The sequence below is a fragment of the Nematostella vectensis genome, chromosome 1 (assembly GCF_932526225.1).
Source record: "Nematostella vectensis chromosome 1, jaNemVect1.1, whole genome shotgun sequence".
Lineage (NCBI taxonomy): Eukaryota > Metazoa > Cnidaria > Anthozoa > Actiniaria > Edwardsiidae > Nematostella > Nematostella vectensis.
In genome coordinates, this window is record NC_064034.1 from 1,596,038 (window position 1) to 2,159,679 (window position 563,642).

Here is a 563,642-nt window from a genome sequence, read left to right on the forward strand (position 1 = left end):
GTGTGCGTGTGTTTGAGTACATAGTGTGCGCGTGTTTGAGTGCATAGCGTGCGTGTGTTTGAGTGCATAGTGTGCGTGTGTTTGAGTGCATAGCGTGCGTGTGTTTGAGTGCACAGTGTGCGTGTGTGTGCGTGTTTTTAGTGCATAGTGTGCGTGTGTTTGAGTGCATAGCGTGCGTGTGTTTTAGTGCATAGCGTGCGTGTGTTTGAATGCATAGTGTGCGTGTGTTTGAGTGCATAGCGTGCGTGTGTTTGAGTGCATAGCGTGCGAATGTTTTAGTGCATAGTGTGCGTGTGTTTGAGTGCATAGCGTGTGTGTGTTTGAGTGCATAGTGTGCGCGTGTTTGAGTGCATAGCGTGCGTTTGTTTGAGTGCATAGCGTGCGTTTGTTTGAGTGCATAGCGTGCGTGTGTTTGAGTGCATAGTGTGCGTGTGTTTGAGTGCATAGCGTGCGTGTGTTTGAGTGCATAGTGTGCGTGTGTTTGAGTGCATAGCGTAAGTGTGTTTGAGTGCATAGTGTGCGTGTGTTTGAGTGCATAGTGTGCGTGTGTTTGAGTGCATAGCGTGTGTGTGTTTGAGTGCATAGTGTGCGTGTGTTTGAGTGCATAGTGTGCGTGTGTTTGAGTGCATAGTGTGCGTGTGTTTGAGTGCATAGCGTGTGTGTGTTTGAGTAAACAGTGTGCGTGTGTTTGAGTGCATAGTGTGCGTGTGTTTGAGTGCATAGTGTGATTGTGTTTGGGTGCAAAGCGTGTGTGTGTTTGAGTGCACAGTGTGCGTGTGTTTGAGTGCATAGCGTGCGTGTGTTTGAGTGCATAGTGTGCGTGTGTTTGAGTGCATAGTGTGCGTGTGTTTGAGTGCATAGCGTGCGTGTGTTTGAGAGCATAGCGTGCGTGTGTTTTAGTGCATAGCGTGCGTGTGTTTGAGTGCATAGCGTGTGTGTGTTTGAGTGCACAGTGTGCGTGTGTTTGAGTGCATAGCGTGCGTGTTTTAGTGCATAGTGTGCGTGTGTTTGAGTGCATAGCGTGCGTGCGTTTGAGTGCACAGTGTGATTGTGTTTGGGTGCAAAGCGTGTGTGTGTTTGAGTGCACAGTGTGCGTGTGTTTGAGTGCATATTGTGCGTGTGTTTGAGTGCATAGTGTGCGTGTGATTGAGTGCACAGTGTGCGTGTGTGTGCGTGTGTTTTAGTGCATAGTGTGCGTGTGTTTGAGTGCATAGCGTGCGTGTGTTTGAGTGCATAGCGTGCGTGTGTTTTAGTGCATAGTGTGCGTGTGTTTGAGTGCATAGCGTGCGTGTGTTTGAGTGCATAGCGTGTGTGTGTTTGAGTGCATAGCGTGCGTGTGTTTGAGTTCATAGTGTGCGTGTTTTTGAGTGCATAGTGTGCGTGTGTTTGAGTGCACAGTGTGCGTGTGTTTGAAAGCATAGCGTGCGTTTGTTTGAGTGCATAGTTGTGTGCGTATGTTTGAGTGAATTGTGTGCGTGTGTTTGAGTGCATAGTGTGCGTGTGTTTGAGTGCATAGCGTGTGTGTGTGTGAGTGCACAGTGTGCGTGTGTTTGAGTGCTTGGCGTGCGTGTTTTAGTGCATAGTGTGCGTGTGTTTGAGTGCATAGTGTGCGTGTGTTAGAGTGCACAGTGTGCGTGTGTTTGAGTGCATAGCGTGCGTTTGTTTGAGTGCATTGTGTGCGTGTGTTTGAGTGCATAGCGTGCGTGTGTTTGAGTGCATAGTGTGCGTGTGTTTGAGTGCATAGTGTGCGTGTGTTTGAGTGCATAGCGTGCGTGTGTTTGAGTGCATAGCGTGCGTGTGTTTTAGTGCATAGCGTGCGTGTGTTTTAGTGCATAGCGTGCGTGTGTTTGAATGCATAGTGTGCGTGTGTTTGAGTGCATAGCGTGCGTGTGTTTGAGTGCATAGCGTGCGAATGTTTTAGTGCATAGTGTGCGTGTGTTTGAGTGCATAGCGTGTGTGTGTTTGAGTAAACAGTGTACGTGTGTTTGAGTGCATAGCGTGCGTGTGTTTGAGTGCATAGTGTGCGTGTGTTTGAGTGCATAGTGTGCGTGTGTTTGAGTGCATAGCGTGCGTGTGTTTGAGTGCACAGTGTGCGTGTGTGTGCGTGTTTTTAGTGCATAGTGTGCGTGTGTTTGAGTGCATAGCGTGCGTGTGTTTTAGTGCATAGCGTGCTTGTGTTTGAATGCATAGTGTGCGTGTGTTTGAGTGCATAGCGTGCGTGTGTTTGAGTGCATAGCGTGCGAATGTTTTAGTGCATAGTGTGCGTGTGTTTGAGTGCATAGCGTGTGTGTGTTTGAGTAAACAGTGTGCGTGTGTTTGAGTGCATAGCGTGCGTGTGTTTGAGTGCATAGTGTGCGTGTGTTTGAGTGCATAGTGTGCGTGTGTTTGAGTGCATAGCGTGCGTGTGTTTGAGTGCATAGCGTGCGTGTGTTTTAGTGCATAGCGTGCGTGTGTTTGAGTGCATAGTGTGCGTGTGTTTGAGTGCATAGTGTGCGTGTGTTTGAGTGCATAGCGTGCGTGTGTTTGAGTGCATAGCGTGCGTTTGTTTGAGTGCATAGCGTGCGTGTGTTTGAGTGCATAGTGTGCGTGTGTTTGAGTGCACAGTGTGCGTGTGTTTGAGTACATAGTGTGCGCGTGTTTGAGTGCATAGCGTGCGTGTGTTTGAGTGCATAGTGTGCGTGTGTTTGAGTGCATAGCGTGCGTGTGTTTGAGTGCACAGTGTGCGTGTGTGTGCGTGTTTTTAGTGCAAAGTGTGCGTGTGTTTGAGTGCATAGCGTGCGTGTGTTTTAGTGCATAGCGTGCGTGTGTTTGAATGCATAGTGTGCGTGTGTTTGAGTGCATAGCGTGCGTGTGTTTGAGTGCATAGCGTGCGAATGTTTTAGTGCATAGTGTGCGTGTGTTTGAGTGCATAGCGTGTGTGTGTTTGAGTAAACAGTGTGCGTGTGTTTGAGTGCATAGCGTGCGTGTGTTTGAGTGCATAGTGTGCGTGTGTTTGAGTGCATAGTGTGCGTGTGTTTGAGTGCATAGCGTGCGTGTGTTTGAGTGCACAGTGTGCGTGTGTGTGCGTGTTTTTAGTGCATAGTGTGCGTGTGTTTGAGTGCATAGCGTGCGTGTGTTTTAGTGCATAGCGTGCGTGTGTTTGAATGCATAGTGTGCGTGTGTTTGAGTGCATAGCGTGCGTGTGTTTGAGTGCATAGCGTGCGAATGTTTTAGTGCATAGTGTGCGTGTGTTTGAGTGCTTGGCGTGCGTGTTTTAGTGCATAGTGTGCGTGTGTTTGAGTGCATAGTGTGCGTGTGTTAGAGTGCACAGTGTGCGTGTGTTTGAGTGCATAGCGTGCGTTTGTTTGAGTGCATTGTGTGCGTGTGTTTGAGTGCATAGCGTGCGTGTGTTTGAGTGCATAGTGTGCGTGTGTTTGAGTGCATAGTGTGCGTGTGTTTAAGTGCATAGCGTGCGTGTGTTTGAGTGCATAGCGTGCGAATGTTTTAGTGCATAGTGTGCGTGTGTTTGAGTGCATAGCGTGTGTGTGTTTGAGTAAACAGTGTGCGTGTGTTTGAGTGCATAGCGTGCGTGTGTTTGAGTGCATAGTGTGCGTGTGTTTGAGTGCATAGTGTGCGTGTGTTTGAGTGCATAGCGTGCGTGTGTTTTAGTGCATAGCGTGCGTGTGTTTTAGTGCATAGCGTGCGTGTGTTTGAGTGCATAGCGTGCGTGTGTTTGAGTGCATAGTGTGCGTGTGTTTGAGTGCATAGCGTGCGTGTGTTTGAGTGCATAGCGTGCGTTTGTTTGAGTGCATAGCGTGCGTGTGTTTGAGTGCATAGTGTGCGTGTGTTTGAGTGCACAGTGTGCGTGTGTTTGAGTACATAGTGTGCGCGTGTTTGAGTGCATAGCGTGCGTGTGTTTGAGTGCATAGTGTGCGTGTGTTTGAGTGCATAGCGTGCGTGTGTTTGAGTGCACAGTGTGCGTGTGTGTGCGTGTTTTTAGTGCATAGTGTGCGTGTGTTTGAGTGCATAGCGTGCGTGTGTTTTAGTGCATAGCGTGCGTGTGTTTGAATGCATAGTGTGCGTGTGTTTGAGTGCATAGCGTGCGTGTGTTTGAGTGCATAGCGTGCGAATGTTTTAGTGCATAGTGTGCGTGTGTTTGAGTGCATAGCGTGTGTGTGTTTGAGTGCATAGTGTGCGCGTGTTTGAGTGCATAGCGTGCGTTTGTTTGAGTGCATAGCGTGCGTTTGTTTGAGTGCATAGCGTGCGTGTGTTTGAGTGCATAGTGTGCGTGTGTTTGAGTGCATAGCGTGCGTGTGTTTGAGTGCATAGTGTGCGTGTGTTTGAGTGCATAGCGTAAGTGTGTTTGAGTGCATAGTGTGCGTGTGTTTGAGTGCATAGTGTGCGTGTGTTTGAGTGCATAGCGTGTGTGTGTTTGAGTGCATAGTGTGCGTGTGTTTGAGTGCATAGTGTGCGTGTGTTTGAGTGCATAGTGTGCGTGTGTTTGAGTGCATAGCGTGTGTGTGTTTGAGTAAACAGTGTGCGTGTGTTTGAGTGCATAGTGTGCGTGTGTTTGAGTGCATAGTGTGATTGTGTTTGGGTGCAAAGCGTGTGTGTGTTTGAGTGCACAGTGTGCGTGTGTTTGAGTGCATAGCGTGCGTGTGTTTGAGTGCATAGTGTGCGTGTGTTTGAGTGCATAGTGTGCGTGTGTTTGAGTGCATAGCGTGCGTGTGTTTGAGAGCATAGCGTGCGTGTGTTTTAGTGCATAGCGTGCGTGTGTTTGAGTGCATAGCGTGTGTGTGTTTGAGTGCACAGTGTGCGTGTGTTTGAGTGCATAGCGTGCGTGTTTTAGTGCATAGTGTGCGTGTGTTTGAGTGCATAGCGTGCGTGCGTTTGAGTGCACAGTGTGATTGTGTTTGGGTGCAAAGCGTGTGTGTGTTTGAGTGCACAGTGTGCGTGTGTTTGAGTGCATATTGTGCGTGTGTTTGAGTGCATAGTGTGCGTGTGATTGAGTGCACAGTGTGCGTGTGTGTGCGTGTGTTTTAGTGCATAGTGTGCGTGTGTTTGAGTGCATAGCGTGCGTGTGTTTGAGTGCATAGCGTGCGTGTGTTTTAGTGCATAGTGTGCGTGTGTTTGAGTGCATAGCGTGCGTGTGTTTGAGTGCATAGCGTGTGTGTGTTTGAGTGCATAGCGTGCGTGTGTTTGAGTTCATAGTGTGCGTGTTTTTGAGTGCATAGTGTGCGTGTGTTTGAGTGCACAGTGTGCGTGTGTTTGAGTGCATAGCGTGCGTTTGTTTGAGTGCATAGTTGTGTGCGTATGTTTGAGTGAATTGTGTGCGTGTGTTTGAGTGCATAGTGTGCGTGTGTTTGAGTGCATAGCGTGTGTGTGTGTGAGTGCACAGTGTGCGTGTGTTTGAGTGCTTGGCGTGCGTGTTTTAGTGCATAGTGTGCGTGTGTTTGAGTGCATAGTGTGCGTGTGTTAGAGTGCACAGTGTGCGTGTGTTTGAGTGCATAGCGTGCGTTTGTTTGAGTGCATTGTGTGCGTGTGTTTGAGTGCATAGCGTGCGTGTGTTTGAGTGCATAGTGTGCGTGTGTTTGAGTGCATAGTGTGCGTGTGTTTGAGTGCATAGCGTGCGTGTGTTTGAGTGCATAGCGTGCGTGTGTTTTAGTGCATAGCGTGCGTGTGTTTTAGTGCATAGCGTGCGTGTGTTTGAATGCATAGTGTGCGTGTGTTTGAGTGCATAGCGTGCGTGTGTTTGAGTGCATAGCGTGCGAATGTTTTAGTGCATAGTGTGCGTGTGTTTGAGTGCATAGCGTGTGTGTGTTTGAGTAAACAGTGTACGTGTGTTTGAGTGCATAGCGTGCGTGTGTTTGAGTGCATAGTGTGCGTGTGTTTGAGTGCATAGTGTGCGTGTGTTTGAGTGCATAGCGTGCGTGTGTTTGAGTGCACAGTGTGCGTGTGTGTGCGTGTTTTTAGTGCATAGTGTGCGTGTGTTTGAGTGCATAGCGTGCGTGTGTTTTAGTGCATAGCGTGCTTGTGTTTGAATGCATAGTGTGCGTGTGTTTGAGTGCATAGCGTGCGTGTGTTTGAGTGCATAGCGTGCGAATGTTTTAGTGCATAGTGTGCGTGTGTTTGAGTGCATAGCGTGTGTGTGTTTGAGTAAACAGTGTGCGTGTGTTTGAGTGCATAGCGTGCGTGTGTTTGAGTGCATAGTGTGCGTGTGTTTGAGTGCATAGTGTGCGTGTGTTTGAGTGCATAGCGTGCGTGTGTTTGAGTGCATAGCGTGCGTGTGTTTTAGTGCATAGCGTGCGTGTGTTTGAGTGCATAGTGTGCGTGTGTTTGAGTGCATAGTGTGCGTGTGTTTGAGTGCATAGCGTGCGTGTGTTTGAGTGCATAGCGTGCGTTTGTTTGAGTGCATAGCGTGCGTGTGTTTGAGTGCATAGTGTGCGTGTGTTTGAGTGCACAGTGTGCGTGTGTTTGAGTACATAGTGTGCGCGTGTTTGAGTGCATAGCGTGCGTGTGTTTGAGTGCATAGTGTGCGTGTGTTTGAGTGCATAGCGTGCGTGTGTTTGAGTGCACAGTGTGCGTGTGTGTGCGTGTTTTTAGTGCAAAGTGTGCGTGTGTTTGAGTGCATAGCGTGCGTGTGTTTTAGTGCATAGCGTGCGTGTGTTTGAATGCATAGTGTGCGTGTGTTTGAGTGCATAGCGTGCGTGTGTTTGAGTGCATAGCGTGCGAATGTTTTAGTGCATAGTGTGCGTGTGTTTGAGTGCATAGCGTGTGTGTGTTTGAGTAAACAGTGTGCGTGTGTTTGAGTGCATAGCGTGCGTGTGTTTGAGTGCATAGTGTGCGTGTGTTTGAGTGCATAGTGTGCGTGTGTTTGAGTGCATAGCGTGCGTGTGTTTGAGTGCACAGTGTGCGTGTGTGTGCGTGTTTTTAGTGCATAGTGTGCGTGTGTTTGAGTGCATAGCGTGCGTGTGTTTTAGTGCATAGCGTGCGTGTGTTTGAATGCATAGTGTGCGTGTGTTTGAGTGCATAGCGTGCGTGTGTTTGAGTGCATAGCGTGCGAATGTTTTAGTGCATAGTGTGCGTGTGTTTGAGTGCTTGGCGTGCGTGTTTTAGTGCATAGTGTGCGTGTGTTTGAGTGCATAGTGTGCGTGTGTTAGAGTGCACAGTGTGCGTGTGTTTGAGTGCATAGCGTGCGTTTGTTTGAGTGCATTGTGTGCGTGTGTTTGAGTGCATAGCGTGCGTGTGTTTGAGTGCATAGTGTGCGTGTGTTTGAGTGCATAGTGTGCGTGTGTTTGAGTGCATATTGTGCGTGTGTTTGAGTGCATAGTGTGCGTGTGATTGAGTGCACAGTGTGCGTGTGTGTGCGTGTGTTTGAGTGCATAGTGTGCGTGTTTTTGAATGCATAGTGTGCGTGTGTTTTAGTGCATAGTGTGCGTGTGTTTGAGTGCATAGCGTGCGTGTGTTTGAGTGCATAGCGTGCGTGTGTTTTAGTGCATAGTGTGCGTGTGTTTGAGTGCATAGCGTGCGTGTGTTTGAGTGCATAGCGTGTGTGTGTTTGAGTGCATAGCGTGCGTGTGTTTGAGTTCATAGTGTGCGTGTTTTTGAGTGCATAGTGTGCGTGTGTTTGAGTGCACAGTGTGCGTGTGTTTGAGTGCATAGCGTGCGTTTGTTTGAGTGCATAGTTGTGTGCGTATGTTTGAGTGAATTGTGTGCGTGTGTTTGAGTGCATAGTGTGCGTGTGTTTGAGTGCATAGCGTGTGTGTGTGTGAGTGCACAGTGTGCGTGTGTTTGAGTGCTTGGCGTGCGTGTTTTAGTGCATAGTGTGCGTGTGTTTGAGTGCATAGTGTGCGTGTGTTAGAGTGCACAGTGTGCGTGTGTTTGAGTGCATAGCGTGCGTTTGTTTGAGTGCATTGTGTGCGTGTGTTTGAGTGCATAGCGTGCGTGTGTTTGAGTGCATAGTGTGCGTGTGTTTGAGTGCATAGTGTGCGTGTGTTTGAGTGCATAGCGTGCGTGTGTTTGAGTGCATAGCGTGCGTGTGTTTGAGTGCATAGCGTGCGTGTGTTTTAGTGCATAGCGTGCGTGTGTTTTAGTGCATAGTGTGCGTGTGTTTGAGTGCATAGCGTGCGTGTGTTTGAGTGCATAGCGTGCGAATGTTTTAGTGCATAGTGTGCGTGTGTTTGAGTGCATAGCGTGTGTGTGTTTGAGTAAACAGTGTGCGTGTGTTTGAGTGCATAGCGTGCGTGTGTTTGAGTGCATAGTGTGCGTGTGTTTGAGTGCATAGTGTGCGTGTGTTTGAGTGCATAGCGTGCGTGTGTTTGAGTGCACAGTGTGCGTGTGTGTGCGTGTTTTTAGTGCATAGTGTGCGTGTGTTTGAGTGCATAGCGTGCGTGTGTTTTAGTGCATAGCGTGCGTGTGTTTGAATGCATAGTGTACGTGTGTTTGAGTGCATAGCGTGCGTGTGTTTGAGTGCATAGCGTGCGAATGTTTTAGTGCATAGTGTGCGTGTGTTTGAGTGCATAGCGTGTGTGTGTTTGAGTAAACAGTGTGCGTGTGTTTGAGTGCATAGCGTGCGTGTGTTTGAGTGCATAGTGTGCGTGTGTTTGAGTGCATAGTGTGCGTGTGTTTGAGTGCATAGCGTGCGTGTGTTTGAGTGCATAGCGTGCGTGTGTTTTAGTGCATAGCGTGCGTGTGTTTGAGTGCATAGTGTGCGTGTGTTTGAGTGCATAGTGTGCGTGTGTTTGAGTGCATAGCGTGCGTGTGTTTGAGTGCATAGCGTGCGTTTGTTTGAGTGCATAGCGTGCGTGTGTTTGAGTGCATAGTGTGCGTGTGTTTGAGTGCACAGTGTGCGTGTGTTTGAGTACATAGTGTGCGCGTGTTTGAGTGCATAGCGTGCGTGTGTTTGAGTGCATAGTGTGCGTGTGTTTGAGTGCATAGCGTGCGTGTGTTTGAGTGCACAGTGTGCGTGTGTGTGCGTGTTTTTAGTGCATAGTGTGCGTGTGTTTGAGTGCATAGCGTGCGTGTGTTTTAGTTCATAGCGTGCGTGTGTTTGAATGCATAGTGTGCGTGTGTTTAAGTGCATAGCGTGCGTGTGTTTGAGTGCATAGCGTGCGAATGTTTTAGTGCATAGTGTGCGTGTGTTTGAGTGCATAGCGTGTGTGTGTTTGAGTAAACAGTGTGCGTGTGTTTGAGTGCATAGCGTGCGTGTGTTTGAGTGCATAGTGTGCGTGTGTTTGAGTGCATAGTGTGCGTGTGTTTGAGTGCATAGCGTGCGTGTGTTTTAGTGCATAGCGTGCGTGTGTTTTAGTGCATAGCGTGCGTGTGTTTGAGTGCATAGCGTGCGTGTGTTTGAGTGCATAGTGTGCGTGTGTTTGAGTGCATAGCGTGCGTGTGTTTGAGTGCATAGCGTGCGTTTGTTTGAGTGCATAGCGTGCGTGTGTTTGAGTGCATAGTGTGCGTGTGTTTGAGTGCACAGTGTGCGTGTGTTTGAGTACATAGTGTGCGCGTGTTTGAGTGCATAGCGTGCGTGTGTTTGAGTGCATAGTGTGCGTGTGTTTGAGTGCATAGCGTGCGTGTGTTTGAGTGCACAGTGTGCGTGTGTGTGCGTGTTTTTAGTGCATAGTGTGCGTGTGTTTGAGTGCATAGCGTGCGTGTGTTTTAGTGCATAGCGTGCGTGTGTTTGAATGCATAGTGTGCGTGTGTTTGAGTGCATAGCGTGCGTGTGTTTGAGTGCATAGCGTGCGAATGTTTTAGTGCATAGTGTGCGTGTGTTTGAGTGCATAGCGTGTGTGTGTTTGAGTGCATAGTGTGCGCGTGTTTGAGTGCATAGCGTGCGTTTGTTTGAGTGCATAGCGTGCGTTTGTTTGAGTGCATAGCGTGCGTGTGTTTGAGTGCATAGTGTGCGTGTGTTTGAGTGCATAGCGTGCGTGTGTTTGAGTGCATAGTGTGCGTGTGTTTGAGTGCATAGCGTAAGTGTGTTTGAGTGCATAGTGTGCGTGTGTTTGAGTGCATAGTGTGCGTGTGTTTGAGTGCATAGCGTGTGTGTGTTTGAGTGCATAGTGTGCGTGTGTTTGAGTGCATAGTGTGCGTGTGTTTGAGTGCATAGTGTGCGTGTGTTTGAGTGCATAGCGTGTGTGTGTTTGAGTAAACAGTGTGCGTGTGTTTGAGTGCATAGTGTGCGTGTGTTTGAGTGCATAGTGTGATTGTGTTTGGGTGCAAAGCGTGTGTGTGTTTGAGTGCACAGTGTGCGTGTGTTTGAGTGCATAGCGTGCGTGTGTTTGAGTGCATAGTGTGCGTGTGTTTGAGTGCATAGTGTGCGTGTGTTTGAGTGCATAGCGTGCGTGTGTTTGAGAGCATAGCGTGCGTGTGTTTTAGTGCATAGCGTGCGTGTGTTTGAGTGCATAGCGTGTGTGTGTTTGAGTGCACAGTGTGCGTGTGTTTGAGTGCATAGCGTGCGTGTTTTAGTGCATAGTGTGCGTGTGTTTGAGTGCATAGCGTGCGTGCGTTTGAGTGCACAGTGTGCGTGTTTGAGTGCATAGCGTGTGTGTGTTTGAGTGCACAGTGTGCGTGTGTTTGAGTGCATAGCGTGCGTGTGTTTGAGGGCATGGTGTGCGTGTGTTTGAGTGCATATTGTGCGTGTGTTTGAGTGCATAGTGTGCGTGTGTTTGAGTGCATAGCGTGCGTGTTTTTCCGTGTATAGTGTGCGTGTATTTGAGTGCATGCTGTGCGTGTGTTTAAGTGCATAGTGTGCGTGTGTTTAAGTGTATAGTGTACGTGTAAATGAGATAGCGAACCAATCAATGCGCGCGTTCTTAAGAAGTTCCCGCCATGTATATACTTATATAGTATAGTTTATTAGATTGGACGCATGAAAGAGGCTGTAGGAATGGGTTTTCAGGCGACCTATTAAACCACGAGATCCCTCTGAATTATCGTATTATAAATCGTTAGTTCTTTTTGCGCCGTTTTCAACGCGCTCTCTGTGTTCAAATCCGGTCGAATGATGCCGCGAAATGTGAGCTATAGTTACGACATGAGCAAAGCCGACGCGCTTACAAGGGCACGAGCCCGAAACGACGATTTAACAACGTGTTCGACTGAGCCTGACCAAGTATGTTCCTTCTGTCCGAGTACAATATTGCGACTGAAAAAAGAGATAAATTCAGACTGGGAGCACTGGTATAAATTCAGACTGGGAGCACTGATATAAATTCAGACTGGGAGCACTGATATAAATTCAGACTGGGAGCACTGGTATAAATTCAGACTGGGAGCACTGGTATAAATTCAGACTGGGAGCACTGGTATAAATTCAGACTGGGAGCACTGGTATAAATTCAGACTGGGAGCACTGATATAAATTCAGACTGGGAGCACTGATATAAATTCAGACTGGGAGCACTGGTATAAATTCAGACTGGGAGCACTGATATAAATTCAGACTGGGAATGCGTACGCTTGCAGTTACGGTTATGGACTGTCAGCACACCTTGCAAGGGATTATGGGCGAAATGATCTTTCCCTCATAAGCTGATTACCAATTGTAATTTGATAAAAATTATCAGTACATGATCCCATTTTAAATTTGACAAATAAGTATCAAAGTTGACCTTTTTTTATGATATTGAAAAAATTGGATTATCTTGACGGTGGTTGTATAGATCATTAGATCATTGGCAGGCTCCCTAACCGCCGCAGAATTCAAAAGAATGGCCAACTATTTTAAATTCCATGAGTAAGCACACCCCTCTCCACCCCCCTCAACAAATCCTGGATATATAAGCATGGCGGGCAGTAAGAAAAAAAGTGATGTTTCTATGAACTCTTTTAGTGAGAAATAGAGTGATGTTTCTATGAAATCTTTTAGTAAGAAATAGAGTGATGTTTCTATAAAATCTTTTAGTAAGAAATAGAGTGATGTTTCTATGAACTCTTTTAGTAAGAAATAGAGTGATGTTTCTATGAACTCTTTTAGTAAATAATAGAGTGATGTTTCTATGAACTCTTTTAGAGATGTCTCTTGCAACGTAGTTTCCGGAAACAGCCAATAAATATGTGCTTGAATTCGCGCCGAAATTCCTCCATCCTCCAGGCGTACAGAATCGGGTTCATCACACTGTTGGTGTAAATGAGAATCCTGAGCCACAGCCTCGCAGTGCTTGTGTGCAGAGTCTCAGGACGGAACATGTGATAGAATATCAGTACGATACGAGGATAGACCAGCAGAATGAAAGAGCTAATGACTATTGCTATCGCCTTTGCAGTCCTCTTATCGTCTGACGAGTACGTGTGATCGTGAAGATGGAACACGGAGGATGCTCTCTTGCGGATAGCATTGATAGGGCGTACTACCAGGATGCTGGGCGAACGACTCTTGCGTCCACACCCTGACATGCTTATAGATGATGTGGACAGGGTGTCATCACCGTAGAGGTTGAGAGTGTTGCCGGACAGGTGCACGGGTGTCGCGCAATCACTTTGGTGATCGTGACCAAGTGACGGAAGCTCCTCGGAGGAATGAGGTCTTTCCTCAGTGAGCATTGTTACACGTCTTTTCATGCCATCGCTACCTCTTTTATCTGTAAGAGATGATTGCGAAGGACTTTCCGTGCCGCGTATATAAGAACCATGTGGTTTATCTGTATCGATTGAATTCCGTGTAAGAGATGATTGCAATAGCGTTTCCGTGGAGCGTATATAGGAATCCTGTTGTTTATCTGTACCGATTGTATTCCGTGTAAGAGATGATTGCAATGGAGTTTCCGTGCCGCGTATATAAGAACCCTGTGGTTTATCTGTACCATTTGAATTCCGTGACCATACAGGGCTGAGTAAGAGTGATGTCTGTGACTGCTGTTTTATTCCCTCCGATTCGGTAGATTGCTTGAGGAGTGCGTGATAGCCGTTATGTGTAAAACTGGATATCGCTGCGCGCCGCGCGTGTTTTTGCGGGGTGCTGTTCACTGTTTCGCGCGCTGTCTCGCACGAGTCATCGCTGGGTATCAAAACATCACTCAATGTCCTTTCGTCTGTACCTACAGCAGATCCCCTTTTACTAATAAAACTTTCAGTGCTTATTGGCGAATCCTCTTCTCTATTTGTATCGTAACTAAGGTTCTCATCTACCTTCAGTAACGAGGAGTATTTTCGCGAAGGCGTTTCCTCACTTGTACCTTCCTCCGCGGGAGTGGCGAAAGGGGCCTCTGTACTTGAGTTCCTATAAGGCCTCCCTGCCTCGTCCAACTTGATCTTTATTTTCATCCTATAGCGCGTTTGGCGCCGAACGATGACAAAAATATAACAATAAGATACGACGATAATGGCGGTCATAGATAGTGAAAATACAGAGAATTCGATCATTCCTCTTGGAGAAGAAACCTCGGGGAATTCACCAATTATTGTCAAGAAAATAGACAAAAACCACGCCGCGAATATAACGCTAAGCGACGTGGGTGCAGAGTAACGCAGCTTTGTTCGGTAGCGTAAAGGAAACTTTAAGGCTATCAAGCGATCCACACTCATAAGGGCAAGGTTAGCGAAGGAGGCGAGAATGGTCGCTCTTCCGATGAACACCACCACGTCGAGTAGGATTTTCGGTAGTTGGTGTGACTTGCCCAGCGAACTCCACAAGTGTTGTACAGCGCGCACAGGTACCAGGATTGCAGTCACTAAAAGATCCGCTACAGACAGCGATACAACATAATAGTTAGTCGCGAATCTGAGTCTTGGGTTACGCATCACTGCAATAAATGGGAGGAGGTTGCCGATAGTCCCCATGAAAAAGATAACCACTTCAAAACTCCCAATCGCAAACAGAGAAGTACGGCTGATCCCTTGTGATTCTGTTGAATTCATCACGCTAGCCATGAGTCGAATACGCGGCTAATTGCGCCTTGTGCTCCTTTTCAATTCATTGTGACAGCCATGAGTCGAATACGCGGCTAATCTGCGCCTTGTGCGGTTGTTTCTCCACTAAAAATATTATCAGTGTGACAGTATAGCGGGGTGTTCGCTCTGGTGTAAAACATGAAGTACTGCGCTTGTCTACTCTTGTATCTATATTGTCAGTGCCGCTGTAATGGTTTCCCGGTTGAACGTACAAACTATTTGATGCAGTAGACAGCTGGTCACGACGCCAGTACTTAACCAGTGGAGACATAATAGACATTCAAGATTTTAATTCAGTCGTTTGGGAATAGGTTTTAATAATAATAGGTACACATAGGCTACTTAGATGGTGTATTCAAGGTTAGACATTAATCATTTTTAGAAAAGAACGGCCGTTTTTTAAGTGTTGAAAAACGTAGTACATTTACGATAAGGAGCGAAGGAGCAGGACCAACTTGCCGTATTGCAATTTTGCTATTACTCTAGCCGAGCACTTAAAGCAGTAGTCGTGGTTTGGAGACGGCTTTCTTTGCTTATCTTTTCTCTGCCGATAGCCTAACCACACGCTATATCATAAAGCACATTATTGTATGATGAATGATGATTTTGTATACCACCAAATGCGATTAACGCCAAAACACTAGAACGCAAAAGGATTTAGTTCATTCCAAAATATTGAGTGATTTTATTTTCCTGACAAAACAATGCTGTTGATCATGGTGTGAACGATTAGGCGCGCTATCGATATTTGTTTTAGCGGCGCATATCTACCTTTAACAATCTGCCGCCTTTTCTCTAACCTTTTTCCTTATTACACCTTGAGGTTTTTAAATGTAAATATAGCTGGTTGAGAAGATCAGGTTGATATGGAACCTTTAGTTTCAGTTTCAACGTTATTTGAGATCAGACGTGCGATAAAATGTGGCGTAAAGTGCTGAAAGCAAAACGATTTGGCGTAAAACATGTTTTGTATCCGCCGGAGGGGGGGTATTTTATAACTGAGAAAGGCAGTGCCATAATACTTGACATTGCCAACATAATCCCTACCACATATGACGTCCAAAATGACACTCAAAAGAACAGTTTGTTTCTCACGAACACATTTATCCCGCCATCTGCCACCGCAGCAATTACGTGGTGAAATATTTCTATAATTTGATCATTGAGTCATGGAGGAATAATATCGTCATTTGCTAGTCGCATCATCATAATGCCAAATGTATTCTAGTTGTTCAGAAAAGGACTTGGCACTTTTTGACTACCATAGTTGTACAAAAATTTAAAATGTAAAAAAAATTGCATTATAAATATCTGCATTTCGTTGGCAAAATGTTTTGTCGTTCATTTTTTATTTTTGCATAGTTATCAGTTGTATAGCCCTTGGTACCTCCTTGAATCCTCGTGTTTACCGTTTCTTTGAAAGGCGCGATTGCTTTATGTTCTTTACGATTTTAATATGTCACATTTTTTTTTAACGCTTAAAACATGACTGGTAGCCGATGTATTCGAATCTCACCGTGGCTAGAAAAGCTTACTTTTCTGATTGGAGACCATCGTGAACGTTAGATCTTCGCAATATATGGTGTGTTGGTGCGCATTATCTATGTAGGCGGATCTCACACCCCGAAATGATCATGGGAGATACTCAAAAAACCCCATTTGGCCCCGTACGTAAATGCTCAAAAACGCCAAAGGCAAATCTCAAATGAAGGTTATAAATGATTTACAAGAGCAAAATGTTCAACATTTTGATGCTTTATTTAGCTCGCTTGATGGATGGATATGTAAACACCACTCAGTTTGGTCACTTGTGGGTTAATAACGAGTGAATGGCGATTAATAAAAACAGTCTGCTATCTGTATAAAATGAATCAACGTCACTTCATGCACTGTTCACGGTTTCCATAGCTACGGTCTTACACCGATCTTTATGATATAGTCTTTTTAAAGTACTTTGAATTATATTGTGCTAGTACGCCAAGCGGTTATTCGTACAGACTGTTTCCCATCAAAAGCAACAGTATCAGTTTTCATCGGATTACATGCAGTATTGGCCTGTGTGTTCGTAATAACGGAGATCACGTAGCATTTGTCTGTTCTACTGCGCATGCGGAAATTAATTGGACTCCTCTCGCGCGATTGTGTGGAGTCCCTTTGTGATGTGGTATTTCTACTATTGTGCTCATACCGACGCCGTCGGAAGCGACATTTAACATACATGTCCCGAAAGCCTTTGCGGATTTTGGCATTCCTGATGCCGTAAATAGCTGGGTTACACGTGCTGTTGACGTACCCCAGGATCAAGCTCCACATGTTTACCCTGCGCGGAACAGTCCCGGGTAGGTACACATTCAGGAAGATCGTCACGGCAAACAAGGCCCACGATACCATAAAGCACACCACTACAATCAGTAGCGTGTGGGTTATCTTAGACTCTTCCGGGGACGCAATCTTCAGTTCCCTTCCCCTGAACTGGTTACCAGGATTCAGTACTGGCTTTTTTAGGGAAAGTCCATTAGGGAACTGTGCGTGCAATCTCTTGCGTAGTGTTCTTGTAAACATAAGAATCTTGTAATAGCAAACAGCCATCGTTAGAAGCGGTCCGAAGAAGCAAATGATCACGGTGAAGTACATGTAGAAGAGGTTGGACGACCACAACACGAAGCAGTATCTCTGATCATGTACGTACCCATACTCACCCCACCCTAGAAGGGGAGGCGCGGAGAGGGTGAGCGCAAACAGCCACGCAGATGCTCCAAACATCACTAGTCTCCGTGTAGTAAAGTAGAGCTTGTACTTTTTCCAGTGTACGATATAGATGTACCTATGCACCGTTATCATAGTGAGGTTGGCGACGGATGCTATGAAAGTCGTGATTGTGATGTAGCCAAAAGCAACACAGGCTCTCTCTCCCAGGAACCAATCACCGCGGATTATCACCGCCACCATGATAGGCCCACTGACACTAGTCACTAACAGGTCAGCGGCTGCAAGACTCAGAATATAGTAGTTTGCGGTGGTTTGCAAGGTTTTGTTGTTGTACACTATCATAAACAGATTCGTGTTGCCTATGATGGAAAGAACGCAGAGGAGTGTTGAGACCGTCGCTTCCACGATTGCGTCTGTGTCGGCAACCATATTTAGGATTAGCAGTTATGTCTCCTTAAAAAAGACGGTGAGTTGAGTGAAGTGAGCACAAGTGAGTGAAAGAAAAACGTAATGCTACTTTACAAAAAGCAGTCAGGTGGAGCCAGCCGTATCTGTGCAAATGTGCAAATTGACATACGGCATATTATGAGGTGGCAGTCAGCGGTTTTACCACTTTTTGACGGCAGTAAATAGACAGCGGTATGGTAAGCAGCAAAGTAAATTGCAATCTATTTATTATGCTTGCGATAATAGCCAGTGGTATCCGAGATTGATGAGACGGCAGCCAAGCTTGGTCAAACTTCTAGTCACAATGTTGAATGATGAAACGTTATTGATAGTCAGCGGTATCCACCATAAACGAGACAGCAGTTTTTCAGCGGCGCTTCTAAGAAGACGACAGAGATGGTCAGCGGTATCTTTGATGTACTGGGTGGTATCCAAGGCATCCGGTTCCGAAATGTGGGCCCAGCTCTCAACCTTTTCACAACGTCAGGCTTTTAATATGAGGCCGCAATCAGGAACCAGCGGTGTACTTGCCAAGCCGTCGTCAACATCCACCGTGACTATCACTGAGACACAGATCTTTGTCATTCGATGGTGGAAAGTGCCTGTGACTGTCAGAGTTTAATGGTGCGATCGTTATGAAAAACCAAAATATTAAAATCTGGTTATTTTCTCCTTCTCCTCTTCCTTTTTTTATTTTATATTACACTTAAGATAAAAGTGGAAATAAAATATTATTATTATTTTATAGCGGGGTGTTCTGAAGGTACCTATTTTATAAGAGATTGGGTGTTCTGAAGGTACCTATTTAGGAGATTGGGTGTTCTGAAGGTACCTATTTTGTAGGAGATTGGGTGTTCTGAAGGTACCTATTTTGTAGGAGATTGGGTGTTCTGAAGGTACCTATTTTTTAGGAGATTGGGTGTTCTGAAGGTACCTATTTTGTAGGAGATTGGGTGTTCTTAAGGTACCTATTTTGTAGGAGATTGGGTTTTCTGAAGGTACCTATTTTGTAGGAGATTGGTTGTTCTGAAGGTACCTATTTTTTAGGAGATTGGGGTGGTGTTAGTGTGTACTAATATGTCCTTATCGAGATCTTAAGTAGTGTTTAAAAGGTTAATAATGAAATTATTGCATCTTTCAAGCAAGTAAAGAAATGTAAAAAAGTCCCAAACGCCAAGAAACGCATGCTATTGGTTTTAGAATTAAGTGGTATTAATCAACAATGTTATATCGGTTTCATCGAATTATCTAAATAAATCATTATCTGGAGATTTAAGTGAAGAATTCCATTTTAAGATGACTTATGTATTTGAAAAATGTTATCTATTTGAATAAAGCTTTTGTGGTTACCTTGAAGTTGATGAGCACACTGTCTTCAACAGTAAGTTCCCATTTCCCAAAAGATCCGACGTCTGTTATGGATGAAGATTTCGTTTCCTCGAGTCCTGGTGGGAAAATCAAATCAGTTCGCCTAAACGAGTTGAAAACATAAAGCATTCAGGTCTACCAATCAACATATACTAATGTTTTGTTTTTGTGAAAATGCTACTCCGCGGAACCGGAGGTGAAAATAATTGGGACAAAATAGCGACATATAACGGAAAGATTATCATGCGTTTAAATGCATATTCTCTAAGCTGATTAGCATAATTGAAGCAAGTTTAGTAATTGCATGACAACCAGCAAGAGATGGCTGATGGCCAAAAATAGAAGCTGCCCCGTAACCATGGTAACAGTGAAGGAACCTGGGGCTCCAGCGGCGCCCAGAGTCGTAATGACGCAATCAAAACAACTGGTGCAAGGGGCATCTGGTGGGATATGATATGCTAGATATGCTAGCTTCAGAAAAAGAGAGAAGAAAAAGGGAATTGAGTGATAGATGTGTAAACTGACTTTGTAAGATTGGCGCAAACAAACACCGCTCATATCTAACAAATACTTTAACAGCTGCAAATGGGGGAATTTATTTTTGTATTAATTTAATGTTGACAAATAAACAGGATGTAAGTTATCATCTGTATGCCAGCCTACGAAAAAGTGCCTTGTGGATCATAAAGAAATGAAAAAGTAAAATAAAATAATATAATAAAGATCTTCTTGATGTGATCTGTCATCACAGAAGCAGTATATTGTCGTTGTAATCCGCTGAAATAGGACAATTTGTGATTGGACAAAATATCGTTTAATTAATTTATCATTTAAATAATATATAATTCACTTTTGTCGCAACAGCGAAAAAAAAGAAGGAAACACTTCAGTTCACACGAAACGATATTGCGCAAGCAATCAAGATTTTAATATTGCGAGCACATCCGATAATTTTAGTGACCAGCACGGACCCTATATCTGTAACCTATGCCCTATATCTTCACCTGTCGTCCGACAACCATCAAAGCCACGACAGCCAATACCATGACAACCATTACTTTATTCTCCGTTTTCATTTTGCTCCGTGTATTGATTCTAGCCTTTTAGAATATGCCCAAATTGCGCGCAAATGCGGGATCGGGACTCTAAATCGTCTGGGTACAATTTGACGTTCAAAAGAAAGACCATCAATGCAAGGGAGCCAACTGTTTGTTCGTGATCAAAAGCAAAACGCCATGTATACCCCTGTGAGTAATGTCCTCGTGGGGCTAGGGGTATTTTAATACCCCTATATGTATTTAAAAATACATATACCGAGGGTTACAAACTTACCATCTCCGATACCCTAGATCCTAGAGCTAGCTTGTCTACGATATATTTAGTGCTGCGCAGTGGAATGATGAAAAACATTGGGTGATTGTGCCTTTAGATTAAATAAAATAGAACAGGACCGAAGTGATGTAAGGTACTATAGGCTCTGTCCAGAGTAAAAATCTTCATGAACAACTCAAAAGTCAACACTAATTAAGCACACGGAAATTTCAATCACTTTTAGCCCCATACCTAAGAAAAAGTGGTATATTGGTAACCCATCGACTCGAGTTTTCGTTTTCGTGTACAATACAATACAATATTTATATTTCACGAAGGAACATCATATGGCAACCAAACTCGGTAGGTGTCATGTTGGTGTCAAGGGGGAAGCAACAATATGGTCACGAGTTGGGTGACGGCATCGATGACCTCACTTAAAGCAAAAAACGTGATACAAAGGAAAAACATTCATATCTCTTGAAAGAAACATTGCTCACAACCAAACTTGGCAGGTGTCATGTTTCTATCAAGGGGGGTGCAAAAATATGGTCACGTGATTTGTGACGTCACCGAGGACGTCACTAAAAGCAAAACTATTACGATTTCATTAACGAACAAAAATATCCATATCCCATGAACAAAACATCATATAACAAGTAATCTTGGTACGTGTCATGGAGGGGTTATGGGGGGTGCACCAATATGGTCACGTGATTGTGACGTCATGAATGACGTCACTAGAATAAAAAATATGCTGTATCAACTGTGCTGCAAAAACAGCAGAAAGAAAGGTACCAGCCAAAACTTTATCCGATCCTGACTTTTAATCCTCTCGAAAAACTGAAAAGAACACAAAAAAATCATCAAGGAAAACTACTTAGGGACTGGGCCTATTTTTCAGAATGGCAGCCTGTTTACGTACCCAGTTCTAAGGCGATAAAAAAGTGAATAAAGTGATCCCCAAAACATGGTATGTAATGTCCTACTAAGAAACTCTCCGATCGAGCGAGTTTTCAAAAAAGATTGACATATTTTTTCCACGTCATGCAAACATCCAAGTACCCCCCCCCTCCTGAAGGCATGTATTGCTATAGAGTATTTCCATTTTCCTAGCTATAGCCCTAGCTAGCGTGAGAAAGTTACCGACAAGCAATAATCAAAGGAAGTCAGTATTTCGCCATTTCATCTTTTTATTAGTTGACTTTTTTTTGCAAAGAAATAAATAGTTTACACTACTTTAAGTCCATATAGAGACCATTAGCTCCAATACGGAGCAATGCTTTAATCGTGATAGGTATATCATCAATATATTAATAATATTAAATCAATAAATTTTTCTGTAGTGCTCAAGGGAGACTCGGCAATAATGTCAGGGGGAGGGGCAGGGGACTAAGGCGCTACATCTTGAAGCTTGCTCTCTCGTGATCATGACAATTTGAAAAATAATAACTATTTTGTTAATTTTGTAATAAATTGGACTCGGCTGACTCAGGACTCACTCGTGTCCTAATGACAGTATTCAGCGTTTATATTCACAGCATTGGCTCAGCCATAATCACCACCATTGGGCCAATATTGTTAAAGTCTACTTAACAGCCTTGGTCCAACGTAGAGGTGCGTTTTATCAATCATCCATCGTTTTCTGCTCATCGAACAGATTATAATTCTCGCGCAATCTTTTTAACAGAAGCAAAGCGTGACAAGCCCGCTGCTATCTGGTGACTGCGATACATCTGTGACGTCATTCGTCTTAAGTCGTCTTCGAGTGACCGGTACTATTTACATCCTCAATTTGAAAAAAAAAAACCATTAACATCCTAGGTGGTCTACCTGATACCGTGGCCTGAAAAAAAAAACAAGGGATTTTTTTGTCAATGTCTCTTCAAATTTACATTGCGCATCAGTCTCTCAATCGTACTCAATCTTAATATACTCACTTAATCATGACAAAACAGCAGTATAGCAACAGCAACTTTTGCCTCATCCACAATTACATAATCATAATCATCATCACTATAATAAATGTCTTCACCGGTACAATTACACAATCATAATCATCATCACTATAATAAATGTCTGGTACCGGTACAATTGTCAATTACAAAATCATCATCATCATCACTATAATAAATGTCCGGTACCGGTACAATTACATAATCATAATCATCATCACTATAATAAATGTCCGGTACCGGTACAATTGTCAATTACATAATCATAATCATCATCACTATAATAAATGTCCGGTACCGGTACAATTGTCAATTACATAATCATAATCATCATCACTATAATAAATGTCCGGTACCGGTGCAATTGTCAATTAACTTCATTGATTACACGCCTGGGGCTCGTTTCTCGAAACACCCGAGAATTCTCGGGCGCGAAAACGCTTTATTCCTTAAATTTGAAAAGCTGGCTAATTCCTATAAAATTTATGGTATATTGTGTGTTGAAATATCGTCAAACATCGTATATTACCACAAAGATTCATGTGAAGGATGATCCTCTTTATAGATTTATAGATTTTGATCCTTTCCCGAACTTCTCGGGCCCGAAATTCACATGGCTTAAATATTAAGAAAGTTCTGGGACCATGCAGTCACCCGAGACTTTTCAGGTAACTTTCTGGCTTCGGCAAAAGATCGAAAATAGCCCTATTGACCATAATCATTTGGAATACGAACCAAGTGGAAGTTAAAACTGTTCTAAAACATGAAAGCGGTTCTCAAAAAGAAAAACATGCGAAATTTTGGGCAAAAATGCAAAATAAAGTTTTCGGGCCCGAGAATTTCGGGTGTTTCGAGAAACGGGCGCCTGGTAAGTTGAAAACGATAACCACATTAACAACCACCATCCAAAACTGAATTATAATCACGGTCATGATTATAAACAATAACAATATAAAAACAACAACAGCATAACACAAATAAAAACATCATAAAATCACAACAATAAAAACAACAACAACATAACACAAACAACAAAGGCAGCTATAAAAACGCCCACGAAAAGTCAAGATCAACTCACCTCTGCTTACTAAAACTTGAAGTCCGATGCCAGTCGCAGGGCTACACGTCCCACATCGCCCCCCGCATTTCGCGATAACTCGCTTGCCCTCCTGCCAATTAAAGAGATGAGGATCAGACACATCGTATATTTCATTGTATTTTTCAATATATTTTAGCGGTTGGAGCCGGTAGTAGTCCAGCAAGCACCAAAGAGAACAAAAAAAATACATAAGCTAAAATTTACTCCACAGGTTTATGAAAACCGTCAATGGTACGTCAATGGTATACTTACGGGGTATCTGTAGATTAATTGCGTAAATGATCGGCCAGTTGATCTCCACCGAACATCGGGTGAGAGCTCTATCCCTGTTCCTTCTAGATTTATACTAAAACGGCCCTGCAACGATGAAGCATGATTATTTTTTTGGATTAAAAATGTATTTTTTTTAGTAATATAAACTTTTCACCACAGTTTTAACTTGAGATCAACGTAGGAAAATTGTTGATCTTTTCACCAAACATCTTAAAGATGTAATATCATAAATGAGAAACAAAAAAAGTCACGCTCGTGGAATGAAAATGGCGGGAAAACATAAGACAATGGAGTACTTGGTATACCTGTGGACATCGTTTTCGGCTATAGCAATCCCCAGCGGTGGCGTAAGGGGGCGGTTTGAGACCACGTGTCGACGCGAATTGGAAATCATCGGCTGAAACAAGGTTCAATACAATCAATACACAGATATATCTCCAGAACTAGTGGCAGAATCAAAAGTTTTAAAAGGGTTATCACATTTAAATAAAGCCCTCGATTTATGGAGTCCTAGAAACCAGAAGAGCCGCCCCTACACCCACCCAATCAATGTCTCTAAAACCATAAGAAAGCTTTAGACACATTGTAGACAAAACAAAGATTCAAAACAAAGTTCCGAAGATTGATGTATCGCGAATGTTTTTACAACGATATCACCACGCCAACCACACCTAATTTAAAATTCTCAGTAAAATTGTCAAGTGAAATGATGAATGCACGATACTTACGTATTATTTTCATCTTGACAATATCTATCCTTAATTTAGTGAAGTACGATGATCCGGAATCAATATAATCCTGGGAGTAGCATGCGCAGCTGTCGACGTGTTTGCCATTACTCGGGCACTGATTAGGATCCAGTAGTCTGTGGAAAAAAGTACAAGGGAACGTTGAGAAGAGCGCGACAAGAAAGAACCGCTTCTACACAATTTATTGTGCGTAGCCTGTAAGTGGCTCTCATTCGGGTTTGTTTTCGAACATTGCGAATCTTAGGATGGGCACTGGACTGGCTCTAGGCCCCAGTGGCACTCGGCCTTCCGGCGCTCGGAAACGAAGCGTTTCCGAAAAGCCCCAGATAAGAGCCGGTCAAAGGGTGGTAAATTCTTACTTTTTAGTGTACACCTCTGCAAAGTTGTCCTTGGATCCGGTCTTGAGAGAGATGTACTCTTTGGGATCATCCGTAGTCATTCCGTGACAATAAATCTGCAAAACCAACCATTTTAGGATTAGCCATGTTATGGTCACTCAGTGCTTTGTTCCGCGAATATTCTCGCGCTAGTCATAGGTCAGAGCTAAAGAAATAACTAGACAACTATAAGCAATTTTAATTCCAGTATATTAAAATATATACATACTTTGAGCAATTTCCCCTGGACTTGCAGCACGTGCTCTCCATCCGCCTGCAATCCACTGGTCAACTGTATTTCTCGACAGGTCCGTGGGGTACCTAAATTTATTAATACGATATTTGAGAAATGATTTGACGAGGTGGAAGGTCAAGCGGTGGGGAGGGGTCGTGTGTCCTCTGCGCCTTCTCCTAGCGCATTTGCAAGTCTATTAAAAATGGCACATTTTCTGCGGGTATATAAATGGAATTAGAAAGTTTTCTCGTGACATCAAAGCTTTCAAAGTTTTCAGATGACATTGTTTCTAGTTTCAGTAAGGGATGCCTATAGGTTTGATAGCTAAACAAAAGATGATGATGTTTACTTACATGGTGGCATGGTACATGGCCGTGCTTCGTCTGGTTTCAGCGCGGGCTGTCTGCAGTGCGCGTCCGGCATCAGCTCGTTCCTGGCATTTAGACACCGGACGGCTCTCTTCATCTGTCCGGTACCACAGGTCACCGAACACTGCGACACAAAACAGCAGAATGACTAAGCTAAGGCTATTGCACCAAGAGGAAGGCGTTTCAGGTGCGCTTTGCCCACAACATACTATAAATTGACGGCCTATCAAAAAACTCTTACAGAATGGGATGAACTGTAAGAATTGAAAATCCACCGTGAATTTCTAGAAGCGACCCTCCTACCCCCCTAATACTCTGACCAAGTCCTGCCATCCTCCCTCCCCCCCCCTAATACTCTGACCAAGTCCTGCCATCCTCCCCACCCCCCTAATTCTCTGACCGAGTCCTGCCATCCTCCCCCACCCCCCTGATACTCTGACCGAGTCCTAACATCCTCCCCCACCCCCCTAATACTCTGACCAAGTCCTGCCATCCTCCCCCACCCCCCTAATACTCTGACCAAGTCCTGCCATCTCCCCTACCCCCCTAATACTCTGACCAAGTCCTGCCATCCTTCCCCACCCCCCTGATACTGACCAAGCCCTGCCATCCCCCACCCCTCTAATACTGACCAAGTCCTGCCATCCTCCCCCACCCCCCTGATACTGACCAAGTCCTGCCATCCCCCCCACCCCTCTAATACTGACCAAGTCCTGCCATCCTTCCCCACCCCCCTGATACTGCCTGCCATCCCCCACCCCTCTAATACTGACCAAGTCCTGCCATCCCCCCACCCCTCTAATACTGACCACGTCCTGCCATCCTCCCCCACCCCCCTAATACTCTGACCAAGTCCTGCCATCCCCCCCACCCCCCTAATACTCTGACCAAGTCCTGCCATCCTCCCCCACCCCCCTAATACTCTGACCGAGTCCTGCCATCCTCGCCCACCCCCCTGATACTGACCAAGTCCTGCCATCCCCCACCCCTCTGCCTCTAATACTGACCAAGTCCTGCCATCCCCCCACCCCTCTTATACTGACCAAGTCCTGCCATCCTCCCCCACCCCCCTAATACTCTGACCAAGTCCTGCCATCCTCGCCCACCCCCCTAATACTCTGACCAAGTCCTGCCATCCTCGCCCACCCCCCTGATACTGACCAAGTCCTGCCATCCTCGCCCACCCCCCTAATACTCTGACCGAGTCCTGCCATCCTCCCCCACCCCTCTAATACTGACCAAGTCCTAACATCCTCCCCCACCCCCCTGATACTCTGACCGAGTCCTGCCATCCTCCCCCACCCCCCTAATACTCTGACCAAGTCCTGCCATCCTCCCCCACCCCCCTAATACTCTGACTAAGTCCTGCCATCCTCGCCCACCCCCCTAATACTCTGACCAAGTCCTGCCATCCTCGCCCACCCCCCTGATACTGACCAAGTCCTGCCATCCTCGCCCACCCCCCTAATACTCTGACCGAGTCCTGCCATCCTCCCCCACCCCCCTAATACTCTGACCGAGTCCTGCCATCCTCCCCCACCCCCCTAATACTCTGACCGAGTCCTGCCATCCTTCCCCACCTCCCTGATACTCTGACCGAGTCCTGCCATCCTCCCCCACCCCCGCAGTTTGACCTAGAGCGCGAAGCATTCTATGCAAATGGAAACCGCAGAAAACATAGTGTTGTGTAGGTTTACCTCCGACCAGGAGCCGACTCTCCACTTGAACTCGCCGCTGCAGGGCCCCAGATGACACGGGCGCCAGATCGGCGGCTTATTTCTCTTGTTGCACTCATCTACACCGGGCACGCCTTCACACGTGACCGGTCTTATCTGGTAACCGCCGTCACCGCACGTTCTCGAACACTGTAAATGAGGAATAAGGATATAATATCCACAATCATATAACAGTTTTTCAATGGATTGGGTGCAGCGTTATCGGTGACAATTGTAAAGGGAGTTGTGGACGAACATTCATTCTCACCTCAGACCAGTCGCCCACTTTCCACTTGGGCGGGCACTTGACTTCGAAGCAGGGTAGATACGCGTGAGGCTTGGGTCGACCATCACAGTTTGACTTGGGGACAGGTTGTCCTTGCTTGTCGACACAGGTCACATAACGGGACTTGCTGCCGAACCCGCACGTCCGCGAACACTGAATAAGTGAAAATGATATGCTTTCAACCAACTTAAGAAATAACTAATTAGAAAGCAATTCATTCAAATGAAACGCCACGCCATGTTAACGTTTGTTTGGGAGAATTTTGTAGCAGATCAGTGGATCAACCACACGCATGAAAATGCAACCTCTGGACCAATCAGAGCATGCGTATTATCTGGACCAATCAGAGCATGCGTATTATCTGAACCAATCAGAGCAGGCGTATTATCTAGAGTATTTCAAAATTAGCAGTGTAAAATACTACTTCAATAATATGGGTCTCAAACAACTATTGTTCATCGACGGTGAATATCAAATAGTCATTCGTGAAATTACAAGTGGATTACCCGCATGTCTTCATCTGTTACTTAGATTTAATCACCAGAGCACCATCTCCAGTATATTATCGTACCTTAGTCCACGAGGTAGTCCTCCATTGAAACATGTCGCTATAGAGAGGGCACGCCTGCTTGCGGCATGGAAGTTCGGCGATAGGTCTGGTGGACTCTTCACAATTCTCTTCATTCGCGTACTCGATATTGTAGAGACAGCGCAATTCGCGCGTCTTGACCCCGTCGCCACATGACTTGGAGCACTAAAGAGAATGAACGCAACAAAAGGTGAAGATAGGAAGGATGAATAACATTAGACGGACGGAAAGAGTGCTCACCTCACTCCATGCCCCGGTCTCCCAGTCCCCACACTGCCGATGACGGTTGCATTCTCGCTGGTCTCGGGGTCGCCTAGGTTGACTGCAGTACTTGTCTTGTATCTGAGTCCCGTTGCTTGCTGTGCACCAGGTTCTGCGCGTCTTGATGCCAGACGAGCATCGTGAGGAACACTGCAAGTATCACAAACTATAAGTAACGAAACAAAGCGTAACCGGAACCGGGAACAGAGCCCGGTGGTGAGTGGTACAGGCAGAAGCTCCGTCAATTTCCTGCGTGTTGTTGCACTTACCTCGCCCCAGTTTCCCGCTCGCCACTTGGCGCCATGCACACACTCGATCAGCTGGCACACTCTTCTGATGACGGGACGACTGTTGCTGTCACACGAGGCGTAAGGGAGGGAATTGTTTCCAAGAATGCACTGTACCTCACGGCTCGTGATGCCGATTCCGCACGTACGCGAACACTGTTGGGAAATAAATCTGGATATTTAATCTAAACGAGGCGATGAAAGGCTGATGGTTGAAATGATAATTGAAATACTAGTATATCAAAATAGTTTGCGGACGCTCCAAACGATCTCGTGCCCGGGAAAATTATTCAAAGAAATCTCCCAGGGCTCTCTCTCAGACAAAAAGGCGTCTTTTACAGTATCTGAGAAATTGAAAATCACAAAAACAGCAAGACGTGTGTCATAATGCGTGTGTCATAATGCGTGTGTCATAACGCGTGTGTCATAACGCGTGTGTCATAACGCGTGTGTCATAATGCGTGTGTCATAATGCGTGTGTCATAATGCGTGTGCCATAACGCGTGTGTCATAATGTGTGTGTCATAATGCGTGTGTCATAATGCGTGTGTCATAATGCGTGTATCATAATGCGTGTGTCATTATGCGTGTGTCATTATGCGTGTGTCATAATGCGTGTGTCAAAAGGCGTGTGTCATAACGCGTGTGTCATAACGCGTGTGTCATAACGCGTGTGTCATAATGCGTGTGTCATAATGCGTGTGTCATAACGCGTGTGTCATAACGCGTGTGTCATAACGCGTGTGTCATAATGCGTGTGTCATAATGCGTGTGTCATAATGCGTGTGTCATAATGCGTGTGTCGTAACGCGTGTGTCGTTATGCGTGTGTCATAATGCGTGTAACGTAACGCGTGTGTCGTTATGCGTGTGTCGTAACGCGTTACCTGACTCCAGTTGCCAATAATCCATTTAGGGCATTCTTGACTGGTGCCGCACACGGTACTGGACTGTGGTTTCGTGCGCAGGTCGCATGCGCTTGTGTCTTTATCGGAGCAGGTGACAGTTCGTACCTGGGTCCCTTTACCGCAGGTTACTGAGCACTAAAGCGAAAAAAAGCGAGCACAATGAAATTTTCCACTTGACCTAAATTAACTTGACTAGAATTAGTCAATCGAAAACGATTATTCCCAGAACCATCTTGAAAGGTCAGTGTCAAAGCTAATTGTCGGGTATATATAACAATTAAAAAAATGGCGGTTAACAGTTCCAACATCTGTTTTGCGTACACAAGACTACTCACAGAACTCGAATCATATTTTTTTGAGGAGGTAGTTTTTTTTAAATCCTGAAATCAAAGATTTACCTGACTCCAAGTCCCAGTCTGCCATGTCGCGCACGGTCCCATGTTACACAGGGTGGACGACGAGGGCTGCCGCTGCTTATCGCACTTTCCGTGAATGGAGCACACGACCGAACGAAGCCTGCGCCCGACACCACACGTGACCGAGCACTGGGCAAGACACGTGAGAGTATAAATGACACGTGACAACTAGTAAAAATATATACTTACTCGTTTCGAGTAACAAAAAGCATGTGATATAGCTCTAGAGTATACACGACATGGGAAAAGGGGGGAGTTTCGCAATTGCAGAACATGTTATCGAAGCGAAACTCAGAGTATGGTATATAACATTCTGTGCTACCATATATTTTTTAATTCTCTAAATGGACACATTTTTTCTAGTGATTTTGTACTTACGGAGCTCCATTGGCCTACACTCCATGTGGGGCATTCCATAACGTCGCATTCCTTGTATGCGTCCGGCTTATCCTCTGGATTACAAGTTCCATCCCGCGGCTTGCAGGACACGAAGCGCGTTCGTACCCCACTGCCACATGTCGAGGAGCACTCACTCCACGCTCCAGCAGTCCACCTAGGACATTCCCCCTTTTCGCACCTGGCTACGTGTGGCGGTTTTTGTGACTCGTTACAGGTAATGTTGTCTGAAGTGCAGGTGACTGTTCTCCGTTTGACACCAGCGCCACAAGTGACGGAACACTGCAAAACATCTAGTATTGGTATGGTGCTATTACAAACATCTAGTATTGGTATGGTGCTATTACAAAACATCTAGTATTGGTATGGTGCTATTACAAAACATCTAGTATTGGTATGGTGCTATTACAAAACATCTAGTATTGGTATTGTGCTATTACAAAACATCTAGTATCGAAATTGTGCTATTACGAAACTTCTAGTATTGTTTTTGTGGGCTGCCCTGTTCGGGCGAATGGTCTCTCGCATATAAAGGTTTGGTTAGACATGTTTCCGATTTTAGCAAGCCCCCAAGACAATCGGATATTTACGACATTTTCGTGTTGCCAGCTAAATTTCATCACGTACTACACGTGTTCAAAGGTGGCGTGCCTTAGTTTGCCGGGACTAACAAGCGCTAATAAGCTAATAGACTAATAATAGTTAATAATAGTTAATTCAATTCCATATCTCCAAACTGATCACTCCTCTTGTTGCCAATATTTTTGACAAATCAGCGCTCACCTGTTCCCAAGGCCCAGCGGCCCACTCCGGACAGGCCGATCGATTGCACTGCTGCGTGCTGTCCGGTTTATTGTCCGGGTCACACGGTTTCCGCTGAGTGTCACATCTCACCGGACGAGACTGCAAGCCCACGCCGCACGTCACGGAGCACTGTGGGGGCAAGAGGACATTTTGAAATGTATGAAACGATGCTCAATCTAGTCAGGAGTTGCTGTCTGGGCATGGTAACATACCATACGCCACGCACTCCTGCGGTGTCGGACCCGAATAATTCACTCGGATTTGGCACATGAACAGCAGAATTAATTGGGAACAGCGGATATCAAGACTTCGCCTTTCGTGCAAAAGGATGACACCGATAAAAACACCGATAAATTTCTATCAACAACATGTTTATGGGTGCAAAATAGGAGGGCTGACATCTTACCTCTTCCCAAGGCCCCACGGTCCATGTGGGACACCTTTGCCCGTTACAGCGCATGCTCGACGGTGGTTTTCTGAGCGCACCACATGCATCAGGACTAGGAGAACACGTGACTGCCCTTGTTTTTGTCCCTCCCCCGCAGCTTACAGAGCACTAAGAGGCAACAAAAATGCGCTCAAACAAACATACATACAATGCACCATACGTACATACGAATAAAGTTTAATGTATGCAGCTCCTGAAACATTGCATCTGTACCAGTAAGTATGAGTTACCTCGCCCCATTCTTGCGAGAGCCAGCTTGGACAGTCAGGGAGCTCGCACAGCTTGACTACTTCCGGTTTAGTGTCGTCCTGACAACGATTGCCTCCGGCACTGCACGTGACCACACGTCTGACGACACCCTCGCCACAGGTTACAGAGCACTGTCAAGATATAGGTGAAGACATAAATTTAGCTGTTAAACTGTTGGTACATACATAATTAAAGAAGGATAGTCAGCCACACATTTGTTATTGTTTTCATCCAATATCGGAGGACAAATAATGCAAAGAAATCTCAAAATCAACATCTGTATTCAACACATTCTCAAATGAAATATCGCAATAGTTTTTGTAATCATCACAGTGTCCGCTTAAAAGTGAACTCTTCGTTTTACTTGAGAAGTCATCGTTATCTAAACGCTACAGGCCTGCCTCCCTCGCCTAAAAATGTCCTTATAACTAGAAAACAATGTACACAATTGTTTTGTTTTCAGGAGGTACTTCTCCAAGCAAAGTCCACTTAAGCAGCATACGACAAGTTGATAATAATCCCTTCATTAAGCCTTTACTGACCTTTTCCCACGGCCCCACTCTCCACACGGGACACGCCCCAAGATTACATTTCCTTTGACGCTGTGGCATAGACTTGGCGTTACATCTGTCGTCACGCGTGCTACATGTCACATCACGCGTCTGTACCCCGTCACCACACGTCACGGAACACTAGGTACGAGATGACAGTAGTTCAGCTAAGTAGACGCGAACTGAAACACTAGGTACTAAGCAAGTTCGTTTTTCTTTTATTTTTAGCAATTTCTTTTCCAAAGAGGTGCCCTTTTGAAGTCACAAAGCCATATAGGAAAGATACTAAGTGACGACAATTGTTCTTATGCAGATTTAACAGCGCTCGTTTCCAGCCCGTTAAAGAATATCGAGTGCGGGAAGAGGGAGTGTTAGATTCCAACAATCGTTTATCTAGATCTAAAGCCTTCAAGTTTTCAAAGTGAGACCAATTATTACTTTTACTTAGATATCATATTTAGGGGTAAACCTTTGACTGACGTAGATACGTACAATGCTCCAGCGGCCAGCTTCCCATGTGGGACAACCTCCCATGTTGCATCTCTCCCTTTCAATCGGCCTGCTGCGCATGTCGCAATTCTTCTCACCGCTGTTACAATCCACTGTCCGCTTGCGCGTTCCTTCACCACAAGTGACAGAGCACTACATAGATTCAGGAAAAACCGGTTAGAGTTGAGTCACGAAATTTGTTGAATATGATACTAGTTAATGTATGTGGGGAATGCTCATGAATCGAGTTAATAACCCTTTTTGCCTCACTTCGAGCACGGCTTTGAGTTGTCATAGAGATATCTTAAACGCGTTACCTATTATCTAAACGAGTTACCTGTTATCTGAACCCACGTGCAGTGGCATACAAGGCCTTCATTCTTTTTTTACATGGAAAAACTGCTAAATAAATTAAACTTTTGTAGCCTCCCTACCTCACTCCAAGAGCCTGGGACCCAGACTGGACACGTCCCGGCGCTACATCGTCTGACATCACTGGGTCGGGTGCGTCGGTCACAGTGCTTGCGATGCTGGGATTGGCATTGGACCAATCGACGCTGAACACCCTCACCACAGCTCACAGAACACTGAATTATAACAGCATACTTTGATTAGACAAAGCAAATGCTTATAAAGATCTTTCACTATGGTAAATGAATGTGTGCATACATAAATTAGAATAAAAATGTTCACAATAACCTTTCACTATGGGAAATGACTGAGGGCGGATAAAGCGTAAGAGAGCAACTGTTAGTTAGTTAAGGCCGATTAAGCGGTCATTTTACACTCGCTCAAGATCGACTAACACAAAGCATTCATTTCCATCGGCTAGTTACAGCGAGTAAGATAAACATTGTCACTGAAGGCTTCAATTGTGGCTTCAATTGTGCAAGGTTAATTTGAAGTTTTCCTTCAAATGTAAATGGCATTCGTTGAAGTAATTAAGGGAAACATGCCTTTCTCCATGGTCCAGCGGTCCACGTAGGACATTCCACCTTTCCACAGGGCTGTCTACTGTTGGGCTTGGTCTCCGCATCACACTCTAGCTCATCTGTACTGCACTTGACGGCGCGGGACTGGACACCACGTCCGCAACTGACGGAACACTTCAAATAGTAAAACAATTGTTAAATGGCGTTGATTCTTTGGGAAAAACGATCGAAATTCGGAAGACATGGATAACTTGGACAACGTGGATGGCTGGTTTTAACTATTTGGATTTCCTTGGATTGACTAACTTCGCAATTTGAATTTGTTTCGACTTGCTACTCTATTGTGTGTTCATTACCTGACTCCATTGTTCACTTATCCACCGTGGACAGGGGCGAATATTGCACTGGCGTCGAGAGGATGGCTTTTTCTCATCGCATTTATCCACACTGGAAGCCGTGCAGTAAACCGAGCGAGCCTGGAACCCGACACCACAAGTCTTGGAGCACTTCAGGCAAAAAAGGGGGAATGTTAATAACTGTTTTCCCATTCGTGGGCGGCAAACGTTTTGTTGTGCACTTGAGTCATTGATGACACATGTGTATAGCCATGACTACACAAAATTGTATGTGGGGACAAGCTTCAGTAAACCCTTCTATTGGCCAGGCGGGGCTAGGCGCTTTTTTTTCCTGATGCCGTTGTAAATTATCGGCATTCTACTAGGGACAAGCGCCCCCTTCAGCTACTACTCCCCCAGTTCACCAAGTTACGTTAATCGCAACGGACTTATCACCTTTTCCCAAGGGCCGGACTTCCAGGTGGGGCATTCTCCCAGTGCGCATACTCGCACGCTGGCTGGCCGCGTGGCATTGTCACATTGGCTGCCAGCAGGCTCACACAAGACTTGCCTGGACGCTTTGCCAGAGCCACATGTCACTGAGCACTGGAAAAAACACGTTAAAGTGAAGAAGTGACGATTCTAAAAAACATGCGCGGTCCGAGCCACATGGGAAAAACACGTGAAAGCAAAGAAATGAAACTTCTAACGAATAAAAGTGGCTCAAGGCGAAATAGAATTGTCACGTCATGGTACCTCGCTCCAGCGTCCAACAGTCCATTCTGGGCACGCCTTTTTCGCGCAGGGTTGTATTTCTGATGGCTTGACTCTTAGATCGCAATTCCCTCCCTCGGGCAAACAATAGACATTCCTTCTTCTTTGGCCTCTACCACAGCTAACAGAGCACTATTCGGCACAAGAAGAGATTAGCATCAATCAACAATCCCAAGAATTTTAAACCCACTATGATCCCATAGAAAAAACACACACATATACCTGACTCCAGGCTCCAACATTCCACTCTGCGCATGGCTGCATGAGGCACGGACGAGAGTCAGAAGGCCTGTATCTCGCCTCGCAGTTGCTTCCGGCCGGCACACACTCGACAAGTCTTCTGATGTTTCCTCGACCACATGTCACGGAGCACTAAGAGCAGAGTATGTGATAGATAAGCCTTATAGCGCAAAAGGCTGAGCTTATCATACGAGGTTTGTAGCTCGTGGAAGTGGCGACAGTGGTCGTAAAAATAGCGGTGGTTGGTTGATGTTGATGTTACTGATAGTCATGGTTGTAGTCGTTGTGATAACGAATGCGGTAGTAGTTGTTAAAGCAATATTGGTCATGGTTATAGGATAAATATATTCATGGAGTTGGTAATAATGGTGGTGATGGTAGTAGTGGTAATGACGTTGATGGTCGTAGAAGCCGTGATAATAATGTTTTTTTTTTTCACAGAACGTACGTATCCGTACGTTTACTATCGTGAACCACTGAAATCCCCTACCTGGCTCCACTGTCCAGCATTCCATCTTGGACAGTCCTGTGAGTTACATATCCTTGTCGTGGGTGGTTTACTCATTCGATAGCAAGGTTGATCACGTGAGCTGCACGTGACTGTCCTTGCGCTAATACCACCACCGCATGTACGAGAGCACTGAAGAAAACACAAGAAGTCAGCGGGTTTTTTTATGCACCCTAGTACAACCGAGGCTAGAAATTCTAGAAAAAATACAAACAAGCTGTTCTCTGGAAATCTTATTTATCTCTATCTTTTCTAAGCGTTGTCATACCTCGCTCCACTTTCCCACGGTCCATTCAGGACAGGCTGGTAGTTGGCACTTCCTAGCCTCTGAAGGTTTTGGCTTTTTGCACTGACTTTGGTTCCCGGTGCTACAAACAACAGTGTGTAACTGGATTCCCTCGCCACATGTAACAGAACACTGAGAAAAGCCAATAAATTACACAGGGTCATAATCGTAGAGGAAATAAACGTTAGTACCAGTGCTAGAATTTACTAGCAATCGTAAAGCCCCGTTCGAACATCACAAGCATTGAGAATGCAGTGACAAGTACAGTACAAGTACAGACATGGGTATAGTATTGGTATGTGCTTTCCTGGTGCCGTATTCCACGACCCAATAGATCACCGTCTCGAGACGAATAAAATCTTCTGAAAAATAAAACCCACCTTACTCCAAGGTCCCTCGCGCCACGTGGCAGGGCACGCCTCTGTATTACAGCGCCGACTTTCGACTGGCTTCTTGCGGTGGTCGCACTTGGTTAGGGAAGAGCTGCAGTCGATTCTTCTGGTCTGTACACCCCCACCGCAGGTCAGAGAACACTAAGACAAAGGGAGATGAAATAGGGATTAGTCTTTTGCGCCAGCATCTTCGCTTTTGTTTCATACAGCCACATTCATAGCCTTCTTCAAGGACTTCAGCTCCTTCCAAGGTGTCTACGAAAGCTGTCGGGACGTAGGAATTGTGACATTTTTATCAGATTAAACTGAATCCAAATACTATTAGTATAACAATTTTTAAGAAGATGGACAGGTTCCTACCTGTCCCCAATCCCCTGCATTCCACTGCGGGCACACAGGTAGCTCGCACTTAAGCAGCTGAGTAGGCTTTCTAGCTGTATCGCAGTTGTTCCTACTGCAGTAGACCTCCCGCCTTTTGTAACCGAATCCACAAGTCACCGAACACTATAAAAAACGAGTCAATGTGAGATAACAGAGTGGAAACCAAAGACATTGTAAATGAAAAAGAGACGTGTGGGAGGGGGTTAGTTAGACCAACCCCCTGGCAATACAAGCAATATTGTGGGGAAGTAAAGAAATGGACAAAGCACTACCTCACTCCACGACCCCATGATCCAAGTCGGGCAAGCAGCATTGGTGCACACCTCGGTGTCAGCGGGCCTGGAGTCTTGCACGCATGCATTGCTGGTTCGTCCGTTGCGAGTACACGTGACTGGGCGACGCCGAATTCCTTTACCACATGTAACGGAACACTGGAATAACAAAATAAGCAAACATGTTAGGATTCACTAACAAAATTGACAATGATGGGAAGGAGCTGATATGTTGAAGAGCATTTCCGTCCACCCTTTGAAACAAGACTAGAGATGACTGGATGAATCTCTTTTGTATTTTAGTATATTGACGCGACGGTGGTGGCGATGTAAGGAAGATGTGGTTAAAATTTTAAGTTTTGAAGCTAAAGCACTCTCTTGCAGCTGGAATGATGAATTACGAGAGTGAAATACAATGGTCGAGCCGCACTCTCTTGCAGCTGGAATGATGAATTACGAGAGTGAAATACAATGGTCGAGCCGCACTCTCTTGCAGCTGGAATGATGAATTACGAGAGTGAAATACAATAGTCGAGCCAAAGGCATGGGAAGGCGCCCCATTTCTAATCGCGGAACACAGCTTAGATCGACATTGTTGGTTAAAGCAAGAAGGTTTGTTCATTTACTCACTGCTCCCCAAGCGCTTGTCCTCCAGGTTGGTTGGTGGGCTGGGGTCAGTGGCCGGTAAGGATCGGTCGGTAATACAGTCGCCTGTTTGTTGACGTGCAACGCGAGCCCTTCACACTTTTGAAGCTCACATTCTCGCTGCTCCGGAGGCCGCTTGAAAGGGTCACATTGAGAATCTTTTGCAATCTTCCAGTTCTCGTATGCACACTTGACAATGCGAGACTGGACACCCTTACCGCAAGATTTTGAGCACTGAAGCAAATGATAAGAATGTGGAATCAAACATAAGTTCAAGCATGCAGTGTTGCTTTTCAAAAGTTGTACAAGAGTTGTGTACAAAAAGATGAGTGAAGTGCTCATAACATTGTAGACCAAGACTAGATCACTAATCACCACCAATAACTCTATTTTTGCAAGTGTTATAGTTCGAGGAGTAACTAACTTACAAGGCCCCACGCCCCGTGTTTCCACGACGTACATGGCTTGACGTTACATCTCTCGTACGTAGCTGGACGATTGGGAGCGTCGCACAACCTCTCCGCCACTGCAACACCGCGACTGTCTGCGCATGTCACCCGACGCATTCGCCTCCCCTGATCACCGCACGACTGAGAGCACTGAAACAGGGACAACATAAATGATCGACGATGTCAGACATTCAAAAGACCACTGGATAGGGCTACTAATAAGCCGTGAATACACATCACGCTGATAAAAACACGTTTGATTGACGCAATGAGACACCTGACCACCAAGGGGCCATCAAATTAAAAAAAAAACACGTGATCACAGAGGCGGGGCACGTGATCGATGCTATCAGACATATGATGGACCAGGGGCGACACATGACCACCATGTGACAACTTTGTTGATACACGTGATAGCGTTGTCAAAGTATGGAATAATAGTTACCTGGGACCAAGGCCCCGCTTTCCACTTCGTCTCAGGGTAAATAAAAGCCTGGGTCGGGCATGGTGGCTGAGTACATCTCTCAGTAAGGCTGGGCCTTAGCGCCCTATCGCATCTCGTTGGCGATATGCTGGTACCATTGTAACGACACGTGACTGATCGAGTCTTCTCGCCAACACCGCAGCTCACCGAGCACTGGGATAAGAAATGAGATTCTATTAGACTGATAACAGAAGTAGTGTTTTGCAGAGAACATGTTACTGGGAGCGCTTTAAATCTTAATATAGGTAATGAGTGTAGTATTGGCAGTAATAATAGCGGTAATGGTGTAGGGTTTAGCGCTCAAAGAAGTGATGCCGATGTTATCGTGATAATTATGAATTGAAATCTGTGATGTTTACTGAAGTGATGGTCGGCGATCACAATGGTGACGGTTAAGCGGTGGTGGTGGTTTGAAGTTTTTGCTTTGATGGTATTAGATAAGGTGATGGTTAAATGATGGTGGTGGTGGTTTATGTGTTGGTGTTATTAGATATAAGGTGATGGTTAAATGATGGTGGTGGTGGTTTATGTGTTGGTGTTATTAGATATAAGGTGATGGTTAAATGATGGTGATGGTGGTTTTTGTGTTGGTGGTATTAGATATAAGGCGATGGTTAAATGATGGTGGTGGTGGTTTATGTGTTGGTGTTATTAGATATAAGGTGATGGTTGAATGATGGTGGTGGTGGTTTATGTGTTGGTGTTATTAGATATAAGGTGATGGTTAAATGATGGTGGTGGTGGTTTATGTGTTGGTGTTATTAGATATAAGGTGATGGTTAAATGATGGAGGTGGTGGTTTTTGTGTTGGTGTTATTAGATATAAGGTGATGGTTAAATGATGGTGGTGGTGGTTTTTGTGTTGGTGTTATTAGATATAAGGTGATGGTTAAATGATGGTGGTGGTGGTTTATGTGTTGGTGTTATTAGATATAAGGTGATGGTTAAATGATGGTGGTGGTGGTTTATGTGTTGGTGGTATTAGATAAGGTGATGGTTAAATGATGGTGGTGGTGGTTTATGTGTTGGTGTTATTAGATATAAGGTGATGGTTAAATGATGGTGGTGGTGGTTTTTGTGTTGGTGGTATTAGATATAAGGTGATGGTTAAATGATGAAGGTGGTGGTTTATGTGTTGGTGTTATTAGATATAAGGTGATGGTTAAATGATGGTGGTGGTGGTTTTTGTGTTGGTGGTATTAGATATAAGGTGATGGTTAAATGATGGAGGTGGTGGTTTATGTGCTGGTGGTATTAGATAAGGTGATGGTTAAATGATGGTGGTGGTGGTTTATGTGTTGGTGGTATTAGATATAAGGTGATGGTTAAATGATGGTGGTGGTGGTTTATGTGTTGGTGTTATTAGAAATAAGGTGATGGTTAAATGATGGTGGTGGTGGTTTATGTGTTGGTGGTATTAGATAAGGTGATGGTTAAATGATGGTGGTGGTGGTTTATGTGTTGGTGTTATTAGATATAAGGTGATGGTTAAATGATGGTGGTGGTGGTTTATGTGTTGGTGGTATTAGATAAGGTGATGGTTAAATGATGGTGGTGGTGGTTTATGTGTTGGTGTTATTAGATATAAGGTGATGGTTCAATGATGGTGGTGGTGGTTTATGTGTTGGTGTTATTAGATATAAGGTGATGGTTAAATGATGGTGGTGGTGGTTTATGTGTTGGTGTTATTAGATATAAGGTGATGGTTCAATGATGGTGGTGGTGGTTTATGTGTTGGTGTTATTAGATATAAGGTGATGGTTAAATGATGGTGGTGGTGGTTTATGTGTTGGTGTTATTAGATATAAGGTGATGGTTCAATGATGGTGGTGGTGGTTTATGTGCTGGTGTTATTAGATATAAGGTGATGGTTAAATGATGGTGGTGGTGGTTTATGTGTTGGTGTTATTAGATATAAGGTGATGGTTCAATGATGGTGGTGGTGGTTTATGTGTTTGTGTTATTAGATATAAGGTGATGGTTCAATGATGGTGGTGGTGGTTTATGTGTTGGTGTTATTAGATATAAGGTGATGGTTAAATGATGGTGGTGGTGGTTTATGTGTTGGTGTTATTAGATATAAGGTGATGGTTAAATGATGGTGGTGGTGGTTTATGTGTTGGTGTTATTAGATATAAGGTGATGGTTCAATGATGGTGGTGGTGGTTTATGTGTTGGTGGTATTAGATAAGGTGATGGTTAAATGATGGTGGTGGTGGTTTATGTGTTGGTGGTATTAGATAAGGTGATGGTTAAATGATGGTGGTGGTGGTTTATGTGTTGGTGTTATTAGATATAAGGTGATGGTTAAATGATGGTGGTGGTGGTTTATGTGTTGGTGGTATTAGATAAGGTGATGGTTAAATGATGGTGGTGGTGGTTTATGTGTTGGTGTTATTAGATATAAGGTGATGGTTAAATGATGGTGGTGGTGGTTTATGTGTTGGTGTTATTAGATATAAGGTGATGGTTAAATGATGGTGGTGGTGGTTTATGTGTTGGTGTTATTAGATATAAGGTGATGGTTAAATGATGGTTGTGGTGGTTTATGTGCTGGTGGTATTAGATAAGGTGATGGTTAAATGATGGTTGTGGTGGTTTATGTGTTGGTGGTATTAGATATAAGGTGATGGTTAAATGATGGTTGTGGTGGTTTATGTGTTGGTGGTATTAGATAAGGTGATGGTTAAATGATGGTTGTGGTGGTTTATGTGTTGGTGGTATTAGATATAAGGTGATGGTTAAATGATGGTTGTGGTGGTTTATGTGTTGGTGGTATTAGATATAAGGTGATGGTTAAATGATGGTGGTGGGGGTTTATGTGTTGGTGTTATTAGATATAAGGTGATGGTTCAATGATGGTGGTGGTGGTTTATGTGTTGGTGGTATTAGATAAGGTGATGGTTAAATGATGGAGGTGGTGGTTTTTGTGTTGGTGGTATTAGATATAAGGTGATGGTTAAATGATGGTGGTGGTGGTTTATGTGTTGGTGTTATTAGATATAAGGTGATGGTTAAATGATGGTGGTGGTGGTTTTTGTGTTGGTGGTATTAGATATAAGGTGATGGTTAAATGATGGTGGTGGTGGTTTATGTGTTGGTGGTATTAGATATAAGGTGATGGTTAAATGATGGTGGTGGGGGTTTATGTGTTGGTGTTATTAGATATAAGGTGATGGTTAAATGATGGAGGTGGTGGTTTATGTGTTGGTGGTATTAGATATAAGGTGATGGTTAAATGATGGTGGTGGGGGTTTATGTGTTGGTGGTATTAGATAAGGTGATGGTTAAATGATGGTTGTGGTGGTTTATGTGTTGGTGGTATTAGATATAAGGTGATGGTTAAATGATGGTTGTGGTGGTTTATGTGTTGGTGGTATTAGATATAAGGTGATGGTTAAATGATGGTGGTGGGGGTTTATGTGTTGGTGTTATTAGATATAAGGTGATGGTTCAATGATGGTGGTGGTGGTTTATGTGTTGGTGGTATTAGATAAGGTGATGGTTAAATGATGGAGGTGGTGGTTTTTGTGTTGGTGGTATTAGATATAAGGTGATGGTTAAATGATGGTGGTGGTGGTTTATGTGTTGGTGTTATTAGATATAAGGTGATGGTTAAATGATGGTGGTGGTGGTTTTTGTGTTGGTGGTATTAGATATAAGGTGATGGTTAAATGATGGAGGTGGTGGTTTTTGTGTTGGTGTTATTAGATATAAGGTGATGGTTAAATGATGGTGGTGGTGGTTTATGTGTTGGTGTTATTAGATATAAGGTGATGGTTAAATGATGGTGGTGGTGGTTTTTGTGTTGGTGTTATTAGATATAAGGTGATGGTTAAATGATGGTGGTGGTGGTTTATGTGTTTGTGGTATTAGATATAAGGTGATGGTTAAATGATGGTGGTGGGGGTTTATGTGTTGGTGTTATTAGATATAAGGTGATGGTTAAATGATGGAGGTGGTGGTTTATGTGTTGGTGGTATTAGATATAAGGTGATGGTTAAATGATGGTGGTGGGGGTTTATGTGTTGGTGTTATTAGATATAAGGTGATGGTTAAATGATGGAGGTGGTGGTTTATGTGTTGGTGGTATTAGATATAAGGTGATGGTTAAATGATGGTGGTGGGGGTTTATGTGTTGGTGTTATTAGATATAAGGTGATGGTTAAATGATGGTGGTGGTGGTTTATGTGTTGGTGGTATTAGATATAAGGTGATGGTTAAATGATGATGGTGGTGGTTTATGTGTTGGTGTTATTAGATATAAGGTGATGGTTAAATGATGATGGTGGTGGTTTATGTGTTGGTGGTATTAGATATAAGGTGATGGTTAAATGATGGTGGTGGTGGTTTATGTGTTGGTGGTATTAGATATAAGGTGATGGTTAAATGATGGTGGTGGTGGTTTATGTGTTGGTGGTATTAGATATAAGGTGATGGTTAAATGATGGTGGTGGTGGTTTATGTGTTGGTGTTATTAGATATAAGGTGATGGTTAAATGATGGTGGTGGTGGTTTTTGTGTTGGTGGTATTAGATATAAGGTGATGGTTAAATGATGGAGGTGGTGGTTTATGTGTTGGTGGTATTAGATATAAGGTGATGGTTAAATGATGGTGGTGGTGGTTTATGTGTTGGTGTTACTAGATATAAGGTAATTGTTAAATGATGGTGGTGGTGGTTTATGTGTTGGTGGTATTAGATATAAGGTGATGGTTAAATGATGGTGGTGGTGGTTTATGTGTTGGTGTTACTAGATATAAGGTAATTGTTAAATGATGGTGGTGGTGGTTTATGTGTTGGTGGTATTAGATATAAGGTGATGGTTAAATGATGGAGGTGGTGGTTTATGTGTTGGTGGTATTAGATATAAGGTGATGGTTAAATGATGGTGGTGGTGGTTTATGTGTTGGTGTTACTAGATATAAGGTAATTGTTAAATGATGGTGGTGGTGGTTTATGTGTTGGTGGTATTAGATATAAGGTGATGGTTAAATGATGGTGGTGGTGGTTTATGTGTTGGTGTTACTAGATATAAGGTAATTGTTAAATGATGGTGGTGGTGGTTTATGTGTTGGTGGTATTAGATATAAGGTGATGGTTAAATGATGGAGGTGGTGGTTTATGTGTTGGTGTTACTAGATATAAGGTAATTGTTAAATGATGGTGGTGGTGGTTTATGTGTTGGTGTTACTAGATATAAGGTGATGGTTAAATGATGGAGGTGGTGGTTTATGTGTTGGTGTTACTAGATATAAGGTAATTGTTAAATGATGGTGGTGGTGGTTTATGTGTTGGTGGTATTAGATATAAGGTGATGGTTAAATGATGGTGGTGGTGGTTTTTGTGTTGGTGGTATTAGATATAAGGTGATGGTTAAATGATGGTGGTGGTGGTTTTTGTGTTGGTGGTATTAGATATAAGGTGATGGTTAAATGATGGAGGTGGTGGTTTATGTGTTGGTGTTACTAGATATAAGGTAATTGTTAAATGATGGTGGTGGTGGTTTATGTGTTGGTGGTATTAGATATAAGGTGATGGTTAAATGATGGTGGTGGTGGTTTATGTGTTGGTGGTATTAGATATAAGGTGATGGTTAAATGATGGTGGTGGTGGTTTTTGTGTTGGTGGTATTAGATATAAGGTGATGGTTAAATGATGGAGGTGGTGGTTTATGTGTTGGTGGTATTAGATATAAGGTGATGGTTAAATGATGGTGGTGGTGGTTTATGTGTTGGTGGTATTAGATATAAGGTGATGGTTAAATGATGGAGGTGGTGGTTTATGTGTTGGTGGTATTAGATATAAGGTGATGGTTAAATGATGGTGGTGGTGGTTTATGTGTTGGTGGTATTAGATATAAGGTGATGGTTAAATGATGGTGGTGGTGGTTTATGTGTTGGTGGTATTAGATATAAGGTGATGGTTAAATGATGGTGGTGGTGGTTTTTGTGTTGGTGGTATTAGATATAAGGTGATGGTTAAATGATGGAGGTGGTGGTTTATGTGTTGGTGTTACTAGATATAAGGTAATTGTTAAATGATGGTGGTGGTGGTTTATGTGTTGGTGGTATTAGATATAAGGTGATGGTTAAATGATGGTGGTGGTGGTTTATGTGTTGGTGGTATTAGATATAAGGTAATGGTTAAATGATGGTGGTGGTGGTTTTTGTGTTGGTGGTATTAGATATAAGGTGATGGTTAAATGATGGAGGTGGTGGTTTATGTGTTGGTGGTATTAGATATAAGGTGATGGTTAAATGATGGTGGTGGTGGTTTATGTGTTGGTGGTATTAGATATAAGGTGATGGTTAAATGATGGAGGTGGTGGTTTATGTGTTGGTGGTATTAGATATAAGGTGATGGTTAAATGATGGTGGTGGTGGTTTATGTGTTGGTGGTATTAGATATAAGGTGATGGTTAAATGATGGTGGTGGTGGTTTATGTGTTGGTGTTATTAGATATAAGGTGATGGTTAAATGATGGTGGTGGTGGTTTATGTGTTGGTGGTATTAGATATAAGGTGATGGTTAAATGATGGTGGTGGTGGTTTATGTGTTGGTGGTATTAGATATAAGGTGATGGTTAAATGATGGTGGTGGTGGTTTATGTGTTGGTGTTATTAGATATAAGGTGATGGTTAAATGATGGTGGTGGTGGTTTATGTGTTGGTGGTATTAGATATAAGGTGATGGTTAAATGATGGTGGTGGTGGTTTATGTGTTGGTGTTATTAGATATAAGGTGATGGTTAAATGATGGTGGTGGTGGTTTATGTGTTGGTGTTATTAGATATAAGGTGATGGTTAAATGATGGTTGTGGTGGTTTATGTGTTGGTGGTATTAGATATAAGGTGATGGTTCAATGATGGTGGTGGTGGTTTATGTGTTGGTGTTATTAGATATAAGGTGATGGTTCAATGATGGTTGTGGTGGTTTATGTGTTGGTGGTATTAGATATAAGGTGATGGTTCAATGATGGTGGTGGTGGTTTATGTGTTGGTGTTATTAGATATAAGGTGATGGTTCAATGATGGTTGTGGTGGTTTATGTGTTGGTGGTATTAGATATAAGGTGATGGTTAAATGATGGTGGTGGTGGTTTATGTGTTGGTGGTATTAGATATAAGGTGATGGTTAAATGATGGAGGTGGTGGTTTATGTGTTGGTGGTATTAGATATAAGGTGATGGTTAAATGATGGTGGTGGTGGTTTATGTGTTGGTGGTATTAGATATAAGGTGATGGTTAAATGATGGTGGTGGTGGTTTATGTGTTGGTGTTATTAGATATAAGGTGATGGTTAAATGATGGTGGTGGTGGTTTATGTGTTGGTGGTATTAGATATAAGGTGATGGTTAAATGATGGTGGTGGTAGTTTATGTGTTGGTGGTATTAGATATAAGGTGATGGTTAAATGATGGTGGTGGTGGTTTATGTGTTGGTGTTATTAGATATAAGGTGATGGTTAAATGATGGTGGTGGTGGTTTATGTGTTGGTGGTATTAGATATAAGGTGATGGTTAAATGATGGTGGTGGTGGTTTATGTGTTGGTGTTATTAGATATAAGGTGATGGTTAAATGATGGTGGTGGTGGTTTTTGTGTTGGTGGTATTAGATATAAGGTGATGGTTAAATGATGGTGGTGGTGGTTTATGTGTTGGTGTTATTAGATATAAGGTGATGGTTAAATGATGGTGGTGGTGGTTTATGTGATGGTGGTATTAGATATAAGGTGATGGTTAAATGATGGTGGTGGTGGTTTATGTGTTGGTGGTATTAGATATAAGGTGATGGTTAAATGATGGTGGTGGTGGTTTATGTGTTGGTGTTATTAGATATAAGGTGATGGTTAAATGATGGAGGTGGTGGTTTATGTGTTGGTGGTATTAGATAAGGTGATGGTTAAATGATGGTGGTGGTGGTTTATGTGTTGGTGGTATTAGATATAAGGTGATGGTTAAATGATGGTGGTGGGGGTTTATGTGTTGGTGTTACTAGATATAAGGTGATGGTTAAATGATGGTGGTGGTGGTTTTTGTGTTGGTGGTATTAGATATAAGGTGATGGTTAAATGATGGTGGTGGTGGTTTATGTGTTGGTGTTATTAGATATAAGGTGATGGTTAAATGATGGTGGTGGTGGTTTATGTGTTGGTGGTATTAGATATAAGGTGATGGTTAAATGATGGTGGTGGTGGTTTATGTGTTGGTGGTATTAGATATAAGGTGATGGTTAAATGATGGTGGTGGTGGTTTATGTGTTGGTGTTATTAGATATAAGGTGATGGTTAAATGATGGAGGTGGTGGTTTATGTGTTGGTGGTATTAGATAAGGTGATGGTTAAATGATGGTGGTGGTGGTTTATGTGTTGGTGGTATTAGATATAAGGTGATGGTTAAATGATGGTGGTGGGGGTTTATGTGTTGGTGTTACTAGATATAAGGTGATGGTTAAATGATGGTGGTGGTGGTTTTTGTGTTGGTGGTATTAGATATAAGGTGATGGTTAAATGGTGGTGGTGGTGGTTTATGTGTTGGTGTTATTAGATATAAGGTGATGGTTAAATGATGGTGGTGGTGGTTTATGTGTTGGTGGTATTAGATATAAGGTGATGGTTAAATGATGGAGGTGGTGGTTTATGTGTTGGTGTTATTAGATATAAGGTGATGGTTAAATGATGGTGGTGGTGGTTTTTGTGTTGGTGGTATTAGATATAAGGTGATGGTTAAATGATGGTGGTGGTTTATGTGTTGGTGGTATTAGATATAAGGTGATGGTTAAATGATGGTGGTGGTGGTTTATGTGTTGGTGGTATTAGATATAAGGTGATGGTTAAATGATGGTGGTGGTGGTTTATGTGTTGGTGTTATTAGATATAAGGTGATGGTTAAATGATGGAGGTGGTGGTTTATGTGTTGGTGGTATTAGATAAGGTGATGGTTAAATGATGGTGGTGGTGGTTTATGTGTTGGTGGTATTAGATATAAGGTGATGGTTAAATGATGGTGGTGGTGGTTTATGTGTTGGTGGTATTAGATAAGGTGATTGTAGCACTTACCCCTGACCAGTTCCTAGTCTCCCAAGCCGGACACGGTTGCTGGTTGCACCGCTGAGTTCCAGTGGGTTTAGCTGCTCGCGGGCACGCTGAGTCGGGATGTATTACAGATCCGACACTGCATTGCACGACGCGAGACTGCATGCCACTCCCACAAGACGCAGAGCACTAAGAAATGATAGGCGAATAACGTAATACATCAAGGTAAGCAAAAATAGTGCAGCAAATAAGCGACTTGAAGTCACGCGTTTTTTGAGTGTCAAATTCAAGCCAAAATAAACACATTGATGCCACGCCAAACGATGACAAAAAATCAATGAAAATAAACGCTTTTTAACAAAGAAACCTTCGGCTGATTCGTAAGCCGGAACGCGCCCTGCGAGTTTGCCACTCATTGATTATATGAGTTATAATGACCACTGAATAATGACAATTTGACAGAAGATAAAGATCCCTGCACATAGTTTCACATATTTTTACAGTTCGCCTGAAACTCTTATCAAAATATTTGCAGAAACGAAAACTAAATTGCTTGCCTGTTCCCAGTCCGCTGCGCGCCATTTCGGGCACTCGGCCTCACACACTTGCTGTAGGAGCAAGCGATCAGATGGTCTGCAGTCTGCGTCTGGCAGGAAGTCGCCCTTGTGATCGACACAGTTCGCTCGCCGAGTCTTGATTCCTGAGCCACACGTTCTCGAACACTGCAAAGAGGACAAGGGTTGTGTGGTGATGATAATGATTTAAGTGAAACAAGCGATGACCAAGGTGAAGATGATGATGATGATGATTAATTAAAGTGAAACAAGCAATGACCAAGGTGAAGATGATGATGATGATTAATTAAAGTGAAACAAGCGATGACCAAGGTGAAGATGATGATGATGATTAATTAAAGTGAAACAAGTGATGACCAAGGTGAAGATGATGGTGGTGGTGGTGATTAATTAAAGTGAAACAAGTGATGACCAAGGTAAAGATGATGGTGGTGGTGGTGATTAATTAAAGTGAAACAAGTGATGACCAAGGTGAAGATGATGGTGGTGGTGGTAATTAATTAAAGTGAAACAAGTGATGACCAAGGTGAAGATGATGGTGGTGGTGGTGATTAATTAAAGTGAAACAAGTGATGAACAAGGTGAAGATGATGGTGGTGAAGATGATGATGATGGTGAAGATGATGATGATGGTGAAGATGGTGGTGAAGATGATGGTTAAGATGGTGGTGAAGATGGTGGTGATGGTGGTGGTGATGATGATGGTGAAGATGATGGTGATGGTGAAGATGATGATGATGATGAAGATGATGATGATGATGATGAAGATGATGATGATGATTTTTGTGGTGGTGGTGGTGGTGCTCACTATTGCCATGATTACAAACGTGTAAGTTGTAATGTGAGCGATAATATCGATTGTTGCGTTTTCTCCTGGTGTTATTGTTGTTGTGCTAATCAATTTACCTGTGACCAGCGCGTGTAAACCCATCTAGTGTTTTCGCATTTGCCCTCACAAGGCACCACGGCTAGTGGTCGCTCCAAGTGCTTACAATACTTGACATTCACCAGTTGCCATTTATTGCCTGTCACCCGCATGCAGTCCGACTTCTGTTTCTGTTTGCCGGGTCCGCAGTGTGCTGAGCATTTATCTTCTCGCTCCGTGCGCCACCTGCAATAGAAAAAGCCGAGAGAAGTTCGAGTAAGGTGAGGTGATACAGGCAAACGCATCGCAGTAAGTATAGGATGTCAGGGCAAAATGATTTGAATTTCGTGATGGTTGATGTGATACAAGCAAACGCAACGTTAAAGGCAAGAATTTGCAGGGTAAATATTCTTTGAAGCTTTGGCCCAAGGTGTCTTTAAGGAAAGTAGGATTATGCGAGATGAAAAGAGATTATATGTGTGATGGGATAAAGAGGCGATGCGAGATGAGTAAAACAAACAAACACTAAGCATGAATCTAAAGCTTGAATTTGTGGCTAGATCAGTCACTGGCAAAGGGTAGTGACATTACCTCAGCTCGCAGTCTGTGTTACACTTCTCGCTTGGCGAAGCTGGCCGAGGCAAGTGCTTGCATCGACTACTTTTTACAAGACGTTTATCGCTCACGCGGGCGCATCTGACCTTTCGTCTCCTTCTACCTGAAACCCAACACAAAGGGTCACTATGTACTGAGCCGTCAGAAGACACACGCCCAGCAATACACGAATAACAAATGTACTGAGCCGTCAGAAGACAAAGAGTCCTAACAATATACGGATAACTAGAGTATTGAGTAATTAGACGAGAAAGGTAACCCAACAGTACAAGGTACAGGGTTATGAATGTACTGAGCCATGCATCTACTTATTCTGTTTAAGAACCAATCTATTTTGGCAAAGTTTACGCAAGAGAGTGAACGGGAGAAGAAAACCTAACCTTGGCATAGGCGATTACAAGGTGTCCAGCGCTTTATAATCCACTTGAACTTGTGTGGCCCGATGAAAGGAACATTCAGCGAATAATGGACGTTTGGCGGCGTCAATTTTCCAACAGACAGCACCTAAAGAAAAACACATGGGCTAAGACTTTGTATCAAGAGCAAAGAGTGTAGTTTAACAGTCCCCGGTTGCCCGGATTTGCCATCGAAAGGCTGGATGTGTAAGAAACCGTGAGTTGGTTGTGCGAGCTAGTTGCACCTAAGAATGCGAAAAGAAGTCATGAGTTGGTTGTGCGAGCTAGTTGCACCTAAGAATGCGAAAAGAAGTCATGAGTCATGAGGCGGGCTAGATGTACCTCAAGAAGCAGATCCTCTTGAGTCTTGCCAGTAATCTTAATCATTTCTTCTGCTTTGTCTGAACCAGAGTAATAAATTGATGCGCCTTCTATTTGGTAGGTTCTCTCTCCCAAGCTGACAACCGAGCCGCCGTTTATTAAATATCTAGCGGTAGGGCCAACTTGCTTTAGGGCTGCGACATAACGAGTATTTAAAAGTTGATTAAAACCCCTTGTGATTAATACAAAGAGTGGTAGCGCTTAAGCTAAACATTACTTACCCAAGAAGTTATCTGCATCTCTGCTTCCATACTCAATAATTACGACATTGGTAGAGCCGGCTGGGATTTTGTAAACAGGGTTGTATCCTAAGAAGATAACGTCGAATGTTTGGAAACAAATTGAACGAAATCCAACAAATCAATAGCAAAAACTGCTGCAGCAAGAACAACAACGACGACAAAAAAAAAAAAAAAAAAAAAAACACAAACAACAACAAAACAACAACGACGGCGATAGAAATAGCATACTGACACAATGTGATGAGACAGTGACATACTTACCATAGGCTATCTTTCTATAAGTGCCTTTGTGCTTCTTGCACGTGGTATTATCACCATTACAAACGCGACAGACGTCATACTTCGCCTGCGATCCCACGATACGATCACATCCCGCACTCTGGAAACCAGGATATAATCATTACTCAAGCAAGCAAGGCTAGACGGTTATACAGAAGGTTGCTCAGCCAAGAGAAAGGACGTATCAAAAACTAAGGCACGAGTTACGAGTAAATAGAGAATGACTTACGATACACTTGCCGTCGACACAAACATCAGAAGAAAACTGTTGGCACGGTGTTCCGTCGATGACTTTATCACTCATTTTGAAATGAATCCTTTTCGACTCCACCTGACAGTAAAGCTTACATCTATCCTCCTCACGAACTGCAATATAAAAAACCTCGTAAACGACAAAGAATTCGGTATTTAGGGGCCAAGAGAGGAGCATGCCTCTGCAACAAACTATATACCCCCAAAGCAGCCCCAAAGAACAAGGCATCAATGGGAGTGTATAAAGTAGTCAAACGTTGCTATCGTATCAACTGAAGAACAATACCGCGTTACTAACCGCCCTGATACTTCGGCAGCCAATTCACCGTTTTTGCCACACCGCTTATTCGAACCGGCTTGTTGTTCAGCTGCGCACACTGAAGCGCTCTGAAGTCCTTGCTGCCTGGCGGACACTCCTGGTGAAGGAAAGGCAAATTTTATTATAGACTGCGCACAAGTGGGGCGTGGAAAAGCGGTCACAAGTGTTCAATAGCAGTCAATCCACTGTCGCCATGGTTCTACCTCAGAGTTACAGGATCTAAATCTTTTGCGCGCTCCTTGGCAGTACAACCCTCCGTTTTCAGGTCTGTGTAAATACAATAAGATGGGCGTCAAACTTTGTTTTGTTTGTTTGCTGCTGGTGTTGCTGTTGATGGTGATTATTTGAGACTAGTGTACGTACTCAGGGTTGTTGCACTCTCGCTTGGCGAACTGAATGCCACCTCCGCATGTCCTACTGCAAGCGCCAAACGCGGCCCAGTTCCCCCACTGCCCATCTACGATCTTCATACGACGATTCTTGACACACTTTCCACGAATGCACCACTAAAACCAAATCAACAATAGGATGATGTCAATGACACAATAATCGCCAGGCCAACTGATAGACTATTTGTTTCGGGTAGGGTAAGGCTAGGGTAGGACAGCTATGGAGATGGGCACGTTGTTGATCTGAACATGGGGTACCGTCCTTCCGTGGTGCGTGATGGCCAGAAGGGTAAGGTAGGATAGCTATTGAGATGTGTATGTTACCTTGTGACCCCAAGGTGGGGCACCGTTCGTCCGTGGTACGTGATGGCCAGAATGGTAAGTAAGGTAGGATAGCTATTGAGATGTGTAGGTTACCTTGTGGTTCCCACATGGAGTACCGTCCGCCCATGGCATGTGATGGGTCTGGCAGCCTCGCCTCTTGCCAAGGTTCTTGACGCACCATAGTCGCATGCACGGATCCTCGAACAAAAGTTCCAAAGTGAGCCAATGCTCAAAATTAGTACGGTAGTGAACATCATGCAATCATGGTATTTAGGGGTTACGGAGATTACTGTTAAGATTGGTCAGAAAGCTGTACCATCCTTACTGCCATATTAGGCATCAGGGGAATGGCACAATCTGGGTCCCCTCACATAATCAGAATATTAAGGATCAAGAAGTCTGGCATATTTTGGGTAAATATCACTTTTTATTATAATCATTCATTCATTCATTCATTCATTTATTTACTGGAGTGTCACATGCAAATTATTTGATTATGGCGTTACAATTATCATTAGTATGAATTAAGTCACGCAAGTTACCAAGAAAGGACAGAGCCGTGACTGTGATCCAAAGATGAGTTGACACTGGTCGTTTGCGCTGTACTTCTCTCCCGGGAGCTCAAAGTCGAACTGCGTTTCCTGCCGTTCATCAGGCTTGTCTTCCAGACACTTGCCGTACCCTAAACTTCAGAAAGATGATTGATGTATCAGGAAAAAGGGAAAGACTTCTCATTATTTCTATTAGTTTTCAATTGGCGGTTTACTAGAAAGTGCAGACCACGAATAGGCTGTATTTGTAACAATGCAAAGAACACTTTTGCCGATTGACTTACTCGAAGAACAGTCTGATGGCGTCACGAGAGCACGTAGACCACATCCATGGCTTGGTGTTAAAGCTGAGAGATGGCGCCATCAGGTTGTAGTTCCCGCTCTTCTCGTCGCACATGTTATGGTCGCCATCATGAGGGACATTGAACCTGAACAGAAGACACATTATCTACATTAGGAACTATGAAACCTCTGGCTCTAATATCGAGCAAGAAGTACAACTTACACGTGAGCGAGCTCGTGCGCGATGGTAAAGGCACTACTGAGCCCTGTAACCTCCACGATGGAGCAGCTGCGAGACGGGTTGCAGACCGTGCCGAGCTCTGCAAGACCTGAAGGTGAACGAATAGCAAATGCATTTGTTAAACAATCTAAGACCAAAATCAAACCGAAAAATCGAAAAATGTTTACTAACGCAAGGAAGCACCACTACTTACCTAGAGTGTCGCATTTGCCAGCTGCACGACAGATATCTGTTCTATTAAAACAAAGGACAAAACAAACAATACAAATAATTAAAGAAATAACAGTAAGTTCCTTGACGACTCGCCAAAGCTGCCAGGCATTATTCTATCGCATTGCGTTACCTGTTCGTTTACCAAATGCAACGTTACGCGCCATGTTTTGTGTTACGCGCCATGTGTAGCGTTACGCGCCATGTGTAGCGTTACGCGCCATGTGTTGTGTTGCGCGCCAAGTGTAGCGTTACGCGCCATATGTGGCGTTAGGCGCCATGTGTTGTGTTACGTGCCATGTGTTGCGTTACGTGCCATGTGTTGCGTTACGCGCTATTTTAGATGTTACGCGCCATGGGTTGCGTTATGCGCCATGTGTTGCGTTACCTGGTAAGAAGGATTGCCGTATCGAAGTGCCCGGGTTCTTCGTCAGACGGTTTGTTCATCTTTGTTTGCCATTTGCAGAAGCTTCGCAACGAGCTGGCAGCGTTCGACGTGATTTCCAGCTCCGGCTAAGAAGTCATTAGGTGAACAGAAACGTTAAACCGACGCAATAATAAACTCATGGGACTGGTTCGTGGTTCTAAGCTCGTCAAACGCTAAGTAAAACCAACGCAAAAGCCATGAAAATTGAAAGATAGTAACATTGGAACGTGACAAAAACGCGCTAAAACAACGAAATGATCAAATGATAAAAGAGCTGACGCTAATACCTCTATCTCGAGTAACTAGTGGAAGAAAGGAGACTGAAAAGGCTCCAACCAGTCGAGTTGACTAAGGATACTTTCTTTAAACTACAGTTCAAACTCTACAGGATGACCCCAAGTTCCCTCCTCTACTTGTTTGCAGATCAAGGCTACAAACGACTCATCTTGTGAGAGTCTTTTCTGTATTTCATATTTGAGGGCGTTTTTTTATGAAAAAAACTTCACAAAGAAGAACAGACCTCTGAATAGTTTATATAAGGCGAGCAAAATCGTTCTGAATTATAAAACTTCAAAGTAGAGAACCGAATATTTGGGACCCTGTACACACCCATAGTGAGGACACAGAAAGCGGGCAATGCTGGACAACTTTGACAAATCAGAATCGTCTTGAACACCGTAAACAATTAAAAATAAAGTTCAGCCAATGAGAAACGCCGGACGTTGTTTATTTGACCTCGTACTTGTAGTCGACCATTTTTGTCTGTCGATTTAGCGTGGGAACACCCTAACCTGATTGGCTGGAACTCAAGCCGAATCTGATTGGTCAAAGTTTCAGCATGGCCCGCTTTCTGTTTCCTCACTGTAACATCTGCTAGACCAAGAACAAAATGTTAAGTGTGACATTATACATTTGAGTTTATGGATCGCAGGTGCCACGGAGTTGCCCTAACCATAGAAGTCATATTGGTGTATTGAGAATTACGCAGCATCGGCGTTCGATCGATGCAGATAACTGATAGTGTATAATACCCGTATTGTGTGTGAGGCGGTTTGTGTGCGAAATTTGGCTTACAAGGTCTATCTTCTGCACTCGTGTTGTGTGTGAGGTGGTTTCTGTGTAATATATGGCTTACAAGGTCTATCTCCAGTATGATAATCTTGACAAGCACGATGTTGATGGAATTCCCGATTGTCTTGTCCCGGTAGATGCGCGCAACCTATAATCAGTCAAAGCGGTCATCAGAGTCAACAAAACAAAAACACTCGTGAGAGATCTAGAAAACAAAACGACAGATTGGCATCACCGGGATAACACCATGACTTGGCACTATGTGATCTCGATCCTAATGGTCATTCAGTCCTTTATTTGTGTTTTAGAACTCAACGGGACTAGCCTGCTAGCCGGCTCTCCAGAGTTTCGGGATTCCTGTGGAGAACCGGCTAGCAGGCTACAAGGGGACAATCAATATATTCCTTTCTACCCAGTGTCCTTAGCGAACGAAGCCTTGTACTACCTCAACCGTTCTTATGCCCCGCCCACTTTTCTGTCTCCTTTTTAATAGACGATAAAAATAAATAAAATGATGTAAATATAACTGATAAAAATAAAGAAATATATAATAGGGCGAAACAATTATTTCCTGAGGTATTGTCACATTTCATTTGATGCTTAGAAAAACGCCTTGACTATATGGGCAGTTGCCTCGAAGCCTCTTAGCTATATAACATATTTTGTTGTTACTTTCATGATAAGCTAGTTCCTTTAGTTTTGAGGTTGACTGCAAGTACGACTGGATTAGAATCTTCTATCTATCTGAGATGCAGATGTCTTTTATCAAGTAAATCAGCAGAATTGTGAAATTCGGAGCATAGAGTTTTCACCACTTTTGGTGTGCTCACGGTATTATAAAGCAAAAAAGCAACCAACATATAGAGACAGAAAGTATAGGAACATCTAAACGCACAGAATTTAGGTTGATCAATCGTTTTTTTTTTTTTTTTGTGTGTGTGTATGTGTGTGTGTTAAGGATGGAGGGCATAGTTCGCGAGCGTAAGTTTCATCTAAGCCAGCTAGTGCGGGAAGGGGCATAGAATTGCGTTAATAAGGGCTTAGTAAACTAATCCTCATAGCGGTGGAAGGGGGATAGAATTGCGTTAATTAGGGCTTAGTAAACTAATCCTCATAGAATCGGGAGAAAATTAAAAATGATGCTCGAGTTATCATACAATTAAGCGAACTTTGAGGGACTTCAAGTCCATTGACTCCTACGAATCCTCTTTCTCAACAGAAAACAAGGGATAAAGATAGGCGATTTAGCGAGTGCTGAGGCATTTAGAAAGAGCTTTTAGCCACATATTTTCCCCACGCGTGTACCTCCATAAACCAGACGACACTACACATAGTGACGTCATCAAATTAAGGTCTACTCATCTGCGCCCTTTATCCAATTATCAAACACAACAAAAGTAGTGAGCTTCGACGCTCGAAATAAACAACTACACAAGCAATTTAGAGGCTATGACCGAGGAAGTAGCCCACTGTGATGTGTAGATGGTGAATCAATCAGAAATCACATATGGAACCAAGTGAAACGTATCCCCGCAGTGCGCAAATAACCAAGGATGCAGCGACGTTTAACACCACATTCCCAACATTCCATCAGTAACATAGTACTATCATAACTTTTCGTTAACGATAGCTGAAAGGCGTTAGGATAACGTAAACAAAAATCCTTTTAGAGTTTCTAATCCTGTTATCTGAGTCTGGGGTTAGTGGATCTCACAAGAAATAGCTGTGTGAGATAAGAAAGCTGTGAATGAGTGCAAGGCGCCCAGAAGATAGATCCCACTGGAGGGCAGATTAAGAAACGCGTGCAGGCTTTGTTCTTTAAAAATAATCAGTGACATTTCACATTCGAAGCTTGTGTTGCTTCTGCTAATCTCTTGTTTTTTTTTAAGGCAGACAAGATGAAAGTGATAAACCGTTCCGTTTTAGTTAATATTCTCAAGATGTGCAATTTACTGATAATTCCTACAAGCAGAGAACATGATGAAATATTATAAAATTATTCGTCTTTGATGACCATAAGTACATCTTCCAAGTGGAAAAGTACCACTTAAAGTAAATAGAGAGAAATAAAGCTATAAAAACTCACCATTCCCATGATAGTAATGATAAAGCTCTGTAGCTCCGCCTTGCTCGGAAATGCGTCCACCATGGACTTATCAGCAGTAACCATGGTCTCCACATAACCTGCCTCTATATACCTCTTGCCCCGACCTCGTGCCTTCCCTCGCGTGTTCGCGCGAGATGGTGCAGGTGGCGAGTCTGCGTGGGGGTGTGAGGTATTCAGTGGATGATAAGTATCTAAAACAGACATTTTACTTCATTAGTTCATGCGCCCGTAATCTAGCCTTGTGTCCGGCTTCTCTGGAGTTAGAGCTATGCGACACTGGACACAGATATCCAATATTCAACATAACGAAAAGCAAGCGTTTGTAGCGTTGTAAAGGTGTGTTCTAGAACGCCCTTATGACAAAACCTTGCCCCGATTGTGATGTCGGCGATAAAAAAACAGCCTCAATAAAGATCCTAGAGATATGATGATAAAAATAAGGTGCGAATAATGAGGTCTCAATCAAATTTTTCACTTAATAAAGGGTAGCGTGCAAATTACTGTCATTGTTGTCGTAACCTTTGCCTTACCAAAGGCACAAAGCTTTTCAATCACGTACAAAATTATACGAAACAGTGAAAATTTTACCGCTAGCTCAGAAATACGAACATTGCCACTACTCGGGAAGATTTAGTTTTTAATGTGCTTAAAAGGCAGTTTCTGTGTGGTGTGCCTTTACTAAGATTGCGGCAACCTTCGCGAGCTCTTTTGAGTCGCCGCCTTGTTGACTTCGTGAGAGTTCCTCTAGCATCTGAAAATGGGTGACGAGAAATCCAGTTCCTAGGTGCCCGACTGACTATTTCCCGTTCCACTGATGTCTTAGAGAGACAAACACAAACACAGAAAACGGAAACATGTAAGACTAGAAATCTCGTGTTCCTTAAAAACACCCAACCCTTCAAATAAACACAAGACTTTGATTGAAATAGAAAAGAATCTGATAGCAGATTTGAACAAATTAAAAATCGATCCAATTTGGCAAAAGCCATGATATCTTTCTTTCATTCTAATACAACCAATGCACCGAGTTTATCAGGGCAAAAAGAAGATGAAGAATGGAAAGGGAATCTGAGTTACGCATGTAAGTGATGCGTAATCAAGTCTGAATCTATATATCTTAGCGTATACTGAGACTTTTTATACATTCTCACAGACCACGCTGCGTTCTAACAGCATTATAAGCACCATCGCTTTCCCTTCGGTACGACAGATCCCTATCTGACCATGTTCTCCCTTATCCGCGGGGCATGACGGCTCCCTAAAGCAGCCAGTATTAGCCCAGGACCTGCTGTGACTGAGACGTGTTTTAGTTATGGCCATGCTGAGTTTGTCGTCGTCTAGTCGGTGAGGCACCGTGCGGCTATGTCGTGTTCGCTGCGTGAAGTGCAATCTTACTCGCGCGCTATTTCATGGTAAAGCAACGAGCACAATAAAAAAATGTTTTGACTATATAAGGAGTTGTCAACGTGAAGGAGTGTTTTTCAACGCTAGCGTTAAATTGACATTTCAGCAGAACAGGGTCCAGATAGTCGCGACAAAAACACGTCTATATCCAATCGCAACCAGGACGCGCCTAAATAGCCGCGACCATCAAGGGTCCATACCTAATCACGAGACCAAGAATCGTCAAAAGAGTCGCGACCAGAACTCGACTTTATAACGGCGTTCCATCACTTGGGGACGACGGCTTTCTTTCTTTTTCTATAACTTCTCAACAGGGATTGTAATAGGAAAATGTCTAAGTCGAGCACAAAGCAAAGTTGAGCCATGCTTTTTTTACAGGGCGAGATAAAAGGGTTATTCGAATGCTGTGAGTTTCACGGTTAAGTATCACCTGGTAATTCCAGATAATCCCGGCAATACTAACACCTTTAAAAGGTAATTCTCAAGTCAATGTATAGAAGTGGGTGGTCTTAGGTAATGGGCTGAAGAGAACTCTTTACTCAGCCACGTCTGATAAGACACCACAAAACACCAAACTTCTACAATAAGATCAAACACGTCTGACAAGACACCAAACTCTACAATAAGACCAAACACGTCTGAAAAGACACCAAACTCTTCAATGAGACAAAACACGTCTGACAAGACACCAAACTCTACAATAGAATACAATACGTCTGACAAGACACCATCCAATCACGCCATCTTTCCGCGAGGTCTTGGCCAATCAAAAATCACCAAATTCCGTTAGTTTGAGTGACGGAAGCCATACAGCGATAAAGCATTAGAAATTGTTGATGACAGTTGGCAGAATATCGAGAACCGCAGCAATGGAAACTAACCGATCATTACTCTTGAATACAAACTACTCCCTTGAAAACTAGCCGATTATTACTTTTGAATACAAACTACTCCCTTGGAAACTAAGCTATCATTACTTTTGAATATAAACTACTCTCTTGGAAACTAAGCGATCATTACTTTTGAATACAAACTACTCCCTTGGAAAATAAAGGATTTAATAAAAGGGCAATAGCTTTGAAATTATTCGATCAGCATTAGGAAATGTCTTGCCAGTTCCATGAAATATTCTCTTAATACTATACATACAACGGACTGCACTGATAACAGATTCCAGGAAAACAGCGTAGCATAGAATGGTATAAAGGACAGAGATGGGCATCACAGGTATACCAAAGAAATAAAGGGGCATGACAGGTACACCAAAGAATGGAAAGGATAGTACGGTTATACGATAGACATAGAAAGTATTGGAGGTACACCATAGATTTCTAGCAGTACCGAAGGCATATCATATATTGTACCAGATAAAATACACGTTATAAAGAATGCCACAGGTAGACCATAGATAGGTAGATGTATGTATCGTAGATAGACTATAGACTGTTAGCAGAACCACAGGCATTCCACTGAAGCACATGTATCAGAGACAGTCCACAGGAATACTGGCAAGAATACCACATGTAAACCATAATATAGATAGATATCCATCGGGGATAGACCCTAGATTGCTAGCCGTACCACAGGTATACCTTGGACTTGTAGGAATACCGCAGCTATACCACGAATAGTGCCATTACACCATAAGAACGTATTGGGCGATCCGCACGTTATGGCATGCATGAATTCCCAAGTCGCACTCGCCTTGGCTCGTCAAGAAGCCTTTCGGAGCCTACGATCCTGACCAACACCATACGCAGACTCAATACCATATGCGACCAGCTTTGAGCCTACGATCCTGATCAATATCATACGCAGACCCAACGCCATATGCGATCAGATTTGAGTCTACGGACCTGACCAACACCATACGCAGACTCAACACCATATGTGACCAGATTTGAGTCTACGGACCTGACCAACACCATACGCAGAATCAACGCCATTTGTGACCAGATTTGAGTCTACGGACCTGACCAACACCATACGCAGAATCAACGCCATTTGCGACCAGATTTGAGTCTACGGACCTGAGCAACACCATAAGCAGAATCAACGCCATATGTGACCAGATTTGAGTCTACGGAGCTGACCAACACCATATGAAGAATCAAGGCCATATGCGACTGAGCCTATGATCCTGACCAACACCATACGCAGACTCAACACCATATGCGACCAGATTTGAGCCTACGATTCTGACCAACACCATACGCAGACTCAACGCCATATGCGACCAGATTTGAGTCTACGGACCTGACCAACACCATACGCAGAATCAACGCCATTTGTGACCAGATTTGAGTCTACGGACCTGACCAACACCATACGCAGAATCAACGCCATTTGCGACCAGATTTGAGTCTACGGACCTGAGCAACACCATAAGCAGAATCAACGCCATATGTGACCAGATTTGAGTCTACGGAGCTGACCAACACCATATGAAGAATCAAGGCCATATGCGACCAGATTTGAGCCTATGATCCTGACCAACACCATACGCAGACTCAACACCATATGCGACCAGATTTGAGCCTACGATTCTGACCAACACCATACGCAGACTCAACGCCATATGCGACCAGATTTGAGTCTACGGACCTGACCAACACCATACGCAGAATCAACGCCATTTGTGACCAGATTTGAGTCTACGGATCTGACCAACACCATACGCAGAATCAACGCCATTTGCGACCAGATTTGAGTCTACGGACCTGAGCAACACCATAAGCAGAATCAACGCCATATGTGACCAGATTTGAGTCTACGGAGCTGACCAACACCATATGAAGAATCAAGGCCATATGCGACCAGATTTGAGCCTATGATCCTGACCAACACCATACGCAGACTCAACACCATATGCGACCAGATTTGAGCCTACGATTCTGACCAACACCATACGCAGACTCAACGCCATATGCGACCAGATTTGAGCCTACGATCCTGACCAACACCATACGCAGAATCAACGCCATTTGCGACCAGATTTGAGTCTACCGACCTGACCAACACCATACGCGGACTCAATACCATATACGACCAGATTTGAGCATACGATTCTGATCAACACTATACGCCAGATATATATACCAGATATACCAGATTTGGCGCACAGTGGTGTCTAGGCACGGCAAGTCGTGCGAGGACGATTATCGCGAGCACTTTGACGCGCGTTCGTCATCTATAAATAGCGCGTGCGATCTATACTACACCTGCCCCTAGTGTGGCCGCCTGAACATCTTTGTTGGAGTGGGCTATGACAACTCACGCTATACAAGAGCAACAGAGGTTAAGCATCACAAGATCGCCCAGCGTTAGATACAAAGGAGAGTTTGAGAGCAGTCACAAGATCGCACAGCGTTAGATACAAAGGAGAGTTTGAGAGCAGTCACAAGATCGCCCAGCGTTAGATACAAAGGAGAGTTTGAGAGCAGTCACAAAATCGCCCAGCGTTAGATACAAAGGAGAGTTTCAGAGCAGTCACAAGATCGTTAAATACAAAGAAAAGTTTGAGAGCAGTCACAACATCGACCGGCACTACATTCAAAGGAGAGTTTGAGAGCAGAGCTAATCGAGCTGAATCTGATATCGAAGCATGATAGAAACTTGTTAATTTCTTCCCGCGTCAAATTTGAAATGCTAGGTTAGTATTTTCCTAATCAGAAATTCTGCACATTTTACTTGGAAAAAGGACTGACCGCTGCTTATTTCATAACATTCACACAGTATCAAAAATCACATTCACAACATAGACGCAGTGAGAATAAACCTATAGAGAACACTTGCTCTAGATAGCTAGGGAACATTTGTTCTCTACAAATTAAGACCACCGACTATATATATAATAGTTTCAGAAGGAGATCAATGAGTAAACAAACATCCCAGCGGCATAAAAAGAAAACCCATCAGGTCTACGAGATGACAGGTAGCCTACTTGTTATGATCTTAAAGTCTCACCTTTAAGGCCACAGGTGGCGCCGGCGGTCGAGTTAATGTGATCTGGCAAACTACGATACACTATGTGAATTCGTCGTGGATGTTGCCGGCTGACGAGCCTTTCCTGCTCTCTGGGCTCAATAAAATACTCTTGCCCTCCCGTAAAAAACGTACCTCTCTATTTGGAGAAACAAGAAAAGGATTAGTCACTAGCGGGGCACTAGCGGGCTAATATCTCCCTGCGTCACGCAATGCTTCCGGCGTTATGTCAACAGTATGTTTGGAGAAGAACTGTTGTTCTTCTGTTTATGTGACACTAAAAATCCCACAATATGTTTACAAAAAAAATGCTTCAAGTGTGTAGACTTCTAGAAGTCTCCCAGTAAAATGGGGGCTTTGTGTTCCCGCAGAGTTGCGATACTATTCCCACAATGGGGATTTCCCACAAAAAAATCAGGCAAATGTTCGTATAGCGGCACCAGGATGGAATTCTTTTGAATTGTTTACTAGGGGGTCAGTAATTGCTTTAATTCATTTCCGGTAAGCGGTTTACAGTAGAATTTATAAACCTGTTTAAGAGAAACTGTTATGCTAGGATAAAAATGATTAAAAATACGAAGAATTTCTAAGTGTGTGTTACGAAGCATGGGGTAGCTCGCAAGGGTTCAGAAATTATTGCAACGGTGTTTGGATATCTTGCATGACACACGGGCCGGGTGCACTTCAGGCCTTCCTCTACTACACTCAACGCGTAAACAACAAGCGTAATCACCAAACCGCATCCACACAAAGATTAAGCAAATAATGCAGTCATTCGCGGGCTTTATTATCCGCGCGCACTTTAACATCGATAAGCCGGTTGAGCCCTTAAACGAACACATATACAAAACGATAATGGCGTGACTTACCAGCCCGTGACAAACGCTAAGAATCGCGCTGGATAAAGAGTCTCCTTGTATGGATCCTGTATAAAAACAATGAGCTAACCCGGAGTCCAGTGGTAATTTGTGTCCCGCACTAAACACATGTTCTACAACAAGACCCGGTGACACAAAACCCGAATGATCCCGGAGCAACCGAAGCCTCAAAGTTCTTCCATAGACTGTCAAGTTATAATACAAAGGTCCACTGTCCCGCACGCTGCTACTATACGATAAAAATTGCTGGCTGCTTGGAAATGCATCTCCCGTCTCGTTAACTCGCACAGGAGTGACTTCTCTGTAGTCAGTATAAGCCTTGTCCCATCTTGAGGACTTGTGAACTGCGAGGGAAAAAGCGCAAATTAAGAATAATCTATCTTGAATGCGATAGGGATAGGAGATCTCTACTAGCAGCTGCTGGGTCCGTCCAGGGAAGTGTGCGGGCTTACCGTGCCTGTGTGGTGTGGCGGTGTATGCGGACGCTGCGGACGAGATGAGCGCTAGTAGAGCGGTGTAGACCAGCTTCATCGTTGTGCGCTGGTGGGAGCCCTGTACATAAGGTTTGTATCGCAATCTGACCAGAATGACGGCGGCTCAAGAGTAGCGACACTGGGGTCACTTGGGAACGCCCACAGAGCCACCAAAAGCTGTCAATCAAGCGCTGCCTTGCTGATTATCACCCGGGGAATCGATGACACTGCACCTGAAACGGGACAACAACATGTACGATGTAAACACCGAATCTGCACAAAGCGCCGACCATTCGCTTCCTCCTCTCTGCTGGCCTGGCCTGGGAAGCTTATCTCAGGTATGAGTGAGGCTGTTCGGATCTTAGCGCGCCAAACTGCATGCGTGATAGAGGATCGTGTCAAGCCGTCACTAACACTAGAATCTCAAGATATTAAAGAGAAAGGTTGAATCTATCAAACGGAATTCCATTAAGGCTTCATCTACGATGTATCTAGGTTTAACCGCGATATTGTGATTACCTGCCCAGATTAGAGCGTGAGTTATGCTTTCCCCTGCTCCTCTGACCGGAGGTGAGCTTTGCTTGTTTGTATAATGCCTTCTGTGTGGTTTGGTGTGCTCAGTGTTTTTATCCTGTGAGCTCGAGTCCCATCGATAAAAGGTTCGATTGCATTTCAGAGAAGTGATCAAGATAACTAGAACAGCGCTTACCCATAGAAGATATGTGATAAGAGAACGTGATAACGCGGTTGAGATCACCCTAGCATGAGTTGAGCACTCCGAGTACAAACCTCGTGCCACGTTTACTCGCGCGCACTCTTATTTTTTTCTTCTCAGACGTATTCGGTAAAATCGGGATCACATCAGCTAAGCGGTCATTACCCGACTAGTTGCGCAATCAATCGCCTTTGAGAATGTTAGACTGCTTCGGATTACTTCGACAACTCGCCGAGGTTATCCCAGCCGATCCTCTTATCTATTTGCGGTTTTATTGATTGTAAAATGAAAATAAATATTTTGCTAGTGGTCTTAGCTGCATTGAATAGATACGGTTAATGCACTGCTCGTTTAGTGTTATGTCAAGAAATCATTCATCAGCGAGGCTTCTATTTCCCGTCCGTTGTGGCAAAGATAAACACAACTCTTGCTGGATTGCAAGTACACGGTGTGCAATTTGTCTAGTTATTGCGTGCGACACTTCTCGCTGAACAATACCTGTATGTGGAAGTCGGGGCAATCAAAACGTATCAGGTCTAAATGATTTTAGTGGGGTTCTTAGCGTGGCAATTGAGAGCCGTCTCGAGTAGACGTATCATCCGAATTGTCACAACATCCTCCACTAGACAGGATAAAACACACGCTAGATAACACGGGTACACACAGGTAGCTCCTACCAGCATACAAACAATCCTTTACACTCAAACGGCACTACAGGAATATTCGCCTGTCGCCGCACGTGTCGGCACTGCCTTAGTGTACGTGTAAATTGCTGCTTTATTTGTTCTGCTTTTGTGATCTACCGCCAAGGGCTGGTGTCTTTAACTCAACGGAAGCGTCCACCGTTTTGCGGCGCCGCCTTTGAAAACGAATCCCACAAAAAGATCGAGGTTTTCAAAACAAAACTCTATTACGACAAAGCAAGTTTATGGTTAATAGATAATAAAACATACGGCTTACATTTTTAGAATGTAAAGCAACTTTTTCTTGCTTTTGAATGAACTTTTAGTAACCTCAAGCACTGCTTGTAAGAATTTGTGTAAAAGCTAAAAGCTTCGTGCCCTCTGTAGTCGAGCCTCTTTAAAATGCAAAGGCCAAAAGACAGTCAGCCAGACCTATTAGTGCAATTTAACTGGTACATCTATCCACGTAATTCCTCAAGAGCCAACAAAGTGTTGAGAAATCCAAACTAAAAGCACTCGATTCGTGGCATCTTATCCGTTGGGAAAACATCGGTAAGAAAGAAGATTATACGATATAAAAAAACAATAAAGACAGGTCGTGTAGGCAACGGATGAGATATGCTATCATTTAGACTAGAACGATAAATCGTGTCGAGACCAGATCCAATCAAAATCGCGCAAGATTTCACTGTCGACTTCCCCGTCTATTGCATCGCAAGGTTTATCTAAAGCATATGCACAGGAATATCGACACATAAAAGTGCTTTAGACTGATTAATAGCTTATTATCGACCAGATGCGTTTCAAATAAGTAGTGGTAGTTTTGCGCGATAGAAGAGTGCGCTCTCTCGCATGCCGCACTTTGCCGCACTCCGGTCGCACCGTGGCCTTTAATCCGTGGACGCGATCTGTTTTCTTGGATAACACTAGCAAATGAATGCAAATCGCCCAAGTCTCGTTACAAATAGCAGGGTAAATCAGCACCTAAACTGTGGGCTAGGGGTCAGCGGAAAAAGTGCGCGTAACACACGTCACAATTGTCACAACACAAAGCTTGCCTCACAGTATCGCGCCGAGAAAAAAAAAATAAACTATTTGACATTCAAGAGGTTCAACCATGCCTGTAACATAAACTATTTGACAACCGGAAAACCACGTCTGTGTTCCCTTAGAGTCACGCCAGCCACAGTGCCAGAATAAACCATTAGAGAGCTAGAACACCTGGCCGGTGATTCGTCCAATTTAGAGTTTTTTACAAAATGTCACCGCGTGTTGTTTGTAGCTGAATTCAGAAACTGCAGTCACTTGTTATACTTGAGAATTATAACTATTTCTTTAAACGGCATACTATCCATCTTCCCTACAGTAGCGGATCTAGGGGGAGGGTTTAGGGGGTTTAACGGGGTTTAACCCCCCCCCCCCCACCCCCACCCTTTGGACAGCCAGAAAGCCATATATAACAATAAAAAAAAATTCCCCCTCCCTACTTTGTTACTTGGCTACCCCCCCCCCTCCCCCCCTTCAGCCAAAAGCTAGATCCGCTCAAGGAGGGAAACCCGCATGCTTTGTCAATCTATGAAAAAAAGTGCCGTGCCATGCACGTTGCGCAAATAGCAGGTCTACATGGACTTAGCGTGCAGTCAGGGCGACGTGCGAGCGAATAGCGCATGTGTGATCCACGAGGTCCCTTTCCCATGTATTGCCCGAAGACTGCATTTATAGGTGTATATTGATCGTTTAAACAGCAAGAAGATTTGTCAGAAGGCATTAATCATGACATTTGTTTCCGCCATTACCAGCATCTCTACAAATGAATCACACATGAACACAACCCCATGAGAAATAGAGATAGGGCCACTAGAACCCCCAAAGACCAGGGCATGGCCATGCACCGTCATGTAGCGCAGATACAGCGCCATTAATCAACCTGGGTGATATATAAAAGTGTTTAAATCTCAATTCCTGACTCACGATGGTTGTGACGTCCGGGTGGTATCTGATGATAGCATTTAAGTCCACTCTACATTGGGTACGATAATCGAATCCATACAGGCTCTATCGTACGAACAGCTTGTACGAGTCAGGCGACTGGGACGAATTAAAGAGGCATGTGGGTGGTGCACGGCGGGAAGTCACATGGAAATCGCATTCGAACACGTTGATGATACATTTGAGATGGTAACGAGCGATTAAACAATTTTAAACAATTTAGATTCCACACCTATACCCACCTCCGCCAGTTGAATGGGAATTATAACGGGTTCTACGAAGATCAACGTAAGCAAACGATATTAAAGGAAATACTTACTGTCGAGGACTGGTTTACACAAGATTAGGATTTCTTCCGACCACGGTGTTATGTGCCGGCTTGTTTTGTTTTGTTTTTTTTTTTTCGGTGTGATTTTATCTATTTCTTCGCAGTTTTTCTGAGCGCTTTTGGGGTTGCTACAATTTATCTAGGCTGCTATGTTTGGCTTCTCGCGGCCTTGTCAAAACTTATATATGCGCGTGCTATCTCGGTGGAATGTCCTGACTCGAATGTGATAAGCGATACGCTGCCCCCTCCCGTCCACACGATTCACGCTACAGTTCCTGCGAACCTTTGGGTTCATCGCAAATCGATCTAATAACGACGACCCCTTATAAAAACAACGGTTTCCTTCCACTGAATCGGCGCAGTTTAGATGTTAGACAACAGGAAATATTCACTAAAACAACGCGTTTCTCGCGAACGAGATGTTAAGAGGAATATTTGATCACAACAGCTATAAGCTATTGCGTACATAAGTTGAATATCCTAATATCGAGAGCATTAGATATGGGGCCTGTGCGTAGTACTTGATAATCGTAATTGAATACTAAACCACTGGAGCTTTATCCTATTTTATCAGTAAGGCGCGTGAGGCGCCTTTTTTGAGTACCGCTGACCACCCGTAATGATAAGCCCGGCACGTGCGCAAAAGTGTGCGCAGAAGGATCAGATGTGGTGAATCGTGTCGGCACACGGAATATGCACTTCATACACTCTCGAATCCGGAAGAACATGACCAGGTCAGCGCAAGTCTCCTAGGGCGCCGTCTCAAGAGCACCGGTTACTATTGCGCGCAAATACTGATATTTGTAGAGAACCAACTTGTAGTACAGAGGTGGTTGGAATAATGGCAATTAACATAGCTAAAGCGCGCGAGGATCGATTTGCGGTGCGCTAATACGGAAGCTGAAGGGACGAGAGATAGGGTCACAGGTGATCATCGCTTATATTATTGGCAATAATGGCAGCGTATTATTACCGATTACTTGAATTGTTTACATTCGACACACGTACGAGTCAAGAAGTTACTAGCGGACTAAACAACAGATTACCATCAACGTTAACTTAAAACGTGATTACCAAACTAACGACTCGTTTACTTAACATTATTATCCTCTGGTACGCAGCTTGACGCGGGCTTGTAATGGAAAGGTTACAGCAACACGCTAATGGAATTCCTTTGGCGTAATTACAACAGTCATCGAGTCGCACCACATAGCGTAAAATCGACCTTACCACTAACCGTGGACAAGCGCACTAATTTGAGACTCCGGGGTTACGGGCGGCAGAATGGCGCCTTGCCCGTCTTATCAAATCTGACCTAGTTTTTAGGCTTCGAGAAAATCCTGAGCCAAGAAACGCCGGAAGATTACGTCGATAAGCCGTCATCTAGAAGCCACGCCGCATACAATAGGAAATGACTGGCGCGGTTTGCGGTGCAGCTAAGCAGTATTAAGCTTATTATATAGTCTTCAAATATTGTTAAGGTAACACCAGTATAGATAGGAACATCGTTATCGTAAGGGAAATGACTATCGATGTTTACGGCATAGCTAAGCCGATGTAAGGGCCGCTCATCCCTTGTATACTTCATGCAAAAAGTGGTCCATTATTCAGAGTAGCGACCGGGTGGTCATATAGTCGGCGCCATCGCCGTTAAGGGGTGGTAGCTGCGGTTACATCTCGCTCTTGGAGCACATGAGTTATGATAAGTCCCCTCAACGATCGCATGTGGGCACCATATGCCTGATTTGGAATCATGTCTTTGGTAGGAAAGTTAAAGAAAGCGTGGTAGATTTTTTTTGTTCTTGCCTTTCAACATGGCATACAGAAAAGCCACATACCGACAGAAAACAGTAATCCATAGTTTGTTGTAACGTTATCTATTCTTCCAACCACAAAACACAACACACCGTTTGCGGTGGAGTTGGTCACACTGAGAGCTGTACAACAATGTGAATATGGACGACAATAGAAAACACATGCAGCAAAGCACAATATTCCACATACAATAGAATGCAATTTGAGTATAACTGATGCCTTTACTCCGTGACCACTATCACCCTCAAACACCCCCTTCCCTCCGGCATAGCAAGGTAGTTATGTCAGCCGATAGGGACTCTACGTCGATCAATCCCCATCTCTTTAGGGTGCGCCCCGACAATTGGGTGTGGCCCTTTCTTTGTCCACTCTTGTCGCTTATGTTTTTAAATGTATTCATTGGGTGCTAGTAAAAAGGCTGACCTCAACAATAATCATCCATGGAAGAACAAGGTAAACCCATTGTGACTCAATGCCTTATCCACATTGTATCATTTTCATACTACGCATACTTGCAGAGCATATAGCGTATAGTAAAATCTTTAATACTAAGCAAACAGGCAGAACATATATAGCGCATAGTGAAAGTATTATTGATTCAATATCTCCGGCATAGTTCATCAACAGTAAATTCATATATTGTATGTAAATTTTCATTTTGCCGTTTTTTAACACCCAACAATGTAAAACCGTGAAATCCAAAAAAATATTAAAAAACATTTTGAAACTGCCTTATTGCTCATCGGTGATGAAAAAAGTATAAAATATGTTAAGATTTTGTTGTATAATATATGTTAAGATTTTGTTGTATAATATATGTTAAGATTTTGTTGTATAATATATGTTAAGATTTTGTTGTATAATATATGTTAAGATTTTGTTGCATAATATATGTTAAGATTTTGTTGTATAATATATGTTAAGATTTTGTTGTATAATATTTTTTAAGATTTTGTTGTATAATATTTTTTAAGATTTTGTTGTATAATATGTTTTTAAACATTTTGTTGTATAATATTTTGAGGATTTTGTTTTAAGGGTTATTGATAATATATAACTAAGCTTATTAGATGAATTCACCGAGAAAACCTTTTAGAAATAAGAAAACTATTACAACCCATGGTTTATTTAAGGTTATTCAAGGTTGAGCAGATGCAAATTGCCTTGTTGTCTTCAAGTTAAATAACTAATCAGACTATGTCCAGCTAAATGAGTAAAAACCACACAGCGCAGCCAGCAACAGGCAACATATTCTTACACGCCTTACGCAAAATAACGTACACGCAAACACGAACGAATGATCTTCTCACGCAAACATACAGACTTTACACGCAAAACGCACGATGGCAGAAGGGAGAAAGTATGATAAGTGTGGACCTAAAAGCAAAGTGTTTGTGGATGGTTCATTAGCTGTAGGTACCTGTTCGCCCTTACATCGGTTTCATTTGTTTTCTTGTCGTAGTTCTCTTAGCGAAACACAACTCTCACGAGATCCCGGGAGAGCCCCCGCCGAGGTGGCGTCAAAACATTCAACCCCGAATTGTAAGACTTTAAAAACAAATTGTAAGCCTTAAAAAACAATGTCCATCAACAATCCAGGCTCCATGCACTGTTTATTGCAACACGAATCAGCGGAAGCGCGATTAAAAAACATGAAATTAAAAAATGACGTTTTTATTTTGCTCTAAAACAAATAACGAAAAAGAAAATTGAAAAATATGTTACTGGGATCTAAATAGGTCTCTTCCAATCCTTTTGGATGCTTATTCTGCTGAAAAAATGAAGCAATGCAAATATCGAGAGGTTGCCGTGGGTCAGTGGAAATATAGATGCCTGAGGGCCTGCACAGAATCGGGCGAGGAGATATAGTCGCTTTGCCTGAGGGCGTACACAAAATCAGGCGAGGAGATATAGTCGCTTTGCCCGGGGACTTACACCAGGGCTATTCTCAGTTGGCTATCTCCTTATCTATATCTGGATATGCTGAACAACTCCTTAAACTCTCCTAACTCCATTAAGAATAGTACAAGAATTGCAAAGCAGAAGTTTAAGATGTGCGCTTACCTAATCACCCTGCACCAGTGAGAACCTTGTCCAACCACCAACAAACCTGAATCAGCCTTGCAAGCTATACGCCGAAAATCTTAACCTTTTGATTTGAAATGAAATTCTATTGCTAATTAAATTACAAATCCCAGTCGAAACGGTGATAGGCTCTCGGTGTCTCTGGCTTCCTGTCTCCCGCTTGTTTGAGCGATGTTTTGGTACCCAGAGTAAAAGCATGCTATTGTTACCCAGAACCCCTGGCGCGCCCTGATCATCATGTACACAAATTGAAGACAACACCCCTAGGACTTTCCTGAAAGGATAGCTATGTATTGTGTATTCAGCGGGCAATGGATGGAGTTTATGGCGAAAGTCAAGGTTCTTCCCTTACTCACTTATCCTTAAAACCCTTCCGTTTGTTTTTATTATTTCGTAATTATTGTTCATGCTTACTCCTTCGTGTTTTGGTCATTTTTTAATTTTGTTTTGATATCTGCTGCACGCAAATGCCAGCCGTATCTCACGTCTCTAAATACTTTAGAATTTCCTTGACGCATAAATTCTCAGTTTTTTCTTATAGAACTGTCTAAAATCAAACAAACGTGGAAAATACTGCAGTAGCTACCAAAATTGCACCAATGTTTATAGGCGATTTAATTCTAATTAACACTCACAATCCGTTTAAAAATAATTACCGTCATGAAATAAAATATTTGACGCCCACGTAAGATAAGCCTCATATCTATAAAGTGACATAGGACAGAGAGTTCGTCCGAGGGCACTTTTCTCCTAGCAGACACGTGTTAGAGATCTACACTGCTATCATTACGTGACCGATCTTTCACGGATGAACACCTCCAAACTACTGCTATGGCTGGTCGGGACATTATGTTTTACAAGCGTGGATACATTTATGGTGATAGTATTAGTAGATCGTTGTTATTATTTCCATAACCTTTTTTACTCACCTTAGAGACTCGATCAGTTGGCGCAATCGTCCTTTCGCTTTTGCGTAGAGATTCTAAGCTTTTATAGCCTGAAACCTTTGCGTGAGCTTGTAATAGTTTGGCAAACCCACCACAGGTGCTAAGCGTGGCCTTTCCTTTGAATAATCCTGAAACGACACGTTTGACTGTGCTTATCCAGTTTGGACACTCTTCTATTCACTCTTCTCAATAACGTAACTGTGTATTTGCAAGTTTCCACAATCACGGTTTAGACAGAAGCGTCTGATTGTAACGGTTGGTGTTAGCTAGTGTTTACCGTCCCAGCGCGAGGGAATCCGGGTAAAGGGCACGTGCCTACGTCACAAGGGCGAAGACGTGCACACAGCTCGCATAGATTGTCTCCTTAACATCTTCTTTGCCTCTAGAGGTCTCTACTTCAAGAGCGTGCGATTCTACAGCTCATTAACAAGAGGTTCGGGCACTGGTTTCACTTCACTCTAATGCTATCTTATCCTATGTGCGCAACGCTTTTATCAGATCGTTTCGGTACGCACAAGCGTATCCTATTTGCGGTTCTTCAGTACAAAAGCTTGATGAATTGGCTTACACTTGATTTTTTTTTTCTAAACTTCAAATGTCGACATGTCTGGTTCGCACGGGTCTTCGACCTTTGTCTGTGGTGAAGGCAAGTCTCGTGTGGGCGGGTGCGTTTTACCGGAATTGATACATCGTACACCGCAGGTTTTTAAAAGCGAGCCGATGTACAGTACGGCTCGACCAGACGATATGTTCTGTCTCCGCGAGGTTCAAACCCGTCATCAGGGGTAGCCCCGCATTCGAGAAGGGCACCGGGCACTCAATGGGTCCTTGCGTTGCTTTGAACGCAAACGTGAATCGATTTATTTATTTCCCCTGATGAGTGGGCAACCACGAAACAGACCTGTAGGGAAACCTATGTAGTTTGTATTTTTCTCAAACCAACACGATTTATTTATTTCTGTGCTTTGAAATCGTGATAACGTGATAACGGAATTGTCAATTAAAATATTGCCTGTAATGCCTCGTCAAGGACTGAAGACGACAGCAACAAAGCAAAAACTAAATTAATTGAGTGTTGTCTTAGCTAATAAAACTTATTATTTAGTTCCAGAAAATATCCATACTCCCCCCATGTAGAGGGTCGGAGGTATGATCCCCCACCTCTCTGGAATTTTCACCCCCCTGGAAAAAAATAAATACAGTAACTGTTAAGGAAAAGGGCATTTACATCCCCCCCTCCCCTCTGGAAATTCCTGGCCGTTTGAACCCACCAGCCCCCGGAATTTCCAATCCCCTCTAGGGGGGGCCGGGGGGGGGGGGTATGGATATTTTCTGGAACTACACATTCGACAGATAAGCGCACGAGCTAGTGTGGTCCCTGCACACGGCTTTCGAGGATGAACTCATTCGTGTGAATATGATGATTTGTATTAGTGATAATGCAAAATGCGTATCACGTTTATTATAAACACTTGTCTGTTACTCGTCAAGCGATTGAGTAAATCCGGAACAACTTTGGTGGTTTCATTAGACAACTCGTATCCGGTCCCAAATCGTGAGAAAACCAAAGACGGGGAGATCTGGCGGGGAAAGCCGTTAATTATTTCGACGACAACGTTATTGTTGTGTCAATCTGCACGTGCTGTTTCCTAGTGACATGCGTTCTTTGTTTTTTTAATTGATATATACAAATATGTAGTCAGTTTTTACCGCTGTGCACGGTAAGTATGTTTATAATCTGCGGTGGTATTTTTGGCTGTGTGAGTGTACACTTGTAAGGTATCTGCACTTTGTATTAAGTAAATGTCATGTGTAGTAGCGACTCAATTGCATTTGCAATTTTTGAGTACTATTTTAGATCCATTTTCATTTCTGAAATAACACTAAAACCCCTTCTCGTCCCTTTAAAGACCTTTCTATTTCTTCAAGTACTCATTGTCTTACTATCTGATTGAGCATCTCCAGTACGTCACCAAGTATTGGAGAATAACCGGAGAAAAATGATACAACGATGGCAAAAATGTCCAAATGAGGCAACTTTATCTTAAACCGTTTGACCACCTTAAACAGGGGATTCTGTTTATGTTAAGCTTAGCACAAGTTTGCGCTTCCGATTCATATACTACTTCATGATGGTTGCGCCTTTTTAAAAAATAAAAATTATTAAAGATATTTTTTATGCTATTTTTAGCAGTCACACCCCTTTCTCGCGCGTATTCCAGATACCTCAAAATTATCAAATTAACAGCAAGGGTGAAGATCGCGATTCCTGGCCTTCCGGCCCACACCAAGAGAGTCTAACATCATTACCCACGTAATACCAGACAGCCTTATCTGGTGACCAGATAAGGGTGTGTTTAAACTGAGAGTACTAGAGATGTACTGTGAACGCAAACATATGTACATTCTCCTTTGAAAAGAGAATGAGGGGAAAACGGTAATATGAATAAATCCGGTAATACTAAAAAATATGTAGTTCCTGCCATTTTCTTCAGCCGGCCAGGTATAGCATCATCCGTTATGCTCATTTATACGGCGAAGTGAAAACCTTCAACGGCGACGTCTCTGAATCCGATTGAAAGCTAACGGTTTTATAGCCGCCCTGATGAAGAACTGAAATTAAAGTTGGAATCTATCGACTTCTGATTGGTCTGCTTTTCCTTTACTTTTTTGCTCAATTTATACGGCAAAACGGGAGATCGCAGTTATCAGAAAAGGTAGCAAGTGTACTTCCTAAAGTACAGTTTAGCTTTGATCCGTGAACAGCAGAAACCTTGACAGTAACGATTATATAAAGGATAATAACATCGCTACGGCTTCGAATAATGGAATCTATCTGCCATCTCGCTCGCTGCGTCAAGGGTGGTGACGGTGCCTGCCTCGTACCACTGGGTTCCGGGTTCGATTCCCGGTTTTTATTCTGTGCTCCGAGGGTTTTTGTCCGGGTTCTCCGGTTTTCCTTCCTTCTCAAATGCAACAATTGTGTTTCGTGGTCAGACAGGAGGCGCTTTCTATGCCTACGACTCGACAACGTTGTAACTGCGCTCTCGTAATTCAGCATTCTAGCTGCAAAGGTGGTTTGCCCCCAAATATATTTTATTCGTTTATGTAAACAGCATCTGTGTATAGGGAGAAAAAGGGAAGTATTTTCCAACATTAACTACCAGCCTTGCTCAACCAAGGGAAAATTATTAACGTTTGTTAAAAAGTAGCACACTTCACTCGGTTTGAAACAGTGGAATTTTTAACCTTGTAAAATAATTCCAAAGACAACTGAGGGAGCACTTAGGATTAACATGGCTCTATGGGCTCGTAAAGGAAGAACACAAGCCGCGAGACAGGAAGAGATAGCATGTGTGTACGATAACGATTATACCTTAGAAAGATGTTTCCTTTTGCAGTGCATTTATTCTAAATCAGTTTGACATCGAAATTCTCTAACAATATCATCATACGATTCGAAATTTGTATTTTGCGAGCAATAAGGCAAAAATTGCACTAGTAAAAAGACATGGAAAATTAAAACAAAATTCTGGAGGACTCGTATTTTTAAGATCGGAATGTGGAGCAAAAAAAAGGTGCAGAATTGCCTAGAATATACATGTTACTCTAAAGAGTCATAGATCGTACTAATGATACATGTTGACTTACCCTATGTTATGTTCTTGTAGACCTCTTCTTGATGCCGGCCTTGTGGGTAACAATGAATTTCTGAGTAGCACCCTCTATTTATAAAACAATAAAAATCTTAAACAAAAATAATTTTATTATCGTCGATAAGTACCGTCAAGATAACGTATTGTCCTGTAATTGTTTGGGTGGAAGAGGCCGCCCTGATAGTCACATATAGTTTATAATTTAGTCAAAGTTGTTTATCGTTATACAATAATTGTTATCTAAAAAGCTCAAACTACATAATTACACTTACACAACCTTAGAATGACCTTAGATGCTTAGAATTATTCAAATGGCATAAACAAAAAGTATGGGAGAACGGATGCCTCAGTTACCTTGAACAAAAGTCGAGGAATGTATAATCATTTGGTATCGGCTCGGTAACTATAACAGTGAGTTTTGTCGAAATCTTGCTGTCTGTGAAACACTTGTATGTTAACGACTTGGTATGTCACCTATAGAAGCTGTCGAAATCTACGAGCCCAGTTTTCTACGTCAGTATGAATCCTCTTACTAAACGATGACAAGCTTTGAGAAAGACAAGTGACAAGTAATGAGAGCTTGCCTGCCAGTTTGCTGCTTTATTGCATTGTTTGGTGGGAGTGGGTGTTTCTCAAGCGGTCGGAAGTAAACGAACAATTCCGCTTTTAAAGACAGTGTGACGTCAAACCTGACCGCAAGAAAAACGACGAACTCTGCCGTGTGGAAAGTTTAACAACAATCGCACACCGGAGATACTGGCACCCCCAGAGAAGGTTAACTTGCGAGAATCATTAATAAAAGCAACTCACGGAGAGAACACCTCCGTTTGTAACATTCTTGTAAGGTAGGAGGCTTACGTTCTCAGACGCTAGTTTATCTACATTTTAACAGATCAAGATCAGAAGGTTTTAGCGCAAGGAGATACTAATGCGATGTCATTGTCTCGGATGCGATTAGTGAATAACCTTAGGCCGGTGTATTGTTTTTGAGTCTGGAGACTCGATCTCTATTCATGGTTGTCGTTAGGCACAGAAAGGTCGCAGAGTCTGTGTACCCTGACGCACACACGACACGCAACATCCCCCGATTCCACGCTACAGCGAGCGAGCGACGAAGCCATACAGCCCCTTGCTTTGTGGACCATGGGATCGTGTATGCGCGGAGGACCACAGGAGCACGTTCTATGGGGAGGGGCAGCGTTACGCCTTAAACCACTCATTTCCCAAACATCCAGAGATTTAACAACGTGAGTTTCTACGGAGAGATATCTCGCACTGAGCTTGAATATTTGTGTGCGTTATTTATAGCCCTAAAGGCCTTCTGTAAGAATTCCTAGCTATATCCGTAAATATGTTAAGTCTAATGTATTTCCGCTCCATAACAAAACGAGTAACTAAACTCACCAGGAGAAAAATATCAATGCAGTGATACAAAAATTGTTGATATTGGTCAAATGTCAGACACTTTTACTGTAGACTAGTCACGCAAGCACTAACGAGTCTACAGACGTCTGAACGGTGAAACAAGAGGAATGGCTTTCTTATATCATTCCTTCTAAGTCATCCAAAATCCGACAAAACCAGCAGCCAAGCCATCACGGAAGCTAACTATTTGCTTAGGCATGAAAAGTGATCCTTCCCGGATATAAACCTCCCGGAGATCTAGACTACACACACGGCCTTGGGTGTGTCCCGTGGGCGTGTGCCGCCCGTCGCTTGCTCCGTCACTTTCTCCGTCAACGGTAAAGGAGAGTCAGATTAATGCTCGCAAAATTAAGCTTTTGCTCGAATCTGACCTGCAACGCGACACAAAACATAAAGCACGTGTTACAATACTGTACCACTTTTAACCCAATGCATATAAAAAAAACTGTAAAAAACTGTTTTTTCTAATTTAAATCAAAATCTATTGCGTATAATTTTCGTTTTTGCTAGTTTTTCTCCAAAAAGTACCATCCTGCAAACGCCAAAAATAGAAAGTGCTCGAACTCGCCAGAAACACTGCCGTGCTCGTATGCTCGCCATCAAGACCGTAACCCTTAGAGCGATAGTCACTTTTTCAAGCTTGTTATAAGACTAGCTTGTTATAAGACTAGCTTGTTATAAGACTAACTTGTTATAAGACTAGCTTGTTATAAGACTAGCTTGTTATAAGACTAACTTGTTATAAGACTAACTTGTTATAAGACTAACTTGTTATAAGACTAACTTGTTATAAGACTAGCTTGTTATAAGACTAACTTGTTATAAGACTAACTTGTTATAAGACTAGCTTGTTATAAGACTAACTTGTTATAAGACTAACTTGTTATAAGACTAACTTGTTATAAGACTAGCTTGTTATAAGACTAACTTGTTATAAGACTAGCTTGTTATAAGACTAACTTGTTATAAGACTAGCTTGTTATAAGACTAACTTGTTATAAGACTAGCTTGTTATAAGACTAGCTTGTTATAAGACTAGCTTGTTATAAGACTAACTTGTTATAAGACTAACTTGTTATAAGACTAACTTGTTATAAGACTAGCTTGTTATAAGACTAGCTTGTTATAAGACTAACTTGTTATAAGACTAACTTGTTATAAGACTAGCTTGTTATAAGACTAACTTGTTATAAGACTAACTTGACAACGAGAACACCACAAGGGCCTGCCTGCTACCAGTACCAAGTTGTACGTACTGGTAGCGGACTTATTTCCTATCTCTGGACTCCTCGTTTGCAAAGTAGTGGAGCCATGGCGATTGTAGTACTTGATATCTATCATTCAAATGCTCTCGCCGAAAAAGACGTTTGTGCGCGTTTTATCATATTCAAATTGGGCAAAAAGAGGTTATTGCAGATAATTTATTGCTTGTCAAAAAAAAAAAAAAAAAAAGACATCGCGTGACTCGTGCGCACCAGTGTGTGTCCGTATTAGCAAGGCCGTGACGATTTCCGCTTTTTTGGAGTAAGCGTGGAGTACTAATAATGTTGGCGTAATTGAGGATGTATTCAGTTAGTCTCACTTGATTCCATAGCCACCATGTATTTTGTTCTGCCCGTGCAGTCATAGAACCGAGACGCTTAGCGCTCTAGGGAGTAATCGGGGAGAGTATTAATGCTAAGTTTGGGGCAACCATGTGTAGCGTTTTGTCCTTGAGAAATTGACTACAATGCAAATCTAACACGGAAGAAAACACGAGCTAATTGCTGCTGCTCTCCAGCCACTGCAACCCTTGAAAACTCCTCTCCAACATCGAGGCATTAGCTCTGGTTAAAACGGCTTTACAGCTAGTTAAGTGCAGCTATTTTAACACATTTCTATTTCAAACTATTTCCCATAATCCTCTAAGCTGAATCGTAAGGTTACCAAGCCCTTATATCCCCGGCGTGTTGGTGCCAAGTTGTTAGAGGTTTGTCGCGTTTGATCCTTTAGTGGACTAATAACATTAATCCCTTAGGAGCGGGCTTAGCAAAGTTCAATCACTGTAACTGTGTACATAGCTTTGTGTGCTAAGTAAGCCAAGCATGAAAATCGTACAAGGAAATACAACGGCATTTCGATTTGAAATAATGACTATCCTTTGTTTCTTTCCAAAGGAATGCGGTGCTTCCTTCTGGGGGTTGGAGCCGGTTCATAAGCTGGTAATAAGCGTGATCTGTGGTTTTACCCATAATAGCTCATTAGTAAATTGCTGCAGAATTGCAATGCCTCGCTTGGCACTCTACCGTTCAAGCTGATATCGATGCACGAGCAGGCTGAGCTATCGCTATAGATACAGGAGGACAAACTGGACTATAAATAGAAGGCGTACCTGTGAGTGAGTTGGGGGATGCGGCGAAGCTTGAAAATCGGTCTAACGAGCCAAAGGACGAAGCCTCCGCCTCGTAGTGCTTGCTTGACCCGGGAGTCTCTCAGGACATAGCCTGAACTCTGACGAGATATAAAACCAATCAACAGTGGAGGCAGGCGAGAGATGTCTAATCTCTAATTACTCTACAAGCTATCGACTCGAATGGTCATCAACGACATGATAGCACTGTACACTGGTGCGCTGTATTTACATACCAATGAATGCCGCTTGATTACATGCACTCTAAGTCAAATTAAACACGAATTTGCATGGAGTGATTTCATGCTTAACTCACTAGAGCAGAGCATTCACCTATCATAGGCAGCACTGAGTTGACAAACGTGGAGCCGCGGTACATTGATCTAATCCAGTGGTCGTCACTTATTTGCTCATCGAGCGTCTAGACAGCGGTAAACGAAATTTAATAGAGAGCATTTGGTCCACAAAGGGCCGATAATAAGTTGAGACGATGGTTAATAGGTATAAAAGATAGCGATATGTAAACAATCACGAGATGCAGCTTGTGGACATTACTAAGCATGTTCAGGGGGTCGCTAGGGGGGGAGGGGAAGGGGGCGCATAGCAAGGGGGGGGCATACAGTAGCTATGTGTGAAGGTAATCGCAAGGGCTTTACACATGTGATATAACCTCGTTTGGAGCACTTATGAACCAAAATAAATACACGTACCAGAAGTAAGACGAGACACTTTAACAGTACAACGCGAGCTAAAACATTTTTTTATCCAATTTGCCATCGACTCGACGCCATTCAATCGACCTTGTTGTATCTGCGCTCTCGTATTATCTAACTAGTTCGATTAGCTTTGCCAATTGATGCATTTAGTTATTTCTGCGGTTTCGTATATCGACATTTTACATTTAACACTTGGACCGGAGTCTATGCATTAAAAAAACTAAGCTGTGTCACTGGATTTCGAAGTCTACTGACAGAGCAGATAGCGCGAGACTGTGGTGCATTATGGTCAGACTTTCGCCTGCTATGCAGATGAGTCACGTAAGATAACGACCTCCTTATTAACTACTCACATACAAACGCACTCACGAAGTATGCTAAACTAGTCTGCTAAACGTCTATGTTAGATAACCTCTTGCTCAGTTGCGGTAGCTGGGCGTCAGATTATCTACAACATATACATGCAGCGACACGTGTAGCACAACAACCCGCATTTTTCCTGCTAGATCTCTGTTAGCTGGGGACGAGTGAATGTGCTTTACGCCCAACTCAAATACGACACTTGCGCAAAGAACACTCATTATAATCATTTTTGCTGTCTACGAAAGCATACATTATCCTATCATAGTTTTAGCTTGACAAAGGCGAATGTCGCATCGTTTTTTTGCATAACGATTTCAATGATGCGCGCGCAAAATGAACAGCGAATCCATTCCGTGCGCGTGCCGTGAAACGTTACCACGTCGCGCGCGCGATTTTGAATTTCTGCCGCGCGTTCTGGTTCGCCAACAAACAAAGCAACCAAAACAGTTTTATTTAATATTCCTGCTTGCAATACTGACCTGAATCTTGAGCTGTACATCAATAACGATGAGTTGGGCAAAGGAAGAATGGAAGCAGGATTTGCCATCCAAAACCCTGCAGAACATCCACCAGCTAGAAAACGAACTAGAAGCGCTGCGGAAACAGATACAACAACAGGACTTGAGAATTGACGGTTACATTAGCTCCATGGAGAAACAAAAGAAAGAATTGTCGGAGGAAAAAGCACTGAACGCTGTGTTACAGAGAGATGTTCAGGAAATGTGCACAAAGATTTCGAACTTCGAGGTGAAGGAAGAGAAGCTCACGGCAGAGATAAAAGCCAAAGACAAGCAAGTGGAGCTAGGTGAAGAGGTGTTACAAAAAGTTCAGCTGAAGTTGAAAGAGGAGAATGCGAGGGTGGTGGAGCTTGAGGGTTCTCTGGAACAGAGGAAGAAAGAAGCTGATGGTTACCGGGAGAGAAACGAGAAACTAGCGGCTGAAATAGAGAAACTACAACAAGGGAAAGACCACCTTACTAAAGAATGTGAAGGTGAGTTGTTATAGCAATGTTAACGGGAAATTATTATTCTGTGTACAAAGGCTCGCTTGTACAAATAAAGAAAAACAAACAAGACTATATGAAAAAGAAGACAATGGAGGTCACAAGTGTGACTTATGCCTCCAGAATAGCAACCAAGTATTTTTGTGGGATAGATAGTTGCATTATAGCTCAGGTCAACTTTAGAGCTGTAAAAACCTTGCTTGTACACTGAGGACTAAATAATTTCTCTTCTTCTCGCATAAAAAGGTCCCGTCTCTTATCGCATGCATTGACCTGTATTGGAGGGGGGGGGGGGGGGGGGGGGGGGGGGAGGGGGGCGTAAAAGAGGCCCTGGGAACACTGGCCTGTAATAATTTATTCAGTGTGTGCTTAGTGTGTACACACTAACCCACACCAAGAGACCATGCCCACACTCATAATTGTAAACTGAGTGGAGCATTTCGTGGTTTACACGATGACGAGTGGTCAGTCGATCATGTCTCGTAATTTAAATCATACATTTATATGCAAAATAGACATGAAACCTTGAAAACTAACAATGACTACCTCTACAGCATCATCTGAAAAGATTGTGACACTGCTAAAGGAGATCGAATTACTTCGTCAAACAAGATCCGCCGAGAACGTGCACATAGAGGAGGCTACGAGCAACGAGAAAGAGCGAGAAGCGACTGAAGTCAAGGAGACGGAGAGCAACGAGAAAGAGCGAGAAGCGACTGAAGTCAAGGAGACGGAGAGCAACGAAAGCAGTGGTGATGCTTTGGTAGAAATTCTGAGACGAGAAAACAGCGGCCTGGTTTACCAAAACCAGGATCTCAAGATACAAAGAGACCAGTTGAGGCACAAGGTAGAGGAGAAGACAAATGAAGTAGAGAGGAACATCTCCAAGACTGCGGGGATACGAAGTGAGCTTGAGAAAACCAAGAAAGCTCTTAAGGGCAGCGAGGAGAGGGTAAGCTCGCTTGGAGAGACCGTAGAGGCTCGGGAAAGCACAATCAGAACCCTGGAATGCCGTGTTGACGATCTGGAAAGGCAAAAGAAGAAGATAAAGGAGAAGCTGGAGTGTGTGAGTTTTAATACACAAGCTGCGAGGGCAAGCAAGAGCCAGCTCTTGAGGGAGTACGATGAGCACGCAAAGGAGATGAAAAGACTAGAAGAGGAGCTGAACAAGGCAAAGGCGAGTCTAAAAGATAAGCAAGATCAATTATTAGCACTTGACACTAAGTACAAGGAGCTTATCACCGACAATGAAGGTTTGAAGGATCAGATGCGTGGTCTAAGAGAGACGGCAAATTCAGCGACGCAGGAACTCAAGAAGAAAGAGCAGCTACTGAGGGCCTTGGCCACCGAGAGACAGTCAAGTGGCGATAGTGAGAGGAAGCGACTTGAAAAGCTTGAATGCCTATTACTAGAGAATGATAGCCTTCGACGTCACGTAGAAACGATGGACTGCGACGCCAAGGAGGCGCGAAAAGAGTACGAGTCCGTTACCCAGGCGCTCGAGAGCAGCAGAAACTTGGTGCAACTGATGACGGAAAAGATCGTAGATCTGGAGAAGGCTAGCTCGCGACCGGTGGACGCAGCAGACGCGGTTGACTCATGGATAAAGTGTCAAGACACGAACGTGGTATGTTATCATAAATACTCGTTAGTAAACGGTGAATATCACTCGAATTTTAGACTGTAAGCAAATTAACACGGACATTGTACAGTGGAACCTCGATATCAAAAAAGGCAAGGGACCGAAAAATAGCATCGTTATATCGAGAACATCGTTCCCATGTTATAGGGTTTGCAGCACCAGGAATCAATATCGTTATACCGAGAATATCGCTTTTTTAAAATATCGTTATACCGAGAATATCGCTTTTTTGAATATTATTATACCGATTTTCTACTGTACGCAAGTAGTTACATGAAATAATGTGCATGCGGTTCTATGCGAGATGGTGATAGCTGCTTTCATTTCATTTGTGATTGTGTTTCATCGAATGTCTAGGTAAAAGAGGTCCAAGGCAGTGAAGATAACAAGACACTTGCCTCCACACAAACGGAAGTTGCGGGAAACCTCCTCGATAGCCTTCAGAGCCACATACGGGACCTGAAGGCCCGCATCCGGGAGCTAGAGGAGGATAAGCGTACCTTAGAGGGGTCTGCTCAGGAGCAGGATCAGATCGTGGAGGAACTGATAACCCAGCTGGAATACGAGAAAAGCCGTTACCAAGGAAACGAGGATGATGCTGATGATGAGACAGAGATTACAGGTATATGGGCCAAATTTATTCAATTTATAGACCACCAAGATTCGGCCAATCAGCGTCCACGCTACGATGGTATAGTCGGTACATCGACCACGCTCATCCAACCAACATCTGTGGAAACATGCATTGGAAGTTATACCTTATTACACTTAATTTTCGTGTCACTTTAACTTCGCGATTTTAAAAGATTCGCGAAAATAAAGTGACGCGAAAATTAAGAGTCGCGAAAACAAGAATGCAATTAAGAATGAAATGAAGTTAGTACACAAGAAGCCTTTTGGGAAATATTGGCCGTCAAGAGACCATGATATAAGAGAACGAATCCCCGTGGCCCATGATGCCGTCCATGAAAGCTATTTTTAGATTGCGCGAGCTTTTCAATCATAGCATCCATATATGGTTCATCGCGTCATATTTGGTTATGGGCACCTCGCGAGCTATAGTTTTCACAATTTTTTTTCCCTCTGCACTTCTTGACTTCGTTCGCTACCTGTTTTTATCCTTTTAGCTGCTTCTCATAGCTCATGATTACAATGCTACTTGTAGGGTGGTGTCCTGGTATCTGTTAATTTATCTAATGTTAAGTTATCTAAATGTTATATAAATAATTGAACTGGAAGACGTCGGGGAGACGGCGAATTTGAGGTTCATTCAAGATGCATCAGGCTGACTCCTAAAAAGTTTTTTTTCTCTTCAATACGGTGAGATGGAAAACTTAGGCATTCTCAGTGTATTTTATGTATTTAAATACAAGAAGGCCTTTATTTTTCTTTGATTAACAATATTTTTAGATGAATGAACTTCAATTCTTCACGCAAATGTTCAGAAATCATGTCACTCAAGAAACCCTTGTCACCGGAATAAGATTTACTTCATTATAGAGACTTTTTATTTGTCTTTTTATTTGTCAGATATTTGTTAATATCTGTCTTAATGACCACAATATCGGTGTGAATATAATGGTATTAAGTTCTGGATGTATCTTTTTCATTAAAAGGGAATTGGAAGAGAATTTTGTGTTGTAAACACAGATTTATGATTGATTGTTGTTTTACTTATAATTTGCGAATCAGCCGTGAAAACTTTTACCCGAGCATAAAATCACGAACTCTATGCATTTCAATGTCCGAGAAACGGTTGATTGGATCCAGGGTACTCTATGGAAAATCATTTTCACAGCGTTTGTAAAAAAGGATGGTTTTCGGTCAAAAAGATTTCCATAACATCCTTTGCCGCTTCACATCGCTCAAGATGTGATCGCGCGTTTGACTCATGTTGCTAGGAGACGTGAGCGCTAACCAATCAGAGGCGTATCTAAAAATAACTGCTTGTTCTAAAAATAGCTTTCACGGACGCAACATTGGAACATACCCTAATACGGGGGATTCGTTCTCTTACATCATGGTCTCTTGTGGCCGTTTAATAAGCTTTATGGAAACAACATGTCTATGTTTTCATCTAATTTACTTATAGTACGGTAAGGGGTTAAGTTTTATAGATTTATAGTTTATGGATTTTTATGAAACTACATTTAGCCCACGCATATTTTTGTTACAAATTGTTTCAGTTTTGATGATTACAGCGAAATCGCGAAAATAAAGTGATCTGTTTTTTACGAAATTTGGAAAATCGCGAAAATAAAGTGTCGCGCAATATCTCCATCTCGAAATCGCGAAATTTTGACGTCGCGAAAATTGAGTGTTAATAAGGTATTTCAACGTTTATTGGCCAAATTAGTCATTGTTGTTCAGTTGGAAATTTGTCAGAGATTTCCAGTATGTACCGTTCCCGTAATTTCAGAATGTAATGAACCCAAAATTTGGTTATTGACTTTCTGAAAAAAAAAACATGGTTTCTATCAGTCTTTTTGAAGCAAACAAGACGAGACTACCCCCACTACATATGTAATATCTGAGTGTGTATTTCTGCAATGGTAATTAATGAATCTTCGCGATTTATGTTTTCAAGCTACTGCTGGAGAGAAAGACGTTCTTAGCGAGGTCTTTGTCGTCAAAATGGAAGCAGCATCAAACGAGCCCACTCATCCACTAAGCGACGACTGCAAATCACACGAACATGACGTCACCGTAGAAAACACGGGTGGCGACCAGGAGGAGGGGGTCACAGAGGGACAAAGACTTGACGTGGGCTTCTCAGAAGATTGGTACACGCTGTGCGCGGATGTCCAGAGGGAACACAAGACCCTCAGGTGCGGGGTGGAGGAGTGCTGCAACACGAGTCAGAGAGTAGAGGAGCTGCTGCAAGATGGAGAACACATAGATAACGAGCTACAGCCGGTAGCTCAGAGCATCCGTTATCTGATGAACCAGCTGCAGGCGCTCAAGGTGGTGTTACAACGCTGTGATCAGAGTATGATGGGCAAGAAAGACGAGGGAGGCAAGCTTGATGATGAAGACCAGAAGCCGGACGATGTCGATGAAAAGGAGAAGCCTTTAGAGTCGAGCGAAGAGCAAGGTGAAGAAGACATCGCCCGAAAAGCAGCGGATAAAGGTTACAACTCTTCGAGCACAAAAGAGAACGCGGTAAGCACTCCGACTGAGTACAGGATGCCCGTGACGTGTGAAGAAATTCCAGCAGAATATGTCAGCAGAGAAAGTAACAATAGTAGGAAGGATGAAAAATCAGCTACAGAAGATCAGGGCGTGAACTGTTTCACGAAAAGCGGCGCGGGGTCCAAACAAATGGCGAACGTGCATGATTCAGAAAGCGATGGTGCCAAAGACTCCCCAAGAAAAGATTTGTCATGGGACAACTTCGAGGCGGAGAATGCATTCCAACCGTTCAAGAAAGAAGTCGACTCGGTTGTCAGGCAAATAGATCAGAATGCTGACAAAGCAGAAGGTAAGAGAAATTGCCACAAAAAAATGACGAGGAGCAAGAGTGAAGGGAGCGAGGAACATCTGGAAGAGGATGAATCCAACGAGAAACAACTTGATTCTGCTGAAATAGCAAATATCCTGAAAGGCCTTCTTGTGGAAAATAACGATGTCATATTTGAGCGCATGAAAAGGCACTTCACAGAAATTGAACGTTTAATGCTTAGCAATGCAAGCAACAAAGATTCTGAACTACAAAGGAAAAAAGTGAACAAGGAGCAATCTTCGAGTGACAGGGAAGACTTCAAAGATGATGATGTCGGTGCGCTAGAGACGAGGTCTGTTCAGGACGGAAGATACGCGATGGAAGAAATAGAAATCATGAGGAGAAAAATGGCGGACATCCAGAAATCAATCAAGCAGCTGATATCATCAACTGAATCCGCCGAGAAGAAGCGTGTGATAGCCCACTCGCACCTGAGCCTCCTAGAGAACGAGTTCAAAGAGAAAGAGTCGCATTACGAGATGCGCTGTGGGGAGCTTGAGAGCGCGGTAAGGACAGCATCCCAGCAGGGGATCGCTCTACAGAGGCAGCTTAGCAACCTGCGCACCGAGAAAGACGACATCCAGTGCGACTTCCAGGAGGTACTTCAGGCGCTCAAAATGAAAGAGATGGAGTTGGTCAAGGCGACGCAACAGCTCGGCCACATGGAAGCCGAGCATCGAGAGAACGAGGCAAAGCTCAGAAACAAGATAGAGGCTCTAGAACAGGAAAACGAGGTAATCTGGCAGGACTTCACGGACGCGTCACATAAAGCCCAAGAGAAGGACACTGAATTCCGAGGAGTGGTTGATCAGTTGAAGAACTCGGAGAAGTCCGTCTTGGAGCTCTTCAATTCGCTTGGGAACATTGATGACCAGCTACAGCGAGCTAAGCACCACCAACTATACGAATAAGAAATTATGACACGAAATTACGGACTTATCAACGACGAAACTCCGATAACTTATCATTTATGCTGTATCTGAAATATTTTGTCAGAAATCTAAAATATATCGTTGCGTCTTTTGATGACAAAAGTGTTTAACAGTTAACTTTGTTATTTTAATTCCAGTGCAGGTTTTAGGAGCATTATTTAAAGGGAGGATGGGGTGGGTGTGGGTCCATACTCTGAACGCTAGTACAGTATACAGACGCTAATCACGTCTAATTTCTTTTGGAAGACGGAGTTCTTTGTCACAGCCAAGTCTTTATGTACAAAATGCAATAAAAGCTAACATAAACATATGCATACACCTGGAGCAATTTAAAGACGAGATGTTTTAAAAGCTGGCTCGATTGACGTCATCATTTCAGAAATACTTCCCCTGGCTCCTGTCATCGCCCATGATATTTTTACATAAAAAAATACCTCGGTGGGAAAAGAGACATCTTATCGGCTAGTATAACTGACAAAATTTGAATCTTGTTGAAATTATATCAACGCGGTTAGAATCTTTCTGGGGGTAGTTTCTAATTTAGCATAAAATTTAAATAAATCAATGGTTTAAAAAACATTTATAGTCCCGTTCGTATGCTTATGGCCTGATTAGACGCGTCAAGAGGGATCATTCTTCTTTTTCGATACAACATAAGAATACTCCTCTTACATGGCAACTATGATGCGGTGTGGATAGGATCGCATTAGGCTATTATACATCAGACGTTAAATGCTTGCCTTTCAATGAGTATGGCCGAGGAAGGGGCTTACACGATCTCAGCTCCTAGCATTCCATGTCAGTGAATAATAGCCGATTAAAGGCTCTCTTAAGCCGCGAACAATTTACGAGTTAAAAGACCAAATCCGTTCATTATCGTTTAAACGATACTGGTAAAATTCGTGAAAATGCTCGTCTGGTGTTCACTTTGGCAAGGTCTAGATGGTGATGACATTAAACTATGCCGTCCGAAATAGCGTGTGGTGTCCACGTTAAGTAAGTTCGCCTTACCGTTGCGTGCTGCATGTAAGAGGAATGTTGTTATCGGTTAGCTCGGTCTCCTTCTAGTAAAGGACTGTTGACGGCTCGCTTTCCTTACTATACGGAAATCTCACTTTCTTATCCTCAGAAAATCCGCCGGGGTTAGGACAAGCACGACAGAGTACACCGCCAACGCGCGCGCTGCACCACTAGACGTCCAAGTAGTGTTGTGTGAATAAGCACACACAACAAAACGTTGGTTTTCACCGGTTAAGATCTTAGTGTTGATTTATACCACGATAACAGACTAAAATGAATATCTTGGGCTAAAAACAACTTTGACACCCAATAGTATTTGGCAGAACGTACGGGAAGGCGAGCAGTCACCGAACGAACAAAGAACCGAGTTGGTTGTATAAATGTCATGTCATTGAGAAAATATTGTACTGACAGCGTTGTTAATTCTAAGATACATTATAGAATACTTAAAGACTGAATCCTCGAAAACAAAGCATCTTTGAAAAAGCTTTATACATGACAAAAGCCCATTTCGATATTATCAGAATATTGAACATAAAACAGACAAAGAAGAAAATGGGTGGAAGTAATGACGCTTTAAACAACACGCAAGACCGTCTATATGAAATGTATAATTTTTCTTATCGAGCGGGTCATTGCCGCGTGGAGAGCGTATAAGAAGATTTCCCGGGATATTAAAGGGCTTCAGGTTGTCAGCGCGACTGTAAAACGAGTAGTTAAATTATTTTACCTTTTCACAGCTGCGGGAAGATCCGTCCCGTGGCTCGTTATTTCAGTTATTTCAGGTTTTCATTCAAATGGAATCCGGTCCGGCCCTCAGATGCTACTGATGATTTGACCCTTTACATAAATATCGGAGAGCCTTAAATGGCCGAAACCACACACACATCGCAGCCATTCTTTGAATACCTCCGCCCGGCACTCATCGCGAACCTATCAAAAACAAGCGCACGCTGACGGTTTACGTGCCCGGTCGAGATTGCAGAAACTAAATATTTTTTTCGTATAATGAATCATATAGCTTTCATTCACAAGCCACTTGACCAAGCCATCGAGCAGGTAACATGTGGTCGCAAATTTACTGGAATGGACAATCTACGAGACTGGGTTTAACCCGGTTTCCGCCTTGCGGTTGAACGCGACCGTTAGAAACGTGAGAAAAGTAGAGCAATGCTTAGATATTTTATTAAAAGGAACCGCATTTGGCTGATACACTTGAGCATAGTTAATAAACTTGATTAAATCTTTTGTTTGGTAAGATCTTGGTCGATAAGAAAGCGAACATTAAATTATATATATTTTTTGTAAATGAAGCAGTTACCCGATCAATTTAGATTTCCGCGACATTGCAATACATAAAATACAGTAAGATGATGATAATAACAGGTTTTGTGTACTCTTTTCGCCACTAAACATCAAGTATGTGTTTGAAAAAGTTGTATAACCAGGCCCGTATAAACCTGGTCCAAACCTGGAAGCCAGAATTTCGAGCGCAAGGACTAGTATAAACTAGTATAAACCAAATTCGCATCCGTCAGAGGAAAGAGATAGAGTGGCAGGGGTGGAGAGAAATATTTATAAAGCAGTGGAGAGAAATCCCGGGTTTACCTTTATTTCAAACTTCCAAATCAACTAAGACTATAGATATCAGTTTTTTACTTGAATACTCACGAATTCCTCTGCTCACTTTTACATTAGCGGTACCCAGGTATCGCTGGCTCTGCAGCCTGCTTACACCAGGACACTGAAATACCTAGAAAGGGCATGCAACTCTGACTGCTACTGTACAATCTACGTAAACGGATAAAATACCTCCCTGCAATTATCTATGGTCTAGCATCTGTAGAAACCCCTTCCTCATCTCCTTATTCATACAGCGTGTAGTTCAATTATGAAGCGACAGGCCCTGGGTGAAGCAGCCATCTTCAAGGATGCTATCAATGAAATAAACTCAAAGACACCTAAAACATTGGTCTATAGTGCGAGTCCCCTGGTAATGGACCACGCCCATGGGGCGGCCAGTTTCCCTCAGGTCTGGCCGGCACCCATTCACCCCTGTCTGATCGTCCAGCAGGGATGATCCAGTCCCTTTCTGCTCTCATAGCGGGCCCTCTGTCTGGCATCCAGTCGGCCTCTGAGCGAGGTGGCCAGTTGCCTCCTTGACGCACCTCAGGTTCAGGTCCAGTAAATCTGAAGGTGGGACCTGCGGGCCCACGAGCTTGTCCAAATGGTTCATCGATCACAGATGGTCCAGGCATAGCCCTTGACTGTCTGGCATCACCACGCACTTCTTGTAATCTCTGTGGTTGATCAGGATGTGGGAATCCTGCTTGAGGTACATGTGTTGGCATGTGCGGAGGAGCTTGGCCTGGGAATCCACCGACTGGAGGGTGTTGGGGCCTCTGGGCCTCCATGAAGAATGGCTCCCTTGGCATAGTGGGCACAAAGTGTCTTGCATCCATAGATGCTGCTGCCATGGGGACACTGCCATACGGCCTATCCCCAGGACCAAGGGGGTGGGGCATCACTGGTACCCCATTCCTAGGGGGTGGGGGAAGAAAAAATGGGACCCCAGCACCAACGTGTGGAAACATGGCACGGTTCACTTCTGTCTCACCCTCGTTACCATCACTATCGTCCCCGCCCTGGTCCCTCTGGTGACGCCTTTTGATGTGGGACTGCAGGTCTCTCTGAGAGAAGTAGCTCCTCCTACACCCTGAAATCCCATAACGGCTGCCTCCGATTGAACACACAAAGACGCTACCCAGAGGAGCTCTCTCAATCCGCTGGACATTTTCTCCACACCTATGTCACAAACAGCTCAATAGGCAACTTTCACACAAAATCACATGATTTTTTGGGTGGCAAAATAACAAAAAAAGAACGGTTTATTCAATGGTTACGAATCAGCCAGAAAATTCCCATGCCAGAGGGCTTCCTTAGATTAAAATATGATATGTATATCTTTGTCCCTCTATGGAAAGACACCAACAGCCATTTCTGTGTATGTTTTGGTAGGAGTTTGCCACTGAAATCTTCATGTGATTTCTTGTGCAAGTGGCCAAATAGATAAATAATGAAGTGCACCCACTCTGCCAGAAAGTTTGCTAAAACTGCATCATAGTAACACAGGCTGGATCTTGGATCAAAAAGAGAGAAGCAGGGGTATAGATTGTTTTCTCAAAGCATTGAATATTACTCTATGTAAAAGGCGCTATACTTACCTTGGGCATTTTCCAGCTCCTTTCTCTGCACAAGACAAGCAAAAAGAATGCTTGCAGGGACTCTAGACACACAAAGAAAAAGTGTTGTCATTTCTGATATAGTCTGCGTTCTAAATATAGATCACAATGCTGTGGATTCAATGTGTTTGGCTAATAAGACACAGTTATCAGTTATCACAACTGAACTAAAAGGCACAATAAAAATACAGTAATAATTCAGCAAATAATTCACAATATTGGTCATCACAGTATGGTACAGAACTATATCCCAGTAAGAGTTTTTATACACGCTCACTGGTCTTATACAGGACACGTCCAGCTTAAGTGATATCTGTCCTGTGAACATTTTTGTGCAGTCAAAGCTCGATTTTCCGCTGCTCAGCAAATCCTCAAACATACAACAAGGTTTTCAAAATGCTATGAAGGCACAGAAAGAATGTTTGATTTTTTTATAGAATTATCATCAATATAATTTCTTAGAATTTATCTTGAAATGCAAAAGAAAGACAGTGCACAATCGTGGTGTCATTCTGGTGCACATCAGCTCATGCAGGAGAGATTTCAAAATTGTAAACTTTTGCTTCAATTTGATTCTATTCCAGCTCTAAGCAGAACAATAAAAAACAGTCTAGGTGTAAATCCATCAGTTCAAATTCATGTTTTGGGTTCTCATGAATAACTTGTTATCTTACGCTAATGGCAAAAATAACAACGCACCCACGTGGCGTCATTCGAGTGCAGGTCAGCGTGCGCAGAAGACACTTATCACATTTTCAGTGTAGTCACTGGGATATAAAATAAATAAACCCCTTCTTTGGCCCACAGTGTGGTTTATTTACTAAATACACAATCCCTCTGCTGTCAAATTCAAACTTACAAGCCTTCCATACACCAGGATTGGTAAAGAACATTTCTCACAGAGGTGCAACAATGGATCTTGAACCTTTTGTCCTATAATCATAATCTGAAACAAAAGAACACAGCTTACACCATGCCATTACATCACTACTTGGACTGCCCTGAAGAAGTCTTTCAAAGTCTAAAGATATGACTTGCAAGACTCTGATTATTCTTAAAAACACAACTCTCCCTGTATCATTTGATAGAATTGAGCTGTTTTAGTTGTACTGGCAGAATTACGGTACCCATAACAACATTATTATCATTAAAACTTGTTCTGTTGTGGTTATTGGAGGATTTGTGCTCCTTGCACATTGTAGAAAAGAACTGGGACATGAACTGTAGTTTCTTCATTCTACTGTACAAAGAATCTAATTGTCTCTATTATCAAGTTCTTTGTGTCAAGGTTTTTTTGTACTGTTCACACATCACACACGTTTAGCTGGAGTTGTTTTGCGCTCTTTTCTAAATTCCACTAATCTTTGGCAAGATAGAAATACTGTATCTTAGACACTATGTACTACAAAGTAGCAGTTAAGCAAAAGCTATTGTTCCAAGTGTCTTCCTGGAAACTCCTTTATACAGAACACAAACCAAACTTGTATATGTACAGTACAGCAGAGATGGTAATTTCTTATATGATGAGTTGACAAACAACAGTTTGGGAGCCAGTGATGCATTTTTAAATCAGGCTTTCTGGGTGTTTTTTAAACCTAATTATGCACTTTTTTGGGCAAACTATGTGATAAAAGTTGCTAATTTTTTATTAGCACAACAAACAAACATGGGTAGCCTAAACAAAATGGTATTTACCCAATCAAACTGTAGTGCATGTTTCATTCATTAAACTAGTGGCCAGTTTGCAAACACTTCATTATGGAATGCCTAGTAGTTTTCAAACCACCACAGTACCTTCAGTATATAGTTTTAAATCTCTGTTACTTTGAAACTATCTTACAAAATGGCAAAATCAAAATGTTGCCACTTCATCATAACCATTTCCATTCTTGCATAAACCTTGATTTTTGTCTACTAATGTTTTCTAAAATGGTTTTTTTTTTTACATTGAAGGGTAAGAATTTTAACTGGGGCTAATTCCATCATTGTTTTGTTGACTACCTTGTGGTTCCACTCCATCTCCTTGACCACCACTGGGGCAGGTCCTGGGGGGGCATGAGCGGCAGGGGAGTGCATTCTTTTCCTGGCGGCATCTTTCTCTGATAGGGGGAAAAAATGCAGAAATACTGTTGACATTGCACAGTTTAAAAAATATAGAAATACTGTATTGATATTAGAATTGCCCCTATTTAATCGTATTGCTACAGTAAAGACAGCATGACACTACTGAACAACACAACAAAATGACACAAAGCAATAGTAAACTGCCACATGCAGAAAGCAATACGAGCGGGTGGGCAGTAAAATCCTGACAGCTATTACCCTACCCTTTGCAGTATTGAATGAGTGCTTGGGCAATACAGAAACTTATGGACCTCAGATTTTTTCTTTAACTTTATGGCTTATATATATTGTGCGTTCTCGCACCACAAAGCAAATGAGGCAATAACATATTTAGCGTTTAAAGAAATCTTTCATCGCAAAGTGCTTAGTTGTTTCTGAGCGTGGTTTATAGAGATATGCAGCCTGCTAATCAGCTAATGAGAACAAGCATAACAAAGAACCTGTACAACAAAAAAATTTGATCAGCACTACTTATTAACACTAACCATCAATTGATGACTTCTTTTCAAGATTTTTGCTCTCCTTCTTTTTGCTCCTTCCTAAACTTGATGCAGACTTGGACTTAGCTTTGAGCTTCAATGAAATGTTTTTCCTGACAGACTTAGCAGCCAAGGCCCCAGCACCCTCAGACTCCAGCTCTAGATCTGTATAAGACAGAAACCCTCATTACAATAACAATAATAATAATGACATTATCTAAACAAGGGAAATACATTATCTGTATAAGACAGAAACCCTCATTACAATGACAATAATAATAATGACATTATCTAAACAAGGGAAATACATTATCTGTATAAGACAGAAACCCTCATTATAATAACAATAATAATAATGACATTATCTAAACAAGGGAAATACATTATCTGTATAAGACAGAAACCCTCATTACAATAACAATAATAATAATGACATTATCTAAACAAGGGAAATACATTATCTGTATAAGACAGAAACCCTCATTACAATGACAATAATAATAATGACATTATCTAAACAAGGGAAATACATTATCTGTATAAGACAGAAACCCTCATTACAATAACAATAATAATAATGACATTATCTAAACAAGGGAAACACATTATGGTTGTGTACTAATTAACTTGTGGCCCTCAGCTAAGAAACAAAAAATACAAATTATGTATAATTATGGAGCAAAAAGTGTCTTTCCATCAAGTGCCTGTCTATTCTTTTCCAAGCAGACAACAATGGGGACCTTACACAATGATGACACAGCATCAAGAAAGGCGCGTACTTGTGAATATCCAAAAATTGACAGCCATGACCAAGCACAAAGAAAGTGCATTCTAGATTTGCTGTCATAGCCTACAACGCTGTGTTTTTTTTTTAGCAATTTGTAAGTGGGCACACTATTCTCGATGCCTTTGTGGTTGTGCAATGTCCCTATTAACAATAGAGATCTCATGCTTAAAATAAAATTGACATCCTTCAGTTTAACCACTGCATAATCTAACTATAAGCATAAAATGAAGAATAAAATTATCATTGCTAAGATAAAACACACAAACAATAAGTACTGTAAGTTATAAACACTAAACTTGGACAAGGGTTTTCGATCTTCTCAAACACACAGAACTCACACATAAAACGTGAGTTTGAAGATTTAAAGCAGACTCGGATTATTATCGCAACTTATGGATTTGTTGCAGCATAAAAAGTAAACGTGTTTTTGGTCTTATTTTGAAAAAGTGCGAACGGTCTTACCAAGTGTCAGACAAACACGTTGTCTCTCATGGGGTGACTTTCGCTAAAAAATGAGACAAGTTACGGACAAAATCGAGAGCGAAAAGACTCATCGGTTGATAAGCAATTCATATACATTTTCAAGCAGGATTGTTTCTCCAAACTCTGCCAACCAAGTAGATCGTCCAGCAAACAACCTCGCAAAAATAAAGCACAATACAACTTACCGTCCTCCATCTTTGATCCTGACGCTAATGAGGTTGTCCGCTGGCACCAAGAGTGCCCGCTCCACACAGGAACCACAGGGAGCTCACATTTACGGTTCGTATGTATCCCTTGTCAGCTCTGAGCAAGAACCCTGAAGGATGACGAATGCGACAACAGCTACACACTTTATTGAAAATTATCTGGAAGGTTGCTCAACTCCAATCTTTTCTCTAGTTCCCTTTTCTGTAGATATCCCATAATATGTTTGCAGCCTGTAACGGCTGTAAATGTGTAAATGTGTAGCTCTTATCGGGAGCTGTTCGGAAATTTTTACCCCTCATTTCTTCACATCCTCGCCCCAACGCACCTCCGCTTTCGCGCGGGGCATTGTGTTTTGAATAGACCGATGAACTAAGCGCCTGGCCTATTCCTTATTTTTTTAGTGAGCACCTATTAGATACCTATTAGCTATGCACGAAATACTTTAGATTGAAATATTAAAAAAGGAAAACACTAGACTATAACACCTGCCTAAAAAGTGGATTATTATTTACGGGTATGGGGTAGAAAATATTTCTTATACGAAGAATTGTTTTTCCCAATTACTCTAGAAAAAAAAAATATGTAAAATAACTGGCGTCATGCAGAGTTAGTTGTCTTCGATTTTCTATTTATAATCTTTATTTTGAGATCGTATCTATTTTAATCAAATTAACTTTCGGTATTTCAATGTTTTTTTTGGTCGACCACATGTATTGGAATTTTATCTATATAAATTAGTTAGCAAATATATAAATATGTTAGTTCCCAATTAGAAAATGTCGTAGCGTCAGTAGATAAGATTTCGTGCAAATCTGTTAGTGCGATATCTGCTTCCGTGCGCGCTCGGCTTATGAAACAGTCCAGGAGAATTCAATAGGGGCTATCCCGCTGAATTAACAAAAAGAAAAGGCTTCATTTGCTCAATTAGAAAAGTCGACACTGTGTTGACTTTGTTACTATAATAATAATAATCCGATAAAGGAAGGAAGTGTTATTTCAGGATAGATGTGGTTGTTTTGAGTCAAAAGGAATCAAAAGGAATGTTCGATTGATTTGGCCCAAGAAGCAGATGCTTCCATTTGACGTGAACGGAAGACGTTAGCTGAGAATGGTACACATGAGCCTATAGGCGCAATTTAGGGGCGTAGAGAAGAAGAAAGGGGATATTGTTGACATAGCTGCAGATCAATGCGTAGCTAATACTCTGTGACAATTCGCTTTTAACCTGCTGCGAATCCTCCGACCGAATCATACGGCAGAGGAGCAACAGAAGAACATTATCCACAAGACCCTTTGGACACAATAACAACAACAGCCATCGCGCTTAAAAACGGATATCTCTCAGAGCAGCGTTCCTTTTCCTGACGTTTAAAACCCTTACTACGTCACAAGGCTGTACATAGGAGCACTGAGATGATATGTTCGATAGAATACTACACTTACAACATCTGAGACATTAAGCGTTGGCGTCGGTAAAAAGATCAAACGGCGAACAAAATGCGAATGCGGATTAAGAAAGATGGGTTAAATACGTTTATGGTGACTTTCTTGCCTTGAAGCCTGGGGGAAACAAAAAGATCATCCGAGACAGAGATGTCCACAAACACAAGCACCTCGAATCCTGATCAGCAACTGCCGTCATCACTACTGATCTTCATAGTGTTTTTGATTGTGTTCGAGATCCTGATCATGATTGGGAACGGACTAGTCGTATACCTTGTCGCCACGCGCAAGCGGCTTCACACGAACACGAACTGGATCGTACTCTCTCTTGCGGTATCTGACCTTGCAGTCTCATTTGCTATCATTCCATCCAGAATCGTCTGTTTCAGGACCAAATGCGACGAGATTCTCATGAAGATACTCTACGATATATTCATCTTCGTCTCTTTGTGCAACCTGTGCTGTCTTACTTTGGACCGCTTCATCGCGGTTATGAAGCCACTGAAATACAACACACTGATCACGCACAAGGTTGTCGTCAAGATGATCGTCATTAGCTGGATGTTTCCAACCATTGTATTCTGTATACCTCTGATATGGACCTACGGATATAGCAGCGACATCACACTGCGTCAGACCGCCGACAAGATTTTCTACCTGACTCAAATTATTGTGTTCATGTGCGTTCCTTGCTTGGTGATGTTCGCCGTATACGCGTATATTTTTCATCTGGCCCTAGATCACGCACAACGTATCCAAGACCTCGAGGAATCGGTCACTGGAAGCAGACCCTCGTCAAGCTATTCCAACGAGGCAAGAAACACCATTAAAGTGTTCGGCGTGGTGTACGTCTTGTTCGTGTTTTGCTGGATCATGTCCGCATACCGTACCTTCACTACGTTTTTCCAGTTAGGAGATGTCCAGAAAGAAGTGACCATGACATCACGGCTTTTTCTGTTGTTTAACAGCTGCGTCAATCCAATAGTGTACGCTCTGTGGAAGAAAGACTTCCGGTTGGAGGTTGGCAAGATGGACATCCGGTCCAGGCTACGTAAGATGTCATGCTGTAGTCAGCGCAGGACTGCTGATGAGGACCACCCCATGTACAAAAGAGAAAGACATGCAGTTCCAGAGGTAGAAGATGGCAGCTCCGGGAGTGATATCCAAAGAAGTAACGTGACGGATTTGGATGGTGAGATGCTCACAGATCCACGGGAAATAAATGGCAATGTCATCATCAGCCCTGAAGCACGCCTAGAGACCTCGTCACGGGTATAATAGCGGATAATAGCCACTTCGGCTGCAAAGGCTGTTGGTGTACTTCTGTAGCAATACGTTTGACAGTTCCGATGGTTCAGCTCAATTTATACCCCTCACTGAGATTCAATACATATGGCCAGGGGCGTACCTGCCTTAAAGCCAGTTAAGCAGGCTAAACAAGATTCTGGGACAATCTCACACTTGAGTGGCGGGACGATAAAAGCCCAGGAACGCTCGTTTCACCTCCCCTTTAATTCATAAGGGTTGATGGTTGATTCCAGACGATCAGGTGTGGAGAAACATTTGGAGGTGACATTTATGAAAAAATACGCACTACTTTCTGAACTAGTTTGTATATAGCACAGCTTTGTAACGGACCTTAGCAAAAATGTATTTAATCGCGCCACTGTTTGACAGCAGTCATCCAATTTTTATACCAAAGATGGATAATATTTTGGTTACTGTATATATACATCAAAGATATGGATGTTTTTTTGTTAGCATATTTATACATCAAAGATAGAAAAAAATTTGGTTATTGTATAACACCAAAGATGGGTATTTTTGGGGTTATCGTATATATACTTCTAGGTTCTTGTTAGCAGGCTGCATGGCCCTCTGGAGTACCCCAAATTCACAATTTACAGAGTACTACTCCTTCAAGACTGCTTTCTGTGGTTTGGTACACAGATGTTTCTGCGTGCCATTCGCTAATCTCCCGGCTGGTTTCATCCAGTGTTCCCATCTCTTTTATCCCCTTAGTTTTACTGAAACACCGTGGTTTGCTAGACACCGCTGAAGATGCCCAGGTGTTTTCGCTATTTACAGAGTTCTGCTGTTAGATAATATTGCTGCCATCTTAGCTCGCCATATTCGGTGAAGCCATGGTTTGGTGTGCTGTCGACACTATTGCTACTATCTTAGCTCACCATATTCGGTGAAACCATGGTTTGGTGTGCTGTCGACACTATTGCTACTATCTTAGCTCGCCATATTCGGTGAAGCCATGGTTTGGCGGGCCAAGCCTGTACACACCCACACTGTGGTCCTTTGACGCGGTCACTAGGACTGACGGCGAAAGTCAAGGAAAGTATTCATGCGAGTAAATACAAAACTGACATATCATTAGATATATATAGTTGATCAAGCAAAAATTAGAGGTGCGTTTGTTCAGGCAATGCCGAGACACGTCGAGTTTTGAAGAAGCTGATTTGGGATTTGTATTATTTCCATTCATAATTTCAACGTAGGCATATCGCTCTGAGAAAGAAAATTATAGCTCTTACGAAAGAACAAAAAGCAATAGAATCTAGCGAGTGTTAATACACTATATCGGTTCTTATGCATGTCTAGTCTTACCCCACTAGCGGATCTACGTGTGTGTGTGTGTGTGTGTGTGGGGGGGGGGGGGGGGGGGGTCTGCCTTTTTTATTGTTTTCATTGTGCCTGTTTATTCCAAAATCGTTACAAAAGCAAAATAATGACGGAAATTTTTTAGTCAACCCCCGCCCCCCTCTTCGCAAAAAGTTAGATCCGCCCCCCCCCCCCCCTCCTCCGAGAATCAACTGTTCCATGGAGATCCGACATTTTTAAACACGGCTGCATATCATATAAACAAGGGCAGTATATTGTTGGTGATAACTTGGATAAAATGAAGGATACACTCGTCATAAGGCGAGATATCAATATCCTCCACGTCACTGCTGTGGTGGAACAGCTCGCCTACGTACTCGTGGTGGTCCGGAAAACGGCGGTACCTGAAAAACACACAAGAATGATAGAGGGTAATCCTAGCAGTCCTATCCAAAAACAGTCTTGGACTGTAATGTTGTTGTGAATTTAAAAGAACATTTATTTGAAGATGGATAATGATTTTGTAGTAGTTACAGTTGATTTCTGGATCTGCTCGCTGTCTCTGTTCACTGTCTTCTCGTTCTATCGTTCTGTCGTACCAGCGTGTTTCATACCGTTTTATCAGGAAAAGGCTAGGCGTCTATTTACACAGCTACAACAAGTATCTATTGTGATCAACTAATCTCTTAATTAAAAATAGTTTAGATAATTAGATCTCAGGAATAATTTACATAATCACGATTGCTCAATCTCCGACAATGTCACACAAGTCGGCCCAAGTCATGGATGTGTCATGACTTTTCCTCGAGTCACGGGGTTTACTTAACAATCCGTCACGAAGAGGAGGAACGGAGGAAGGACTTGGTAATCTAGAATGAATTTTTGCGGTTATCCGGGTCATCGACTTGATATTGAGAGAGTTTGTCCTTAGTTTCGATCCTAAGCGTGGTCCCTACTTGAAAATAAGCTAAAAAATCAAGTCTATTTTGAAATGTTTTGATATGTTCACCACACTTTATTTATGTAATCATTATCATATCAGCAATGGATGGGCAGGGGGAGGGGGAACACAAATCTACCCAAAAAATACACTCCTAGCATTTTCATGACTAGGTATATCCCCTCAACCAACCCCCAGGGAAATCCTGCCCTTGTGCCTCTTTATCAAAGTACCTTCGGATGACGCCCTTGTCACAAGCAGTGAATAGTGAGCTCCCATTTGATGTGTACCTGTAAGAAAGCGCATTTAAACGATGTCAAGACAGACATTTATCTTAGGCCTGTGTATTGGATTACTGCGATCTAACCTAATTTTCCAGAGTGGGTCACTTCCATGCTCTTTCATGTGTTCCTGAACACCAACTTCTGGGACATAACTGACCAGCTGTTCTCCACCATACATGATAAGACCTGCAAAACGCATCATTGCACAATCATTAGCATGTCAATAGTATATACAATACCAATGCATCGACCACAGATATAAAGGAGGGGGGGTGGGTGAGGGTATTCTCTAAGGAAACTTGTCTGCCGGTTGAGTATAGGGAGTTGAGCTGGTTAAATATGGCACAAAATCGAGTAATTCCATAGACCGTTTTAAAACAGGCAAAATTTTTCACCAGCCAGTGGCTATGGCCGGCCCAACCCTGGGGATTTCGGACAATTTTCAATAGCACTTTAAAGGTGATCCTTTACACATTGAGACTTCTTGTGTTTGGTGTGGTTCATGGCCCTGAGGTCTAACTTACTGTAAAAGCCATCATCAGCCATGGATCCAAATGGCTCAGGAGTTGGAGCAACCGAATTGATAGCTGATCCAATATCTATGCTTTGGAGGGTGTAACCATCTAAAGTAGAGACCTGTAAAAGGCAAAATATTAATAGCCTCCTCTGACAACAAGGAGAATTTCAAAACACCTAAAACAATTCAGCCTGACCCACACCAAACACAAGTACCACTCTGAAACACCATACCCAGTAAATCTTTATCCCATCAGTAACACTTAGAAGCAGTGACTTTATAGAGTGGTATCTCAAAGTATAGACATGATGAGCATGGCAGCCAAAATATAGTCCCTAGCCCTAATACTAGGAACCAATCGGAGCTCAACTATACCAGCCAGTACATGGTCTTTAAATATTATACAATATGCTTTACTTACCTTTGAGGTTCCATCTACAGATGCTGTTAGCAAAGCACTATGGCCCTTGCACCAGGGCCAGCTGTCATGGATAAACACGATGTCACGGATGATACTTCCATGCAGCTAAAATGTAGGAACCCTCAATATCAGATAATTACATCATGCATAACAGATAACATTACCTGCTAGCCAGCTCAAAAACACAAGAAATGACCCCAAATGAGAGTTGGCTGGCAGGCTACAAAAATTCTGTTAATATCTTTGATATCAAAAAACTGTTTAATCTATCTTGATATTAAAAATTAAAAAATGGATAGGCTTAGTGCCTTGAGGACATATGGTGTATATATACTTTACTGAAATATCTGAGATCCTGGTTTCAAGGCTGTCTCTGTTTTATAGTATTCTTTTAAAAAGTTATTGGTAATTACAGGGCAGTAGCAGGGGGTGGGGCACTGGGGGCATGTGCCCAACCAACATTTTCAAAAATTATAAGGAAATGACCAGTAGGGGCATGGCTGTGCCCCCCCCCCCCCAAAAAAAAAAAAAAAAAATCTTACATGGCTTGTTACAGCTCTAAATTATATAATCATACAGACAATGATCATACAAAAAAACAATATTATTACACACATATAAGGCAAGAGCGAAGAAGACTATTACAGTAGGACAAACCATACATTGTAGACATTTTCTGGAGGTACAGTAGTGGATTATTACATGGTGCAAGGCAAGAGCCCTGGACCTGGTTCCTAGAAAGCAAGTTAACACTAACCGAGGGATAAAAGCCCTTTTTCTCCAATCAAAAGTTGAGAGCCATATTTATCTCTGGGTTAGTGCTAAAAACCTGCTTTCTAGGAACCGGCCCCTGGACACTACAAGGCAAACCATACATTGTACAAGGAAGAGTGCAGGACATGTTACAGCACAGGAGACTACAAGGCAAACCATACATTGTACAAGGAAGAGCGCAGGACATGGTACAGCACAGGAGACTACAAGGCAAACCATACATTGTACAAGGAAGAGCGCAGGACATGGTACAGCACAGGAGACTACAGGGCAAACCATATATTGTACAAGGAAGAGTGCAGGACATGGTACAGCACAGGAGACTACAAGGCAAACCATACATTGTACAAGGAAGAGTGCAGGACATGGTACAGCACAGGAGACTACAAGGCAAACCATACATTGTACAAGGAAGAGTGCAGGACATGGTACAGCACAGGAGACTACAAGGCGGCAAACCATACATTGTACAAGGAAAAGTGCAGGACATGGTACAGCACAGGAGACTACAAGGCAAACCATACATTGTACAAGGAAGAGTGGAGGACATGGTACAGCACAGGAGACTACAAGGCAAACCATACATTGTACACAGTACAGCACAGGAGACTACAAGGCAAACCATAAATTGTACACGGTACAGCACAGGAGACTACAAGGCAAACCATAAATTGTACAAGGCAGAGCGCAGGAGACTACAAGGCAAACCATACATTGTAGACATTTTCCGCAGGCAGTGGCATTCTTAGATCAAAGATGCAGAGGCCATGCCCATCAACACAAGTGGCAACAGCAACATGAGGGCTCCCTTGCAAGTCCACCGCAATCCCAGTCCTGTCTCTTCCATTAAACACACCTACCAGAGGATATTAGGTCAACATGGTTAAATACAAATAAAATGATTTTTGAACACACCTACCAGATGATATTTAGGTCAACATGAGATTTCAGTGTACAAAATTCCAATGTACAAAAATCAGTGTACAAAATTTGTAAATTCAATTCATTAAGGAATTTAGTTTCTTTTTTCAAATAAAATATTTATGGAGCATCAAAGGTGTACCAAGGGAGTGACTGAGTTAACTATGGTCATCAAACACAGTCATGCAGCAATGCATTAATTATAATACACTCTCTTCTTCTTCTCAAGTCCCACCTGTCAAAATGAAGAATTTTGACAAAACCTAAATGGAGACTCTACAGAAAGGACATGGCTGGTTTCACCCCCCCTCCCCCCCCCCCCCCACCATCACATTTCCTCTGCTTTAGGGTACCACAGAGAACATACCACCCAAGCTACCATTGATCTATGTGAACAGTAAATAAAACATGGAGCAATCACTTCGTAGCATATAAAAAGCACACTTACAGTTGTCATAGGATAAGATTTGTTCTCCAGTCTCAGAGTCAAGCACAGCAAGTCTTCTTGCTGTTGTTGTAGCAAGTATCTAGAAAGATAAGGTAGATTTTCTAATCATACTATTCAAGCAAAAAAGAAGTCTCCAGCACAGCCATTGTATAATTACAGAAAGGGTGGTGGTGGGGTCATTCAGCCCTATTTTGCAGGGGATAAATACCCTATTTTACATACAATCACTGTATTTTGCTGTTGGAAATTACAGAGCGATGGGGGGATCCTTCGCTAAATTCCATCTGTGGTGGGGGTATGGATCTTTTTCTGGAATTACACATTCTTAGTGTCACACATGCAAAAAATAGAGCATCTCTTGGAATTAAAACATGTTTTATAACATCCCTAGTTAGATGAGTAAAAAGGGATTGGTACCTTACGTCCATCTGCTGTGAACCGTACTCCATTGATATTCCTTGCAATGCTTAGAGTGTTTATCTGTCAAATACATAAAAAGCTGTTGGTCTAGCTTTTAGAAAAAAATACCCACAGAATTACATCTAAAGCTGATTTAGACAGCACGATTTTGTTAATTATGAATTGCCCATACCATCTCTACAACTCATGTAGTAGTGTGTAAATCAAGCCTGACCTCACTATAACATCCAGCTATGACATAAAAAGGCACAGTGAGAGCAAAACACCCATTGTAGCCATGTTGTATACAACAATGCAGGCAAAAATCATGCTGTCTAAATTAGCCTAGAGAAGGAGGTGCAGGGTGGGTGAGCCTGAGGAAGAGTGTGGGAAAGGGGGGGAGGGGGGTCAACAAATAATTACAATAATTACAAAGGATATTCCGGGAAGTGAAATAAGTATCAAAACTGGCTATATCCTCTATATCGGTAAGGTTAACTTTTAGATAATTATAAATAATTTCTAACATACTCACAGGATAACTTCCCAGGAGTCGGCATTTCCTTGCACTGTAGATATTTAGCTTGCCATCATAAGCACCAGAACAAAATAGGTATCGATCCTATAACCAGATAACAAGCAACAATGTATAAGAAAAATATTTGCGACAAGGTACCCAAAAGACCCCACTAATAAATATCTTTAACTGTTTAAGCCTTTACCCAACAATAACTTATATGAAAGAGAAACAGAGAAAGAACTATTGTTTGGGTATATTAATTACCACTGGAGAAAATGCAACTCCCCTGACATTCCCCTGATGATATTTTAAGAACTCGAGCTTCGGCCTCAGCTCCATGTAAAATATCACTCGGCTGATGTTTTCTGGTTTAATGTGACTACATCGGCTTGGATACAGTTTACGTTCATGGATGCCCAGGGACGGGAATTTCGTATTTTTGCACCAGCTCTCCCTTGTTGACTTCCGAGAAATGTGGTTGTGGTTATGATCTATTTGTAAGCCATCACTTTTCAGCAGCCAGGATATAAATAAAGAAAATCCAAAGGTTTAAGTTAGAAGCAAGGAAGATGATACGACGGGAAAAATCCTGGAGTTCGCTTGTGTATTTGCCTTTACTGCTATAACTAAATATGGTCATCACTCCCTTATATGGCAAGTCAATCGTCACGCCTTCCAAGCATCACCTTTTTTATGTGTGAGGGAAAAAACAAGGAACATTTTTAATAGCAGCGATTTAATTGAATTTTATTTCAGTTATGTGGTGATAATGTTGGAGAAGCTACAAAAATGAATATATATATATATATGTTTTCTCGTCCGATGAGTGACGTTGCGTTACTGTCAAGGGATCACGGGATCGAACATACCTCTGTTTCGGTTCCTGTTGGCAGAATATGTGAACTCAACTGAAAGTTATAGTCATTAAGCGCTTCATATTTGGACGCTGTGCTATATGCAAGGCTTCGTCATGGAGCTAGGGGTTTTTGTTGCACTTTTTGGATCCTTTTTTCTAATAACAAGCTTTCACCGTAAGTCGAAATTTTGATATTGTATTTTGTTCTGCATACCGAATTGACATCACAAAAAGCAGTCTCTTTAGTCTTTCAAAAATCATGTCTGGTCCAACTTTATACTTACTTTGTACTTAAGTTACAATGGAAAACTACCTATCATTTACCATTAACAAGAATTAGAAATCTGTGAGCCATTTGGCATTTCAATTGCATGTACCCGTGTACCATCCATTTGTTGTTTTTGTTGTTACTGTACGTTACCGCTTGCAAAAAGCTCAGAATCTTTCTTCCTTTCCTTCAGTATCTCAAGCTGCCTTCTCAAGTTGTTCTGAATTTCCTGTCATACCAGAGGGATCTTATGACATGAGTTCTGATTCTTATAACGATTATTCCAAGAGGCCACTGGGCTTCATGCATGCTTCTGCTCAGGATCCAACTGTTTCCACTAATGTCCCCAATCCTTGTGCATCACTCACCAATCTCACAAATAAGGCAGTGGAAGTGTTGGTGAGTAGATTACACTGGGCTCAGGGTACACGTGACCCTTCCTTCCGCCAAATGGTGGGTCATTTGTTATTGAAGGATTATCAAATAATATCCATTACTATTATGATTACACCCCTCTTCTGGTATATTGTGTTCCCGTCAACTTCTTTACTTTAGGCAGGTTTGCCTTGCGTAAAATCTTGCATTAGAGGTTTTCTTACCTTACCACCCAAGCATCGAATTCCTCGCCTGAATGACTTGTTTTGCTGGTGTCTTTGTTGCTTTTGTAACATGCAGCCTACATTGAAGCATTCTCATAGAACTACTGTATGATATAATTTATGACTTGGAAATGAAACAATGTATATGAAAACATTGCAAATACATTAATTGTCGCATTGTAACTTTAATTTACACTGAGCCCCAAAAATAATTTTTCCCTGCCAATGGAAGTCTAGTCTCCCGCACAGCCATTCTTTGTGTCGGTCACGTAGTGATGGTAGTCAGGCCACCAATTGAGCTTCTGAGTCAGTCATTATCATGTGTGTAGCTTGGAATGGAAATGATACAATTCATCCTGTACAACCCTTCTTATGCCCTGTGCACAGTAGTGACATAAGGACATAACAGCATGGCGCGTACACTCTAATCTCCATATGTCGTTATGTCGGGCTAAACAGATTGCGGGCGCCTATGTCGTTTTGTTGTTATGTCACTAGTGTGCACCAGGCATTAGCAAATACACTGGGCTACCCACCTGATTATTTCCCATTTGTTGCTGTACCCAATAGACAAAATCTGATAGTTATAATGATTCTTTTGATTTAAAGGTTGAAACTGTTGTGCGAGGGAAACAAGTTTGGTATGTTTGAAATTTCATGGGAAATCACATCTCTTCTTGAAAAGCTTATAATCTCTTCTGGTTTTGTATTAACAGTGTTGAAAGTGATGATGGAAAGGTGGCATGTGGAATGGTATGTGTTATTATTTATCTCGAACCTATAGTGTAATTCACTCCATTTATACTACACTCAGGGGTATGAATAGGAGATTTGTTGGTGTGATCTATATACAAGTGGATTACTGTGTGTTATACTGTATGATGACCAAGTAAAGAAAATAAAGGAGATCGATGTTAAAAGTGTCTGAATGTCTCTCTTTAGAGTTCCGTATTCCTCTCCCCCTTGCATTGCATTGCCGTCACTAGGCAAATACTGTAGGCTTTGCTAATGTAAGTAGGTGTAGTGTAGGTAAACTAGATTTTTTATTTTTTTTTGCCTTATAATTATGTTTATAATTAGGATACAATAAACCTATGCAAAGAAGCCACCAAAGATACGATGAAATATGAATTTTACTGTGACCCTGCCAAGGGGTGTGCTGGCAGTGTTAGTTTCTGGTACAGACTACGGCCAAGTGAAGGAGGTATGTTTGTTTTTGAGTTAGCATGCAACAGTTGTCCTAATAATTGAATAAGATAAAATACAACATAGTAACAGTATAATATTGACACATTGATACATTGAGAGATGGTTCTTCCCTTGTTAAAGCCAAATTCTTTCTGGTGTAATCAATCCTTGTCTTTTACTGGGAATGTGGAAGGCTGCTTTCCCTCCCCCTACCTCACCCCACCCCCTAATGTGACATTGCTATGGCAAAACTACCCTAATGGGGGAATGCCCTTGGAATGGAAAAGCAAGACCTGTAAAGCTGAATGTCATCCACAAGTGGGTCAAAAAAGGGCAAGCCAAAGCAAGGATCTAAAAAAATGGGTCAAATTAATTAATACCTCATGTCGCCACCTTTGCACACTCCAAAATTCACCTTGTCCGTTGCTCTCTTATTATGTTGTTTTTTCGTCACACCACTGTCAGCCCTTTAACATCCTTATACATTACACTGCACTTAACATTATCTTTTTTTTTTCCAAATTGTTTCTTTAAAATATTCATATAATAATTCAAAGTATGATTTTCAGATCCTGATATGTGGTGTTTGAATACTCGCCAAGTAGCATACCCCAGTAGCTTGCTACCTGTTCCTACCAAGCTTCCAACCAAAATGACAACTGCAAGCACTGCTCAGGTCATCAGACTATCTTCTCTTACACAGGGATGTGCACTTGTACTACTGCTCTATGCTCTCATGGGTGTTTTGTAATTAGAAAGTAATATTTCAAAGGAATGTGTGTTTTTAGATATCAAGATGACAATTGATTATATTGATCCAATTTAAACATTGAAGAGAGTTTATACAGTTTAAATAATTATTCCTGTCTACACCTATTTCAGATGAGGTTGCACTCAGAGAATCCATGTGTCGTATTACCCACTTTGCTTTTTGGATATCAAATAAAACAGGTTTGGAATGCTCTGTCTTCTTAGTGCTTTCAGAAATCACGAAGCGATTCATCTATTTGACTCATGGAGTGCAAACTTTATATGAAAATGGGAACAAAAGAGGGCATACATAAATATATAATCCACTATTATTGACTAGCAAAGGAAGAGTTATCTAGAGTAAGTGTATTATAATTTCTAAGTCCTTAGTGAGAACTAAGTTATTGTAAAGTTAAGATGGTAATTTTTGAAATAAGACGACATTATACATGGTAGACACCATTCATTTGTTGGTCACTTCACCCAATAGTAGGTAGACAAGAGAGGTGGGCAGACCCCCCTTTCAAATCAACGCCCATTTCAAATGAACGCCCCCTTCAAATCAACCCCTCTTTCAAATCAACCCCCCATTCAAATGAACCCCCTTTTTAAATCAACGCCCCTTTCAAATCAACCCCCCTTTTACAAATCAACCCCCCTTTTACAAATCAACCCCCCTTTCAAATCAACCCCCCTTTCAAATCATCGCCCCTTTCAAATCAACGCCCCTTCCAAATCAACGCCCCTTTCAAATCAGCCTCCCTTTTAAATCAACCCCCTCTCAAATCAACCCCCCTTTCAAATCAACCCCCTTTCAAATCAACCCCCCTTTCAAATCAACCCCCCTTTCAAATCAACCCCCTTTTAAATAAACGCCCCCTGTACAGGACCCGAAATGATCCCAGGACCCGAAACGATCCCAGGACCCGAAATGATCCCCAAAAGTACCCCAACTGATCCCGGGACCCGAAACGATCCCCAAGAGTCCCCGAAATGAACCCCAAGGAATTGCAGTAATGGACAAACAAAAGGAATGTGGAAGGATTGGCTTTCAGTTTTAAAAACATATGAAACATTTAAGCGTCATTTTTGTCACTATCCAGAAATTTGAATTAACTAAAACCATAGTATTAAGATTTTTATATACGACTGCGCGGGAAATACAGCTTTCGACAGCTTGGTTGAGTCAACAATTGGGGTCAAATAAAAATTCCCGTGATGGATATTTGAAGAACCAGGCGTGAATAAATAATTCATACATAACAAGCCATAAACGAATGTCTCCAAAGATTAGACATGCCTCTGCTTTCCCGTAGGAAAATGTTTGTTTGTGTTCGGTGAATAAAAGACCTATCATAAAGAGAGATAGAGAGAAATCATGCAGTGGTGTACGCACTACTACATAAGGAAATTCAAAACTCACATATTGCTTTCAACAAAAGCCACATCTCTTAACATTTTGCAACGGTAGTAAAAGGGTTGTTCGAGTGCATTACTCAGTGTGCTTTTGTAATTCCATCTTCTCGGCCAAACCGGCTGTCGGTAAATATTCGCTCGTGTGAACATGGATTTCGTGGTGAAAAACACGTTTGGTTGTCAAATGAATATAGATTTTTAGGGTGATGTTTACCGGAAACGAGATTTATAGTGTCAGAGTCATGTGTTGGAACTGCAAATGTTTCGAAGGTCAAAAGTTTGGTTGTTCTGAGCAAGGCTGTGCTTTGGCTGTGCTATGTTTATGTTGTACTCCTTTCAGTAGCAATTAAAAGTTGTGTATTTGTTTTGGACTCTGTTTATGGGTTTACCGCCGGGGCAATGTAATAAATAGAAGCATTGTATTGGAATTTAAGTTTTTTTAAGTCATGTTATTTAGAAATAGATTGGCTGTCAACCCTAAATTATGCTTTAAGAATTGGAAGTGCTTCTTCTGCTTTCCCTTTGTCCATTACCGCATTTCCGTGGGGTTGATTTCGGGGACTCCTCGGTATCGTTTCGGGTCCCGGGATCAGTTGGGGTACTTTTGGGGATCATTTCGGGTCCTGGGATCGTTTCGGGTCCTGGGATCATTTCGGGTCCTGTACACCCCTTCAAATAAACGCCCCCTTCAAATCAACACCCCTTTCAAATCAACCCCCCATTCAAATCAACGCCCCTTTGAAATCAACGCCCCTTTCAAATCAACCCCCCTTTCAAATCGACCCCCCTTTTCAAATCAACCCCCCTTTCAAATCAACGCCCCTTTTAAATCAACCCCCTTTCAAATCAACGCCCCTTGCCATACTGGATGAAAAAGGTGTTATGGAATTGAAGTTTTAGTCCCCCAATTCCATTACCCCTGCACGTACACACATGTCCGATACACTAATAGATACCAGTTGTACGAATGGTAAGCTGATTTTACCAAACATCATAGTAACCCGGGAACGTGTGCATAACCCCTCTCCTTTTTTCTCACATACGCAAGCGCCAGCACAGTGATGCAAGAAACTCAGTCAGATTTGTTTTTACACTGTGAGGTTCACTCTGATTACTTTGTGTTGCGCTAGAGAAACGACCTGTCATATTATTTTTCAGGATAAACACGCTTTATTATTGGTAATGCAACTTTTATTATAATCAAATTAATTTTTTTGTCTTACAATTTTGGCACACAGCACGCGAAATGTTAATATAAAATTATATCTGAAAGGATCTATTGATATGCAATGTTTTTCCTGTCCTTTGCCAAGAGTTTTAATTGTTTTTATGCAATTTTTTTATGTACTTATATTGACTTCGAATTTCAAAAGCTGAACTTTTTATGACAGCGACAATGATCTTTCAGCCATTTTGTTCTTGCACCATACAAGCTATCTTTGAGCATATATTCTGGTGCTTGGTGTATTTTCTGGAAATAAGAAAGAAAGTGGATAAATTAGACCTTACAGTGATATTTGTTTCAGAGAAAACATAAAATTAGACCTCAGAAAAAAGGCGTTCTTTTTTCTGATGAGCAACCGCGAAGAAGCCTAGAAATAGCATAGTACCGAGTGCTCTAGTCTGGGCCTCCGATTGGGTTCCCTGTGGTTGATAAGGGGATGTGACGTCAAAGAAAACAATTTCGTCAGTGTTTTGTTGGTTAGCTTGACCCAGGCCCCACACTGCCTTCCGGCTCATCTCCAAACACGGGAAACAAAGTACCTCATGTCCCTGAGGATGCTGGATAACGAGAATCTCTCTGTCTCACCTGTTATTAACATAAGACTCGCTCTTTAAACTCGAATAGGTCCAATGCACTGGCCTGAAAGATAGAAAAGAATGAATGGTATAAGTTTACTATTTAAGGTCTTCTTTGCAACGAGTAAAGATGTTCAGTTTTTCTTTCTTAATAATATTTCTTAGTCACTATTTAGTAGAAATGACACAGGTACAAAACCTTTGCTATTATTGCCTTATGACCGTTTTCGTTTGTGAATCGCGGTGTTTTAACTAGAAAATCACACTTATAGTGCAAGAAAGTTTGTGCGCTTACCGCAGGACTTCCGGCAGTATTTGTACGTGTAGGACGGGTAAGTGACACAGGGATCCTGATTGTACTCTTTCCTGTACAAGGGAATCATGAACTTGCAGTCATTGCGCAAGTCTTCACACTCAGCTGAAAAGAAAGATGAAAGGGAAAAATGTCAGAAATTAAGGGGCAACAACATTTAAATGCACTATGAACATATAGGCAACCTTTAGCGAGAGATAAGTCTCCGTACACCCCTGTACCCCACCCTGAGGGCTCCCTGTTTTCCATCCTGTTTATGGTCCCGGAGTCCCACACTTGTAAGCACTCGTTAGGATGAGTCTAGATACTACTCGCTTTTGAGTAAAAGAGCACTTGTACTCAAGTTTCTAAGTAGCCCATGCTTCATGGTTGGGCATTGTTACTCAAGGGATGAGAAACCATCCCTAGCTAGTTGAATGGCTTCTAACCAGCTTGAGTACTGAAGATCTATAGCCCGGGGGAGGGGGGGGAAACTCTCCAGAAAAGTAGACGAGGGTGCTCGATCTTTTAGGGTATAAACTTCTTACCATTTGTTATCTCTTAGGGGGTGTTTTAGGATTTTTCCCATTTTGCTATTTTTTAGGGGTTTTCTCACGCTCGGGGAGGAGGATTTTTTCGATTCTGCTATCTTTTAGGGTGTCTCACGCTAAATGGTGACCCAATCGCTCGAAACGTATTTTACAATAAACCACAAGTCAACTGATCGGTTGATACTTCCAACTTTATTGTCGTCAACATAACAATACAGGATCCGTCAGCCAATTAAAACGCATTGTTTTTTAATCTCTAAGGGTTAGGGGTTAAACATTCCTTCGACCACACCCAATGTGCTATCTCTTAGGGTTAAAAATTCCTTCGACCACACCCAATATGCTATCTCTTAGTGGTAAGAATTGTTGTTAACCACGCAGTGCTATCTCTTAGGGTTAAAAATTTTGCTGTCAAGCACCCCCGACTGTCTGTTTTTCTCGAAGTCCCCCACCCCCACCGGATCGGGATCTATTACCAACCAAAGCATGAGTAACCGTTACTCACATGTGAGTAATCGTTCCTCATCTTTGAATAATCGTTACTCATTATCTTGAGTCACTATCACCCCACTCTCCTTAGTAATGGATACTCGAAGTGAGCTACCTGTGATTCACCTGGTTCACTCTTCTGAGTAACCATTACTCACTTGTTTTGTAGTGTAAAACATGGCGAACAAGAAGCGCGAATATAATAAATACCAATAAAAAGCAAGTTAAAAGATAAAATACGTAGTTATTGATGACAGATTCTTACCTGAGGGACCTGGTGCTTTTTCCTCTGTAAGAGAAGCACAGATCAATGTCAATCAACGTGAATCTATGGAATTATTCACTAGTAACTTCTGGTTGTCCTTCTTTTTTCTACTTAAAATATTGCATTCAAAATATGCGACTCTGGAATTCAATCAATCAAACAACACGAAACAATACACAAACTATAGAAAACGTTTTAAAAATACGTAAGAATAACTTACTTGCTGGGCCACCTAAACAGGAAGTAAAAACGGAGAGAGAATTAGTAATCATTTAGGAAAAGACATGGAAAAATGAAGAGTCATTGCTTAGCTTTTATTACATACATGGGCTGCAGGTTCGCTTGCAGAAGCGCTTCGCCTGTGAGGGGTAGTCACTGCAGTAGTGTTTATCCATCTCTGCAAGTTCCTTGCATGCGTTTGGGCGAACGTCCCGGAAGTTCTCGCACGGCTCTGAAAAACAATACTTAGGTGAAAAACTGGGTCGTATGGGATGGGGGGGGGGGGGGGGGTTGGAGGTAAGTCTTCCATTTTGCCGTCTAGGTTAGATTTTTATAAGAGAACTCGTTTAATTCAAACTAATCCCCCCCCCCCCCCCTAACTCGAAATAACCATGATTCCCCTAGATACTGTATTTGAGTCGTTTCTAGCCTGCTAGCCGGCTCTCCAGTGGGTTAATTCGGAAATTCCTGTTTGGGGGGTGTCGGGATTCCTGTGGCGACGGGATCCTATTCCTCTATCACCTCTAGGTAATGCTTTTGAGTCGTTTCAACTAACTCGAACTTGTGCGGGTTCTCATTGCAGCTTGTAAGTTATAACAGGTCAACCCAAACTGTAACTTACATGTTTTACGCCAAGGTAAGTTGTTTGGCCTTCTAATAAAAAAATACTGTCCGTTGCAATCTTAAACATTTCTGAAGATACCAGGCATGTTAAAAAAATATTATCCGTTTGCCTAAATAAGGAAATGCATGCCACGGATACGAGCAGTTACGAATTTCAAGCATTCATTAGATTACCGAAGCACTATAGTGACCTACTTTGAAATGATGCCAAATAATGGTATCAAACCTTGCGGAACTCTCACTGCGCAAAGTAGCACCGTTTACCGTGACGAAAGATTTACACAACCTGAGGCCATGGGAGAGCAATTTTGGGCAATTACAAAATCATTACACAAGCCTATATTCATCAAGAACGGTGGAAGGAGCTATGACAAAAATGTTGATATCGATATAATTTGACAGTGAGTAAGTGAGGGGGGGAGTCTCATCTTCGCCGCTTATGAAAGAATAGCTATGAGATAAAACAGTCTTTGTCGCGTCTTTTACGCGTCTTGAATAGGTAACTAAGTAATACGTAATATACGAAAGATAATTCAAAGGGTTACTAACATGTGTACAGTTTAACGCTGAGTGTTGAGAGAGGGGGGGGGGGGGGGGGGGGCGGACTTGCACTCAATGATCAAACTGCAAAAATATGTATTATTCATCTTACTACTATTTATCTGGCAATAATCCTTAAACAAAGGGCGCGAGCGATGACTCAAGACAAGTTTTTATTTCGCTGAGGGGTCGAGGTTACAAATCTTCAATGGGCATTACATTGACCCCTCCTTAAATCTGCGCCAAATTAAAACTCGAGTCTATGTGCGCAAAGTGGTGTAGGTTAACCTTACGTTCTTTTCTTGCAGCGACAATAGGTAACTAAGTAATACGTAATATACGAAAGATAATTCAAAGGGTTACTAACATGTGTACAGTTTAACGCTGAGTGTTGAGAGAGGGGGGGGGGGACTTGCACTCAATGATCAAACTGCAAAAATATGTATTATTCATCTTACTACTATTTATCTGGCAATAATCCTTAAACAAAGGGCGCGAGCGATGACTCAAGACAAGTTTTTATTTCGCTGAGGGGTCGAGGTTACAAATCTTCAATGGGCATTACATTGACCCCTCCTTAAATCTGCGCCAAATTAAAACTCGAGTCTATGTGCGCAAAGTGGTGTAGATTAACCTTACGTTCTTTTCTTGCAGCGACAATGCCTCGAGGCAACTAGATAGATAGTTATGTTGCTTCATGTGTGTGTGTGTGGGGGGGGGGGGGGGGGGGAGTCGGACGCTCTAGCTCGCTTGTCTCTTGCCGTCACACCAACGTGATGCGTAATAAAGTCGATACCGCTAAGCTACGCGGGAGCAGGATGTAGAGATGTGCATAAGGGAATAAAAAAAGCTTATTTTGCTTAAGTATACGTTGTTCGCATCTAACTCTGAGCCTAGACAGACTGTATACAGATGGTAAAAAGCCACCAACCATCTACAACTGCTAAGATCCCGTGACCCAACTCTTGAACTGTGTCATCCACGAGATATGATCTTCCTTGAGACTCAACATGCCAACGCAAAAATGATATTGACGAATTACTATGAAAATTACTATGAAGTCGAGCACCTTCAGAAGGGTGTTATCAATTCTGGGTCAGGAACCTTCTTCAGGTGTCCAAATTCACGAGCGTTGTGCTTCGCTTGTGAAGCCGTAAGCGACACGAACTCAAAACAAAAATTTCGCCTATAATTTACTCTATATATTACGATTCCCAACAAAATTACACCAAACAGTGCAGTGGCGTAGCAAGGGGGGTGGGTGGCTTAGCCCCCCCCCCCTTTTAGCAGCCAAAAATACAGTAAATGTATAAGACATATAAAACATCTAAAATACAGGAGAAAATGCTTTGAAATTCCCTTTTGGGCCCTCTCCTGTTAAATTCCTGGCTACGCCGCTGAAATGTATAGATAATGTTTGGAACAACTATTTATTTTCAATTTCAGTAGCTCGGGTACGATAAGTTTGTGATAAGTTTGACAGCGATCTTGTTTTACACTTCGTGTTTATATCGATATATTTATAGCCTACGTGTAGCCTCTTACTCGCGAAACATCCTCCCGAGAGGATATTGCGCGAGTCAGCGGCTACACGTAGGCTATATATTTATAGCGAGGCAAGTCACGCAATTATGACACGCTGGTGTCACAAAACCTCATGGTCCTTGCCAAGTTGTTGGTGCGTGTTAGTGGCCAGTTTAGAACCCATATTATATCTATGAACGAAACGCCTATTATTATGGAGGAGCTGGTTCTTTTATGGTCGAACTGGTCCATGGACGAACAAGTCTATGGACAAAACGTCTGTTCCAGGTGTAGGTGTCCAAATTTCTAAAAGGGTGACTGAAATGTAGCCAGTATTGCGATTTGCGCAATTCTCTTCTGATAGTTCATCGGGCACTACATTTTCATATACACTAGAATTTAAGAAAATATTTAAATTAAAGAACATTTTCGGCCTTAAAATACTAAAAAGAAAAAGGACGGCCCAGCCTCAACTAAAAATTATACGGTCTTATATAAAAAAGAGCGTAGTTATTTTTCCTATTCGGCCTTATTTCCCACAAGGGAAGATGGGGATAAGTAAGTATTTTCCTCATTCAAAGTAGCAGCCCAAAATAAAGATATAATGCCCTAAAACCCCAAGGGCCTCTCCTTCATCGCTTATGATACGTCACGACTCGAGTACGTAGTTACAGAGGCCGCTTACATACAAGTGAACCAAAATCGAGTCCACACTTAGGTGCGCCTAGAAATAACATGCATTCCAAACTTTAAATAACTCGTGGAATGTACCAGCGCGGTAAACAGATGATCAAGATTTCCATATCGGCGATCGAAACAACTGAATAATCGGCGGCGAGTGCAAGATAAACATCGGCAGAATCAAGGCAATCAACTACAAATCCCAAGTGAACACTCGACATTAAAATTACTGTTTTTGTGTAGATTCAAGGCATAAAATCGTTCACCCAATAAATGTAGCGGTACTATGAGTAGGAAATAACAGAGACGTCCAGGCCAATTATCTAAAAGTGAATTTTTGTTAAGTCGCCGTTTCTTTAACACAAAAGAACTTTCCTTCTTTCCTTTGTATATGGGTCAAAGGTACAATATTATCATAATCACTGAGGTACAAAGTTAGGCTAGCAGCTCTAGAGTGACAAAGAAATAATAAGCTACCATGTCTACGCTAAGACCCACAACAGACGATAATTTCAGCTAAATGTTTTCGTGCCTGTTTTTGTGCGGAACCTTACCATCGAATGCGAATGTTCTCTTTGTTGATTCATCGTTTTCCATGTCGTACCGTAGCATGTCAGCCAGAAAATTCTTCAACATCTCGGCATCTATGTGAGAGAAAAGCTCTTTATAAATACAATTGAGCAGAAATATACACACATCATACACCAACCATATTTCTTGCTCTGTGCAGTATATGCCACAAACGTAATACAAAGTAGCTGGAGCGCAAAATTCATGATTGCTGGCTTTGTCTGAGGGTTCAGGGTGCTTGTTTGTAGTATATCAGCTTGCTGTGATATGGCAAACTCGCGGACTGCTGGTTTTATACTCGCTGTCGAGGAGCAAGCGCGTGGGGTGCTGAAAGGACCCTCCCATGATCGTACCAATAGGATATCAAGTTCACCAACTGCTTGACGATATTGATAAGCTTTGTACGTCCCTAATGGTTTAATATGTTTTATTTCGCATTACCACAAAAGAATAATAACGGTCAAAAAAATGACCGTTTAAATTTTTAACGGCTATTTTTCCGGATGGTTAAGTCAACGGCTTGCTTGAAGCCTTGTTTACTAAGAATGTCATACTCTTGAATAGTCAGATCTTTGAAATAGCGTCGCGTCTCTTTTTAATGTCCATCAACTTCTACACATAACCACCCACTATTCACATGCAACCTATGGAATCCGATTACAAGTCTTGTAGAATGAGTCATACAAAATAGCATAAACAACTTATCCTAGTCGAACACAGCACTTATTTGGGAATTAATTGACATGTAATGTGAGAATGCTGACCTCCACATAACAGCTCTTTCTTTTTGGCCCTCTCGCGAGGCAAAGGTGGCCGCGCGAATTGAGCTTATCACCATACCGTAACAGCCTGAGATAAACCTGAGGCCTGAGGTAAACCCAACCTCTGCATAAGGGTAAACCTTCCACTTTGCACTTATGTCAAAAACATAATTGCAAAACCCAACCTCGGCATATAGGTAAACCTTCCATTTTGCAGTTATGTCAAAAACATAATTGCAAAAACCAACCTCGGTATATAAGTGTTCTCTGTTTTTTTTTTTTTATTCCTGAGAAACATAATTGCAAAATGCTATGATCCTCTATAGAAGAAGTTAACTGCGAAATTTGCAAATGTGTTTTATCCCCATAATCATTTGCAACACATTGTAGAAAGTGCAATATCCTTTATAAACTTTACAAAGTGATCATTTACTTATGGAAGCGTTATACAGTATAAAATAATCAAAGCTTAGGTCATGCAGTAGTAGGGTTTTGGCGCAGCTGGCGCAACTTTTTGATCTCCCCAAATTTCATTCCAAAAATGGCGCAAAAGTCTCCACGCACCTCCGCCAAGCCTCACGACCTGCGCATGCGCGAGTTTGCCAGAGATCTCTTGCACGACCAAGCCCACCTGTCAATCACTTTGTCACGTGACGGTCAAGCCCACCTGTCAATCACTTTGTCACGTGATAGCCAAGCCCACCTGTCAATCACTTTGTCACGTGATAGCCAAGCCCACCTGTCAATCACTTTGTCACGTGATAGCCAAGCCCACCTGTCAATCACTTTGTCACGTGACGACCACGCCCACCTGTCAATCACTTTGTAAAAAACCTGTCAATCACTTTGTCATGTGACGACCACGCCCACCTGTCAATCATTTTGTTGAAAACCTGTCAATCATTTTGTCAAAAACCTGTCAATCATTTTGTCAAAAACCTGTCAATCATTTTGTCAAAAACCTGTCAATCATTTTGTCAAAAACCTGTCAATCACTTTGTCACGTGACGGTCAAGCCCACCTGTCAATCACTTTGTCACGTGTCGCATCTAGGGGGAGCTCGGGGAGGCTAGCCTCTCGGCCTCACATCTAAAAAAGCTTTTGAAAAGTGGTTTAAAGACATGACTGGTTTGATAGAAATGGAGAACCTGAAGGTGAAAGATCTGAAAGCCCTCGCCAAGGAGCGGGGTATCCCAAGATATTACTGGATGCGGAGAGACGAGCTCGTCGGGGCGCTGACCAGCACGTCACCACCACCACCACCCCGACGGGTTCCTTTACCCAAACTTGTCAAAGGGCTGCCACGACCACCACGCATTACCCCGTCCAACACGTCGGAGAGTATTCTCGACGGCCCGATACCTGAGATTAATGTCCCTATTCTAAAACCCTCCCAACCCCCACGGAGTTCCCGCGTCCAATCACTCAAGCATTTTGCAAACAGGGCGACCAACTTGATCAAGAGCGAGTTAGACAAGTTTGCGGATTGGATACTATCTTATGTCCCTGAGCCCATCAAAAAGACCGTCAAAGAGGCTGCAGATAAACGGGTCGAACGTCTGAAGGAGAGGATTAAGCGTCTACACGAGGAGGTGGAAGATCGCTTCACACCCAAGGAACAACAGACGGCGTTGAAGGGGTATCTTAAAACCCACGGAATAGCCGGGCAGAGAGGTTACGACCCCAAGACATTCATCGCCAGAATCAAACCGAAAGTCTTAGAGCTCATCAGTCAACAAAAAAAGCCTATCAAAGTGAAGTTTATCTTTACTTGCGGGTTTATAAAAGAGGATCCGGCTACAGCTCAGATCGAAGAAGAACTGGGATATTTTCATACAGAAAAGCCCGAGATTGTGACAGAGTCGACTGATCTCTCTGATTTGTTCGATACGATGACAAATTATTTACTCGGATTAGTTGAGCTGTTCCAGAAGCAAGGCTCCGGATGGCAGTTTGACCAAGTGGAATACTTTGACATCAACATAGATCCCTTTGAACCGCTTTCTGGGTCTTCCTATATTCCGCTGCCGCCGAAACTAGCGTCTAAGAAGGCGATCATCAATGTTAAGAACGAGAATGATCACGAATGTTTCAAGTGGGCAGTAACCTCTGCTGTGTATCCTAGGGAGAAAGATCCTCAAAGGTTCAGTAAACAAATGATAGAGAACTCTGAGAAATTCGACTGGTCAGGGATAGAGTTCCCCGTCTCACTAAAACAGATTGACAAGTTCGAGAAACAGAACCAGTATACGGTTAATGTGTTTGGATACGAAACCAAAGTATATCCATTGAGAATCAGTGAGAAGGATCCAGATAATGCAATCAACTTACTTCTCATCTCGGATGATGAGACGAATCATTACTGCTGGATAAAGAATATGATGAGATTAGTATCTACTCAAATTGATGAGTTTCATCATACTCGTTTTTTATGCTGTAGATGTCTGAACTCGTTTCGATGCAAACAATCATTAGAAAAACATTCTGAATGCTGCGGCAATCATGAAGCGGTTGGAATAGAGATGCCTAAGATAGATAAGGATGGAAATCTACCCCACATTAAATTCAAAAACTACAACAGAAAAATGCGTGTCCCCTTTGTTGTCTATGCCGACTTTGAGAGCTTCACAGAGAATATAGACACATGCTCCCCAGATGGGAGTAAAAGCTTCACTAAGCAATACCAGAAACACAAACCGTCTGGTTTCTGCTATCTCATCAAGTGTTTCGACGGAGATATATCCCCACCCGAGCTTGTACGGTACACAGCTGAATCTCCAGACGAAGATATCCCACAGCTTTTCGTAGAGTCTTTGGAGTCAGACATTAAGAAAATTTACGATAAGTTCAGGTTCCCTAAGAAGGTGAAAATGACTCTGAAGGACAAAATCGCCTATAACGACGCCACTCACTGCCACATCTGTGAGGGTGGATTAGGGGAAGACAAGGTTTTGGACCATTGCCACCTTACAGGGAAGTACAGAGGTGCTGCTCACAACGCATGCAACTTAGATCACAAAATTCCAAAGTTCTTTCCTGTTATCTTTCACAATCTGTCTGGGTACGACAGCCATCTATTTATCAAGAACCTTGGTACATCGGAAGGTAAAATAAACTGTATACCTAATAACGAGGAAAAGTATATTTCTTTCACAAAACAGATTGTAGTCGACAGTTTCACGAACAAGGAGGGCAACAAGATTGATGTTAAACGTGATATCAGATTTATCGACAGTTTCAGGTTTATGTCGGCCAGTCTCGACAGTCTAGTGGGTAATATGTCAAGGGAGTGCTTCAAAAACCTGGCGGAGTACTATGAGGGGGAGGAGCTCCAGCTGTTGTTGAGGAAGGGTGTTTTCCCTTACGACTGGTTCGACGGCTTTAGCAAGCTCGACGCAACACAGCTCCCACAGAGAGAGGCATTCCACTCCAAACTCAACGACACCGACATATCGGAGGAGGATCACCTGCACGCGCGGAGAGTGTGGGAGGTCTTTGGGATGGGGACCATGAGGGATTACCACAATCTGTACCTAGAGTCGGATGTGTTGCTTTTAGCTGACGTTTTCGAGAACTTTAGGGACGTTTGTCTCAAGAATTACGGTCTGGACCCCGCTTGGTACTACACAGCGCCAGGGTTGGCTTGGGATGCAGCGTTGAAGACCACCAAGGTGAGGCTAGAGCTTCTAACGGACTATGACATGTTGCTCATGATTGAGAAGGGCATCCGTGGGGGTGTCTCCATGATAAGCAACAGACATGGGGAGGCAAATAACCCTTACATGAAGGAGTATGACCCTGACCTACCCACAAAATATATCACCTACCTTGATGCTAACAATTTGTATGGCTGGGCGATGAGCAACCCTTTACCGACTCACGGTTTCAGGTGGATGGGTGACCAAGAGCTGTCAGGTTGGAGAGACCGCCCATGCATTCTGGAGGTTGACTTGGAGTACCCTCACCACCTACATGACTTACACAACGATTACCCACTAGCCCCGGAATCTATCGGGCTAGGCAATGTGGACAAGTTGGTCCCCAACCTTAACGACAAGACAAAGTACGTTATCCACCATGAGACTCTGAGACTTTATGTGAGTTTTGGGCTAAAAGTCACCAAGATTCACAGGGGTGTCACTTTTGAGGAGTCTGCTTGGCTGGAGCCCTACATTGACTTGAACACCGATCTGAGAGCCAAGGCGACAAACGATTTTGAGAAAGATTTTTTCAAGTTAATGAACAACTCCGTCTTTGGTAAGACTATGGAGAACATTAGGAACAGGGTGGACATTCGGTTGGTGACGGACGAGAAGCAGGCCAAGAAGCTCATATCAAAGCCGAACTATCAACATCGCACCATCTTTTGCGAGAATCTAGCCGCCATCCACATGAAGAAGACAAAGCTGATCTTCAACAAGCCTGTCTACTTGGGCATGTCCATTCTGGACCTGAGTAAGACGCTCATGTACGATTTCCACTACAACTTCGTCAAGCCCAAGTACGGTGAGGATGCAAAGCTCTTATTCACTGATACTGACAGCCTGATGTATGAGATCGAGACGAAAGACTTTTACAAGGACATCGGCGGGGATGTGAGGTCCATGTTCGACACCAGCAACTTTCCGAAGGGTCACCCATCTGGTATTGAGGTGGGTGTGAACAAGAAAGTCATCGGAATGTTTAAAGATGAGGCTGGGGGCCAACAAATCACAGAATTTGTAGGACTGAGGGCCAAACTTTACTCGTACAAGATGGATGAAGGTAAAGAAGAAAAGAAATGCAAGGGCGTTAAGAGAGCAGTCGTCAAGAAGAGCATCGGTTTCGATGACTACAAGGATTGCTTATTTGGTAAGAAACCTCAGATGAGACTTATGAATGTCATCAGAAGTCATAAGCATGATGTTTACACTGAAACGGTGAACAAGGTCGCTCTATCTCATGAGGATGACAAGCGAATCATCTGTGATGATGGTATTCACACCTTCGCTCACGGTCATTTCAGAACGCTATTAGGTGGTGGCTCAGTATCTTCAGGGACGACTTGAAGTTCTTCCCTAACGAACGACCTCCTTGGAGCGCCTTCGGAGAGGTAGTACAACACAGGCTGTCCAACTGAAACAACACTGCGTGATAGATCAAACACTTTTAAACTCCAAATAGGGTCTGTGGCTCGTCTGCGTTCACCTCCTTCCTCTTCTCCAGGAGCTAATAGATATCTAACTCTAACCCCTGGTGGTAGTCTAACTTCATCAAGTCCAACAGGCCGCTTATACGTTGGAGGATCAATATCAACCTCTTTCAAACCAATAGATTTTGCAGGCTCTTTGCCAGTAATTCTTATGGGTTGACTATTCAGAGTTTTCAAAACATCTGGCAATCGTTTCACCCAAACTCTGGACCGATCATCGCTAATCATTTCTTGAGCATACTGATGAGAAAACAACCTCTCCGCCAGTGTTCTATTGGCGCGTTCGACAAAAGCCTGTGCGCGATGGTTCCCAGCTTCGCTTCGCTGGATGGTGACACCCTTCTTTTTCATAATCTTCGTTACCTCTCCCCTAAATTCTGTCCCCGGGTCGACAATCACCGTATGAGGCCATTTAAGTTTTCTGGAGTATATCTTTTCAAACCCTTTAGCAATTCCACTCGAATCCTTGGTAGTCAGTGCTTCTGCATCTTTATATCTCGAGGCAATATCAATCACAACCAACGCGTAACGGTAGGTTTTTCTGCCTACGTTATCGTGGGGCATAAACAGCAGATCGGCTTGGTGAATCTGATTAGGTTTATTCACAGTCCAATGCGGTCTGGGGACATACTTTGGAGCTGGGAGGTAGATCTGCCACAACGCCTGTTTTTCAAGCCACCTCTTAGCCTCGGCTTCACTGACTTTAGCGACACTAGCTAACTTAGAAATAGCTGAATACCCTTTCCAGTATCCATCGGTGGAATAGTATATTTTTGATAACCTGCTTTCGTTACTCATTTAAAGATTATCTCTCTTTTCTTAAAATAAAAGATGGCACAAGCGATATCAGAAAAAATTAACCCAAACAGGATCCCACGGGAACCCTTCGGCCTGAAAGCGGAACCGTTGCTGAATCGGATTACATTCAATCCCTCATCGGCAAGTCCTGGAGAAACCCTCTATATAAATATTCCAAAACTTGCTGAAAATGTAGTGATTGTTCCAGGTAGTGTATCCTTACTATTTGACTTAGACGTCGCAGGACACGCGAATAATACTCTCGTCAACAACGTTGGTCGAAACCTAGTGTCGAGACTCAAGATTCTCTTCGGTGGAGAAACACTACAGGATACTCAAAGATACGATCTCTTCCAAACCTATCACGACTTATACTTACAAGCTGAAGATCGTGGGGATAGAATAAGACAAGGTATCTCCTCCGAAAACATGAGGAAGCTCAGGACAAATGCAGGTGATAAAGTGACCTCAGATGCTAAGGAAGTAGCTCTTGCAACAGTTCACAACACCAAGTACTGCATTCCACTCGACCATCCTATTCTCAGCGAGCATGGGGTCTTTTATCCAAAGGCGTTACCTCATCCGCTAATCTTTGAGATTACTCTAGCCCCAGTTTCCGACGTCGTTGTTTATGCTGACACGGTCAAGACTCCAACGTACACCATCACAAACCTCGAGTTGGAATATGCTTGCATCTCAAGTGAATACTTGGCCCGTGAGGCGTTGTCGGCTTATCAGGTTGGTAGAGGATTCTTTTACGAGAACGTCATTCTCCACAAAACGTTCACCATCTCCAAACCTAATGATGGTGTCATAAACGAGCACATTAATCTGCCGAGGAGGTCAATGACAGGGATATTGTGTCTGTTCACAGAGAGCTACACAGGAGGAGCAAGGGATTCCGAAAAGTTTGTCAATCCAAGTATCACATCGATCAACATTAATGTGGATGGCATGCCAAACCGTCTCTACTCCAAGGGGATGACACCGCCGGACCTCTGGGAGTCGGTAAAGAAACGTTTCGGTAGAGAGGGTGTTAAGCAAAAGGATTTTTACGCTAATAACAAGTTTGCTCTGTGGGTCGACTTGAGGGCACATCCAGATAACAGCATTCACGGAGGAGGTCTGGTCTTGAACAACACGCGAGACGGAGTAAAACTCGAGATGAAACGAAAAGTTGGAGGAACGGGAAACATCACCTGCTACATGTTTGTAGTAGCCGACGCGTTGATGGAGGTTATGAACTCGAATTTGAGAGCAATCATGTATTAAAAAGGACTTGTGTGATAATACAAAAAGAATGGAAGAATTACGGGAAAAAGTTCCTTTTCATTGTATTATCACAGGACCTACTAATTGTGGGAAGACAAAGTACCTCACGGAACAGCTCCGGGGGCCGTTCCGGCATGTGTTTGAATACATTGTGTTGATTTGTCCGACTTATGCGAAAAACAAGTCCTATCGTAGATTTGCTCACGGAGATAAACGTTTCTTGGTATTATCGCCGGATGCTAGTAACACCGATGAGATTAACGAGTTACTAACAGATTGTGCGGTGCTATTTTCTGGTACAAATACGTTACTCGTTTTGGATGACTGTGCTGTATCGAAAGATCTAAAGCAACGCTCGAACAAGTTTATCAATCTAGCGTTCTCAGGGAGACACGAAGGATTATCAGTGTGGGTATTGACGCAACAATTAACATCCATAGCAAAGCCCTTCCGTGATAACGTCGCCTGTGTGGTCACATTCCATAATCCATCTCAAATTGGCACCAAAACACTGTTTGAAGATTATGGAGGTGATTTAGACGTCGAGACTCGTAAAAAGTTCGTAGAACTGCTGAAAACTGAAAAGTATTCCAGACTCTGTTTCTGTCTACGGCATCCATTCCAAAATTATTTGGAGATTCCTGCCACGCGGTGAGCTCTAGGGCCAGCCCCTCGAAGTGGTTTAAAAACATCTTGGTCTACTTACAAAATAAGATGGCAAGCGTCGAGGATTACATGGAAGAGAAACCCGAGTCTGAGGGAGCCCGAGGGGCTAGCTCGAAGGGCGAGCCTCTCGAAGATGATGTTGAAGTCAAACGAGAATCGCTGGCTATTCTCGCATCTCTTGGGACTACGAAGGAATTTCTTGGTGTCGGTATGAGTCTTGGTGATATCAAGAAGCTCCCGGCGAAAGACGTCGAGAAATACTTTGTCCGCTACCAGACTGTCTTAGGCAAGCAAGTTACTGATGGATTAGTAGAATCAGCACTTCAAGTAGTGTCTCAAGTCATTTCCTATGTGGTTCCTATAGATGACACCGAAGAGCTTAGCAAAGACTTACAGAACGACGAGTTGGTTAAACGCGAATTGTCAAACTTTGCAGGTCTCTTGGTATTGAAGGGAGGAAGGATGGTAGCACTTGCTAGTGCCCTCTTTCGGGTCGCTAAGCATGTTAAACTAACACCTTCACAGGAGACTTCCAACAAACTTCAAGAAGTTTCGAGCACAACTGAGCAAACTCTTGACCACACCTGAGCACACCTAAGCAAGCTCTTGAGCACACCTGAGCAAGCTCTTGAGCACACCTGAGCAAGCTCTTAAGCATGATGTGATTTAAAGATTCTTTATTCAGTGAGTAAAGAATCATGTCTGACGAAAATCAAGAGGTTGAGCAAATCACAAAGGACCCTCCCCCCAGGAAGAAGAGTGCCGCTAAGGAGAAAGATCCTATAAAAGTCGCTTCTGGTAAGAGAGTTGCCGAATATAATAGGAGGTGTAGAGAAGCACTTGCTAGGGAGATGAAACGCGAGGCGGAGGCGAGTTCAGAAGACGCTGCACGAGCAGAGACACCCCACCAAGAGGGAGCTCGAGGGGATAGCCTCTCGGACGCTTGGATTCCAGAGCTATCGTTTACAACTGTACTGGCTCTAGTTGGAATAGGGCTCACCGCATTGGATATGTATATGCGTTTTTACAAAAAGACGCCCAAGATCAACGCCAACGAGACTGAAACTTTCGAGAGGCCTGCCGCTCGAGGGGCTAGCCTCCCGAACGCGACGCCAAAAATAGGAATGTTGTGATTTAAAGATTATCTGAATCTGTAATAAATAAAATCATGTCAACTGAAAACAAACTTGTGAAAACGATCACCGACTCAGCAGTCATCATCGGATTAGCCGCCGGTATGGGTTATGTTGCTAAAAAGGCTATGAAAGAGTCATTCATCAGCGACCCTTCGTCAAGTGTTACAAACTACGCTAAATGGGTTGCTGTCCTGTCCGGTAGTATGTATCTGAAAGATTATCTGGAAACACAAAAGATTTTGCCAAAACCGCTGTAGGCGACTTAAAGATCTTATAGATTGATTAATAAATGGCGAGTATAGCATTTATGATTGGTGGAGCTATTCTTAATGCGACGGCATTCGTTGGAGGGAGTTACCTAGCGAGATACTTATCTTCTGACGCTACTCATGTTGATAAAGAAAAAATAAGACATGATAAAGCGCTTGAAAAGTATCAACAAGCAATGGGTGATTGGCAGAAAAAAAGACAGGAATACCAGGATTGGTTGACTGAACAATACAACGATAAAGTTCGTGCGGATGAGAACGATAAAGAGACGGATGAGGCTTTCAAACTATACGCTCAAACACATCCAGATTTTGATTTGAAAGAGCCCGAGCTCTCTGATTACTACAGACCAAGTAGCAACCAAAAGATGGGAGAGATGGCATATGTTGGAGGTGGAATGTTAGCTCTTGGCTATGTAGCGAGTAGGTGGATATGAGCCGGCGCGACTTAAAGATTTCTTATTTTCAAACAAAATAAGAAATGGATATAGATTTTGATCCCACAACAGAAGAAGGTAGAGAAGATTTGAATACTACTGTAGACGAAGATTATGACTCTCTTATTCCAAACGATGGTGAGGGAAGAGAATCATGGAATGAAAGGATTTCAAACAGATTTGGTAGAGGTGCAAGCTATGTGAGTAGGAGGTTGACTGACTTATGGAAAACACGAAACCCCGGAAGGGCTGTCCCCGAGTACATGGAGTTACAGAATATGGGAGGTTCTCCTTCAACGGACACACTTAGGGTAGACCTTTTGTTATCGAAATATCCAGATCTTGATGAAAATTTAGTTCAGATTTCAACGGATGAAAGAGGAAAACAATTCATTTCCTTCTATTCTGCGAGAAAAGGTGGTTGGACTATACCAGAAAGGTTGTATAATGAGGATAGAACGGTGCGGAAGAGTGTTGACGACAAAATCAGATCCGGAAAGTACAAGCAAATTCAGATTCAACTCGATGAACTAGACGCTACAGGTAATACACTCAGAGAAGAAGAAGAGAGAAACACCGAGCAAATGAGAAAAAATAATGAGGAACGAAGTGAAACAACTAACCAAGAAAGACTAAGAGCTATAGATCGTAAAAATGAAGAGCTCAGCGAAAGAAATTCTGTCATAGATGAGACTTTGGAAGAGAATCAATTGGAGAGAGAAAATCTTGAAGAGAGAATGTCGTTGAAAGATCGTGTCAAAGCGATTTTTAAGAAATACGGATTCACCACCGTGGCTGTCGTCACCGCTGTGGGTGTTGTTATCGGTGTTATTGTCTCTAACCTGAAGACGGGTTTGACAAGTGTCGCAAAAGGCGTTGGAGACGGTCTGAAAACAATAGGCAAAAAATTAGGAGAAATACTCCCAGGAATGGTTGGTGCGATAGCTAGTTTCATCTTTAGAACGGCGGGTGAAGTCGTAGGCTTTTTAGCTAAAAACGCATGGCTTCTCATCGTCGCTGTCGTCCTGTATTTCGTAGAACGATTTAAAAGGAGACGGAAATCATAACAAATGGTATTACTCTACATTGAAGGGAACGTTGGTGACTTTACCGTCTATTTAGAACACCCTATTGAAAAGCCGCGGTTTATCGCGCTGCGAGGATGTGCGTTTCATAATCGTTGTAACAGTCTCTCAAGCGAGGGAACGGTCTCCGACGGTGAGAACATTATCCTCAGGATCCCCGCGGGGCAGTATACGATCGAGACGCTAAAACGTCAAATAGATGGGGGTATGCGTCTTGGTGAAAAGTCAGTCTCTATTAGAGACTCGTCACTCGAAGTTCATCGGAACGTCGTGTTGAATGAGCCGCTCGCCTGCCTGTTAGGACTCAAGACCAGGGAGCTGGAAGCAAACACTCGCCACGAGATAAAGATGATAGGTCACGAGGCTATTTTTATCCACTGCGATCTTGTGAACGCGTCCGACTCCCTCCAACAAGGGGCGCCCTCACAAATCCTAGCAAGTGTAGAACTTGATGAAGGAAAGATATACCTCAATCCAAGCGATCCGGTACGGGTTAGTACCACATCAGTCGGTTACGTGAGTAGTCTCCGTCTTAGTATAAAGGGCGGTGACGGAAACACAATAGAGCGCGGTCTCTACCCGATACGTCTAATTTTAGAAATCACTTAAAGAATAAACTCTCCCCATAATAAAGCTATGGAAGAGTACAACTCAATCTACCCGAACGTACCCCGAGGGGTCAGCCCCTCGGGTGATAACTTCAGACTCCAAAAGACCCACGATGTTTTGGGAAGTTTGGAGCAAGAAGTTAAACATTACGAGAACGTGAGGAAAAAGTATAAACGAGGGCAGAGCGTGTTTTCAAAGTTAAGTGTGGTCTTAGGACTCTTATCCGTCATTCTTGGGTCTAGTGGTTTGGGGACTTCTCTGTCAGGTTTGGGCATCATCGTTGGAGTCCCGTTGGGTGCTTTGGCTGGTGTTTTCGGTCTCACCTCTGTAGGCTGTGCGGCGGTTTCTAAACGGCTGTCGCAAAAAGTCTCCAAGCACGACCAAACAGCGGCGATGGCAAAGGCAAAAGTAAATAGCATACGCGACCTGGTCTCTAAAGCTTTAAAAGACAACAAAATATCAGACGAAGAGTTCTCTTTAATCTTGAACGAGTTGGACAAGTTTGAGGCTCTAAAGCTCCAGATCCGTCAAAAGTCGGTAAGAGAGGACGAAAAAAACGTAAACATTACCAAGCTGAGGGAAACAGTAAGAGAAGAGATTTTGAAAGACCTGGCGAGTCGACCCGCTCGGTGAAATTTCTGTACGAGAGAACTCCCGTCGGATGGATCTATGAATTGAGATGCGTAAAGGACTGATTTAAAAACATCTTATATGTCATATAAGATGAAGTTTACAGAATTTGTGAAAAGGTACCCCTACTACTCACGCTTCAGGTTCTCTGCCGACGAGCACGGCAATGCGCAATTCGTTTTCAATGGGGACGAATACGATCCATTCGACAAGAATGGGAATCTAGTCAAAACGTTATATCACTTCCCTGGTAATAGCTGGAAACCCGAGAATATCCAGGATTTTCTAGTCGCCGACGACACACAAGCATACAAGGAAACGATCCAGCAACTGTTTGGGTTCCCAAAACAATACAGACTAGACGCGCGTGCAGAGTACAAGATATTGCCGTTGGACGAAAACCCTACGAGAAATAATTACGTCTCTTTTGATGTTTTTATAACACCAAAGGTGAAGACACACTTTGTTTTTAGGGACATATTCACCGACAGCTTGCTAGTATTCAGAACAGCAAAGGAGGCTAGTAGGTGGCTCGACGCCCCGAACCTCAGTTATTGGAGTCAAGCCTTAAATTTTGCTATGTTTTGCGCGACTGCTGGATGTGGTGTGACGCGTGACATGATTGACGACTCTCAAGTGGGGTCATTCTACAGATTTCACATCATTTTCACTATCAGACGAATATTAAACGAGCTACAATGCCCTCTTCCAAAAGATAGGCTCTTTAGTTGGAATAAAAACTTTTACAGCGAAGCAGCTTACCAAAAACTAAGAACAGAATTCCGAACTGGTGACGATTTCCGGTTCCTCGGACCGATAAATCATGGGTTAGGGAACGTTTATAATTATGATTATCACGGCTTGTCATCTTCTAACGACAAATATAAGCCTTATGGCACCATTGATCAATTACACGACGAATGGGACGCTGCCAAAAGCGACCACGAACACATGAATCACTTTGAGATCGAGTACCTGAAAGACCTTAGAACTGGGTTTCAGTATGAGTGGTTCTTTCCGGAAAAATCAATGGGGTTAACCAAAGCTGGGTTGTCTAGGATAAACCAGAGCATCGAAGCCTTTGTTTACTGTATTCTAGGCGCGCAAGTTCAGACCCGGTCGTCAATCGTCGGTGATAGCGGTTCAGCTCAGGAAACGAAACAGGTCTTCACGAAACTCTTTGAAAGCGCGGTGGTGGAAAACAGTATATCGAAAAGTATACAACGGTATCAGTTTGCTTTACAACAGGCGAGACAAAAACTAGACCTGGCTTTCGCCCTCGGCTGTTGGTTAAGTCCATCGTATCTTGTGATAAATAACAACACTTCGATCGCTGGCTATAATAACAAGTTACAAAAAGCCACCACAGATATGAAACTGGGGTTGAATCCGATAAATAACGAGATAAAAACGACCCCAAAACATAATATGGGTCATTCAAAGATTGTGTTACCTCATACCGAGTCAGTCACGGCTCACAAACCGGAACCGGAGGCGAAAACTAACCCAAAGCCGGACGTGATTAAACCCACGAACACGCAGCACGAAAATAACCTTGTCACGATCACAGCCTTTACGGCTGGTTTAGCTTGGTATCTATTCCGGTAACATGCGGGATGCATGTGGACGGATGTGACGTACCGCAAGAAGACAATACCTGTCCACGTGTGCATACCAGACCACCCTGGCGACCGCGAACTCTCAATGTAAATAAAAAACCTATTTTCAGAATCGCTAGTTGTTAGGGTGATTAGGAATGTATGTGTTTTGTAACGTGAGACGCGTTACAAAACTGAGTGGGTCAATGTTAATTTCCGTTACACGTTCTGCAATGATGCTTTTGTCTATCGTGTTCGCATATTTGAGACCCTCCGCATAACTTACAAAAGGGTCTCTGTTTGCCGTGTTCACACATCCCTTTCCCCTTGCAGTCTTTACAGACATATCTTGCTCGTCTGTGCTCACAAATGCTACCGCCGTTACATTCTCTGCACCGCGTTTTTCTCCGGTTGTGGGGGCAGATTTGCGATCCGTGACAATCTTTGCAATAATATTTCACTCTGCCATGAAGACACTTATAATCCGTTGTTCGCTTTACGGGGGATACTTTCGGGTCTTTCACCGTTTGGTTCTCCATTTCTATCAAACCGGTCATGTCCTTAAATCACTTTTCAATCCAACACGCGACACCCGCCTTCTAGCCGACCGACGCCGACCTGTCGAAACACTCTCCCAACGTTTCCTTCTCTTGCTCATCCATGCACCAATCCCAAAACCTGTCAGGATGCCAAGCTACTGGCATTAGTTCGTCCTCCAGCTTTCTACGGAATCTCACCTTGTGTAGCTTCTCCGGGAGCTCCTCATGCACGAGACCCCACCTCCACGCCGCACGTAGCACCGCGACAATTTCGTGTAGACCCAAGAATCGCGCGTAACTCATATGTACAACGAGATCGGTCGCGCCCCACTCCAAGCAAAACCTCACAATCTCGAGGTTTCCAGATTCGGTGGCCGGTGTTATAGCACAGTCCGGATCAAACTCGCTGAAGTTTTCTCTCAGCAGCTTTAGAACCTCAACGTGCCCATTGTACGCCGCCTCGGCGGTGGCCCAACCGACATCGACATCGGCACCTAGATCTATCAACAACTCAACAACCCCCACCTGACCTTCCGCCGCCGCAGCACCCATGGCCTCAGTCATGGCCTCTCCTCCGTCGGCACAATACTCACCCATCACCTTCAAAACCTCTACGTGCCCGCCTTTCGCGGCCATGGACGCTGGATACACGAAGTCACAGGCGCCCGACTCACAACACATCTTAACGATCTCGGTGTGGCCGTTCATTGCGGCCCTGACCATCGGCTTTTCGAAATCCGTCGCACCCCAACTCTTACACAACCTCACGGTCTCGACGCACCCCTCCCACGCCGCGCGCTCCATAACGGCGTCAAAGTCTGCGGCTCCCCACCTCGCTAAGGTGGCGGCTTGATCCTCCACGGTGAGATTTGTAAGACTTCCAGCACTTTGCATATCCATTTTGTTATTACATCCACGTCTTTAAACCACTTTTTTCGAATTTTTTTAGACGTGTTAATTCACATCTACTCCGAACTGACAGTTTTCTGGAAATCCTGATTTCTCTGGAAATCAGGAAATATCATACCACACCAGGCGTACCCAGGACTGTGGCCACTTCTCTCGCTTTCCTACTGATGGTTAACTCGGAGACGCCCGTTCTCTCGGAGAATTTTTTAAGTGTAATATCGACCCCCTTTAGCCGTACCCAGTAATAGGTTAAAGCGACCGCAAAGGATTGTGGGCGAGCGCGATTCAACTCAGACGAGCGGTTCTCAGATCTGTAGTAGAGCTGGACCACCTCTCCCTTCTGTGCGGGGGACGCCGAGAATCTATCCATCACGTCGCGAATGTGGTCCACGACGGTGGGAGACGTTCCGTGTAGTAAGTAATCTTTAGGCATGTTAATACTGAAGATTTTTAGACCCTTAAGGCAACTCTTCCTGCTCAATCCAAAAGTCTCCATTAAGGTTTTCGGTGTCTGACACTTACCGGACATCTTGTAGGCGTAGTAGATACACGCAAAGACGATCGCCTTCCGTGGGTCGCCGCGAAAAATCTGGCCTTTCGTCACCTGAGTGTATATCTCGTTAGCTTTGGCTACAATTACCCCACTAAAACCCATGTTCTCCACATCCTTGTCAATATTTCTATCCTCAGACCTACGTACCTGGACCCGACTTGGATTCGAAGACCGTTTGCCGTCGGAATGTCCGTAAAAACCCCACTCCCTTTCGTGTGCGATCACGCGCTGCATCTGTTCCCCGCACTCTAAGCAACTAGTGACCCCGTCTTCTGTGACTAGGTCGTCATGATTGCAAAGGGTGTTACTACTATCCTCGTCTCCCAAGGAGGCTCTACTAGTCTCGTATTCGGTGAGGGCTCGGTCAAACAGTGCAAATTCCGGCATGAGGGTGGGGACGTTAATCTCAGGCACCGGTCCGCCGGGGATATTGTATGGTGGTGGTGACCGATCTTCAACCGTACGTTCAACTGTTCGTTCCTCCATTTTATTAAACTGTTCATGTCTTTAAACCACTTTTCAAAGGCTTTCTAGATGTGAAGCTGAGAGGCTAGCCCCTCGAGCTCCATCTAGGTGTGATGTGTGTGGTTGCCAAGACTTCCGAAGGGGTCCGCGTGGGGGCGGTGCGGTCTAAAGTCTCCACACCACATTCGTGGACTAGTATCTTACCCATCTTTTTTCGTCATACCGTGGCATGGAGACTAACATCGCTAGAACACCAAGGACAATTGTCGCCGCTCCGGCCACAAACCCAACGGGGTCGAAGCTTCCGTATTCTGAGTCTTCATAGTAATCAGCGTTACAACAGCAGTGTTCAGGCCCCGCATCCGCAGTGTCACTCACATTCACCTCCAGCACCGAACAACCGCCGGCGGTAGCCGCATCGTTTTTGATCTTCACCTCCGTCTTTAATGTCATTTTATCTAGGGCCTCATACGTCTTTAGACCAGAATAGCCCCTTGAGCTCCCCCTAGGTGCGACACGTGACAAAGTGATTGACAGGTTTTTGACAAAATGATTGACAGGTGGGCGTGGCCGTCACGTGACAAAGTGATTGACAGGTTTTTGACAAAATGATTGACAGGTTCTTGACAAAGTGATTGACAGGTTTTTTACAAAGTGATTGACAGGTGGGCGTGGTCGTCACATGACAAAGTGATTGACAGGTTTTTTACAAAGTGATTGACAGGTGGGCGTGGTCGTCACGTGACAAAGTGATTGACAGGTGGGCTTGGCTATCACGTGACAAAGTGATTGACAGGTGGGCTTGGCTATCACGTGACAAAGTGATTGACAGGTGGGCTTGGCTATCACGTGACAAAGTGATTGACAGGTGGGCTTGGCTATCACGTGACAAAGTGATTGACAGGTGGGCTTGGCTATCACGTGACAAAGTGATTGACAGGTGGGCTTGGCTATCACGTGACAAAGTGATTGACAGGTGGGCTTGACCGTCACGTGACAAAGTGATTGACAGGTGGGCTTGGTCGTGCAAGAGATCTCTGGCAAACTCGCGCATGCGCAGGTCGTGAGGCTTGGCGGAGGTGCGTGGAGACTTTTGCGCCATTTTTGGAATGAAATTTGGGGAGATCAAAAAGTTGCGCCAGCTGCGCCAAAACCCTACTACTCATGCATGCGTGACCGTAACGGTAAAAGTTTGGTCACGCATTACTAAATATCAAACTTCTTTGTTGTTGTTTTTCATTAAAAACACAGCGGTCTATTCGCAAGGAAAATTCTAAAAAATAATCAACGAATAAAGTCTTGTATGTTATTGACGATAGGCCCGTACCCTACATTTTTTTGGAGGGGGGGGGGGGGGGGAGGGGGAGGTTGCGAAATCCGAAAAAGTGTACCTAATTTTTTCCGGGGGGGGGGGGGGGGGGCGGGGGAACTATCAGAATACCATTGTAGTAGTATCTCCACGGTTTTTTTTTTTTATCGGATTTTGCTGCTAATGGTGATCTAGATTTTTTTTTTATCTAATTTGCTAATGTTTAGTTTTTTCTACAAATAGCACGTCTATTGCAAACCGAAAGTGGACTTTCGGGCGTTGTGTGTGTGTGTGTGAAGGGGGGAGGGGGGGGGGGCTGATTACTTGCTTGAATAAACCGATGATGGATGCTTTGTGTCTCGCTATTGAGGGGGAGCGTAAAATGGCGGCGTGATTGGCCTTCTTGAAGATATGATCATCATGCGGACCCATCATATACTGTAGATATAAACGGGCTTTTTTTTCATTGGGAGACGCGGAATAAAAAAGAAACCTTTGCAGCGCGTATATTGTACCTATGACAGAGACATGCGTCTATTTCTTCTAGCCTAGTGCTTAGAGCCTAAATTGCTTTTAATTCCCTTAAGTGAAATCATTGGGATTTGTAAATAAACTTTAAGTTTAGCGATGCGCAAGGCCTTCGGCAGATTCAAACAACGAAACGCACATACCGTGCGTTGCGTGGCCAGGGTTTGTTAGGACACTTAGAAAAGGAGGGGGGAGAGGGGGGTCCTTGTGCCTATAAACGACGCAAAATCAGGAGGCGTATCTTTGGTTTCCGCGGCTAGAAGTCAGTTAGTTCACGGGTCGCGAGGACACAGGATATCACAATCACCAGCTTGCTGTTTTCAGGGATAAGCAAATCTGGTTCCAACACGGGACACGGAAAACAACTTCTCCTCGCTGGTGTTCTAGCCTGCGAGCTAGCAAGCGTTTCTGTAGAGAGCGAGCTCTCTATTCCTGCTGAAACTCCACAGAAACGCTTGCTACGCAGGCTAGCCTGCGAGCCGGCTCTCGGGTTTATTCGATAGTGTTTTGTTTTCAAATATTGGGAATTCTGTGGATCGTACAACGCGCAATTCGGGTAACGCGCGCCACAGAATTCCCAATATTTGAAGAAAAAAAACATTTCCTAATAAACCCGAATGAGAGCCGGCTCGCAGGCTACGCTGTTCTTGTTCTACGAGGTTTTGGGTCTGGGGCTAAACGGGGTTTACAGTAATATTACGCAAACAAGGCTTTATTGTTTAGCCTTAGATTTAATCATGATACTGGTTCCCCTTCAGACAACTTTATCTTATGTCACGGGTAAAAGCTAAAAAAACAAACTACTATGACAATATAATTTTGCGCCAAATGCAACAATAACATTCGTTATGTTTATAATCAAATCACGCCCCCTCAACTCTGCCAACTGAAGGTTAATTCGGTTACTTATTTGCGCTGAACCAGTGTTAGGACACTAGAAATGGCCTTCTGCTGTCTGAAAAGAAACATGACTGAATTAGTTCTGCATATTACTTGATTTTGTAATCTTTCCTGCTAGAAGGGCTCATTTTCGAAAGATAAAGACTTCTGAGGCATTTGCTCGCTGTATTCAAAGGTGTATTTGGACCAAGCTTCTGCATGTAAATTCCAGCACTTGGTGACAATCGGAGATAACCGCGAATTGTGAGTACCCTATATTATGATACCATCGCCAAAATTAGTTTTCTTTCGTGGTAGGCTCTTTGAGACTAAATGATTTGGGGGTATGCGCGGATCTTATTCGTTGCGCATGGTTCATGAAAACCCGTATTTGGGTATTTAGTAGAACTAAGGGGGAGGGGGAGGGGGTACACAGAGTGTTCCAACCTCCACCCCCTTACGAGTTCAAAAAACTAAAACTTCTAAGGGTAATAAGGATTAAACATAATGCATAAAAATATATCGTATTAGTGGACAGTGTACTCGAGCAGATTAAGTTAAATAAAATATTTGTTTAGGGTTTCAAAGTTTCCGAAATTTATCAGTGGAATATGCCTCCTACATGGCAAGTTAAAGAAATTAGGGATAAACGATTCTCTGTCCATTTTTGCATTCAAATTCATTTGACGGTGCATTTTCTTTAGTTGATTTTATAACAAGAAAAATTGAATATATGTCTGCTTTCAATTTTTCGCAAATAAGCACCTCAAACAAAACTTTCTTATTGATTATTTATGGTTGAAATCTTGTCCCTGTCCCGTTCCTGGACGCTAGATCCCCAACTCAAGGACCCTCGAGTTGCCTTTGGCGAGCACAGCGTTTTTTATGCGAGACCGGGCATTTTTCGATGTTGAATAAATCGAGCAGCGAGCACATCGAAAAATACAATGCGAGCACATCGAAAAATACAATGCGAGCACGGCGGAAAAAAATCGCTAGCATGCGAGCATTAGCCGAAAACTGCGAGCACATCGAAATTTCGGGGGACCATTCGGGGGCCCTAACTCAACTTCCGTCTTTCCGTAAAATAAGGGAAGCAATTTTCCACCGGCAGGAAGTCAGCGGTTAATGTATATGTTCGGAACCGATCGGTCGACTCGTCGTCGGAAATCCTGACTGATAAAGGTAATTTCAAGATGGCGCTGAAATCGCGAGGACTCTACAAGACTAGTTTTACAACAAAATTACGCTCTTCATTTTCTCTGCATTTTAGTAGTAAAATCGATGACAACACTCATTTCCAACGGGGATGGGGGGGGGGGGGGATTGGCCGAGGGGAGCGGCAAGTAACTCCGGGGGGGAGGAGGGGGGGTGAATAACACATTGTCTCTCTCTTTATCGGACGGGGATCATCGTCGTATCTTTTAGGGTGTAAATTTGGAGCCTTGGGTATCATTTAGAGGGGTGAAATCGAGAATGCCCAGATTTTTTACCTCGGTATCTTTTAGGGTGCTATTATAGCAATCGCTCATCTAACTTGTAGCTCATGAAAGAACGTTAACACGTGTCAATCGGTGTTTTTAGATCACTAACCAGCGAAAACATCACACAACCCACGGGACGATAATTGATAGCGAGCTTAACAATGATCTGTTTGTTTTGTCTGAGGTATCTTTTAGGGGGAAAATTCATACCTAACCACGCCCGTATACGTATAATATCGGAGGTCCCCCCTCTCCCCACCCACCCCGGGACAGGCATGTTCTGTCAAGCCGTGCGCACTTCACGGCATTCTGTTACAGGTTGTAACAAAGAAATACTCGCGAGGATTAGCTGCTTATATAAAATTTAATAATAAATATACACGAACACTATAAATGGAATACTGCTTCCAAAATAGAATAAAAAATAAAAGGAACTTTAACATCATAAAAACGCCAATTTTTGTGCCGCGTGGTAGTTCGGGAATTTTTCGCAATGGTTATATGACCCAACTATTATTGTAAGGAGAGATGACCATGGAAATTACAGCTAAAAGTAAAAGCTCCTCCCAATATAAACAGGTCCGACAGTGCTGAATAACATATGCGCATGCGCGTGCTCTGGCCAAAACAAGCACAATCGCAGTGTTGAACCGTTCGAGAAAAGGTACGAAAGGCTGACTTCAGTCGCTGATTTGACTAACTGTACAGCACTAAATCCATACTTTACAAAAGATGACAGATTTGTGTAATAATGAGGGAGTCATAAAAAACATTATAGCCTTAGGTTTGGTCTAGTTTTCTTAGCATTCGCCAAAATGTGACAGTTCGCCGGTAAAAAGCCGCCATTTCAAAACAAAAAGGCTGGTTTAACCGCGCGGTACTGGAACTAGTCTTGCGTTTTTCAGCACTGGCAACGGGTTCTTAAATGCTCGAGTCGTTTACGTAATAAATAGCGATGACAATACCCAAATTATAATGTTGCATTCTATTTTTATACCGGACGTTTTGTAATGCCTAATACACCGGAAGTCAATGTATCACACCGCTGAAAGCCGGGGGGTCAGTCGGGATTTCCGACAACGTACCGGTGATCGGTTCCGTAAAGCCGCTGACTTCCCGCAGACTCACCCTTCCTCTACGCCGGTGGAAAATTGCGTCCCTTAAAATAAGGGGTTGGCTTTTATCAGTAGAGCATTGTGGGAATGAAATGACGTCACCTCTCTGCTATGACAAAAAAACGGAAACTGTAAGTTTGACAAAAGTATAATTTGACGTCCCCTTTTTTCAATATTCTTGTCCCCTTCCTGTGTTGAAGGGATCATTCAAGAGAACAGTTGTGGTTGACAATGTCAAACGAAGACAAGATGCCTAGTTCAGGTGGTGATGAGGGTTTTTCTGCACCTCAACTGAAGGGTTGCAGAAGAGGCAGTCTCTTTGAAGTTGGATTTCCAGTGATGAGGGACCGTGGTTCAAACATGGTTTATGTTCCGAGCATTATTCCAAGCCACATTGGACACCATCAAAAAGTCCGCTATGAAAACACCTACAAATTAGAACCAGACAAGCGATTCAACGTCCAAGAAGTGAAAGAAATCATGGAAGAAACATTGGAGGAGTCGCTCAAAGATGAGAAATACGACGCCATCAAATGCCGAGCTATGAGCAGGTCATTATCTCAGACGATATGCGAAAGAGTAAAGCTCCTTGGATTCAAACAGTTCAAGATTGTTTGCACTGTTACTATTGGAGAAATGAATAACCAGGGCATACGTGTCGCCAGCAGGTTCCTGTGGAATGAAAAGCATGATAATTGGGTTGATAGTGTTTTTCGAAGTAATGAACTTTTCGCTGTTGCTGTTGTTTATGCTGTTTACCAGGAATGAGTACTTAAAGCAAAAACTGTTGAAAAAGTGAAGGCTTCAAAGGACAAAACTTATGTACGTACATCTTACAGATTAATTGCCTGCAGTTTAAGTCCATGTGATTGCATTTCAAGCATCATTTTTGTGGGGAAAAAGCTAAATTGGAAAAATTGGCAAGTTGCACCCTTGTATTGTATGTAAGTATATATACATTTATCATTCTTCTTTTAATAGTTTTTGTATTATCTATAGACAAGATCTTATTTTTTATGTAGATATTATATTTGGAAACAAAACAATAACAGTCAGATAACAGTTCGAGCAGCACCACTTATTATTTACTATAAATCTTTATTTTTACTCCCTGTTTCTCTCCATATATAAATTGACAATGCCTTGAATAGCTGTTAATTTCTCAGCTGTAGACAAAAGCTCCTATTCCCTCCCCGTTTCCCTCCAAATAGAAATTGACAATGACTATAATTGCTGTTAATTTCTCAGCTGTAGACAAAAGCTCCTATTCCCTCCCCGTTTCCCTCCAAATAGAAATTGACAATGACTATAATTGCTGTTAATTTCTCAGCTGTAGACAAAAGCTCCTATTCCCTCCCTGTTTCCCTCCAAATAGAAGTTGACAATGACTATAATTGCTGTTAATTTCTCAGCTGTAGACAAAAGCTCCTATTCCCCTCCCCATTTCCCTCCAAATAGAAGTTGGAAAGAGTTCAATAGCTGTTAATGTCTGCAGTTGTAGACAAAATCTCCTATATGACCCTAAATCAGGTCTGATTAAAAAAGCTCAAATCCTTTACAATTTTTTTTCACAATGCGTATGGATAATGCGAAATTACCTCACAGGTAACAGAACAGGAATTTATATGAAATAACAACAATCATGTTATAACTGTGGATGCTGTTTGTATGGTGTTTATTCAAGGTAATTCAGGTACAATACTATCATTATGATTATTATTAACAGCCCAGACTTCACGACACTTTCTCTTTCCTCTAACGCCATCATTTCTATCGCTTACAGCACTGTTTATCTTTTGATGCCTTATAAGTCAACTGTTTTATGTATTGATACTGAATAGTGGCCTCTAGCAACAAAAGATTGCCCTAATTCTAGGAGGTCAGATTTTATTGATACCTATAACTGTACATCCCCTCAGCCAAACCTGGGTATGTGTCTCCCTTTCTCAGCACTAAAGTTCTTATCAATTCACCCCTTATTGCTAGGCAGAGTAGTACTCTATGAAAATTCTAGCTCAGCAGAAAAAAGCTGCGTTTCTTTTTTGTTTCTTGTTCCTCTTCCTCATCTCCACCACTCAACTTATGCAGCATCTGTGATTGAATCTGGAGCAGCTCATATATTTGGTTGATCCTAAAACAGATATTGTAAAAACATCAGATTGTGATAGTAGATAGTATTGCAAAACAATAAAAAGTTTCAAGACTTTTGGTAAAACAATAAAAAGTTTCAAGACAAGTATGGCTCTGACAGGTCAGATGCAAGTGGTGATCAGGCTTTTTACTAAGGGTCACCACAGGTTTTTACTAAGGGTCACCACACCTGTGTTATATATTATACATTGTTGCATTTCAGACCTTGTTTCCTGGTTTTCCAGCTTGGTAGCAATGTTGTCTCGTTCATTATTTTCTTTTTCCTGTAGTCTTTCTTCCTCTTCCTGGTCTTGGTTTGGATGCTCAAAGCCAAATATGGCATTGTAGACCTATGTGCAAGGATAAAAAGATTTTAAAAAATGATAATAAGATGCTTGAGATGCTTACCAAAATGATTCTTTATGAAATACAGGAACCTTTTTCACAGATAGATAACTGTACATATTTTTACATTAGATCTAGTCGGGAATCACTAGTTTAGTACGTAAGGTATTGAATTGTATTAAACCTACCTTGCGTCTTAGTGAAACTGGTTTGTTGGGGTATTCCACAACCTTGTCAAAATTGAACCCCCGCCTTATCCTCCTTGGAATTGCATCTTCAGTATCGAGCAGCATCTCGATCTAGATAAACCGAAATAAAACATTTTCTCATTTGCTAATTATAAAAGAACCATGTCAGGGGTGAAAGACATGAACATATTTTATGAAATTTAGGGTAAAAGAATCTGCCATGAATTTGCTAGAAAGGAACGGTTCAACATCTTTAAAGTCCACATAACCTTTCAGAGTTGATGGACTTTGTCAATTCTTCATATTTTCATCTTCCAAATGGTATGTGGTTCGTATGGATTCTATAAAACACGCGTTCGCGTGAATGACTCAAATCTGTAATATTGAGGTATTTTGGTCAACTTCGGAAAAAAGGCCGTGAACTGAAAGGCCCGGGTCCAGTTATTTGTGACGTAGAACGAGATGTCAACCAAATTACATGAGAAAACATATGCGCGCCCTAAACCGGTTCCCGTCTTCATTTCTTCTTAGTTATTGCTGAAGAATGTTGTGTGGTTACAACTTTTACCCTCATCTTTTTATCTCAACCTGGTATTGAAATGATTATTTAACTTCAGCAAACAAATCTGCAAAATTGAGCAGATATTTTTTATGCTTCGAATTGTTTTTGCATTGTGCGCGCGCGCTGCATTCGCAATCAAGAATGACGACATTCTCACGAGCGCGCGCTGTTTTTGAAACCTACAACAAAACGATATTTTCTTTTTTCGCATACAATTTTCGATTTTAAACTTTTCTTCGCTTCATTGTGGGTAGCATTGCAATAGAAAACACTTCGTCATTATCGGATTTAAGGAAAATACGTTGTTTCAGATTTTCCCGCCAAAACTTGGAATTATTTACTCGATTCAATCTCCTTTCGTGCGGCCAGGAAAATTTTCAAAGATCTGTAGAAAATTCAAATTTCAATCAAATTTAATTCCCTTTTCAGAATTTGAAAGTTTATCTATGCTTTGTTTTGGCTAGATTGATATAAGTGAAAGGTTTTAAGAACTTTAACGACACTTACATGTTTTTGTTCAAGATTAAAATAGAATAGCACCTGCATGACGTATCTGTCGATTACTGCATTCTTCTGGATACTGTCAATGTCACCAACAGCCAAACCGACCTAATGAGTACCAAGCACATAGCGTTTGATTTTAAGATCACAACTCAAACCTTTGATGAATGGAAATAAAAAAAAACAGTATAGGCATTGCTTTGCCCCCAATAGTTTACTTAGTGTCTCTGGATCCCCCCTCAGCCCCCCACTACCCTGAATAATCGAGGAATAATCGAGGTCTTGGGCCAAAATGCTAACGAAGCAATCGATTGCTGAAATCAGTAATGATGGTATAGATGCAATCGATTGAATAAAATTTTGATCAAATTCTTATTTGTGATTCAAATTACGTACCAACATGTTCATGAGAATAATTGGCATCCCCAGAGCAAAGAATATGAAGAGAATGTTGATGAATGTTGCATAGTGCAGTTTGTTCCACGGCATGAATGTGTCGCCATAGTTTATCTCACCAAGTGTCATCACGAATGTTGTCATCAAGGACGTCTCCAGTCTATCAAAGCTTTCCTGAGAACAACAAAGCGTGCTGGAATGGACCGTTCCCCCTATAGTGACTCCGAGCGCGAAAGCGAGGCGTTGACGGATCTGTGTTCGTATACAAACGTCTTGCAAATATTTGGAAGTGTTCAACTTCAAGCTTTATTGTCAAACGAGAAAAAAGTAAAAAAAAAAAAAATGGCAAGACCGCTGTGAACAAACTCAATCTTCCAACTTCGCTTTCACGTTCGTGTTCACATGACCCTTATCTTTACATGTTTACCAAATATAACGTAAAGGTATGTGAATCCCTTGAATCAACTTACCACGTTCTCAAGCAGAATGTAGAAGGTGACACCAAACGCCATGACAAAAAGGAAGAAGAGCATCAAGACCTGGTAACAAAAGAACATACAAATTCTGGAGGCCTATAGGAGTAGATTGATTCACCAGGTTTTATTAACTAGGCTCGTGACGATTTCCAGCATGTTACTGTGAGCCCGCGATCCGTTCTCCAGTAGGGCCGATGAGGCCAAGTGACGGCTGCAAATAGAGCCTATTACGTAAGGTGCTATTTACCTTTGCAAGTGTCACGAATATAGACGCCAGCATAATGACGTATTGCCCATAGAATGAAAGCCTATATATAGGAAATGAAATGTTATGGTAAGGCGAGTCTGTACAATCTTTGTATAGCAAATGAGGATAAAGACAACCTCGCAATTGTCGTATCACGTTGTGGGAAAAGCAAAACAACCTAGTCCCGTTCTTACAGGGTTTCCTGTCTTACCGGATAAGAACGCCTGGGACTAGACTGCTTGACGTGCCACGCACACGGGCAATTTTTACTTAATAATTCTAGTCGTTCTTGACAAGTTTCCGTGTGATGTACCGATAATGCATTTGGACAGCGTCTACACGACAAACTTTGTGCACTTGACAAGTAAAACTTGTCAAGTGAATAAAGCAAACACGCCAGCTTTTGAACAATCGAACTTGGCAAGTAAAGACTCGTCAATTTTCCCCGTCTACACGAGCAACTTATCCTTGTCAGGTAAAAATTGCCCGTGTAAACATCCCTAAACAGGAGTTAGCCTATCGCAAGCCGTTGAACAAAGATTAAAAATCTCATCGGTAGCCAGGAGAATTACGTGTCTTACTTTCTGAAGTAGAGAATAAGATTTAACCAGCTAAAGAAGAGCGATACTGCACCAAACTGCAACTGTACACCCCACTTGCAGTGACATGGCGGAAAGACGAACAGGAAGGTGAAGATGTACGCCGTCCACTCCATATAGTTCGGCATGTAAAAGAAGTATTGTAACCGCTGAGGAAAAATGAGGGTGTTTTCTTTTGTATGAATAACATTGTCTTGAGCTGTTTGGGTCAGTGGCATCCCTGCCTTTAAAGCCAGGGCTTGACCAGATCTTTAGATATTAATTTTATGAAAGGCATATAAAATACACCAAGGAAATAATTTGTGGTGCTGCTCACATTGTTGTACATCTGCATGAACTCCCGAAGACACATGAAGGCTGTCATCAGCATCACGCTGAAGTGCATCACCTGGATGACCTACAGGGAAAAACAAGCAGAATGACGATCAGTATGCTATCACTACGGCCATCACTCAGTATCAGTGACATTTTTACCCCACCATAAGATATGATACTCAATGACATACAAAAGCTCACCGTATCCTTGCTGTCACACGGCACAGTCTTTCCCGAGTATTCCTAAGGGACATAAGACATGGCACGATATTAGATATCGTTGCACATAATACCACTAAATATTTTCGTAGTCGTACGCAGAAAAGTGTACTAGCATGAATTATTGTATAGCGTATGTAGCACGTCACTTCCTATTTGATTGATATTTGAAGTCCGCATGGACTCGGTTTGTGTAAGCCTTCGGCATGTTGTGTGAATAAAAATGGAAGAAGTTTAACTGGGGTTTGTACTTACAGATTTAGAAATGGAGGAATTGAAGTTGCAGATCGTGTTTTCGTTTTGTTTCGAGTGGACTGCGAGAACCGTTAATGGCATCAGGTACATGAGATAAATAAACAGATTGAGCCAAAGTGACAGCCAACCAAACGTCTGCCTGTTGACGAGGAAAGAAGTCATCAGGTCATGAAATATTAGGGATTGTGAAGAAGACTCGAAAAGAATGCGTTATAAAACAGAACATTTTATCCGTCAATATATCTTCTATGACTATGGTTGTTATTATCCTATCTCCTATAGCCACGCTTTTGATCATTGAATATCTTGTTACTATGATGGTTGATTTTAAGCTGGTGGTACGCCAACATTACATACATCGTGAAACAATTCAACTCAATACCAGGAAAGACTTGTTGTGGCTTACCATTTGAGGTTCATTAGCTTGAATAGCACGTGATGCATTAGAAAAGACTTGTTATGGCTTACCATTGAGGTTCATTAGCTTGAATGGCACGTGGTGCATTAGATAAGACTTGTTATGGCTTACCATTTGAGGTTCATTAGCTTGAATGGCACGTGGTGCATTAGATAAGACTTGTTATGGCTTACCATTTGAGGTTCATTAGCTTGAATAGCACGTGATGCATTAGAAAAGACTTGTTATGGCTTACCATTTGAGGTTCATTAGCTTGAATAGCACGTGGTGCATTAGATAAGACTTGTTGTGGCTTACCATTTGAGGTTCATTAGCTTGAATGGCACGTGGTGCATTAGATAAGACTTGTTATGGCTTACCATTTGAGGTTCATTAGCTTGAATAGCACGTGGTGCATTAGATAAGACTTGTTGTGGCTTACCATTTGAGGTTCATTAGCTTGAATAGCACGTGGTGCATTAGATAAGACTTGTTGTGGCTTACCATTTGAGGTTCATTAGCTTGAATGGCACGTGGTGCATTAGATAAGACTTGTTATGGCTTACCATTTGAGGTTCATTAGCTTGAATGGCACGTGGTGCATCAGGCACTTGTCTCTGCGGTAACTGGTCATAGCCTAAAAGAGCAACTAGTTCTTCAGGAATCTTACGACCAAAGTATCTGTTACATGTTTCTTCACGGCTTGATGTAAAAGCTTCCTTACCCTGAGCACTCTCAAAGGATCATGTTTTCTTGCTGTCTTGGTAATCTTTCCTTGAAGGAAGGCAAAGTCGTAGGTAACCTGAGAAAACCAATGTCATTTTTTAGTTCCATCTCTTAATTGCTCTACAAAAAATGTAAATGTAGATATTATTATTATAAGGGCATATGTATTGTACCTTGTAGTTTTGTTTAAGAGGATCTCCTTCCTTCAAAACGCAGCGGTCTAACAATTTCTAGAAGAGTAGCAGAGTATCAGGAGATGTGCTTATTTGGTGGTACAAGAGTTATATGAAGTGTCTACCTCTGCGACTTCGGGCATCTTGATCAAAAGCACTTTCATTTGGCCAAGTCCACCAGGCGATGATGTATTCATCAATTCCCTCCATCTAAAAAAAAAAAGACATGTAAGTGAATCCACGTACCGGCGTTTTCGTCTTCACCATCACTACATCTTTCTCAATACCAGCATTAACACCATCATCATCGCCAGACTTCTTCAATCATCATGGGCCTTTAGAAGACTCTCGACTCTAAAAACCTAGTAAAGGTCATCTTCGAGTACAATTTTAGATGGATTTTGAATCGTATTGAATCTTAAGAATAGAGAGCGGACCTGTCGTTTTCAGCCATGGCCATAGCAACCTCTGTCTTCTCCTTCTTAATAGCGATGTCCAGCGCGTTCTGATTGAAGTTGTTCATAAGGATGTCTTGCTGTGGGATGGACAGCAGGTGTTTGACGATATCCACGTGGCCATGCATGGAGGCAAGATTAAGCGCGATATTCTGAAAGTACAAAACAGGAAAAACTGGTGCTTTTCAACAACTAAGCACCTCTTACATATCTTGCTATACATTCATACATGGCAGTATAAGAGGAATATACAGAAGTCCAGCTTATCCAGTCTTATGATACTTTTGTCATGCGACTAATATCTAAATTCATCATTTCTATGGTTTGAAAACAATTACCATTTCCGACTTTGAGTTTAGAGGAAATGCCGCGGTGCACTTCGGGGGACAGGGAAATTCATAAGATTCAGAGATGGTTAAAAAGGGAAGCTAAAAGAACGTGCGAGCTTACGAGATGTAGACAGTCGCAAGGAGCAAGAGCCATGGGAGTAAGCGTGAGCGAAAGGCTCGAGTAAACAAGATTCGCATCGAAACCGTCTACGTCGTAATCAAACCACCTGACGTTATTCTTCATGGCATCTTAGTGGACAAGCCCTACCAGCCCTGTTACAAGGTACAGTATGAATAACAGAATGAGTGTAACGTCTTTGCCTGCGGGTTCTACTGCCCCTTACGTACCTGATCTTCGTCGACACTGTTCAAACAGTCTGGGTGCTTTATCAAAATGCACTCGACGCACCGTTTGGAGCCTGTAATGGCGGCCAAGTGTAACGGTGTTCGTTCGGTATGGTCCCTAAAAGTAAAATCCACTTATTCATGTTAGTCTTTTAACTGATGCTCGTACGTCCATTGATATGTGTTCGTTTTAGTGTTCAGTTTATAGGAAATAGGCAAAACACCTAGGCGCTTATTGCCTCGGCCGACCTTGAGCGGTATTACTGTCAGAACAATGAGCGGTATTACTGTCAAAATGAACTGTTATGGATATTTAGCTAGTGGTGGTGGGAGGGGGATACTCATTGTTAACAAAAGTGCTGGGGGGGGGGCTGTTATAATAAGAGGCAGGTTTAGGCTTACTTGTCACTGATGGCGTGCATACCGGCTCTGCAAGACATTTCTATACCTGTCTATGGTGGCGCCGCGGTCCAGGAGTAGCTCTACCACCTTGTCGTGTCCTTCGCCAGCAGCAAAGTGCAGTGGCGTCTTGCCGTGGTTGTTTTTCAAGTTGATCATACGTACATTGCGTCCCACTAGTAGATCATCTACTATCTCAAGCCAACCGAACCTGTCAAAGAACAACAACGGTCCTGGCAACAGCAACAACGATAACAAAATACACATATGCTAATATCACCAGCGAGACTCATAAAGTAAGACCACAAAAGCCATAATAATTACATACTTGCAGGCGACATGTAATGGGGTGTCTAGAGAGTCCGCTGTTATTCCGGCTGCCGCCTTGTTTTTGGTCATAAACAGATGAATATTCTGGAAAAGAATCAAGTAGAAGTCTTGTACGGTAGCTCTCAGCGTATCATCATGGTACAATAGTTCAAATGATCCTGTTGATTGTCAGTCTTGGTTACCTGTAAGTAACCACCCCTCGCCGCACGGTGGATTGGGGCGTATCCATCTCTGTCCTTCTCTGGGATAAGATACGCCGCCCCTGAACCCTACAACCGTAAACAAATCGCACAGAGTAAAAAATGATCAAACTCTCATTGCCGGGGTTTCGCGCGCATTCTATTTCTTTCCTTCCTAACTCCTCCTTCCTAATCCCCTAAAAAGGCGACTTGCACCAAGAAATTACATAAATTTTTGGTATCAAATGCAAGCCAAAAAATATTTCAATAAAAATTAGCACATTCGGACAAAGAAACATTCTGGTGTTTTGTAAGCGGCTGAATAAGTTACTTTTTCTGTTAATCCGCCGTTAAACGCTGGAGCATGCGCGAGTTTGCCACAACAAAAATCACGCGATTTGTGATGTCGTCGCCTTCCCATGGTGCCATCGGAAGGTTACATACGTTAAGCACTGATTTCGTCGCCTTCCCATGGTCCCATCGGAAGGTTACATACGTTAAGGACTGATTTCGTCGCCTTCCCATGGTCCCATCGAAAGGTTACATATGTTAAGCACTGATTTCGTCGCCTTCCCATGGTCCCATCGGAACGTTACATACGTTAAGCACTGATTTCGTCGCCTTCCCATGGTCCCATCGGAAGGTTACATACGTTAAGCACTGATTTCGTCGCCTTCCCATGGTCCCATCGGAAGGTTACATACGTTAAGGACTGATTTCGTCGCCTTCCCATGGTCCCACCGAAAGGTTACATACGTTAAGCACTGATTTCGTCGCCTTCCCATGGTACCATCGGAAGGTTACATACGTTAAGCACTGATTTCGTCGCCTTCCCATGGTGCCATCGGAAGGTTACATACGTTAAGCACTGATTTCGTCGCCTTCCCATGGTACCATCGGAAGGTTACATACGTTAAGCACTGATTTCGTCGCCTTCCCATGGTCCCATCGGAAGGTTACATACGTTAAGCAGTCTTTCCATGGTCCCATCGGAAGGTTACATACGTTAAGCAGTCTTTCCATGGTCCCATCGGAAGGTTACATACGCTAAGCAGTCTTCCCATGGTCCCATCGGAAGGTCACATACGTTAAGCAGTCTTCCCATTGTCCCATCGGAAGGTCACATACGTTTAGCAGCGCCTCAGTCGTTCTCATGTGCCCTACGGCCGCGTGGAGCACCGACTCCATGGCGACGTTCTTAGAAGTCACGTTCGCACCGCGTGACATGAGGAGCTTCACGGTCTCAGTAGCGCCGTTAGATGCCGCCATGAATAGAGGAGTGCAATGGGTCTTGTCAGGTAGGTCCACTTGGGCACCCTGTGGCGAAAATACCATTCAATGCTATGACAATGCGTTTGGTACACTAATGTATACTTGGACTCGCTAGGTCACGGGTTGGATGGAACTATCCATTATTGTAATCAAAAGCACGGGCGGTGCATTGCGTTTCACCTGATCAAGTAAAAACTCCACGATATTCGTCTGATTGTTGGCTGCAGCTCGGTGTAGCGGCGACATGCCATCTCTGTCTATGAGTGTAATACGACAGATAACAGGGTCCTTTTCAACCATCAGTTTCACCATCTCTACTGACCCCTGGGCACACGCCAAGTGAAATGCTGAAGGGCTGTGCTTATCCTGAAACAGGCAAAGCACCTAAGATTGCAATATTGACCAAGGTTTTGAACATACCCTTAGCTGCGTGAAGAAGGCCAAGGATGGAGAAGGACGGTGCACAAGGAGCGACACAGGGTCAGCTGTGAGGAGGTATGAGTCAAAGCAGCTGACAGGACAGAGCGGAGATGGGTTAATGAGACCCTGTGTGCCACGAGGCGCGAGAAGGATTGATAACAGATATGTGTAGTCCAAGAAAATATGTTTATGATTGTGTAGTTCCAGAAAATATCCCCCCACCCACCCCATGGAGTGGGTCGGTGATATGAACCCCCACCCCTCTGGAAAGTCAAACCCCCTGGTAGTAAATTCAGTAAACTGTTAAGGAAAAAGGCCATTTTACCCCCTCCCCTCTGGAAAATCGTGGACGTTAGACCCCACCCCCGGAATTTCAAATTCCCTCCATGGGGGTATGGATATTTTCTGCAACTACACATTCAGCGCTTATCTGCCTTGATGTTTGTAAGGTAAATGTCAAAATGCTGCCACTGTTAGAATCTTGTACTGCCTTGACCACGTGGTCACATGGTCTGCATATGGGCAAGTTTTGTAGGTCGGTAAATATCATACTTTACATTAGCCAAATAAGCCAATAAGAAAGAATAGATTTTTCTTTGTATTTCTACCTTCGGTTCTCTCACTCTTGCTCCGTGATTTAGACACAATGCCACGATCTGAAAATAAGACATCAATCTTCTTAACATCTATAATCATCGTGATATGACCATCAAGTACTCAAGCAACCTATTTGGTCTACTTTTTTTTGGCCTCTTAACGTTTGCACCACCGACTATTTACAGGGGCAAGGAGAGAAGGACCGTGGCTCGCGAAGATGGTTTGCAATGCACATGCTTACTTCGGTTACGCCGCTTTCCACCGCCATATGAAGCAACGTACTCCCATCTATATCTGCTTGGTAAAGCAGGCTGTCTAGATTTTCCATCTTCGCCTTAGCTGAAATTACATCAAATCATTCGCATTGAAAAACTAAATATACAAAGGAGGTCTGCTGGTAGGGGGTGAGCTTATTATCAGGTGGCGTCGATTCTGATAAAAGAGAGAAAAAGGAAAGTGTATAGCTGCCCCTGTTTCTATCCCTATCTATATGCACATTTACCTTCAACCCAATTTTCATTAAGACAATAACCAATATTTCGTATTCCTACAGACCATATTGATGCTGTAAAAGAGTATCCCTTACCATGTTTGTGCTCTTACCAATACTAAAGATATACTCCGCTGTGCTTAGAGTATCCCTTACCATGTTTGTGCTCTTACCAATACTAAAGATATCCCTTACCATGTTTTTGCTCTTACCAATACTAAAGATATACTCCGCTGTGCTTAGAGTATCCCTTACCATGTTTGTGCTCTTACCAATACTAAAGATATCCCTTACCATGTTTGTGCTCTTACCAATACTAAAGATATACTCCGCTGTGCTTAGAGTATCCCTTGCCATGTTTGTGCTCTTACCAATACTAAAGATATACTCCGCTGTGTTCTTGGCACCTTTCTCCACCGCGTGACCCAGCGGTGTCATTTTGTCTTCGTCCTTCAGGTCGATTCGTGCCTCGTGCTCTATCTACAGAGAGATGATGGCAATCATAAGACATCAACGTGTTCATAGAATCATCATATTGTCTTCAGCATTATTTTTATTATAAGCCCAAGTTGACACTAGGTCCTTTGTGCAACGACGACGGCGACGGCACTAAAAACGACGAGCACCCTCATAAATTGTTCAAAACGTCGACGACATCCGGGGGGGGGGGGGGGGGGGGAAGAGACACCCTGTCCATGATACATTTCACACCGCCGCCCGTCGAGATGGCGCGCAGATGATCTTAAGGTGGTAAGTCATGAAGGTGGTAAATCCGACACATTCGCGTTTTTCGCTGCTTGGTCTGATTATTAAGCGCAATTTTATTGGTAGGGTGTCAATCCACCCTAGTTGACGTCGGTTACGGCAAATCTAGAACTTTATCTCCTTACATAAGGATTTGACTAGACAATCAACAGGCAAGCTGTGGAATAACTAGGGAGTCGTTGTGAGCGTGTAGGCGTGAATCAGGGAAATAAAAAAAGACGAGGTTTATATGGTATGTTTTACGCCTCTGTGGGAAAAAATAGTTTCGCTAACGCTCAAAGCGTTAGCTCTTCGTCGAAGCAAAATAAGATTCATTACAGGTCAGGTAATAAAACTTCAAATCAAGCATATATTCTCACCAGCAACTTGCAGATCTTGAGCTTATCCATTCCGCATGCGATGTGTAGAGGTGTACAAAGACCTCGCCCTTTCGCATTCACGTTGCACTTCTCATTTGACACCAGCGTCTACAAAACACATATGATTTGATTGACGTGGTCAGCGTAAAACTTTGTTAAGAATAGTTGTCGACGGGATGATGGCGTATGGAAGTTTTTATCTTGCTTGCTTAGTTTGTTTCACAATATACCCCTCTCCCCCCCCGTCCTAACCGCCGCGTGCAATGGTGTGTCACCACGATTGTCTTGCCCATACCTCTCTCACCCAAGTATCCCCACCCTTCCCTCTTCAGTACCTTGACTATCGCCTTGTCACCAGTCCTAACCGCCACGTGTAAGGGCGTGTCACCACGATTGTTTTGCTCATACCCCCCCTCACCCAAGTATCCCCACCCTTCCCTCTTCAGTACCTTGACTATCGCCTTGTCACCAGTCCTAACCGCCGCGTGTAAGGGCGTGTCACCACGATTGTTTTGCCCATACTTCCCCCCCTCACCCAAGTATTCCCACCCTTCCCTCTTTTGTACCCTGACTATCGCCTCGTCACCAGTCCTAACCGCCGCTTGAAAGGGAGTGTCACCACGATTATCTTGCCCAGTCCCCCCTCACCCAAGTATTCTTACCCTTCCCTCTTTAGTACCTTGACTATCGCCTCGTCACCAGTCCTAACCGCCGCGTGTAAGGGTGTGTCACCTCTCTGGTCTTGTTTCGTAAGCTCCGCTCCGCGACTCAGTAAAAACTCAACGAACTCTATGCGTTTGCCTGTCGTTGCGTGGTGTAGCGGGGTCTTGCCGTACTCGTCGGCACAGTTGATGTCTACAATAGAGTATGGGCCGTTAAAACTTTCCGGATAAATAACTGTAAACGTAGAAGGTTTAACGGTATTTGCAAATAAAAAACGAGTGCATTTTCCCACCGACTCCCTTGTCTAGTAATTTGATGGCTGTCTCCTTGTCCCCCATGTACGCAGCAGCGCAAAGCTGTTCTTGTTTAGTACCCTGGAGAAAGGATTGGCAAAAGAGACAAGGCTCAGTTTTCTAATATTGAGATTTCCAAAGCGCCCAAGATGCAAAGGTTCTCGAGGGGAGGTGCGGGGGGGGGAGGTTACCAGTAGTCCAGAAAAAACCATCAGTAAACCTGTTGTGCCTAGCGCCCCGATCTATTTTAGAAAGCCCGTAAGCTTCTGGCTTATGAATACGTAGCTCGCTTTACGATTGACGTTTCGGAGGCGGGGGGGGGGGGGGGGGGGGGGGGGTTGTTGGGGTGGGGTGGGTTATGGTCCAACGATTTCCCGAGAGGGGATGGGTCCACTATTAGGATTAACCTCAACTGTTGTCTTTAATGGCTGCTCGCTCTCGTCATTATCCAAATCCGCCTCCTTTGCCTTGCCGTTCACCATGACTAGCTCCACGCTTTTATCGTTTTTCTTCTTCTTTTTCTCATCTTGTGTTTTGGTGGGCTTTGGGGGTCTCGGGGGCTTTGGCGCTTTTTTTACCATTATTGAGGGTGAATATGATCTTGATAATAAAACCTGTGTTAAAACATTATAAATGGAATTTATTACCATAATGAACTGTGGCGAGGTCTGAGCTAAATGGAGGGAGCTTTAGGTCAAACCTGTTGTCATAAGCTCTGGCCCCATCAGTATGTTATTTTGCATTCGATAGTGCTCTCAAAGCGTAACAAACAAAAGTTCGGGTTCCACTACACTGTAGGGATTGTTTATTGCTTTTTGTATGCGTTCGTAGATGGATTTGTATCATGTATGGCAGATTGATCATAAACTTGCATAACTCAGTTGCCTAGACTGTGAAAAATTGATAAAAAGAAATCTATCAGGGAATATAGGTGTGGAAAAAATTGTTAACGGCGGCTGGGTGTATCATAACTCTTTAAAAAAAATCAAAAAGAATTCTGAGGTTCAATATGAAAGGTAAAACTCCTGCAAACCTACAAACCACAAAAGGCACAAATCCTTGTGCAAACAAATAAAGATTTTTAAATGCTTTGGAATTTAAAGGTTAAAAGAGCAAGCAAAACTCAAAATACCTAAAAGAAGGTTCAATTTATTTTCCTTCATGTTCAGAGCTTATCGTCAAAACCAGAGACCTAATTTTCTTTGTAAATTGTTTTTGTGATTTAAATGAGTATTTCTAGACTAGGATGCTAGTTTTGAATGTTTCGAATTGCATCGCAAGTCGTGAGGCTTAGACGGCTCTGTAGTTAGCATAGCGACGCTCACTGACCTCTCGCGATCATCCCGTCGATGAGAGAATTTTTAAATAAATCCTAATAAAACAACAATACCCTTACCTTAAAATGCCCCCAATCTATTAAAGCCAATACTACAATAATATTTTAGTACATATTATGTTCAGAGGGTGATTCGAGTTGCTATCTATTTTACGTGTCTTACAACAAATCCATTTGTAATTTGTCAACACTGAAAGAGAGCCGAGTGGCTTGGGAGGCTTGATAGCCAGAGAGAGCAAGAGAAACCATCCAGCACGTTTTTATGTTGTTTGCTGGTGTAGTCCTTTGGGTATCCGTTATGGGGTAAAACATTCGGAGAAATTTGTAAAAAAGTTCGAGGAGATTCCCGACATCCTCGACAGTCCAGACGCGGCACTTCTCGTGGTGAGCGATGTCATAACAGACAAGAACAACAACATGAGTGATCTGAACACTTTAAACTCACCTGGTCTCTCCAATAGTTGATAAGAAATTCTCAATTTACGCACGGGAATGTATGCAAGGGAATGTACGCACGGGAATGTTCGCGCGGGTAGTGGGAAATGCGCACAAACAGCACTCAGGGCTTGGTGCCGAAGCCATCCACAGGAACCCCGTCTTCTGAAGTTCCAAAACTCCCGATTTTCAGGGTGGCGCTAAAGATTAAGCGGTAGAGAAATCTCGTGCAGAATGATAAGCCAAACAGCGTGCATTAAGCCTCTCCAATTTTCTTGGACCTAATTATGCATTGGCTTTCATTCCCAGTTGATGTATCCGTTTCCAAATTCGTTTTCAATGCGCAAAATGTGCGCTTTTTTATTCTTCTTTTTAAGTAATGGTTCGTGTAAGAACTACGGTACCCTGCGGCAACGCATGCGCAGAAGTAGCTATAAAACTTCAGTAAAATCCTGCCCTCTGATTGGCTAAAATACATCTTCGGGTGTTTTCCGTATCTTATCCATTGATTGACAAACATTTAAATTAAGAATAAAACAAAGGTTGCATTGTTACAACTTATCCCCGAGTTTTGTCCGAATCGTATGTTCGGAAGTTAGATTTCCGACCTAGCGCTCACGTCGCCATTTTGAATTCTACATGCTTCCTCGTCGATATATTAAGACAAGTCTCTCGCTATTCATTATCTCTTCGAAAATAGTTTGAAAATCTATTGTATATACTTTAAAGAAACGCTTCTGAGTTCTGTTTGCTTGCAAACTTTGTCCGAGAAGTTAGAAAAGCTTGTCATGGTGTTCAAAAGGCAGGCATGTTGCTGCCCAAACCACGAGGCTTGGTGTGGCAGTAAGCCTTCAGATGTGGAACAGAGGTCCCTGAGAAAGGCGAACAGAGTAGAGAAAGTTTTCTTGGAGCTAGATGACAAAGGCAAAAAGGGCTTGTCTAGAAGCATTTGTATGTACTGTCGACAGCGAGTCGATTTGGAGCTTGGAAACAAACGCATGAAAACTTCACACGAGGTAAAAAAAATGATCTTTCTCAAAGTCAATGTTCTGTCGCTTGCCGTATAGATTCTGCTGTTTCTGTACTGTCTTGACCAGTCTTGATCCTCCTTTTCAATTTGTTATTTATTTCGAAAATCAAAATTGCAGAGCTGTAGAGATGAAACTGCCTCAAGTTCCAGCGTGTTTTTCCAACCGGAAACCTCTGAGACCAGCGCCGCCGCTGAAGCCGCGTTAGAACCATTCCAGGTAAAATTTTCATAGGTCAATAAGTACTTGAGAGACAAATAATTGGTTCAGAAGGGAACGAAATATTTTACTCGTTCTATTTTACTAAAAGAGTTTTATTACGGGAAGTTGTCATTTGAGTTTACGATGTGAATATGTAAATATAAGTTATGTGAGCCTGATTTATAAGCTGGGTGAAATGTAAATACCAACAAGCCCGAATGTATTCCTTGAATGTAGCGAAACATCCTGGGGTTTGACACCCTGAAATTGAGGTACCGCAAACTCCCGTCTAAGTGAAAGAATTGTAAGCAACAATGTCTTTCTTAATTTTCATTAGCTGACAGCCCTTGTAACACTGTTTTTAGTTCCTGACGTGTCTGCTTCTGAGGAAGTTGACTGTAGTTGCCTTGTATTTTTTATAAGTTCTGATATTCAAGAAATGAAGTTGAGAAGGAATCTTAAGTTTGTGTGTACTTTTTTTACAGGACATTGAGGAAACCTCTGCACTAGGGCAAATTTTGCCGTCATCAGTTGATGCTGTACGACTCATGAAAGCATCAACTAAACTAAGGGACATAGAACTAAAGGACATAAAACGATGCATTGAAGTAGAAGATACGGCGTTTGGTGAAGCGAAGATATTTTTTTAGAAAATTGTAAAATATAAATATCAGCAATAACCCGCAATTGTCAGTAAGAGCAGTGGAATGCTTATGCGGATGCAAAAAGCTGAAAGAAATAGTGAATATAAATGCAGCCCGTCTGGAGCCAGAAGAATTAGAATTTCTTCGCAGAAATTTTCCGTGAGTCCTCATGGCCTACTATGTATCGAAGACGGAGACCCCGATTATAAGCTGGACACTCTCGAATTCATCAATGAGCTTATGGAACAAACCTTGCTTGCGGCTTGTTTTAAGAAAATATTGTGCGTTCTGTCTGTGTCGATAAAATAATAATTAGAGGACTGCTACTACTGTGAATTCCAGTAAACTTTATTGCTGTGGCTTGTATGCGATAATAGTTGTATTGAGGATCGAATAAAGCAAAATTGGTAACTTTATTTAAATGCGTGAATCGTTTTAGTTGTCAATCTTAACATGAAAATCGTTGTCAAAAATCTTTGAAAGAAAAAGTGACTTTCTTTGGAAAGCTAAATTCTACCACACTAACAGGCTTTTGGAAATGTGAGACCGTATTTTCACACGTTTAGCCAGCGGAATGTTTGCTTTGGCAAGAGACAAAGCGCAAAATTGTAATAAGTGAAGTATAAAAAGTTATTAGCAGATATCCGAAAGGGATTTCTCCATGCTCCGAACATACGATTTTAACAAAAATGCACAGGTTGAAAGCTTTCTTACTTCGAACCTAAGCCCCCTAATAAATATGAGTGCAAGAGCACTTATTTCAGAGAAATGTGACTCCAAAGTTCAAATTTGGCGGGCAGAGCGTCTTGAACCAATAAGCATAGCAATATTAATTAGATTAGTTAAAAAGATAACGAACCCCTATTGCCGCAGGACCTATCGATTCACCGTAGTTCTTACACGGAGCATTACTTAAATCATTATAAAAAAAAGTTAACTGAATAAATAACATCAATATATTAGTCTATCAGAACTACATTGGGGTTTTTTGTTTAAAATTTACGATAATATTCCATCAACGGCGTCGGCGACGAAGGTCAATAGAGCTGTCCATATTTGTAATATATCTGCAAGGCCGCAACAGCTCTTTTGTGATTTGGCATCGTCTTATATCGAACCAACGGGGACGGCATCCTTCCTTCCCTAAAATATAAAAATATGGTTGAGTTGTTGACTTGGTAATTCTATGCATATCAATCGATTTGCCACAGATCACACCGAGCGCACGGGTGAGGGGGGGGGGGGGGGGGAGGGTAAGGGAGGGAGGGAGTTTTCTGATAAAAATTTAACCACTTCCGAAAGAACAAAAAGGGATTTTTTATGCCTTTGCAGTATCTCCACAGGACGTTTATTGTCGGATTTGGCTAATACCGGAGTGATCTAGCTTATGATTTTTAGTTTTGTCTACAAATAGCACGTCTGAGAACCAAAAGTGGACTTTCGGCCGTTGTGGGGTTTCGTTCGCACCCCCTGCATCCCCCCTGGGTACGGGCCTGGATTATGTGTCGCTCGTTTATTCCGGAGAACGTGAAACAAGGGACACATAAAGCTCCGCGAAAAAGAGCAAAGCTAACCAAGGTAAGTGAAACCTAAAATCTGCGGACAATATGTATGTCTAAAAGAAAAAGAGCTGCAACTTGGTGTAACTCTTGATATCACGTAGCGTGTTTGGACAAAGCTGAACACGGGGATGACTTTAAAATTAACACTGATTAACACTTACATGGGGTTTAAGAAAACAGACGTTGTTATTGTTACTGAGTACAACAAGCTATTGTAATTACACGCACTACACATGATCAATGCGTTTCTTGGCCAGTCGGTGAAAGCAGGGCCTCCGGGCTTACCCTTATCGGTGTCCTCTACACAACGTCTTTATTAGTTTAATTGAATATGGTGATAACACGCAGCAAAATACGGGTTTTTTAATTACTTTTGGTGGCCCTAGCCCTTGATAGTAAAAATGCTTTTATCTGATCAATTGCAAGTGTTACAAACAGTAAACATTCGCAAGTCAAGATGAATTAAAACAGCTTTCTTTTTTATACTAAAGCTTTCTTGTCTATTGCCAAAACATGGTGCTCTGAAGTAACATTGTTAACTTGTAAGTTTCAAACTTCGAAGAACCACGAGAGAGACTCTCAGCTTATAAGGTCTTTCTCTATTTAATCCCCAAATTACAACTGCTGGGAATATCTGAAGACCTCTAATTTTAATCAACGGATGCAATTAACGCAGTAAATAAGAATTCATCGGAGTTTTTATCGTATATTGTTTGCTAAAGTTTCTTGTTCCTAAACAAAGGAGCTAATATGGTTAGCAAAAGTAGTACTTCGCCTATCAATTCAAGAAAAGCACTTGAGCACACGACGTCCTAAAAATGTTGCTTGGGGCTTTTAAAGAAACAGTCTTTATTTGACGAACAGCTAGAGACCACTCTTAATAAAACAGAAAAAAATTAAATAAGTAAAGAAGCCGATCTATGTATGCGAAAAAGCATTTTATAATCATACTCTACACAACACCAAACGGCAAGGCTTTTGGGGACCCTGTCGCCCCTCCTTAACCTGTGTTGTTTGCCGCCACTGATTGATATTTATTTTGCTACGCTCCGTTCTGACCGACATTCAATATTCCTAGATAGCAAAGAAAAGGACTTGATAAAACGATAACAGCTTGACCACATAATTCATAGTTGTTAGAAATATGTTGAAACAGGGCACACAGGATCCATAGTCCAATGTTACTCGAATGTGTTATAAATCTCCAATGTTACTCGAATGTGTTATGAATCTCTCTTTTTCAAAGCTACTTCCTCTTTGGATTTTGCATTGTTAGATGAAGACACATAGATCATATTTTTAAAATCGTGTTCAATTTGAGCTAATAACGGTAGTGGCTGTCCGGAGGCTCTTTGAATTGTTTGTGTACATTTGAATTGAGCGGAAAATCGGATCTAGATGTCAAAATAAGATAAACAAGAATCACAGAACTTGTGGAAGCCATTGGATCTGCTTCCACCTGGAACGTGCAAATCGACAGGTGGCCAGGCTTGGTTTAAATTCAATTTAACGTAATTTGGATTGTCTAATTGCCGTTATAATTTAATTCTATCGTCTCCAATGTGTGCTCTGTACTCTCAAGCAGAACGTTTGGCTATCAGATGGTGGCATTTACCATAACTCATTAAAGGCATGTATATTAAAATACTCTTGGAAAATCTAAATGTTGAAAATAATTTTGCTACAAACACACATACCTCACAAAAAATAATAATTAACGATCTCGTTGTGCACTTTATCCTTATCAACGAGGTTATACAAAACGCATATAGTTCACACGTTCAGCGTTAGGTTATACAAAACGCATATAGTTCACACGTTCAGCGTTAGGTTATACAAAACGCATATAGTTCACACGTTCAGCGTTAGGTTATACAAAACGCATATAGTTCACACGTTCAGCGTTAGGTGTCGGAGCTGTGTTGATTTTTATTCGCAGAATTAAAATTAATGAAACATGTTTGCTCTCTGCGTGCTATTGATTGTCTATATCGTTTGTCATGTATAACGCGCAAAGGACATACTCTCTACCGTGCATCTATTTATCGAGCCGCCAATGTCTTTGGTACTACCTCTGTAAACACTTGGGGAATAGTTGGGTTGGCGTTCTTTAGAAGTGGGCGTCACAAACCTGTTAGCCTCGATGAAAGAATACAAATGTGACAGCACTGAGATTCAGTGTGCATTCCAAGATTCCCACTCTGAGACGCCGACCGTTACGAGGGCTGAAGCTCCCCCAGGCCAAACAGTCAAACCTCACGAAAAGAGCAAAAGCCAAGCTATCGATCAAGACATGGCAAACAACAAGGTTAGCGCCGAAAACCTCGTCCCTGAACCTGGATTTCTTCAGGAGCGGAGGGGTAAAAGAATTTGGCAGATTATTAGCATGGTTATTTTGGTCTTTGCTGTTGTTATGCTTGCTTTATTCATTTGGCAGTTGTCAAAACAGTCCGCCAAGAGCCCAGTATCGGAGAGAACCCAAGGCAATGATGACAGCGTTTGGCCTGCCATTAAGAAGTGTCCAATTCTCCCACCACTAGTATCGCTACCCCGAGACCTACCGAAAGATTTGAATCTTGAGACTTGTAAGAATTGAAGACTACTTTGAGACTTGTAAGAATTGAAGACTACTTGAAAAAGCTTGTGAATCCGCAGAGTCAGCTCCCTGCAATCTCTGCAACTATTTACTACAAAGACAAGGTTCTATGGAGTGGACACTACGGGACAAAAATTGCGGAAAATAAAACCCCTCCGAATGATGATACTCGGTACCGGATCGGTAGCATAACCAAAGTTTTTCCCGTGATAATGTTATATAAAATGTACCAAGATGGATTGATCGATTCATTAGACGACCCACTGAGTAAATATGCCCCCGATTTCCATATGAATAACCCATTCACGGAAGAGAATATAACTTTACGACAAATAGCTAACCAGTTATCCGGGCTCCCTCGCGAGGCCCCCTGCGGCGCGTGCTTAAATGAAACGACTTCCAGTGAGCAGCTCGCCCTGCTTCGTAACCGAAGCCTTGTGGTTGAGCCAGGGACAGTGCCGTCCTACAGCAACCTCGGATATGCTCTGCTAGGAAGGTTGCTGACGGAGATGCCAAAAGTAAACATGACCTTCGAGGATTGGACTCGGAACAAAATTTTAATCCCTCTGGGATTAAACAACACGGGGTTCCGCATCGACAAAGAGGTTGAGCAGGATATGGCGCCTTCTTACAACTCCTTGGGGAATCGCGTGCCCTTCATGGACATTAAATGGCTAGCCCCTGCTGGACAAATGTACTCGAGCCCGCGGGATATGGCTTTGTTCGGGATGTATCTGAACGCAGCAAAGAAACAATCAGTTCTGCAAACGAAGTACTGGAGGGAGATCTTATCACCGTCGGACATAGCGCCTGATGGGCAGACTTTGTGGGGAAGTCCGTGGGAGATGATCTTTCATGAGAATTTCCTCGTCCGAGGCAAGGGGGGTGCAATTGACGGCTATTCGGCTATGGTGAGCGTTGTCCCTGAGATCCAGCTCGGCTTTAATGTATTCATTAATGCTGCATACCATTTCAAGGAAGGCACCCTCATCGCTAATACTATTTTGGATTATGTATACAGAGAATTTTTACCCGTGTTTAACAGAACATTATTCGAAGTAGGCGGCAGGTTAAAGTTCAATAACGCAACGATGTATATCGGTACTTACAACATTACAAAGACAAGCGAACTTACTGGAGAAATTGAATCAAAGTACCAAGCGACAATCGACGATCACAACTACACCTTACTCTATACTGAAAATAACAAGAAAACATTCTTATATGACACTGAAGTCCCTTTACTTCTAAGAGCAGCTAAAGATACAAGCAGCTGTCTAGAATCACAACTCGGCAATCGTGCTCAGTTTTATTTTTCGCCCGCTGTTGAAGGTGTGTCTCCCGGATTGTTAGTGCCGGGATGGGGCATCACTGGGGTACGGGTGTAGGAGGTAGTCTCCCGGGGTTTCCTTGCCTGGATGGGGGATCAGGGGGGAACGGGTGTAGATGGTGGGTCTTCCGGGTTTTCAGTGCCGGGGTGGAGCATTGCTGGGGTACGGGTGTAGGGGGTAGTCTCCCGGGTTTTCCTTGACGGGATGGGGGATCAGATAAGTACGAGTGTAGGAGGTAGACTACTGGGTTTTCAGTGCCGGGGTGGGGGATCAGGGGGGTATGGGTGTAGATCTTGATCTCCAGCACCTTTTGGAGCGGATAGTAGAAATGGGCATGGAACTGTGTATGTATACAGGTAACGGGAAAAGGTTGGCTGACAGGAAGTAATAGGGCGGAGAGAATACGTAGTTGGGTAAATTATGCGCTGGCTTATCGAGCACGTGTCAGGGCATGGTAAAGGGTGTACAGCATTGATTTATATCAGTTATCACGTCAAAATCTTCAATTATTACGCCGTTATAGATTAGAGATATCGTATTCACATAAAATATACTATCTAATCATCAGTGATTTGCGTGGTCTACTATTTCCGGTGTAAGCGCGACCCCCTCTTGGCCGTCAAAAAGTGGGTCATGTCTTATTGGGGATATTCTCAAATACTATCCTATTTTCATAGTATACCTACTGCGCACTACATCCCCCCCCCTACCCCTCTCGGTACACCCATGGTCCTTTTTGCACGAAGCATATAAGCGAGCCCCAGCAATATTTACTAACAACTATATTTTGGACATTCACTTCCTAAAATGACGAGCTATGCAAAGCAAGCAACCTTAAAATATACATAAAGTAAAAATAAATACCTCCCCAGGAGACTCAACAATGTACTCGCAAAAGACGCAACAACCAAATACGAATAATATTTGAGATTTACAAGATTTTATTTTATTAGTAGAATGAACGCCTAATTCTAACTCCACATGTCTACTTCAAACCAAGAATCGCAAACCGCAAAAGCGCACAGGAAAACGCACAGAAACCGCTTAGAAAAACTTAAAAAACCGTCAAAACAAGTAAACAACCGTAAACCGCGCAGTCTATAAAAAACGCAATACCGCGGACAAGAATCGTGCAGTTTTTCAAAATAAGGAATATATTAGTTTCCTTATATGGAAGTGACCGCGTTTGGCAAAAACGACAATTTTTGGCTGAATTTTCTTGATACGGAAAAACTGCGCCAGATTTAAGTCTTTCATTACTATAACGTCCTGAGACGCCCGTAAAATATAGCCCAACTTCAAAACGTCAGAAATGCAAACTGAACATCACCAGACCCGGATACTCATGGATTCATCCAAGGCATAGACGACCTTCAAAAGCAGATCCAAGCAATGTGATAGAATTGACTCCATTTCAAAATATTAACCTTGATTTCTGACCAATTCGTAAACGAATGCTTAAACTCAGAAACATTTCATGCCAAAAAAGACACGAAATTCCGAACTACAAATAAAGACAAGCAAACACAGATCAAGTCACAAATAGATACCTTTATTGCGCTCAGTCAGGTCCAATTTTACAGCCATCAGCCACAATAATCAATGCTAAAACCTCCATTAGAAGCGAGTCTACATGTTTCGGCTAAAATGCATGCCTGCACTGCATCATGGGAGTCTTAGAAACGCCTTTACAGAGAGGCGGGCAACCCCCCCCCCCTCCCCCCATAATTATACCTGTTTTTTGCCCCAAAGCCAAACAAAACATTTCCAGGTCCAAGGAACCCAGGAAAAGCCTGAAAACAATTTTTGAATAAGTTTGGGTAGCAAAGATGTGCCACATTGGAGAGTATGAGGCCATTTACTAGAAAATTCTCACTCGGTGAAACCCAAACAAGGAATTATTTATCCCATCGAATCAACCTCAGCGTGCAAACATCCATAAGCACAGCATTAATTATACACAAATAGACTTCATTATCTATTAACTATAGATAGACTTTCTGTCCTAAGGCATTCTCCAGTTGTGAAAAGCTGTAATTTTTAAGCAAATTAAAAGTAAAACTGTGGTATGGTAAGCAACAATGTCGTCGCTAGATTGAAAAGACACCGCAGTGCATTGTTGGAAACTTCAAGGCGTACCGTCTTGGGTCAGCGGTAGTAACTTTTTTGGTAGTGTTGGACTTGAAACTGGAAAGCAATTTCCAGTTCTTTTGCTTAATAAACTAGTGGAGGATGGGCATATATTGGCCCCCCTCAAATCCAAGACCAAATATCGTGAACCCCCTAGACCGGGCGCCCAAAAATTTGCACCACCCCTAAAGCACCTTCCATGTTAAAGTGGGAAACCTTGCGTGACATGATGCTGGTGGATTATGTGACACGGGATTATCATTGCATGTGGGGGTATGTTTGGGAGATGCGTTTTGTTGATGGTCTGGTAGTGAGAGGAAAAGGTGGTAATTTAGATACATATGCCACACACTTTGCTGTTGTACCGGAACTACAACTAGGTGTCAACATTTTATTCAACATGGACATAGCATTTACCACTCAGCAATTAACATCTTCCTCTCAGACTATGTGCACAAAAATCTTATTTCTCCTCTCACTGAAGCCTTGTTGATCTTCAAAAGAAAGCCAAGTTTCCTATTGATCCTACACCCTTCCTAGGAACCTATAATGTCACTCAACATATTAGCCATATGGGTAATACTCAACATATTAGAAGACAAAGACAAACTCCATCAAAAACCAACCCAGCAGCTGGCCTGACTCGACTTATGCTGGCCACCCGCTGATGCTCCAGGCGCACGTGACAACGATGGGGGGAGGGGTGCGTTTGCTTCAACACGCAGCATCACGTGATGCGATCATGGTGTTTTCCCCACCAGGAAAGGATGGTAGGTCATTCAAGTTCACAGTAAAAGCTTCAATGACTGAAGGATATAGAATAGCCTAAAATGTACTCAAAATTTTGTTCATAATGTTTGTATTTATGTACGGTCTTGATGAAAGGTGCTTATACACCTATTTCAAATAAGGTTGCACTCTGTGTATCGTAACCCGCAGTACTTCATGGGTACAAAGTAAATAAGCAAATAACATTCACATAGCCTTCAGATAGAAGGATTCAGCCGTTTATACGCTACCCATGAACCACCGCGGGTTACGACACACAGATTCTCGAGTGCAACCTTATTTGAAATAGGTTTATATGATCAGTGGTTAATAGAAAAGAATTTTATGACAGGATTATTGGACCGGACACTGTTACGAATTTGGTGTATCATATGTAGCATAGTCTAATCCAATGTAATAATTTATTTTTTATCGATCGAAAAGCTGATCTATATACTTATAATATCATCGATAAGTGATTATTAGAGAATGATAAGAGAGAAATGTGAAAAAGAGAAATCCAGGACCCTCATGCACACTTGGAATGTACTGATACCATTATGACTATTCACAATGAAACCCAATAGACATACACAAAATTAAAAATATATTAGTAAAAAAAAATATTGGCCAAAATGATTATTAGATTAAATGTGATAATATAATAAATTATATTATCTAAATAATTTAGATCCCTGATCCCAAAAATAAAGCTGATTTTTGATCCCATATACCTCGTAACTACCCTGAGATAAACGTTTTCTGCGTATCAGAAGAGCGCTGTTTAAGAAGGGTGTGTAGAGAGGAGGGGGACTCACTGAGAAATACCCGCGGCTTGAAAGGTGACTAGAGAAGACCGGCTCAAAACAGTCATTTTTTCAACTTACTTGCATAATGGATAGTGTATGATGGGAAATTTAATAGGCATTTAAATAAGTAAAAAAAAGGATATATGCTTAATGTATTGTTATAATTGTGAACATTAAAACTCAAACAAAATAGCTGACGCCATAAATTGGACCTTCAATGAAGGAGTTATACGCTGCAAACAGCCCTTACAATTTTTATCAAACGTTGTATTTACCTTCCTGTATTTGTCTTTAAGGTTGCCCGATAAAAAGAGTTATTTCAATATAGAAAACCTTTTAATTTTAGACAAATACCTTTTGTTACCATTTCACAACAAGGGCAAATGCAAGAACTGCTGTGTACATAAGTGAACATTCATCCGAAAGAACACGCGAAACACGTATTCGGACGTATAATGGCCTCCTTTGTGTGATAGTCAATACCAGTTTACTTATGACATGTTTTGTAAAAAGGTCTTTATTGCAAGAGGACTTATTTCAGAGTTATCTGCAAGCTGATCACAGTCGTGAAACCTTTGGCTGGAGAAAAGATGGTATTACTAACGCTGTCCGCGCTATGCTTCCTAAGTAGTGTGTCAGGTAATGTTTTCCACAAGAACACTTACACATCAATACTGTTTTACATTGCAAAGAGGGTATCACGTCGTTTCGTCCATACCCAGTTCGTCAACAAGCGAGTCTTTCGTCCACATATAGTTTTTACAACTTTTTGGTTTGGATCGGGTATTCGTACCAAGACGTAGGGGCCTAAAGTGGTGTGGTAGTGAGGTTGGTGTGATCATATGGTATGGTGATGTTGGAGGGTGATGGTGAAGGATAGCTAGTAAGATAGTGTAGAGTGGAGATGGTAGTAATGTAATTACGGTGTAGTTAGCTGACCCCACCGGTAATTCAGTTGTAAAAGAACTGCAAACGGTTGAAATAAACGAGCATTATTATTATTATTATTATTATTAAAAGGTGGATTGGTTCGACTAGTAGGTGGTGGAGGGTTGTGAAAAGATGAAGTGGGACTATAGAATAGGTTGTGGTAGTGTGTGGTGGGCAGGCGAAAAAGAAAAAAATAATAATAATATGGTGTGGTGTGGAGATGGCTAATGGCTGTGTTGGTGGGAAAAAACCGGCACGGTGTATAGGCGAGAGCGGCGGCGAGGGGGATGTGGAGCAGATAAGGCCCACAACTCAGCGTGATGGGTCTATGTGTTTTAAAATGGCGGTGGTGCGGAGGACGATTTAAAATCTGCGAGGCCACGGTGCAAATGTGGGTGATGATGTATCGTTATGATGTTAGGTGATAGTAAGGTGTTGGTTTGTGGGTAGGTAGGGTGGGTCATAGGGTGTGGTCGTTTGTAGTTGGGTTTTGTGCTGTGGGGTAAATGTTTGTATGGTTGGGGAGGGGGCTGTATGTAGGTGTTTGTAAGGGGGGGAAATTGGTTGTGGGGTAGTGTCTGGTGTAGGGTGTGGCTGGTTGGTGTGTTGTGGGTTGGTTGGTATAGTCGTAGGATGCTATGGTGTGTATGTGGTAGGCTATGTGTGGAGGGGTAGAGGTGTGTGTGGTGGGAGGGGGGTTGGACTGTATGTAGATTGTGTTGTTGGGGGGAGCGTTGGTTGTAGAACTAGTGGCTGCTATAGGGTGTGGTTGGTTTGGTGTGTTGTAGGGTGAGTAGTGTTGTGGCCATGGGGGGGGGGGAAGGGGTGTGTGGTTTTTGTGTTGGCAGGGGTCTGGCTTGTGAAGGGTGTGTTAGGTGTGTATATTTTAGGTGAGAGTGTAGGAAAGTGTGAGGGGGGGGGGGAGGAAGTGTATGTGTAGGTGTGTGGGGCTTAGGTGGGTGTTGGTGTTGGGGTTTTGAATAATCGTGGTGGGTTGTATGATGACGTGGTATGGGTGAAGTGGGTATGGGGCTGTTTGTGGGGTGAGGGATGAGGGGGTGCTTGTTGTGGGGTAGGGGGGTGCTTGGGTGGTAAGCTAGGTTTGAGGGGGCAGAGAAAGGGGGTTGTGACATGTATAGAGCTGGGTGGTAGTAGTGGGTAGGTATGTTGTGTGGTAAGGATAGAGTAATATTTAATTTGTGAGAGGGATGTGGGTATGTATGTGTTTGTACTATGTGTAGGAGGGAAGGTGGTTGTAGGCGAGGTGGTTGTGTGTTTTTTGGGCGTGTGGTGTTGGGGGAGTGGGGTAGTGTGGGGGTCTGTATGCCTAGGGGTGGTGGTAGTGGCATGTTGGGGTGTAGTTGAGGTGTGTAGGTGGGGTAAGGGGTGTGGGGTATAGGGGAGGAGTGTGCTAGTGGTGTGAGGTGGGTGTGGGAGGGTGTGGGTAGTGGAGGGTTTGGGGGGTGAGGTGTGTTAGTGTGGGAGTAGGTGGGGAGTGTGGCGGTGTGGTGGGGGGGGGTCGGGGCGTGGAGGTGTGGGAGGGGGTACGTCTTGGGATCACAGATTGTGATACAGCACTTTCCCCGTATGGTACATAACTTTTTGGTTTGGATCGGGTATTCGTACCAAGACGTAGGGGCCTAAAGTGGTGTAATAGTGAGGTGGGTGTAATCATATGGTATGGTGATGTTGGATGGTGATGGTGAGGGATGGCTAGTAAGGTAATGTGGAGTGGAGATGGTGGTAATGTAATTACGGTGGGGAGGTGGATAGGTTAGACTAGTAGGTGGTTGAAAGATAAAGTGGGACTTTAGAATAGGTTGTGGTAGTGTGTGGTGGGTAGGTGAAAAAGAAAAAATTAGTAATTATATGGTGTGGTATGGAGATGACTAATGGCTGTGTTGGTGGGGGAAAATTGGTACGGTGTATAGGTAAGAGTGGTAATGAGGGAGATGTGGAGTAGATGTATTTGTGGGAACTACTAGGTATGAAATAGTATATCATGACCATTACTATGACAATATAGAGTATGAATCTAATGCCTAAATGATGTAAATTTTTTGGTTTGGATCGGGTATTCGTACCAAGACGTAGGGGCCTAAAGTGGTGTGGTAGTGAGGTGGGTGTAATCGTATGGTATGGTGATGCTGGAGGGTGATGGTGAGGGATGGCTAGTAAGGTAATGTGGAGTGGAGATGGTAGTAATGTAATTACGGTGGGGAGGTGGATAGGTTAGACTAGTAGGTGGTGGAGGGTGGTAGAAAGATAAAGTGGGACTATAGAATAGGTTGTGGTAGTGTGTGGTGGGTAGGTGAAAAAGAAAAAATTAGTAATAATATGGTGTGGTATGGAGATGACTAATGGCTGTGTTGGTGGGGGAAAAATTGGTATGGTGCACAGGCAAGAGTGGTGGTGGGGGAGATGTGGAGCAGGTGCAGTTGTGGGAACTATTAGGTATGAAATAGTATATCATGACCGTTACTATGACAATATGGAGTATGAATATAATGCCTAAATAATGTAAAAAATGAACAGGAAATATGTCCAAAAGGTGTCCAAAAATCCACCAAAAATAATAGAATAGTTTCTATTACAGCGAAAGTAATTGTAAAATAAATTGTAGCGCAGAAATATTATAAGAAACAACATTATGAGACTAAAGAAAACAAAGAAAACTAACTTTTCTGGGTTAAGAATAGAACGGAAGTGACGTAGCACTTATGCATATTCGGTAAGTTAATTATGCGACCAAATTTAGAACGAACGAACGCCCTGACACAAGCCGATGCGTCACCACGAAACAGACAAGCCCACGCGAATGATGCGAATTTGCACGGAAAATATGTGTATTGATGGAGTACCATGAAAGACAAAGGGTTCCAACAGCGATGGCAAAAGGTTAGAGTGTTGAATGAGGCCGCACGTGCCATAGGAACGGAGATAATTGCTTGTTTAAACTCGAGTGACCTCGTGCCTGACCCGATGAGTAAACTGTTAGTAAAGCAATTAACAAAGCAGAAACCAGCTTGGAGTTGTGTATAAGAACAAAATAATTCTCCAGAAAGGAATGTAAAGCAGATCTAACAGATCTCCCCCATTCATAATGAGGTCGTATGTGTTATAGGAACGGAGATAATTGCTTGCTAAAACTCGAGTGGCCTCGTGCCTGATTCGATGAATAAATTGTTAGTGAAGCAATTAACAAAGCGGAAACTAGCTTAAAGTTGTGTATCGGAACAAAATCATTCTACAGAAAAGAATGTAAAACAAATCTTAAATGATTGTAATAAACGGAGAAGTTATTCTGTCAGGTGATGTTCGGGTGGTTAAGATTATGGGTTATGAGACGACGGGTTAAGGTTGTTATAAGAGATGGGGTTGATAATAAAACGACATGAGAGTTATGAATAAAGGGTTTTTTTTATTTAGTGGAGAAGGTGGTTAGTAAATATGGTATTATGTGGAGATTGAAACAGTTAAAATCGGAAGCTTGTTGCGAGTGTTGTGTAGCGGATGTGAAGAGGTGATGGCAGCATTAATAAAATCTGATAAAGGGGGATAATGTGAGTGTGGACAGAATGATAAGCAGGGATATTGTGAAAAGACTGTGTAGTGTTTATGGGAAAGTGTGTTGTGTGTAGGGTGGGAAAGTAATGTGTAGGATAAGAGAAAGAAAAGTGTTTGGATTGTAGGGAGGAAATGGTGAGCGGTAATGGGGAGGGTGAGGTATGTGTGGAGGTATGTATCTAATGAAGTGTGTAAATGGTATGACTGACAGGCGAAATTAAACAACAACAGAGACCGAATGAGTGTTGCGAAAACGCCGAGAAAAGATAAAAAATACTGTAGCGGTGAAAGGGTGTATTGCGGACAATGGAAATTGATGCTAGTAAAACGGCGAGAAGAAGATGAAGTAGGGGCGCGGGAGGCGACAAAGGGAGCGCGGTGAGAGTGGAGATGACGCTGAAACGTTAACAAGACAGGAAGGATAGTTTTCCCCAGATGAAGCGATAATCGGTGGTAAGAGATAAGGGTAAAAGGCAAAGGCACGAAGAAAACAACCGGCATGTATATGCAAAATGGACATAACAAAATAAACCAATAAGACAAAAGTGTGTAGGTCATTTCAAAGAGCTCTGCGAAATGTGGAACTAAAGGCATATAACGCCAACCAAGACTTCTCATCAGGGGGCGAGGTCTATTGGTTGGTCATATACGAACCTGGAGGTTAAAGCGGGGGGACTTAGGGGAAAGCTAGGGGAAAACCGGTGATGATGGTGGGAGTAAAAAGGGAAAAAACTAGGGAGATGATTCGTATATGAAGCGTGTTTCGAATGATAAGGCCCTCATCACCCGCCCCTACAAGCTCGTTAGTAATGCCTGTAGTGAAGCGTGGTGCATGCAATGTCCAAACCTGTGTAGCGACTGGCTCCAGCTGAGTGCATGGCTTGGTCTGAAAAGTAAAAGATAGCGCGCCGGGAAATGAGGTAAAGAGAAAAAAGTGGATAGAGGCTCAGATAGGAGGGGGAAGTGTGTAGTGGACAAAATGGTCCATGTGATGGTCCTGGCTAGCGGCTGTTTGTGGTGGACTAAATGATAAATAAGTATGGGGACTTATGCATGTAGCAGGAAGGGAAGAGAATACGGGTGTCGTGATTTGGTGGGTAGTATATAGGATGTGTGGAAAGGAGGGTGTACATACCTGAGATGTGTATTGGCGGAGCTTAGATTGCGTGTCTTGTAGGTATTCCGTATGCAGCGAAGCGAGGGGTTATGAGGGGATTGCGCTCGTGGTTATACGAGTATTAGATGAAAATAGATATTGCTGTTTCCGTTTCCGGTTATTGTACATCCGGGTATTTATTAACTAGGTTGCGGTTTGGTTTACAAAATTGGCAAAATATGGCGGATGAATACAATGAATGGCTATGTTATTGTACGGGAATATTTTGGAAGTGTTCTGTGCTAGATAGGATGACGGGGTGGCATGCGCTGAGAGGATAGAGTGTTGGTGAGGAGCCAGGTTGGATATTCAAGGCAGTAGCGTGTGTTACGTAGGAGTCTCGTGGAAGTTTTCCTGCGGTCATTGTTGAGGCCGGATGTCTATATCTGGTGGCTTGTTGTCGATGGACTGTATTTTTATAGACGGACTGTTTTTATTGGTGTGGATATGCTGTGTGGTGCAGGAGACTCGTAGAATTCCTTTTTGGTTCGGATCGGGTTTTCGTACCAAGACGTAGGGGCCTAAAGTGGTGTGGTAGTGAGGTTGGTGTGATCATATGGTATGGTGATGTTGGAGGGTGATGGTGAAGGATGGCTAGTAAGGTAATGTAGAGTGGAGATGGTAGTAATGTAATTACGGTGAAAAGGTGGATAGGTTCGATTGTAGGTGGTGGAGGGTGGTGAAGAGATAAAGTGGGGGAATAGAATAGGTTGTGGTAGTGTGTGGTGGGTAGGTGAAAAAGCAAAACAATAATAATAATAATATGGTGTGGTATGGAGATGGCTAATGGCTGTGTTGGTGGGGGAAAATTGGTACAGTGTATAGGTAAGAGTGGTGGTGAGGGAGATGTGGAGTAGATAAGGCTTACAATTTAGCGTGATGGGTCTGTGTGTGTTGAAATGGTAGTGGTGCGTAGGTCGATTTAAAATTTGTGAGGTTATGGTGTAAATGTGGGTGATAATGTATGTGGGTCATAGGGTGTGGTCGTTTGTAGTTGGGTTTTGTGCTGTGGGGTAAATGTTTGTATGGTGGGGGACGGGGCTATATGTAGGTGTTTGTAGGGGGGAGAAAATTGGTTGTGGGGTAGTGTCTGGTGTAGGGTGTGGCTGGCTGTTGTGTTGTGGGTTGGTTGGTATAGTCGTAGGATGCTATGGTGTGTATGTGGTAGGCTATGTGTGGAGGGGTAGATGTGTGTGTGGTGGGAGCGGGCTTGGGCTGTATGTAGGATGTGGTGTTGGAGGGAGCGCTGGTTGTAGGACTAGTGGCTGCTGTAGAGTGTGGTTGGTTTAGTGTGTTGTAGGGTGAGTAGTGTTGTGGCCATGGGGGGGGGAAGGGGTGTGTGGTTTTGGTGTTGGCAGGGGTCTGGCTTGTGTAGGGTGTGTTAGGTGTGTATATTTTAGGTGAGAGTGTAGGAAAGTGTGAGGGGGGAGGAAGTGTATGTGTAGGTGTGTGGGGCTTAGGTGGGTGTTGGTGTTGTGTTGTGGCTTGGAATAATCGTGGTGGGTTGTATGATGGCGTGGTTTGGGTAAAGTGGGTATAGGGCTGTTTGTGGGGTGAGGGATGAGGGGGTGCTTGTTGTGGGGTAGGTGGGTGGCTGGGTGTGGGTGATGTGAGTAGGGGGGTACTTGGGTGGTTAGCTGGGTATGAGTGGGGAGAGAAAAAGAAAGTTGTGACATGTATAGGGCTGGGTGGTAGTAGTGGGTAGTTATGTTGTGTGGTAAGGATAGAGTAAGATTTCATTTGTGAGAGGGATGTGGGTATGTATGTGTATGTACTATGTGTAGGAGGGAGGGTGGTTGTAGGTGGGGTGGTTGTGTGTGTTTTGGGCGTGTGGTGTTGGGGGAGTGGGATGGTGTGGGGGTTTGTATTCCTAGGGGTGGTGGTAGTGGCATGTTGAGGTGTAGTTGAGGTGTGTAGGTGGGGTTAGGGGTGTGGGGTAAAGGGGTGGAGTGTGCTAGTGGTATGAGGTGGGTGTGGGAGGGTGTGGGTAGTAGGGCGCGCTTAGTGGTGGGTGTGGGGAGGAGGGCTGGGTGGTGAGGTGTAGTGGGAGGGGGTGCAGTGTGGTGCGGTGGGTGTGTGGGTAGTAGGGAGTTTGGGGGGTGAGGTGTGTTAGTGTGGCTAGGTGTGCGAGTAGGTGGGGAGTGTGGCGGTGTGGTGGAGGGGGTCGGGGAGCTGGGGGGGACTGTAGTGTATTATGAGGTTGGTGGCTAGGGCTGGGTGGGGAGGAGATAGATAGTAGGGCATCGTGTTGCGTGGGGGAGAGGTAGTCAAAAAAAATTTTTTTGGGTAGGAGATGTTGTGTGAGGGGGTGAGGCATGTTGGAGTAAAATATCATCTTCAATGTAGGAGAGGTCTGTATGATAAGGGGTGTTGGGTGTTGAGGTGTTAGAGTAGAGTGTGGGCGTGTGGGTGGATAGGGTTGTGGCAGTAGTGGTTAACACGTGTGGGGGTACAACAGGTCCTGTTGTGCCATAGCGACGGTGGGTGGAGGCTGTGGAGAGATTATAATGATGAGTGTAAGCAATATTGGAGGGAGATGGGGTTGTGTGTTGTTATCAGAGGGAAAGTGGGAAGGAGGTGAGGTGTGGGAGGGGGTACGTCTTGGGATCACAGATTGTGATACAGCACTTTCCCCGTATGGTACATAACTTTTTGGTTTGGATCGGGTATTCGTACCAAGACGTAGGGGCCTAAAGTGGTGTGGTAGTGAGGTTGGTGTGATCATATGGTATGGTGATGTTGGAGGGTGATGGTGAAGGATAGCTAGTAAGATAGTGTAGAGTGGAGATGGTAGTAATGTAATTACGGTGAAAAGGTGGATTGGTTCGACTAGTAGGTGGTGGAGGGTGGTGAAAAGATGAAGTGGGACTATAGAATAGGTTGTGGTAGTGTGTGGTGGGCAGGCGAAAAAGAAAAAAATAATAATAATATGGTGTGGTGTGGAGATGGCTAATGGCTGTGTTGGTGGGAAAAAACCGGCACGGTGTATAGGCGAGAGCGGCGGCGAGGGGGATGTGGAGCAGATAAGGCCCACAACTCAGCGTGATGGGTCTATGTGTTTTAAAATGGCGGTGGTGCGGAGGACGATTTAAAATCTGCGAGGCCACGGTGCAAATGTGGGTGATGATGTATCGTTATGATGTTAGGTGATAGTAAGGTGTTGGTTTGTGGGTAGGTAGGGTGGGTCATAGGGTGTGGTCGTTTGTAGTTGGGTTTTGTGCTGTGGGGTAAATGTTTGTATGGTTGGGGAGGGGGCTGTATGTAGGTGTTTGTAAGGGGGGGAAATTGGTTGTGGGGTAGTGTCTGGTGTAGGGTGTGGCTGGTTGGTGTGTTGTGGGTTGGTTGGTATAGTCGTAGGATGCTATGGTGTGTATGTGGTAGGCTATGTGTGGAGGGGTAGAGGTGTGTGTGGTGGGAGGGGGGTTGGACTGTATGTAGATTGTGTTGTTGGGGGGAGCGTTGGTTGTAGGACTAGTGGCTGCTATAGGGTGTGGTTGGTTTGGTGTGTTGTAGGGTGAGTAGTGTTGTGGCCATGGGGGGGGGGGGAAGGGGTGTGTGGTTTTTGTGTTGGCAGGGGTCTGGCTTGTGAAGGGTGTGTTAGGTGTGTATATTTTAGGTAAGAGTGTAGGAAAGTGTGAGGGGGGGGAGGAAGTGTATGTGTAGGTGTGTGGGGCTTAGGTGGGTGTTGGTGTTGTGTTGGGGTTTTGAATAATCGTGGTGGGTTGTATGATGACGTGGTATGGGTGAAGTGGGTATGGGGCTGTTTGTGGGGTGAGGGATGAGGGGGTGCTTGTTGTGGGGTAGGGGGGTGCTTGGGTGGTAAGCTAGGTTTAGGGGGGAGAGAAAGGGGGTTGTGACATGTATAGAGCTGGGTGGTAGTAGTGGGTAGGTATGTTGTGTGGTAAGGATAGAGTAATATTTAATTTGTGAGAGGGATGTGGGTATGTATGTGTTTGTACTATGTGTAGGAGGGAAGGTGGTTGTAGGCGAGGTGGTTGTGTGTTTTTTGGGCGTGTGGTGTTGAGGGAGTGGGGTAGTGTGGGGGTCTGTATGCCTAGGGGTGGTGGTAGTGGCATGTTGGGGTGTAGTTGAGGTGTGTAGGTGGAGTAAGGGGTGTGGGGTATAGGGGAGGAGTGTGCTAGTGGTGTGAGGTGGGTGTGGGAGGGTGTGGGTAGTGGAGGGTTTGGGGGGTGAGGTGTGTTAGTGTGGGAGTAGGTGGGGAGTGTGGCGGTGTGGTGGGGGGGGTCGGGGCGTGGAGGTGTGGGAGGGGGTACGTCTTGGGATCACAGATTGTGATACAGCACTTTCCCCGTATGGTACATAACTTTTTGGTTTGGATCGGGTATTCGTACCAAGACGTAGGGGCCTAAAGTGGTGTGGTAGTGAGGTGGGTGTAATCATATGGTATGGTGATGTTGGATGGTGATGGTGAGGGATGGCTAGTAAGGTAATGTGGAGTGGAGATGGTGGTAATGTAATTACGGTGGGGAGGTGGATAGGTTAGACTAGTAGGTGGTTGAAAGATAAAGTGGGACTATAGAATAGGTTGTGGTAGTGTGTGGTGGGTAGGTGAAAAAGAAAAAATTAGTAATAATATGGTGTGGTATGGAGATGGCTAATGGCTGTGTTGGTGGGGGAAAATTGGTATGGTGTATAGGTAAGAGTGGTAATGAGGGAGATGTGGAGTAGATGTATTTGTGGGAACTACTAGGTATGAAATAGTATATCATGACCATTACTATGACAATATAGAGTATGAATCTAATGCCTAAATGATGCAAATTTTTTGGTTTGGATCGGGTATTCGTACCGAGACGTAGGGGCCTAAAGTGGTGTGGTAGTGAGGTGGGTGTAATCGTATGGTATGGTGGTGTTGGAGGGTGATGGTGAGGGATGGCTAGTAAGGTAATGTGGAGTGGAGATGGTAGTAATGTAATTACGGTGGGGAGGTGGATAGGTTAGACTAGTCGGTGGTGGAGGGTGGTAGAAAGATAAAGTGGGACTATAGAATAGGTTGTGGTAGTGTGTGGTGGGTAGGTGAAAAAGAAAAAATTAGTAATAATATGGTGTGGTATGGAGATGGCTAATGGCTGTGTTGGTGGGGGAAAAATTGGTATGGTGTATAGGTAAGAGTGGTGGTGGGGGAGATGTGGAGCAGGTGCAGTTGTGGGAACTATTAGGTATGAAATAGTATATCATGACCGTTACTATGACAATATGGAGTATGAATATAATGCCTAAATAATGTAAAAAATGAACAGGAAATATGTCCAAAAGGTGTCCAAAAATCCACCAAAAATAATAGAATAGTTTCTATTACAGCGAAAGTAATTGTAAAATAAATTGTAGCGCAGAAATATTATAAGAAACAACATTTTTTTGGTTTGGATCGGGTATTCGTACCAAGACGTAGGGGCCTAAAGTAGTGTGGTAGTGAGGTGGGTGTAATCGTATGGTATGGTGATGCTGGAGGGTGATGGTGAGGGATGGCTAGTAAGGTGATGTGGAGTGGAGATGGTAGTGAGGTAATTACGGTGGGGAGGTGGATAGGTTGGACTAGTAGGTGGTGGAGGGTGGTGGAAAGATAAAGTGGGACTATAGAATAGGTTGTGGTAGTGTGTGGTGGGTAGGTGAAAAAGAAAAAATTAGTACTAATATGGTGTGGTATGGAGATGGCTAATGGCTATGTTGGTGGGGGAAAAATTGGTATGGTGTATAGGTAAGAGTGGTGGTGAGGGAGATGTGGAGTAGGTGTAGTTGTGGGAACTATTAGGTATGAAATAGTATATCATGATCGTTACTATGACGATATGGAGTATGAATATAATGCCTAAATGATGTAAAAAATGAACAGGAAATATGTCCAAAAGGTGTCGAAAAATCCACCAAAAATGATAGAATAGTTTCTGTTACAGCGAAAATAATTGTAAAATAAATTGTAGCGCAGAAATATTATAAGAAATAATATAATGAGACTAAAGAAAACAAAGAAAACTAACTTTTATGGGTTAAGAATAGAACGGAAGTGACGTAGCACTTATGCATATACGGTAAGTTAATTATGCGACCAAATTTAGAACGAACGAACGCTTTGACACAAGCCGATGCGTTACTATGAAATAGATAAGTTCAGGTGAATGATGCGAATTTGGACGGAAGATATGTGTATTGATGGAGTTGCATGAAAGACAAAGGGTTCTAACAGCGATGGCAAAAGGTTAGAGTGTAGAATGATGCCGCACGTGTTATAGGAACGGAGATAATTGCTTGTTGGTTTGGATCGGGTATTCGTACCAAGACGTAGGGGCCTAAAGTAGTGTGGTAGTGAGGTGGGTGTAATCGTATGGTATGGTGATGCTGGAGGGTGATGGTGAGGGATGGCTAGTAAGGTGATGTGGAGTGGAGATGGTAGTGAGGTAATTACGGTGGGGAGGTGGATAGGTTGGACTAGTAGGTGGTGGAGGGTGGTGGAAAGATGAAGTGGGACTATAGAATAGGTTGTGGTAGTGTGTGGTGGGTAGGTGAAAAAGAAAAAATTAGTACTAATATGGTGTGGTATGGAGATGTCTAATGGCTGTGTTGGTGGGGGAAAAATTGGTATGGTGTATAGGTAAGAGTGGTGGTGAGGGAGATGTGGAGTAGGTGTAGTTGTGGGAACTATTAGGTATGAAATAGTATATCATGATCGTTACTATGACGATATGGAGTATGAATATAATGCCTAAATGATGTAAAAAATGAACAGGAAATATGTCCAAAAGGTGTCGAAAAATCCACCAAAAATGATAGAATAGTTTCTGTTACAGCGAAAGTAATTGTAAAATAAATTGTAGCGCAGAAATATTATAAGAAATAATATAATGAGACTAAAGAAAACAAAGAAAACTAACTTTTATGTGTTAAGAATAGAACGGAAGTGACGTAGCACTTATGCATATACGGTAAGTTAATTATGCGACCAAATTTAGAACGAACGAACGCTTTGACACAAGCCGATGCGTTACTATGAAATAGATAAGTTCAGGTGAATGATGCGAATTTGCACGGAAAATATGTGTATTGATGGAGTTGCATGAAAGACAAAGGGTTCTAACAGCGATGGCAAAAGGTTAGAGTGTAGAATGATGCCGCACGTGCCATAGGAACGGAGATAATTGCTTGTTTAAACTCGAGTGACCTCGTGCCTGACCCGATGAGTGAACTGTTAGTAAAGCAATTCACAAAGCAGAAACTAGCTTGGAGTTGTGTATAAGAACAAAATCATTCTCCAGAAAAGAATGTAAAACGGATCTAACAGATCCCCCCCATTCATAATGAGGTCGTATGTGTTATAGGAACGGAGACAATTGTTTGTCAAAACTCGAGTTGCCTCGTGCCTGATTAGATGAATAAACCGTAAGTGAAGCAATTAACAAAGCGGAAACCAGCTTAAAGTTGTGTATCGGAACAAAATCATTCTACAGGAAAGAATGTAAATCAAATCTTAAATGATTAAATAAACGGAGAAGTTATTGTGTAAGGTTATGTTCGTGTGGTTAAGATTATGGGTTATGAGACTACGGGTTAAGGTTGTTATGAGAGATGGGGTTAATAATAAAAAGACATGAGAGTTATGAATAAAGGGTTTTTTTTGTTTAGTAGAGGTGGTTAGTAAATATGGTATTATTTGGAGATTAAAACAGTTAAAATCGGAAGCTTGTTGCTAGTGTTGTGTAGCGGATGTGAAGAGGTCGGCGGCATTAATAAAATCTGATAAAGGGGGATAATGTGAGTGTGAACAGAATGATAAGCAGGGATATTGTGAAAAGACTGTGTAGTGTTTATGGGAAAGTGTGTTGTGTGTAGGGTGGGAAAGTAATGTGTAGGATAAGAGAAAGAAAAGTGTTTGGATTGTAGGGAGGAAATGGTGAGCGGTAATGGGGAGGGTGAGGTATGTGTGGAGGTATGTATCTAATGAAGTGTGTAAATGGTATGACTGACAGGCGAAATTAAACAACAACAGAGACCGAATGAGTGTTGCGAAAACGCCGAGAAAAGATAAAAAATTCTGTAGCGGTGAAAGGGTGTATTGCGGACAATGGAAATTGATGCTAGTAAAACGGCGAGAAGAAGATGAAGTAGGGGCGCGGGAGGCGACAAAGGGAGCGCGGTGAGAGTGGAGATGACGCTGAAACGCCAACAAGACAGGAAGGATAGTTTTCCCCAGATGAAGCGATAATCGGTGGTAAGAGATAAGGGGAAAAGGCAAAGGCACGAAGAAAACAACCGGCATGTATATGTAAAATGGACATAACAAAATAAACCAATAAGACAAAAGTGTGTAGGTCATTTCAAAGAGCTCTGCGAAATGTAGAACTAAAGGCATATAACGCCAACCAAGACTTCTCTTCAGGGGGCGAGGTCTATTGGTTGGTCATATACGAACCTAGAGATGAAAGCGGGGGGACTTAGGGGAAAGCTAGGGGAAAACCGGCGATGATGGTGGGAGTAAAAGGGGAAAAAACTAGGGAGATGATTCGTATATGAAACGTGTTTCGAATGATAAGGCCCTCATCACCCGCCCCTACACGCTCGTTAGTAATGCCTGTAGTGAAGCGTGGTGCATGCAATGTCCAAACCTGTGTAGCGACTGGCTCCAGCTGAGTGCATGGCTTGGTCTGAAAAGTAAAAGATAGCGCGCCGGGAAATGAGGTAAAGAGAAAAAAGTGGATAGAGGCTCAGATAGGAGGGGGAAGTGTGTAGTGGACAAAATGGTCCATGTGATGGTCCTGGCTAGCGGCTGTTTGTGGTGGACTAAATGATAAATAAGTATGGGGACTTATGCATGTAGCAGGAAGGGAAGAGAATACGGGTGTCGTGATTTGGTGGGTAGTATATAGGATGTGTGGAAAGGAGGGTGTACATACCTGAGATGTGTATTGGCGGAGCTTAGATTGCGTGTCTTGTAGGTATTCCGTATGCAGCGAAGCGAGGGGTTATGAGGGGATTGCGCTCGTGGTTATACGAGTATTAGATGAAAATAGATATTGCTGTTTCCGTTTCCGGTTATTGTACATCCGGGTATTTATAAACTAGGTTGCGGTTTGGTTTACAAAATTGGCAAAATATGGCGGATGAATACAATGAATGGCTATGTTATTGTACGGGAATATTTTGGAAGTGTTCTGTGCTAGATAGGATGACGGGGTGGCATGCGCTGAGAGGATAGAGTGTTGGTGAGGAGCCAGGTTGGATATTCAAGGCAGTAGCGTGTGTTACGTAGGAGTCTCGTGGAAGTTTTCCTGCGGTCATTGTTGAGGCCGGATGTCTATATCTGGTGGCTTGTTGTCGATGGACTGTATTTTTATAGACGGACTGTTTTTATTGGTGTGGATATGCTGTGTGGTACAGGAGACTCGTAGAATTCCTTTTTGGTTCGGATCGGGTATTCGTACCAAGACGTAGGGGCCTAAAGTGGTGTGGTAGTGAGGTTGGTGTGATCATATGGTATGGTGATGTTGGAGGGTGATGGTGAAGGATGGCTAGTAAGGTAATGTAGAGTGGAGATGGTAGTAATGTAATTACGGTGAAAAGGTGGATAGGTTCGATTGTAGGTGGTGGAGGGTGGTGAAGAGATAAAGTGGGGGAATAGAATAGGTTGTGGTAGTGTGTGGTGGGTAGGTGAAAAAGCAAAACAATAATAATAATAATATGGTGTGGTATGGAGATGGCTAATGGCTGTGTTGGTGGGGGAAAATTGGTACAGTGTATAGGTAAGAGTGGTGGTGAGGGAGATGTGGAGTAGATAAGGCTTACAATTTAGCGTGATGGGTCTGTGTGTGTTGAAATGGTAGTGGTGCGTAGGTCGATTTAAAATTTGTGAGGTTATGGTGTAAATGTGGGTGATAATGTATGTGGGTCATAGGGTGTGGTCGTTTGTAGTTGGGTTTTGTGCTGTGGGGTAAATGTTTGTATGGTGGGGGAGGGGGCTATATGTAGGTGTTTGTAGGGGGGAGAAAATTGGTTGTGGGGTAGTGTCTGGTGTAGGGTGTGGCTGGCTGTTGTGTTGTGGGTTGGTTGGTATAGTCGTAGGATGCTATGGTGTGTATGTGGTAGGCTATGTGTGGAGGGGTAGATGTGTGTGTGGTGGGAGCGGGCTTGGGCTGTATGTAGGATGTGGTGTTGGAGGGAGCGCTGGTTGTAGGACTAGTGGCTGCTGTAGGGTGTGGTTGGTTTAGTGTGTTGTAGGGTGAGTAGTGTTGTGGCCATGGGGGGGGGGGGGGAAGGGGTGTGTGGTTTTGGTGTTGGCAGGGGTCTGGCTTGTGTAGGGTGTGTTAGGTGTGTATATTTTAGGTGAGAGTGTAGGAAAGTGTGAGGGGGGAGGAAGTGTATGTGTAGGTGTGTGGGGCTTAGGTGGGTGTTGGTGTTGTGTTGTGGCTTGGAATAATCGTGGTGGGTTGTATGATGGCGTGGTTTGGGTAAAGTGGGTATAGGGCTGTTTGTGGGGTGAGGGATGAGGGGGTGCTTGTTGTTGGGTTCTACTGCCCCTTACGTACCTGATCTTCGTCGACACTGTTCAAACAGTCTGGGTGCTTTATCAAAATGCACTCGACGCACCGTTTGGAGCCTGTAATGGCGGCCAAGTGTAACGGTGTTCGTTCGGTATGGTCCCTAAAAGTAAAATCCACTTATTCATGTTAGTCTTTTAACTGATGCTCGTACGTCCATTGATATGTGTTCGTTTTAGTGTTCAGTTTATAGGAAATAGGCAAAACACCTAGGTGCTTATTGCCTCGGCCGACCTTGAGCGGTATTACTGTCAGAACAATGAGCGGTATTACTGTCAAAATGAACTGTTATGGATATTTAGCTAGTGGTGGTGGGAGGGGGATACTCATTGTTAACAAAAGTGCTGGGGGGGGGGGGGGACTGCTATAATAAGAGGCAGGTTTAGGCTTACTTGTCACTGATGGCGTGCATACCGGCTCTACCAACAGAGGGTTGCAAGACATTTCTATACCTGTCTATGGTGGCGCCGCGGTCCAGGAGTAGCTCTACCACCTTGTCGTGTCCTTCGCCAGCAGCAAAGTGCAGTGGCGTCTTGCCGTGGTTGTTTTTCAAGTTGATCATACGTACATTGCGCCCCACTAGTAGATCATCTACTATCTCAAGCCAACCGAACCTGTCAAAGAACAACAACGGTCCTGGCAACAGCAACAACGATAACAAAATACACATATGCTAATATCACCAGCGAGACTCATAAAGTAAGACCACAAAAGCCATAATAATTACATACTTGCAGGCGACATGTAATGGGGTGTCTAGAGAGTCTGCTGTTATTCCGGCTGCCGCCTTGTTTTTGGTAATAAACAGATGAATATTCTGGAAAAAGAATCAAGTAGAAGTCTTGTACGATAGCTCTCAGCGTATCATCATGGTACAATAGTTCAAATGATCCTGTTGATTGTCAATCTTGGTTACCTGCAAGTAACCACCCCTCGCCGCACGGTGGATTGGGGCGTATCCATCTCTGTCCTGTTCTGGGATAAGATACGCCGCCCCTGAACCCTACAACCGTAAACAAACCGCACAGAGTAAAAAATGATCAAACTCTCATTGCCGGGGTTTTGCGCGCATTCTATTTCTTTCCTTTCTAACTCCTCCTTCCTAATCCCCTAAAAAGGCGACTTGCACCAAGAAATTACATAAATTTTTGGTATCAAATGCAAGCCAAAAAATATTTCAATAAAAATTAGCACATTCGGACAAAGAAACATTCTGGTGTTTTGTAAGCGGCTGAATAAGTTACTTTTTCTGTTAATTCGCCGCTAAACGCTGGAGCGTGCGCGAGTTTGCCACAACAAAAATCACGCGATTTGTGATGTCGTCGCCTTCCCATGGTGCCATCGGAAGGTTACATACGTTAAGCACTGATTTCGTCGCCTTCCCATGGTGCCATCGGAAGGTTACATACATAAAGCACTGATTTCGTCGCCTTCCCATGGTCCCATCGGAAGGTTACATACGTTAAGGACTGATTTCGTCGCCTTCCCATGGTCCCATCGAAAGGTTACATATGTTAAGCACTGATTTCGTCGCCTTCCCATGGTCCCATCGAAAGGTTACATACGTTAAGCACTGATTTCGTCGCCTTCCCATGGTCCCATCGGAAGGTTACATACGTTAAGCACTGATTTCGTCGCCTTCCCATGGTCCCATCGGAAGGTTACATACGTTAAGGACTGATTTCGTCGCCTTCCCATGGTCCCATCGAAAGGTTACATACGTTAAGCACTGATTTCGTCGCCTTCCCATGGTCCCATCGGAAGGTTACATACGTTAAGCACTGATTTGGTCGCCCTCCGATGGTGCCATCGGAAGGTTACATACGTTAAGCACTGATTTCTTTGCCTTCCCATGGTCCCATCGGAAGGTTACATACGTTAAGCACTGATTTCGTCGCCTTCCCATGGTCCCATCGGAAGGTTACATACGTTAAGCACTGATTTCGTCGCCTTCCCATGGTCCCATCGGAAGGTTACATACGTTAAGCAGTCTTTCCATGGTCCCATCGGAAGGTTACATACGTTAAGCAGTGATTTCGTCGCCTTCCCATGGTCCCATCGGAAGGTTACATACGTTAAGCAGTCTTCCCATGGTCCCATCGGAAGGTTACATACGTTAAGCACTGATTTGGTCGCCCTCCGATGGTGCCATCGGAAGGTTACATACGTTAAGCACTGATTTCGTCGCCTTCCCATGGTCCCATCGGAAGGTTACATACGTTAAGCAGTCTTTCCATGGTCCCATCGGAAGGTTACATACGTTAAGCAGTCTTCCCATGGTCCCATCGGAAGGTCACATACGTTAAGCAGTCTTCCCATTGTCCCATCGGAAGGTCACATACGTTTAGCAGCGCCTCAGTCGTTCTCATGTGCCCTACGGCCGCGTGGAGCACCGACTCCATGGCGACGTTCTTAGAAGTCACGTTCGCACCGCGTGACATTAGGAGCTTCACGGTCTCAGTAGCGCCGTTAGATGCCGCCATGAATAGAGGAGTGCAATGGGTCTTGTCAGTTAGGTCCACTTGGGCACCCTTTGGCGAAAATACCATTCAATGCTATGACAATGCGTTTGGTACACTAATGTATACTTGGACTCGCTAGGTCACGGGTTGGATGGAACTATCCATTATTGTAATCAAAAGCACCGGCGGTGCATTGCGTTTCACCTGATCAAGTAAAAACTCCACGATATTCGTCTGATTGTTGGCTGCAGCTCGGTGTAGCGGCGACATGCCATCTCTGTCTATGAGTGTAATACGACAGATAACAGGGTCCTTTTCAACCATCAGTTTCACCATCTTTACTGACCCCTGGGCACACGCCAAGTGAAATGCTGAAGGGCTGTGCTTATCCTGAAAACAGGCAAAGCACCTAAGATTGCAATATTGACCAAGGTTTTGAACATACCCTTAGCTGCGTGAAGAAGGCCAAGGATGGAGAAGGACGGTGCGCAAGGAGCGACACAGGGTCAGCTGTGAGGAGGTATGAGTCAAAGCAGCTGACAGGACAGAGCGGAGATGGGTTAATGAGACCCTGTGTGCCACGAGGCGCAAGAAGGATTGATAACAGATATGTGTAGTCCAAGAAAAATATGTTTATGATTGTGTAGTTCCAGAAAATATCCCCCCACCCACCCCATGGAGTGGGTCGGTGATATGAACCCTCACCCCTCTGGAAAGTCAAACCCCCTGGTAGTAAATTCAGTAAACTGTTAAGGAAAAAGGCCATTTTACCCCCTCCCCTCTGGAAAATCCTGGACGTTAGACCCCACCCCCGGAATTTCAAATTCCCTCTATGGGGGTATGGATATTTTCTGCAACTACACATTCAGCGCTTATCTGCCTTGATGTTTGTAAGGTAAATGTCAAAACGCTGTCACTGTTAGAGTCTTGTACTGCCTTGACCACGTGGTCACATGGTCTGCATATGGGCAAGTTTTGTAGGTCGGTAAATATCATACTTTACATTAGCCAAATAAGCCAATAAGAAAGAAGAGTTTTTTCTTTGTATTTCTACCTTCGGTTCTCTCACTCTTGCTCCGTGATTTAGACACAATGCCACGATCTGAAAATAAGACATCAATCTTCTTAACATCTATAATCACCGTGATATGACGATCAAGTACTCAAGCAACCTCTTTGGTCTACTTTTTTTTGGCCTCTTAACGTTTGCACCACCGACTATTTACATCTTCAAGGGGCAAGGAGAGATGGACCGTGGCTCGCGAAAATGGTTTGCAATGCACATGCTTACTTCGGTTACGCCGCTTTCCACCGCCATATGAAGCAACGTACTCCCATCTATATCTGCTTGGTAAAGCAGGCTGTCTAGATTTTCCATCTTCGCCTTAGCTGAAATTACATCAAATCATTCGCATTGAAAAACTAAATATAAAAAGTGGCTCTGCTGGTAGGGGGTGAGCTTATTATCAGGTGGCGTCGATTCTGATAAAAGAGAGAAAAAGGAAAGTGTATAGCTGCCCCTGTTTCTATCCCTATCTATATGCACATTTACCTTCAACCCAATTTTCATTAAGACAATAACCAATATTTCGTATTCCTACAGACCATATTGATGCTGTAAAAGAGTATCCCTTACCATGTTTGTGCTCTTACCAATACTAAAGATATACTCCGCTGTGCTTAGAGTATCCCTTGCCATGTTTGTGCTCTTACCAATACTAAAGATATCCCTTACCATGTTTGTGCTCTTACCAATACTAAAGATATACTCCGCTGTGCTTAGAATATCCCTTACCATGTTTGTGCTCTTACCAATACTAAAGATATCCCTTACCATGTTTTTGCTCTTACCAATACTAAAGATATACTCCGCTGTGCTTAGAGTATCCCTTGCCATGTTTGTGCTCTTACCAATACTAAAGATATACTCCGCTGTGCTTAGAGTATCCCTTACCATGTTTGTGCTCTTACCAATACTAAAGATATCCCTTACCATGTTTGTGCTCTTATCAATACTAAAGATATACTCCGCTGTGCTTAGAGTATCCCTTGCCATGTTTGTGCTCTTACCAATACTAAAGATATACTCCGCTGTGTTCTTGGCACCTTTCTCCACCGCGTGACCCAGCGGTGTCATTTTGTCTTCGTCCTTCAGGTCGATTCGTGCCTCGTGCTCTATCTACAGAGAGATGATGGCAATCATAAGACATCAACGTGTTCATAGAATCATCATATTGTCTTCAGCATTATTTTTATTATAATCCCAAGTTGACACTAGGTCGTTTGTGCAACGACGACGGAGACGGCACTAAAAACGACGAGCACCCTCATAAATTGTTCAAAACGTCGACGACATCCGGGGGGGTGGGGGGGAAGAGACACCCTGTCCATGATACATTTCACACCGCCGCCCGTCGAGATGGCGCGCAGATGATCTTAAGGTGGTAAGTCATGAAGGTGGTAAATCCGACACATTCGCGTTTTTCGCTGCTTGGTCTGATTATTAAGCGCAATTTTATTGGTAGGGTGTCAATCCACCCTAGTTGACGTCGGTCACGGCAAATCTAGAACTTTATCTCCTTACATAAGGATTTGACTAGACAATCAACAGGCAAGCTGTGGAATAACTAGGGAGTCGTTGTGAGCGTGTAGGCGTGAATCAGGGAAATAAAAAAAAGACGAGGTTTATGTGGTATGTTTTACGCCTCTGTGGGAAAAAATAGTTTCGCTGACGCTTCAAAGCGTTAGCTCTTCGTCGAAGCAAAATAAGATTCATTACAGGTCAGCTAATAAAACTTCAAATCAAGCATATATTCTCACCAGCAACTTGCAGATCTTGAGCTTATCCATTCCGCATGCGATGTGTAGAGGTGTACAAAGACCTCGCCCTTTCGCATTCACGTTGCACTTCTCATTTGACACCAGCGTCTACAAAACACATATGATTTGATTGACGTGGTCAGCGTAAAACTTTGTTAAGAATAGTTGTCGACGGGATGATGGCGTATGGAAGTTTTTATCTTGCTTGCTTAGTTTGTTTCACAATATACCCCTCTCCCCCCCCCCCCCCGTCCTAACCGCCGCGTGCAATGGTGTGTCACCACGATTGTCTTGCCCATACCTCTCTCACCCAAGTATCCCCACCCTTCCCTCTTCAGTACCTTGACTATCGCCTTGTCACCAGTCCTAACCGCATCGTGTAAGGGCGTGTCACCACGATTGTTTTGCCCATACCTCCCCCCCCCTCATCCAAGCATTCCCACCCTTCCCTCTTTTGTACCCTGACTATCGCCTCGTCACCAGTCCTAACCGCCACTTGAAAGGGAGTGTCACCACGATTATCTTGCCCAGTCCCCTCTCACCCAAGTATTCTTACCCTTCCCTCTTTAGTACCTTGACTATCGCCTCGTCACCAGTCCTAACCGCCGCGTGTAAGGGTGTGTCACCTCTCTGGTCTTGTTTCGTAAGCTCCGCTCCGCGACTCAGTAAAAACTCAACGAACTCTATGCGTTTGCCTGTCGTTGCGTGGTGTAGCGGGGTCTTGCCGTACTCGTCGGCACAGTTGATGTCTACAATAGAGTATGGGCCGTTAAAACTTTCCGGATAAATAACTGTAAACGTAGAAGGTTTAACGGTATTTGCAAATAAAAAACGAGTGCATTTTCCCACCGACTCCCTTGTCTAGTAATTTGATGGCTGTCTCCTTGTCCCCCATGTACGCAGCAGCGCAAAGCTGTTCTTGTTTAGTGCCCTGGAGAAAGGATTGGCAAAAGAGACAAGGTTCAGTTTTCTAATATTGAGATTTCCAAAGCGCCTTAGATGCAAAGGTTCTCGAGGGGAGGTGGGGGGGGGGGGAGTTACCGATAGTCCAGAAAAAAACATCAGTAAACCTGTTGTGCCTACTAGCGCCCCGACCTATTTTAGAAAGCCCGTAAGCTTCTGGCCTCTGAATACGTAGCTCGCTTTACGATTGACGTTTTGGAGGCGGGGGGGAGGGGGGGTTGAAGGGGGGTTATGGTCCAACGATTTCCCGAGAGGGGATGGGTCCGCTATTAGGATTAACCTCAACTGTTGTCTTTAAAGGCTGCTCGCTCTCGTCATCATCCAAATCCGCCTCCTTTGCCTTGCCGTTCACCATGACTAGCTCCACGTTTTTATCGTTTTTCTTCTTCTTTTTCTTATCGTTTGTTTTGTTGGGCTTGGGGGGTCTCGGGGGCTTTGGCGCTTTTTTTACCATTATTGAGGGTGAATATGATCTTGATAATAAAACCTGTGTTAAAACATTATAAATGGAATTTATTACCATAATGAACTGTGGCGAGGTCTGAGCTAAATGGAGGGAGCTTTAGGTCAAACCTGTTGTCATAAGCTCTGGCCCCATCAGTATGTTATTTTGCATTCGATAGTGCGCTCAAAGCGTAACAAACAAAAGTTCGGGTTCCACTACACTGTAGGGATTGTTTATTGCTTTTTGTATGCGTTCGTAGATGGATTTGTATCATGTATGACAGATTGATCATAAACTTGCATAACTCAGTTGCCTAGACTGTAAAAAATTGATAAAAAGAAATCTATCAGGGAATATAGGTGTGGAAAAAATTGTTAACGGCGGCTGGGTGTATCATAACTTTTTAAAAAAAATCAAAAAGAATTCTGAGGTTCAATATGAAAGGTAAAACTCCTGCAAACCTACAAACCACAAAAGGCACAAATCCTTGTGCAAACAAATAAAGATTTTTAAATGCTTTGGAATTTAAAGGTTAAAAGAGCAAGCAAAACTCAAAATACCTAAAAGAAGGTTTAATTTATTTTCCTTCATGTTCAGAGCTTATCGTCAAAACCAGAGAGACCTAATTTTCTCTGTAAATTGTTTTTGTGATTTAAATGAGTATTTCTAGACTAGGATGCTAGTTTTTAATGTTTCAAATCGCATCGCAAGTCGTGAGGCTTAGACATACATACATACATATTTTTACATACATACATATTTATTAGCACCCTCTATTATACAGATATTACTTATTAAATAAGAAAAGAAGAAAAATAAATATAATTTTTATAATTGGGCACCAGCCGCATTAAGAAATAGCATAGCTAATCGAGCTTAAGCGGCTAGGTCAAGCGGAAAATTGCATGGGTACAACATGATACATCAATATAATATCAATACAAACAGAAACGAAAAACAAACGACAATAGATGCACGCACCAGAACAAAACACGCACAAGCAAGGGGAGGTCGATTATAGGGATCATTTATATATAGGAGAGAATCTTAAGTTTGTAAATTACAACAATAATAGAGTTAGCTTTTGTAACGATCTAGAAGAGAGCTGATCATTAGTGTCTTGAAACTGGAGCGAGATTTAGATTTATAATCATCCTGAATATCGTTCCAGATTTTTACACCAAGAAAGCGAATGTTAAATTTGCCATAGTTTGTGCGTATCTTAGGCAGGTAATAAGTCTTCCTACTAGCAAGTCTTGTATTATATTGATGTATCCTGTTAATATTTGTGAAAAATGATTTGAAGACAGATGGCAAATGATCTGAATGGAAGTCATACATAAACAGTGCATTGTTAAGATAGATTATGTCATGAAGTTTGAGGAGACTAAATTGGTAGAATAATGGATTTGAAGGGGTCCTAAAATCAGAAAAAGTTAATATTCTAATTGCCCTTTTCTGAAGTATAAAAAGGGGCTTAAGAGTAGTTGCATAGGTGTTGCCCCAGGTCACAACTGAGTAAGTTAGAAATGGAAATAATAATGTATAGTAAAGCATTTTTAGGACTGAAATATTTACATAATGTCTTATTTTTGAAAGAACACCAATGCAACGTTTAATCTTTTTAGCTATATGAAGTATCTGATATTTCCAGCTAAGATGGGAGTCAATATAGATGCCTAGATATTTGATGTACTTCTCTTTCTTGATGCATTTGCCATTTATCTTAATACTTAGAGTATAATTAGAGATTTTCTGTGGTGGATGAAAAATGATGAAGTTTGTTTTATCGATATTTAGAGAGAGCTTATTGGCAGCAAGCCAGTTAGAAACATGAAGAAGATTTTCGTTGATACAGGATTCCAGAGCAAGCAAAATACTGTTCGAGTAAAATAGGTTAGTGTCATCAGCAAAGATATGAAAATCAAATATACTACTGCATCTATGAAAGTCATTGATATAAATAAGAAATAAGAGGGGGCCAAGTACTGAACCCTGTGGGACTCCATGAGTGAGGACAACTTCATCAGATTCTGAATTATTAACTGACACAAATTGCCTTCTATTTGACAAGTATGATGAAAACCATTCATTTGCAATGACGGCTCTTTAGTTAGCATAGCGACGCTCACTGACCTCTCGCGATCATCCCGTCGATGCCATTACAAGAGAATTTTTAAATAAATCCTAATAAAACAACGATACCCTTACCTTAAAATGCCCCCAATCTATAAAAGCCAATACTACAATAATATTTTAGTACATATTATGTTCAGAGGGTGATTCGAGTTGCTATCTATTTTACGTGTCTTACAACAAATCCATTTGTAATTTGTCAACACTGAAAAAGAGCCGAGTGGCTTGGGAGGCTTGATAGCCAGAGAGAGCAAGAGAAACCATCCAGCACGTTTTTATGTTGTTTGCTGGTGTAGTCCTTTGGGTATCCGTTATGGGGTAAAACATTCGGAGAAATTTGTAAAAAAGTTCGAGGAGATTCCCGACATCCTCGACAGTCCAGACGCGGAACTTCTCGTGGTGAGCGATGTCATAACAGACAAGAACAACAACATGAGTGATCTGAACACTTTAAACTCACCTGGTCTCTCCAATAGTTGATAAGAAATTCTCAATTTACGCACGGGAATGTATGCAAGGGAATGTACGCACGGGAATGTTCGCGCGGGTAGTGGGAAATGCGCACAAACAGCACTCAGGGCTTGGTGCCGAAGCCATCCACAGGAACCCCGTCTTCTGAAGTTCCAAAACTCCCGATTTTCAGGGTGGCGCTAAAGATTAAGCGGTAGAGAAATCTCGTGCAGAATGATAAGCCAAACAGCGTGCATTAAGCCTCTCCAATTTTCTTGGACCTAATTCTGCATTGGCTTTCCTTCCCAGTCGATGTATTCGTTTCCAAATTCGTTTCCAATGCGCAAAATGTGCGCTTTTTTATTTTTCTTTTTTATTATAAAAAAGTTAACTGAATAAATAACATTAATATATTAGTCTATCAGAACTACATTGGGGTATTTTGTTTAAAATTTACGATAATATTTCATCAACGGCGTCGGCGACGAAGGTCAATAGAGCTGTCCATATTTGTAATATATCTGCAAGGCCGCAACAGCTCTTTCATTTGGCATCGTCTTATATCGAACCAAAGGGACGGCATCCTTCCTTCCCTAAAATATAAAAATATGGTTGAATTGTTGACTTGGTAATTCTATGCATATCAATCGATTTGCCACAAATCACACCGAGCGCACGGGTGGGGGGGGGGGGGGGGGGGGAGGGGGAGGGAGGGAGGGTGGGGAGAGAGTTTTCTGATAAAAATTTAACCACCTCCGAAAGAACAAAAAGGGATTTTTTATGCCTCTGCAGTATCTCCACAGGACGTTTATTGTCGGATTTGGCTAATACCAGACTGATCTAGCTTATGATTTTGAGTTTTGTCTACAAATAGCACGTCTGAGAACCAAAAGTGGACTTTCGGCCGTTGTGGGGTTTCGTTCGCACCCCCTGCATCCCCCCCTGGGTACGGGCCTGGATTATGTGTCGCTCGTTTATTCCAGAGAACGTGAAACAAGGGACACATAAAGCTCTGCGAAAAAGAGCAAAACTAACCAAGGTAAGTGAAACCTAAAATCTGCGGACACTATGTATGTCTAAAAGAAAAAGAGCTGCAACTTGGTGTAACTCTTGATACCACGTAGCGTGTTTGGGCAAAGCTGAAAACACGGGGATGACTTTAAAATTAACACTGATTAACACTTACATGGGGTTTAAGAAAACAAACATTGTTTATTGTTACTGAGTACAACAAGCTATTGTAATTACACGCACTACACATGATCAATGCGTGTCTTGGCCAGTCGGTGAAAGCAGGGCCTCCGGGCTTACCCTTATCGGTGTCCTCTACACAACGTCTTTATTAGTTTAATTAAATATGGTGATAACCCGCAGCAAAATACGGTTTTTTTTAATTACTTTTGGTGGCCCTAGCCCTTGATAGTAAAAATGCTTTTATCTGATCAATTGCAAGTGTTACAAACAGTAAACATTCGCAAGTCAAGATGAATTAAAACAGCTTTCTTTTTTATACTAAAGCTTTCTTATCTATTGCCAAAACATGGTGCTCTGAAGTAACATTGTTAACTTGTAAGTTTCAAACTTCGAAGAACCACGAGAGAGACTCTCAGCTTATAAGGTCTTTCTCTATTTAATCCCCAAATTACAACTGCTGGGAATATCTGAAGAACTCTGATTTTAATCAACGGATGCAATTAACGCAGTAAATAAGAATTCATCGGAGTTTTTATCGTATATTGTTTGCTAAAGTTTCTTGTTCCTAAACAAAGGAGCTAATATGGTTAGCAAAAGTAGTACTTCGCCTATCAATTCAATCAGAGAAAAGCACTTGAGCACACGACGTCCTAAAAATGTTGCTTGGGGCTTTTAAAGAAACAGTCTTTATTTGACGAACAGCTAGAGACCACTCTTAATAAAACAGAAAAAAATTAAATAAGTAAAGAAGCCGATCTATGTATGCGAAAAAGCATTTTATAATCATACTCTACACAACACCAAACGGCAAGGCTTTTGGGGACCCTGTCGCCCCTGTCTCCTTAACCTGTGTTGTTTGCCGCCACTGATTGATATTTATTTTGCTACGCTCCGTTCTGACCGACATTCAATATTCCTAGATAGCAAAGAAAAGGACTTGATAAAACGATAACAGCTTGACCACATAATTCACAGTTGTTAGAAATATGTTGAAACAGGGCACACAGGATCCATAGTCCAATGTTACTCGAATGTGTTATAAATCTCCAATGTTACTCGAATGTGTTATGAATTTCTCTTTTTCAAAGCTAATTCCTCTTTGGATTTTGCATTTTTAGCTGAAGACACATAGATAATATTTTTAAAATCGTGTTCAATTTGAGCTAATAACGGTAGTGGCTGTCCGGAGGCTCTTTGAATTGTTTGTGTACATTTGAATTGAGCGGAAAATCGGATCTAGATGTCAAAATAAGATAAACAAGAATCACAGAACTTGTGGAAGCCATTGGATCTGCTTCCACCTGGAACGTGCAAATCGACAGGTGGCCAGGCTTGGTTTAAATTCAATTTAACGTAATTTTGATTGTCTAATTGCCGTTATAATCTAATTCTATCGTCTCCAATGTGTGCTCTGTACTCTCAAGCAGAACGTTTGGCTATCAGATGGTGGCATTTACCATAACTCATTAAAGGCATGTATATTAAAATACTCTTGGAAAATCTAAATGTTGAAAATAATTTTGCTACAAACACACATACCTCACAAAAAATAATAATTAACGATCTCGTTGTGCACTTTATCCTTATCAACGAGGTTATACAAAACGCATATAGTTCACACGTTCAGCGTTAGGTTATACAAAACGCATATAGTTCACACGTTTAGCGTTAGGTTATACAAAACGCATATAGTTCACACGTTCAGCGTTAGGTGTCGGAGCTGTGTTGATTTTTATTCGCAGAATTAAAATTAATCAAACATGTTTGCTCTCTGCGTGCTATTGATTGTCTATATCGTTTGTCATGTATAACGCGCAAAGGACATACTCTCTACCGTGCATCTATTTATCGAGCCGCCAATGTCTTTGGTACTACCTCTGTAAACACTTGGGGAATAGTTGGGTTGGCGTCCTTTAGAAGTGGGCGTCACAAACCTGTTAGCCTCGATGAAAGAATACAAATGTGACAGCACTGAGATTCAGTGTGCATTCCAAGATTCCCACTCTGAGACGCCGACCGTTACGAGGGCTGAAGCTCCCCCAGGCCAAACAGTCAAACCTCACGAAAAGAGCAAAAGCCAAGCTATCGATCAAGACATGGCAAACAACAAGGTTAGCGCCGAAAACCTCGTCCCTGAACCTGGATTTCTTCAGGAGCGGAGGGGTAAAAGAATTTGGCAGATTATTAGCATGGTTATTTTGGTCTTTGCTGTTGTTATGCTTGCTTTATTCATTTGGCAGTTGTCAAAACAGTCCGCCAAGAGCCCAGTATCGGAGAGAACCCAAGGCAATGATGACAGCGTTTGGCCTGCCATTAAGAAGTGTCCAATTCTCCCACCACTAGTATCGCTACCCCGAGACCTACCGAAAGATTTGAATCAGTCACTTGTAAGAATTGAAGACTACTTGAAAAAGCTTGTGAATCCGCAGAGTCAGCTCCCTGCAATCTCTGCAACTATTTACTACAAAGACAAGGTTCTATGGATTGGACACTACGGGACAAAAATTGCGGAAAATAAAACCCCTCCGAATGATGATACTCGGTACCGGATCGGTAGCATAACCAAAGTTTTTCCCGTGATAATGTTATATAAAATGTACCAAGATGGATTGATCGATTCATTAGACGACCCACTGAGTAAATATGCCCCCGATTTCCATATGAATAACCCATTCACGGAAGAGAATATAACTTTACGACAAATAGCTAACCAGTTATCCGGGCTCCCTCGCGAGGCCCCCTGCGGCGCGTGCTTAAATGAAACGACTTCCAGTAAGCAGCTCGCCCTGCTTCGTAACCGAAGCCTTGTGGTTGAGCCAGGGACAGTGCCGTCCTACAGCAACCTCGGATATGCTCTGCTAGGAAGGTTGCTGACGGAGATGCCAAAAGTAAACATGACCTTCGAGGATTGGACTCGGAACAAAATTTTAATCCCTCTGGGATTAAACAACACGGGGTTCCGCATCGACAAAGAGGTTGAGCAGGATATGGCGCCTTCTTACAACTCCTTGGGGAATCGCGTGCCCTTCATGGACATTAAATGGCTAGCCCCTGCTGGACAAATGTACTCGAGCCCGCGGGATATGGCTTTGTTCGGGATGTATCTGAACGCAGCAAAGAAACAATCAGTTCTGCAAACGAAGTACTTGAGGGAGATCTTATCACCGTCGGACATAGCGCCTGATGGGCAGACTTTGTGGGGAAGTCCGTGGGAGATGATCTTTCATAAGAATTTCCTCGTCCGAGGCAAGGGGGGTACAATTGACAGCTATTCGGCTATGGTGAGCGTTGTCCCTGAAATCCAGCTCGGCTTTAATGTGTTCATTAATGCTGCATACCATTTCAAGGAAGGCGCCCTCATCGCTAATACTATTTTGGATTATGTATACAGAGAATTTTTACCCGTGTTTAACAGAACATTATTCGAAGTAGGCGGCAGGTTAAAGTTCAATAACGCAACGATGTATATCGGTACTTACAACATTACAAAGACAAGCGAACTTACTGGAGAAATTGAATCAAAGTACCAAGCGACAATCGACGATCACAACTACACCTTACTTTATACTGAAAATAACAAGAAAACATTCTTATATGACACTGAAGTCCCTTTACTTCTAAGAGCAGCTAAAGATACAAGCAGCTGTCTAGAATCACAACTCGGCAATCGTGCTCAGTTTTATTTTTCGCCCGCTGTTGAAGGTGTGTCTCCCGGATTTTTAGTGCCGGGATGGGGCATCACTGGGGTACGGGTGTAGGAGGTAGTCTCCCGGGGTTTCCTTGCCTGGATGGGGGATCAGGGGGGAACGGGTGTAGATGGTGGGTCTTCCGGGTTTTCAGTGCCGGGGTGGAGCATTGCTGGGGTACGGGTGTAGGGGGTAGTCTCCCGGGTTTTCCTTGACGGGATGGGGGATCAGATAAGTACGAGTGTAGGAGGTAGACTACTGGGTTTTCAGTGCCGGGGTGGGGGATCAGGGGGGTATGGGTGTAGATCTTGATCTCCAGCACCTTTTGGAGCGGATAGTAGAAATGGGCATGGAACTGACAGAAAGTTATAGGGCGGAGAGAATACGTAGTTGGGTAAATTATGCGCTGGCTTATCGAGCACGTGTCAGGGCATGGTAAAGGGTGTACAGCATTGATTTATATCAGTTATCACGTCAAAATCTTCAATTATTACGCCGTTACAGATTAGAGATATCGTATTCACATAAAATATACTATCTAATCATCAGTGATTTGCGTGGTCTACTATTTCCGGTGTAAGCGCGACCCCCTCTTGGCCGTCAAAAAGTGGGTCATGTCTTATTGGGGATATTCTCAAATACTATCCTATTTTCATAGTATACCTACTGCGCACTACATCCCCCCCCCTACCCCTCTCGGTACACCCATGGTCCTTTTTGCACGAAGCATATAAGCGAGCCCCAGCAATATTTACTAACAACTATATTTTGGACATTCACTTCCTAAAATGACGAGCTATGCAAAGCAAGCAACCTAAAAATATACATAAAGTAAAAATAAATACCTCCCCAGGAGACTCAACAATGTACTCGCAAAAGACGCAACAACCAAGTACGAATAATATTTGAGATTTTCAAGATTTTATTTTATTAGTAGAATGAACGCCTAATTCTAACTCCACATGTCTACTTCAAACCAAGAATCGCAAACCGCAAAAGCGCACAGGAAAACGCACAGAAACCGCTTAGAAAAACTTAAAAAACCGTCAAAACAAGTAAACAACCGTAAACCGCGCAGTCTATAAAAAACGCAATACCGCGGACAAGAATCGTGCAGTTTTTCAAAATAAGGAATATATTAGTTTCCTTATATGGAAGTGACCGCGTTTGGCAAAAACGACAATTTTTGGCTGAATTTTCTTGATACGGAAAAACTGCGCCAGATTTAAGTCTTTCATTACTATAACGTCCTGAGACGCCCGTAAAATATAGCCCAACTTCAAAACGTCAGAAATGCAAACTGAACATCACCAGACCCGGATACTCATGGATTCGTCCAAGGCATAGACGACCTTCAAAAGCAGATCCAAGCAATGTGATAGAATTGACTCCATTTCAAAATATTAACTTTGATTTCTGACCAATTCGTAAACGAATGCTTAAACTCAGAAACATTTCATGCCAAAAAAGACACGAAATTCCGAACTACAAATAAAGACAAGCAAACACAGATCAAGTCACAAATAGATACCTTTATTGCGCTCAGTCAGGTCCAATTTTACAGCCATCAGCCACAATAATCAATGCTAAAACCTCCATTAGAAGCGAGTCTACATGTTTCGGCTAAAATGCATGCCTGCACTGCATCATGGGAGTCTTAGAAACGCCTTCACAGAGAGGCGGGCAACCCCCCCCCCCCCCCCATAATTATACCAGTTTTTTTGCCCCAAAGCCAAACAAAACATTTCCAGGTCCAAGGAACCCAGGAAAAGCCTGAAAACAATTTTTGAATAAGTTTGGGTAGCAAAGATGTGCCACATTGGAGAGTATGAGGCCATTTACTAGAAAATTCTCACTCGGTGAAACCCAAACAAGGAATTATTTATCCCATTGAATCAACCTCAGCGTGCAAACATCCATAAGCACAGCATTAATTATACACAAATAGACTTCATTATCTATTAACTATAGATAGACTTCATGTCCTAAGGCACTCTCCAGTTGTGAAAAGCTGTAATTTTTAAGCAAATTAAAAGTAAAACTGTGGTATGGTAAGCAACAATGTCGTCGCTAGATTGAAAAGACACCGCAGTGCATTGTTGGAAACTTCAAGGCGTACCGTCTTGGGTCAGCGGTAGTAACTTTTTTGGTAGCGTTGGACTTGAAACTGGAAAGCTATTTCCAGTTCTTTTGCTGAATAAACTAGTGGAGGATGGGCATATGTTGGCCCCCCTCAAATCCAAGACCAAATATCGTGACCCCCCTAGACCGGGCGCCCAAAAATTTGCACCACCCCTAAAGCACCTTCCATGTTAAAGTGGGAAACCTTGCGTGACATGATGCTGGTGGATTATGTGACACGGGATTATCATTGCATGTGGGGGTATGTTTGGGAGATGCGTTTTGTTGATGGTCTGGTAGTGAGAGGAAAAGGTGGTAATTTAGATACATATGCCACACACTTTGCTGTTGTACCGGAACTACAACTAGGTGTCAACATTTTATTCAACATGGACATAGCATTTACCACTCAGCAATTAACATCTTCCTCTCAGACTATGTGCACAAAAATCTTATTTCTCCTCTCACTGAAGCCTTGTTGATCTTCAAAAGAAAGCCAAGTTTCCTATTGATCCTACACCCTTCCTAGGAACCTATAATGTCACTCAACATATTAGCCATATGGGTAATACTCAACATATTAGAAGACAAAGACAAACTCCATCAAAAACCAACCCAGCAGCTGGCCTGACTCGACTTATGCTGGCCACCCGCTGATGCTCCAGGCACACATGACAATGATGGGGGGAGGGGTGCGTTTGCTTCAACACGCAGCATCACGTGATGCGATCATGGTGTTTTCCCCACCAGGAAAGGATGGTAGGTCATTCAAGTTCACAGTAAAAGCTTCAATGACTGAAGGATATAGAATAGCCTAAAATGTACTCAAAATTTTGTTCATAATGTTTGTATTTATGTACGGTCTTGATGAAAGGTGCTTATACACCTATTTCAAATAAGGTTGCACTCTGTGTATCGTAACCCGCAGTGCTTCATGGGTACAAAGTAAATAAGCAAATAACATTCACATAGCCTTCAGATAGAAGGATTCAGCCGTTTATACGCTACCCATGAACCACCGCGGGTTACGACACACAGATTCTCGAGTGCAACCTTATTTGAAATAGGTTTATATGATCAGTGGTTAATAGAAAAGAATTTTATGACAGGATTATTGGACCGGACACTGTTACGAATTTGGTGTATCATATGTAGCATAGTCTAATCCAATGTAATAATTTATTTTTTATCGATCGAAAAGCTGATCTATATACTTATAATATCATCGATAAGTGATTATTAGAGAATGATAAGAGAGAAATGTGAAAAAGAGAAATCCAGGACCCTCATGCACACTTGGAATGTACTGATACCATTATGACTATTCACAATGAAACCCAATAGACATACACAAAATTAAAAATATATTAGTAAAAAAAAATATTGGCCAAAATGATTATTAGATTAAATGTGATAATATAATAAATTATATTATCTAAATAATTTAGATCCCTGATCCCAAAAATAAAGCTGATTTTTGATCCCATATACCTCGTAACTACCCTGAGATAAACGTTTTCTGCGTATCAGAAGAGCGCTGTTTAAGAAGGGTGTGTAGAGAGGAGGGGGACTCACTGAGAAATACCCGCGGCTTGAAAGGTGACTAGAGAAGACCGGCTCAAAACAGTCATTTTTTCAACTTACTTGCATAATGGATAGTGTATGATGGGAAATTTAATAGGCATTTAAATAAGTAAAAAAAAGGATATATGCTTAATGTATTGTTATAATTGTGAACATTAAAACTCAAACAAAATAGCTGACGCCATAAATTGGACCTTCAATGAAGGAGTTATACGCTGCAAACAGCCCTTACAATTTTTATCAAACGTTGTATTTACCTTCCTGTATTTGTCTTTAAGGTTGCCCGATAAAAAGAGTTATTTCAATATAGAAAACCTTTTAATTTTAGACAAATACCTTTTGTTACCATTTCACAACAAGGGCAAATGCAAGAACTGCTGTGTACATAAGTGAACATTCATCCGAAAAAACACGCGAAACACGTATTCGGACGTATAATGGCCACCTTTGTGTGATAGTCAATACCAGTTTACTTATGACATGTTTTGTAAAAAGGTCTTTATTGCAAGAGGACTTATTTCAGAGTTATCTGCAAGCTGATCACAGTCGTGAAACCTTTGGCTGGAGAAAAGATGGTATTACTAACGCTGTCCGCGCTATGCTTCCTAAGTAGTGTGTCAGGTAATGTTTTCCACCAGAACACTTACACATCAATACTGTTTTACATTGCAAAGAGGGTATCACGTCGTTCATACCCAGTTCGTCCACAAGCGAGTCTTTCGTCCACATATAGTTTTTACAACTTTTTGGTTTGGATCGGGTATTCGTACCAAGACGTAGGGGCCTAAAGTGGTGTGGTAGTGAGGTTGGTGTGATCATATGGTATGGTGATGTTGGAGGGTGATGGTGAAGGATAGCTAGTAAGATAGTGTAGAGTGGAGATGGTAGTAATGTAATTACGGTGAAAAGGTGGATTGGTTCGACTAGTAGGTGGTGGAGGGTGGTGAAAAGATGAAGTGGGACTATAGAATAGGTTGTGGTAGTGTGTGGTGGGCAGGCGAAAAAGAAAAAAATAATAATAATATGGTGTGGTGTGGAGATGGCTAATGGCTGTGTTGGTGGGAAAAAACCGGCACGGTGTATAGGCGAGAGCGGCGGCGAGGGGGATGTGGAGCAGATAAGGCCCACAACTCAGCGTGATGGGTCTATGTGTTTTAAAATGGCGGTGGTGCGGAGGACGATTTAAAATCTGCGAGGCCACGGTGCAAATGTGGGTGATGATGTATCGTTATGATGTTAGGTGATAGTAAGGTGTTGGTTTGTGGGTAGGTAGGGTGGGTCATAGGGTGTGGTCGTTTGTAGTTGGGTTTTGTGCTGTGGGGTAAATGTTTGTATGGTTGGGGAGGGGGCTGTATGTAGGTGTTTGTAAGGGGGGGAAATTGGTTGTGGGGTAGTGTCTGGTGTAGGGTGTGGCTGGTTGGTGTGTTGTGGGTTGGTTGGTATAGTCGTAGGATGCTATGGTGTGTATGTGGTAGGCTATGTGTGGAGGGGTAGAGGTGTGTGTGGTGGGAGGGGGGTTGGACTGTATGTAGATTGTGTTGTTGGGGGGAGCGTTGGTTGTAGGACTAGTGGCTGCTATAGGGTGTGGTTGGTTTGGTGTGTTGTAGGGTGAGTAGTGTTGTGGCCATGGGGGGGGGGGGGGAAGGGGTGTGTGGTTTTTGTGTTGGCAGGGGTCTGGCTTGTGAAGGGTGTGTTAGGTGTGTATATTTTAGGTGAGAGTGTAGGAAAGTGTGAGGGGGGGGGAGGAAGTGTATGTGTAGGTGTGTGGGGCTTAGGTGGGTGTTGGTGTTGTGTTGGGGTTTTGAATAATCGTGGTGGGTTGTATGATGACGTGGTATGGGTGAAGTGGGTATGGGGCTGTTTGTGGGGTGAGGGATGAGGGGGTGCTTGTTGTGGGGTAGGGGGGTGCTTGGGTGGTAAGCTAGGTTTGAGGGGGGAGAGAAAGGGGGTTGTGACATGTATAGAGCTGGGTGGTAGTAGTGGGTAGGTATGTTGTGTGGTAAGGATAGAGTAATATTTAATTTGTGAGAGGGATGTGGGTATGTATGTGTTTGTACTATGTGTAGGAGGGAAGGTGGTTGTAGGCGAGGTGGTTGTGTGTTTTTTGGGCGTGTGGTGTTGGGGGAGTGGGGTAGTGTGGGGGTCTGTATGCCTAGGGGTGGTGGTAGTGGCATGTTGGGGTGTAGTTGAGGTGTGTAGGTGGGGTAAGGGGTGTGGGGTATAGGGGAGGAGTGTGCTAGTGGTGTGAGGTGGGTGTGGGAGGGTGTGGGTAGTGGAGGGTTTGGGGGGTGAGGTGTGTTAGTGTGGGAGTAGGTGGGGAGTGTGGCGGTGTGGTGGAGGGGGGGTCGGGGCGTGGAGGTGTGGGAGGGGGTACGTCTTGGGATCACAGATTGTGATACAGCACTTTCCCCGTATGGTACATAACTTTTTGGTTTGGATCGGGTATTCGTACCAAGACGTAGGGGCCTAAAGTGGTGTGGTAGTGAGGTGGGTGTAATCGTATGGTATGGTGATGCTGGAGGGTGATGGTGAGGGATGGCTAGTAAGGTAATGTGGAGTGGAGATGGTAGTAATGTAATTACGGTGGGGAGGTGGATAGGTTAGACTAGTAGGTGGTGGAGGGTGGTAGAAAGATAAAGTGGGACTATAGAATAGGTTGTGGTAGTGTGTGGTGGGTAGGTGAAAAAGAAAAAATTAGTAATAATATGGTGTGGTATGGAGATGGCTAATGGCTGTGTTGGTGGGGGAAAAAATTGGTATGGTGCACAGGCAAGAGTGGTAATGAGGGAGATGTGGAGCAGGTGCAGTTGTGGGAACTATTAGGTATGAAATAGTATATCATGATTGTTACTATGACAATATGGAGTAGGAATATAATGCCTAAATAATGTAAAAAATGAACAGGAAATATGTCCAAAAGGTGTCCAAAAATCCACCAAAAATAATAGAATAGTTTCTATTACAGCGAAAGTAATTGTAAAATAAATTGTAGCGCAGAAATATTATAAGAAACAACATTATGAGACTAAAGAAAACAAAGAAAACTAACTTTTCTGGGTTAAGAATAGAACGGAAGTGACGTAGCACTTATGCATATTCGGTAAGTTAATTATGCGACCAAATTTAGAACGAACGAACGCCCTGACACAAGCCGATGCGTCACCACGAAACAGACAAGCCCACGCGAATGATGCGAATTTGCACGGAAAATATGTGTATTGATGGAGTACCATGAAAGACAAAGGGTTCCAACAGCGATGGCAAAAGGTTAGAGTGTTGAATGAGGCCGCACGTGCCATAGGAACGGAGATAATTGCTTGTTTAAACTCGAGTGACCTCGTGCCTGACCCGATGAGTGAACTGTTAGTAAAGCAATTAACAAAGCAGAAACCAGCTTGGAGTTGTGTATAAGAACAAAATAATTCTCCAGAAAGGAATGTAAAGCAGATCTAACAGATCTCCCCCATTCATAATGAGGTCGTATGTGTTATAGGAACGGAGATAATTGCTTGCTAAAACTCGAGTGGCCTCGTGCCTGATTCGATGAATAAATTGTTAGTGAAGCAATTAACAAAGCGGAAACTAGCTTAAAGTTGTGTATCGGAACAAAATCATTCTACAGAAAAGAATGTAAAACAAATCTTAAATGATTGTAATAAACGGAGAAGTTATTCTGTCAGGTGATGTTCGGGTGGTTAAGATTATGGGTTATGAGACGACGGGTTAAGGTTGTTATAAGAGATGGGGTTGATAATAAAACGACATGAGAGTTATGAATAAAGGGTTTTTTTTATTTAGTGGAGAAGGTGGTTAGTAAATATGGTATTATGTGGAGATTGAAACAGTTAAAATCGGAAGCTTGTTGCGAGTGTTGTGTAGCGGATGTGAAGAGGTGATGGCGGCATTAATAAAATCTGATAAAGGGGGATAATGTGAGTGTGGACAGAATGATAAGCAGGGATATTGTGAAAAGACTGTGTAGTGTTTATGGGAAAGTGTGTTGTGTGTAGGGTGGGAAAGTAATGTGTAGGATAAGAGAAAGAAAAGTGTTTGGATTGTAGGGAGGAAATGGTGAGCGGTAATAGGGAGGGTGAGGTATGTGTGGAGGTATGTATCTAATGAAGTGTGTAAATGGTATGACTGACAGGCGAAATTAAACAACAACAGAGACCGAATGAGTGTTGCGAAAACGCCGAGAAAAGATAAAAAATACTGTAGCGGTGAAAGGGTGTATTGCGGACAATGGAAATTGATGCTAGTAAAACGGCGAGAAGAAGATGAAGTAGGGGCGCGGGAGGCGACAAAGGGAGCGCGGTGAGAGTGGAGATGACGCTGAAACGTTAACAAGACAGGAAGGATAGTTTTCCCCAGATGAAGCGATAATCGGTGGTAAGAGATAAGGGTAAAAGGCAAAGGCACGAAGAAAACAACCGGCATGTATATGCAAAATGGACATAACAAAATAAACCAATAAGACAAAAGTGTGTAGGTCATTTCAAAGAGCTCTGCGAAATGTGGAACTAAAGGCATATAACGCCAACCAAGACTTCTCATCAGGGGGCGAGGTCTATTGGTTGGTCATATACGAACCTGGAGGTTAAAGCGGGGGGACTTAGGGGAAAGCTAGGGGAAAACCGGTGATGATGGTGGGAGTAAAAAGGGAAAAAACTAGGGAGATGATTCGTATATGAAGCGTGTTTCGAATGATAAGGCCCTCATCACCCGCCCCTACACGCTCGTTAGTAATGCCTGTAGTGAAGCGTGGTGCATGCAATGTCCAAACCTGTGTAGCGACTGGCTCCAGCTGAGTGCATGGCTTGGTCTGAAAAGTAAAAGATAGCGCGCCGGGAAATGAGGTAAAGAGAAAAAAGTGGATAGAGGCTCAGATAGGAGGGGGAAGTGTGTAGTGGACAAAATGGTCCATGTGATGGTCCTGGCTAGCGGCTGTTTGTGGTGGACTAAATGATAAATAAGTATGGGGACTTATGCATGTAGCAGGAAGGGAAGAGAATACGGGTGTCGTGATTTGGTGGGTAGTATATAGGATGTGTGGAAAGGAGGGTGTACATACCTGAGATGTGTATTGGCGGAGCTTAGATTGCGTGTCTTGTAGGTATTCCGTATGCAGCGAAGCGAGGGGTTATGAGGGGATTGCGCTCGTGGTTATACGAGTATTAGATGAAAATAGATATTGCTGTTTCCGTTTCCGGTTATTGTACATCCGGGTATTTATTAACTAGGTTGCGGTTTGGTTTACAAAATTGGCAAAATATGGCGGATGAATACAATGAATGGCTATGTTATTGTACGGGAATATTTTGGAAGTGTTCTGTGCTAGATAGGATGACGGGGTGGCATGCGCTGAGAGGATAGAGTGTTGGTGAGGAGCCAGGTTGGATATTCAAGGCAGTAGCGTGTGTTACGTAGGAGTCTCGTGGAAGTTTTCCTGCGGTCATTGTTGAGGCCGGATGTCTATATCTGGTGGCTTGTTGTCGATGGACTGTATTTTTATAGACGGACTGTTTTTATTGGTGTGGATATGCTGTGTGGTACAGGAGACTCGTAGAATTCCTTTTTGGTTCGGATCGGGTTTTCGTACCAAGACGTAGGGGCCTAAAGTGGTGTGGTAGTGAGGTTGGTGTGATCATATGGTATGGTGATGTTGGAGGGTGATGGTGAAGGATGGCTAGTAAGGTAATGTAGAGTGGAGATGGTAGTAATGTAATTACGGTGAAAAGGTGGATAGGTTCGATTGTAGGTGGTGGAGGGTGGTGAAGAGATAAAGTGGGGGAATAGAATAGGTTGTGGTAGTGTGTGGTGGGTAGGTGAAAAAGCAAAACAATAATAATAATAATATGGTGTGGTATGGAGATGGCTAATGGCTGTGTTGGTGGGGGAAAATTGGTACAGTGTATAGGTAAGAGTGGTGGTGAGGGAGATGTGGAGTAGATAAGGCTTACAATTTAGCGTGATGGGTCTGTGTGTGTTGAAATGGTAGTGGTGCGTAGGTCGATTTAAAATTTGTGAGGTTATGGTGTAAATGTGGGTGATAATGTATGTGGGTCATAGGGTGTGGTCGTTTGTAGTTGGGTTTTGTGCTGTGGGGTAAATGTTTGTATGGTGGGGGAGGGGGCTATATGTAGGTGTTTATAGGGGGAAGAAAATTGGTTGTGGGGTAGTGTCTGGTGTAGGGTGTGGCTGGCTGTTGTGTTGTGGGTTGGTTGGTATAGTCGTAGGATGCTATGGTGTGTATGTGGTAGGCTATGTGTGGAGGGGTAGATGTGTGTGTGGTGGGAGCGGGCTTGGGCTGTATGTAGGATGTGGTGTTGGAGGGAGCGCTGGTTGTAGGACTAGTGGCTGCTGTAGGGTGTGGTTGGTTTAGTGTGTTGTAGGGTGAGTAGTGTTGTGGCCATGAGGGGGGGGGGGTAAGGGGTGTGTGGTTTTGGTGTTGGCAGGGGTCTGGCTTGTGTAGGGTGTGTTAGGTGTGTATATTTTAGGTGAGAGTGTAGGAAAGTGTGAGGGGGGAGGAAGTGTATGTGTAGGTGTGTGGGGCTTAGGTGGGTGTTGGTGTTGTGTTGTGGCTTGGAATAATCGTGGTGGGTTGTATGATGGCGTGGTTTGGGTAAAGTGGGTATAGGGCTGTTTGTGGGGTGAGGGATGAGGGGGTGCTTGTTGTTGGGTTCTACTGCCCCTTACGTACCTGATCTTCGTCGACACTGTTCAAACAGTCTGGGTGCTTTATCAAAATGCACTCGACGCACCGTTTGGAGCCTGTAATGGCGGCCAAGTGCTGTGCTTAGAGTATCCCTTGCCATGTTTGTGCTCTTACCAATACTAAAGATATACTCCGCTGTGTTCTTGGCACCTTTCTCCACCGCGTGACCCAGCGGTGTCATTTTGTCTTCGTCCTTCAGGTCGATTCGTGCCTCGTGCTCTATCTACAGAGAGATGATGGCAATCATAAGACATCAACGTGTTCATAGAATCATCATATTGTCTTCAGCATTATTTTTATTATAATCCCAAGTTGACACTAGGTCGTTTGTGCAACGACGACGGAGACGGCACTAAAAACGACGAGCACCCTTATAAATTGTTCAAAACGTCGACGACATCCGGGGGGGGGGGGGGAAGAGACACCCTGTCCATGATACATTTCACACCGCCGCCCGTCGAGATGGCGCGCAGATGATCTTAAGGTGGTAAGTCATGAAGGTGGTAAATCCGACACATTCGCGTTTTTCGCTGCTTGGTCTGATTATTAAGCGCAATTTTATTGGTAGGGTGTCAATCCACCCTAGTTGACGTCGGTCACGGCAAATCTAGAACTTTATCTCCTTACATAAGGATTTGACTAGACAATCAACAGGCAAGCTGTGGAATAACTAGGGAGTCGTTGTGAGCGTGTAGGCGTGAATCAGGGAAATAAAAAAAAGACGAGGTTTATGTGGTATGTTTTACGCCTCTGTGGGAAAAAATAGTTTCGCTGACGCTTCAAAGCGTTAGCTCTTCGTCGAAGCAAAATAAGATTCATTACAGGTCAGCTAATAAAACTTCAAATCAAGCATATATTCTCACCAGCAACTTGCAGATCTTGAGCTTATCCATTCCGCATGCGATGTGTAGAGGTGTACAAAGACCTCGCCCTTTCGCATTCACGTTGCACTTCTCATTTGACACCAGCGTCTACAAAACACATATGATTTGATTGACGTGGTCAGCGTAAAACTTTGTTAAGAATAGTTGTCGACGGGATGATGGCGTATGGAAGTTTTTATCTTGCTTGCTTAGTTTGTTTCACAATATACCCCTCTCCCCCCCCCCCCCCGTCCTAACCGCCGCGTGCAATGGTGTGTCACCACGATTGTCTTGCCCATACCTCTCTCACCCAAGTATCCCCACCCTTCCCTCTTCAGTACCTTGACTATCGCCTTGTCACCAGTCCTAACCGCATCGTGTAAGGGCGTGTCACCACGATTGTTTTGCCCATACCTCCCCCCCTCACCCAAGCATTCCCACCCTTCCCTCTTTTGTACCCTGACTATCGCCTCGTCACCAGTCCTAACCGCCACTTGAAAGGGAGTGTCACCACGATTATCTTGCCCAGTCCCCTCTCACCCAAGTATTCTTACCCTTCCCTCTTTAGTACCTTGACTATCGCCTCGTCACCAGTCCTAACCGCCGCGTGTAAGGGTGTGTCACCTCTCTGGTCTTGTTTCGTAAGCTCCGCTCCGCGACTCAGTAAAAACTCAACGAACTCTATGCGTTTGCCTGTCGTTGCGTGGTGTAGCGGGGTCTTGCCGTACTCGTCGGCACAGTTGATGTCTACAATAGAGTATGGGCCGTTAAAACTTTCCGGATAAATAACTGTAAACGTAGAAGGTTTAACGGTATTTGCAAATAAAAAACGAGTGCATTTTCCCACCGACTCCCTTGTCTAGTAATTTGATGGCTGTCTCCTTGTCCCCCATGTACGCAGCAGCGCAAAGCTGTTCTTGTTTAGTGCCCTGGAGAAAGGATTGGCAAAAGAGACAAGGTTCAGTTTTCTAATATTGAGATTTCCAAAGCGCCTTAGATGCAAAGGTTCTCGAGGGGAGGTGGGGGGGGGGGGGGGGGGGGGGGAGTTACCGATAGTCCAGAAAAAAACATCAGTAAACCTGTTGTGCCTAGCGCCCCGATCTATTTTAGAAAGCCCGTAAGCTTCTGGCTTATGAATACGTAGCTCGCTTTACGATTGACGTTTTGGAGGCGGGGGGGGGGGGGGGGGGGGGGGGGGGGGTTGAAGGGGGGTTATGGTCCAACGATTTCCCGAGAGGGGATGGGTCCGCTATTAGGATTAACCTCAACTGTTGTCTTTAATGGCTGCTCGCTCTCGTCATCATCCAAATCCGCCTCCTTTGCCTTGCCGTTCACCATGACTAGCTCCACGTTTTTATCGTTTTTCTTCTTCTTTTTCTTATCGTTTGTTTTGTTGGGCTTGGGGGGTCTCGGGGGCTTTGGCGCTTTTTTTACCATTATTGAGGGTGAATATGATCTTGATAATAAAACCTGTGTTAAAACATTATAAATGGAATTTATTACCATAATGAACTGTGGCGAGGTCTGAGCTAAATGGAGGGAGCTTTAGGTCAAACCTGTTGTCATAAGCTCTGGCCCCATCAGTATGTTATTTTGCATTCGATAGTGCGCTCAAAGCGTAACAAACAAAAGTTCGGGTTCCACTACACTGTAGGGATTGTTTATTGCTTTTTGTATGCGTTCGTAGATGGATTTGTATCATGTATGACAGATTGATCATAAACTTGCATAACTCAGTTGCCTAGACTGTGAAAAATTGATAAAAAGAAATCTATCAGGGAATATAGGTGTGGAAAAAATTGTTAACGGCGGCTGGGTGTATCATAACTTTTAAAAAAAAATCAAAAAGAATTCTGAGGTTCAATATGAAAGGTAAAACTCCTGCAAACCTACAAACCACAAAAGGCACAAATCCTTGTGCAAACAAATAAAGATTTTTAAATGCTTTGGAATTTAAAGGTTAAAAGAACTTTGGAATTTAAAACTTAAAATACCTAAAAGAAGGTTTAATTTATTTTCCTTCATGTTCAGAGCTTATCGTCAAAACCAGAGAGACCTAATTTTCTCTGTAAATTGTTTTTGTGATTTAAATGAGTATTTCTAGACTAGGATGCTAGTTTTTAATGTTTCAAATCGCATCGCAAGTCGTGAGGCTTAGACATACATACATACATATTTTTACATACATACATATTTATTAGCACCCTCTATTATACAGATATTACTTATTAAATAAGAAAAGAAGAAAAATAAATATAATTTTTATAATTGGGCACCAGCCGCATTAAGAAATAGCATAGCTAATCGAGCTTAAGCGGCTAGGTCAAGCGGAAAATTGCATGGGTACAACATGATACATCAATATAATATCAATACAAACAGAAACGAAAAACAAACGACAATAGATGCACGCACCAGAACAAAACACGCACAAGCAAGGGGAGGTCGATTATAGGGATCATTTATATATAGGAGAGAATCTTAAGTTTGTAAATTACAACAATAATAGAGTTAGCTTTTGTAACGATCTAGAAGAGAGCTGATCATTAGTGTCTTGAAACTGGAGCGAGATTTAGATTTATAATCATCCTGAATATCGTTCCAGATTTTTACACCAAGAAAGCGAATGTTAAATTTGCCATAGTTTGTGCGTATCTTAGGCAGGTAATAAGTCTTCCTACTAGCAAGTCTTGTATTATATTGATGTATCCTGTTAATATTTGTGAAAAATGATTTGAAGACAGATGGCAAATGATCTGAATGGAAGTCATACATAAACAGTGCATTGTTAAGATAGATTATGTCATGAAGTTTGAGGAGACTAAGTTGGTAGAATAATGGATTTGAAGGGGTTCTAAAATCAGAAAAAGTTAATATTCTAATTGCCCTTTTCTGAAGTATAAAAAGGGGCTTAAGAGTAGTTGCATAGGTGTTGCCCCAGGTCACAACTGAGTAAGTTAGAAATGGAAATAATAATGTATAGTAACGCATTTTTAGGACTGAAATATTTACATAATGTCTTATTTTTGAAAGAACACCAATGCAACGTTTAATCTTTTTAGCTATATGAAGTATCTGATATTTCCAGCTAAGATGGGAGTCAATATAGATGCCTAGATATTTGATGTACTTCTCTTTCTTGATGCATTTGCCATTTATCTTAATACTTAGAGTATAATTAGAGATTTTCTGTGGTGGATGAAAAATGATGAAGTTTGTTTTATCGATATTTAGAGAGAGCTTATTGGCAGCAAGCCAGTTAGAAACATGAAGAAGATTTTCGTTGATACAGGATTCCAGAGCAAGCAAACTACTGTTCGAGTAAAATAGGTTAGTGTCATCAGCAAAGATATGAAAATCTTTGTGGGGAGAGAGTTTTCTGATAAAAATTTAACCACCTCCGAAAGAACAAAAAGGGATTTTTTATGCCTCTGCAGTATCTCCACAGGACGTTTATTGTCGGATTTGGCTAATACCAGACTGATCTAGCTTATGATTTTGAGTTTTGTCTACAAATAGCACGTCTGAGAACCAAAAGTGGACTTTCGGCCGTTGTGGGGTTTCGTTCGCACCCCCTGCATCCCCCCCTGGGTACGGGACTGGATTATGTGTCGCTCGTTTATTCCAGAGAACGTGAAACAAGGGACACATAAAGCTCTGCGAAAAAGAGCAAAACTAACCAAGGTAAGTGAAACCTAAAATCTGCGGACACTATGTATGTCTAAAAGAAAAAGAGCTGTAACTTGGTGTAACTCTTGATACCACGTAGCGTGTTTGGGCAAAGCTGAAAACACGGGGATGACTTTAAAATTAACACTGATTAACACTTACATGGGGTTTAAGAAAACAAACATTGTTTATTGTTACTGAGTACAACAAGCTATTGTAATTACACGCACTACACATGATCAATGCGTGTCTTGGCCAGTCGGTGAAAGCAGGGCCTCCGGGCTTACCCTTATCGGTGTCCTCTACACAACGTCTTTATTAGTTTAATTAAATATGGTGATAACCCGCAGCAAAATACGGTTTTTTTAATTACTTTTGGTGGCCCTAGCCCTTGATAGTAAAAATGCTTTTATCTGATCAATTGCAAGTGTTACAAACAGTAAACATTCGCAAGTCAAGATGAATTAAAACAGCTTTCTTTTTTATACTAAAGCTTTCTTATCTATTGCCAAAACATGGTGCTCTGAAGTAACATTGTTAACTTGTAAGTTTCAAACTTCGAAGAACCACGAGAGAGACTCTCAGCTTATAAGGTCTTTCTCTATTTAATCCCCAAATTACAACTGCTGGGAATATCTGAAGAACTCTGATTTTAATCAACGGATGCAATTAACGCAGTAAATAAGAATTCATCGGAGTTTTTATCGTATATTGTTTGCTAAAGTTTCTTGTTCCTAAACAAAGGAGCTAATATGGTTAGCAAAAGTAGTACTTCGCCTATCAATTCAATCAGAGAAAAGCACTTGAGCACACGACGTCCTAAAAATGTTGCTTGGGGCTTTTAAAGAAACAGTCTTTATTTGACGAACAGCTAGAGACCACTCTTAATAAAACAGAAAAAAATTAAATAAGTAAAGAAGCCGATCTATGTATGCGAAAAAGCATTTTATAATCATACTCTACACAACACCAAACGGCAAGGCTTTTGGGGACCCTGTCGCCCCTGTCTCCTTAACCTGTGTTGTTTGCCGCCACTGATTGATATTTATTTTGCTACGCTCCGTTCTGACCGACATTCAATATTCCTAGATAGCAAAGAAAAGGACTTGATAAAACGATAACAGCTTGACCACATAATTCACAGTTGTTAGAAATATGTTGAAACAGGGCACACAGGATCCATAGTCCAATGTTACTCGAATGTGTTATAAATCTCCAATGTTACTCGAATGTGTTATGAATTTCTCTTTTTCAAAGCTAATTCCTCTTTGGATTTTGCATTTTTAGCTGAAGACACATAGATAATATTTTTAAAATCGTGTTCAATTTGAGCTAATAACGGTAGTGGCTGTCCGGAGGCTCTTTGAATTGTTTGTGTACATTTGAATTGAGCGGAAAATCGGATCTAGATGTCAAAATAAGATAAACAAGAATCACAGAACTTGTGGAAGCCATTGGATCTGCTTCCACCTGGAACGTGCAAATCGACAGGTGGCCAGGCTTGGTTTAAATTCAATTTAACGTAATTTGGATTGTCTAATTGCCGTTATAATTTAATTCTATCGTCTCCAATGTGTGCTCTGTACTCTCAAGCAGAACGTTTGGCTATCAGATGGTGGCATTTACCATAACTCATTAAAGGCATGTATATTAAAATACTCTTGGAAAATCTAAATGTTGAAAATAATTTTGCTACAAACACACATACCTCACAAAAAATAATAATTAACGATCTCGTTGTGCACTTTATCCTTATCAACGAGGTTATACAAAACGCATATAGTTCACACGTTCAGCGTTAGGTTATACAAAACGCATATAGTTCACACGTTTAGCGTTAGGTTATACAAAACGCATATAGTTCACACGTTCAGCGTTAGGTGTCGGAGCTGTGTTGATTTTTATTCGCAGAATTAAAATTAATCAAACATGTTTGCTCTCTGCGTGCTATTGATTGTCTATATCGTTTGTCATGTATAACGCGCAAAGGACATACTCTCTACCGTGCATCTATTTATCGAGCCGCCAATGTCTTTGGTACTACCTCTGTAAACACTTGGGGAATAGTTGGGTTGGCGTCCTTTAGAAGTGGGCGTCACAAACCTGTTAGCCTCGATGAAAGAATACAAATGTGACAGCACTGAGATTCAGTGTGCATTCCAAGATTCCCACTCTGAGACGCCGACCGTTACGAGGGCTGAAGCTCCCCCAGGCCAAACAGTCAAACCTCACGAAAAGAGCAAAAGCCAAGCTATCGATCAAGACATGGCAAACAACAAGGTTAGCGCCGAAAACCTCGTCCCTGAACCTGGATTTCTTCAGGAGCGGAGGGGTAAAAGAATTTGGCAGATTATTAGCATGGTTATTTTGGTCTTTGCTGTTGTTATGCTTGCTTTATTCATTTGGCAGTTGTCAAAACAGTCCGCCAAGAGCCCAGTATCGGAGAGAACCCAAGGCAATGATGACAGCGTTTGGCCTGCCATTAAGAAGTGTCCAATTCTCCCACCACTAGTATCGCTACCCCGAGACCTACCGAAAGATTTGAATCAGTCACTTGTAAGAATTGAAGACTACTTGAAAAAGCTTGTGAATCCGCAGAGTCAGCTCCCTGCAATCTCTGCAACTATTTACTACAAAGACAAGGTTCTATGGATTGGACACTACGGGACAAAAATTGCGGAAAATAAAACCCCTCCGAATGATGATACTCGGTACCGGATCGGTAGCATAACCAAAGTTTTTCCCGTGATAATGTTATATAAAATGTACCAAGATGGATTGATCGATTCATTAGACGACCCACTGAGTAAATATGCCCCCGATTTCCATATGAATAACCCATTCACGGAAGAGAATATAACTTTACGACAAATAGCTAACCAGTTATCCGGGCTCCCTCGCGAGGCCCCCTGCGGCGCGTGCTTAAATGAAACGACTTCCAGTAAGCAGCTCGCCCTGCTTCGTAACCGAAGCCTTGTGGTTGAGCCAGGGACAGTGCCGTCCTACAGCAACCTCGGATATGCTCTGCTAGGAAGGTTGCTGACGGAGATGCCAAAAGTAAACATGACCTTCGAGGATTGGACTCGGAACAAAATTTTAATCCCTCTGGGATTAAACAACACGGGGTTCCGCATCGACAAAGAGGTTGAGCAGGATATGGCGCCTTCTTACAACTCCTTGGGGAATCGCGTGCCCTTCATGGACATTAAATGGCTAGCCCCTGCTGGACAAATGTACTCGAGCCCGCGGGATATGGCTTTGTTCGGGATGTATCTGAACGCAGCAAAGAAACAATCAGTTCTGCAAACGAAGTACTTGAGGGAGATCTTATCACCGTCGGACATAGCGCCTGATGGGCAGACTTTGTGGGGAAGTCCGTGGGAGATGATCTTTCATAAGAATTTCCTCGTCCGAGGCAAGGGGGGTACAATTGACAGCTATTCGGCTATGGTGAGCGTTGTCCCTGAAATCCAGCTCGGCTTTAATGTGTTCATTAATGCTGCATACCATTTCAAGGAAGGCGCCCTCATCGCTAATACTATTTTGGATTATGTATACAGAGAATTTTTACCCGTGTTTAACAGAACATTATTCGAAGTAGGCGGCAGGTTAAAGTTCAATAACGCAACGATGTATATCGGTACTTACAACATTACAAAGACAAGCGAACTTACTGGAGAAATTGAATCAAAGTACCAAGCGACAATCGACGATCACAACTACACCTTACTTTATACTGAAAATAACAAGAAAACATTCTTATATGACACTGAAGTCCCTTTACTTCTAAGAGCAGCTAAAGATACAAGCAGCTGTCTAGAATCACAACTCGGCAATCGTGCTCAGTTTTATTTTTCGCCCGCTGTTGAAGGTGTGTCTCCCGGATTTTTAGTGCCGGGATGGGGCATCACTGGGGTACGGGTGTAGGAGGTAGTCTCCCGGGGTTTCCTTGCCTGGATGGGGGATCAGGGGGGAACGGGTGTAGATGGTGGGTCTTCCGGGTTTTCAGTGCCGGGGTGGAGCATTGCTGGGGTACGGGTGTAGGGGGTAGTCTCCCGGGTTTTCCTTGACGGGATGGGGGATCAGATAAGTACGAGTGTAGGAGGTAGACTACTGGGTTTTCAGTGCCGGGGTGGGGGATCAGGGGGGTATGGGTGTAGATCTTGATCTCCAGCACCTTTTGGAGCGGATAGTAGAAATGGGCATGGAACTGACAGAAAGTTATAGGGCGGAGAGAATACGTAGTTGGGTAAATTATGCGCTGGCTTATCGAGCACGTGTCAGGGCATGGTAAAGGGTGTACAGCATTGATTTATATCAGTTATCACGTCAAAATCTTCAATTATTACGCCGTTACAGATTAGAGATATCGTATTCACATAAAATATACTATCTAATCATCAGTGATTTGCGTGGTCTACTATTTCCGGTGTAAGCGCGACCCCCTCTTGGCCGTCAAAAAGTGGGTCATGTCTTATTGGGGATATTCTCAAATACTATCCTATTTTCATAGTATACCTACTGCGCACTACATCCCCCCCCCTACCCCTCTCGGTACACCCATGGTCCTTTTTGCACGAAGCATATAAGCGAGCCCCAGCAATATTTACTAACAACTATATTTTGGACATTCACTTCCTAAAATGACGAGCTATGCAAAGCAAGCAACCTAAAAATATACATAAAGTAAAAATAAATACCTCCCCAGGAGACTCAACAATGTACTCGCAAAAGACGCAACAACCAAGTACGAATAATATTTGAGATTTTCAAGATTTTATTTTATTAGTAGAATGAACGCCTAATTCTAACTCCACATGTCTACTTCAAACCAAGAATCGCAAACCGCAAAAGCGCACAGGAAAACGCACAGAAACCGCTTAGAAAAACTTAAAAAACCGTCAAAACAAGTAAACAACCGTAAACCGCGCAGTCTATAAAAAACGCAATACCGCGGACAAGAATCGTGCAGTTTTTCAAAATAAGGAATATATTAGTTTCCTTATATGGAAGTGACCGCGTTTGGCAAAAACGACAATTTTTGGCTGAATTTTCTTGATACGGAAAAACTGCGCCAGATTTAAGTCTTTCATTACTATAACGTCCTGAGACGCCCGTAAAATATAGCCCAACTTCAAAACGTCAGAAATGCAAACTGAACATCACCAGACCCGGATACTCATGGATTCGTCCAAGGCATAGACGACCTTCAAAAGCAGATCCAAGCAATGTGATAGAATTGACTCCATTTCAAAATATTAACTTTGATTTCTGACCAATTCGTAAACGAATGCTTAAACTCAGAAACATTTCATGCCAAAAAAGACACGAAATTCCGAACTACAAATAAAGACAAGCAAACACAGATCAAGTCACAAATAGATACCTTTATTGCGCTCAGTCAGGTCCAATTTTACAGCCATCAGCCACAATAATCAATGCTAAAACCTCCATTAGAAGCGAGTCTACATGTTTCGGCTAAAATGCATGCCTGCACTGCATCATGGGAGTCTTAGAAACGCCTTCACAGAGAGGCGGGCAACCCCCCCCCCCCCCCATAATTATACCAGTTTTTTTGCCCCAAAGCCAAACAAAACATTTCCAGGTCCAAGGAACCCAGGAAAAGCCTGAAAACAATTTTTGAATAAGTTTGGGTAGCAAAGATGTGCCACATTGGAGAGTATGAGGCCATTTACTAGAAAATTCTCACTCGGTGAAACCCAAACAAGGAATTATTTATCCCATTGAATCAACCTCAGCGTGCAAACATCCATAAGCACAGCATTAATTATACACAAATAGACTTCATTATCTATTAACTATAGATAGACTTCATGTCCTAAGGCACTCTCCAGTTGTGAAAAGCTGTAATTTTTAAGCAAATTAAAAGTAAAACTGTGGTATGGTAAGCAACAATGTCGTCGCTAGATTGAAAAGACACCGCAGTGCATTGTTGGAAACTTCAAGGCGTACCGTCTTGGGTCAGCGGTAGTAACTTTTTTGGTAGTGTTGGACTTGAAACTGGAAAGCTATTTCCAGTTCTTTTGCTGAATAAACTAGTGGAGGATGGGCATATGTTGCCCCCCCTCAAATCCAAGACCAAATATCGTGACCCCCCTAGACCGGGCGCCCAAAAATTTGCACCACCCCTAAAGCACCTTCCATGTTAAAGTGGGAAACCTTGCGTGACATGATGCTGGTGGATTATGTGACACGGGATTATCATTGCATGTGGGGGTATGTTTGGGAGATGCGTTTTGTTGATGGTCTGGTAGTGAGAGGAAAAGGTGGTAATTTAGATACATATGCCACACACTTTGCTGTTGTACCGGAACTACAACTAGGTGTCAACATTTTATTCAACATGGACATAGCATTTACCACTCAGCAATTAACATCTTCCTCTCAGACTATGTGCACAAAAATCTTATTTCTCCTCTCACTGAAGCCTTGTTGATCTTCAAAAGAAAGCCAAGTTTCCTATTGATCCTACACCCTTCCTAGGAACCTATAATGTCACTCAACATATTAGCCATATGGGTAATACTCAACATATTAGAAGACAAAGACAAACTCCATCAAAAACCAACCCAGCAGCTGGCCTGACTCGACTTATGCTGGCCACCCGCTGATGCTCCACGCGCACATGACAACGATGGGGGGAGGGGTGCGTTTGCTTCAACACGCAGCATCACGTGATGCGATCATGGTGTTTTCCCCACCAGGAAAGGATGGTAGGTCATTCAAGTTCACAGTAAAAGCTTCAATGACTGAAGGATATAGAATAGCCTAAAATGTACTCAAATTTTTGTTCATAATGTTTGTATTTATGTACGGTCTTGATGAAAGGTGCTTATACACCTATTTCAAATAAGGTTGCACTCTGTGTATCGTAACCCGCAGTGCTTCATGGGTACAAAGTGAATAAGCAAATAACATTCACATAGCCTTCAGATAGAAGGATTCAGCCGTTTATACGCTACCCATGAACCACCGCGGGTTACGACACACAGATTCTCGAGTGCAACCTTATTTGAAATAGGTTTATATGATCAGTGGTTGATAGAAAAGAATTTTATGACAGGATTATTGGACCGGACACTGTTACGAATTTGGTGTATTATATGTAGCATAGTCTAATCCAATGTAATAATTTATTTTTTATCGATCGAAAAGCTGATCTATATACTTATAATATCATCGATAAGTGATTATTAGAGAATGATAATTGGCACTATTGAACATAATGTGAAAGAGAGAAATGTGAAAGAGAGAAATCCAGGACCCTCATGCACAAATGGAATGTACAGATACCATTATGACTATTCACAATGAAACCCAATATTACACAAAATACACAAAATTAAATACACAAAATTATAAATATATTAGTAAATATATTTATAATTATTCAAAATATTGACCAAAATGATTATTAGATTAAATTTGATAATATTACAGAAATGTTGTTAGTGGGTGGGACTGGGGGAGGGACCTTAGATGATTTATTGTTGTTAAGGCTTGGAATTTTTATAAAAGGTAATTCAGAATTTCTAATTTAAATAAATATGAATTATTAAGAGCTTTTGAGTCAATGTCCAGCTCTCCCGAATGAACTTAAAGTATTGTGTTTTCAGGGACTTTTAACTACAACGCATTAAAAATCCCCCGTTGGGTGTTGTTTTATTGTTTTGAATTACATGCCTATATGTTTTTCTATGTTAAAACATACGACAACTGGTACACACGTATATACTCCTATACCCTCTGTCCTGTCATTTTGCAGAATATACAAGATAACAGGATACTGACGAGGTGATCCCGATCCCAGGACTATAAAACAATTATCCTTTTCCAAAATTAGGGGAAATCGTAAAGCCTGATCGCATGTAAATCTTGTGATCCCGTACTTGTAAGGGCATATGATCTTGATCTTGATCCCTAAATAATTTAGATCCCTGATCCCAAAAATAAAGCTGATTTTTGATCCCATAGACCTCGTAACTACCCTGAGATAAACGCTTTCTGCGATTCAGAAGAGCGCTGTTCAAGAAGGGTGTGTAGAGAGGAGAGGGACTCACTGAGAAATACCCGCGGCTTGAAAGGTGACTAGAGAAAACCGGCTCAAAACAGTCATTTTTTCAACTTACTTGCATAATGGATAGTGTATGGTGGGAAATTTAATAGGCATTTAAATAAGTAAAAAAAGGATATATGCTTAATGTATTGTTATAATTGTGAATATTAAAACTCAAACAAAATAGCTGACGCCATAAATTGGACCTTCAATGAAGGATGTATACGCTGCAAACAGCCCTTACAATTTTTATCAAACGTTGTATTTACCTTCCTGTATTTGTCTTTAAGGTTGCCCGATAAAAAGAGTTATTTCAATATAGAAAACCTTTTAATTTTAGACAAATACCTTTTGTTACCATTTCACAACAAGGGCAAAAGCAAGAACTGCTGTGTACATAAGTGAACATTCATCCGAAAGAACACGCGAAACACGTATTCGGACGTATAATGGCCACCTTTGTGTGATAGTCAATACCAGTTTACTTATGACATGTTTTGTAAAAAGGTCTTTATTGCAAGAGGACTTATTTCAGAGTTATCTGCAAGCTGATCACAGTCGTGAAACCTTTGGCTGGAGAAAAGATGGTATTACTAACGCTGTCCGCGCTATGCTTCCTGAGTAGTGTGTCAGGTAATGTTTTCCACCAGAACACTTACACATCAATACTGTTTTACATTGCAAAGAGGGTATCACGTCGTTTCGTCCATACCCAGTTTGTCCACAAGCGAGTCGTTCGTCCACATATAGTTTTTACAAAACTCTAGCCTCAAAGAATAGGTGTTTCATATTATATATAAAAAAAACTTCTATGTCCTATGTATCAGTTGTTCCGATACTTGAGATATATGAACGGCTTATTCGGTACTTTTTGGTTGATTAACAAGAAAGCCTTTACCGACACAAAATTGCCATTTATTTCTTCAATACTTCACAAACCCCTAGCACGAAATTTAATTATTGCAAACAGCATATTATATTATGAACCATAACGTTACACTGTTTTATTGAAGCTTTATCTTTTCAAGTTTTATCTCCTCTAAAATATTCAGCCAGCGCCTCTGGATCAGTAAGGATCTTAGAGATTATACCTACCTCGAGTGGGTGTATTTGAAACAAATATCCTCCTTTTGATGAAGTGGAAGAGGTTCAGTGAAAACTCTTCATTCGAAAGGGCGTGGTGTTATTTAACTATGTCGCATAGTTATACTGTTTTTCACATAAATATTTCTCTTAGTCTTTTAAGAGGCCATTCTCACATCACATAAATCTACACGTACAATCAAAATACGGCCGGTTTCCACACATTTTGAAACTCAAATAGGATTTTATTTCTTTTTTCTCATATGACCTTATCTACGCGCTATATGGATGCACTTTTTTATTACACTGCGGATGGTTAATGCTTATCTAAAAGCTAAATGCACATTTGTATATTTTAGAATGACATCTGTAGAGTCTTGATTTTTTGACCACGTATTCTAAACCACACCCTATTGCAATGTCAATATATAACCCCTCCCTTAGATATTTCATACAAAAAGCATATCAATCAATGGATAATGTTTACCTAAATGGTCTACAAGAGCTACGGACGAGTGCGTGGGATACCTGTGATAATCAAAACTGTTATGGTCCAGGCTTTTTCAAGATGGCGGCGGGGAAAAAGGGAGTAAATTCGAGTTCCTGCAAGTTTACATAGAAATTATCGACCTTCACTTTTCTAGCAATACAAAACGAAAAAGTTTTTTAGTCTTGAAAATGGTTGTTTGATATGTACGATATAAAAAACCCATTGACTCAACTTGTCCCTATTTGACCACGTGTCCCACATGTCCCTAGCTACGGCCTTGACTGACTGCCAGAAGCTCAATGCTCAATCAAGCGGTCTCATTGGCTCGTACACCCCGCAGTGTTCGGCTGATGGCAGCTTTGAGTCAATGCAGTGCTGGGCTTCTACCGGCTACTGCTGGTGCGTGGACCAGAATGGCGCTGAGCTTGTCGGGACGAAAGTAAGAGGGAAAGCGGACTGCTCCGTGAAGGGTAAGATGTATTTATCGGGCTCTTAATATCAGGCGTTTAGGGCGGGCTACCTGTGCAGGCGCGTACCTCTGGGGAGAAGGGAGAGGGGGAAGGGGGGGTGTATACCACCCAGTGGACAGCCAACAAAATGGGTCATTTCTCAGTCAAATATTATGCTTTTTAATATGATATCTATAACCACGCACCCCACCCTGCCCCATCCCGCGCTTGAAAAAATAGTTAAAGATAAGACCTGAAGGTGAAATATTAAGTTCTTTTGCCTTTCCCAATTCCTTTCTTTCATTGTAGCTGTATCGCCATTTAAACCCTGTTAAACTCCCCACCCACACACCTTTGTGACGGCTTAAAAGCATAGCGTATATCATGATTGCGCATGCAAAGTTACACCCAAACTTATATCCAGACCATCTAACTCAGTTCCTTAATAAAAAAAACATACCGAATCCGCTCCGGTTGGTGATGTTTATCGATATAACCCGGATCCCGTTTCGTCAAGGCAAGCTATCGACGTGCCAAATCATGCAATCCATCATCGTGAACCTCCCTGGCTGGTGCGGCCCGCCCAGATGCAAAGATGATGGTAGTTTCGAGGAGACGCAGTGCTGTGCTAGTACGGGGGAGTGTTACTGTGTGGACAGGGATGGCACGGAACTGGAGGGAACCAGGCAGAAAGGACAGCCTGACTGCGAGGGTAAGACGCAGAGGGTACCAACTCTGTTGGTAGGGTCAGACCTAGTTGTTATTAGGTATGTGAGGGTAAGATGCAGAGGGGACCATACTCTGTTGGTAGGGTCAGACCTAGTTGTTGTTAGGTATGTGAGGGTAAGATGCAGAGGGTACCAACTCTGTTGGTAGGGTCAGACCTAGTTGTTGTTAGATATGTGAGGGTAAGACGCAGAGGGTACCAACTCTGTTGGTAGGGTCAGACCTAGTTGTTGTTAGGTATGTGAGGGTAAGATGCAGAGGGTACCAACTCTGTTGGTAGGGTCAGACCTAGTTGTTGTTAGGTATGTGAGGGTAAGACGCAGAGGGTACCAACTCTGTTGGTAGGGTCAGACCTAGTTGTTGTTAGGTATGTGAGGGTAAGACGCAGAGGGTACCAACTCTGTTGGTAGGGTCAGACCTAGTTGTTGTTAGATATGTGAGGGTAAGATGCAGAGGGTACCAACTCTGTTGGTAGGGTCAGACCTAGTTGTTGTTAGGTATGTGAGGGTAAGACGCAGAGGGTACCAACTCTGTTGGTAGGGTCAGACCTAGTTGTTGTTAGGTATGTGAGGGTAAGATGCAGAGGGGACCATACTCTGTTGGTAGGGTCAGACCTAGTTGTTATTAGGTATGTGAGGGTAAGATGCAGAGGGTACCAACTCTGTTGGTAGGGTCAGACCTAGTTGTTGTTAGGTATGTGAGGGTAAGACGCAGAGGGTACCAACTCTGTTGGTAGGGTCAGACCTAGTTGTTGTTAGGTATGTGAGGGTAAGATGCAGAGGGTACCATACTCTGTTGGTAGGGTCAGACCTAGTTGTTGTTAGGTATGTGAGGGTAAGATGCAGAGGGTACCAACTCTGTTGGTAGGGTCAGACCTAGTTGTTGTTAGATATGTGAGGGTAAGACGCAGAGGGTACCAACTCTGTTGGTAGGGTCAGACCTAGTTGTTGTTAGGTATGTGAGGGTAAGATGCAGAGGGTACCAACTCTGTTGGTAGGGTCAGACCTAGTTGTTGTTAGATATGTGAGGGTAAGACGCAGAGGGTACCAACTCTGTTGGTAGGGTCAGACCTAGTTGTTGTTAGGTATGTGAGGGTAAGATGCAGAGGGTACCAACTCTGTTGGTAGGGTCAGACCTAGTTGTTGTTAGATATGTGAGGGTAAGACGCAGAGGGTACCAACTCTGTTGGTAGGGTCAGACCTAGTTGTTGTTAGGTATGTGAGGGTAAGATGCAGAGGGGACCATACTCTGTTGGTAGGGTCAGACCTAGTTGTTGTTAGGTATGTGAGGGTAAGATGCAGAGGGTACCAACTCTGTTGGTAGGGTCAGACCTAGTTGTTGTTAGGTATGTGAGGGTAAGATGCAGAGGGTACCATACTCTGTTGGTAGGGTCAGACCTAGTTGTTGTTAGGTATGTGAGGGTAAGATGCAGAGGGTACCATACTCTGTTGGTAGGGTCAGACCTAGTTGTTGTTAGGTATGTGAGGGTAAGATGCAGAGGGTACCAACTCTGTTGGTAGGGACAGACCTAGTTGTTATTAGATATGTGAGGGTAAGACGCAGAGGGTACCATACTCTGTTGGTAGGGTCAGACCTAGTTGTTATTAGATATGTGAGGGTAAGACGCAGAGGGTACCAACTCTGTTGGTAGGGACAGACCTAGTTGTTGTTAGATATGTGAGGGTAAGACGCAGAGGGGACCATACTCTGTTGGTAGGGTCAGACCTAGTTGTTGTTAGGTATGTGAGGGTAAGACGCAGAGGGTACCATACTCTGTTGGTAGGGACAGACATAGCTGTTGTTAGGTTTGCGAGGAGGCGCTCTTATCGTTTAATCTACAACTGAATCGCAATTCCGAGAAACAAATTTGTACTTAAGCAACAGCTGTTTGATTTGCCTTGGTTACATGTACTGCGATAATACTAGGATGCAATGGGGGATCTAGACTTTTTCAAGGGGTGGTTCAATTTATAATAAAAAACTATATCAAAGCTCTGCTCAATTGTCTACTCTGCAAAACAATCATAATTTTGTAGGGTGGTTAAACTCAAGGAACCACCCCTGGACCTCCCCCTGCGTTATCCACAGCAAGTATGAAGCTGAGGGGCTGTCCATCTTTTTACGATTACTACTTGACTATGATCTGATGATAACACCTGCCTAGCTGTTAGCAGTTACTATTAGGCTTATATGTGGTGATACACTTATATATCTAGCTGTTAACTGTGACTATTACCCTCATATGTGGTCATACACTTGTCTATATAGCTGTTCACTGCTACTATTACCCTTATATGTGGCCATACCCTTGTCTATAGCTACCCACAGCAAATGCGAGGTTGAGCGGCTCGACGCGCTCTCTCACGGTCAACTGGTGGGTCAGTTCATACCGCATTGCATACCGGATGGGTCGTACAACTCGGTTCAGTGTTGGGCGAGTACTGGGTACTGCTGGTGCGTGGACAAGTCTGGTGTGAAGGTGGACGGCACTGAGATAAGGGGCAGCGCGCCAAACTGCTGAAGGTCAGTATAGGGGTGGACGGCACTGAGATCAGGGGCAGCGCGCGCCAAACTGCTGAAGGTCAGTATAGGGGTGGACGGCACTGAGATCAGGGGCAGCGCGCCAAACTGCTGAAGGTCAGTATAGGGGTGGACGGCACTGAGATCAGGGGCAGCGCGCCAAACTGCTGAAGGTCAGTTTAGGGGTGGACGCCACTTCGATCAGGGGCAGCGCCAAACTGCTGAAGGTCAGTATAGGGGTGGACGGCACTGAGATCAGGGGCAGCGCGCCAAACTGCTGAAGGTAAGTATAGGGGTGGACGGCACTGAGATCAGGGACAGCGCGCCAAACTGCTGAAGGTCAGTATAGGGGTGGACGGCACTGAGATCAGGGGCAGCGCGCGCCAAACTGCTGGAGGTAAGTATAGGGGTGGACGGCACTGAGATCAGGGGCAGCGCGCCAAACTGCTGAAGGTCAGTTTAGGGGTGGACGCCACTTCGATCAGGGGCAGCGCCAAACTGCTGAAAATCAGTATAGGGGTGGACGGCACTGAGATCAGGGGCAGCGCCAAAATGCTGAAGGTCTGTATAGGGGTGGACGGCACTGAGATCAGGGGCAGCGCGCCAAACTGCTGGAGGTAAGAATAGGGGTGGACGGCACTTAGATCAGGGGCAGCGCCAAACTGCTCAAGATGAGGACTACTGCAAGGGGCTGGATACTGTAAAAGTATAGATATTTCACGTCTTTTTATTATTACGGACAGTGCGTGCAAATCAGTGACAACTATCCACATTTTACATTACGTCATAAATTAAAATGTACTCGTTGCTTGAATCAGAGAATCAATGGTAGTCAGAATGATTCTTTGCAAAGCATTCTGTCAGATATTGGTAAACATCTTGCTTATTCATCCCCCCATCTTCTGGGAGACAATACAATCTATCAAATTTATAGGACATCATTTAGGTACAGGATAGAACATACCTTATGTCCTTTTTTAAAGGCCTACGCGCCTATGAGGGGTTTCCTTATTATTATTATTAATTTGTCATGGATATTGTCATGCCATATATTCTCTCTATTTTTTTTTTCAGCTAACGCCATTGGAGCGAAGAGAGAGAAAAAAAAGAAATCAGTAATTATTATAGCAGAATTATGAATTAAAATTTAATTCTATCCGGGTTAAATGATGCGTTTTCATGACTTCCTAATGTCTGTCCGTCCTTGCTCCTCTTGGTTAAATGATAGGTCCCTGCTAACAGAGCTTTATTCTTTCTCTTTAATTCTTTCAGCTCGATTAATTGTGCGTGTCGCGTCCCTGCTCTTTCGCCATGGTAATATGATTATTGGGGCCCGGCAATGAAGCGAATAGATATTGTCCTTGGTAGGAACACGTCCTTTATTTAACACTAACAAGGCATTACTCATCATTTTGGAGTAAAATTATCCTTTAGCCCGTGAACAGTCGTATGAGCGAACGTATTTACAATAATTTTCTCATCCCATGGTGCCCCGGCCTGACTTTCTATAGTGTGATAAGCCATATGACGAAAACAATGACACCAAGAAATCCTTTTTTTATTATTTATTGAACTTAAAGCATATCAAGCTACTAACGCCGCCGTGCCCATATTGCCAGGGCCAGAAAGTTGATGTTATACCCATCCATGGTCCTACACATTCCCCACCACACACCAGCGACGAAGAGTGACCTGAGACGCGTCAGAAACATAATATAATAAGATGAAAAAATGTAATAAGATGATATCACTGCTTCTTTTGGTCACACAATTCCCACTGCATACCATTAGACGCTGATGCGACTGCAAACCTTTCAAGAGAGGGAAAACATCTGATAAAGGTCGCATTTGGAGATTATAGCTGCCTTCTTCTGCTACACCGTCCTACCACTGACCTGGCTGGTGGGGACTTTTTCCCCTGGCAGAGTTTTTCCTTCCCTTGTACAATTGTCACTTTGGAAAATTTACCCATCGTCAAAAAAAAAAAAAAAAAAAGGATTTTAAAAGATCCACCATGCTAAAAATTTGTCAACCTAGTGAGTTTCTTACGGAATTCCTGCCGGGAAATCATTACTTTTTGGTGGCCCGAGGGCTGCATCGAGGGTTGTGTAGGCAAAATATTTCCGCGTATTGGGTTTCTTTCTGCCTTTTCTGCCTCATATGCGTCTAGTGGTCTCTGCGGGCGCTACCGAACAAGAAGGTCGATTTTAATATTGTCTCAGAAAGGAAGCGCTGGATTTCCTCGCTCATGCAACCCTAAAGGTTCACCATACGGGATGGAGCGCCCTAGGTATATGTAGATTGTGCTCGGCAACTTTTGAACGCTTTTGGCGTTTTGAGCAACTTTTCGTAGGACCAGCAACCTTGGGCAACTTCTGCCTTCCTGGGCAACTTTTGAGCAACAAATTGGTATAAAATCGATCCAAGCTATCAAAAAGTCCGTTATTTAATCTAAAAAAATTATTTTATCAAAGTAGATTTTACTGAAACGGCTCCCAAATGGTCCTGGACAGTCCTCACTGATTGCGTGTGCCCACAAAATCTGGACAGCGGCTAAATTTTTAACGGGCGCTTAAACATCCAGCGGTTATTCGTTGCAACATGGTTGCTGTCGCCATATTTGCTGTTGTGCCAGTCATGGCATCACAATCACATGAATCAGATGAAATTTCAGGAGAATAAAACGGATATACTTCAGAGATCGGCCCCATCGAGGTCTTATTAAACCCACAAGCGCATCGATCTCTAGAAAATTCAGGAAAAAGGCAACGAAAGAGCGGTTCACCGACCTCGTCAAATGCAACATGCTTTACGGACCGTGTGATAGAGTTTAGAAAACAGCATTTTGTAACGGAGAAAGGTAGTTTATGATTGCAATGCGTGTAGCGAGAGATCGATCATTATAGACTGTGAACTTTATCACTGCCTAAAGCATGATGATGCCTATCCAAATGAACTTTGACAATTTTTGGATATATTAGCCACTTTGGAGCAACGTTTGTCTTTATTTTCAAGCAACTTTTCCCAAATTTACAATCACAATCTACACATGCCTAGTGCGAGCGCGGAAGCAAGTTGACCAAGTGCACCTCGTCCCTTCGGCGCCACAGGAATCCCAATTCACGAAACATTTATGTGCTTGCTAACACGAGCTTATTTGGTTATTCCTCGTTGTGAGAGACAAACGCACACGGGAAATACCAGAGACGCAACTCGAGTGTTAAGAAATGAAGAAATCTTTGTAAGCAGTGTCATGCTATGTTCACTGTCATACCGAAAGTGCACCCATAAAAGTAGCATTCATGCAGGTCATTTGTGGCGAAGGTTTAGCGGGAATTGTTCGATACCCTGATAAGAGGAGTCTCTTACCGACTTATAGGGGGTAGAGAAACCTGTTTACACGGAAAAATCCGGGCTTATTACGAACGTTCTTGTATGGCGTGGGTACATTCCCGAAGAGGAAGAAAAAAAAAGACCCAGTATTCGACCCCTACACTTTTACAGATTCAGATTCATTTGATAGATTAAAAGGAAACACGACATTGGAAAGTTTCCTCCCAAGCTTTGATTCGTTTTCTAAAAGGAATTGTTATAATTGATTTAAAAATAGAACGTCGATAGTTCACCACACGATTTGTTGTGCTCTTTGTTGTCTCGCTTTTAATAGGATTGGACACCAGACATCCTGTTCCATTAGCCTTTACATATAAAAAGAACTCGCTCTTCATCAGGTCTTGTTCGTCTGCGAGTACGTAGTTTTCATGGAAAGTAATATCACATTTCCATTATAATCATCGTATTCATCAAGCGTTAATTAAGTCTGATTGAGGAAGAGAAAGTAGAAATATCCCGGAAGTTCAACTTTTCGATAACCCAAATAACAGTTTGCTGCAATTTTTAAAAGACAACTAAAAACATGATTTCAGCTTTTATGACAACTTAAAATTGCTTTTTTTTTTTTTTACATTTTACCTAAAAAAAAAAGTGGTTTGAGGTTTGATAGATTTTGTTGGTGTCGTGTGACACAGGTTGCCCGGTTGAGCGGAAAAGGATACGCGTGACATCATGCTCTTCCTGTTATGCGAAACATAAGACTTCCGCCTTCAAACGAAGTGTAACGGCAAATATAGCTCACCGGAAGAATTGATGATCAGTGCATATAACGGCACACAAGCTAAACTCCTCAACATTAGCGGGGAGACTAGCCAGTGACGATTCGACAAGGTATGGTTCATTCAGTAATTTGAGTTATTTCTTGTGCATGAACATCGAAACTTTCACAATTTGATTATCAAGTAAATGCAATAATGTTTCAATTATTGGTTCTTAATCTGTTAATGAACTTTTTTGTAAGGGCCTTTTTGATAAGAACGAAAAACCTGAAATTTCACTAAATTTAAGAACATACCGAGGCTCAGATAGCGGCCAAATATTGCTTTGTTAGTCTGATGCAGAATGTAAAATCGAAATGTATTCATAATAACAACCTTAAATATTTAAGTAGCTATATGCCCGACAGTCGGGAAAGGTCCTCAATGGACTAAATGCCCGTCAGCTTTCACTTTTCTTCAAATAACCCAGAAATTGTCCATCAAGTAAGCTTAAAGTATTCTATATTTGTTGGGAAATGGAAAGCAAATCTGAATTGGGATTTGTTATCGGTATTGAATGTTTTCCGTCGTATATGTACTCCGTCTTCAAATGCTTGAAAAATAAGAACGGCCCTGCCTCAATTTTGACAATTAAAAGTTCTTATAAAAATAGTGTACTCATGTTTAGCGCCAAGCCAGAGGACTTAAAGGTAATTTTTTAGATAAATTTTCAATAAAAAATGCCCTTTCCGGTTTTTTAACTGCAGACTATAACATATGATATTTAAAATTGCTACATCAGACCTGTAACAATAACTTCTAAGAAGTATCGCTTATATCTCTGCAATATTTACACTGCAATATTTCCTATATAGGAATTCCTTATTTTTCCTAAGCACATTTGTTTTTACGAAAAAATAGCATGTAAAATTAGTAAGTATTCGATACTTTTTTACTCCTGCTCTAATATATCAATATAACAACGATAACTTTGTTTGTATTGCTTTTATTTTAAATCTTTACAAAAAAAATATAAATTTTATCTGTATTTTTAAGGTTACAACGATTTCGATTTTGGCCTGCTTCATATTTCCCGCGGTCTTTTATTTCTTTCTTATTACCATGTGCGAAGCACGACGGAAACACTACTGCATAAAAGCAGAACTTAAATAGTTCTCTGTTTTACAGAGCTTTGTGTTTTTCCGACATGGCAGTACATTCGACTAATATACATTGTTATTGGTTGGAATATGTACGATCTTTTTAGTTTACTGTGAATGCCGGACGTTTATGTCAGAAGATCTCCGTTTGTCATCTCTTCTGACTAATTAGCTTGTTTGATTGCATCCATCACTTCCGCAAAAGAAAAAAAAGAAAAGAAAAGAAAAGAAAAGAAGAGGAAGAGAGCAACAAGACACACATAAAATCATACTTGGATAACTCGGCTGAACTAATTTCTAGTTCCCTTGAAACTAAACTGCGCTATATTTGTAACCTTTCTTCGTCTCCCAACTCTAAATTTAAGTGTTATCTATAGACACAACGCTTTAAAATCCTTTGTAAAAAACCGCAGGATCACAGAAACAGGAAGAACAATGATTTTGTCAACTTGAACTAAAAGTAAGAAAAAAAACATATACGTCTTGGGATAGTTCTGATTACAGAGCAAAAGTTATCGGAAATAATGTTAAAAGCGTTATTGTTTTGGTGTTTATTAAGTATAACGTCCTCTTTTTCTGCTTCATACTTAGTACGTTAGTCTAGTGTTTTGGGTTAGGCCGTATATGGTTATGGCCACGTCATAGATCTGAGTACAACGCAAAGTAGAATCAGTACGCAAATAACACGATGTATAAATTCGTAATCTTATATCAGCAGCACGTATTAGGTGATAGGTAGATTGTGAGCTTGCTCGATTCGGCCCCACTGCTTTGCGGTGACGTGTTACGAGTCTCACTTCAAGTAGTATGTTGTTAGCTTGCAGAACGTGATGGGCTTTGTGTAACTTTTCCTGTTTCGAGTTCCGTTAGAGCAGACATTGTCTTTCAACTGCATTCCGATCTTTATAAACTGCGTTCCGCTCTTCCCGTTAGCTAAGAGGGCGAACATCGAGTAATCACATTTTCTTATGCGTGCTTCCCATGCTTTCTAGGTTTCAATCAGAGCATCAAATATCTTCTCCGCGTGAATTACAAGGATGAACACAGGTGAGTCTTCCCCGCGGTCTAAGGGTTGACCGCGGTCGTCTAGGGATGCGGACATTGATATTCTTTAACCTGATACAAGAAAGTAAATGCAAGTCTACTTGAAGTCATTTCACTGTACATGGGTATCTCTTAAAAGTTAGATATGTCTATTTAGGGAGTTTTCCTGCGATTCGCTTATTCTAAAAACTGAGAAAAATGAGCAAACAAGTATTTTCTATCAGGGGGAGTGCCCGTGAGCCGAGGGACTACCCAGGGTCAGGGGAAGAGCCCAGGGACAGTGGGAGTGTCCAGGAATCCCCCTCCTAATACTTTTAAAATTATAACGATTTGACCAGTGTGGTATTACGTTTATCATCATAAAATATGCTCATTATTTTATTTGATATAAACATTTATGCTTAACAGCAAAAAACATAACAAATCACCCAAAGAGGGGGGGGGGGGAGCTTTTGTGGTCAAACTCATGTAAATCTAACAAACATATCGTGAATCTTGCTCAGAGCACCGGGCGCACTGTAAGCCAGCTATTCACTTATGGGAATTCTTGCTGGACTTACTGGCTGATGGTCGCTATAGCAGCATCATCTCCTGGACAAACAGAGAAAGTGGAGAATTCAAGCTGCTGAACCAGGAGGAGGTTGCGCGCAGATGGGGTCACCTGAAGCACAGACCAGGCATGAACTATGACAAGCTCAGCCGCGCGCTGAGGTACTATTACCAGAAGGGGATTATTAAAAAGGTGCGTCTTTTGTTTAGTTTTCTACCTTGTTGACTACAATTCTAAGGGTTTTGATCTGTTTATTGGATTCTTTGTATGACGAACGCCTTTTCGTGCTCGATGGGGTGCGCTAAGATCGCGTTAACAAAATCAAATTGTACGTCTGTCAGGGAATACAAGGATGAATTGGTATGGTTTCGGCCACTGTAAAAACAGTGACGTTCCGCTGTCGTTTCGAGCGTCAGCCCTTCGCCGGAGCGTTAGCCCTTCTTTTCAAAGCACTATTCTTAATAAAATGTCATGTCGAATATGATTTGAGTTATTTGTGTGAACACAGCCGAACTAATAAGCCAATCATCTTATCATTTTCAGGTTCACGGCCAGAGACTAGTTTATAAGTTCTGTAATCCACCTTCCTTCCCGGAAAAGTCCCCCTCCCCTTCCCCCCAAGGGGACAACGCAAGCCTAAAAAGAGAGCCACTAACTTCAATATTACTGCCAAAGCAGGAGGAGTTTATGAATTCATCGATACAATGCGTGACTTTTGCTCCGCCATCCACTATAGTATCCAAGTCGCATTATGGGCTTCCTGTGGTGCCAGTCCCAGTGCGCATGTCACATGATCACGTGACGTATAAATACTTGTTGCCTGTCCGCGTGGTACCGCGATGTAAGCCGATCTCAGTTATAAAGAAAACATGAATGGCTCCACCATCTCTGTCTAATGTAATATTGCAAATATTTTATGATGTGTTTGAAGATGAAAACACACAATGTACATAGTGAATAAACAAAAAATACACGGAACGTATAGAAAACTAAACCTCAATTTTTGTGTCGCGAGTCCTATGTTGCTTATCTCGAGTCCTGCGTCGCTTATCTCGAGTTCTGCGTCGCGTATCTCGGGTCCTGTGTCGCTTATCTCGAGAGCTATGTCGCTTATCTCGAGTCCTATGTCGTTTATCTCGTGTCCTGTGTCGCTAATCTCGTGTCCTGTGTCGCTTATCTCGTGTCCTATGTCGCTTATCTCGTGTCCTGTGTCGCTTATCTCGAATTCCTGTGTCTCTTATATCGAGTCCTGTGTCGCTTATCTCGAGTCCTGTGTCGCTTATCTCGAGTCCTATGTCGCTTATCTCGAGTCCTGTGTCGCCTATCTCGAGTCCTATGTCGCTTACCTCGTGTCCTGTGTCGCTTATCTCGAGTTCCTGTCCTGTGTCGCTTATCTTATACTTTTAAAAACGCCGTCGAAAGTGAATCAAAATAAATCCGTATACTTTGGTCCGTAGTGTGGACGGTCGAATCCGTATCAAAATGAAAAGGATGGCGTCATATCGCAGGCGCGCGCTGCTTTGAGCATGCGCATATCATAAAAATGACGTCACCCTGTACCTTTCAGCGTTTTCAAACGTTTGAATCCGTGTTAGTGTGGACGGCTGGATCCAGGGGAGCACGATGCGAAAACGATTCGAACGATAGTGTGGACGCGAATCAAGTGATGCGTTTACGGCGAAACAAATCCGGATACTTTTGAATCCGTGTTAGTGTGGACGATCACTTAGGCTTTCATACAAAAGTGCTCGGTACACGTATGTAGAGCAGGATATATCTTGATGTTGTAGCCTATACCATGCGAACTTCGTGTTTTCGGGGTTTTCGTGCCGGAAAAACTATCAAAGCCTACAGGTAGGCTATTGATGTTGGGGAAAAAACACCCTGTGGCCCGATCCGCGTAGGACACTTCAAGGAACTAAAACAGCTTCGAGGTTAGAGTTTTCGAAAATCAAGCATTGATTTCATGCCAGGGTGATTTGGGGCTATTTTTTTTAATAGAGCTTTTAATTTCGCAAGCTGATGCAGAAATCCGGGCATAGTTACATCATTCATTAAATTAATTCTCACTAATGTTTCGTTTCCGAGATGTCTAATGTCTTGTTACTGTAGAATAAACCAAGTAAACCTGCCTCAGCTGTTGGTGGTAATGTTTGCCTTACTTTCGCTCCTCTAGTGAACCAAGAGACCATGATATAAGAGAACGAATCCCTGTGGCCCATGATAACGTCCATGAAAGTTATTTTAAGATTGCGCGAGCTTGTCAATCATAGCATCCATATATGGTTCATCGCGCCATATTTGGTTATAAGCACCTCGCGAGCTATAGTACATTTTCCCAATTTTTCCCCTCTGCACTTCTTGACTTCGTTCACTACCTGTTTTTATCCTTTTAGCTGCTTCTCATAGCTCATGATTACAATGCTACTTGTAGGATGGTGTCCTGGTATCTGTTAAGTTATCTAATGTTAAGTTATCTAAATGTTATATAAATATTGAACGGGAAGACGTCGGGGAAACAGCGAGTTTGGAGTTCATTCAAGATGCATCAGGCTGACTCCTAAAAAGTTCTTTTTCTCTTCAATACGGTGAGATGAAAAACTTAGGCATTCTCAGTCTATGTTATGTATTTAAATACAAGAAGGCCTTTATTTTTCTTTGATTTACAATATTTTTAGATGATGAATGAACTTTTCTTCACGCAAATGTTCAGAAATCATGTCACTCAAGAAACCCTTGTCACCGGAATAAGATTTACTTCATTATGGAGACTTGAAATCTTTTATTTGTGAAATACCTGCCTTAATGACCACAATATCGGTGTGAATATAATGGTATTAAGTTCTGGATGTATCTTTTTCATTAAAAGGGAATTGGAAGAGAATTGTGTGTTGTACACAGATTTATGATTGATTGTTGTTTTACTTATAATTTGCGAATCAGCCGTGAAAACTGTTACTGGGGAAGTTGATCCCCGAGCCTAAAATCACGCACTCTATGCATTTCAATGTCCGAGAAACGGTTGATTGGATCCAGCGTACTCTATGGAAGATCATTTTCACAGCGTTTGTAAAAAAGGATGGTTTTCGGTCAAAAAGATTTCCATAACAGCTTCTGCCGGTTGACATCGCTCAAGATGTGATCGCGCATTTGACTCATGTTGCTAGGAAACGTGAGCGCTTACCAATCAGAGGCGTATCTAAAAATAATTGCTTGTTCTAAAAATAGCTTTCACGGACGTCATCATTGGAACATACCCTAATACTTTCCCTAATACGGGGGATTCGTTCTCTTACATCATGGTCTCTTGAGTGAACTCAGTCCCTACCGCGCTACGATCCTTCAAACGACGCGTTATTTAACCGGCTCCTGGAAAAAGAGTAAATCGAACCCAAGCGAACCCGAACAGAACGTGGAAGGATCGAAGTGCTTTCGCGACTGACAAACGCGGACGGCTGCAATCGAGACTACTTAGACCGTGTTCAACTACCCCTTTGTCACTGTATAATTAAGAATACATTGTCTATATAATTAAAAAAACAGTTTATTTACAATGATTCTATAAATAGAATCGAAGTAGTGATAAATATCAGACTATTTATCACTTATAAAGTTATAAGTGATAAATAGTCTGATAAGTTATTGACGATATTCGATTGAAAATATCTTGGTTAATCGCTTTAATAAGCCGATGGAAATGGATGGTTTGTGTGACTTGCCCATAAGCGGGAGCATAAAATGGCGGCGTGCTTGGTCTTCTTTAATTTATTCATTTAATATGTGAAAGCCTTGATGTAGGTTTCTGATACTGTTGATAAGGTAAAAGCCGTTTATTCTAACTTAGGGGACCATTTGCGTCCGCGGGCTCCACACCCTTGCTCTTGTCACGTACCTCCAGCCCCACCAAAAACGCTGCGCATGGTACGGGGGTGCGCACGGGACGGATGCGACTGAGTTCATCGAGGACGCAAAAAAATCAAAGGACTCGTGTTCGCAAAAAATTAAATAGATTAACAATGGCTCGCCAAAACATTGGCTATCACTAAACCCTTTTAAATTATAATCAAGTTAACAATACTTCATACTATAATTTAGCAATAAAAAAAATATACCAATACCCCCTAAGTCCTAGAAAACTTGTATTCCAGGACATATTTGTATTTAGTTTTGATGAGAATATAATTTTGTCATTGTCTATAATTTTGTCATGTGTAATGGTTTATAAGCCCTTTAGCACACAATTTATTTCTAACTTCAAAGTGCTTAAGGAATTATGTACCAACTTCCCCATCAGGTTTTTTTTCTTACGCATCATGTTGCTAGAAGACATTTCTGCAGTAAAAGATAAAAATAAACCGATTAAAATTGATCTCATTTAAAGGATCATGAATCTAAGCTCTTTTAATTTGATCCTACTTGTCAATCCACCATGTAAGTCATCATTGCTTTGTCGACACTAAAGGCCCACGAGGAATTAAACCATTATATTACATTCGCACCAGGCAATTTTCTAGCCCCTTTTATACAAATTGTATACACTTTCTTTTTTATCAGTCATCAGACTTGAAAACGTCTACTTAACCTTCTTCGTTTCCTCTGCTAAAATCGCAAGTGGAATGAAGTCTCTCCAATAACGGATCGATGGAAAATCAATTAATGTTATGCAAACAAACCCAAACATTAATCATTTCAAACCATTTGTATGTCGGAAATCTGTGCTTTAGATGCTAGCAATTAGTTCAATGTTATAGAAATGTGAAAACATACGAAGTGAAAAAAAGCTATTGCTATCGAGTAATATGTCGTAAACGTTTTCCACTGGAAATGGAAATATTGCACTTGCAAAATGAACCAATGTCCATCGAAAGATCTACAAATATTTGGTGATGTTCGCTTTGCTAAACGAAAAGTTGATTCTATTGTGACAGCAAGCCACGTATTTAAAGTTATTACAATATGAGACCACAATTCGAGTACCATCTGGTTTAACTATGCTGTCCTAGCGGGAGGAAAAAAGAAAATATGGATAACATCGCTACAAGAAGTGTCAGTAGCTCGATGCGAAGTGCTATTTCCGCCAACAATTATAAGAATCATGCATTAGGGAAACAGCTCAAAACATTGGAAGCGGAGAGGGATATGAAACTATTATCGATTCAGGTGAAAAAAGACGATGTCAAGTTTTCGACTTCGCCGAAAATGAAGGTGAAAAAGCTCAAAAGTCTTCCAGCGAACACGAGTTTCGGCGGACAGGAATCGGTAGTGGAGATTGAAAGTGAGGAGCGACTTCGACGTGTTGCAAGCGCAAATCACGCTCTACCGAGCCTAGCAACCTCAACTCCCCCGCGAACGCGGAGAGCAACGCTCGCAACTCAGCCACAAAAACCGCATTCTCCTTCACTACCAAGAAGACTACTCCACTCCGCCTCTAGTGCAAGCCTTTGGGAAACAATTGAACTAAGCCTAGCGGACCGAGAAAGCCAGATAAAATCACCAGCTTCACCACGCTTACTGAACCGGCGGCCAATAACACCAACACTCACTGCGAAACTGTGCTCAGCGGCCTGGACATGTCCTGACCAGGTCTCAAGCACGACACCCCAGGAAGTCACAGCGCATAGGGGACTTGCTATCAGACCGCTCTCACGAAATTCACCACAAAATACCAGCGGCAAAGAAAAACGCAAGCAGTCTACTGCTGTATTCTCACGCCTCTACCAAGCGCCGGAACCGCGCAAGCGAATACTGGAAACTGGTGGCTTTGCACACAAGTCCACCGACCTGCCGCTGCCACCAACATCATACCGACTGGAACGCCGTAGGAGGTCGGTGAGTTTGCCGGACTTGTCCGACATGTTGGACAATCTTCGCGAGTGTCGCTACCTCAGAAAAAGTGTCGATGGCGACGATGACGATGTGTTTTTAAACGAGAAGAAATAAAAAACCTTTGTTCTGCGCGTTGGCTTCTTGAGCGAAATTTGATTTTGAACTTTGGACAAGAAGAACTTTTTTTTACCACCGGAATAGCCATGCAGTATTATAAGAGTCGAGTTTTAGTTTTTAATGCATAGAAGTTCCTTCTGTTTAAGATGTTTGATTTATTAAAATAAATTGGGTATAAAAGCCACATTTTGCCTTGATCACTCCATTGGGCTCCATGATGATACATCGAAGAATAATGCATTAAACGAAAATGCGTGACTCAAAATATATTTTTTTCGGCGATAACGAGGCTTTATTATCAGATCGTGTTTGTTTATCCAATACAATAAACATTGTAAGCGCGAACATGAATACAGCTTGATATTGAGTTTATATTCCGCAGGGTATATACACCCCATCTCATTTCCTTGTGCTGCTTCCGTAGACTCGGAAAAGTTATTGGGTGATTATTAGGACGACTAAAAACTTAACTAAGTCGACTAAAAACGCTAGAATAATTAAAAATTACGATACGCAAACAGGGTTTAATAACGGCAGGTGGTATTGTTACCAGTAAATCTGGTAGGCTAAACGCACAAGAATGCTGCGAATAACACAAGAATGCCGCGAATGACACAAGAATGCCGCGAATGACATAAGAATGACACAAGAATGACGCAAATCGTTTTGCCATGTCCTTATTTTCGAGATTTAGTCTACATTATTATGGTGACCGGAGAAATTGAAACTGTTTGTCAGGGGATTGGGAAATCGGGATTGGCATCAATTTCTCAAAAGTGCTTATTGCGCGCCAGGGATGATGACCATCTGACGGCACAGTATCAACAGTAGGTAAATATCTAAACCATTGGAGAAAGACAAAAGACGCCTCGTAGGCTTTTTCTTAATATGCTGGCGAATGGCGGGTACTGGGATACAATTTTCATCTGTTGGATCGTCGTCGTCGTTTGAAAAAAAAACCCGGATATACATCTGCGATACCCGACACTATTTCTGAAAGCTTTTCCCAGATCGAGTGTTTATTTTTATTTTTATTTTTTTGGCTAATAATCCGGGAGTACCTTTATAACGATATTTCGATTATAATTTTTCGGTATCTTGCCATATCGTTATGTCGAGGTTCCACTGACTTACTGAGAAAACTTTAGATAAGTAATGATACATTATCTTAGGATGCAGCCAAAACATCAGCTCAATAACTACGCGTTCTATTCTTCACTGATGTTATGTCTTGAACAAGAGACCATGAGCACGTGCATGATGTTATCACTACCATGGTGACTGAACGAGCCCCCAAGGAACCAATGGCGCCTTGGTAGACCTCGATATTTTTCACTCTACGTCACAGCGAGCTGTGTGTGGCGTAACCGTATAAGACTTAGGTCTTAAGGGCTAGGAACTTGGTTGCCTCCTTATTAATGCGCGGGTGCCTCGGTGCCTGTGTGTTACACAGTTCGCTAGATAGTGGTGTTGGTGCCGAAATCTCCAGCTTAGCCGTAAAGCTTTAGCTGCCATACGATGATTCAGCGCACGTCTGGATGTATGGTCTATATTTTTTTGCGTTTAAAGTTTGCATAAATACCAGGTTCGATCCGAGGGTATATTTTTTTATTTCATTTTCCCTTACCTGTTTTTTTTTTAAAGCATCTAATTCATTTTTGTGTTCGAAGTTCTTTTAAATGGATTCTTCGCTTAATTTCCTTCCAAGGTATGGACAATACTTAAGTATATGAAACAAAGAACGAGGGCGAGGCCGCGTGACTAACAACCGGAACACACTGGAGAACACCCAAGTAAACATAGGACTTGTAGAGGGGTGAGGACTTGTAGACGAATGAGGACTTGTAGAGGGATGAGGACTTGTAGAGGAATGGGGACTTGTAGAGGTATGAGGACTTGTAGAGGTATGAGGACTTGTAGAGGGATGAGGACTTGTGGAGGGGTGAGGACTTGTAGAGGGATGAGGACTTGCAGAGGGATGAGCACTTGTAGAGGGGTGAAGACTTGTAGAGGGCTGAGGACTTGTAGAGGGATGAGGACTTGTAGAGGGATGAAGACTTGTAGAGGGGCGAGGACTTGTAGAGGGGCGAGGACTTGTGGAGGTGTGAGGACTTGTAGAGGGATGAAGACTTGTAGAGAGGTGAGGACTTGTAGAGGGGTACGATCTCGTAGAGAGATGAGGACTTGTAGAGGGGTGAGGACTTGTAGAGGGATGAGGACTTGCAGAGGGGCGAGGACCTGTAGAGGGATGAGGACTTGTAGGGAGGTGAGGACTTGTAGAGTGGTGAGGACTTGTAGAGAGGTGGGGACTCGTAGAGGGATGAGGACTTGTAGAGGGATGAGGACTTGTAGAGGGATGAGGACTTGTAGAGGGATGAGGACTTGTAGGGAGGTGAGGACTTGTAGAGTGGTGAGGACTTGTAGAGGGATGAGGACTTGTAGAGGGGTGAGGACTTGTAGAGGGCTGAGGACTTGTAGAGGGGGAGGACTTGTAGAGGGATGAGGACTTGTAGAGGGGTGGAGACTTGTAGAGGGGTGAGGACCTGTAGAGGGGAGAGACTGACTTGTAGAGGGGTGAGGACTTGTAGAGGGGCGAGGACTTGTAGAGGGGGGAGGACTTGTACAGAGGTGAGCACTTGTAGAGGGGTGAGGACTTGTAGAGGGCTGAGGACTTGTAGAGGGATGAGGACTTGTAGAGGGGAGAGACTGACTTGTAGAGGGCAGAGACTGACTTGCAGAGGGCTGAGGACTTGTAGAAGGATGAGGACTTGTAGGGGGGCGAGGACTTGTGGAGGCGTGAGGACTTGTGGAGGGGTGAGGACTTGTAGAGTGATGAGGACTTGTAGAGGGGTGAGGACCTGTAGAGGGATGAGGACTTGTAGAGGGAGGAGGACTTGTAGAGGGAGGAGGACTTGTAGAGGAATGAGGACTTGTAGAGGGGTGAGGACCTGTAGAGGGATGAGGACTTGTAGAGGGATGAGGACTTGTAGAGGGGTGGGGACTTGTAGAGGGGTGAGGACTTGTAGAGAGGTGAGGACTTGTAGAGAGGTGAGGACTTGTAGAGAGGTGAGGACTTGTAGAGTTATGACGACTTGTAGAGGGGCGAGGACATGTAGAGGGATGAGGACTTGTAGAGGGATGAGGACTTGTAGAGGGAGGAGGACTTGTAGAGGAATGAGGACTTGTAGAGGGGTGAGGACCTGTAGAGGGATGAGGACTTGTAGAGGGATGAGGACTTGTAGGGAGGTGAGGACTTGTAGAGTGGTGAGGACTTTTAGAGGGGTGGGGACCTGTAGAGGGATGAGTACTTGTAGGGGGTGAGGACTTGTAGAGGGGTGAGGACTTGTAGAGGGGTGGGGACTCGTAGAGGGATGAGGACTTGTAGAGGGATGAGGACTTGTAGAGGGATGAGGACTTGTAGAGGGATGAGGACTTGTAGAGGGGTGGGGACTCGTAGAGGGATGAGGACTTGTAGAGGGATGAGGACTTGTAGAGGGATGAGGACTTGTAGAGGGATGAGGACTTGTAGGGAGGTGAGGACTTGTAGAGTGGTGAGGACTTTTAGAGGGGTGGGGACTCGTAGAGGGATGAGGACTTGTAGAGGGATGAGGACTTGTAGACGAATGAGGACTTGTAGAGGGGTGAGGACCTGTAGAGGGGAGAGACTTACTTGTAGAGGGAAGAGACTGACTTGTAGAGGGGTGAGGACTTGTAGAGGGGCGAGGACTTGTAGAGGGGGGAGGACTTGTACAGAGGTGAGCACTTGTAGAGGGGTGAGGACTTGTAGAGGGCTGAGGACTTGTAGAGGGATGAGGACTTGTAGAGGGGTGGAGACTTGTAGAGGGATGAGGACTTGTAGAGGGATGAGGACTTGTGGAGGGGTGAGGACTTGTAGAGTGATGAGGACTTGTAGAGGGGTGAGGACCTGTAGAGGGATGAGGACTTGTAGAGGGATGGGGACTTGTAGAGGGGTGGGGACTTGTAGAGGGGTGAGGACTTGTAGAGAGGTGAGGACTTGTAGAGAGGTGAGGACTTGTAGAGAGGTGAGGACTTGTAGAGTTATGACGACTTGTAGAGGGGTGAGGACATGTAGAGGGATGAGGAATTGTAGAGGGATGAGGACTTGTAGAGGGAGGAGGACTTGTAGAGGAATGAGGACTTGTAGAGGGGTGAGGACCTGTAGAGGGGAGAGACTGACTTGTAGAGGGATGAGGACTTGTAGAGGAATGAGGACTTGTAGAGCTATGAGGACTTGTAGAGGGGAGAGACTGACTTGTAGAGGGGTGAGGACTTGTAGAGGGGCGAGGAGTTGTAGAGGGGTGAGGACTTGTAGAGCTATGAGGACTTGTAGAGGGGAGAGACTGACTTGCAGAGGGGTGAGGACTTGTAGACGAATGAGGACTTGTAGAGCTATGAGGACTTGTAGAGGGCAGAGACTGACTTGCAGAGGGGTGAGGACTTGTAGAGGGGCGAGGAGTTGTAGAGGGGTGAGGACTTGTAGAGGGTGAGGACTTGCAGAGGGGTGAAGACTTGTGGAGGGGCGAGGACTTTTAGAGGGGAGGGACTGACTTGTAGAGGGGCGAGGACTTGTAGAGGTGAGAGACTGACTTGTAGAGGGGCGAGGACTTGTAGAGGTGAGAGAATGACTTGTAGAGGGGCGAGGACTTTTAGAGGGGAAAGACTGACTTGTAGAGGGGCGAGGACTTGTAAACGGGAGAGACTGACTTGCAGAGGGGTGAGGACTTGTAGAGGGGTGAGGACTTGCAGAAGGGTGAGGACTTTTTGAGGGGAGAGGACTTGTAGAGGGGAGAGGACTTGTAGAGGGGGGAGATTGATTTGTAGAGGGGCGAGGACTTTTAGAGGGGAGAGACTGACTTGTAGAGGGGCGAGGACTTGTAGAGGTGAGAGACTGACTTGTAGAGGGGCGAGGACTTGTAGAGGTGAGAGACCGACTTGTAGAGGGGCGAGGACTTTAGAGGGGAGAGACTGACTTGTAGAGGGGCGAGGACTTTTAGAGGGGAGAGACTGACTTGTAGAGGGGCGAGGACATGTAGAGGGGAGAGACTGACTTGCAGAGGGGTAAGGAAAAATTGGTTTTGAATTGGGACGTTGAGTGTCCCCTGATATCATATGAAGGCGAAATATCTCCCCAGCATTTGTGGTACTAAACGTAGACCACCGGCTCGTAAACCGTTAGACGGGAATATCGGACAATCAAAGGCTGGCTCCTAATCAAGTCCTCCGGTTCTTTTGGAAAACAAACCCAAAAGCTATAGGAAAGTAGTGCTCAATGTCTTGGTTGTGTTCTTTATTTTAAATTTTTAACTGTTTCGAATTTGCATTATCCGTGGAATACATCACGATGCTTGTTTACAAGTACAGATACAATGTGCTTAGACCTTGTCAGCAAATGACGACAGGGATTCCTGCAAAAAAATAGTCGTAAAAATTTATCATATGCTATATAAATGTGTATTTTCCATATCGGGCCTGGTACGCCTTATATGGAGTTGGCAGCATCTTGCAATTGCACCATCCCAGAAGACATTGCGACAGAAGCCGATGCCTGCGAAGCAAATTCCAGGTTCATTATATCTATGGACTGCCTGTCTTCATCTGAGCCGTGCTGAGACTGGGACGGAGGGTCTTGCCTGGCGGAGTACGCACGCGCACTAGACATGAGGGATGACGTCGACGTTCCCTCTCCTTCTGAGTCGGACTCGTTTGACTCGACCCCAGGGTCCTTGCCGCTACTGGCGTTGGCTACCATGGAAACAAATGACGTAGTATAGTCAAGAGGGTAGGAAGAAGCGCGCTTGACGCCGTTCACGTTGGATGAGCCGCCGGTGAAGCCAGCAGAGGCCGTGTGCCTGTGGAAGGTACAGTCATTATTCATCAGACGCATAATAAAAACAGTTATGAAATGGAAAAAAGACACTCGTCAATAATCCGGTGTAATTTATCATCTAGATATAGAGTATGCTCGCTAGAACGTCCCCTTACCTGGGGTCAAGCTGATAGATTGTTAATCTAGATATAGAGTATGCTAGCTAGAACGTCCCCTTACCTGGGGTCGAGCTGATAGACTTACCATCTAGATATAGAGTATGCTCGCTAGAACGTCCCCTTACCTGGGGTCAAGCTGATAGATTGTTTATCTAGATATAGAGTATGCTCGCTAGAATGTCCCCTTACCTGGGGTCAAGCTGATAGGTTGTTAATGTAGATATAGAGTATGCTCGCTAGAATGTCCCCTTACCTGGGGTCAAGCTGATAGATTGTTAATCTAGATATAGAGTATGCTCGCTAGAACGTCCCCTTACCTGGGGTCGAGCTGATAGACTTACCATCTAGATATAGAGTATGCTCGCTAGAACGTCCCCTTACCCGGGGTCGAGCTGATAGGTTGTTAATGTAGATATAGAGTATGCTCGCTAGAATGTCCCCTTACCCGGGGTCGAGCTGATAGGTTGTTAATGTAGATATAGAGTATGCTCGCTAGAACGTCCCCTTACCTGGGGTCAAGCTGATAGATTGTTAATCTAGATATAGAGTATGCTCGCTAGAACGTCCCCTTACCTGGGGTCAAGCTGATAGATTGTTAATCTAGATATAGAGTATGCTCGCTAGAACGTCCCCTTACCTGGGGTCAAGCTGATAGGTTGTTAATCTAGATATAGAGTATGCTCGCTAGAACGTCCCCTTACCTGGGGTCAAGCTGATAGATTGTTAATCTAGATATAGAGTATGCTCGCTAGAACGTCCCCTTACCTGGGGTCAAGCTGATAGATTGTTAATCTAGATATAGAGTATGCTCGCTAGAACGTCCCCTTACCTGGGGTCGAGCTGATAGACTTACCATCTAGATATAGAGTATGCTCGCTAGAACGTCCCCTTACCTGGGGTCAAGCTGATAGATTGTTAACCTAGATATACAGTATGCTCGCTAGAACGTCCCCTTACCTGGGGTCAAGCTGATAGATTGTTTATCTAGATATAGAGTATGCTCACTAGAACGTCCCCTTACCTAGGGGCAAGCTGATAGATTGTTAATCTAGATATACAGTATGCTCGCTAGAACGTCCCCTTACCTGGGGTCAAGCTGATAGATTGTTAATCTAGATATAGAGTATGCTCGCTAGAACGTCCCCTTACCTGGGGTCAAGCTGATAGATTGTTAATCTAGATATAGAGTATGTTCGCTAGAACGTCCCCTTACCTGGGGTCGAGCTGATAGGTTGTTAATGTAGATATAGAGTATGCTCGCTAGAATGTCCCCTTACCTGGGGTCAAGCTGATAGATTGTTAATGTAGATATAGAGTATGCTCGCTAGAACGTCCCCTTACCTGGGGTCAAGCTGATAGATTGTTAATCTAGATATAGAGTATGTTCGCTAGAACGTCCCCTTACCCGGGGTCGAGCTGATAGGTTGTTAATGTAGATATAGAGTATGCTCGCTAGAATGTCCCCTTACCTGGGGTCAAGCTGATAGATTGTTCATCTAGATATAGAGTATGCTCGCTAGAACGTCCCCTTACCTGGGGTCGAGCTGATAGATTGTTAATCTAGATATAGAGTATGCTCGCTAGAACGTCCCCTTACCTGGGGTCAAGCTGATAGATTGTTAATCTAGATATAGAGTATGCTCGCTAGAACGTCCCCTTACCTGGGGTCGAGCTGATAGACTTACCATCTAGATATAGAGTATGCTCGCTAGAACGTCCCCTTACCTGGGGTCAAGCTGATAGATTGTTAATGTAGATATAGAGTATGCTCGCTAGAACGTCCCCTTACCTGGGGTCAAGCTGATAGATTGTTAATCTAGATATAGAGTATGTTCGCTAGAACGTCCCCTTACCCGGGGTCGAGCTGATAGGTTGTTAATGTAGATATAGAGTATGCTCGCTAGAATGTCCCCTTACCTGGGGTCAAGCTGATATAATTTATCTAGATATAGAGTATGCTCACTAGAACGTCCCCTTACCTAGGGGCAAGCTGATAGATTGTTAATCTAGATATACAGTATGCTCGCTAGAATGTCCCCTTACCTGGGGTCAAGCTGATAGATTGTTAATCTAGATATAGAGTATGTTCGCTAGAACGTCCCCTTACCTGGGGTCGAGCTGATAGGTTGTTAATGTAGATATAGAGTATGCTCGCTAGAATGTCCCCTTTCCTGGGGTCAAGCTGATAGATTGTTAATGTAGATATAGAGTATGCTCGCTAGAACGTCCCCTTACCTGGGGTCAAGCTGATAGATTGTTAATCTAGATATAGAGTATGTTCGCTAGAACGTCCCCTTACCCGGGGTCGAGCTGATAGGTTGTTAATGTAGATATAGAGTATGCTCGCTAGAATGTCCCCTTACCTGGGGTCAAGCTGATAGATTGTTCATCTAGATATAGAGTATGCTCGCTAGAACGTCCCCTTACCTGGGGTCGAGCTGATAGACTTACCATCTAGATATAGAGTATGCTCGCTAGAACGTCCCCTTACCTGGGGTCAAGCTGATAGATTGTTAACCTAGATATACAGTATGCTCGCTAGAACGTCCCCTTACCTGGGGTCAAGCTGATAGATTGTTTATCTAGATATAGAGTATGCTCACTAGAACGTCCCCTTACCTAGGGGCAAGCTGATAGATTGTTAATCTAGATATACAGTATGCTCGCTAGAACGTCCCCTTACCTGGGGTCAAGCTGATAGATTGTTAATCTAGATATAGAGTATGTTCGCTAGAACGTCCCCTTACCTGGGGTCGAGCTGATAGGTTGTTAATGTAGATATAGAGTATGCTCGCTAGAATGTCCCCTTACCTGGGGTCAAGCTGATAGATTGTTAATGTAGATATAGAGTATGCTCGCTAGAACGTCCCCTTACCTGGGGTCAAGCTGATAGATTGTTAATCTAGATATAGAGTATGTTCGCTAGAACGTCCCCTTACCCGGGGTCGAGCTGATAGGTTGTTAATGTAGATATAGAGTATGCTCGCTAGAATGTCCCCTTACCTGGGGTCAAGCTGATAGATTGTTAATCTAGATATAGAGTAGGCTCGCTAGAACGTCCCCTTACCTGGGGTCAAGCTGATAGATTGTTTATCTAGATATAGAGTATGCTCGCTAGAACGTCCCCTTACCCGGGGTCGAGCTGATAGGTTGTTAATGTAGATATAGAGTATGCTCGCTAGAATGTCCCCTTACCTGGGGTCAAGCTGATAGATTGTTAATCTAGATATAGAGTATGCTCGCTAGAACGTCCCCTTACCTGGGGTCAAGCTGATAGATTGTTAATCTAGATATACAGTATGCTCGCTAGAACGTCCCCTTACCTGGGGTCGAGCTGATAGATTGTTCATCTAGATATAGAGTATGCTCGCTAGAACGTCCCCTTACCCGGGGTCGAGCTGATAGGTTGTTTATGTAGATATAGAGTATGCTCGCTAGAATGTCCCCTTACCTGGGGTCAAGCTGATAGACTTACCATCTAGATATAGAGTATGCTCGCTAGAACGTCCCCTTACCTGGGGTCAAGCTGATAGACTTACCATCTAGATATACAGTATGTTCGCTAGGACGTCCCCTTACCCGGGGTCAAGCTGATAGATTGTTAATGTAGATATAGAGTATGCTCGCTAGAATGTCCCCTTACCTGGGGTCAAGCTGATAGATTGTTAATCTAGATATACAGTATGCTCGCTAGAACGTCCCCTTACCTGGGGTCAAGCTGATAGATTGTTAATCTAGATATAGAGTATGCTCGCTAGAATGTCCCCTTACCTGGGGTCAAGCTGATAGATTGTTAATCTAGATATAGAGTAGGCTCGCTAGAACGTCCCCTTACCTGGGGTCAAGCTGATAGATTGTTCATCTAGATATAGAGTATGCTCGCTAGAACGTCCCCTTACCCGGGGTCGAGCTGATAGGTTGTTAATGTAGATATAGAGTATGCTCGCTAGAATGTCCCCTTACCTGGGGTCAAGCTGATAGATTGTTAATCTAGATATAGAGTATGCTCGCTAGAACGTCCCCTTACCTGGGGTCAAGCTGATAGATTGTTAATCTAGATATAGAGTATGCTCGCTAGAACGTCCCCTTACCTGGGGTCAAGCTGATAGACTTACCATCTAGATATACAGTATGCTCGCTAGAACGTCCCCTTACCTGGGGTCGAGCTGATAGATTGTTCATCTAGATATAGAGTATGCTCGCTAGAACGTCCCCTTACCCGGGGTCGAGCTGATAGGTTGTTTATGTAGATATAGAGTATGCTCGCTAGAATGTCCCCTTACCTGGGGTCAAGCTGATAGACTTACCATCTAGATATAGAGTATGCTCGCTAGAACGTCCCCTTACCTGGGGTCAAGCTGATAGACTTACCATCTAGATATACAGTATGTTCGCTAGGACGTCCCCTTACCCGGGGTCAAGCTGATAGATTGTTAATCTAGATATAGAGTATGCTCGCTAGAATGTCCCCTTACCTGGGGTCAAGCTGATAGATTGTTAATCTAGATATACAGTATGCTCGCTAGAACGTCTCCTTACCTGGGGTCAAGCTGATAGATTGTTAATCTAGATATAGAGTATGCTCGCTAGAATGTCCCCTTACCTGGGGTCGAGCTGATCAAGAGAGAGGACCTGTACACCGGCCACAGCAGCCTTGGCTAGGATCTGACGGCGCACGTGAGAGCGCTCCTCCTGAAAACACAGTAAATGGAGTCAAGAAAAAGCGGCCGTGGACGGTACAATAGCGCTACGGTTAGTTTTAGTGAAATAAATAAGCTTTGCAATTACACAAAATAATCCATCATTATAATTCTCCTCCAATAAAAACCCAAAATATGCTCAGATTATTAGACAAAATCTACCATTTTGGCTCCTAATACAACCGTATAAACAGAATGCATGGGCGGTGCAGGGGTTTAAGAGTTACGCTTGTACGACAATCGTGTTTGTAAAGCTTGCCCCCTGTAGGAATGTCACGCTTAAGCTTACCACTGGCGTTTTCTCAGGCGCCGATGCACGTTTGGCCGTGGATGAGGTGTGTGACCGTCGCGACCATGTCCTAGCCGCCATATTGATGGTCATACTCGTAGTATTTGTAGTGCCGGATTTGGGCCCCGCACGCCCCACGCTATCGTCCTCTGTGTCGAAGGACGTATCGCTCGTACTGTACATATCTGTGTCGGTAGTCGTGGGCGGTGACATGCCTAGGTACTCCATGATCAAGTGCTTCAGTCGTCGGTAAGCCTCATTCAGATCATCTGTGCATCAGGCAGACACGTGCATTAGCTCAGTGGGCATGGCTAGTAAGCCTTGTTCACTATGGGTCACGTGCATTCAGTGGGCGTGGCTAGTAAGCCTTGTTCACTATGGGTCACGTGCATTCAGTGGGCGTGGCTAATAAGCCTTGTTCACTATTGGGTCACATGCATTAGCTCAGTGGGCATGGCTAATAAGACTTGTTCACTATTGGGTCACGTGCATAAGCTCATTGGGCATGGCTAGTAAGCCTTGTTCACTATTGGGTCACGTGCATTCAGTGGGCGTGGCTAGTAAGCCTTGTTTACTATTGGGTCACGTGCATTCAGTGGGCATGGCTAGTAAGCCTTGTTCACTATTGGGTCACGTGCATTCAGTGGGCATGGCTAGTAAGCCTTGTTCACTATTGGGTCACGTGCATTCAGTGGGCGTGGCTAGTAAGCCTTGTTCACTATTGGGTCACGTGCATAAGCTCATTGGGCATGGCTAGTAAGCCTTGTTCACTATTGGGTCACGTGCATTCAGTGGGCGTGGCTAGTAAGCCTTGTTCACTATTGGGTCACGTGCATTGGCTCAGTGGGTATGTCTAGAAAGCCTTGTTCACTATTGGGTCGCGTGCATAAGCTCATTGGGCATGGCTAGTAAGCCTTGTTCACTATTGGGTCGCGTGCATAACAACCATGAACTCGTCTTCTGACTCTGGTCTAGAAGTTCTTAGCTATTTGCTATTCAAAGTCTTTTCAGAGAGATGTTTCCATGTTCATGTTATACATCACGTAAATCTCTCCTGTGTCTAACCTGAGTTGATGGCCATGTCGAAGAAGCCAGGGTTATCTCTGTGTTTACTTAGATACATCTCGACTCTGTCAATAGCGTGGGTGATCTGAGCCTCAGAGTAGTAGCCAAGCTCCTGCATCCTACCCTCATGTGCCTGAGAAATCATAACGAGTTTCAAGGCCTTCATACCCCTGTTTAATCCATGGAATCAATCAATCCCGAACAGACTTGATTCTATGCTTTGAGGAAGCTCAAACCGTATAAAGATGCTTTTGAGCCCTGTCATCAGAACACTTTTTCTGTGAATTCTTTATACTTGTTTCTTAACACTTTCGCACCCCTACAAACCTCACGTATCGTACCTTGCGATTTATTGGGACCACCAGCACATACCGAGGCTCGAAGTACGTGTTTTTGAAACTCAGCACGCCCTGAAAAGAGGTTTAGCAAAACTCAGTTGAAAGATGACAAATACATGACTTACATTTTAAACTGTATCTTGATGATTGGGAAAGGGGTATGTGTAGTCATAAACTATCATATGGATGGATAGTATTTGTAGGAGTGTGTGAAGTCATAGCTATCATATGAATGGATAGTATTTTACGACCCTTTAATAAAAAATGACCTACTTTTTTGTAGGAGTCACCCTGTGCACCCCCCTCCCCACCACCACTGTGTAAGTTCCTTTTTTACTACTCTACAGTTCAATGTCAAGAAGGGGTTACTGGCTTTACTGTAGCATACATTTGCATCTATTTATTATTTCTACTAAGAGTGAAGATGATTTAGTACCTCAAGCTCCATGGTGAAGACAGCAGCTAGACCTTCCCTGGCAACACATTCAACAGCCTCACGCGTCACACCGTACAGAAAGCCGCCCACCTGACATGTCTCCAGGAACAGACCCTGTCATCACAAGGCATTATCGTCAACCCCCATAAGAGACTCTGTCATCACAAGGCATTATGGTCAATCCCCATAACAGACCCTGTCATCACAAGGCATTATGGTCAATCCCCATAACAGACTCTGTCATCACAAGGCATTATGGTCAATCCCCATAACAGACTCTGTCATCACAAGGCATTATGGTCAATCCCCATAACAGACCCTGTCATCACAAGGCATTATGGTCAATCCCCATAACAGACCCTGTCATCACAAGGCATTATGGTCAATCCCCATAACAGACCCTGTCATCACAAGGCATTATGGTCAATCCCCATAACAGACCCTGTCATCACAAGGCATTATGGTCAATCCCCATAACAGACCCTGTCATCACAAGGCATTATGGTCAATCCCCATAACAGACCCTGTCATCACAAGGCATTATGGTCAATCCCCATAACAGACCCTGTCATCACAAGGCATTATGGTCAACCCCCATAACAGACCCTGTCATCACAAGGCATAATGGGTCAATCCCCATAACAGACCCTGTCATCACAAGGCATTATGGTCAATCCCCATAACAGACCCTGTCATCACAAGGCATTATGGTCAATCCCCATAACAGACCCTGTCATCACAAGGCATTATGGTCAACCCCCATAACAGACCCTGTCATCACAAGGCATAATGGTCAATCCCCATAACAGACCCTGTCATCACAAGGCATTATGGTCAATCCCCATAACAGACCCTGTCATCACAAGGCATTATCGTCAACCCCCATAACAGACCCTGTCATCACAAGGCATTATGGTCAATCCCCATAACAGACCCTGTCATCACAAGGCATTATGGTCAACCCCCATAACAGACCCTGTCATCACAAGGCATTATGGTCAATCCCCATAACAGACCCTGTCATCACAAGGCATTATGGTCAACCCCCATAACAGACCCTGTCATCACAAGGCATTATGGTCAATCCCCATAACAGACCCTGTCATCACAAGGCATTATGGTCAATCCCCATAACAGACCCTGTCATCACAAGGCATTATGGTCAATCCCCATAACAAACCCTGTCATCACAAGGCATTATGGTCAATCCCCTTAACATGGCACAATTTAAACCACTGAGAAGGAAAGGTGATCAAAGCAAACGAAAGGTTAAGTAAATAAATATACTGACCGACATGACTCCATGTTCAAACTCCTCTTTATTCACAAAGAAATAATCCTGACCATGCTCTTCCTTCTTGCGCGGTGGACGTGTGGTATGCGACACTCTTCAAATAAAAGATACTTACATAAACAAGGGGAGAAAAAAAGGACAATCAAACCACCCTAACATTCCTCCAAGTCTTATTATTGAGATTTTGAGGGTTTTTTTGCACTCTACCAACAATTTTCAGATGTTAACCCCATCTCAATCATCCATCCTGCTGTACTTTCTGATTGGTCAATGCATGTGTCTTTTGGCATACTATGTTTAGATGGTGTCATAGTGTCACCAAAAAAAATTCAAGGATTGTAGATGGAATGCCTGATCTAGTTTATCGCCTGGGCATAATAACCTTGGGTTCACAGAATACTCAAAATTGCAATAATTGTTTACATACTATAGAAATAATTATTTTCTTTTCAATAACACATGCAGACACATAAGTTCCTATTTAGGTTTTGGAGTTCTTTAAACTTACCCAATTCCAAAGAAGTCTGGGAACTCCTGACAAAGGCGTCTTGCCAGGTGTCTTTTGCCTGCACCACTTGGTCCACACAGGATCAGCATAGGGTAGGGTGTGTCCACACTAGGTAGGGTACTTTAAATGGGATATTATATCAGTACACAGCATAGGGTAGGGTGTGTACACACTAGGGAGGGTACTGTAAATGGGAATATTATATCAGTACACAGCATAGGGTAGGTTGTGTCCACACTAGGTAGAGTACTGTACATAGAATATTATATCAGTACACAGCATAGGGTAGGGTGTGTCCACACTAGGTAGGGTACTTTAAATGGGATATTATATCAGTACACAGCATAGGGTAGGGTGTGTCCACACTAGGTAGGGTACTTTAAATGGGATATTATATCAGTACACAGCATAGGGTAGGGTGTGTACACACTAGGGAGGGTACTGTAAATGGGGATATTATATCAGTACACAGTATAGGGTAGGGTGTGTCCACACTAGGTAGGGTACTGTAAATGGGATATTATATCAGTACACAGCATAGGGTAGGGTGTATCCACACTAGGGAGGGTACTGTACATAGAATATTATATCAGTACACAGCATAGGGTAGGGTGTGTACACACTAGGGAGGGTACTGTAAATGGGATATTATATCAGTACACAGCATAGGGTAGGGTGTGTCCACACTAGGTAGGGTACTGTAAATGGGAATATTATATCAGTACACAGCATAGGGTAGGGTGTGTCCACACTAGGGAGGGTACTGTAAATGGGATATTATATCAGTACACAGCATAGGGTAGGGTGTGACCACACTAGGGAGGGTACTGTAAATGGGATATTATATCAGTACACAGCATAGGGTAGGGTGTGTCCACACTAGGGAGGGTACTGTAAATGGGAATATTATATCAGTACACAGCATAGGGTAGGGTGTGTCCACACTAGGGGGGTACTGTAAATGGGAATATTATATCAGTACACAGCATAGGGTAGGGTGTGTACACACTAGGTAGGGTACTGTAAATGGGATATTATATCAGTACACAGCATAGGGTAGGGTGTGTCCACACTAGGTAGAGTACTGTACATAGAATATTATATCAGTACACAGCATAGGGTAGGGTGTGTCCACACTAGGGGGGTACTGTAAATGGGATATTATATCAGTACACAGCATAGGGTAGGGTGTGTCCACACTAGGTAGAGTACTGTAAATGGGATATTATATCAGTACACAGTATAGGGTAGGGTGTGTCCACACTAGGGGGGTACTGTAAATGGGAATATTATATCAGTACACAGCATAGGGTAGGGTGTGTACACACTAGGTAGAGTACTGTAAATGGGATATTATATCAGTACACAGTATAGGGTAGGGTGTGTCCACACTAGGGGGGTACTGTAAATGGGAATATTATATCAGTACACAGTATAGGGTAGGGTGTGTCCACACTAGGGGGGTACTGTAAATGGGAATATTATATCAGTACACAGCATAGGGTAGGGTGTGTCCACACTAGGGGGGTACTGTAAATGGGATATTATATCAGTACACAGCATAGGGTAGGGTGTGTCCACACTAGGTAGGGTACTGTAAATGGGAATATTATATCAGTACACAGCATAGGGTAGGGTGTGTACACACTAGGTAGAGTACTGTAAATGGGATATTATATCACAACACAGTATAGGGTAGGGTGTGTCCACACTAGGGAGGGTACTGTAAATGGGATATTATATCAGTACACAGCATAGGGTAGGGTGTGTACACACTAGGTAGAGTACTGTAAATGGGATATTATATCAGTACACAGCATAGGGTAGGGTGTGTCCACACTAGGTAGGGTACTGTACATAGAATATTATATCAGTACACAGCATAGGGTAGGGTGTGTCCACACTAGGGAGGGTACTGTAAATGGGAATATTATATCAGTACACAGCATAGGGTAGGGTGTGTACACACTAGGGAGGGTACTGTAAATGTGAATATTATATCAGTACACAGCATAGGGTAGGGTGTGTCCACACTAGGGAGGGTACTGTACTGTGCTGGCTGGTACACTTAACTATCATATATAAATGGTACACTTAACTATCATATATAAATGGTACACTTAACTATCATATATAAATGGTACACTTAACTATCATATATAAATGGTACACTTAACTATCATATATAAATGGTACACTTAACTATCATATATAAATGGTACACTTACCTATCATATATAGTCACTGGCTGCAAAAGAGACCTAACGACATGAAGCATATGATCACGTGCTGCGACGACCTCCATTGGAGGACTGTACATGTTCATTGCAGCAATCTGAAAACAAAATCAACCAAAGAAATGAGGATCCATCGCCCAGAGACAAGAATATTGAGTTTAAAACCCCACCTTCTCTTCTGGGGTAACTTTTGACTTGTCCAGTTCAAGAAGAGTTTGAATCCTGAACAGCAGAGACAGTCGATAGTCTGGCAAACTCTGAAAAACAATTCATAATAATGACATATGTTTGTTTGTTAGATGAAGGAATGCAAGAAGCAAGGGTGTTCCAAACTCCAAATAGGCTTTAAAAGGAAGGTTTACACAATTAAATAAAGGTTTAAGGTAGTTCTGATTTCGGAACATGTGTTTGTCTTGGTTGAGGGAGCTATGACTGGCTTGGGGTATAAATACTGTAGAGTGATTCTGGTGACAGATCTACCTGTATTGGGTTACTCTGCAGATTCAGGTTCCTCAGCAGCTTTAGCTCTCTGATGTATCGTACCTCAGCAATGTCAATAATCTGAGAAAACAGCACAGTATTGGGGGTTATAGGTATTATGTATCCGGCTCGGTTAAAAGCCCAATAATAGAATTGTGGGTATTGTTAGTCTTATAACCCCAGATATTCCAGAATTTGAAAAGCTTTGATGAGGTTCAGTCAATGTAGTGATAGATCAGGTAAATGTATTCCTCCTTATCAAGGCTGGTAAGAACAGTGCAGGGGATAAGTATTTTATTACCTGGTTTTCCTGCAAATCAACTTCTTGGAGCATTGGGTGGCCCTGCAGCCCTTTCATACTCCTGATGCAGTTGGATGCCAAGTTCAGTTTCTGCCCAATGAAAAGCACACTCAAAATTATTTTGGACTCCATAATGTACAGAGTTAGTCATTGATGCAAGAAATGTCAGAGTGACCTTACTTGAAGGGTTTTCAGTGTCTCCAGGTTTTCAATCTTTTTAATATTGTTATGACTCTGAAAAATAACAGCAAAATGTCACTTCCAGAGCGATGTCGGTAGCCCTGCTTTGTACTCAACAAACCTGACCGTGACTAAATTCCTGTCAAGGGCATTGCTACTGTACCTGTGTATACCAATAAGTTGGCATATCTAATTAAGCACAATCTGTTATGTAGTGAGTCACATACCAAATCCAATACGTGTAATAAGAGATTTTCCAGGTTTGCAATTCTCTCAACTCTGTTGTGCATCAAAAGCAGATGAGACAGCTTGTGGCATCCAGACAACCCCTGGATTTCTGTTATTTTATTATCTGCTCAAAGGTTAAGCAACTTTTGTACAGTACTTTTATCAGGGTTATACAAATCAACAATGGGTTCATACATAATTTATTTATTTATTTATTTATTTAACTTTGTCCACTATAAATTAATTAAATTACACAAAAGTACAAATAGTAGACTGGGACACCACAAACAGCATAACCGATTACTGTGGGCCCCCCTACCCTAGGGCATAAAAAAGGCCTATTCTTAAGGAAGAGTCACATAACATCACATCATTTTGTATATGCTGTACAGTCTCTATACCTTGTACTGTACCATTTCCATTGCAAATTCTGCCATGTATCACTACTATAAGACCTACATCTAATGACCAGTTCTTGCATTTGTACACATATGCAACACAAGGCCAATGTCACAAACCTTTGAGCTGTTATTTATACAGTACATAAAGAGGTCTTTTGTATGTATGTATGTGAGGGACATATGGCTTTGAGGTGAAAACTAAAGCATATATTCAGGATAAAAGGATACAGTTCAAGTTAAGTTTGACAAGTGAGTGGTGTAGCGAGAGGTCGGGGAGCTCCTCTACCTCATTATGAGACAAATTCACCTCCTAAAAAACACAAGCAATAAATGATAATTATACTATAGATACATACTCTTGATCTATGGCTCAAAGGGAGATGGGTGGTTTATTGTATATGATGGTTATGCCCACCTTCAAAATAAAAATAAAAATTTATAACATTGGAAACATAATGTGCTTTCTTTCTTAGTTCATAAACAGCTCCACACTCCTGTCCCTTGGACACTCGTAATTTGTGCACTCTGATTGGTCAAAGGGCCAATTTTTATTAGAGGAAACACACACGCTGGCATCAGCATGCTCCCCAAAACTTGATTGTAATGAAAGAAAACATTTTCATTGTGTTGTATAAAACAAATAAATCTCATTTTTTGTGCATCTGTCCTCTACATCAGTCATGCAACTCCACTGGGTCTCATTGCTTAGTTTTTTCGTTTACAATATGATGTACTGTGACATCATCTTTGCATCTATTAGCAATTAGAGGACGGACCCATGCAAAAATTAGATCTTTTTGTTAATTCTGAAATGTGAGCTAGGATTCGTGACCTACCCTTAGCGCCAGGGGCGGTGTGAAGTCAAGAACTGTTGTGAGCTTATTATGGGAGACATCAAGTGTGATCAGGTTTGGCATGTTACCCAAAGCTGTCAAATCTACAAACAAAGGAAGAGCCATAATAAGTATTGCTTGGGGTGACTGCTTGGTTTGACAGTATTATCAGTTTACCTGTAAGGGAGTTATGAGACAATATTACAGTCTGCAGATGCACATAGTCTCCAAGAGGTGTAATGTCAGTCAGGTCAGAACCCTGAAAGAAGCAGAAAATGATAATATTAAATAAAAACACAGCACATTTGGTCATTTTTATCTAATGATACATAGATTGTATTTAATAGCTAAAATAAATAGAAGTACAATTATTGCATATGAAGATCATAAGGATACAGTTTTATATTCCTGAATCTATAAAATGTACCAGTTATCTGGATTCATAGATTTTATTCAAGTTAATCTTACTGAACAGTTGGATATAATGATTGATTCTTACCGGCAAGAAGAGAGTAAGGTAGACTTGCATTGTACCATCAGCTGAGCGACCAAGCTGTGACAAGCCACCAGCAATCTTGTCATCATTCAGGCCTCCCTCATATTCCTGGCAAATCTATCAAAGGGAACAAAAGTAGAGTTACTTCCATTATAACAATAATATAACTATAAAAATATAAATTAAAAAAGATACTCAAAACACTTTTTAGAAATACTTGCAAGAATTTGGAGGAATTTTACATGGATAGGAATACTTCTGTCATTTGAATTCTTAGATAAATACATTCAGGTATCACGGGCTCAAAATCACCCTTTCTTCCGATAGGGCATACATATACAGTGTACATAGGTACGAGACATCATTGCCAGATTTGCTTGATAGTGGCATTTATATAATTCAAGTTAAAGTTAAAGAAAACTAAGTTTTTGAATTAAAATCCATATTTTTTTACAACGCTGACTATCTCACCGTTTCCTCCTCTTCCCCATCAGCCTTGCTTTCCGCGATCTCTGCTCTGCTCGTCTGTTCCTCGGTTTGTTGTTGTACGGGGGAAATCGGATCAACATTCACTTCCCCGGTATTTGGTGGCTCACTGAGACCCGATGCGGTATTTTGTGGCCCTCCTGAAACCGGAGTTTCACTCTTACTTGCGTTCTTATCTTCTTCCTTCACGGTCATATCGAAGAACCGAAGAGTTCGCTGTAAAAAAGTTTAAAAACGCTACAGAATTTGTCTTCACTTGACCAAACTGGCCGCCATTTTGTTTGTAGTGCCTGGCAACCAACACTCGAATCCAGACTCTTTGACTAACTTGCACCAAAGGTAACCCATTTTTTAAGGCTTCTAAAAGGGCATCAAATTCTACAAAATGAATAAAAAAATAGTCCAGCAAATAGATCTAGGGGATGTTTTATGTGAAACCTAGTTTCAAAATCTTTTTCATCCTTGCTCTTTTTTATGTCAAAACATGACTCCCGTGTGTAACACAGGTATCCCGAAGATGACCAGCGGTCTCACACCAGCAGTTGAGGAAATGGCGGACCAAATGACAACGTTTGGGCTCTAAACCCGAAATTTAAAATACAGCAAGGCCACTAGTTTTGGATTTACTGCACAGGAAAAAGGTTCTCATCTTAACTCGCAGCCAATATGCGAAGGCTTGCAAAAAGCCAAAGTCCGGTGGTTGAAGCGGCTTACAACCGTAGGCAAGTGACGAAGAAATCGAGATCTGCCTTCACGTGGGTTCTAGTTAACATCTCTCTCGCGGCATTCATCTTCTCCGATCTGTGAGTATAGGACCTTTCTTAGTTAATATATCTCGCGACATTCATCTTCTCTGATCTGTGAGTATAGGACTTTTCCTAGTTAATATCTCTAGCCGCCTTCATCTTGTCCGATCTGTGAGTATAGGACTTTTCTTAGTTAATATCTCTAGCCGCCTTCATCTTCTCCGATCTGTGAGTATAGGACTTTTCCTAGTTAATATCTCTAGCCGCCTTCATCTTCTCCGATCTGTGAGTATAGGACTTTTCCTAGTTAATATCTCTAGCCGCCTTCATCTTCTCCGATCTGTGAGTATAGGACTTTTCCTAGTTAATATCTCTAGCCGCCTTCATCTTCTCTAATCTGTGAGTATAGGACTTTTCCTAGTTAATATCTCTAGCCGCCTTCATCTTCTCTAATCTGTGAGTATAGGACTTTTCCTAGTTAATATCTCTAGCCGCCTTCATCTTCTCCGATTTGTGAGTATAGGACCATTCCTAGTTAATATCTCTAGCCGCCTTCATCTTCTCTGATCTGTGAGTATAGGACTTTTCCTAGTTAATATCTCTAGCCGCCTTCATCTTGTCCGATCTGTGAGTATAGGACTTTTCTTAGTTAATATCTCTAGCCGCCTTCATCTTCTCCGATCTGTGAGTATAGGACTTTTCCTAGTTAATATCTCTAGCCGCCTTCATCTTCTCCGATCTGTGAGTATAGGACTTTTCCTAGTTAATATCTCTAGCCGCCTTCATCTTCTCCGATCTGTGAGTATAGGACTTTTCCTAGTTAATATCTCTAGCCGCCTTCATCTTCTCCGATCTGTGAGTATAGGACTTTTCCTAGTTAATATCTCTAGCCGCCTTCATCTTCTCTAATCTGTGAGTATAGGACTTTTCCTAGTTAATATCTCTAGCCGCCTTCATCTTCTCCGATTTGTGAGTATAGGACCATTCCTAGTTAATATCTCTTGCGGCATTCATCTTCTCCGATCTGTGAGTATAGGACTTTTCCTAGTGAGTATCTCTCGCGTCATTCATCTTCTTTGATCTGTGAGTATAGGACTTTTTCTATACTCTCCTATATCATGGCTCATTTGGTTTGTTAATTTATTTCATCTTCGTATTGGGATTTCCCGCAGAATGTTTGGATCTATAAGTTACTATCTAGATGTCCATCACCCATACATCTGGTATGGAGGTGAGTATACATTATGCAGTATTTGTTAATATTCTAAGTGTTAAATTTCAGTTTTTAAAATGAGAGTTGCCAAGATACCTCTGGTACCTCTATCAAGCGGTCACCCTCAGAACCAAACTTAATATTGGTGTATGTATTACATCCAAAATTACAGACAGGGCCATTAAATCATGGCAGCATATAACGATGGCGTTAAATCTTTGAATGACCAATGATTAAAAGAAGTTGGTCACTTAATGGGTAGGTACAGTAACCACTGTGTAATAGCTTGTCTTTTTTCTTTTAGAACTTATTCTAGCTGTGTGGTTCAGTGTTGGGTTCATTGTAGACCTGTTCTACTATCTTCAGCCAGTGATTTCACAGAACACCATCCTCCTCTCACCCAAGCAATGCAAGCTTCTGGGAGTCAGACAATCAGGTCAGCAGACCAGGAACTTATGACCAATGCATGGTCTCTACCAGAAAAAAAATAATTGTGGCATTCCATGTTGTAGAATCATGTGATCCTAAGCCTTTGGTCTTGAGTGCCCAGATATAAAAAAAAAAACTGTGGCATGATTTTTGCACCTAGTGATGCCTCCTACTAAACATCTAATTGACACAATTTTTAATTATTATTTGTTTCTACCTATAGACGTAGGGTTCAAGTTGAAATCCCCTGATGACATGCCTAGGGCCCCTAGCCACAGCGCACCCTCCACCCCAATCTCACCCTTCACAGGGTCAACCCCGCCCAGAAAACACAAGGTCACCCCACCAGGGGTAGGTAGAGGTTATACCCCCACCAGGGGTAAGTAGAGGTTATACCCCCACCAGGGGTAGATAGAGGTTATACCCCCCACAGGGGTAGGTAGAAGTTATACCCTCACCAGGGGAAGGTAGAGGTTATACCCCCAGTAGATAAGTTACTACACCATTAGTATGATATCCAATTGAAAATGCCTTATCAAAGTTTATTATTATTTATCAAAAACTCTGTCCATCTATTCTTTGTCTTTTGAAAATATTTACAAGATGTCACCTGGAGATTAAAAAAAGTACAAATATACAAGGAGATGTTTATTTTAAATTGCAAAGTAATGTTACAATTGGTGTACCATTGTTGTTGCAGGCATTTTACTTACAAGTGTTCAAAAACTGCTTCTTGCTTCTATTTAATTCTTAACTCTTGTATTATTTTGTAACATTAGCCCAGCAGTACAACTCCTGGCAGCTTCTCCCAAACACCATACCTCAACACAGCCACCCCTGATACCAGGTATGGGATAGGTGAATAACACACCATACATCAACACAGCCACCCCTGATACCAGGTATGGGATAGGTGAATAACACACCATACATCAACACAGCCACCCCTGATACCAGGTATGGGATAGGTGAATAACACACCATACATCAACACAGCCACCCCTGATACCAGGTATGGGATAGGTGAATAATACACCATACATCAACACAGCCACCCCTGATACCAGGTATGGGATAGGTGAATAATATATCAACACAGCCACCCCTGATACCAGGTATGGGATAGGTGAATAATACACCATACATCAACACAGCCACCCCTGATACCAGGTATGGGATAGGTGAATAACACACCATACATCAACACAGCCACCCCTGATACCAGGTATGGGATAGGTGAATAATACACCATACATCAACACAGCCACCCCTGATACCAGGTATGGGATAGGTGAATAATAAATCAACACAGCCACCCCTGATACCAGGTATGGGATAGGTGAATAATACACCATACAGTTACCCCTGACACCAGGTATGGGATAGGTGAATAACACAGCCACCCCTGATACCAGGTTATATATACTGTATGTAGGTGAATACTCACCATACATCAACACAGCCACCTCTGATCCCAGGTATGGGATAGGTGAATAACACACCATACATCAACACAGCCACCCCTGATACCAGGTATGGGATAGGTGAATAACACACCATACATCAACACAGCCACCCCCGATACCAGGTATGGGATAGGTGAATAATACACCATACATCAACACAGCCACCCCTGATACCAGGTATGGGATAGGTGAATAACACACCATACATCAACACAGTCACCCCTGATACCAGGTATGGGATAGGTGAATAATACATCAACACAGCCACCCCTGATACCAGGTATGGGATAGGTGAATAATACACCATACCACAACACAGCCACCCCTGATACCAGGTATGGGATAGGTGAATAACACACCATAGATCAACACAGTCACCCCTGATACCAGGTATGGGATAGGTGAATAACACACCATACATCAACACAGCCACCCCTGATACCAGGTCTGGGATAGGTGAATAATACACCATACATCAACACAGCCACCCCTGATACCAGGTATGGGATAGGTGAATAACACACCATACATCAACACAGTCACCCCTGATACCAGGTATGGGATAGGTGAATAATACATCAACACAGCCACCCCTGATACCAGGTATGGGATAGGTGAATAATACACCATACAACAACACAGCCACCCCTGATACCAGGTATGGGATAGGTGAATAACACACCATACATCAACACAGTCACCCCTGATACCAGGTATGGGATAGGTGAATAACACACCATACATCAACACAGTCACCCCTGATACCAGGTATGGGATAGGTGAATAATACATCAACACAGCCACCCCTGATACCAGGTATGGGATAGGTGAATAATACACCATACATCAACACAGCCACCCCTGATACCAGGTATGGGATAGGTGAATAATACATCAACACAGCCACCCCTGATACCAGGTATGGGATAGGTGAATAATACACCATACAGTTACCCCTGACACCAGGTATGAGATAGGTGAATAACACAGCCACCCCTGATACCAGGTTATATATACTGTATGTAGGTGAATACTCACCATACATCAACACAGCCACCTCTGATCCCAGGTATGGGATAGGTGAATAACACACCATACATCAACACTGCCACCCCTGATTCCAGGTATGGGATAGGTGAATAACACACCAGACATCAACACAGCCATTACACATTAAAACAACTGCCATCTCCTGTGATTAACTCAGTGTTATGTTTCATCTGCTTCAGTCTTCGATCAAGGAGTGCCACACCCACTAGGTCACCATGTAAGTACCTTATTGAGGGTGTGTTTATACATACAAAATAGAGGGCATGCCTAGAAGGCAAGTAAGGGTTGTGCCAAGAAGGTGCACCTCTGCTGTAATTAATCCTATAACTCTTTTGATTTTTCAGACTCTCCAAGTGATTGTATAAGCAGCCTGGAGGGGCTTACAGATTTTCTCAAAGAGCAAGAGAAAGAGGAGCTTTTACTCCAGAGAGGTAAAGTATCTGCTAGTAGACTACAGACTACTGTAAATCATTAAAATATTACTATGGATATATTACTATTTCTTTGTTTCTTGTGGAAACCTAAAAGCACAATCTACAATACTGTATCAAAGTCTATCTTTTTCCCCAACATCTAACTTGGTCTGTAACTATGGAATAGCAAAGTCTCACCTTTACCACTGTTGTATCCTTTCTGATAAAAACTGAAAATTTGTATATATTTTATTTTTAGTTTTATCTTTTTTTTTATAGTTTCCCCTGAATCCATAACCCCTGGGCGTGGTACCTCCTACTGGTCGCCATATCGGCAAGACTACACACCACCTCTTGGCGTTTACAGGATTGCTAGAAGGTATAATATCTGAGCATCTCTATGGTTGCGCAGTTCTTTAGATAGGAATGCAATATAGATAAAAGTGACAGATCCAGTTGGACTTTGGGGGAATTGGTTCCACCCTCTCTTTGGACAGAAATGTTAGAAGAGATGTTTGTGGGCTTAAGTCCACTAATTGACCCAATTGGCTCTTAGCACCCACCTCTCCTTATGGCAGGGTTCAAAATAACTGCCAGAGATAGCCTGCTGTTTTCTGGTCTTTGCCAGCTCTTTTTTATGTATTCCCCTCTCATAGTTTGAGTGTGCAGGCTTTTTTCCCACCAAAGTCCACAAAGCCAGAAAATTCTAGCAGATTAAAAAAAAATATTTTGAACTCTACTTGGCCATCCAAAAAAGGTAATTTCGTTAACGGAGGATCATCTAATTATTTGTTTTAATAATACCGGGTAAATGTCTGTATACCTAGGTACATGTCTGAATACCTAGGTACATGTCTGAATACCTGGATACATGTCTGAATACCTGGGTACATGTCTGAATACCTGGATACATGTCTGAATACCTGGATACATGTCTGAATACCTAGGTACATGTCTGAATACCTGGGTACATGTCTGAATACCTGGGTACATGTCTGAATACCTGGGTACATGTCTGAATACCTGGGTACATGTCTGAATACCTGGGTACATGTCTGAATACCTGGGTACATGTCTGAATACCTGGGTACATGTCTGAATACCTGGGTAAATGTCTGAATACCTGGGTACATGTCTGAATACCTAGGTACATGTCTGAATACCTGGGTACATGTCTGAATACCTGGGTACATGTCTGAATACCTGGGTACATGTCTGAATACCTAGGTACATGTCTGAATACCTGGGTACATGTCTGAATACCTGGGTACATGTCTGAATACCTGGGTACATGTCTGAATACCTGGGTACATGTCTGAATACCTGGGTACATGTCTGAATACCTGGGTACATGTCTGAATACCTGGGTACATGTCTGAATACCTGGGTACATGTCTGAATACCTGGGTACATGTCTGAATACCTAGGTACATGTCTGAATACCTGGGTACATGTCTGTATTACTGTCCCCATCTTCAGGCAGGTGCCCCTACCCTCCAAAAATGCTGGATCTGCCCCTGACTGACTTCCCAAAATTAAATCTTCAAAATAAGTTTGAGTTGAGTTATTGCGATCACAAAAACTTTGTGACTTCTCTCGTCTCTATTTGGCATGGTTATCTTTTGTTGTTTATACTTCTAATTGCAAAAATAAAGCAGAGATTCTAATTATTGGGGTACAAATACATTATAGAAAATTATACTTGGAAAATATTAAATTGCTTTCATTATCAAATATTTGTGTTAGTTGGGCCAAAAATACAGTAAATTTATTAATCAAATCAAGCAAATACAGTGTGTTGCCCCAATAACGTACGGTACCCAATTCCGGACAGTTTGCGTCGAAAGCCTGTTCAAAATATACGAAAGAGAATTTAAAAAATCTTACATGACCTAATTAGTAACTAACTCTCATACTCACATGTGCTGTAGTAATTACGTAGTTGGCGTTATTATCAGCGGGAAAATTCAAATTCAATTCAAATAAAATTCAATTTTAAAAAGTTAATAGGAATTAGTTTTTGCATTTAAAATATATTTTGGAGGGATTTAGGTACATATAAACGTTGTGTCAATTCATGCAATCATATAATAAAGATAACGCTCGCAAAAAAAAGCAACATAATTAGCAGCATTTAAAAATATTTAGCTCGTCAAACTTTCTAAACACATTTTTATGGCTATGTAGACAGCCAAAACTATAAATTACCGTCTTTAAGCACTTCCGGAATATACTATTGCTTCTTTCTCAATGCTTTTATCATCAGGTTACAATAATTATTTTGAATGTGACTTTTTAGAGCCTTTTTTTCATTCAGAAGTAAGTAAAGTACAAACGCCGCTGTGTTTGACAGATATTGATACAAAGCCATCTGTCTACGGCAAAAGGTAAAAAAAAGATAAGTGAGAAAAAGATTTGTTGAATTTTTATTAAGTTGAATCAGTAAAACTTAATAAGATTATTGTTATATGCCAAATTTCATGCTTGTTTTTCGACGAAAGTCTATGGATCCAAACGGATGAATTTGTGATTCAAAGAGCATGCAATTATCACGTAAACAATTTCTAAAATGCTCTTCGTAGATCCACATAATTAAAGATGGCTTTGCTAAATAAGATAAATTCTTATTTTGATTTTATAAGAATTGGAAATTAGGGCAAACCGGGATTAGGGCAAATCAGTGACACATACTTTTCGAGCACGGCGCCCCAAACTTAAGAAAAAAAAAAAAATATATATATATATATATATATATATATATATATATATATCTGATGTCAGTCACCTGTACTGTAGAGTGATACGAAATGCTGCAGATTGATATTCTGTGTGTTGTTCAGGTATCCTGGCGTAAATCAAGTGTACTGTAGAGTGATACGAAATGCTGCAGATTGATATTTTGTGTGTTGTTCAGGTATCCTGGCATAAGTCAAGTGTACTGTAGAGTGACATGAAATGCTGCAGATTAATATTGTGTGATGTTTTCAGGTCTCCTGGCATAAGTCAAGTGTACTGTAGAGTGAGATGAAATGCTGCAGATTAATATTGTGTGATGTTTTCAGGTCTCCTGATGTCAGTTCATCACATGATGATGGGGATTCAGGTTACTCTAGTACTAGGGCTGATGAAGTGAGTTCATTTATTTGTTATTACTAGGGAAGAAAGCGAGAGGTGAAGTAGTTTTGGCTGTGGCAATAGTCAATATGAAGTGTTCTCTCCTTTGGGCTAATGAATAGTCCAACTACGTTAGTATTTGTAACAAGAAGTCAACAGTGGATTAAAGGTGTATGTTATGAGTAGACGACCTAGTGTTCTGTAGTCTTCCTATAGTTCTACTGTTGAATCCTTTCTCCAGCTTGTCTGTAGTCTCCCTAGTTCTACCATTGAATCCTTTCTCCAGCTTGTCTGTAATCTTCCTAGTTCTACCATTGAATCCTTTCTCCAGCTTGTCTGTACTCTTCCTAGTTATACCATTGAATCCTTTCTCCAGCTTGTCTGTAGTCTCCCTAGTTCTACCATTGAATCCTTCCTCCAGCTTGTCTGTACTCTTCCTAGTTATACCATTTAATCCTTTCTCCAGCTTGTCTGTAGTCTCCCTAGTTCTACCATTGAGTCCTTTCTCCAGCTTGTCTGTACTCTTCCTAGTTATACCATTGAATCCTTTCTCCAGCTTGTCTGTAGTCTCCCTAGTTCTACCATTGAATCCTTTCTCCAGCTTGTCTGTACTCTTCCTAGTTATACCATTGAATCCTTTCTCCAGCTTGTCTGTAGTTTCCCTAGTTCTACCATTGAATCCTTCCTCCAGCTTGTCTGTACTCTTCCTAGTTATACCATTGAATCCTTTCTCCAGCTTGTCTGTAGTCTCCCTAGTTCTACCATTGAATCCTTCCTCCAGCTTGTCTGTACTCTTCCTAGTTATACCATTTAATCCTTTCTCCAGCTTGTCTGTAGTCTCCCTAGTTCTACCATTGAGTCCTTTCTCCAGCTTGTCTGTACTCTTCCTAGTTATACCATTGAATCCTTTCTCCAGCTTGTCTGTAGTCTCCCTAGTTCTACCATTGAATCCTTTCTCCAGCTTGTCTGTACTCTTCCTAGTTATACCATTGAATCCTTTCTCCAGCTTGTCTGTAGTTTCCCTAGTTCTACCATTGAATCCTTCCTCCAGCTTGTCTGTACTCTTCCTAGTTATACCATTTAATCCTTTCTCCAGCTTGTCTGTAGTCTCCCTAGTTCTACCATTGAGTCCTTTCTCCAGCTTGTCTGTACTCTTCCTAGTTCTACCATTGAATCCTTTCTCCAGCTTGTTTGTAGTCTTCCTATAGTTATACCATTGAATCCTTTCTCCAGCTTGTCTGTAGTCTTCCTATAGTTATACCATTGAATCCTTTCTCCAGCTTGTCTGTAGTCTCCCTAGTTCTACCATTGAATCCTTTCTCCAGCTTGTTTGTAGTCTTCCTATATTTCTACCAATGAATCCTTTCTCCAGCTTGTCTGTAGTCTTCCTATAGTTCTACCATTGAATCCTTTCTCCAGCTTGTCTGTAGTCTTCCTATAGTTCTACCATTGAATCCTTTCTCCAGCTTGTCTGTAGTCTTCCTAGTTATACCATTGAATCCTTTCTCCAGCTTGTCTGTAGTCTTCCTTTAGTTCTACCATTGAATCCTTTCTCCAGCTTGTCTGTAGTCTCCCTAGTTCTACCATTGAATCCTTTCTCCAGCTTGTCTGTAGTCTTCCTATAGTTATACCATTGAATCCTTTCTCCAGCTTGTCAGTAGTCTTCCTATAGTTCTACTTTTGAATCCTTTCCCCAGCTTGTCTGTTGTCTTTCTATAGTTCTACCATTGAATCCTTTCTCCAGCTTGTCTGTAGTCTCCCTAGTTCTACCATTGAATCCTTTCTCCAGCTTGTCTGTACTCTTTCTAGTTCTACCATTGAATCCTTTCTCCAGCTTGTCTGTAGTCTTCCTAGTTCTACCATTGAATCCTTTCTCCAGCTTGTCTGTAGTCTCCCTAGTTCTACCATTGAATCCTTTCTCCAGCTTGTCAGTAGTCTTCCTATAGTTCTACTTTTGAATTCTTTCCCCAGCTTGTCTGTTGTCTTTCTATAGTTCTACCATTGAATCCTTTCTCCAGCTTGTCTGTAGTCTCCCTAGTTCTACCATTGAATCCTTTCTCCAGCTTGTCTGTACTCTTTCTAGTTATACCATTGAATCCTTTCTCCAGCTTGTCTGTAGTCTTCCTAGTTCTACCATTGAATCCTTTCTCCAGCTTGTCTGTAGTCTCCCTAGTTCTACCATTGAATCCTTTCTCTAGCTTGTCTGTAGTCTTCCCATAGTTCTACCATTGAATCCTTTCTCCAGCTTGTCTGTAGTCTCCCTAGTTATACCATTGAATCCTTTCTCCAGCTTGTCTGTACTCTTCCTAGTTATACCATTGATCCTATCCTTCTGCAGATCTGGAATAAGTTGGGCATCACACGTGCAGACCTGGATCACTGGACAGAAAACTGCCGTAAGGTACACACAAGGCCCTCCATATTCCATTCATACTCTGATCAGCCACTAATCTTGTATTATTGTATATTCAATAGGGTATTCCAGCTATAAGCATGCACGCACAATAGACATGGAAACCTACTTCAACTACCATCATGCAGTGTGTGACATCATTTGATGCAAACTTAAGGTGCGCGCTGCATTCTGGTAGTTGAGGTAGTTTCTATTCTAATCTTCGCGCACTCTTACCTCTACGCACATGACAATGAAACAAAATGAATGAAATGCACGAAAAAAAATTGAAAATGTAATTGTTAAAACTAGTCCACCGGCATTAAAAGAAATATGGATTGAACTCCTTTTGAGCTATAAAACTGATGCTATGTTTGTCGTATAACCTGTGTAATTCTGTTTTTCAGTGGCTTTGTCAGACCATTCTGGTTCGACTCGTGGAGCAGATCGACTCTGTGAATGACGTTCTGTGTCGTATTGGGTGCCAGGAGCTGCAGATAGGAAGTAAATATTTGCAACTTTTTTAAACATTCGTAATCTTTAATTTCTCGCAGTGTGGCAAATGGTTATATTCAAGGAACTTGGATCCCTATTCTTTGCCGTGAGTTTCGCCCTATCTTGATCGAAATCGATTTCTCTGCTGATGGAAAAACACATTATATGGCCTGTTTAAAGGCAAAAACATATCCTTATAATTAATCTTGGTAACACACGGGTTTTGTACAAAATCTCAAATCAAGAATACCATCGTTAGCATTACTACTCGGCCATCCTACATGAAGTATCGACCTATTAAGCTGTACTCGGCCATCCTACATCAAGTATCGACCTATTAAGCTGTACTCGGCCATCCTACATCAAGTATCGACCTATTAAGCTGTAGTCGGCCATCCTACATTAAGTATCGACCTATTGAGCTGAAAATACTGTACTTCTGTCTATCCGTCAACACTTTCCCGTCAACGTTATATCTAGGCCGGCTAATGATCAAACCCGACAAACGCAATTTCCTCATTATTACGTATCTTCTCGACATTTTCAGAGGATAAACATTTCTCGAATCCAGACAATTAACACTGCTCAAAGACGTGTGAATGACATCAACGTAGTATTTGAATTTCGAGCTCCGAGGCTTTTTCCAGTGTGGCTGCCTAGTAGTAGAAAAGGTGGTAACTCCTTTCTACCTACCTGGTTTTCGTAGAATCTTTGTGCTGTACGCCATGACCCACACTTGATTTCATTTGCAGCGATAAGTCTTAGCTCACTACGACAAGTCGCTGTAACCAAAGCGGACCAGGTTCCTCAGTTACGCGCCATCATCCCTTATTTGGAGGCATCTACCAACCAAGAGTACCTCGTGCAGAGGATAAGAGGTGAGAGCAATACAGTGAGTGCAATTTGAATTACAAATGTTCTGGGAGGATCTAGGGGGTGGGAGCGAAAATCATACTATAAAAAAATCAACTCGCTTTTAACCCCCCCCCCCCCCCCCTGATGTTGTATACCCTGCGACAAAATGTGCTCTTGATTATGTAAATAATACTCAATTGTTTCTTTATTGTTAGATGAGTAAATCCAGTTTTCCTTTAAGAGGTTTTATTACGATTCGCTTTCTCGCTTTCTTCCACAAAATGTTGTTAATAAATACATAGAAATGGTAGGACTAAAGCAATATTGTATGGGAGAGGAAAACATATCCAAATCTTCTATGCCGGAATTTATTTTGTTATGTAGGCGACAACAACACATTTTTCGGGATTTTCTTGGAAGTACGCTTAGTGCGAAACTCGAAATAAGCTAAAGCCTACTTGAAAACAAGCATCTCCAAGGGTCTTAAGAATACAAAAAAAAAATATGGTTCTTGTGGCTTAATGGTATTGTTCCAGGTAGACACGCACCATTTTTATGCAGGCCCATGTCCCATGCTCCTGTGCTCTCGGATTTACTGCTAACGAGTGTGAAACTGTTTTTTCATAATTCTCATTTCCTACGCTGCCTTTGTCCTCTAGAGCTCTCCAAGGGCGGGTGTCTTGGCGTCTATCGATGGAACTCGGGTGGAATGTTTCGCGGGAAACCTTGGGAACAAGACTTATTTGCTGATTCCCAGGTAGGAAGAGAAGTAGGATTATTGATATGATTATGAATCACAGCAAGGTCACTATCATCCGCATCTACATTATTTGGGATCATCACCAACAATAGTTCCACCACTACCAACATTTTATTAGATCCATCTCAATGGAACCCGACGCATAAGGACACCTTATTTGCGGGGTGTTATTAACTGAGATATTAGAGAGAAAAAACTGCTGATTTTTTTTAGCATTTTTAACCACATTAATATTTTTGTTTTGACACTTCCTTTCGTACCACTCGAATGTTTCACCGCTCAAAAATTTGCACGGCACATGTTCTGTTACATGGGTCCTCCCCTAGCTGGACGAAAAAAAGACAACTAATAATACCAGACCCGTGTGGATATTGTGATAAATTGCACGGCGCTGTTTCCGCTGCGAATGTTTGAGTGGTTGAGAAGTAGACCGGAAGAAAAAAGGGGCGTATGCCTGCATTAGCGTGAAATGAGTGTCTCCTTATGCACAGATCGTGATGCACCTTTTCTGTACCTACATGGACTCGAGGCTGCCTGCAGACCCTAGGTTCCCGGATGGGCGTACCTTCACAGGACTTCACTTCCTCAAGACACCTGATAAACCGGCTGGTAAGACAAGTCAAACAGGTTTCTTTCCTCAAGACACCTGATAAACCGGCTGGTAAGACAAGTCAAACAGGTTTTTTTCCTCAAGACACACGATAAACCGGCTGGTAATACGAGTCAAAGTTTCTTTTCTCAAGACACTTGACAAACTGCAAGTGTCTTGAGTTCTCTTTTGACGTCAAGTGTCTTGAGTTTTCTTTTGCTCTGACGAAGGGCTCGAAACGTCAGCGCAACTACTCTGTTTCACAGAGGCGTTTAACATACCTTTTCAACCTTGTGTTGATTGATACCTTGTCTACACAACGCCTACGCAGACCATTTTTTTCGCAGAACAGTTTTTCTGCAGCTCGCCTGTAGTCTTTCTAGTTATAGCACTTGACAAACCGGCTGGTAAAACCAGTCAAACGCGTTTCTTTTCTCAAATGCCTTTCGTTTGACAGCGTTTGTTAGATTAGAGGCCGCACCCTAGCAACCATCAACAAGTATGTTTAATAAACGCCGCCCTAGAAGTTATGGAGTTGATTTGGAGAAATATATCATATATCATATTATGAATTGACACTAATTGTGTTTAATATTTTTACTCACTCTTCGAGCTTTCGCTTTGAAGATTATTAATAGCTTGCATTTACTTGTTATTGATGAGTAAAAAACGAGGCAGGTGTAGTTTAGAGTTAATTTCATAGAGTATACCGCAAAGTACGCAAATGTACATAGTTGATTGTTTCTTCATTTCATCTAGAGTCGCACATGAAGTGAGCGGTGGCTAATCTTGGCCATCTCGGCCTGGACTAGATAGCGAATGTGCAAACAATTACATAACGTTTGGCATAGTTTACACACATCTTCTTTAATAATTTTGCTTCTTTTTGTACACTTTTGCTGCCTTAGCAGAATTGTAATATCCTTCGGTGCCGACCTATAATTTTTTTGCTTTTAAGTGTTTTGAGGGCCCGATTTTACTTTCATCTGTAAGTATTTTATTTTATTGCTTCTTGTTATGGGTTACCCGTAGCTCGCGAACGTCACTGATGATCAATGGCAAACTGGAAGTAAAACACATACAATACATCTCAACTTCCCAATAATAAAAGAAAAGAGGCCATTCGAGGCCAGTCATACTTACCGCGCAGCAGACGAGGTCGCCTGGACACACGCCCGGCGCCTTCATGCTCCTCTCGTCCCCACATCGCTCACTACTGACGCACTCCTGGGTGCAAACGCGCTGCTCTGGTGATAGAAATAAAAAACAATTCGGGGCACTTGACACTTGTTTCGGATTTATTAGGATACTGGAGTACAGGAGTATCCTCGTTATTCCTTTAGTATCTTATTATTACTGTATATCCGTGTTCAATGCTATTGACACTGAAGGTTTTTTTTTATTATTATTTATCTATACTACCGAATATGGCAAACAAGGGATTAACATTTTAATTAGATTGAAAAACGTTTTCTGGACTCGTATTTGAGAAATCTTTGAATTACATTTTCAAATTTGAGAAATCGTGGAACTTTGTGCTTTAATTAAAAATTTGAATTGAAACCATTTGATGCTGTTGTGGAAGTTTTTTGTTCAATTTGTGTCACGTTTAGATGATGGTCGGAAATTGTTAAGTATACTGGTCCGTAAGCTTTTGTTGTTCTGAAAAATATCTGAAGATTTGTTCTTTATTATTAATTGTTACTATGTATATACCTTACAAAATCAAAGTATTTATGTGTCTGCAAATTCTGTACCATTTTACCGAATCAGCATAATATATCGCATTCGAAAAAAAACCGTGAATGCTCTTGTTCATTCTCCAATGGAAAGCCTATCAAAAAAAACACTTTCGTACAAAATCCCAAACTACGTTTTTGCTCAGACAAGTTCAGAAAAGACTTCTAAAACAAACCTCCTTCTTGGTCTGTGGCATTAGCGCACCGCAGGATGAATAACAGCAGCAGAACACGTGAAAACATCCCTTGAATCGTAGAACCAATTGATACTGAACCGATACGATTGAGATAAAAAGTAGAAGTACAGCACTTTATTAGTTACTGCTATATTGCTATATTGGCTCATTTGTAATTCCACCAATCATTTTTACCGTTTCTGATAATTAGTCCCGTCGTTTGCAGAGTATCATTTGTCATAAATCTCGCGAAAAGGCATCTGTATCAATCTGTATCATGTGTTGCTTAGAGGACCACGATAACCGTTAAAAATGAATTAGACTTTTGGGTGTATTTCATGAACCTTTTTTATACACTTTTATACGCATACTTTATACAGTTAAGGATGCACCATAGAACTGTGTCGTACATCGTGTAGTATGATTATAGATTTGTAAAGTAAGGATGCACCATGGAACTGTGTCGTACATCGTGTAGTATGATTATAGATTTGTAAAGTAAGGATGCACCATGGAACTGTGTCGTACATCGTGTAGTATGATTATAGATTTGTAAAGTAAGGATGCACTATGGAACTGTGTCGTACATCGTGTAGTATGATTATAGATTTGTAAAGTAAGGATGCACCATGGAACTGTGTCGTACATCGTGTAGTATGATTATAGATTTGTAAAGTAAGGATGCACTATGGAACTGTGTCGTACATCGTGTAGTATGATTATAGATTTGTAAAGTAAGGATGCACTATGGAACTGTGTCGTACATCGTGTAGTATGATTATAGATTTGTAAAGTAAGGATGCACCATGGAACTGTGTCGTACATCGTGTAGTATGATTATAGATTTGTAAGGTGAGGATGCACCATGGAACTGTGTCGTACATCGTGTAGTATGATTATAGATTTGTAAGGTGAGGATGCACCATGGAACTGTGTCGTACATTGTGTAGTATGATTATAGATTTGTAAAGTGCACTAAGGAGGATATATATTACAGACGTTTCGAGGCTCCTCCCTCTTGACACTGATGAAGCGACAGTAGCCTCGAAACGGCTGTTAATATCTATCCTTTTTAGCGCTATTCAAATCTATAATTATACTTCTACACTTCTATACGTCTGTTAGCAAGCGCTACCAGCCACCTACAACACCTCGTTGCATTTTTTTTTTACGAATCGTAACTCTGTAGATAGAAACTAATAAAATAAAAAAAACTGGGCACTGAAGGTGTTTATGCAGGTGTTTTAAGGTACACAACGAATAGAATATTACTTTTTTTAAAAACATGAATTCGTTTCGAGTATACACTTAATTTATTTGTTTATTTGATTCCTATCAATCATCGGCGTGCTGCGATACATGGATTCATGAATAGAACCATAGTGTTGTCGGTGCAAATTGTAATTGTCAGTCCCAATGATATTTTTATTATCGAAAAATCATTTTCTGCTGAATATATGGAAAATGGGTAAATTATATCTTTATTTTTATACAGTTTTAAAATCACTAGAACTAACATTTATCATTTGCACCGACAATGTTTTTATATTTTTTTCTAAATTATAGTCTGGTGCCGCTAAAACTGGTAGAGAAATGTATGAGTGCGCAGGAGTGTAACACGTCGGTGAGACAAAGAGCGTGACTTTATAGAGTTACACTGAAGCTGCAAGCCTCCATAAAGCGTTCACCTTACTTGGTCACAAAATATCAAGTTTTAACAAATTTGCTTCATTTTGCTTCCTCTATATCAGCGACCATCTTTACGGTTCTGAGGGTTGCCGCTGAATAGAGGTATCGCTTTAATGTTCTTTGAAAATTAATGTTAATTATTGGATGGTTGGGTTACATGCGGTTAGTCCTAGAGGTGGCGGTCCCTTTGTACATCTGTCTGTTATCTGGGGTACTTACCTTCTTTTCCCCATGCTTAGATGCCAGGAAGAGCGACTTGTCCATCTACATGGCTCGTCTGCACCCGCCGCACTACAAGATCGTGGTCAAGGACGAAGTCTACGACATCCCAAAGGTATGCAGCTATTCCCAGGTAATGGTTTTATCCTCAAGGTATGTATTTATCCACAGGGTATGTAGTTGCTCCCAAGGTATGTAGTTATCCCCAAGGTATGTAGTTATCCCCAAGGTATGTAGTTATCCCCAAGGTTTGTAATGATCCCCAAGTATGTAGTTGTCCCCAAGGTTTGTAATGATCCCCAAGTTATGTAGTCATCCCCAAGTTATGTAGTTATTCCCAAGTTATGTAGTTACCCCTAAGTTATGTAATTGCTCCCAAGGCATGTAGTTATCCTCAAGGTATGTCGTTACCCCCAAGTTATGTAGTTATCCACGAGGTATGTTGTTATCCCCAAGTTATGTAGTTTTCCCCAAGTTATGTAGTTATCCCCAAGTTATGTAGTTATCCCCAAGTTATGTAGTTTTCCCCAAGTTATCTAGTTATCCCCAAGTTATGTAGTTACCCCCAAGGTTTGTATTTATCCCGAAGGTATGTAGTTATCCCCGAGGTATGTTGTTATCCTCGAGGTATATAGTTATCTCAGGTGTGTAGTTATTCCCAAGTTATGTAGTTACCCCCAAGTTATGTAGTTATCCCCAAGTTATGTAGTCATCCCAAAGGTATATAGCTATCCCAGGTGTGCACTTATCTCCAAGGTACGTAGCTATTCCAAAGATATGCAGCTACCCCTAAGGTATGTATTTATCCCAAGGGTATCTAGTTGCCCCCAAGGTATGTATTGATCCTCAGGGTATCTAGTTATCCCCAAGGTATGTAGTTACCCCGAAGTATTTAGTTGTCCCCAAGGTGTGTTTTGTTAAGGCATATAATTACCCTCAATGTATTTAGTAATTCCAAAGGAAATAAGTTACCCCTAAGATATATGTAGTTATATTAAGTCTATCTACCCGCGGGGTCTTAATAGTGATGACTTTTTTTGTAGTAGGAACCCACGTAGAGATGTGTAAAGTCTTTTTATCCATAGCGCGCGCTATTCTAGAAAATGCGCGTTTTTGTCAGTTGTAATGTTTTTGCATCTCGCGCCACTATTCTGATGTAAATAAGCTTGTAACGATTCACCTTCTTCAGTCTGCCTTGAAGAAGTCTTATTTAAGACAAAAATTTGGCAGAGTCGAATTCCAGTTTTTGGTGTATTGTATTCATTGTTCTGGTACGAGATCGCGACAGTTTGGGCTTTTTGATTCTATAGTTATCATTACGGCATATACTTATTCCCAAGGTGAAATAGTAATTCCCAAGTAATGTGTTGTTATCCTGTTATCATACAAGGTTTGTAGTTATCGCACCAAATGGTATCTGAATGTCTGGAATAGTAGCTAGACTTTCAAAGAAAATAACGTCGGTGTCGTCACCAGAAGTTCTTACCTTACCGTCTCAATTGCGCCATCCAGGCTAACTATTGATACAAATGATATTGTTTGACATCAATTGCATGATACATAAGCCCTTTCATCATTATACGATTCCCGCGAAAATTCCCATGCTTCCGTGAATACTCATTTACTATTACTTTCTTTATCACTAGGGCCGCAACAACCTTTTTCACGCCATCATCTTCTTCCTTCATCACATCAAAACCGAGCATTACGGGATGTTAGGGTAAGAAGGCTCTCGTAGAGTCTGCCAAGGGAATGGGTCAGTACGCAGCTCTTACAAGCTGCAATTTGATTGGGCAAATGAACAATATCCGCACCTCTACACAAAGAACGAGAAGAATAGAGACAAAACAACTCCTTTGTAGAACAAAGATAATAGGAGACAAAGCAGCTGCGTACTTACTCAAGGGAATGTGAGGCTAAGACAGACCACCAACCCCCCTCCCCCTAGACACGCACTCTAGATGAATTTCTTGTCTTTATTCAATTTTCTCCTATATTTATTTATTTTTCCTGGTTGTCTTCAGGCGTGTGAATTTGGGCCTCTCAGGAGTAAACATTATGTGTATCATGAACAAGAAGTGAGCACATCCAGTGGGATACTCGACTGCGTCTATTGCGTGACATGGTCACGATCTGGCTCTAACAGATGGTCACGTTACACTACCACGACCTTACTCATGAGTCAATGCTAGTTATCCCAAAGACTCTAGGCTAGCATACTCCGGCCAAGTGATTATGGTTGATCTTTCTCTTTACTCAAGTCTCATGCTGCTTCATTTTAAAATATATTTTGTATCGCGTTCACTATTTTGTTTACTGTGGAACTTTTAGCAAATAACTGAATAACGCTGGAACTCGACGTTACTGTATATTAACTAGGTTGTATTTCTGAATTATATGTTTTTCTATATAAGCAGTTTAAGCGTGTGCCTTATTATTTTTCGCGCCGTCATGTGCTTTTATACCTCCATTAGGGATCGACTATTTGACCAATCTCATTCCCAGAGCCCACGTACCCTTATGCCAGCGGCTAGGTAAAGTCTCTGGGATAATCAATTGTTGGGGCGATTCTAATTGGCTCTCAAACCTGCTTCAGTGAGCATGCGCAAATGAAACGGAAGTGAATAGAACCAATGATTTCCGTAAATGGTCAAATGACCAGGTTTGGGACCATCGAATACTTATCGCAGAGCTCGATGTGTGAAGCTCTTGCAAACAGCAAGAGCTTAAGTATACGATAAATCCTGGCCTTGTTGCCACGGATGGCCTACCAACTAGTCCCGCCGATGGATAGAATTAGCAGGCATATGAATAGCCAAAGCTACAACGTACCACCTTCAAGAACTATCACAAAAAAATCGTTCTTCCCGCGGACCATCAGGGATTGGAACTGTCTGCCGGAGCTAACTGCAAGGGCAGCCAGTCTTAACGCTTTTAAGAAAGCAAGCGAACTATTATTGCATTGACTTTTGTAACTTTACTTTCATATTTTTATACTTTTGTATTTTTGTTATTATCGTTTTTGTTGACATTTTAATACGTCATAAGAATCTTCGCATAGAAGGAGATGAGGTTATATGGAAGAAGTACTTACCAGACAGTCTTCTCATTTCCGGCATCCGATTTGCGAGTTACAAATTTACCATATGTATATATTTATTTTGCTAATAATTTGGCGTCCATAACAACCCAATATCGCACCATTCGAGGTGGTAAAAAACAATCTAAGCTCACTTTTTTTTATTAAGATCCTACAAAACAAAAAAATTTGGCCAAAAATAGCTGATGCCAATTGCTATATCTTACAGAAGTAGAAGGGCTCGGATAACTATTATTTATATGGCTACTGTAAATATTAAACAAGATTCCTTGCTTCCACGGGCTCGATCCTATACTTAAATGTTCCGGCTATCAATTTCCCCATGACGTACGGGCTGAGTTATTTAGCAATGATTATCCTACGGTTATTGGTAGGAAAAACTGCTAAATGAGCGGTTGTTAATATCAGTATAGTCTTAGATTTGTTAATATCAATTGCCTTCTAGCACTAAGGTGACCTACTAAATAATGTCTGCATTTTAGACGTTGTCCTAATCGTAAACAAATCATAATTATGTCTTTTTAGTGTTGAGGACTTCTTCATCTTTACATCATACTTATTCACCCTCATCGCCTTAATCACCCTTAAATCAATCGACCGTTTATTCCAAACCTCATTTACAACTTGCAATACAGCGATGCATGATCACTGTTGAAATTGATCTCAAGCTGTGCTTTATGATGCAAAATAATAAATCGATCACAAAATCATTCCATAACTTTTATGTCTCTGTGATAGGTATGATAGACTGTCAGAATCTAATCGTCCTTGCAATCAAAATTCAGTAGTTCTCGGTGAATTAGCTATGTGTAAAAGTCAAGACACATCCAAGACAATTTAAAATATTTTTATCTATTGCGTCTGACTCGGAATGTCTCGATGGTACATCTCAATAGACGTTTTAGGTATTATTGTTTTCTGCGTCGGATCTCAAACGTTCTTGGTCACCAAGGACAGCTTCTCATCTCTGGATCATTTTGCATTTGAGCAGCAGTTTTGCAAGCTTCACAGCAACTCGACAAGTCTTTGTCACAACTTTAACGCTAGGGTTTCGAGTCGGTCGCTGTCGAATTGCCCGTGTCAATGCAGTGAGCCTGCGAGGACGCTTTGGTTTGATAGCAGAAAAATGGGTTGCGTTGATGATGATGTCATCAGGAAAAGAATTGGTAAGTATCCTTAATCTTTTTCAGTTTTGTTTAGATTGCCATAATTGCATAAACAAAAGGCTTAGCCGAATGGTTCAGTGCTTATTACATATATGCATGTCTTTTTATCGGTCGATGTTTAGTGCAAATCTTTCTTTCAGTGCCGTTTCTATATATTTAACTCCAGGATGGGAAGACAAAAAAAAAAGGTGTTTGCCAACGTCCCGGTTGTTGTATAGGTGTCAAGAGCAAACCATTTGCTCCTATGTTCTCCAGGTTGCCAAAAAGTGCTGGAGGGCTCGTCCACCGTAATTGCGGTTGTTAACGACACCAGTTTCGTCACTGAACTCAAGACGTCTCTTCATGGAAACTGCTCGCGTATCTATCAAGCAAAATACAGAAAATGCTTTCAGTGGACAGTTCTTAACATGAATGAGATAGGGTTTCGATTCTTCAAAGAAGGCTCAAGGTTTTTTGCTAAGGTGAATTTAGATAAGGCAACTTGCTTTGTTTTACTGTTGAGAAACTTGAGAGTAGCCTTACCCTTCTCGGCTTTCGTAGAATGAATATAAAATACATATTTCCCCCCACCCTCTTCCCCCTATGTGTTACTGGCAATGTGATGATGTCATGAAAATAATTTTATTGAGACTAACCTACCAGGTTTATTTTCTCTCAGTTGGAGAACGTTACAAATAGCAGCTTAGCACTTGTAACTGGCAACATACTAAAGTTCACATACGAGTGTGATGGATCAGAGATTTGCTTGCTTGCCAAAATTCCTGGACGCATTGTCTGTAGTAAGTAACTCTAAGCGTCTCTTTGAGAGACTACATGTAATATTGAAAAGAAAAGGTTGTCCACCTTAAAGAGACACAACCACGTGCCACGTGAATCATTACTGTATGCACTCAATTTTCGCATGTAGAGTGTCAAATGTGTTACACTGGACTGTTTGCAAAGCGCGGTAAATTCAAATACGAAAAAATGTCCTCGCGGAAAGTTGTCTAAATAATGAATTACGTCACGTTTCTAAAACTGGTTGACAACCTTTTCATTATGTTAGAAATAATTTCCGGTTTTTCTACTTCCACATAAAAAAAAAAATTGGAAAGCTTCCTTCGGCGGTCAGACGTGAGTCCTATGGTGGCAGTCTGAGGCGCCATCTTATGCCTTCCATTCGGCAATCGTATTTGCGCTTTCGGTCCCAGCATTACAGCTACAAGGAGGGTGAAAGTTTCTCAAATACAGTCGTTTGACAAAAGGTTGTAATCAACCGGCTTTGCGACTACGCGACAAGCCCGCATGTAAGCATGGGTAAAAACCACTGAAGCGCTTAGCTGCATATATTAGCCACTGCATAACTTTAGACTTAGACGGTGTGGCGGTGGCTAATATATTCAACTAGGCGCTTCAGTGGTTTTTACCCATGCTTACATGCGGGCTTGTCGCGTAGTCGCAAAGCCGGTTGATGACAACCTTTTGTCAAACGACTGTATATTTTATTTCCCTCTGCACCGCCCAAAAAAGTACCCCGAGATAGATACCTGAGTACGTTATAAGACTAAGGTAGTAAAATGATATAGAATAAAACTAAGATTAGAAAGCTATATTAACAATATAACTAAGATTAGAAAGCTATATTAACAATATAACTAAGATTAGAAAGATATATTAACAATATAGCTATGAGAAGACTACTTATAATATTGATGAGTTCCACATCATTCCTGAACCTGCCAGTTTTGTGGAGATTAAAAATTGTCGCCTGTCCTTAAATGTATCGTACAGTGGTGGAAGCCTGTGTTATCGGTCGTTGACAATGTCTGCGAATGGACTTAAAGCCCAGTGGAAACAGCGTCAACATTTTTGGCGAAAAGCCGGCGAGACGTGGTTCCAACAATGATGCCGTTAATCATGCTAGGAGGAGCTGTTAGTTCGCCAAAATTTTCATTGTCTATTAGGCAACCGAACGTAGCGTCACTAGTAAAGCTGGCTGATGTTTGTGCTATTTACAGGGCTTTATGGTAGAATCCTGGGCACTCTGAAAATACGTGCTTGTCCTATTCAGTTTTAAATTTGGTTGTATTTTATTTCAGGCCTCACGGGGATAAAGCATGACCAAACATCTAGTAACGATTCACTTATAGAAGATGAGCCAACTACTCGGACTTTCTTACCCACCAAAACTTCCTACACGAATGGATCAGCCAGCAAAGGCAAATTCCAGGAGCCAAAAGAAAATGATACTTTAACGAATGTTATCATAGGAATCGGAGGGGTGTTGGCCGTTGCTTTACTCATTGGCTTATTTGTTTTTATTTACCGTCACTGGGAAGCAAAAGGTTGGTTTTGCTTTATTATAACTGAGAATTTCATATAGGTCTTCACACATGCAATAGAGAAACTGAAAATGAGAATCCCTTCTTTCCGATCCTCTTTCTTTGGGGGTCGTATCTACTGTTTTCCCTCTTTGACAAATAAAGGGAGCTCTGTTCACAGTGAACTTTAGTTACTATAGCTTTTTTTGGTTTTCACTATCGCTCAGACGAATTAATTGTCTATTTTATTTAGCTTTGAAAGCAAGAAAGCCTCGAAAGAGACTGAGCCCAAGTCCGTCTTGTCATAACAAGGCCTTCCATTGTCAGAGTTCACTAGGAAACATTTATGCAAACCATGGACAAACTTACTTTAACGATAACTCCGAAGACGACTTGATCTCGCCGGATAGATCATTCTACAAGAAGTCCATTGAGCTACCGACCTCTGGTTTTCCAGAGTCTCTGATAAGTTTCCAGGAGGAGAATGATGAGTCTGCGCTTTACGCATCTCCTGCTTCATTCATGCGCCAGCCACCGGTGTCCCCGCTAGACCCTGACGCTCATAACACGTGCGCTACTCTGCCACGGTTAAACAGCCTCGTAGAGCGACTCAACTGGTCTACACCTGACACTGTTGGGAACCCACATAGACCTGGATCTCCGAGGAACAGTCCCTTTGTCATAACACCAGATAGCTCTTTCTACAAGAAGGCCATTGAGATTCCGAGGGCGAGGAGTCCACATCTTAAGGGACAATCTAATGATGTCATCGATCGGCTGAGATTTAGTACTCCTCGTGATAGAGGTATAGAGAATGATTATGAATCTCTGGACGAGTTCTGTAGAGTGATGGCCCGAAAGCGGCAAGATGGGCAGAGGTCTATAGGATTGGACGCAGAGAAACATAGCCAGGCGCCCACGTGTATCGTGGCAAGCGATGATCATGATTACGATGATGCTCTTATGCACTAAAATACTCATGTATTTGAACAGGCTGAGCAACATACTTATACTTACAAAGAATCCTTGGTTAAATATGCCGAAAATAAATACATTTCCATACCAAAAATACATTCGAAAGTTTACTATTGATTACCAATTTTTCGCTTTTTATTTATTTTTAGAGTAAACAACTGAAATTGTGAAAAGTATGGTAACAAAGCTTTCTCAGAACTATCGCAGGTCTACTCACTAGGGCAGGTGTACTCACTAGGGATGAGCCGCAGAGTTTGTGTGCTCATAAAAAAAAATACAAGAAGATCAGCTTTTTACTACATTTCGTTATGATCCAAAAATTATCCTAAATATTGTTTGGGGCATAAAACCCTGTTATAAAATAAATATTTAATAAAATTCTAATAATTACAAAGTTGTGTGCCTCGGGGCAAGACCTATTCCTAACCACCCCCGACGGAGAAAATTTGTTCAGCGGCAACTCCAAACAATGTTTGTATGAATTTTTGCCCCCTGGAGGTCGGCACTGAAACTTCCACCCACCTCCTGAATGTACCATTCCTTCCGTGGAGAAAAGGTATTGTACGGATGGATAACCACGTGTGCACTATCATGATTAATAGACCATGCGCTTTGTACATAAATTACGCAAGGAATCTGCAAAATAAAATCCTGAAGCCCTTTTGCAATAATTTTCAGCGCGATTTTATGATTGTTCTTTGAGACTTTTATCACGATGAAGCTTTTTCTTCTGCTTCTGCTGATTCATTAAGGCTGCACGCCTTATTGGTTATGTATCGTCATAAAGCTGTAATTATTTGTTCATATGTTGATTTATCTTTTTATTTATTTATCATCTATTCATTTATTTTCTAGCTTTCATCACCTAAACAACAGCGATTACAAACACGATGAACACGAAATACAAGGGGTGAACAAAAGACACAAGCACGGTGCCCATGTAAAGTTGCTGTTTTTTCCACGGCTGCTTTGCCGCTTTCTGTTGTGATGTTGATTTTAATGCTTGCTTTCTGTTGATTGGTTTTAAAACCAATTTAAAAACATCAACTTTCGAACCTATATTTATTGATCGTGCTAAGTATCTGCCATGGTTGGGTTCGCTAGTTGAATGCTGCTTTACATTCTTGGCATACAAACTTCAATCACATGATAACGTATCGATCGTTTAGCAGCACGTATAGCCATATAATTTTATAGTGATGGTGGCATTTGTTTAGCTCCTATCCAAAAGGAGACTCCGCCTTCTACAGGCTGCGTATAACACTATCAGATGGATTTGCTTTAAAATGAAACAATGAGAGAGTGAAAACAACCCAACTTAGAAATGCATCTTTGAAGAGGAGCTGAAGCTGGAGACAGTATTCCTGAAACAACTAAACCCCATTTAGATTTCACTGAGGAAGATTAAGAAGTTTTCTTAATATACACGCAAGATTGGAGCATTATATAAACAATATTGGAGCATTCATTCATCGTATGAATTGCTTGGATCATTTTACTTCAATATCGTTTGATACGTTGTCTCTGGGAATCTTACTTCCGCAAGGAAGTTGTTTGACATGTCCTCACTAATGATACTGCAATTTCTTAATGTGGTGGTCTTAATTTCTCCTGGCCTGTTATGTTATTCTTCTGAAAATTTTACCATCACAAGAGCGCATCTTGACCTGTTTATTGTACCGCCGTCCTTTTGCGGAAGTTACGTAAACAAGACGGTGATGTGTCAGGAATATAATGCTTTCCTAACGAAGAAAAAAAATAATTGTACATGCAAATGTGTCAGAAGAGCACCAACTTTTGGCTTCTTCAACAACACGTGGAATTGTACTAAGAATAACATAGTCAGAAGCGTGTTAGGTAAATGCATTTGAGAGCGATGAAATTAATAACAACAGCAACAATCATAGTTATATTTTTATTGTAAAAGTAATAATGATAATGATAATCATGGTAATAATGATAATAATAATAATAGTAAAAGTATAAGTAATCATACTGTTTCGAATTTATTTTCGAAATAATTTGCATGAGTGCGTTTTTCAAGAGCACCGTCTTCTTACCTTTGCTTAACACCGTGCAGTAATACTGCACTGAATTACCTTAAATCTGCACTGAATTACCTGAAAACTGCACTGCTTTCAGCCAATCCAAATCGAGTATTTTGGCCATGTATAATGATGATTTGGATTTATAAGAGCTACGTGATGCATTTTTTTTTTTTCAAAACTACTTATTTGAATGGCTCCCTTTGATTGTTGTGTCTTGCTTGTTACGGTAGGAATTACAGATCTCACCTTAAAAAGTGAAAAAAGACAGGATTCAGTGATCAAAGTCTTCAAGAAAGATGTGTCAGTCGACAGTATCTACGAGACATGCGATCATCCTACTGTAGCGGTCAACGGTACAAGCTTACTGCGTTGTGATGGTTTTTACCAGGATCTTTCGAACAAAGATTTCAAGTTTGCTCAGGAAAATTCTACCGAACCTTGTAAGGTAAACGGACCTCAATCTTATTTTTGGATAAAGAAAATATCCAATAACAACGATGGTAGATCAGAATTAGAATTTTATCAATTCTAAATTAAAAACGGATCTATTCTTCTCACATTTTATAGCAGCCCCAAATAAACTCGAATGACAGGGTATAGCATGGGTTGCCGCCGTATAAGTAATTTTAGTCTTTGTTGTTATCGGTTTCTTAGTTTGCCTACACGCCATCAGCTAAAGGCGAGAACATGAAAGGTCATATCATAAGAATCAAGTATCATAAAGGAAACGTTACACAGTGGTTTGGTGTTAAGATTCAAGGTACAATAAAATGTAAGTATTTTATATACACCCCTAAATCCTCAATAACACGTATTCAGTATTTAACTTTTGAAAGTTCTTATAATGACAGTATCATCAATAAAATAAGGCGCTATGGAGACGACTTTAGAGACGATTTAGCGGTTGCCAAAGATTTTCAGCTTACTTAATTGCAATGTATTTCTTCTATTTTAATGATACTTTATCTTTGCTTTAAATTTAGGCTCTGTGACAAGTCCCCCGACTATTACGACGCACTCTTTGCCAGTAGCAACATCACTACCAAAACAACAAACATCACCAAAAGTAACATCACCACAGCAGACATCAACATCACCACAAGAAACATCAACATCATCATCAAAACAGACATCAACACAACAAACATCATCATCACAACAGACATCAACATCACCACCACAAACAACGACATCACCATCACAACAGACATCAACATCACCACCACAAACAACGACATCACCATCACAACAGACAACATCACCACCACCATCGTCACCATCTATTGGACAACCATGGATACCTGTTACTAGCACGCCAACACATGCTGACCAACGTGAGACAGATCAACAGGAAGGGAGCAAGCCTGACACTTTAACTGTGACCTCCGGCGTCGTGTCTGTCATTCTTGTGCTGCTCATCCTGGCCATTATAGTGGCTGCGTGGTACAGAAGAAGACGGCTTAAAAATGGTGCGTGATGGTCATCGTAGTAGTGTAAAACTTTGACCGAAGATTCCTATTTAGGTCACAGTGCATTTGTTTAAAGTTACATTAAGAAATCAAAAAATATATAGTATTCTTTTTTTATTTTTAGGAGATACTACAGGAGTAAGAAGTGAACAATCTGTAAGTACCTTTGATATGGTACTAAAAGTAGCCCAAATGATTACTGATGCCATTTTTCCTCCTTCAAACAGAGGGTTACTGGGATGACAAATGATACGATTCCACGTGACGATAACGACTACGCCTTTCCCTTGCCAACAATCGAGAAGAGCCAAAGAGGTAATCATCGCTACCATTAACGAGATCCTTACACTAGGGTCCATCATTAGCGTCAAGTTCTTTAAGGTTTTTGACGCATTTATCTAATTTGTGTGTCCTACGTGTCCCATCCGCCTAGGATATAAAGAAAAAAAATGTTTATAGCGCCTATGCGCAAGTGGTGCAATTTGCGAGGACATTTGAACATGTGCAAACATGACTGACAGACTTTCAGTACATAGTTGCTGTATCTAGTGATGTTCCCCAACCTTTTTTATATTTTTTTTTCTTTTTCCCATTATAAGAGAAGCTGTTGATTGTAAACAAAAGTCAAGAAGGGGTGGAGGTATAGTCCTCCTGTGTCAATGTGGTAACGAAATATGGTTTATCAATTACTATCGACATTAAATACGTGCAAGTTTGTTTCGGTCTTATAAGAAGCAAACATGGATCCTCAAATTTGTTAATATTCTATTATAGAGCCCGTTGAAGGCGTTTATAGCGAGCCTTACAGCGATAACAGGAATGCGCAAATCCGGCAAAACTTGCAATCAAGGAAAACACAACCTGGTCAAAAAAATGGGGTTTATGAACAAGCATATAATGAAGAGGATCATAATGTGCAACCCGCAGATTTCCCTGGCTACGTGGTCCTTGAAGGACCGGATTCTGAAGCTTTTCCTGATGAGCAACCCACCGATGCACCTGTCTATGGGGTCCTTGAGAGCCCTGTATATGAAGGCACTTATGGAAGGCAACCCATCGACGGCCCTGTTTATGGTGTCCTCGAGGGCCCTGAATATGAAGGCACTTACGGAGGGCAGCCCACCGACGACCCTGTCTATGATGTCCTCGAGGGCCCTGAATATGAAGGCACTTACGGAGGGCAACCCATCGACGGACCTGTCTATGGTGTCCTCGAGGGCCCTGAATATGAAGGCACTTACGGAGGGCAGCCCACCGACGGCCCTGTCTATGGTGTCCTCGAGGGCCCTGAATATGAAGGCACTTACGGAGGGCAGCCCACCGACGGCCCTGTCTATGGTGTCCTCGAGGGCCCTGAATATGAAGGCACTTACGGAGGGCAGCCCACCGACGGCCCTGTCTATGGTGTCCTCGAGGGCCCTGAATATAAAGGCACTTACAGAGGGCAACCCACCGACGGCCCTGTCTATGGTGTCCTCGAGGGCCCTGAATATGAAGGCACTTACGGAGGGCAGCCCACCGACGACCCTGTCTATGATGTCCTCGAGGGCCCTGAATATAAAGGCACTTACAGAGGGCAACCCACCGACGGCCCTGTCTATGGTGTGCTTGAGGAACCAGACTCTGTGAGCCTAGATATGATAGAACAGAGATCGCCTGAGGTGATGGATAGTCCAGGAGCGACTGCGACGTATGAAAGCCTAGTAAACCCAGCGAATCCAGTCTATGGGTCACTTATCGAAAATGCCTCAAATTGCTAGCAGATCCAGCCCGTATGCTTTAGCTTCAAACGTGAATTCCTTTTTAATTCCACATGAAACAGCCTATTTAGAAATATTCTTTGCATGAAGTTCGTACACTACAGCGTTACCTTTTAGACCAGCAACTTTAAACTGTATAATGTGAATTTATCTGTACTATTATAAGCTCTAAGTCTGTCGGACAAACGGTTTTGATTGGCTGAGCAGTAGTATGACGTCATCAACCTGAAAGACCAAAGATTTTCAATCTGTGCCCATCCGTGTTATGTGACATATCGTGACAGACAATGATCAGCTCAGTACCAAGCATGCGCTCATCTTTCAATTGTCCATCTACCGAAGCAGAAAGGTTTTTTCGTTATTTACGTTTTTGTGGAGTAGCAAAGATTTAGTTTTTTTGTATTCAAAACTTGTAAGAGGCATTTTTAAAGCAAACAATTTGCGAATTACCAGTTAGGTAAGATCTGAAACAATTCATCGCGATTGGAATCTGCATTAAAGTTATATCTGAAATACAACACAATATATCTAGCCGCTTTTAGTATATATGAAAGATCAACTGTTTCACAGGTGAACGAAAATCTTCTTCATAGACCTCTTGACCTCAATAAATCATATTGACAGATCTCTAAAACAGTTGGCTAAAGTGCCAATGATCAAAATATTAAGACTTAGTTAAATAGCTCTATAATGCGTCTCTGTTAGATTTGAAAAAGTAACAAACTTCCTGCAGTCAACATAACCATTCACCAATAATTTTATAGACCGGCAATTTTATAGAAACTCGAAAAGACGATTCAGACCATATTGCTTGAAAAGCAATGATACTAGAAAAACATTTTTACTACAGTTTAGATTTACAAAATAATGCAAATGTACCTAATAAAACATAGATTAATGGTTTATTAAATTTTGATTACTACGATATACATTCGCATACGATACGAGTTGAACAACTAAATCGCATGAAGCATCTTTTTCTTGTTGCGTCTTTTTTCCCTGCTGGACCGTTTTCTTCTGAAAACTTCACCATCACAAGAAATGCGACCGATAATCATGATCGGTTTGTCGTACCGCCGTCCTGGTGCGGGATATACGAGAATAAGACGAGGATGTGTCAGGAATGCAATGCTCGACCAGTCACTATGTGGTGTGTACTTGTGGGAAAGAAGCGGCCACTTTCGGCACTTTTAACAACAACATTTGGTGGTATACATAGAACAAGGTACAATGTCAGAAGTATTTCTATACCTGATATACCCGCCCAATAGTTAAAAATTTATAAGAAAATGACCAGTAGGGTGTGGCTGTGCCCCCATTGTTTTCTTAATGTTTCTGTATCGTCGACTATGGTTAACGTTTGGCCGTCAAAGCCTGTATATTTTAAAGCCTGCAAAAGTATCAAAAAAGCTAAAATAGATAAAGTGAAAATAGGGTAAAATTAAAGAATTATCAGTAAAAAAATCATTGAAATAAGGTGTTTCATCATACTTTGTTCATTTTGTTTCATTTTTATTTGAAGTTGGTCATTGTATTACCCACTATTTTCATTTAATCGTATTGAACAATTGGCTATCAAGACACGTAGAACCACGTCCATTGTTATCGCTGCTGCAGACTTTACAATTTTATGATGGTCCAGGAAACAGACTTAAAAACAGCACTGAAGATTTCAGTTTTCCCTCGATTTGTTTTAGGTTGGTTCAAGTAGTTTGGCAATTTAAGAATTCCAATTTCCGCGAATCAAACACATAAATGTTGTGTGTTGTGCTGTCATGTGTTTAGTGACTGTGAGTCGGTTAACCTGACTGAGGCGTATACGATTATCCAGTTCAAGCCCGAACAAGCCAGCTGACATGCAATGTTTCTTTCAAGAATATCCCAAATATTATAGAGTTCAAGTATGGTCGCCAGCAACATATCGGATCACCGTCAAGTTTAATTTCCTATAAGGTAATTTCGAAAAAGCATATTTAGGGATCAATTCCCCTTAATGTTTATATTACACATGGAGAAAATACAAAGAAGCATGTCATTTCAGAACTTTCTCTAGATTACTTGTGCCCGAAAGTTTTTTTTCAGACGGACATCATTTGGATTACCTTTATATTTCTTAAAGATATCTGCCAAAAAAAGAATAAAACAAAAAACAAACAAACAGGATATTCTTACGTCCTTGTGATTTCCGTCACGCTCCTCTTCCAAGCCAATCAAACCCTCACCCAGTACCACCCCTATCAAACCCTCACCCAGTACCACCAGCACCACCCCTATCAAACCCTCACCCAGTACCAACCCTATCAAACCCTCACCCAGCACCACCAGCACCACCCCTATCAAACCCTCACCCAGCACCACCCCTATCAAACCCTCACCCAGCACCACCCCTATCAAACCCTCACCCAGCACCACCCCTATCAAACCCTCACCCAGTACCAACCCTATCAAACCCTCACCCAGCACCACCCCTATCAAACCCTCACCCAGCACCACCCCTATCAAACCCTCACCCAGTACCACCAGCACCACCCCAATCAAACCCTCACCCAGCACCACCCCTATCAAACCCTCACCAGTACCACCAGCACCACCCCAATCAAACCCTCACCCAGCTCCACCCCTATCAAACCCTCACCCAGCACCACCCCTATCAAACCCTCACCTAGTACCACCCCTATCAAACCCTCACCCAGTACCACCCCTATCAAACCCTCACCCAGTACCACCCCTATCAAACCCTCACCCAGCACCACCCCTATCAAACCCTCACCCAGCACCACCCCTATCAAACCCTCACCCAGTACCACCAGCACCACCCCTATCAAACCCTCACCCAGCACCACCCCTATCAAACCCTCACCCAGTACCACGCCTGGAGTGCATGACCGAGGGGACAGGGTCCAGCATCAAGGTCGTGACGAGTCTGGCATGGCAGCCATCATCTCCGGGGTCGTCGCCGCTATTGTTGTACTTCTTGTCCTGGCTATCATAGCGGCCTTGTGGTCCAGAAGACGCCTTTGGTTTCTGAGGATGGTTCAATAGAATTATAGAGCTTGGTGTATTTTTGAAAGGATAGATAAAGACATACCTTTGCCAATAAACGTTGATGCTAGCTTATAGCTTACAAATGTCGTGACGTTAAAATCTCTCGATATTGGATTGCTTGGTGACAGTTTATTTTTGTGTGAATAAACATAACAAATTGAAAATTACGAAATTAAATTGACGTGGAAATAAAGAGTATTGAGGTGATCAGATGTGTGCGGAAGGCATTGATTGTATAGAACAGTCAAAAACGCAGGAAAGACTTTGAAAGTTTCCACCTTACAACCTACTCAATAAGATATCAAAAATCGACTCTATTTTTCATCCTGATAATGTTGTTTTTCCTTGTTGAATATGATAAAAATAACATGGCTTGTGATGATGCTATTTATTTTTCCAAATGAACCCCTTTAAGACATGTAAGCACTGACCCATGGCCTACAATACACCTAATGATGTGTTAGGGTACTAGTCGGGATCTTTAAGACGAAGGCGAGGCTGATATTTTCAAGCTTTAATTGTTCACAACCGCAACCGCAGAATAGCAACCGCACAATATAACAACATAACATACAGAACTAAGCTCGCTATATTTATACGCTAGGACCAGACAGCAACCGATGTGGTGGTCCCACATGAAAGGAGATAAATGTAAAACAATTCAAGAAAGAACTGGGAGAATTGGATACAGCGGCGTAGCCAAGATTTTTTAACAGGAAGGGGCACAAAAGGGACATTGTCTCCTGTATTTTAGATAATGTCTCATATATTTACTTTATTTTTGGTTGCTAAAAGGGGGGGCCGGGCCCCCTAAGCAACCCCCCTGGCAACGTCCCTGGGATACATTCGGCCAAACGAACCAATCAGCCAAAAGCGTGAGGGCGCCGTGGGAAATCACACAGTTGGTCTCTCGTCCCTGCGCATACAAAATAATTGATGCAAGGCAAGGTAACTCTAAGATAACACTACTAATTAAGCAACTTTTAAAACTTAACTGCGCATGCTCAAAGAGCGAGGGACTACAACATTTTCCTTTAAATAAAATAACGATAAAAATAAATGATGTCTAAACCAAGTGGTGAAGATGGCATGTGGTTCCGAAGAAGAGTTTAGCTTGCCAAATAAAATGTCCGAAACGAAAAGAAGAAACTATGATTTTGCCACGTCTGGATTTAGACGCACCAAAAGGTCATCGAAGTAGAGGGTCTAAAATCTTGACTAAGGAAACCATCAATTGTAAACAAAATCTAAATTGTCCTTAAAAGATAAACAAAACTTTCGTTTTTTTATGATAGGAACATGAAATACTAGACGACAAGTAACTATTACTTAAACAATATGACAACCGTCCTGTAAGAGATGTATAGCTTGTATGTATGACGACAAGTAATAAACAAAACCCTCACCCAGCACCACCAGCACCACCCCTATCAAACCCTCACCCAGCACCACCCCTATCAAACTCTCACCCAGCACCACCCCTATCAAACCCTCACCCAGCACCACCCCTATCAAACCCTCACCCAGCACCACCCCTATCAAACCCTCACCCAGCACCACCAGCACCACCCCTATCAAACCCTCACCCAGCACCACCCCTATCAAACCCTCACCCAGCACCACCAGCACCACCCCTATCAAACCCTCACCCAGCACCACCCCTATCAAACTCTCACCCAGCACCACCAGCACCACCCCTATCAAACCCTCACCCAGCACCACCCCTATCAAACCCTCACCCAGCACCACCCCTATCAAACCCTCACCCAGCACCACCCCTATCAAACCCTCACCCAGTACCACCCCTATCAAACCCTCACCCAGCACCACCCCTATCAAACCCTCACCCAGCACCACCCCTATCAAACCCTCACCCAGCACCACCCCTATCAAACTCTCACCCAGCACCACCAGCACCACCCCTATCAAACCCTCACCCAGCACCACCCCTATCAAACCCTCACCCAGCACCACCCCTATCAAACCCTCACCCAGCACCACCCCTATCAAACCCTCACCCAGCACCACCCCTATCAAACCCTCACCCAGCACCACCCCTATCAAACTCTCACCCAGCACCACCCCTATCAAACCCTCACCCAGCACCACCCCTATCAAACTCTCACCCAGCACCACCCCTATCAAACCCTCACCCAGCACCACCCCTATCAAACCCTCACCCAGCACCACCCCTATCAAACCCTCACCCAGTACCACCCCTATCAAACCCTCACCCAGCACCACGCCTGGAGTGCATGACCGAGGGGACAGGGTCCAGCATCAAGGTCGTGACGAGTTTGGCATGGCAGCCATTATATCCGGGGTCGTTGCCGCTATTGTTGTACTTCTTGTCCTGGCTATCATAGCGGCCTTGTGGTACAGAAGAAGACGGTTGAATGGTATGTGATGGATACTATTTGAAGGGTGACACAGTGGAAGCTCGATTTACTATTTATTTCTGGTCCCGCCAAACAAAAGCATGTGAAAAAGCGACTCGATTTAAGAAATTGATATATTGATTTCTGGCCCTGTCAAACAGTAACTGATCCTAAACAATCATAATCAAAATAACCAAATAGTCGTGATCTCTCCTTTAATGACCGCAACTTAAGTTCACTCATTTTGGAACAACCAAACAAAAAGTGAGATTGTGATTGGTTAGGTATTAATTTGATTTTTTTTAACTACTTTTCAGGAAACGTGCCAAATTCAAGCAACCAAACAGTAAGTAGTAACGTTTTCGCAATTAAAAAAGACATACATAAGAACTTTTTTGATGCTCTTTTTAGGTGGTTTTCGGGACAAGTATGAATGCCGCCATCCACAAAGAGGACCGTGACGGAAATCACCAGGATGTAAGAATATCTGGTTTTTTTTTTATTCTTTTTATTTTTTTGGCTTCTTCCAAAGGCTTATTTTAAGAATTTCTGATTCTATCAGGCTGCTTCGGGTCCAGATAACAATGCCTTAGCACTGGATTATAGCGAGTATGACTTGCCGGTTATCACGAAGGAAGCCCCAGGCAAGTGTAAAAAATGTACAGATTAAAATGATAACAATAAATTTATAGTATATATAACAACTACTTACTAACTGAGCGCGAGGCTTGTACATTTGCGGCGAAAAAAAAATCGATTGCCTAACTATATTGTCCATATTGATTCGCGTGTTTTCAAATAAAAACTTTTTTTTTTACCACCAAACTATCGTATTCCTGGACTTGAAGAACTTTGTGGATAACCGTCTTTGTTTGGGTCTTTCTTGTTTGCCCTTTTTTCATAATACTCTCTCCATCGGTTGATGATGATGATGTTTTTATCACAGAAAAATTAACTGGATTTAAAACATCATCGATCAAGTATAGATTTTTCTGAAAAAAAAAAATGCGTTTGAGGGGGTAAGGTGCAATACAAAAGCTGTAATCACATTTAAAATTGTAGAGTTTAGTATCGTGTCAAATTTAACGTGAGTAAAACAATGAGTGAGTAAAAAATCTTTTTCAGACTACGACTACGACCCTGTCCACATGGAATCGTGCGAGGACTTTCTAGCGGGGCCTGATTATGAAGGAACAGAAAAATCCTTGAATCCAGAAGAGTCAAATGAAGCCACTTTAATATGTAGCATCGCTCCTAGTCTCGTGATGGGACCTGATTCAGCATCAGCTGAAAGTACTGATAGAACGTACGAGAGCTTGAGAAATCCAGCAAGCCATATCTATCAGTCACTGAACAAACAATGTTAGCCATTTGCGCACTACTAGAAAGAGACTTTTGCGTCATGCCAGTTTAATAGCACCCTCGGTTACCCAGGGCGTCACGGTCAGCGTGACGCATCGTTCTCGCGCCTGTTGCCTCGACGCCCTGGGTTTCGAGGATGGTTCAATAGAATTATAGAGCTTGGAGTATTTTTGAAAGGATAGGTTATGACATACCTTTTCCAGTAAACGTTGATCCCTCAGTGACGTTCTCGATATTGGTTGGTTTGATATTTGTTGACGGTTTATTTTTGTGAATTATTGAAAACTAGTGGTTACCCGTGAAACATTTACATAAAGCAATTCTTTGTTGTACAAAACTTTTTGAGGTATATTTCAATCCTTCATTGTATTGGGCTTCCTGGTGCTTTAGTGTAATAGTATGCGTCGTCATAAACATAACTTAAACAAATGCCTCCCTTTTGAATCCCCAATATATTTTTCCCATATTTAATTTACCATATAAAAATGTGAAGAGACGCTTTCTATAAAATACCGCCCTATAAACGTTCACTTTCTCGACCGCTAGTAACAACAACAACAACAACAACAACAACAACAACAATAATAATAATAATAATAATAATAATAGTAATAATAATAATAATAATAATAATAATAATAATAATAATAATAATAATAATAATAATAATAATAATAATAATAATAATAATAATAATAATAATAACTACTGTTCACCCGTGAAACATTTACATAAAGCAATTCTTTGTTGTACAAAACTTTTTTAGGTATATTTCAATCCTTCAATGTATTGGGCTTCCTGGTGCTTTAGGGGAATAGTATGCATCGTCATAAACATAAATTAAACAAATGCCTCCCTTTTGAATCCCCAATATATTTTTCCCATATTTAATTTACCATATAAAAATGTGAAGAGACGCTTTCTTTAAAATACCGCCCGTATTTTAGTCACCTTTTCCTATATCCGTGTTGGGAACCCTGTGTATGTTGTTTTTGGCGGGAATCGGACGATCATGGACGTCATGGATCATGGATCATCGGACGACCATGCCAGTTCGCAGCACGTTCATATGTAGGGTTTTGTGAATTAGAGAGTGGATCGTGAATCCTCGCTTCGTTGGCTTTCATTGGCTGACTATTTGGTGGTCGATTCCATAATTTGAGCACAGTCCTTCTCTTAGCGTGTTATATATAGTATAGATAGTATAGATTGCGAAATTAAAGTGACGCTATCAGCGCTGTGAGGCCAATATATAAGAACAGGAGCGTTCTTAAAATACCTTTGTGATGACAAACAGGGGGGGACTGGGTCATTTCATAGAACGGGCTGGGAATTGTTCTGGTAGATAAACGATCGCCAATTGTTAATCTACGTCGGGCGGGGTTCGCGTAGATAAGTAATAAGCAATTATTGCTAATTATTAATCTACGGCGGGACTGGGGCCTTTCATAGAAACGAGAGGGACCCGCGCGCGCCCCCCAGCCCGTTCTCCGTTGTTTTTTGTATTCCCTAGGGCATGCCCAACGCCTGGGGTATACCGTCTGGGGGCCTCGTGGGAGAGGGGTCGCTTAAAGCGTTTGCTTAAAGCGTTTGCTTAAAGCGTTTGCTCGATTTAAGGGGGTGGCTGGCCCCCCAGCGCTTCGCGCGGTAACATGTGGGAACCTTGCAATTAGACCCCCGTCTGTCCTGTAGTATACCGAGCATTGGGTTGGCCGCCACCCTACGGAGCGCGGAATGACCGTTTTTCGGCCGTAAATTCAAAGCCGCTGGCGTGGCGTTTAAACCTGAGCTTTACTCGAACACCTCGCTCCCGAACTCCTCGCGAATTTCTCGCAGTCTCTTTTTCATCTTTTCGCGTGTCTCCAGGGAGGGCCCTTTCTTGCTTTTTTTCTCACGCGATGCGAGGCCGTGTCTTGTTCCCGAAGTATTAGCCGAAACTCTTCGTCTGAGATATGCCCATCTTGCAGAGCCTTAGAGACCAGCTCGCTGATCGAGTTTTTCTTACTCTCCGCTAAAACCATCGTGTCTTCGTGTTTAGCCACCTTGCTCGTAAGACCCCTAGAGACTACCCCTGCGCCTGCGCCCACGACACCGACACCGACCAGCCCAGCGACCCCTGCCAGCGGACCGCCGACCAGAACCCCTATCCCACTCAAAGAGACCACTACCCCGGCGCTGGAAAGCGCCCCTGCAGCGATGCCGGATGCCACAGACACAGCATGGGTAACGGCAAAGGCGCGCTTATACTTTTTCCGCACCTGTCGATGATGCGTTATCTCGTTGTCTAAAACCGCCTGAGTGTCACATATTTTCTGGAGTCGGAAGCTTTGCACGTCGCCGCCGACGCCCTGCGTCATGTTTGCGGGCAGACACTGGGAAGCGAGGGGGTCCGGCTCCGCGGTCAGAATCTTGCTTTCAGCGGGGTTGATTGTTTCCACGATGGACTCGGCCGTGTGGTGCCCGGCTGGCAGAGTAGCGATGGGCGGGAGGGCGGCTATAGTCGTTATCTGATGCTCTCGCTCGAGATTATACCAGCTGTTAAACAGCGAGCACTGCCGGAGCGCCACGAAGCGTGGGCGCCTTATCGGCCGCTCGAAGAAAAGCGTCTGTTCGCCTTTGGTGAGCACAATATGTAGGACCACCATTGTGTTGAACACAGCCCGCCTTCGTGTTTAATAGGACTGAGCATGGATTGGGAAGGCTGGCGGATGCTGAACGAGGAGGCGATTCCCCGAAGGGGGGCAAAAGAGACGAAAAAGGCGGCAACTGCGGCGGGAGCCTCTATAGCCGAACATATCAAACACGCTATAGCCGAACAAGTCAAACACACAAAACCCGGTTTCCCTAGGTCTCTGACCCTCGGGCAAAAGCTGCTCTACGCCATGCCCGCGACCCACGTGGAGAGCACGGCCTCAGACATCACCCCACTACTCACGCAGCTAGAGATACACGTGGCTAAGGACAAATCATTCACGACTAGGGTCCGAGACATATTCAAAGAGACAGTAGTCACGCACAAGTCCGCCAACGAGTCTCGCCGGTGGCTATCGGAGCCTTCCTATGGGTACTGGCCACAGCAACTCAACTTTGCGGTCTGGTGCGCAACCGCCGGATGCGGGGAGTCCCTAACCGACCCCGCTTCCGCCACGCTCCCCTCTGTCATCAGGGGATTTCTAAGGTTTCACGTCTAATTTACCACGCGGAAGATACTCTACGAGCTCGAGTGTGGCTGATGCCGAGCGATCTGGTGATAAACACGCAAAGCGTCGTGGGCTACAACAATAAACTGCAGAAAGCCACAGACTTCATGACGCTCGGCGCAAACGCGATCAACACCGAGACAAAGCCAGTCGGTGCTCATAACATGGCCGGTGGGCATCCTAGGGTGCAACACGTGACTGATTCGAGGATCGACCGCGAGGTGCGAAGCAAGGCTTTCGCACCTGCGAAAGTGCACGCAGAGGGCGCGGCGCCTGCCCCCTCTTCACGATGCGCAGCATGACGCGCTTCGCGCCACCCGGACCGGGCGAAAAGAGTGACCACACGCCCTCAAGGCGGGGTTGTCGGCACTCGCGGTGGCCGCGGCGTATTACTTGTTCCGATGATTGCTTTGCATTCGACGAACCAAGAACGCGGCTACGGCTAGAATGAGCAGCCACGCATTCTCGCCAAGGAATTTCACCGCTTCTCCTGCAGCCTTAAACACGAAGTTCGCGATGTTGCCTACTAGCCCAGGGAGAAGCTCGCCTAGCTTTTCCCCGATAGCCTTAAGCCAGTTACCGACCCCTCTGGCCACGGAGGAGAGCGACTTGCCTAGCGACGTCACAATGGCCGCGATCGTCGTCGCTTCGGCCAACCCGATAGCGGTGACAGTAAAGCCGTATTTTTGAAGATGGCTTTGATGCGCTCTCCGAGCGGCTTTTGGTTCTCGAGCTCTCGATTTTTGCGTTCTAGTTCGTCAATCTCGGATAGCCTCTCCTCGTTGCGCTCACGGGCCTCTTGGCGGCGACTTTCTGACGTGTTAGGGTCGTCGATGGTCTTCCTGTCTGTGACTACCACCCCTAGCAGCTCTTGGAATCGTTCTGTGTTCTCCTGGATGACCGCGTCTATCTCTGCCACGGACCCCATCGCCAGCCTGAAGCCTTTCAACTTTGCAACGTCCTGTCGAAAGCCCCCGTTCTCATTGAACAGCTGTCTTGTTTTAGTCCAACCTCCTTTGTCGAGGTTGCAAAGCTGTATTAGCGTCTTTCCCCTCCGGTCTGACTGGAACAGTATCAGATTCTCGTTAAGGTCTGGGTATTTCTCCCTGAGGGACTGGAGACCGAGTCTTGTCGCTGCACCCTCTGTGGTGAACGAGGTTTCAGCGGTCGTTTGCGTCCGGGCGATGACGTGCTCGTCATTGGGATCGACTCCCCATCGTCGGGGTCAAACGGGATAAGGGGCGTCGTCTCGTCGTCCCTGTCTTCGGCGGACGCACCCGGCAAGGTATCGTCAATGTCAACGTCAACATTATCCATGATGCGTGCGCATAACTCATGCTACGCTATATTAGACATGTCTAACAGTCCGCACCATAGCCACGTGACTTCATACTACTAGGAATGTCAGTCAGCGATAAGCTTGACCCCCAACGAACACCCAGAACTCCTCTGGGGTTGAAAGCCGAGAGAACTGTTCACCGGGTCACTCTCAACCCGTCGACGGCTTCCCCCGGCGAGACGCTATATGTGGCGGTCCCAAAGCTATCGGAAGGCGTCACGCCTGTGCCTGGCTCCTTGAGGGTCGGTTTCGATCTCTCCATCTCAGGCCAAGCGAATAATACCGTCGTGAACAACGTCGGCCCAAATCTCGTGAGCCGCCTGAAAATCATGTTTGCAGGAGAAACGCTCCAGGACACCAACCGCTACAATGTCTTTAAGACGTATGAGGAGTTTTACCTGTCCAAGGTCGAGAGAGAGGACCGCCTGGAGCAGGGCATACAGTCAGAAAACATGCGCAAGCTTCGCTCCAAGGCTGGCGATAAAGCGACTAGTAACGCTAAGGAGAACGCTCTAAACGCTAAAAGTACACCATCCCGCTAGACCATTCTCTGCTGACGGACCACGGCGTACTGTACCCAAGGGCGCTCTCCGAGGCGCTGCTCTTCGAGATCACGCTCGCAACGGTTGACCAGGTAGTAGTCGGAAGCGATGCTACCAAATTATATCGGCATCAAAAATCTAGAGCTGGAATACGGGGGCACAGAGGGGCGCCTGCCGCCCCGGCAGTCAGCACCGAGTCGTTCTATGGCAATGACAAGTTTGCTATGTGGATCGACCTTCGAACGACGGACGACAGTGCTATCCATGGGGGTGGTCTCCTATTGGTCAACACCCGCGACGGTGTGCATCTCGAGATAAAACGCACGGCAAGCGGCACTCATCCAGTATTTAAATGTTCATTCTTCATACCCCCTTGATTCGGCATTCCATGTTGCCAAGCGAGCGAACACCGTAACCTTAATCACTGATCCAATCTTTATAGATGGACACGCTTTTTATTTATTCCTTGCATAGTTTACGCGTCTAGAAGGACCATCAGCAGTGCAAGGTCACGTGATACGCATCGTGTATATTTATCACCTTCGGAAGGAGACCCTTCCAGGATGCTTTATGGTGAAAATGGAAGGCAGCGTCACATGTGAGTTTATCAGAAGACAAAAAAGCTATGCCAGTCGAGATAGACAGATCTATTTCATTTCAACTCATTCTTAACAGGCCCAGCGCCAGACCTGCCATCCTCGGTCACCATGACAATATCACCACAGAAAACTGCAACAAAACCTTCAACTTTTCAACCACAATCTTCAACTCGACATCCACTTACATCCATAACCACACGCACCACCCCTATCAAACCCTCACCCAGTACCACCCCTATCAAACCCTCACCCAGCACCACCCCTATCAAACCCTCACCCAGCACCACCAGCACCACCCCTATCAAACCCTCACCCAACACCACGCCTGGAGTGCATGACCGAGGGGGCAGGGTCCAGTATCCACAAGGTCGTGACGAGTCTGGCATGGCAGCCATCACCTCCGGGGTCGTCGCCGCTATTGTTGTACTTCTTGTCCTGGCTATCATAGCGGCCTTGTGGTACAGAAGAAGACGGTTGAATGGTATGTGATGGATACTATTTAAAGGGTGATACAGTGGAAGCTCGATTTACTATTTATTTCTGGTCCCGTCAAACAAAAGCATGTGAAAACGCGACTCGATTTAAGAAATTGATATATTGATTTCTGGCCCTGTCAAACAGTAACTGATCCTAACCAATCATAATCAAAATAACCAAATTGTCGTGATCTCTCCTTTAATGACCGCAACTTAAGTTCACACATTTTGGAACAACCAAACAAAAAATGAGATTGTGATTGGTTAGGTATTATTTGATTTTTTTAACTACTTTTCAGGAAACGTGCCAAATTCAAGCAACCAAACAGTAAGTGGTAACGTTTTCGCAATTAAAAAAGACATGAAAGACATACATTAGAACTTTGGTAATGCTCTTTTTAGGTGGTTTTCGGGACAAGTATGAATGCCGCCATCCACAAAGAGAACCGTGACGGAAATCACCAGGATGTAAGAATATCTGGGTTTTTTTTTATTCTTTTTATTTTTTTGGCTTCTTCCAAAGGCTTATTTTAAGAATTTCTGACTTTATCAGGCTGCTTCGGGTCCAGATAACAATGCCTTTGCACTGGATTATAGCGAGTATGACTTGCCGGTTATCACGAAGGAAGCCCCAGGCAAGTGTAAAAAATGTACAGATTAAAATGATAACAATAAATTAATAGTATATAACAACTACTTATTAACTGAGCGCGAAGTTTGTACATTTGCGGCGAGAAAAAAAATCGATTGCCTAACTATATTGTCCATAATGATTCGCGTGTTTTCAAATAAAAACTGGGTTTTTTTTACCACCAAACTATCGTATTCCTGGACTTAAAGAACTTTGTGGATAACCGTCTTTGTTTGGGTCTTTCTTGTTTGCCCTTTTTTCATAATACTCTCTCCATCGGTTGATGATGATGATGTTTTTATCACAGAAAAATTAACTGGATTTAAAACATCATCGATTAAGTATAGATTTTTCTGTAAAAAAAAAGGCGTTTGAGGGGGTAAGGTGCAATACAAAAGCTGTAATCACATTTAAAATTGTAGAGTTTAGTATCGTGTCAAATTTAACGTGAGTAAAACAATGAGTGAGTAAAAAATCTTTTTCAGACTACGACTACGACCCTGTCCACATGGAATCGTGCGAGGACTTTCTAGCGGGGCCTGATTATGAAGGAACAGAAAAATCCTTGAATCCAGAAGAGTCAAATGAAGCCACTTTAATATGTAGCATCGCTCCTAGTCTCGTGATGGGACCTGATTCAGCATCAGCTGAAAGTACTGATAGAACGTACGAGAGCTTGAGAAATCCAGCAAGCCATATCTATCAGTCACTGAACAAACAATGTTAGCCATTTGCGCACTACTAGAAAGAGACTTTTGCGTCATGCCAGTTTAATAGCACCCTCGGTTACCCAGGGCGTCACGGTCAGCGTGACGCATCGTTCTCGCGCCTGTTGCCTCGACGCCCTGGGTTTCGAGGATGGTTCAATAGAATTATAGAGCTTGGAGTATTTTTGAAAGGATAGGTTATGACATACCTTTTCCAGTAAACGTTGATCCCTCAGTGACGTTCTCGATATTGGTTGGTTTGATATTTGTTGACGGTTTATTTTTGTGAATTATTGAAAACTAGTGGTTACCCGTGAAACATTTACATAAAGCAATTCTTTGTTGTACAAAACTTTTTGAGGTATATTTCAATCCTTCATTGTATTGGGCTTCCTGGTGCTTTAGTGTAATAGTATGCGTCGTCATAAACATAACTTAAACAAATGCCTCCCTTTTGAATCCCCAATATATTTTTCCCATATTTAATTTACCATATAAAAATGTGAAGAGACGCTTTCTATAAAATACCGCCCTATAAACGTTCACTTTCTCGACCGCTAGTAACAACAACAACAACAACAACAACAACAACAACAATAATAATAATAATAATAATAATAATAGTAATAATAATAATAATAATAATAATAATAATAATAATAATAATAATAATAATAATAATAATAATAATAATAATAATAATAATAATAATAATAATAACTACTGTTCACCCGTGAAACATTTACATAAAGCAATTCTTTGTTGTACAAAACTTTTTTAGGTATATTTCAATCCTTCAATGTATTGGGCTTCCTGGTGCTTTAGGGGAATAGTATGCATCGTCATAAACATAAATTAAACAAATGCCTCCCTTTTGAATCCCCAATATATTTTTCCCATATTTAATTTACCATATAAAAATGTGAAGAGACGCTTTCTTTAAAATACCGCCCGTATTTTAGTCACCTTTTCCTATATCCGTGTTGGGAACCCTGTGTATGTTGTTTTTGGCGGGAATCGGACGATCATGGACGTCATGGATCATGGATCATCGGACGACCATGCCAGTTCGCAGCACGTTCATATGTAGGGTTTTGTGAATTAGAGAGTGGATCGTGAATCCTCGCTTCGTTGGCTTTCATTGGCTGACTATTTGGTGGTCGATTCCATAATTTGAGCACAGTCCTTCTCTTAGCGTGTTATATATAGTATAGATAGTATAGATTGCGAAATTAAAGTGACGCTATCAGCGCTGTGAGGCCAATATATAAGAACAGGAGCGTTCTTAAAATACCTTTGTGATGACAAACAGGGGGGGACTGGGTCATTTCATAGAACGGGCTGGGAATTGTTCTGGTAGATAAACGATCGCCAATTGTTAATCTACGTCGGGCGGGGTTCGCGTAGATAAGTAATAAGCAATTATTGCTAATTATTAATCTACGGCGGGACTGGGGCCTTTCATAGAAACGAGAGGGACCCGCGCGCGCCCCCCAGCCCGTTCTCCGTTGTTTTTTGTATTCCCTAGGGCATGCCCAACGCCTGGGGTATACCGTCTGGGGGCCTCGTGGGAGAGGGGTCGCTTAAAGCGTTTGCTTAAAGCGTTTGCTTAAAGCGTTTGCTCGATTTAAGGGGGTGGCTGGCCCCCCAGCGCTTCGCGCGGTAACATGTGGGAACCTTGCAATTAGACCCCCGTCTGTCCTGTAGTATACCGAGCATTGGGTTGGCCGCCACCCTACGGAGCGCGGAATGACCGTTTTTCGGCCGTAAATTCAAAGCCGCTGGCGTGGCGTTTAAACCTGAGCTTTACTCGAACACCTCGCTCCCGAACTCCTCGCGAATTTCTCGCAGTCTCTTTTTCATCTTTTCGCGTGTCTCCAGGGAGGGCCCTTTCTTGCTTTTTTTCTCACGCGATGCGAGGCCGTGTCTTGTTCCCGAAGTATTAGCCGAAACTCTTCGTCTGAGATATGCCCATCTTGCAGAGCCTTAGAGACCAGCTCGCTGATCGAGTTTTTCTTACTCTCCGCTAAAACCATCGTGTCTTCGTGTTTAGCCACCTTGCTCGTAAGACCCCTAGAGACTACCCCTGCGCCTGCGCCCACGACACCGACACCGACCAGCCCAGCGACCCCTGCCAGCGGACCGCCGACCAGAACCCCTATCCCACTCAAAGAGACCACTACCCCGGCGCTGGAAAGCGCCCCTGCAGCGATGCCGGATGCCACAGACACAGCATGGGTAACGGCAAAGGCGCGCTTATACTTTTTCCGCACCTGTCGATGATGCGTTATCTCGTTGTCTAAAACCGCCTGAGTGTCACATATTTTCTGGAGTCGGAAGCTTTGCACGTCGCCGCCGACGCCCTGCGTCATGTTTGCGGGCAGACACTGGGAAGCGAGGGGGTCCGGCTCCGCGGTCAGAATCTTGCTTTCAGCGGGGTTGATTGTTTCCACGATGGACTCGGCCGTGTGGTGCCCGGCTGGCAGAGTAGCGATGGGCGGGAGGGCGGCTATAGTCGTTATCTGATGCTCTCGCTCGAGATTATACCAGCTGTTAAACAGCGAGCACTGCCGGAGCGCCACGAAGCGTGGGCGCCTTATCGGCCGCTCGAAGAAAAGCGTCTGTTCGCCTTTGGTGAGCACAATATGTAGGACCACCATTGTGTTGAACACAGCCCGCCTTCGTGTTTAATAGGACTGAGCATGGATTGGGAAGGCTGGCGGATGCTGAACGAGGAGGCGATTCCCCGAAGGGGGGCAAAAGAGACGAAAAAGGCGGCAACTGCGGCGGGAGCCTCTATAGCCGAACATATCAAACACGCTATAGCCGAACAAGTCAAACACACAAAACCCGGTTTCCCTAGGTCTCTGACCCTCGGGCAAAAGCTGCTCTACGCCATGCCCGCGACCCACGTGGAGAGCACGGCCTCAGACATCACCCCACTACTCACGCAGCTAGAGATACACGTGGCTAAGGACAAATCATTCACGACTAGGGTCCGAGACATATTCAAAGAGACAGTAGTCACGCACAAGTCCGCCAACGAGTCTCGCCGGTGGCTATCGGAGCCTTCCTATGGGTACTGGCCACAGCAACTCAACTTTGCGGTCTGGTGCGCAACCGCCGGATGCGGGGAGTCCCTAACCGACCCCGCTTCCGCCACGCTCCCCTCTGTCATCAGGGGATTTCTAAGGTTTCACGTCTAATTTACCACGCGGAAGATACTCTACGAGCTCGAGTGTGGCTGATGCCGAGCGATCTGGTGATAAACACGCAAAGCGTCGTGGGCTACAACAATAAACTGCAGAAAGCCACAGACTTCATGACGCTCGGCGCAAACGCGATCAACACCGAGACAAAGCCAGTCGGTGCTCATAACATGGCCGGTGGGCATCCTAGGGTGCAACACGTGACTGATTCGAGGATCGACCGCGAGGTGCGAAGCAAGGCTTTCGCACCTGCGAAAGTGCACGCAGAGGGCGCGGCGCCTGCCCCCTCTTCACGATGCGCAGCATGACGCGCTTCGCGCCACCCGGACCGGGCGAAAAGAGTGACCACACGCCCTCAAGGCGGGGTTGTCGGCACTCGCGGTGGCCGCGGCGTATTACTTGTTCCGATGATTGCTTTGCATTCGACGAACCAAGAACGCGGCTACGGCTAGAATGAGCAGCCACGCATTCTCGCCAAGGAATTTCACCGCTTCTCCTGCAGCCTTAAACACGAAGTTCGCGATGTTGCCTACTAGCCCAGGGAGAAGCTCGCCTAGCTTTTCCCCGATAGCCTTAAGCCAGTTACCGACCCCTCTGGCCACGGAGGAGAGCGACTTGCCTAGCGACGTCACAATGGCCGCGATCGTCGTCGCTTCGGCCAACCCGATAGCGGTGACAGTAAAGCCGTATTTTTGAAGATGGCTTTGATGCGCTCTCCGAGCGGCTTTTGGTTCTCGAGCTCTCGATTTTTGCGTTCTAGTTCGTCAATCTCGGATAGCCTCTCCTCGTTGCGCTCACGGGCCTCTTGGCGGCGACTTTCTGACGTGTTAGGGTCGTCGATGGTCTTCCTGTCTGTGACTACCACCCCTAGCAGCTCTTGGAATCGTTCTGTGTTCTCCTGGATGACCGCGTCTATCTCTGCCACGGACCCCATCGCCAGCCTGAAGCCTTTCAACTTTGCAACGTCCTGTCGAAAGCCCCCGTTCTCATTGAACAGCTGTCTTGTTTTAGTCCAACCTCCTTTGTCGAGGTTGCAAAGCTGTATTAGCGTCTTTCCCCTCCGGTCTGACTGGAACAGTATCAGATTCTCGTTAAGGTCTGGGTATTTCTCCCTGAGGGACTGGAGACCGAGTCTTGTCGCTGCACCCTCTGTGGTGAACGAGGTTTCAGCGGTCGTTTGCGTCCGGGCGATGACGTGCTCGTCATTGGGATCGACTCCCCATCGTCGGGGTCAAACGGGATAAGGGGCGTCGTCTCGTCGTCCCTGTCTTCGGCGGACGCACCCGGCAAGGTATCGTCAATGTCAACGTCAACATTATCCATGATGCGTGCGCATAACTCATGCTACGCTATATTAGACATGTCTAACAGTCCGCACCATAGCCACGTGACTTCATACTACTAGGAATGTCAGTCAGCGATAAGCTTGACCCCCAACGAACACCCAGAACTCCTCTGGGGTTGAAAGCCGAGAGAACTGTTCACCGGGTCACTCTCAACCCGTCGACGGCTTCCCCCGGCGAGACGCTATATGTGGCGGTCCCAAAGCTATCGGAAGGCGTCACGCCTGTGCCTGGCTCCTTGAGGGTCGGTTTCGATCTCTCCATCTCAGGCCAAGCGAATAATACCGTCGTGAACAACGTCGGCCCAAATCTCGTGAGCCGCCTGAAAATCATGTTTGCAGGAGAAACGCTCCAGGACACCAACCGCTACAATGTCTTTAAGACGTATGAGGAGTTTTACCTGTCCAAGGTCGAGAGAGAGGACCGCCTGGAGCAGGGCATACAGTCAGAAAACATGCGCAAGCTTCGCTCCAAGGCTGGCGATAAAGCGACTAGTAACGCTAAGGAGAACGCTCTAAACGCTAAAAGTACACCATCCCGCTAGACCATTCTCTGCTGACGGACCACGGCGTACTGTACCCAAGGGCGCTCTCCGAGGCGCTGCTCTTCGAGATCACGCTCGCAACGGTTGACCAGGTAGTAGTCGGAAGCGATGCTACCAAATTATATCGGCATCAAAAATCTAGAGCTGGAATACGGGGGCACAGAGGGGCGCCTGCCGCCCCGGCAGTCAGCACCGAGTCGTTCTATGGCAATGACAAGTTTGCTATGTGGATCGACCTTCGAACGACGGACGACAGTGCTATCCATGGGGGTGGTCTCCTATTGGTCAACACCCGCGACGGTGTGCATCTCGAGATAAAACGCACGGCAAGCGGCACTCATCCAGTATTTAAATGTTCATTCTTCATACCCCCTTGATTCGGCATTCCATGTTGCCAAGCGAGCGAACACCGTAACCTTAATCACTGATCCAATCTTTATAGATGGACACGCTTTTTATTTATTCCTTGCATAGTTTACGCGTCTAGAAGGACCATCAGCAGTGCAAGGTCACGTGATACGCATCGTGTATATTTATCACCTTCGGAAGGAGACCCTTCCAGGATGCTTTATGGTGAAAATGGAAGGCAGCGTCACATGTGAGTTTATCAGAAGACAAAAAAGCTATGCCAGTCGAGATAGACAGATCTATTTCATTTCAACTCATTCTTAACAGGCCCAGCGCCAGACCTGCCATCCTCGGTCACCATGACAATATCACCACAGAAAACTGCAACAAAACCTTCAACTTTTCAACCACAATCTTCAACTCGACATCCACTTACATCCATAACCACACGCACCACCCCTATCAAACCCTCACCCAGTACCACCCCTATCAAACCCTCACCCAGCACCACCCCTATCAAACCCTCACCCAGCACCACCAGCACCACCCCTATCAAACCCTCACCCAACACCACGCCTGGAGTGCATGACCGAGGGGGCAGGGTCCAGTATCCACAAGGTCGTGACGAGTCTGGCATGGCAGCCATCACCTCCGGGGTCGTCGCCGCTATTGTTGTACTTCTTGTCCTGGCTATCATAGCGGCCTTGTGGTACAGAAGAAGACGGTTGAATGGTATGTGATGGATACTATTTAAAGGGTGATACAGTGGAAGCTCGATTTACTATTTATTTCTGGTCCCGTCAAACAAAAGCATGTGAAAACGCGACTCGATTTAAGAAATTGATATATTGATTTCTGGCCCTGTCAAACAGTAACTGATCCTAACCAATCATAATCAAAATAACCAAATTGTCGTGATCTCTCCTTTAATGACCGCAACTTAAGTTCACACATTTTGGAACAACCAAACAAAAAATGAGATTGTGATTGGTTAGGTATTATTTGATTTTTTTAACTACTTTTCAGGAAACGTGCCAAATTCAAGCAACCAAACAGTAAGTGGTAACGTTTTCGCAATTAAAAAAGACATGAAAGACATACATTAGAACTTTGGTAATGCTCTTTTTAGGTGGTTTTCGGGACAAGTATGAATGCCGCCATCCACAAAGAGAACCGTGACGGAAATCACCAGGATGTAAGAATATCTGGGTTTTTTTTTATTCTTTTTATTTTTTTGGCTTCTTCCAAAGGCTTATTTTAAGAATTTCTGACTTTATCAGGCTGCTTCGGGTCCAGATAACAATGCCTTTGCACTGGATTATAGCGAGTATGACTTGCCGGTTATCACGAAGGAAGCCCCAGGCAAGTGTAAAAAATGTACAGATTAAAATGATAACAATAAATTAATAGTATATAACAACTACTTATTAACTGAGCGCGAAGTTTGTACATTTGCGGCGAGAAAAAAAATCGATTGCCTAACTATATTGTCCATAATGATTCGCGTGTTTTCAAATAAAAACTGGGTTTTTTTTACCACCAAACTATCGTATTCCTGGACTTAAAGAACTTTGTGGATAACCGTCTTTGTTTGGGTCTTTCTTGTTTGCCCTTTTTTCATAATACTCTCTCCATCGGTTGATGATGATGATGTTTTTATCACAGAAAAATTAACTGGATTTAAAACATCATCGATTAAGTATAGATTTTTCTGTAAAAAAAAAGGCGTTTGAGGGGGTAAGGTGCAATACAAAAGCTGTAATCACATTTAAAATTGTAGAGTTTAGTATCGTGTCAAATTTAACGTGAGTAAAACAATGAGTGAGTAAAAAATCTTTTTCAGACTACGACTACGACCCTGTCCACATGGAATCGTGCGAGGACTTTCTAGCGGGGCCTGATTATGAAGGAACAGAAAAATCCTTGAATCCAGAAGAGTCAAATGAAGCCACTTTAATATGTAGCATCGCTCCTAGTCTCGTGATGGGACCTGATTCAGCATCAGCTGAAAGTACTGATAGAACGTACGAGAGCTTGAGAAATCCAGCAAGCCATATCTATCAGTCACTGAACAAACAATGTTAGCCATTTGCGCACTATTAGAATGAGACTTTTGCGTCATGCCAGTTTAATAGCTCCCTCGGTTACCCAGGGCGTCACGGTCAGCGTGACGCCTCGTTCTCGCGCCTGTTGCCTCGACGCCCTGGGTTTCGAGGATGGTTCAATAGAATTATAGAGCTTGGAGTATTTTTGAAAGGATAGGTTATGACATACCTTTTCCAGTAAAAGTTGATCCCTCAGTGACGTTCTCGATATTGGTTGGTTTGATATTTGTTGACGGTTTATTTTTGTGAATTATTGAAAACTAGTGGTTACCCGTGAAACATTTACATAAAGCAATTCTTTGTTGTACAAATCTTTTTGTTCGACCGCTAGTAACAACAACAACAACAACAACAACAACAATAATAATAATAATAATAATAATAATAATAATAATAATAATAATAATAATAATAATAATAATAATAATAATAATAATAATAATAATAATAATAATAATAATATTAATAATAACAACAACTAGTGTTTACCCGTGAAACATTTACATAAAGCAATTCTTTGTTGTACAAAACTTTTTTAGGTATATTTCAATCCTTCGATGTATTGGGCTTCCTGGTGCTTTAGGGGAATAGTATGCATCGTCATAAACATAAATTAAACAAATGCCTCCCTTTTGAATTTCCAATATATTTTTCCCATTTTTAATTTACCATATAAAAATGTGAAGAGACGCTTTCTATAAAATACCGCCCGTATTTTAGTCATCTTTTCCTATATCCGTGTTGGGAACCCTGTGTATGTTGTTTTTGGCGGAATCGGACGATCATGGACGTCATGGATCATGGATCATCGGACGACCATGCCAGTTCGCAGCACGTTCATATGTTGGGTTTTGTGAATTAGAGAGTGGATCGTGAATCCTCGCTTCGTTGGCTTTCATTGGCTGACTATTTGGTGGTCGATTCCATAATTTGAGCACAGTCCTTCTCTTAGCGTATTATATATAGTATAGATTGCAAAATTAATGTGACGCGAAAATAAAGTAGGTGATCAGATACGTGCTCTCAAGGCATTGATTCTGACCCATGGCCTACATTTATGGTTGACTACGCTTTCTCGCTATCAGCGCTGTGAGGCCAATATATAAGAACAGGAGCGTTCTTAAAATACCTTTGTGATGACAAACAGGGGGGGACTGGGTCATTTCATAGAACGGGCTGGGAATTGTTCTGGTAGATGAACGATCGCCAATTGTTAATCTACGTCGGTGGGGTTCGTGTAGATAAGTAATAAGCAATTATTGCTAATTATTAATCTACGGCGGGACTGGGGCCTTTCATAGAAACGAGAGGGACCCGCGCGCGCCCCCCAGCCCGTTCTCCGTTGTTTTTTGTATTCCCTAGGGCATGCCCAACGCCTGGGGTATACCGTCTGGGGGCCTCGTGGGAGAGGGGTCGCTTAAAGCGTTTGCTTAAAGCGCCTCGATTTAAGGGGGTGGCTGGCCCCCCAGCGCTTCGCGCGGTAACATGTGGGAACCTTGCAATTAGACCCCCGTCTGTCCTGTAGTATACCGAGCATTGGGTTGGGCCGCCACCCTACGGAGCGCGGAATGACCGTTTTTCGGCCGTAAATTCAAAGCCGCTGGCGTGGCGTTTAAACCTGAGCTTTACTCGGACACCTCGCTCCCGAACTCCTCGCGAATTTCTCGCAGTCTCTTTTTCATCTTTTCGCGTGTCTCCAGGGAGGGCCCTTTCTTGCTTTTTTTCTCACGCGATGCGAGGCCTTGTCTTGTTCCCGAAGTATTAGCCGAAACTCTTCGTCTGAGATATGCCCGTCTTGCAGAGCCTTAGAGACCAGCTCGCTGATCGAGTTTTTCTTACTCTCCGCTAAAACCATCGTGTCTTCGTGTTTAGCCACCTTGCTCGTAAGACCCATAGAGACTACCCCTGCGCCTGCGCCCACGACACCGGCCAGCCCAGCGACCCCTGCCAGCGGACCGCCGACCAGAACCCCTATCCCACTCAAAGAGACCCCTACCCCGGCGCTGGAAAGCGCCCCTGCAGCGATGCCGGATGCCACAGACACAGCATGGGTAACGGCAAAGGCGCGCTTATACTTTTTCCGCACCTGTCAATGATGCGTTATCTCGTTGTCTAGAACCGCCTGAGTGTCACATATTTTCTGGAGTCGGAAGCTTTGCACGTCGCCGCCGACGCCCTGCGTCATGTGCGTTTGCGGGCAGACACTGGGAAGCGAGGGGTATATGACACCACCGCTAACGTCGCTGTTTGCCATGTCTGTTACGTCGGAGCTAGGTTAGCTCTAATACAAGGCGAACAGGCTTGCCCTTAAAGTCCACCCGTCTACCGCAGTCATCCCTTACACATATTTGGATACTCGAGACGAACTTAGAGGAAGTTGCTGCGACGCAAACGGGGATGTCGGGTCCATAAGCGACTTTCTCGTGCGGTCTCCCGCGGGTCTCTAGGCAAGAGAACGTTTGAAGGCCCGCCTACGGAGAGGCATTGCGTGCGATCTACGATATCGCAGCAGATGTAGAGGACCTCTATTTTCGGCAAAGCCACCTTAAATGGGGGTACCCCCAAGGGCAGCGCGAGGCCCCGCTCCCCCAACTGATTGCCTTTAGCCTCTAAGCCAAACAGTGCGCAAAGCTCGGCATTCAGGAACGCAACGCCACTGGACATAAGCGCGATCTTCCCGGTGAGGGGGTCCAGCTCCGCGGTCAGAATCTTGCTTTCAGCGCGCCACGAAGCGTGGGCGCCTTATCGCAAGCTCGAAGAAGAGCGTCTGTTCGCCTTTGGTGAGCACAATAGGTAGGACCACCATTGTGTTGAACACAGCCCGCCTTCGTGTTTAATAGGACTGAGCATGGATTGGGAAGGCTGGCGGATGCTGAACGAGGAGGCGATTCCCCGAAGGGGGGCGAAAGAGACGAAAAAGGCGGCAACTGTGGCGGGAGCCTCTATAGCCGAACATATCAAACACGCTATAGCCGAACAAGTCAAACACACAAAACCCGGTTTCCCTAGGTCTCTGACCCTCGGGCAAAAGCTGCTCTACGCCATGCCCGCGACCCACGTGGAGAGCACGGCCTCAGACATCACCCCACTACTCACGCAGCTAGAGATACACGTGGCTAAGGATAAATCATTCCCGACTAGGGTCCGAGACATATTCAAAGAGACAGTAGTCACGCACAAGTCCGCCAAGGAGTCTCGCTGGTGGCTATCGGAGCCTTCCTATGGGTACTGGCCACAGCAACTCAACTTTGCGGTCTGGTGCGCAACCGCCGGATGCGGGGTGTCCCTAACCGACCCCGCTTCCGCCACGCTCCCCTCTGTCATCAGGGGATTTCTAAGGTTTCACGTCTATTTTACCACGCGGAAGATACTCTACGAGCTCGGCGCACCCCTGCCTGGCGACATCCAGTTCACGCAAAAAGGTAACCCCTACAAGAAAGCCGCTTTCGAGCTTCTATGTATAGTGTTTGGTTAGCCGCGTTAGCCGGACTTCCGATGGAAAGGCGGGCGGAACCACGGGCCTAGGCGATGTGTTTGTGTTCTACCCGGGGGAGGGGTATCGCAACATGCACGTGATCCGTAGCTACGACACGGCGCCGGACGAGTACCCGAGCCACCTCAATCTGTTTAGCGACGAAGTTGGGACGTACAATAGTGGGAAGCAGGTGTGTTTCATATGCAACGACGACTACGGGGGCGTGCAATATAGCTGGTTTGCGCCCCCCAAAGGTGAGGGGCTTGACAAAAGCAGGGCTAGGAAGACTCGATCGCTCGGTCGAGGCGTTCGTCTACACAGTACTTGGCGCCGTCCGTTCCTCTATCGCGGGGGCCGGTGGGCCGGCCATGGAGGCGCAGGCGGAGTTCACGAAGCTGCTTGAAGACGCGATCATAGAAAACGACATCGCTCAAAGCGTGCAAAGGTACCAGTTAGCCGTGCAGGAGGCCAAGGTGAGACTGAGTCTTGCTGTCGCACCAGGAGTGTGGCTGATGCCGAGCGATCTGGTGATAAACACGCAAAGCGTCGTGGGCTACAACAATAAACTGCAGAAAGCCACAGACTTCATGACGCTCGGCGCAAACGCGATCAACACCGAGACAAAGCCAGTCGGTGCTCATAACATGGCCGGTGGGCATCCTAGGGTGCAACACGTGACTGATTCGAGGATCGACCGCGAGGTGCGAAGCAAGGCTTTCGCACCTGCGAAAGTGCACGCAGAGGGCGCGGCGCCTGCCCCCTCTTCACGATGCGCAGCATGACGCGCTTCGCGCCACCCGGACCGGGCGAAAAGAGTGACCACACGCCCTCAAGGCGGGGTTGTCGGCACTCGCGGTGGCCGCGGCGTATTACTTGTTCCGATGATTGCTTTGCATTCGACGAACCAAGAACGCGGCTACGGCTAGAATGAGCAGCCACGCATTCTCGCCAAGGAATTTCACCGCTTCTCCTGCAGCCTTAAACACGAAGTTCGCGATGTTGCCTACTAGCCCAGGGAGAAGCTCGCCTAGCTTTTCCCCGATAGCCTTAAGCCAGTTACCGACCCCTCTGGCCACGGAGGAGAGCGACTTGCCTAGCGACGTCACAATGGCCGCGATCGTCGTCGCTTCGGCCAACCCGATAGCGGTGACAGTAAAGCCGTATTTTTGAAGATGGCTTTGATGCGCTCTCCGAGCGGCTTTTGGTTCTCGAGCTCTCGATTTTCGCGTTCTAGTTCGTCAATCTCGGATAGCCTCTCCTCGTTGCGCTCACGGGCCTCTTGGCGGCGAATTTCTGACGTGTTAGGGTCGTCGATGGTCTTCCTGTCTGTGACTACCACCCCTAGCAGCTTGGAATCGTTCTGTGTTCTCCTGGATGACCGCGTCTATCTCTGCCACGGACCCCATCGCCAGCCTGAAGCCTTTCAGCTTTGCATTGTCCTGTCGAAAGCCCCCGTTCTCATTGAACAGCTGTCTTGTTTTAGTCCAACCTCCTTTGTCGAGGTTGCGAAGCTGTATTAGCGTCTTTCCCCTCCGGTCTGACTGGAACCGTATCAGATTCTCGTTAAGGTCTGGGTATTTCTCCCTGAGGGACTGGAGACCGAGTCTTGTCGCTGCACCCTCTGTGGTGAACGAGGTTTCAGCGGTCGTTTGCGTCCGGGCGATGACGTGCTCGTCATTGGGATCGACTCCCCTTCGTCGGGGTCAAACGGGATAAGGGGCGTCGTCTCGTCGTCCCTGTCTTCGGCGGACGCACCCGGCAAGGTATCGTCAATGTCAACGTCAACATCATCCATGATTCGGAAATCATGCTACGCTATATTAGACATGTCTAACACTCTGCACCATAGTCACGTGACTTCATACTACTAGGAATGTCAGTCAGCGATAAGCTTGACCCCCAACGAACACCCAGAACTCCTCTGGGGTTGAAAGCCGAGAGAACTGTTCACCGGGTCACTCTCAACCCGTCGACGGCTTCCCCCGGCGAGACGCTATATGTGGCGGTCCCAAAGCTATCAGAAGGCGTCACGCTTGTGCCTGGCTCCTTGAGGGTCGGTTTCGATCTCTCCATCTCAGGCCAAGCGAATAATACCGTCGTGAACAACGTCGGCTCAAATCTCGTGAGCCGCCTGAAAATCATGTTTGCAGGAGAAACGCTCCAGGACACCAACCGCTACGATGTCTTTAAGACGTATGAGGAGTTTTACCTGTCCAAGGTCGAGAGAGAGGACCGCCTGGAGCAGGGCATACAGTCAGAAAACATGCGCAAGCTTCGCTCCAAGGCTGGCGATAAAGCGACTAGTAAAGCTAAGGAGAACGCTCTAAACGCCGCCCACGGGGCGAAGTACACCATCCCGCTAGACCATTCTCTGCTGACGGACCACGGCGTACTGTACCCAAGGGCGCTCTCCGAGGCGCTGCTCTTCGAGATCACGCTCGCAACGGTTGACCAGGTAGTAGTCGGAAGCGATGCTACCAAATTATATCGGCATCAAAAATCTAGAGCTGTAATACGGGTGCATAGAGGGGCGCCTGCCGCCCCGGCAGTCAGCACCGAGTCGTTCTATGGCAATGACAAGTTTGCTCTGTGGATCGACCTTCGAACGACGGACGACAGTGCTATCCATGGGGATGGTCTCCTATTGGTCAACACCCGCGACGGTGTGCACCTCGAGATAAAACGCACGGCAAGCGGCACTCATCCAGTATTTAAATGTTCATTCTTCATACCCCCTTGATTCGGCATTCCATGTTGCCAAGCGAGCAAACACCGTAACCCTAATCACTGATCCAATCTTTATAGATGGACACGCTTCTCTTCAAATTCACGACCTTCATTTGTACACCCGTTTGATTCGATCTCACAAATATCCACTTAAACAACAACATCACTTTCTACTTCTCATTCAAAATCTTCAACTCGACATCCACTTGCGTTGCAGTTTAATGGTATGTGATGGATACTATTTGAAGGGTGATACAATGGAAGCTCGATTTAATAGTTCCTCCAAACATAAGCATGTTGAATAGCGACTCGATTTAAAAAAATGATATATTGATTTCAGGCCCTGTCAAACAGTAACTGATCCTGCAAACCAATCAAAATCAAAATAACCAAATAGTCGTGATGTCTCCTTTAATGACCGCAATTTTTGAACAACCAAACAAAAAGTGAGATTGTGATTGGTTAGGTATTAATTTGATTTTTTTTAACTACTTTTCAGGAAACGTGCCAAATCAAAGCAACCAAACAGTAAGCAGTAACGTTTTCGCAATTAGAAAAGATATACATAAAAACTTTGATGATGCTCTTTTAAGGTGGTTTTCGGGACAAGTAATGCGGCCCCAGGTCCAGATAACAATGCCTTAGCACTGGATTATAGCGAGTATGACTTGCCGGTTATCACGAAGGAAGCCCCAGGCAAGTGTAAAAAATGTACAGATTAAAATGATAACAATAAATTTATAGTATATATAACAACTACTTACTAACTGAGCGCGAGGCTTGTACATTTGCGGCGAAAAAAAAAACGATTGTCTAACAATATTGTACTATATATATGTATAATCTAGAACTTGCATATGTACAATATTGTGTATATTAAACCTGAATAAATCCCCCGTTACTGGCTTTTCAGACCACGACTACGACCCTATCCACTTTCTAGCGGGGCCTGATTATAAAGAAATAAAGGAATCCTTCAATCCAGAAGAGTCAAAAGAAGCCACCTCAATGTGTAGCTTTCCGCGTTAGACACGTGCCCGGACCTGATTCAGCATCAGCTGATAGTTCTCATGGAACGTACGAGAGCTTGAGAAACCCAGCAAGCCATATCTATCAGTCACCACTGAACAAACAATGTTAGCCATTTGCGCACTATTATAAAGAAACTTTTGTGTCATGCCTGTTAAATAGCATCCTCGGGTACCCAGGTCGCCGCGGTCAACGTAACGAGTCCCGACCCCTCCCCCTTCCCCCTCTGCCGGCCTTGTTCCGCCTCGTTGTCGCTCCTGTGACCTCGACGCCCTGGGTTTCCGAGGATGGTCCAATAGAATTACAGAGCTTGGTGTATTTTTGAAAGGATAGATAACGACATACCTTTTACAATAAACGTTGATGCTACCTTATACCCCCGGGGGGTGGGGGGGGGGGGGGGGGGGGGGTACTCCACTTATTTTTGGGTAGGGGTGTGCCGCCGAGGTCTCAAAACAATTCTCGATTTTTATACCCTACCAGAGACCTACGGCTAAAATTGCATACCCTACCTCAGACCTAAAGCTTAAAAGTATACCCAAAAAGTCGTGATTAAAGCGGAAATTCACTGTCAATTTTTCGCTTAATGCGGTAGAGACCTAACAAGGAGAAAAAGAGACCCTACCATAGACCGACAAGCGAAAAAAAGATACCCTACCATAGACCGACAAGCGAAAAAAAAATACCCTACCATAGACCGACAAGCGAAAAAAAGATACCCTACCATAGACCGACAAGTGAAAAAAAAGATGCCCTACCATAGACCCACTAGCGAAAAAAGATACCCTACCATAGACCCACTAGCGAAAAAAAGATACCCTACCATAGACCGAAAAGCGAAAAAAAGATGCCCTACCATAGACCGACAAGCGAAAAAAAGATACCCTACCATAGACCGACGAGCGAAAAAAAGATACCCTACCATAGACCGACAAGCGAAAAAAAAAATACCCTACCATAGACCGACAAGCGAAAAAAAGATACCCTACCATAGACCGACAAGTGAAAAAAAGATGCCCTACCATAGACCGACAAGCGAAAAAAAGATACCCTACCATAGACCGACAAGCGAAAAAAAGATACCCTACCATAGACCGACAAGCGAAAAAAAGATACCCTACCGTAGACCGACAAGCGAAAAAAAGATACCCTACCATAGACCGACAAGCGAAAAAAAGATACCCTACCATAGACCGACAAGCGAAAAAAAGATACCCTACCATAGACCGACGAGCGAAAAAAAGATACCCTACCATAGACCGACAAGCGAAAAAAAAAATACCCTACCATAGACCGACAAGCAAAAAAAAGATACCCTACCATAGACCGACAAGTGAAAAAAAGATGCCCTACCATAGACCGACAAGTGAAAAAAAGATGCCCTACCATAGACCGACAAGCGAAAAAAAGATACCCTACCATAGACCGACAAGCGAAAAAAAGATACCCTACCATAGACCGACAAGCGAAAAAAAGATACCCTACCGTAGACCGACAAGCGAAAAAAAGATACCCTACCATAGACCGACAAGCGAAAAAAAAGATACCCTACCATAGACCGACAAGCGAAAAAAAGATACCCTACCATAGACCGACAAGCGAAAAAAAGATACCCTACCGTAGACCGCAAGAGCCCCAAAACCCTACCCTAAAGGGCGGCACATTCCCTTATACCAAATATGAGGGAGTACAAATTTCGTGACACGTTAAAATCTCGCGATATTGGGTTGCTGATTTGGTAACAGTTTATATTTGTGAATAAACATAACAATATTGAACATTGCGAAATTAAAGTGACGTGGAAATAATGTGAATTGAGGTGATCACATGTAATGCGTGCGGAAGGCATTGATTGTATAGGAAAAAGAGAAACAGTCATAAATAACGCAGGAAAGACTTTCAAAGTTCCCACCTTTACAACCTACTAAATAAGATATCATCGAATATCAAAAATCGACTCTATTTTTCATTCTGCTAATGCTTTTTTACAAAAATGGTTAATTAATATAATGAAAATAACGTGGCTGGTGATGATGCTATTTATTTTACCAAATGAACCCCTTTAAGTGCTGAGACATGTTAGCACTGACCCATGGCCTACATTACATCTAATGATGTGTAGCTTATAATGGTTTCTCGCTATCAGCGTTGCAAGGCCAATATATAAAGAACAAGGAGCGTTCTAAAAATAGCTATATGATGACAAACAACACGCAGTTTGCATATTCTTCTGGAAAAAATACTGATTAAGTGGTAAGAAAATGCAATGGCCAACAGAGAGTTAAGAAACAAGAATTGTAACTCTTAAAAAGCACTCTTTGGAGGCAAAGCAAATCGTGTCCTAATCATGATCATGTGTTCCCAACACATGGTTATCACAGATCAAGCAAGTGTCTAGTGTTTTACAACTTTGTTTATTTGTCATATCATACTACGAACGTATTACCTTTTTATTTAACAATTTCTACACGTGTGTTATTCGCGGTCGCCTTGGACTCGTCACGGCGCTATATGGCGTTTGATGGGGCTAACACACCGCGGTGATTATGGTTCCTAAAACTCCTTCCTAATGTTGAGGGGAGGTATTTTTTCAATAACAAAAAACATCGAGATTATCTATTTTCTGTATAGAATTATTTTTTAACATCGATTTTTGCGCTTTTTAGCGGATTTATGCTAAATTTCTGTTTAAGTTATTACTAGTGCAAAACAATCAAAAGGCGATCTTATTTGTACAAACAAATCCAAATTTGTACCCCTGATGAATTTTTTTTTACTCAGTTGTATTATACTTTGTGTTGTGTTGTGTTGTGTTGTGTTGTGTTGTGTTGTGTTGTGTTGTGCATTTAAGTGCCAGTGAAAGGTTTGAAAGTATTTTTTTATAATAAGGAACAAGTTTCTACTTCCGGTCACAAGTAGAAACCGATTAGAAACTGGTCTCAAAAATAATGCAAATCTCTACGAATTTTGATAAATTTAAATTCCCATTTTTTCGGATGATTCAAATTATATCCCGGTCACTTAGCCAAGCGCGTGATTAATAAAAAAGCGCTAAATCGGTATAGAAACGTTATAGAAACACATGATATTCTTCCTCTTGTAGCCACATTAGAGCTATTTCCTTGTGTATTAGATAGGAAATTGCAATCGTCTAAACTAGAAACCAGACAAGTCTAGTCAATGTCTAGACACTACTAGACATTAGTCTAGAATTCACAAAAATGACAAAAAATGCTGTAAATAGTTTTATAAATCATATTTATAATGCCTTTCTATCGATGCTAGCTGATTTTACTCGGTAAATGAGGTATTTATACCATTTTAGCATTTCTTTATGAAGTACCCCCCCCCCCCCCTCTGACCCCGTTTAGGAAATGACTAGAAACTGAGAACTAGGATCACCGCGGTGGCTAACACGAGCGTGACGAGTCCAGACGACCACTAGGCTACGAAGCTGGTGCTATTGTGTTTTTGTAACTGTAACTGTATTTGCTCGCTTAGACGCCGCATTTACGGTGAGAATAAATCGTAAAGAACAGGACTTATTTCAAATTTTAACCAATAACGATATCGAATAAGTACGACTGTTACGACCATATGGAAACCAGGCTTAAACAACAAATACTTCACAAATTAGACTTCGTGTGTGTTCCGGATGGACCCGCAAAATATCACGTTAAATTTACTCTTGCGCTTCGAAAATTTATAAAAGCAGGCACAGATAAAGTAAATAATCTCAGTAGCAGTGAGATACGTGTGTGTTCGTACTATACTCGAGTGATTTAATGCTTAAACGCCCGTACAACAGTTACCCTCGGCATATCAAAAGTGACGTCATTTACCGACAAGCCGCTCAGCCAATACAAGCCAGGGAACGAGGCAAGCTGAAACAGATTGTAGAGTATTTAGAGAATTTAGAACTTAACCAATGATTTATTACTTGTCGTTTTGCTATCTAAGCTATATACTTCCGCATGAATACGATTCAAACACTTGTCTCATGGAGCTACTTGATTTTTGTGCTACAATCTTTGTTTCTCTTGTTGGTCTGTGTTCCTCTGAAAACTTCACCATCACAAGAAATGCAACTGATAATCTGGACAGGTTTGTCGTACCGCCGTCCTGGTGCGGGAGATACGAGAATAAGACGGTGATGTGTCAGGAATACAATGCTCGACCAGTCACTAATGTGGAGTGTACATGTCGATGTAGGAACGAAGCGGCGACGTTTGGCTTTTTCAACAACGTTTGGAGGTGTACGAAGAATAAGGTGGTTAGAGAAATATCAGGTATATATGAAACATTTAATATACTATTATAGGTGACCGGATATTTTTGATAATATTGAGAACAACTACTATTTCAATAAACATGTCATCGAAGCGTATTATGTATATTTAATTGTCTGCAAAAGCTTCAAGTTTCCTAATACTTGCATTTGTTAAGATATTAGTCTATAGCCGTAAAATGCTTGTAAATAGGATTGATATTCCATTTTGACAATGATTGATTTCGTTTCATGTAAAACGTGTAAATTATTTTTTTTTCCAATTTATTTTCAAATTCATTATTGAAATGAAAAAATGCGAAGTACACACTTCGATGTATACAGAACTACAATAGTTTGCCCTTTCTATGTACATTTTATCTAGGCAGTGCATTAATATCTAGAGACTCGTGTGAATGCTTGAATTTTTTGGCTTATTTCAGAATGTCAATTTCCGAGATCATACAAATCGGACATTTTCCTATAACGTTGTTGTGTGTTGCCTTGCAGACTGCACAAATCTTACATTGGCCCACGAAATTGACCAGAATGCTGTCGTGAAGGTCTTGAGAGACAGTGAGTCGGTTAACCTGACTGAGGCGTTATACGATTGGCCAATTGTAAACAGATCAAGCCAGCTGACATGCGATAGTACTTACAAGGACTTTGAAAACAAGAAGGAGTTCAAGTTTGATAACAAACCACACATCGGAACTCCGTCAACGTTCATTTTCTATAAGGTAATTTCTTTACGCGTATTTAGAGATCAATTGCCCTTAAGTACTCGTTTGTTTTCTGATAATCTCTTTCGTAAATGCGTAAATCATGTACAAAAACGGGCTTCGAGTTTGCAATACGCGCACTGGGGTGGCTCAACCTTTATTCCCAATCCAACATGGCGGAATCCGTTCGTGTAGTGATGCGTCTGCCGCTGATCAACATCTCCCCCTTTTTAATAAAACAAACAATGTTTTAACGGTTAACTATAACGTTCTACAGTGTTCCTTGATGGTCCCTGAAGAATGACTCTAAGCATCATCATCTATTTGAGAAGATAATCTAAGTCTTAAAATGTCTTGGATAATGCGCTCCGCAGCGGAAGGTGGATAAAAAATTCGCGGGGCAGAGGGAGGGGTAGTTTCAAAAATTTAAAACAGCTTTTGGATATCTAAACCACAATTGTTGTACTTTATTGATAGATATCAACAATTTAGGCAGTGCCTAAATGTATCTTGTATGCCTTTGTAGATTATGCCGTTCTGTATTGACAGCTCGTCCCTGTGACACCAGTAGGGCCGAAGTGAATGTTGCAGTTATGTTTTGTCTTCTGGCCATCCATGTATGATGACGTCCTGTAAGGCCGCCAATCTTGTATCTTTGCTTGTCTTTTCCCTTATTTGGCTCTGTTGTTGTGTGTGTCCGCCATCTCTGTGCGGAATACTTCGAAAGATGTCGAAAGGGCCTCTCTTGTAGGTTAGCTTGAATTGATAGCGCTGCAATTTCATATCATCTTCTGTAAGCGTGCAGAAGCCTTGTTGATGGTTTTTTTTTTCATGATGATCTAGTGGCTGGTGGTCGGTGTGAACTTCGATCTGATTTGTCCTATAGCAACCAACAGACCGCTGACCAACAATGTTACCTGGACATTACTCAATTCACTAGCTTTGACTTGCAGCGTAGCAAAAACAATCTTAAACAAAAACACGGTGTGGCAAGTGGATATGTGTTGATGAGTACAGTTACAGTGAAAATCTCAATGTCACATAAGTATCCAAATGTTCCTTCTTCATACCCCCTTGATTCGGCATTCCATGTTGCCAAGCGAGCGAACACCGTAACCTTAATCACTGATCCAATCTTTATAGATGGACACGCTTTTTATTTATTCCTTGCATAGTTTACGCGTCTGGAAGGACCATCAGCATTGCAAGGTCACGTGATACGCATCGTGTATATTTATTACCTTCGAAAGGAGACCCTTCCAGCATGCTTTATGGTGAAAATGGAAGGCAGCGTGACATGTGAGTTTATTAGAAGACAAAAAAGCTATGTCAGTCGGGATAGACAGATCTATTTCATTTCAACTCATTCTTAACAGGCCCAGCGCCAGACCTGCCATCCTCGATCACCTTGACAATATCACCACAAAAAACCGCAACAAAACCTTCAACTTTTCAACCACAATCTTCAACTCGACATCCACTTACATCCATAACCACACGCACCACCCCTATCAAACCCTCACCCAGTACCACCCCTATCAAACCCTCACCCAGCACCACCCCTATCAAACCCTCACCCAGCACCACCCCTATCAAACCCTCACCCAGTACCACCAGCACCACGCCTGGAGTGCATGACCGAGGGGGCAGGGTCCAGCATCAAGGTCGTGACGAGTCTGGCATGGCAGCCATCATCTCCGGGGTCGTCGCCGCTATTGTTGTACTTCTTGTCCTGGCTATCATAGCGGCCTTGTGGTACAGAAGAAGACGATTGAATGGTATGTGATGGTTACCATCTGCAAAGTACTTTTTTTTCTCTAAAACTGATTCTCCACTTATATTACAGACACAGCAGAAGAAAGAAGCGACCAGCCCGTAAGTTTCCATCTGTGTATTGATAGCAAAGGCATGGATATTGACGTCTTTTTGTTTCTTCACAACAGAGGGCTTCCGATGGTGTCTTTAACTTTGCCATTACACATGACGAAAATAACTACGCCTTGCCCATACCACAAGAAAGGCACAAAAGAAGTAAGATATCGATTTAGAATATATTTAGATATTTTATGTTGTCTTTGTGCTTTTGAAATTGGCACAATGCACATCTCAATCTTCAATTGTTTTTTTCAAAATATTACTGGTTTTACCCGGTAATATTTTGAAGAAGGATAATTATCACCTTTAAGATACTTTTAAAATTTCAATACCTTACAATTACATTAGCCAAACAAAGTTGGAATAGATAAGTCGCATTTCCATTTTATTCTTGTTCTAGTGCCGATAGAAAGTGTTTACAACGAGCCTTATAGCGATACCAGGAATCTACTGACACTTCAGAACTTGCAGAGGGGAGAGGCGCAATCTACGCCGGATGTCGAGGGACCAATATATAGCGCCATAGAAGAACCAAATAATAAGGGTTCTCACGACGACCAACCCGGTGTTGCGCCTGCCTATGGAGTACTTGAGGGAATGTATTCTGAAGGTGCTCAAAACCCTCAACCTGTGGAAGGTCCCGTATACGGGGTCCTCGAGGGACCAAACTCGGATGAATTGGATTCAATCTACAATCGCCCTCTTGACGTGATAGACTCTGACCATGATGGAGCTGAAGGGGTCAATGATGAGCAGTCCAAAAAAGGTCCTGTATACGGGGTCCTCGAGGGACCAGACTCGGAGCAACTGAATTCAGTTTACCACAGCCCTCTTGACGTGATAGAGTCCAACCCAAGAGCGTCCGGGGTGTACAATGACCTTGTGAACCCTGCTAATCCAGTCTATGAGCCACTCAGGAAGGATGAGTAAAAAGATGCTGACATTAGTCTTAGGTCAACAAGCCAAGTCTGGGGCATTTCCTTTTTTTTTGGAAAATAGGGAAAAAGTATCAGACCCTTACCTATAAGTACATGTTATATGAACGCCTTAGCATCAGTTACTGTAGGCTTAAAAGATAAATAACGAAGGGAATCTTGTATAAAATATGAATCATTTTTTTATAGATCTCTATATTGCTTTTGTCAAAGGAACAGGAGGATTAAATTTGTTATCACTCTAAACTACCTAAGTAAGAAATGCATTAATTACAGATAGTAGGTAGACAAATGTAATTGTAGTAAATATCTAAATATCTATCATTCTACACGCACACGTCACAATCCATGTGAATATGTACAAAACCCATAAAGTTGTGCATATTATATAGGAATATGGATAAGGCTTATTTATCACACATTATGATATGCAATCGAAGATCTTTTAAAATTAGTTGTTGCGCGACCTCGTCTAATCCAGGAATACCAGTGACGCCCTGTAAATACATAGTGCGGGTGCATTAAGACTAAACATTTTAGAGAAAGAATCCATGGGAATATCTCTTCTGGCCTCCCTTGTATTCTTGTTAAGCCTGCTTTACTCACTTCTTACTCCTGATTACATTAAAATCCAAAATAAGTATAATTTAAATTATATTTACTGATATGTAGTACATATTTTATGTAAGTGTTAGGTACCTAGGACGCAACCCTAAGGCTGTTATATGGCAAAAATGGAAAAAAAATTGTGGTCACAAGGGCAACAATGGCACCTACTCTGGCCAAATCTATGGACAAGGACATAACAAACTTCACTATATTTGCGGAAGTAATTGGGGATGCTTTTAGTATCCAGTGGGCAGTCATTCCCTCGCGATTCCAGTCGTTCTCGAGGTTGAAAAGGTCTTTTTTATTTCTTGTTTCACACCGTTACCCCTCCCCCCCAAGGAATTCATTTTATACCCATAACCTGTCGCATATCATCCAACAATCGTACTGCTAGGTAGAGGATAGCTCATTGTTACACTCAATTTTGGAAGCCAGGAAACTTACACTGGGGCTCAGTGCAACGTGATGCCAGAAAATACCAAATAAACCAGGATTAGAGCAATTTGTATGGGACTTGGTCCAGAACGTGCCGACCCTTTTGGGTCAATACTCAAAAAAGTTGTTAAAAAAACTCAAGCCGACCGTTTGGCGGTATCCAAGTCCCTCTCAAAGAAAAATCTATCTTGGGAATAGCATCAATTGGAAGAAACAGAGAGCTTGGGCTACCTGTGGAATATCGAGGCACTGTTTCAAAGTGCGTTTCAGTCAGGGAGAGCACGTGACATAAATCCCGGTGCAAACGGCGGCAACATCAACCAGTTTAACCTTTTACCCCACGCGTAAGTCTCCTTCCGTTCCATTGCGAGATGGAAGGGGCCAGCAAGCCCTTTGTATTTTGATCACGCCACTAAAATCTAATTTAGCGAGTTCTTACCTGGAAGGCCTTTGCGTCCTTGCAGATGCAGGAAAATAACTGCCATTTATAAGAGACGTGTGCTGATACGTGCGAATATGAAAACTTGCGACTTGGCGGGCGGCCTCGATGTCAGATTTCAGGGCTTCTGGGTAGTTTTCTTGAATCTAGCATTCTATTCAAAATTTTCAGAATACGAGTACATTGTGCGTCATTAATTACGAGTACATTTATGCGTCATTAATTCACAAACGACACGATTAAAATTGCACAAATCGTCGTGTCTTGTGGTTAATTTATGTAACTAAAATATTCCATTTATGTAACTAAAATATTCCCAAAAATATTCCATTTATCTCCTGATAACGAAGTGTCCCTAACTAGAGAGTTTCTACTATATTTTTTTGTACCTTTCAAAGTTCGCTTTGCAATAGCGGCTACTTATTTTATTTATTTAATTTTTTACTTTAAGAACCTAATTTCCTGTGCTCCGAGGGCGAATGTCCAAGGGCGGATTTAGGTTTTGTAGGGGGAGGGGAAGAGTAGCCAAATGGGAAGGGGGGTTATTTCTATTTCCATCCACATCACAAATGTGATAGCCCAATAAAAGACCTTTAAACTTTCGAACTTCCCCTCTCCCGCAGATAAACAAGGGTGTCCATAAATAGGCAACATCATATCCGGAATCTATCTGAATGGCGCCGATTGTAGGGTCAAATAGTGTAGCTACGTCAACCTATTTTATTCAGCGTCTACCAAGAGAACCATAGCTCATCATACAGAAAAATAAAGCTCAGTGCTGTATTCAAGACCAAGAGAAAATAGACTAAATGTGCTTTTATTTGCCTAAGGATTTTTAATCTGAAAAGTGTTTCTGCTGAATCAATTAAACATTGTTTTTAAATCGACCAATTCATTTTAAAAAGTTAGATAGGAAATCTAAGAGTACGCGGTATTTCGAAAATAGATCCTGTCAGTATCTCCGGATCCAGGAATATCCCCTACAATAGTTTACAGCCTTTAGATCCTTTTGACAGCCAGCCAATGAGCATCAGAAACTTTCAAATGCGTGCCTTCAGGCATGGCCCACAAAGCAATGTCATGTTTAAGAATGATTTTTAAAAGATAACTTTGGCTTTTAAAAGCAGCTGAAACCCCAAATAGGAATCCTTTTCACCTGTCATGCTGTCAAAGAAGTTAAACCGATTCCCCAAAGAACGGATGTATTAGAAGCTGTATTAAAATTTGTTCTTTCAAAAAGTTGTTGGTTTTGATGATTAAAGTAAAACACCCATGGTAACCCAGTTGGGTTGTTGAAAGAGTATAATAAATGTATATAACACCTAGAGGTTCGCAGGGAAACTGGAGGCTTTACATCCAATTAATTTGGAATTAATACAATTTTAGTCCAACGAACAAGCAGTGTTTTTCTACTGTTATCTTCGTTAGAAAAAAATTAATTCAGGATATTTATTTTAACCAGATTTGTGACGTATTTAGGTTCGCTCATCCCAACTCTGTTAGATCATTCTACACTCGCCGTTAACCTGGGCTACCTGTGTTGGACCGTGAAACTTCCCTATTTAACAAAGAATAATTAGTTCGCATGAGCGAGTGGGAGTGATTCGCCAAAAAGATCTATTCTCGGAAGCTTGTTACCGGGAAGCAGGAAGCCCTTACGCCTGTTACAGCGCTTGTTAAAATCCCGCATTCATCGGGATAATGCGTTACAAATATCGGCTTACCAAAATGATTGATTGAACAATGTCCTATTAAAAGCTTGAGATGGTATAAAAGGCCTACAATACTTGTTAAGTACGATCTTTCATTATAAGAGGACGCAGTAGATTTGTTCTTTTCAGAGAAGATGAAGGGAGTTTTGCTTATAGCAGTGTTCCTGGCTGTCACTATGGTTTCTTTCAAAGAAGTCGCCAGTATTCACGTACTGTGGCCCCCCTTCACCAAGAGGCAGGCGAGCACGGTAAGATGATTAGACCAGCCGTAGCATCCTTGACTGGCCAGAGCATATGTATATAATATAATCGGTCCTTGGCGAACCCCTAGAGTTTTTTTTTTTTTTTTTTTTTAGAGTTAAGGGAGAAGAACGATGTAATGAAAACAAAGAATTGCTTAGAAAATATAGCTCTTAGGATTTCGGGTTATATGAATTTGAGCCAGCGCGGATCTTTGATTCTTCTAGATGAAAATACCTTTTTTGGTGGCTGAGGTTGATTGAGCGGGGCCCCACAAGCACCTCTAGCTAGACCTGTACGCTGCTTTTTGTATTTTAAGCAAAATGCGGCAGGATATGCAGTGCAGCGAGTTATCAAAAATAAGAAGTACATGACGCTAGTAAGCCCAAACGTATGCAACTGTTTTTTGTTTTAGGTAGAAGTGGAATCAAGGAACGCTATTTGTTGGCTGGCAAGAAGACTGGAATGTGCAGAACCCATGCGTGTTAGTGTCGAGAGAAGGAGATAACTGGAATACAGGAAAAAAAGCACACGCCGGAAAAGAGACTGTTAGCTTTACTCCAATTTTCATGCAATTGAAATTTGGAATAAAATGGAAATCAGCTTAAAATAATCTCTGTAGTATTTCTTATGGGTAAGATATCAAACATCCGTCAAAAACAAAACGAAAAAATAAACGAAAAGAAAAAACAGAATAAAGTAACGGATACAAAAAAAATATTGCAGTAATGACAATACTTCCTGTAAAGATCAATGTTGTGATATCCAAGAAAACGTTTAAGCGTTTATAAATATCAAGTGCAATTTAAATCTGTCCTTATCAAAACTACTTATACGAGAAAGGAACTTTTATTTCGATATTCATTTGCGATAATGCCAAACCAAACATGATACTGTATGTATCCGTGCAATTATCCATTTGGGTCCGGGAAAGAGCAAATGATATGCACTCATTATGTATGCAATAAGGGCAGGTGGTCTCATTGATAAGCAGCGCTGGGTAACATGACCTTCAAAGGCCCTGTAGTTTCGTGTGAGGCGGAGTTTTCAATAATGAAAAAAAATACACAATTACAACAGCAACGATATGGAAGAAATAAAAGTATCAGCAGCAAAAGCTCAATCTGCTTGAATCACAGTGAAATTCAGCCCATCCCTCAAAAACATCTATTGCTAGAGCTTATATATCATTGCTAGAGCTTATATATCATTGCTAGAGCTTATATATATCATTGCTAGAGCTTATATATATCATTGCTAGAGCTTATATATATCATTGCTAGAGCTTATATATCATTGCTAGAGCTTATATATCATTGCTAGAGCTTATATATATCATTGCTAGAGCTTATATATAATTGTTTGAGCTTATATGGGTTACGGAGGAGTCTATGTTGATATGAGCGATTTAAAAATATTCAGAATTAACCGTCGGGCAAGTCGTGATTAAATCTAGTTTTAACAAGATCCCGGTCTCTTAGAAATCCAGTGTAGCCAAAGATCCTTGTGACAAGATCAGCTCACTTAGCAGTGATCGCTTAATACCTCAACACACCTGTGCTCCATTAAACTGTATGTTCTGACTTACTAAGGATTGCCACTTTTCAGCTTCGACATCGGAATAGCTGGACCATTTCTGTTTCCTTTTACGTTGCTAGGATAAGCTCACTACTTGAGATTAGGCGATGGACCGCGAGACGGAGTACGGAGCCAAAGGAAAACACTCCGAATTTTGCATGCCTTTTGCAGAAATATGGTCCTTGTGGTTAGATCGATAAAAATCAAAACCTCTCGTTTAAAGGTTATGTGTTTTATGCATGTCTAACATGGAAGGCCAGGGGTTTTAAATAAAGGACGCGAAGCTTTCTTGTCCAAGAAAATTACAGGCACACTGTTAAAAAATTTAGTAAAAGTTATAATCTTTTGTTGATTTCATAACTATTGTTGATTAATTTGACAATTGAATTGTAAGTTTTTCTGTCGTTTCTCCGCTATAACAGGTATCGCACCTTTGAGCGCACATCATCAGTAAATAAGCTGTCCAACACTCAGCCAATCAGAACCCCACGCCCCTTACCAGTTTACGTAACAATTATGACATGCAGCCAATCAGCGATCGCCTCAATCATTGGGAAATTATCCCGTTGAGAAGTTTCTGTCTAAACAAGAAAATAATGGCGACATGGGACATTATTTACAGAGCATTCGTCAACGGTTAAAAGTATGAATGGGAAGGTGACAATCGGTGGTTCAAATGCAAGTGACATTGCTCACATTAAGGCGGGCTTTGGATGGATTTATCTTAGTAGTTCTCGGGATTATATCACTGGCGCTGATCTATCGACCTGACCGGCTCTTCCCAGGACTTAGTAGCACGCGGACTTCTGTTGGTAACCGAAGAAGATTTATTCTCTCGCTTGAATTCAACGACGATGGTTTCCACTTTAAACGGCACAGGAAGGAGAGGTTCATGTCTTACGAGCCGCCGGTTGGTAGCTGGAGTGATCAGCTGTTGGCGTTTCAGAACGCAGTCATAATCGCGGCATTACTCAATCGCACGCTACTTGCACAACCGCTGTTCAGCGAGCTAGAGAGTAAACGGCTTAGAAAACATGTGCGTGAAGATTTAAAGAGTGATTCTGAAGTTTTTAAACTGATAAACACCAAGTTCCTTGTCCCGATATCAGCTGTTATCGACTTAAGCCGGCTTTCTCATTTGATTCGAGTGAATCCTATCCAAACATCACACGCGCAATTCCTGGAAAATTACAAGAATCTGACATGGCATAGTGTATGCCACAAAAGTGCCTTAGGGTTTTGGCTGGATTTCATTCCATCGCCAGAAAATTCTCGCGCCTGGAATATCCTACAAAAGCAAACATTTCTTCCTCTTAAGACCTTCTTTAGTGGAGTTGAGCCTGTGTGCGAACAAGAGCTTGAAATGGTTGACAGTGTTAAGAATAGCGCTCCGTTACTCCGTGGAATCCTCACGGAGCTTGCTTTTCATGGTGAAGACTTGATCTATTTCCGAGGAGGCTCGCTCGCTACCAGGGAATTGCGATTCCTCTCGAAAAAGCGAACTGCTCAAGCCCAAAAGTGGGTGTCCGATTTTATTAGGTTCTCCCCATACTTGTTGAAAAGAATGTCACAAATGGCAGAAAACATAAGAAAACCTTACAATGCAGTGTTCATAGCACCAAGCAAAAACCCCGATGTATTTAATAATAACATTCGCTACCGACTCAGAGAAATGGAGAAGCGTAAATTCCGCTCTATATCTAATAGGCTCTACATAGGCTCCAGCCAGGTGGACTTGCGAGACCTGAAAGGCTTTATGGACCTTGGGTATGAGCTTTACTCTCCTAAGGATATCATCCCTGAGGGAATCAGCGAACATATAAAGTACGACGTCAGGAAACTCTTAGGAGAACTACTGTGCAAATTTGCGATACTGTACGAAGGCCCGATGGACACCTTCGCAACCCAGCGAGCACGACTCCACGAAGCGCGGCGTATGGACGATTTACTGATCGATCACATTAGCGTCAAGTGGGCGGGGCATACTATAAAAAGGCCTTATATGGCTGAAAGAAAAGAGGAGGCAACAACGAAGCCCGAAAGTGATGGACTAAGAGTGATGTTCTGTAGGATTTGCAAGACGATGCAAATTCGGCTGAAAAACGCCACTTGTAGACCTATCCTTTCCGACTGTAAAAAGAGAAAAATATAAATTCCTGTCAGGATATCTAAAAATGTAGCAATACTATTGATTTTTTCATACTATTTGTTCACTGCATAAAGACACACATGAGTGTTAACTGCATTTTTTTATTTTCCATTTAGATCCTTGTTAAGACGAATGACAACCCATTTTTTTTATAAAAAACCTTTTTTATTACAAAATTGTTACAAAAAAGACATTTCGCGAAATGTAGAAATAGCAAGTGGCAAAGATGCATCATCCCCCAAAAAAAAAAATCCTAAAACAGCTCTAATTCCTTTTCAAATAGTCTGTTCTTACCCTTATGCATCGTTTTTGGTTTGCGTATAACGCACGTATTCGAATCTATCTCTTTAGAAAACGCTTTAATTCACGCATGTTTACTAGAATTCCTAAAATTTTGAATTTTTTTAATTCCTAAAACATGATGCATCTTAACCGTAGCTCACGTAGCTCTCGTCGGCGTCGGTTCATATGTTGCGTGACAGAGCACTGAGATCGTGAGATAAAAGGAGAGCGTGAGATAAAAGGCTTAAGATAAGCGCACTCGCGGATAGGTGGAGGCCGCTGGCCGAGCCCTGACTACCATCCAAGGTCAGCTCCAGCTCGCTAGTCGTGTACTCCATCGGGCACCCTGTGGTGTCCCCGCAGAACACCCTGCATGGCGGGCAAACAAGTGAACCGCTGACATTCCAGTTCCTGAGCACGCCTCGCACCTCAATGCGCTGACCAGCCTTATAGCAGGAGTAGGTCTGATTACCGATGTCTATCTTAATACCGTCCTTGCAACGGTATCTATAGCAACCGCTTCCCCAGTCCAACATCGTGCGCGTCAGCAGCCCCCTCTTCGCTTGCCAGGGGCGACCCTGCTCGAAACACCTCGAAGTGGCACCGTAGCTCTCCAGGGCGTAGTTGCCATGTGCGGGCGGACCATTTTCTGAGACTGTACACGTGGTCTCTCTCTTTGTCCCGTCCATGCCCGTCAGAGTAAATTTTTGATAGAAAGGGCAGTAATCAGCGAGTGGTACAGCGCCGCCGTACGAGTCCGTGTCTGCGAATACCGCCTCTCGCGTCTTACGTGAGCTCTCTTTGGGCAGGTGGCTAAAGTATTGGTACTCTGGGGGGAGAGGCTGGGGGTATTTGCGCAGATTACAGAGTGCGATGGAGAGTTTGCTATGTGTACAGCGCATGCGTAGTGGCGCTTGTTTCAGGGTGTAACAGAATGGCTCCGAGGACTTGTTATGGGCCACGTGACTCTGCATCCACGTGCGGCAGCTTTCCTTAGCGAACACGCAGCCGAGGTTCCTGCCCCAGTCTAGAGTCTCCGCCATGCTGTAGTTCGCTTTGTACCAGCCCGTGTCCTCCATTAGGGCCAAAGTCAACCGTGAGAAGACCGGGTTCTGGGTATACGTCCCCGTCATCGCCTCGTTCTCAAACAGTCGCTTTTCCCAGTGTGTAAGCTCGGTACCAGTCCCTCCCTGGTTTTCAATCTCCGCCCCCTCGAGAGTCGCGCAGTTGAAGTGCTCCCTCGCTACCCGCACAACACGGGGCGTGACAATCATAGAAACGGAGTGCGTGACATGACCGTGACGAACCTGCCACTTCTTGCGCGTGACTTTTTTAACGACCTTGTTACTCCATTGATATAGGTTAGTTTTGTCATTGTACACGGGCAGACCGTGCTTTCTCCGTTGGGTGAGGGGTGCGCCTTGTTTGTCCCGGTAGAACGCGTATAAACCCGCGCTGAACCCAAGGGCGTGGTACACCTCATGCTTGACCGTAGAGATCAAATTCGAGTAATGTCGAGGGTCCGTGTCCAGCCTGTCCGGACACAGATTAGCGAACCCGGCCACCGGACGGTCCAGCATGTGTTCTTGTTGACAGTAGGAGGCGTAGGCGACGGCGTTAGCGACGGAGCAGTGAGACGTCTGTATTGACGACACGTACAACACAAAGTCTCTTCTGGTGATACCTGGACCAGACGCCCATTCGTCCCCAGGCATCCGGACACACTCGAGTCCCCTTGCGTCACACACGCGGCACTGATCAAGATGGCGTGCGGGCACCGTGACAGGGCCACACCTCGTGGTCACGCACTCCTCCTTGCAATACTGAACATCCCCTAGCTTTGTCCCTGTTTCGTCTTTAAGGAAATACGCATTGTTTTTACAAGTCCTCTGTAGCTTAATGGGTATCTTTATCGGCCGCACGCTGAACGTGTAATGAAAGTAGTGTACAGCTTCAGGGATTAGTTTTTCTGTGACTAGTTGATTCTTCTCTGCGCTGAGACTCTCGATGCTTTCATCGTAGACGACCTCAAATCTGAGCGGCTGGTTGATTGGGTGCTTGCTGTGCGCATGTCCTGTGCGTACATTGTGACCCATCTCGTGTTTACGCGGGATCCAGTGATGCGCCGAAGCACAAGGTACCACCATCACCAGCGCGCACGTTATCAGCAGACTCGAACACTTGATCAGCTTATTTGACAATCTCGCAAGACCTTTTCCTGGGTGTTTTGAATTGTAGGTAGAAGGAGCATCCAAGTGCACTGAAATATAAATGTGATTTTCAGATGACATAAGAACAATATCAAGGCCGTAGCAGGGGATGGGGCACTGGGGGCGGGTACCCCCCCCCCCCCCCAAAAAAAAATTGTTTTTAAAAATTATTAGGAAATGACCATAAAGGGCGTGGCTGTGATCCCCATTGTTTTCTTAATGTTTCCGTATCGCCCCCCCCCCCCCCCCCCTAATAATTCGAGGCTGCTACGGCTATGATATAACATAATGGGGCCGTGGAGTAGAGTTTTGAATAATGTAGCTAAGTTTCGGGTCAAACACTTCTAACGTTTATTTGAAAAAGGATATGTGAATATCTATGCCAACTGAAACACTACCGCACTGTCGGAGGACTTTTTGGAGTATGGCTGAACATAGCGTTGCTAGGTAACAAACTCATAGACAACGAAACGAAAACAAATGTAACAGCCGAATACATAGTTTTGTGACAGCCCAGAATTAAGAATTCCCGCCTCGTTATCTGGGGATAACACGCTGTCAATCAAACCATCTTCAATAATTGTAATGCTGTGCGCATTTGACGTCTTGAAGCAACAGTTTAAAGTTTGAATTGGTTTAGATGGCTGATAGACTACTCGCTATATCCAGACGATTCAAGGATTTGGAATTCTGCGAAACTACGAATTTGCTTATAAAAGCTCCACATGAAGTACTGGGCTTACCAGTTATCCTATTCAGACTTATTATCATAGCTCGCCACATCATAAATGATTGTTTGAGTTTGCGATAAAAGTTGTGTTTTGTCACGTCGTAATTGACATTTAATATTATCTTTTACAGTCGCAGAGTAGATGTTGGATGTTAGATACTGGTAAATTTTCGAATAATGGCAATGGTCAAAACAGAATTATAAGGTGTCAAGCAATATTACGTTAGGACTTCATAAAAAACTCAAGTCATAAAACAAACAACCACAATACCAGAAATCGTTTACATGTTCTTGATTCTAACAGGATTTCAGAATAAATAAAAAAAAATGGCAGCGTTTTATATGAGCTTACCTCGAGAAGACATGACAAATAAAGATGATTCCTAAAGATTCACAAGCATTATACGGGGAGAAACCGACCAGGCGTGTCAAATGTTATCGTTTCTAAAAGGTAAAAACATTTCTGGTGGCAAAAAGACAGGCTTCTGGCTCATACGGGTCCTCATCACGTGACCAGTGACGCGATGACATAAACAGCTGACATGCGGACAGGTAGTGTCAGGTCACGTGACTCGAGTCAAAGGGCAAATGAAATCGAATGAGTCGCTATCCATTTTTTATAAGTACTGCCTATCTGAAATGAAAATGTCCAATAAATAAAGGTTGCCGAAGAACTATATTTCGACCTCATTAGTTTTCAAATCACTGCTCAAACCAAAAAGTATACTGTAACCTGGCGCAATATTTGAACGCAAAATGTTAGTTTTATTATGCCACCGAATAGTCTTTGCGAAAGCACAAACGTACAAAGCGCAAGTGAGATTCGAAATGTTTCACGCATCCCACTGTTCTTGCAATGTCACGCATCCCACTATTCTTGCAATGTCACGCATCCCACTATTCTTGCAATGTCACGCATCCCACTATTCTTACAATGTCACGCATCCCACTATTCTTACAATGTCACGCATCCCACTATTCTTACAATGTCACGCATCCCACTATTCTTGCAATGGTACGGATTCGAATCATATACTTTAGTCGCACATTCTTCATTTTTACTAAATGCAGCATAGATATTCATAAATCTTACTAATGTATGGATCTAGACATCTTCGTATTATCCCTATTACTTATGAATAATTATTACCCATAAGCGAAGCACCTTTTGGTCGTGGGCTCACGTTCTTCGCCGTTCCCTAACAACGTTTTTCATGAAGTAGTTCGTCCAGCTTTGTTATATTATCACGCATTCTACTGCTCTTCCATAGTCACGCATTCCACTTTGTTATATTATCACGCATTCTACTGCTCTTCCATAGTCACGCATTCCACTTTGTTATATTATCACGCATTCTACTGCTCTCCCATAGTCACGCATTCCACTTTGTTCTATAATTATGCATTCTACTGCAGTACCATAGTCATCCATTCCACTTTGTTCTATAATCACGAATTTCACTGCTGTACCATAGTCATCCATTCCACTTTGTTCTATAATCACGCATTTTACTGCTCTACCACAGGCTTAGTCACGCATTTCACTTTGTCCTATAGCCATACATTATCCGTTTCATACTCGTTTAAACGCCGCAGCTTTCATTTCGTTTCTCGTAATCAAGGCCCTACAAATCACAGGTTTGGCAAGAAAAGTCGTTTTGGGCCTAAAAATCGCTTGCTATACATTATCATGTATTTTCTTATCAGCAACTATCAAGCAATTATAATTAATTTTGGAGTGGAAAGAGAATAACATGAGTGCTAATCCAGATGATTTTCCAAGTGACATCCAAACTGTGATGGCCAAGTTACCTGTTTGCACGAATCCAGGACCATATTTTGATGTAATTATCTTACCACCCCTCCCCCCGTAAGTAACTGGTACTGTAAGCTCTCTATTGCTGAGGGATGACAGGTGTTTCATTGGGGTGTACTCACCCAAGCACATTTACACACAACACCACTTGCTAAATACCGCGACAGGCAAGAAGCCTCATAGAAGCACAGAAATATAGCACGCTAAAATATATTCAGTAGATACACTCATCAAGCTCATGTATTTCAAAACTTTTCATGAATACCTCTACCACAAAAATTTTGAAAATTTTAAATGAAACATGAAAAATTAAACCAAAAATAATGTACCATAAATCAAAGCAAAATTTGTCAAATTTCCGCGAAAAGCTTCCCAAGATATACCCTCAGTAGGAAGAATAGATTTTGTATGATGTATACATAAACTATATTACATTATTTGTAATGTTTGGCCTCTCCTAGTGGAGGCCAAGCAACATCAATGTTTTGACGTGACACACAACACACTCACCAGGCAAGTGCCGACTGCTTACTGGATAGAGATCTCTCCACCTTGTCTCGTAAGCACTTAAAGGCTCGTCAGTGCTCGATCTTGACTTGGCTGTACGAAGAATCACAGAGAAACACAACATGTAACGAGTAAACGACATGTAAGGTTACTGATAAACGGGTATCGGCTGAATAATGTCAATTAGTCTAACGGTCCTCCCATTGCGTAGCTTACCAAGTATCTTTGTCTTTGCTTTTGCGCTCACGCGAAGCCATAGAATAGTAATCGAACCAGCACGAACAGCAACCCAGAGTGATGATGATAGTGAAGAAAAGGACGAAAAGCGCGAAGCACAGATTCAGGGAGGCACAGAAAACCATGTCCTCGCAGTCCCCTTCATATTTTGTCAGATGAGATCATCCAGTGACCCGCAAACTACGGGACGATCACGGGACAGCCTCGAAACAAGAGTTATGCAACCGCTGGCCTGAAGTTACGGTATCCTATGTCATTCAGCGTTCCGTTAGGAACGGGAGCGTTACGGGATATCAAATTCCTTATTTGGCGATAGGCACAAGTCTGTTGTTTAAAATGCTAAGCAGATGTGCAATAATGTTTTCATGGAAGAGAGTACGGATATCGATTGTTGAAATATGAGGGAATTAGATGCTTTGAACACCAAGATATTTAAAGTGAGAGCATTATTATTGTTATTATTATTTCATTCTTGTATTATTACTATTTTAGGGGGGGGGGGGGGGGGTTAAGCCTAATACACGAACGTTTCCATCTGCGCTATCGTGAGATCATTTTCCCAGGACACATGCTGTAAGCTGTATAAAGAGCGCAGTGACCCGATGGGATGCCTGTGTTTACAGATACCTGTACACGCACACGCTCCAGCAGTCCGTGACGACAACCATGAAATTGAAATTGACTTCCTAGCAGCTCATAAGTGGCTTAAAATAAAACAAACCGTCAATAAACCATAACATTGCCTTGCAGGAGAACTGGCATACTTCATGGTTTGTTGACTATGTGGTCTTTTGAAAGGGTAGACGGACTTAAGGCGATTTAAGGGCATCTGTGTCCTCGGTCTCAGTTGTCACGCATCATAAGCTAAGAATTGTCCACTGGTCATCCATCATTAGTTCATCTTTCAAGTATTCTTGGTGCAATCGAACACGGGTCAGCTCCTTATTCGAATGGATCAACAAATCAGGCGCCCAAGCAGTCTTCCGTTGCGCTCGAGCTCCCGTGATCTCCATTACATTCCAGGGAACCAATTACCCACATGGATGGAGATATTCCCCGGGGTCAGCTACCGGCGAATGCTCAACTTGGTACGTGTCTACACAAATTCGCGGCGCCTCTACAAGCTTGCGCCATGCGTTCTCGTTTGTGCTGGGTTTATTTTACTTATGATTCTCAGGATTCCGCGGGAGTCCCACTTCGTACGGGACAGACGGTGTAATAAGGAAAACGAAGTGACCCGGAATGGGCGATCTGTGTGCGGGGAAGGACGCGCTTTGAAATACCTCAGCTATCAACCGCCTGGAGGGGGGTGGAATAATCAGAGGATCGCCTTTGAGAATGCTGTCATTATTGCGAAGCTTTTAAACAGAGTCTTGCTCGTGCAGCCTTTAGCCCCACATAAGGAGATACTTCGTGTAAGACACAACCCACCGTACCCTACTGGTTATGGTATTTACAACGCCATTGCCAAAGAAAACCTCCTCCCACTATCTAAGGTGATCGACCTTAATCGATTGTCACGTCTGCTGACCATCAAAGAGGTCACCACCAGTCATGAAGAGTTCGTACACAGCTACCAACACATGTCCTGGTACCGAGTCTGCCATAACGGGCTCGTGGGGGTCTGGGTCGACAAGCTGCCTCCTGCGCATGACAGACTCAGCTGGGAGGTACTCAAAGAGCATGCGCAAGAACAGATACCCGCTGTCGAATTACCCAAATACCGCAAAAGCTGCAAGTCAGACCTTGAGAGGTACGAGCGGGGCAACACCACTTTGCCTTTCTGGGGAATTCTCGACGAGCTTTTAGAAAGGAATGAAGATATTATTTATTTTGAAGAGGGTTCTATGTTTTTTAGAGAAATGATTTTTCTGGACCGAAATAGGGTAGTGGATAGTCACAGATGGATAATTAATTACGTGAGTTTTGCGCCAGAAATAAGGCGTCGAGTATCGGCGAACCTAAAGAGACTTGGTCATCACTTTAGCTGCATCCACGTCCGCAGAACTGACCACCCTTCTGCTCAAGAAAACACACAAAAGTATTGGCTAAACTTGCTCGAAAAACGACAAATTAAAAACAAGACGAGCATGCTTTATGTCGCTACAGACGAACCCGACATAAACTGGTTTGAGCCCTTCGCGGAGGCGGGGTTTGAGCTCTTGTTTTCGCGGGATCTTATTGCCCCCCTGGGGAGTGGCCTTAGGGTGACGTCACATACTAGGGTCTTTGACCAGGAAATCTTGGGATTCACCGAGCAGCTGATCTGCGCGAACGCGGAGTTTTTCGTTGGCTCGTATTACTCGACTTTCAGCATGTATATCAATAGGCTTCGCAAACATAAGCGATGGAGGGGAAAGCTTTTACACAAGCCATTCTTCGCGGTCACGTGGCTCGACACGTCACGTGCTCTACACAAGGAAGGTTGAGATGCTAGTAAGGCATGATGCGCGCGCATCTGACTGACAACGTACTACACCTTACGATAAGTGACGAACAGATCAACGAGACGCAACTAAACAAACAAACCTGAAGCACATTGCCATTTGGGTAATCGAACAGGGACCATGTTTTTTAATGTTATTGTTGCTTTCGTTCAGCAAAATTCAAAAACGTCTAGTTATAGCCAGATTTTATCGAGTGGAAATTAAGAAGATTAAAGCAGCTTTTTTTATGGCAATTTCACCTCTGCTTTTACAATGCGCGTATTAAATTAGTAAAACTACATACAGACTGTAGAGCAGAGGGTGACCAGGTAACTTACAGGTTGAAGACGCGACATAAAATATAAGAACAAACATTAGACCCAAGATGAAGACGCGACATAAAATATAAGGACAAACATTAGACCCAAGATGAAGACGCGACATAAAATATAAGGACAAACAGAAGACCCAAGATGAAGACGCGACATAAAATATAAGGACAAACAGAAGACCCAAGGTGGAGACGCGACATAAGATATAAGGACAAACATAAGTCCCAAGATGAAGACGCGACATTAGATATAAGGACAAACATAAAACCCAAGATGAAGACGCGACATAAAATATAAGGACAAACAGAAGATCCAAGATGAAGACGCGACATAAAATATAAGGACAAACATAAGACCCACGATGAAGACGCGACATAAAATATAAGGACAAACAGAAGACCCAAGATGAAGACGCAACATAAAATATAAGGACAAACATAAGACCCAAGATGAAGACGCAACATAAAATATAAGGTCAATCACGTAACAATCACGTGACCTGTGACGAGAATCCATCTAAAAATATATCCTGTTTTTTTTTTCTCCCCTCGAAAAGTATAGTAAATGGGAAGAGACTTTGATCCAACGTTAGTGGATCCAATTATTTTCTGAATTTTATTTTACGCAGCTCGGGGTCCTGGGCCGGCGTCACTGTGATTCGTATGCAAACAAATTTTTGCAAAGCGAAAGCTTGTCTAGCGCCAAAAATCTTTTTTGGGTGGATTTTATTGATTTGGCCTGGAACCTATCTTTATATTTCTTTCATTTTATTTTCTATAGTTTTCATTCGTCATAATTTTATTTTCCAACGTTATTCTTTGTTAGTTTGGCACAAGAACCAATTATTTTTTTCGTCCAGATCTTTTATTTGTTCATATCGTACAGCTGATATATGTGTATTCAAATCTAACATACTCCACGCTATACATTTTATGGCCAAGCGGATTAAGCTAGTTCCTTACCAAAAAGAATGAAAAAAGCTTTTTTTTATCACTAAGTGTTTTAACCCTCTTAGTTTAGTATCAAGTCGAGGATTCGTCACCTTTTCTTATAATATACCCACCAGATTGCAGTGGTATCGTGTTTGATTCGTTATTTATCTTTCCGCTCGCAAATAATTGCCTTCCGGAGGTTCTCTGAGGTTCTGGAGGCAAAGTATTAAAACGTTTATTGATCTTTTTGGAGCGTAGACAGCGAGACTGCGAGCATAGTATTTAACTCCCCGCAGTTCGGCATGCCCACTTCTTACGGAGAAGGGTTAAGCTCTCCGCATTGTGCGCTGTGTGTGACAGATAAAGTACTAGACAGGTGACGCTTGACGGTTCTACAGAATAAATTCAACTAGAGAGAAATGAGCGCCGGCTAGAGATAAATATCAGGTAATTATATTACTCGTGTTTCTTGAGATCTGCCTCAGATGTAGAGCTGATATGAGACCGGTTTACTCTGATTTCAAGGCCAAAACAATCTTGTTCTAGCATTAAATGGCGCACTGGGGGTACCAATTCATTTTTCAATCACCCTTCACTAAAGCTGAAAATATGATCTAAAAGGAAATAGGAGAATTATTTGAAATTTGATTCTTTGAATCCTGAAATGCGCTTTATTTTGCCATCGAAGAAAGAGAAACTAATTAACGAGACTCATTTTTTAAATCATAGCATTTACCGGGTTAAAAATAATTTGAATTCACAGACGTTAGCATTATGGCTTGTGTGGTTTGCCAATTGCTTATAAGGGCTCGATAACGGAAATGAGATCGTATGAATTTTCCAACTCAGATAAAAGAATTGTAGGGTGCATAATTGAAACATTCAATTTGTTACTTTGATTAAAGATTCAAAATCAATCCACGAACTTGTGAAAAGTTCAATAAAAATTTCGTGCTCTAAATATCCCGTCGACTAATTGGAATACTAGCCGCGGCACTCTAGTATACAGGTGAGTGAAAGAACACGTAGAATTGGTTTTATTAGAAAGAAAAAAGCTTGTTATTAAGAAAAGTGCTTGCAATCAAATTATAGACAGGAGGAAATTACTGGAAGAGGTTTGGCAAAATCTTAGAATACAATGAGTCTATCTTAACTCGCCGACCGTAAAAAGATTGCGATAATTAGATATCACCTAAAGGCCAACTGAGGTCCTATCATATCAAAAAAGATGATAGGTCATAGTTATCAAAAAATGACATTCAAAGACCTGGTCTTCTTTGAATAATCGACCTGAGAAAATGGGGAAAACTGCCAAGAAAAGGGTAATTGCAAGAGATCCTGAGTAAATCTGTCCTTTTGCCGCCTGGTCTAGATCGTTTATTAGATAAATGGGGCGGTCATTGTCTTTAGAGAGCAAAAGCGATAATCATTTGAACCGGTAATTTATACAAAGCCTCTCTTTTATCAGAACGACTTGACGCATTGAGGAACATTCGCAAGAGCCGACTCCAAACCCCACAAGACTTCAAACTTCTGAGGACACAAAAATTCAAGCCTCTGGGGACACAAGAAAGAGAAATTAAGGCGGAATCGAAAAACCGAAGAGTATATGACTGTTACGTTGACGCTCCATTTTCTAAACAAGAAAATCAAGCAAACTAGGAACCCTCCCATAGGCTCAAAAAGCACCATGAGAAGCATTGCAGACGTCAATATCACCATGGCAACCACATCATTCACCAACTTCACCACCCCGGCAAGATCGCTATACCCCTTATACGCGGACTTCATTTGGTGCGGACTGTATGCGTTAGAAGCGTGCGCAATAGTGGCTTTTAACATCCTGACTTTGTTAACCTTCGCCATGAATCGCTCCCTGCGTCGCCCGGGCATCTTCCTCCTGCTCAACCTCGCGGTGTGCGACACGCTAGTAGGACTAGCCGCCATTCCTGTACACATCACGTGGTTTGCAAAATGGTCGCCTAGCAACCAAGACCCAATCAAGCGTTTAAGCTATCTGCGTGTGACGCACGCTCTGGAGATCTTCACGGGCACCGGGTCTATCGCTGGTTTGGTGAGCATTTCGGTGGAGCGAGCCTTGGCGGCGTGTAAGCCGTTTGATCATCGCGCGTCAAGATCCCGGGTGTACCTCGTGGGGATGGGGTTCACTTGGATACTCGCTGTAACGCACTGCTTTGTCTTCGTGTACTGCTTCAACTCCGCCAGGCTCAGGGATATCACGTATTATTATTTCGCGCTTGCAATGATCTTGGAGCTCGCCATTATCGTCATATCTTACGTCATCATCTTCATTAAGCTCAGGCAACGCAAAATAAAACCTCAACCTAACAGGATAAGGCCACGTGACAAGGAACTGGGCGTGGCGTTATTCATCGTGACAGTTGTCAGTCTGTTGACATGGTTACCAGACGCTGTTGTGTTGAACCTCGACTCGGTGTTGGCGCCTGCGCAGTACAAACACGCCGTGCGCTCCACGCTGTTCTTGCGATACTCTAATTCGTTCGTGAACCCGATAGTGTACATATATCGACTGCCTACATTTCGCGGTGCACTCACGCACATGCTCAAGCACTGCACACCACTCAAGCCGCAGGCAGCGAGCTCCCAGGGTACCCCGCGACAGAAGAGGGTAACCATGACAACGCAACACCAGATAACACAAGACTCCAATTCAACAACAGATAACACAAGACTTTAACGCAACAGTGAATAGTGCAAAACTGTAACGCAACAACCGATAACACATGACTGTAACGCAAAAGTGGATGACACAAGACTGTAACGCAACAACCGATAACACATGACTGTAACGCAACAACAGATGACACAAGACACAAGACTGTAACGCAACAGTGGATAGCCAGATAGCGCAAGACTGTAACGCAACAGATAACAAAAGACTGTAACGCAACAACAGATAACACAAGACTATTTCGCAACAACAGATAGCACATGACTGTTACGCAACAACAGATAGCACAAGAATGTAACGCAACAGTGGATAGCCAGATAGCACATGACTGTAACGCAACAACAGATAACACAAGACTGTAACGCAAAAACCGATAACACATGACTGTTATGCAACAACAAATAACACAAGACTGTAACGCAACAGTGAATAGAGCAAGACTGTAACCCAGCAACAGATATCACAAGACTATAAGTTAATATATATAGGTTAATATATAAGTTTAATATATAGTTAATATAGTTAAGAATATATATAGGATACACCATGACTGTAACTTTAAATGAAAATCTATGAGAATGAGAAATTTATCAGAAACGCCAATAAATAGGGTCTTCTGGGTAATTTTCAATATGGCGTCTAGCTGACAAAGACCCTGTGGCGGAGGCTGGCCCATTTCCACAGGTAGACCGACACTAGAGTATTTACCGAATCAATATGGCCGACAGATTGGTGAACAAAGAAGGACCATTATTATCGATCTCATTGCCAAATTTGGGCGTGTAACTAAACTATTCAAGACCTCCCTGGCAACGTGAAGAAATAGCAGCGTGGCATTAATGCGCTTGACTGGAAACTTTGATTAGCTGCGCTTAATATTATTAGAGATACAAAACCAGTTTTATTGCTAGGCAATCATCATGTTCCGTTTGCTTGTAGTCAGATGTGATCGAGGTGTAGAAATATGTGTGAATATACAATTTGTAGACGCAGTAAACTATTATACTCGAAAATAGATGGACATCTTCAGAATAGTCTGCACCCCTCCGTATGTGTAAAGTATTTTCATTTTCATTTCGTCTCACTACCTGATTCGCGCCAATTGTTTTTTTTTTTTCAGACTTTCTCTGTTTTAACGTTGCCACAAATTATGCTAGCACAACCGACTCGTCCCTAGTACCCTGTGGTAAAAGTTAAGAAAAAAGTTAAGAAAAAACAAGTTCCCCCAAGAGAACATTTGGGATGTTGTTTAGAACGTCTTTTCTAAACATTTAACAGTAAATTAATTGTTTGTGTTACAATTACTTTTTGGTAAGGCTATAAATTTGCGTAGATCGACTGACTATTATATGCCTTGGTCACAGCTGCAGTGCATGATGACGAAATAACCACACTACCATAGCAAGAGACGCTAGCGCGAAAAGGTTTTTGCCAGCTATTGAGTTCTCAAGTTCGCTGTCGCTGCACAGATATTCGTATTCGGAAGTATCCCATGATAATTTACGCTTTTTTGTATTGGCCATCTTACTACTTGATTGTAACCTTCGCCGTTTTAACCAGAGCTAATGCCTCGATGTTGGAGAGGAGTTTTCAAGGGCTGCAGTGGCTGGAGAGCAGCAGCGTATAGCTCGTGTTTTCTTCCGTGTTAGCTTTGCATGGTTGTCAATTTCTCAAGGACAAAACGCTACACATGGTAGGTATAAGAAAAAAATGATTTCATAATTTTTATTTCTTCTAGACTTTTTTATTATTATTTTCATTATTATTTTTGTATTGACATTTAAGTCGAGCTATAATGTTTTGTTTATTTTCCAAAGATTTTTTATAAAATTTACACCACACGGCTGAAAATACAGCGAAGGCTTAGTGTCGTACTCTTATTGTTGTTGGATACCCTGTTGTGAAGAGAAGCAGAATATAATGTACATTAACTAAATGAGTTTGTTTTGGGAAAAATTCATTCAAATTTGTAACAAATATGACTCAGGGTGGTAGCCTGCACGGGCCCCTTAGGAGAGCAGGAATTTTAGAAAAGACATGAAAAAATCGGTGCCTTACCCGGAAGCAAATAAAAGAAACAAAATACAAATACAATGTAATTCACTTCACCGTATACAATTTAGTACAAAGGTTTGCCTGAAAGTGTATAAGTAAATAAAAAAACCATAGACTCCAGCAACATTTCCCCTTCTATTTTTCATTTCTTAAGCATGAGAAAACATATTTTGCCGCCTTCTTTTCTATTTTATTCGGGGGGTTTAATATTAGAGAGAAAATGTGCCCTCTCTGATTTCTTAATGAAATCAAATGCCTCCGCCGAAATGAACACACAAGAATCCCCAAGATCTTGTTAATTCTTGTGAATTCCCAACAAACGCCGGGAAAACCTAAGAATTCTCAAGAATCCACAAGAAGTGTCAAGAATTGTTAAGAATTGTTGTGCGCCTTTCCCCAATCTTATGAGATCCTGCGAGTTCTTGTGAGTTCTTGTGAATTCTTGTGAGTTCTTGCGAGTTCTTGTGAATTCTTGTGAGTTCTTGCGAGTTCTTGTGAATTCTTGTGAGTTCTTGCGAGTTCTTGTGAATTCTTGTGAGTTCTTGCGAACTCTTGTGAATTCTGGTGAGTTCTTGCGAGTTTTTGTGAATTCTTGTGAGTTCTTGCGAGTTCTTGTGAATTCTTGTGAGTTCTTTCGAACTCTTGTGAATTCTTGAGATTCCTGCGAGCTCTTGTGAATTCTTGAGATTCCTGCGAGTTCTTGTGAATTCTTGTGAGTTCTTGCGAGTTCTTGTGAATTCTTGTGAGTTCTTGCGAGTTCTTGTGAATTCTTGAGATTCCTGCGAGTTCTTGTGAATTCTTGTGAGTTCTTGCGAGTTCTTGTGAATTCTTGAGATTCCTGCGAGTTCTTGTGAATTCTTGTGAGTTCTTGTGAGTTCTTGTGAATTCTTATGAGTTCTTGCGAGTTCTTGTGAATTCTTGAGATTCCTGCGAGTTCTTGTGTTTCCAGGACGTCTACAGCACGTGCTATAGATCATCTTGTGAATTCTCGCTCATCACATTGCTCGCGTATTTTTAGGGGCGGTGGCCTGCTTTTCATGCTATTTAAAAAAAGATGTGAGACTGTGGTGCGGCATATCAAAGAAGGGATGCGGGATTTAATTTCGGTAATTGCATAAAAATACACAAGTATTGCGTTGTAACAAGTATTTTGGAAATTTTAAGCGGTTGCGTTAACTGAATACCTCATCTTTTGGGGTTGACAAAATATTTTTTCCTTTACAATATAAACGCAAAATAAATAAACAAATTTTGTCTTACTAAAGGGATACCAGTGTTATTGAATACGCTGTAGGAGGGGGGACTGGGGGGTTTCATAGAAACGAGTGGGAGGCGCGGATCGCCCCTCCGGGCCTCCCAGCCCCGTTTTAGGCTTGGGAGGCGCGAGTACCCCCTCCGACCCCCCAGCCCCATTCCAGGATGGGGACTTTCAGTGACGCGTTTCGCGTAGATTAATAATTGCTGGTTATTAATTTACGTCGGGACCACTTCGCGTAGATGGATACTCAGCAGAAGTAAATCTACGCAAAACACACTCCGCGTAGATGGGTAATTAGCGATGGTTAGCAATCATTAATCTATGTCGGGGACGCCAGCGCCTTGTGCTAGGACCTGAGGGTCTTTTCGCGTGTCTCCAGGGAGGGCCCTTTCCTGCTTTTTTTCTCACGCGGTGCGAGGCCGTGTCGAGCTCTGATAGCGGCCGGTTGTTACTGAAAGTTCCCAGCCAAGCATTTTAGATCTAATTTCGTGTTTGAGTCGAGCCGCCATCTTGGATAATTAAGCTTGGTACTTCATGACATACGTTTTTAAGAACTTTCTGACTCGCACTCAAATAAATAAAGCTGTTTTGAAGTATCATGGCTATATTTTTCCAATAATGCAGTTCGAACCCCCAAGGACTTGCAATTAGACCTCCGTCTGTCCTGTGGTATACCGAGCGTTCGAAGGATGAAGTGCGGAAAAGATTATTGTGGATGGCTAAAGGTCGGCCACGAAAACACTTACGGCTAGAGGTGCATGGACACCTAGTGCAAGGTGCACCTCCAAAGGCTCCGTAAGGGCAGCCCCCTCCCCATGTCGTGCAGGATCTGCGGCATAGGGACTCAGTCGGAGACGCGGTTGTGCCGCCCCTGCGGAGCGAATCGTGAAGGGCAGAGAATGCGTGGCGTCGAGAGGCGCGCTCGGGGATGGTTCGCACTCGTCCTGTCTGACATCGCAGCCCGCGGTACGGGCAATAAGAGACTGTGTGGCACAAGGCATACCCAAACGCTCGTCCTGTCTGACACCGCGGCCCGCGATACGAGGCGATTAGAGACTGGGTGGCACAGGCATACCCAAACACTCGTCCCGCCGGTTGTGATACGGGCAGTTAGAGACTGGGTGGCACAAGGTGTGCCCAAACATGGACGCTTACATAGAGGAGGTTCTCAATAGCATGCGTGACAAAGAGGCGCCCGCCGTACTGGCAGGGCTGGTCCAGAACATCCTGGACGAGGACATCCCCGACGATGTCAAACACAAGCTGCTTAAGCCGCTCGTACCGGCGAAAGTGTGGACAGAGGAAGTCTGGAGCGAATTCGACCCTTTGCTCCCGGGACGGCGGCAAAAGGGCCCAGAGAGTTTAGACCCCGAGAAGTACTATTCTCTCTTCGTCGGGGGCGCCCATCTTCGGTTCCCAAGCGTGGATGACACTCTTCGGGGCCGATACATAAGCGCCGGTGTTTACCAGGAGATACGAGATCTTGGTGGAGCAGGTGTTATTGCTCTACAGCCGGTTATGCGGGGGCCTGATATTAATGACGATGGCTCGGTGTGGTGGGTCTCGCACGAGCGGGAGTCTCTGCGGGCAAACGCAGTGTTGCCACCGGTGCTTGAGATGGTGGACCCCCACCGGCGCTACAGACTCTTTACGGTCGTTGGTAAGGCCCCCGCAGAGCCATTGGCGCCAATCACAGAGGAGGAAGGGCGCTCGGAGCACAAGATCGGTGGGTCGTTAGTCAAAAGAGGGGGCCAAATCGCAGTCGGTGCCCTGGAAGGCATCGATGCGGGTATTTGGGAGGAAGGACGAGAGTACCTCGTCTACGTGAGATACGAGCTTCGCCCTCTACCTGAGCAAAATGGTGAGCCTGGGCCAATGTTTGAGCGAGAGGGGAGTGACGCCTTCGCTAACTGTGTTGTGAGCTACGTTGCCGACTTCTTGAGGGATCGCGGCACCTCGCGCTCCCTTGGTCTAACCAAGACACGAGGCAAGATCCTCGAGCGATTGACAAGAAGCTGGCCACTACGGGATGCACCAAAGAAGACCTCTTTGAGATGGAAAAGAAGCTCGAGGTAAAGCTAGTAGCCGTGGACGCCCTGGGTAACGTCCTGTGGGACTCGGGGAAGTACAAGACTAAGACGAGGATCACTATCCCTTGCCACAATAACCACGCCTGCGCGGAGTTTCCGACTGAACCACCTGCGATCGCGAGCGTCCACGGGCTGAGGGGGAGCTTCGTTCGTTATGTCAGGGGGAGGCAGCGCCTCGCGCTACCAGTGCCGCCACAAAAACGCGCGAGGCAAAAGTGCGAGAGGTGCTCATTCGCTTTATAAACAGGGCGATCCCCAGAAGCACGAGGATCTGGCTGTGTGGGCGTGTTATAGTCACGCACGAAGGCAAACTGTACCGATCGGGACAAGACGGATGGGCTATCGACAGGGCGTTTACAGACGAGACTGGATATGATCCTCAATGGCTCCCTGATGCCCACCCAGCCTACCAAGAGTACACCGAAGCTACGCACTCGATGGGCGGTGCGATAGGGTATCGCTTCAAGAAGTGGACCCAAAGAGAGAACATCAGGCCAACGCCTCTTAAATACAGGGACGTCTGGCGAGCGGCGCAGGTTGAGTCCAAAGTGTGGAATAGCAAGGAAAACCTAGGGGCGCAGCCTCATGCGCACATCAACATGCGTGCGGCGTACCTAGGATGCGAGGACAGTGTTTTCGGAAGCGCCTCGGACGCCATTGATCTGGTACGGAAATACGGCTTCCCTACGAACGTGTATTGTATCGCGGATGTTGTGGGACGGCCATTGAGCGAGGTTCTTTAACTAACCGGGGCCATTCAGCTGACCGAGTGGGAGTTCTCTGAGGCCTGCCACCCCTACACTTCCGGGAAAGTTGGGCAGCACTTGGAGCGAAACTAGGGCTGGATCACCACGCCAGAGCTCAAGGACCTGTTAGACGCGGGTGACCTCGTCATGGCCACGGTGAGGGAGGTGTTGTATAGCGTCGGAAAAAAGGACTCCATCAAGTAGTCCCACTCAATCGCGTGCCGCCCCAGCGGCGAAGACTCGCAGTACCCTGAGGGTCGAGATCTCGCTGTCCGTTTCGTAGGCAAGTGCGCTCGCCACGGCGACGGGTCCTCGATCGTGGTCCGCTACCGTGAGGAAGCCGCGTATCTGACAAACCTCCTGGCCGGGTCTGGTTGTAGAGTTTGAGCGCGTAGTCAGTGTCGTTGAGGTTTTGCTTTGCGAGGGACCCTCTCTCGCGACTTTGAGCTTGCCAATCGAGGACTTTTTGTCGCCGCTGTTGGTAGCGTCCATAGTCTTGTTGGTATTTCTCTAGGGCCTTCTCGTGCCTCTCCTTCTCAGCTAAGGCAGGGCTTTCATCGTTCGACAGGAACTTTGCAAGGTAGTTGCAACCAACGAATGCAGTCGCGTTTAGGACGGCGCCGCCAATCAAAATCGCGATAGAGGCCATCGAGTAGTGTATGTACGTTTCACGTGCGCACACTTCACGTGCTGTGTGTACGTGAAAACGAGTCTAATACATGGCCTACACATGTAGTAGTGTGCCACAGTACACTACTACATGGGCAGGATCTTCTGGTCCTCGAGGTAGCCCTTCAAAGCGACAGCACCTGCAACGGCGGCAGTCATTTTTGCGTAGTTCATGGCGTTCGCAGGTTCGTGCAGGTTCATGAGCAGCTTGTTTGTCAGGTTCCGCTGCCCCGTAGGGTCGCTGGGCACTAGTACTTCCTTGAGGTTCTTCCATTTGTGATGCAACTACTTAGTTGATGAAGAAGTGGCAAGCTTTCAAATGAACGTCTACTCTGGGATGGCAGACTCGCCACTGTGCGTTTGCGGGCGGACCACTGGTGAGTCCGCGACTGCTACCTCGTGTTGACACCACGCGTCAGCGCTTGCCGTTCCGGCGGTGTTCACATGACGTGTCACGTGTAACGCCCCGACGGCTAAAGCCATCAAACGACCGCAGCGTAGAGACAGGCTTCCGCACAATGTGCGGAGCTCGTTGTTGATGATGTAGTCGGACAGTCATTGTGAAGATCGACCACACTGTCTATCGGCAGCGCCATGCCTACTAGCTTGGTCGTAAGCTTCAGAAAGCTGTCTGCCAGGGCGTCTGTAGTCCGGCTGGCTAGAGCGGTCTCGTATCGCTTCTCGTACTTCCTCATCTCCTCGGCGCTCATGCGTTTGACGTCGTCGTGAGTCAGGTCCTTGCCTACCATTTCTCTCGACTTCCCCGAGGCTACGAGAATCGCGAGTTTCTCCCTCGCGTCTGCTACCTCAGTTTGCTCACCTCCGGTTGCCGTTCCGGCAGGATGCGTCGAGCAGTCCAACGACTCGACGGCCGGGAGGCCGGCGGCGCCCTCCTCAAGAAGACTCTCAATGTATCCGTCGCTCATCATGCACCCCCCTGCCGTGGCTAAGGTGCAACACGTGTGATCAAAGCGTTATGCCCTAGGGCATACGTGGGCGGTGGTTTACTGCGCTTACCGTTCAACTAGGGCGATGGTATAAGGGTGACGCAAGCAAAACTCTAACTTCGAGAACTTTTTCGTCTTGAGGGCCTTCATGTACTCTTTCATCTTCTCTTCTGAGAGCTTCGCGCCGTAGTCATGCAGGATAGCTTTCATGTCCGCCTTGCTCGGGGTATAGAAGACCACCAAGGCCGCGATGTTCTCACGGAACGGCTTCGTGATGCTGGTGAGCTGCTGCGTGATTACCCACACGCTAATACCCACGTGGCGCGCGCTGAACGCCAAGTTGACGAGCTGGTCAGAGCGCCTCTTTACGTCTTTCGAGGCCGCACAGTCGTCGAGTATGATTAGCGTATTAGTGCCTTCGAAGAGAGCGGAGACAAACCTCAGCAGTATGTCGATCTGACCCGCCTCAGGTGCGATGACAAACAGACGATTGTCGCCCTCGCCGAAGCCGTCGTATGTTTTGTTGTAGACAAAGGTAGGACACATGAGTACGATGTAGTCAAACTTTCCCCGGAAAGGGTCGCGCAGCCGGTCCACTACGAATTGGGTCTTCCCGCATGACGTCGGGCCCACGATGAGAGCGTTAAATGGGATGTTTTTCGGGTCCATACCGCGCTGCCGCAGCGCTTCGCGCAGAAACACGTTTCGGTGTCTGTGCTCAGTATTGTATGGACTCTAGCTGTCCGTTCATAAGGTTCATTTGGGCGTCGGCCACCACAAACACGTGACAGTTTACGGTACCCGTGCCGCTCGCCGTGCGTTTTATCTCGAGGTGCACACCGTCGCGGGTGTTGACCAATCGGAGACCACCCCCATGGATAGCACTGTCGTCCGTCGTTCGAAGGTCGATCCACAAAGCAAACTTGTTATCGCCATAGAACGACTCGGGGCCGACCGCCGGGGCGGCAGGCGCTCCGCTGTGCCCCCCCCCCCCCCCCCCGGGGAAGGGCGGACGAACCGCCTTTTCGCCTCCCTCGAGAAATCCCCCCTTAAGAAATCCTTGTTTGGCATGCCGTCGATTGTAACGCGAACGCTCTTGATGTCGGGGTACACGAACTTCTCAGAGTCGCGAGCCCCTGCCGTGTATGGCTCCATAAAGAGGAGCAACAGACCACTCATAGACCTTCGCGGCAGGTTGACACTCTCGTTGATTATGCTGTCCGTCCCTTTGCTAATCACGAAGGTCTTGTGAAGGTTCACTTGCACGTAGAAGAACGTTGTGCCGTTTTGGTAGGCGGCGGCTGCAGACCGAGCGAGGTTGTCGTCCCTCAGGCTTTCGTATTCCAGCTCTAGATTTTTGATGCCATAGGATAATTTGGTAGCATCGCTTCCGACTACTACCTGGTCAACCGTTGCGTACGTGATCTCGAATAGCAGCGCCTCGGAGAGCGCCCTTGGGTACAACGCCGTGGTCCGTCAGCAGAGAATGGTCTAGCGGGGTGGTGTACCTCGCCCCGTGGGCGGCGTTTAGAGCGTTCTCCTTGGCGTTACTAGTCGCTTTATCGCCAGCCTTGGAGCGAAGCTTGCGCATGTTTTCTGACTGTATGCCCTGCTACAGGAGGTCCTCTCTCTCGACCTTGGACAGGTAAAGCTCCTCATACGTTTTGAAGATGTCGTAGCGGTTGGTGTCCTGGAGCGTTTCTCCTGCAAACGTGATTTTCAGGCGGCTCAAAAGATTTCGGGCCGACGTTGTTCACGACGGTATTATTTGCATGGCCTGAGATGGAGAGATCGAGACCGACCCTCAAGGAGCCAGGCAGGAGCGTGACGCCTTCCGATAGCTTTGGGACCGTCACATATAGCGTCTCGCCTGGGGAGGCCGTCGACGGGTTGAGAGTGACCCGGTGAACAGTTCTCTCGGCTTTCAACCCCAGAGGAGTTCTGGGTGTTCGTTGGAGGTCAAGTTTATCGCTGACTGACATTACGTATATTACGTATATTATATATCGTATACGTATGTATACATAAAGTACGAAGCTGCGTGGCTATGGTGCGGACTGTTAGACATGTCTAATATAGCATAGCACGAGTTATGCGACGCATCATGGGTGATGTTGACGTTGACATTGACGATACCTTGCCAGGTGCGTCCGCTGATCGCGGGGCGGGGGGCGACGAGACGACGCCCCTTATCCCGTTTGACCCCGACGATGGGGAGTCGATCCCAATGACGAGCACGTCATCGCGTATGCATGCTGCGCATAGCATGGCTACGCGAAGCGCAACGCAAACGACCGCTGAAACCTCGTTCACCACAGAGGGTGCAGCGACAAGACTCGGTCTCAAGTCCCTCAGGGAGAAATACCCAGACCTTAACGAGAATCTGATACGGTTCCAGTCAGACCGGAGGGGAAAGACGCTAATACAGCTTCGCAACCTCGACAAAGGAGGTTGGACTAAACCAAGACAGCTGTTCAATGAGAACGGGGGCGTTCGACAGGACGTTGCAAAGCTGAAAGGCTTCAAGCTGGCGATGGGGTCTGTGGCAGAGATAGACGCGGTCATCCAGGAGAACACAGAACGAGTCCAAGAGCTGTAAGGGGTGGTAACCACAGACAGGGAGACCATCGACGACCCTAACACGTCAGAGAGTCGCCGCCAAAAGGGCCCGTGAGCGCAACGAGGAGAGGCTATCCGAGATCGACGAACTAGAACGCGGAAACCGAGAGCTCGAGAACCGAAAGCCGCTCAGAGAGCGCATCAAAGCCATCTTCAAAAAGTACGGCTTTACCGTCACCGCTATCGGGTTGGCCGTAGCGACGACGATCGCGGCCATTGTGACGTCGCTTGGCAAGTCGCTCTCCTCCGTGGCCAGAGGGGTCGGTAACGGGCTTAAGGCTATCGGGAAAAAGCTAGGCGAGCTTCTCCCTGGGCTAGTAGGCAGCATCGCGAGCTTCGTGTTTAAGGCTGCAGGAGAAGCGGTGAAATTCCTTGGCGAGAATGCGTGGCTGCTCATTCTAGCCGTAGCCGCGTTCTTGGTTCGTCGAATGCAAAGCAATCATCGGAACAAGTAGTACGCCGCGGCCACCGCGAGTGCCGACAACCCCGCCTTGAGGGCGGTGTGGTCACTCTTTTCGCCCGGTCCGGGTGCGCTTGCCGTCCCTGCGGCAGTCATGCTGCGCATACGTGAAGAGGGGGCAGGCGCCGCGCCCTCTGCGTGCACTTTCGCAGGTGCGAAAGCCTTGCTTCGCACCTCGCGGTCGATCCTCGGATCAGTCACGTGTTGCACCCTAGGATGCCCACCGGCCATGTTATGAGCACCGACTGGCTTTGTCTCGGTGTTGATCGCGTTTGCGCCGAGCGTCATGGAGTCTGTGGCTTTCTGCAGTTTATTGTTGTAGCCCACGACGCTTTGCGTGTTTATCACCAGATCGCTCGGCATCAGCCACACTCCTGGTGCGACCGCAAGACTCAGTCTCACCTTGGCCTCCTGCACGGCTAACTGGTACCTTTGCACGCTTTGAGCGATGTCGTTTTCTATGATCGCGTCTTCAAGCAGCTTTGTGAACTCCGTCTGCGCTTCCATGGCCGGCCAACCGGCCCTCGCGATAGAGGAACTGACGTTACCTGCGCGCTAAGCACTGTGTAGACGAACGCCTCGACGGAGCGATCGAGTCTTCCTAGCCGCCGTGTCGTAGCCACGGATCACGTGCACGTTGCGATACCCCTCCCCCGGGTAGAATACAAACACATCGCCTAGCCCGTGGTTCCGCCCGCCTTTCCATCGGAAGTCCGGCTTACGCGTCAAACCGAACTCTATACATAGACGCTCGAATGCGGCTTTCTTGTAGGGGTTACCTTTTTGCGTGAACGGGCTGTCGCCAGGCAGGGGGGCGCCGAGCTCGTAGAGTATCCTCCGCGTGGTAAAGTAGACGTGAAACCTTAGAAATCCCCTGATGACAGAGGGGAGAGTGGCGAAAGCGGGGTCTGTTAGGGACACCCCGCACCCGGCGGTTGCGCACCAGACCGCAAAGTTTATTTGCTGTGGCCAGTACACATAGGAAGGCTCCGATAGCCACCGGCGAGACTCCTTGGCGGACTTGTGCGTGACTACTGTCTCTTTGAATATGTCCCGGACCCTAGTCGTGAATGATTTGTCCTTAGCCACGTTTATCTCTAGCTGCGTTAGTAGTGGGGTGATGTCTGAGGCCGTGCTCTCCACGGGGGTCGCGGGCACGGCGTAGAGCAGCTTTTGTCCGAGGGTGAGAGACCTAGAGAAACCGGGTTTTGCGTGTTTGACTTGTTCGGCTATAGCGTGTTTGATATGTTCGGCTATAGAGGCTCCCGCCGCAGTTGCCGCCTTTTTCGTTCTTTCCACCTCCCTTTGGGGAATCGTCTTCTCGTTCAGCATCCGCCAGCCTTCCCAATCCATGCTCAGCCCTATCACGAAGGCGGGCTATGTTCAACACAATGGTGGTCCTACATACTGTGCTCACCAAAGGCGAACAGACGCTTTTCTTCGAGCGGCCGATAAGGCGCCCACGCTTCGTGGCGCTCCGGCAGTGCTCGCTGTTCAACAGCTGGTATAATCTCGAGCGGGAGCATCAGATGACGACTATAGCCGCCCTCCCGCCCATCGCTACTCTGCCAGCCGGGCACCACACGGCCGAGTCCATCGTGGAAACGATCAACCGCGCTGGAAGCAAGATTCTGACCGCGGAACTGGACCCGCTCACCGGGAAGATCGCGAGAGAGATGTCCAGTGGCGTTGCGTTCCTGAATGCCGAGCTTTGCGCACTGTTTGGCCTAGAGGCTAAAGGCAATCAGTTGGGGGAGCGGGGCCTCTCGCGCTGCCCTTGAGGGGACCCCCACTTAAGATGGCTTTGCCGAAAATAGAGGCCCTCTACATCTGCTGCGATATCTTAGATCGCACGCAATGCCTCTCCTTAGGCGGGCCTTCAAACGTTCTCGCTTGCCTAGAAACCCGCGGGAGACCGCACGAGAAAGTCGTCTATGGACCCGACATCCCCGTTTGCGTCGCAGTAACTTCCTCTGATTTCGTCTCGAGTATCCAAATATGGGGAAGGGATGACTGCGGTAGACGGGTGGCCTATAAGGGCAAGCCTGTTCGCCTTGTATTAGAGCTAACCTAGCTCCGACGTAACAGACATGGCAAACAGCGACGTTAGCGGTGGTGCCATATACCCCTCGCTTCCCAGTGTCTGCCCTCAAACGCACATGACGCATTGCGTCGGCGGCGACATCCAAAGCTTCCGACTCCAGAAAATATGTGACACTTACGCGGTTCTAGACAACGAGATAACGCATCATCGACAGGTGCGGAAGAAGTATAAGCGAGCCTTTGCCGTTACCCATGCTGTGTCTGTGGCATCTGGCATCGCTGCAGGGGCGCTTTCCAGCGCCGGGGTGGGAGTCTCTTTGAGTGGGATAGGGGTTCTGATCGGCGGTCCGCTGGCAGGGGTCGCTGGGCTGGTCGGTGTCGGTGTCGTGGGCGCAGGGGTAGTCTCTAGGGGTCTTACGAGCAAGGTGGCTAAACACCAAGACACGATGGTTTTAGCGGAGAGTAAGAAAAACTCGATCAGCGAGCTGGTCTCTAAGGCTCTGAAAGACGGACATATCTCAGACGAAGAGTTTCGGCTAATACTTCGGGAACAAGAGAGATACTACGCGCTCAAGGCCGCTATCAGAGCTCGACACGGCCTCGCATCGCGTGAGAAAAAAAGCAAGAAAGGGCCCTCCCTGGAGACACGCGAAAAGATGAAAAAGAGACTGCGAAGAATTCGCGAAAAGTTCGGGAGAGAGGTGTTCGAGTAAAGCTCAGGTTTAAACGCCACGCCAGCGGCTTTGAATTTAAGGCCGAAAAACGGTCATTCCGCGCTCCGTAGGGTGGCGGCCCAACCCAACGCTCGGTATACTACAGGACAGACGGGGGTCTAATTGCAAGGTTCCCACATGTTACCGCGCAAAGCCGCGCTGGGGGCATACCGCCGCCGGAACGGCAAGCGCTTGCCGTTCCGGCAGGCTGGGGGGCGCGGTGCGGGTCCCTCTCGTTTCTATGCGCGCGCGCATACATGTGGCCCCAGTCCCGCCACCCTACGGAGGGTCGATAGACAGAGGGTTGATGATCGCTGATTGACGCGAAGTGTGTTTTGCGTAGATTAACTTTTAGTAAAAGTTTATCTACGCGAAGAACTGAAACGGGGCTGGGGGGCTCGGCGGGGCGTGGCGCGCCTCCCAGCCTCGAAACGGGGCTGGGGGGCTCGGCGGATGCTATATTTAGGTTTGAAACCCCCCCTCCCCTAATGCCTGTGCCAAGGAAACTATGAAATTCTAGAATCTGAAATGCTCCTAAAATTACTGTTGTGTTGCTATATTACTATAGCAACACACGTATTCCCAGGAGACGCAAGCGTTAAAAAGATCCAGATATTTTTCAGTGTACATATCAGCGAGCTATGCGTGGCGTAACCGACAAAGACAGGCCTGGGATCCTGGTTATTGCCTCCCCATTAATGCGCGGGTACCTCAGGTACCTTTGTGTTGTACAGTTTGCTAGATAGCGGTGCTGGGGCCGAAATCTCCATGTCTGGAAGTATGGTCTATTTTTCTCATTTTACCGGATCTGGACGAGGTTCGATTCTCGGCCATTTGTCCTCGAATTTTTTTTTACTGTTTAACAGTTACAATTCCATATCCCTTGCTCATCCTTTTTCACCATTGCTCATCCTTTTTCGGATATCATAATTTGTTACAGATATAACGTTTACGAATCATTCAAGATTGATAATAAGATAAAGGAACTCCCAAGAGAAATGAAGAATTCCGGAAGTACCGAGCAAAGGCTCACCGTTTTAACCCCGGGTACACACAAGAAAAGACAAAAATGATTTCGTCAACCTTGCTCTTGGAAGCCAGAGTGAAAAAAATGCAACCCCGTTCCTATTCTAGGCGTGGTCAAGAGATGCCAAAGTATTATCGTCACAATGCTTTGTGGCGCGCGCTTGTGAGTAGAAGGGGAATCGAGGGTAACACACTTGTCCCAGTATAAGAACTTGTCGATACTTTTTGTGTTAGACGTAATGGTAGACAGTTTCGACTGTTGATAGTGCCTTGTGATATCATTTCCATCAGTACAGATGATTTTACACTTCATTCCGAACGAAAAAGGCCGGGCGGGCCTGATATACGAGGATATGGTTACCTCAGATGACCGTAAACTGCATTGAGCAGTCTGTATCAATAGGGCAAAGAGTCAGTTACATGGGAGCGGATTTGATCATGTCATGTCTTTCTCATCCTTACTATTTATTATTACTATTTCATTTTTACTATTTATTATGACGTCATACCCAAATCATAGCCTTGAGACGTCATGAGCTGTGTTTGTAAATTGTCTTAATGCCCGTTGGTGACGTATGAAATGATTTGTATTCATGGGAACTGGGACTAAGCATCGTGACGAATATTTCGACTTTGCCCGATGCTGCTCTGATATCATTTTCCACATTGCATTACCATGGCAACCAAGATGGGGGAGAAATTTCCTTTTTTGCCATTGCCTCTTTATATTGTGCTATAGTGATCTTGGTGAATTTCTAGTCTGTTTCAAGCACTTATACAGTAAACAATAATGCATTCAAGGCTTGATGCGTATCTTTCAGTAGAGAGCGGTCATAGGACATTCCGAATACCCTTTCAGAACGCTTCAAAGTTCCGCCTTTATATTCGAATGCAAACTTCAATATTGACTTTTTTCTATAATAAACCGGAAACCTTGGTTGTAACTGTAAAGCGTACGTAGCAGTAAAAAGGAACAACGTCTATATGTACTGCTATCTGTCCAAAAATTTCCCTATAGTTTATGGCCTTGTCTAAGTTGAATTGGAATCTTGCGTTTATCGTAGAATATGTCAAGGCCTTGTTGTGATTTCCTCAGCCAGAAGTGGTAAGCCACAATGGCTTGTAATTGCCAAGTTCGAAATTAAAAAAATCTCAATCCAATCGTGAACGGCATAAATTGCCTGAGATTGCCTTTAAGGTATTTTCTTTTTTCTTTGAAACTAAATGAAATGCGAAATATCTCGTATTGGTAGAGGATATCGAAAATGACATCCCTTTTGTTTGTACAAGACCTCTTCAGGATAAAAGCGAATGATTGGCCTGTTTCGACTTACAAACATAATTAAACCCGACTTGCTACTATTGTCAGAAACGGGGCATCTACAAAACCGTTTGTCGCTTCAGATGTCCCCAGAGAGAAAATGTCAAAAAGGTACCTTTTTTATTATTATTATAATATCAACCGTAGCGAAAGATTTATTATTTGTCAGGAGAACTGATTCGGGTCATAGGCTAGAAAAACATAACTATTGTTAGTGTTAAGCTATGATTATAAAAATAAAAAAGGAGGGATGCCAAGTTTGACATGATTAAAAACCCCTGTTGTGTATCTTGTTTTTTAACGCGATACAGGATGCCCCAGATTTAAAGAGAATGAATTTCGAAGAGCACCGTAGTATTTGTGAATTTATTAGATATTTATGGCGAAAATACAAGGCTTTCGACAAATATATAGCCCGCGGAAATAACACTGTCAGGCTCGTACGCTTTACACTTTGGTTTAAATTGAAATTTTGAACTATCCCTTGTGAGTACTGAGTTTCTGACAGATTGGAAAGACAGTTGCATTAATAGAGATGTAACAGAGTTCTTTTTTTCAATGCAGACACTGCACCACGCACAATATCCAAGAAGAAATTTTTATTGAGAAAATCGAGAGTGATATTTTTTTTATTAGATGTCGAACAAAATGAGTAGAAATTATGGCGATTTTAAGTCGGTAGTCTTGAAATGAAAAATGTCGCAATGAGATATTGGATTACATTTATTATTGACCCGAATTAGGTTAATCATTAGGATACGCTTGAATACCACCCTACGTCGAAGGGCTGGCTGGATGTACTGGCGGTAGTAGTTTCAGTTATCTTTATCTAATTTCCAGTTTTGTGATAAAGTTTGGTGATAAAACATAGTTTACATAAAATTCGTAAATATGATACTAAAAAGAAATCTCTGCGAAACAAAACATGATGCATGAGAATAGTTATCCAAAGAAAGGTTCCAAGGACAGATCTCAAGCAATGTTTGGCTGCGCTAAAAAAATAATAAATAAATAAATATATATATATATTTTAATTATTATTATTATTATTATTATTATTATTATTATTATTATTATTATTATTATTATTATTATTATTATTATTATTATTATTATTATTATTATTATTATTATTATTATTATTATTATTATCATTATTATTATTATTTATTTTATTATTAAAATAATGCTGCGTACCACGTATTTTAATGTGATGATAAAAAAAACCCGATGATTTCCTGTCATGTATGTACAGTTTATTCCGATAGTTTATTGAATTTGTAAAATGAAGTGTAAAATATTTTGTTTTAAGATGATTATTTGAGTCAAACAAAGCAGTGGTTGTCAGGGCTCGAGACCGCCAATCAACTAGTGTGGATAAAACGAAGCCCTTGGCATAAAACACCATCCAACCTTCTAGTGTGGCACCTCTTCACTTTGCAATACTCCAAAATTGTGAATAAAAACCTTGCAATCTTTGCAAGTAATGGCGCTGTTAACGCGAGGCTTTATTCTTTTGATGTGATTTGCTTTGTTGGCTGGGAACAAAATAATTTCGTCCAAGAGCCACAGGGTATCCCGAAATAAAAATTATCCGAACAACACAAAATGAAAATTATCCAAACAAGTTTGAGCCTGCTGTCAGGTGCCATGTTGGCTTGAATTTGTTAATTTGGGGCGGATCCAAGTCCTTTCGAAATCTTGTGTTTGTTAGGAAGCATACGATTAGATCTCATGCCAAGCGCTCAAGAGATTTATCCATCAACATAATGGGTATATTCTTGTTTAACCAAAATCACCCCCTGCTTTCTTGGTTTGTTTTTCAAATCTATTTCCGCAAATTTCGCAGAAATATGATATTTCTATCATTTCCTCCTGTTTGAAATATTACATGCCCCTAGTGTGCCTTGAACAGTGTTATTGTAACTTTGTTCTCGAAAAAAAATTAATTTTACATCGGGCCACTTTAGCAAGTTTTGTTAAAGATAGTGAATAGGAGACATGAAACTTTGGAGTTAAAAAGCTCAGGGGCAGATCCAGAATTTTCAAGAAAGGGGGGCCAGATTAATTGTTCTTCCGTAGATTCCCTTGTATTTCTTGTAATTTATAAGACAAATGTATGAAAATAGGGGGGCCCGCTCCCCTAGATTCGCACCTGACGCTTATTTACAACTCTTGAAACAAGGCTCTTCAATTTTCTGATATCGTTTAATCTAGCTGATCTTGACAATGGTAATTACTTACGCTCTAAAACAGAACTGTTTTCCCAGAAAATACAAGCAGAAAAAGGTCATAACAGATGGATTTACACCATTTCATGCCAAAAAAAGATACTATCAGTTATCAATTCTTTTTGTCAAAATTTTATTTTACAGTTTTACTTTATATCCTCCCTTCTCGACCATGTTCTGTACATTGCATGTAAGCGAACTCGAACGCAGGTGGTTCAGGATTTAATTAAATATTGGCTCCAATTGATTTGCTTACGAGATATAATTGCTACACCTCAGTTTCCTCTCACTTTGCCGGTTTGAATTAGCCTGAGAGCACCTTGCTCTGAGAGGCCCAATGACAGAGGTAAAAACACCGAGCATGTTAACCATTTTCTTCTAGAAGATTTCTCACAAATATTGCAAGCTTTTTGGTTTGATTTATTTGCCAGAGGATTGCTTTCTCGAGACCAAGTGATTTTGTCTTGACTTGAATTTTTATTTTTTTTTGTTTTTCCCATAGGTTGCCATGAAGTCTATTTTGTGCTTCTTGGTCTTAATCATTGCAAAATCAAAGCAATCGCCATCATCACTGTCATCCACTCCAACGGTCACCCCTGCTTCCGGTACGACCTCACAGATCAGCACTAGTCAAGTGTTATCGCCCGCTACAGTCTCAGGGCCGATTCTGACAAGCACAGTGAGCCCCGCCCTAGCAACCCCTTCGCCTGTGACCCTCACCACAGGCCCCCCCTCGCCTAGCGGTAGCTGCCCGTCCGAGTGTGTCTGTTCCGTGTGTAAAATCTTCCCTGGTTCACATGCATTGAAGTGCACTGTTCAAGACTTTGACCAATTCAAGCCAAGTTATAAGTTGGATAACTTCACGGAGGCATGCTCTCTGTAAGTACACGGCCACACTAAAGTACACGGCCATACTACGGTGTGTTAACTGGCACCATTCCGCAACTGATTTGTCTTTTTCAAATGTCAGATTAGCGAAACACTTATCAGGTAGAGTTTTCAAAAAGTATGTGAACTGTATTTGCATACGATGTTCGGAACAGAAAAATAAGATTAATAAAGACGAATTACATACACTTGAGCAAAAAAGACAGTTTGGCAACTTGCCTTGATGACGCCACTTAATTAAAAAAGTCTCTCTACCCGCCCAATGGTAGAATTTTCCATAATTTTCGCAAGTAACAGTGCGTCAGTGTTTTAAGTCAATAATATGTATATTAGAGATTTATTGATATTTTCTGGGGAATAAAAATACCACACAACTCGAATGATATTCATTGTAGTTTATCAAAATTATGATATCAAAATCACTTCCAATAATGCTGGCTCATCGGTATTTGTAAAATTGTTCCAATGTATTGCCGGTGCTTTTACTGGAGTATTCCCTTGGAGCTGCAAGGGAATGTAATATAATCTTATTATATTTTGTTAATGCTATATTTTTATACAGAGACTTTTCCAAAGGAAACATAAGCCATCTTGGAAGAGAAACATTCAGAAACTTCACCGCCCTTCAAGAGCTGTAAGTCTTTGAAAATAGTAAACCAGTTTGGGAAAATAGGCTTTTCTACAGTTTGTCTTTAGTCTTTCTGATTATATCGCTTGGCGAATTGGGACGTCGGAGTGGTCTTAAAGGGGGGGTTGTCTGAGGGATGGGGGGGAGGGGTTGTCGGAGGGATGGTCGTTCCGAGGGGGTGGGTTTCACATACAATAACGCTAAAAAATGAATACATAAAGTCTAATAATAGACTGTAGATAATGTAGTTGTAGAATATGATCAACCAATCGATTTCTATATGTAACGCTGTCCCCTGCCGCCCCTGTTGAAGTATCATGTCTATGCCGAAGATGATGGATAACCGTGACGTATCATGTCTATGCCGAAGATGATGGATAACCGTGACGTTATTTTAAACTGACGCTAGTAACAGCGGAGCGCTGAGAAATACACTTTAGTTTATTAGCCTCAGTTGCCATGAAAGTCTTTTTTCTCTATTTTGGTAGGAATCTCTCTTACAACAATATTACCCGAATCCGAAACAGGACTTTTACGAATGGCTCTTCACTAACAACACTGTAAGTACTAAGCTGACTTAGAGAGGAAGGTGACTAGAGGGTTGAAATGTGCCTTCTTGTTCGCGGCGCTCTCTCCGTGTTTACTTATAAGCTACTTAATGTAATCTGAGCTACTGCCCCGTGGTGCGCGAACTGTCCTCGACGCTGTAGCCGAAACCTACACGAGTACTAGCCTTGATTAAAAGAAAAATGATGAAGAAGGCGGCGATGACGACGATGATGGCAATGATGCTCGATGAATGATGATGCTTGATGATGGTTTTCAATGTTGCGGCTGATGATTATAAAGATAACATCAATGGATGATAATGCTGCTGTTGATGATGATGGGGATGACGACGACGATGATGAGTATGATAATGAAAATGATGATGATGATGATGATGATGATGATGATGATGTTGATGGTCGTGGTGGTGGTGGTGGTGATGGTGGTGGTGGTGGTGGTGGTGGTGGTGGTGGTGGTGGTGGTGGTGGTGATGATGATGATATGTGGATGTTGTTTATAGATCCCTGGATCATAATACCATCACTATCGTGGATGTCGGAGCATTCTATGGGCTCCAGAGCCTGCTGCGATTGTAAGTACTCAAACGGAGTTTTTATTCTTACTTTTAGAGGGAGTTGAAATCGAATTTTATGCTATGTTTTATGTCCACTGGTCGCGGGAAACGCGAGCAGAAGTTTGTTTATTTCTCTAAATTCCTAGATTCCTTTATTTCTTATTTGGGCCATTAATAACTATAGAGAGTGAGGTCATGCCGGGAAATATCAAACTGAGGCTTTGGCGTATCGACCGAGGCTTTGCGGCCGAACGGCTTTTTAAAATAAAAATGACAAGAAAACAAATCAACTTTCGCTTTCGCGCGAATATCGATTAGTTTATTGATCGATTTCAAAACGGCGGGAAAACAAGAAACACTCGCGCGCTGCCAAATCAAAAATGTAAATGAGTGAAAAGATTCAACAACAAGTAATTGGACGACTTTTGGAAGCTACAGATTTTATCATAGGTGAAGTTGTTCCAAACAATAACAAAGAAAGGTGAGTTGTCAGTCTTCACGGCATAAATGGACTGTTTAGTTCGAAAACTCCACGGAATGTAGAGAACAAATTCTCAAAGGCCAATCGCTTTGTGCTGGTTTTTGATTTGATGGAAATGGTCTTTACACCCCTTGTTATTTATTCATTTGTTTTTTTATCCGATATAAATAACTCAAGCTTTGTATTTCTTGGCTATCGGTGCCGACTCGTGATCTTATTGTTTCTTTTTGTCAAAATTTTCATCTTCAATCTCTTCAGGATAATAAAAAAGCTCGTCCTCTTCCATTATCAACTTTAAGACCTGTTTGTTTGTTTGTTTGTTTTTTTTGGTGGCTTTGGTTTTTTGGTCGATTTTGTTTTAGCGAAATTCGTGCAACCGAACAAAGCAACACAAAAAAGCTCACAAAATGTCCCGCTACGAATAAGGAAAAAGACGGCCCGCTGATTAAAATTTCTGTTTCTTCTGGGTGTTAGAATTCGCTACTCGAATGTTCGCTGTCGCTGGTTTTGCAGTTTGAAGGTGGAAAAAAATTCAAAAAACAGAAGATTGTGAAAAATTTTTCGTAGGGCAATACGGAATTCCGTAATGCCCTCAGAGACGGGCAACACGGGAATGTCACGACTACAAATTAGCCAATCACAGCGCGCGTACTATCGTAGCCATATAATAAATAGTTGGAATGAAGTGCAATGATATGTTGACTGATATTTTGGCATTATACCATTCTAGGAACTTGGATTATAATAATCTTGTCACGCTAGACCAAGGATGCTTCGCAGGACTCACAAGTCTTAGATACCTGTAAGTAAATATCACAGCTAGCAATAGATCATCAGTTCGCAATCGTACCTTTTTTCAGCTTCTTGACGGTTTCCATTATTTACTCATAACAAAAATAAGGGGTAAAGTGTATTGCACTTTCCAAAAATCCTTTTATATTGAAAGTCGTTAAGTTTGATGCTTCTCGTGATTCAAATACGGCGTGAAATGGGAAAAGCCTATCGAAGGATAAATGCTAGCCAGGGATTGCTGTTAAAGAGGTGGATGGTTTGGGGGGTGGGGGGGGGGGGGGGTATGAGGAATGGCAAATCTGACCACCCCCGAAAGAACAAAAAGGGATTTTTTATGCCTTTACTGTATCCACACTGGACGGTTATTGTTGGATTTGGCAACAAAAACAAGTCTGACTCATGGATTAATGACATACCAGAGTGATTTATCTTATGCTTTACAGTTTTGTCTACAAATAGCACGAACCGCAAGTTTACTTTTTCGGCCATTGTGTGTGTGTGTGAGGGTGTACGGGCACGGGCCTGGGATCTAACCAAGCCTTGTTTTTTTTGTTAGGAGTATTCGTTACAATAAGTTAAAAAAGTGGGACGCATGGCTCGTTTACGATGCTCCTCACGTGACCCAACTTTTCATCAAAGGCAACAAAGCTTACAAGATCACCAAGCAGCTACTACGAAACACAACGATTCAGGCCATCGACGAGGCGACCATCAGCGAGACGTGCAAGCAATGCAAACTGGATCGAGTGAATGTCACATTACAAGACTTGATGCCAAAAGACACTTGCCAATACTTACCCGACTACATATTACCAGTCTTGTACGAGAAGCACGCCAAGTACGTCTTATTTGAGGGGGAATGCAGCGGCCAGAAAGTTTGCAAGATAATTGCGACATCCATGTCCAAGATAACCCAAGCCACACGTAACTATTGCTGGGAGATACTGTATGACATCAGGTACTTCGAGTTTGCTCTCGGCGCCTTCACCATAGCAACCAACATAATCGTCGTCATAGCAACAGTGTCGGTGAAGTCATTGAGGACCTCCACGGCGTTCATGTTGATAGGTCACATGGCCATGTGTGACGCCCTCATCGGGATCTACATTATCGGGGTCGCAAAGGGTCATGGGCTTCTATTAGATAAACCGAGTGTTTTCAGGACATATCGATACGAACAATGCCCGTACTATAGGTCCATCTACACTCTTGGTCAGTTTATGGAGGTCGCCACATCCGTACTGGTCACCTTAGAGAGGTACCTTGCGATCGTGTTTGTCATGAAGCGCTGGGTCCGAATGACGTCGTTAGTGGCTGCGGCGTGTTTGCTGGGCTTTTGGGCGATCGCTGCGACTCTTGCGAGCCTTATGCAGGTTTTCGACCGAGAGGTTATCACCGATGATTTGATGTGTGTTCTGGTGAGAAACTTCAGTCACTCGGAAAAGCTGTTTTTCAGTCAGGGCACCATGCTTTCTCAGGTCCTTCTTTACCTGCTTGTTATCGTCATGTACGTGCATATCTTCGTGTACGTGCGGCGTTCCCAGCGTAACGCAGGCGTTCAGCGCGAGAGCAAGCTAGCCTCGCGTATCGGCGGCCTCGTTCTTACCAACCTCTTGTTTTTCGTCGTGCCGAACACCGTTGTGTTCATAGTGACAACTGGAACCATCTACTTCGAGACGAATGCCGTAGCCAATAGCATGCTTAGACGTTGGCTCCCTCCAATTTGCATCGTTCTCAACGCTTGCATGAATCCCTTCCTGTTTGCTTATCGGAATGACGTCTTCAAGACTGCGCTCAAGAAGCAGCTCGGTCTGGTCTCAAGCACTAGCATGTCAATGAGGCTGACGAAAAGCGACAACTCCACATTTAGGGGCAGGTAAGAAAAAGAAAGATTCAAAACTCACCAGTGAATGACCAGTAGGGCCGTGGCTGTTCCCCCAATGTAATCTTAATGTTTCTGGGAAAGAGGAATTGCCGAGTTATAGAAGGGTGAGGGTATAGGTGAGGAAAGTTGGCCGAGATAGTTTAGGCCGGGGTGGGGAGAAATGGTTTAGGCAGGCTGGACGAAGGGAGGTTCGGTGAGATATTAAGATGTAGAGAGTCCGAAATTGGGAGAGAGAGCTTGTGTTTATGTTACTTGTTTTTTACGTGGTGTTAAAAAAGGGGAACTGAAACAAATAATCAATAAGGATAACTTTAGAACTGTGCAATCCGCACTGTTCGTCACCCGAATTGATCTGCTAATGGATAAATAATAAAATCTCGTGTTGTGTGTTTAGAGCAAACACTACCTCGAGCGTGGTACCAGCAAATGAAGCCATGGGAATGCAGGGCAAGCGGCTTGCGCACAAGAAAAAGTCACCAAGTCCCTCAAATAATGCGGTGGTGCCCATGGATCCAATTACTGCAACTAACACCATTGTTCCTAAGGCCCCGAGTCCGTCAAGTAACTCGGTAGCTCCTCTGGTTGTTAGTCCTATGGCAAAGCACAGGGAGCCCATAGATCTCGGAAAGGTGAATCCGTCCTTAGACGCCTGAAACTCATACGATGATCATCCCTTCAGCGAAGTCGGCGTAAGAACCTGTTATCAGGAAATCAATCAGCAAACAGGAACACTGTGAGGAAAAGGGCGTAGCCTGATGAGTTTTTCGGATACATTCTGTAGCATATCAGATATCTTTTTATCTAAAACAGTTCGATTCACTCATATAAGCGAGGTCCCCCAAGAAAGCGCCGTACTTAGTGTAAAAAAAAAGTGAGCGCCCCGAATTAGCGCCCGGCAACCTAAGTGCATCCTTGCATTATTTTGTTCGTGGATGTCTATCGTTTTGAGATCATATTGTAAAAATCAGCCTACTTCTATTTGAAGCGAGTTTCCACAATAGCCATACAGTATACTACCCTGAAATAAGTCTATACCTAGCATTATACAGTAGATTATACAGCAGCTTGCAGTGAATGTAGATAGCAATACACTCTTTTTCTATAAGAACCTTTTCATAATAACATCCAGTCTGAGATTCCAAATTTTAAGAACATGCTAAGAACATGCCGAGCAGCCAAATATTGCTGCTATTGTAACCTTGAATATTAATGCTATTGACCATTTGTGTTATTCTCTTCCTGATAATTCATTTAGTATTATATTTTATATACACTTAAAGAACATCGTTTTAAATGTGCTTAAAAGAACATTTCAGCCTTAAAATAATCCAAAAATAAGAACGGCCCAGCCTCAACTGAAAGTAAGACGTTCTTCCAAAAAAGAGGGATTTTTTTTATTTCTAAATCTATTAAGGTACATATTTAACAATTATACCATTTCCGTTGAGGTAGATATTTTTAAAGCCACTATCCGCCGAAATGGAAATAGTGTAATTTTTTTAGTATATAAAACGAGCTTAGAGCAATGTTCTTTTCGGAAACACGGCTGTTACACCCGCTATTTTGGTTGATTTCGGGGTCCAGGACAATATCCACCTCCTAGGAGGTGTATGTTGCATTTTATCCCGAGTTTCTCAACCAATCAAATCGCTTGAATGCTAGGGAGTTTTATATCCTAAAAATAAAATTGTCATAGGCCATCATTAGATGCTCAAGTACATTTGTATAGATACCTTGTATGTCATAAGTGATATCCTGTAAACAAATGATCTGAAATAAATCAAGATATAGGATTAGCATTGCATCCATTTCATCAGTTTCGCATCAGAAAGTCTGATGCGTCGCCGATCCGAATCAGTTGGGACATTACGCAAACAAGGAGAAGTGACAAAAAAGGCTTAGCGCCCAAGTATTTCAGGACAACTTACACAAATAGAAAGGATTAGCGCTTAAGTACTTCAGGACACCTTACACAAATAGAAAGGCTTAGCGCTCAAGTATTTCAGGACACCTTACACAAACAGAAAGGCTTAGCGCTCAAATATTTCAGAACACCTTACAGAAATAGAAAGGCTTAGCGCTTAAGTATTTCAGGACACCTTACACAAATACAAAGGCTTAGCGCTTAAGTATTTCAGGACACCTTACACAAATAGAAAGGCTTAGGGCTCAAGTATTTCAGGACACTTTACACAAATAGAAAGGCTTAGCGCTCAAGTATTTCAGGACACCTTACACAAATAGAAAGGCTTAGCGCTCAAGTTTATCAGGACACCTTACACAAATAGAAAGGCTTAGCGCTCAAGTTTATCAGGACACCTTACACAAATACAAAGGCTTAGCGCTCACGTTTATCAGGACATCTTACAGAAATAGAAAGGCTTAACGCTCAAGTTTATCAGGACACCTTACATAAATAGAAAGGCTTAGCGCTCAAGTATTTCAGGACATCTTACACAAATAGAAAGACAGCGGCAGAAAACAGAATAGAAAACTCAAAGAACCAGACGTTAAATACTGGAATGCACTCTGTCTGATACATTTCAGCCGTTTTCCTCCAAACCATGACGTTAAAACTCCAAGTTCTAACCAGGACGCTGACCTGTGTGTTGAGGACTTTCATTTTTCGCATGAGTAGAAGTAAGGTTTTAGGCTTTATACTTGGAACTTAGAAAACGTGTTAATTTTATCGACAACTAATTTAGGATTGAGCGCTAAGTATAAAAGCATTTTTATGACCGCGTTTACCTGTTTGGAGATCCAGTGGCCCTAAGCGCGAACTTACCTAAGGGCAGTGTAAAAACAGCGCCGTATCCTTGATCCAATTCGCGCGTAACATGTGATTGACAACTTGTCCGTCTACCTCTCCATTCATAAGCCACAGTCCAATGACATCTGCTCCTCAATTTCCGCTAGATATCTTGTTATTTCACATGTGAAATGGATTGAAATCGCCTTAAAAATCAACTTACTAGAATAAGCTGGATGGGATTTTGGAAGTGGGGAGACTTTGATTTAATGGCATGCTTTAACAATTAGCGTTTGTCTCTAACTATCCTATCATCACAAAATAGCACATTTCTCCTATACTTTTGATAAATCGCCAGGACATTCACTATTCCGTTGTTGTCTACTTGATTATGCTTTCAAATAAAACAGCCTTTTTCTTCACCGAGGTTAAGGGTAGGTAAAAAAATCAGGCAATTAGTATTGGATTGTACAATTTTTTCTATCGATTTTCACAAATTGATAATTGAAGATTTGACAGATATGTTGCTGCTTGTCTCTAGCGATAGGAGAGTAGCAAAAAGTAAAATGCATAGAGGTCTATTTTATGAGACTGGCCTTTTTCTGTTATCACGTTAAGAGCTGAGAGTATCTGTCAGTGACCATCATTGCTTGAGTAATTCAAATCCTGCTGTCTTGCAAACTATGCTCGGTAGCTTCACCCACATTACTCGGGGCAGTGAAGGGGAAAGGCTTAAGTACCGTACTCCATTTTCTGCTATTTTCGGGTAAGTTCTGTTTGCCTTATGCCAACTTTATGTGTGCTAACCAGTACCGTGACGCTCTGGCTGTTTATCGAAAGAGTGTTGTTGATGAGGGCCCGCCATTCAATGCGGGCAATACTGAACAGTTTTTTTCCCTATCATATGAGATCTGGAGATAAATACTGTTGACACGTAGGCAATCAAGGCACTCCTAAACGTGTTAGGAAAATAACATGTTCTGATTTTTTGGTTGAAATAGGCTATTCCATAAGTAGATAAGGTGGAATTCACTCACAAATATGTATTTAAATGCCTAGAAATGGTCAAACGACGATAAAGAAACTTAGGAAAAGGATTAGAACCTCATGCGAATAAGATCTAAGGATACAATTTCAAAACACTTTTGTAAAACCACGATCATTGTGCTTTAATTTTTATTTAGACGTAAAGATAAAAAAACGATCCACCGATAAAGCTTATATAACAGCGTCTAAAGATTGATTTTGCAAAAAAAAAAAAGAAAAAAAAAAAAACAGAGTGATGAATGCATGCACCATCAAACAAGCTATCAACATGAGTGTTTCCTTGTAAAATCCAACTACGATATTCTGCCCTCTAAGTGACGAGACAGATTGTCCCATAGTAAACTAGCGTTAGTTGTGAGTTCGCAAAGTTATTAGCAGCCTGTTCCTGCAGAGCGACAAGCTTGAACCACCCCCATAACTTTAGAACGCGTACAAACGAGTAAATTATGTTGTATGTCAGTAATGAATTAAAGTAAACGATTCACTAATTACTCACAGCACACATCCAAATAAAATGCTAAAAATCAATTGATTAACAACATTGGAAACAACTGTTAAACTAATCCAATGTGCGAGGAGCGCGAAATCTCTATTAAAAGACTTATTAAGAAAGCATTAAGTAATTAAAAACGTTTAAGAAAGATTGTTTATTTTACTGTCACCTCGGTTCATGCAAACCCTAATATTTTGTGCAAAAAGTCTTAGATTGCGAAGAGCTTTGCCAACGGAGAGGAGCATTACCGACCTAAAGGGGGGAAGGGTGGACCGAAAGCTTGCTTCAAGACTCTTTTCATGTCGTGGACTACAACAAAAGAAATGGAAAAATGATAAACAATCAAAATAAACTTTATCGAGAATAAAGGTAGGAATTCTAAAGCATTCCATGATGCCCTTTGAAGGCGTTGTGTGACGGTCTTTCTCTAATCCGAGATGTGGCGTGACCCAAGGTAGCGTTACAAATATCCTCACTTGAAATTAAAAAAAAATTAAAATTAGAAAAATTAAAATTCCAACAATATATTGGATATTAGTTCGCCGTGAGACGAGAGCATGGTAGATGACTTTAAATTCCTCAGGAACCCCATACCTATTAAAGAATGATAATGATTTCTAGATGCTAGAAATTTGCTTGTCAGAAGTTCACCGCACATTTTTTTAATCTACTTTTTTCTGGATTGACGTGTGACTACCACCACACATAGTGTGACCACCACCACACATAGTGTGACCACCACAACACATAGTCTGACTACCACCACACATAGTCTGACTACCACCACACATAGTCTGACTACCACCACACATAGTCTGACCACCACCACACATAGTCTGACCACCACCACACATAGTCTGACCACCACCACACATAGTCTGACTACCACCACACATAGTCTGACTACCACCACACATAGTCTGACTACCACCACACATAGTCTGACTACCACCACACATAGTCTGACTACCACCACATAGTCTAACTACCACCACACATAGTCTGCCTACCACCTCACATAGTCTGACTACCACCACACATAGGCTGACTACCACCACACATCGTCTGACTACCACCACACATAGTCTGACCACCACCACACATAGTCTGACCACCACCACACATAGTCTGACTACCACCACACATAGTTTGACTGCCACCACACATAGTATGACTACCACCACACATAGTATGACTACCACCACACATAGTCTGACTACCACTACACATAGTCTGACTACCGCCACACATAGTCTGACTACCACCACACATAGTCTGACTACCACCACACATAGTCTGACTACCACCACACATAGTCTGACCACCACCACACATAGTCTAACTACCACCACACATAGTCTGACTACCACCATACATAGTCTGACTACCACCACACAAAGTCTGACTACCACCACACATAGTCTGACTACCACCACACATAGTCTGACCACCACCACACATAGTCTGACTAGCACCACACATAGTCTGACTACCACCACGCATAGTTTGACCATACCACCAGACACAGTCTTGCCAAGTCTAGCCAATAAGCGGCGGAGCGTTAGTATTAAGCGTTAGTATTTCGTTAAGCGTTAGTATTTCGTTAAGCAGTGAAACAAAGCCTAATGTGATTTGGGGTTTTGTTAGATGCCTGCAGCCGCGTAGCCTTGCCAATAAGTGTGCGCAGATTTCTTGCACATGCTTGCTCTAGCCCTAAGGCGGGGTCAGCAGAAGGTGTGAAAAATACCCCCTTTAAGAACAAAAATATGTTAAAAAGGTTTCTCTTAACCGCAATTTCATAACGCATCTGTATAAATCTTGGTATAAATGCGGCGGATTTTTCAGATAGTTACAACCCCGTTTAACAACATTGCCGGCACCGCTACTCGTCGACTAAAGAAAAAAAGGAAATGTCGGCGAAGTACTTCATGGCACCTCCACACAGGTTCGCAAAGAGCTTTCCCGGGCCTGTATTATTGGCTGTTTTGTCTAAAAATTGCGCTGATGTTTGCAATGGGCAGTATACACCAAATTGTGGCTTTGATAGACTTTGTCGAGCAGTCCTGTCAATCAATGCTAAAACCCCGTGTGTAAAACGTTATTAACAAATGCTTTCTTGACCTCCTTGAGATCACTAACAGCTTTAAACAATTTGTTAACTTTGCCGTTTGGACTATTAACACCCTTATTTAACCCAATTCGTGCGCAACTGTAAACTCCGATTGAACCTTTTTAAACTTTTCAGAATGAAATACAACCTTTAAGGGTAAACTTGTTTTACCTTAAACCTGGATGATGGCATCAATCAGCTTTCTTTCTTCGTCATATTGAGCTTTTAAACGAAAGCCATCGACAGAACTCCGATCTAGGCATGTTCACATCCCCTAGAGTGAGTTAATTAAAAACCATTCAACGCGAGAGTCATCTCACCCGCGGCGAAGGAGAGCGTGTCGCAAGCGTAAGGCAAATGATCTTGGTCACTTCCTCCACTTTCACACCAAGAAAGGTGCTAACTTCGAGAAAGTTGCTGTAGGTTGTGGTGTTAAATCATTCTTTCTCGTCATGTTGTCGTTTTATACGTTTCATGGTAAGGAAAAGAATCAGTTGCTAAAATGGATAACAACAGAAACAAATGGTCTCCGCCTTTTAAGGCGGCCCGCTAAGGATAGCACGTTACTTTGATCGATTTACATTTATATCAATTGGTCAGCGTCGGAGTAGAAGCAACTCATTCGAGGCTTGATAGAAATGCCGTAATAAGGAAGAAAGGGCTATGCATGTTCACACCATCTGATAGTGAAGTGAGAATCACTAAGAAACGGCATGAGTGACAAACGGCAACATGGCGTATATAAAACAACCAAATACAAGAAATATTATTTCTTTGATAACCTGGTCGATTTACTGAGTGTAGTTTTCTTTGGCTACGCTATTATTATTTACCTATTGGTGCTAGAATCTAGATTTTGTGTCCCTAGATTCGCAAGAAAAAATGAGCAAAAAGGCCAGCAACAATGCAGGTAAGATTGAAAAGACGCAGATAAAGCAAAGATCGAGTGCGTTGTTGGGACTCGTGCGCCGTGTTTTAACCGAGTGTTCTTCCGTGACTCTTGCGCAGATAACTTGATGCAGGTGTGGGTGATCAAGCGACACTTGGAAAAGTTCGCCAACCCATTCCAGAGGCGCAGTCTCTCGCACTCGGGATTGCTTCTCCGCACTCACAAAGGCGACGAGTTCGTGCTGGAGTACATGGCGGACGGCAAGGCGCATCTCTACAAGGCCGAGTACGGCTTAGAGAAAGAAAAGGTCAAAGGTAAGAGAGCAGCGAACTTTGTACGAAAAAAAAAATTTAGAAAAATAGAACAAAATATAAAAAGGATGGGAATTCAAGCCAGTGAGGAAAAAAACATAAATAATGCGCGTAATGTGTCATGCTATGTGAAACGTCATGTGTCACACCATTGTGTCAGGCTTAGTTACACAGCCTATGTCACGCCATGTATGACGCTTTGTGTCACACTATGTGTCACGCTATGTGTCACACTATGTGTCACGCTATACGTCAACGCCCCTGTTTGCTTGCAGGTGTTACAGATTACATACGCATGCGCGATGAAATGGGCATGGAGTGGCGCTGGGTGATGTCATGTGAGGGAGCCTTTGTGCCAAATGACGTCAAAGTCACAGCAGAGCAGGCAAAACGAAAACTACAAGAGCTCATGGGAAGAGATTACGAAGAGGTGCGAGAAAAGCCCCACTGCGCCCAAGAGGCCATCCGGAGATTCCTCGGTCTAGAGATCAAAAACGACTATACGGCCGAGGGCTATGACCAATCCGATGAGTCGGATGAGGAAGACGGGTCATAACTACTCGCGAAAGTGACTCGATAAGGACTCGCTACATTGTTGTAATTCACGCACTTCTAGCCGAGAAGCTGTTTAGTTTTGTAATTGTCGTAGATTGTAAAAATGAAGCTCGACAGAACGCAAAAAGTTATAAATTTGATGATAGTTCTCTTTGTATCTTATCAGCTATTTTTGTACAAGTTTTGTTTCAATCCTGACTCGCTCAAGAGTTGCGCTATTAATGGCAAAGATTTTGTCGAGTGTGTAAGAAATACCGTTTTCAGATTTAAGAAAACTAACATGACATCATACTACAAGATCATTGGATGATCAATTTAGTTTGTTATAGTAAAATGTCAGTTATTGCGAGTAAAAGTCTCTGGCTTTAAATACGATGTTTGGATAAATTAAAGAGCATGTATGTAATGACGTTTTGCTGGCGTCTACGAGGTAGTAACCACCAAGGGCCCGAAAGCGATTGGTTTCGGTTTCGTCGTGCCCTCCACGACAGGAGTTAAAGCAATAAACATATAATATTGGCCTAATTGAAGCATTGTTTAGCTAACACAAAACAAGCGTCTTTCTGACTATTGCTAATTGAGCGCGGCGCCTGGTGGCACGCTACGGTGACTCTGTAAAAGGCTTCCCGCCACTTTGAGAACTACGATAGTCGCTTTTTCTTAGTTCCAAATTAGCAAATTTCTGCCCTGGCGAACATAAAAAACTTTATTTTTACAGCCAGAACGTTACCGTCGATGATAGACGGATGGAATTTGATGTTTCCAGTAAAATGTAGCAGAGAGAGTGAATTTCAAGTCTGGTTCTTGGAATATTTTTATTGTCTTGTGTGCCGTTGCTTCTCAATTTACAGTAAGGTGTAAGTCCTCAGTCTTGATTTCACTCGTTATGTGTGGGTAGGCTAGTGGTGCACCACTTGATTTACGATGTGCACAGTTGCTTTACACATCGTAATAAGCACATTTGCTATTTCGCACGTAATTATTGACACCCACTTATGAAGCCCTAATTATAATATGATAAACGATTTCTTGGGAGAAAATTCTAGCGCTACTGGCTAAAAAGGGGAACATAAAAAAGGCCTGATGGACTTGAAAGTGAACATACAAACTAGTTACGAACAACCAGTATCATAAAACACCTAAGCTTGCAACAATAATCAAAACCGCATACGTTTCAACTACTTTAATATAGATATATTTTATTTTAAACTAAATAGGTATATATTACATTTTTATCGACCGAGAAGTATATGTATATATATATATATTGCTCAATTACCTGAGCTTTTTACTGATAAGAAGGCCGTTATATAAACGCCACTCCGGGCGCAATCTAAAATTCAAATCTGCTCTAATTTCAACAATTAAAGCGAGCAAGTAACTAATTGTCTATTGCTTTAGTGAGCAGTGCTTTGCATAAGCGCTAGGCGCGATGCCAGAATGGGCGTTAAGTTCCTTTACCAAACGAGACTTGCTGACCGTAGACCATGTCGAGCGACCTCGTCGCCACATGAACACTGGCCCCGGTCTAGTGGCCTTATCAGTCTAGTTTCAGACTGTTTTCTCTTGAAACACGTTCTCGTCCCTTTATCTGTCCCTGGGGTTGTTTTCTTGAATAATTGTAATTGAGTACGCTTTATAGCTTATTCTTTTCCTACAGTTTTGTTAGGTGCCGATCTTCTTGCAGTTCCCGTCTGAATTACACTTTTGCACTCCAAACTTTAGTCTACGGGTCTTGTGAGTGCAGTTATCCGTTATAAGCTATATATACTGATTTCCGCAGGGTCGACAGCTGCAAGATTGAATAATGCTCACTTTTTTTACCACTTTTAAATCCCCGGCGCACTTGAGGTGCACGCTGACGACGTTCTTGGACACAGGCGTGCAGAACGCGCACGAAGTAAAATGTCTTGGGATAAAAAACGACATGCACTGTCCGTAGCACATGTTGTTCATGATAAAGCTCGAGTTGCACCCTGGATGATGAAGCTTTTGTAGCACCGGCCTCAACTTACACCAGTCCCCGCGGAGGTCGTTTCTCTTAAGTTTAAGGCTCATAATAGTGGAGCCACCCTTAAGGGGCAGATATTTTCCTGGGTTTTCTGTGATTTCAGCTGTCTCTGGTGCTTTGATGTGCTTGGTTTCGCCCTCTTTCTCAGGGATGATCGGTAGGCGATGTGTCAGTCGCCTGTTTGCTTGATCGTCCACCGAATTCGAGTGAAGCTCGTTGATCGATTTAGCCTCAGGAAGATGCGGCGAAAGCAGAAGCAGTGCACTAAACACAAGTGCCATCTCCGCTTTTTGTTCCATTCTCAACAGCTTCTGGAAAAGGAGACAAATTGCTCACGTGAATTTCAAGCTTAGTAAGAGAGTTGTTCATAAGTGACGAGTGGCGTAGCTTTTCCCCCTTTTAAGTAGTTCGAACTATCCCAAGGATTCAGCTAAACTGTTTATCAAACTGTAAGGGCTTAAACGTGTTTCGTTCTGAAATTAATGAATATTTTTCATGTGAAAATTGTGCTCTATACAGGCAAGATATATTGGTAAAAGCACGCTAAAACAGATAATCAAAAATACATTTCTTACCTTCAATGATCCGTCCAAGATTTATTTAAACCGGTTAGCCAATACCTCCGTTTTTTTCTTGTTCTCTAAATATAAATTGAAAAAAGTTAGAAATGAGCGATAAATTCGACGTATGACCTTGCGTGGGTGTTTTTCACAAAAGGCATGATTTACTTACCTCCTGTGTGCTTTGAATGGCCCCCTACTCCGAGATCTTGTAGGAATTTGAGTGCAACTTACGAACCGTGCGTGAAATAAGCCAAAGGAAAAGCGGTGAAGCGGTCAGGCGTGCGCTCAAAGTTATCCAAGTGTTTCGTCGATCGTCGGAAAGTAGCATTTTAAATGTTTGCCCGACGCCAGCTAGTCTCACTCAGACTAATTTTTAGCACTTTTTCAAGCACGGCAGAAAGTTTCCAGAAGAGCTATTGGCTGCCGCACAATAGCAGTTATTTCTGCCTTTTTGTTGACGGAAAACAAAGGGTTAACGTGATTAATGAAGGAAAGAAGCGTTTTTTGCCAGTAGGGTTTACTAAGAACTCTTGGCGCCAGCATGGTGATATGGGCACTTGATAATATCCAAACGGGTGAAAGAATACTTTAACGGCGCAAAAATAAATTCAAAAGCCCTAACCTAAAATCCTTCCAGTCGCGTTGCCTCGTCTTAAAAATTACTAATTGCATGGGGTTTCGCCTCGTTAACTTCTCCTGTCTTTCTTGAGAAAGAGAACTAACGCGCGTTTTGAAGTATGCTATGTGGATTGCACAAGATAGCTGAGATTAATGGCACTTGAAGTTCAATGGAGTCGACTAATTTCACCCGCTCGCCGCCTACTTACTGTATCTTTCTCACTTGATTTGACTCAAATCGCGTTTCTCCTGTGTGCTTAGTGGGCGTTGATCTATCTTTCTCGCAACTCTTTTAGATACGGAATTAAAACTCGAAAATTCACTTTATGTACGATAAATACAAATCGCACAAACATATGTTGTAGTAGTGTAGTACTTGTCGTTTTACTGTTCAATGCTTTGGAGCCATGATATGAACACCTTTGGAGCCATGATATGAACACCTTTGGAGCCATGATATGAACACCTTTGGCTGCATAAAACTGAAGTAACACACAGGTACAAGATTATATTTTCTTGAGGTTTTCTGAAAATGGCAAAATGTTAACGAGAGAAAACTCATAATTGATCATATGCATAGCCCATAAAATTACATTTTAATTTAGAACCCACAAACCCATTTTGATGACAAATTTTGAATAACCCTCTTTAAATATATATATTGTTGTCTTAACCCCGCTAAATCCTGCTCAGGGAAGGCGCAAAACAGTTTGAGTCAGCGATATTCAGGTGGAAATGACTGCACATGGAGTTATTGGAATTTGAAGTCGGTTTAAACTTAGCGGGGAGTTCTAGATAGCGAGGCTCGCCTTGGGGGAACAGGCGGTTAAGGCGTGTAGGCGGTACTACACAGGGTTGTAAGTGAAGTTCATTTTAATTCACAAAACCACGCCGAGTTTGGGTACTCATCGTGGCCGAAATAAAACAGTTTGTTTCCTTCCCGTTTTCTAACCCTAAAATCTCTCTGTAATCTTTCCGCAACTAACGCGCTCTGAAACCATCTATTCTTGTTCGTATGATGGAAGGGACTTTGTGAGTAGGCGACAAAACACCGTTTGTAAGGTCCTAGCTAGGATTATCCGGATAAGCTGGGGAAATAACCCAGTGGGGAGGATGATGGTTTTTTTCAGCCGCCCCCGGCTCAAAACGGAAATCAAATCACAGGAAATATTTCTTATTCTGATTCTATACTTGAAGCCTGGTGGGCGCCCTCATTTAAAGTGGGAAGCCTGTGGACAGTAGCGCTCGACAAATCATCTGGGCGTGCACTTTTCTACTTCAGGGCCAACCAATAGTTCTTACTTTACATGCAACGGTCGACGTTTGTCAGTCACGAAAGCACTCCTAAGGAGGGGAGGGGGGGGGGGGGGGGGGGTGGATTGGGCTCTTTCGGCTGCAAAGGAGACTAAATAGTTCTTAGCTAGCTCACGTATTTCCGTACGAGAAAGGAGCACTTAAGCTTTGAATAAAACAATCAATGAACCTCTTGGCGAACATTAAAATATTACAGGAACAAGAAATATAAAACAACCAGCTACCAAAAATATTCAACAAACAAAAACGCGGAGCTCACACCCTTTTTAACAAATAACAGAATGAAACTGTGATATTTGTACTATTTATTGTATTTTTGGTTATATCAATTTACATTTTCCGTGCAATAACAAGCATAAATCGAAACATAATAGAAATGTAAAAGTTTTAATTTCAGAATCCGTGGCATGTCCACTAGGATTAAACTGTGTAATGATATTGATAAAGGAGCTAGTTACGCACACCCGAATTTGGCTTTGTTCTACAACTGGCACCCCAGGGCATGTGAACTCTCTCTCTGCTGAACTCTTCATCCCCACGTTCATCATGGCGTTTCACTACCGTTTATTGTGTTTCAATCATCGAGAGCTTCTGCAACCTAAATGGACGAGAAATGTGATTAGAAAATGGGACCGGTACTGCAGTGTACCACTGTGGATTTTGTTCTTTTTTATTCTGTTCCTTGCAATGCATCCTATACTCTCGATCACCGAAAGAAAGAAGACATGGCGGTCTAAGACCGTTGGGAATTGTGGTGAAGGGACGAACAATCCATTGAGGTTCGTTAAATAGAGGGTTTTATACGTACTCTTGAAGGCGTTGTTCGTTAAATAAAGAGTTTTATATACGTACTCTTGAAGGAGTTGTTCGTAAAATAGAGGGCTTTATATACGTAATTTTGAAGGAGTTGTTCGTTAAATAGAGGGTTTTATACGTTTTCTTGAAGGCGTTGTTCGTAAAATAGAGGGTTTTATACGTTCTCTTGAAGGCGTTCTTCGTAAAATACAGGGTTTTATACGTTTTCTTGAAGGAGTTGTTCGTTAAATAGAGTATTTTATATGTACTCTTGAAGCGTTGCCCGTTAAATAGAGGATTTTATACGTACTCTTGAAGGCGTTGTTCATAAAATACAGGGTTTTATACGTACTCTTCTTTTAAAGGCATTGTTGGTTAAACAGAGGGTTCTAAACGTACTGTTGAATGCGTTGTTTGTTAAATAGACTGAATAGAGCGCGTTTCATACGTACTCTTCAATACTTTGTCTGTCGCTTTCGTTGATCACATGGAAGAACTCGTTCAGTGATGACGTCAGTCGCTGTATATGCTGGCTGTTTTCCATGGCGCTGGCTTTTGATGACTCTGTGACTTTCGCTAGAGTCGCAATGCTAAATAGAAGAACATTTATTCAAATATCGCCAAAAAAATAACAAAAAATCACACTAAAATCGACCTAGTCTTAATTTTATTGGTTCAGTAGGATAGCATTGTGGAACTTACTGTGAATCTAGCTCTGACCAGGAAACGTTGTGGTCGTCGCCATGGTCGGCGTCTCCGTTTGCCACGATAGAGGGCAGGTCTGTCCCTATGGACGACGTGGACCCTCGTACCATCGCTCCCTTGACCCGCTCAACTACGCGCTTACACGTGGCGTTTGACTGCTCTTGAAACTGGCGGATAGTAAAATAATCCGTCAGTTTATTGTAATTACCCTATAGAAAGTGTAAAATCCGGAGCTTGAAATGTTTGCATGGTAAGCCTAATCACTTTGTTGTTGCAGCTAAAGCAAAGCGTGTTTTGTAAGAGTGCTAGACGAGTTCTATCATTTGTTTATGACTCGCTGTCCATCTGCTTCGAACCTCACGGTAACCGTGTGAGTATAACCCAAAACTCAAGGTAACCCGGTAACCGTGTGAGTAATACCCGAACCTCAAGGTAACGCGGTAACCCTGTGAATAATACCCTAAACTCAAGTTAACACGGTAACAATGTAAGTAATACCCGAACCTCAAGGTAACACCGTAACCTTGTGAGTAATACCCGAACCTGACGGTAACACGGTAGCCGTGCGATCAATACCCGAAACTCGAGGTTTTGTGGTCTCACCACGACTTGAATAATACCTTTTCCATACTCTCCACGTGCAGCTGGTCTCGGTTGCGAATCTCGTAGACTTGTCCCATTCGCTGGCACACACGAGCCTCGAGGGTCTTAGCACGACTAAACGAAAAGAAAGCCACGTTTCAGAAGTTAAATAGCGAGTTTATACATATGACATTAGTTAACCGCACCTTAGCCATCCCGTAAGTTCACTGTACCTTAGCCATCCCGTGAGTTCACTGTACCTAAGCCATACCGTAAGTTACCTGTTTCATAGCCATGACGTAAGTTCAGCGTACCTTAGCCATCCCGTAAGTTCACCGTACCTTAGCCATCCCGTAAGTTCACAGTACCTTAGCCATGCCGTAAGTTCACTGTACCTTAGCCATCCCGTAAGTTCACAGTACCTTAGCCATCCCGTAAGTTCACAGTACCTTAGCCATGCCGTAACTTCACTGTACCTTAGCCATCCCGTAAGTTCACAGTACCTTAGCCATGCCGTAAGTTCACTGTACCTTTGCTATGCGGTAAGTTCACCTTACCTTAGGCATACCGTAAGTTCACAGTACCTTAGCTATGCCGTAAGTTCACTGTACCATAGCCATGACGTAAGTTCACAGTACCTTAGCCATGCCATAAGTTCACTGTACCTTAGCTATGCCGTAAGTTCACCTTACCTTAGGCATACCGTAAGTTTACAGTACCTTAGCTATGGCGTAAGTTCACTGTACCATAGCCATGACGTAAGTTCCCTGTTTCATAGCCATGACGTAAGTTCACCGTACCTTAGCCATCCCGTAAGATCACTGTACCTTAGCCATCCCGTAAGTTCACTGTACCTTAACCATGACGTAAGTTCACCGTACCTTAGCCATGCCGTAAGATCACTGTACCTTAGCAATCCCGTAAGTTCACTGTACCTTAACCATGCCGTAAGTTCACTGTACCTTAGCCATCCCGTAAGTTCACCGTACCTTAGCCATCCCGTAAGTTCATTGTACCTTAGCCATCCCATAAGTTTACTGTACCTTAGCCATCCGTAAGTTCACTGTACCTTAGCCATCCCGTAAGTTCACAGTACCTTAGCCATCCCGTAAGTTCACAGTACCTTAGCCATGCCGTAACTTCACTGTACCTTAGCCATCCCGTAAGTTCACAGTACCTTAGCCATGCCGTAAGTTCACTGTACCTTTGCTATGCGGTAAGTTCACCTTACCTTAGGCATACCGTAAGTTCACAGTACCTTAGCTATGCCGTAAGTTCACTGTACCATAGCCATGACGTAAGTTCACAGTACCTTAGCCATGCCATAAGTTCACTGTACCTTAGCTATGCCGTAAGTTCACCTTACCTTAGGCATACCGTAAGTTCACAGTACCTTAGCTATGGCGTAAGTTCACTGTACCATAGCCATGACGTAAGTTCCCTGTTTCATAGCCATGACGTAAGTTCACCGTACCTTAGCCATCCCGTAAGATCACTGTACCTTAGCCATCCCGTAAGTTCACTGTACCTTAACCATGACGTAAGTTCACCGTACCTTAGCCATGCCGTAAGATCACTGTACCTTAGCAATCCCGTAAGTTCACTGTACCTTAACCATGCCGTAAGTTCACTGTACCTTAGCCATCCCGTAAGTTCACCGTACCTTAGCCATCCCGTAAGTTCATTGTACCTTAGCCATCCCATAAGTTCACTGTACCTGAGCCATCCGTAAGTTCACCGTACCTTAGCCATATCGTAAGTTCACTGTACCTTAGCCATCCCGTAAGTTCACAGTACCTTAGCCATCCCGTAAGTTCACCGTGTAACAACGCTCTCAGTTCTGCGCTGTGCTTGGTCAGTTCCATGACTCTTTTGCATTCCGCTGACAGCTTTCGTCTGCAAAAATGAGAGCTTACTAAAATACAATCTGAAAGAAGCGCTAACCTACTGATAGATATAAGGCTCTCTCTTACCCACCGGTATCAGTTGTTCATTTCTTTAACTCTTTACCAGCCCCTCTCATTCCAAACTCTGTTCCAGTTTCCCCTCACTATTGTTCCCAACTCCCGTTTCCCGTACCGTACCCTCGCAGTTTTTTTTACCACAGCTCATGATATTGAGTTGTTACGCCCACAAACAAACAATTGTGATCAAATGGCACGCGTCATTACCTATCAAACACGTGGTTCTGCTCATCTGCTAGTGATAGTCCTAAAGATAGAAAACAATACTAGTTTAACAAACGGAGAAAATTGATTTGAAATAAGCCCCTTCTCTTCTTTAAACCCCCTTTCTTCGATGCAAACAAAATGTTTACTAGGGCTTATACCGAAACTCACTTCTGAGGTGCTTTTCTTTTCTAAATCTGTTGTAGAACTCTTCGATTCTTGCCCTGAGCGTTGAAACAGTGCACAGTCTGTGGAAACAGTGACATACAAAGAGACATATTCCATCAATACCGCTAACCATTTGGATAAATGATTTTATGTCTCGTCGCCTCTACGTGCTACAAGCTGCTGCGCTGCCTGAGCTTTGTTTACTGGGCAATATAACACACAACCAACTATTTGTTTGTGAATGGCAAAGGGGGAAAACCCGATGCCGCTTTATTAAAATTCTAATTCAAAATAAATAATTTATAGTCTTTCTATAACATTATTTTCAATAATAATTAACCTTAGCCCAGTAAAGGTGTGGGCAATCAAAACGCCAAACACGCGGACCTGGAATTGGGGAGGAGGTGGGATTGAAGTAAGATACGTCTTATCTCGGTGAAAGATGAACGAGAACTGAACCACGCGCTCGATTCAGAGCCACGTCACAATTATGCCCTATAGGGTGTATGTTGTAATTGAACTTCCACCCAATCCACATCCGCGTGACGTCACGCAACATAACGTAACGGAAATAATAGTAACTTACATAAACAATTAAGCAACCGGCAATTTGACATAAAACTATTTTTTGAGAACAAAAAATTCCTTTCATAAACTTCTGGCAAATTGTTGACTGAATTCTTGCACTTTTAGTCTACTTACAAAGGTTTAGTGTCAGCAATTCGAAAGAATGCCTTAGCTTCAACCTCTAGCGGGTTGTTGGCTATTGCGTCATGTAGTGTAACTTTCAGCGGTATTAGCCACTCAGCCGTTTCTTTAGATTGCTACAAAATGACCCAGAGGGTCAGATACACAATATGTACAAAACAACAAGCAATATTTCTATTCAGGAAATAAGTCTAGAAGGGGAGTGGGGGAGGGGGACATTAGTTTGAAGCTTTATTTGCTAATATCATGAAACAAAGAGACTATTTGATTTATTCTTTACTCAACAGAGGGGGAGTGGGGGATAACCACTCAACCTAACTTCCCAATCGCCCCATACATTTAACTAGATAACTTGTACACAGGCTCACTTGGCTTACAGGCCCGTATATCCGTGACAAACAATACAAACTCTATGAGACCTCGAAACTTTCTTATAATCCAACTGAAAAGAGCACTTTCGGGGATGATCAGACCAGCTTAATACAGAATATCGACAAGACTCGTGTTCAGTTCATGCCCCTCGCATATATCGACAAGACTCGTGTTCAGTTCCCTCGCATATAAAATTCCACAGCGCACGACATACCACATCGTCGCTTTTCCGCTTCATCCTCACAAGTTCTAGAATACCAACAACCTCACGGTCGGCTTCAGCTCTCTCTTCTGAAAACCAATAAAACAAACACACTGAAGAAAAAAAATATAAAAAAAAACAGAGAAGGACCGGTATCTAATATATTGACTTGTTTAAGCTAGAATGCGGAGATGCATATGCATGCAATGATGTAATGCAATCGGAATCGACTTTGTATTTGTATTGAGATTAATTCATAAATCAGCATAAACCACACCTTCTCTGAAGGACACTTGCTCCATCACATCAGTGAGCATTTTGACAGAGTTTTCCTGGCTAAAAACAGAATCGAATTATCATCATAAAAAAAAAAAAACAGGTCTTAGCACAATTAAATCAATGGAGCTTCTCTTTTATTTAGAATTTTCAGGGCCTGTCGAGAAAATTTGTCAAAGTCGAATAAAAATGATTGTACATTCAGTATTCTGGTTCAAGATTTTTAGGTTTGTTTTGATTATCGCAAAAATACAGAGATGCTCTGATGTTGACAGTGTTCGCATGGCGGAATATCGCGTGCGTATTCGGGCATAAAGCAAGCACAATCGTTGTGAAGATAGCTACGAAAGGCTGTTTTCGGTCGCTCACTAAGAGCACAGCTTTGAAACCACAGTTTACAAAAGATGAAAGGTTCGCACGCGGTCGGTTTGCTGTTATTTTCATGCTTCCCATAAAAAAACATGGAAATCAATTGGTAAACGCCGCCATTTTTTGGGGGGTTTATATTACCGCGTGGTCCTAAGACTATAGTAGTCTCGCGTTTTTCAGCACTGCCAGTGTCGATATATAGAGACGCGTGTGGTATACCTGGCACAGTAAACCTCTGTCATGTTGTGCACGGCGTTCCTTTGAGATTCCACCTCCTTGCATACCAAGTCATGATCTATCATTCTCTGGCGGAAACAATTCCTGCAGGGAAGAAATTATTTTTTTTTGTATAATTATACTTTTTTGAAGTGAGCACACTAAGTGAACAAATAATGTTGTTGATGATGAGGATGATGGTGGGGATGGTAATGGTGATGGTTGTGGTGATGATAGTGATGGTGGTGGTGATGGTGGTGGTGATGGTTGTGGTGATGGTGGTGGTTGTGGTGATGGTTATGGTGGTGGTTGTGGTGATGATAGTGATGGTGGTGATGGTGGTGGGTGATTGTGATGGTGGTGGAGGTGGTGATGGTGGTGGTTGTGGTGATGATAGTGATGGTGATGGTTGTGATGGTGATGGTGGTGGATGATTGTGATGGTGGTGGTGATGGAGGTAGCCTCCTACGCGCAGCTCTTTGGGACCACGATTCCTTAGGCCCCACGAGCGCCTGCTCCACAGAGCGGCAAAACGAATTAGCCATTGTCTTTACATGGCCAATCACGACCGAGCGATTGTTTGCGAACAACCAATCAAAACCCATGTTAGAATGCCGCACCCTGTGTTCCCGCCAAAACAAAACCTTCGAAAGTGTTTCGATTTTCCCTTTTTCAAATGTTGCAATAGAATGTCCCAAATATAAATGGCAGAAACTCCTAAAATTGTCGAGGCAGACTATAAATGCTTCATCTGTAGCGGTGTAACGACAGTGTCTTGTGGTAAAGTGAATGTTTTTTGGGAAAAGCTCTATAGATATCTCCAAACTGATAAAATAATCGACGGGAGAGGATCCCAGTGTTTACGGGAAGGAAAATTCCAGTCTTTTTATCTGTACAAAGTGCTACAAGAGACTTGCGAAATTAGAAAGAGCACTGAAAAATGTTGATAGTGTAAAACTCGAGATAAATGAACTGTTCACGGCAACAAAACGACGAGTGAAGCGCTTGAGACCCCCTGAAAGCGCCGTTGTGGATTCAAAGCCCGTCGCTAAATCTCTCAAGTTCTCGTCGGCAGAAAAATTATCAAGTGCTGTTCGTTTCTACTACTTGTACTTCTTCAATTGGCCACGCAGCCTTCTATGGGAGCTCTCTCGCCTGTTTGTTACCGCGGTGTAGTGGCATGCAGCTAATCCAACGAGCTAGCGAACCTGTTAGTGTTAGTCACCTTTTAGGTCAGCCATTGTCAGCTTCAACTCCATGACGGTCAACCCCGACGAAGGTACAATCTCAGGAAAAAACACATGCCAAAGTCAAGATATCAATAACTTGAGCACAAAAGCATCCTCATTGCAAGTTCACTAAATTGCTGAAATTTTCAAAAGCCAACAAAATGGTGTTTGTAAAATTTGACTTTTGGTTGTCAGACACTTTTCAACTTGAGCTAAATCACAGAGGTCCTACGTACATGTATGAGGCAGATCTTGGTTGACATGTTTTACTCTCATTAGTAGACATTAGTATATCATCACATCTAGTGGGACTACGAATAATAGACTACTGAATACTTTTACAAACATAAGATATTGTCTGATTGTGTATACAGTACAACTTTAACAACTCCAAATTTAAAGAATTTATAATAAAAGCTCATTAAGTGTGCCACACAGCATCGTGGGAAAAATTAAGTCTTTACTATGCTCTAAACTGCAGAGAAAATGTGGAAGTACTGTTTAGACACTGTCCTCTTGGGTCTTTTCTTGTTTGCAATGCAAACTAAAGAGTAGAGCAATTAGCGTGCTGTGGGCCAAAACAGCTAATGTTGAGGTCATACACACTCTATAAAATTAATTTGAGTTTTCAAAGTCACCTCCAGAATCGCTTACTGTTCAGTTAAGTTTTTGCCGCTCTAAGTGTCTGTATTGCAATTTGTTATATGCCAATGAAGCTTAAATGTAAACGTTGCGTTACAGATTTTTCTGCTTTTTTCCTTCACTTAATACCCAGCTCTGACAAGAATAACATAAGCCATGTCATACCTCTACTGGTGGTATACATTTTTTCTACTCTATACTTAGATTTGTAAGTGCAGTCAGAGCAGCAGGTGATAAGCCAGAAGAGTCAGGAGACTGCATGTGGGTTGACTCATTTACTGTGCTCTCTAATGCAGACCAAGATAAATTGTCTGCCATCAAGGCAAAGAGCTCTTCGTCCTCAGCTAGAGCAGCCCATTCTCCAATTACTTCGTCATCTAATTCATCATCGCTAGTGCCCAGTCTCATATCGACCATATGCTCACAAGATACATCAATATCATTAAATACTTCTGCAAGGATAACAACTATTTCTCTTGCATGACAGATGTTCCATATTTCAATCTTATCTGTGACATGCTCAAAAGAAAATAAAGTTTCACAGTTTCTAGCACCAGGTCGATTTGTGTTTCTCCAAACCCCAGAAGAGTATTCATGCTAATCAGACTTTGGACCATGTCATGTGCTGACTTTCGTACCAGATCCATTAATAGTTTCTTGTGGTACTTTTTGAGTAATCCTGAGAGTTCTTTTTTCTGGTCTTCACTAACAGAACGCCTTTTCTCTTCTGATGCAATACCTGTCTCCGTAACCATGAAATCAGTGTAACTTTCACAATTTTCACTAACACATTCACAAGCTTTAGCACAATTATCACAGCAAGCATGGAGGTCTCCAGAAAATACAATATGGTTCTTGCTAAAATGTTTCATAAGCATCTGTCTCCTGCAGGTTGTAGCTTTGACATATTCTTTTATGTCCCTTTCCACATGATTCAGCATAATGCCTTTGTACAAAAGATAAGAAAAACTAGACTTCCAATCTCTTCCAGCACGACCAGTCTCTTGGATAAAGGCCTCACAGTTTTTTGAGGGGCCAAAGTGTATTGTGCGGTGGACACCTTTACAGTCTATTCCCATGCCGAATGCTATGGTTGCCACCAAGACTTGCACATGACCATCCAGTCTTTTGAATGACTCTAATATTGCATCCTTATTTTCTTTTGGAGTACAGGAATGAAGCATTTCAAGTTTTGGTTTTCCATTAGCAACCAACTCTATCAACATAGATCTCAGGGTGCCATACACCAAAGAACACTGTTTTATTGTTTGGCAGTATATGATTGTTTTATCTCCACCATCTTTTCTTTCATTGATTTCATTCACCAACCATTCAAAACTTTCTTTAGCATCCATTGAGTTACTTAAATACTTGACAATATAGGTAATGTTCTCCTTATTGGGATTTTCATTTATTTCTATGACGTCTTGCATTCTAAGTACATCTGTAATTGTTTCTTTTGTTGGCAGTGTTGCTGTTGCTGTCAAAGCAATTACTTTTGCACCAGCAGCGAGGGTTCTCAACTCATGAAGCTCTGAATATATTGTTCTAAATGCCATCATCTTATTTGTAGATGAAGTCCCCCTGTCAAAAAACGAAAAGCGTGAGCCATACAAATATATATGATCGTTCTCATAATACGACATGCTTACCATTGCTTGATTACATGCGCTTAATCAACGGCTATGCAAGATAGTTTTTCCTTGAACAACGCGCTAGAAAGCAGCTCCCTCCATCGCTGGTTTTTCAACCATGATTCTGGGCTTCCATATATCACGGAATACTCTCCGTTCTCTACTTTACCAGCTTCTCCCTCTTTTAGATTGCTGAGACTCACAGAACTTACACCGATGCTTCGTAAATAATCCACTTGGTCGTCCATTAAACTCACAAGAGGAGACAACAACAACAATGTGCCCTGAATTCCTTCGAATATCGTCGAAGACTAGAGGCATAGCTTGGTAAATCAGCGACTTTCCATAGCTAGTCGGCAAATTAATAAACAAATCCGCTTCACCCTTGGTGAACTCCTCAATAGTCTCCTTTAGATGGCTATTCAAGGCCGCAATTCGGAATTTCTTTGACACAAGACGGAACACAGAGATGAGATCGTTCGCCATCTTGAATTTTTTCCCGCGAACAGCCAAGGTCAACTTTCCAGTATTTGGAAAGTGAACGCTGATTGGCTGATTCGTTTTGCCGCTCTGTGGAGCAGGCGCTCGTGGGGCCTAAGTAATCGTGGTCCCAAAGAGCGGCGCGTAGGAGGCTATGATGGAGGTGGCGGAGATGGTGATGGTGGTGATGGTGATGGTGGTGGTGGTGGTGATGGTGGTGGTGATGGTGGTGATTGTGATGGTGATGGTGGTGATTGTGATGGTGGTGATGATGATGGTGGTGATGATGGTGGTGATGGTGGTGTTGATTGTGAACGTGGTGGTGATGGTGATGTTGATGGTGGTGGTGATGGTGATGATGATGATGATGATGATGAAGTAGATGCCAAAAATGATAATGGAAGTAATGAAGGGATACTATGTTGATGACAGTTACGTAAAGCGGCAATGTCAAACGGTTGATTAATTAACAATCTCTGATGAATTTTAATGGAAAACGCGAAAAATATTTCAAAATTGTAAAAGCAGGGGTGTATATTGGACGTTTCTTTGAAGATGTGACCGAAAGTTTAGAGCGGGTTGCCGTTTTAATATAGCGGATACTAATAGATTCATTTATATTGTCTCTTGTCCGGTTGAGGTTTCCGTCGGCGCTACGGAAGTAGACTGGTGCGTTTTCCGCTTTTAACTATGCGGTCTAGTGGTAGTGATGCTGTTGCAGATCATGTTAATGAAGGAGATGGTTACGATGGTCTTACTATGGTTATGCTGAAAATAGTGCTATCGATCATGACTACGCTTATGGAGAGGATGCAGGTTTGATGAGGTGTTGTTTGTCTTAAGTGATAATACATACCCTAAAGTGTGGATCATGTCGGTCATGGCTTTGACGCTGTCACTGTACACGGCCACTGAGTGCTCGCAAGAATACGCACAATTTGCCATGATCTGAAGTAACAAAAACTCAACACATGTCAGTGCTTTGTGTCGTCAGCAAATACTGAACGAAGAAATCTTGTTACCTTCGAGACAGCAGCATCACCCTCAAGAGTCCATTCTGGAGGAAGCTCAGTTATTTTTGCTAGAAGGAAAAAAAAACCAAGAAGCAAAACTACTATGGTTAATCCACATCCAGGGCGTCTAGGAACCGTTTATAACCCTTGGAACATTTGGAAATCTCAAATAACAGCGTGTGTTATTTCGCTAGGATAACAAAATGGGGGCTGACAGATCATCTTTAAACAGACGTAGGACCCACTGTAAAAGATAACAGATAACACGCAAGGCTGGCCAGCTATTACAGTACTAAGGTCACGTGATCTCTTAGCGCAAGTCCCCTATTTAGATAACATCCAAGGGTGGTGGGCTATTATAGTACTAAGGTCATGTGATCTCTTAGCTTAGTACTAGAGTACTAAGCATCGCCATTTTACTACCAACAGGGTTTATTCATGCACATATTTTGACTAGAGGGCCTTACGTATTGCCAAGTTGACGAGTTTGTCCGGCGCAAGTTGCTCTCCACCAATCATTATAACAGGTCGATCTCTCTGCAATTAAGGCAATAACATTAAATGTGTGTGGGAGCTTTTGAGGTTTTGCCACGTAATAAGGATAGTAAGACGCTAGATGAACATGTGATGGATCCGTTGGTATGTGCTGGTGAACATGTGATGGATCCGTTGGTATGTGCTGATGAACATGTGATGGATCTGTTGGTATGTGCTGGTGAACATGTGATGGATCTGTTGAGGTATGTGCTTATGAACATGTGATGGATCTGTTGGTATGTGCTGGTGAACATGTGATGGATCCGTTGGTATGTGCTGATGAACATGTGATGGATCTGTTGGTATGTGCTGATGAACATGTGATGGATCTGTTGGTATGTGCTGGTGAACATGTGATGGATCCGTTGGTATGTGCTGATGAACATGTGATGGATCTGTTGGTATGTGCTGGTGAACATGTGATGGATCTGTTGAGGTATGTGCTTATTAACATGTGATGGATCTGTTGGTATGTGCTGGTGAACATGTGATGGATCTGTTGGTATGTGCTAGTGAACATGTGATGGATCTGTTGGTATGTGCTGATGAACATGTGATGGATCTGTTGGTGTGTGCTGGTGAACATGTGATGGATCTGTATGTGCTGATGAACATGTGATGGATCTGTTGGTATGTGCTGATGAACATGTGATTGATCTGTTGGTGTGTGCTGGTGAACATGTGATGGATCTGTTGAGGTATGTGCTTATGAACATGTGATGGATCTGTTGGTGTGTGCTGGTGAACATGTGATGGATCTGTTGGTATGTGCTAGTGAACATGTGATGGATCTGTTGGTATGTGCTGATGAACATGTGATGGATCTGTTGGTGTGTGCTGGTGAACATGTGATGGATCTGTTGGTATGTGCTAGTGAACATGTGATGGATCTGTTGGTATGTGCTGATGAACATGTGATGGATCTGTTGGTGTGTGCTGGTGAACATGTGATGGATCTGTTGGTATGTGCTAGTGAACATGTGATGGATCTGTTGGTATGGGCTGATGAACATGTGATGGATCTGTTGGTATGTGCTGGTGAACATGTGATGGATCTGTATGTGCTGATGAACATGTGATGGATCTGTTGGTATGTGCTGATGAACATGTGATTGATCTGTTGGTGTGTGCTGGTGAACATGTGATGGATCTGTATGTGCTGATGAACATGTGATGGATCTGTTGGTATGTGATGGTGAACATGTGATGGATCTGTTGGTATGTGACCCCATTGCAGGGAGGGTGGGTGGAAGACTACTTACGGACGTGTTTGGGAAATCAGCCGCAGGGCACATGTCGGGAGGCTGGAAGTACTGGAACTCATAGAAGAGCTCTTGTTGATCACATGGTACACTTGTCTGCTCAGTGACCATCTGCTTGAATCTGTTGAGCCTGCAAGCAGCACATGTCAGCTGCCTCTCTGCCTAGGGCATAGGGGGGGGGGGATGGGAAGGTCGAAGAGTGGATTATGGGATAGGGACCAGCCCAATAATATTTTAACATCATGAAGAGAGAGGGGAAGAGACAGAGCGTGAATGGAATTGGCAAAAAACTTCCAAGTCCATCTTTGGGGTGGTGGTGGGGTTAGACCTTTTCTGGAATCACACAGGAGGGTGACTGGAGAGGAAACAGGTAGTGAATGACGAGGTGAAATGTACTTACATCTCTGTCCTTCTGATGTATATTTTATGGAACTGACTGGACGATACACAATAAACATCTAAAACCTAGAGAAAGAGAGACTTTAAGTTAGTAAGTAGTCATAAAAAGTAAATTGCAAAAATGCAGGAGCTAGAACTTATATTCCTTCACACAAAAAAGTCTTAAATCCTACGACTGTACTTTTGTCAAATACTTTTGCACTCAATGATTAGACACTGTTTACATACATCATGCACACTTTTGTTTATTTCGTGCATGCACCAACAGCATAAAACACTTTGTTCACATGTAAAGAACGCACCTTCCTTGATACCATGTCCTGGACGTAGGCAAAAAACTGATCAAATGACATCATTTTAGCTGGATCTGACTCTAGCACTCCAGCAAGTAACGGTGTTAACAGGTTACGGAACCCTCTAAACCACAGAGAAAAAGCATGATTAGTAACTGCATGATTAGCGACTGCACCATGAAGTGTGAAGATGGCAAATTGTTTGACTTGAAAGTGGTTTCTTTAAATATGCATGTGCTATAAAAGGGATAGCTCCACCACCTTTTTTGCACATTCATGCACAAGTCCCCAGTCATAAGGCCTTTTTCCATTCAAAGGTCAACCACTAAGGGCCCCTAAGGTCATCTCAATTGGTTGATAACTCATCTGATGTAGCAGACAAGTGTCTTATGACTGAAATGTGGTGCACATGCATATGCTTACTGTGATAAACAGGTGTGGTCCGGTAGCTTGTCTGTCCACTCTACCTCCCCTCCCTCACTCTTTTGCACACCAGCGATCATCCCAGATGCTTTCCGTGTTGTGATGTGATACCTAGAATGAAGATCAAACTGTGCTACTACTCTATGTGAACCCAGATGAGAGAAATGCAAGAAATTATCAAACTATATCAATGGTATTTACATTGTGTCTTTGTTTTGTCGTCCACCAAATGGTCTGAAGGGGAGCCTCCCAGTGGCGATGTGGTAAAATGTCACTCCAATGCTCCAGAGGTCAACCTAAGTTCCAAGGATAAGTAGACGATTGAATTCCAGACATAAAGGAATGAATATTTGCTGGCGATATTTCTATTTACAGTACCTGGGCTCCAAATGTCTTTCCGGTTGCTTTACGCAGCACGCCACGCTCATACAAGTCAGGATGCTATAAACAAAGGAAAACAAGAAATGCTAAGGCTTACAAAAATGCAACAGGTCAAGGATGACTTTTTAAAAGGTTAGAAGGTTATTTTGAAAAGCTGTTCAAATGACAAAAAATAGCAACCACAAAATCTTGCAAGCTGTGAAAAAATAAATATTATCTTCAGTTGTTTTTATACCTTTCACTGATTGTGGCTATTCTAATGCAGATAAAGGTAGCTTTCATTTCTATAAGGGGCTTAACATTTCATGATCACAACATACCAGGTACTCCTCTGTTCCATAGATAGACACAAACTGATCAGATTCCATCAATTCTCGTGCAGCACCAAAGTCTGTCAACTTGTACACACAGCTGAGAGGAACGAAAACGCTTGCATTACCTTAGAATTGGAATAAAACTAGAATAGAGCCTTAGTCATTATGATAATATGTGGGTATACGTATACCTGCCGTCATCTCGGTACACCCTCATAATGTTCCCAGGTTTCAGATCCCTATGGACAATGCCATTATCATGGAGATGCTTCATTCCAGCGACTACACAAATAATAAAGACAACTTCAATCATTCCAGCAACTACACAAAAAAACTTGACTTCCCTCTACAAAGCTTTACCTATTATTTTTTATCTTGAGGTTTTAAGGTAGAATAAAATAGATTTATAATTTGCTCACAGATGCAACCCCCTATTGGGTCCTGGTGCAAGACCATTTCCACACCAGCTACACATCCAAGAGTTACTCACCAACATCCCGAATGACAGCAATGCAATCTTGTTCAGAGAGACCATAAGCGTTGCTTGGGTGCTCAAGCATAGTAAACAAGCTTCCACCAGAACATAATTCCATCACAATTATCTCATTTTGTGATCGCAACTGAAAGAGAAATGGGCTAATATGACTATTTTGCTAGACTGGAACAAATTTAAACTAGGTAGGGGTTCTTAAGAGAAAGAAACTTGGACACAAAGTACTTCAGTATTGCTTGTGATACAAATACAAGTAACATTGAGCCATATAAAACATGTTTTTAGTATGTATCTGAGATCAGATAACTCAGGATGGTGAATAGGGGGTGCTGATCACAAATCACAAAGTTATTTTTCAGGCTTTCAGGAAATCACGAATTTAAAAAAAGAAGCTTTCACAAATCACGGTTTTAACTTTTGCTTTGCTCCTGAATATATGATTTAATATACATAGATCAACGCTGCAGTTGACAATGACATTAATGTTTACTTCTACATATAAATGTATGAATAGTGTCAAAAATACCGTTACAATCGATGCGGAGTGATTGTACTACAGCTCCTGTCAAGTTGAGCACTGCTTTTCAGTCACTCTCACTTACATGAATTTCGTGTTTTAATTATTCTTGGCATCTGCAGTCACATTTTACAAATTTAACCTTGCGAAATCAAGTCACAAAAGTAAAAATAACCCAATCACAGAACACGATAGAGTACTCGATCAGGTTTCACAAACTTATTTTTAGGCTTTTCGCGAATCACGAATTTAATTTAGGGCCAATCACAAATAACGAAAATACTCTTCACCACCCTGATAACTTAAAACTATTTCTTTCATTTTTTTTGTGATTATATTTTATGTTTTCATAGCATAAAAAGCAGTGTGTATTATGTTTTGTAGACTATAAAATATGGTTTCATAAATCTGTTAACTCGAAATTTTTATTGATAGGTGATTGAGGCTGTGGTAACGTAAAGATGACGTCAGGGGATTCCCCTCGTCCGCATTTCGCGGAACTCGCGACACGATATCGCATATAGCTACAAGCCAAAAATTAAATAAAATTAAATTAAAAATACTACAACCACGGATATTCAAAATACTTTGCACGTGTATCCTTTTTTGATGAAAATTAATAGCAATTTTCATAACAAAATATTCAAAAATTCAAAATATTTCTTATAAATTCTGCACTTTTGTTTCAGGGAGAAAACATCGCGACGTTATTCAGTCAGTTTAGTCAACTAAGCATATTTTTCCTTCTACGGGAGTATATATATATATTGTGTAAAGCGAAAGATTTATATAGAAATCAATAATAAAAATGCCTGGCGTATTTCCGGCAGCAGTTTTATACATATCGCGGGATCACAATTCAGGCGGGACAGACCTCGGTCTCAGATGCGAAGATTTTGACGATATTCTCATGGTCAAGTTTGCTCAGAACATCAAACTCTCTTTTCCGCACTTCTAGAGGTCTCATCATCCCCAAGTGGTTAGATGTCTTTACAGCAACTACATCTCCACTTTTCTGCAAAAACAAGAGAATTCTTGAAGGTCAACGAAGAAGCAATGGCGCCAAAGGCGGAAGCTAAGAAGAGGGAAAGCCAAGTTCACTGCGTCTTCTCTAACCTTATGCCGACCTGTGTACACTGCCCCTGTAGCTCCTTGGCCAAGGACACTTTTCAGATTCCAGATATAGTTTGAACTGCTACGAGTCTCCATTTTAGACTTTCTTGGATTCTCAAAACCAAGTGAAGTAGTTTGTGTTTTCGCCTATCATTTGAGGTGAAAGGACGCCCTAGGCTCGTATAAGCTTGGTCCTAGCTTTGTTGAACTTGCTTAAAGGTCGAATTATGTCACCGTTCATAGCTTGGGATTTCACAAGGAAAACTTATGACTTAGAGCATTTTCGAACTCTGCGTCACTCGTGAAAATGGCTACTCTCGAATCTTCACCACAGGCATTAGCTTATACTCCTCACCAGTCCCCTGACGACACAAAAAGGAAATGAGTCTCCCCTACACGGGAGTTATGCTACCAACACAAAAGGGCACGTTATGTAATAGATGATCAGAAAGAAAATGGCCCCGTTAGCACTTGTTCAAGGTGCCAGTAGAGGAATTGGCCTTCAATTCTGCCGTCATCTATTAGCCAGAGGGAATGGGTTTGTTCTCGCAACATGTAGAAATCCAACAAACGCGAAAGAACTTCAAGATCTAAGGTCCAACTACCCGAAAAACATGGCCATTTTCGAGCTAGATGCGCACAACGAGGAAAAAATAAAAGCGACCGCAGATATGATTAAAGAAAACCACGGGAGCAAGCTAGACTTGCTGCTAAACTGCGCTGGTATGCTCCATCCTAGTGGTAAAGGAGAAACCAGTTTGAAGGAAGTGACAGCCGAAGCTCTGAGAGAAACTTTTAGTACCAACAGCATCGGTCCATTGCTGATGGCCAAACATTTTGGTGCGATGCTTGCCAATGGAGATGGTACATACGGCTGCCAGGACGGCTCATTCCGCGGAACGCTCGTCAATATTTCAGCACGTGTTGGTTCAATTGGAGATAATAAGTTTGGGGGCTGGTACAGCTACAGGATGTCAAAGACAGCTTTGAATATGGCTACTAAAACTCTTAGTATTGAATTAGGCCGAGGGAGAAACAAAATTGTATGCATTAGTGTTCACCCAGGGACTGTGGACACAGATTTGTCCAGGCGTTACCATCGGAGTGTCGACCCGTCTAAGATATTTACCCCTGAGTACTCTGTTGAATGCATGATGAAGGTTATTGATGGGCTCACACTCGCAGACAGTGGGAAGTTTTTTGCCTGGGATGGCCAGGAAATTGTATGGTAATGGTTTTTACCACCATGCAAAGAATGTCCAGGTCATCAGACTTGAGTCCCAGCTTTGGTGTTAACACAGCCTTTTAAAACCCTGGGTTTATTCCCATGAAGGGAGGTTTGTTTGCATTGACTTCAGGGAGCAATCATTATTTCCTGGGATGAGTGCTGCTATTAGCGTGCCAAAGCAGAAGACTCTAGAGGTTTGCCAGATACAAATGACCATCAGCAACCTTCTGCTAGCTACAGTGTATTTTGATTGCTTCAGTTCCCCAATAAAAAAAATGACCCTTTCCAAAAAAAAATTGGGAAGGGGCATTTTTTTTAAATGAAAGACAAATATAGAATACCCAGCCTTGATTTAAAGTTTACACTGGTATGGCGTTCCATGGTGCCAGTGATCATTCAATTATATATATTCATGTTTTCACTAACACCACGGACTACGGTGCCATTGATCAGAGTATCTTCATTCTATTATTAAATTTTGTTGAAAATTTAACCAATTTCACAAGATTTCTGTCCAAGTTGGGTTGACCCCTATGAATTGGTCAAACAATGATAAACTCTTGTCACCTTTTTTTGGCCAATAATTATGGCATCCATCCTGGCCCATAGACAAGAGTAGCTGGTAAGTCATGCCACAAAAGAGGATTTGATTGTGGCTTCATTTAGGCTGAGGAGATAGTGAGAGATTTCATGTGGTTTTCTAATTACTCTTCTTCAGAAGGTGGGCTTTATAATTTTACATAAACTAAAAAGATTAAAGTGAGTTTCTTTTATTGAAATTAAGTGAATAGACCCTTTACAGAGGTGCTGACACATTAGATTGTACAGAACTACAGGAAAGTTAGCCAGGTGACTTTAGTCAGTCCAACACTGGGTACTTACACAGTCTTTGAAACAGATCAACACATACAGTAGAGAGCCTGTTAAAAGCAATCAAACATATTGCCTTCAATAAAAGTTCATAAAAAAATTTTATGTGAAAAATCATTTAAGTAAAACGAGTATGGTAAGTCAGTTACTCATTTTGATATCAACTAGAAAATACAAGGTACACAGACTATACAAGGAAAAATAAAAATATAACAAAATTCTCTATACAAAAAGCTCTATCATAATTATACAGGTCTCACAACGGACCTCTCACTGCCTTTCATCACTGCCATTATTAAGTATGTTACTCCAAGAGTAAGTAATATCAATAAATTATATACTTTTTAAGATTTATTTCACTAAGTTATTTTCCTCTAAAATTGTTTTTCATTGAGCAAGGCCAAGCAAAAAGGGGAATATTCTACAACAGGAAGTGTCACTTTATCATAAACTATTTACAACATGGTACTAGTGGTTGACTACTAACAGCCAGACTATAAAATATTTAGGGTCCCTTTTTGCTTGGCGGCACAAAAAATTACTCTGCACATTTCATGGATTTTTAGTAACTGTCATGTCTGCAATTGGGTGAAAAAGACCTGGAAATAAAAAAAAAAAAACATTGATGCCACACATAAAAAACAATCGTGTTGTTTGTCAAACACATAATTTAAGGTTAAACAGTGTCAACAAACTATCACAGTTTATATGGGAGACTCCAGATTTTTAATTTTTAGTTAAATCTCCTGTTTTTGTTTTTTTATTTTTACAAAAAATAAAATAAAATACAAAGGATTGGAAATACAAGAGGCCAGAGAGTTACTGATTTTGCCAAAAAATATGTATAATAATGATGAACCCCCTTTCCTCCCCCAATACCCATTCCATTGATAAACTGAAGCAAAGTCCAATCTCTGGAATTATTCAGGTCCAGACAAACAGGCAAGTTATGCACCACACCTTAGTGTAATTTTTAAAAGTTTTGATATCTGCGTGCTGTAGAGCTTGGGTGTATTCCTAGAGAGGAGGAGAGACAAAGATAATCAGATGATTGATTGAACGAAAGCAAGACAACAAAATAAATTGATTAATAAATAAAGTTCACCAGTCTTACCTGAACCATTGGAGGAGATAAGTTTAGGCTTGGAAGGTATTTACTTTGCAGGTAGTCCAGAAATTCAATTCCCTGTAGTTCATCAAACAAAAGATTTCAAGAAACAGATAACAACTTGTAGGGAGCGTGATATTAATTTATTCAAAGCCACTTACAATCTGTGAGTGGTATACAATAATCCAATGTACAGTGTGACCCATGCCTCACTCACCTGTTTTTGTAAAATCATCTTCTGCGTCTGTGCAATCTCTTGCATTGCCTATGAAAAGACAGATAAGATAACTTATTCAGAATAAAGAGCATAATCAAGGAGGAATCAAAATAGTATTGGTAGAGAAAAAGATAATTCTTCATCCAAACTACAACAACAGTAGTCAGTGACAAAATTGAGTCCCTATAGGTGTTAAGAGCATGGTCAGAGTTGTTGTACTTACAAGTCAGTCAGACAACCTGGGTAAACCAAACAAATTGCCTCCATGTTCAGAGATCATGTTCCATACTATTGTGAATTGGGACTTAATTTACTCACCAGGAATGTTTGAGCATCATTCATGTCAAATGTTGACTTCATGGGAGCCAGGAAACAGGCAGGCACTATATTGTCATACAAAAAATCTTTAAATCCATTCTCTCCACTTGAACCACCTAAAACAAATGAAGCATGTGAGGAAAGACAGAAACCCAAACCAAAGATAGGATAACTTCTAGCAAGTAAAAGAGGTTGTCTTATCTACCAGAACATAAATATTGCATTACTGTAAGGTACATAGCCAGGATTTGCTGAGCAAGGATTGGGAAATGGGGTACAGGCAAAGATATCCTAGGCAAGGATTGGAGCATCACAAAAGGAGCATTAAAAGTACAAGCAGTCCCTAAATACCAGCACTTGCCACATACCCCACAACTCCACAAGTTTGCGTAGGACATTGAAGCAAATCTTTTGAGCCTACAAGTCAATACAATAGGAATCAAAATAACAATACTATATATCCACTACTCGGTAGACACAGTAACATCAAGAACAATAAGGGAGTGTTCATTAATCACACCGAGGGGGGGAGGGAAGGTTTTTACTCAAGACACCTCAAAATTTCAGAGCCCCCCTTGTGAACATTTTTTCTGTGCCACCCCCCCCCCCCCCCCCACATAGAACCCCCCCCCCTTATAGAACCCCCAATTTTTTTTTCTTTTTCCCTTAGAGACCTTTGTTTTTTGGAGCCCCCCCTTTTGGTGGTTAAAAATTTTTGGAGCTTCTCCCCCTCAATATCTTCCCCCCTCGGTGTATTTAATGAACACTCCCTAAAATTAATATAAGGTAACAGTTGAGTACAGCCGTAGAGTATTTACCATAGACATCATCAGATCAATTGAGTCCACCACAATATGAAAAATCAGGGGTGCTTGGATGGGGTGGGGCACTGGGGGGCACATGCCCCCCCCCCCCCCCCATTATTGAAAAAAATTTAAGGAAATGACCAGTATGGGCATGGCTGTCCCCCAAAATATCTTGTTAATGTTTCTGTATCGTGCACCCCCCCCCCCCCCCCCAAATAAATCGAGGCCTGATACAGTACTGCAATAGCCACACAACTCACCACTGGGTCGGGGTACTCTACAGCTCCTTGTATCAGTGTCAACAGCACTTGCTGGACATTATGGGGTTCTGGTGGTGATTAACAGCGGCATGAGGTAGGTACAGTAAGTGAAGGGATGGTAGGCAGGTGATAAGAGCTCATTATTACATACAGTATAGAAAAACACTTGATTGTAAAGTAGGTAAGGAATGGTAGGGAGGTGATAGGAGCTCATTATTACATATAGTATAGAGAAACACTTGATTGTAAAGTAGGTAAGTGAAGGAATGGTAGGGAGGTGATAAGAGCTCATTATTACATACAGTATAGAGAAACACTTGATTGTAAAGTAGGTAAGGAATGGTAGGGAGGTGATAGGAGCTCATTATTACATATAGTATAGAGAAACACTTGATTGTAAAGTAGGTAAGTGAAGGAATGGTAGGGAGGTGATAAGAGCTCATTATTACATACAGTATAGAGAAACACTTGATTGTAAAGTAGGTAAGGAATGGTAGGGAGGTGATAGCTCATTATTACATATAGTATAGAAAAACACTTGATTGTAAAGTAGGTAAGTGAAGGATGGTAGGGAGGTGATAAGAGCTCATTATTACATACAGTATAGAGAAACACTTGATTGTAAAGTAGGTAAGTGAAGGGATGGTAGGGAAGTGATAAGAGCTCATTATTACATACAGTATAGAGAAACACTTGATTGTAAAGTAGGTAAGTAAAGGGATGGTAGGGAGGTGATAGCTCATTATTACATACAGTATAGAGAAACACTTGATTGTAAAGTAGGTAAGGAATGGTAGGGAGGTGATAAGAGCTCATTATTACATACAGTATAGAGAAACACTTGATTGTAAAGTAGGTAAGTAAAGGTATGGTAGGGAGGTGATAAGAGCTCATTATTACATACAGTATAGAAAAACACTTGATTGTAAAGTAGGTAAGTAAAAGGTATGGTAGGGAGGTGATAGGAGCTTTCTATTACATACAGTATAGAAAAACACTTGATTGTAAAGTAGGTAAGGAATGGTAGGGAGGTGATAGCTCATTATTACATACAGTATAGAGAAACACTTGATTGTAAAGTAGGTAACGAATGGTAGGGATATGATAAGAGCTCATTATTACATACAGTATAGAGAAACACTTGATTGTAAAGTAGGTAAGTGAAGGGATGGTAGGGAGGTGATAAGAGCTCATTATTACATACAGTATAGAGAAACACTTGCTAGATTTTATGGGGCTCTAGTGGTGAATAAGAGCAGAGTGAGGTAGATAAGTGAAGTAATGCTAGGGAGGTGATAGGAGCTCTCTTTTGCAAGGATGCATACTGTACAGTATGGAGAAACACCTGCTGGACATTATGGGGCTCTGGAACCTGGACATTATGGGGCTCTGGTACCTGGACATTATGGGGCTCTGGGTTAATAAGCAGCATGAGACGGAATGATATGCAGCATTTCCTTCCCCTTTTCGAATGCCTTTACTTTGCAAAACTTTCGCAAGTTTGGACAATATTTGGAAATAGTTTTTCTTTTTGTCTATTTTTGCAGAGTCAGCACGGAATCTGTACACAGATTTTCATGTATACAGTAGTAGTTGGTATAATTTGATGTAATTCACTACTATAAACTACTGTAAATAGGTAATCATTACCTTGACTTGTAAGAACCTCTGAGACTTCATTGTTAACTATTGCAGCAATAAATAAGAAATAACTCCTACGCAATGTCTCTTTTTCCTTGGCAGCCTAAAATACAATACACAACATAAGGAGAATACAATTGCTTTAATCTACAAAAAAAATAATAATAATAAACTACAAAAACAAAAAAAGACAGACAGACCTGTGTATCTGCTTCCTCAGCTGGTTTGTTAAGGACTGTAAATATAGTGTTGACTATCGCCATAAAGACATCTCTTAGAAATGGTACAATCAGGATCTGAGAAATCAGTACGTACTCTCAAAATGCATCCATTTGATTATCCCTATATATTAGGTGCTACACAAACCCCCCACCCCCTAGGGGAAGAGGTATCACAACTACCTTTGGGGTCCCATGCCATGATCCAACTGTTTGAGTTTTTATAGGCATCCCTCACTTTCTCTGTTCCAGCTCCCCCTCAATTGGTCTCGTTTGAGTGTCTAGAGATTTTCTACCCATTTGGACTTTTCCCAACATTCCCAACAATTTCCCAACATCTAGAGATGCAGGTGGAGAAGGCTACCAGGTTATCCCCTGGCTACAACTATGCCATTAACCAGTTGCATGGTTTTAAATTTTTATCAGTGTATCCTAGAAGACAGACAAATAAATACAAAAAGCCCAAACAGGCGTGCTCATGAACCAGAAGAATGAATACAATACACCAAAAACTGGAATTCAACTCTGCCAAATTTTCGTCTTAAATAAGACATTTCAGACAGAGTCTGCCCTGAAAAAGTCTTATTAAAGTTGAAAACTTGGCAGAGTCGAATTCCAGTTTTTGGTGTATTGTACTAGAAGACAGACAACATACCTTAAATTTGGCTATGATCTGGTTGATTAATGGAATGAAATCTTGGATATCTCTTGCCTGATTAGATAACAACAAGCTCAATCACCATAAATTAGCAAAAAAACTCATAATCACACATAACTGTCACACATAACAAACAATAACTGTCTGACATGCAACCAATAACTCAAACAAGCCACTGCACACTGCACACACACACTCACTGAAACTGCACAACAACATATCACAGGAACACTCAACAAAAGCACTATACAACAACACTACACAGCAACACTTCACAACAGCACTGTGCCACAACACTACACAACACTGCACAACAACAATGCACAGCAACACTACACAGCAACACTACACAGCAACACTGCACAGCAACACTGCACAACAACACTACACAACACTACACAACAGCACTACACAACAGCACTACACAACAGCACTACACAACAGCACTACACAACAGCACTACACAACAGCACTACACAACAGCACTACACAACAGCACTACACAACAGCACTACACAACAGCACTACACAACAACACTACACAACAACACTACACAACAACACTACACAACAGCACTACACAACAGCACTACACAGAAACACTACACAACAGCACTACACAACAGCACTACACAACAGCACTACACAATAGCACTACACAACAGCACTACACAATAGCACTACACAACAACACTACACAACAGCACTACACAATAGCACTACACAATAGCACTACACAACAACACTACACAAAAACACTACACAACAGCACTACACAACAACACTACACAACAACACTACACAACAACACTACACGGCAACACTACACAACATTACAAAACAGCACTGTGCCACAACACTGCACAGCAACACTGCACAGCAACACTGCACAACAACACTACACAACAACACTACACAGCAACACTGCACAGCAACACTAAACAACAACACTACACAACAACACTACACAGCAACACTGCACAGCAACACTACACAACAGCACTGCACAACAACACTACACAACACTGCACAACAGCACTACACAACAGCACTACACCACAACACTACACAACAACAATACACAACACTACTCAACAACACTACACAATAACACTTTAAACAGAAATTTCAATGCGATTTGTCAATCTTCAGGGAGGATTCTCTCCTTAGTTAGTATTCTAATGTCACAGTACTTTGTGGATACTCATACAATATATTAAAAGAGGTGGCTTAATGAATCTTACATTAAAATGGCAGTTTATGCTACTTACTGAACACTTTTCTAACAAATGCGTCACAGCAATTGGGATAAATGGCAGCACATCGTCTCCAAGACAGATCACCATGCGGTGCAGATACTGCCTGATGCCATTGTGGATTATTTCTCTGTGAAGAGGGCAGGTAAGGGCCTGGAGAAACAGTGGCAACGCCTGGAAAAAAAGGGACTTTTTTTCACAATTTTACCAGCGTAATGGGAGGGGCACCATAAATAATTAAATAAAAGAGTGAAAAAAGGCAAAGCAAAAAATTATTTCAAATAGCTTCTTATAAGTTATAATTTCAAATAACTTCTTATGAGGTGACCAAAAAATAAAGAAAACAGGTTACAATGGATGGAAGTTTTCTTTTAAATGCTTTCTTTATTGTATGACTTTGAAATCAGATGAGATTGAAATCAGTTAAAACATGGGTAAAAAAAAAATTCATCATCGAGCTCCTCAAGATGTGCACAATACTAAGTATAAAACAAACCTCTTTAAAGCAAGGAGCACAACCACTTTGTTTAAGAGTCTGCTGATTTGGAAAAGCCTTGCTTGCACGGCTAGAAAGAGAAACAAGAGATGAGAATATTATTTTCTACCCTGTGTTACAAAAAAAACATTTCAGACTTTTCTAGTACCTGGCAAAGGAGTCTAGGCCATAAAACATATAAGACTTTTCTAGTACCTGGCAAAGGAGACTAGGCAATAAAACATTAGCCTGCTTGCACGCGATACTTGGTGTTTTATCATCGCGAAAAACCTTCTCTGTTTGGTGATCGGCCATCTTGTATTTTAAGCCGCGTGGTTCCTGTGGGCGAGCGCAAAAACAAACGCAGAGGCGGTACCCGGTGTTTTATCATCACAAAAACCCTCTTCGTTCGGTATCGGCCATCTTGTATTTTAAGCGGCGTGGTTAACGGGGTCGAGTGCAAAAACGGAGGCAGGGCGGGGGAGAGAAGGGAGAAAAACCACCTGCACTAATACCTGTGATTTCAAATCCAGACATTTCAAATCTGGACATGGAGAATTTATATTGCCACAAAAAAAAAAAAACGAACGAATCCACCTGCACTAATACCTGTGATTTCAAATCCAGACATTTCAAATCTGGACATGGAGAATTTATATTGCCACAAAAAAAAAAAAAAACGAATCAAACCAAGAGTGTAGATTCTGCAAAAAAAAATTATCTCCACTACGGCAAATAAAAATCATCTCTTATCTTATTTTTAATCTCTAAGCAGCAAAAGTATAAAAAGTATAAGTATAATAAAAATTCAAAGAAATTCAGACAGAATTTGTAATCTTTGCACCCACAGTTTACAGAAGACATTAAAGTTTTATAAGCTTCTGGAACCAACTTCATTAGCCTGAGTAGGGCCTGATAGTCAGGCTACAACTTCAGCAAAAGAAATAGAAGCTCCTCAAGCTAGTGCAATCCTCAAAATAGATTTGAAGCAAACATCGGACCCGATTCTCCTCCTGCAAGATTCAAGAAAGAGTTGCTCACTACAACTTCTCGGGAGAGGCACCCTAGCTCTAAAGCTAAGAAATCCATGGGAGTGATAATGGCTTTGGATTTTGGAGGCGAAATGGCCATCAAGCATCTAAATATTGAGTATTCTTGACAAACCCTCTACGAAAGTAGCAATAGTTTTTGAGAACAGCAGAAACAAGGATCTGCGACCAGAACTGTTTATCTTTTTGCAGAAAAACATTAAAACAGAACTTAGAGAGTACTTTGGACATCCTGTACTCAAAATCTCCAGCGCTCAACTTACGGCATTTTCTAATTCGAAGTTTGTTTGGGGAATGTGTGCCCCTTTAGGAGGTACTGTTTCTCATCAAAGCATCCCATTGTTTTTCGATCAATCACAAAGTCTGTCCGCTATTGGACGGGATTCAAAGTTTGGCCTTAGAATCACAGGTAATAGTGCAGGCAGTTTTTCCCTCTTCCCTCTCCTTTCCCCCCTGCCCTTCGTTTTTGCGCTCCCGCCCAGGAACCACACAGCTAATAATACAAGATGGCACCCGATCACAGAACGGGGAAGGCTTTGCGCAATAATAACGCCAAGTACTGCATGCAAGCAGGCTAATAAAACATACAAGACTTTTCTAGTACCTGGCAAAGGAGACAAGGCTGTAGAGAAGCTGGGCGTGGGACAAGGAAGCCTGTGCATCCAAGTCACCAGACATGAGCTGAGGATCATACAACAGTGTTATCATAAGCAATGACAAGCTGATCAATGCCTGAGTAGAGTCAACTATTTTCTAGGGGGCAGTTGTGTTGATGATCTTTCTAGGGAAACTTTTTCAAATCCCTAAATTCCATCCAATCAGACTCTGTGTTGTCCTTGTCCGCATATTAGGCCAACTGATCTATTAATCGACACCTTTTCATTTTCTTAGGGTGTCCACATGAGAGTTGACTGAATATATTATTAAGCTCTTCAAAAGGACATAAAAATGGAAAATATATACACATTTACCTTGGATAAGATTGAGCCAAATTTTATGATAACAGGAGAAAGCAGACCATTCATGTACATCAGCTGCTTCTGATATTACAACGGTAATAACCATACAGTATTAGTATACTGTACATGTGTACTACAGTAATAACCATATAATATAAGGTATACTGTGTATGTGTACTGTACATGTCAGGGCTTCTGGAATTACACGGAGAAAAAAATCAAGATTCTTTACTGAATTACGCGCTAAATTACACGGAATATCAACTGTTACGCCCAAACTACATTTTGTACCAAAGGAAAGCACGAAATAACTTGAAAAGGTTTATTTTTTGCACGAAAATATCTTAGGCGAGTTTTCATTGGCTCCTAGCCACCAGCCAATTAAAAAAGGTATTTCATTATTAGTCCTAGGCCTTTGCGGTTTAGCAAACTTGAATGTTTTGTCTTTCAAAATTTAGCCAAATTAGGCGGGATTACGCAGAAATTTGTGGATTACGTCGAGAAAGCCAAATTACGCGCTTCCGCACAAGCGCGTAATTCCAGAAGCCCTGACATGTGTACTACAGTAATAGCCATACAGTATTAGTATACTGTATGTGTATACGGTACATGTGTACCATAGTAATAGCAATACAGTATTAGTATACTGTACATGTATATGGTACATGTGTACTATAGTGGAACCTCAATTTAACAAAACTCTATATAAGTCTGCAGTATAGCAAACTATTTCCTTCTTTCAGCCCAGCCAAAATTACAGTAAAGCGTATTGAACAGAACCTTGATACAATGGACCCTCAATATAATGAACAGATTTCCCCATTCCCTTGGCCCCTTCCTTAAATTGGGGTTCTAATGTATCAGGTTAGTGAGAAAAAAGCAATAACTAATCGAAAAACTAACCAAAAAACTAACCAAAATCCATGGTCCATCAAAAACTGGTACAGCCGAGTACCAGATTTTGGTGATCTGGTTACCGAACCTGACTAAGGGTGTTTAGATTGGAAATATCCATGTTTACAGCAGTGGAACTCAGACACTTTTTGTCAGTGAATTCTGAATAAACAAAAGTTAATTCCTAATTTTTGTTGGATATTGCACTCAGCGAATAAAATATTCTCAACCTAACCTTAGTGGGAAATTCTTCCTGCCTCCCCAGTTTTGTAATTGCCTCTTGTTATATTTCCGTTTCTCTAGTCGGAAAACCCTAGCAATTGCTGTTTTCAACTCTTATAAAGTTTGTTTAGATTTGGCTGACAAAATATCTAGTAACTGTGTTTATAGTAGTTGGTGAACACTATTTTTGGAAAAACGATAAAGGAATATACCTCTTGAGATGCATTACTTGAAGCAACAAGCATTCCAGCACTCTCATAGAGAAATAGCTGAAGAGAAAACAAGTCAAAATAATTATAAAGTACCTCACACAGTAAGATACTTTTCAGCTTTGTAACATTATGCTACATCAACATACAGAGGCACCTCCATCAAGTGGCAACCCTCTCGACCATGCAGAGTGGCAGTTGACTAGAGCATTGGCATTCAATGTGGGATTAAAGGAAAGCATTGATCCAAAATTGAAGTGGTTTCTCATACCTGTTCATCGGCGGAAAGCAGATGGTGATAGCCATTATCCTGTTAACAGGAACATAGCGTTTAGTTAGCAACAATTATCATATGCAGTTTATAAATAAATACAAAGAGGGAGGAATAGTACAAAAGAAAATCTAAAAAAAGAGGAAAAATATATTAAAAAAATAAAGAGGAAAAAAGAAAACAGAATACAAACAGGTAAAGTGGTCCTTTCTTCCCCAAACAATATGACCAGAGTGCCATTCTAATTTGGAAAATTTGAGCAAGGGTTTGGAGCTTACACCCCAACCTAGCCTACACCTAGAACAGTGATCAGAAAATATTTGCAATAAAACTTCTGTACGTGTTCACTTCTGGCCAACAAGAGTCTTCGTGATTTCCTGAATGTCTTCTATTAATAGACTGCTACCTGGCTACAATAGGCTGACCAATCTGTGCATAGGGATCTGCATATTGTGCTATCGACAGAAGGAGTCAAGTTACTGATAAGAGCTGATCAACATGAACCTCAAGGTCACAGGCTATTAGCTAAATTCTGTGGAGCGATGTTGTTTTTTTGCAGCTAATCATGTTCTACTGGTAACCAAACGGTTTGAATTATTTGTTCCTTTAAATAAATAGGATCAACAATGATAGCCATACTTACAGAAGATACAACTAGTAAACCTTGAAATCGCTTAAGGACATCATCCACATAGTTCTGCATGTGATTTCTACAAATGGATAGAATTAATAGAATTAATAATCACTAATTACAAAAATTAATAGTCATGATACTTCTATGCAAAATAAAGCAGGAACTAACCTATGGGACTTGATAAATCGTGAAAGTAGGTAACAACACCGACTACGAACAGTACTGTTGGGATTACGAAGACCTCTCTCGTCAAGAAATGCTATCTGTTAAAAGAGTCAAACATATAAACACTTTTAATATCACTGCTGAAAGTTTCAGGTATTCCATTTAAATGCAATAATAGCACTCAATATATTAGGCAGAATGAAAATAAAAAGGAAAAAACATTCAGCAGTTATCAAAGTCTCACCAAAACAGTGGGAATGTGTTGAGGTTGGCTTGTGAAAAATCTGTCGTAGCGCACAACCGTCTCAAAGAACTGAAATAAACGCCACAGATGTTTGAGGATCTAAAAGCTAAAAAAAAGTTTATTTCTTTTACAATAATATGGTAAATGTGTTAGCTTTGTTTTGTTTTCCTGTGCCATACCATGAGGGAAACAGCAGAGTGGCTGTAGTATGACAAGCGACTTGAGACGATCTGAAAACAAAAGAAACAACCAACCATTAGAATGGAATAAATAGAGAGAACATTTGAGAGAAGATCAGTGGAGCACAAGAACCAGTTTGAGTGCATTTGAGAGAAGATCAGTGGAGCACAAGAACCAGTTTGAGTGCATTTGAGAGAAGATCAGTGGAGCACAAGAACCAGTTTGAGTGCATTTGAGAGAAGATCAGTGGAGCACAAGAACCAGTTTGAGTGCATTTGAGAGAAGATCAGTGGAGCACAAGAACCAGTTTGAGTGCATTTGAGAGAAGATCAGTGGAGCACAAGAACCAGTTTGAGTGCATTTGAGAGAAGATCAGTGGAGCACAAGAACCAGTTTGAGTGCATTTGAGAGAAGATCAGTGGAGCACAAGAACCAGTTTGAGTGCATTTGAGAGAAGATCAGTGGAGCACAAGAACCAGTTTGAGTGCATTTGAGAGAAGATCAGTGGAGCACAAGAACCAGTTTGAGTGCATTTGAGAGAAGATCAGTGGAGCACAAGAACCAGTTTGAGTGCATTTGAGAGAAGATCAGTGGAGCACAAGAACCAGTTTGAGTGCATTTGAGAGAAGATCAGTGGAGCACAAGAACCAGTTTGAGTGCATTTGAGAGAAGATCAGTGGAGCACAAGAACCAGTTTGAGTGCATTTGAGAGAAGATCAGTGGAGCACAAGAACCAGTTTGAGTGCATTTGAGAGAAGATCAGTGGAGCACAAGAACCAGTTTGAGTGCATTTGAGAGAAGATCAGTGGAGCACAAGAACCAGTTTGAGTGCATTTGAGAGAAGATCAGTGGAGCACAAGAACCAGTTTGAGTGCATTTGAGAGAAGATCAGTGGAGCACAAGAACCAGTTTGAGTGCATTTGAGAGAAGATCAGTGGAGCACAAGAACCAGTTTGAGTGCATTTGAGAGAAGATCAGTGGAGCACAAGAACCAGTTTGAGTGCATTTGAGAGAAGATCAGTGGAGCACAAGAACCAGTTTGAGTGCATTTGAGAGAAGATCAGTGGAGCACAAGAACCAGTTTGAGTGCATTTGAGAGAAGATCAGTGGAGCACAAGAACCAGTTTGAGTGCATTTGAGAGAAGATCAGTGGAGCACAAGAACCAGTTTGAGTGCATTTGAGAGAAGATCAGTGGAGCACAAGAACCAGTTTGAGTGCATTTGAGAGAAGATCAGTGGAGCACAAGAACCAGTTTGAGTGCATTTGAGAGAAGATCAGTGGAGCACAAGAACCAGTTTGAGTGCATTTGAGAGAAGATCAGTGGAGCACAAGAACCAGTTTGAGTGCATTTGAGAGAAGATCAGTGGAGCACAAGAACCAGTTTGAGTGCATTTGAGAGAAGATCAGTGGAGCACAAGAACCAGTTTGAGTGCATTTGAGAGAAGATCAGTGGAGCACAAGAACCAGTTTGAGTGCATTTGAGAGAAGATCAGTGGAGCACAAGAACCAGTTTGAGTGCATTTGAGAGAAGATCAGTGGAGCACAAAAAAACAGTTTGAGTGCATTTGAGAGAAGATCAGTGGAGCACAAAAACCAGTTTGAGTGCATTTGAGAGAAGATCAGTGGAGCACAAGAACCAGTTTGAGTGCATTTGAGAGAAGATCAGTGGAGCACAAGAACCAGTTTGAGTGCATTTGAGAGAAGATCAGTGGAGCACAAGAACCAGTTTGAGTGCATTTGAGAGAAGATCAGTGGAGCACAAGAACCAGTTTGAGTGCATTTGAGAGAAGATCAGTGGAGCACAAGAACCAGTTTGAGTGCATTTGAGAGAAGATCAGTGGAGCACAAGAACCAGTTTGAGTGCATTTGAGAGAAGATCAGTGGAGCACAAAAAACAGTTTGAGTGCATTTGAGAGAAGATCAGTGGAGCACAAAAACCAGTTTGAGTGCATTTGAGAGAAGATCAGTGGAGCACAAGAACCAGTTTGAGTGCATTTGAGAGAAGATCAGTGGAGCACAAGAACCAGTTTGAGTGCATTTGAGAGAAGATCAGTGGAGCACAAGAACCAGTTTGAGTGCATTTGAGAGAAGATCAGTGGAGCACAAGAACCAGTTTGAGTGCATTTGAGAGAAGATCAGTGGAGCACAAGAACCAGTTTGAGTGCATTTGAGAGAAGATCAGTGGAGCACAAGAACCAGTTTGAGTGCATTTGAGAGAAGATCAGTGGAGCACAAGAACCAGTTTGAGTGCATTTGAGAGAAGATCAGTGGAGCACAAGAACCAGTTTGAGTGCATTTGAGAGAAGATCAGTGGAGCACAAGAACCAGTTTGAGTGCATTTGAGAGAAGATCAGTGGAGCACAAGAACCAGTTTGAGTGCATTTGAGAGAAGATCAGTGGAGCACAAGAACCAGTTTGAGTGCATTTGAGAGAAGATCAGTGGAGCACAAGAACCAGTTTGAGTGCATTTGAGAGAAGATCAGTGGAGCACAAGAACCAGTTTGAGTGCATTTGAGAGAAGATCAGTGGAGCACAAGAACCAGTTTGAGTGCATTTGAGAGAAGATCAGTGGAGCACAAGAACCAGTTTGAGTGCATTTGAGAGAAGATCAGTGGAGCACAAGAACCAGTTTGAGTGCATTTGAGAGAAGATCAGTGGAGCACAAGAACCAGTTTGAGTGCATTTGAGAGAAGATCAGTGGAGCACAAGAACCAGTTTGAGTGCATTTGAGAGAAGATCAGTGGAGCACAAGAACCAGTTTGAGTGCATTTGCCTGATGGTTAAATAACTTTATGACCTTCATATAGCTATACACCGAGCCATGCACCGAGCAGCGGTGTGTATACTATCAACCATCTCAATAATCTATTCATAAAAAATTGAAATACATTTATACACTCAAATGTCTCATTGTCGTTGTCTCATTGTCTCATTGTGAGCATTCCGCGAGAAGGCCGCAAGCAGTCGGTGAAACGGGAGCGAGTTTGGCCAAACTCGCGGAAAACCCTAAGGTACGTTTTCGCGTGAGTCGTCACAATTGTCTAAGTGAAGCAGGCAGGAATTGTGGCTCACTTACAAGGCCCATCATCTGCTGCAGGAGGGGAAACCTTGAGTCTGTGTAGAGCTGCTGGCCCTGGCAAACAAGGGTGTGGTTATACAAACAAGGGTGTGGTTATACAAACAAGGGTGTGGTTATACAAACAAGGGCATAGTTACTATACAAACAAGGGCAAGGTTGTTTTCTTACAAGACTTAGTTACACCGAAACAAGAACTCTACAGAGATTTAAATGAGTAGATGACAGGTGCTGTCCATCCTTTAAATTTCCATTAGCCATTCCCTTTTAGCATTTCAAAACTGGCTCCTAAAAAACACAAGTCCCTTTTACTAATTTACTCAACCTTGGCAGTTTTTACAATAAATACGTTTTTGAGCTACATAGGAAACCTTTACCCACTATCACATCACATTAGCTTTTGCATGAAAAAGTATTTTTGTTTAACAAACCATTAAATGCACATACTACTGTAGTTTTGCTAGCCCTCTAGCTTATGATACATGAGTAGATATAGGTAAGGGTATACATACAGGAAGAGCCTCTCCAAGCATAAACACCAGTCTAATGGCCATCTCAACCTCCATGAACTCTGCTTCTTCCAACCTCCTAAAAATAATAACTTTTATTGGTAACTGCTGTTTGTTCCTCCTGTTTGGTATTGATTTTCTCACAAACAGAAATCTAAACTTCTCACACATCCTTTAATCATTCCATCAGGACCCTAATCAATTGCCCACAATAAAAACATGATTGTTAATACTGCTGTATATGCAATATATGCAATACAATAGGTTTGAAAGAAATATTGTGTGACATTTTGATTACAGTTTTGTTACAAAATTGCCCCATTCACACCCCATTGTTATAATATTTAACAAAAAATGCTTCATTTCTGATTCAACAACTGTCATTCTTACCCTAGTGACGCAGACAACACATTGTGAACTGTCATCAATACCAAATTAGCATCCTGTCATAACAAAATCATTGTAAACTCCAAAACAATCTGAGGCTGATGATAAACAGATGGCGAAATTACAAGACTCAATTCTAGACTTACAAGTTGTGAGATATTATCAAACAGTACTTTCATCTCTTTTCTGTATTCCATAAACATCACTTCATCCTCGCCCTATTAATGGAAAAATTACCAACTATAGTTAGAAACAATACAGTATCACTACATATAATATACAGTACTAAATTAAAAAATACATTTCATATAAAAATACAAAGCAAATAACAAATATTACTGTGTACTAACCTCCTGATCAAAATTATACAAGTCATCATAAGTCATCTTTTTTATGATAACGTAAAGTAGTCCCTGCAAGATAGCAACAAGGAAGTTAAGTTACAGATCTACAGCAAGAAGTCCTCAGATCCATTACCTACAGTATGCCTCTAACTATGGGGGAAAATAGGGGGAGGGGTGCATTAGCTATGTCTCCTTTGGTCATGATCTCTACAGGGTCACAACCCTGTGACTCGACCTACCTCTAAAGTCTGTTTTTGTTGGTCACTGATAGTAGACATCTGAAAAGTAGAACGCACAATTAAATGCATCATAATAGATATTGAAGATAACATTACTTGGGGGCATTGTATATGAAGTGCAGCACCGTCTAACTCATTATACTCATGTATCATATTATACTAGTAAAATCATGCAAGGGCTAAAGCTAGTGTTGGGCAATGACAACAAACACATTCCCCCCAATACACCAAATCAACAGATTTTACATATCAAATACAGATAATGACAATTTATACAAGCAGTACCTGCTTGAGGAGTTGAAAATAAGAGTGGGCAAATCCATTGACAGTGTGAGAAATGTCATCATCATCATCACCAAGGAATCTGGAATCAATAAAATTTATGTTTTGACATTTGAATTCATTATTCTGGCATGTAAATGACCTCAACTGCATGCAGTGCTCTCATTTAGAGTAGCTCATCAGAACATGACAATTGCTTGACACCTTTTTTATTTTATCTATTACAGTAGATTGTCCTAGATTCGATATGCATGTAAATTGTCTTGAAATGTGTAGTGTTTGCTAAAATACAAAGACAGACATAAACTATTTCAAAAAATGTTGTCAGTGCAAACTGCAAATGGAGATTGACAAAATGGCAGTTCTCCGGACAAAAGGACCCATGGAAACATATAAATAAAACATACAACTATGCATTTAAAACCCAGCAACTGATGGGCTTGGCGTTAGGTACCTTGTTGCTAGGTGGTGAGCACCCCCGGTAGATAGCATGCGTGGGGTTACCATGGCAACGGAGCCACGCCCACCAGCCGGTACCTGTCACACTGAGACATACTCAGTGGAATACTTACCCCTTGATAAACTTATCAAAAGGTGAGGGTGGGTGGGAAGCTGCTGCGTTGAATTGCGATCTGATAGTGAACGGTAGCCATAATGCCGAGCTATCAATGACCTAATGGCCTTGACTCACGTTAAGGAACCGCCTCGATCCCGTGCAACCAATCGAGTAAAGCCTGCCCGACTAAGGGCTGGCAAATGTCAAAGCGCTTCCGGCCTCGTGGCACTGCTGACCACCCGCAGCTATCACACCGTCTAATAGTCCCTCCCCTCCCCCCGAGCTCCCGAAGGCATATAGAGTGGGGAGGGTTCGCAGCAGATGCCGGAAGGCGTTGAAGCCCCCACAGTCTCGGTTTTAACTTAAATTGTATTTAGCCACATTTTATATAATAAAATTATGGTTCAGACATTGCTTGTGTTTCTTTATCACATTTATTTTTACAAATAATTACTACCCATCAACACCTTTCGGTCGTAGAAGTGCCATTTGGCAATTACCTCGTCGTTCGTGCTGACAACCTTTTTTGAAATAGGTGTATATTGCAATTGGGAAGTCGCAACTATTTAAGCATTTTGTGAATATGTTTTGTTTGCAAATATTCAAAAGGAATAATAGCACCAGTCTTTACTGTCCAGTGCCATAGCTAACTAAATTCGTTTCAATGGAAGTATGCTAATAACATGTTTATCTTTCTTGATGGCCTGTACAGTAGATAGTTGAAACAATAATAAAATCTTTTTACCTGAATAATAGCTGTATTTTGTTCTCTATGGCCTTTAATGTATTTGCTGCTACAGTAGCATCGCCCGATTTTACCAACCTGAAACAGGGATGTATAGCATTAACTCAAGTAATCAAGCAGGGATAAAATTCAACCTAAAAGTACAGCCATCTTACTTGTTGTAACTTGAAATCAGCTGTGAGCCTATGCCATTGATAAGTTTTGCCAGTTTTGCTAGAAAATCAATGTCTGTCTCCTGAGAAGGAAAATAAACATGTATTAAACCTTGTTTTGAGGTGCGACATGTAATAATGCAGTCACTAGGGCAAAATGTCAAGAAAGTTAGGCAATTAGAAAACTTCCGAACTAAGAGGATTCATCATGTTCTGATGGTCGAGTGAAGCATTTCCTTGCCAGGCTAGTTGGCTATTACTGCAAAGTTGATGTCAATCACATGTTTCTCACATCCTCCTTGGACTACTTCACAAAACTGTCAGGTTGCCATGGTATGTAGCATGCATCCCAATATAACTAATCTACCATGTAGTCTACACTTCTTACAGGTTGCCATGGTATGTAGCACGCATCCCAATATAACTAATCTACCATGTAGTCTACACTTCTTACAGGTTGCCATGGTATGTAGCATGCATCCCAATATAACTAATCTACCATGTAGTCTACACTTCTTACAGGTTAGTGTATTTTATTTTAGATATTCTATTCATAACGGAATAACATCCCCTCCCTTTCAATGCTGGGATGACTTCCAGGCTGGGTGTTAGCTGGTGGACAAGACTGTGAAGAGGAGGGGGGGGGGGGGGTGGATTTTAAAATATTTTAGCAAAATAGGTCATGTGGTTTGTTTTGTCTACAATACTAATTTTGAGGAATATAGGTACACCATGACATGTAAGTCTTCAGGTAACCCATGATAAACAAGGTGCGACTACCTCTGTGGGTGGTAGGATGGCTAGGTACACCATGACATATATGTCTTCATGATAAACAAGGTGTGACTACCTCTGTGGGTGGTAGGATGGCTAGGTACACCATAACATATATGTCTTCATGATAAACAAGGTGTGACTACCTCTGTGGGTGGTAGGATTGCTAGGTACACCATGACATATATGTCTTCATGATAAACAAGGTGTGACTACCTCTGTGGGTGGTAGGATGGCTAGGTACACCATGACATATATGTCTTCATGATAAACAAGGTGCGACTACCTCTGTGGGTGGTAGGATGGCTAGGTACACCATGACAAATATGTCTTCATGATAAACAAGGTGTGACTACCTCTGTGGGTGGTAGGATGGCTAGGTACACCATGACATATATGTCTTCATGATAAACAAGGTGTGACTACCTCTGTGGGTGGTAGGATGGCTAGGTACACCATGACATATATGTCTTCATGATAAACAAGGTGCTACCTCTGTGGGTGGTAGGATGGCTAGGTACACCATGACATATATGTCTTCATGATAAACAAGGTGTGACTACCTCTGTGGGTGGTAGGATGGCTAGGTACACCATGACATATATGTCTTCATGATAAACAAGGTGCGACTACCTCTGTGGGTGGTAGGATGGCTAGGTACACCATGACATATATGTCTTCATGATAAACAAGGTGTGACTACCTCTGTGGGTGGTAGGATATTTAGGTACACCATGACATATATGTCTTCATGATAAATAAGGTGCGACTACCTCTGTGGGTGGTAGGATGGCTAGGTACACCATGACATATATGTCTTCATGATAAACAAGGTGTGACTACCTCTGAGGGCGGTAGGATGGCTAGGTACACCATGACATATATGTCTTCATGATAAACAAGGTGCGACTACCTCTGTGGGCGGTAGGATGGCAGCACTCTCTAGGACACCGATGAGCGACTCAACCAGCTCCGTCTTAGCTACAGGGTCCATTCCTTTGCTGATGATCTCATGAAAACAATCACAGACACTCTCCCGCAGCACATCAACCGAAAGAAGATTAAGCAGCATGCTAACAACGAAAAAAAGAAATGATTACTATCATATCAACACCAAGATCAAAAAACGGTTTCTACTTTAACTATCAATTGTGAAGCCAGATTCTTTGTTAACAACCCTAACCTAACAAAGAACATTGCAGTACTCAAGTATATTAAGGCCTGGGTAGTTTGCTCTTAGCATCGAATATAAATTTTTGCCTTAAACTTTGTTAACATCGCCTTAAATTCATTCTTTTTGGCAAGATGATTAAAGTCGACAGCCTTAACATTTTCGTAATGTTTTCTTGCTGGTGATGACCTCACATCATAGATCAGGTGACAAAATTGTTTTTTGCCTTTCCGCCAATGGGAAAAACAACTTGGACAAAGGTGTTTACTAAATAAGTGTTGACTTTATGTGTGTCATATGATAGCGTTTTAGCATCCGGGGTTTTCTCTGCCATTAACAAGATATTAAATATTTTGTTAAGTCACATGACCTGATACGAATTAAAATGTTGATTTGTGACCGAAGGGCTAAACTTTATTTCTTGCCGGTTAAGACATCAGTGTACAGACGTGTTTCAAAGGAACATAAAAACATGCGATGTTTTCTTTTTCATAGCTTATCCACCAGCAGAGAATTTTTTGAAATATTGATTTGCAAAAGTCACGTGATCGGCTGGATAACGTCATCACTCAAAATAAAATATTACCAAACAGCTAACATTGCCGCATTTGATGTTTTGACCAAAAATGGTGCATTTAAGGCAATGTTAACTCACTTTAAGGCAACTTAAGAAATTTCAACTGTTTTAGCTTATGTTTCAAGCCTTAATACACTTGAGTAGTTTAATTTCTGGACAAATGGCTAGATGTTGCTTTTTGTGTATTTTCTGTGAAAATCCAGGATATTTTGTGCTTCAAACACAGTATACTGTAACTCATTTCAATTCTGCTCAGCAAAAAATCTAAAAGATTTTTGTCTGCAAACTCACCAAATTACATGTTTTAGTGAGGACATAAAAAGCGGGACATGCTATAAATTATCTGGCAGAAGTAAGGTACATTTCTGTGTAATGTAAATCAAAAATAGACAAAACTCTAAAGTAATCTTGCCCAAAAAAGCTATCCAATAAGTCCTGCACGGGCTCGTGTTTTCCATGGTCGACTACACATATGAGCTCAAATAAACAACGTCCAGCGTTTCTCATTGGCCGAACTTTTTTTTTCAAAATGTTTACAGTGTTCAAGCCAAATTTGATTGGTCAAAGTTGTTCAGCATGGCCCACTTTCTGTGTCCTCGCTGTAATTTTTATCAGCTGAAATTTTAGAGATGTGTCAGTGTCACTAACAAGAGAAAAACATTGACAAGAAAACTACTTTTTTTTTGCGAAAAGGGTGTGAGTTTGGCAAAGCTTGCAAAAAAGAAAACTATATGGTACCCTTTCTGATTAATTGTCACAATTTTATGAATAATGCCTGACCTGATAAACTTGTCATTGGCAACCAGATTGATGTCGATCCAGGAGACAAATGCACCAACAACATCCAGACAGGAGCACGTCAACATGGAATTTGTTGTACCATAAGTCTCCTGAGGCATAGAAGAATAGAAAAGCAGTGTTAATCAGCATATTTTAATCAATGATATCAATGACCCCTATTAAAAAATTATTATTTATACAGTACTGCTATTACAACATATACTTCATTTATGGTATACAGTAATAGACAGATGGCCTTGTGCGCAATGTTGGTGCCCAGTTTAAAAAAAAAAAAAAACGCCTTGAAATAGCATAGTAAAACACCTCGGGAGTAAACGCCTCGAAAATAGCATTGCAAAACACCTTGAAAATAGCATTGCAAAACTCTGGAAAATAGCACCGCAAAATGCCTAGAAAAAAGCATCACAAAACGCACTGCATTGCAAAAACGCTGTAAAACGGCGTAAAACACACAGAAAATGACATCACAATTTACACACCGAAAAATACACTGCGAAAAGCTGTGTTACGCGATTGGGCACCAACTCTGTGCACAGTGTCAGTACTACTATTCATGATTGTTTAATGCGAATGCACTTAATAAATGCACAGTGAATACTCACTAGTATGCTCAGCCACCATTTAGTCATCTCAGGGACGCACTGCTCTCTCATGAAATCTTTTATCATTGTATTTCTGGCCATCTCCTTTACAAGAAGAACAACAAACTCTACATTTTTTTTTTAATTTAATGAAAAAAGGAAACAATTTTATTGAGATACTTACTGTAAGGACAGTATGGTTAAAATAAGAAGAGAATATTTGGCGGGAATAACCTGTGATGTGCGGGCAACTTCTCTGTCTACGACTTCATCGTCTATTGCCTTGAGAATACGCAAGTACATGTCAACAGCTGCAGCTCCTGTATGCAGGATCTGGTGTAGATCACTGAAGAAAGATAGCCACTAGAAACAAATGCATGTGCCATGATTAGAGTCATTACTGATAGACAACAAACATAGAAGAATTGTAGAATTACAAATTGCTTTAACATAGATAGACTATTAGCCAGGGTTGCAGACTTTGTGATTCTTCAAATAGAAAAGTGGTCAAGGGGGTTCATGCTTCCTGTGACCTAGTCTTCAGTACTAAGAAAACCATATAGTGAAGCAGTGCTTATCAATCTCCACCGCCATTTCTGCAACTAAATGAAACCCCTGCTGTGGTGAACCAGTGGTGTTTAGTGAACCAGTTTAGATCGGATATACAATAAAAAGGGAGAAGAATCTGCCAAGAATAAGAAGCAAAAACAAGGTTCATACAGTTGTAGTTCTTATGTATTGCTCATTCCAATGTATTGTGATGGCTAAAGGGAAGGAAATAAAGGTAGCTTGAAGTTGATAATATTGATGCTGTATAGTGAATCAGTGCTATACAACCATTGCCCACCTGATTAGGGTAATCCACAACAAATGTCAAGGCAAACACCTGGGACGCCTTGTTTTTGATGAAGTTCTTATCACTTGTCCTTCCTGAACACTGGGCTTGAAGCCAAGTCATGAGAATTTCCCTGAGTGACTGCTGGTTCACAAGACTCTCGGAGGCATGCCTGAACACACATGGGCAATCAATAATGATAACACACATGGGCAATCAATAATGATAACACACATGGGCAATCAATAATGATAACATACATGGGCAATCAATAATGATAACATACATGGGCAATCAATAATGATAACATACATGGGCAATCAATAATGATAACACACATGGGCAATCAATAATGATAACACACATGGGCAATCAATAATGATAACATACATGGGCAATCAATAATGATAACATACATGGGCAATCAATAATGATAACATACATGGGCAATCAATAATGATAACACACATGGGCAATCAATAATGATAACACACATGGGCAATCAATAATGATAACATACATGGGCAATCAATAATGATAACATACATGGGCAATCAATAATCATAACATACATGGGCAATCAATAATGATAACATACATGGGCAATCAATAATGATAACATACATGGGCAATCAATAATGATAACATACATGGGCAATCAATAATGATAACATACATGGGCAATCAATAATGATAACATACATGGGCAATCAATAATGATAACATACATGGGCAATCAATAATGATAACATACATGGGCAATCAATAATGATAACATACATGGGCAATCAATAATGATAACATACATGGGCAATCAATAATGATAACATACATGGGCAATCAATAATGATAACATACATGGGCAATCAATAATGATAACATACATGGGCAATCAATAATGATAACATACATGGGCAATAAATAATGATAACACACATGGGCAATCAATAATGATAACATACATGGGCAATCAATAATGATAACATACATGGGCAATCAATAATGATAACATACATGGGCAATCAATAATGATAACATACATGGGCAATCAATAATGATAACACACATGGGCAATCAATAATGATAACATACATGGGCAATCAATAATGATAACACACATGGGCAATCAATAATGATAACACACATGGGCAATCAATAATGATAACACACATGGGCAATCAATAATGATAACATACATGGGCAATCAATAATAATAACATACATGGGCAATCAATAATGATAACACACATGGGCAATCAATAATGATAACACACATGGGCAATCAATAATGATAACATACATGGGCAATCAATAATGATAACATACATGGGCAATCAATAATGATAACATACATGGGCAATCAATAATGATAACATACATGGGCAATCAATAATGATAACACACATGGGCAATCAATAATGATAACACACATGGGCAATCAATAATGATAACATACATGGGCAATCAATAATGATAACATACATGGGCAATCAATAATGATAACACACATGGGCAATCAATAATGATAACACACATGGGCAATCAATAATGATAACATACATGGGCAATCAATAATGATAACATACATGGGCAATCAATAATGATAACATACATGGGCAATCAATAATGATAACACACATGGGCAATCAATAATGATAACATACATGGGCAATCAATAATGATAACATACATGGGCAATCAATAATGATAACATACATGGGCAATCAATAATGATAACACACATGGACAATCAATAATGATAACACACATGGGCAATCAATAATGATAACACACATGGGCAATCAATAATGATAACATACATGGGCAATCAATAATGATAACACACATGGGCAATCAATAATGATAACATACATGGGGGTAACCAAGGGTAACATTCATGGGGGTAACCAAGGGTAACATTCATGGGGGTAACCAAGGGCAACAGGCATGGGGGTAACCAAGGGTAACATTCATGGGGGTAACCAAGGGTAACATTCATGGGGGTAACCAAGGGTAACATTCATGGGGGTAACCAAGGGCAACAGGCATGGGATGTAACCAAGGGTAACAGGCATGGGATGTAACCAAGGGTAACATGCATGGGGGTAACCAAGGGTAACATGCATGGGATGTAACCAAGGGTAACATGCATGGGGGTAACCAAGGGAACATGCATGGGATGTAACCAAGGGTAACAGGCATGGGATGTAACCAAAGGTAACATGCATGGGGGTAACCAAGGATAACATGCATGGGATGTAACCAAGGGTAACAGGCATGGGGGTAACATACCTTGGGGTAACATACATAGCAGGTAACCAAGGGTAACATGCATGGGGGTAACCAAGGGTAACATACATGGGTGTAACCAAGGGTAACATGCATGGGTGTAACCAAGGGTAACATGCATGGGGGTAACCAAGGGTAACATGCATGGGATGTAACCAAGGGGAACAGGCATGGGGGTAACATACCTTGGGGTAACATACATAGCAGGTAACCAAGGGTAACATACATGGGGGTAACCAAGGGTAACATGCATGGGACGTAACCAAGGGTAACATGCATGGGACGTAATCAAGGGTAACATGCATGGGACGTAACCAAGGGTAACAGGCATGGGGGTAACATACCTTGGGGTAACATACATAGCAGGTAACCAAGGGTAACATGCATGGGGGTAACCAAGGGTAACATGCATGGGACGTAACCAAGGATAACATGCATGGGACGTAATCAAGGGTAACATGCATGGGATGTAACCAAGGGTAACATGCATGGGGGTAACCAAGGGTAACATACATGGGTGTAACCAAGGGTAACATGCATGGGTGTAGCCAAGGGTAACATGCATGGGACGTAACCAAGGGTAACATGCATGGGACGTAACCAAGGGTAACATGCATGGGACGTAATCAAGGGTAACATGCATGGGACGTAACCAAGGGTAAAATGCATGGGATGTAACCAAGGGTAACAGGCATTGGGGTAACATACCTGGGGGTAACATACATGGGTGTAACCAAGGGTAACATGCATGGGACGTAATCAAGGGTAACATGCATGGGACGTAATCAAGGGTAACATGCATGGGACGTAACCAAGGGTAACATGCATGGGACGTAATCAAGGGTAACATGCATGGGACGTAACCAAGGGTAACATACATGGGATGTAACCAAGGGTAACAGGCATGGGGGTAACCAAGGGTAACATGCATGGGATGTAACCAAGTGTAACATGCATGGGACGTAACCAAGGGTAACATGCATGGGGGTAACCAAGGGTAACATGCATGGGATGTAACCAAGGGTAACATGCATGGGATGTAACCAAGGGTAACAGGCATTGGGGTAACATACCTGGGGGTAACATACATAGCAGGTAGCCAATGGTAACATGCATAGGGCAACCAGGGAATGTAATGCACACCAACAACAAAGTCTGTGTTGTTATCAAGCTCAAGCAAGTACCTTGTTCTGACATGGTGCTCCAAGACTTGAAAGCAAAAGAACTTGGTGTTGTCATCACTAAAACCAGGGATACCCAACAATAAGCTAGATTTAACAGGTGAACAAACTTTACCTGGATGAGTATAGGTGTATTTAGCATTTGCACAGTAGGTTACAACATCAAAACACTTTACCTAAAACAAGACTTTAGCTCAAACAAGCCTATGTGTGTATTCCTTTTTTTTCGGGATAGGAGAGAGATATCTTATTTCAAAGTCTCATTTAACCCCTGTTCTTGACACTAGGCACTTTTGGCCCCTATTCAAGTCTAAAGATGCTATAAATAAACTGGTGTTTATCATGCTTGTCCTAAAATACACATTTGGCTCTAGGGTGGAGGGAGTATTGCAGAGAGTCTCTTATTTTCTAGATCTCTTGAGAGACCTTTCACTGTATCACAAAGGGGTGGTTGATCAACATTGTTGAATAGAGCACTTTTCTGCCCCTATTTCTTGCTTTTCCAAATTCAACATTTCAAATTCAAACTAAGAAACACTTCTAATGATATATTTTTTTTTCTATGATTAACAGGGATAGGGACTGGTGCTTAAAAGAAATGCGGCTATAAAAAGGGCCATGTTTATGTCTCTGCTCTATTTTTATTCATATTTTACAGCGCTCTGTACTTGACATGGTCTTGCGGGAATAAAAACTTACCTTCGGCACATCACTTTTATAGCATGTGTTCATCTTTATTTTAGATTAATTTGGGCTTTCATAATTTAATTTGGGCTCAAGAGGGGTGGAGGGGCTTAATAGAGCTTGTACACTATTCTGGGTCACTCTCTTCCATCTTATAATGCAGTAATCTAGCCTGTGTTGATACCAGAAGGCCTTGATGTTCCAATAAATGTGTGTGATTCTTTAGAAATGACTCAAGAATGCATTTGTCAGCCTTTGTCAGGTTTTTTTTTTTTACTTTGCATGATGCAGCAAATCATAGCTCCATTCAATCATAAAGTACAGCCTTTTAAAAGAGACTTTGATTTTAATTATTTCTTGTGATATATCAAAGATGATTCACTTTCGCATGTTCGCATGGAATAGCGACATTTTTATCACATTTCACTATTTTTAAAAATGTGGTGAATGGAATGGAAAATGAGAATTTGTACAAATATACATTATACGATTAAGAAGTTAATATACATGTGGTATCTAAGCAACCTAAGTTGCAATAGATAACTCTAGCAAACAACTTCAAACCAAAGCAGAATTTCGTAGATTTGTTCATAAATATCAGCTAAAAGATATTTTCAAATCAAAACTGCAAGTTCTCATCAAGTAAGTTACTTACTGTATTACAACTATTGGTACCTGTTAATCCCATGTATAAGGGCATTCCCGCACAATTTCCAGCCATCTGGACTTTCTTTAAGCTGTTCGAAGTACTGCAAAGTCTGTAGATTGATTGAAAAAAATAAACATGAGAATGAATGATCTTTGTCTATCCTATTTTCTGTAAGTTAATGTATGCATCGTGAAATACACAAACACCAAGTTCTAGTCGTTGGCGAAAACTAAGCGATAAAAAAATTGCTCAAACTCACCTGAGTTTGTGAGTGCGAGTTGGCCGTGCAACAAAGCCCTTGTAGCAGGTTACTGTCCATCTCGTTCCATTGATTCCCGCTTGTTGTATTGAAGGGCAAGTGAAGACGTGACTAGTCGCCCATGCAGACTTTCACACGTGCCACCGAGAAACTGCGTATTTCTACAATTTTTTTCGCTCAATTCGCTTGGGAATTCTCAAGAACAAAGAAAAACTTAAGGAAAGATTGGTCTTTGGTTGAAAAGGGGATTACATTGCTATTTATCTCGGTAATTTTTGCCTACAAGTTCATCCACGTTGCATCATCTGCGATTCAAGTACACGAGAGAAGCCCTTCCGTCTGTTGACCAATAACGTCCCTTTGATAGGGACACAATTAGGGAGGCTTAGATTGTGCCACTTGAATACCCCACTTATATAAGGTACCTTGTTTAATACTTGATTTCTTAAATAAAAAGCTTGAATATTCGGCTGAAATTAGAAAACACGCTGCCCTTTTCACTACTTTACACAAATAATAAGAAAATGTAGTTTTAAATCTATTTTTCCTTTTTTGCGAAAGGACTTTTCCAAGAGGGGGGTCAATATATTGGTGGTCTTGATGATTACAAGAGGAGCCTGCATGTCCCTTCCTTCTATTACTTGGTGTGGCTTCGAATACAAACCGACCAGAGCTTTCCCAAAACCATCCCTTCTTTTAACCACTGCCCCAGCTTTTTACAACAACAAGAGGAGGAAACTGACCCATCAACATGGATGACGAGTATGATGTAATTGTTCTTGGCACTGGTTTAAAGGTTTGTTTGATAATTGGTCATCCTTTGAGTCCTAGCATACGAGCATGGCGCAACGATCCCCAAGCATTTCCCTCTTTCTAAGTGTACACAAATTTACTATGTCCTGACTCAAAAGATTTGTTATCAGATATGGTGATAGTTTTAGTGATAGTTCTTATTTAGCTGTGAATTTGTATATCATTTTAGCTTGCAAAACCGGCGGGGTACAAGAATGATTTTCAATGGTTTGGTGTTTGATCGCATGGTTACATCTGGGGGTTTGCTCGTCGATCTATGGGCTAATAATGCAATAATTCATGCCTCGATATAAGCTTGCTAGTCCATAGGAAACTAGATCAACTGTATCAAGGTTCTCGACTAAAAATATATCCATTTAAAAGTACTTACAGTAGCAGAGCAGTTGCCTTAAAAAACGCTATCGATACGACACGAGTTTATAAAACTTTAACTTTATTTTTATAAAAAATGCAAGCCACCCTATTCACACTGTTAGCTTTCCTTGCCTGTTATACTTTTTAATGCTCGTTGATAATGTATAGTTGTGCCTTTCTCAAAGTATATGAGATATTCCCCTATTTCATTAATTTGTTATCAGTTATTGGACTTCCCGTTATTTTAACAGGTATTATATAAGTGTTTTCCTTATACAGTACATTATTACACTCAATTTTCGCGACGTCAAAATTTCGCGATTTTTGAGATGGCGATATTTGTGTAATATTGCCAACAGCCACACCCGCCACAATTGTAAATAAATCTGCTTTGATACCTAGTCCTTTATAGGAGATTGTGGCTCTGACTTAAAGTCTATAAGCGGTTTCTCCTTTCTATAAGAGACTATAGGTTCATTAAAGATTCTAGCCGTATGAGGCTGAGATCCGTGATAAGTTGCCAGTTTTTTATTAGAATCTTTAGAAGATTCTGTTTAGCCTGGTGGAACCTCATGACAAAATGTTTAGATTCGTTTATTAGATGCCATGTTTGCCTCAAAACGCATTTTGCCTGTCCGTGAATTCAACACTCGCTGTTATGTATGTTGTGAAATCGCGTAACCGTATCTAGAATAAGTTGTGGATTTCGGCTTAGAAGGTGGCAAGTGAGGAATTTGTTCTCAACGGACGTAGGCCATCTCCCTAGACACAAACCCTTCTTATAACTAAGAGGGTGGCAAGAGGAGGGAATGCGTGTACTGAAAAGTTTCAGTAAGCTATGGACATCAAGGGTATTTAAATTCATGAATCTTTCGCCCTTTTATAGACTTCTGATGAAGTAAATAAAGTGCGTAGTGTCTTTGAGGTTACTCCTTTGCTTGGGCATTATATGCCGCAGAAATGGATCTATGGAGGACGATATACGCTAGACGGGGTTTATGAGGCGACAAAAACCTTTAGGTGACATATTATATGTCTTTGTGGTGGAATTTGTCGTTCTTCAATGTTTCACGTCTATAGGAGCGTTGCTTGACCTGACATAAGCGCTTTCTTTGTGCATGTTAAGTTTCTTAGAGTTATTTAGTACCTATCTGCAGTACAGCTCACTCCTGTTTTAATATATTTCTTAAAATCAAACAGGAAGATTTGAGGCTGCCGAGAATCGCCACTGTAACTCGTAGAATTCAAAGTGCACTTTGGCTAAATCTGGCTTTTTCTGAGAGAGGGCTCGCTCATCTCGTCTAAGGTGCCTTCCGATGTCATCGTTTAATGAAAAATCGGCGGGCGGTTTATAGCATTTACAAGGCAGGTTTCGGACTCTTGATGAAGAGACCTTCGTCAGTTGTTTTTCGCTAGGTTGCTAATGAGAACTTCGTAAAGTATGCTCGATTAGCGGATTGTGACAGGAAGTCACGGGCCCGTTTATAAATCAGAGGTCGGGCGAATCTTTAATTGAAGTGACTAGTCGGTGATTGGCTAATTAGCGTTTTACACTATTTCGATCCGCGTCATTTTAAGGTAGGCTATGTTTTCGAAAACAAAAGGCCTATTGTCGGTGACAGGGTCGCATGGTAGTGCTATTGTTAAACCATAGGAAGCAAAAATAGACAGATATTTGTATCAGGAAGATTTTTGCGTTCCCTCGACTTGTCTTTATCTTTGGGATTTCCTATTTTTGTAAAAACCGGATCACAATTTATCCACACTATGCAAACAAGGTATCAAATTAATCATTATAAAAGAGAGAATCCACCTATGTTTGTTATTTGGGGTTTAAAAGTAAACTTTTTTAAAAATGGCAGTAAAACCTAAAACGATATATAGGTGTCTTTGGCAGAATTTAGGTACCATACCCTGTGAGTGAAAACTGACGCTAGATGTCTTATCTCAATCAGAACATGCTTGTTAACAATAGTTTGTCTTCGATTTTTGATATCTAGTTTCATTTAAAAGCAATTGTATTTCAAAGTTACAGTATGCAAATTTCGGCCATATCCGGCGATCAAACTCCGATAACTTTTGATGGATTTAGAATTTTAATAGCTGTACACACACTTTTGTTAGCGAGGTATTGCTCAGTCGACCTGCCAAATCCCATCCGTAGATCCGCTATTGGGTTACCCTGGAGACAATTATAGTTAGGGTTATCATAGATACCTTTGCAGCATATATTTAAATGCTTTTTTTGCCCTTCCTGCAGGAATGTATCTTAAGTGGTGCTCTGTCAGTAGCTGGAAAGAAGGTTCTTCATATGGACAGGGAAAAGTTCTACGGCGGTGAAACTGCCTCTCTTACACCACTCTCCCAGGTAAAAACTATTGTTGCCCCAAAGCTTTAAAAATAATAGTAACAACTACAACTTCGACAACAATAACAAATCCAGCCGATGATGATGCCTATACCATGCGGCAGTTTGTGCATTTAGCTAATGACAACCCTGTTATTATATTTTTCCATAGTTATTTGATAAGTTCAACCGATCTATGCCCAAGGAAGAGATTGAAAAAAGATTCGGTAGAGAGCGGGATTGGAATGTGGATTTAGTTCCCAAGTTTATCATGGCAGGAGGTAAAAGAACTTCTTGTTATTTTCTTAATCTATTGGTCTTTTTTATATGAATTTTTAAACTTCAACAATGAATGCAGGGTTTGCCTTGTTTTTTTTTTTCTGATTCTTACCAGCACCGGTTACCTGTCCCATCACCTCCAGCCTGCCTCACTCCTCTCCCCCTCTCAGCTGTTTCCCTCCACAGCATTTTTAGCCTCCCTCACTTTCACTTTCCCTCAGTGCAGTGTTGATAATGCTGCTTCTCCCTAGTGTCTGTGGCCTATCATTTTCCGTTTTCTCAAGTAAAGTCTTGTCTTGCCCATTACCTGCTGTATATATCTTATCTTATCTAATTTCTTTTTTTAGTATTTTTTTTATATCAGGGCTCATAGTAATTGGCTATCCGCTGTTGTGGTGTTCCATCCATATCTACATTATTTTGCCGTGGGAAAGATAATGAATTAAATTAAATTTCTTTTCTTCACTTCATTGATTAATGGTTTGACATATGCCTTTTGTAACAGCTCTTCTGTGTACCTACTGTATGATCTTCCCATGGCACTAGCAAGATCTTTCTCAGGCACTTGTTTTGGAAAGCATTGAGCATTTTCTTTTCTATTTTGTTCATTCTCACAACCATGGGCTTTTCTAAGCTTTTCAAAAATTATAGTCTCCAGTTTTGTTATCCTTTGTTTTTAGTCAAATTGCATTTGACAGAGTGAGGTCTGTCAGGTTTTTTCTTCCCTCTCACTGTCAGTCATGACAAGCCTCAGTGAGCACCCTGTTGTGAATGCCACATTTTTTAGAATTATATATTTGCTTCAACCATGCTTTTACATGCTTCAGGAAACCTGGTAAAGATTCTGATTGGCAGTGGAGTAACGCGCTACCTAGAGTTCAAGAGTATTGGGGGAAGCTATGTCTATAGGGGCAACAAGATCTATAAAGTCCCTTGCGATGAAAAAGAGGCTCTAAACTCTAGTCTTATGGGACTATTTGAGAAGAGACGATTTCGAAACTTTCTTAAATGGGCCCAAGAATTTGACATTGAAAACCCGAATACTTGGGAAGGTTTGTATATATTATGTTTTTATAAATTATTTAGACTTATTACTTGCTGTAACCTTTTTGAGTTGAATTTCTTGTGTGCAAAATTCTTTAGGGGCTGGCTAACAGTATGTCAGTTTGTATGGGAAGGGGGTACTGTCCCCTTTTACTTACAGTATGTCAGTTTGTATGGGAATGGGGGACACTGTCCCCTTTTACTTACAGTATGTCAGTTTGTTTGGGGATGGGGGGTACTGTCCCCTTTTACTTACAGTATGTCAGTTTGTATGGGGATGGGGGTACTGTCCCCTTTTACTTACAGTATGTCAGTTTGTATGGGGGTGGGGGGCACTGTCCCCTTTTACTTACAGTATGTCAGTTTGTATGGGGATGGGGGGCACTGTCCCCTTTTACTTACAGTATGTCAGTTTGTATGGGGATGGGGGTACTGTCCCCTTTTACTTACAGTATGTCAGTTTGTATGGGGATGGGGGGCACTGTCCCCTTTTACTCACAGTATGTCAGTTTGTATGGGGATAGGGGGTACTGTCCCCTTTTACTTACAGTATGTCAGTTTGTATGGGGATAGGGTGTACTGTCCCCTTTTACTTACAGTATGTCAGTTTGTATGGGGATGGGGGCACTGTTCCCTTTTACTCACAGTATGTCAGTTTGTATCGGGATGGGGGGCACTGTCCCCTTTTACTTACAGTATGTCAGTTTGTATGGGGATAGGGGGCACTGTTCCCTTTTACTTACAGTATGTCAGTTTGTATGGGGATAAGGGGCACTGTCCCCTTTTACTTACAGTATGTCAGTTTGTATGGGGATGGGGGGCACTGTCCCCTTTTACTTACAGTATGTCAGTTTGTATGGGAAGGGGGTACTGTCCCCTTTTACTTACAGTATGTCAGTTTGTATGGGGATGGGGGGCACTGTCCCCTTTTACTTACAGTATGTCAGTTTGTATGGGGATGGGGGGCACTGTTCTCTTTTACTTACAGTATGTCAGTTTGTATGGGGATGGGGGCACTGTCCCCTTCTACTTACAGTATGTCAGTTTGTATAGGGATGGGGGCACTGTCCCCTTTTACTTACAGTATGTCAGTTTGTATGGGGATGGGGGCACTGTCCCCTTCTACTTACAGTATGTCAGTTTGTATGGGGATGGGGGCACTGTCCCCTTCTACTTACAGTATGTCAGTTTGTATAGGGATGGGGGCACTGTCCCCTTCTACTTACAGTATGTCAGTTTGTATGGGGATGGGGGGCACTGTCCCCTTCTACTTACAGTATTTCAGTTTGTATGGGAAGGGGGCACTGTCCCCTTCTACTTACAGTATGTCAGTTTGTATGGGGATGGGGGGCACTGTCCTCTTTTACTTACAGTATGTCAGTTTGTATGGGTATTTGGGGTACTGTCCCCTTTTACTTACAGTATGTCAGTTTGTATGGGAAGGGGGTACTGTCCCCTTTTACTTACAGTATGTCAGTTTGTATGGGAAGGGGGTACTGTCCCCTTTTACTTACAGTATGTCAGTTTGTATGGGGATGGGGGGCACTGCCCCCTTTTACTTACAGTATGTCAGTTTGTATGGGAAGGGGGCACTGTTCCCTTTTACTTACAGTATGTCAGTTTGCATGGGGATGGGGGCACTGTCCCCTTTTACTTACAGTATGTCAGTTTGTATGGGGATAGGGTGTACTGTCCCCTTTTACTTACAGTATGTCAGTTTGTATGGGGATGTGGGGCACTGTCCCCTTTTACTTACAGTATGTCAGTTTGTATAGGGATGGGGGGCACTGTCCCCTTTTACTTACAGTATGTCAGTTTGTATGGGGATGTGGGGCACTGTCCCCTTTTACTTACAGTATGTCAGTTTGTATAGGGATGGGGGGCACTGTCCCCTTTTACTTACAGTATGTCAGTTTGTATGGGGATGGGGGCACTGTCCCCTTTTACTTACAGTATGTCAGTTTGTATAGGGATGGGGGCACTGTCCCCTTCTACTTACAGTATGTCAGTTTGTATGGGGGTGGGGGGCACTGTCCTCTTTTACTTACAGTATGTCAGTTTGTATGGGGATGGGGGGTACTGTCCCCTTTTACTTACAGTATGTCAGTTTGTATGGGGATGGGGCACTGTCCCCTTTTACTCACAGTATGTCAGGTTGTATTGGGGTGGGGGGCAATGTCCCCTTTTACTTACAGTATGTCAGTTTGTATGGGGATGGGGGGCACTGTCCCCTTTTACTTACAGTATGTCAGTTTGTATGGGGATGGGGGCACTGTCCCCTTCTACTTACAGTATGTCAGTTTGTATGGGGATGGGGGCACTGTCCCCTTCTACTTACAGTATGTCAGTTTTTATGGGAAGGGGGCACTGTCCCCTTTTACTTACAGTATGTCAGTTTGTGAGGGGATGGGGGCACTGTCCCCTTTTACTTACAGTATGTCAGTTTGTATGGGGATAAGGGGCACTGTCCCATTTCACAATTTGTTTTATAGTTTGTAGAGGGACGGGTAGAGGAGCACTGTCCATATTTACTGAAAGCATGCACTGCCCTCTCCCCCTAGACCCATCACTTGTACTCTAGGGAATGGGGAAAGGTGAGAGCTCCCTTATACTCAGAGTGTTAGTTTAAAAGTTAGTTTGCTCACAGTATGTCAGATTGTATTTTTACTGAATCTAGTAAAATGGAATTTGTTTGTATCAGGAATTGACCCCCAAAAGAACACAATGACTGGGGTCTATCTAAAATTTGGCTTGGATGCTAACACTGCAGACTTTGTGGGGCATGCCATAGCACTGGAAATTAATGACAGGTGGGAAGACTTGGCCTCAATGCAATGGCTTGAAGTACATAGCTCTAAATGATATTTTGTTTGTTTGTCACAGTTACAAAGATCAACCATTTGGACAAACAGTGGAAAAAATTAAACTCTACAAGTAAGCAGTTCAAAATACAATAAAAAAAACTTCAGACACAGAGCTACGGAGGGGAATGAATACTTGATCTCCCTGATCTTGTCCCCTGTTAAACCATCAATTTTGTTGTTAATACTAGGGGGGGAAAGCTTTATTACTGTTATTGTAACTATTGTTATTATTTTTAATTAATAGAAACATAAGTTTGTTATATCCAGTCGTATTTGGGACTGTTATGAAATATATAACAGATGTATATACCAATTTGCTATAAATCTGTATGACCTTAAAAGCTAAGTTTAAATAGTAATGTGCTGTTTGTTCTCTGTGCTTGCTAAGTGAATCCCTTTCGAGATATGGAAAGTCCCCTTACCTCTACCCCTTGTATGGGCTTGGTGAAATTCCTCAAGGATTCGCAAGGTTGAGTGCCATCTATGGGGGCACCTATATGTTGGATAAGCCAATAGAAGCTATTGTGTACGATGACGAGGGTGTGGTGAAGGGTGTTACCTCTCAAGGCGAGACTGCAAGGGCTAAGATTGTTCTGGGTGACTCCTCATACTTTCCAGATAAAGTCAAGAAAGTTGGTCAGGTAAAAAACCAATGTTACTGCTTTTAGATTGTTGTGAATATCAGTAAAGCCTACAGTAACTGTTTGGTAATTTGTGCCTCTTTCAGGTTGTTCGCTGCATCTGTCTATTAAACCATCCTATCCCTAATACAGCTGATGCTCCATCATGCCAAATTATAATTCCTCAAAATCAAGTGAATAGAAAGCATGGTAAGTAAAGGCAATCACTAGGCGAATTTATTGAATGAAGATTTTGCACATTTTTAGATAATTATGCAAAATACATGTTGTGCAACAATGTGATCAATTGTGGTGCGTATTTTTAATTTATTTAATTTTTGTGACAGAAAAAATAGCTAAAATTTGACATGCTCGACTGGGCTTGTCAAACGGTTCAAAACAAGCGCTGATAAAATTAATTTTAGTACTTCCGTAGTGCTCTGCGAGCCACAGGGCTTAGTGGTTAGATCAATGGACTAGCGATCTTTAGGTCAGGTGTTTGAATCCCACTGGAAAAAAATTATATATTCTTATCAATCTTATATCGTTTAATAATACTAAAAAAATTAACTAGAAATATATTACAATTGTACATATTGTACGGCATACAGGGTGTTTCAAAAGTTCGTGGACACTTTTTAAGTTAATTTAATTGCAGTTTTTATAATAGTCCGTTTTCAACCAAATTGCAGAAAAACAAGGTGCATCAATGTAGCAAGCTACCATATTAATTTCAATAGTTTGCGTGTCCTTTTGCTTTAATGACTTCTTAAGATGCTGTGGTATGGAGTGAGAAATTTCTACCAAAGTAAGATAAGATGCCCAAACTTCAGCCCCACAAACATGAAACAAGTTTTAAGGGGGCTCATCAGCGAAGAGAAAGTCGTCCCATTCAGTAACTGACAGAACTTGAACTTGCTTGCAAGCAAATGGGATTTTCGCTGCCGGGTGCTCAATGATGGCTTTTTATGCTGCTGAAAAGGTTTCCACCCCTCTCCAAATGGTTGAGGAAGACCCTAAGGGAGATTTTCTCTTGGGATTTTTGCTTAATATACTGACTGAATATCCCCTCTTGTGCATAATATTTTCAAAGTAGTAATTTGCAGCTGGGTTCTGCAAAATTTCCTCGAACTCGACCCCACTTTGAAACCCAGCTCTTGCTTCTTCCTAGAATTTTTGCGTTTTTTTCTTATCGTAGTTCCGTTTACAACATAACTGCTTGTGATCTCATTATTCAGACGTTTCTCTGTCATGTTTGAATTAATTTCCATAGCCTATAGTTTCGTCTAGCATTTTTAAAACAAACACACCAAACCCACAGCCTACCCAAAATTGGTGTGAAAACTTAATGACGTGTGACACACTTTTTTCGCCTTTTTGCGGGAATTTGAATCTGCTTTTTTTTTTTTAGACCTGCGATACAAAAACAGTATTACATATTCCATGTATATTAAATGAATATCTATCTGATTGAAACATATGGAAATATTTGGTAATCTCAATGATTTGAGCATCTTGAAAGTGTCCACGAACTTTTGAAACACCCTGTATTTTACACATGTGTAAATCATTGTTGCAGTAGCTACATGCTCGTTTTACGGGCCTGTTTTTCTAATAGCATTTGATTCTTTTTCATTTTCCATTGAAATGTTGGTTATTGGCAGGATCATGCTGTTTTTGTGCTTTCTAGATATCTACGTTGCATGTGTGTCGTATGACAATAATGCGGCAGCCAAGGGTTTCTTCATCGCTTCAGTAATGACCACTGTCGAGACATCCAACCCAGAGGCTGAACTAAAACCTGGCCTTAATCTCCTGGGCCCTATCATGGAAAAGTAAGACAATCAGCCACTTACACACAGCGCAACAAGTAAAACTGCTAACAGTAAAAATGTGTAAGGAATGTTTTGACCAAGAATATGTGATATTTGCAAACAGTCAACTAGGAATATATCAATTCCTCAATTCTCGCTTGTAAGTCACACACAGAATTTAACACGCAATGTTGGTGTTCAGGGTTTTACAGGATTAGAGGAATAATTAATGGTTCAAGTATTCATATACTCATACATTCATGGTTTTGAATTTTACATATATTATATCCATAGAAGCCATATGAATTTTTTACAAGTAAATAAGAATGCTACAACTTTGCAAGCCTGTGTTTATTTTTATTAACGCTTGTTTGGTTGTTTGTTTGTTTTCCATGAAGCAATGCTGGTTGGGACACATGGATTCTCTGAATGCAACCATATTTGAACTGAGTGTATACTCATGCATGCACGGTTTTGTGTTACAGGTTTGTAAGTGTTTCAGACCTGAATGAGCCAATTGACGATGGATCCAAGTCTAAGGTAAATGAATTGTGTTTAACTTTCCTGTTTTGTATACTCAATTTGTTTCAGGGTTTAATGGAAACCATTCTATGCAGGCCCGTACCTAGGACTTTTCTTCGGGGGGGGGGGGGGGGGGGGGGGGGTTGCATAATCCGAAAAAAGGGACTTAATTTTTCCAGGGGTTGGGGGGGGGGGGGGGGGGGGGTTTGCAAAATCCGAAAAAGGGGACTTATTTTTCCAGGGGTTGGTTGTGGGGGAGTTTTCTGATAGATATTTTTCATTGTCTCCACAGACGTTTATTATCGGATTTGGCTTCAAGAATGTCTGACATATCGATTTATGATATACAACAGTGATCTAGAATGCCTAAAATACCTAACTCGTTTATGCTTTATAGTTTTGCAAGTTAAATGCCAACCAGAAGGGGGCTTCCCACTGTTGGGGAAAAGCAAGTGCTCCCCCTGTCCCCGCCCTGGGTACAGGCCTGCTAGGCACAGACAATTTTTAATTAATTGCTTTTATGTATATATATATGTTAGGTTTGTTGGGCAAAAGTTTTTGATTGGTTGAGCAATAGTACGATGTCATCAACCTGTGCTAGCTTTGAACTTTGAACCTGGGCGCCATTATCAGAAAGACAGCAAAACATTAAAACACGAAAAATTGTTTGGGATGAACGTACCCAAGCACCTTTAATGCACAAACAGAGTTGAGTTGTGATTTCGCTTTGTATTACTGGAGCCATCCAACTAAAAAAATCCTGTCATTGCATGTAAAATTTTGCCAGAGAAGTTATGCCAACTAAGCCAAATCAGAAAATGCTCAAGGAGGTCACTAACACTGGGTCTTCTTTTGAAGTGCGAGTAGAACAAGCGCAAATACAATTCTGTACGCTTGCGTTGAGACTGCCACAGCACTTAGGGGGGGAGTACATAGTAGCTGTGCTGCGACTTACAGCAATTAGATTATTTAAGTATTAATTAGTGTGCTTGGCCTAAACCTGCTGTCAGCATAAATGTAAAGTTAACATTTTAGCACACTTGTTTATCGTCACATGGTGACAGGTCCACTTCTTGTAATGTATTATACGAAGCGATTGGAAAATCTATACCATATATGTAACTGAGTATGTCAAATGTGCGAGTCTTGTTTAGGCAACCTGACAAATCATATAAATAGAAATGAAAAATAAATACACTTTCTTGCACTTTGCTCATCCCTGTTAAAATCTGTCTTGCTAACCTGCTTTACTTGCCTTACAGGTGTTCATCCCCAAGTCATGTGACGCGTTATCCCATTTCAATAAAGACTGCCAGGACATTGAGGACCTGTACGAGCGCATAACCGGGGAGCCCTTCGACTTCTCAAAGCTCCAAACACAAATAGAAACTCACGAGTAGATACAATAAAAACTATAAACTTAGAATAACATGGCTAAGCACGGTTGGGTATGGCTCGGTATTGGTGGGGAAAGGAAGGTGAAGAGAGATACAGTATCACAAAGTTTTGATTTTATTACGGTCTTATATAGAAATAGAACCTTCTCCTTCCTAAGCCCCCCGTACTACAACACATATTGATGATCCCAGTGCTGATAGAGCCGCTATGGACCAGCATTGCCTACACAGATCAGCTTCCTTGACCACAGGGCAAAGGAAAGGTTGGTCAAATCATTCGCAGACCCTCCCAGCATGGTGGTCAAACTCTGCCTGTTTTGTCAAGCAATCCCTGTTTATAGGGAGCCCATTGATTTTGATTTGATTTAGATTAATTCCATTCCCAAATTCGCCATAATAGTCTTCTTTGAAAGTTACTCTAGGCTAATCTGTTATCTGCTATTTGTCTTTGAAATATTAATGAAATATGTGTAAAATCCTATGTGTTGGTGCATACACACTTCTAATAAAGAAATACTGTCACGTGTCGTGATTCCATAATCGTCGGAAAGGATGGACTTTGGAGTGCGCAGGCGCAAAACCGCTGACTAAAAAAGATATGATCGCGGGTACAAATTGCGCCATTTTTAAAAATGTTTTTCATTTTCAATTTAATCGCGATCATTAAAAATAAGAGATATAAATGTATCATATTTTATAAATTATCTTTGTTTTTAAAAGCTCGAAACTGCAGATCAATTTTACAAGATTTGTCTCTTCCGTCAGGGTGTTTTGGTTCATTTGACTCTGAACCCTCAGAGAACGGTCACACCAGCCAAATCCTTTGTCCTACATGTAGACGTCAGCTACATTAAGCGTTAGTGTTGCATCAAGCGGCGATTTTTGTTACATTAAGCGTTAGTGTTACATTAAGCGGCGATTTTTGTTTCATTAAGCGTTAGTGTTACATTAAGCGGCGATTTTTGTTTCATTAAGCGTTAGTGTTACATCAAGCGGCGATTTTTGTTTCATTAAGCGTTAGTGTTACATCAAGCGGCGATTTTTGTTTCATTAAGCGTTAGTGTTACATTAAGCGGCGATTTTTGTTTCATTAAGCGTTAGTGTTACATCAAGCGGTGATTTTTGTTTCATTAAGCGTTAGTGTTACATTAAGCGGCAGTTGTTACATCAAGCGGTGATACAACATAAAATTAGAAAAGCATGGCTATAAACATGAGACAGTGAACCACTCGAAAGAGTTCGTTAATGAAGATGAATTTCACTAACAAGAGAGAGGGGCACTGGCGCCAGATGAAAGCTAGCCTACCAATCCACGGGCGAAAAAAAAGGAACACTACTCGTCATATTTGGCGGAATTCGTTTGGCGTTATGTAAACAGACAAGAAGAACTATTCTGGGTATTCATGAACAATGTGAAAGCATCTACAACCCAAACGACAAGGAATAGCCTCATCCCGTAAACACACACAAACGGTTCTTTTAGGAACCGCCAACGGTTCTTTTAGGAACCACCAACGGTTCTTTTAGGAACCACCAACGGTTCTTTTAGGAATCACCACATGCAATAAAGTTGTGGCCCAGGCTTCTCATGTCATAAATAAGTTTAACAAAGACCAGGGGAGGGGTGGATAACATTTCACGCGTAGCCGACATAAAGATATCTTCACGTTGTCTATTTTCGAATTATTAAAATGAACTTCGCTATGCTTCTCTTCATGTCATAAATAACTTTAACTTCGCTCTAAATAGAGGGAAGGATGTGATAACATATGACGCGTAGCCGAATTCGCTCTAAATAGAGGGAAGGGATGTGATAACATATGACTCGTAGCCGGCATAAAGATAACATTTTCACGTTGTCTAGGCGTTTATATAATTAATTCACTTTTTCTTTCGCGTTTCAGGATAAATTCTAAAAAATATATTGATGATAATTCGATAAAAGAAATAAAGCATTCTTTCTGAGCCTTCATAGCGTTTTAAAAACCTTGGTGTTTGTTTGAAGAGTTATTGAGAAGACGAAAAGTGAGTTTTGACTGCACAAAAATGTTCACAGGACAGATATCACTTTGGCTGGACTTTACCGACTGTTATTTGTCCTGTGCACGTGACCCGTATTGACCAATGAACGCGTGAAAATTCATCACTGTGATCAAGAGAGCATAAGATATTATGCTCTCTTGTTTTTTTTAAATTTATTCTGAAACGCAAAGAAATAGCAATGACAAAAAACTTCACAACAGCGCGCGCTCGTGGCGTCATTCCCGTTTACGCAGAAGACATTTCAAAATTGAAAACTTTTGCTTCAATTTCTATTCCAGCTCTCAGCAGAACAATAAGAAAACAATCACGAGATTCGTTGTCATATAGGAGCGCCTTCACGCTCTTCTGGGATAGGGGTGGTTCCTTTTGACTGTGGGACCATTACTCAAGGTTGGGCTAGCAAAATAGTGCCTTCACAAGCCGCTCAGCAGAGCGTGCAGAATTAGCGAGTTAGGTATGTGCTGTAGCAGAAAAGCTAGGGTGGCGACGAATGGGTAGCAAATTGCCTCCTTGCTATGTTCAGTCGCAAGTCAACACAGCACGCATCGGCGATACTATCGACACTCTCGTGTCTGTCTGTCCCACGCGGAAATGCGGAAATGGAACAATAAGAAAACAGTCTAGGTGAAAATCTATCAGTTCAAATGCAAGTTTTGAGCTTGTAGTTTTTGTGAAAAAACGGTCTCTTGGTAACTTAGAGCATCTCGACATGTCAATGACATAAAAAAGTCCGCAGATAGATTTTAGTAAAAGTCACCAAGTTTTAGCCTCTTAGCTGCTATTGTTCAGAAGGTATAGCAATCCCCCCCCCCCCCCCCCCCCCAGTCGTATTGAAAGCTTTTCTCTGAAGCGTATAATTATCGATAAAAGGTGCGTTGGGGCTGGGAGTACAAGTGGCTGTGCCTACCCGACCCCCCCCCCCCCCTATCAATGGAATAGTAAGCGCATTACATAAGTGCCTCGGAGGTGTAGTACATAGTAGCCGTACTGCGGCAAGTCCCCCACCCTAGTAGTTTTCATAAGCCCGTGAAACAAAGTGCAATAGTAAAATAAGAAAACACTGAAAATGGAATTAGAGGAAAAGAAAGTGTAACAAGCTCAGGGCCGTAGCAGGGGACATGGTCCTACCCAATATTTCCAAAAAATATAAGGAAGTGACCAAATATTTTCTTAAAGATTCTGTATAGCGCCCCCCCCCCCCCTCCCCCAATGTTTCGAGGCCTGCTAAGGTACTGAAGCTGAAGAGTTGTTGACGGGTAAATGAAAATCTATCAAGTGTATCGTTAGCTCTATACGTAAATCTATCAAGTGTATCGTTAGCTCTATACGTACGTGCGCTAGGGAAAGGGATAGAGAATCATCCCAACATCCTCTTATTCCTGCCTTTTTTAAATTGCTGATCGCGAATCAAGGAGTTTTAAAATTTTTAGCTTCCTTGGCCTAAAAAATTGTCATACTGGAGTGAACTTACATAAATATTAACTTACAGTATTTTCGCATCCTTATTTCCAGCTTTTTCGTCACCAGATCAGCCGTTCCCTTTTTATCAGAGAGGGGTCTTGGGCTAGAGGGTGATATTCCAAAGCTAGGCGTCGGATATCACAGCACAAAGGCACGAGATTCGTTGTCATATAGGAGCGCCTTCACGCTCTTCTGGGATAGGGGTGGTTCCTTTTGACTGTGGGACCATTACTCAAGGTTGGGGTAGCAAAATAGTGCCTTCACAAGCCGCTCAGCAGAGCGTGCAGAATTAGCGAGTTAGGTATGTGCTGTAGCAGAAAAGCTAGGGTGGCGACGAATGGGTAGCAAATTGCCTCCTTGCTATGTTCAGTCGCAAGTCAACACAGCACGCATCGGCGATACTATCGATGAGCCTTATCAACACTCTCGTGTCTGTCTGTTCCACGCGGAAATGCCTTTCATACCTAAAGAAAAAGTGCAGAATATATTAAATAAAGACACAGAATGATGCTCTGACGAGTAATACTCCCCCTCCTAACAACAACATGAAACAACTAGCATTCACGCTATTCGTTAAGCGGGCCATTACCTCTAAGGTAGCTCGTCCTTGCTCACACTGGTACTCAATATTCCTTTATAAGAGGGGTCCGAGCCCCCTGAATCCCCCTGGCTATGGACCTGCTTTATTCAAATTAGCGGTTAAATAGATCAGGTTGTATTAGGTTGAGAATATATATGCCATGAATTTATCATTATTATTATTATTATTATTATTATTATTATTATTATTATTATTATTATTATTATTATTGTCATTTTTATTGCTGTTGTTATTGTTGTTGTCGCTATCGCCATCGTTATCGTTATTGTTATTGTTATTGATGACTAGCTGAGATCCTTTATAATGTGCGCACGTTCACACTCGTGCCCGAGTGCACGCCGGGATTTGCTAAATGCGCTTTGATTGGTGTAGTATGAGGAGGAACATTCGTTCTCTGATTGGGGAGGAGGAATAGTATATGGGGGACGGAATTAGCGATTTCCCCGATTTTCCGGTTGTAGTCCATGTCTTGTCATGGCCCGTGTCTGGTTATGGTCCGTGTCTTTTTATGGTTCATGTCTGGTTATGCTCCGTTTCTGGTTATGGTCCATGTCTGGTTATGGTCCATGTCTGGTTATGGTCCGTGTCTGGTTATGGTCCGTGTCTTTTTATGGTCCGTGTCCTGGTTATGGTCCGTGTCTGGTTATGGTCCATGTCTGGTTATGGTCCCTGTCTCGTCATGGTCAGTGTCTGGTTATGGTCCATGTCCTGGTTATGGTCCGTTTCTGGTTATGGTCCGTGTCTGGTTATGGTCCATGTCCTGGTTATGGTCCGTGTCTGGTTATGGTCCATGTCCTGGTTATGGTCCGTGTCTGGTTATGGTCTGTGTCTTGTCATGCTCCGTGACTGGTTATGGTGAGTGTCTGATTATGGTCCATGTCCGGTTATGGTCCATGGCCATGCTCCGTGACTGGTTATGGTCCATGTCCGGTTATGGTCCGAGTCTGGTTATGGTCCATGTCCGGTTGTAGTCCATGTCTAGTTATGGTCCGTGTCTGGTTATGGTCCATGTCTGGTCATGCTCCATGTCTGGTTATGATCCGTGTATGGTCATGGTTCGTCGCGCCTGCTCATGGTCTGTATCTGGTCATAATCTGTGTCTGGCCTTGGTCACGTGTTTTTTTTATTATTGCGAGCGAGTTTGTAAGAGGTTCAATTGGAAATCTGTGCTTAATTCGGTCTATTTATTCAATTTGGACAAGTTCCGTACCCGTGATACGAAGCCTTCCAAAGGTCAGCGCAAGGTCAAAGCCAGCACATTCTTGGGCCTGATAGTGAGGTGTTATTGTTGGTACCGTTTCTCCGATGTTGTTGATTGCTGCTGCCGTAGTGTTGATGTTGTTTGCTGCTGCCTTAGTGTTGATGTTGTTTTCTGCTGCCGTAGTGTTGATGTTGTTTGCTGCTGCCGTAGTGTTGATGTTGTTTGCTGCTGCCGTAGTGTTGTTGTTGCTGAAGTAATGTTGTTTCTGTTGTTGCTGTCGTCGACGAAGCTGCTGTATAATTGTTATAGCTGTTATTTTTATTTTTGATGATGATGGTGCTTTTATTGTTCGATGTTTTCGTGTTTATTATGATGCTTCTCGTTATCGTTGTTGTTGTTTTTGTTGATATTCTCGTCGTTGCTGCTGAAGTTGTTGTTGTGACCGTTATTGCATATTTTAATGATGATTGCGTTTTATGTTGTCGTTGATAATAACGCTGATTATGAAGATGGCGGTAATAATGGTGATGATGTTGTTGTTGTAGTTGAGTATGATGATTATTATGATCATGTTATTGTTGTTTTTGTTCTACAAGACAGTGTTATTTTGCCTTCTATAAAAAACACACGGCAAGCACCTTCTCCTCTAACCTTAAGGAGCAGCCGACTAGGTTGTTATCAGAACATATCAAAACACATTGCCCCAACAAACATAATTAGTTAATTTTAAAAAGCGGCATTGAAAACAATTCCAGACTTAAGCAAGGCGCAGACTTATTAGAGTCTAAACGCGGAGACATGGAGACGTGTCTTCAGACATTAAATGCTTGTATCTATTGAGATTAACAAAGGAAATTATTGATTAGTTAAAGGGAAGAGCTCAGTCGTATTGATGGCTGGTGCGGCGGGCATCCTGAGGGATCATACCAAAGCGCGCGCTTCGTCCTTATTACGACATTACAGTGCGCTTAGTGGCATATTAAAGCCCTCGTACCGTGGCTAACTGAACCATTAACCGGAAGAGAGTGCAAGGCTGATAAGATGGGCTGAGATGTCATTGACTTATGCTGGTCCCAGCTACAGGCGTTGAGTGCGTCGCGTGATTACGTCCATTAGCCCAGCGAAATTACCGCTGTTTAGATGCTTGTGGATAGGGAGATAAGAGCGCGGAAGAGCGCGTTTTCTTCTCGCTGACTTCTACTCAGCATAAACACTCGGTTTGCGGGCAGGATCGTTGGATGTCTGGTCGCGCGACGGACTTGTTGTAGCGTTTAGTTAGCTTCTCATCGTCTCAAAGGCCAATCGGACTGGCCGTCGGGCATGGTACATATCAAGTGATCACACCATCTGACGTGGCTTTCTTTACAAAAATGCACCGAGGAGTTGGCGCGACATTCAGAGCGCTTGAATTGCGATGGTAGTAACAATACCCGTGGGAGCAGCGTACTCGCATCCATAGAGGAACAAACGGCACATATTCAGAGTTTCTCCGCAAGACAAGGTAGGAGATATTGGAAAGTTTACATTATGAAGCGTTATCAGTCCAAGTTGACATTTTTATCAACCGGGTGCAGCAGATCTGCGAGATAGGACATCTCAAGGGTTCTACTCGCTCCCGTACGCGAAACACTTGTTGTTCCCGACTGGTTATTTTGCTAAGTGTTACGGGGTTTAGCCGCAGTGCGGGAGACTTGCTGTGCGCAACGTGAGGGCGTGCAGCGAACTCGTCATAGAGTCGTGTTTTGTTCGTGTTATTGAGCAAAACTGTTTATAAACTTTATAAGATGGCGAAGTCACTCGCACGAGGTAAGAAATCAAACTGCAACGAATCTTCTCGACTAAGAAATCCGCAAATGCAACAAAAATACAGCTCAGAGCCTAAGCAGATTACGTAGCAGCTTCCATTTGACTATTTGAAAAATCGTACTTAAACTAAACACTGATCAAAGAAACTAAAGCGCTTATAGGTTAACTCCTTTTTGCTATATTCTCTGACTCTTGCCTTGTATGAATGTGTAATTTTTCACGAGGTTCCAGAGAACCGCGCCGTGGAATGGCATGAGACAAGTCTACACAGTCTCGAGGCCGTCTGCGGTTTTACAACCATTCGCGCGACGCAAACAACTTGTTGATTTTCTTAGCACTAATTCGCGCGACTTCTGGGGCACGACTAGTATGTCATTTCTTGTAAAATTCCACCTCTATGACTGCTAATGAACGCTATTCACACAAACAGCTGTAGCAGTGGCACGCCGCAAGGGCTCTCTCTTCCAGTCTCTTCGTTGTTGTGAATCGAGTTCGAGAACCGACCTTAAATGGAGCGAAAACTCGCTGCGTTTGTCTAGAAACTTTGCCCAATAATCTGGTATCCGGTCTAGTCGATTATCGAGCTTTGCCAAAACAATTAGACCAACTATTTGTCGTAGGCCATCCTACACATGAAATAAGACAATTTGAAGGATATCTTGATCAGCAATTTGCGGGAAAACAGGTATTGTATTCCGTCGGGATCTCGTCTGACAAAATTGAGTAAAAGGGCGCTGGCTGAATTTTTTAACGCAAACCTATACTATCTCTCTCAGGAAATAATTACTATTGTATCTATTTCAGTAACAAGCGAGGAGATAAGAAGTAATAAAGTTTAGGTTTTATTTTTATCGGCGCACTTGATATCCTTGTCATAGTATAGTGCGAGTAATTTCACGGCTTTGAAGACAGAGATAAGTTGAGCGTTATCAGCTGCTGCAACACGCCATTTGAGATGATGAAAGCGAGAAAAAGAACTTCCAAACAAGTGTAGGTATCTTTGGATTTTGATTGTATTTCATTAGCAATAACTTACTGACATTATTACCAATTAGATTACAAAGTTGACGCTTTGTGTACTTCTGTAGTTGTTTTAGCTGTTTTATAAATGCAATTCCTCTCGATCTGTTTTAGGTAACTGAACAGTTCGAGCGTTATCTGGAACAATCGATCAACATTGATAAGAGGCCCAAGCATTTAGTGATTGATAGCGTAGCAATGAATAAATGCAGACTTTTGTAACCCAAAGTAAACCTTTCCGCTCACCAGGCAAACACGGCAACTCCCCGTTGTTGTTTTGGTCTGATTCAGGCAACGTAGCTTTATAGGAAATGAAAACGAAAACATGAAAATATTTTACAAGTTGTCCAATCTTAATCTTATAAAGTCTGTTTTGAGACTATCGTTTTGAGATTATCTAGCAATAAAGGAACAACAAATAAAGACCGCATTTCAACGCTATAAGCAACTGTTATGATTGCGTAACTACTCGTTTTACGTTCTTGTAGTTGACAAATATTGAAAATAAGCACACAATCAATTATTAAGATAAAATCTCCCTTTTGAGACAGAAATACCTTCTCAAATTAAAATAGCAAAATTTGACAGTATGGATGATAGCCTTTGCAATAAATTGCAATATTTTGGAAAAAGCGTTGCTTGCATCACGTACGTAGCACGGTTTATACTTGAATTGCCCTGTAATATCAGGCGCGTGTGTTGCGGAAATCTGTTTTTATCGACTTTAAACGGACCGTCGACACCCAGGTTAATACACACCACATGAACGCAATCCCTAATAGCATAGATTTAACCCTATGTTATACTAGCTGGCATCCATCACAACGCTACCATACGATAACAACGAACTTTGCCAATAAATGGAATAAAGCTCACGCGCGAAAATATCTATCATTTGCTTCTTTTAAATCTGGCTCAAAGCAGAAAATCAGGCTAAACGCATTACCTTAAGACTGTTCTTTTTTTTGCGACCTTGGCCATTAGGGATACTTTGCGCACCTTTAATCCGTCGCCTAATGCCGAAATGTTAACTTGTTTACGACCCACTGTAATCTATTTTGATGATAACAAGGAAAGTTTGATCGATTTAGCTGTGTCTTTTTCAATCTATATCACAATATTTTCTGCCATTTTAGTTCTCAAATGCAGACAGCACTTGTGCAAATGTGTGCTGAGTTTTGTAGCGTTACCCATTTTCCCACGAGAGAAGAAATCGACCTTTCCACGAAAGTTATCAGTCGTATGATCGCTAGCCAACGGAGAGTTGCGATCCGAGAGATTCGTACTCTTTTCAGCACCGTGGGAAAGTAACCTCGAAATACCGATCCGCGATAGCCCGAGCGCTGACATTCTCGGTCGATAACACTTATTGGACGAGCAGTCTTCCATTACTACGACTTAATCCATGATAACAAACTTTTGTTTTTAGCGGGTGTGACGAAATCCCGTTACTTAATAGTATTTTCACAAGTACAAATCCTGACGGAGCCTGGGCGGCCTAAAAATTGCGTGCAATCCACGATAATAATTCGGAAAATTTTCTCGGTGCAGATCTGGATTTGATTTACTTGTTGAAAGTGGCTTTGAACTTGTTTTTCTTATGTGTGTGATGTCCAGTCTTTTGAATGAGACACAAAACCGAGGTCCCGTCTCCTAACCGCCCTAACGATTTACAATTTAAATGGGACGTGAAAGAACCCGTGTGCTAAGGCATAGCTCCCAGTATCACAGCTTAGCTATCTCTCTCTCGATAGAGAACGAAGAAGCGCCGAAGTGCCTTAATTAGGAACGGTTATTATAAGCTAAACAAGCAGATTGTACTTGTACACAAGCTTTCTGTAACGCAAAAACATAAAACTGTAACGCAAACTCGCTGATGATATTCTTTGATATGCTCGAAACTGCGTGTAAATTGACGCGTAACCTTGCGTATAAAGCTGAGCATTAGTCTATTTGAAAGAGACTGCGTATATGAATCCTAGACTACGTGTCAGACGTGTGAAACTGCGTGCGCGACTGCGTGTAAGATTGCGTGAAGGCTGCGTGTAAGGCTGCGCGTAAGACTGCGTGTAAGATTGCGTGTAAGATTGCGTGAAGGCTGCGTGTAAGATTGCGTGTAAGATTGCGTGTAAGACTGCGTGTAAGATTGCGTGAAGGCTGCGTGTAAGGCTGTGTGTAAGACTGCTTGTAAGATTGCGTGAAGGCTGCGTGTAAGACCGCGTGTTGGACTGCGCATATGACCTCGTGTTAGACTGCGCATATGACCGCGTGTTAGACTGCGCATATGACCGCGTGTTAGACTGTGCATATGACCGCGTGTTAGACTGCGCATATGACCGCGTGTTAGACTGCGTGTATGGTTATGCGTGCAATACTGTGCATATGACTTAGCGATGTAGACAAAACTGCGTGTAATCCGAGGGGTAAATGCTTGAAACGTCAGTGCAGATACAGGGTTTACAGAGGCGTATAATATACCACAATAACCCGTTTAGTTTATTTCTCAGTGTGCAAAATCAGACGAAAAGAAAACATAGGTATTTTGCTCTTGGTTTCATAAACTACCGTATTCCTATTCCTTTAGATTACTGCTGTACAGATAAATATTCCATCCACCCTCAGAAAAATTATACACAAAGTCGTAAGATCCGAGTAACATAACAGGCATGTGGTCCTTAGTGTTCTTTTCTACATACGCCAACGCAAATACTATTTTTGCTGGGGCTAATGAACCAGTTAAAGAAAAAGCTTAACCCATCGCCGCGGGGAGTGCTCAACCATCTCCTGATTGCTTAGAATACATTAAACACGCGTGTTCTTCACTAGAACAACAATGAAGTGATGTGCATATCCCTTGTATCGCTTTTGACAGTTTCGCGAGGGTTGGTAAAGCGCTATTATTTATCCCATGTATCCCGCCGCACGATGAGCCAAGGTGACAAAGCAAAACCAAAAAACCTTCAAAACCAATTTGTAGCGAGTAAATGTGCTTAGTGACTGATTATTTGTGATTCGTACAACTCCCCGCCGAGACTTGAGAGGTACACAATTAGGGGGTTGTAAAGCGGACGCGGTGGTAGCTCGCCATGGAGCCTATTTGCGCGAGGACACGCTGAGATTCCACAGACAGAATCCATTAATGTCATTCTGTAAAGGATGGGATTTGAATCAGAGAGCGATTGTGACGGTGTTTAAGTACACGCCATCCAGGTCTAAATGATCTGTTCCTGGATCTCAATATCTCACGGCGGATGCAGGTGAGAGAGGCGGCGGAGCACACCCTACACACGTCCACGTTTTTCTTGCTCGGCTCATACACAAGAACAGTAAGAGGTTTGCAACTTAAACTCAGCTTTCGCCATTTTTCTTGGGCTTAAGGCATTGGTCTTGGAATCTAATTAATCCTGACCAGTTCATTCGAAAATTGATCAGCCCTACACAGCGTTTTTGAACTTGGTAACATTTAACGCCTTAAACGGCTGCGTGGGGTACTATAGCTAAACATCTACAACTGGTCTCGGCTCGGCGTGTTCCTAGTCCTTTACAACCGGTCGCTCGTTTGAGGCGTATAAAAAATCATTCTTATTCTTTCCATGAGCCCACTTTACAGTTTTGTTGTCAAGAGTATTGTAGCTCGCTAGGCGACCATTTACGACGAAGGACAACAGTGTGGTGATAGGTGCACGGCCATCAATGCGTCCGTGCACCTATCCTGTGAACACCACACCTAGAACTGAGTCTTACTTATGCGCTTCACCTGGTTTATATTTACTTCAAACTTTCACTACTTCTTTTATATACTACTAATCCAGAACATTTGACTCTATATACCCGCTCTATATATAATTTTCGCCTTCGTAGAGACCTCGCCCGATGAGGCCTGTGGGTCAGCATCTAGCTGCGCAACCTCCACCCCCCCCCCCCCTAGAACTTAACCTTATGGGGGTGGGGTAAAGCAAATTTTCAGCCATCAGACTTTAGCCCCCCCTCTCAGAAAGTGTCTACCTCTGGCATTGGCGCGTAATTTACAAACATGAATTTCTTTCGGCTTATCTTAATGTGTGACAAACGATGTTTAATAGCGCGATTCGATGAAAGGTAATTCCGTGCATTCCTGACTCGCGTACGTTTCCGGGTGATAAGCTAAATCACCTGTAAATGCCTAATCATGCTTCTACACCAGATACCACGATAGAGCTAAGCCGATTTCAACTCTTTTACTTCATTGCTGCGTCTCATTTACACGTCATGTTGCAAGCATGGACAATTTTATTCTCATTTCTTCTATAGATTACAAAGAATCTTTACATTACACACACAAAAAAAACAGTTAGTCTAAGACTCAATTACAAAATGTAAATACCGAAATAAAAGAAATTTTTAAAAATGTCATAACTAAAAACACTAAAATTTCAATAAATAAACATTGACGAAAAAGAAGAATTTTTGGTTAACAAAAAACTGGACGCAGAGCAAAAGATTATTCTAATAGGCCAAAAATATAAAGAACCACGAAACTTTGCAAAATTTTAACAGAAAAAAAAGTGAGCAACACAACCAGCTACGAAAATATATATCAAGTACTGGAGTTTCACGCTCACCAGAAACATAGAAACGTCCCCTGAAACATAGCCTAAAATAAAGCTAATTCTCGTCAATAAACAGACGGCAGCGAGAAAAAAAACCTGAATCGAAACTTATCCCCAGGACCCCTAGCATTGGCCGAGCGAGTATAAAGTTCACCCAATATTAATATTTTCCAGCCAGTTATCAAATGGTCGGTCCAAGAAAATTATGTCTTCGCTTGAATCCGCAATGTTGTCCGTCTTTCTCGTGTGTTGTATACATTCTTCACCCGCCGATTAAGTAATAGTCGATAAACTTATAAAGAGACCATAAAAGGATTCTAGATGTTTTCTGCCCATAAATGTCACCTACCCGTCAGTAATGCTGTTTTCAATAAACAGTGATGCTATGGTATTATTGAAAAAGGAATGCGGAAATTCTCCTCTCTCTTTTTCGGTATTTCCTTAGGGACCGACCGTTAAATCTGACCGTTTCTTCGACCAGTCTCTAGAAAAAATATTCGAACAAGCAAACCTTGGCTAGAAGGCACAGAAAAAAATCGAGGTGACTAAACTGGTTGCGACGAAAAAATATCGAGCAGATAAAAACCACTAACCACCCATTGGAGCTATCAGATGGTAGAAGGGTCCACAGGCCCACAGTCAGAGTTCACATGGCATCTTCTATATCTTTGTACTCATTGTAGCGGGAATTGACGATTGTTCACGATCAATTACCAAAGACCACACGGTTTTAATATTATAGATTTCTGCGTGTCGAGATAATGAATGAGTGACTTCCGGTGGTTATCTACTCCCTGGGCGCGCGCGCATTCGAGGAAACCCAGACATTTAAACAGTTTAACACTCGTTTGAGATGATATAATGTAATTACTACATGGGAAGCACATCGCTGAGACATTTGACAGGTCAGGTCGCTAGTACACATCGCGACATAGTAGTGCGCCTTAGGAAAATTGAATGGACGCAGAAAGGGGAATTCATGTGATATCTATACAGTATATAGATTTACTAAATGCTATAAACCTGGATTCCATTGAGTGTTAGCCAATTAGCTCAGACCATATTTTCATTCCGACGTGGGATGGGTGAAGGGGCCATGAGGGTGCTTTTACGCTTGTGAGTGTCCATATAAAATACGTCATGTCTATATGGGGTATACAAATACGTATTGTGTTGCGCTATTAATTTCCCGCTAAAATGGGTGACTAGCTATGTTGCGTCACTCTTCGCCATTTGTTCCTTATTGTCTTGTTCTACTTGTACTGTTGAACGTATATTCATCCTTTGTTATTCATTCAACATAAAAAGTTCTATGATATAAACAGTATCAAAAGTATAATGGTGACTCCTATCCAGAATCATGTAACGGACAGAATAGTGCGTGTTCAATCACATCAGACTCGCTGACAAGTGTGGATGACCCACTTAAAAGGCGTTAAAGAGCGAAACCACAGATAGGAATGGTAGCAGAGAGTGCGTGGGAATACATTCCGCTTCGGATCCATGTCAAGCAAGTAATTCTTTCAAGCGATCGTGATACCGATCAGGGCGAAGCCCGGGGAGGTATGACCCTTTCAGGCATTTTGTCAACTCTAGAAAGGGCCCACACAGAGTAGTCTATATCAAGGCGCGCAGTGCGTTCACTTGTTCATGTCTACAATAGCTGGGACGTACGGTAAGCAAATGTTTATTGTGTTTTGTGCATGTGTAAGCGACAGAGATAAGACCACGAGTGCTATCAAGTGCATATGGAAGACAGCTCGCGATGCGAGTGCACATTTTCTGCACGTGTAACAATACGATTCATTTTATTTATCATATGGTTTACTGGTACGCAACTGAAAGTCTGGTATAGAATTTAGTATCGAGTCACAGTACATGAGATTTCCTTCTTTGTTCTGGTTAACTGCATTCGCTCAAGAGTTGTCGGCGCACGTTCATTCGTCAGTGTTGGATCAATCTAACAAGCCTCTACTAAGGCTACCCTGAGAGATGGTCATAGGTTGCTGAAAAGCGAATTTTCGAGCTGAGGCAGTTTTCTGACGTCACTGTTCAGATGCGGTTAGCTATAGTCTCTTAGTATTTTACCGTAAAGTAAGCCTAAGTAACAAGGACTATAAAACAGATATTACTCTTTTACCTTTTAGTAGTAAAAGGCTATGTTAGGCTTGATTTATACCTATATGCTATCGCCACTTTCAAGAACTCAACGCTATGTATATAACCGCTTTGTGCTCATGTAGGTCAGTCGATATTTATTGCTCGGGATATTTATGTTGCTTCGACTGTTAAGGGAGAAAACAATGAAATTGAATTTATAATTCAGTAGCAATTCCTTCTGTCTGATGCGTTTCAGCCATTTTCTATTTCTATTCGCATTTTCTGCGAAGTGAAGACTAACTTTCAAGGTCAATTGAGGACTCTTCTGCACGGTGCTGTCGCTACGCTCACTTCCATAGAAATACTTCAGAAATACCTAGTTTTTTTTTTCTGTTTCTGAACATAATATCTTGCTTATACCATTAATGCTAATTGCAATTAAACGCCAAGGCGCGAGCGAATGTTTATGTCGTTTTTCTCGCCGTCGTCGTATTGCGCAGGTTATGTCACAAGGCTTTTGGTAACGTGACAGGGCGAGCGTTAGCCGTGTTCTGTGCCGATTAAAATACTTGAACAACCTGCTCGTGTGCCACAGGGGGCGATATCTTGCCCTTGAGCAAGGGACCCTAGTGTTACCGGTAGACAAGTGTTTTCACGCGGCATGACAACGCATTTGTAAACAATCATGTCTGCCTTGTGTCCGTTTGATATACTATTAGCGCCGGCTTTGCCATGTTGCGCTAGGTCTGTATTCTTCGCGCGCTTTTGAGTTCGCTCTTCTTTGTGCGGCGGCGAGGATTTAGCTCTAGGCCAAACCGATAACATCCAGATTATCATTATTTGTTTACATTCATTGATCAAATGTTCTAAGCAAATTTGATGCATCGTTGAGACTTTAATTTCTATCACAGGTCTGACGGTAGCCATACAAAATCTAAAGCAAGAAAGTTTACTGAGAGCGTAACAAGGCATGGGTCAACAATTCCCTTGCTTGTTAAGTTGCGGGATCGCTCTTTTTATTTTCCAACTGCTCATCCACGGAGCCGGGACGTGTGGACCGGGCAAGGCTGCCTTTGACAGAGATAACAGAGCCATTCCAATGAAGATCCGAGAACACATTCCTGACACGAGCGAAACTTCACTGCAAGCGAGTGGTCCTTCTAGGAAGATTAAGAGGGGATCTAACGGTTATAAGGAGCTCATCACGAATGCGGATCCCAATATCGTGTTCCGAGAGGATAAAGCGGGAAACAATCGACGCATGTCTAAGGTAAAGACTTAGAGCGGAGCCAGCGTGATAAGAATAGGAAGGAAAGGTTGACATGCCTCCATAGAAAAAGCGTATTAATGTGGTTAGGTTTTCTGAAGCCGCTGTTTTTTTATGTATTAGACCCTATCGCTAACTCGTTGCCTTGATAGTGTATGATCTGATTGGTTTTCTAGCACGGGCGACATGTACTAAGATAACCACTAAGATCACGTGGAAGGCTTCAGCACACGATAACAGATAACTAATTAAAGCTAGCAGTACATCGATAAGCAGGGCCTCCAAATTGTCGCTCTAAAATTCGATGTGCTTATAAGAAGTACAATGCACACGTATCTTTTTTAAGTGCTGGCTTGCTCGACTTTTTTATTTTATGGATTACTCGCAAATGACACGATTCCTTCGCACAGTATAGGCATGTTCACGAGTGATAAAAACCATTCGCTGGCCCTATATCCGCTAGATGCTATCAACATTGAACATTGTGTCTTAACAGAGGTGTGAGCGCAAGCTTAAGATTCTGTCCTCGCTTGTGCGCAAAGAGTGGATCGGTGACGTGAAGGTCCGTGTTATTCGCGCGTATGATGATGGCACGAGCAAGAAAAGGCACCACGGACCTCACTCACTACACTTCTCAGGACGAGCGCTTGACATCACCACGTCAGACGAGAAGAGGGATAAGCTGCCCATGCTAGGACGGCTCGCGTATAGAGCGGGATTTGACTGGGTATACCGCGCAAAAGCTTACATCCATGCGTCCGTGAAATCAGGTGAGACTTGAAAAGAGTATCAGGAATCTAGCACTGTATTGGAACTTTATTGATGTCAGCGAGGGACGAGGCGCATATGGACGTAATGGGCAATTAGCGGAGCATGACGTGAAATGCTGTGAATTCAAAATGATAAATTCCATAGGACTTACAGTGACGGAATATTGATTATTCATAGATCATTTCAAAATCTTAGCCGTCTCGCCTCGATAAAAGGCGTAGGAGTGGATTTTTTCTAGAAACAACAAGTTCAGGAATAATACCAATAAGACATCGTATGACTTGTCGCCAATTACTGGTTTGTTAGTTTTATTGATTGTCCTAGTCAATATCTTGTAGTTTATTAATTAGGTATTGAGTATCGAGATAATCATGATAACACGAGAGGCGCAAAGAGCATAAGACCCTCCCCGCACTGAACTAATCATCATCGAAATCTCGGCGAAGTGACTTGAAAAGCGCCGGCTGTAGAAAACGGCTACTTAAAAGAGCTCGGAGAGAATACTTAAGATATTAGTAGCTCTGTTAGAGTTTTCCCCAAGCATCAGAGGAGAAAATTAGTACGGTAGCGAACAAGCTTGTGCGGTCTAGCAACTTTAGGATTTTTATTAGGTTCGTTTCGGATGTGGTTGTCGGCTGAGTTTAATTGAATGAGACACTAATCAAATAACGGTCATGCATAACCCAGCAGGTTATTGACTTTGCAAATTGTGTATTGTTTTCATGCTGTGCGCTTGCAGACGACGAGGACGATTACAGGGAGAACACTGGCTGCTTTCCTGCCGCGTCAACTGCAAGACTCGCTACAGGTGAGCAGGTGCCTATGGTGGATTTACGACTCGGGGACAAGGTGGCCAGCGTGGATGACCGAGGAGGAATCATCTACAGTCCAGTTATCATGTTTTTGCATCGCAGCCCGGAGCTTATTATGGATTTCTTAAAATTCCGGACGGAAAATCAAACGGAGTTGGTAATTACTGCTTCACACCTTATCTACAAAATCAACAGACAGTCCAAACGGAAAGAGGCCTGTTTCGCTAAGGATGTTACGGTTGGAGACCTGGTCTTCGTCGGGGGTCGATCGTCTACAAAGAGTCTTTCCCCGGGGCGAGTGACAAGCGTTGAGCGGACAAGAAGCCGTGGTGTCTTTGCGCCACTAACACAAGCCGGCAATCTATTTGTGGACGATATTCTTGTGTCGTGTTATGCCATAACTTCCAGTGATAGCATCGCGCATTGGAGTCTTGCGCCTGTTAGACTCGTCGGTGCTATCTGCCCGCGGTGCTTTGACATCGAGTACAGCGGTATTCACTGGTACCCGCGTATTCTATTGACGATCTTCGGTAAGATTGTGGAATTGTGTGGAGGGTTTTTATAAGAATACGTCAGGCTGAGTATGTAGAGGTTGAGATGCACTCTCTCGCGTGTTCAGAAAGTGAAGGATACGCATGACCAACTCATTGGCATTTCTTTCAGCCCGACAGCTTACTTAAAAACATTTGTCAATGTTACGAGAGAAAAGCTGAGACTAGAGAATCGACCGTTTCAAATCCATGTGGTAACTCGGTAATTAACAAGAGCCCAGAGTTCGGCGGTCCCAGGTTGACGTGCGTTGCCTGTAGATCAATGCGACTGCATCCATTTTAGCTAACAATGCTAATTAGGGTAATTATACGGTATGATTGGCACCCGGCGGAGTGCGTCTAATTGGCTTCTCGTTCAAATTGGATTCCGCGAGAATGTGAAAAGAACACATGATTTGCACGCGGTAATGTGGTTTATAGACGTCATTTGCTTTAAGTGCGTCGTAAGAAGTAGAAAAGTGGAATAAAATGTAACGCATGTCACATCGTACAATGTCACGGGCTTACTTTATGAGGATGTTTTACAAAGTGATTCCTTCGTCAAGCTCAATCAAAACGACGATACAAAACGTTCATGACAAGCGCCAGGTTACTGTGAGCCCTTGTGGTCGTAATGGAGGTCATAAAATACAGTAAATGTACTGACTTTCTTTCAACCTGAAATTGCGCTGTCCGCTGTGCAGAGGTAACAGAAATTTGCGCTCTTTCCCGCCCTTCTCAAGTCAGCTATCCACCTATATCATCATTCACCTCCAATCACGAGGAGCCCATGCCCGCATCTGGAGGACTGATGCTAGGTTAATATGGTGCTAAAGACGCGGAAAATAATATAAAACAGACTGTGTTGGCTTTTATCAGTCTAACGGTACCTAGCATCTAGGCTTATTATAGGAAAATTACAATTTATGACTTACAGGGATTTCGTTTTGTATGTTTCACAAAAAGATAGACACTTCCGCACGGAGCAACCCGACTTTGTAAGGATTTTCCCTTGAGTCCCACATTTTGTAATAATATTTTATTTTTATGTCCATTAATTATGTCACGAGCATTGACTCTTCGGAAACGAAGAAAAAAAAAAACTTTGTAGCAGCACTATGCACCGTAGCTAGGTTACTCAGGTAACTTAACGATCATGTATCTATTTATATTGTACCTTTTTAGAGCTTTTATCTAACATAAGACGATAACTCCTGGTATTAAATACACTGTCAAAAGAGGATGGTCTGGTTTTCTGTAATTATTAAGCTTTGAAAGAGATCTTGTCAGCCACACTTTTTCTGTTGTTTTAAACCAATATAGAGTATGAGAATGAATCTCAAAAAGACCACCTAAAAACAATCCAATAAAACATACCGGAACAGCTTTCTCACACTTAGTACTTTGTCAGGGTTACCAAATGGTGCTGGCTGACTGAAGCTCTTAAGCGGTATCTAGAAAAAAGCCCGAAAACGCAACTGTTCTAACCGATCATGCACTTACCAAAGCAGTGTATAGAAACAAGGTTTATAAAAGAGTGGTTTTCATAAGCCCGTCGAAAATACTCTAGCTCAGGTATCACTAATACACTATAATGTTCTTTCTTGTGCAGGCTTGACTTTAGACTGCTACTCTTTGTTTTACGGGCTTACGAAAATCACTCTACCTGAGTACCAAGGAGTTAGATAGAAACAAAAACGGGTGTTATCACTCGTGCAGAGGGGTCTAGTGTTCTCAGCGTGGAAGGTATACCATACTATTAGAAAGTACGAATCCCAGCCACTGATAATTCACTCTTATAGCACAACAAAACTAGTAGTACAAAAATACTGCTAGGGAATGGCCAACAGCTAGTCAAAGAGGAATATATTTAAGAATTTTTTAGGCCTTTTATTTGCATTTTAAATTTTCACAATTGTCTCTATTTTCCCCTACGCACGAACTTTATCAGGGGACGCGCTGTGAAATGGGCTCCAGGGTTGAGTTCCTCTCACCCCTCTACTCTCGGTAATCTCGAGCAATTCTAAGCCCTCTACTCTAGGTAGAGTTTCCTAACTAACCTTTAGTTTATTAGCGCCCTCGAGTTATTCTCAGCCCTCTACTCTCGGTAGAGTCCCCTAACTAACTTTTAGTTTATTAGCGCCCTCGAGCAATTCTCAGCCCGGCCAGTGGGAATTATATTTTTGGAAAAGCCATTCATGTATATACCATAAAAAACAACATGAAAATAATAATAAATAAGAAGGATAGTTAACATAGATAATGTTTGTCACTTAGCACAGTGGTGGTGTTTTTCGCGAGTGGTTGGGTGGGGTTGAGTAGAAGAACTACTAATTGTGGCGTTTACTAGATCGCGTAGCGCTAGACACAAGTTCAGAAATGTCCATAAGTATATAATAAATATGCATATATTGAAGCAATAAAGAGTTCAACATCTGACCATTAGATCGCTTTTCAATACCCTAGCTTGACACAAGCGGATCCATCTACGGGGGTAGGAGGGGGGGGGGGGGAGGTAAATACAGTGTTCAGGGTGTTTAACTCCCTTGATGGACATAACATATTTTTCTAAATGGAAACTTCCCTCTACTCTCTCACCTGAACAACCTTATGGGACCGCTCCTGTGCCCTCTTCAACCCCAAAACTCCACGCATCTTATAACTATCCTCAAAATGTTTTAATGAAAGAAAGAGAAGAAGTCCAGGCGCATACACAGAGGGTGCGCGCGCACCCCCTCCCCCCCTAGGCGCCCCAAAAGTGGCTCATTTCTTATGAAAGAATATTCAAATACTTGGCTTTTTTCATAAGATACCTATGACTGCGCACCCCTCCCCCCTCGGTCAATCCTGGGTACATGCCTGAAGTCGTTGGCAACAAGATGCACACAAAACAATATATTAATATTAATATATATTAATAGTTTATTGACGCGCATGCGATAAGACGCACACAAAACAATATATTAATAGTTTATTGACGCGCATGCGATAAGACGCACACAAAACAATATATTAATAGTATATTGACGCGCATGCGATAAGACGCACACAAAACAATATATTAATAGTTTATTGACGAGCATGCGATAAGGTAGATATCTTAAAATTGTACAACATATAGAAACAGAAAGTTAAGAACATTTTATTACAGTCTTACGAAATTATGATTTACGTTTTCTTTGAGAATGCTTTCTGCATCAAAATGAGAACAAAAAATAAAAGATGAAGGAAAAGTTAAAAAAATACAGTCATCCTGAACTGGCATAGGACTAAAATCATACTTAAAAAAAATCTTGCGTTTAAAATAAAAAAGAAGAGAAATGAAATGCTCCATATTAAAAATCTCAAATTCAATAAATAGAATTAAAATAAATGACGCCACTGCTCCGTGTTTTGTTGCCATGGTGTCCAGTGTTTCAGTTATCATTCGGGCATTTCATACGACTCTGCCAACCACAGCTATCCCGAAGTTCACAGTATGTGGACAGGACTTTATGACATCCCATGATTCCTTTGACGGCACACCGAATGTTCTGGATAAAGCCTCCATGTTTATCGATCCACGTGACGAAGTCTCCATCCGGGATAACAGTGGCCGTGTAGCGCTGCAAGTCGTTATATGTGTAGCCAAACTTCACGTGGTTGTACACTTCGCCTGGACTGGAGAAAGCAACAGCCGGGATTTTCATTTTCGCGCCGATGAACTTGGCGACCCCCCCGCCAAGTGAGTGGCCTACAAGAAGTATTTCCATGCTGGAATTTTTGCTACGGATGTCGCGTATGTAGTCCTCGATAGACTGGAAGTAGAGCTTGGCGCGGTCTGAGGTGAGCAAGTCACCGATCATTCCCGAGCGATAAATGAACGAGCTGATCACACGCTTGGGTAGCCTTTGGATGGGCAGTATCGACGAGACAGCTTGCATTATGAAGATCTCGCCCCACAGCTGAGCATTCTCGAACCAGTCCCCCGTGGTTTTTGTTCCACGAATCCCGATCACGTGAACATTTGAACCTCTCTCGTGCATGTGGTAGAATACTGGCTTGGATGACGTCATTCGCTTTAGTTCCCATCTCAACCCGCGCTCTTTAAAGTACACATTAGCGAGGTAAGAAATCTCGGTCTGGTTTGTCACGATGCGATAGGGAAGTCTCGCAAGATACCCTAGTTCCATTATATTAAAATTCAGCGAGCTCCATCTATTCTGACAAATAAGGTATTTCGGTAATTGGTTGGGGTTTGTAACATTTCGCGGGAAAATTTCCCGCCCTTGGGTGCGCGCGCCATCTGGCCAACTTTCCGCTACTGATTTCGCATCTTTGACATCCGAGGTGACGCCAGAAACACCAGCAATCATCAGAATTAGAAAATAAAAGAACCCAAGTGCGAACATGATCTTCCAGTTAATTAACGAAATCTGCTTTTTGCGCTTGATCTTCTTGCCACGTAACACTAGCCCGACGATGGCGATCATGGCGAAAAGAATGTAGAAGAACGAAAACGCGACAGTGCTCGGGGATGAACCCGTCAGCTGGAATGACACGGGCGTTAGGATAAGGAACACAGCCAGAAGCCCTTCGGATATAAACAGGCCCATCTTCCATGCGAGTGCCAGCTTCTCATAGCGCTTTTCCTTGTAGACGAAAAACATGAGCCCTGCTGAGACCACGGTGGTGAATACGAGTATAACCCACCAAGATGTCTCGAAGGAGTTCTCAAGGAAGCGGATAACGATGGGCCGCTCGGACGCAGTAATCGTGTTAAACACAGTCACCACGATAAGTGTGACCGCGAACAGGACAATCACCGTCAACATCCATGGCTTGGAGGTCTTGTAAAACACTAGGAGTACGACTTCCCAGAATAGAGAGAGGACAACTGACGCAAGAATGATGGTGCATCCGAGAAGAACAAGGAGACATACACTCGCGAGATTTTCGAGGGCCGTGTGCTTGGCGTGTCTGGCGGGTAACTCGTACGTCACTTTCAGCGCGACGTTTAGACTTGAGATGAATGACGTGAGAAAGAAAGTGCAAATGGTAAGAAGGACCGCGAGCCGCGAGATCCCGTGAATTACCGCGAACACTCGCCATCGGCATGTTTTCTTCGTTTCTTCCTCACCATCCTCGAGCCCCGCAACTTCGTGCTGGAACTGCGACGGCCTGCCGGCATCTGTCATGTCAACCGTCTTCAAGAAAACAGAAAAATACGTGAATACCGTGAATGCAGTCTTTGCGCGCAGCTTCCAATGAGCTTCCCGCTTCTGCGCAACAAGGCGCAAAAAAATTACAAATAAGCATCCCCACTCAGAAGTAAGAATGAACGAACGCAAGATAGTGAGATTCGCACTGCAGACATGCTTTACGTCAATTCTACTCCAAAGTGATGTCTAATGCTGGTTAGTAATGAAAAACCATGTTATTCTAAAATACACGCGCCTCCGGGGCTCGAGTTACTCATTTATTCAGGCGGTGGTTACTTCGCGTCGTTTGAAAGGTCGTAGCGCCGTAGGGACAAAGTTACCTAGAGCGAGATTAAGGCAAACACAACTAAAAACAGCAAGGTAGGAATATGTGGCATATTCAACACTAAGGCTAAGTTCAAAAGTCGTATTATTCATGAGCCGTATTCAATGCAAATGAAGATGCAACAATCGACTTCGTTTATTTGCATGCATTTGCATTGAATACGGCTCATGGATAATACGGCGTCTGAACGGCGTCAGTAATCTTCCTGGAATACGGCTCATGGATAATACGGCGTCTGAACGGCGTCAGTAATCTTCCTGGAATACGGCTCATGGATAATACGGCGTCTGAACGGCGTCAGTAATCTTCCTGGAATACGGCTCATGGATAATACGGCGTCTGAACGGCGTCAGTAATCTTCCTGAAATACGGCTCTTGGATAATACGGCGTCTGAACGGCGTCAGTAATCTTCCTGGAATACGGCTCATGGATAATACGGCGTCTGAACGGCGTCAGTAATCTTCCTGGAATACGGCTCATGGATAATCCGGCGTCTGAACGGCGTCAGTAATCTTCCTGGAATACGGCTCATGGATAATACGGCGTGTGAACGGCGTCAGTAATCTTCCTGGAATACGGCTCATGGATAATACGGCGTCTGAACGGCGTCAGTAATCTTCCTGGAATACGGCTCATGGATAATACGGCGTGTGAACGGCGTCAGTAATCTTCCTGGAATACGGCTCATGGATAATACGGCGTCTGAACGGCGTCAGTAATTTTCCTGGAATTGAGCACCTGGACATTTTTATTCGAGTGTTCCAATGGATCGAGAGACACGTAACTTCGAATAAAAAATCCTATTTTGTCAAACATTATGTCCAAATATTATATAACGTTTATAGCAGGGTGCATTAAAAGTCTCTTCCCTAGGTTAAATAGTATTGTAATTGGGTTAATAAAAGTCATTTGAATACAGGCCCTGAGGCACCTGCTTTTAATATACTGGCGAGTGTCTAAGTGACCGGATCAAAACAAATGCCGTTTTCCTGGTTTCTTATCTGAAAACTGCTCATAGAATATAAGTGTTCTCAGTTTTTTCTATAAACAAAGTGCGGAAAAAAATGCAAGGACTACTGTTACCAACTTAAATGAGAAAATTTGACTCTTACACACTGAGTTAAATGTGTTTTACTACAAGAAAAGACAGCGTCATTTGTCTCCAGAGATAATAATAACTGACTAGTCTAATAGAAGTCTCTTAGTTGTGGACCAGGCAAGAGAAACTGTAACACTACATTATTAACTATGATTTTACCATCAAATTAGCGAGTTGTTGACAGTAAATTACCTAAAAAATCTCAGAAGGCACATTTACAGTTCTGACAAATTATGGTAACTTTAAACACAATTAAAACGATGCCGACCGCAATTTAGGACTCGAAAAGAAAAACGTCTTGCAAAAAAACGGCTTGCAATTTGTTTTGGGTTACAACGCGAAGATATACATATTGGCATGTTATACTTGAGTTAAGCACAGACTATCCTATTGTAATGCATTCACCGTTGTTAGCTTCGTACCTGTATTTTCTTGACGAAAACCACATCTCTCTTGCTGCCAGAGAGGTCAAGAGAAAAAAAGTTATACGCAAACTCCCCTAGCTTATCGTTCATGACGTCTTAGTGGCGAGTGTGATGAAACTTCTAGGTGCAGGAGCGTGTTGACGCGAGCTATTAGGTCTTTTAAGAATATTGCTTTCTCGGTTGCTTTTCTCAAGGGACTTGGGTACGCTCACAGAAAAAGAAACAAAACAAACCCCTTTGTTCCACACTTCATTTCAAATTACCAAACAATGTCGTATTACTTTGAGAACGGCGGAAGGACGACGACAACGCGAGCAATAGATTTATCCGTGTGGCAAAGGGAAAATTTAATTGCGTGCGCCGAGATCTTGCCGCGCTTCGCTCTGTCGCTTTCCCAAGGAGATGGGGCGCCATTATCTTTACATGAAAAAAAAGGACAGTACTTGGTGAAAAAATTGAATTGATATGGTCTCAAAAGCAACATACAATTGCGTTTTAAAATCGAGCTCGTCCCATGATAGACAAGGCTAATGATCCCTAATGATAGACAAGGCTATTGAATGAAGTTTTCCATATCCAAAGAATTAAAAAAAAACAGGTGCAATAAACCCCCCCCCCCCCTCCCCGGGGGGATACTCCCTTATATGGGCTATACGGGGACGTGCCGCTGGTCAGGGTATGGTTTTTGAACTCTCTGTCCTAAACAGGGTATACATTTCAGGCCTATTTGGCCTGAACAGGGTATACATTTCAGGCCTCTCTGTCCTCAACAGGGTATACATTTCAGGCCTCTCTGTCCTGAACAGGGTATACATTTCAGGCCTCTCTGTCCTGAACAGGGTATACATCTCAGGCCTGTCTGTCCTGAACAGGGTATACATTTCAGGCCTCTCTGTCCTGAACAGGGTATACATTTCAGGCCTCACTGTCCTGAACAGGGTATACATTTCAGGCTTCACTGTCCTGAACAGGGTATACATTTCAGGCCTCTCTGTCCTGAACAGGGTATACATTTCAGGCCTCTCTGTCCTGAACAGGGTATACATTTCATGCCTCTCTGTCCTGAACAGGGTATACATTTCAGGCCTCTCTGACCTGAACAGGGTATACATTTCAGGCCTCTCTGTCCAAAACAGGGTATACATTTCAGGCCTCTCTGTCCTGAACAGGGTATACATTTCAGGCTTCTCTGTTCTTAACAGGGTATACATTTCAGGCCTCTCTGTCCTGAATAGGGTATACATTTCAGGCCTCTCTGTCCTGAACAGGGTATACATTTCAGGCTTCTCTGTCCTCAACAGGGTATACATTTCAGGCCTCTCTGTCATGAACAGGGTGAGTTGAACAGGGTATACATTTCAGACCTCCCTGTCCTTATCAGGGTATACATTTCAGGCCTCTCTGTCCTGAACAGGGTATACATTTCAGGCCTGTCTGTCCTGAACAGGGTATACATTTCAGGCCTCTGTCCTGAACAGGGTATACATTTCAGGCCTCACTGTCCTGAACAGGGTATACATTTCAGGCCTCACTGTCCTGAACAGGGTATACATTTCAGGCCTCTCTGTCCTGAACAGGGTATACATTTCAGGCCTCTCTGTCCTGAACAGGGTATACATTTCAGGCCTCTCTGACCTGAACAGGGTATACATTTCAGGCCTCTCTGTCCAAAACAGGGTATACATTTCAGGCCTCTCTGTCCTGAACAGGGTATACATTTCAGGCTTCTCTGTCCTCAACAGGGTATACATTTCAGGCTTCTCTTGCCTGAACAGGGTATACATTTCAGGCCTCTCTGTCCTCAACAGGGTATACATTTCAGGCCTCTCTGTCCTCAACAGGGTATACATTTCAGGCCTCTCTGTCCTCAACAGGGTATACATTTCAGGCCTCTCTGTCCTAAACAGGGTATACATTTCAGGCCTCTCTGTCCTGAACAGGGTATACATTTCAGGCTTCTCTGTCCTCAACAGGGTATACATTTCAGGCCTCTCTGTCATGAACAGGGTGAGTTGAACAGGGTATACATTTCAGACCTCCCTGTCCTTATCAGGGTATACATTTCAGGCCTCTCTGTCCTGAACAGGGTATACATTTCAGGCCTCTCTGTCCAAAACAGGGTATACATTTCAGGCCTCTCTGTCCTGAACAGGGTATACATTTCAGGCTTCTCTGTTCTTAACAGGGTATACATTTCAGGCCTCTCTGTCCTGAATAGGGTATACATTTCAGGCCTCTCTGTCCTGAACAGGGTATACATTTCAGGCTTCTCTGTCCTCAACAGGGTATACATTTCAGGCCTCTCTGTCATGAACAGGGTGAGTTGAACAGGGTATACATTTCAGACCTCCCTGTCCTTATCAGGGTATACATTTCAGGCCTCTCTGTCCTGAACAGGGTATACATTTCAGGCCTGTCTGTCCTGAACAGGGTATACATTTCAGGCCTCTGTCCTGAACAGGGTATACATTTCAGGCCTCACTGTCCTGAACAGGGTATACATTTCAGGCCTCACTGTCCTGAACAGGGTATACATTTCAGGCCTCTCTGTCGTGAACAGGGTATACATTTCAGGCCTCTCTGTCCTGAACAGGGTATACATTTCAGGCCTCTCTGACCTGAACAGGGTATACATTTCAGGCCTCTCTGTCCAAAACAGGGTATACATTTCAGGCCTCTCTGTCCTGAACAGGGTATACATTTCAGGCTTCTCTGTCCTCAACAGGGTATACATTTCAGGCTTCTCTTGCCTGAACAGGGTATACATTTCAGGCCTCTCTGTCCTCAACAGGGTATACATTTCAGGCCTCTCTGTCCTCAACAGGGAATACATTTCAGGCCTCTCTGTCCTCAACAGGGTATACATTTCAGGCCTCTCTGTCCTAAACAGGGTATACATTTCAGGCCTCTCTGTCCTGAACAGGGTATACATTTCAGGCTTCTCTGTCCTCAACAGGGTATACATTTCAGGCCTCTCTGTCATGAACAGGGTGAGTTGAACAGGGTATACATTTCAGACCTCCCGTCCTTATCAGGGTATACATTTCAGGCCTCTCTGACCTCAACAGGGTATACATTTCAGGCCTCTCTGTCCTGAACAGGGTATACATTTCAGGCTTCTCTGTCCTCAACAGGGTATAAATTTCAGGCCTCTCTGTCATGAACAGGGTGAGTTGAACAGGGTATACATCTCAGGCCTCTCTGTCCTGAACAGGGTATACATTTCAGGCCTCTCTGTCCTGAACAGGGTATACATTTCAGACCTCCCTGTCCTTATCAGGGTATACATTTCAGGCCTCTCTGTCCTGAACAGGGTATACATTTCAGGCCTCTCTGTCCTGAACAGGGTATACATTTCAGGCCTCTCTGTCCTAAACAGGGTATACATTTCAGGCCTCTCTGTCCAAAACAGGGTATATATTTCAGGCCTCTCTGTCCAAAACAGGGTATACATTTCAGGCCTCTCTGTCATGAACAGGGTATACATTTCAGACCTCCCTGTCCTTATCAGGGTATACATTTCAGGCCTCTCTGTCCTCAACAGGGTATACATTTCAGGCTTCTCTGTCCTCAACAGGGTATACATTTCAGGCCTCTCTGTCATGAACAGGGTATACATTTCAGACCTCCCTGTCCTTATCAGGGTATACATTTCAGGCCTCTCTGTCCTCAACAGGGTATACATTTCAGGCTTCTCTGTCCTCAACAGGGTATACATTTCAGGCTTCTCTGTCCTCAACAGGGTATACATTTCAGGCCTCTCTGTCATGAACAGGGTGAGTTGAACAGGGTATACATTTCAGACCTCCTGTCCTTATCAGGGTATACATTTCAGGCCTCTCTGTCCTGAACAGGGTATACATTTCAGGCCTCTCTGTCCTGAACAGGGTATACATTTCAGGCCTCTCTGTCCTAAACAGGGTATACATTTCAGGCCTCTCTGTCCTGAACAGGGTATACATTTCAGGCCTCTCTGTCCTAAACAGGGTATATATTTCAGGCCTCTCTGTCCTAAACAGGGTATACATTTCAGGCCTCTCTGTCCTGAACAGGGTATACATTTCAGACCTCCCTGTCCTTATCAGGGTATACATTTCAGGCCTCTCTGCCCTGAACAGGGTATACATTTCAGGCCTCTCTGTCCTCAACAGGGTATATATTTCAGGCCTCTCTGTCCTCAACAGGGTATACATTTCAGGCCTCTCTGTCCTGAACAGGGTATACATTTCAGGCCTCTCTGTCCTAAACAGGGTATATATTTCAGGCCTCTCTGTTCTAAACAGGGTATATATTTCAGGCCTCTCTGCCCTGAACAGGGTATACATTTCAGGCCTCTCTGTCCTAAACAGGGTATACATTTCAGGCCTCTCTGTCCTGAACAGGGTATATATTTCAGGCCTCTCTGTCCTAAACAGGGTATATATTTCAGGCCTCTCTGTCCTAAACAGGGTATATATTTCAGGCCTCTCTGTCCTGAACAGGGTATACATTTCAGGCCTCTCTGCCCTGAACAGGGTATACATTTCAGGCCTCTCTGTCCTGAACAGGGTATACATTTCAGACATCCCTGTCCTTATCAGGGTATACATTTCAGGCCTCTCTGCCCTGAACAGGGTATACATTTCAGGCCTCTCTGTCCTCAACACGGTATATATTTCAGGCCTCTCTGTCCTCAACAGGGTATACATTTCAGGCCTCTCTGTCATGAACAGGGTATACATTTCAGGCCTCTCTGTCCTAAACAGGGTATATATTTCAGGCCTCTCTGTCCTGAACAGGGTATACATTTCAGGCTTCTCTGTCCTCAACAGGGTATAAATTTCAGGCCTCTCTGTCATGAACAGGGTGAGTTGAACAGGGTATACATCTCAGGCCTCTCTGTCCTGAACAGGGTATACATTTCAGGCCTCTCTGTCCTGAACAGGGTATACATTTCAGACCTCCCTGTCCTTATCAGGGTATACATTTCAGGCCTCTCTGTCCTGAACAGGGTATACATTTCAGGCCTCTCTGTCCTGAACAGGGTATACATTTCAGGCCTCTCTGTCCTAAACAGGGTATACATTTCAGGCCTCTCTGTCCAAAACAGGGTATATATTTCAGGCCTCTCTGTCCAAAACAGGGTATACATTTCAGGCCTCTCTGTCATGAACAGGGTATACATTTCAGACCTCCCTGTCCTTATCAGGGTATACATTTCAGGCCTCTCTGTCCTCAACAGGGTATACATTTCAGGCTTCTCTGTCCTCAACAGGGTATACATTTCAGGCCTCTCTGTCATGAACAGGGTATACATTTCAGACCTCCCTGTCCTTATCAGGGTATACATTTCAGGCCTCTCTGTCCTCAACAGGGTATACATTTCAGGCTTCTCTGTCCTCAACAGGGTATACATTTCAGGCTTCTCTGTCCTCAACAGGGTATACATTTCAGGCCTCTCTGTCATGAACAGGGTGAGTTGAACAGGGTATACATTTCAGACCTCCTGTCCTTATCAGGGTATACATTTCAGGCCTCTCTGTCCTGAACAGGGTATACATTTCAGGCCTCTCTGTCCTGAACAGGGTATACATTTCAGGCCTCTCTGTCCTAAACAGGGTATACATTTCAGGCCTCTCTGTCCTGAACAGGGTATACATTTCAGGCCTCTCTGTCCTAAACAGGGTATATATTTCAGGCCTCTCTGTCCTAAACAGGGTATACATTTCAGGCCTCTCTGTCCTGAACAGGGTATACATTTCAGACCTCCCTGTCCTTATCAGGGTATACATTTCAGGCCTCTCTGCCCTGAACAGGGTATACATTTCAGGCCTCTCTGTCCTCAACAGGGTATATATTTCAGGCCTCTCTGTCCTCAACAGGGTATACATTTCAGGCCTCTCTGTCCTGAACAGGGTATACATTTCAGGCCTCTCTGTCCTAAACAGGGTATATATTTCAGGCCTCTCTGTTTTAAACAGGGTATATATTTCAGGCCTCTCTGCCCTGAACAGGGTATACATTTCAGGCCTCTCTGTCCTAAACAGGGTATACATTTCAGGCCTCTCTGTCCTGAACAGGGTATATATTTCAGGCCTCTCTGTCCTAAACAGGGTATATATTTCAGGCCTCTCTGTCCTAAACAGGGTATATATTTCAGGCCTCTCTGTCCTGAACAGGGTATACATTTCAGGCCTCTCTGCCCTGAACAGGGTATACATTTCAGGCCTCTCTGTCCTGAACAGGGTATACATTTCAGACATCCCTGTCCTTATCAGGGTATACATTTCAGGCCTCTCTGCCCTGAACAGGGTATACATTTCAGGCCTCTCTGTCCTCAACACGGTATATATTTCAGGCCTCTCTGTCCTCAACAGGGTATACATTTCAGGCCTCTCTGTCATGAACAGGGTATACATTTCAGGCCTCTCTGTCCTAAACAGGGTATATATTTCAGGCCTCTCTGTTCTAAACAGGGTATATATTTCAGGCCTCTCTGCCCTGAACAGGGTATACATTTCAGGCCTCTCTGTCCTAAACAGGGTATACATTTCAGGCCTCTCTGTCCTGAACAGGGTATATATTTCAGGCCTCTCTGTCCTAAACAGGGTATATATTTCAGGCCTCTCTGTCCTAAACAGGGTATATATTTCAGGCCTCTCTGTCCTGAACAGGGTATACATTTCAGGCCTCTCTGCCCTGAACAGGGTATACATTTAAGGCCTCTCTGCCCTGAACAGGGTATACATTTAAGGCCTCTCTGCCCTGAACAGGGTACATCATTTTAAGCAAGGCTGCCCTTAACCCTATTCAGACCGGGGGGGGGGGGGGGGGGGGGGGGGCTTTTCAGGTCCCCATTACCTTTGATCTGTAATAATTTTTGAACTAGTAGGGCTAGAGCATTGAAATTTGATGACTTTTCCTAAAATTTATCTGGGATCAGTTTGGTGTTAACAAAAGTTTGATATGTGTACCCGGGTAACCATAGCAACCCAGTTTTGAGACAAAGTTTTAATGAAAATTAGGCAAAACGCTTTAAGTCGTTAAGATCAACTATTTATACGACGTGCTAAACGTAAATTCATGTCATATAAACGTTTTATACCAAGTTTTGAAAAAAAAAACAATAAAAATTTACATCTCTATTTTATGGGGAGGGGTGTTTTTTGTCAATTTTTGACCTTCCCGAAATAGTGCTTGTAAAAATAGCAAAAAAACATTCATATCCACCTGAAATCATTAATATAACTTGAAACGGAGATTAAATATTGTCAAAAAGCTTTAGATTTTGCTACCCAGTTTTTATTGATTAAAATAAATAACTTTCATTAAATCAAAGATGGCGGATCCAAGATGACGGATGCTGATGTCACATAATTAGCTAAAATCGCTGATTTTTTTTAAAACTAACATCTAAATTTGGCAAAATCCTTTTAAAATTCCTCTATTGAAAATTGAAAGTAGAAGAAAAACATTTTTTGAAAATATATTTAAATTATTACTTTAATTAAGAGTCCATTCGCAAACTTATGCTATATTAAAGGTACCATGCCAATCAACGGCGTCACAGATGTCATATATTGTTGTCATAGAAACAGTGTCACTAATAATATATGTAAACTGCAAGAAAATAAGATTATCGAAAAAAGACATACAGAAATACATTTCTTTAAAAAAACCCAGAAATATTGCCCTTTTCTACTTACTTAGGTGACGTCATCGTGACTTTTTTTTTAAGAATATCGGTCGCTTATTGAATAAAAACTTATTATGATAACTTATTTGGATTCTGGATGTTCTTTGCAAAGGTTTCGAAAAATAGGCTAATTATAACCATGTTAACAGGGTACCGATTTGGTTGCCTTGCTTGCTCGCACGTGCTAACTGGGTGCCTGGTTCTGCGATCGATTTTGCGATAAAAGACAGCATTTTTCTAAGTAATTGGAGTTTAATGCTTGATGGGACGTGTTTTAAGGATGTGTTTTTACCCAAAAAATAAGGTATAAACTAATTAAGTGTGTAAGGAATATATTATTTTCCTTATATGGAAGTGACCGCGTTTGGGAAAAACGACAATTTTTGCCTAAATGTTCTTAATATGCATTTTTATTTGTCCTAAACAGGGTCCTAAAAAAGGGAGGTGTTGTCCTAAACAGGGTATGGTTTTTCAGAATTTTTGTAATAAACAGGGTCAGGTTTCAAAACCCCCAGCGGCACCCCTATACCCAAACATAGGCTGAGTACCCCCCCCCCCCCAGGGAATAAAATAGCTCAGTGCTTTGCGCACCTAGTGATCAGAGGTGTACCCTGGTTCCAGAACATCGACCGCGTTCCCCGAACGTCTCGCTAAGCTCGCTGGCCACTAAATAGAGAAACCTTCGAGGCTCTGGAACCAAAATAACAGAGGTGCCGTACAGGATGCACGAGAAGTGAGCATGATGCATGATGGGAAGCCTAGACCAAGTGTCAAAGGGAACGCGGTCCGGGCAAAACGAAGCTATAAATGAACCCTTGAGTACATTGCTCATTCTCGCATGGTGGGGGATGCGGTATTACACTTTCTATTTTATGGGAAAATTCTGCCAAAGAAATTTTGTCTAGTGAAAATAGAATGTCTCGCAGAATTGATGCATTATTGATTCAAAACATAATTGATATATGTCCATATGTTATACAGAACACAAGAAAATTTTAAATACTAGAAAAGCAGTACTCCTTGTTTTTTCATTTTCGAAGGCCTGGGAGTTTCTTGCCAATCAATTAAATTATAGATCCTCACAAATGAATTCACTTATCAAAACCAAAGGTTGCGAGGTCGCGGATGCAATTTGTTCGAAGCAATAACAAACAAACGCTCCGAGAATCAGTACATTTACCGCTGGCGTGGTGTGGTGTCACTAGGAGTTGTATATTACGACAGGCTTAAACTTGCGTTGTATAAAACTCCTATAGTGTTTAAGTGCATTTTCGTATATAATATACTTCTTTTGTAAAAAAAACCTCAAACGATAGTCTCAATCGAGCCAAACGTTCACCTACCTTATTCAGCGTGTACTCATTCTGCCTATCTATTTGCCTTTGTGACAAGGACAAAAATTCGGTGAGATTTAACTGCACTGCATGTCCACTCTTTTTAAAGTGGTCAAAACGAGACATGTAGAGTCCGGTTTAAAGGTAATTACGCGTTGAGGTGAATGGAGAGAGCAGCTTTGAGGGAATACGGATCGGCTTTTCAAGGACGGAGGTAATGATTAACTTTGAGTGCAAACAATGTCAATTTTTTAATCTTAGTCATTTTCGTGTCACTCATTTGATAATTCTACAAGTGAACAAAGACAAACACTAGACAAGGATGGCAAAGAGTCTATTTATCACTAAAGGAACGAACTTGATAGAGACCTCATTAGTTCTTAAATTAAATTATTTTTTATTATTAATATACACCTATTTCAACTAAGGTTGCACCGGAGAATCGAGAGTCGTAAGCCCGCAGTCGTTCATGGGTAATATGAGCTGAATCCATGTCCTATTTTTTTATCATACCATAGTTGCCATCCTCGGGCCGTACCCTTAAAAATAAGCGCCTTACCTAACAAGAATAGGAATAGGCGGATCCCCCGCATAAGTGCATGGATTTCCTAGTGGCAACCTTATCTGAAATAAGAGTACTATATTCGATGTGTTCGATTGACTAAAATATTAAAGTAGATGTGTTGTTGTTTGCGTGTTTTTTCCAACACAACCATCAGCGAATACAAGCCACCCCCCTCCTTGTACAAACCGGAAGCGTACCATACTCTTACAAATTTATTGGTCCATGTACTATTCTGTATAAGACACCAATTAACGAATGTCTGTCTGTCTGTCTGTCTGTGTTAAAGCTCCTTGCTCGCAACGCAGGGGTTATATTGTAATTGTGCTTTTCACAGAAACAATTCATTACCCTTTTGCATTTGTTATGTTGATCAGATCGTTGTTATACTTGAATGGTTCTGTATTGGCCGCACAATATAGCTCTTATACATTCAGAGTAATAGCAAATTCCCTCAATTCCTAATTCGCCAAATCTATTCATCACCTTTACAACAAGATTTAACGACATTCTAATTAGGCTGAATTTCTGAGTGTGAGGTGGCATGCGAAAAAAAAAAAACACGCGATATCAAAAGGCGATGGGATCAATGACTACATTATCAAGTTTTCACAATAATGATACGCTAGAGAAGGGGACCTTCCCATATCCCTGAATTTGTAGCGACAAATTATCACTTAGAAAGGCTAGCAGATCTAATCAATGATAAATCTTATAAATTTCCTTTTGATTGCAAAGTCAACACTCTACTGCACCATCAAGTTTATTATCATTGCTTCAGCGTTTGTTTGGTTTTCGTATTCACCAGGCGTATTCACTTACCTCGTACATAAAGCTATTCCTGATCAACTCCTCTCGAGTGAGATACTCTTTGCATCTCGTCTTAAAGCGATTCATGGCTGCTTAATATTAGACGAAACTGAGGAAGGTATAAAGAAGTCTTTCTTTTGTTCCGCACTTCCCTCTGCCGCGAAGAATATTCGGTCTAACGGATGCTAATTAGCAGCTTTTGCGAATTCATCCAATTGTATGATAACAGCTCCTTGCGCTTATAGCACACCGCAGTGACCACATATCAGAACAAAATTAATTAGTGTGACGTATATATTTTCACAAATTTGATATTAATTTCAACATTTATACATGACGCTTTTTATGCAAGGAGTAATGCCATTGTCCTTTGCGGCTCGTAATAAAAATAAGGGAAAAGCAAAAAATGTAATTGCAAAATAAAAAAAATAGTTATACTTTTCTTCGAAATTGTGAAATGGATTAAAATCCAAGTGCAAAAACCAAGTCAAAAAACCTTCACGTGATACTTCGTGTGTTTCTTGTACTAGAGCGCGTGTAATTTTTAGAACACAGCATATACACATATAAAAAAACGTCTGAGACTGGTCTGTTCTTCTTTTTTGAACAGTTTATGGCTAAAAATGTCCTTGATGTTCTTGAATTTTAGGGTTCGTAAAAATTTAATGCCCAGTTTGGAAGAAAAAATGCACAGATTCTCAATAGCAATAACCTGATAACATTGACGGTGGTTATTATGAACACAATTCTATTCTGCATTTCAAAAAGCAGTACACTATCAAAACAATATTTTTCTGCTAATGAGTCTTGACGTGTTCTTAGAATTTGGTTAAATCTCAGGCTGACGTTCTTATCAAACAAAAAAGTGTGTGTATATATATATGCAATCAGTTGTTGCACGGGATATGTTTCTCAATCTATGCGAATTTTGTGTTTCGAGTCCTCGGCCGTCTTACATCACGTGATACATGACCACGTCAATCAAAGCTATTTATAGATGACACTAGGGCATGATGGGTAGCCCAATAGTCTGCACCCCATCCTCAGCTCGCAGTACGTCTTCTCGATTGCGTGACATACCGTGAAGTCCTCGCCGTCACACAGCACATGCTGCACCTGACCTGTCAACCTGTCAATCATCGGGATGACGTCACTCTCTGGGTAAACAGTAGTTAGGTAACGCGCGGCTGTCTTCAGCTCAAAGTCGAACTTACGGTGACTGAGTCCTACTCCTGGACTAGAGAATGCCACCCCAGGGACCCCTAGACGGGCGGCAATCAGCTTAGCCACCCCTCCTCCAAAAGAGTGTCCAACGAGTATCACTTCTGAGTTTCTGCGTACGAGTTGTTGCGTGTAGTCTTCAAGAGTTTTGAAATACTGTCGAGTTGAGCCATGATGCAGGAGTTTGTCAATAAAAGCACTCGCGGACACGTAAGCGGAGAGGTAGTCCCGCGGGACCTGGTGAATTATGGGAAAGAGAGTCGAAAGTGACTGGATTACTGCAATTTCATTCCAAATTTTCGCGTAGTGTATCAGTTCATCGGGCGTGTTGGCGCCACGAATAGCAATCACGTGGACATTGTTTGAGTCAGTCACGTGATAGTAATAAGGAGCATGGTCCGCGAAAGAGACCGTAGACCAGTTGTTCTGGCTGAGGAACTGATTGAGTACGGCTTGTTTCAGGGTATCGTTGCTGCTGTACATGGCGGAGTTGTAGGTGAGATTGGCTAACAGAGCCATATCGGCAATGTTTAGCTTGGATTTGCTCCATGTTTGCTCGCATATCGGGTAACGGGGAGTAACCATGTTCTCTCGGTTAGCTGCGCCCCAGGCTTTCGCAAAGATGCTCTCACGGCACCGAGTGTCGCACTTCGTCTGTGTGGATACAGTAGAGACAATAAACGTGATCACAGCAAAGTAGAGCGTAAAGAACAGGACCGCCACACCCCTGCTCATGATGAACTTCGTTCTCTTGGTGTAGGAGCCTCTGTAGTAAGTATACACCTCGGTGGAAGCAACAGCAATCGGGACAAAGAAGGCGAAGACTACCGCGCTAGTTGACATATCCGCAAAGGCGGCAAACACAACGCACGAAACTATCGCAAACATGACCAAAAAGGCTGAAAGAGCTATCTTCAAATACAACAACTTTTGATTCCTCAATGAATCCGTGTAGACAATAGCAATAAGTAAAAGAGACCCGAGAAGCGACAGGCAAAACGCGCCCATCCAGCTGACCGCCACTGCATGCTTGATGAAGTCAGGGAAATACACAATGGACTTGGTCGACGGGACTTTGGTGCCGGCCCAGACACCGGACACAATGACGACTAGGATTACAGTGATTAGCCTGGCGATGCTGAACCTAAGGGAGTTCTTAAATAGAACCGCTCTAAAGACTTCCCAAAACAGGGATAGGACGAGGATAACGATGTAGATAACGCACGGCAGTAGGCCAGCGAGGCAGACGGACATGATATTCCTCCGGGAGGGGGTGGGGGCGGTGGGGTAGATCATCTCGAAGGCGAGGTCCAAGTTGCACGTGATGCTGAAGCAAATAGCGGTGAGGAAGAAGAAAAGAAAGATCACGCTGAGGATGAGATGAGATGCGGTGAAAAGCGACTCGACAATAAACCGTAAAATAGACCAAGCCCGTCCTGACTTGTCCTCAAACAGCTGGAAATGAAAAAAAGGCGAGAACACAATGAAAAGGCGCGGCCAGGTGTGGGTGCGGGATGCGTACCCCCCTCCTTTTCCGGGGCAAACAAACGTATTGAAAAATCGCCTAATCGAAGATTTCGCATGATTCCTTTGCCTGCACCCCTCTAAGTAAATCACTGTCACTCACCTGGGAGAGTCGGCTATCCCCTCCTTAGAGCTGCCCGCCACTTCGTTATATGCTCTTTTGAAAGGCCTATTAATTGTTAGGTTCTTTTATCGCCACCGGTGCGCGTTTACGTGATTTAATCGACAATAGCTCGGGGGTGCATGTTAACAAGTGTGTCGTAACTGTTAATGAATTTGTATCTAGGGTACTCTATAAAGCTAGAACAAATCTTTTAAGCACTGTTCAAAAGGAAAAAAAAAGTATAAAGACAAAAAAAAGAATGATCTTGTCATTCGAGCTGTCGAACAAACACTCAATTTGTTTCGTGATGAGAGGTGTAGACATGTTCAAAAAGCCGTGACGAGAATGCAAACCTTACCAAAACAGCTCCTTTGGTTTTTGAGTGCGAGGCCTGTTGTGTTTTGCTTTGTGTAATCTCTTTAGGATTTTTTTTATAAACTTCTCACATTTAAAAAAAAAACGACCTTGCGTTTTTCAAAGTAAGTAATTTCATGTTGCAATTGATTGTTCTCAATAATAAAACGTCCATAGATATATATTAATATTCTAATCATTAAAATATTGGTGGTAGTATTTTTTGCGTAAATAAATTCTCACCTTTTCGCTCTGATCTCCTTTAAATCCTGCAAACTGGAGCTCTTCCCGATCCCTGACAAAGATGCCGTCGGAGAAATTCTTCATCTGCATCATATTGAGAGTAACTTTGTTTTTCAATGATGAGGCAAGTTTTCTCTATGAAAAGCTGATAATACGTAGTAATATGGAGCAAGAAAATGAGCCAGCAAAGTAAATGCGACAATAATAATTACTTGGCTATGACGCAGGTATACTTAGCTTTACGAAATGCCATGAATACTCAAAATAACTCGAAATAGAATGGTCCATCTAGAATGGATTCCATCGAGAACGTACTGTGACAACCTGTGAGACAGAGCGGAACAAACCGTCTACAAGAGAATGAATTATAAGTATGACGTGACCCTCCATGAAAAACGTACACGCACATCGCACATCGTGCTCAAACGAAATTCTGTGAGAACGGTAAGCAAAAAACCAAAAATCATGCAGGCTCGTTCCCAGGATTGACCGAGGGGGGGGGGGGGGGGGGGGGCAGTCATAGGCGTGTATTTTGGGCATTTTGTATGTTTTCCCACGGATGGTGGTCACTTGTAGTCAACGAATATTGGCACTTGCCAACAGACCCCCTGCACAGATAACAATATCAGTCAGGGACGCGTTTACCTTTCGTTTTAAGCTTTACCAAAAATAAGAAGAAGCCTAGAACTATGAGGCTATTGTAAACTATGCTTTTTTCTTTGAAGAGGTATCTTATAATTGCAATTGTATCACGATGAAGGGGGTGGGGGGGGGGGGGGGGGTGGGGCTGAAATACAAAGAATGTATAAAAAAGTTTATCTTGTAGGGGGGCTCCCAACAGTACGGCCCCTGAGGTAACTGTTTTTTTACCAAATGTATCGTTTTCACTGGAATATTGCTGGTTAGAAGGTTTTTCCAGAGATTTTGGCTCGAAATTTTCATTGTGATTTTCGTTTCCGAACCTGTCAGATATGAAATGGCGGTCCATGAAATGGCCTGGCGTCTAGCGGATGCTAAGCGGATGCTAAGCGGATGCTAAGCGGACTTAATCTATCACAGGCATCCAAGCAATAATTTCACTTACACGATGTTTATTAGAAATGCATTAATGGAATCGAGTTAATTGCTGTAAAAATGACTTTTTATTAAAAAAACATTGAAATTCATGTCTTGGTAGACCAATAAAACGCCACAAGCTTATGATAGAAACGTATAATAACATGATAATCATATTTTGCATGCATATATAAATAATTTAATATCTAACGGGTAATTCAATACACTTTTATGAAAAGAATCCAATCAAAAAATCATTTGATTTGCCACGCTTGGCAATATTTTAAAATGATCTAAATTTTGTCGCACATTCCACATGTCCACATTCTTTGTTAAACTAGGAAAATTGTAGTGCAGGACATGTCAACGTGAAACATCGTAAATGGTTCCTAGTTTAGCTACCGCATAATCCACCTGGCGCACGACAAATTCTGTTGCCGGCCACACGAAATGTTTTCTCAACCATCCGACCAATTACAGGATTTGGCGCAAGCTATAACTTTTTTCGGGCTGGCTTAACTAGGAAACGTACACTACATGTATCAAATTTATTCATTATAAAGATTTGTATATTACTAGGATGACCTCTTCTTGTGGACACTATTGAGTACCTTATAGCCACCCCTGATCATTTTAACCATCCAAAAAACGTTAATAATATCCAATATGACACACGTCCCCAGCCAAAAGCACGTGACCAAAGGGCCCAGGCGCATGCGTTCGGGCGTGTCCCAAACCTGGCTGCACTTATAGTAATAGTACGGCATGGCAGCTAAGCGGCACAAGAAGAATGAGATGACCATGGACCATGCATTGGCCAGGAAGCGACGAGAGACGTAGGGCTCCTTAGCAGCGGTGTAGAACCACCTGGAGATAGTGAGTTATTGAATGAGTGAGGGGCATTTGTTAGAAAACAGATACATAGGTTAGAAGGTTACCCTCTCTAGAGGCCGCATTATGTTGATGTAGTTGACGACGGTGCTTTGGCTTGGGGATTTTTCGCATCTACAGTTCCGGATATAGCCAAGACGGGAGTCCCGTGTATTCGACCAATCATATTGCTAGTTATAGAGCGATGGAAGTATTGCAGCAAGCTGGCTAGACACAAAGGTCTTTACGGTACACTAGCGAACATTTCTATATGTGCCGAATTTTAAAACATGCTCAAAGTAAACTTATAACATTAACACAGCTTTTGCAGTAGCACTATGTCAGTGGGTTAGTAATGGGTTGGTTGTTACAGTTCGTTATTGTGTTTCAGTGGCTTTAGTTTTGTGCATTAGATGGATTGATCAGTTTGTTGAAGAATTCCTTACCTTTGATTAACAAAAACTGTAGATAGTTCAGCCAGTTGTCGAAAATTAGCAAAATATGGTAGGACTCCATAGACCTGAATAATAAATAAAAAAAGCAATGCCCAACTGAACTATATTTTAGCACAATGCAAAGAATCACCAGATCACAGGGGAGAGGTGAAGAATGCACTAACAGAGTCGCAAGACGTTATTGAATGTCAATATTCTCATGTCAAAGCAAATAGTCACAAGCAGTACTCACAACCACAAAGAAATAGGCCAGCATAGCCATAAGGTGGTGGATGAGAGTGAAGAAGTCCCCTATTAATCTGTAGCTCAGGATGATCAGGATGAGGTCTGTGCAGAAAGTTTAAAAAGGAAATGTTTGTTTAATTTGTGTAATCATTCTTTAATTTGTGCGGCCCTCATTCTGCCCCAACAAACCCCAATAGTCCCCTCCCATTCCCCCAATGAAATGTTTGTTTAATTTGTGTAATCATCCTTTAATTTGTGAGGCCCTTATTCTGCCCCACCAAACCCCAATAGTCCCCTCCCATCCCCCAAATGCACTCACCCCCCTAATGCCCCAAACCAGACTCTCCTGCCTTAGCCCAAACAATCCCTACCCATAGCCCATATAACACATCCTCTTTAAAATTAAACCAGCAATGGTCTCTCCTAGATGACAATGAACACTAGAATACTGATGGCTTGTGAGCTTCCATGAGCTATCAGGTCTGGCTGATGTTAATGCGTAGATCTGACTCATACCCACCCTCTAATCAGAGAAAAATAGTGAGATATGCATAGAATTATGGACATATTAAATCCAGAGATGGTCCCTCCCATGATGCTTTGCAGTCCATCACCCAAGTTCATCCTGCCCACAATGCATTGCACAGTGTTTAACGTCTGTCCTGGGTGTGGTGCAGTATGACAAGCAGAGAAGCATTCGTTAGCCTTAATTCTGATATTGAAATCACACAATCTATATTGACCAAAAGGTGCCTTGTTTAGCAATGTGCTCTCTCTAAAAGTAAAGTTACGTTGCCAAGGATGCCTGATAGTAAACATACAGAGCGCGTAGCAATACAAGGCACAAGAACATTTCAGCCAATTGAGAGGAGATTTTGTAGTTTTATTATCAGAATTTTGCTAAGCAAATACCTTGTCATCCTCGGGGACCCAGGGCGTGCCTCCTCTGACCTCTGCGATGCCCTGGGTCCCGAGGATGCATCTTTGTATTGTAAAAAAATGTAATTTGTAAAAAAAATTACCAGCAGTTATGTAGCCAAACGTTATAGCTATTCCAGACCTAACCAACACAGCTTGACTCCTATTCAAAAACAATGACAATTATATAAAAGGATGAGAAATACCCTGTTAGTGGGCAAGGGGATTTGGCGTCCATGAGGGGAGGGGGGTAGGTTAGAGGTCTTGACATAAGTTTGAGATTTTATTTGTCATTTATAAAACAAAGTGTGTTTCGGTGGAGAGAGGTGAGGCTGAATCATGAAAAAAAAAATGCAAGAAAAAGTAAGTAACTCATGAAGGAAATATTGAACAGAAAATATATATATATATATTCAAACTTCCTTATTTTAATTCCAGAATGGATAACTTAAGTGCAAAACAAGACTTTTTTGACCGCCACCCCCCAAAAAAGGCAAGCTTATTAATTTTTATTATTTGAGATAAAATATAATAATCTACACAGAAAGAAGTTTCTTTCTGCCACACAGCATACTTTGATAGAGGGGGGGGGGGGACTTAAAAAATGTATCATCTGCACAGCCCATGAAATTACATCACAATGTACAAAATTATAACATACCATACTGGGTTACTAGTTGTCTCTCCATCAAATATCAAACAGTATATTGCAATCAAAGTGACAATTACAGCATGGACATTTGAGCCAACTCTAAAAAGGAAAAATGAAAAGAATTTGAATGAACAAAGCCGATCAGGGCCATCTTTGCAGCCTTTTCTCATAATTTGGGGAAAATAAATCATCACAAGATTAAAGTAGAGGAATGTTTTATGTCTCTGAGAAAAAAAAAATTGTCTCCAACAAGAGGCTAATGCTTAATTTCTCAGGGGTGTATAAAATACCACTTAAACCTTGTGCTGATTTATTTTCTGGCTTCCACCACACCTACACAGACTACCTTGATTTTCTACAGCTTGTCTGTAGCCTTTCTAATCATACTATATCTCATAATCACATAGACGGAGTTAACAGGAGTTTGTACCTTGTGTGCCAATCTGCTTGTTGTGTTCTTGTGAAGCCACTGTATGCCTTGATGTATTTAGTCGAGATTATAGGAGCAGCAAAAATTCCAATTAATACAAAAATGATGAAGCTTAGACCAGAAACTTCAATAAAAAAGGTATTACTGCTTGAGAGTGGCGTGGTCACTGTAGAAGTAAAGAATATAAATCATTAGGACACCTTGTGGTGAAACCAGTGCCATAAAGGCCATAAAGCCTAAAAATATCGAAGGGGGGGGGGGGGGTAGGCACTTCAGAGACTAAGAAAGTTTGGGGGACGGAGGGGGGCTGTAATGACACAAAAGTACCCCCAACTCAACTACTCAAGAAAACAACATTTTCCAGTCAAAGTATTTACTAAAATGTGGAGCATACAGTATGACGAATAAAATGATACACAGAAACTATTTTTACATTCTGTACGCCTTCATTTATTCATCGAAAATTTGTCTCTCAAAATGATGTAAGGTGATCAAACCATGAATTGTTTTAGGATTAAATTACAATTAACTGACATTAACTCAGGACATATCAAGTCTCTTCATTAGGGCAAATTACAGTTGCTAATATGTAAGTAAGGTACTCGAGTTTATTCTTTTTACGCTGATAGGCAAGACGGCAGGAAACGCTTGACGGCCCACTGACACAATATCACACAACACGTGTCAAAGCGGTCTCGAATGAAAGATCAGACTCTCGACAAGCATAGCAAACCCTTCATCTATCATCTTTTTGGAACGATCACACCGTCGATTGTACACTTCTGACATCGAATCCTTTCAACAAAGCCTTAGATATCTGTTTTGCCAGACGATAACCGTTATTATTTACAAAAAAAATCAACGTACCTTCCATGGTAGTCACAAGTTATCAAATATGGATCTTTGACCTTAGATCGTTCGATGTAGAGAATTCGGGCAATGCGCCACGTTGGGTTATTATTTTTTTCACAAGAAAAATATAGAACAATAATACATCAGCGGTTATGCCTGTCAGCACATGCACATGAGCGATCATGCGTGAAACCACAGGTATCCCATCAGCTGTGTAGTCTTGATAACTATAGCTCCAATAAACAGACGGGGTGTTTGTTAGTCTCGCGCAGCCGTTCTGTGTCGGTCACGCAACGCTCCCATCCCCACTAATTGGATCAGATTCCCCTCCCATTGTTTTGAGTGCGTCGACCGAACGTCACTCAAGATTTCCAGTCAACCAATCAGTTTGAACGCATTAGAAGTGGGGATGAGAGCCAGTGGGGGGCTAGGTGTGTGGCAAAACCAATTTTAACCCCAAGGGATTTAGCACTTTGGGTGTTGTCAACAGCACACAAAGTGCTTACAGCTAGTCTTCAAGTACTGTTATTGCATGGAATGATATGTTGCAAGTGTTGGCGAAGGAGTCTAAATAAACTTTTGTACCTACACAGGGGGTTTCCAGGCCCATTATTTCTTGTGCTTGCAATTCAAAAAGTGAGGGAAATAATGAATAATAAAAAATGAAGAAAAGAAAACAAGAAATTCCAACTCCATTTGGATTCGAACTACACAGGTTGTGTGTCACAGCTAAAAGCAGGGGGATTGGGGAGATCAATGAAACAAAGGCAGTTCTCGGGTTTGAAATAGTTTATTTGGTGCTTCCTGGCGTCACTGAGTTTAGTACATGGTGTTTGGTCGCTTAGCAACAAACTTTGACTTGAATTGCGACTTCATGATGCGGTGAGGGAAGGGGAATTTGATTTTGCTATTCTGAAAATCAATAACAAAAACAAAAGTTAGTACATCAGTTTCAGTCTCTTGAAGGATACAGGCTTCCATGGCTGGTAAGTAAGACTGGATATTGAATTGTTTAGTTTGTCTAGAGCTACTAAATCTTCAGAGAAAGCCAGTCAATACAGACACTGCTCAGAAGTGGCTACAGGTGGGGGTGTCCATATAGACTTACATGCATCTGTTTGACATGAGGACGCCTGGCCTTGCTGGCTGGGATTACTTCCACCTTCATGATCTGGATGGAGTAGCCTCGGGCACGGTGCCTTGCCGCCATGTCACGGTCTGAGAAAGGTATATCAACTAGCTATTAGACAATAATAGGTTATTTACTAGTATAATGTTATGACAAATCTGGGATAGTACTACAGGCAGCCAAAGTTCTTAGTTTGCATATTTATAGAGGCTGTAAGGGGATTCACACTGATGAACTCTTTGAAGATATTGAGTTTGACCCATTTTGTTTTGTCCTCAGACTCCTATAAACTTACCCCCCCTTCCTGCTTCTTTTATTTCAAACGTTTTACAGCAAAACAAATTTACCAATGTCTTCAAAAAACTTCAACAGTGAATCCCAATACAAATACAAATCAATAATTTGAGCTGGCAGTGATAGTACTAATGCAAGATCATCTATTTGCAAATAATACTTTTAATTTGGCAACACCAAACCTGTCAAATTTTACTAGTCTTTATTTGCTGTTCTTGTCTCATAGGGAGTTTTAGGAAGGACAATATTTCCTCCAAACTACAACACTAAAACACATGGTCTATCAGGGATGTTTGTGTGTGTGTGTGCTAAATATCCAGCCTTCTGTACTCACTAAAGTAGAAATAGGGTTCTAGTTTTATTTTTGTTTCTTTGGAAGAATAAACACAGGTTGTTTTTATAGGAACTAGTTACAGATTGAGCACTTAAGAGTCATTTTTGTTAAGTCTCCATAGACGTTGTCTCTTCCTAATCTCTTTATAGTAGCCTGATACTCACAGCAAGCAGTAACGGCTCCAGACACGGTCAGGTCACGGTACTCCCTGTACATGTTGTGGGTGCCACTGCGAGAGTCATACCTCAGCCAGATACCAAAGTTCTTGATCTGAAGAGGTTTCTTCTCATAGATCTATAAAAAGACCACACCAAAATGATATTAAATATCTTCATCTTCTTATATAAGGTGTATGAAAGAACTTGCACGTTTTATTTGCCTGCAGATGATAATTTTGTGATAGAAATGGGTGAATGGCAGAAATAAAAAGCTAAGTCACACTAACCTTATTAGACACATTTACTGTGTTTTTAATCAAATCAGTATGATGCAGAATTTAGTTGTCAACAAGACCCATTAATAACACTGTAAAACCGACTAAGTTTGTGACATATATGTGGTTCCAATATATTTGTGTGCTTTGGACACAAAGCTTTTTTATTGAGCTTTATTTTTAGCATTATGTTTGCTAATTTTATCTTCAGGAAAAATGTTGATCAGTTGAGGTTCTACCTGTTGACAAGAGACAATCTCTCCCTGAGACTTCTTCATTCTCTTGAGCTGAGAGATGAAGTACCAGAATTTGGATCTGGCGACAACATCATCAGGGGCGAAGATACGCATCTTGTACAGTGGTGGGACGGTGAGCTTCTTGTTGGGCATAAGGCGCCCAATAACCTGAAATTCCTTCAGCTGTAGCAAAAAAATATATTAACAGTCAATGATAGATCAAATTCTAAGGTCCTTGTTAAGCAATATTATTATTAGCAATACTATTCAGTCTGAGATCTTGCTAGAGAATCACTAGTGATGTGAGCACTTTCAAGGTCACTTAAATGTATTTTGAAGAGTGCAAGGTAGCTATCCTTTAGCATGCAAAAATGTAGAACGCGTGCCTTTCTCAGCGTTCCAACTACATTCTCAACAACATAAAAAGGGGGGTAGCCATGTAGTCAAATGCATATTTGAGTAATACTAGTTAAATGCAGCCATAAGTTATAATACCATATTACACACACTAAAGTTCGTAGTAGGTTCAATAAAATAGTCTCCTTAGATAGATACGATACGCAGATCTTACTCAATATGAATGTATTTTAAAAGTAATAAAAAGACAAAACTGTCCTCCGTAAAAGAATAAAATATCGGCAAATCTACCGCTTTCAATCTATTTCTAAGTAAGGCAACTACACATCGCAATGAGTAAACAGTTTAGGCACTCTAAGCAAATGACATTACAAAATTACGAGACCCTAAACACCATTAATGTATGAAGTTAACTGGGTGTACTAAAAGAAAAATTCGACTGTCATGAAAAATTGTCGTTTAAACGCGAAAAATTCAAAATGGCCGGCAATTCACGTGAACCACGTTGACTAGGCATTCGTAGGGGTTTCCGTTAAACAACAGCGCTAAACGCTATAAAATATACCTGATGTTATAGTGTATTTGTGATTTTATTTACTGGTTGTGAACACAAGGATGGGGAAGACGGATAAAAGGGTTGTTTTGGGATTTATTTTCGGTTTACCTCGCCTTGCACCTTCATCTTGTTCGACACGAGGAAAAGAGAATGAGCCCCGCTTTGCTGGGGGTCAAACACCCGCAAGGAGTCATGGGACGTAGGACGCGATGCATCTTGGGACTTCGTATTGTTACAGGTAGCCTGACTTTACCTTATTCTGCTTAATTTTCGCACTTCGCAAAAATTATGACCACGAACTTTTAAGTTTAAAAACACGTGAAATTGTTAAAATTAACTTGAATATAAAAACATACAGTAAAGAAATATTAAAAAATTGTTTACAGAAGTTATGAAGGTTCTACCGTGATCTCCTAGAAAATAGGTTCGCGGATCGGCGGATTCGGCCCCGAAACGCTCACGGATTACGGATTTCTATTTTTATTTCAGCGGATGGTTGGATTTTGGAAATTCGTCTCTGTTAACAACATGGGTGGATTTCGGATTTCGACTGCTTTGACGGTCGAATTTCGGATTTTAAATTGAATTTCAAAATCCGCGCTATTATTTATCTGTCAAACCATGCGGATCTATCTGCGGATCCACGGATTTGCACCAAAAATGTAGCGGATCGGCGGATTTACATACCCCTATTCACCCCTCCCCCCTTGAACTTCATATTCGCGAAATAAAAAATAAAATAAATAATAATAAAAAATTCCGCGATCGCGAAATTAACAGCGAAGTGTGCCAGAAACGTTTCTCGAAAATTGCAGTCAGGATAGAACGGTCTTTAGGTGCGAGACTATGTCTAGGTAAAAGTTCACATATAATGCAGGCCCGTACCAGGGGGGGGGGGGGGGGGGGGTGCGAAACCCGAAAAGACGGACCTATTTTTTACCGGGGGCATATCGAGAAAATTTAGACTAAAATTGTCGTTTTTCCCAGATGCGGTCACTCCCATATAAGGGAAGTAATATATTCCTTATTTGGAAAACCTGCACGATTCTTGTCATTTTTAGGGCTGCCGTACCGCAGGTGCTTCGCCAACTTTGTTAATTGTATTCAGAAGAGAAAAGCAGTGACTGTGACCATCTTTAGTCAATGGAGAAAGCTTCTGAAAAGAAACCAGACCCCTAAAACGACAAAGTTTTCTTCATATGGTGGGGGGTGGGAGGGGGAGGGAGGGAATGAGGTCTCTGATAAAAATATGACCCTCCCCTCTATTTTTGTATGCCTTTGCAGTATCTCCACGGGACATTTATTGTCGGATTTGGCTTACCAGAGCAGGAGAACATGTTCTCCTGACCAGAGTGATATAGCTTACAGGCCCGTACCCAGGGGGGGTTGCAGGGGGTGTGAACGCACACAACGGCCGAAAGTCCACTTTTGGTTCTCAATAGACATGCTATTTGTAGACAAAACTATAAATGCTGCTATACATGATTGCTATACATTTAGACACAGCCCACAGACCCACAACAGCCTAAAGTCCACTTTTGGTTCTCAATAGATATGCTATTTGTAGACAAAACTATAAATGATGCTATACATCAATGCTATACATTTAGACACAGCAAAGCTCAAAGCACAGAATTTACCATGTTCTGCTGGAAGATGAGAATAAAATATTATACATATCAGTTAGGGGAAGGGTCAGCTACCTGAGTAAAGTAATCATAACTAGGGATTTCGCACGAGATTTGTACGATTCAAGCATTTCCAAAATTTCGTTTTTTTTTTTTTCGGAGAGTGTCCCCGAACCCCTTTCACTACATGATGGAGTTAAAAAATTATACTCTCTCCCTTTCAAATTACTCTAAAACATTAGGGGAAAATTTTGCATTTTGCAACATATTTTGTCCATCTGACCTTATTTTTCCTCGATGAAACAAGTGTGCTTGCGTTTGTTCTTTGTCTAATGCAAGATAATAAAACAAGTGTTGTCCTTATGGAGAATTCCCCGAAGAAAGGGATACTATTAGTACAACAAATCAAGTCCTTAATCTTTTGCATTTTCCCAATATTCATTCCATTACAGTTTACTTCGCCCATAACTCCCACCCCAATGAACAATCATCCGTAAAGGGGGAGAAGGGTGGTGGCTCTCTGGTACTATTGAATGGTCCAACATAGTTTGGCCAATATCATTTTAATGAGACAAACATTAGAAATTATAACCTAAAACTGTCATCACAAATGCAGCAATGAATTACTGTCATTAGAGCACTGTAGGTTTGTATATACCAGACTCAACACAGCAATACCTGTTAAACCAGATGGAAACACTTGTCTTAATTCAATATATTTTTGGCTTATAGGGGGAGGGGGCTCATTCTCTTTTTCTTGTGTAGAAGAAGATAAAGGCGGAAGGCTTTCTGCCAACAACAATGGCCCTAGAAATAATTTTTGTGCTTTAAATTGATTAACTTATGCAATATGAACAGAAAAGGAAGTTTGCCATATTCATGCTGCAATTGAAATATTTCCAAGATGGCGCATGTGTCATGAAGTGCAGTCTAGATCATTCGATTGACTGCCTAACATTCTATAACATCTGAGACAATAACACCAAGGGTGACGACAGTTCCACTTCCAAATCAAAGTATATGCAGAGTGAAAATACCTATAAAAAATTGGTTTGTCAAACAATGAGAGGATAACCAAAAGTAAACCATTGACAATCTTGAGCAAATGAAACTTTTTGTACACTTACAGTGCACATGTTTGAGTATTCTCTATTAGGTGAGGAACTGATTATTATTACTGTACTGTATATACAGTACTCGACTAAAACATTATCAAGTAAAAAAAAATTCTCAGCTATATAAAAAGCACTCAAATTCCACATTAATCTCTCCCTTTTATGCAACTACGTAGCACAAGTAGCTATCTCTCAGGTTTTGAGTTTTTCCATCAAATTGGCACTTGTCTGGAGTGATACATAGCACCAGATATGTAGCCTGCATACACCGAATTCAGCTTCTGATTTAATACGAGGACAGCAACACAAAGCTGAAAAAAAAAAAGTAAAAATAGCTAAATTTTCAAAAAGGTAGTTAAGGGTAAAACAGAGGCATCTCTTGAAATAGGAGGGGCTTGATGGTAAGGGGACTCATTAATACATATCTATATAGCAAAAGCAGGGGGGTCTCCTGGTTAAGGAGAGTGCTTATATACTTTCATAACGGAGGCAAGGTTTTCTAGTTAAGGGAGATCTCACATATTTACATACAGTAGCAGAGGCAGGAGGGAGGGGGTGGCTTGTTGTGATGGGGAGTTCTTACATGTTTATTTAGCAGAGACAGGGGTTCTCCTGGTTAAGGGGAGTCCTTACATATCAAGAGACCATAATGTAAGAGAACAAATCCCTGTGGCCCATGATGTCATACTTGAAAGCTATTTTTAGATTGCACGAGCTTGTCCATCATAGCATCCATGTATGGTTTGTCGTGCCATAGTTGGTTAGGGGCACCTATTACAATTTTCACAACAAACTTTTTTCCCTCTGCACTTTTTTGCTTTGTTTGCTTTTTATCCCTTAAGCTGCTCCTACTTGTAGGATGGTGTCCTGGTATCTGTTAAGTTATCTAATCGAAATGTTATATGTATAATTGAACGGGAAGACGTCGGGGAGACGGCGAATTTGGAGTTCATTCATGATGCATAGGGCTGACTCCTTAAAATACTTTTTTCTGCAATTCGGTGAGATAGAATACCTAGGCACTCTCAGAGTCTATGTTAAGTATTTTAATACAAGAAGGCCTTTATTTTTCCTTGATTTACAATATTTTTAGATGAATGAACTTCAAATCTTCACACAAATGTTAAGAATCATGTCACTAAAGAAACCCTTGTCACTGGAAAAAGATTTACTTCATTCTAAAGACTTGAAAGCTTTTGTAAAAAAAAACTCACTCACTGAGAGTTGAAGTCTCGCATCTCAACCTACTTTTTAGATTCTAGATTTCCAGTCGTTTCTATTTGAGTTTGATATCTTGACCTTTTTCTCTTTGCGTAGATTTTTTTTTAGTTTGCTTCCCTTGTAATCTATAGGTTTCATTACTTAGTGCATTGTTTAGTGTGTAAAAAATGTTCTTCTATGAGCGTGTTTTGTTCTTGTGACAATTCGCAATAAATTGGGCAAAAAAAATTATAAACATTTTTTTTCTCTGTATTATTTGAAAGCATAGACGCTTTTAAAATATGCAGAAATATAGATCCGTTACTTTTTGCCTTGTAATATTGTTTCACAATCATTTACAGCGTATATCTTATTGCTTTGATCACAATTGTGATCGAAAAAGGAGTGAGTTTGCGGAAAGGTTGGGTGATTTGCGCACAAATGGTGTTCAAAAGCTTATAAAGAATATTAATAAAAATCACTGCTCCAATTGCTGCAGGATTCCTTATGGATACTTTGCTCAGGTTACACTCAGCTACTTTATGGGGAAGATTCGGGCTCCACGATCAATTATATGTGTATTTTGGGTGGGAGACATCCTAGTTTGTATGGGGATCTCTAATGTTTATCACCCTTTTTTACAACTCTTGACGTCACAAGTGATATGCAAATTAGATACACGGATGTTGCCGGTTCCATGCCAAAATTGCTCATTTTAAAAAGGATCAAAAATCAGGTTTTTGTTTAAATCAAGTATCGAATATTGGAGGAATTATTGTTGGGATATTACGCTACTATACTAACTAGTCAATTTGTCAAAATAAGCAAAAGAGAATTTCGTGTCATGTTCTCTTTAAGGGAGGTCTTACATACCCATATTTATATAGCAGAGGCAGGGGGTGTCTCCTGGGTAACAGCTTCTGCATCTGGTCCAGCCATGCTGTTAGCCGCACGGCGAGGGCTGTGCCAGGGAGTCTCCTTGAACAGGAACCACAGGTTGAAGGCCCACACAACACAGTTCAGGAATCCCAGCAGCTGTAAGGAACAACACACAATCAGAGGTTTATGCTTGGGAGACGTGTTGGTAGGTGAGATATGCACCCCCTTGGCCACCGAACAGGGTTTTTTGTTCTTAATAAGGTTAATAAATATCAAACCCTGTGGATAGGTTATTTATGACTGCACCTCCCCCCCCCCCTCTTAGGAAATCCTGGCTATGTGACTGGTAAACTTACCACAGACACATTGAGAGCAGCAAATGTAGCACCAGTCAGGTTATTGCAAACATTGGGTGTCCTACAATTAGTAGAGAGCGCAACATTAACCCCAACTTGAGTGGCATCCTTCAAGCCTGACAAGCCTGCAGCCCAGGCTATTGATGCAGTGAACCAGAAAATGACGTACAACACACTCACTGCAAAGTCCTGTTGACACAAATAAACCAATTAGAGGCTTCAATGAGCAAAAATTAATCACACCATGAGTAAGACCAGCAAGCATTTCTGGGGTCACTTAGATTGACTAGATTCACACATTTAAAAGGAAAAATATGAGCAGTTTTATGTTAGAAGTTGGGAAGCTAAAGCCTGGTCATGGCTGTACTAATAAAATACCAGAAATATCTCCAGCTTTTATTACTCTTAGTTTCTTCCACCTCCCAAGGAGGAAGGTGTTAAGAGTCACCTTCAAATAAAAAGCACCCCTCCCCGCCCAAATAATAAAAAATAAAAGATGCACAAATGACCAAACACAAGGCTTTTATCACACATAAGTTTTATCTTTTTTTATCAAGCAAATAAAATGGTGAGCTCATATACAGGGCTAAAATCTGAATTTTAAAATAAGTAGAATCTCATGAATCATGGATAAATAAGCACCCCAGGTGCTAAAACAAGTAAATTTTTATTTTATAACAAAAAGAGCACTCACATTATAATGCAATCCAATCACTCCAGAAGCTTTTAAAATAAAAAAGGTACTAAAGCACTTACCACAACAGGCAGAGAACATATTCCAATGTCTGTTGATGTAGAATCCTTGACTTGGTCTTCAAAAAACGTGTAATAGAGAGCCGCCCCAATGGCATAGAGGAAACATGTTGTACCAACAAACACAAAATACTCTGATTCAGACTTATAGTTGAGTGGCTGTGTATATTGTGACACATTCACACACTTGAACCCATTAGGCTGGTCCACATAAACCCTTGCCTCATCAAATGTGTAGGAGAAATCAACACTGACATGCTGAGTGACAGTCTTATTGGTCTTATCAGTACAAAGTGCATTGTATCCATAGTTCCCACGGTAACCAACTGTTGTTGCAAAGGCAAAGATGGCAATAAACTGCAAGAGAAAAGAGGATTATCTCAGTGGTCAAGAAAATACATATTCAAAGCAATCCACACTGCTTGTGAATAGGTAAAATTATATTTAAGCCAAAATAAAACAACAGCAATAAGGCCAAGTAAAAAAAAAAATATGTTTCCAGCCAATGTTCTGGGGAAAAAAGGTGCAGGTAGGCAGCTTTTTATTTTATTTCCTGTATTTTTATTAGTCTTCCAAAGGCATCGACCTATCCACAAAGCACCTCACATACAGTACCAAAGTTTTAGGGTTTTGACTGACTGCCTATCACAATGCAAAAAAAAGTTTTCTTTCTGCAGTGTGAAATAGAAGCAAGTGTTTCTTTCACAGTCGAAGACGAAGAGAATGATGATAAAAGCTTTAAATGGGAGAGGAAAAATGCTATGAGTAGCATACTTTGCTGATGTTCATTTTATTTCCACAAATAAAAGGACTTTGTTTTGCTCTCCCTCTTCTTCAATAGTGAAACGCCAACATAACAGTTTTACTAACATCCAAGGGGAATGAAGGAATCAAATGCATATCTCATATTTCTTCCCTAAGAAGGTAATTATTTAAGACATTTCTGGGATATTTAAAGAATTCAAAGCAGGGTTTGTTGTTCTGCTATCAAACCCTCCCAAAGAAACACCTTATTTTTATTTAGTGCAATGAAGGCACAGAAATACTGTTTTGCATTTCATTAGTAGAATTAAAAGATTTGGATTTTGGAAGATTTTAAAAATATTTGGTTTAGATGTGGTACAAGCTATGCTGTGGTATGCAATTCATAATGATATACTAGTTTTTCTGTTAAATTCGACTGAAAGGGGGTGTACAGGTGACCATTATTTGCTTATGTAATCAAATATCTCAATGGATTTGAGCACAAGATCGAAATGAGTAGCGAATGAGTCAAACTTTGTATGCTGTTAAATCTAGATCCGAGCAAAACGACGGACTACAAAATCACTATCATTATCATCTTATAAAAACACCAAGTGGAAAGCACGCCGGAAATAAAAGATCAGGCAAATAACAACGTTATTTTCTTACACAAATATATAAAACAAAACGGTTTGTCCTGTCGGTAAACATTCAAACTCATTGTCATAGCGCGCTTATTCGCAAATCCCACCTCCAAGACCTCTCAGCTAGACCACTCCAATATCGCCATCTCTATACAATTTCTATTACTCACCAGTTCGATGACCTTGATAAAGCCTCTTGGTTCCTTGAATATGTTGAAGTTGGGTTTACTGTTTAGGGTAGGCATGTTTTTGCCGGTTTGAATGGGGCCTGTCTCTCACTTCTGCCTTTCTCGCTTGTGTGAGTAACCGCCTTTCGCCGCGGTAACCACCCTACTACCCAAGCTCAAGATGCATGACGGTTATCATAACCACAGGTAGCCCAAACGGCTTTTGCTCGGCGCATATAACCATTATTTGATCTTTTATTTTTCTTGTGTATATAATATTTGTCGCCAACATAACACACACAAAATAAAGCATAAATAGTAGCCAAAATCGCGAAAGGGACACGAAAAAACGACAACGAGAAAGGAAAAAGCTCCCATAGCTCTTTGTGACGTCATCAATGTCATTTATACGGCGCGCGAGCTAACCATTCAATGTACGCGCGAGAAGAAGATTGGAGGCGGGGATTCTTACGACCAGATCAAGTGAGTAAATTGCATTTAGCTCTAACACATATGGCACACTCATAGACTAAACCTAACCAGTTTATAAACGCTTGTAGGCAAATCTCATAATTTCACAATTCAACTAGTTTTTGCCGCGCGATTTTTAATTCTTTTGAATCCATGAAGATATGGTTCTTTATTTATTGAAGGTTTAGGAGGGGTGGGGTTGCCAATATCGACAGCAAGCATTTCCCAAAAATGAGAACTTGCTCTCGCCAAACTAGAAGCAACGCGTGCATTTTCAAGCATTTGTTCAATGGAGTTTTCTTGTGCTCAATTGTTCCAAAAGTTCTTATGGAATAACATTGCATTTGTTTCTAAGAGTAAAAAGTTAAGAGCGATTGTCACATTTTTTTAAGACTTGACCTAAGTTTTTTTTAGATCCTACATCTAGACACATAAGGGATAAGACCAAAAAATGAGAGAATAAGCCATTGAATTCGTTTATTTTTGTATTATAATTATTAGATTTTTTTGCTTTTAAACAGCTTAAATAGTTTAGCCAGGGGCTCAAGCCTATAATTTTTGTTTGTTTATTGTATTTGCGTGATTATTCTGAAAAAGATCTTGAATCATTTAATTTGAAGGCTGCGATGACAGGTCATCGGATTCAATAATTGTGGTACTATAGCATATATTTTCGTGTTTCGCCTTGTATGTGGCGGAAAATTAATTAGGAGGTTAACATTTGTTATTGGTAACGATCCCGGTCCTTTATTTTGATAAAACAATGATTGCCTGTATTGGCCCTATGTTCTAGAACTCGTAACCATGGGAACGCTAGTCCAAGATGGCGTCCAATACAAACTAGCAGCGGGTTTCTCATTCCCGCAGTAGAAATGGAGATGTTAGAATATTGTAAGACCTATAACATCATGAAAAGTGGATTCTCTAATCATGGAAGTAATGTTTTCCATCCTCAGAGCCGCTCTCTGGCTAGTCTGTCCCAACAGAGTGAGAATTGTTGTGGTGGCGATGGCGAAGGGTTGTCTATGGAATCACTGTCACTGCCAACCAAACCAGGGGAACTGGCTTTGTACAGGTCTGTTAGAAGACAACCAGAAGATTTGGAATCAGAGGACAACAAATTAAATCCTTTGAAAGAAATTTCGAGAAGTAAAACTATGGTTTCTACGATGAAGCCGCAGCCACGCGTTAGTTTTGAATCGGAGTTGACTTTTGCACCTAAGTTGAACGCCCAAAGCATCAAGTTAGCAAGAGAGAGAGGAGATAGACTTCAACAAGCTTTACACAGAAGGGCTGCCGCCCTGCACGCTGAGACCGAATCAAACTTTACTTTCAAGCCGAAAGTGAGCTCCAATAGTGTCAAGATTGTACAAAATATGAAGATGACTTTCTTAGATCGTCAACAATTGCATGTCGAGAAACAACGAAAGCATGTAAGTTCAATCGACAAATCTGTTGATGTCTTTGATTTAGGCAATTATTATTCATTGATAGTTGTTTTTGTTTTGAACTATGAGACATTCGTCGCTCTAATTACTTTGTGTTATTGCATGGAATATTTTTATGGATTGTTTATGATGACAATAGGAAATTCAAACGCGTGTTTTTACGACGCGAGTTTGCATTTAAGTCGTAATTTTTCTAAAAAAGCGCATGTGTTTGAAAATGTCTTTGCAGACTGTTTTTATGGTTTTAGATATTGCGTGCTAAAATGAATGTGCCAAATATACTCTATTCGCGGCTTTTAGCCAGTTAAATTAACCCAAAAATCTCTTGATATTGTCGTCATTATTTAATTTATTTTCCAGACAGAAAACCTGATGGTTGCATATCAAGCAAAAACAAGACTCACTCCTGTTAATGTTTTAAAATCACCCACAAGATCCAAGAAAAGTAAATCGAAGAACTCTGAAAGCTATGAGGTAAAATCCTATCTTGGGTGGAATCTCCGGGGTAGGGTAGGGGGAGTCCTCAGCCTCTGATTTTGGTACAGGGGTATTATTGAAAGCTGCAATCCATACCCTGTTAAGAACAAATTCTCTTCTTAATCCATACCCTGTTAAGAACAAGTTATCTCTTTTAAATGTATACCCTGTTAAGAACAAGTTATCTATTAAATGCATACCCTGCTTAGCACACCAAGCTAAGCCCTTCCTTAGCATCGTGAAATATTACTAATACAGGGTTACCCCCAGGGGATTTTAAGGTAGGGGAGGGTACCCAATTCAGAGTTGTTCATTTGTGACATAAAATTAACCAAAATTACCACTATTAACCTGAGTTTGGGTCTAAATCTAGGCCATGACTTGTGAAAATCCCTTTGACATATGATTTTCAGTATTTTAGCTCTGCGATTGGGATCTGGGAATTGATTCTTCAAAACGAATATAAAACATTACAAAATCATTCATGGAATTTATTTATTTTTGATCCCTAAAAGCATGAAAGTCTGCAATTCTTGTTATAGCCCTCATTTCACCTTTATTGTTTGCAACGGGATGCCAATAAATTTATTTTTATGATTTCATTTAGGGAAGTAGACAAGATTTGCAAGGTAAGAGCTCCTTTGAGTCAATTCCTTCATCACTTTCAAATACTACATCAGAAAATAGAGTCCCTGAAATAGAAGTAATACCAGACAGTACGGATGAGTCTGACTCCCCTGCCTTGTCAACTACTGAATTGACAACAAGGAACTCTAGATCCAAGCCTGGAAAAACCTGTGAAGGTGCAAAAAGAATACTAGAATCAAGCCCTTATAATCAGTCAGTGGAAAACCTTTGTATGAACAAATGTAAAAGAACTATACGGACAGTGCATAAACGAGGCTTAACCCATCCCCAAACAAGAGCAGAAGAGTGTGAGGGATGGAATAATAGCACTAAGGTAGATAATGGACAGGCAACATCCAGACCTGAGAGACCAGCAAGAACCAGCCATAGCAGAACAACCTCACAGCCCTCCCAATATTGTGGCAAAATGAAATATGATGATCCCTTATTTGAAAAAGTCCGGCAAGCAAAAGAGGTAGCTGATATTGCAATAAAGGTAATATAAATAATAATACAAAGTAATTATCTTTCACTTTCTAATTTGCAGCAGCTAAAAGTGTAGACTGATAGTAATCCCAATTAAAAATATGCATAATGAAAATATGCATATTGAAAATATGCATAATCAAATCTCCATGACTGGGACATCTTTCTTAGCAGGGAGTGCTGAAATGCCATTAGCCCATAATACTTAACAAGTGGGATTGAAAGGCTACACCTTCAGTATTCTATATGTCTAATAGTCATGAATCCAGGGGGGAGGGGTCATTGCCCTCTCTCCCATTGAACTGAAATTGTAGAACAAATGTATGGTAGCTATAAATCCATGTTTAACTCTCATCATATGTCTTATATACTGGTGCTCCCCCTTCGGGGTGGTGCCTCCCACTTCTGGCTGGTGCCTCCAAGAAATCCTGGATTTACCCCTGTCCAATTCTCTGGTAGCTAAGCTACCAAGGCTCCTGGGGCTAGGCCAGGGGAATTAATAGAAATAAATGGATAAATTTATGTCAACTCCTTGATTCCACTATCTGAGCTTGTCTGCTTTTAGTAAGTGTCTTTTTTTTTAGAACAAGAAAGTCTTCATCTGTCATGGGACCTACCCCATTGTGCGTGCTACCCTGAGGAGGCGTGGCTGGGTCGAAAAGCACTTTAAAGGAAGCTTGATATCTAAAAAAGCCAAAAGGAAGCAAACAAATAAGGACTATGATAGCGATGATGATTCTTGTGATAGTGGTGATGATAGTGGTGCAGATACACCATCATCAAATGTCACCCCTAGGGGCAAGAACAAAGATGCAAAGAAAAAACTAGCACCAAAATGTGAAGCTAAAAGGGATGATGGCAGCGATGACAGTGAAAGTGATGATGACAATGATGATGACGATGAGGATTGGAATGCAGGGAAAGAGGATGATCCAAACTGCGAGTTCAATCTCATGGTAAGAGAGCATTAGAAGAGAATATTGGCGCTGCCCTTTATGTGTGTACTAAGTGTTTCTTATTCCCAGTCACGAATGGTCCGTAATGCTGTTCCATCCTTAATTTGGACTGTCAAGAGGGATGACGTCGACTTCAAGTTTTTGAGAAAGGTAATACTTCATGCTCTTTCATTGTGTTGTAAGTTTACATATTTGTGTTCAGTCTAATTAACCCAGTTTCTACCACTTATATTTTATTTTTTGTAGGATCAAATAGTGAATCATTACTCCAAGGCGCACTCCTTCACGACTAAGGTACAGAGACGTTCTCAGCCAAAATCTTACACGTTCCCGAAGGGATATAAAATGTATAAAAAACTAGTGGAAAAGCGACAAACAACATTGACCGAGCACTCATTACACACTTTGCTAAGATAACTTGGGCTGACCTGGGAGGATGTAGAGGAAGGATTGTAGGGGCTGCAGCTCTCTTATGGAGGAAATATCATTTATAAAGGAAAAAAACTTTACAAAGACACACATATACGTCTTTTAGGCCCCACAAAACTGGCTCTGTGCCGTAACTCCCATCCAAAAAAAAACCTGTTCCAACCATGAATTATTGTAAAAAATCTAAAGCTTTGAAATTAAAACCTTACTTTATGGAGTGGAAAACGTTTTTGATACGTTTGGGTGTGTTTCCATTTGACTTTCAACATTTTTTGCATCAAATACGGCATGCAATGAAATCCTCTTTTTTGTTATCTCCCTCTTTCCTGGTTTGTCTTGACTGCTTTCACGTGACGGTTACTGGCCTCTCAATGAACAAGTTATGTCTTCTCCGAGTAGGTTGGTCTATGTATGAATCTTCGTAATCTTCTCTGGTACGAGAACACCGACGCTATGAGCTTCTTCCCGAGATGTCACCGACTTGGCGCAGAGGAAGACATTCTAGATTTTGTCGGTAAGATCTACTAATTTGATGTTTTCTGAATTAGCACCAAACTATACTAATATACACATATTTTTCTGTATTTTTTCCCTTTTTTTCCCCAATCGAAAATATTTTTGTGATATCTATGGTTGCGCATATTAAATGGTTAAACCTCATGCGCCGCTCTCAGGAGTTATAGGGACTTTATAGAGTTACCAAGCCTCTAACAAATTCGAGTTCTTTATCAGATGATTTCCGGCTGACGTCAGCTGTTGCGCTTGTGCGTTGGGTTGTGCAAAGACATGAGAATGGACGCTCTTCGCACCAGTCTTCCTCAGAGACGGACACCCAGGGTACCCATGACATGGCTGCTCAGAGCGACTCAGACCACAGTCCCAGGAACGTGCTGTCAGTCAGGGCCCTTACGCTTGCACTTGAAGCATGCCGGGAATTTCTGCATTGCAAGGAACATCTTGATATTGATGACACCACGAGCACGGTAAGTTGGTCAGCGGTAACTTCTGTGTATTCATTTCTATCAGTGACATTGTTGTTGTTGTGATTATAACCTTATTGTCAAAATGCCCCAGACTTGAGTTGGTAGTTGATTTCCAGATAATGGGGGTCCTTAAAAAGTGCTTGAAATATTGAAAAACGTAGACCTGCACAATTCTCATTTTTGCCCTCAAATTCGACAGAAAAACGACCCATTAACTATAGTAAGAAGATCGTAGTTAACTTTTATCTCGTTTTATCGTAGAGTTCCTCCATCACGGAAGTCATGTGGGACGAGATCGTCAACTCATCATATCAGCTCCGGTATGTATACCCTGGGTGCCAGAGGTGTGTCCCTTTACAGGCCTAAAAAAATAAGCCGAATATTAAGTCGGCTTCTCGTGCGCTCCACCGACCACCGTCCCGACGGCATTCGTCGTGCTTTCGGGTTTTCGTTGACGGTGCGAGGACCTCTACGGCGTAAAACACAAGCTTGAGAATGGATATTGGAGACTTTAAGAATACGAAGGGTCTTTACTGATTTTTTTTGTGTTCTTGAGATAGGAGAGTGTATACTGAGTGTATACTAAGTCAGATAAGCATACTTAGAGTCTACAATTATTCAGGATGGTAAAGGTTTTTTTTTTTGGTGAGACGAGATTTGGTTATTTTTTAACCCTACGAAAAACGTGAAATCGTCCATTTTGACGTCCGTGAAACGCGATTTAACGATTTAAAAGGCCGTTTTTCGGTCCGTGAAACGTGAAAAGCCATTTTGCCCGGTCCTTTAAACGTGATCCATACCGCCCTTTACCAGCCTGATTATTTTTTTGTTTTCAATACTTAGGAGTGGCGCAGTGATCGCTAATGCCTCTCCTTTTGCGCGAGAATGCCAAAGTACTCTGAACCAGGTACGTAAAAACCACCTTGAGATCTTGAACCAGAATATTCAGCACCATCTAAACTCTGGTATTCGGTTCTGCCAAGTTTCCGTCTTGGCTAAGACTTCTTCAGGGCAGACCGAAGAAGAGCCTCCGAATGGTTCCCCGAAATTTCGATGTGCTCGCATGCTCGCGCAATTTTTTCTGCCTAAAAATGCTCGGTCTCGCATAAAAACGGGGTGCTCGCAAGTTCTCGCAAGTGCTCGCAAAAGACCATTCTGGGGCCCTTGAAAAAGATGGAACATTATACAATCTGGCAATGACGTGCTCGTTCTCGCATTGCTAAAATGGAATTTACAATTCGAGAACGTGAGTATCCTCGTCGGATTGTATTTTTTGCGTTTGATTTATTTTATTTTTTGTAATGTTCCACTTCTTAAGTCTGTCATAAAGAATTTTTTAGACAAACATATTAGTCAGAATCAAATAATAGTTTTTGGTGGATATGTACCAGGTACGTATACATGATTACATAGACCATAAACCAAAATGAATTTCTTGGTGACGACCCAGTTATTGTACCTTACCACGCCCGTTCTTTTTTAACGTAGTTAAGAGAGCATCTGCCTCAGTTTGACATCGACGGAGTAAGAAACGTCTGGATTGTGAAGCCTGGGGCCAAGTCACGAGGTCGAGGTAAAAAGCCTTACTTCGCGATAAACCTTAATGTTTATCTAGATAGTTCGCTTCATGCTATTTCTGTACCTGCACCTATTATAAAGGGCAGCAATGTGCAGCGAATGCATAAATACAATCAAGATCTCATTTTGTTGTAAAGAGTTTCTGCGTCACGCGTCATTTTTGCATCAGCGCAAAATACTTTGGGGAAAACGCATCTATTTTTTTCGGCTAATTTAATGAAGCAATTTTTGTATTTTGTACTTTTCGAACATTTTATCGCATGCTTTGTCTATACAATGAATGTTGAACGGAAACAATTTCAATATATAATAATGTGTGTTCAGGTATCGTGTGCATGGATAAACTAGAGGATATAATGAAGCTGACAGGCAACATTGTTGGTCAAAAGGAAGGAAGATGGGTGGTACAGAAATACATAGGTATGATGCTATGAGGCCATTGTGTTCACAAACCAATACTGTGCTTGCACTATGATGAGTGGCCACATGTTCCCTTGCGACGACTCATACTAAGCAAGCACTGGCAGTAAGCAATTGCCAGGTTACACAAAGTTTTGTTGGTTGCTTCTTACTGAGAATCCAGAGTAACTCGCCATGTGTCCGCCCGGAACCGATCCCATTTCAGCAGAGGTGATAGGGCCACACACTGACGCGTTTTTTTTTCCAGAACGCCCCTTGTTGATCTACGGCGTCAAGTTCGACATTCGTCAATGGTTCCTGGTCACTGACTGGAATCCACTCACTCTCTGGTTTTATGAGGTTAGTTACTGCAATACCCATTGACCATTGTGAAGTTACCTAATCGCGCATAAAAGCAGGCCGAAAATATCAAGAGTTCAGCTTTGAATTTCTCTGTTTATATTCTTTGGCATAAAATTCATAATGAATAAATAATTATTAAATAAAAAGTATAGATAGATAGTTTCTTTTCTTTCTTTAATTCAAACCTATGTTCCATAATGAGCCACCAAGAATTGTCAAGAAATACAAGAGCATCAATGACGTTTAACATCTTGGCACTCATGACGCCGTCCAAAAGAGTTCCTTCACTTATATAGGCCCCAGGTGGATTACTAAAGATATTTCCTTTAATTCTAGGATTGCTATCTACGCTTTTGCAGTCAGAACTTCTCTCTTGAAGACTTCCACGTGTAAGTATACTAAAAAATACTCATCTTCGAGCCACTTTTAATGTGGTTCCCTGGTAATGGTCTTCTCTCTCTGCAGGAGCATCCATCTTGCTAATAACTCCATTCAAAAGAACTACGATAATAACAGCACTCGCGACAAGAGGCTACCTGATGAGAACATGTGGAGCTCAGACGAGTTCAAGGCCTACCTCAAGTAAGCATTGGGAAGCGCAAATGATACCTTCACCATTTTATACACCATTTACAGACAACATTTCCTCTTTCACTTCTACCGACCATTTCAAAAGCCATCTCAACCCAACATTCCATGTGCCGTGTCCAGACTAACTTTACCGCTTCTACTCATCTTCCTTTTTCCTTTCCCAGACAACATTTTATTCTTTTTTTCTATCTAATATCTTTTACACCATTTGCAGTTTTTTTTTTGTACCCTACATTCCACGTACCATTTCCAGACAAAATTCCTTGACCGTTTCATGCCATTACAGGAAGCGTGACCTCGGGCACATGTGGGATTCCGTCATCTACCCAGGGATGAAGCAGGGAGTCATGAATGTGCTACAGTCGTGCCAAGAAGTAGTGGAGTGCCGCAAGGTATCGTTCTAGGTCAACTCGTTTATCGATTTATTGATTGACAATACTGAAAAAATGGCTCCGTGCGCATCAAAATTTCCAAACTTGGAGCCATGTTTGGTGTGAATAATGTTCGAGTAAGGATCGGCATATCAAACTTGATATATTTTTCTGACAGAACTCCTTTGAGCTATACGGAGCAGACTTTATCATTGGAGTCGACTACAAACCTTGGCTGGTAAGATCAGTATTGAAGAAATGCAAGTATGCAAGTATTTAATATATGCAAGTTTATCTAGATAAAGAGGGTGACTGATTTTCACGGCTTATTCCTCTGTGAAAACACTAACAGTTTCGCTGACGTGCATTGGCTCTTTTTTTTTTCGACGAATGCATAATGCTCGAAATCTCCGACTAAGGCCTTCGTCGAAGAAAAAGGGCTTACCCTGGAAACGTCAGCCAGACTACACAGAGGCGTGAAACATACAATTTCAGCCTTGTGTAGATTTATTCCCCCAATTCCACCCGCTTGTTGGTAGTCTTTCTAGACATACCATTCATCGGGCTTACTTGCCTCTGCATCACTTTATATCCAGCCACCAATCACCTGATCAACGATTGATTATCGTCCATAGATTGAGATAAACTGCAGCCCAACCATGGGCGCCAGTACAGCGGTCACCCGCAAATTGTGTGCCCAAGTGTTGGAGGATACAATGAAAGGTGTGTTTTAGTTACGTGGTTCACAAAACCAACGCAGTTATCTATCTTTCTATAGCTCCAGCCGCTCAGTGTCAGGGGTTCGATCCCCCATGTCAGTGAAACAAGGTCATCCTACTCTAGGTCATCCTCTTACTCACACCCAAGGAAGTGAAATACTTGCCAGATACCATCCCCATTAACATTGCTTAAAACCCGACTTACACTCAATGTCTTTGTCAGTCACATGGTCTCAGGTTTTGATGCCATTCGCACTATTCACATGGTCTATGCTATAACTTTAACTTTAACCTTTTGCTGTTTTTGTCTAGTTATTCTTGATCGGAAAGAAGACAAGAACTGTGGCACTGGAAGATTTGAGCTCGCCTATAAACAGGTTGGTGGAGCTTTGTGGAAATCAGGATACTGTCCAGAAAATGTTTTATTGGATTTTCTAGCACAGAAATTCACGGCCCTCACGGCAGATTGAAACAATGCACATATGTGCGCTAATAACGCTAGAAGCATGCTATTTGAGTACGCGTCCTTGTAAGTAGTATACAAACTAGCGGTTTTAGACCGGGCGGATCCGCCGTGCAGTCTCCTGGTTGACGATATTGTCGATACAAGAAGTGACGTCACAGGCAAAAACAATGAACTGTCTGGGTGGTGGTGAAGAAACATTAGTGGTAGTGAAATAACACTACCTGTAGGTGGTTTCACGGGTGCCCTAAATAATAGGTTGCTATATTTAAGAAGAATATTTAAGTTTATAAAGAAGAATATTTTTAAAAGTTTATAAAGGGTGCAAATAAAGACAATAGTTTGCTCTTTGATATATTCATTTAAAAATAGATAGCGCTATTATACAGGTTATAAGATGATATATAGAGTATACACATATACAAGTGGGAACTTAATTTTTTTTAGTTCTGGCCTCCCACACAAGGGGAAGTCTCTTGTAAACCTTCTTGGCATGGCGATATGAAGAAAATGACTAAAAGAGCTTTAGCAAGCGTCTTATAAGGCCTCACATAACCGCTAGTATGTATACTACTCTTGTCTATCAGCCCTTTACATGTGTGTTCATGTATGCTAAACACAAAATATTAGTTTTTTTTTTTTTAATGTGTGGTTTAATAGCAATTGCAAAACTCCATACCGTTCTTGATTAATCAGCTCGCTCCTCTTTTCAATAATCAACTTAAAATGTTCTCCGCTCTTCGTCTCCAGGCTCACGTGAGTGCGCCCCCATACATAGGGATAAACATGTCCGTGGAAGGGACGGGGATATTTCAAAAGACCGCACCCATCAGGCGCTCAAGCTCAGCAAAACTCACGACCCTTGCGAGGCCGCAAGAGAACAAGAAAGGCTTCCCGTCTCCCCAGCAGCAAGAGTCTACAGACATGACATCTAATAACACCAAAGCAACAAGCAACCGAACAACCTTTGTTAAAAAGTACGAGGGCGCCTGGGCAATGGGGTGTATAAGCACCTCTCAAAAGCCCGCCCCATTACCCAGCCATACGCCACGGCCAAGAGAGGACGATAAACCTGCTAGGAAACTGGTCAAGAGTAAAGCAGAGTTTCAGGTCACGAATGGACAGACTCCGCGTGTGTCACGCACTATGACGATACCAAAAGCGGTGTTGCGTTACTCTAGTGAAGCGGGAATGAAGGAGCGGACCCAGTTGCCCATATCTATTGGTCCAGACTCTCGTGGTAACGCATTCTGATCGTCTGGCTTCACGCGTTACGCTACCAGGTCACATAATGAAGACGAGAATCAAGGATCTCTCCGAGAAAAGATTGCTTTAGCGTAGTGGTGTTTAGGGATGTCATAGGCAGATGTATTTAGCTCCACTTAAATTGGCAAATGAAGAAGACAGCGAGGGGGATGGTCAGATACAGAAATATCTATATCGGCTAGACTCAGGAAAGGACTCAAGTGTACGCATATAGTTATTTGGCGTCACACCTTACATATGGCCTGATAGCAAACAGCTTGTCTCTAGTTGTGATTGTGTGCACACTTTCTATGGTATAACTTTGTATTATACACATATTTTATAAGTTTACGTCTCTCAAAGCACTACCAAAACTGTATAAGTCCAACTTCGTCAAATGAAAATTCTTCAATTATAAAATGACAAAATAAGCTGTTTTGTGGTCAGTATTTAATGGTATTTTATATATTATATGTTATAGAATTTTATTCTATTTTGTTGCATGTTAGAGAATTATATTCTAGTTTTATAGTGTTATAGTGTAAATGGTTGTCTATATATTATATGTTATAGAATTTTATTCTATATTGTTGCGTGTTATAGAATTATATTCTAGTTTTATAGTGTTATTCCAAAAAAGGGATCTGAATATTTAATGGTATTTAAGAATACATATAAACAATAATACATATAGTGTGTGAACCACCATAGAAAGTACCATAGATGTAAAAACGCACGAATTAATATAGTAAATCCCACCACAATGTGGTTTAATAAAATACATTTTGTACTTTCCAAGTTTACTGTTCGCAGCGGCTATATGCCCGACAGTCGGTAAAGCTCCTCAATGGACTAAAATGCCCGACAGTTTTCAATTTATTCAAATAACCCAATAAATTGTCGTGAGGACAAAGTATTCTATATTTGTTGAGAAAGGGGCAAGCAAATTTGAATTGAGATTGTCGGTTTCGAATGTTTTCCTGGGTACCCGAGTATACGTACAGCGTGATTTATGATTTTTGGACGCTGCTATATTTAGGTTTGATACCCCCACCAAAAAATATATATATATATGAGCTCTAGAATCTTAAATGCTCCTAAGAAATTCGATGAGAGGAGCTTACGAGAGGTATTTTCTAAAACCTAAGAACACACATCTTCGGATACCCAGGGGTATTTCCCTCTAACGTTTCACTCGCGAGAAAAATAACCCCTTGGGAACAGTAAGGAACAAACTTGGCCAAAAAATTTAGGCCTATGGTGAGCTGTGATTGGTCGACCTCTCGAGGTCGACCAATCACAGGCGCGCTTCGCCTAACAATGCACCAAAAATTTACATAATTGCTCTGTGTTGGCTTGAGATCAAATATGGTTTCTGAACAACTTCTTATATATTCATAGGGCTAATTCTCGACATCATTTCAGCGGTAAAATACACGTTTAGAGCGTCTTCATTGAAGCCAGAACAGCTTTTGGTCCTAAAGGGGTTTTACAATAACAGGATGTTTTTGCTCAACTACCTACAGGGTTTGGAAAGACAAGAGTTTGATTTTTCAAGCCATGCCGGAAATGTGCGAGGGAACCCGATAGTTCTTGTAACTTGTCTTCTCCAGTCGATAATCCGTGACCAGTTGGCCTATCTGAACTCAATCGGGATACGTACCGCCGATATTTCCAACCCAAAGGACACTGACATTCTAGTCAAGGGAAAAGCGGGGATCGTGCTCGGTAGTCCCGATTCATTCGGCAGTGAAGCGGTGAATATATATTACTTGGCACCAAAGTTTAAGCTTACAGAGAGGATGTAGTAGATCCTTGGCTTGAAAAATGTGCAAATAAAGTCCTTAAAGTCAGTAATCGAGGAGAGTTGTTCTCCAAGCAAATGCGATCCGAATAGTTTGTGCCTTTTTTTATTATCTGAGACTGTTTCCCCGCAAACGCGGAAATAATTCCCGATTACCTTACATTTCCGAGTAGAAAAGGCTAACCCATTTTTCTTTCGTAAATTACAAAAGACCGAGCTGGCGAAACGGCAAAATATATCTAAACGCGTAAGATTTCCCACAGTGATTTGTCCCCAAAAAAGCTTTAGACATGTTTAATCCTCAAGGGACCCAGGCGCCGTGACGGCTTTTTTGCCAAGTTCGTTATGTACAGGACCCGAAACGATCCCAGGACCCGAAACGATCCCCAAAAGTTCCCAAACTGATCCCGGGACCCGAAACGACCCCCAAGAGTCCCCTTAATGAACCCCAAGGAATTGCAGTACAGTAATGTACGGTGTTCCGACGCTTCGAAAGGTATTCCGCAGTAGGAACAGATTTCCGTAATTTTTTTACGGAAGGCGGGCCATAATGGACAACTAAAGGAATGTGTAAGGATTGTCTTTCAGTTTTAAAAACATATGAAACATTTAGCTTTGTTTGTGTTATTAAAAGGAAATTTACATTAACTAAAACTATAGTATTAAGATTTTAATATACGACTTCGGAGGAAATACAGTGGTTGAGTCAGAAATTGGGGTCAACTAACAATTCCTGTGATAGTAATTTGAAGAACCCGAAGTGGATAAATCATTTTTACATAACAAGCCATAAAAGAAACTCTTTACAAGATAGGACATGCTGCTTTTCATAGGAAGCGAAATGTTTTAAAGTTATTTTTTTGCATGTTTGTTTTCGGCGAATGAAAGACCTATCATATCATGAGATCATGCCGGGGTGTACGCACGATTACATGAGGAAATTCAAAACTCACATAATATTGCTTTCAACAAAAGCCACATCCTCTTAATATTTTGCATCGGTAGTAGAAGGGTTGTTCGAGTGTATTACTCAGTGTGCTTTTTTCATTCTATCTTCTCGGCCAAACCGGCTGCCTAAAATGTGTCGGTAAATATTCGCTCGTGTGAACAAGGATTTCGTGATGAAATACATATTTGGTTGTCAAATGAATATTTATTTTTAGGGGTGATGTTTACCAGAAACGAGATTTATAGTGTCAGAGTCATGTGTCGGAACCGCAAAATGTTTAAAGGGGGATGGAAGGTCAAAAGTTTGGTTGATCTGAGGAAAGCTGTACTATGTTTATGCTGTATTCCTTTCAGTAGCAATTTAAGTTTGTGTATTTGTTTTGGACTCTGTTTATGGGTTTAACGCCGGGCATTGTAATAAATAGAAGTATTGTGTTAGAATTTAAGTCACGTTGTTTAGAAATCGAGTCGCTGTTAACCCTTTATTATGCTTCAAGAATTGCAAGTATTTCTTCTGCTTTCCCCTTGTCCATTACCGCAATTCCTTGGGGTTGATTTCGGGGACTCCTCGGTATCGTTTCGGGTCCGAGGATCAGTTGGGATACTTTTGGGGATAATTTAGGGTCCTGGGATCATTTCGGGTCCTGTACAGTTCCTTACTGTTCCCCAGGGGTTATTTTTCTCGCGATTGAAACGTTAGAGGAAAATCCCTTGGTTTCTGAAGGATGAAGAACACAAAGCATTTTAGATTGCGTGCATTTCATTGTAGTTTACTTTTGTTGTTCTAGGCACAAAAAATGTCATATGCACGTGCGTGACTTGACAAAGAAGAACAAAGGCTAAAGGCAGCAATGTAGACCTAAGTCGTAGTGGACTGCACATGATGACGACATCACTACATTACCATAGCAACACACCTATTCCCAAAAGACGCAAGCGTAAAAAAGACCCCGATATTTTTCAGTGTAGATCTCAGCGAGCTGTGCGTGGCGTAACCGACTAAGAGGCCTGGGATCCTGGTTATTGCCTCCCCATTAATGCGCGGGTACCTCAGGTTCCTTTGTGTTGTACAGTTCGCTAGATAGCGGTGCTGAGGCCGAAATCTCCAGCTTAGCCGTAAAGCTTTAGCTGCCATACGGTGTTTCAGCGCATGTCTGGAAGTATGGTCTATTTTTCTCAATTTTCTTACAAGACCTGGACGAGGTTCGATTCTCGGCCAATTCCTCAACTTTTTTTAAAAAAATTGCTATTAGTACTTTTGACATTATCATTTTTTCATGTCGCGTTTACGCAGCATCAAAAATATTTCAGCGCATAGCCAGGATTGCCCACGGGACTGTGCCATGTAGTCTAGCGTCTACATGGTAACACATGCCACAGGGTAACCATAAGAAACATGTTATTGCTTGCGGTCTTGAATTGATGCAGCACAGGGTACCAAGGTGTCAGGGTCTTGGTTAGGGCTAGCAGGCCCATTGCCAGGAATTTAAAAGATTTTATTTTTAGGGTTAATTATTATCCATCCATAATTATCATCAATTATCATCTTTTCAAGTATGCCCGACAGCCGCTACATTACCTTTAAAAATTTGCTGAAAACCTTTCCCTACAGTGTTATTGTAGCAAATAGTATTCATAAGTGTTACTTTGATAACGGTTTTTTAGTATATACAAGCAAGGAAAATCATTTAAATCCAACAACAAAGCTCAATTCAGATTCGCTTGCCTTTTTTCAACAAATATAGAATACTTACTAGGTCGAAACTAGGTCAACAATTTACAAAAACGTAGGAAGAAACCACCGGACAGCCTCTATCTGCTGGTGTGCGTCGGACCTTGTGGTCTGCGTCGACAGTTGATTAATTAATAAAATCTTTAAAAGAAAAAGTCGACAACAACGCAGATTTATGTTTTTTAGAACGATATTTCGGCAGGCCAATACCTGCCTTCTTCAGGTTATATAAAAAAAAAAAAAAAAAAAAACTGAAGAAGGCAGGTATTGGCCTGCCGAAATATCGTTCTAAAAAACATAAATCTGCGTTGTTGTCGACTTTTTCTTTTAAAGGTTTTATCAACAATTTACTGGGTTATTTGAATAAATTGAGAACTGTTGGGCATTTAGTCAATTGAAGACCTTTCCCGACTATCGGGCATATAGCTACTGCGTTTTCGGTTATATTACCGATTTTGCAAATTGTCATAAGCCATAAATGCGTTTGGTTGTTTGAAATACGATAAAAAACGTGTCTATCCCGGACAAAAACGTTGTGGAAACCCTTCAAAGCTGCAGGCAACTGTCAAATACAGTATAACCTCAAACGCCAAAACCACCGGCTAAAACAATGAGCCAAGAATACCCGAGTGACGTCATGGTAAATAAGTCTTTGTATGTTGTAACCAGGCCTTGAGAAATTTTGTGTAGTTGTAGAAGATGGCGTACCCAGGAGCTGTGGCACCGCCACCTTATAGCGAGACTGTAGCAAGTCCAGGGATGTCCACGCCGTACAATAATACAGTGCCAGCCACGCAAGTCGAGATCTCTGTCTCTTGCAGGTACCGTGCAATCACAGACAACTTGCACTTTGCAGACGAGAAAATTATCGAATCTCTGCTCCATCGGAAACGTATCGAGAATAACATGTTAATATGTTTGTTTGTGCTAAAGAATTTCCATTATAGTTCCTGCAATTAAGAGGTATTTTTCAAGGAATTTTAACTGATTTGCTTTTCAACAGTATCCCAGAAGACCGCTAAAACAAGCTTCACTTTGGTGAAATTTATCACTACCATTGATGTGTTATGGTTGAGCTCCTGTTTAAGCGCGGTTAAAAGAATACTGTGTATTTTGTACGATCTTTTATAACTAAATTTGAAGATTTAAAGCAGTTTTTGAAAAAAAATAAGATAAATCTGTTGCAAAGGAAGTCTGATGGCTATAAGGGTTTTGTGCGATAGAATCGCTAAAGTCAATCTATTTCATCCCACAGGAACCTCGCGGACATGGATGTGTTTTCAAAATCTGACCCAAGTAAGATCTCTATCATAATATTACCACGCTTTCTTTTAAAATAAAGACAACGTATAAGTTATTGGTCATTGGCTTCTAAAATATATACCCAATGAATAACTTAGCAGTTGTTTTCATACTTATTGATCCACTTCCGGCTAGATTGACTTCCGGTGTTCTGAAAAGTGCTTGAATATATCGGCTTAGATTCCGGACAAAATTATAACGTTGCCAGGACTTTTACTGTAATTCATATTCATAAGTGAAGAAAATGTTTTATTCTGAAAGCAATATCAAGGATTTTAGACAAGACTTAGACTAAACTAAATATTAGAGGTAATGTTGGAGGGGGGAGGGGGGTGTTCTTATTTGTTGTTGTTGTGGTAACTCTTCAATTTTCTTCCAAAGTATACAATCAAGAGAATGTTCAATTTAAAGCCGCATTGTCACCAGTTTACTTCTGGTCCATTACGTAACAATCTCCGATGATTTTTAACGGAAAATGCGAAAAATATTTATTGGAAGTTTCTTTGAGGATGTGATTGATAATTTAGAGCGGATGGCCTATTTTGCATATCTCGGATTTTAATAGATTCTTTTGTCTTTTAATGGTTGAGGTTTCCGTCGGATATCCGGAAGTAAACTGGTGACAATACGGCTTTAAGCGTATTGCTCTGAAAATTGATGTCCCTTTGACTACCCCTTTGTTTTTTCATATTATTACTATTATCAAATGCCCTCTTGAAATAGGTTTAGGTATTCCATGACCAATACAAGTACCTCTAGGCTTATCACATTCTATTTTCTTAGTAGGGTTACATGTTTGATGTTTTGTTTTATTTATTTTCTGCTACAGTGGTTGTCATGTTTACACAAGGAATGGGCACAAAAGAATGGAGAGAGGTAAAAAATATATTTTTTGGTGATTAAGTAACATTTACTTCAGCCTCTGTACCCTATCAAAAACCTTACTCATACTACAAGATATGTCATATTGTCATATGTTTTATTTTTACTTTTTGTTGTTGTTACAGTTTGGAAGAACAGAAGTCATCATGAATAATCTAAACCCTGATTTTGTCAAGAAATTTACTATCCATTATTTCTTTGAGGAAATACAAAAATTAAGATTTCAAGTGTAAGTTTTTGCCCTTTATTCCTATTTTGCATCTCTAGCTGTGTTTCTAAAAATGTTTTTTATCTTTAATTCTGTAGTTATGATATTGACAAAAAGTCATCAAGACTTCAAGACCATGTAAGTGGAATATAGCCAGAGCAACTGAGCATGGGAATGTGGAGGAAGCGGGCGGGGCTCAGGTCTATAGCCATTACTATGAGCAGGGGACTATAGTTTACCTATTTTAGCAGACCATTTATTCATTGGTAATTATTGTCCTTACTGGCAGTGGAACTGGATTTTGTTTTATTTATCTAGGCCCTTAAATCAAATCTAGTGGTAGTAAGAAATACTTTTTTTAAACTTCCAAAGGCAGACTCAGATTTTTAACAAATTATGGTAAAACCTAAAATATTTAAGTAATTTTTTAGTACTGTTTGCAGTAATATTTCAAGAAATGCTCTGATGCTTTGTCTTTTCATTCTAAGTCATTATTTTCATTATTAGGACTTTATTGGAGAAATAGAGTGTACTTTAGGATCAATAGTTGGTGAAAATGGTGGCCAACTTGAAAAGGCTTTACTGTAAGTATAATTATAATACACTGTATTTAAAAGAATAAATTAGCAAAACCATAATGTAAGAAAAAAAAACGCTTTATATTTCTAGAAACAAGCAGCAGTCAAAGCCCAGAGGGAAAATTATATGTAAGCTAGATCCTGTACTGTTGAGACTTATCTGCCTTATTTATACTTCATTTTCACAGTTATATTATGATTCACTCATTACAATCTACTTCTTGTTCTTTTAGTAAGATGTGAAGAGGTCTCTCAATGCAAGGTAAGGTGGAGACATCCTTGTCAGATTTTGGGGCAATATACAGCATACAACATACAGCATACAGCGCAGCATACATTGGATTTTTAAAATGAAAATCCAAGGGTTTTTTTTGGCAAAAGGAGGGGACCCCCCCTATGCTGAAAAAAAACTTGAGGGGTAAATGGCAGGAGAAGGGGTGTATTTGCCTCTAACCCTCACCCATAACCACATTGTTTGATTGCTTTCTTTTCATTATTACAGGATGTTGCAACGTTGCAGTTTAGAGGTCACAAACTTGACAAAAAAGATTTCTTTGGCAAATCTGATCCATTCCTGGTTTTCTATAGGTGTAATGAAGACAATAGGTATGTTAAAGGCTACAATATACACCATCTAATAAGTCCCCAGTATGATTCAAATCGGAGTTCTAATGCTCTTCACCACCAGAATCTGTGCATTTCATAAATTAGAAATAGTACATTCAGTCCCGTATCAAGGGGGGCACCCCCCTACAATGGCCTAAGATCCACTTTCGATTCCCAATGGACAAGCTAGATCACTCTGGTATGTAGCAAAATCCGACAATAAACCGTCCCGTGGAGACACTGCAAAGGCATAAAAAAATCCCTTTTTGTTCTTTCGAATTTTGCACCCCCCCCCCCCCCCAAGAAAAAATCCTGGGTACGGACCTGTATTGCTTATGATATATTCTTTTCTTTTTTCTAATTTTGTTTTTGCTCATGCCAGGGTTTTAGTCAGGCATATATATATCATATGTCAAATATGTGAAAAGTCTAAGATTCGGCTATACTATTAAGACTATGTTTTTGGCGGGAGAATGTTGGGGGGGGGGGGAGAGGGTAGGGGGAGAGGCCCTCCCCAGCACGTAGACATAAACGGTGACATGTTTATTATCTGGTGGTGTAACCATAGCCCTGTTCTTAAAAAAAAAAAAACGGTTGACTGTAAAGATGGGTGCTTTGCTGAATAGCGGGTTGAATCCTCAAGACAGAACGCATTCACCACCAATTAATGCAATTAATGCAAGGGCGTGTAATACTATACACAAATACGCCATGGGGTTCCCGAAAATTGCCTCTAAAATAAAACCGAAACAAAAGAGATCAAGATTTCACGTATCACGTGACCTGGAATAAGATCTTCGACTCTCTGGGTCGAGTCTTGAAAATCCTGGCTGTATCGTTTGTTTTAGTTTTACCGCTGTTCACCGGACAGAAGTCGTCAAAAACACCCTGAACCCAACGTGGAAGCCGTTTAGTGTCCCGGCTAGAGCTCTATGCAATGGGGATATTGACAGGTACGTGTTGATAACCAAATTCGTTGTTTATACGCCCGCGAACGCGGCGAGTGACTACGAGAATTCTCAGCGGTCGCGCGGAACAACAAATTTGGCTATGAATGATTTTTTGATGTTCATTAGAACTTTGGGGGCGAAGAGCGTGGACTCTGAATACAGATTATTGGTATGCTTTGTTGTTTTTGTTAAGTATTGTTTTAGCTTTTGTCCAATCAATGTCGGTCTGAATTCGTGTGGTTGTCGTTGTATTGCTTTTGACGACTAAATATGGTTATTAATGACGACTAATTATGGTTATTAATGACGACTAAATATGGTTATGAATGCGCGCTGTCGAAGTTTTTGGTATCGTTGTTGTTATTGTTGCTGCTGTGTAACTCACTGGTTCAGCTTCTCTCTTCTCTTCTCTCCCTTAGATCAATACGCATTGAGTGCTATGACTGGGATAGAGATGGAAGGTAATGTAAAAACATTATCACGCTTACCGTGCATTTTAACAATATTTCAGTACACTCTTTCTTTATTTTTTTTATTTTATAGCCATGATCTAATCGGTATTTTCTCAACAACACTGAGAGAATTGACGTCTAACCCTAACTTAACGTTTGAGGTAATAAAAAATCCCATTTCACATCCGATTCACGATCTAACGAAAGTTAACTAATTCAAGTGTTCTGTATTTTAGCTGAAGAATCCCAAGAAGCAAGCAAAGAAAAAGAGTTACAAGAACTCGGGAACTGTAAGGCCCTGTTTTAGAAGGCGTTTTTCATATGCAATTCCCAATGCAAGTGCATAAAGGTGAAACAATGCATTTTCATTTGGAATGGCACAAAAGAACGGCTTGTAAATTATGTTTTTCAAGAACTTTCCAAAGAATGAAAACCCTTCAAGAAATGGTTTCGAAATGGATGAGAATGGTCTGGACCGATGACATATCCTATATAGTTATAGGATATATACAAGTTATATAAACTACTTGTAGCGCATGTCTTTCTTTTCCAATGTTGCGGAACGATCCGCCCTCTACTGCTGTCATTCCAGATAATATTACTTCAGAGCAAATTGGAACAGCAGCCTACCTTTTTGGATTTCATCAAAGGAGGGTAAGATGGGGGCGTGTGGGTTTCCGTTGTGATTGAGCAAAACCTATATAGTAGCCTGGCCTTGTATATTCTTACAGAGTTTCCTGTAGTGGAGGAAAGATTAGGAAGTGATTGGGTCTAGGAGATTTCCTGTGACTTTAAAACTCCTTGACGCATTGACCTTGTTGCCTTGACTGCCCTTTTCCTTTAGAACACAGATTAGCTTTATCGTCGCTATCGATTTCACCGCATCAAATGGTAAGATTATAGTCTTGTTATTTGTCGTGCGCTACCAAAGATTTTTTTTTCAATAAATTGATCCATGTTTGTAGAAGTTTTTTCTCCAATAATAATTGCTAAATCTGCCCTCGTGTCATAATGAAAAAGACTTGTTGAAAAGACTTTCAGTACCTGAACATCACGACTCACAAATCCGGTACTAACAGCGACAACGTGATGGCACCGCCTTGCTAGGCTTGCCACAAAACAAACGAGTTGCTTAACAGCACTTCCCAACAAGCTGTACAAATAAACGCGGTTGGCTGTCTGGCTGTTTTCACTGACAATGCTACCATGGATGCCAAGGCTCCAAGCCTTACTTCCAAAGAGCCGCGAAGAGGCGACAACGTCATTGTCTTTGGAAGTGAAGCCTGGAGCCTCGGTTACTCAGTGTAAAACAATGCTTTCAGCGGAACGCGCGCGTTCTTTCGCCATCTTCAGGAAGAAAGCCAATAAGAATACGAGAAACGTACTACTTGATTTACATGAAGATCGCCAGAAACCCAGCTTGGCCTTGGAATGATTCAGTGCGCATAATATCATATGGGGAAAACCTCATAGTTATGAAGTTGGCAATCAGTGATGATTCTTACATCCTTATTGCCTAATTGTCTCAGAGACCTTGGCACAGTTGGCCATCTTCATACTCTTCTATCAGCTCTTTTTATTTACTTTCCAGGTAACCCACAGAACAGCAACTCGCTCCACTTCCTGAACCCCTACGAGCCTAATCAGTACGTCAAGGCCCTGACGTCTGTGGGAGCCATCTGCCAAGACTATGATTCGTACGGTCTCGTCCCGCTTTTCTTGCGTTTAACGTTTCTATTCCCCCTTTTCTTTATTAAAATTTGTAGCACAAATTTAACAAGCATAAGACCTTTCTTTTTGTCTTTCACAGGGATAAACTTTTTCCTGCATTCGGCTTTGGTGCACGCTTGCCACCAAACTGGGAAGTTTCTCATGAGTTTGCATTGGTAAGTGTGAGGTAATCTGCCCCAGAGTGGGAGATGGAGGAATTCTAAAAAAAAAATTTGTCCTTGTATTTTGGGTGTAGATAGCATTGTGTGTGTTCTGAGCATGTTACACAATGTTAAGGGGGGGGGGGGGGGGTTGAATGGTGATTGTGATTCATGTTCGGGTATTTTTGGGGGATTAGAAAATTTCTATCCGCACTCCACTCTGATCGCTTTTTTGTAATAAAATTATTTCGCAAGAACGAGAATCTCATGAATTTATGCTCTCTTTGATTATTGTTTTGCGAACATGCAAATTCACTGGATGCACATCAATCTAATCGCTTGATATAATGTAACACATTTGTCTCGTTAGAATGGAAATCCTCAAAATCCATTCTGCGAGAGAGTGGAAGGCGTTATCTCATCGTATTTCCACAGCATTCAGCGAGTGCAACTGTACGGTAAGTGCGTCCCCCTTGAGCAACCTACCATTTATACCTTATGTGGCTACCGAATACCTTATGTGGCTACCGAATACCTTATATGGCTACCAAATACCTTATATGGCTACTGAATACCTTCTATGGCTACCGAATACCTTATATGGCTACCGAATACCTTATATGGCTACCGAATACCTTATATGGCTACCGAATACCTTATATGGCTACCGAATACCTTCTATGGCTACCGAATACCTTCTATGGCTACCGAATACCTTATATGGCTACCGAATACCTTATATGGCTACTGAATACCTTCTATGGCTACCAAATGCCTTCTATGGCTACCGAATACCTTCTATGGCTACCGAATACCTTCTGAATACCTTTTATGGCTACCGAATACCTTCTATGGCTACCGAATACCTCCTATGGCTACCGAATACCTTATATGGCTACCGAATACCTTCTATGGCTACCGAATACCTTATATGGCTACTGAATACCTTCTATGTCTACCGAATACCTTCTATGGCTACCGAATACCTTCTCTGGCTACCGAATACCTTATGTGGCTACCGAATACCTTCTATGGCTACCGAATACCTTCTATGGCTACCAAATGCCTTCTATGGCTACCGAATACCTTCTATGGCTACCGAATACCTTCTATGGCTACCGAATACCTTATGTGGCTACCGAATGCCTTCTATGGCTACCGAATACCTCCTATGGCTACCGAATACCTTATATGGCTACCGAATACCTTCTATGGCTACCGAATACCTTATATGGCTACCGAATACCTTCTATGGCTACCGAATACCTTATGTGGCTACCGAATACCTTCTCTGGCTACCGAATACCTTATGTGGCTACCGAATACCTTATGTGGCTACCGAATACCTTCTATGGCTACCAAATGCCTTCTATGGCTACCGAATACCTTCTATGGCTACCGAATACCTTCTATGGCTACCGAATACCTTATGTGGCTACCGAATGCCTTCTATGGCTACCGAATACCTTCTATGGCTACCGAATACCTTATGTGGCTACCGAATACCTTATATGGCTACTGAATACCTTCTATGGCTACCAAATGCCTTCTATGGCTACCGAATACCTTATGTGGCTACCGAATACCTTCTATGGCTACCGAATGATCCTTGGCTAACACATGCGAGCTCCCCGTTCTATTTTTTATGCGTTTATATGAGATCGAGCATTTTTTAGTTTTTGAATAAGTATCGAGCAGCGAGCGCTTCGAAAGTCAATGCGAGCACGGCTGAAAAATTTGCGCGAGCATTTGTCGAAAACTGCGAGCACATCGAAATTTCGGGGAGGGGGGGGAGACATTCGGGGCCCCTCATTATTCCTCAAAATAGCCTAATTATTGTGCTAGAAATTACAGGCTTTTTATATCCTTTGATTTTTCACGACTCAGTAGTTCTGGTAATAAAAGTTTAACCAGAGAACCTTTGTTTCAGGTCCGACCAACTTCTCTCCGATCATTCGAAGGACCGTAGCGTAAGTTAACTCGACTCTTTCTAGATCTCTTTTGGTGCCAATAAAAAAAAAACAGATACCTTTTTTATCCTATCAAGGATCATTTGCAAATGACTGTTTGGAATGACCTATAGCGATTCTAGTATGTTCTCATGGTCATTTTCTTTTGACTCGCAGATTTTCAAGGCCGTAGCAGGGGGTGGGGGGGGGGGGGGGGTGGGGCACTTGGGGCACCTGCCCCTCCCCCAATATTTAAAAAAAATATAAGAAAATGACCAGTAGGGGCGTGGCTGTTGTTTTGTTAATGTTTTTGTGTCGTGCCCCCCAATAATTCGAGGCTTGCTACGGCTATGATTTTGTAAATATATTTTATTATTTTAGTAGAATTTTATGTTATTTTGTAAAGGTGTATCAGAGTTATAGTATTTTCTTACCCCAGCTTGGCCAAGGAATCCGAGAGACAAAAGCCTGGAGAAGAGTATGTATGGATTTGCCTTTTGGCTATGATTAGATGAGGGAGATACGTGCAATTTATGCTTGTTTGTTGATACTCAGGTACTTTGTGCTCCTGATCTTGACGGATGGCATCATCTCTGACATGGAGCAAACAAAAGCAGCTATAGTTGATGTGAGTAATGTATTTCCATACAGTAATAATCCACGCACAATCAGAATTGTTCAGAAAACGTAATTAAATAAAGCAGTTTCTGCATACATAACACATAAAAAAGCACTTATAAAAGGAAATACAGGAAATGTTTAGCCTAAAATAGGTTCTTAAGTGGATTTTGCATAAAGTGAAGATTTTAACCTAACAGGTTCTCAGACCCAAGGTTTATAATACCACGCGCGCTATCGTGGCCTACCAAAAAATTCCACTACCGTGCCATCGTGGCATACAAAAGAATTTGGCAATCAGCGTTTACAGTTCTGATAAGCACGAACTTTATAACTAGAAGGATTCCAACGTGCTTGGAAGCATTTCTTATAGCGCATATCTCGTTTCCTCATTGGCTAGATTGACAAAACTGTCAGGGTGACCACGCTAGCGCGCGTCGGAATCTGAGATTACTGTATTCGTACTGTCCTTCCTCTAACACTGACTTCACCAATGACTCACTTTGCAGGCGGCCTCTCTGCCTGTATCCATAATCATCGTGGGGGTCGGAGGTGCCGACTTCGAAGGTAAGTGTTCACCAAGTACCCCTGTTCCAGGTAGCCGACTTTGGTTTGCCAGTAAACTAGGCGAAGACAAATGCCGTTTTGAAAGGTTTGTCATTTGGACAGGAGTTACCGGCCTTAAAGTCGAGACAAAACTCATTAAATTGCTTGTTTCCCCCATTTTACAGCCGTCTTTCCTTTGTAAGATCTTATATTTTTAACTGTCTGAGAAATGGTCTATCTGCAAAGGTCTGCTGTGGTATTTTGTTGCTTCCTTGCCAGCTATGGAAGAGTTAGACGGTGACGAAGTTCGTCTATCTTCTCGGGGCCGGTTGGCGGAGCGAGACATCGTACAGGTGAACTCAGTGTGGAAGGTGCCCTTCTCGCTTCGATTTTAGTCGTGGCGTATCAAAATGGCATGTCGGGCCTCATTGTCCAATAAAATCGACAATTCACAGATCCGACGCGCGCACGAATATCCAATCAGAAAGCAGCAAATAGAAGCCAGCGCTCGGTTGAGGACGGTGAGTCCTGCTTGGATTAATCTAAAATACAATTTTTTATTGGGGTTTACCTGCGACTTGGGAAAACACGGTCACCTAACATAATGGAAACTTGTCTTTTCGTTTCTTCGTAGTATAAGTTTTACTGCAATTTAAGTCCCAACTCCACTAAAAGTATTCGGTCAAAGGAAACAGCACTTTCTATGCTGACCTGAAAATGCTTATTTGCTTATTATTTTATTTTTAACTTATTTGCTTGTCAAGGTTCGCAGAAAAATATCTCAAACTAATCCTTTTTGCCGTCGATTGCCGACTTCTTGTGGGACCACATGGCTGTTATTGCACCATCTCTTTTCTGATTGGCTATTCGTGCGCGCGTGATTGACGTGTCGGATCTATGATCTAAATTTTGTCAGCTGAACCTGTTTTACATCCATAATCGCATAAGTCAAGCTTATTACTTCTTCATTTTTGCGCCGTTTTGTGCTGTCGGCTATTACTCAACCTCGTTGAATCCTTTTCCATTTTCCACAACCCTTGTCTCGTCTTGGGATAACGCATAGTCGATCAATTATGTTTACAGCTATCAACGAGTTTGCAAACATTGAATTAGTTCTATTCCTAACGAGATTGAAATGGATTTTGATTCATGGTGTTAGATATACAACGAATTTGACTGCAATCAGCAATCTCGGTTTAAACGGCTATTTCTTTGGTTGTTCTGATGTGGTACCTTTCGTGATCTTCTTTCTTATCTAAGGAAACTAGATTTACCGAAAACTGAAATGAAAATAAAATATAAAAATCAAAAGAAACTGTTTATATTTTTTCGGTTGTAAGACGATTCTGCTAATGCGCCTGTTTTCATTTTTTGTAGTTCGTGCCATTTCGCGATTTTCTCCAGAGAGGTCCACTTGCATCAGAACAGCTCGCTAAAGAAGTACTAGCTGAGGTCCCGGATCAGTTCCTCTCATACATGACCACCAGAGGAGTCAAACCCACGCCTCCTCGACCTATACACATGAGTGACGTCACTCCCGTGTTTAGCCCGCCCGTTCATCCCAACCCACCGTACCCAGTCCAATAACAGAACATTCCATTACTTAACTCCTGCAGTGTAAGCGAACATATCGATATTTGCACCCAACCCAGTCCAATGAGAGAATATTCCATTACTTAACTCCTGCAGTGTAAGCGAACAGATCGATATTTGCACCCAACCCATCGAACCCAGTCCAATAAGAGAACATTCCATTACTTAACTCGTGCAGTGTAAGCGAACAGATCGATATTTGCACCCAACCTACCGTACCAAGTATAATAAAGAACACATACTGCGGTACCTATATTAATGTTAAAATCAGGGCTTTCAAACTATTTTTTTTTAATTTGGAAACACCCCTCGCGTTTTGTTTTGTTTAATGTTTTGTTGTTGTATTTTTTCATACTATTGTTTGACAAGGGTTTTGTCACTTTTCAAATTCAGTTTGTCCCTTTTCGTGACTACCTGGACAAGTGCTATGGGGACATTACCAGCGGTGCACGGCTAGCCAAAGACGTCCTGGAGGAGTTACCAGACCAACTAACCGATTACATGAAGAAAAGAAACATAAAACCACCTTCATTTGCACCTTCTCGTTCTTAGAACCAGAGAGTCATAGATAGACACAATAGTCCCAGGTCTATGATCGGGTTCTATGGTTGGTAATACTTGTTGACGTCACTGGAAGGCGTCCTGCACTGTCTCACGGTATATCTCCGAGCAAAGGAAACCCAGTTAGAATGGACCAGGCTGGTAGAGTTTTCAGGGAAGTTGAAAGAGTGGAAATACCCCAATAGTCGCCAATGCCACTAGATCCTCGTAACAAGAGATTCCAGGATCACATGTAGAGTAAACATGTTAGTATGCTTGTAGAGTAAACTATAGTCGAAGCTCATTCATACTCATAGCAATAGGAATTCATTAAAAGGGTGGAAAACCCCACGGTGAACAAACCCTACTGAAGAAGTCGGTGATCATTTACAATTTCCGTAATTTGTCGGTAGTCGTTGAACTCAGAGAATCTATGTCGTAACCCGCATTGTTTCATGGATATGAAAGAAATTAGCAAATAAGTGTAAATAAAAAACGTCTAAGTCGGGAATGTTTTAGATTTTTTGTTTATTTTCAAACTTAAAACTTTTACATGGCTTTTAGAGACCAGGATATATTCAATCATTTGTTCTCGAGTCCAACCTTAGACGTAAACGTTCATAATACGGACACCCATAAAATGTAGGTAGTCAATAATTGTTTCCCATTTCGTCAGTAGTTGGTTATTTTTACAAGCCTCTATTAAGCTGTTTCTCGCTAGTCGGTTCACCCCATCCAGACCCTAGAGATGTTTCAGGAAAGTTGTGGATTATAGCCAAATTCGTTGTTGCGCGACCTCCCAGAATGTTAAATTCCTTTCTTTGTTTGGGAATAGTGCGTAGTCAATCAAACCAAACAATCAAAACCAGACAGACCGCCCCAAAAGCTTGTGTCTGACTACGCGCTATTCCCAGACGAGACAAGGATTTTAGATTTGTCGAGGTCGCGCAACAAAGAATTTGGCTGTAAGTTACTCATTCTGTGTACGATAATTTAGACGCGAACTTCATAAATATTTATTATGCTGGTGAAACTTTATGGTATATAAGTCCCAATAAATAACGTATGTTTGTAATTACAATTTGAACATAATATTATAAAGTAGAGGACACTTGTACGCAACATCATATAACAATCTTTGAAAGAATTATATGGAATCTATACAATGAATAATTCAACTTAAAGAGCTCTTGTCAGACACACCTTTGTTATTACTTTCATTTAATATTAAAAGGCACATAATTTACCTCTCAAGAAACAACGTTTTATACTTTATCTCCCAAATTCAATCGAAAATATCGCATTGGCTCCCCCAAATCAGCCGATGGAAATGGCCGCCAAATACGATTAGTTTGAAAATAAAAGTGCTCTTCATCGCTTGGTAGGCTAGAAGCAGCCCTTCGTTTCCGGGATGTCCTCTATTCCCTGGCCAAATACGGTGATTAACTTCCTATGAACCCTAATAAAACGAAAAAAAAAAATAAGTAGGATTTCAAGCAAATGATGTTGAAACAGACTTCCAAAGCCACCAAGTTTTGCATTTTCATCGACATCAATACAAAACCTAAAATCTCAAATCCCTTGGGCGTCCAATAATTTCAGGGTTATAGCTAGTGAAAGGAGGGCGCGTCCAATGCTTTCAGGGATGTCGTTCGGAAAGAGGCGGCAGTTGCTTAAACAAAGGACATCAATAGCATCTACCCCCTAGAAAATCCACGGGAGGATTGAGGCCACTAACCCAGACAAAAATTTGTGGCTACGGCCATTGCACATTTACCTACCAATTTGCATCCAACATTACCTGACAAGCAGAGAGGGCTCTTCAAGAAGTTCCCCATCAACATTCCACACCCCGGAGGGATGTCTACTGATCTTGCGAGGTAATGGAATGGCCCTTCCATCCACGAGCCTACTCCGTGCAGAGTCACTTTGATTATTGCTTTCGTTCTGGGTCGCCTGCTCTGGATCGCTAATAGCTCGTATGTAACACTGCTTGATACGATGGACGTTCACAAAGTCAAAATCGAACTGAAATTTAGATAACGACAGGGTTAGATACAACACAAACCAAGGTGGCACGCGTGATCAAGGCCTTCGGAATTGATTTTGAATTGACTTGAATGTAAGTGAGAGCAGGATATCATAGATTTAAAAAACCCGAGACATGGGAACAGAGTGTCTTTTGTTTGAAGCAAGTAGCTACCATATATAAGAATCTAAGGTACAGCAATAATAAAAGGGCAGACATTCATTCATTCATTCATTCATTCATTCATTCATTCATTCATTCATTCATTCATTCATTCATTCATTCATTCATTCATTCATTCATTCATTCATTTATTTATTTATTTATTTATTTAGAGGCTTCCGTCACGACGTGACGAGGTGGTTGCTAGCGGATGAGGCAAACCCCGAGAAAGGTAATGGCGTTCGTCTTCCATTAGAGAGCAGTGCGGGCGGGAAATTTTAAAAATCTATGCTTTCTTACGATCCGAAAAACGCAGAGCACCCTGGGTAAAAACTGACCTGGTCCTTTCTGTTGAAATTTCTCTGCACATGCGCGTACATCTCAGCGGTAGTGCAGGCTCGTACTATAATCATGTCCGTGTAGCCATCACCAAGGTGACAGCACGGGGACGCGCCATCCGGGGAGATGTCACAGGGACTGGGGAGAGTAATGAGGCTCACGCCAACCACAGGACCTCGGAACGTCTGCCATTCACCTGTAGTCAGCGGCCAAAACAGTCGATATAGTAGAGCTCGCGTATAAGGACTTGCATATGATAAGGGCTACTCGCAAATAGAAACTAACTTCCAAGGCCCTATTTTTTATTAATCCTGTAAATTTACCCATTTTATATGGGACTTTGTAAACGGGATTTCGCCTGAAGGTGACGCAAATTTCGGTCACGACGTAAAGCAACTTGTGTAAAATTGTCTTAAGTCGAAATTGGGTATTTATCTCCAATATATTTGTCCTCTTATAAAAGGGCTTTTATCCCTTATAAAAGAGGACAAATACATGGTACTTAGGGCGACAATAATGGTTAGAACAAAAAAGCATTTATAGCGGTAAGATTAATACTGAAATTACCACTTTCGATCTTTTCGTCGGTTGCATCTGGTTTTTCGCAAGTTTTGCATCTGGAAAAATAATTGTTTTTCATTGAAATAAATAATTAAAGTAAAGAAATTGACAAAAAGCTGCATTTTTAATTTGTCATGTATTGCTTCTTTCCCTTAATTAATTGCTGGTTTCCTTAAAGGTATGGTGTACGGTGTTTGGTTTATGGTGTACGGTGTACGGTGTTTGGTTTATGGTGTTTGGTGTACGGTGTTTGGTGTACGGTGTTTGGTGTACGGTGTTTGGTGTACGGTGTTTGGTTTATGGTGTACGGTGTACGGTGTTTGGTGTATGGTTTACGGTGTTTGGTTTATGGTGTACGGTGTATGGTGTACGGTGTACGGTGTAGGTGTATGGTGTACGGTGTTTGGTTTATGGTGTACGGTGTTTGGTGTACGGTGTTTGGTTTATGGTGTTCGGTGTACGGTGTACGGTGTTTGGTTTATGGTGTACGGTGTACGGTGTTTGGTTTATGGTGTACGGTGTACGGTATTTGGTTTATGGTGTACGGTGTACGGTGTTTGGTTTATGGTGTACGGTGTACGGTTTACGGTGTTTGGTTTATGGTGTACGGTGTATGGTGTACGGTGTTTATTGTACGGTGTACGGTGTTTGGTTTATGGTGTACGGTGTATGGTGTACGGTGTATGGTGTACGGTGTACGGTTTTTGGTTTATGGTGTACGGTGTTTGGTTTATGGTGTACGGTGTACGGTGTTTATTGTACGGTGTACGGTGTTTGGTTTATGGTGTACGGTGTACGGTGTTTGGTGTATGGTGTACGGTGTACGGTGTTTGGTTTATGGTGTACGGTGTACGGTGTTTGGTGTACGGTGTTTGGTTCATGGTGTACGGTGTACGGTGTTTGGTTTATGGTGTACGGTGTTTGGTGTATGGTGTACGGTGTTTGGTTTATGGTGTACGGTGTTTGGTGTACGGTGTTTGGTGTACGGTGTTTGGTTTATGGTGTACGGTGTTTGGTGTTTGGTTTATGGTGTATTTTATTTGTTTTGCAGTGGTATGATGCTTGTGCGTTTCACACGAATACTGCAGTCCCTTGGGCTATGTTCGGGACTCCTGTGTTTGTCAGTGGGGCAAGAGGAGCCACAGGCAGCCCAAGACTACTGTCAGTGGTTTATAAAGGAATGTATGGGGGAATTTATATGTTAGGGAAAAAATACTTTATCGTAAAAAATGAAATATTGTGTTTGAGTCTTCCTTTATTTCAATTTTGCCATAGAATTTCAGTAGAGCGAGTTTGAAGTCCGCTACATTCCTTTATAAACCACTGACAGTAGCCTTGGGTTGCCTGTGGAGGGGCTGAGAACCACAGGGAACCCGAAAAACCACAGCAAACCCGAATAGAACACCAGGGACTGGGCGGCTTCTTACCCTCTTCGACATCGTTGCTCATCTCGGGGATGGCTCTCCGTGTCGGTGCTTACGAGGTAGTTAATCTCCACTTCATAAGACCTACAAAACAAACAGAATGCTCCTAGAGTGGGACATTCAACAAGCTGTAGGGGAATGTTACAAAACAAACAGAATGCTCCTAGAGTGGGACATTCAACAAGCTGTAGGGGAATGTTACAAAGAAAAAAGAGACAACCAAGGTAAGGAAAATTATAAAAAAAAAACAAAGAATGAAGTAGGAATAAGAGAGAAGAAAAGGAAGTAAGGACAAAATAAAAACGTGAAGATTAAAAGTAAAATGTTAAACTATTGTAATATTTCACATACTTGAGCCTGCACATCCTCTTTACAGCGGCCCACTTGTATCTCTTAGGACCCAACCACCGAGACTGCTCGCTCGACTTGAGTACGTCGCCAAGGAAACCGTAAGCCAATGAGAAGGCGAACCTGACAAGCCTGTTGGCGCTTTCCAGCGAGCAGATATCCAGGGACTGGGAAGGACCTAGCAAAGTGGTGCTGATGAGCAACAGTGAGGATGTGGGTTTTATGTTCGATATACTATAAGACTGAAATGGACAATGCTAATATAATAATGTACGCATGTCTTAGAAGTCAACTTTTGAAAATTGAAGGTTGGTACTAGCAGCATTTTAAATCATAATTTCAAAATGTTTTTCATAATTGCACAAGCAAAATCGGCTGATAAAACGGAGTTCGAGAAATTGTTTGGTTTTAGCAGACTTCTGTTTAACTAGCCCATAAGAATCATAATCAGTCGTACAGAGCTATAAATATGTTTTCTAGTGGGAAGTTTATTTTCAAAATAATTAAGAAAATGAATATGTGAAAATATCAAAGAATAAAGTAAAAGGGTTTCACAGAGCTAAAACTTAAAGCTCCTGAAATCCTTAATCCTCTGGCATTTTCTTAACTCTACCAATCCCGGAAGAGCCGAAGGACCCAAAAGATCCGGAAGGTCCAAAGAGAATCCAAAAGAACCGGAAGATCCAAAAGATCCAGAAGATTCGAAAGATCCTAAAGACCCAGAAGATTCGAAAGATCCTATAGATCCAGAAGATTCGAAAGATCCTAAAGATCCAGAAGATTCGAAAGATCCTAAAGATTCAGAAGATTCGAAAGTTCCTAAAGATCCAGAAGAATAGAAAGATCCTCACCCAATGCAATGTTGATTGCAGCTGTTGTCGGATCATTGGTTCCAAGACCAGAGAATGCAATGACATCAGTTGAGCCTACAAACAAACGATAAAATAAAAAAACAATAGTTCTCACCAGGGAAAGCTTTGTGTGACGAACCTTTCGCTTCCACAAAAAAAAGTTTTAGCGAACAAATTCTGCTTGAATCATAGTGTAATTAAATCCAACCTACAATAAATACGGCTTGATTATATTTCTAAGTGACAAAATGATCTATGGATAATGATTTTTCCCAAAAATTAAAAGATATTTATATATTAAAAATAAAACCAATTAACAGTGGTACCCAAATAGGTCTTGACCTTTAAAACTCGCTGATCCTACTTGCCAGACGATGTCGATTTGGATTAAATATTTTTCATTAATATTTTTCATAAATATTATTTATTTTGAAAACTATCGCTCTCCTTGCATTACATACCTTGAGAAATATGATTTGGCCGTTTTTATTGTAGGATGGGCTTAGATTTAGAATGATTGATACAGATTGAGTTTGCTTCTGATAATTCTATTTTGCTACCTGCAGGGATGATCCCAATGCGCATGTCTGGCGTGATGGCCTTGAAGTCCTCAGGGAGGGCTTCACATGTGACGTCCAGGCCCTCCATGGCATGCGTATTCTCCAGAATACCATTCACCACCTCGTGAACGATCCCATCACCACCCACACATACCACTCTACAAGTAAAACACACATACCACTCTACAAGTAAAACACACATACCACTCTACAAGTAAAACACACATACCACTCTACAAGTAAAACACACATACCACTCTACAAGTAAAACACACATACCACTCTACAAGTAAAACACACATACCACTCTACAAGTAAAACACACATACCACTCTACAAGTAAAACACACATACCACTCTACAAGTAAAACACACATACCACTCTACAAGTAAAACACACATACCACTCCACACTATTACACATCTAGGTTCTTGCGCGAGGGATTTTACTGTATTTATGTAATAAGGTGTCATGTGCCAACTATTCAAAAGGTTGATGCTTAGGAATGTTGGCATTAATAACGCAAATCGTATGAGAATTATAAAAAAAGCAGCAAAACAAACAGTCGACACACTTTTTCAACCGAAAATCCGCAAACAGAAGATGTGTACCCCGATGCCCCCCGACATCTCTATGCACCTCTATGCACTCACCCATCATAGCTTGAAAGATCTGTTGCAGACCTGAGGTAGTCCCAGGCATGGCCGGCCCTTTCCGTCACTGTTATCAATATACAAAACATTAGATGCCATTTCACAAAATTCATACTCTGCAATTCACACCTATAAGTTATGCTTACAATCAGAAGAAGCTGTTAAAATGTTTTGTGGAAAGGTTTGGGATGTTTTCTGTGCGTAATAAGGGATAGCTACATGTTTGTGGTAATCAGCAATTTTAACTGCTCAGCTTATAATAAGAGCACTGCCTCAAACTTGAGCCCAAAAATAAATGCCAAATGTATGAATGACTAAAGACAAGTCTTTGTACAATCACAAGTACTGAATTTTCATTTTTTAGAGTCGTTATTGCTTAATTTCTTACTGTTCAATGATATAGCTTGAATTTTAATATATGTATACATTTTTAAATTAATACATGAACACTAACTCATATAGAACTGGAGTTCGAAATAAGCACCCACTTCAAATTAGAGTACCGTTACATCTCTAAAAATAAAATTACTCTCCAGGGTTAGACCAAGCATTTGTGATAATGACTGTAACTACTCTACAATGCTAGCGACTTATATATGAAAGTGTTTTTGGTGATATATCCCTAAGACTTGCATTAGACATCATTGAATACTCACACATAATATCGGTCCGTATGCCCGCCCTGTGGAAGAGTTTTGATACGGAATTGTAGTAGACATGAGGGGCCTTGCCCTTCTTACTGTATGGATTGATGATAACTTTCAGCATTTTTGGTCTGTGAGGGAAGCCTATAAATCAAACAAAGATCATAGAACACTGTTCTTTGGGGCATTTGTCTCATCGCAGATCTATATTTAGATCGAGAGGTATCAGGGGTGGGGCAGGGTCACTCCCCCATTCAAAGTAAAATTTTGAAGGAATGTTTAGGAGAAAAAATACATCTTGCATTGTATTCCGGATGTTGCCCCTCCACCAACAAGATTTCCAGGACCTACTCCCTGGTGAAAGGTGCTTGTCAATACTACCTAATGGGAAACACAGGTGACCCAGGTTGTTACCATGTCTGTTTAAATAAATTCAATTCCCAGTAGAAACATGGATAGTATCTTTCTGTTTCACTGCCATGAATTTAACTTGTTGTATGGCAGATTACTAAAGCTTGCGTTCCTCAGATCCAAGATTAGCCATCCGAGAATGGTATTAGAATTTTAAATGTGAAGTGCGTAGAACATGGCCTATAAGTGCTATTTTATCTTAATATATGACAAAGACATAATTAAGCCTACCTAACTTGCAGGATACAGATAACTTACTATTTATTAGTTTCAAAATGTTATCCATAAAATAGCAAATCACAATTGTCCAATCATGGTGTGTTTTTTTTTAACCATGTACCACCGGTACTTTAATTCACTATTATTATTCTATAAAATGTGTATGAAAAGCTATCCTCCTATTTATGTTACACCTTTCAGTATAGTATAGCCTAAATGGGATGGGAGTATTAAAAACTCAATAATCTTACTCTTCAACTTGTCATTGATAGCAGTCACCCAGTGCTGGCATGAATCTTCATCTGTGCACTCTAGCACCATATTGGTCTCACTAAGTGTTCGGTCCTTGTTTTTGGAGTACGTGAACACTGCCACGCCCACAAGCTCACCCCGGGTCATAGGACTCTTCAGAGATTTTCTTTTCTTGATCATGGCTCCTATCAAATCCAGGAGCTTAAGAGATCTTGTACTCACAGCATACTGTTTCTTCTTGGAGCCTGTTATAAAGATTGACATTAGCCCTTGGCAGCCATCAAAAATCAAAAGATTTAGACTCAATTTACCAAAGTCAATCATAAAATAGTGCAACAGCTTCTCACATTCACAGGCACCGCGGAGAGGGAGGGGCTGGAAGGGCTAAAGCCCCACCACTTATCAAGAAATTGTTATATATTTCTTATATTCACCCCCCTCCCCCTAGTTTTGTAATACACTTTTTCAGCCCTACCACTTGAAAGTATGCTCTGTAATCCCTGATTCAGCTGAAGGAAATAATTAAATGCTTTCCCAGCCTAACTGATTTGACACAACCAGCACTGAGACTCAGGTATTGTAATTCTGTATGTAATTAAGGGGAACCTTGCCTTTAGGATATGTTTGAGATGTGCTATTTGTCTCAAATCAGTGATAGTCTGAGATGATGGGCCTAGCCACAGGGAGCCCACTCAATTCAGCGCATTGTTTATTTAGCATGTGCTTTGGACTTCGTTTATGAATATCAATTAGGTCATGAAGTTCTCATTAAAACTCCTTCCAAATACATATGTCTTACTCTTTATTGCATCCATTCATGTTTGGAACACTTATTTTATGCCCCTGCATTGAATTTTTTTCAGAAATATTCTGGTTTGCAAAAACCCGATTTCAAGCCTTAAGGCTCAAGTTCAGACAAGGGTGGAAAGTTTTTTCCACCCATTCTGCTGAATTAATTTGTATTTAAATAAAATCAAAGCCAAAAAGAAATTTCTCCACATATATCGCTAGAGTGCTGATAGAGCTAACTTCTGGTGGCAATTGCTGCTATTATAAAGCACAGGCGATCAATTGCGATTTAAAATTACACCTTACCTCCAAATCTGTCTGACCACAACATTTTGGCGAAAAATTCGACAAAAAGACATCCAGAGGAGGCAGGAGTTTCTTTGCATTCGACACAAAATCCCGGGTCCCAGGTGGGTCAAAATTCGACAGGGAAAAAATTTGACGCAGGGGTGTGAAACAAGAGTCCCAAACATGAATGGACACAATAAAGTATAAGACATATGCATTTGGAAGAAGTTTTACTGAAGACTCCGTGACCTAATTGATATTCACACACAAAGTTTAAAGCTCAAGCTGAATAAACAATGCGCTGGGTTGAGTGGGCTCCCTGTGGCCTAGCTTGCCAATCTTTCCCCACCCCTCTGAGAAATTGCATAAGAATATGAAGTATAGTATAGATAAGAAAATCCATGTTTCTTAAAACCCTTGCTTTAGCCTTTTCATTGGAACTTCTGGATCCTCCCCTGGTAATAAAGAAATGCATGATATCCTTTCCCTTTATATACTAGGATTTAACCTTTAAAACCAAAATACAATGACTTAAACAAGCTGTTATCAAATAACTAGAGAACTTTAGACATCGGTGAATACAGCACATTGACTCGCTTATGAATTAGGATTTTAGAGCGTTTGAATGGTTGAAATATTGAATTACGAGTTTTAAAGCTTACTTAGTAACTTTATACTTCATACCTTTTTTCTCGCTGAATTTTGGCGACCACACAATCTCTTCATCGTTCAAACTTACATCAAACGGCTTTCCCGCTATTCCAAACACAGCCTTTAGCAGTGTCTTCATTCTGAATCAGAAAGTCCTCAAGGAGAATCGCTCAACTACAGATCAAATATTTGGAGAGGTATAAGCTCCTGCTGTCAGAAAAACGATGCATGTTCGCATCGATCCCCAAAATAACAAAGGGATCAATAAGGTCGTAAGATCATCTTCAATCTGTCAGAGAATTAAATACGAAGGTTAAGTGGGAATTCCATTCACGAAGCACCTCTTTATTTGTATGTGTGCTTTATGCTTTGAGAAGCTTAGACCACAGGCTTCCCGCCCTCCTCAGATAAGGAACGGAACTGGGAACGAGGCTACAGGGAGCTCACTTTTGTATACATTGTTGAAGGGCTCTTGTTTCGTTTAGCTTTGCGTCACTTTTCATATCAAGAAAATTTAGCCAAAAATTGTCGTTTTTATATCAAACACGGTATATTATTATATATTATTATTTGGAAAACCAGCAAAATTCTTGTCATTTTTAAGGTTGCCGTACCGCAGGTGTTTCGTAAACTTTATGACTTGTAATCAAAAGAGAAAAGCAGTGACTGTGACCATCTTTAGTCAATGGAGAAAGTCTATGAAAAGAAAGTAAGATTCCTCGGTACCAGACCCCCAAAACGACAACGTTTTCTTCATATGCATGGTAAAAAAATGGGCCCTGACTTTTTTAGCGCTACTTTTCATAAATGTGAACTTTAGAAGCACACTAGCATACACACATTGGCACCAGTCGGGCCAAGACGGGACGCTAGCACAGTCTATTACCCGTGCAGTTCGGCAACCATGGACAGCTGTTTCGCAGATTTATTTTGATATAGATATAGCGCAAATGCAAATGATATGTTTTGCCGATATATTTATGTATTTTATTAAAAAACATTTATCGTTGGTACTGTATGAATCAAATTACTGGGCAGAAATATGGCGGCAATATAGGGTAAGAAGGAGCCAGGGGGAGTGGTCCAGCCCCACTTTCCATATAAAGAAATTCTTGTCTTTTTAGGGGTCTGGTACCGAGGAATTTTAGTCTTTTCATTGTCCAATAAAGCTATTACGGCATAGTCGCTACGTCTCAGTTGTGAGCGAATATTCTTGAAAAATCACTTTGCCTCCCCCCCCCCCCCTCCTCCTTAAGTAAAAATCTTGGCTACGCCCATAGAGCAAACACCTCTTGTAGTTTAATGTAGTTTATGAAGGATTCATTAATTTTTAAGTACTTTTCAAACATATGTACGTATGACCATATCTGGGGAAACCGATAAAGGTTGGATATTAGCATGTAAGTATAAAGAAAAAAACACATTTGAGGATTCGCCCTTTATGTGGAATTAAACGCTATATGAAGGTGATGGCACGCGAAATAAAGATCGGTATAAGTAGAAAGACTACAAGCAAGGCTGTCGAAACATTAGGTGGTCTGCAGTCGTGGTGCAGACAACCTATAAATCTACCAAATGTTGAAAAAGATGTTGTACACCTGTGCAACAAAGTAGTTGCGTTGACGTTTTGAGCGTTAGCCTTGTTTATAGCTAGAAACAAAGACTGACCTCACAAGAGAATATCTGTTCCGACCAGGTACAGCAGATAAGGACATTTGTGGCACTTTCTTTTCGACTACATCGGAGGCGCGGATAAAGGCACTTTATGGAGATAATCATTTAGAATAATTTATTACGTAATTATCAATCAAGATTTTCAACAGCTCATTGCGTCGGGCTATAATAAACATGGTGAGCTATGATAAATCTATAATAGACTGTGGTAAAACTTATGATACCATAATACTAAAAGCCAAGAGGAATGATGAAAACTATATAAACAGTTCTATTAAAAATGTTAAACTATCATAGAACTATAAAAATTAGTCTATGATAATACATCAATATTTTACCTGTCAAACCTAACAATGCCACTGGTTAAGACATTGCAAGTAAACAAAAAGGCGATCCTACGCAAACGCTACGCGTATTTACGACTGGTCAAGGCACCGCCAATCGATCAGCTGATGTGGAACCGGAGGGGAAAACGCCAAACCAGCTGGTGACGTAGAACCAGGTGAAGTCCCTAGTTGGTGATGTGAAACCACAATCATGGTCACATTGCATTGAGACACAGGGTTCCGGTGCGATTGAAAAAGCATGCGCGCATAATCTATTTTTGTTTTGAGTTGAATGCTCCTTTAGAACCTATAATGTCAAAATAACGCAAATCAGGACTGTTTTACGATAAAGTTAATTCTATTGACTATTAGCTTAGCGTTTATGGACTTATAAGGCCTTGAGTGCTGCTTTCACATACTTTATGGAACGCGCAATTTACCCCCCCCCCCCCCCTCCGTCTCCCCCCCTCTTCAATGTTGGATTGTTGGATGATGCCAACGCCAAAACACTTGACGCAACATTGAAGGGGGGGGGGGGTTCTAAGAGGGGTTGCAAATATTATTTTACGGGTTTTGTGTTTTCTTGCATGGATTATTGTTTTGAAAATTTGGACAAATTCCGACAATGTCACAATGATTTTTACCATGATTGCAGGTGCAGAAAATGCCAAACCAGTTGGTGATTTGAAACAAGGTGAAGAAATTACACACTAGTTGACGAGTTGGAAGTCCCTTCTTAAGCAGTTTGTGGTGTAGAACCAGGTGAAGATAAACCAGTTGGTGGTGTGGAATGAGTTTAAGTCTACGCAAAACCAATTGGTGATGTAAAACCAGGGGAAGTCTCTGCCAAACCAGCTGGTGATGTGGAACCAAGTGAAGTCTTTGCCAAACCAGTTGGTGATGTGGAATCAGGTGAAGTATCTGCCAAACCAGCTGGTGATGTGGAACCAGGTGAAGTATCTGCCAAACCAGCTTGTAATGTGGAACCAGGTGAAGTATCTGCCAAACCAGTTGGTGATGTGGAACCAAGTGAAGTCTTTGCCAAACCAGTTGGTGATGTGGAACCAGGTGAAGTCTCTGCCAAACCAGCTGGTGATGTGGAACCAGGTGAAGTATCTGCCAAACCAGTTGGGGATGTGGAACCAAGTGAAGTCTCTGCCAAACTAGCTGGTGATGTGGAACCAGGTGAAGTATCTGCCAAACCAGCTGGTGATGTGGAACCAGGTGAAGTCTCTGCCAAACCAGCTGGTGATGTGGAACCAGGTGAAGTATCTGCCAAACCAGCTGGTGATGTGGAACCAGGTGAAGTCTCTGCCAAACCAGCTGGTGATGTGGAACCAGGTGAAGTCTTTGCCAAACCAGTTGGTGATGTTGAACAAGGCGAAGTCACGTACAAGCCAGCTGGTGAGGTGGAACAAGAAGAAACTGCCAAATCAGCTGATGAAGTAGTTCCTTGTGAATCAATTTCCGTAAGTGGCAAAGCACTTTTGATTGAAGGTATCAGGGTGTCAACGTCTTTAAATTGCCCTGTTTTTAAGGTGGACTCACTTTGTCGGTTTCCCGGAACTGTTGCTAAGGCAGACGTTCCCGGGTCTGTTGCTAAGGCAGACGTGCTTTCGTGCACTGTTATAGAAGCCACTTGACTAGTTTCAGTTGGAATGGGCGTCCTTCCAGTTGCCAAGTTTTCTTCCGTATCTTGACTCTAGAAAAAAAACATCGTTTTTAGAACCACAGGAACCACATGTTTTGAACGCTACAAAGGAGTTAGCGAGCTAATTGATCTGATCAAAGGGCTTATCAGTTATGCAATGATTGTACAGGGAGCTTATCCTGACTGGGAGTGCTTTTGCACGCAGTCTGTAAATGTACTTTTTCCGTTCTGCCGTTTGGTGGAAAAGGCTCGGGCTTACCGCGTAGTTATGGACAAAGTGATAACCTATGACGATACATACATAGTCTGCTTTGATTGGTCTCCTCAATGCTTTATAAAAACAAAAGTAAGTGAAAAAAATACTCTCGTTTACAGTGCCGTTTTTGTTCACCTATGATGAGGTCATGGCAGTATAATATTGATTAATGTACAGGTGGAAAGTAAGTTACAATCACACGTACCTCAGTAACAGTGTGCTTGAGCTTTGAGTTAGATTTCAGATAAACCCGTTTTCGGCGCTGCCCTCTTGCGAGCCCTACCAATACCAGCCGATAGTCCTTTGTGATTAGCAAATAGAGAATGGGATCGATTGTCGCTACGATGTGTGGAAGGTAGCCAACGAAGAAGCCTATCTTCATCGGTATCTGCAAGCCCTATGATGGTAAGATAAAGTGAGGTGAGGTGAGGTGAGGTGAGGTGAGGTGAGGTGAGGTGAGGTGAGGTGAGGTGAGGTGAGGTGAGGTGAGGTGAGGTGAGGTGAGGTGAGGTGAGGTGAGGTGAGGTGAGGTGAGGTGAGGTGAGGTGAGGTGAGGTGAGGTGAGGTGAGGTGAGGTGAGGTGAGGTGAGGTGAGGTGAGGTGAGTGAGCTGAGCTGAGCTGAGCTAAGCTGAGCTGATACATACCTTAAAAAATATTTCACAAAGAGTGATACCAAAGTAGACTCCATAAATAATGACAAACGGAAAGATAATGATAAGCATTTTGAGAGCCATTCGGATTTCTCTTTTGCTTGTGGTGTACTTGTGGACAGCATTCCTATTCCTCTGACAAATGTTTTGCTGAAAAGTGGTCCAGCGAAGGTGATGCCGCACCACTCGCATAATCTGAAGGAATATCGTATGCATCATGAGCAAACAGTGTAGTTGTAAGGGCAGAAGGGAAGTTGGGTGGATACCTAAATGCTAGTTCCATGACATTGATGCAAGAGAGGGGGTTAGGAAGAGATTGGACATGATCCAGCATCAGTAGTATGATAAATTCACGACAATAGGTAAGAATTTGAAAATTCCCATGCAGCCATTGTGACGCATTTTTATCCCACTCAAACAATTCTAATACAAACGCATATTGTTGGCAAATCATATCCTGATTTTCGTAGCCTTTAACACTCAGTGAGCTTTTGTCATGTTCTTTGACTTATTTAGAAAGAGAGAATAGTAGTAGCATAGGCAAAACAGGTTGCATCTCATGGATTATGACTCTTTAAATTCATGCTTCATTTTATTTGAAGCGGAAGTGAACATATTTATAATATATATTTATAATATGTAGTATAATATGCTAGCTAGCGGCTGCTGTTTGAATACTAGCCTTCAAACAAATATGTAGTATAATATGCTAGCTAGCTGGCTGCTGTTTGAATACTAGCCTTAACACAAGTGATGAATATGAAGAGTACGGGGACACAATAGGCTATCAGAGTAAGCACGATTAGAAACACTTTGTTGAAGAGTTGCATCTCGGAAGGCTCGGTGAAGTGGCGTGCAAAGGAAATGAATCCAGCTGCGAAGGAGATGGCCCAAGCGGCTGCCATGTACCAGCGAATGCGGGCTTTGAAGAAGATCACGGGGTATTTCATGGGATGGGTGACAGCAAGGTACCTATATTATCATTAAAGAGAAACGATTAGGAAAACCTCACAAGTAATGAAATAGTGAAGAAAGGGTCAATCAGAAAAAGGCAGAAATGCGCGTAGGGCTCTGCCTTGATTAGCTTGCCGCTTTTGTGTGGGAGGGCTAGATAATATAAAATATGCATCTATGACCAATGCCCAGCTCCAAAAACTAATGTTTATATTTAGGCGCTAGGCAATTCTGTATTTCATTATCATATCCTAAGGGGAAAAACTATCAAATATAAAACTATACATCAAATACAAAATGTAAAAAAACCTGATGATGTGAAAGAATAGTGTTGTAGTTTTACTTCCGGTTAATTAGCATATCTCTCGCACATGCGCACCCGGATTGAGTTCCTCGTGTAGTCCGCCATGTTTTGTACTGTGTTAATAAAATAGGTAATAAAAAGCCTTCAAGTCAACTTATTACATGGTGTCAGAAGCAAACTGAAGGAAAATCACTCTCAAACATACCAGGTCGGTATTTTACGAGAAATCTAGCAAGTTTACACAAGGAAAATGGCCGAACTCACTGGACTCACTAGCCCTCGTATGGACTGGAATGCAACCGATCTTCAACAAGCGCTAAAAAAGTTCAAGGCAACCGTCGAATTGTACTTTTCTGGCCCGCTTAAGTCCAAATCGGAGGAAGAAAAGGTCAGTTATCTGTTGATATGGACGGGAGAAGAAGGAATTGAATTAGTTTCTACGTGGTCGCTAACCTCAGACGAGAAGAAAAAGCTGTCAACTTACTGGGAGAAGTTTGAAGAATGCGTCGCCCCCAAGAGCAATTTTCGCTTAGCACGATTTAAACTACGCACTCTGAAGCAAAAGGACGATGAACCAGTGGATTCATTTATAAAGAAAGTAAGATTGCTAGCCAGCGAATGCAGGTATGATAATGTAGACGAACACATTATTGACGCTCTAATTTTCGGGTCTCGCCGCCCACGTTTCCAGGCTAAACTCCTCGAGTTAGACAAAACTCTAACGCTCGCTAAGGCAATAGACATAGCCAGGACTGAGGAAGCCACTTCGGCTCAGTTACAAGATATTAGAGGCACAAACACTATACCTGTACACGCAACAACCCACAAAAGCCCTTCTTCACATCCCAAGACACACTCACGTGAAAATAAACAAATACAAACTTGTGGGAACTGTGGCACTAGCCATAATGTGACACAAAAATCCCTGTGCCCCGCAAACGGAACAAAATGCAGCAACTGTGGGAAACCAAACCACTGGGCCAAGGTTTGCCGTTCCACCAAACCCCAAGGTCCCACCCCGAGGGGAAGAGGCAGGCGGGGAAACCGGAACAAATCAAAGCAACAGATAAACACCCTCAGCAATGAGAATGCTAGCACTGCACCTGAGCCCCTAGATTCCCCACAGTTATATTTTCACTCTCTGACCATTGATAGTATGTCTCGACAGATCACTCAAGCGCTCGTCAACATACAGGTTAACTCGAGTAACGGGACACTACCACTGTTATGCAAGATTGACACTGGTGCTGAAGGAAATGTGATCCCATTAAGCAACTACAAGCACATCTATCCAGAATCACTCTGCGACATAGACGGCAAGCCCCTCAGCTTAGCCCCATCAGATACAAGGATAACAGCATATGGAGGCCATGAAGTACAACACTACGGTACCTGCAACCTCACTTTACTACATAACGGTCAGTCCAGCCCTCATGAATTTCATGTTGTAAACACGACAGGACCTACGATCCTAGGACTACCCACATGTACTGCAATGAAGCTTGTAACCCTTAACCACAGTCTAAGCAAAGACCAGGCTGAGCCAGCCGAAATACGACCAGCTCAAGTACCCAAGGATGACCCTGAGGCAAAGGCAGCTCTACTAAGACAGTATGTTGACTGCTTCGAAGGCATCGGATGCTTCAGCGGAGAGTTCCATATCACACTTGACCCTACAGTACCCGCTGTGGTTCACCCGCCACGACGAGTCCCTGAAGCACTTCAGGAGCCTCTGCGCAAGGAATTAGAATCCCTCGTACAGCAAGGAATCATCACCAAGGTTGATGAACCCACTGACTGGGTCAACTCGCTAGTCTGTTCCACAAAGCGGAATGGCTCCATACGACTCTGCCTTGATCCAAAGGACCTCAACTGCGCCATCAAACGTCCACATCATCGTACACCCACTCTTGATGAAGTCTTATCAAAGCTAAGTGGATCCGAGTACTTCTCCATAGTTGACGCCCGCAGCGGTTATTGGAACATAAAGCTTGACCAGGAAAGCTCACTCTATACAACATTTAACTCTCCCCATGGAAGATTCAGATTCCTACGACTACCCTTTGGTCTGATTTGTGCTCAGGACATCTTCCAAAAGAAGGTCGATGAAACCTTTGGTGACTTACCTGGGGTGACAGGCATCACAGACGACATAGTTGTTTACGGACGCAACCGTAAGGAGCATGACTATAACCTGAAAGCAGTAATGGAGCGTGCCCGTGAAACTGGTCTGAAATTCAATGCTGACAAATGCAAAATTGCCAGCAAGGAACTTGTCTTCTTCGGACACACCCTAAGTGCAGATGGTCTGAAACTTGACCCTGCTAAGGTCGAAGCCATCAACAACATGGATCCTTCAACGAGCCTCACAGATCTCCAAGTCTTCCTAGGTATGACGCAATACCTTAGCCGTTTCATACCCAACCTCGCTTCAACAGCAGCGGTCCTCTGGGACTTGACAAGGAAAAGTAGTCAATTCCAGTGGTGCCCAGAACACCAGAAAGCTGTAGATGACATCAAGAAACTCATCACATCGCCAGCCTCGCTGCAGTATTTCGACAGCACCAAGCCTGTCGTAATCCAGGTGGATGCATCTCAACGTGGCCTCGGCGCGACACTCATCCAAGATAAAGGCCCTGTGGAGTACAGAAGTAAGCTACTCACTGAAACCGAGAGGAGGTACTCCAACATAGAAAGGGAAATGCTTGCAGTCGTCCATGGTCTCGAGAAATTCCACTACTACGCTTATGGACGCCACGTCCAGGTCCACACGGACCACAAGCCACTGGAGGCAATATTCAAAAAGCATCTGGCCAGCGCGCCACCCCGCATTGCCAGGATGATGCTGCGGATACAGAAATATGACATCGACATTCGATATGTCCCAGGGAAGGACATACCCCTGGCCGACGCCCTCTCACGACTTAACCCAAGTCCCGGTGACACTATCGCTGGACTTGATGTCTCTATACATGAGCTACACTTGCACCTCAATGCTAGCCCTACTAGGATAACGCAGATCCAAGAGGAGACGAGGAAGGACACAACACTTCACTCACTTCGTGCCGTCATCGCCCAAGGTTGGCCAAACAAAAGAGCTGAATGCCCTGAGTTACTACACCCATACTGGAACTATCGTGACGAGCTTACTGTCGCCGATGGATTGGTCCTGAAGGGTACCCGAATTGTAATTCCAAAGACCCTGCAACCAGATGTTCTACAGCAGCTACACTATGCACACCAGGGTGCGGAAAAATGCAAGCTCAGAGCCAAGGGATCAGTCTTTTGGGCGAACATCAATGCCGACATCGACAACATGGTCAAGAGTTGTGCTCCCTGTCAGCATAATCAGTCCATGAACACTAAAGAACCGCTAATGCCTCATGATGTTCCACCAAGGCCCTGGCACACCCTAGCATCTGACTTGTTCTCCTGGAACGGTTCACCATACTTACTACTCTCTGATTACTACAGTAAGTTCCCAATTGTGCGCAAGCTAACTAACATCCAATCATCAACTGTCATCGCTCACCTCAAAGGAATATTTGAGGAACATGGCATACCAGACAAACTTGTCACAGGACATGACACCCAGTTTACGTCTGCTCTATTCAAGGGTTTCAGCAGCACCTATGGATTTATTCACACAACTACAAGCCCATACTACAAGGAGGCTAATGGCTTCATAGAGAGAAATGTGCAAACTGTCAAGGATCTCCTTCAAAAATGCAAGGAATCAGGGCAAGACCCACATCTAGCCATGCTGTGCCTGAGAACAACCCCTTTGGGTCACACCCTGCCATCACCAGCAGAGTTGCTAAATTCCAGAATATATCAGTCTAACCTGCCAGCTACTTCCAGGCATGCACTACTGAACAAACCTGACTATGATGCCAATGTCAAGCTGCAAGCCAGACAAGACCGACAGAAATCATATTACGACAGGACTTCCAAGTGTCTACAGCCTGTCTACCCTCAGGACGCTGTCAGAGTCTTCAACCCCCTCAACTCCAAATGGGAGCCAGGAATAGTTCGAGCCGCTGCGCCAACCCCACGCTCGCACATTGTGGACATGGCCAATGGCAGTACTCTCACCAGAAACCGCAGACACATTCGTCCCACAGGTGAAAAACTAAGCTTGAATAATACCTCAGCTACTGATGACTACGAGCCTGTAGCAGAACCAGCACCTAACGGCAACCAACCCCCAACAGAGCCAAGGACATCTACACCTGGTACCCCTGCGAAGTCCACACCTACCCAAAGTGGTCCACCATTACGCAGATCAACACGGACAGTGAAGCCCCCAGACAGACTGAACTTGTAGCATTTGCTACACAAACATTAGATATGGAACTATGTTATTATTAGTACTGCAAAGTTCTTTGTTTTTTTTTACACCCCTAATTGGACACTATCAGTCACATTTGTACTCATGTAATTTTTCAGCTTTTCAGCTTAGAGAAGGGGATGTTGTAGTTTTACTTCCGGTTAATTAGCATATCTCTCGCACATGCGCACCCGGATTGAGTTCCTCGTGTAGTCCGCCATGTTTTGTACTGTGTTAATAAAATAGGTAATAAAAAGCCTTCAAGTCAACTTATTACAAATAGGATGTGAGATAAAGTATCTGACGTAAACAAGACAGCAGCCAAGTCAATATAAGAAGATAACAATTAACAGAAAGTTTATTGAAAGCTCGAGGGAACTGTCTCATGGCCGCTACCGTTATCTCTTAGGGATAAGAATAAATTGCTTCGACCACAATCAATGTGCTATCTAAGGGGTACCTATTGCTGTTTACCACATCCAAAGGACTATCCCTTAAGATTAAAAGTTTTACGATCACCCTCGTCTGTTTTATGAGTCCCCCTATCGCCATCCGGGAGAAAATCGTTTACAACAGAAGTCGCGTCAATACGATAATACTTTCAACACGCAAAGATATAACGACCATAACATTATACTGCTATTATCTATCGGGACTGAAATCAAACCTGTAAAAACAGGCATAATCAATCAGAATAACCAAATAGCCGTGTTCGTTGTCCAGAATAGAATATGATATACCAAAACTGGTTCTCAACTTTTGGCATACATCAGAACTAATTATACTTTAGGTCTTCTAGAATAAACCAGGAGTAGATGGTAAATACCTATTCGAGGTCTTACCTGTCCAGGCTAATCAGTGTGACGCACAACATGGACGAGGTCATACAGATGATATCCATCGAGATAAACAAGTTGTACAGGAATCTATCGGCGACTTGCGTGATCGCTAGAACCACCCAGAGCATCATCTCCGCCACGAAGATGATGTCCGTCACTGCGAGATTAACAATGATATAGTTTGACACCGTGCGCATCGAGAGCTTGCGGAAAAACACGAAGATGATGAAACCGTTGCCAATCAGGCCCAGAAATAGCAGAGTGCCCTGGAATGCGATCATAAACTCCAGGCTGAAGAATTCATCATTGGGGAGGGGTTCGGTTTGGTTCACGCTGGCTGTGGGCGGGGTCGATGTTGAGGACATGGTGACACAAGATCTAAACAAGAATATATTGGGTTACTTACTCTAAAACAATTTGTCTAAACAAGATTGTGTTGCCTTACTAACGAAGGCGTCATAGTGACGAAAGATCTATACAAGATTGTGTTTACTGATGAAGGCTTAGTGTTGACTAAGATCTATACAAGATTGTGTTTGCTTTACTGATGGTGACATATCATGGTGTCATATTCTACCTCCTGGTTACACCCCTCGTCACTGACCCTTTGATATTGGATGACCGAGAGACCAACATCAATGTGATGGTGGATAAGGATGGGCGTCGATATGATTGGATAACAGGGAGGATGAGCGTCGATATGATTGGATAACAGGGAGGATGAGCGTCGATATGATTGGATGACAGGGAGGATGAGCGTCGATATGATTGGATGACAGGGAGGATGAGCGTCGATATGATTGGATAACAGGGAGGATGGGTATCGATATGATTGGATGACAGCAGACAGTGTCGATTGATTGTTTACTTCACAGGAATGACGAGTCATGTTCCCATACAAAGAGGAAAGCCCCATATCCCAAGCTTTGTTAAAACCCCCTATCCCAACCTTTTTTTGAGAAAAACCCCTTTCCCAATCTTTGCTTTGCGAAAACCCACTATCCCAAACTTTGCTTAGGGAAAAAAACCTATCCCAAATTTTGCTTAGGGAAAACCCCCTATCCCAAACTTTGCTTAGGGAAAAGCCTATCCCAAACTTTGCTTAGGGAAAACCCCTATCCCAAACTTTGCTAAGGGAAAACCCCCTATCCCAAACTTTGCTAAGGGAAACCCCTCTATCCCAAACTTTGCTAAGGGAAAACCCCCTATCCCAAACTTTGCTAAGGGAAAACCCCCTATCCAGAACTTTGCTAAGGGAAAACCCCCTATCCCAAACTTTGCTTGGGTGGCACCTGCTTATCACTGAGTATCGAAATGCTTTTTAAATCCTGAGAGACTGTAAGTACCGTGGAACATTTGCTCAACAGCTGCCGGAAAATCGACTACTCGGAGACTGGAAGTAACTAAAGATATAAACATGTTCGATAGATGAGCGACACAACTCGCTAGAAGCTCCGGGTTACCACACCTACCTGTCGGAAATGAGGTAGTAAATACCACTGACAGCAAAGGAAGCTTTTAAAGATCTTAAAGACCACCTCAGGCCTGCTTTGTCACTAGGCAGACAAATAGGAGGCCTTTGGAGATGAAAAGCAATCCCTTATGATAACTAAGACACACGGACATGAGGCAGTCATAGCGGAATAGCATAGCCAGTCTCAAGTATCCAAATGGTTTTGATAGAAACACTATTCGGCATATGACCTAAGCATCAAGATTACAATGAAAAAAGGGTCGGTTTATTGATATATGCTCTTGGTATCGTGAATCCCTTATCATCGACATTTGCAAAAAGTGCTCAAGGAAAAACGTTTAAAAGGACATAGACTTAGTAGAATTGCCTTAAGTAGATTAGAGATACAAAACAATAAAAGGAACACACGGTTAAAGAAAATACCAACATTTGTTAGCGAATATTATTACTCAAATGAAGGGTTCAAGCTAGAAAATAAATTGTATCAACATTTACTAGGCCTAGGCCTATTCTCATAGCATGTTCAGAATACCAAATTAAACATGAACACCGAGTAATTTCGTAGCGACTGAAAGTCACAGCTCATATAAAAAGTGTTTCGTGTTTAAAGCCGTGTGTGTGGTGGCCCCGGACCCGTCTATACTGTTGGCTCTACCACGTCGTATTTGCGTTCTCAGAATACAGCATCCCAGCTAAATGTATACTATATATTTTAAACTTTTCACCCGAACATCCTCACTCCCCCTCCTTCCTCCTTCCCCGCCCAAAAGACAAAAAATCACATTACTCTTAACTCTAAGATAGGAGAAAATGATGTTATTATTACATGTATCAATGGCTGAGTACACGCCACAATGTCTTCACAAAAACACCGGATATTGATAACTACAGAGAAAGAAGGAATAAATCATGCCAATATAGCCTCGCGTAGAGTGCATTGCTAAGATGATCCGGATCATGAAGAGGATTAGACACTGAAAACATATAGACCATTGTAAATCCGGCTCAAAGGACCAAAAAAGCCAAAAGGCAACTATAAAAGGGTGAATTCTCCTGTTCCTTTTCGCACACTTATTGACTAATCTACCTAAACTATAGTCTAAGCAAGATTCTGGGTGTTTTTCTTAGGGCGGTTGCTAAAAGAAGGCAGTACTAAAGAGCTTTTTGTAATGCGCATAACTCGATGCCAATCACGAGAGATATCGAGTACTCGGGTCTTAATTCTGTCGTCTTATCTTAAGCCTCATAACCGCGTACAAGATTCTAATAAAGCATAGTCGAGGGTTTGTCTAATGCATTGGCTAACAGTAGGAGAGATTTCTTAATAACATTTTATATTTGTTTTCGTTGGATGCGGATCTTTCAGAGAGCTTTGATCTATGTTTTATTAAAACAGGTCGGTTATCCCCCTTTTATTTTTTTTACATGTGGTTCTAAAAATTGCAGAGAAAAAATAGAACTTTGTACTTGAAACTGCATAATTACAGAAGATGGAAAGAGAAAAAAGGTGACCTAGCGCAACCAAAAATATAAACAAAATACTAAAAAGCAAACAATAAATAATACACAAAAAAGAAATTTCGGGATTTGATATTCTCTCGCGTGTTTCAATTGCTACTCATCTTTTGATAACTGAAATAAATCCGTGATTATATCTAAGAGTATAGAAGGGTTAGAGTGTAGCACTTCACTGCCAGACGCGAATCCTCGTGCACGATGACGTCTATACATCTTTCTCATGAGAGAACCGTGCTACTAGAGGACATTAAAGCTTTTATCAGTAGATTCTTGTAATGGTCGTCAAGTGGGGAGGAAGTGCTTTGGACTTGAGGAATTCATTAAAAGCGATAGACTTTGTAGGGGGGGGGGGGGGGTGGAGAAGGTGTTTGAACACACTCAGATTTCTATAACTGCAAAAACAAAGGCCTGCCCATTGGTTTATTAGCAAATTCATTATCGTTTTCAATATTATATATATATATATATATATATATATATATATATATATAATAGGTGTACTTTTAACAAATGCATTTTTAATTAAATGTTTTCATTATTGTTATGTGCCTCTTTAACTTGTATCATTTTCAAGAAATTGCGTTTTATTGTTTAAATATTAACCATGAGACAGCGCGGGTCATGACCTACGAATTGTAAATGCAACCTTTTTTGAAATAAATATAGCTATAAATTCAATTGTAAAAGAGCGAAAAAATGTTTTCCATGGCAATGAAAAAACACGCCGACTTTTAAAAGCCAAACGAAATATCACAGTCAACAAACAAGATATCATTATCCACATATTCAACCACCGACACCGCGGAGTACTATTTCTTACGGCCAATAAACATGAAGGCTTCGTTAAATTCTCAAATAATCGTGGTACATATCTTTGATTTATCATAGGGGCAAGGTGCGATAAAAGGGCTAGACGAAACACCCGGCGATTTACATGATTCTATTTTTATTCAATTACATTTTATTGGAAATTTTAGGGAAATCCTGTAAAACCGACATAGAAATGGTAAATCATTCTCAAACTCCATTTCAACGGCGATCCTCTGGGAAAAACGTGTCGGAAGATACCGCTTTGTTTTAGATATTATGATATCTGTTCACTCCATGTGCAAGACTTCACCTATCGAATGAAATTTCCATTAAATAGACTTAATGAAATTCCATTTTGTGAACCCAGAAAAACGAAAACAGCAATATTTTAAAAATTTGATCAGTTTAGGGTTTAAAAGATCTTTAAGTAACCAAACGAGTACTTTACCGATAAATTCTAAAAACTCTAAAAGTCCTATTGACTGTGATAAGTGTTGCAAACTTGCGATTGCATTAAATAGTGTAAACCAACCAAAAAATTAGCTGAGCTTCCTTTTTCCTCTTTTTATTAGTAAGGTTTTGTGCTTAATAACATGTCAACATTTAGTTCAGCCTGTTCAGATCATTTTTGGAGCTACTCTTTGTTTATGAAAAAAAAAAGAAATCTACCGGCTGGGAATGTTTACAGTTCGACAGAGTTTCATTTTTAACGGTAAACATCACCTTTATAAATTACCCCTTGTTAGTTCAACAAAATGTTTCTAATTTTACAAGCGTCAATAAATGCAAGTAAAGAAAGTCATTCCAGACACGAAACCCTGACAAGAAGGTTATTACTAAGTGAGGCTATTCGTCACGGAAACAATCGGTACTCGCTAAAGCAATTCACGTGGACCCTTCTCTAGACAAACACCATCAAAATGAAACCATCAGAATAATATGCTTCATGACTGATAATGGTAGTTTATCATTTCTTACATAAATAGAGCCACTAAAAGATGAATTTTCATTTGGAAAATGTCATATGCTTGGCTCCACTCAAGAGTATAGATAAAGGTGGTCTAGGGCGACAATGTCGAGAAGTCACACTTTCAACCCATAAGTACACACTCAATCCATCTTGACTTATTAATGGTTTTCACTTAGTAACTTTTACAGAATTAAGGGGAATGTGTCGCCCGTGTTGAAACAATAGTAGCTGGAATAGTTCTTGCGTTGAGCGGTTAAAGAGGGGTTTTTTTTCAACTTGGAGTCTGTGAGGTACTCTTGCGATAGTTTTAGATAGATAGATAAGCGTATTTTTAAATCTGGAGTGTTAAAAACTGCGAAACAGTACAAATAACATAGAATGGGATATTTAAAGTTTCTGGTTTGTGAAGGGAAGCTTTTCCTTTACAAAGTCTGGATGTTTGCAAGGAGAACAAAAATATTTGCTTCTGTAGTCTGATGCAGAACTTTGAACATCAAGAAATAGTCCGAGAAATAGTTTAGCTTCATCATTTTGGAAAAATCACTGGTTATCTGGATAAAGGTTATCTTAATATGAGCGTTGTAACATAAAATCCAACTATGGACAATAAAAATAGAAAAATTTTCAATGAAATGGGAAAAAATGGGAAATGTCGTTATCGACAGTACATATTTTACGACGGTCACATGGTACGGACACGGTGCTCGTAACGCTTGACACGCTCGGCACGCTTTTAAAGGAGAGAATTCGCCACTCAAACAGCAAATGGCTATTATCAAACTCCGCCGTCGTTCTTGTTTTGAGATCGCTCCGCTGCTCGGAAATCCTATACACTAGGGAATAATGGACTTAATACCCACACGAAAATAATACTTTTCCGTCTAGTCAGGGAAGTGTTCATTACACATTTGTAGAAGCGATCTTATACGAACGCCTTTCGGTACTAAAGGCGGTAATTTGATGGGAAGCAAAAGAAGGCGAAATTTGTCTCTGATAGCGCAACACAGCGTGGAGCTTGGAATCAAATAAAAAGTAATTGAGCTTAGCGTTAGAATTGGGGCCCTGAAATTACATCCTTAATAGAAAAGTACAGCCTTTAGAAAATCTAAATTGAAATATATAAACGGATATGATGAGGTCTGTTTTGCCTTTAAGACACTTAGAGCGAGGTAAACACGAGGAGATCAAAACATAAAGACATGAATAAAATAAATCATTGTCTGGATGAATTTTTGAGTCGAAAATGAATTTTCATAAATATTTTCATAATAGATTTTCAGCACTAAAATCACAATCGCTTTATGCTTAATTTGGTTATGCTTGCCATTAGATGTACCAATTCGCAAATGGTTCCTGAGTTGTTTCCCGCTATAACACCCAGGGCTAGGCTGTAATAGGGCGACCACCCCCGAATATTGACATTAAACTCTGCTCCAAGGCCACTGGAAATCTCTGCCTTTGTGACGGCAACTAATGAGCTGCTTTTTGATGTTTGCAAGCAAAATCCCATTTCTTCGACATCAACTTAGCGATTGCTTTCCGCCCCCACTGTTTCTCAGATTTTCCAAACAAGCCTCCGAGGGCCACTTTAAAGTAAACCTTCATAAAAAAAGATAATTAATTTCCCATAATGCAAATATAAAAGAGGAATCAAATGCTCTCTTTGGTGTCAAAACATTCCTTTGACATTTTTTTCTTATTTCTTGTACTTCCTGTTCGCGGGTCCTTTTAACCCTGGGTCGATGACATTTTCCGTGTTTGAATACACAATTCGAGTGCGAACGTGTTTGATAAGGAAAACTCTTAACAAGCTAACGGATAACAGACCCATTTAGAAATTTTTTTTCGAGTAAATATTTCATTTTGTCAAACGCGTGACAACGTAACTACAATCTTTTAGTTTTTATTGTAATGAGTGGCTTTTCTTCAAGACAACTGCTAAAGGACCTCGCGGTGGCAGCACGCGACAACATGAGTGAAGAGCATTAATATTCTAAAGTGGGGAATCACATCTTGAGAGGAGATTCAAAATAAATGTTTTCCAAAGACTTGAAACACCGCTTTGACGGATTATTTTATCTTTTATTATTACGCTAAAAAGCTCGCTGGGATAAAAGAGCTATACAGTGCATTATCGGGCTAATCTACTACCATCAATCACTGTACTACCCCTGAAAGACCCTTCCATCTACTGATCCCTTTTGTAAAAACAATAGGTCGTTAACTAGGACAAACACTAAGCAGCCTTGGACTTGTTAGCAAAATGACAAATACTATATATTTCAGTTATTACTCTATACAAAACTAGCGCGATAACCCTTTGGTGATGTCGTCAACACCTGCTTGATTATAATTACTGGTTAAACGCCCCGTGAAAATGCTCCGTCTGCTTGAGACGGCGGTTGTGAAGAAACAAACTTCTCGGATGGCGAAACAGCGAAAAGCGATGCATGTGTTAAAGTAAATGTTCCAGCAAACCTCACTCTCCGAATGACTGTGCGTTTATGCTGGTTATACAATTTGCAGTTAATTGGAGACTAGCATCCGCCTATACGTCCCCTGGCAAACTGTAAAGTCACTCACAAAAGTAAAAAGCTGCCATTAACGCTAATATCGTCCAAACGACCCTTACTCGCCCACTCTGTTTTCATTTGTTTGTACGCAGCTTTTAAGACTGATATTGCGCATACAGCGAGCTCGTGCATGGCGTCAGGATATTACAGGAGCTATCTTCTAATTGGCAAGTCTGTTCAGTTATTAAGCTACAGTTAGGTACTTTTAGGCGGGGCCAATCTCGCACGATTAACTAAGACTACGTATGCAGCTACCAAGATTATTATTATTTTTTTTTTTTTGCGTAATGAATATACATGTATCGCGAAAGTATTCCCGATTATCCCGATGACTTTGTGGGGATATTTAGAGAAATATAACCTTAAATAAGTATATATAACGTCTGCCATGGCAGTTTTAAGCAGGTTCTTTTTCTAGTGTTTCCTGCTCGTAAAGCCTCATATATTTCTAATGTCGTTGTGTGTGCGGAATCATGCAAACTTTGCTTGACACAGCGTTGTTTTTACTGGCTGGATGATGAGACTGACATTATCACGCACAGTTCCTGGGTATCTCTCTTGTTGCCCTCGAGTCTGAGAAAAGGCTTCCATTTGTTACTTTTGTCTCTCTCGTCTTGCCCAATATAGACTGTAAATACAAACCCATTGCAGCTCCAGAAACGTAAATGTTTTATGAAACTACCTTAAGGTTTCTACATTGAAAATGGCTCGCTCATCACTCCATAGCCTTCCCGTCTGCGTAGTTATCTTTAATCATTAGTGAAGGCGAAGCCATTTCAACCGTTGCACCAGTTCTACAGACGAAGGGACCGTTAAATCAAGCTCCGCGAACTTCTATAATATCCAAACTTAGCAAGCGTCAGTAAACCCCAACCTTAACTGCGCAGCGTTCTCATACCTGGATGGAAGCGAAGGCATTGTCAATAAAGCCCCAAAAGCCCCCTCTTTCCTACCCTTAACTGCGCAACGTTCTCAGACCTTCGTGGAAGCAAAATCGCCATTACTTGGGTAGCCGCTGGTGTACTGAGTGGAGTTGGGGTAAGTCTCCGTCAAAGTGACCCTGTCGTGTCCACGTCGACGTATCACAAGACACTGGCAGCCGCTGCGCGCAAACCTTCTCAGATCCTTGGTCAAGCAGATGAAGACAAGTGGGTTGATGGTCGCCACAAGCTGCGGTAGGTTTGAGACGAAGAATTCGCCAAGGACAGAAGACGTCACCATTTCCCAGTCGTTGAAGGATTCGTAAACCTGGATTCCGTAGTAAAAGTTCCAGATAAGGAGAAACGGAGCTGCCAAGATCACGATGTTGAAGGTGATCTTGAGCTGTCGAAGGATAATGGCGGCGTTTGAGTTGGGATCCGTCGGCTGGCCCGCTGGAGCGCTGTGACGAAGGTGGGATAGCGCTATGGAGAATATAGAGACGTAGCAGAACATGGCGACGCAAAAAGGCAGCAGAAAATTGATAACAAGGAGCATTAGGACGTAGTATTTCACGTACGTGAGCTGCTTGGCCTGGACGTCCGTGTAAAGCAGGCCAAGGTAGAGCAGGGACGTCGCGCCGGCGTACACCCAAATGCATATGATGGAGATGAGGGCGCGCGAGTGGGTCATTGTGGAGTTATAGTGAAGCGCGCGCGTAACGGCGTAGTACCGATCAAAGCTTACCATCGCGAGACCAACAACGGATGCGGTGGCGAATAGAACCTCCAGCATTGTGGCAATAGGTACTTTAAGATCCGCGCAAATGAAGTACAAAATCATCCAAACAATCCAGCAAAATATTAGTAGAAAATCAGCCACGGCTAAATTCACCACGAAGTAGTTAGTGACAGTTCGAAGCTTCCGCTTGATGGCGAATGCGACACAAATGAAACCATTCGCGGTAAGCCCAAAAATGATGATGAACGCGGCAATGATGTAGTGTAGCGCGCCAAACTGCCCTTGGCAGGCAGGGTTCGGGCTGGTAGCTTGACTCACATTCAGTATGGAGTCGTTTGTAAGAGGTGACATGATGTACTTGACTGTATTACTCTTTAGCGAAAGGATATTGTGGTTTTATGCTCTTCTTACCCTGTGTGCACGGTGTCGCCGTTTGGCGAGAAGATTCGCTCTCGTTCCGAAGTAGGGGGTATTTATACCGTCGATGTAAATTCTATTTGGATTTCCCGAATTAAAGCTGCATAAAACAGCCTCGCTGTCACGCGTCTAGGGCTCTCTATGAACTGACAGCAATCATTACACCACTACGTTCACGCATGTTTTGAAGAGTGCTTTTCGAACCGTGACGTCACCAACCATCGATTTCACTATCAGAAAATCGTCAGGGAAACAAAGTGTTTATCTCAAGCGGTTCGTATTCATCCTTTTCCCAGTCCATGCCAATAAGTATCCCTTTTTGCTGAAGAGTAGTGCATTAAAATCTAAACAAGTAACCGCAGACCTCAATACAGGTTAGGAAATAAGCGATTCGGCGTTTTACTAGCAAACTAACCACCCAGTCTAGTGCGCATCCCTTTGATCCCCGATACAAACTTCGGCTGATAAGTGACAGTTGTACTGCCGGCTCTCGCAAATGATGGTCTTATATGTGCGCGCGAGCAGGTGCAAGAGTTATTACAGAGCACCCGTAGTTTGCATACAAAGACAATTTGGATATCGTATGTAAATAGTCCTGTATACGTCTCCGTGTTTTCTTCAAGGAGTTTATCATGATGTCCCCTGCGCTGTGCCGTTCGATTAAGCCCTGCTGGTAACATTTAGCGCGTATTTGTGCATGTTCATTTCGTACAGGGAACTTCGACAGCTGGGAGCAACACAGTATCTTCCCTACTGAAACCCGTTGTTAATTATTCGCAAACTCCATCTAAGAAATATCCTCTGCGCTCGAGTAATATTAACGTTTCCACAGCGTCCCTGCAAGTTCCATGACTAGCTGTGCGCACCCGGACTCGGAAATGGATACCTATTTTATCACTTGCCTAGAAAAATCCTTTTCACTTCCAAATTTAATTTGATCCATCTTGCTATTATGGAAATATGCACGGGAAAAAACGTGTTTGAACTCGTAAAATGGAGTCATAATATGAAAAATGGTCGTGTCATTTCTTTTAACCGTCCTTGAAAATAAGGATAAATTTTTGCTCGTTAGTGTAGTTATAACACACAATTACACGTATATTGGTCTGCCGGTCGTCGCCATTGAAAACTATTAGCGGGGGTAACGGAGAAGCGCAAGCTTTTTTTTCTTCTTGCCAGATAATCGCCGCGAAATCTTTCAATTCCTTGAATAAGCTTTTTGTTTAAAAAACAAAAAACATCTATTTTAATACTGAATTTGCCTAATAGGTTGTATAGAGGGAAGAAATAAACAGCGGAAAAAGTCTACAGTCTGAAGTGTGAACTCTTATTGCTTTTTTCCATTTCCCACTGTGCTGCACGAGGTATTGAACGACATGTGATCACTTAGAAAGTCTTCATTATCGGCAGGCGACCGTCACCTAAATTGAAAAAGGAACGATAGAACACCATTAGCACGTCTGCTAATCACCCGAGTTTAAACATTGCTGTTGACATTTTCCTTGTGGCAGTTTTACAGTTTATTTTGGAAACACATCCTTAATTATTTCTAACCAAAACAGCAGGAAAACTCCAACATCCTGTAGTAGACGAACTAAAGATTAACGACTAGACTTCAATATATATTATATATATTATTTTTAGATTTTTTTCCAGATTTCAAAGTTGATTTCTCAAGAGGCAGTCAAGCTCTCAAAATGTAATCCAAGCAACTAATACCGCTATATATATGGATTATACAAATAGAGACAAAATGGCAGAGTCAAAAGGGTCTTCTACACAAATAATTTATAACATCACTTAAGTGATCCCTTTGATAAGAGTAGAGTTTGGTGACATATAAAATGTTCAATTTGACAAAAAGTAAAAAAAGAGACAATGTTGTTAGTGTGCTGTGTTCAGTGTTTAATGGTGTACTATTTAAGCAAAATCTCAAGACAATGTGATTGGAGCGCAAGAATAGTGAATCCATGAATAAATCGATGTTATCACAAGCGTGCTCCTCCCCCAACAGGCAAAAACGCCACGGAGAAGGATAAGAGATTTTTGTGGAAATACAACATGAGTCGGCGTGACTTTGCCCGATAAGAAAACACCATCGTTTTACATCTGTTGTTTTTACTTGCATTATCCGCGAGCGTTTGCCAAAACACCATAGCAATAAAAAGTTCGGATCACTCTTATCTCTTGAGATGCTAAAACAAGACTGCTGAACAACGAATATAAGAGAAAAAGACGATAAGCAAGTATTAGACCTATGAAAGGAGGTAAACTACCTTCTCCTCTTCCCGCAAAAGCATCTACATACGTAATATGAGAAATAAAATTGTAGTTAGGTTTTTTATCAGCGAATCCTCCGGGCATTCTGCTCAGCATAATTAAAAAAATAATGTAGCAAAAAGGAACATCAAAATTGGATTATTTCGCTCGAAAAGAATAACGAATAGATGAATAGTCATAGCCAACAACGATAATAGCTCAAATCAAGCACAAATATGCGAAGATGATGGTGTTGAAAAGTGATGATAATCGGAGTTATTTTAAGATTTGGGTTTTCGATCGGAATTCGAGTTATCGGCGATTTCGAGTTACCGGGACAGTTCGTGTTATTAGCAAGTCGGAGTCTCATTATTGGAGTTTTACTGTGTTCATTTTCTCGCGCTTAGTAAATGAAACAGGCGGCCGTTGGGCGGTCTGTACGCGCATGCGCGAGTTGCCATGATCAAACTCGACGCAAACAGAACCATGATGGCGGTGGCAGTGTGCTGACAAGCGCTTTATCCTCAAATGTAAAAAGAGACACACTTCGCTTGTGCAGAGAAAAAAAAGACAAGCACAAGCTATTACCGCCCAAGGAAGGCAAAACTGAAAGGGTTTAGGCACATTTTATTGTATTCACTGATTAAAATCATCCATATCGTTCGAGAAAGGCGAGGTATCATCACAAAATTAAATAATAAAAAAGTTTTTTTGGTAAAGCTAATCCTTCTTATCCGACTTAAATCTTCGCAACTAGAAAATTTCACTAGGAAGTAAAAAATATGGTCAGGACGTTAATTAAAAGTTTATTAATCACACAAACAAGGAAACGAAGATCGAGGCAAAAGCCATTTTCAATCAGATGCCTAGATCTTTCTCAGCGTAAAAATGTCCTGATACTTACAACCACATGGCGACAGAGATAAGAGTGTTTTTATGGCTTGCAGTCTTTAATTTTTCGTAGATTGTAAATAGAATGTTATGCAACTATAAAATGGGCTTACCGTTTTCAGCGAGCAAAACATATTTTAATTACGGTTATTGCGTAATTGGTTTTAGCGGTAAGAGCTTCATAACTGTCTCTTTGCATTACCAAAGAGCACAATAAATACCTTCTGCACGAACCCCGGCAATTATTTTCTAGGAATACTAAGAAATAAGGATCTTAAGATAAACAGAGTTTAATTGAATGAGGTGTTTGATGGTCGTTCGGTGGCCCTCCCTATTGCAATATTCCTGTTCTTCTTCCATTAGCCTTATAAAATAGCTTTGTTCGGTTAGCAACAACAACAACAACAACAATATAACTTTATTTATACCACACACAGAAATTACAGTAAGAAAATAAATAATAATTACAGATTTTGGGTATTGGCTGCCTAGAAGTAACTAAAAAGCTAATCTGGCTAGGCAGCACAATCTGGCTAGGCAGCACAATCTGGCTAGGCAGCAACGAGCAGGTAATTATAAAACGAATATAAAACCCTTTCATCGTTTTATTTTTTCACGTTTTTTATCGTTTCTAACAATAACAATAGTTTCTAACAATATGTGAGAGAGCGGTGGAGGGCGGGCGGGGGCGGGGGGGGGGGGGGGGGGGGGGTGAATATAGAGGAACCAGTGACTCGTCTCTTTCTCGCATGCTTACTATTTCGAGTGACTTTTGGTGAGATTTAGTGAGGAAATCAAAATCATCCAAATCCATTAAAGGTTCAAGAGGATAGCTAGGTTTTGAAAAAAAAGGTGGTGGCGGTGCGCATATATAAAGTCTGGAGATTCTCCAATAATTTAAAACCCATTTTGGGAGACCTGTGGAGGCCTGGCGCGCCCCCTGCACGTCTTTAGCTACGCACCTGAGATTTTCTTTTCCCTTCACAGAACAATACATTCAAAGTCACTTAAGGTATGCAGCAATTTAAAACGTTAATCAATCGAGGTGGCGAGTTTACCTGATTGTTGAGTCAACACCCATTTTACGGCCCCTAAAGATGGGAGGGCGTGGAAACAATTGTATCTACATAAAAATGAGATAGATACTGTCCAAGGTTAAAAGAATAATTTATGAGTCGCGGTAGTCGCTATAACCAGGCACAAGCTTGAGTAAGTTACCCGTTATCCCATCGAGCTCTCAGTAATTAGTTGCGTAGTAAGATTTCTTCTGAAATGACAGGAGAGTTTGTAAAAAAAATCATTAAATAATCTAATTTCCCTCAGGTAGGTAGATATACTGTTCATTTTCTATCAAAGATGGTTGTAACAAAGAAGCCCGCCTCCACATCATTGGGAGGGATCTTGGGATAAGAAAGAGTAACAAAAGTTTCTGCTTTCCTAAAATGACTTGCCAAAATTTGGTTTTGTTTTGCTTCGCAAGTCAATGGTGTTTTGCCACTAGCGTAGTTAGCAAATAGCCTCGTGTTTTATCAAAGTCAATGATGTTTTGCCACTAGCGTCGTTAGCAAACGACCTTGTGTCTTACCAAAGTCAATGGTGTTTTGCCACTAGCACCGATAGCAAACGACCTCGTGTTTTATAGCACGCCGAGACCCAGCATGCAGCGAAGGTTCAGGAATTGTGGCTAAGTTTTAGGAAGAAGGCGATTAACTTTTGACAAAATCGAATGAAGCCATCAGTCATAAAAAGGCTCTTTAAGTAAAAGGCTATGCACGAAAAACCGCCTGCATCCGCTGAAGAATTTCTTTCCCAAAAACTGGTTCTCACTCAGACCTAAAAATCGATTACATAACGGAAGATTTCACAAAAAATCAACTGGCGCTTATTTGATTGTTTTGTGTCCCAAACGAGGCGGTTTTTTCGGCTTATCCCTAGTTAAAAGGCACTTTCACAACACGCGGGGAATAGAAATCTTCTCAGAACCATAACGAAATGTTTTCAATGATAGTAGTAGTACTGTAAGTTCTCGTTACTTTTCTTCTAACCTATAATACACAGTTAATAGAGGAAGATGGCTAAGAAACCCGGCGAACTTCAAAGGACATAAACACTAATACGCGTTCTCTGATGTTGAACAACCCTGTCACGTGATCACGAACGTGCACAAACCAAGCATACAGTACAAGAAAAAAGATGAAAGAAATTAATAAATACGCGTATTCGGGCACAAATCGTTTATTGATTTTATTGATCGTTTATTGAGTTCTAAAGCCCTAGAAAATTAGTATACAGCCATATATATTTTGTACAAGTACCAAGCGGGGCATAATTCTTTAAAAAGTAGAACTTTATTGAACAATCTCAGTGAGCTTACACAGCAAGAATGATAGCATTGGTTTGAATCTGCATCAATGCTGTAGAGGTTTGAAAAGATCGAAAAGCGGTGTTGATGCACAGAGCAAGTTTCTTCATTGGTTTGAATCTGCATCAATGCTGTAGAGCTTCGAAAAGATCGAAAATCGGTGTTGATGCACAGAGCAACGATTCTTCGTTTACTCCATATATTCTATGGACTGTACATTCGACTTGTGCACCTAGACAATCACGTGACAGGGCCAAAAATTAAACAAAATCTTGGGCCTTTTTTTCTCTTAGGCGAGGCGATTGTTTTTACTCTTAGGCGAGGTGTTTATTGGAAGGGGGCTCGTTGTTTGCTCTTGACAATTATTACCTGGCCGTCTAAAAGAGGAAACAACGCTTTGTCATAGATGTGCTCGAATGCAAAATGAACAAAATACTAAAGAATCAAGACTGATTCAAATTATATAACAAAGGCTAGCTCGAGATAACAATAGAAAAGAGTTTAAACATTGAAAGTACTGATTATCTACTAGTCTGTATGAATGCTCTTTATTTCGGTGTTGCTTCTTGTGCCTCTCGCAGCACGATCACCCGAGGGCAAACATTTGATCACATTTCGCTTATTCAATAATTCTCCTTTTTTTCAGTAGATTTAGATTATTGTAAACTTATGGCTTGGAGCATACAGTATGATGTCTTCACACAAACATATTAAATCTTCGCAACTAGAAATTTTCACTTGTTAGTAAAAAGTATGGTCAGGACGTTAATTAAAAATTTATTAATCATACAAACATGGAAACGAAGATGGAGGCAAAAGCCATTTTCAATCAGAAACCTTGTCTCCTTTGCAGCCGTCCGCGTTTGTCAGTCGCGAAAGCGCTCCAATCACCAGCGCTTTCGCGACAGACAAACGCGGACGGCTGCAAAGGAGACTATCCGATGCCTAGATCTTTCTCAGCGTAAAAATGTCCTGATACTTACAACCACATGGCGACAGAGATAAGAGTGTATTTATGGCTTGCAGTCTTTCTTTTTTCGAAGGTTTTTTAATAGAATGTTATCCAACTCTTTAAATATAATTTTAATCAACTAACACAAGCCTGTGAGTTTGGCATTGCGTGTGGGTTATGCCGGACAAGGCACCGTGCCGACCGATGCCATGATATTGTGCGTAGCGCTACCCTATGATATATGACTGGACAAAAGACTGTTAGATTGTTTCATGAGATTGAGTCATAAGGATTGTGATGGATATGTGATTGTGATGATACCAAACCGTGCTTTACTTTCGTCATTTGCTATTTAACGGAGATCTCTTTCTTTCTTTTTATTTTTATTTTTGCCGTTTTCGTTTATTCTGATGCCCCGACGCAACCATTTTCTTTTCATCTGCGTAAGGCTTAGGCTTATTTGTCAAATCTTCGATTGACTTCGATTGATTTTTCGATTGGAAAATTAAGTATATATGTCTTTTAGACGAATTTTCGAGTTACGTCAGATCCGTCTTCCAATTGATTGAAAACACTATATGAAAGGTGTATCTGGCAAGGGGTCCTCCGCTTGGACGTATGACTTGGACGTATGGCCTGTAATATCCTCTAACTACGTTCGCTACTGTATAAATAATTTCCCGAGGTTATTTTCATCTGTTTCTTACCATAATGTTTTGCTTATTTCCATTGCTATCAGTTTAGAAATGACTGCAAAGCGCGAACGCGAATCAAAGAAAAGCGTGGGGCCTGAGCATGACCAGATTACCTTTTGAATGAGATTAAACATTTAAGTACGTAAGCGAACACTAGAAAGAGAAAAACAGGAAAATCTGAGAAAAGCAGACTGGGGAGGTATTATGGCCTTATTTCGTACTACAAATCTCTTTTACCAGGATAGAGCAATGCCTTTTATAAGAGACTAAATGATAATAAGGTGAAACGCAAAGTTATCTCCGTTACAAAGTCCCAAAGGCGGAAAGAAATAACAAAGGCTGTGATAAACAAAATCAATTGGAACCATTTTTTTAGCTTTTAGGTACAGATTGTGTCATCTTGACAAGATATCTAGGTAAGACAATATGAAATAGCATTACTGGTAGATTAAAAAAGTGAGACAGACAAAAAGATTAATCAACTTTCAACTTTTTACATAAAGATAAACATGCACAAAGAATTTCTTTCGTCTTTTTCAATATATAGAGAAATTACATTCGATACGACAAAATTAATTTAAAAAATTGAATTACCGAAAAGCCAAACCGACGACGGAGTGAAAACTAAAACTCTAGGCCATACGAGTTAATAAGAATAAGAGATGAAATTTTAAGTGAAATTGCTATTTACCAAAATGTGTATTTCAAGGAACGAATAATTCATCAACGTTTTAAGATTTACCTAACATCATTATCTTTTGCTTACCTTGATCTACTTTGATATCTTGACCAAGTTCTGACGCACTAACTGTGAGACCTCACTAATATCCCGCTTAGCAAACAAGCTATTAACACGTACAAAATATCGAATTTAAGATTGTATAGACCTTATGGCTAAGAGCCATCGTAAACACTTGTACTTAACAGCTGTGTCGCCATAATATTTTGACAGAAATTGAAGACGAAGCTACCGTGTTCCTGTTTATCCTTCAAGGCATGTATCTAGTCATAGGGGGACGGCGTCGGGCCACACCCACGCGTTAACCAATGCGGTATTTAGACTCCTCCGCTCGCATTATAAAAGCCGAGAGTGAAGGGCTTCCTGTGGTGAACAGATTCCCTTGCTAAGGGGGGAGGGTGAAATACCAAACACTGAAAAAAAGAAGAAATAAATATATAGAGACTTCGTTACTCGTTCCAAGCTCTTCGGACTG

The 563,642-nt window shown here is 42.3% G+C and overlaps 49 protein-coding genes and 11 long non-coding RNA genes across 88 annotated transcripts in view; 33 read left to right on the forward strand and 27 right to left on the reverse strand.

Moving 5' to 3' along the window:
- Nucleotides 1-11,506: 11,506 nt before the first annotated feature.
- On the reverse strand, nt 11,507-15,469 carry LOC5516327 (dopamine D2-like receptor). The gene has a single exon (XM_032386178.2). The coding sequence runs from the start codon at nt 13,843-13,845 to the stop codon at nt 11,986-11,988; it is 1,860 nt and encodes a 619-aa protein (XP_032242069.2). The 5' UTR covers nt 13,846-15,469; the 3' UTR covers nt 11,507-11,985.
- A 139-nt stretch (nt 15,470-15,608) lies between these two features.
- On the reverse strand, nt 15,609-18,653 carry LOC5516328 (muscarinic acetylcholine receptor M4). Of its 2 annotated transcripts, none has more exons than XM_032386182.2 (2): nt 18,373-18,653; nt 15,609-17,585 (listed from the first exon to the last, which is right to left on the reverse strand). In XM_032386182.2, the coding sequence occupies exon 2, from the start codon at nt 17,002-17,004 to the stop codon at nt 15,826-15,828; it is 1,179 nt and encodes a 392-aa protein (XP_032242073.2). In that variant the 5' UTR covers nt 17,005-17,585; nt 18,373-18,653; the 3' UTR covers nt 15,609-15,825. The 2 variants fall into 2 exon arrangements, with proteins under 2 accessions (XP_032242073.2, XP_032242072.2); XM_032386181.2 differs by having other exon boundaries at nt 15,609-17,630.
- Nucleotides 18,654-20,876: 2,223 nt separating this feature from the next.
- LOC5516359 (A disintegrin and metalloproteinase with thrombospondin motifs 9) lies at nt 20,877-80,857 on the reverse strand. Of its 5 annotated transcripts, none has more exons than XM_048732543.1 (61): nt 80,743-80,857; nt 79,167-79,285; nt 75,366-75,439; nt 63,132-63,385; nt 62,671-63,023; nt 61,784-61,940; nt 56,393-56,604; nt 54,371-54,454; nt 53,197-53,321; nt 52,792-52,832; nt 52,581-52,686; nt 52,360-52,503; nt 52,067-52,211; nt 51,618-51,722; nt 51,175-51,317; nt 51,015-51,078; nt 50,791-50,908; nt 50,470-50,606; nt 50,223-50,340; nt 49,941-50,027; nt 49,681-49,853; nt 49,324-49,447; nt 48,920-49,046; nt 48,370-48,574; nt 47,446-47,610; nt 46,913-47,077; nt 37,815-38,006; nt 37,349-37,519; nt 36,906-37,154; nt 36,276-36,434; nt 35,983-36,126; nt 35,611-35,763; nt 35,213-35,362; nt 34,927-35,076; nt 34,419-34,568; nt 34,179-34,328; nt 33,879-34,028; nt 33,444-33,593; nt 33,112-33,261; nt 32,590-32,742; nt 32,159-32,308; nt 31,658-31,807; nt 31,097-31,246; nt 30,825-30,974; nt 30,398-30,547; nt 29,597-29,896; nt 29,201-29,347; nt 28,782-28,937; nt 27,878-28,051; nt 27,588-27,758; nt 27,330-27,512; nt 26,741-26,911; nt 26,455-26,622; nt 24,743-24,881; nt 24,384-24,475; nt 24,137-24,231; nt 23,757-23,893; nt 23,334-23,425; nt 23,008-23,112; nt 22,735-22,825; nt 20,877-21,547 (listed from the first exon to the last, which is right to left on the reverse strand). In XM_048732543.1, the coding sequence occupies exons 4-61, from the start codon at nt 63,208-63,210 to the stop codon at nt 21,531-21,533; spliced, it is 8,436 nt and encodes a 2,811-aa protein (XP_048588500.1). In that variant the 5' UTR covers nt 63,211-63,385; nt 75,366-75,439; nt 79,167-79,285; nt 80,743-80,857; the 3' UTR covers nt 20,877-21,530. The 5 variants fall into 5 exon arrangements, with proteins under 5 accessions (XP_048588500.1, XP_048588487.1, XP_048588490.1 ...); XM_048732530.1 differs by having other exon boundaries at nt 51,618-51,728; XM_048732533.1 differs by lacking the exons at nt 79,167-79,285; nt 80,743-80,857 and adding an exon at nt 75,725-75,868 and having other exon boundaries at nt 51,618-51,728.
- Nucleotides 29,378-35,583, forward strand: LOC116620373. 2 transcript variants are annotated; one of them, XR_007313718.1, is made up of 4 exons: nt 29,378-29,519; nt 29,582-31,811; nt 32,581-34,630; nt 34,878-35,583. It is a non-coding gene; the product is annotated as an uncharacterized LOC116620373 (long non-coding RNA). The 2 variants fall into 2 exon arrangements; XR_007313717.1 differs by lacking the exon at nt 34,878-35,583 and having other exon boundaries at nt 29,582-31,260; nt 31,579-31,811; nt 32,581-34,115.
- On the forward strand, nt 52,557-54,870 carry LOC116620375. The gene is made up of 2 exons (XR_004297142.2): nt 52,557-52,692; nt 53,275-54,870. It is a non-coding gene; the product is annotated as an uncharacterized LOC116620375 (long non-coding RNA).
- On the forward strand, nt 63,380-69,410 carry LOC125572267. The gene is made up of 2 exons (XR_007313723.1): nt 63,380-63,490; nt 67,989-69,410. It is a non-coding gene; the product is annotated as an uncharacterized LOC125572267 (long non-coding RNA).
- On the forward strand, nt 76,026-79,713 carry LOC125572264. The gene is made up of 2 exons (XR_007313720.1): nt 76,026-76,215; nt 78,952-79,713. It is a non-coding gene; the product is annotated as an uncharacterized LOC125572264 (long non-coding RNA).
- Nucleotides 80,771-87,652, forward strand: LOC116620369 (centromere protein F). The gene is made up of 4 exons (XM_032386176.2): nt 80,771-81,254; nt 81,821-82,893; nt 83,266-83,530; nt 85,496-87,652. Exons 1-4 carry the CDS (start codon nt 80,771-80,773, stop codon nt 87,319-87,321), a joined length of 3,648 nt encoding a protein of 1,215 aa, XP_032242067.2. The 3' UTR covers nt 87,322-87,652.
- A 2,303-nt stretch (nt 87,653-89,955) lies between these two features.
- Nucleotides 89,956-95,909, reverse strand: LOC116620371 (E3 ubiquitin-protein ligase Hakai). Of its 2 annotated transcripts, none has more exons than XM_048732565.1 (6): nt 95,663-95,909; nt 94,214-94,372; nt 93,606-93,703; nt 92,464-92,550; nt 91,587-91,648; nt 89,956-91,167 (listed from the first exon to the last, which is right to left on the reverse strand). In XM_048732565.1, exons 1-6 carry the CDS (start codon nt 95,670-95,672, stop codon nt 90,324-90,326), a joined length of 1,260 nt encoding a protein of 419 aa, XP_048588522.1. In that variant the 5' UTR covers nt 95,673-95,909; the 3' UTR covers nt 89,956-90,323. The 2 variants fall into 2 exon arrangements, with proteins under 2 accessions (XP_048588522.1, XP_032242071.2); XM_032386180.2 differs by lacking the exon at nt 95,663-95,909 and adding an exon at nt 95,572-95,590.
- Nucleotides 95,910-96,461: 552 nt separating this feature from the next.
- LOC5516330 (octopamine receptor beta-2R) lies at nt 96,462-98,940 on the forward strand. Its single transcript, XM_032386184.2, has one exon. It carries the CDS (start codon nt 97,278-97,280, stop codon nt 98,403-98,405), a length of 1,128 nt encoding a protein of 375 aa, XP_032242075.2. The 5' UTR covers nt 96,462-97,277; the 3' UTR covers nt 98,406-98,940.
- On the reverse strand, nt 98,767-105,596 carry LOC5516331. Its single transcript, XM_001636391.3, has 11 exons — nt 105,229-105,596; nt 104,980-105,066; nt 104,463-104,525; nt 104,046-104,124; nt 103,390-103,532; nt 101,903-102,007; nt 101,489-101,600; nt 101,048-101,150; nt 100,914-100,970; nt 100,050-100,144; nt 98,767-99,455 (listed from the first exon to the last, which is right to left on the reverse strand). Exons 1-11 carry the CDS (start codon nt 105,301-105,303, stop codon nt 99,364-99,366), a joined length of 1,011 nt encoding a protein of 336 aa, XP_001636441.3. The 5' UTR covers nt 105,304-105,596; the 3' UTR covers nt 98,767-99,363.
- Nucleotides 105,597-105,807: 211 nt separating this feature from the next.
- LOC5516332 lies at nt 105,808-109,087 on the forward strand. Its single transcript, XM_001636349.3, has 6 exons — nt 105,808-105,995; nt 106,282-106,487; nt 107,297-107,328; nt 107,404-107,440; nt 107,768-107,891; nt 108,445-109,087. Exons 1-6 carry the CDS (start codon nt 105,920-105,922, stop codon nt 108,624-108,626), a joined length of 657 nt encoding a protein of 218 aa, XP_001636399.3. The 5' UTR covers nt 105,808-105,919; the 3' UTR covers nt 108,627-109,087.
- Nucleotides 109,088-111,214: 2,127 nt separating this feature from the next.
- Nucleotides 111,215-117,931, reverse strand: LOC5516360. The gene is made up of 8 exons (XM_001636392.3): nt 117,736-117,931; nt 117,581-117,670; nt 113,764-113,889; nt 113,659-113,670; nt 113,439-113,462; nt 112,137-112,259; nt 111,852-111,905; nt 111,215-111,512 (listed from the first exon to the last, which is right to left on the reverse strand). Exons 1-7 carry the CDS (start codon nt 117,800-117,802, stop codon nt 111,877-111,879), a joined length of 471 nt encoding a protein of 156 aa, XP_001636442.3. The 5' UTR covers nt 117,803-117,931; the 3' UTR covers nt 111,215-111,512; nt 111,852-111,876.
- A 15,677-nt stretch (nt 117,932-133,608) lies between these two features.
- LOC125561857 (transcription initiation factor IIB-like) lies at nt 133,609-134,535 on the reverse strand. The gene has a single exon (XM_048726530.1). It carries the CDS (start codon nt 134,533-134,535, stop codon nt 133,609-133,611), a length of 927 nt encoding a protein of 308 aa, XP_048582487.1.
- Nucleotides 134,536-137,000: 2,465 nt separating this feature from the next.
- LOC5516361 (dynein light chain Tctex-type 5) lies at nt 137,001-140,897 on the forward strand. Its single transcript, XM_032386159.2, has 2 exons — nt 137,001-137,494; nt 140,030-140,897. The coding sequence occupies exon 2, from the start codon at nt 140,061-140,063 to the stop codon at nt 140,595-140,597; it is 537 nt and encodes a 178-aa protein (XP_032242050.2). The 5' UTR covers nt 137,001-137,494; nt 140,030-140,060; the 3' UTR covers nt 140,598-140,897.
- LOC116620364 (transient receptor potential cation channel subfamily A member 1) lies at nt 140,893-154,326 on the reverse strand. 3 transcript variants are annotated; one of them, XM_048732386.1, is made up of 28 exons: nt 154,254-154,326; nt 153,978-154,153; nt 153,299-153,406; nt 152,546-152,654; nt 151,926-152,023; nt 151,696-151,743; nt 150,848-151,033; nt 150,524-150,712; nt 149,399-149,485; nt 149,215-149,300; nt 148,936-149,097; nt 148,491-148,605; nt 147,796-147,965; nt 147,484-147,568; nt 147,359-147,415; nt 147,184-147,261; nt 147,026-147,096; nt 146,063-146,201; nt 145,790-145,831; nt 145,590-145,670; nt 145,256-145,422; nt 144,675-144,735; nt 144,422-144,490; nt 143,952-144,125; nt 143,595-143,663; nt 142,493-142,603; nt 142,185-142,309; nt 140,893-141,960 (listed from the first exon to the last, which is right to left on the reverse strand). In XM_048732386.1, the coding sequence occupies exons 1-28, from the start codon at nt 154,297-154,299 to the stop codon at nt 141,840-141,842; spliced, it is 3,030 nt and encodes a 1,009-aa protein (XP_048588343.1). In that variant the 5' UTR covers nt 154,300-154,326; the 3' UTR covers nt 140,893-141,839. The 3 variants fall into 3 exon arrangements, with proteins under 3 accessions (XP_048588343.1, XP_048588357.1, XP_048588350.1); XM_048732400.1 differs by lacking the exons at nt 153,978-154,153; nt 154,254-154,326 and adding an exon at nt 153,748-153,795; XM_048732393.1 differs by lacking the exons at nt 152,546-152,654; nt 153,299-153,406; nt 153,978-154,153; nt 154,254-154,326 and adding an exon at nt 152,387-152,535.
- A 452-nt stretch (nt 154,327-154,778) lies between these two features.
- LOC125572229 lies at nt 154,779-156,351 on the reverse strand. Its single transcript, XR_007313691.1, has 2 exons — nt 156,036-156,351; nt 154,779-154,868 (listed from the first exon to the last, which is right to left on the reverse strand). It is a non-coding gene; the product is annotated as an uncharacterized LOC125572229 (long non-coding RNA).
- Nucleotides 156,352-156,400: 49 nt separating this feature from the next.
- Nucleotides 156,401-158,314, forward strand: LOC125572223. The gene is made up of 3 exons (XM_048732441.1): nt 156,401-157,041; nt 157,174-157,272; nt 157,740-158,314. Exons 1-3 carry the CDS (start codon nt 156,814-156,816, stop codon nt 157,902-157,904), a joined length of 492 nt encoding a protein of 163 aa, XP_048588398.1. The 5' UTR covers nt 156,401-156,813; the 3' UTR covers nt 157,905-158,314.
- A 526-nt stretch (nt 158,315-158,840) lies between these two features.
- On the reverse strand, nt 158,841-162,028 carry LOC116620354. The gene is made up of 2 exons (XR_007313692.1): nt 161,592-162,028; nt 158,841-159,041 (listed from the first exon to the last, which is right to left on the reverse strand). It is a non-coding gene; the product is annotated as an uncharacterized LOC116620354 (long non-coding RNA).
- Nucleotides 160,775-198,476, forward strand: LOC5516363 (putative beta-lactamase-like 1). The gene is made up of 2 exons (XM_048732410.1): nt 160,775-161,368; nt 195,359-198,476. The coding sequence occupies exon 2, from the start codon at nt 195,711-195,713 to the stop codon at nt 197,520-197,522; it is 1,812 nt and encodes a 603-aa protein (XP_048588367.1). The 5' UTR covers nt 160,775-161,368; nt 195,359-195,710; the 3' UTR covers nt 197,523-198,476.
- Nucleotides 162,077-163,444, forward strand: LOC125561928 (putative beta-lactamase-like 1; the record flags this gene model as incomplete). The annotated part of the gene is made up of 1 exon (XM_048726920.1): nt 162,077-163,444. A coding segment is annotated over one exon (1,368 nt), but the record flags the coding sequence as incomplete, so codon positions are not given.
- LOC125572227 lies at nt 180,385-181,808 on the reverse strand. Its single transcript, XR_007313690.1, has 2 exons — nt 181,654-181,808; nt 180,385-181,404 (listed from the first exon to the last, which is right to left on the reverse strand). It is a non-coding gene; the product is annotated as an uncharacterized LOC125572227 (long non-coding RNA).
- Nucleotides 183,265-192,757, reverse strand: LOC125572225 (transient receptor potential cation channel subfamily A member 1-like). The gene is made up of 14 exons (XM_048732444.1): nt 192,581-192,757; nt 189,820-190,026; nt 189,426-189,507; nt 189,150-189,325; nt 188,577-188,684; nt 187,827-187,935; nt 187,048-187,145; nt 186,811-186,858; nt 185,961-186,146; nt 185,637-185,825; nt 184,211-184,297; nt 184,026-184,111; nt 183,747-183,908; nt 183,265-183,397 (listed from the first exon to the last, which is right to left on the reverse strand). Exons 2-14 carry the CDS (start codon nt 189,991-189,993, stop codon nt 183,265-183,267), a joined length of 1,638 nt encoding a protein of 545 aa, XP_048588401.1. The 5' UTR covers nt 189,994-190,026; nt 192,581-192,757.
- Nucleotides 195,440-217,283, forward strand: LOC125572217 (putative beta-lactamase-like 1). Its single transcript, XM_048732420.1, has 2 exons — nt 195,440-195,475; nt 214,166-217,283. Exon 2 carries the CDS (start codon nt 214,518-214,520, stop codon nt 216,327-216,329), a length of 1,812 nt encoding a protein of 603 aa, XP_048588377.1. The 5' UTR covers nt 195,440-195,475; nt 214,166-214,517; the 3' UTR covers nt 216,330-217,283.
- On the reverse strand, nt 207,848-210,531 carry LOC125561935 (ankyrin repeat-containing protein DDB_G0279043-like). Its single transcript, XM_048726955.1, has 5 exons — nt 209,997-210,531; nt 209,581-209,662; nt 209,305-209,480; nt 208,734-208,841; nt 207,848-208,093 (listed from the first exon to the last, which is right to left on the reverse strand). The coding sequence occupies exons 1-5, from the start codon at nt 210,237-210,239 to the stop codon at nt 207,848-207,850; spliced, it is 855 nt and encodes a 284-aa protein (XP_048582912.1). The 5' UTR covers nt 210,240-210,531.
- A 3,714-nt stretch (nt 217,284-220,997) lies between the features above and the next one.
- Nucleotides 220,998-226,914, forward strand: LOC116620367 (equistatin-like). Its single transcript, XM_048732426.1, has 5 exons — nt 220,998-221,112; nt 222,322-222,522; nt 223,019-223,213; nt 225,546-225,750; nt 226,822-226,914. Exons 1-4 carry the CDS (start codon nt 221,064-221,066, stop codon nt 225,746-225,748), a joined length of 648 nt encoding a protein of 215 aa, XP_048588383.1. The 5' UTR covers nt 220,998-221,063; the 3' UTR covers nt 225,749-225,750; nt 226,822-226,914.
- Nucleotides 226,915-229,842: 2,928 nt separating this feature from the next.
- Nucleotides 229,843-233,581, forward strand: LOC5516365 (ETS domain-containing protein Elk-1). The gene is made up of 4 exons (XM_001636352.3): nt 229,843-229,971; nt 231,991-232,045; nt 232,546-232,784; nt 233,136-233,581. The coding sequence occupies exons 2-4, from the start codon at nt 232,036-232,038 to the stop codon at nt 233,463-233,465; spliced, it is 579 nt and encodes a 192-aa protein (XP_001636402.3). The 5' UTR covers nt 229,843-229,971; nt 231,991-232,035; the 3' UTR covers nt 233,466-233,581.
- Nucleotides 233,582-237,157: 3,576 nt separating this feature from the next.
- LOC5516334 lies at nt 237,158-238,719 on the forward strand. Its single transcript, XM_001636353.3, has one exon. It carries the CDS (start codon nt 237,615-237,617, stop codon nt 238,530-238,532), a length of 918 nt encoding a protein of 305 aa, XP_001636403.1. The 5' UTR covers nt 237,158-237,614; the 3' UTR covers nt 238,533-238,719.
- Nucleotides 238,720-243,828: 5,109 nt separating this feature from the next.
- On the reverse strand, nt 243,829-259,119 carry LOC116620347 (leucine-rich repeat and guanylate kinase domain-containing protein). The gene is made up of 19 exons (XM_032386130.2): nt 258,799-259,119; nt 258,331-258,444; nt 258,009-258,090; nt 257,835-257,935; nt 257,227-257,308; nt 256,597-256,721; nt 256,370-256,423; nt 256,190-256,279; nt 255,889-255,969; nt 255,579-255,665; nt 255,400-255,506; nt 253,172-253,291; nt 252,661-252,757; nt 251,370-251,483; nt 250,937-251,005; nt 250,596-250,728; nt 249,531-249,799; nt 249,145-249,233; nt 243,829-244,405 (listed from the first exon to the last, which is right to left on the reverse strand). Exons 1-19 carry the CDS (start codon nt 259,006-259,008, stop codon nt 244,036-244,038), a joined length of 2,394 nt encoding a protein of 797 aa, XP_032242021.1. The 5' UTR covers nt 259,009-259,119; the 3' UTR covers nt 243,829-244,035.
- A 210-nt stretch (nt 259,120-259,329) lies between these two features.
- Nucleotides 259,330-278,574, forward strand: LOC5516368 (transmembrane protein 209). Of its 3 annotated transcripts, none has more exons than XM_032386132.2 (17): nt 259,330-259,616; nt 260,732-260,790; nt 261,077-261,208; nt 261,425-261,552; nt 261,981-262,048; nt 263,897-263,934; nt 264,062-264,148; nt 264,410-264,509; nt 267,193-267,259; nt 269,583-269,645; nt 270,044-270,140; nt 270,884-271,009; nt 271,646-271,743; nt 272,238-272,355; nt 276,179-276,273; nt 277,805-277,878; nt 278,183-278,574. In XM_032386132.2, exons 1-17 carry the CDS (start codon nt 259,480-259,482, stop codon nt 278,238-278,240), a joined length of 1,545 nt encoding a protein of 514 aa, XP_032242023.1. In that variant the 5' UTR covers nt 259,330-259,479; the 3' UTR covers nt 278,241-278,574. The 3 variants fall into 3 exon arrangements, with proteins under 3 accessions (XP_032242023.1, XP_048580919.1, XP_001636404.2); XM_048724962.1 differs by lacking the exon at nt 259,330-259,616 and adding an exon at nt 259,784-259,787; XM_001636354.3 differs by lacking the exon at nt 259,330-259,616 and adding an exon at nt 260,564-260,585.
- On the reverse strand, nt 273,184-274,449 carry LOC116620349. The gene is made up of 3 exons (XR_004297136.2): nt 274,251-274,449; nt 273,479-273,582; nt 273,184-273,398 (listed from the first exon to the last, which is right to left on the reverse strand). It is a non-coding gene; the product is annotated as an uncharacterized LOC116620349 (long non-coding RNA).
- A 1,555-nt stretch (nt 278,575-280,129) lies between the features above and the next one.
- Nucleotides 280,130-286,001, forward strand: LOC116620348. The gene is made up of 5 exons (XM_032386131.2): nt 280,130-280,424; nt 280,680-280,885; nt 281,083-281,203; nt 282,503-282,748; nt 282,978-286,001. Exons 1-5 carry the CDS (start codon nt 280,130-280,132, stop codon nt 283,694-283,696), a joined length of 1,587 nt encoding a protein of 528 aa, XP_032242022.2. The 3' UTR covers nt 283,697-286,001.
- On the reverse strand, nt 280,454-281,174 carry LOC125561217. Its single transcript, XR_007307251.1, has 2 exons — nt 281,064-281,174; nt 280,454-280,785 (listed from the first exon to the last, which is right to left on the reverse strand). It is a non-coding gene; the product is annotated as an uncharacterized LOC125561217 (long non-coding RNA).
- LOC5516335 lies at nt 285,259-289,879 on the forward strand. 2 transcript variants are annotated; one of them, XM_001636355.3, is made up of 7 exons: nt 285,259-285,556; nt 285,978-286,192; nt 286,402-286,519; nt 286,731-287,216; nt 287,341-287,372; nt 287,444-287,531; nt 287,991-289,879. In XM_001636355.3, the coding sequence occupies exons 1-7, from the start codon at nt 285,259-285,261 to the stop codon at nt 288,974-288,976; spliced, it is 2,223 nt and encodes a 740-aa protein (XP_001636405.3). In that variant the 3' UTR covers nt 288,977-289,879. The 2 variants fall into 2 exon arrangements, with proteins under 2 accessions (XP_001636405.3, XP_048580902.1); XM_048724945.1 differs by having other exon boundaries at nt 286,402-286,507.
- A 3,480-nt stretch (nt 289,880-293,359) lies between these two features.
- LOC125562451 (mucin-17-like) lies at nt 293,360-310,784 on the forward strand. The gene is made up of 16 exons (XM_048727251.1): nt 293,360-293,373; nt 293,432-294,420; nt 294,717-294,745; nt 294,811-294,876; nt 294,962-295,043; nt 295,525-295,692; nt 301,518-301,922; nt 302,217-302,245; nt 302,320-302,385; nt 302,471-302,552; nt 303,034-303,201; nt 309,027-309,431; nt 309,726-309,754; nt 309,829-309,894; nt 309,980-310,061; nt 310,543-310,784. The coding sequence occupies exons 1-16, from the start codon at nt 293,360-293,362 to the stop codon at nt 310,782-310,784; spliced, it is 2,922 nt and encodes a 973-aa protein (XP_048583208.1).
- Nucleotides 310,785-321,428: 10,644 nt separating this feature from the next.
- Nucleotides 321,429-327,573, forward strand: LOC116620361. The gene is made up of 7 exons (XM_032386153.2): nt 321,429-322,324; nt 322,813-323,042; nt 324,200-324,323; nt 324,401-324,802; nt 324,871-324,899; nt 324,968-325,055; nt 325,300-327,573. The coding sequence occupies exons 1-7, from the start codon at nt 321,964-321,966 to the stop codon at nt 325,827-325,829; spliced, it is 1,764 nt and encodes a 587-aa protein (XP_032242044.1). The 5' UTR covers nt 321,429-321,963; the 3' UTR covers nt 325,830-327,573.
- A 127-nt stretch (nt 327,574-327,700) lies between these two features.
- On the forward strand, nt 327,701-329,987 carry LOC125561977. The gene is made up of 2 exons (XR_007307682.1): nt 327,701-329,277; nt 329,685-329,987. It is a non-coding gene; the product is annotated as an uncharacterized LOC125561977 (long non-coding RNA).
- Nucleotides 329,988-331,403: 1,416 nt separating this feature from the next.
- On the forward strand, nt 331,404-333,087 carry LOC116620363. The gene has a single exon (XM_032386154.2). The coding sequence runs from the start codon at nt 331,524-331,526 to the stop codon at nt 332,997-332,999; it is 1,476 nt and encodes a 491-aa protein (XP_032242045.1). The 5' UTR covers nt 331,404-331,523; the 3' UTR covers nt 333,000-333,087.
- Nucleotides 333,082-338,923, reverse strand: LOC5516337 (leishmanolysin-like peptidase). 2 transcript variants are annotated; one of them, XM_032386152.2, is made up of 3 exons: nt 338,758-338,923; nt 338,545-338,634; nt 333,082-335,538 (listed from the first exon to the last, which is right to left on the reverse strand). In XM_032386152.2, the coding sequence occupies exon 3, from the start codon at nt 335,423-335,425 to the stop codon at nt 333,461-333,463; it is 1,965 nt and encodes a 654-aa protein (XP_032242043.1). In that variant the 5' UTR covers nt 335,426-335,538; nt 338,545-338,634; nt 338,758-338,923; the 3' UTR covers nt 333,082-333,460. The 2 variants fall into 2 exon arrangements, with proteins under 2 accessions (XP_032242043.1, XP_032242042.1); XM_032386151.2 differs by lacking the exons at nt 338,545-338,634; nt 338,758-338,923 and adding an exon at nt 336,571-338,288.
- Nucleotides 338,924-339,088: 165 nt separating this feature from the next.
- On the forward strand, nt 339,089-341,696 carry LOC5516369. The gene is made up of 2 exons (XM_001636356.3): nt 339,089-339,215; nt 339,529-341,696. Exon 2 carries the CDS (start codon nt 339,729-339,731, stop codon nt 341,205-341,207), a length of 1,479 nt encoding a protein of 492 aa, XP_001636406.2. The 5' UTR covers nt 339,089-339,215; nt 339,529-339,728; the 3' UTR covers nt 341,208-341,696.
- A 2,462-nt stretch (nt 341,697-344,158) lies between these two features.
- Nucleotides 344,159-345,187, forward strand: LOC5516370 (adenosine receptor A3). The gene has a single exon (XM_048727253.1). It carries the CDS (start codon nt 344,159-344,161, stop codon nt 345,185-345,187), a length of 1,029 nt encoding a protein of 342 aa, XP_048583210.1.
- Nucleotides 345,188-361,003: 15,816 nt separating this feature from the next.
- Nucleotides 361,004-370,952, forward strand: LOC5516340 (follicle-stimulating hormone receptor). Of its 2 annotated transcripts, none has more exons than XM_032386101.2 (8): nt 361,004-361,239; nt 363,862-364,238; nt 364,810-364,881; nt 365,364-365,435; nt 365,945-366,016; nt 367,210-367,281; nt 367,828-369,147; nt 369,551-370,952. In XM_032386101.2, exons 2-8 carry the CDS (start codon nt 363,868-363,870, stop codon nt 369,807-369,809), a joined length of 2,238 nt encoding a protein of 745 aa, XP_032241992.1. In that variant the 5' UTR covers nt 361,004-361,239; nt 363,862-363,867; the 3' UTR covers nt 369,810-370,952. The 2 variants fall into 2 exon arrangements, with proteins under 2 accessions (XP_032241992.1, XP_032241991.1); XM_032386100.2 differs by lacking the exon at nt 361,004-361,239 and adding an exon at nt 363,626-363,705.
- A 4,996-nt stretch (nt 370,953-375,948) lies between these two features.
- Nucleotides 375,949-377,835, forward strand: LOC116620339. Its single transcript, XM_048729129.1, has 4 exons — nt 375,949-376,032; nt 376,424-376,465; nt 376,564-376,758; nt 377,031-377,835. Exons 1-4 carry the CDS (start codon nt 376,008-376,010, stop codon nt 377,309-377,311), a joined length of 543 nt encoding a protein of 180 aa, XP_048585086.1. The 5' UTR covers nt 375,949-376,007; the 3' UTR covers nt 377,312-377,835.
- A 643-nt stretch (nt 377,836-378,478) lies between these two features.
- On the reverse strand, nt 378,479-380,255 carry LOC5516341 (cerberus). The gene is made up of 3 exons (XM_032386102.2): nt 380,054-380,255; nt 379,897-379,961; nt 378,479-379,632 (listed from the first exon to the last, which is right to left on the reverse strand). Exon 3 carries the CDS (start codon nt 379,618-379,620, stop codon nt 379,072-379,074), a length of 549 nt encoding a protein of 182 aa, XP_032241993.2. The 5' UTR covers nt 379,621-379,632; nt 379,897-379,961; nt 380,054-380,255; the 3' UTR covers nt 378,479-379,071.
- A 1,849-nt stretch (nt 380,256-382,104) lies between these two features.
- LOC5516342 (serine/threonine-protein kinase TBK1) lies at nt 382,105-399,248 on the reverse strand. Of its 2 annotated transcripts, XM_048730563.1 has the most exons (25): nt 399,111-399,248; nt 398,869-399,009; nt 397,475-397,604; nt 397,176-397,266; nt 396,991-397,081; nt 396,668-396,730; nt 396,491-396,585; nt 396,290-396,400; nt 395,876-395,990; nt 395,575-395,639; nt 395,175-395,304; nt 393,843-393,912; nt 393,385-393,443; nt 393,219-393,310; nt 388,381-388,482; nt 387,794-387,852; nt 387,529-387,605; nt 386,937-387,058; nt 386,238-386,314; nt 386,070-386,109; nt 385,696-385,794; nt 383,937-384,033; nt 383,314-383,483; nt 383,064-383,201; nt 382,105-382,414 (listed from the first exon to the last, which is right to left on the reverse strand). In XM_048730563.1, exons 1-25 carry the CDS (start codon nt 399,201-399,203, stop codon nt 382,381-382,383), a joined length of 2,361 nt encoding a protein of 786 aa, XP_048586520.1. In that variant the 5' UTR covers nt 399,204-399,248; the 3' UTR covers nt 382,105-382,380. The 2 variants fall into 2 exon arrangements, with proteins under 2 accessions (XP_048586520.1, XP_001636449.2); XM_001636399.3 differs by lacking the exons at nt 382,105-382,414; nt 383,064-383,201; nt 383,314-383,483; ... (6 more) ...; nt 387,794-387,852; nt 388,381-388,482 and adding an exon at nt 389,859-391,832.
- A 299-nt stretch (nt 399,249-399,547) lies between these two features.
- On the forward strand, nt 399,548-400,602 carry LOC5516375 (C-factor). Its single transcript, XM_001636360.3, has one exon. It carries the CDS (start codon nt 399,548-399,550, stop codon nt 400,337-400,339), a length of 792 nt encoding a protein of 263 aa, XP_001636410.3. The 3' UTR covers nt 400,340-400,602.
- A 487-nt stretch (nt 400,603-401,089) lies between these two features.
- Nucleotides 401,090-429,440, reverse strand: LOC5516376 (exportin-T). 3 transcript variants are annotated; one of them, XM_032386097.2, is made up of 37 exons: nt 429,082-429,440; nt 428,849-428,931; nt 427,493-427,549; nt 424,032-424,191; nt 423,419-423,547; nt 423,206-423,286; nt 422,583-422,692; nt 420,968-421,127; nt 419,284-419,363; nt 419,129-419,206; nt 417,831-417,909; nt 417,546-417,584; nt 417,313-417,375; nt 417,109-417,180; nt 416,966-417,018; nt 416,579-416,654; nt 416,067-416,123; nt 412,989-413,039; nt 412,810-412,878; nt 412,569-412,663; nt 412,410-412,476; nt 411,767-411,805; nt 411,499-411,555; nt 410,183-410,251; nt 409,816-409,892; nt 408,184-408,253; nt 407,703-407,861; nt 406,429-406,485; nt 405,756-405,851; nt 405,565-405,658; nt 403,915-403,982; nt 403,217-403,265; nt 402,849-402,964; nt 402,531-402,578; nt 402,320-402,391; nt 402,166-402,222; nt 401,090-401,804 (listed from the first exon to the last, which is right to left on the reverse strand). In XM_032386097.2, exons 1-37 carry the CDS (start codon nt 429,139-429,141, stop codon nt 401,778-401,780), a joined length of 2,874 nt encoding a protein of 957 aa, XP_032241988.2. In that variant the 5' UTR covers nt 429,142-429,440; the 3' UTR covers nt 401,090-401,777. The 3 variants fall into 3 exon arrangements, with proteins under 3 accessions (XP_032241988.2, XP_032241989.2, XP_032241987.2); XM_032386098.2 differs by having other exon boundaries at nt 416,067-416,114; nt 423,206-423,289; XM_032386096.2 differs by having other exon boundaries at nt 423,206-423,289; nt 429,082-429,439.
- Nucleotides 429,441-429,670: 230 nt separating this feature from the next.
- On the forward strand, nt 429,671-441,660 carry LOC5516377 (rab GDP dissociation inhibitor alpha). The gene is made up of 11 exons (XM_001636361.3): nt 429,671-429,877; nt 432,509-432,616; nt 432,768-432,876; nt 433,702-433,926; nt 436,620-436,728; nt 436,802-436,852; nt 437,171-437,423; nt 437,510-437,612; nt 439,093-439,237; nt 439,702-439,756; nt 441,001-441,660. Exons 1-11 carry the CDS (start codon nt 429,833-429,835, stop codon nt 441,136-441,138), a joined length of 1,341 nt encoding a protein of 446 aa, XP_001636411.2. The 5' UTR covers nt 429,671-429,832; the 3' UTR covers nt 441,139-441,660.
- Nucleotides 441,661-447,560: 5,900 nt separating this feature from the next.
- LOC5516378 (desert hedgehog protein A) lies at nt 447,561-461,775 on the forward strand. Of its 5 annotated transcripts, none has more exons than XM_001636362.3 (4): nt 447,561-447,942; nt 456,868-457,226; nt 457,720-457,993; nt 458,734-461,775. In XM_001636362.3, the coding sequence occupies exons 2-4, from the start codon at nt 456,927-456,929 to the stop codon at nt 459,369-459,371; spliced, it is 1,212 nt and encodes a 403-aa protein (XP_001636412.3). In that variant the 5' UTR covers nt 447,561-447,942; nt 456,868-456,926; the 3' UTR covers nt 459,372-461,775. The 5 variants fall into 5 exon arrangements, with proteins under 5 accessions (XP_001636412.3, XP_032242001.2, XP_032242000.2 ...); XM_032386110.2 differs by lacking the exon at nt 447,561-447,942 and adding an exon at nt 447,967-448,247; XM_032386109.2 differs by lacking the exon at nt 447,561-447,942 and adding an exon at nt 452,058-452,600.
- A 615-nt stretch (nt 461,776-462,390) lies between these two features.
- Nucleotides 462,391-476,957, reverse strand: LOC5516343. 2 transcript variants are annotated; one of them, XM_032386106.2, is made up of 2 exons: nt 476,781-476,957; nt 462,391-464,522 (listed from the first exon to the last, which is right to left on the reverse strand). In XM_032386106.2, the coding sequence occupies exons 1-2, from the start codon at nt 476,853-476,855 to the stop codon at nt 462,753-462,755; spliced, it is 1,845 nt and encodes a 614-aa protein (XP_032241997.2). In that variant the 5' UTR covers nt 476,856-476,957; the 3' UTR covers nt 462,391-462,752. The 2 variants fall into 2 exon arrangements, with proteins under 2 accessions (XP_032241997.2, XP_032241996.2); XM_032386105.2 differs by lacking the exon at nt 476,781-476,957 and adding an exon at nt 475,406-476,771.
- Nucleotides 476,958-477,479: 522 nt separating this feature from the next.
- LOC5516344 lies at nt 477,480-480,612 on the reverse strand. The gene is made up of 2 exons (XM_032386107.2): nt 480,214-480,612; nt 477,480-479,444 (listed from the first exon to the last, which is right to left on the reverse strand). The coding sequence occupies exons 1-2, from the start codon at nt 480,304-480,306 to the stop codon at nt 477,756-477,758; spliced, it is 1,782 nt and encodes a 593-aa protein (XP_032241998.2). The 5' UTR covers nt 480,307-480,612; the 3' UTR covers nt 477,480-477,755.
- A 675-nt stretch (nt 480,613-481,287) lies between these two features.
- LOC5516380 (TLC domain-containing protein 4-B) lies at nt 481,288-485,839 on the reverse strand. The gene is made up of 7 exons (XM_001636403.3): nt 485,687-485,839; nt 484,820-484,985; nt 484,399-484,488; nt 483,842-483,900; nt 482,827-482,921; nt 482,586-482,659; nt 481,288-482,136 (listed from the first exon to the last, which is right to left on the reverse strand). The coding sequence occupies exons 1-7, from the start codon at nt 485,691-485,693 to the stop codon at nt 481,845-481,847; spliced, it is 783 nt and encodes a 260-aa protein (XP_001636453.2). The 5' UTR covers nt 485,694-485,839; the 3' UTR covers nt 481,288-481,844.
- Nucleotides 485,840-486,445: 606 nt separating this feature from the next.
- On the reverse strand, nt 486,446-489,221 carry LOC5516345 (60S ribosomal protein L18a). The gene is made up of 5 exons (XM_001636404.3): nt 489,119-489,221; nt 488,101-488,280; nt 487,593-487,722; nt 486,780-486,889; nt 486,446-486,583 (listed from the first exon to the last, which is right to left on the reverse strand). Exons 1-5 carry the CDS (start codon nt 489,134-489,136, stop codon nt 486,491-486,493), a joined length of 531 nt encoding a protein of 176 aa, XP_001636454.1. The 5' UTR covers nt 489,137-489,221; the 3' UTR covers nt 486,446-486,490.
- A 1,964-nt stretch (nt 489,222-491,185) lies between these two features.
- On the reverse strand, nt 491,186-496,658 carry LOC5516346 (synaptophysin). The gene is made up of 5 exons (XM_001636405.3): nt 496,500-496,658; nt 494,945-495,298; nt 494,189-494,377; nt 493,827-493,988; nt 491,186-492,064 (listed from the first exon to the last, which is right to left on the reverse strand). The coding sequence occupies exons 1-4, from the start codon at nt 496,572-496,574 to the stop codon at nt 493,833-493,835; spliced, it is 774 nt and encodes a 257-aa protein (XP_001636455.2). The 5' UTR covers nt 496,575-496,658; the 3' UTR covers nt 491,186-492,064; nt 493,827-493,832.
- Nucleotides 496,659-496,830: 172 nt separating this feature from the next.
- LOC5516347 (tubulin tyrosine ligase 3) lies at nt 496,831-509,959 on the forward strand. 2 transcript variants are annotated; one of them, XM_032386147.2, is made up of 21 exons: nt 496,831-496,979; nt 497,924-498,400; nt 498,776-498,889; nt 499,500-500,015; nt 500,590-500,961; nt 501,031-501,111; nt 501,208-501,255; nt 501,790-501,904; nt 502,123-502,373; nt 502,635-502,693; nt 503,217-503,280; nt 503,862-503,946; nt 504,276-504,371; nt 504,619-504,710; nt 505,050-505,102; nt 505,179-505,295; nt 505,591-505,696; nt 505,854-505,913; nt 506,311-506,398; nt 506,707-506,771; nt 507,608-509,959. In XM_032386147.2, the coding sequence occupies exons 1-21, from the start codon at nt 496,929-496,931 to the stop codon at nt 508,109-508,111; spliced, it is 3,414 nt and encodes a 1,137-aa protein (XP_032242038.2). In that variant the 5' UTR covers nt 496,831-496,928; the 3' UTR covers nt 508,112-509,959. The 2 variants fall into 2 exon arrangements, with proteins under 2 accessions (XP_032242038.2, XP_032242037.2); XM_032386146.2 differs by lacking the exon at nt 496,831-496,979 and having other exon boundaries at nt 497,763-498,400.
- Nucleotides 509,960-513,251: 3,292 nt separating this feature from the next.
- On the forward strand, nt 513,252-525,939 carry LOC5516348 (copine-8). 2 transcript variants are annotated; one of them, XM_032386164.2, is made up of 25 exons: nt 513,252-513,407; nt 513,842-513,882; nt 514,718-514,764; nt 514,896-514,999; nt 515,077-515,116; nt 515,486-515,562; nt 515,648-515,685; nt 515,790-515,818; nt 516,059-516,162; nt 517,011-517,115; nt 517,532-517,573; nt 517,656-517,725; nt 517,801-517,854; nt 518,157-518,218; nt 518,409-518,455; nt 519,156-519,261; nt 519,375-519,450; nt 519,806-519,893; nt 521,366-521,405; nt 521,824-521,862; nt 521,940-522,012; nt 522,512-522,569; nt 522,828-522,901; nt 523,926-524,165; nt 524,535-524,643. In XM_032386164.2, the coding sequence occupies exons 1-24, from the start codon at nt 513,286-513,288 to the stop codon at nt 524,133-524,135; spliced, it is 1,746 nt and encodes a 581-aa protein (XP_032242055.1). In that variant the 5' UTR covers nt 513,252-513,285; the 3' UTR covers nt 524,136-524,165; nt 524,535-524,643. The 2 variants fall into 2 exon arrangements, with proteins under 2 accessions (XP_032242055.1, XP_032242056.1); XM_032386165.2 differs by lacking the exon at nt 523,926-524,165 and having other exon boundaries at nt 524,535-525,939.
- Nucleotides 525,193-535,261, reverse strand: LOC5515183 (ceramide kinase). Its single transcript, XM_048727100.1, has 12 exons — nt 534,897-535,261; nt 533,135-533,380; nt 532,266-532,397; nt 531,610-531,676; nt 530,956-531,113; nt 530,396-530,470; nt 529,548-529,722; nt 529,200-529,280; nt 527,779-527,828; nt 527,211-527,407; nt 526,483-526,709; nt 525,193-526,140 (listed from the first exon to the last, which is right to left on the reverse strand). The coding sequence occupies exons 1-12, from the start codon at nt 535,000-535,002 to the stop codon at nt 526,068-526,070; spliced, it is 1,587 nt and encodes a 528-aa protein (XP_048583057.1). The 5' UTR covers nt 535,003-535,261; the 3' UTR covers nt 525,193-526,067.
- LOC125561970 lies at nt 528,750-530,484 on the forward strand. The gene is made up of 2 exons (XR_007307677.1): nt 528,750-529,420; nt 529,594-530,484. It is a non-coding gene; the product is annotated as an uncharacterized LOC125561970 (long non-coding RNA).
- Nucleotides 535,262-536,291: 1,030 nt separating the features above from the next.
- LOC5498205 (polysialoglycoprotein) overlaps nt 536,292-563,642 on the reverse strand; it is a 27,795-nt gene continuing 444 nt past the window's right edge. The window contains exons 1-6 of one of the 5 annotated variants that reach the window (XM_048727941.1): nt 563,195-563,381; nt 545,852-546,226; nt 539,416-540,393; nt 538,976-539,167; nt 538,412-538,565; nt 536,292-538,264 (exon numbers count right to left, since the gene is read on the reverse strand). In XM_048727941.1, the coding sequence (XP_048583898.1) occupies nt 537,666-538,264; nt 538,412-538,565; nt 538,976-539,167; nt 539,416-539,640 (1,170 nt within the window). In that variant the 5' untranslated portion in view covers nt 539,641-540,393; nt 545,852-546,226; nt 563,195-563,381 and the 3' untranslated portion in view covers nt 536,292-537,665. The other 4 variants (XM_048727933.1, XM_048727926.1, XM_048727939.1 and 1 more) reach the window with 4 other exon arrangements.
- On the forward strand, nt 540,765-545,268 carry LOC125563102 (uncharacterized protein K02A2.6-like). The gene is made up of 2 exons (XM_048727919.1): nt 540,765-543,522; nt 543,883-545,268. The coding sequence occupies exons 1-2, from the start codon at nt 540,930-540,932 to the stop codon at nt 545,004-545,006; spliced, it is 3,717 nt and encodes a 1,238-aa protein (XP_048583876.1). The 5' UTR covers nt 540,765-540,929; the 3' UTR covers nt 545,007-545,268.

Coding starts and splice junctions, on each gene's coding strand:
- LOC5516327 (XM_032386178.2), bottom strand. CDS start 13,845: ATGGCTAGCGTGATGAATTCAACAGAATCACAAGGGATCAGCCGTACT.
- LOC5516328 (XM_032386182.2), bottom strand. CDS start 17,004: ATGGTTGCCGACACAGACGCAATCGTGGAAGCGACGGTCTCAACACTC.
- LOC5516359 (XM_048732530.1), bottom strand. CDS start 63,210: ATGAAGCTGGTCTACACCGCTCTACTAGCGCTCATCTCGTCCGCAGCG. Junction 56,605..61,783: donor CGCCACCTGTGGCCTTAAAG/GTGAGACTTTAA, acceptor TGTCTGTTTTAG/ATACTTATCATCCACTGAAT. Junction 23,113..23,333: donor GCCGAAAACGATGTCCACAG/GTATACCAAGTA, acceptor TCATCGTTGCAG/GGCCGTTTTAGTATAAATCT.
- LOC116620369 (XM_032386176.2), top strand. CDS start 80,771: ATGAGTTGGGCAAAGGAAGAATGGAAGCAGGATTTGCCATCCAAAACC. Junction 82,894..83,265: donor AGTGTCAAGACACGAACGTG/GTATGTTATCAT, acceptor TCGAATGTCTAG/GTAAAAGAGGTCCAAGGCAG. Junction 83,531..85,495: donor TGATGAGACAGAGATTACAG/GTATATGGGCCA, acceptor TATGTTTTCAAG/CTACTGCTGGAGAGAAAGAC.
- LOC116620371 (XM_048732565.1), bottom strand. Junction 92,551..93,605: donor AGATGGAGTGGAACCACAAG/GTAGTCAACAAA, acceptor CTTTTGTTTCAG/ATTATGATTATAGGACAAAA. Junction 91,649..92,463: donor TCCTGGTGTATGGAAGGCTT/GTAAGTTTGAAT, acceptor TTGTGTGTCTAG/AGTCCCTGCAAGCATTCTTT.
- LOC5516330 (XM_032386184.2), top strand. CDS start 97,278: ATGTCCACAAACACAAGCACCTCGAATCCTGATCAGCAACTGCCGTCA.
- LOC5516331 (XM_001636391.3), bottom strand. CDS start 105,303: ATGGAGCTGAGGCCGAAGCTCGAGTTCTTAAAATATCATCAGGGGAAT. Junction 104,125..104,462: donor TCACAGCAGATGGACGTAAG/GTACCAATCCCT, acceptor TTATCTTTCTAG/ATACTTGCTACAACAACAGC. Junction 100,971..101,047: donor GACCCACTCTGGAAAATTAG/GTTAGATCGCAG, acceptor GCTTTCTTACAG/GTACACATCAAATGGGAGCT.
- LOC5516332 (XM_001636349.3), top strand. CDS start 105,920: ATGCAAGGCTTCGTCATGGAGCTAGGGGTTTTTGTTGCACTTTTTGGA. Junction 107,329..107,403: donor GTGCGAGGGAAACAAGTTTG/GTATGTTTGAAA, acceptor TTGTATTAACAG/TGTTGAAAGTGATGATGGAA. Junction 107,892..108,444: donor ACTACGGCCAAGTGAAGGAG/GTATGTTTGTTT, acceptor TATGATTTTCAG/ATCCTGATATGTGGTGTTTG.
- LOC5516360 (XM_001636392.3), bottom strand. CDS start 117,802: ATGAATTTTGCGCTCCAGCTACTTTGTATTACGTTTGTGGCATATACT. Junction 113,890..117,580: donor GAGAACATTCGCATTCGATG/GTAAGGTTCCGC, acceptor ATTGTTTTTCAG/AGCCGTGCGAGAACTTCCGG. Junction 112,260..113,438: donor AAAAGCACCAGGTCCCTCAG/GTAAGAATCTGT, acceptor CTTTCTTTTCAG/CTGAGTGTGAAGACTTGCGC.
- LOC125561857 (XM_048726530.1), bottom strand. CDS start 134,535: ATGGAGGAACGAACAGTTGAACGTACGGTTGAAGATCGGTCACCACCA.
- LOC5516361 (XM_032386159.2), top strand. CDS start 140,061: ATGTCAAACGAAGACAAGATGCCTAGTTCAGGTGGTGATGAGGGTTTT.
- LOC116620364 (XM_048732386.1), bottom strand. CDS start 154,299: ATGGGGGACAAGGAGACAGCCATCAAATTACTAGACAAGGGAGTCG. Junction 144,736..145,255: donor CTTATTCTCTACTTCAGAAA/GTAAGACACGTA, acceptor TCCTATATATAG/GCTTTCATTCTATGGGCAAT. Junction 144,491..144,674: donor TATTCGTGACACTTGCAAAG/GTAAATAGCACC, acceptor TTTTGTTACCAG/GTCTTGATGCTCTTCTTCCT.
- LOC125572223 (XM_048732441.1), top strand. CDS start 156,814: ATGGTGTTCAAAAGGCAGGCATGTTGCTGCCCAAACCACGAGGCTTGG. Junction 157,042..157,173: donor GCATGAAAACTTCACACGAG/GTAAAAAAAATG, acceptor TCAAAATTGCAG/AGCTGTAGAGATGAAACTGC. Junction 157,273..157,739: donor CCGCGTTAGAACCATTCCAG/GTAAAATTTTCA, acceptor CTTTTTTTACAG/GACATTGAGGAAACCTCTGC.
- LOC125572225 (XM_048732444.1), bottom strand. CDS start 189,993: ATGGTAAAAAAAGCGCCAAAGCCCCCGAGACCCCCCAAGCCCAACAAA. Junction 186,147..186,810: donor CAAGAGTGAGAGAACCGAAG/GTAGAAATACAA, acceptor GCCTGTTTTCAG/GATAAGCACAGCCCTTCAGC. Junction 185,826..185,960: donor TGGAGTTTTTACTTGATCAG/GTGAAACGCAAT, acceptor TTTTCGCCAAAG/GGTGCCCAAGTGGACCTAAC.
- LOC5516363 (XM_048732410.1), top strand. CDS start 195,711: ATGAAAGAATACAAATGTGACAGCACTGAGATTCAGTGTGCATTCCAA.
- LOC125561935 (XM_048726955.1), bottom strand. CDS start 210,239: ATGGTAATAAATTCCATTTATAATGTTTTAACACAGGTTTTATTATCA. Junction 209,481..209,580: donor ATTACTAGACAAGGGAGTCG/GTGGGAAAATGC, acceptor ACTCTATTGTAG/ACATCAACTGTGCCGACGAG. Junction 208,842..209,304: donor GTGACGAGGCGATAGTCAAG/GTACTAAAGAGG, acceptor TGTGTTTTGTAG/ACGCTGGTGTCAAATGAGAA.
- LOC125572217 (XM_048732420.1), top strand. CDS start 214,518: ATGAAAGAATACAAATGTGACAGCACTGAGATTCAGTGTGCATTCCAA.
- LOC116620367 (XM_048732426.1), top strand. CDS start 221,064: ATGGTATTACTAACGCTGTCCGCGCTATGCTTCCTGAGTAGTGTGTCA. Junction 222,523..223,018: donor AGCGGACTGCTCCGTGAAGG/GTAAGATGTATT, acceptor CGTTTCGTCAAG/GCAAGCTATCGACGTGCCAA. Junction 223,214..225,545: donor AGGACAGCCTGACTGCGAGG/GTAAGACGCAGA, acceptor CCTTGTCTATAG/CTACCCACAGCAAATGCGAG.
- LOC5516365 (XM_001636352.3), top strand. Junction 232,785..233,135: donor AGAAGGGGATTATTAAAAAG/GTGCGTCTTTTG, acceptor TATCATTTTCAG/GTTCACGGCCAGAGACTAGT.
- LOC5516334 (XM_001636353.3), top strand. CDS start 237,615: ATGGATAACATCGCTACAAGAAGTGTCAGTAGCTCGATGCGAAGTGCT.
- LOC116620347 (XM_032386130.2), bottom strand. CDS start 259,008: ATGACCGTGAAGGAAGAAGATAAGAACGCAAGTAAGAGTGAAACTCCG. Junction 253,292..255,399: donor CCAGTGACTATATATGATAG/GTAAGTGTACCA, acceptor TCCCATTTAAAG/TACCCTACCTAGTGTGGACA. Junction 252,758..253,171: donor CCAGACTTCTTTGGAATTGG/GTAAGTTTAAAG, acceptor TTTTATTTGAAG/AGTGTCGCATACCACACGTC.
- LOC5516368 (XM_032386132.2), top strand. CDS start 259,480: ATGCGAAGGCTTGCAAAAAGCCAAAGTCCGGTGGTTGAAGCGGCTTAC. Junction 262,049..263,896: donor ACAGCCACCCCTGATACCAG/GTATGGGATAGG, acceptor CATCTGCTTCAG/TCTTCGATCAAGGAGTGCCA. Junction 264,510..267,192: donor GTTTACAGGATTGCTAGAAG/GTATAATATCTG, acceptor TGATGTTTTCAG/GTCTCCTGATGTCAGTTCAT.
- LOC116620348 (XM_032386131.2), top strand. CDS start 280,130: ATGTCTCGATGGTACATCTCAATAGACGTTTTAGGTATTATTGTTTTC. Junction 280,425..280,679: donor TGTCATCAGGAAAAGAATTG/GTAAGTATCCTT, acceptor TATGTTCTCCAG/GTTGCCAAAAAGTGCTGGAG. Junction 280,886..281,082: donor GCTCAAGGTTTTTTGCTAAG/GTGAATTTAGAT, acceptor ATTTTCTCTCAG/TTGGAGAACGTTACAAATAG.
- LOC5516335 (XM_001636355.3), top strand. CDS start 285,259: ATGTCCTCACTAATGATACTGCAATTTCTTAATGTGGTGGTCTTAATT. Junction 285,557..285,977: donor CATAGTCAGAAGCGTGTTAG/GTAAATGCATTT, acceptor TTGTTACGGTAG/GAATTACAGATCTCACCTTA. Junction 287,217..287,340: donor AAGAAGACGGCTTAAAAATG/GTGCGTGATGGT, acceptor TTTTATTTTTAG/GAGATACTACAGGAGTAAGA.
- LOC125562451 (XM_048727251.1), top strand. Junction 301,923..302,216: donor CAGAAGAAGACGGTTGAATG/GTATGTGATGGA, acceptor ACTACTTTTCAG/GAAACGTGCCAAATTCAAGC. Junction 302,386..302,470: donor GTGACGGAAATCACCAGGAT/GTAAGAATATCT, acceptor TGACTTTATCAG/GCTGCTTCGGGTCCAGATAA.
- LOC116620361 (XM_032386153.2), top strand. CDS start 321,964: ATGATTTATTACTTGTCGTTTTGCTATCTAAGCTATATACTTCCGCAT. Junction 322,325..322,812: donor GGTGGTTAGAGAAATATCAG/GTATATATGAAA, acceptor GTTGCCTTGCAG/ACTGCACAAATCTTACATTG. Junction 324,803..324,870: donor CAGAAGAAGACGATTGAATG/GTATGTGATGGT, acceptor CTTATATTACAG/ACACAGCAGAAGAAAGAAGC.
- LOC116620363 (XM_032386154.2), top strand. CDS start 331,524: ATGCAAGTGACATTGCTCACATTAAGGCGGGCTTTGGATGGATTTATC.
- LOC5516369 (XM_001636356.3), top strand. CDS start 339,729: ATGGATCAACAAATCAGGCGCCCAAGCAGTCTTCCGTTGCGCTCGAGC.
- LOC5516370 (XM_048727253.1), top strand. CDS start 344,159: ATGAGAAGCATTGCAGACGTCAATATCACCATGGCAACCACATCATTC.
- LOC5516340 (XM_032386100.2), top strand. Junction 364,239..364,809: donor TTCACGGAGGCATGCTCTCT/GTAAGTACACGG, acceptor ATTTTTATACAG/AGACTTTTCCAAAGGAAACA. Junction 367,282..367,827: donor CTCACAAGTCTTAGATACCT/GTAAGTAAATAT, acceptor TTTTTTTGTTAG/GAGTATTCGTTACAATAAGT.
- LOC116620339 (XM_048729129.1), top strand. CDS start 376,008: ATGTTGTCGTTTTATACGTTTCATG. Junction 376,033..376,423: donor GTCGTTTTATACGTTTCATG/GTAAGGAAAAGA, acceptor TTGTGTCCCTAG/ATTCGCAAGAAAAAATGAGC. Junction 376,466..376,563: donor AAAGGCCAGCAACAATGCAG/GTAAGATTGAAA, acceptor ACTCTTGCGCAG/ATAACTTGATGCAGGTGTGG.
- LOC5516341 (XM_032386102.2), bottom strand. CDS start 379,620: ATGGAACAAAAAGCGGAGATGGCACTTGTGTTTAGTGCACTGCTTCTG.
- LOC5516342 (XM_001636399.3), bottom strand. CDS start 399,203: ATGGAGACTCGTAGCAGTTCAAACTATATCTGGAATCTGAAAAGTGTC. Junction 396,586..396,667: donor GAAAGACATTTGGAGCCCAG/GTACTGTAAATA, acceptor CTTGGAACTTAG/GTTGACCTCTGGAGCATTGG. Junction 391,833..393,218: donor GACATGATCCACACTTTAGG/GTATGTATTATC, acceptor GTTTTTTGACAG/GGGGACTTCATCTACAAATA.
- LOC5516375 (XM_001636360.3), top strand. CDS start 399,548: ATGATCAGAAAGAAAATGGCCCCGTTAGCACTTGTTCAAGGTGCCAGT.
- LOC5516376 (XM_032386096.2), bottom strand. CDS start 429,141: ATGGACAGTAACCTGCTACAAGGGCTTTGTTGCACGGCCAACTCGCAC. Junction 416,655..416,965: donor GTGTTGTCTGCGTCACTAGG/GTAAGAATGACA, acceptor TATTATTTTTAG/GAGGTTGGAAGAAGCAGAGT. Junction 405,659..405,755: donor CTGAGGAAGCAGATACACAG/GTCTGTCTGTCT, acceptor ATTGTATTTTAG/GCTGCCAAGGAAAAAGAGAC.
- LOC5516377 (XM_001636361.3), top strand. CDS start 429,833: ATGGATGACGAGTATGATGTAATTGTTCTTGGCACTGGTTTAAAG. Junction 429,878..432,508: donor TTCTTGGCACTGGTTTAAAG/GTTTGTTTGATA, acceptor CCCTTCCTGCAG/GAATGTATCTTAAGTGGTGC. Junction 439,238..439,701: donor CTGGGCCCTATCATGGAAAA/GTAAGACAATCA, acceptor TTTGTGTTACAG/GTTTGTAAGTGTTTCAGACC.
- LOC5516378 (XM_001636362.3), top strand. CDS start 456,927: ATGGGTCAACAATTCCCTTGCTTGTTAAGTTGCGGGATCGCTCTTTTT. Junction 457,227..457,719: donor ACAATCGACGCATGTCTAAG/GTAAAGACTTAG, acceptor GTGTCTTAACAG/AGGTGTGAGCGCAAGCTTAA. Junction 457,994..458,733: donor CCATGCGTCCGTGAAATCAG/GTGAGACTTGAA, acceptor GTGCGCTTGCAG/ACGACGAGGACGATTACAGG.
- LOC5516343 (XM_032386105.2), bottom strand. CDS start 475,522: ATGTCTCGTTTTGACCACTTTAAAAAGAGTGGACATGCAGTGCAGTTA. Junction 464,523..475,405: donor ATGAGTACACGCTGAATAAG/GTAGGTGAACGT, acceptor GTTTTCTTGAAG/ACGGTTGACATGACAGATGC.
- LOC5516344 (XM_032386107.2), bottom strand. CDS start 480,306: ATGATGCAGATGAAGAATTTCTCCGACGGCATCTTTGTCAGGGATCGG. Junction 479,445..480,213: donor AAGGAGATCAGAGCGAAAAG/GTGAGAATTTAT, acceptor TTTCATTTCCAG/CTGTTTGAGGACAAGTCAGG.
- LOC5516380 (XM_001636403.3), bottom strand. Junction 482,660..482,826: donor TGGCCTATTTCTTTGTGGTT/GTGAGTACTGCT, acceptor TTTATTATTCAG/GTCTATGGAGTCCTACCATA. Junction 482,137..482,585: donor ACAGTTTTTGTTAATCAAAG/GTAAGGAATTCT, acceptor CACTATCTCCAG/GTGGTTCTACACCGCTGCTA.
- LOC5516345 (XM_001636404.3), bottom strand. Junction 486,890..487,592: donor TGGAGCCGTTACTGCTTGCT/GTGAGTATCAGG, acceptor TACCTTTCTCAG/ACCGTGACATGGCGGCAAGG. Junction 486,584..486,779: donor CTCATGTCAAACAGATGCAT/GTAAGTCTATAT, acceptor ATTGATTTTCAG/AATAGCAAAATCAAATTCCC.
- LOC5516346 (XM_001636405.3), bottom strand. CDS start 496,574: ATGCCTACCCTAAACAGTAAACCCAACTTCAACATATTCAAGGAACCA. Junction 494,378..494,944: donor TATGTTCTCTGCCTGTTGTG/GTAAGTGCTTTA, acceptor TTGTGTCAACAG/GACTTTGCAGTGAGTGTGTT. Junction 493,989..494,188: donor CTGCTCTCAATGTGTCTGTG/GTAAGTTTACCA, acceptor TGTTCCTTACAG/CTGCTGGGATTCCTGAACTG.
- LOC5516347 (XM_032386146.2), top strand. CDS start 497,840: ATGGAGATGTTAGAATATTGTAAGACCTATAACATCATGAAAAGTGGA. Junction 502,374..502,634: donor TTGATGACACCACGAGCACG/GTAAGTTGGTCA, acceptor GTTTTATCGTAG/AGTTCCTCCATCACGGAAGT. Junction 506,772..507,607: donor TTGAGCTCGCCTATAAACAG/GTTGGTGGAGCT, acceptor CTTCGTCTCCAG/GCTCACGTGAGTGCGCCCCC.
- LOC5516348 (XM_032386164.2), top strand. CDS start 513,286: ATGGCGTACCCAGGAGCTGTGGCACCGCCACCTTATAGCGAGACTGTA. Junction 515,686..515,789: donor GCCCAGAGGGAAAATTATAT/GTAAGCTAGATC, acceptor TTGTTCTTTTAG/TAAGATGTGAAGAGGTCTCT. Junction 522,902..523,925: donor CGGAGCGAGACATCGTACAG/GTGAACTCAGTG, acceptor CATTTTTTGTAG/TTCGTGCCATTTCGCGATTT.
- LOC5515183 (XM_048727100.1), bottom strand. CDS start 535,002: ATGAAGACACTGCTAAAGGCTGTGTTTGGAATAGCGGGAAAGCCGTTT. Junction 532,398..533,134: donor TATCAATGACAAGTTGAAGA/GTAAGATTATTG, acceptor TTTGATTTATAG/GCTTCCCTCACAGACCAAAA. Junction 529,281..529,547: donor AAGAGGATGTGCAGGCTCAA/GTATGTGAAATA, acceptor TTTGTTTTGTAG/GTCTTATGAAGTGGAGATTA.
- LOC125563102 (XM_048727919.1), top strand. CDS start 540,930: ATGGCCGAACTCACTGGACTCACTAGCCCTCGTATGGACTGGAATGCA. Junction 543,523..543,882: donor ACCCCGCATTGCCAGGATGA/TGCTGCGGATAC, acceptor TTCCAAAGACCC/TGCAACCAGATGTTCTACAG.